The following is a 556,242-nucleotide window of genomic DNA, read 5'->3' as shown; positions in this document are numbered from 1 at the left end:
AGCCCCTCTGCTTCTTTGCTTTTCCCTTGGTTGGAATCCTCTGGCCTGGAAGTAGAGGGACTGAATGAAGGACATTTCTGGGGCCCGGTCAGTCTGCTACATCAGTCAATACATGCTGCTGAATGCCACAGGGAGCTGACCTTCATGAGCTCCCGTTCCTCCTAGTCTGCCTTGCTAGGATGACAGAGTAGGTAAAGATGCATGCAGGGAACTCTGGGAAAACAAAAGGATACAACTAGAAAGCTGTTCCCAATCTATTCCTTGAACACAGGGCCCCCTTCTCCCTTGCCCTTGGATGCTGTCATCTATCCCATGGCAGGCAACTCTTTTCTGATACCCTGAGAATTTGGCATAATTTTAAAATCATTAGTTTCAGTTAGATGCCAGCAGCTCTTACTTACATGGCACCTGCAGGGACAATTCATGGATGGAATCTTGCAGGTTTTGCTGGTTTGCCCTCCTCTCAGGGATAAGCCATCTATTTATTTTAATTCATTTACTATTGATTTGTAGAAATTATTTTTATACTTTAAATACTAATTTCTTTCAACTTATACAAATATCTGTCTTTAGCCTGTGTCTTTAGGCCTTTTGCTATGCTCAAGTTTTAAATTTTGATGAAGTCAAATGTATTTTTTACATTGTGTGTGCAATTAGAAGTATGAGCTGATATATTTCATTGACTTAGCATCTGTGTATTTCTTTGCCAAACCCAAACTTCAAAAATTTCTATAGCTTTATAAATTTTGATACTTAGTTAGAGAAAAACACTATCACTCATCATTGCTGTATTTGGAATAGTCAGTTATTCTTGGCTTTTTATTCTGCTATGTGAATTTTAAAAATCAACTTTCTGGTTCTAACCAGAGAGTAATTGAATTATACTTGCACTGGATTCAAGATCAACAAATATGAATCACAAACACTCCTAACTGCCAACACAATTCATTAGAAAATACAGTACAAAGAGAATATTCATGAACAAAACAAAACTAGATTCCTGGAAATAAACTAACAAAATCTCTCTGTAACAGGAAAAAATGTCAAAATGTTATTAAAAACATAAAGATGTCCTGAACAAATGACAAGAAACAGAACATCATTGATGGGAAGCCTGAGTGTGCTAGAGTCTGTTTCTACTGAAATTCATCAATGAATTCAGCTTAATTCTATTAAGTAAAAAAATCTCCTTAACATTTTTCTAGTTGTCTACATTAAAGATGAAACTATTTTAGCTCATTTCTATGCAACACCGGGAATTTAACATGTTATTTTCTCTTCTTATTTCCTCACCTCACTAAACTCTTCACAACGTTCAACATTTTTTTACTTCTTCAATTATTATAAAACCATTCTCTCTTTTTGTTGCTTTGTTTTTGTTTTTGTTTTAACTCTTCCCTCTCAAGATCTTCTTGGTCCCTCCATTCCTTGCATGTTGCTTTTCATCCTTGCTTCTCTTTTGCTCTCATTGTATGTACTCCCCTCTTTCCACCATCTTTTCTGATGATTCGTAAATCCCTGCCTCCCGCCCAGGCTGCTCCCTTGAAATCCAGAGTTCATGTCTGACTATGGAGAAGCCAGGCTCATTTCTATATCCAGTAAAGGCTTAAGATATGGCATGCCCCAGCTAGAACTCATTTCTTGGTTTGAGAGCCTGTTCTACTTATGTCTTCCATGAATGATACTGTTGTCTATAAACACTTTTAAGACAAAAGGGAAGTCAGAAAGATACTTGAGTTTATAACATCTAAATAAAGTTCCTTCTGGGTCAGCTTGTCCATCAGGGTTTTCCCCACAAGTTTTCTTGGAATTCTTCTCACAACCTCATGTCTAGTAATTTTCATCTTATTCTTATTTGTCATTGTGACTTTGATCCAAGAAAAAAATTAAGTTGATTCTTAATAATACCCAAGGTGTATATGCTCCCAATATATCCACAGGATATACATAAATAACCTTTCTTTATTCTTTATGCATTTATGTATTTATCTGAGAAGAGAGAGACAGAGAGAGTACACATGATCCTAATTGCTCTCTCACTCCCCCAAATACCTGCAATGGCCCAGGGCTGGGCTCTGCCAAAGATGGAAGCCAGGAACTCAGTTCATGTCTCTTGCATGGGTCGCAAGAACCAAATAAGCTGAGCCATCCCCACTGCATCCCAGGGTCTGCACTGGCAGGAAGCTGGAGTCAGGAGCTAGAACCAGATGTCAAAATCAGGCTCTCCAACATGCAATGCAAGCATCTTAACCACTGGCTTACCTATAGGGCTAAATGCCTGCCCCTTGAAAGAGCTTTTGATGGCAAAGAACGAATAAACTTGAGGCATTATAGACTAGATGAAATCTGTCAGAAACATAAAAACTTAGTCTATGAGAAGTCAACAAGGATACAGTATAAAGCTCTTTGTAAGTATCAGAAAATCTGTAATTATGCAAGCTTGAAAGTCAATACTAAGGAAATGCAGCTACATAAATACCAAATGCTTCTTGTCTATATTCAGTTTTGGCAACCCATGCATACCCTGTCTTTTCACAAATATTCCTATCACTGAACACCACGCTGAGCTGGGCACCTCAGCTGGCACACCTGTGCAGGCCTATTCCTGAGCCATCTGCCTGCCTTGGAGACAACGAATTTAAAAAGAGATGAAACTGGCATCCTTGCTTAGAAGCAAAATAAGTAGAGAAAGCTAATGGCAGAAAGAGCAATGAGAACTGTCAATTAGAATGCACCTTCTTTTCTCGATGTCATAGCCTCCCTCCCACCCCCAATCCATCATTTGCCACGTATTTCTATGCTGCCCATTCTTAACACTGGATTTAATTCAGGACCACACTCACCCACCAGACTTATTGCATAATAGTCACTTACAGAAACTCTTGCTTGGGGTTATTGCTTAAACAAAAAAACCAGGGAACTTTGAGGCTGTGCTTCATAGCAGAAGGAGGCAGGTTCAATCAAAAAGCGGTACGTGACTTTTGGCAAATAACCCCTCTGCACTTCAACGTCCCCATCTAGAAAACACAGCCGGCAGTAACACACTTGAGGCAATGTGCTAACCTTGCTAACAATTAGCTAACGTTAAATGAGCTAATGTATCTTAAATGCTGTACACACTGACTAGGGTGTGTTTTACAAGGGGACTTCAAAAGCCTCATGGAAAATGTGTATTATGAAAATCCATGCATAAACTCCCAAAAAATTGTGCTAAAAGAAACAACTCTTCATTTCATTTTCCATGAATTTTGTGAAGTCCCCTCACATAGAAGGCATTCCAAAGCAGTCATTCAAAAGGAAAGAGCAAGCCACTGATGTAGACAAATGTGCCCACACAAACAGCTGACGGTCTGTCTTTGCAAGCTTCATTCTTGTCTGAACCCTGAATCATCTTTCCAGCACCAGCTCTCTTCTCTTCTTTTCATCATTATAAACATTTTTCAACTATTTTACTTGTTCCTATTTTATAGAGTCTGTTGTAATCAATCAATACCTGTGTTCAGTGTATGAAGACTAAATCAAGTTAGTTAGCATTTCCATTTCCTTAAACATTTTGTTTTTTAATTTTGATTAACACTCAATAATTGTACATATTTATGGGGTGCAGGTGACATTTTAATGAGTGTATACAACATGTTCTGATCAAATCAGGATAATTAATGTTTCCCTCTCCTTGTCATTATTTTATGATTGGAGTCTTCAAATGCCTCTCTTCTATTTGCTCAGAAAATATATAGTAGCATATTGTGGTTATGATGGCCTCACTATGATGTAAAACACTAGAACTCATTCCTTCTTCCTGTGCTTTATCCACCCTCCTTCATCCCCTCTCCCTCCATCCTTCCCAGCCTCTAGTAATCACTGAATCACTGTTCTATGTTCATATGGACAAGTTTTAGCTTCCACATATGAAAGAGAACATATGGTATTTGTCCCTCTGTGTCTGACTTATTTCTCTTGAAATAATGTCCCTCAGTTCCATCCATTTTGCCTTGATTGATAGGATTTCATTCTTTTCATGAAGGAATAATATTTTGTTATGTATATACCATGTTTTCTTGATCAGTTCATCGGTTGATGCTTAAGTCCATATCTTTCTATTGTGAACAGTGCTGCAATAAGCATGAGGATGCAAGTAGCTCTTCAATACAACGATTTCATTTATTTTGGAAATACATCCAGTAGTGGAATGGCTGGCTTGGTCCACATTGTCTTCTTGTCTTCAGCATTAGTTTTTCTGGTTCAGTGTCAACCTCTGAACTCCTAGATTCTACTACGTGGTTGATTACTTCGGTTTTGACCTATCTTTTGAGGTGTACTCATTGAAAATCTGAGCAAATACAGACAATCCATCTGGAACCTGCCCAGCTCCCTGTCCTTGATTCTCAAGTATCTAGTGTTAGATCAAAATAAAAGCTCAATAATTATTTTGAAAGAGTGCTTGAGAATATATTGATATGTCATGTGACTTTAAAACTAGCGATGTCTGCTATAGAATTTCCCAAAACATGGGCAATTTCCCTTTATGATAATTATATTGGCTGCATGGAATAGCACATCAGAATTTGAGATATCTTGGGGAGGATGTTCTAAAATCATCATGCATTCTAACAAGTTTGAAACCCAATGAATCCAGGTGATCAATAATTAGTTTGATAAAAATGAAGCTTGCTTGTTGTCAAAATGAAGGCATCTGTAAGTTACCCTGCTAATTGACCAAGCTGATAGACACAAATCCATCAAGATTAACACTGGGGAAGAACAACCTCGATTGGACCCCACACCTCTGTCCGACCTCCGCAGCCCACTCTCCCCACTTCTGCTCTCTTTGTGGCAAAAGCTGACTCCTGGTCTTCATTATATTTAATCTTCCATTGCCTCCTTTTTTGAAAATACCTGCTTCTCTTGGCTTTCACATGCCATTCTCTCTCGGCCTTTCTCTGACTGTGCCAGCCATGAGACAGCAGTTGCCTTTTCTGGTTTGTCTTCTTCTCCACGATCTCTTCATATCAGAGTTCCTCAGGGTCTGTCCTGCTCTTCTTTCTTCCTCTACTTGTAATTCCTATTAGAATGATCTCATCCAATCTCACATCTTTTTTTTAAGATTTATTTATTTATTTGAAAGTCAGAGTTACACAGAGAGAGAAGGAGAGGCAGAGAGAGAGGTCTTCCATCCTCTGGCTCACTCTTCAGTTGGCCACAACCGCTGGAGCTGTGCTGATCTGAAACCAGGAGCCAGAAGCTTCTTCCGGGTCTCCCACGTGAGTGCAGGGGCCCAAGGACTTGGTCCATCTTCTACTGCTTTTCCAGGCCATAGCAGAGAGCTGGATCAGTAGTGGAGCAGCTGAGACTCAAACTGGTGCCTATATGGGATGCTGGCACAGCAGGCAGCTGCTTTACCCGCTATGCCACACCACCAGCCCTCAATCTCACATCTTAAAGTGACAGCCATATGCTGAAAACACCCAAGTTCAATCTCCAGCAAAAAAACTCCTTCCTTTTTTCAATTAAAAAAAAAATGATTGCTTTAGTTTCTGGGTTTAAAAAAAAAAAGATTTATTTTATTTACTTGAAAGACAGATTGACGGAGAGACAGAAAAGAAAAGATCTTTCATCCTCTGGCTCACTCCCTAAATGGCCACAATGGTCAGGGTCATCTCTGGGTCTCCATCATGGATGGCAGGGTCCAAGCACTTGGGCCATCTTCTGTTGCTTTCCCAGGTGCATTAACAAGCAGCAGTATCAAAAGCAGAGAAACTGGGACTCAAACCAGTGCTCATATGGGATGACAGTTTTGCAGGCAGTAGTTTAACCCACCATGCCTTAACACTCACCCTACAAAACTCCTTCCTGCACTCCAGATGGATTTATCCTTCTACTGGATTGTTTAATAAACATGAAAAAATTTCGTATGTCTGGAATTAAACCCCAAACTTCCCAGTGTCCACCTTTTTTTTCTCTTTTTATTTATTTATTTATTTATTTTTAAATTTTTGACAGGCAGAGTGGACAGTGAGAGAGAGAGAGACAGAGAGAAAGGTCTTCCTTTACCGTTGGTTCACCCTCCAATGGCCGCTGCGGCCGGCATGCTGCGGCCGGCACGCTGTGGCCGGTGCACCACACTGATCCGAAGCCGGTGCTTCTCCTGGTCTCCCATGGGGTGCAGGACCCAAGCACTTGGGCCATCCTCCACTGCACTCCTGGGCCAAAGCAGAGAGCTGGCCTGGCAGAGGGGCAACCAGGACAGAATCCGGTGCCCCGACCGGGACTAGAACCCTGCGTGCCGGCGCCGCAAGGTGGAGGATTAGCCTATTGAGCTGCAGTGCCGGCCCCCAGTGTCCACCTTTAAAGTATGATTTTTCTTAGTCTTTCCCATCTCAGTAAATGACAATTCCATTACTCCAGCTGCTCCTGTGAACAATCTTGAAGGAATCTTTAATGGCCTCTCTCTCTCTCTCATTCCTCCTTATCTGCCCCCTCCCTCAAATTCATCAGCTAAATTTATGGGAATCTATCTTTAAAATAAACCCAGGATCTGACCACTACCTGCAGTGCTATCACCATAGTGTAAGGCATCAACATCTCCTGCCTGCTTTGAGGCGATAACCTCCCAACCAGTCTATCTTCTTCTGCCCATGTCTTCCCATTGCTTATTCTCATAGCAAACAAAATAATCCTTTTAATATTAAAGTCAAATCCTTTCAATCACCTCCTCAAAGTCCACCACTGATTTCCCACCTTTCTCTAAGGTAAGTCCCTATCATGGCCTAAAGTCTTTCCATGGTAGCCCTTATTTCCTCTCCAGCTTCATTTCTATCTACTGTCTCCTTCACTCTCACCATTCCCATCACAGAGGCCTCTTTGCTGGTCCTCAAAAAAGCAAATATATTTGTCTCAGGACCTTTTCACTTCCTTTTCTGTCTTCTTCTGGTGTTTCTTTTCCAGATGGTTGACATAGCTCTATCCTACCCACTTTGAGCTCTCAAATTCATTTTTCCTCTTCTATTTTACTTTATAACACTTACTTCCTGTTCTGATACGTGTTTGTCATTTGTCTATTTAATGTCCAGAATGGAAAATCCATGACAACAAAGACTTTGACTTTACCCATTGCTATAGCCCCAGTCCTAAGACCACTGTCCAGCTTATAGTAGATGTATGGTGTTGAATAAATGAATGAGGAAATTAGGGTGAAAATAGACTTACACATGATTCAGAGAGTTTAATTTTGTTGAGTCATAAGGAGCTTTCCAAGATATTTGACATCAGAAGAGGAAAAAATATTTCTTTAATTAAAGAGGACATGTTAGAACTTTAACTAGAAAACAGAACACATTATAGGACACAATGCATGAAACAAAATCCAAGTGAGTAGTATTGGCCCATCTTACTCTTCCTGACTACAAATTAGAGGAAACTAGACTAGTCACCATCACCACCAACAAATCTCTTCTTGCATTTTACTGTGTCTGACTAGGAAAAAGGAAAGCTGGAAGACCTGACTTCTGATCTCAAGGAATTCCCAATCTAATGATATAACCATAATTCGATAATAAAGGCCTTCATCCATTGTCTTAGAATATGACAAACTAAGGAACAAAGAACAGCTATTTACTTCTCACAAGCCCAGAGGCTGGGACATCCAAGATCAAGGGGCCAGCATGTGGGAAAGGCTGCTGTCTGTTCCAGGGACTGCGTCCTCCCGAGAGGAGGGGTGCTCTGTCCTCACAGGACAGAAGGAGGAAGGGCAAAGGGTGAAACCCCTCCATCAAGCCCTTTTATGAAGTGACCTAATCGTAACTCAATCACCCCCAAAGGCCATCTCTTAATGCTGTTCCCTTGGTGATTAAATTTTCACATGAATTTTTAAGGATCCAAAAGCATTCAAACTGTATCAATCTATCCATGGCACCCACAAAGTAATGTTCTTCCCACATGTAAAATATATTCCTTCCATGCCAACAGTTCCCACAGTCTCAACTTGTCTCAGCATCAACTCCAGGGTCCAAAATCCAAATTCTCTTTTAAATCAGCTCATACTAAGGCAAATTTCCCTCAACTGTGTGCCTGTGGAATGGACTTTCAAATACAATGGAGAGACAGAAACGAGATAGACATTCCTGTTCCAAAAGCTTAGAATAGGAAAGAAGAAAGGAGTAACAGGACCTAAGTAAATTGTAAACCCAGCCTAGCAATTATATTAAACCCTTCAAAAAATGTTTATTTGTTTATTTGAGAGGCAGAGAGACAGAGAACCCATTCTCTAGTTCACTCTCCAAATTACTAAATGCCTCTGGCATGGGCCAAAGCCAAAAGCTGGGAATTCAATCCCGGTTTCTCCTGTGGGTGGCAGGGCCCCAACTACTTGAGCCATCACCTCCTGCCCTCTAGGGTCTTCATTAGCAGGAAGCGGTAATCAGGAGCCAGAGCAAGGAATCAAACCCAGATGCTCCAATATGGGATACAGGCATTCCAACCAACATCCTAACTGCTAAGCTAAATGTCTGCTCCACACTTTAAATGTCAAGACTGGAGGGTGATCTTTGACACCGAGTCTTACCTCCTGACACATGGATGCAGGAGCTGGCCCTGGTGGCCTCAGGCTCCCTGTCCCCATCACTTTGCAGGGCACAGCCCATACTTCAGCTTCCACACATTGAAATTGCAAGTTTGTGACTTTCCTAGGTTGGTGCTGCACTTTGATGGCTCTACAGTTCCGGCACCTTGGGAGTGGCTTCCTCCCATGGCTCCACCACTGGTTGCCTTGGTGGAAACTTTCTGTGGTGGTCCCACTCCTGTGACAATTCACTGCCTGGGCCCCAAAGCCCTCCAAAAGAATCTTTGAAATCTAAGTGGGGGAAGCCATGCTCTTGTACTTTGCATGTCTACAGAATTAGCACCTTGTGGATGCTGCGAAGGTTCATTGCTTGGCCCTTCATGGCAGTGGCATGAGCTGTACCTGGGTCTACTTGAACCATAGCTGGCCAGCACAGGGAGCAGAGACTTAAGGTACCCTGAGCCCTAAGCCCCAGGATTGCACAATTGCCTTGGGCCCCACTAGTGCTGTGGAACATCATCCTACCCTCAAGGCCCTGGCACTTTGGGCCTATGACGGGGGGAGGGTACAGCCTCAAAGACCTATTAAAAGTCTTTGGAGTCCTTCTCCCATTGTCTTGATGAATAGCACCGGATTTCTTCTATTCCCATGAGTACTAATCTCATCAAAGGGTCACATGGCCACACTCCCCATTTATCTCCTAAACATGCATTTTATTCTTTATACAACCAGGCTGAGAATTTTCCAAACCTTCATGTTCTGTTTCCCTTTTAATGGTGATTTCCGTCATTACATCTTTTGTCTCTTCTCATATATTATAATAAGCCATTAAGGGAAGACACACAGTATCTTGAACACTTTGATGCTTACAGATTTCTTTCCCCAAATGTCCTAATTCTTAAGTTCTGCCCTCCCCAAAGTCCAGAAACAGGGACATCATTCAGCCAAATCCTTTACCACTTTGTAACAAAGATGATCTCTGGAAACCATGGACAATAAAGAACCCCAGTCCCCTTGCTTTGCAGCAAACTTTTCCTTAGCTGCCTGACATACAATCCGTAGTAGTCATTTCCCTGCCTGCTGCATGGCGATAACCCATAATAGCTGTCTTTGATAAAAATCTGCTGAGCTGTCTTTTTAGGGTCCCTGATAAAACTTGGCAGACATGGCTACAGACGACACTAACTGGAGCCGGCACAGAGCAACTCATCAGGAGACTTACCTTTGGGCTGTACCTTCAAGGATGATTCAGAGCCATCTCTGACCAAGTGATGCAAGTGAAGGTATGATTTGTTCCATGCACATGCTCAAAGACCTTTCCATGCCTTTGCTCTGCACCTATTAGTTCTGTCCTTTAATTTCACCCAGTTATGCCCCATTTACCCGAAGTCCATAAATTCCCAAAGCCCATTCTGAATGGGGAGATGGATTTGGGTTTTGTAGTTAATTTGCACTCATCTCCTTCCTAGCAGGTAATAATGAATCTTCTCTTTCTCAGAAGAGATATCAGGTTGTTTAATAACAGTAGTACACACATGAGTGAGTGAGCCTGTTGCTCTACTCTACAATACCCAGTCACTCATCAGGATAGCCTTTACTACCCATATTTCTACCTATACTCTGATCATGACCCCTAAGTAATCGTGAAGAAAAATTAAACTTTCTGTACAGTTCTTGTCTTCTTCTGAGCCTTAACTAGACTCATCCTTACTGCTCCATTCTGTGCCGGCCCCTATTCATTGTCCCAGTTCCAAAACCACTTCCACAATTTTAGGTATCTATTATGGCAGAGAGAGGGCAGAATATGAAAAGGATTTCTTAGGGGAATCAGACCACTTGGTTATAGAGGCTAGGAAGTCACTCTGTGGGTGGTCTGCTAACTGGAGAACCAGGTAGCTCAGTCCAACTGCAGAGCCTGACGAGCCAGCCTCAGGACCAGGGAAGTCCATGGTGTAACTCTGTCCAAGGATGAAGGCCCCAGAGCCCTGGGGGCCGCTGGTACAAGTCCTGGACTCCAAAAGCTGGATAACTTAGGTTCTGGCATCAAAGGGCAGGAAACGAAGGCGTCTCAGCTCCAGGGAAGGCAGAACATTGGCCCTTTCTCACCTTTTTGTCTCATCTTGACCTCCCAGTTGATTAGATGGGGCATGTCCACACTGAGGGACGATGATCCTCTCCCTGATCCATGAACCATGAACTCAGTTGCCAGTATCATCTGGAACACCCTCTCAGACACACCTGGGGCAGCCCAATCATCCTAACCAAATGCCAAACCCCTGGGTCTCCTCTCAGTAGAAGAGAGATAGGTTTGGTGCCAACTGGAACACTGAGAATAAATGATGCTTTCCCAGCTGTTTCCCTTATTGCATTCATTGTTTATCACAATGATTTAGAAACATGACTTACCCATTCATTCTCTTGTTGTTTTGATGTCTTGGTGTCTTGGGCAAAAATAAAAGGGAATTCTACTGCAATGGTACTTGATACCCTCCAGCTTGTCTTATCATAGCTAGAACATTAGGTATCTGATAACTTTGTTCAGTAAAGTATGAGTGAAACAAGGTGGTAAGCTTGCAAGTCTTGGTACCTGCAAATATCAAGGAATAAATTAGAAAAAAATTGGTTTCTATAACCATTAGTGATTACATTTTAGAACTGGAATGCCAGTTGGGTGGAAAATAGAATTTTTGTTTAATTTTGAGTAGTAGGTCGAAGCAATACAAATATTTTTGAGAAGAGAGGGTGGAACTTACAATAGCAACAAGTTGTGGGGCAGAGTGTGGGCAGTAATTTCTATAATTCACAAGCAGTTAGAGCTATTTCAGCTTTTATCTTTATTTATTTATTTATTTTTTTTGACAGGCAGAGTAGACAGTGAGAGAGAGAGACAGAGAGAAAGGTGTTCTTTTTTCCATTGGTTCACCCCCCAGTGGTTGCTGCGGCCAGTGCGCTGCAGCCGGCGCATCTCACTGATCTGAAGCCAGGAGCCAGGTGCTTCTCCTGGTCTCCCATGTGGGTGCAGGGCCCAAGCACTTTGGCCATCCACCACTGTACTCCCGGGCCACAGCAGAGAGCTGGACTGGAAGAGGGGCAACCAGGATACAATCCGGCGCCCCGACCACAACTAGAACCTGGTGTGCCAGCACCGCAAGGTGGAAGATTAGCCTAGTGAGCCGCGGCGCCGGCCTCAGATTTTATCTTACTTGGGGTTTAGAGCAGCGCCCTCCCAGAAGCAGGACAGCTCAAGCTTCCGGAAGAGCTTCCACTGCAGTGGTATGCAGGACCGAGGACTGACATTATCTCCCGTGTCACCAACAGCACCCCAGACAGCCAGCCTGTCATCTCTGAGGATATTGAGGGGCTACATCCTCAGGCTGTGTCAATTTCAGCCCTCAGAGGTTTACGCAGGAGGCCCCCTTCCTCCACACTTCCCTGGGGCTCCCTGAGCACTCCAGTCCCACCACAGCACTCAATCGCTGTGGCTCCTGGGACGGTTATGGTTTCATGATACCAGGCTTGACTCATTGCAAAGAAAGGCGGTTTAGAAGACACAACCTTGAAAATTCAAACACTCCTCAGAGACAGTGATTCAGACAGCACTTTTAAAGCAGGAGTGACAATGAATCCATGATGGCCAACAGAACGGGAAAGAGTACTATTCAGCTGAACTCAGGGACTGTGCTTCTCCTCACTATTTCCTTGGCAAAAGTCAAGTTCTTAATGAGCAATGTTAAGTATCCGTGAGGTGAATACGTCCAAAGGAAAGGACTTGAAAACGTTTTATCTTCAGAAGAAGCAATTGAGCCTGAATAATTTATGCCAATATCATCTACAAGTTAACTACCTGCCTGAGTATGCATACACACACACACACACCAGAACACTGTATTGTGTGAAGTCCCCTAGGCTTAAAAGATCAGAAATTGAGACCGGCATTTTGGCATAATGGGTAAAGCCGCCACTTGCAGTGCCAGCGTCCCATATGGATACCGGTTCAAGTCCTGGCTGCTTCACCTCCAATCCAGCTCCCTGTTATGGCCTGGGAAAACATTAGAAGATGGCCCAAGGGTACCTGGCTTTGGATCAGTGCAGCTCCGGCCACTGTGGCCATTTGGGTAATGACCCAGCGGATGAAAGATTCTCTCTCTCTCTCTCTCTCTCTGTCTCTCTTTCTTTCCCTCCCTCTTCCTCTCTGTAACTCTGCCTTTCAAATACTAAAATAAATAAATCTTTAAAAACATAAAAAAAGATAAGACACCAGGTTACTTCAGGTAATGAGGATTGAGGTTTTTTATTGTTTTGTTTTGTTTTTATTTGAGAGGTAGAGTTGCAGAGAGAGGGAGAGAACAGAGAAAGGTCATCCATCTGCTGGTTCACTCCCCAAATGGCTACAATGGCTGGGGCCAGGCCAAAGCCAGGACCTTCATCTGGGTCTTCCACATGAGTGAAGGGCCCAAAGTACTTGGGCCACCTTCCACTGCTTTCTCAGGCCATTAGCAGGAAACTGGGATGTAGACGGGATGCCAGCGCCACAGGCAGCATCTTAGCCTACCACGCAGCAGTGCTATCTCTGTGATGAGGATTAATGAAGGCTTCTTAGAATAAAAGGGAATAGGATATCGAGAGCTACACTTAAAATCCCTTTCTGCAGAAATGAGCTCTCTTAGGGACCATGGTTAGAGGTCTTTGACCCCTATTTATCCTCAGCCCTCATTTCTAATCATATACCCAGGAAATGTTCTCATCTTGTTATGATTTCTTAACCAATCTCCCTGGCCCCAGTCTTTCCATGTTCTGATCCCTCGTGTGTGACTTTTCTAGATGAATAATTTTCAGGTGTTGCCTTGATAATTAATCCAAAAAGCTTCAGAGTGCCTATTATGTATCGTGCTTGGTCATGACTGTAAAGATGCAATAATAAACAAGGCAGACTTTCGGCATTTAAGGAGCTCTCTGGGTAGTGGCGAAGAGAAATGTGCCAATAATAATTACAATAAGATATACTATAAATAGAGGTAATAAGAGATACTGTGTAATGTTTGAATCTATGCCAGGAGAATTAAGCACATTTCTTTTATTCAAACTTTTCAAGAAACCTGTCAAGTAAATATTATCATAGTAAAATAAAGCAATATTTTAGCAGAAAAATAATATTAAACAGGCTAGGAAAATAACTATCAAAAGGCTTTGGTAACAGCAAATATGTCACAAAACTGGAAGGTGAGCCTGCCACCATGATGCTTTCCTGCTTCTCACTCAGAAAGTGCTCCTTGGCCCTCAGGGAAGCCTCCAGAGATTACAGCCCCTCTACCCAAGGAGGAGACCCAGGATTCCAAGCCCCCTCTGCAGACAGCATGCCCCTGGGATACTGTTTCCATCACCGCATTTGGAATTCTGGCACATTTGCTGTGTGGTACTCGGGTCACATGGAGTGGGGACCAGTTCCCCTCCTCGGAAGCCTTCAGTCTGTGTGCTCAGGAGGACAGAAAACCTTTCAGGCGAATGCATCAGATTTGAGATCCTGTCTCGATAAACCTGGAATCAAAGGCACTCATGCATTTAAATTAATTACGCAGTTCAAGATGGAATCTGGAAGACAAGGATTTGATTTGCATTTCTTTTTACAGGACTACACAGGAAACTTTCAAAACTACAGTTCATGCACATAAGAAGCTGTAGGACAGATCTTCACAAGTGATGCTGAGGCTTAGTACTCAGTGGGATGTGTGTATGTGTGAGTGTGTGTGTGTGTGTGTGTAGTTAAATTGAAGAGGCCAAAAAACATTTCCACTTCTGATAAATGGCTAAGTTGATGCAGACAACCACCTCCAATAGACATCCTGAAATGCTGGATAAAAATACAATCACATTTAAAACCTGTATGGTTTGGATACTACTTTGGGTGTCCTCAAAAGGCCCATGTATTAAATGCTTGGTCCCCAGGGTGGCATTCCTGGGGGTGGTGGCATCATTAGGAGGTGGTATCAAGAGATTGGCAGGACAATATTGCATTAACATTGACTTTTCTTCAGGAATCCCATTTCTATGCTTATTTCCCAAGGACACATTTATACATGTGTAAGAGCTATCACCAAGCATTTCTCCATTTTACTATACCTGTAAATATTTCTCAGTGAAGGTCTCTTAAAGCATGGCACAGCACTTTAATAATAAAAATAGTTGAGCACATTAACATTTTAAAGGCCACGTTTGTATAATTATGTATATGGATTCCAAAAGAAACACTCAAAAAACTCTATCAATATATAAATAAAAGTAAAACAAATAACACAAGCAAAGAAAACAAGATGCAGCCAGCTAAAAAGGAATATAAAGGAAGTTTCCTCAATCAGTTACACAGTTTTTGGCAAAAATCTGTAGCACATATCATATTTAATAGTGAAATAGTGCAAGTTCTTTAAAGTTAAGCCAAAAATAACACAAGGATTCTTTCTCTCACCATTTCTATTCATTTTTTTCCCTAAGTATTACCTACTATAAATCAAGAAAAAAGCAGAAAATGAATGAAAGATAGGAATTTAAAAGGAACACAATTTTCATTTTATTAAAAATAATAGCCTAGGGAGTTGGCATTTTGTGTAGCAGTTAAGACATCTGCACCCCACGCCAACGTGTCTGGGTTTGAATCCCAGCTCCAGCTCCTGACTCTGGGTTCCCACAAATGCAGATCCTGGAAGGCAGCAGTTAGGGCTCAAGTAATTGGGTTTCTGCCACTCACTTGCGAGTCCTGAGTTGTGTTCCTAGCTCCCACCTGCAGTCCTGGCCCAGCTCCAAGCATTTTTAGGCATTTGGGAAACGAACCAGTAAACAGGAACTCTCTCTGTCTCTCCCTCTTCCTGTCTCTCGCTATATATATTCCTCTGCCTCTCAAATAAATAAATAATAGAGTTCAGAAAACAATATCAGTATGGGAATACAAAAAACTCCATTTTACCCTAATATATGTCATACAAAAATATTTAATACACAAAAGCAAAGTATCCAGTGTATAAGAATAAATGTAACAAAGAAATAAGTATCAGACAAAAAAGAAAAAATATTCATAACAATTATGATAAAATGATGTCTATGGCTTCTAACAACAACAAAAATTGTAATTTGAATCACTGCTCAATTTTTTTCCATGAATGTAACCAACTTATTCTAAAATGAACACAAAATACTAAAGGATAATATTCAAGACATTTTGAAATACACAATGTGAAACTTGGTCTACTAGAAATTAAGATTTATCATAATCCAAGACAATTAAGAGGGAGTGGTGCTGAAAATAAACAAAAAATACAGAATTGAGCAAAAAATATACCCTCTAATATGTATATGGAAAGCTGACATTTTACAAGTCAGCAGGAATATTATGGACTATTCCTAATGTGGTTTTGACACAAGCAGATACCCATACTGGAAAGAAAAAAATGTATCTAGACCTCATGATAGTATATAAAATTCAGTCCAAGTACATAAAAGACACAAATGTGGAAAACAAAATTTTAAGCTTTAGAAAATAACAAAGGAATATATAAATTTATAGATGGTCTCAGTTGTGGAAGGGGCTTCTAAATGGTCACACATACACCATTAAGGAAAAGGTTGAGCAACTTTAACACAGTAAAGTTCCAAATGTTTACATACCAAAACCACCACAACTGAATTTTAGAATTAGAGATAGCATTTGCAGTACCGATAACCAGCTGCAGCATGACCATCGGGCTGATGCCCAAAGATTAGATTTGGTACTGGGATGTGATTGTCCTGCCAGGAACTGCATTGTTTGTCCTGCCTGCAGCCAAGAGGGCTCATGGGAGTAGACCTCACCAGGGGAATAGACATGGAAGTGAAATGCATAACTCCAGGATAAAATGATTTTGAAGTGGGTGTGCCCTCTCTGGTCTCTTTCCCTACTCACCACCGGAATGGAGAGGAGCTCTTAGAGTATAGTATCATTAATAGAAAACACACAGGAGCCAGTGTAGTGGCATAGCTGGTAAAGCATCCCATCTGGGTGCTGGATCCAGATCCGGCTGCTCCACTTTCAAGCCATCTCCCTGCTAATGCACCTGGGAAAGTATCAGAAGATGGCCCAAGTGCTTGGGCCCTTGCACCCATGTGGGAGACTCCAATGAAGCTCCTGGCTCCTGGCTTCAGCCTGGCCCAATCCCAGCCATTGTAGTGATTTGGGGAGTGAAGCAGCGGATGGAAGATCTCTCTCTCTCTCCCCCTCTCTCTGTAACTCTTTCAAATAAATAAAGTAAGTAAATCATTAAAAAGAAAATACAGGGCAGATTTTCCTGATTGTATGGAGCAGAGCACTGATGCCTAGCCCCACCTCCCCACTGAGATAATGTTTTTGTTTTAGCTGTGAGCATTACTTTAACTCATACTTGGACAAATTTTTTAAAGATTTATTTATTTATTTATTTATTTGAGAGGTAGAGTTACAGACAGAGAGAGGAGAGATAGAGAGATCTTCCATCCACTAGTTTACTCCCCAAATGGCCACAATGGTCAGAGCTGAGCCAATCCAAAGCCAGAAGCCAGGAGCTTCTTCTGGTCTCCCACACTTGTACAGGGGCCCATGCACTTGGGCTATCTTCCATTGCTTTCCCAGGCACATTAGCAGGGAGCTGGATTGGAAGTGGAGCAGCCAGAACTTGAACCGACATCCATATGGGACGCCAGCATCCCAGGTGGTGGCTTTACTTGTACGCCACAGCGCTGGCCCCACTTGGACAAATTTTTTTTTGAGCTTTTGCTTATTTATTTCAAAGAGAGAGAGCTTATCGATTGAGTCGGTCCCCAAATGCCCTTGACGGCTGGGATCAAATGAGGCCAACACAAGGTGCCAAGAACTCAATCCAGGTCTCTCAAGTGGGTGGCAGGAATCCAATTACTCGAATCATCATGTTTGCTTAGAGTCTGCATTAACAAGAAGCTACAGTCAGGAGCTGAAGCTGAGAATTGAACTCAGGTTCTCTGATGTGAGACAAGAGCATCCCATCCAGTGTCTTAACAGCTAGGTTAAATGCACACCCTGACATTTTTTATTTTATCATCCAAAAACATACAGAACTAAAATTAAAAAGAAAAATAAAAATGATCTAGAAGAAAATTTTCCTAGGCTATGAGTTGACAAGTGACAGAAGAAAAAATTAAAAAGCTAGGCCGGTGCTGTGGCTTAACAGGCTAATCCTCCGCCTTGCGGCACCGGCACACCAGGTTCTAGTCCTGGTTGGGGCACCAGATTCTATCCCGGTTGCCCCTCTTCCAGGCCAGCTCTCTGCTATGGCCCGGGAAGGCAGTGGAGGATGGCCCAAGTGCTTGGGCCCTGCACCCCACAGGAGACCAGGAGAAGTACCTGGCTCCTGGCTTCGGATCAGCGCGATGCGCCAGCCGCAGCGGCCATTGGAGGGTGAACCAACAGCTAAAAGGAAGACCTTTCTCTCTGTCTCTCTCTCTCACTATCCACTCTGCCTGTCAAAAAAAAAAAAAAAAAAAAAAGAAAAGAAAAAGAAAAAGGAAAAATTAAAAAGCTAATAAATATACTTGTCCTCATGATAATTAGGAAATTTATGAAAAGAAGGTATGATTTTTATAATCGTAAGATTGGAATTTTTTAAGGGAAACCTACAATATCAAGTGAGAATCAAATTGTGGGGAGTTGGGAATTCTTACACAGTGCTGGAGAGAATGTCAACACTATAAAAGTACAGTTAAGAACAAAGAAGAAAGAGTACAACTGATGTCACAGGGCCGGCGCTGTGGCACAACAGGTAAAGCCACTGCCTGCAGTGCTGGCATCTTACATGGGCGCCAGTTCGGGTCCTGGCTGCTCTGCTTCCAGTCCAGCTCTCTGCTATGGCCTGGGAATGCAGTAGAAGCTCCAGGGTCCTGGATTTGGGTCAGCGCAGCTCTGCTCGTTGTGGCCAACTGGGGAGTGAACCAGCAGATGGAAGACTCTCTCTCTCTCTCTCTCTCTCTCTTTCTCTCTGCCTCTGTCTTGTAACTCTGCCTTTCAAATAAATAAACAAATCTTCAACAACAACAATAACAAAAACCGATGTTGCTTGTTACCCTGGGACCCAGCCTACCATTTTTGGTGTATACCACGGAAAATCCTTCATATGTGGCATGACAGAGGTTTGCCAAAGAGAAAACTTAAAAACAGGGGTAGGCATTGTGGAGTGATAAATCTGGAATAGCAGTTACCTCTGGGAATGGAAAATGGAGAAGGGGATCACAAAGGACTACACAGAGGCGTTAATGCACCTGCTGATCTTTTGTTGCTTAAAATAATCTGAGTTAAATGTGGTAAATATCGGCCGGCGCCGTGGCTTAACAGGCTAATCCTCCGCCTAGCGGGGCCGGCACACCAGGTTCTAGTCCCGGTCGGGGCACCGGATTCTGTCCTGGTTGCCCCTCTTCCAGGCCAGCTCTCTGCTGTGGCCAGGGAGTACAGTGGAGGATGACCCAAGTGCTTGGGCCCTGCACCCATATGAGAGACCAGGAGAAGCACCTGGCTTCTGCCATCGGATCAGTGCGGTGCGCCGGCCGCAGCGCGCCAGCCACGGCAGCCATTGGAGGGTGAACCAACAGCGAAGAAAGACCTTTCTCTCTGTCTCTCTCTCACTGTCCACTCTGCCTGTCAAAAATAAAAAAAAAAAAAATGTGGTAAATATCAAGAAATTATAAAATAAGGACTTATATGGAAGAACCTTCATTAAATTAGCCTCTATATTAGCTGCCTATATTTGAAATATGCTAAAATATTAAATAGTTACAAAACAAATGAACTGTGCTATCATTTTGTAGTTATGAATTTCAAAGACCTGAGATACTTACTTATATGGGTAAATAAAATTTAAAAAAATATGAAAATTAGCTGGCCTATCTGAGTTTCTTTTTACATTGATAACAACCCTTAGTGTAAACAATCTAGTGCTGATGCTTCAGTTCTTCTAAGCAGTGTTGGACAATCATTTCTAAATGCTTTAGGGTGGAAATCTGGATTACCCACTTGAGAGGGGTTGGTGTTACGGTGCACAGGATTAAGTTGCCACCCATGACACCACTGGCATCCAATATGGGTGCTGGTTTGAGTCCTGGCTGCTCCACTTCCAATCCAGCTCCCTGCTAAAGCACCTGGGAGGACAGTGGAAGATGCTCACCCAAGTGCTTAGCTTCCTGCTACTCATGTGGGATACCTGAATGGAATTCCTGGCTCAGAGCCTGGACCAGTCCTAGCTGCTGCAGCCATTTGGGGAGTGAAACAGCATGTGGAAGCTCGCTCTCTATGTATCTTTCTCTCTTGCTATCTGTCAGTCTGCCTTTCAGATAAATAAATCAATATTTTTTAAACAAGTAAGTATTTTGGAGCCTTCAATCTGAGTTGGATTATGGGGTGATGTGATGGGTAGTTATGCTCCATTAATCGTGACGGTGCCCTGCCCTACCCATCCTATGTAAGACTCCGAAATTATTTTTATTTGGATAATTCAATAGCTTCTTTTGATGTATATTTGTTTTAAATAGAAAGAAGAGTGCCATGACTCCTTTTTTAAAGCACAAAGTCAGGAAAATGAACCATTTAAATAGCTGTGTGCCTCCCTATGCAACTCCCACTTTCCCAGAGAAATCTGAGAGATTATAGTTTTCTCCCCAATGAGGTGCGAGACACTGGTCACCACTGTCTGTAAAACAATAGCAATCTGAATGTCCTGGGCCTGACGCTGTGGTGGAGAAGGCTAAGCCTCCACCTGTGCTGGCATCCCATATAGGCACTGGTTTGTGTCACAGCTGCTCCTCTTCTGATCCAGCTCCCTGCTAATTCCCTGGAAAGTACTGGAGGATGGCCCAAGTGCTTGGGTCCCCACACACCAGCAGGAGACCTGGAAGAAGCTCCTGGCTCCTGGCTTCAGATTGGCCCAGCTCTGGCCTTTGAGGCCATTTGAGGAGTGAACCAACAGATGAAAGATCTCTCTTTCTTTCTCTCTCCTTCTCTTTATCTATAACTCTGCCTCTCAAATAAACAAATAAAAGCTTTAAAAAAGAAAGAACAAAGAGAAATTCCTGCATAGATAGCAGCTCTCCAAACGTTGTACTTCTTCTTTCTAGTTACTATTCTTGATCTCTTACTTACCCCCATGACTTGAACTAACCAATAACAAATAAGTCATGAGATCATGGCTATAGATGCCAGCTAACATTTTTTCAAACAATATTAACAATAAATTTGGTGTGTATGTGAGTGCATGTGTTTCCCACTACCTCTACAGTAAATATTATGTATTTTCCCATCTCTTGTCCATGACCTGATACTCAAATAAATTACTTTTAGATGTCACTAGACTTAAATTTTATTATTGTGATTATTATTATAATTTTGGCATTTGGGCATTTTCCAGATGTTCTAATTTGAGTATATTTACAATAGAAATTCAATCACTCAAGATTTAACTTCGTTCATCCTGATTGCCTATGAAAATGGGCAACCAACATTTAAATAGCTATAATATTGCCGAGATAATATCATCATATTATATATATCTTATAACAAAAACTCAAATGAAAGTTATTATTCCAATTTGCCAGGTGAGCGAATGGGGACTTGGTTTGGTGTTCAAAGCAATGTTGTCTGATGCAGAAACTAAACTGGTGGTCTTCTATGTTTGATACAGACTGAGTGTCTACCTGCAGAACTTTTAAATGACACCAGTTTCTGAAGTGGGATTTGCATGCATAGAACTTTATGGGCAATGCCCCGGGAACAACCACATGTGGGGATGGGGGAAGCAGCATCGGTCGCAGAGAGTGTCAGAGGGATGCCTCTGCAACAGGAGCTCTCAGCTATCCCAGTGGAAAGTGGGATCTTGGACAACTCTTCAAAGTTATTCTCAGTGGAGGTGGTGAGCCAGGCCTTTGCACTCTTACAGCAGCTGATCTTTGAAGCAGGGGGCTCCAGGGAATACAGGTTCCTTCTGATGTGGGCAGTTTCTGGAAAGGGAACACAGCTGGGAGCTCTTGGCAGCCAACTCTTGCCGCAGCTGGGGGAGTGATTAGGAGGGTCTTGAATGCCTGATCTGGGTGGCAGCCTTCAATCTTGCTGTTTCTTTTCAAGTCCTTGGATGACTGCAGAATGGCTGAGTCGCTGACCTAGCTTTCTATCAAGGACTCAGAACCATGAGAACTGCTTGGAGGGAACTGTCGTGAAGAGCTGGTCCCGGAGCACAATGGTTCTACCTTGCTACCTCCTGTGTCACCGTTTGCAAGACACTGTCCTTTGCCTTATTTCATCTGAGCCCGAGACAAACCTCTGAGATCCTGCAGTTAGACTGGGCAGGACATCAAGGGTCAAAGCTCAGGTCACACACACACCTGCCTCCACAGCCAATTCCTAGTTCCTTTGGGTGTTTCAACTTTATGTCCAAAATTCCAGGGGGTAACAAAACCTTATTTTCCTGTATCCCTCACTTCTGACAACCTTTTTAAGCTTTCCTATAAAGCATATGTGGATAAATATAGCACTTTTGGTGAGTTTAAACGTTGACAAACACACTGTGCATTACTGCATAAATATCTGATTTAGAACTCCCCTTCCTAAGGGAGCCTATTAAATTATGCATTTTAGCATAAAATAAACCTATTAGTCTTGACAACCACTACATCTTTCTTATCCACATCTGTATTGGAAACAGATGAAACGTCATTTGAACATGTCTAAAGAAACTGTGCTCAGCATCCAAAAATGTAATAGGCCACTTAAAACACAGTACAATATGCCAGTGGGGAAGAACATAGAAAGAGAACAAAAAAATCTTGGCCACTAGCATTTTCTTCTACCCGTCCATGTTTTTCTTAAAATCTGAAGAATCTGCCCTGAGTTAACACTGAGGATGTTCAGGAAATGATGTGGTTGTTCCCGAGAGAACCACAACAATCACAGTAGTTAAGAGATGTTGTGGGTAGATTCTGTACATATCAGGCTTTCGTTCTGTAAAGATGGAAAATATACACTATCTAAGTTCTTGGCTATTTCTGTTACGTACTAGCAGGAAGATGGCCCAACAATAATTTTACAGGGAAAATTTCTATACTACAGCTTTTTGAGTTTGGACGTAGGATGTGGCTAGCGTGGAGCATTATTTTCACATGGAAAAAGTCAAGAAGGCACTTTAATTCTAGTAGTTCTGTGTTCTGGAATGAAAAATTCTCATTTTGAAAATGTTAAGGGATTCAGAAATAAAATATTCAGTCTTTCATTGGAAGAGGCCATTGGATTCTGCAAGAGAGACCATGATGGTGAGATAGGGCCTTGAATAAGAACCACAGGAAGAATCTTCTGGAATAGGACACTGGTCCTTCGTAGGGATGGAGTCTGGAGGCGTCGAATTGCTGACACCCCTAGCCCTGATTGCATCCAGGCAGCTAAGGAGACAGGCTAGCGTCTTCAGCTTCAGCTGGGAGGAGGGGGGTGTCCTGAGTCAAAGATCAGGCAGGAAGAAGGGAGGGGCGGAGGCTCCTAGGAGCCTCCCTTGGCCTTTTCAGGGAACATCAGAAACTGCAGAGCAGGAATCCCCGCTGTGAAAGCTCAGAAAGCATTGACCCTCTGCCAGCTGGGCCTGCTCCCCTGTCAAAATTAGTTAGTCTAAAACACAGAGCAGGAGGAAGAGAGCGGGAACGGGTGGGCCTGGCTTCTCCTCCTCAGTAGGTGGGAATGCTGACGGCAAGTATGGGGAGTGGGTGGGGAAGCACCGAACAGGAAACAAGTGTGGCTGCCTATCAGCCGCAGGAAAAGACAAACGGCTTTTGTCAGGGGAGACTGAGCTGGGCGCTAGCCGGGGGCTCAGAGGACCGCGGTGCTGAGCAGGAGCAGATGTTGGTGTGCTGATCAGAAACTCCCCCATCTCTGTCTGCAGTCTTGTCTGCCTCCTCTTTGTTTCCGTGTCCCCTCCAGGCTTGTGGCCCACATGTCAGCTAAGACCTGTTCCCTTCTAGGGCTCACCAGGACCGCCAGCTCAGGGAAAGGAGAACGCCCAATCTCCTCCTGATTCATGTAGTCCCCCTAACAGCACTGCCATTGGCCTTGCCCTTCCTGCCTTCTCCATTCTCTCTGTTGTCCTCATTTCATTTCTTTCTACTTGGATTATTGAAACATCCTGTTCTAGAACCTTCCCTGTCACTCTTTTTTCTCATCTCCCTACTCATAAAGTTTTGAGTGACTTTGCATTGTCAATTTATGAACGTGCTTGGATAGTGTCCACAAATCTTTACCAGCCAAGTCTTTATCTTCACTCCCATTCAGCTTTGTGGGCCATATCCCTCTGCCAGGAATCCCAAATCTTTCACTCTGTGGTTTCCCATGGAGCCAAACAAATTTAACTGATGGTTTATTAATTTTCAAAGGACAACGCCTTTTAATACATACAAATATGTGCAGACTCACTGTTAAGATAATAGCTTTTCCAAGACTGATACAGAGGAAATGAAATTAGAAATCAATACTGTTCCCGCAGGCAGGTGTAAGGCACTGATGGCTACTTCTCCCGGGCTATGGTGAGGCCTAATACCCTCTCCCAACAAAGGAGTTCTCTTAGGATTGGATGTGTTTCTCTCCCTGTGAATGTCCCTCCACTCAAAACAGAAGCACAAATCTGGTCCAAGCTACCAGAAAAGGCGAAAAACAAAACAGCAAAACATGACAGCTACTCTCTCTCTCTCAATGTCACCAAACTTGTGTTTCTTCTGCCACTTTCTCAAATAAATGAAGAGAGATAAAAAGTCCTGGCTGGGGGAGGAGGGGAGGTTGTGCACTAATAACATGTGGACTCTAGCTCAATTTTTCAAAAAAACATAAATGATGCTAAGTCCTTATGTTGCCAGTTACCTCTTTGCCTTTTAAAATAATTACACTACCTTAGTAAGGAGGCATATAAAATTCTTAGCCAGAGTTCCCAAACCAGTCCTACACGTGTAGGTATAGAGGCCTGAAAGTGTCTGGTGAGCTATGAAGAATGTGGATTCTACTGGCTGGAGTACACTTTTCTGAAAGCATTTGCCGATGGAGTTGTGACACCTGGCCTGGAATTATGATAAGGTAATTGGCTAGACCTGCTATAAAAATACAAATTGTTTCAATGGTGTAATCAATGATGAATCTGCATGAAGAAACACACTAAATTCAGAATTTCTAATTTGTTTGCAGGTTTTGTTCTGACGTTTGGAAAATTACAGCATTTATTGGTAATTTATTGAATATTCATGTGGCTGTGTGTACTGCTAGGACAGGTGTATACCCCCTCCCAAGAACGCCTAGTAATATTTGATAAAATAATTATCACAGGAACCTTCGGTCTCTAGTGTCCACAATAGAATAGTATAATATTTTCATAGTAGTATCAGGAGAGCTCTGTAGAAACCATGTTGTCCCTGACCATGTCTTAGTAAGACACTTTCTTATCATCAGTGCATATCACAATAATGTAGGAAATTGGTTTCAAATGTGCACTCTTAAGCCAAATTCCCAGAGTGCTTAATGTTTTGATCTGTGGTAGATCATTAATTAGCATTTTTTTTTTTTTTTTTTTTTTTTAGAGAGAGAGAGAGACAGAGACAGGGAGGGAGAGGGAGAGAGAGAGAGAGAGGAACAGAGACAGAGTCAGAGACAGAGACAGAGAGAAAGGTCAAATTCATCTTGTAAAGAACTATACAAATCAATGCTATTTTAATAAAAGCATTGGGTAGGGGACAGCATTGTGGCATAGTGGGTAAAGCCACCGCCTGCTATGCCAGCATCCCCTATGGGCACAGATTTTGAGTCCTGGCTGCTCTACTTCCATCCAGCTCCCTGCTAATGCACTTGGGAAAGCAGCGGAAGATGGCCCAAGTGCTTGGGCTCCTGCACTCACATGGGAGACCTGGAAGAAGCTCCTGCTTCCTGGCTTTGGGCTGGCCCAAGCCTGGCTATTGTGGCCATTTGGGGAATGAACCAGCTGATGGCAGAACTCTCTGTCTCTTCTTCTCTCTATATAACTCATGTCTTTCACATAAATATTTTCAAAATAATAAATAAATAAATAAATACTTTGGCTTTTGTTATTTATTGAGTGCTTCTAGTATAAGGGATGGGATTTTTCTTTAAAGAATACTAATAAGAAAAAGTTCCGTATTGTGAAACCCTTCAAATTTCACATTACAGATTTTAAGAAATGCAACTCCCTATACTTTTTGTAGCTTCAAAATTTCGTCTTTCTGTTTCTCAAAGAGAAAGAGATTTACATTTGGAGTTGAAACAGCTTTACTACCATCTATTATTCCATTAGAAAAAGATTGAAGCAATTAATTATTAATTTTTAAAATATATATGGAAAATACTTTGTGTGTTTGAGGGGTCTTCAAAAAGTTCCTGAAAATGAATGTTATTTAAAAGACACCTCTTTTAAATGGATTTTTAAAAAATTGCACGAAAATAAGCATTTTTTTTTTTTTTGACAGGCAGAGTGAACAGTGAGAGACAGAGAGAAAGGTCTTCCTTTTTACCTTTGGTTCACCCTCCAATGGCCGCTGCGGCTGGCGTGCTGCAGCCAGCGCACCGCACTGATCTGAAGCCAGGAGCCAGGTGCTTCTCCTGGTCTCCTGTGGGGTGCAGGGCCCAAGCACTTGGGCCATCCTCCACTGCGCTCCCGGGCCCCAGCAGAGAGCTGGACTGGAAGAGGAGCAACCGGGACAGAATCCGGTGCCCCAACTGGGACTAGAACCCGGTGTGCCGGCGCCGCAGGCGGAGGATTAGCCTAGTGAGCCGTGATGCCAGCCTATAAGCATCTTTTAATTACATTTTTTCCACAAATCTTTTGAAGTTCCCTCATAAATGTGTCTTGGAAAGTAATGTTTCAGATAAGCAATCTATAAAGTAAATAGAAGAGATTACAGGTCAGCATTAGCCTGCATTTCACTTTCAGAGGTATTGGTATTTAGATGTTTGGTTGATATTTTTCATGTTTGCTTTCAGCCTAAAGGTGATTTTTCTTTCCAGAAACATGTAATTGAGGGCAATGCATGAATGGAAAATAGTTTTTTTTTTTTTTTTTTTTTATACTCACCACAATTTTTGGCTATTTCTATATTCGGATAACTTCAGGAGACAACCTTAAGAACTAAAATGTTCCATGTGTCCAGTTTAACTTAGGAAGACACTACTGTTTATGTGTACCATGGAAATACCAAGGCTGATAAACAATGGAAAAAAATGGCCTTTGAATATGAACAATGTGAAATCTTGTGTTGTAAAACTATTGGCCTGCATGCAATGAGGTTTCTCTGATGGTACTTTGGAGAATTGAAGGCTTCCTTGCAGGATAATTAAATTTCCTTTATTTCCTTTTCCTTGGATATGTTTATAGTTTTATTAAGAATACATTAAATTATTTTCAATAGCATTCAACATGAGAACAGTTTTTCTCCTCTTGTCTTTTCTTCTTTATTTCTGTATTCTTCTCTCATCAACTATCCCATTTCATACTCAAATTTTAAAATTATAAAATACCTTTTGTGAAAAGGTTTTCTGTAGTCTTAATTAAACTTTAGTAGTCTTGATTTCATTGGATGAAACACTAGAGAGAATTTAAGAGTTGTGTTAAGATTACTTAATGTTACAGAAAAAAGATCATAATATTAAGTGGAAAAATAGGAAAAAATTACTTTGAAGTTTATTGAGAAATAATATCATACAGAAAACAACATATGAAATATATTGAACAATTTATCAAATCTAGACTTAGTGTTCTATTGTTGCAAGATTTTCCAACACTAAAACAAAATTCATGTGTTTCACTCAATCCTCAATTAGTACTTAGTAAGGAACTCAGTGTTTGTCATTCTTATTCATGGTTTTTTTATTCATCTGCATTTTTATATGTGTAAAAACTGCAGAGAATTGGCTGGCCCCGTGGCTCACTTGGTTAATCCTCCACTTGTGGCGCCAGAATCCCATATGGGCGCCGGATTCTGGTCCCTATTGCTCCTCTTCCAGTCCGGCTCTCTGCTGTGGCCCGGGAGGGCAGCGGAGGATGGCCCAAGTGCTTGGGCCCTGCACCAGCATGGGAGACCAAGAGGAAGCACCTGGCTCCTGGCTTCGGATTGGCGCAGCGCGCCGGCCATAGCACCATTTTGGGGGGTGAACCAACGGAAGGAAGACCTGTCTCTCTGTCAAATTAAAAACAAAAACAAAACCCTGCAGAGAATTACGGTGCAGCATTTCACATAAGTTATATTCTACAACCTATTTTTGATCTTTTGCCCAACCATATATTTTTTAGTTTTTACCGTGCCAACACTCACAGGGTTGATTTATTCACTTTATCTGTTACATAATGTTGCATTAGCCTAAGCCAAAATTTATCTGTGTTTCTATGAATAGTAAGTAATTCAGATTGTTTCTACTTCTCCACAGATACACATACTCTTTTGGATGCCGGTTTCCAAGGATAAGCACTTGTAAATAGGATTCCTATTCAGCAAGAGTATGTGACCCTCCCGTTGCATTCCTGAGTATGAACAAGAGCATCCACACCAATTAGATTGTTCAAAATGATTTCCAAAGAATTCGTATGAATTTCTACACTTAGTCCCAAGAACAAGAACTCCTCTATCCCAAATCCTTTCTAACATAATTTTGCCAGTTGTTTACAATTTTCCCAATAGAGGAATATGATAGAATAATCAATTGTTGTTATAATTTGAATTATCCTGGTGCAATCTTTTATAAGTGCATTGGCCATGCTCCTGTCAATTGGCCATGCTTTCTGTCGATTGCTTATTAACTTTGCTTTTTTTTGTTCCTGTTGGAATGTCTCATTCATAGTGGGTTATACAAATTATTGATGGATTCAGAAAGCTAATCTTCTGTGGCTTTTATCTATGTAGAAAGTCCATCCAATTTTGCTTTTCTTCTTCAATTGTGATTGCTATTCTTGGTCCATAATTTTTTAAAGGTGTTTTTTTTTTTTTTTTTTTTTTTTTTTTTTTTTTTTGACAGGCAGACTTAGACAGTGAGGGAGAGAGACAGAGAGAGACAGAGAACAGTCTTCCTTCCATTGGTTCACCCCCCAAATGGCTGCCTCAGCTGGCGCTCTGCGCCAATCCAAAGCCAGGAGCCAGGTGCTTCTTCCTGGTCTCCCATGTGGGTGCAGGGCCCAAGCACTTGGGCCATCCTCCACAGGCCACAGCAGAGAGCTGGACTGGAAGAGGAGCAAATGGGACAGAATCCGGTGCCCCAACTGGGACTAGAACCTGGTGTGCCGGCACCACAGGCAGAGGATTAGCCTAGTGAGCCACGGCGCTGGCCAACAGATTTTTAAAGTTCAACAGAAATCTTGCTAAGATCTTGATTGGGATTGTATAAAAGTTACAAGTTAAAAATTACAAGTTAAATTAATCCCTTTTTGACATTCTTTCCAGATCATGAACGTATTATTTATTTCATTGATTTGGATTTTTTATGTCCCTCAGAAGTATTTTACACATTCTTTAGTAGAGATTACACATGGTTTTGTTAGGCTTATTTTTAAGCATCTCATTTTGTCTTTGACTATGATTGTGTGCTTTCTCTTGTTGAGATTCTGAATTGTATGTTACTGTTGCTTGGAGTACTGCTAATTTAATAATGTTGGTTTCCTATCCAGCAGTCTCAACAAGTGTTCTTACTTCTAGTAGTTTGCAAATTCTCTTGGACCACTATGTCATGGCCCTCAAAACCTAGTCTGTAGATTAGCAGGATTAGTATCCTTGGAGAAACTGGGAAATGCTAACTTTAGGCCCAAGCTGGCCCACTGAACCAGAGACTTGAGATGCGGTCAAATGAAGGATTTGGAGATGAGGAGATTATCTTGGATTATCCTTGCGGGCCCAATCTAATCACATGAGTTCTTAAAATCATAGAAGCTCTCCAGACTGTGGTCAGAGGAAGATGATACTCCCGAGGAATGATCAGAGAGCTGCCATGGTCATGGTCGGGTCTTCCTGTAGAGCCTTCAGAAAGGAACATGGCCCAACAACCCCTCAGTTTTAGTCCATGGAGATTAGTGTTGGACTTCCAACCTTGATAGGACTATAAAATCCTATAAAAGCTTTTGGTGTTTTAGCCACAAAGTTTATGATAATTTGTTACAACAGCAGTAGAAAATGAATACAACTTACATATAGTAAACTCCACCATTTTACAAGTATGTTATGTAAGTCCAGATGTAAAAGATTTCCATTACTCCAAGCCATTCCTCATGCCAGTTTGCAGTTAATCTTGTCCCCATCAACTTTTGACCATTACTTGCTTTCTGTTACCAGTTTTTGCCTTCTCCAGAACGCTACGTAAATGGAACCAAAGCGTATGTAGCCTTCTGTGACTGGATTTTTTTGAGATCTATCCATGTTTTGCATGTTGTCAGTAGTTCACACCTCTAATGGCTGAGTGGGATTCTATTGTATGGATGTGTAAAGATATCTGCTCAACAATTTCGACATTTGAGTGTTGACAGATTAGCTAGTGTTTTAAAATGTAGCTGGGATCAGGAGACATTAACATTGCAAAAATAGTTTGTTACAGTTCTTTTTTTTTTATAAAGATTATACTTATTTATTTGAGAGGTAGAGTTATAGACAGTGAGAGGGAGAGACAGAGAGAGGTCTTCCTTCCGTTGGTTTACTCCCCAGATGGCCACAACGGCCGGAGCTAGGCCAATCCGAAGCCAGGAGCCAGGTGCTTCTTCCGGGTCTCCCACGTGGGTGCAGGGGCTCAAGGACCTGGGCCATCCTCCACTGCCTTCCCGGGCTACAGCAGAAAGCTGGACTGGAAGAGGGGCAACCGGGACTAGAACCGGCACCAATATCGGATGCCGGCGCCGCAGCTGGAGGATTAACCTATTGTGCCACAGTGCCGGCCCCTACTCACAGTTTTAAGAGAAAGGGGTATGCCACGCTTGCAGGGACAAAACCAGGGTTGGTCGGGAGACATAGGAGTGCAAAGCATGGGTGCAAGTCTTTCTTGTGGTTTTTCATGTAAAAGAACAGGAGAGGCAGCTAAGCAGCTGAGTAGAACATGGGATAGTTTGGCAGGCTCTGGGCTACAGGGATGGCCTCGGATGATCTAGCTACCTGGCCCCTGGGGCGACTTAGAGCAGGAGGAAAGTGTTCCTGACTTGAGGAACCTGACAAAAGGAGGTGAATGAGGCTTGTGGACCCAGGGTTGTTTGCTTTGTATATCAAACGCATGGTCAAATTGTTTGCTCTCTTCTGGAATTGGAAGCCCTAAAGAAGAAGGCCCTCCTTGTATGTGTAAGGCCCTAAGAGGGCCAAGCACCAAAAAAAAAAAAAAAAAAAAAAGGAAAAGAAAGAACATAATTAATAGAGGTATTATTAATAAAGTTACTTCAAACATTTGCATATACATTTACAATGAAGGACCCTTATGGGGGAGAGGGACAAGAAACTAGGCCTGGGCAGATATCAGGGGCTTCTTAAGAGGTTAGATGTTCCCCAGGGTCCAGCGGGCACGTTCTCTGGGAAGGAAAAGTCTATCCCCTTTAGAGAACCTCTAGGCATGCCCAGAGCAGAGCCGCCACTCCCCTTCGGAGAGTCTCAGTACTCTCCTCAGCATTCTCCTCAGCTGGTTCCCTCGGCACTCTCCTCAGCATTCTCTTCAGCTGGTTCCCTCAGCACTCTCCTCAGTATTCTCCGGTATGCTAATTGTCCCTCCGAACCGGCCAATCCCATATGCTAATTTGTTGACTATATAACCTGTGTGAAACTGCCGCTCAGGGCTCCTCACCGCCTTAGGTGGGGGCCCGTTTGCGCAAACGTACAATAAATACCTCATGCTTTTGCATCAACTGGTCTGGAGTCTGGATTTTTGGGCGTCCTCTCGAGCAAGTGGGCATCTCTACAACTGAGAGGTCCAACATTTTGGCGCCCAACGTAGGGCTCGAGGTCGCCCTCAGACCCATTCTCTGCAGGACCAGTTGGAGGTATAATTAAGTGTTTTCTGTCTGTTGTTTTTTGTCTTGAGTATTCTGACTGGATTCTGACTGAAGTATTCTGACTGGCCAGTATCTGACCTGACTCTGTGGGACCAGTGGGGGAGGCAGGCGTGCCCTGCAACCCCTGGTCCGTTCCGGACCAGTGGGGGAGGCAGGCGTGCCCAGCAACCCCTGGTCCGTGCCCCGGAGGACGCTCCGGGATGAGAGGGGAAACCCTCGGTCCGTTCCCCCGGAAGACGCACCTGGGGTGGTCTGGAGGTGGGTCGGAGACCAAGTCTCCCTCCTTCCCGGGGAGGGCTGGTCAGGTAGCCGCTCCCAAAATTAGCGCAAGCCATGGGGTTTGTCTTGCTTATTGTATATGTTTGTGCATTGGCTGTTCTTTTTGTTTGGGCTAAAATCCTTGCACACATGGGTCAACAAATAACCACCCCTTTAAGTCTCACTCTAGATCACTGGAAGGACGTTCGAGAACGCGCGCGCCACCTCTCATTGGAGGTTAAAAGGAAACAATGGGCAAAATTCTGTTCCTCAGAGTGGCCGGCCTTCGAGGTCGGCTGGCCAAGGAACGGCACTTTTAACCTCGATATTATTTTACAGATTAAGGCACGGGTCTTTCAGCCAGGATCAAATGGACACCCTGATCAGGTGCCCTACATTACTACGTGGGAGGATCTTTCACGTAATCCCCCTCCCTGGATAGAACCCTTCTCCTTCCCGACGGAGCCCATACGGACCCCGTTACTCCCTCCTTCTATCCCGGTTGTGCCAACCTCCTCCCTATACCCTCTGAAGGAGATTCGAGATCCAAAACCTGACAAGCCACCGGTTCTTCCAGCTGATCAGGACTTTCTGCGCTTTGACTCTCCCCCACCCTATCTTCCCGGCCAGCCTGCTCCCCCGCAGGAACTTCCACAACAACCAGAGCGGGATGTGCAACCTTCTGCACCACCCCTTGATTCCACGAGGGCAGGGGAAGAAGTCTCAGCGCCTCCCCCGCCCTCCAGCCGCCTGCGCCTCCGTCGGGGGCAGGCAGGGGGCTCGGGAAGCGTCTGGAATTCGCAGGCTTTTCCTCTTCGCTCGGTGGCTGGCCAGTGCAGTACTGGCCATTTTCTGCTTCCGATCTTTATAATTGGAAAACCCATAACCCCTCTTTCTCTCAGGACCCCCAGGCTCTGACTGGGCTGATTGAGTCAATTTTATTAACTCATCAGCCCACCTGGGATGATTGTCAACAGCTCCTGCAGACCCTCCTCACTACTGAGGAAAAGCAGCGTGTCTACCTTGAGGCACGGAAAAACGTCCCTGGAGCAGATGGCCGACCGACCCTACTGCTAAATGAAATCGAGGAGGCGTTTCCCTCAACCCGTCCTGATTGGGACTACACCACCGTTGCTGGTAGGGAGCGACTTCGTCTTTATCACCAGATTCTCCTTGCGGGTCTCAGAGGGGCTGGAAAGCGCCCACCAATTTGGCCAAGGTACGTGCAGTAGTACAGGGGGCTGAGGAAACGCCGGCAGGCTTCCTAGAAAGATTAATGGAAGCCTACCGTATGTATACCCCGTTTGACCCCCTGGCAGAGGACCGGCAGGGAGATGTAATCATGTCCTTTATAGGACAGTCAGCGCCGGACATCCGCAATAAATTGCAGCGGCTAGAGGGGCTTCAGGGGTATACTATACAAGATTTAATAAAGGAGGCAGAAAAGATTTACAACAAAAGGGAGACCCGAGAGGAGAAGGAGGAAAGGATCCGCAAGGAGCAGGAGGAAAGGGAAGACAAAAGAGACAAAAAACGTAATCGAGAGCTTAGTAGAATTTTGGCCACCGTAATACAGGATACAGAAAGGAGTAGACCAGGACAGAATAGGGACTTGGGAGACAAACGAAAGCCTCGGGTAGAAAGAGATCAATGTGCCTATTGTAAAGAAAGAGGACACTGGGTCAAAGACTGCCCGAAGAAAACACAGGGACCAAAGAGGAGACCAGTTCCAATCCTGTCCCTGGAAGAAGACGACTAGGTGAGTCAGGGCCAGGAACCCCCCCCTGAGCCCAGGATAACCCTTGAAGTGGGGGGCAGACCGGTAACCTTCCTGATTGACACGGGAGCCCAGCACTCGGTACTGACTTCAGAAAAAGGGCCTTTAAGCTCCAAGATTTTCCTCAGGCCTGGGCAGAGACTGCGGGAATAGGGCTGGCCGTTAACCGGCCTCCCTTGATCTGAAGCCCACGGCCATTCCCGTGTCAGTTCGTCAATATCCGATGGGCAAGGAAGCTAAGGAAGGTATCCGGCCACATATCCAGAGACTGTTACACCTAGGCATTTTAAAACCTTGTCGTTCACCTTGGAGCGCCCCCCTACTACCAGTAGAGAGGCCTGGTACGGGTGACTGCCGCCCGGTACAGGACTTGCGGGAGGTTAACGGGAGAGCGGAGGATATGCATCCCACGGTGCCCAACCCCTACAATCTGCTAAGTACCTTGCCTCCGACCCACGTATGGTGCACTGTGTTGGATCTAAAAGGTGCATTCTTTTGTTTAAGACTGAGCCCTCAGAGCCAATCCATCTTTGCTTTTGAGTGGAAAGACCCAGAGACCGGGTTTTCAGGACAACTCACCTGGACAAGGTTGCCTCAAGGATTTAAAAACTCGCCTACCTTGTTTGATGAAGCTCTGCACCTAGATTTGGCCGACTTCCGAGTCAACCATCCGGACCTGGTCCTCCTGCAATATGTGGACGACCTTCTCCTTGCCGCTGAAACTGAGCAGAGCTGCCACTCTCCTCAGCATTCTCCTCAGCAATTCATTGCCCCGGGCACCAACGAGGAGACGACCCCGTAGCAAGGGGAAACAGGATGGCAGACGAGGCCGCTAGGGCGGCAGCCCTGAGCCAACAGGTGCTCCCGTTAAAGACAATTGAGCCCATCCAAGTATCGAGGGAACCACCTTTCCTCTATTCGGACCAAGACTTAGATACGATTCAGCGGCTCGGTGCAGAGTATGATGAACAAATAAGGGTTTGGAGGCTCGGAGAGAAAATAGTCTTGCCATACCAATTGGCTAAAGAAATAATTACCAGCCTCCATCAATGGACTCATTTGGGATACAAAAAGCTAAAAGCAGCCTTACAGGAAGATAGGCAGTCTTACTACTTGACTCTTTAGCCCAGCAGGTGACTGAATCCTGTGTTCCGTGTGCCAAGGTAAATGCCAGACATCTCAAGCTCCCGGAGGGAGCTAGGGTAAGAGGAGACCGACCAGGAATCAACTGGGAGGTCGATTTCACTGAGATAAGGCCGGGCAGTTATGGGAATAAGTATCTTCTAGTTTTTGTAGACACCTTCTCCGGATGGACTGAGGCATTCCCCACAAAACGGGAAACCGCCCAGGTGGTCGTCAGGAAGATCATAGAGGAGATCTTCCCCCGGTTCGGCTTGCCTAAGGTAATCGGGTCCGACAATGGCCCAGCGTTTGTCTCCCAGGTAAGTCAGTTGGTGGCCAAAGCATTAGGCATAAATTGGAAATTGCACTGTGCCTATAGACCCCAAAGTTCAGGACAGGTAGAAAGAATGAACAGAATAATTAAAGAGACCTTGACCAAATTAGCGTTGGAGACTGGTGTTAAAGACTGGGTCCAACTCCTCCCTATGGTGTTGTTCCGGGTCCGAAACACGCCCTCTCATTGCGGGCTGACACCATACGAAATCCTTTATGGAGGGCCCCCACCAGTAGCAGGCTTGCTTGACCTTGCCAGTGACTCCGTTGCCGATGCCCCTAAGTTACAGGCCCGGTTGAGAGCACTCCAGATCATCCAGAACCAGGTCTGGAAACCTCTTGCAGCAGCCTACCAACTCAAGACGACAACCATTCCACATCCTTTCCAAATCGGTGATGCTGTGTATGTCCGAAGGCACCAATCTAAGACTCTAGAGCCCCGGTGGAAAGGCCCCTTCACTGTGCTGTTGACAACTCCCACCGCTCTCAAGGTCGACGGAATCGCTGCTTGGGTCCACGCCTCACACGTGAAGCGAGCACCACCTCCCCAGGGCCCCGAGGATCCGGATAGACCAGCCAAATGGAAGCTCCAGCGCACTCAGAACCCACTCAAGCTAAGACTTTCAAAAACTGTTTAATATTTATGATGTTCCTGGCCTTTCCCCATTGTTTTTCCAATCCCCATGCTCCGCAATTGTTAACGTGGAACCTAACCCAGTCCAGTAAGAACAGAGTTTCCTCCCTCCAGTGAGGCAGGTTCTCCCCAGGCCGGTTCAATAGATTTTAAGATTAAAATCTTTACAAAAAGAAAAGGAGGGAATGAAGGACCCTTATGGGGGAGAGGGACAAGAAACTAGGCCTGGGCAGATATCAGGGGCTTCTTAAGAGGTTAGATGTTCCCCAGGGTCCAGCGGGCACGTTCTCTGGGAAGGAAAAGTCTATCCCCTTTAGAGAACCTCTAGGCATGCCCAGAGCAGAGCCGCCACTCCCCTTCGGAGAGTCTCAGTACTCTCCTCAGCATTCTCCTCAGCTGGTTCCCTCGGCACTCTCCTCAGCATTCTCTTCAGCTGGTTCCCTCAGCACTCTCCTCAGTATTCTCCGGTATGCTAATTGTCCCTCCGAACCGGCCAATCCCATATGCTAATTTGTTGACTATATAACCTGTGTGAAACTGCCGCTCAGGGCTCCTCACCGCCTTAGGTGGGGGCCCGTTTGCGCAAACGTACAATAAATACCTCATGCTTTTGCATCAACTGGTCTGGAGTCTGGATTTTTGGGCGTCCTCTCGAGCAAGTGGGCATCTCTACAACTGAGAGGTCCAACAACTTCTGTGGATGCATGTACGTATATCTCTTGGATAAATACTTAGGAATGCCACTGGAGGGTCACATGATAAGTGCATTTAACTTATGTATATCTATTTAGATATTTTACCTATTTATTATTAAACTATAAATAGTTCTTGATCTATTATGGATACAACTCTTTTGATAATGGATGTTTCAAATATTTTAGCTTCTTTCCAGTTATTTCATGAATGCTGAAAAAAATTCTTTTTCTTTCTTTGAGATCATTATATGGTTTTCTCCTTAATCTGTTGCTATGGCTGAATATGTAAAAATATTTCCTAATTTTTGAACTGTTCTTAAATTCCTGGCATTAAGTTAGTAACTTTTGCGATTTTAATATTTTATTGAATTTATTCATCAATATATCTTCTCATATTTTAAGATCACATTAATCTATAATTATATTTTAATGATTATTTACATATTTTCATCTCTCAAAAGAGTGGGGCCGGTGCTGTAGCGTAGCGTGTAAAGCCACTGCCCACAGTGCCAGCATCCCATATGGGCACTGGCTCAAGTCCTGGCTGCTCCACTTCTGACCCAGCTCTCTGCTATGGCCTGAGAAGGCAGAGGAAGATGGCCCAAGTCTTTGGGTCCCTGTATCAGTGTGGGAGACCCAGAAGAAACTCCTGGTTCCTGGCTTTGGATCAGACCAGCTCTGGTCGTTCTGACCATTTGGGGACTGAACCAGTAAATGGAAGACTTCTCGCTCTCTGCCTCTGCCTCTCTGTAACTCTGCACTCCCCAAATGACTGCAACAGCCAGGCCTAGGTTGGGATGAAGCCAGGAGCTTGGAATTCATCAGGATCCGCAACGTGGACAACAGGGTCCCAAGCACTTGAGCCACAGCCTATTGCATCCAGGATGCATCAGCAGAAAGCTAGGTTGGAAGTAGAGGTGCTAGGACATAAACCAGTGCTCTGATATGGGATACAGGCACCCCTAGTGATGGCTTAAGCTGCTGAGCCACAACATCTACCCCTGTAGTGATCTTTTAATGCTTGTCTTTGTGCATTCTTGATGTCAATATTATTCTAGTCAGATAATATGAATTGTTTAATTTCTCTTTACATAAATTTCTGATTTAGATTGCATAAGAGTAGCTGCCATTCACACAAGGATATCAGGTCATATGTCAGTTTCTTTATCATCATTATCACTTCTTTAGTGTTGCATACGTATCTCCCACATTATCCTGGAAATTCTTTTCTTTTTTCTGTATTACTTACCCTATTTGTAGCATCTCATATTTCTCTGTCTCTCTTTCTTCCTCATTTTAGTGGGACATGTCTTCCAGAATTCTGAAAAAGGGCCTATAAAGAAAACACTGGTTTTGAGAACTTGTGTGTTTATACCTACATCAGGTTTATCATTTCAAAATAGAATTGTAGCTTGTAAACAATTTCTTATTCATGTGGAAGGTAATAGCCTTTCTTTTCCATCTTCTAGGACAGTTGCTGATGCTCTTTTAATTTCTTTGGTGTGTGACCCAACCCCCATCCCTCTACTCCTTCTGTGGAATCCTTGAAATAACACAGTTATGATTTTAATATCTCTGTCCATTTATTACAAAAACATGCGATCTCATTATTTATTGAAATTGTTGGAAATTTCGACTGAAATGCCAAGAGTCACTTTTGAATTCCTTTCTACACATAGAGAAAAGAAAATCTACAAACATTAATGTCTTTACCAAGTAGAGAAATCTACACTAGTTAAATTAGATTCATTTGTCAAACAGATGGAATTCCACTTACAATTGCCCCATTTATCAAAGGAGACAGCTGTTGCTTACGTGTGACTTTGCTCCCCACTTTCATTTACTGTATACTTAGAGAAAAGCAGTTAGTTTGGGGTGAATGTCAGGGACAAGAAACTTTGTTAATATAGACTTTTATTGTAATATGTCAAAATATCAACTTTGTTGAAGCCAAATGATGGAATGAAAAAATCAGAAACTATTGGTGGCAAAATTTATATGATCTTAAAGAACTATATATTACTTTTGAGTCACCTCATAAATTAAAACATGTCCTGAAACTTAAAAATTCTATACTGAAATGAAATCCATGATAGCACACATGATTTGATTTTGCCAGTTAATCTTAAATAGGACAAGAATGCCAGGAAGAGAAAAAGAATTAAATCCAATAAAGGTTTCAAGCAGGGAGACTTAAAAGTTCACAATGACCATAAAAGGTAGAAATAGAAGCAATAGAATTACCTGTCCTTGTTCCTTCACCCACACATTGTGTGCACTCTCTTCCCTCTCGTGCCTGGGCTCCGTGTTCAGGAAGTCTGGCCTATTGGGACTGCAGGCTTCCTTACTCGATAGTCTCAGGTTAGATCCAACATGAACTGGCAGGAGATTAGATGTCCAGCGGTAAGAGAGGGGTTGACACCCATTCCTCACCCTCCCACCTCACTACCGTCCCCTCCCAGCCCAGCCCTGGGGCTCACCCTCAGCAATCCATCTCTCTCTCTCTTTTTTTTTTTTTTTTTTTTTTTTTTTTTTTTTTTTTTTGACAGGCAGAGTGGATAGTGAGAGAGAGAGACAGAGAGAAAGGTCTTCCTTTTCCATTGGTTCACCCCACAATGGCTGCTGCGGCCAGCGCAACGCGCTGATCCGAAGCCAGGAGCCAGGTGCTTCTCCTGGTCTCCCATGGGGTGCAGGGCCCAAGCACTTGGGCCATCCTCCACTGCATTCCCGGGCCCAAGCAGAGAGCTGGACTGGAAGAGGGGCAACCGGGACAGAATCCGGCGCCCCAACTGGGACTAGAACCCGGTGTGCCGGCGCCGCAGGCGGAGGATTAGCCAAGTGAGCTGCGGCACCGGCCAGCAATCCATCTCTTGGCTTCTCTGGTGCTGCTGTGGCTGCAAGCCTCCTCAGATCCCAGTTACTGCCCCCCTCCAGCTCCATCTTCCTCAGGTTCTGGTATGCATCTTTTACTCCAGCTGTAAAAAACTATCTGCAGATACTCCAAAGCTCTCCCATCTGCTGGTTCATTCTCCAAATGGCTGCAACAGCCAGGGCTGCACCAGGCCAAAGCCAGGAGCCAGGATCTTCTTCCACATCTCCCACGTAGGTGCAGGGGCCCAGGCACTTGAGCCATCTCCCATTGCTTTCCCAGGCATATGAACAGCGAGCTGGATCAGAAGTGCAGTAGCTGGAATTCAAACTGGCACCTATATGGGATGCCAGCACAGCAGGCAGAGGCTTAAATTTCTATGCCACAGCACCGACCCCATATTCGTCATTTAAAACTCCTTTCAAGAGGCAGTCATTTAGCACAGCAGTTAGATCCCTTGGGATGCGTCTGTATCATATGGGAATGCCTGGGTGCAAGTCCTAGCTCCACTTCCAGTGTTAGCTGCCAGCACACACCCTGGCAGGCAGCAGGTGATGGCTCAAGTGTTTGGTTGGGTCCATGCCACCCACGTGGGAGACCTAGGTGGTGTTCTTCCCTCCTGACTTCAGCTTGTCCCAGCCTTCACTGTCCTTATGAGTGTACAGAAGAGTTTCCAGGAGATGTGTTTGGACACATATACAAGCATATCAAGGAAGCAGAAAGATACGGTCATCAGGACCAGTGATTACCAATCCACTGAGTCTCTGGAAGGCATAAGTCAGGCTGGAAGGCTGAGGAAGGAATGAGGGACATATTTTGATATTTTTGAGGAGATGATGATGTGAGGAGAAAGAATCTTTAGAAATGAGTGGTACTGTTATTTAATGCTATAACTAGTACTCCAACAGTATTTTTTCACTTTGTGTTGCTATGTGAGGGCAAGCTGTTGATATCTTTATATATACTAAACTGATTTTCTGTATATAAAGAGAATTGAAAATGAATCTTGATGTGAATGGAAGGGGAGAGCGAAAGGGAAAGGGGAGGGTTGCAGGTGGGAGGGAAGTTATGGGGGGGGGAAGCCATTGTAATCCATAAGCTGTATTTTGGAAATTTATATTCATTAAATAAAAGATAAAAAAAAAAGAAATGAGTGGTAAAAGGATAAAGAAAGTCAACCTAGATCTTTTTGAAATTGTTTATCAAAGCAAAGAAGGCCATTTTCATCTCTTTCATGCTTGTCCATGTGAAATGTGCCTCTCTTGTCCTGCAGGGGCCAGGTGATCTCCAGCAGCACATACATTCCAGGGCACGCACGCAGGCACATCAAAATTAGTGGGAAAAATGGAATCCAAGGATGAATTTATTTTGGTACCAAGAAGTCTGATGTTCACGCATGGCGGGAGTGGATCTTTAAAATGCTCACGTATTATGAAAAAACTGTGCATGTCTTTCAAAGCTTTTTTACACCAAAATAAAAGTATGTTGAATTCCATTTTTCAACTGTTTAAAGTGCCGTTAGATTCATGTGAAACTGTATTCTTTTCCTAACTCCCTGCCGCACAGTTGAGCTTTGCTTTATTGCCTTATTCAGCCATTCTTCAGAGGATACTCAGACCCTCCTGTGGATCCGTCTCCTGCTCTCTGCAGTGGAGGAAAGTGTGGACTGCACTCAGCCATCTCCAGGCTCCTCTGCAGCCCGTAGTCACCTTTTGGGGGAAGATGTTCTAGCAAAACCCCTAAGGTAAGTCTTAGCATTTGACAGTGCAAGTTTAGGGCTTTAGAATTACAATTAACAAGTAGAAAATAGACACCAAAGAAAGCATTAGTAACAGAAAGAGACAGACTTCCTTTGCTTAAAAAAAAAAGGAAGAGAAGTGCTCCCTTCTTCCTCAGAAAGCTTTTGGTTAGATTGAGAACACTAAAATGTGTATCAGGAGGAAGCTCCTGAGATTACTTTCAGGACTGGTTAGTTACCTCCGCATTCCTCGCAGGGAGATCTGGGAGAAGGTGGACTCAGGTTCGGCAGTGGTGCTACCTCAGAATACACGAAGAAAAGAGCAAGTGGAGGGGAGACTGGATCAAATCAACTTTCTGAACAGACATATGGCAGATGCAGCCGCTGAGGCAGAAAACACGGTGTGGGATTTCAGGGAAAGGCAGGAAAGAAGACTCTGCAATGAAGAAAAATAAAAAAATAAAAGAAAAAGGCAAGAGATCATAAGAGCTGCTGAGATGGAAAAGTTTGGCACATTGCAGAGGTGTAGGAAGAAGAGAGCCCATGGGGAAATGTAAGAAATGACCTGCAGATATATGGATTTGTCTGTTGTTTCTTGTGGCTGCATTAGAGCTCTTTATGTCATTGGGAGCGTACAGCCTTTGCATTCTTGCTGTGGGGCTAACAATCTCTATTTCATGGCAACTTGTGTGCAATCCAAAGGACACAGCACAGGCGTTCCATTATACTGGTCCATTATGTGCCGATCTGGATGAAATGAAGAGCGTAACTTGTATGGTTCACAGAGCAGGCAGATTCCTTAATCTTGATGGACTTCCTGTTAAACTTTTAAGCCCAGAGGGGCATGTTTTAAAGTACAAGTTGTTTTTTTTTTTTTAACAGATTTATTTATTTGAAAGTCAGAGTTACATAGAGAGAGAAGGAGGGGCAAGGAGAGAGAGGTTCTTCCATCTGCTGGTTCACTCTCTAATTGGCCGCAATGGCCAGAGCTGCACTGATCCGAAGCCAGGAGCCAGGAGCTTCCTCCGGGTCTCCCATGTGGATGCAGGGGCTCAAGGACTTGGGCCATCTTCCACTGTTTTCCTAGGCTATAGCAGAGAACTGGATCGGAAGTGGAATAGCCAGGACTTGGACCCATACGGGATGCTGGCACTGCAGGCAGCAGCTTTACCCACTACACCACAGCACTGACCCAGCACAAGATTTTAAATATTTGGATGCAGATATATAAATGAGTATGGCTACTCTCTATCCTTCAGAACTTAGAACTGGAGGCCGGTTTTGTTGTGCAGTGGGTCAAGCTACCACTTGAAACACTAGCATCCCATATCTAAGTGACAATCAAGTCCTATCCTCCACTTCTAATCCAGCTCCCAGCTAATGTTCCTAGGAAAGTAACAGAAGATGGTTCAAGCACTTGGATGCTGCCAACCATGTGGGAAACCCAGAGAGAATTCTAGGTTCATGTGTGAGGCCTGGCCCAGCCCTGGCCTTTGCAGCCACTTTAAGAGTGAATCAGTGGATGGAAGATATTGCTCTCTCAATTTCTATCATCCTGCCTTTCAAATAAATAACTGTTTTTAAAAACCCAAAAATTAGCAATGGTGTAAAATCTTAGAGAGATTGTGTGCTGAATTTGAAAAACAGGAAGCTTAATCCTTGCTTGTGAACAGTGTTGAACTATTAGAGAATGGAGATAAAACTGGGGTATGGTGACAAAGGATTTTCTCACATGTCTTATTTCTTCTATACTTTTTTCCCCACTTCCTTACCACATGGAAGACCCAGATGAAGTTCCTGGCTCCTAACTTCTAACTTCAGCCTGGCCCAGCCTTGGCTTTGTAGGTTTTTGGGACGTGAACCAGCAGAAAGAAGATTCTCTCATCCTCTCTCTCCCTCCCCCCTCCCTCCCCCTCCCCCCTCCCCCTCTCCCTCTTCCTGTGCCTCTCCCTCTCCTTCTCCTTCTCCCTCTCCCTCTCTCTGTTGCTCTGTCTTTTAAATAAATAAATACTTAAGAACAGCAAAAGGCTGATAGACCTGAGCAGGGATCCAGGTGCCTGAGAGAGAAGGGAGATGAGAACTTAGAGTGGAGGGAGCCAGAACCGGATGCTGAAGCTCCACTGACATCTGCCTGGGGTTTGCAGTCCTTCTTTCCAGGACCCTGATATCCAGGTTCTCATGTGCCAGGTGTGGTAACTGACGTATCATCGCAGTTTCTAAATAACCATGCCCATTCCGGGACCAACAGTAAGCACGTTTGTGATATTTCTTTCTGAAATTCCACTCAAGATGATTTGAGGTACTGATATTGAGTCTGCTACTTCCCAAGCTCCTGACCATTGGTTGGACAATGATGTTTATTCTAAGTTGGTGGGTTCCAAGATGGTGGAGTAGGGAGAGAGCTTACTGCCGTAGCCTAGGAAAAGATAGTTTAAAAAAAGTGGAGAGAATGTAGTCTCAGGGAAGAGCTAGGGAAAAAGTGGCAGAGGAAACTCTTCCGTAATCAGAGGGACACGGTGGACCCACATGGAAGGCACGGGTGCCCACAGTTCAGGACTCCACCAGCCGAGAGCCTACGCACCAGCGCTGGAAAGTGAAGTCTAAGAGACAGCAGTAGCCTGAGCCACTGGCAAAAAAGTGGCAGGAAGAGCCTAGAGGGAACAAGGCTTGAAGCCCCATGCGGGAAAGTGCACCAGCCTAACTAGAGGAGAGAAAAAAAAAAAAAAAAAAAGAATGGTACTGACATGTTTCTCTCTCCCAGATTACCTCACAAAAGCGTACAAGCTGATAGAGCGGGTGCCATTTTGGACATATGTACCAGCTGTGCCAGCTTGTGTCTGCGCCCGGCAATTAGCCAAGCAGAGGCTACTGACTCTGGTGGGGAGAAACAGCAAGGGGCTAGGAGCTCCTGATTGTGTGAAGCTTTTCAACTCTGAACCAGGACCGTGAGGAAAAAAAAAAGCTGAGGGTGTGTGGGAGAACTCACGGTGTGGCTGAGACATGAGTAGTCTCAGTGGGAGACATCACAAACTCAGGCTGTCCTGGCTACCTGGTGAGAGACATTGCTGGAGAATCTGAGCTTACACTGAGGACTGCACAGACCATTTGTGTGCTCCTTGGGACAGAGCAGATGAATATTATACCCAGTGGGGCTAGCGCTCAGGCACTGGTCGCTACTGAAAAGAGCTCAGCTGAGCAGAATATACTTCCTTTCTGATTAAAAAAAAGAGAGAAGCACCACACCAAACCTGAGTGTGTCACCCACCTTAGGCACGCCCTTAACCCTGGAGAACTGAACAGAGCTCTCTGGCCACACCCACCACAAGCCTCTAGAGATTTACTGACAGCAGATGCTCCACTTATCAACACTCATAGCACAATGAGAAAAGCCGCCGTAGCGGTATTCTAAGTTGGTGTGGATCCTGCTAAACCAGAACAAGCAGAAGCGTGCTGCGCGTACCTGGGTTATGTGTAGATTTCTGCAGACGGGTGTATGTGTAATGGCAGATGAGGAGGATCATCATACCACCAAAAAGACAGAATAATACTGACATTTACATCAAGATAGTACAGACAAGATGCGTATATTTAATTTCAATAGGTTGGAAATAAAAACTTGATTGTGTATTTAAGTATATATGCGTTCTAGATTTTCTTTTAGAAGATACATTTGTCTCTGGGCATCTAAGAATATTTTGTGGCTTTTTTGCCTTTTTTTTTTTTTTTTTTGGTCAGGCAGAGTTAGAGAGAGATAGATTGAAAGGTCTTCCTTCCGCTGGTTCACTCCCCAAATGGCCACTATGGCCAGTGCACTGCGCTGATCCAAAGCCAGGAGCCAGGTGCTTCCTCCTGGTCTCCCATGCAGGTGCAGGGCCCAAGCACTTGGGCCATCCTCCACTGCACTCCCGGGCCATAGCAGAGAGCTGTACTGGAAGAGGAGCATCCGGGACAGAATCCGGCGCCCCAACCGGGGACTAGAACCCCGTGTGCCGGTGCTGCAGGTGAAGGATTATCCTAGTGAGCCACGGTGCCAGCCTTGCTTTTGTTTTTTAAAATCAACCTATCTGCTGGATGAGTGTTTGCCACACAAAAGGGAAAATACTTTGGCTTTGGGTTGAATTTTGCTAGCAAAAAGTCATTGTACTCAATTGGTTTTCTATCAAACAGCTACAACATCTACTTGATTCCTTGCTAAAAGGCCCATTTGGAATATTGTTGAGTGTTGTGGTGACCAGATGGTGCAAGTGAAGCTAGGTGCAGAGTCCTTGGAACTGGGTTTCGTTCAGTGTGTCCACATGCTAGGACGTGTGCTGTCAGCACGCCTGAGCAAATGGAAACAAAACACGGTGCACAAAGCAGTGTTTGAGGACTCCACCATACAGCTGAGCATCAGACAGCAAACAGAGACACCCAGCCGGTGGTATTTGTGAATGACAGTGTCTGCAAAGAGCAGCGAAGGTGGATTCTGGGGCAATTCACCAAGCTGTGGATGTAGCAGTAAGATATCACGGAAAGAGCTCTTTCCTGGGAGGGAGCACACTGAGGATCAAGTCCCACCTCCTCTGCTCTGTGTCTATGTGCTGTGGTCTGAATGTATTCGAAAGTTGGCACTTAACTCCCAAGGTGGTGGTGTCAAGAGGTGAAGCCTTGGGAAAGTGCTAAGGCCATAGGGCTCCACCCTCACCACTGGGACTAGTGCCCTTGGCGAGCAGCTCTTTGGCCCCTTTCCCCTCTGCCCTGAGGAGACAGCATTCTTCCCCTGCAGCCACCTTTGAGATGCAAATAAGACAAGTAAAATAATTCATTCCAGTTAATCATCTAATGTTTCAGAATCTTGTTTGTGATTAGCACTGACCATGTTTTCCTTATGATGCAAATTAAAGCCTATTGCTGATCATTTATAACAGCCAGTGATCCTAGCGTAAAACTGAGTGTGGGATTCATGAGTTCTTCCCATAGAAAGAAGCTGGGGTGCAGGGGGGAAGGGGAGAAGTAATTTGAATGCTGAAGAGGGCCAGAGTACCCTGCATGTGGGGATTGGGATCTGAATGCCTGTGTTTATATTCCTGACTCCACTAGTTTCTAGCTGAGTGACCTCAGTGTTTCCATCTTGGGGTTATTCAAATTCAGAAGCAGCTTCTACGTGGCTGGACAAACACCTGGTGGCCATGAGCGCTCAGCTCAGCCTGGATATTCTGATGATGCCCCACAGTGAGACGAAAATGGAAATCAACTGCTTCATGTGCGCATCATTAACTGGAAACTTTTTTCCCATGGTATATACTGGAAATATTTCTTTTGATTATTTCAGATTTTTAGAGTTATAATTGAAATGCACACTGTGGCCTTTTTCAAACTTTTTTTTTTAAAGCTGTATTTATTTATTTGAAAGTCAGAGTTACACTGAGAGAAGGAGAGGCAGAGAGAGAGAGAGAGAGGTCTTTCATCCTCTGTTTCACTCCCCAGTTAGCTGCAATGGCTGGAGCTGCGCTGATCCAAAGCCAGGAGCCAGGAGCTTCTTCTGGGTCTCCCATGTGGGTACGGGGCCCCAAGGACTTGGGCCATCTTCTGTTGCTTTCCCAGACCATAGTAGAGAGCTGGATCAGAAATGGAGTAGCCAGGACTTGAACCAGTGACCGTATGGGATGCTGGCACTGCAGGCGGCAGCTTTACCCACTATGCCACAGAGCCAGCCCCTCAAATCTTTTTGAATCCTTTTTTTGAAAGTAGATTCAATGAACTTCCTTGGGTGTGTTTTCTAATGAAACTTTTATAGCTTAGTTGTCTCAGCAAAAATTTTGGTGGGGAAATCAAAAAGGGGAGGAGGAGGATGCAATTTTGGTAGTCAAAGAGAGCTTGGGAAACTCTGAGTTAAATTTGTTTTCCAAAGAATTTCTTAGAGATGTTACTTACTTAGCAAATATTCATTTAGCAATTACTATGGGCCAGACACTATTGTAAACATTAAATATTAACATACCAATTTCAAGGAGGAGATGGTATTATTATTTTCATTTTACTAATAAGGAAACAGGAATACTCAGTAAGTGGCACTAGGCTTCGCAACAAAGAAAGGGAAAACTCTGTGACTGGCACCCTTCCCTTTTCTTTGTCTATTTCAGGGGCAGAGAGACAGAGCTCCCCACCGCTGGTGCACTCCCTGTATGTCTCCAACAGTTGGGGCCAGGAGCTCCTATATGGGTGGCAGGGACCCAAGTACTTGAGCCATCACCTGCTGCACATTAGCAGAATGCTGGGCTCACCAGTAAGGAGCCAGATGTTAGGTATGGAACCCAAGTAATCTGATAGGGGAAACAGCATCATAACTGTTTTAACTCTTAAGCCAGACGCCTGCCCCCGTCTCTGCCCTCTCTGCTTTTCATACATTTCCTTTGCTAGTTTGGAGCTCTGAGAGAGAGCATGTCCCCCTAGCAAATCTCTCCAATTATCTGCAGAAGTCACCCCCCCCCCTTTTTTTAAGATCGATTATATTTATTTGAAAGGCAGAGTTAGAGAGAGAGAAGAGTGAGTTCTTTCATCCACTGGTTCATTCCCCGAGTGGTCAAATGGCGAGGGCTGTGACAGGTTGAAGCAAGAGCCAAGAGTTTCATCTGGATCTCCCACATCAGGGCAGAGGACCAAGTACTTGAGCTATCCTCCACCACTGTCCCAGGTGCACCAGCAGGGAGCTGGCTCAGAAGTGGAGCACCTTGGGGGCCAGTCCTGTGGCGCAGTGAGTTTAAGCCCTGGCTTGAAGCGCAGGTATCCCATATTGGCACCAGATCTAGTCCCGGTTGCTCCTCTTCCAATCCAGCTCTCTACTATGGCCTGGGAAAGCAGTAGAAAATGGCCCAAGTCCTTGGGCCCCTGCACCTGCGTAGGAGACCCAGAAGAAGCTCCTGGCTCCTGGCTGAGGATCAGCGCAGCTCCACCCATTGTGGCCATCTGGGGAGTGAACCAGCTGATGGAAGACCTCTCTGTCTCTACCTCTCTCTGTAACTCTTTTAAATAAATAAAAAATAAATCTTAAAAAAAAAGAAGTGGAGCACCTGGGTCTCTAACTGCTGCCCATATGGGATGCTGGTGCTGCAGGCACTGGCTTTACTGGCTGAGCCACAGCACCAGCCCAGAAGTCACCTTTGTGCAGAACATCAGTGGAACTTGCTTTCTATAAACATGACCAATTCACTGGCCTGCATGGGAGAGGGAAATTTCCCTTTAATAACAGCTGCTGTACACTACAGTGCTGGTTTGCTCTTCCCCCAGTGTCAGGGAGTAGATACACAAGTACAGCTTTTACCTGAAAGTGATTGATTATCTGCAGAGGTGATTAATAAAGCCAATGTATGTCATAGCTATGTATCTAATCCGAACTGCTGGATTTTCCTATCTACAAGACACAATTATTTAGGTTATCAGCCAGAATGAAATAAAGTAGGTGTTGGGATCATAAACAACAACCTCAAATTAGATCACAAATCATTTCCAAAACAGCCAAGCCCACCCTCAGGTGAAAGGTGTTTGTGCCGATAAACAAGCCCAGGACTCCAACCTCTAGAGCTGATTGTCTTCCTTGCTCGGGCTCTACTCACTCCTCCCGCTACGTGACCAAGTGCGCTGACTGCTCTAGAGCCACTTCTGTCTTTGACAAGAGACCTTCTCCTCTGTCAGTTACAATTTTAATCCAAAGCACAAGGGCTAAAATCAGAAGACAGAGATAAACATACTACAGCGGCCAACTTCTTCAGCAAGTCAAAGAAAAAGGGCACACACAGCCTGCATTTAATGAAATGTCCTTTTATAATACAGCTGTCTTGACAGCTATAAAGTATGAAGGCATCTGAAACTACGCTGTTGGGTTGATTTAAGATAACCTGAGCTGAAAATGGGAAAACCATCAGTGCCTCCAGACCCAGCCATTCCCCAGACCTAAGTGACAACAAAGCCATCATCTTCTCAAAGTAAATACATTATTTTTATAACTAACTCATGTTCTGAGCCTTCTGCTTCTTTCAAATAAGGCTGCTCATAACAATGAGCAAACAAACCTCCAGAATGGTCCCCAAAACCTGGAGCAAATACATGATTAGCTACGCATCATTTAGTTCTCTCTTTAAACCTAGAAGTTGAGAGAGGTTATGGTTTGGTCTCACTTTATTTAAAACAAAAGCCAGGGTATATTTTTAAAGTGGTTAGAGAAACTGGAGTTTTTACCAAGGACAGCTGGTTCCCTCACATCAACTTTGAAGGAATTCCTAAGAGAATTATAGGAATCCAACCAACAAAACAACAAGAAGCCCTGAAGACTTAAAGAAATAAAACAAAGCAAGAAGATAAACATCTCTTAGAACATTCACTTTCTTCCAATTGTTTTTCTTTAAAGAAATACTTTAAAGTGTTAACATGTCAAGGATAAGAAGAGGCAATTTTCTAGATAGTTGGTAATTACAGGAAAATATTTTTGTAAGGAACAAATTAGTTATGTAGAGCCACACATCTTTGGTATTTGACAACAGACTGGGGTGCACATTCTTACTTGACTAAAAGTAGGCTCAGTCCTTGGCTTTGGAAGCATGGGGCCCGGCAACAAGTAACTGTTTCTGACTGTGGCTTATTAGGAGAGGGGTAAACATCCCACCAAGCTAGTAACCTATGACTATTTTATGAACTTTCCTCTTTTCTTTCTCACTGTACTTTCTCTTTGCTTCTCCCCCATTCAACTCTGTGCTCATTAGCTCATGTCATGAGAAAACAACCTCAAGACGGGAAGTAAAACACTTCCCTTTCTAACTTGTGTCTTCCAAAAGCCTCATTACTGAGGGGCACAGCAATGATTCTCACAGTGAGATAAAGAAGATGAAATTCCTGGCTGGAGATGGTCAAAGAATCTTGGCCAGAAACAGTAGGACAGCTTTTTACCAATCTACAGAGAGATTCTCAAGTAGGAGAGGAGGGGATTCAGAGCAAGGCAAGGCAGGAAGACAGAGCTAACGGTGCATGATCCACTCAGGGAATCCTGACCCTCCCTAAGCATGCCGACCTGGGAATCACACTACGTGCAGATTTGTCAGAGGAAAAGACCAGCAGAAGGGATGCCTCTGAGTGCTCGTCTCTAGGGGGCTGCTGCTCTTGCCTTCACTGAAATGGGCTTGACTGTAGCCTCCACCCAAGGGGGCCATGCTAAATATCAGAGGCAGAGGTAATATCTCAGACGGACAGGGAAATCCACGCATTTCAGTCTTTCAGTCATTTATCCATTTTAATTAATTCAACCAATATTTCTTGAATATCCATTTCTGGGCACTCTTGTAGACACTGAGTGTTGAGACAATTCTCTCTCTTCATGGTGCTTCTGTTGGAGAGACCACAAATAAACAAATAAGTAACAGAGGGCATGTCAGGTTGTCGTAAGAGATACGAGGGTGGCTGTGAGCAAATACTTGGGGGCAGAGTTCTGACTGCAGGGAGAAGGACAGTCTGGTTGAGGAGGAAGGGTGTTCCTGGAAGAAGTCAACAAATACTGTGTAAAGACACCGAGCCTGAGAGCATGGTGGCCTGAGGACGGACCAGGAGGCCAGGGCGCTGGGGAAGCAGGGCCAGCCCAAGGCAGACTATGAAGAGACATGCGTGTGGGGTCCTCCAGGGTTTGGGGATTCATTCCATGTGCTTTAGCAAGCCATGGGAGAGCGACAGAAAGGGGAAGAGAGTTAGGCGGCCGCTTTGAACTAGGAATCTCCAGGACAAGCATGTTACTGGCCAAGAATGTGCAGAATGGACCAGGGAAGAGGCATTAGGTAGATCTTGAGACCCACAGAGCCCGGGTTGAAGAACACTGGCTGGATGTGTTTCTTTTCTTTTTTAAGATTTATTTATTTATTTGAAAGGTAGAGTTACAAAGAGGTGGAGGCAGAGGCAGAGAGAGGAAAGAGAGAGAGAGAGAGAAGTCTTCCATCTGCTGGTTCACTCCCCCAGATGGCTGCAGTGGCCAGAGCTGTGCTGATCCAAAGCCAGGAGCCAGGAGCTTCTTCTGGGTCTCCCACGCAGGTGCAGGGGCCCAAGAACTTGGGCCATCTTCTACTGCTTTCCCAGGCCATAGCAGAGAGCTGGATTGGAAGAGGAGCAGCCGGGACTTGTACTGGCGCCCATATGGGATACCGACACTGCAGGTGATGGCTTTAACTGCTATGCCACAGCTCTGGCCCTGGACATGTTTTTTGAAGTTGCCTTAGTGTATACTACATGCTTTCGTTTTTCAAAGTGAGATTTTTTTTTTTTTGGCAGGTAGAGTTAGACAGTGAGAGAGAGACAGAGAGAAAGGTCTTCCTTTCATTGGTTCACCCCTCAAATGGCCACAATGGCCAGCACTGCGCCGATCCGAAGCCAGGAGCCAGGTGCTTCTCCTGGTCTCCCATGCAGGTGCAGGGCCCAAGCACTTGGGCCATCCTCCACTGCACTCCCGGGCCACAGCAGACAGCTGGACTGGAAGAGGAGCAACCCGGACAGAACCGGTGCCCCGACTGGGACTAGAACCCGGGGTGCTGGCACCACAGGTGGAGGATTATCCTAGTGAGCCGTGGCACCGGCTCAAAGTGGGATCTTTTTCAGTTGTATGAAAGGTCTTCTAAAAACTCATAGCAAATGAGTGTTAGGAAAGAGAAATGAGTGTTTGGGGGCCAGTATTGTTGTGCAGCAGGTAAAGCTGCTGCCTGTAGCACCAGCCCATGTCCCAGCTGCTCCACTTCCAATCTAGCTCCTTGCTAATGGCCTGGGGAAGATGCTCCAAGTACTTGGGCCCCTGCAACCTACGTGGGAGACTCAAATGAAGCTCCTGGCTCCTGGCTTTGTCCTGGCCCAGCCCCAGCTATTGTGGCCATCTGGGGAGCAGGCCAGTGGATGGAAGATCAGTATCTCTCTGCCTCCCAACTCTGACTTGCAAGTAAATAAATAAATCTTAAAGAAAAGAAAAGAACTATGTTTGGATTTCAAAATGTTTTTGCACAAAAATAGCCTACCTCTTTTTTTTCTTTTTCTTTTTTCTTTTGACAGGCAGAGTGGACAGTGAGAGAGAGACAGAGACAGAGAGAAAGGTCTTCCTTTTTCCGTCGGTTCACCCTCCAAGTGGCCGCTACGAAGCCACTTGTGCTGATACGAAGCCAGGAGCCAGGTGCTTTCTCCTGGTCTCCCATGCGGGTGCAGGGCCCAAGCACTTGGGCCATCCTCCACTGCCTTCCCGGGCCATAGCAGAGAGCTGGACTGGAAGACGAGCAGCCGGGACTAGAATCGGTGCCCATATGGGATGCCGGTGCTGCAGGTGGAGGATTAACCTAGTGCACCACAACACCGGCCTCTTCTTATTGCTTGAATCATGTAGTAGGATCAATAATCTCATTCTTTTCCTATGTCATCAAGCATTGGATAAATTCTTTTTTTTTTTTTTTTAAGATTTATTTTATTTGGGTCCAATGCCGTGGTGTAGTAGATGGGATGCTGGCATTGTAGGCAGTGGCTTTACCTGCTATGCCACAGTGCCAACCCCTAGATTATTTATTTTGAAAGGCAGAGATAGAGAAAGAGAGAGAGCGAGAGCGACAGAGAGAGAGAGAGAGAGAGAGAGATATCTTTCATCCACTGGTTCACTCCCCAAATGGCTGCAATGCCTGGGGTTGGGCTAGGCTGAAGCCAAGAACCAGGACTTTCATTCATGTCTCCTATGTAGGTGCAGGGGCCCAAGCACCTGGGCCGTCTTCCACTGCTTTCCCAGGCCATAGCAGAGAGCTGGATTGGAAGTGGAGCAGCCAGGACTTGAACTGGTACCCAAATGGGATGCAGGCAGCGGCTTGCTATTACACAGCTATTGCACAGCACTGCTATTACACAGCACTGGCCCTTGGTTAATTTCTGATATGGAAAATGTGGCATTACCATGTTCACACTTGATGTTTCAGAGGAATTCATTGAATTCTTGAAGCATCAGGAATTGGTTTCCTTCCTGGATTCACAATCAGAAATATCCTCTGAATGGCGATGCACGGAAAAGTCTGTGCCCTGGGACAGGCATGTGGTGCAGTGGTGGAGCCACCACTGGGGCACCTGCGTTACACCTCAGAAAGCCTGGCTGGAGTTCCAGCTACACTGCTTCCCATCCAGCTTCCTGCTAATGTGTTCCCTGGGAGGCAGCATGTGATGGCTCAAGTATTTGGGCTCTTGCCACCCACATGGAAAACTCAGACTGAGTTCTGGGCTCCTGGCTTCCGCCTGGCCCAGTCCTGGCTGTTGCTGGCATTTGCGGAATGAGCCATTCTCCCTTCCTCTTTCTGTCTTACAAATAAAATGGAAGTTAATAAATAAAGATGCTTTTGAAAAAGTTTATGCCTAGAAAACTTGAGAGTATGATTTTGCTTATTGGGCTTTTTTCAAATCTGGATAGTAGTCCCATAGGACTATCGGAAATTTGAATAATAAAGAATTATGAAATATTTTTATGAAGTATTTTATATGGAAGTCAGGCTGTAATGAAATAAAGCAAACGGGAAAGTTACTGAGATACACATGTGTGGGTTTGGTAGGGATTGGAATGACTTCACTGTCAGACTATTTAAAAACAAAAACAAAAAACTTGACCTCCTGAGGACAGTTCTCCAGGTGGCCTGGGACCAACCCAGTTCCCGCCCTTTTCTTTCTCGTGCAGTTCTCAAGAACAACCACAGGATGTGCTGGGAATGTAGCACCCTGGGATAGGGAGGCGCTGGCTGCAGAACCCGGGCTGTCATCTCGTTCTCCTGGGAATCAGATGTCCTTCAACACTTCGCCCAGTGGCCCTGTGGTTGCAAGGTGTTCCCTCAGCTGCTGTGCAGCGGGGCACTCAGACAAAAACACATCTACCCACGTGGCTTTCCTGAGCGGTGAGGCACTGGCCTCACATGAATCCTAGGCTTCTGTTGTCCCTTGCGGCATGTCACACAGTCAGAAACTGGCTTCAGGTACTGGTGGCCGTGTGAATGTTCCCTGTCACTAGCCTGGGGCAAGCTGGTACAGTGCACAGCGAACCTGCTCACACCACCAGTTACATGTTCACGTGTGAAAATGACAAATGAGACCCCATACTGAGTAGTGACCACCAGGATGCCAAAAACATTGTCTTGCAAATAACACCCCTAATCAGTAAAAATGTATAATTCTGTTGTATTTTGTGGGCTTCACTGTCTTGATGCCTTACCCTTCTCACCTTGGCTCAAATGAGGTCCCTTGACTGAAAGTACCAGGATTCTAGAAGGGCAGGATGAGAGTGCAAAAGACCCACCCTCCACAAATAAGGTGTGTGAGCTGCTGGCACTTGCCTCAGCTTCCTTGATCCACAGTGTGGTAACTCTGAGTCCCACAGGGTCTCTCAGGAAAACGTCCACTCTTCATTGCTCACCTTAGTGGCTTTAATATACTGTTTCCTAGGATGACTTCCCAAATAAACTTGCATCTGTCATCCATGTCTAGGATTTGTCTTTCAAAGAACTCAAACTAGGACCTGGTATGGCCCATATCATAGCCAGAGATCTCTCTCGGTCAATAGATGTTATGGTTTGGATATGATTTGAAAGCATTTCTCCAAGGATTCATGTGTTGGAATCATGGGCCCCAGTGCGATGATGTTAAAGAGAATCTAAAAACTTTAAGAGGTGGGACCTAGCAGTGGGGGAGGCTGATTTAGGTGATTGGAAAGAATGCCCTCAGAAGGGATTAAGTAGTTCTTGTGGGACCCTGGTTAGTTCTCAAGAGAGAGTTGTTATAAAAGCATGATTCTGCCCCTGAATCACTTACTCTCCAGCATCCTGTTCCCCCATGTGATCTCTCCCTGTCACTCATGCTGTCATCCGATGGCATCTGTCATAATGTGACACTACCCAAAGGGCCTTGACAAGAGCCTGTGCCATGAGGTTTGAACTCCCAGTCTACAAAACTGTGAACCAAGGAAAAATTTTTCCCCTACCAAATACGCAGCCTCAGGCATTTTGTTATAGTAACAATAAACCTACTCATGCAATAGGCAATGCTGTCAGTTATTCTCCAGATCTTATAACCCAGCAGGCCTGAATACTCATGTAAGAGGTCGGTCTTCCATGGGGAATGAGCTGTTAAGCCATAAAAGAGAGCCAATGTTGGTTCAAGTCTTTTTGTCTTTTTTTTTTTTTAAAGATCTACTTATTTATTTGAAAGGCAGAACTACAGAGAGAGAGAGCGAGCGAGAGAGGTCTTCCATCTGCTGGTTCATTTCCCAGATGGCCGCAATGGCCAGAGCTGTGCCAATACCAAGCCAGGAGCCAGAAGATTTTTTCCAAGTCTCCCATGTGGGTGCCGGGACCCAAGGGCTTGGGCCATCTTCCACTGCTTTCCCAGGCCATAGCAGAGAGCTGGACTGGAAGTGGTGCAGCCAGGATTCAAACCAGCGCCTTTATGGAATGCCTGCATTGCAGGTGGCGGCTTTACCTGCTGTGCCACAGTACAGGCCCCAGCCCCAAGTCTTTTTGTCTTGATAAAAGCATCTGCATTTTGTTGACAGAACCTAATATTTGAATAAATAGTGCAATGCCTAGTTTGATAACATGGGGTTAAAGCAGAAAGACTTTTTCTTTGTTTTCCTAGAGTTGCCCATGTATTTCCTGTGACAAGCTTATTACAGTTTGAATTATGACTTCAGCTTGAACAAGAAAACCAACATCAGGAATAGTTTGCATGTGGCAAGACATTGATTCTTTTAACACATCCTTTTTTGGTGCTGGCACTGGGCTTAGTTCAGCAGAAAGTGGTGAACAAGATAGACCCACACCCTTCCCTGACGGAGCTCAGACTCTGTTGGAAGGTGCACTTGAAGGAAGAGTTGGCATTGAGTGGTGATTGCTATGATGGAGGAAATAACAAATGAGGAGCAGTTCTACTGTATGAATCAGGGAAGCCTTCACAGTCGAAGTTGAGGTCTGATGGACGACTAATCACCCAGCCAGAACAGAGGTGAACATTTGGCAGGGGAGTAAAAAGCAGTTGTAAAAACGTTTAGGATCAGCAAACTTTGCACACCTGGAACTTACGTACTAGATGATTTCATCCCCAGCACCATCCTTGTGTTCTCAGTAGACTGCAGCAGGTAAGCCTTCTTTTGATCCTGGGTTGTGCACTATTTCTGCCTGTCCCAGGATCTTCCCGTATATCAGGTTTCAGCCTGGAGAACTCCTCCATACTCATTCTTGAGATCTTACTGCATATGTCATTTTCTATTATTGTTACTGTTAAAACATTTGTGACTGCAGATGAGGGTAGAATCTTCTGCTAAATGTGCCTTAGAACATGTACTCCCCCATAACTCTTATCACCACTTGATTCATACACTTTTGCACATGATGATAGACTTAATATTTACCTCTTCAGTAGAACAGATTTTGTTGTCATATTATCATGCCCAGCACATAGTTCAGTAACAGGCACATAGAACTCTTTTGGTGAGATGATAGGACTCTATGATTGTATTTACAGAGCTGACAGGTATTGAAAAATAAAGGGGGTGCCAGCATTTTGGTGAAGCAAGTTAAGCCGCTGCATGTGACACTGGCATCCCATGTTGTAGTGCCATTTGGAGTCCCAGTTGCTTTGCTTCCAATCCAGATCCCTGCTAATGCACCTGGGAAAGCAGTAGAAGATGACACAAGTACTTGGGCTCCTTCCATCCTTGTGGGAGATCTAGATGGAGCTCTAGGCTCCTGGCTTTGGTCTGGCCCAGACCTGGTTGTTGCAGCCATTTGGGGTTTGAATCAGTGGATGAAATATCTCTCTCACTCTGTCCCTGTCTCTCTTTCAAATAAATTGATAAATAAATAAATCTTTAAAAAATAATAAATAAAACTCTCTTCCTGGACCCTACCTCTTCCCCCAGGTACTATGCTTTTACCACTCTGAAGTCACTAAACTGTTCTTAACCAGGGCTGCATATGTTTGCTGCATGTTCTCATTTCCATTTACCCCCCAACTCACTAACACCTGATATCTGTCATTGGCCAAGCCACTGAGGCTGCTGCTGAGCCCAGACGTTCCTCTTCATCATTTTTCTCACCTCCTCATCAGGAGACATTCTCCATGCTTGTTTTCTATGCCACTCAGTTCCCACTGTGCTCTTTCTTCATCTCTTTCATCTTAACAATCGATGTTCATGAGATATTTTGCCTTAAATTCCATTTGATCTGATCCCAGGCTTCCTATGTTTCTTATGGCTATTGTGTGTGCCTCCCTTTCAGTTATACTCTCTATGGCTCTCATGATTCTACTTTGGTTTATATTCTGTTCTCTACTTGGAATGCTTTCTTGTTTTCTTTGCACAGTACACAGTGAACCCCCCATTCTCTGAGAAGTTTCCCTCCTTCCCTCCTCTCCAAATATTGCCCCTCTTGTTCTTGTTACATGTGCCTTTGTTTTTGGCTCTTACCCTAATTGCGTTGCATGTATGAGTAATGGGCTTGCCTTCTCCTCCTGAACCTCCATGTTCAGAACAAGAACTATATATGACTTAGGTATTAATGCCATCTTCCCAAGTGCCTCCAACAGCTACCCCAGTGGGCTAGCAGAGTGTCTGCACATAGTATTCCCAGAACTCAATCTGGGTTTCCCACATGGGTGGCAGAACCCACCTTGAGCCATCACCTGTTGCCTTTCAGGGTGTGTATTACTAGGAAGCTGTATTCAAACCCAGGTGATCCTATATGGGAGGTGGGCATCCCAAGGTGTGTCTTAACGACTGCATCAAACACTTGTCCCTTAATGTCATTATTTAAAAGATTTATTTATTTATTTGAAAAGCAGAGTTAGAGGGAGAGAGAGAGAGAAAATCTTCTATCTGTTGATTCACTCTCCAAATGGCTGTAATGGCTGGAGCTGGGCTTGTCTGAAACCAATAACCAGGAGCTTCTATTGGATCTCCCACATGGATGCAGGGGTCCAAATACTTGAGCCAACCTCTGCTGCCTTCTCAGGCACATTAGCAGGGAGCTGCATCAGAATAGAGGCAGCTGGGACTTGAACTAGCGCCCATATGGGATGCCAGCATAGCAGGCACCATCTTTACCCACTACACCATGACGCCGCCCCCAATGTCATTTTTCAATCTGCATGTTTTATTGTCAATGATGAACATTTCTATCCTGAGAACTTGCTCACTGGTTCCTAAGACACCTACCCCACTGTCTTTCCTTCTGTCCCACTGTCCCTCCTCTGGTCACTTTAAAGTGCTAAACACAATTTTCATTACGTGGGGACCTTAATAAAGAAAGGAAACTATGAAAAAGATATGAGTTACAGATTGAAGAGAGGAAAGATTGTTTTAGGAAGTGAACTCTAGTCTTATTCAAAATAAATTTTTCCAAAAAGGTTCTCACTCCTGCACGGATTTTGCATTGCAATGCAATCAACTGGGCTGCTGAAGGAGTAAGAAGATATCTGGTGGCCCAAGGGCTTTCTAAAGCCAAGCTTGTTTTGAAAGCTAGTAGTTAGGATGGCAGATGTATAGCAAGGGTGTCGCCATACAAATGAGGAAAGAATGCTCACTTCCTTGTTCTGTTGTCACCCCTAGAGTCACCTTTGTAGGAGTGACTGATGACTGATATTTGTGTTTCCACGTAGGTTGCTGAAACTTCTTTATGGGAAAGGGATCTTCGAGAAAAGTCATCAGCTATCCCTCTATACATGTGTGCCTCCCTCTGCTCCCAAATGTTTAATATCAAATGAAGTATGGTCAAACTGATGAACTTTTTGATGCCTATTTTACAGAGTTAGAAACAATGCATATAGAGAATTAGCACTGCCCTTCACACAGTAGGCAACTAATAAATAGTAACTGTTAGTTTTGTTGCTACTATTAGCAAGAGCACTGTCTTATTTTCCTTGTTTGATATAGTGTTCACAGGGACTGTCACATGTTCTGAAACATACTTTTGAATCATCACTTTTCTAGGCCATCATATTCACTTCATATTAGACTATCTTACTGAATAATGTTCCTTCTTCAAAACAGAATTTTCTCCCAGTTGCTCAGTAATAATGCAACCCTGTGGAGAGCACCTGTGTATATGGAACCCTGTCCAATAGAAACTATAGGTTTCTATAGGCTTACTCAGTAGGGTGGATTCTTAGAAAAGGAAATGTTGAGTTTAAGTCTATAGACTTTGTATACAAATTCCATTTATGTAACGTGAAATTGCTTTCCAGAAAGTTCCATCCAGTTTTCTTGGTATAGTGTGAATTGGTACAACATGGCACTATATATCTGGCAACATGCAGCTTTCATTTTTAACATTTATTTGAGAAGCTGAAAAAGAGGAAGAGAGAGGGAATTCCCATCAGTATGTTCACACTTCAAGTGCCTGCAACAGTTGGGACTGGGCTGGGGCTAAAGTAAAGGAGTCATAAACCCAATCTAGGTACCTCCTCCCGCCCCCTGCCCTAATTACTTGAGCTATCACCACTGTCTCCCAGGGTCTGTATTAGCAGGAGATTGAAGTCAGAAACCAGGCTTTGAACCCAAGTATTTGCAATGCAGGCATCTAACCACTATGCTAAATGTCTGCCCCAAAGCATTTGTTTCTAAACTTCTTAATCTGATGGTCAAAATAGTACCATCATGTCAGCTTTATCTTATTTTTAAGAATTTAAAATTTAATCATTAAAATGTTATTTTGAAGAGACTCACATACACACACACACACAAAGAGTCAGAGATAAACAGAAAGAAAGAAACAGAGGCAGAGTAAGATTTTCCATCCATTGATTTACTCTCCAAATGTCCATAAGCCAGGCATATAGAACTCAGTCCAGGTCTCCCACATGAATGACAGGAATCCAACCTCTTGAGCCATTGTTGATACCTCCTGGTGTGTGCATTAGTAGGAAGCTAAAATCAGAAGTTGAGCCAGGACCCAAACCCAAGGATTCCAGTATTATGTGCAGGTGTTTTAAGTGATGTGTTAACCACTGGGCCAAGTGTCTGCCCCTTAACGTCATTTCTAATCTGCATATTGTATTGCCAGTGAGTGAACATTTTTATCCTTGAAATATTTGTTCACTGGCTCCTAAGACAACTTCACCACTGCCTGTCCTTCTGTTCCACTGCCTTCTCCTCGGCAACTTCTTTATCTTGGAGGGTTTCAGAATTCAGTCATGAAGCCACATTTTGTCTTTATCTACATCCACTTCTTGCATGATCTCATTGGGTCTCTTGGCTTTAAATACCATGTATATGTCAAACACCCCCAAATTTATGTCTCCAGTCCAGACACCTCTCTTGACTTTAAAACCATAAATTCCCTTTCTGTACAACAACTTCATTTAGATATCTTATTTTTAAAAAATGACCAAACACAAACTACTCTTAACTGAACTTTTTAATAAAGATTTTATTTATTTATTTAAAAAAGCAGAGTTACACAGAAAGAGAAGGAGAGGCAGAAAAAGAAAGAGAGGTCTTCCATCTGCTGGTTCACTCCCTGATTGGCCACAACAGCCGGAGCTGTGCTGATCCAAAGCCAGGAGCCAAGGGTTTCCCTCGGGTCTCCTACAGGTCTCTCACATGGGTGCAGGGGCCCAAGCACTTGGGTCATCTTCGACTGCTTTCCCAAGCCACAGCAGAGAGCTGGATCGGAAGAGGAGCAGCTGAGACTTTAATTGGCGCCCATATGGGTTGCCAGCATCACAGGTGGCGGCTTTACCCACTATGCCACTGCATCAGCCCCTCAACTGAAATTCTAATGTTTCCTTCTAAACTTGTTCGTTTTGTGGGCTTGTCTCTCTTAGTTAAAGGCAAGTGCATTTTTCCAGATTCAGATCCCAACCCCTGGAGTTCCTGTGGGCTCCTTTGACTTTCACATTCCATTTGGAACTCATTAGCAAACTCTATGAGCTCTTCCTTCAAATACAGCCTCGGTTTGATCAGTTCTCACGATCTTTACTGCTTCATTGTAACACAGACTGCTTTTGTTTTTTTTGTTTGTTTGTTTGTTTTCTTTTTTCTTTTTTTTCTTTTTTTTTTTTGACAGGCAGAGTGGACAGTGAGAGAGAGACAGAGAGAAAGGTCTTCCTTTTGCCGTTGGTTCACCCTCCAATGGCCGCCGTGGTAGGCGCGCTGCGGCCAGCGCACCGCGCTGATCCGATGGCAGGAGCCAGGTGCTTCTCCTGGTCTCCCATGGGGTGCAGGGCCCAAGCATTTGGGCCATCCTCCACTGCACTCCCTGGCCACAGCAGAGAGCTGGCCTGGAAGAGGGGCAACCGGGACAGGATCGGTGCCCTGACCGGGACTAGAACCCGGTGTGTCGGCGCCGCAAGGTGGAGGATTAGCCTAGTGAGCCGCGGCGCCAGCCTGCTTTTGTTTTAAATGCTGTGTTGACCCAGTTTTGAGGCTGTGGCCAGAGGATGATTAGTTTCTTTTCTTAAGTAGCCAATTAAGTCCGCGTCTCTTACTGGGTCTACACTTGAGATCTCCATGTACTCCCTACCTGCCCCAGGGCCAGCTAGCTGACAACTAGGAGCAGCCCCCAAGTCCCTGGAAATTAATCCCGCTCTAGGCTCCCAGGTAGCCAGGCAGCCCGCCTTCCCTCACCCCACTTGGCAGCATAAACTGCCCTCCACACTTGAGCTTTCTGTTGACTTTCCTGGGATTCAGTGCCACATGGTCCTGTCTGGCAGCCTTTTGCCCCTTGGAAACAGGAAGAAAAGAAGGAATTTTGCCTTTCCGCATCACTTGAGTGTGTGAGGTCCCACCATCACTAGAACCTTTAGATCGTATAGGACGTTCCCCTGACGGGTCTCCCTGTTTCTGCCATCACTCCACTTCCAAACCAGGGTCTCATCCTTTCCAACTTGGGAGTCAGTTCTCTCCAGGGGACTTCCACCTCACTCAGAATCCTGCTTGGCCTTGCCTTCTCTCTGGCCTCAGGTCTGCAGATCTCCCTCTAACGTCCTGTTCCCTAGACACACTGACATCCCTGCTGCCTGTTGAACATGCCCAGGGTCCCTGCGTGTGGCCCTCGTCCTGCTGTTGCCTTTGTCTAAAATACTCTAAGTGAATTACTCCAATGTTTCCTTTCCTGATTGCCTGTTTAAAATGAGAAATTAGGGGTCCCAATTTGCGGTGCAGTGGGCTAAGCCTCTGCTTGTGATGCCAGCAGCCCATGTCAGAACGTCTAGTGCAAAGTCCTGGCTGCTCCACTTCCAATCCAGCTCCCTTCAATGTGTCTGAGAAGGCAGCAGATGATGGCCCAAGTGCTTGGGTCCCTGCCTCCCTTGTGGGATACCAGGATGGAGTTCCTGGCTCCAGGCTTCAGTCTGGCCCAGCCGTGGCTGTTGTGGTCATTTGGGGAGTGAACCAGCAGATGGAAGATCCATCTCTCTTCTCTCCAAATAAATCAATCAATAAGTAAGTCTTTAAAATGAAAAGTAAGCTTCCCTAATATTCCTGATGTCTCTTCTCCATTTTGTTTTTCTACATAGCATTTATTTTCTAACATACTAAACAGAGGTCTTCCTTGGCTAGCTGCTCATTGTCCCACCTCAGCAGAATATAAACACAGGAAGGCAGAGATTTCTGTTGTTTTCTTCACTATTTTGTTTCAAAGGCAGCCCAGAGCAGCCAGGAGGAAGACCCCAAGTTTGCGTCTGGCTGCTTCTCTGACCTGCTGGGCAACTGCAGACCAGTTGCTCAACCACTAAGCTCTTCCACTCCCTCTTCTGTAAGGGGGGAAAGTGAGAAGGCCTGCCCAGAGGGATAATACAAAGATTTAGTAACTTAACATCTACAGAGTGCTTAGAAGCCATTCCTGGCACAAAAACAACACTCTATAAGTATTTGTGAAATAAATAGCTAAATTTCCAGCACACAAAATGGTATTTGGCTCTTAGAAGGTGATCAGCAAATATTTATGGAATGTCTCTTTAGAAGAAAATATACAGTTGGGCCAGAAAATATACAGTGGTGCTCTGGGGTTAAGTCACTGCTCGTAAAGCCAGCATCCCATATAAGAGAGCTTGTTTGAGTCCTAGCTGCTCTGTTTTGCCTCCAAATTCTTGCTAATGTGCCTAGGAAGGCAGTGGAAGGTGAAGCCTTTGAAATGACACCTACATGCAAAGATAATCTGGATGATTGTGTTTGGAGAGCATTCAGGTTAGTGAGCTCATGGAGGTGCTAAGAGGGTGGCGCATGCACAGAGCATGGAAGATCCAAGCCTCTCTCTGAATTTGCCCAGTGTATCTCCTCCATCTGTGGTTTCTGAGCTGATCTCTAGTCTGGTCTTGCTAAGGCAACCACAGGTGGGACTCAAACTTCAATAAATCTAAAGCAGGCTAGTTATTTAAAAAGATTTACTGATTTACTTACTTGAAAGGCAGAGTTACAGAGAGAGGGAGACACACACACGCACATACACACACACGGTGTGGGGGAGGGAGAGAGGGAGAGGGGGAGAGAGGGAGAGAGAGAGAGAGAGAGCGAGCAAGCTTCCTTCACTGGTTCGCTCCCCAAATAATTGCAATGGTTGGGGCTGTTCCAGGCCAAAACCAGAAGTCAGGAGCTTCTTCTGTGTCTCCCATGTGGATGCAGGGGCCCAAGCACTTGGACAATCTTTTGCTGCTTTCCCAGATGCATTAGCAGGGGGCTGGATTGGAAGTGTTACACCTGGGACTGGAACCAGCACTCATATGGGATGCCAGCGTCACAACTGTAGGCTTAACCAGCTACGACACGCTGGCCCCAATAAGCTAATTTTTAAGGTGGTAGTTGATGTCCTGCAAATGATGTTATAACTATCCAAAAGGAGAAAAACTGTTCCCCACCTCTGCTACAGTCCACAGGCAACAATAAGTAAACAGTTTCCTGGAGATGTCTGAGGTGTTCTGGCAGGTTATTAAACCTGAGGATGGGTAGCTTGAGATGTTATTGGTGTCAGTTTCGTGAGACTGAGCTCTTCCCCCAGGAGGCCTGTGCTAACTGCATAGTTAGAGTCAGAATTGAACTGAATGGCAAGGTGCACAGAGTTGGAGAAATGACTGATGTGAGGCCCTCCCTCCCACTTGGTGTCAGAAATGCTCTGTGGGTGGAAGCAGCTCAGAGACCCCTGCTACGAAGCTCATTTGCATGAGGTGCAGATATTTTACATCTTATTATTTTATTTTAAACTACGCAGAGATGCATGGGGAATACTTTCCTCATATTGCAAGAGAGAGACTAAAGACTGACACACAAAAAAACAGTTTCTAAAAAAACACTCAGAAGCTTGGATTATTCTGTAAAATGCTAAGCGCATGAACAAATCAGGACAAAAAGGTAAGCATCTCTTGAACTCCTATAACCATCATCTGTTCCTCATTTACACTAGTGTTTAGGTGTCTCATTTTCGATTTTCTGTCACTTAAGGTTTAAAGTTCCTTGCTTTGTGCTTTTGTCTTTCCATGTCTTAGAATGCAGCAAGGGTGATGCCAATGAGGCTGGTGGGAAAGTTTGACTACAGGGGAGAATGAGGAAGGCTGTCTACGAGGGAGTCCTCCTCTCAGACGACCACTCATTTTGCAATCTGTTCATTCAGCTCATTGTCCCTCTTTTGCTTTTTGCCATCAGCTCATCTTCTTAAGGACTAAGATCACCTTTTTGCTACCAAAACTAACACATCTTTCATAAGCAATGACAGTACAGCTACTGGTTGAGGTGGTGAACACTGAGCTAGATATTTTTGATTATTTATTTAGTATAATACTCCTTGGAAGTCGGTATTATTTTTATCCCCATTTTATAGATACAGAAACCCGGCTTTGAGAAGGTGATTGTGGATAGAGTTTGTTCCCCGCAGCGATGCACGGGCAGGTACTCCATGGTCTGATAGACTGGTGTCACTGGGAGAGGAAGTCTGTCTCAGGAACTGACCTATGTAAAGACGGGAGCAAGTGCTCCATGCTCTACTCTGGGTGATACAGGGCTTTGGTTTGACATTAGGGCAAGAAACGCTCACTGACCGGCTTTCCTTTCAATGTAGTGGGCACGGAGTGTTTTCATCCTCTGAGGAGTGACTGCCAGGTCAGTCAGATGTTGTAGTTTTACGCCAAGGCAATCAAACTGACTGCAGTAATCTGTTTGAAGTGAGTGAGCTCCCAGGCCAGCGCCCCAATAAAGCTTCACACCAGGTGTAAAGCAAAACAACAGAAAATCCACAGGGACTCCTTCCCCCTTCTGCGCATACACACCCTCGGCCAGAGTTCATTGCCTTAGTACCCCCCCCGCCCCGGGGGGTCTCCTGTGATAGCAGAGTCCTCCTTTGAACTTCTTTCGGGAACCATGAAGTGCTCCTTTCGTATTTGCTCCGGTGCTGTTTAACCTGCTGGGATCTGGACTTGTTCAAATAACATACATTTCCTCAAGATGACAGCTAATTAAATTCCAAAAGACACCGCCTCACAAAAGGGATATCTGATTTTCTTTTGCAAGTCACTGTTTCTCTTTCTTGCAATGTGCTCTGGGCTTGTTCAGCATCTCACTTCAAGGCATCCTGATGCAGATTTAAAAGACTCTAGAAAAAAATCAGATGCAAGGCTCTATGGCATTTGGAATAATTTATGCAGCTCATCCTCTAGGCTTACAGCCAAACTCCAGCGCAGAAATTTGCTTCACATTCTATCAAGGCTCGCGTCGCAATGAATGCTTTTGGAAAGAAATCTAAATTGCAACTGTGCAAAGAAATTCTGGGGGAGAAAAACAGCCCAGTGTGATTCTACACCACCCAAAAATGTTTGTAAAGTTCGCCATAAAAAACGCCAGGGGGATATCTGGTAGAAGTTCAAAGGTTCTAAGTAAAGTTTGTGGCAGCCATTAGAGGAATGTGCATTAAAAAGGGGTCAATTAACATTTATCAAGAGATGTTGGCATTTCTAAAGTGTATTGACTCTGGGAAGCCGAGTGCATCTGTGTTTCTTCAAAGTGACAGCAACTCAGAAAATCACAGGCCCAGCACTGGGGAGGGGCTGGGGTCTCTACGCGTCCTAAAGAAGCAGAACTAATGGGACTCTCATTGGTTTTCTCTTCTTGACACGTTTTTGCAATTTCCAAAACCCATAATTGGCCTCTATTTAGACTTGGAGAAGCAAGTACATGGACGACATTTATTAGCAGTGGACCACGGAAATCAGCAGTAGCTGGAGCAGTTTTGCATCCACTTCTATCTTTTCTCTATTTCTGTATCTGCCCCTCCTGTGCTCCCTCTGCACCAGAGGAGTAGCTTACATAGAGGAAATCTGGCTCCCAGTGAGTGGGAGGCCTAAAGGGCTCTAACCAATCTATGTTTCTATCTTCTACCAGCTCCCTACATCCCCCCGGGCACAAACCACACTCCCTTGTAGCATGAATGCACTTGAAATACAAGGATGTGATCTTTAAACGTACAGCCTGAGTCATGGGAGCCGGTCGGCCTGTTTTATGACTGACATTTCCCTAGTGATTCGATCAGGTGTTTATGCGCCTCCTTGGAGGGCTTTGCAAGACTTAACTACGCTCTCAAATTATCCAGAAGCAGCTTGCGTTTGCACTTTTAAGTCCTCCGCTGGGGGCTGCCCAAAATCTTGGAGGTGCTGTTTTCAGTTTCTGTCAGTCTTGACAGGCACATCCCACTGGACCTGAAGTCTGGTCCTGCCCTTTGCAGATGGCTCCCTGCCCCCACCAAGGAGGCCTCACTAAGCCTTTAGTCCCCATCTCAGTGGGAAACTCCTTGATCTTTCCAATTCCTTTCCTTAATACAGATTTGTTAAGCTTTGCAATAACCATTGGTCCTCCTGACTGACCACTCTGAAGGCAATTCTGGTAGGTTAAGTACCAACATTAAAAAGGAAAGAGGGAGGGAGGGAAGGAAGGGAAGAAGGAATATGTAGGTCATTGATTTCAGGGAGCACAGCTTAAACTCAAACCACTCCACCCAGATCTTCTCCACCCAAACCTCAGCTCATTTTATCAAGTGTATAATGAACAGAAGGAAACTGTAGCTGTAGGTTGCTTTCCAGCTTACCATAATCAGGCAGGAACTCGAACATCCACCTGCGGCAGAACTGGTTCTGGATTTCTTTCTTTCTTTTTTTTTTTTTTAAGATTTATTTATTTATTTATTTGAGAGTCAGAGAGGAGAGGGAGAGAGAGAGAAAAAGGTCCTCCATCCGCTGGTTCACTCCCCAATTGGCTGCAACAGCCGGAGCTGCGCCAATCCGAAGCCAGGAGCCAGGAGCTTCTTCCAGGTCTTCCACGTGGGTGCAGGGGCCCAAGGACTTGGGACATCTTCTGCTTTCCCAGGCCATAGCAGAGAGCTGGATCAGAAGTGGAGCAGCCAGGACTCAAACCGGCGCCCATATGGGATGCCAGTGCTTCACGCCAGGATGTTAACCTGCTGTGCTACAGCGCCGGCCCCGGTTCTGGATTTCTAGAAAAAGTTCTACTATACAAGATGGGTCAACCTGGGCAAGTCTGGTTTCTCATGAAAACCTGCCAAATGCATGACACAGAGGAGATGGAAATAGATGTTATTCTGTACCGATTATACTTCCTGAGAACATATATCCTTACACAACGTGCAGGGAGAGTGGCTGCGAGGGAAGGGCAGTTCACACAAGCAGATGAGCTTGAATCTATTCATAGAGGACTGAGACGTGCAGATGAAGACTGGAGAACTAAGATGGGACCGAAGTCACCATGCAGGGGCCAGACCTCAGAAGTCACCTCTAGGGCAGGCTCCCCGTCGGCACCATGAAATCCAGCCGTGATTCTGTCTACTGGGTGATCTTTCTAAAATAGTTTGGGTTGTATCACAGAGGGCTATTTCAAAGCTTTCAAGTGCACCTATTGCTTTGATGGTAAACTCAGGGTCATGGACTCAATCCAGGGCCCAACTCTCTGGCCTTGGCCCCTCAACGCTCCAGCCTTCATCTCCTTGCTCACCTCCTCCGGCGCCCCTCTGCAGCAGCAGGCCCCAGTGCTCACACCCCCCTTTCCCTGGCATGCCTGTCTGCTGCCTGGTGAGGGCTACCCAGGACTGAGTTCAAACACCACTTGCTTTAAAAGGCTCCAGGTCTTTTCCATGCACAGAAGTAACTCTTCCCTCTCCTGTGATTTCACTGTGCTGTGCAAATATTCCTATCCTGGGCCTTTATTCTAGATTCACCATCCAAACTGAATGTCAGAAGACCGATTCTGAAAACAGTGGTTTAGAAGAGAACTTTGAGAAGATGTGGTCTCTAGATTTAGAAGGGCTGACTCTATGGCTAATTTAAAAGTTGTATGGTGGGGCCGGTGCTGTGGCATAGTGGGTAGAGCCATCGCCTGCCGTGCTGGCATCCCAAACGGGTGCCTATTAGAGTCCCGGCTGCCCCACTTCTGATCCAGCTCTCTGCTATGGCCTGGGAAAGCAGTAGAAGATGGCCCAAGTCCTTGGGCCCCTGCCCCTGCGTGGGAGACCTGAAAGAAGCTCCCGGCTCCTGGCTTTGGATTGGCTTTGGCCATTGTGGCTATCTGGGTAGTGAACCAGCGGATGGAAGACCTCTCTCGCTCCATGCCTCTCCTTTTCTCTCTGTGTAACTCTTTCAAATAAATACATAAATCTTTTTTAAAAAGTTGTATGTTATCATAACATTTTTTAACAGAAATGATTGAAGTGATTCTACCACATTATTTAAAGAAAGGCCACACATTAAATGATTTCTTAAAGCACTGGCTTAACACTTTTCTATTGTTAGGGAAAAGTGCAGGATTAACATTAGCAATTTTTCCTTTTGGGCATTACAAAGACAATTCACATGGTTTAAAACTGCAGTTCTGAATGTGCTCCATGGTATTAAAGTGTAATCAATACAGTCCAAAAGAACCACACAGAAATAAGAATTTTAAAAATCATAATTGAGGGCTGGCGTTAAGGCTCATTTGGTTAATCTTCTGCCTGCGGCGCCGGTATCCCATATGGGTGCCGGGTTCTAGTCCCGGTTGCTCCTCTTCCAGTCCAGCTCTCTGCTGTAGCCTGGGAGGGCAGTGGAGGATGGCCTGAGTACTTGGGCCCCTGCACCCGCATGGGAGACCAGGAGGAAGCACCTGGCTCCTGGCTTCAGATCGGCGTAGCTCTGGCCGTGGCAGCCATTTGGGGGGTGAACCAATGGAGGGAAGACCTTTCTCTCTGTCTCTCTCACTCTCACTGTCTATGACTCTACCTGTCAAATAAAGAAAAAAATCATAATTGAATAGCACAGAGCAATTGCTTAGTAAAGGCCACTGCCAGGAATTCCTGAAAGCTTCAGGTACTGTGTGTGCTTCTTGGCCCCACGTTCAGGCCTGCACGTGACGGATATGATAAAAGGGCAGGCCAACAGTGGTGGTCAGGAATCAGGGCAGACAAATTAGGAATTTACAGGATCTCACTTTTACACGCTCCACTGAAATCATCTAAGAATTAATGAACAATCATTTTGTTTGTGGAAAAGAGGCTGGAATGATAGAGAACCTTCTAGAACACATTTGGAACCTGGATTGAGTTCCCAGCTTCCAGCCTCTGCCCTGACCTAGCTTCCTGCTGTTATAGGCACTTGGGGAGTAAGCCAGCAAATGGGAGTTCCTACTTCCTGTCTTCTGCTTTTCAAATAAATAAATAAATAAACAAGGCAGCTAAAATCCCATCTGTCTCATCCAAGGGAATTCAACACTGGGGCAAGCCTCTACCCAGTTGCATGCTGTAACTTCCTACATAGTTTGCTTCCTACTGCTCACTTCAGTTGGCAGTAGTCTCCAGACTAGGGCATGTTTAGAAGCAAAAGGATTTTCTATTAAGTCAGTAGACTTGTGGCTCTGCACTCTGCACACACATTCCTTCCACAATAGGCAAAATGTTTTGAATCCAGTGGAGGAAAGGAAATGACAGTATGTTGAAAGACAAAGATAAAAGTATTTAAGAAATTAAAACAAAATGCTCATTTATTGTTTTTAATATGTAGTCAAATCTGACAGCAGTATTACACAAATAACTCCCTTCTCCCCCTTTCTAAAATCCCAAAGTTGTTGACTCCAACTGAAAGTGAAAAAAACATGATTTAATCCTGAAAATAGTAATCAATAGTGAGAACACTGGTAACATTTGGTCACTCCCAGATTCCAGATCCTTAAAGATGATGTGACTGTGGCAGTCAATACACTGGTTTTCTTATCAAATTATCACTAGAAAAAAAAAAAAAAACAACAAAAAACCACCAAGATTGCCACACACTGTAAGCAGAACCAGAAATGCAGAAAAAGTTTAAGAAACTGTGAGGAAAAAGGTAATGAATTATTGCAGTCATGATGATCCCCAGGTAAAAGACTCATGGCAAATGAATGGATCATAAGCAAATACATTTGCACTTAATGCTTTGTACAATGAAAACAACCATGAAGCTTGCACATGTAGCATCTGAATGACTGGATTTGAACGATGGGCTCCCATTGCCATGCTTCTTCTGCCTCAGACACCGTTAGTGCAGATTCCGATACAACCATTTTAATATTCACAGGCTCAGGTACGTCCAAGATAAGGTCATTGTCAAGTCTGAGTGTGTTATTCTAGCTCGACAGAAGGTAGCCTTGGAATGTCTTTGACATGGCAGAGGGACCAGGAATGATGCCCAGAAGACTGGAATAAAGTCAAAACGCTCAGTTTTCCAAGCCCAGGCTTAATGAAGTTTTGGAAAACCTCTGTTAAATTAACCTTCACCTGAAAGGCACAGCCTGGTTGGCCACGCAGGGCATTCTGCAAAGTGGGAAAGGAGCTGGCAGCGCACTGTGCCCACTCACACAATCTCGTCTTTTGTCTGGGCTTGACTGGCTTTCCAGGGTCAGATTTGCCTCAGTGTCCTCTTTTAGCGGCGCCACAAAGAGCTTTGTGATTCTGACAAAGGGTACAATTATACTCACTTTGAAATGCATCCCAAATATTCTGTGTGTGGTGCAACTGGCATCGCACAGGACCCCTCCCAGCCCCCCAGCCCGCCCCCGAACGCCCAGCTTCTCCTTTCACACTTCAACATTTCCAGTGACTACAGGCAGAATTACCAGAAACAGTAGTAAATTCCTGCCATTTAAAGTTCCCATGATCCCAGCTGGCAAGCAAAAAAGGCAGTCTCTTTCTCCCCTCCTCCCCCGGAAAATAATGTACTTCCCAGGCACCGCTCAAATGCCTCAAATCAGTCAAATGAGAGATGTGTTTCGAGTAACCCCGGGAAAAGACTTTCCCTCCCTTCTCAGCTAGGGCCGGCCCTGCATCTACACAGAACGCCTGTGTCTCAACACACTGACTTGACTTCGCTAACACGACGTTAATGTGTCTTGGCAAGAGATGCTCTGATGTCACTTAATGTTATTTTCTGAGTAGGCTGGTGGAGGACACTTCATTTGAGTTTTTATTCCCCTGCTATAAAGATGACAATCTTTAAACAGGCTGCTTAGACATCACTTCGCTGTCTAGACAGTAGCACTGCAGTCTGGGCCCAGAGATGGTCACATGTCACCGGAGATCAGCAAAAAATTGTTTTATTTTATTTTATTTTATTTTATTTTATTTTATTGCCTGTGTGACTGGCTGACACTTGGTCTCTGATAGAAGGGAACCAAAGAATGCGGCCGTGTGCCTTTTAAGTTAGAAGGAAAAATGTGCAAATCATTAGCTGATCATAGTCACCCAACTCCTTAGAGCGGGAGCCTCAAGTGTGTTAGGGCTGGTTCCATGAAAGCCGTACAGATGGGTGATGTGGAGCTTGGGACCACCTGGGTACCGCCTGTGCTTTCTGCTCACCCTATGTCTCAGCATTGCTGGCACAGTTTGTGCTCCAGCATTTGAATGTCTGGCTGACCCAAATTTAAGCTGGTTTCATTGAATATTTACTTGCACACTGCTCTGAAGAAGTTGAAAACTCTTTGCCTGATAGAATATTTAGATCTCCCCCACCCCCCATGAATCATCTGCATCTACTCACTTTTATGTTTATACCTCTCCACACATAGCAAACTTCTCAAATTAGTTTCATGCACAAAAAGTTTACAGCTGCATGATCAGGATGAGTACTTCCATTAAGTCATGAATATATGTTTTTGTAATGCTTGGGAAAAGGAAAAGTGCTGTTAAAAACCAAAATTCCAGTGGGATAGATAGAAGTCATCCAGATTTTTCAATCAGAATCAAAATGAATATAATATCACAGTCTGCCAAGTCAAAAATTTCAACTTTATTCCATTAGGAGATTTTTTAAAAGTAATTTTCAAAGGTTAATAAATCTTAGAAATTAGAAAAAGATGCGTACCAGCTTATGATTTGCACTAAATTTTTTTTCCAGTCTTTTATCCTGGATTTAAAGTAACATACAACCTTTCAGTGTTGACAGTGAGTTACAGATTAACTTACGATAACAAGTTTTGAGCGCTTTTTCCATCTAGGCATAATTTGGTCATTTGTAATAAATGTATTATTGAAAAACAATTAACTTGTTACAGAATATTGTATTTTCTTTAATAATTATCTTGCTTCTTTACAATACTCATTGTGAGATCAATGGGCACTGGATGGTTCAATCAGTATGCTGGGAAATAATTAAGCTGATATATTACAATTTAAGTTGAGCTAGAAGATCAACTTAATCAAAATTGTAGGAATCAGTACCATGTAGTTTGGTATGTGGAAGAATAGAAAACTGTATCCTAGGTGGGAGTTATCTGAATTCCACGACTGTTGCGTGGCAGCTCTCCTGTGTGCTTGTCAATATTTCATAGCTATTGATGCTGCAATTAAGGCTCTCAGTTGTGTATCCTGACTAGTAAATTTGCAGTCTATAGTCATGAGTGTTTTCAAAGTCTGCGTCGGCCTTCTAGCACAGAATTAAAGGGAAACCTGATGTTCCAGTTGGCAGTTTGTTATTACTTTGGAGAATATTCTTAAATCTTTGTATAACTCCAACACATTTTTCAGTTGGTGCAAGATAGTCCCAAGTGCAAACTGATTGGATTCACAGTAATCCCCAGGAAATCACTGACTGGACAGGGAAGGTGTCAGAAGGCACATCACATGAGTATAAACTTTGGCTTGACAGATTTAAGCACTCCCACACTGAAATTTCCAGGTATCAATTACTTGGGACAAACATTTTCCCATCCTTCTCCCCACCCCCACCTCCCATAGAGGAACAACAAAAATCAGTATTATCACTACTGCTTTACGCCCATAGCTGACTGCATAAGAGAAAATTCTGATGATACAAACAAGGAAATTTTCAGAAAATAAAAACAGAAATTGGAAGTTCATCCTAGGCATACTTACAATTAGATACACCAAGTTTCAACTTTTATGCACATTTTGAGACAAGAACTAAGGAGTAAGATTTGTAAATGTGTGAAATGACCATAAGAAAGCCCCCAAAGCAGTCTCTGAGATACAGTACCAAGTCCCCATCTGAATGCAAAGATCGCTGCAAGAGCTATTACAGCACCAGTAGCAATGCATCATTATCAAACAGCCTTAGTGCCAGCTACAGAAAAACCAATTCCCAAGTTTCCAGGGAGAATCAATCTTCCAACCTCCTCTCAATAGATTTGTAAAACTGAGAGATGGAGAAATAGATAAGGATGAGGTTGGGTTGAGGTTGGGCTGTGTGTGGCTTTGGCAGTTCCTTTTAATTCATGGAGTTTATGATTCTAAGGTTTATTATAAATAAAAACCTACCCATGATGAAGATTAAATGGCAAGGAAAAGAGCAAAAAATAATTCCCATTTCTGATACCTTCCGCTTGCTAGGTAATACAGAGGTTTTAACCAGAAGAGATTTTTGCTAATCTTTCCCCACTGCCACCCTAGGGGACATTGGTAAAGTCTGGATATATTTTTAACTGTTACAAAGGAAGGCATATTGTGTGCCACTATCTGGTCAATATAAACTATCAAATAATCTGAAACGCACAGAACCATATCCCACCTCGCAAGAATTATCAGGTCCAAAATACCAGTAGTGCCAGACTGAGAAACCTGAGGTCTGACAAAATGGCATAACAAACCACACACACCTAAAGTGCAATTGCTTCCTTGATACACTGTACTTATTAATACTTTAGCTTTGGTGTTGATAATTCAAAAAGCCCCAACAGACATACACGTGAAGAAAGTGACACTTCAACCACTGTATCTGCTCGGTGAGAATGCAAGTGACTTGGAAACTCTTTCTGGATGAGGGACAACTTTGAGTAGCTTTTCTTCTCATAAATGAAATGAAAACAAACAGCATAGATGTACGATGATGTATTATAGTTTGAAACCTTCTCTAGGTAAATATTTGATAACTCCCTAAAAGTGAAAACTGGAACTGGAAATTGATAGAGTAATACTGATCCTATCTGCTTGAAAAGTTCTGTTTGAGAACTTCATTGTATTATTTATCAGCTGACAGGTTTGGGCTGTCACTATTTGTAACTGTCACTATATACCACAAGATCTAGCACAGCAGCTTGGTTCCAATAGGTGCTCAGTAAATATTTAAGGGAATGAAGTGGTTGCATGAATGAACAAATAAAGAGATGTATCAAAGTGCTCTGTAAAGTGAAAAGTGCTTTCCAAATAAAAGGTACTATGCATATGTCATAGGTAACACCATAGACCTCATAATATTTGCTCAAAAAAAAAATCTCAGGGCAAAAATATTAAGATAGTTTAAAGAGCAAATAAAAACTGATTACATATGCAGTAAGAAAACCTGCTAGGAAGGGCATTAGTTTTCAATGTACTAATTCCCAAATTAGTACATTTGGGAAGAAATGAAACAAAGGCAGACAAACTTCAAATTGTGAGGATAAATATTATTGCTAACTCAGATGCCAACATATGGGAGTGGGAGGGAGAAAGACCATGCCAAACCAAAGACCCTCTAAAAGCTAGAACTTGGCATCACTGGTAGTTATAAAGTAACAACAATCCGCAGTCAGCAGTTAGGTAGAGGAAGATGAGTTCAATGTTGCCTGTTACTGGACACAGCACATGATGTTAGTTTCTGAGACGGATTTTGCCTTTCAAACTGCTTGATTGGCCTGAATTGCTGACAAATGATGAGAACCGGAACAAAACCGATCAGTCAGGAGTTTTAAATTCAAGACCCAGTTCTGACATCAGGAAAATGACCGTATCTCTTTGGGTTTGTTTTTTTTTATCTGTAGAATGAAGAGGCTGGATTTAATCACCCAGGATTCTGGCAAATGGGCACTGATACTAAAAGAAGGGGTGGGCATGAGAAAAGAAAAGTAAAATAATTTTTTTTAAATGAATAAAGTACACTATACTGAAACATATGGAAAATGCCTGAAGAAATTAAAAAAGAGAGAGAGAGAGAGAGAGAGAGAGAGAGAGAGAGAACATTTCACAAGAGGGAGCAATCATAACTATAGGTCCTATTTTTTAGTACTTTTATGTATTAATTTTTTAAACCATAGAATGGAAATGCCCTAGACCAAGGAATCTAGCAAAATGTTTCCTCAAATGGGCAACAGGCACTAGGAAAATTGCTAACTTAATGCTCTTTTATGAAGAAATAACATAAGAATTTTTTCCAAAAGCTAGTAAATTATACTGATCTAAAAATACATATTATCTAGAAATTATCATAAAGTAATTTTATCCCTTTCATAGTCAGCATTTGCAGTTTTACATTTAAAAATAAGTGCTATATATTTTCATATTTAAAGCCCCTTACATTTGTGTTCCAGGGATAAAATAAATATGAAATTATTGATCTTTGAGGTATAGACTTCTAAAGAAAAGTCTATAAGTCAGGTTGTAGGTCTCCCTTTGCTGTGACATTGGAAACCAGGAAACCACAGAAGCAGTGGACTCTATGCAGCAATGAACTGAACCAGTTAAGGGTGCACACAGACAACTTTGGGGTGGGAGAGGGACAGACGTCACATGGAGCAAACATCAGAGGGAATATTAAGACTGGACAAAAATGAATTTGCTGTATGTTTTGCACGCACTCTCCTTTGACACTCTCTCATAAAATGCACCAAGATTTCAATGAGTTTTGGACTGAACAACTCTTCGGACCAGGAGATGTGCTTCACATGGGTTACACTGACATAAGTTATTAAATGTCTATATATCTGCTTATTTATTCTTCTTTGTAATGATCTTGCAAGGAAGACAAAAATACACGTATTTTCCAAAATCGTAAATTGAGGCTCATGGAGAGTGAAGGGACTTCCTTAAGGAGACACAGCGGAGGCTCAAAGCCATTCCAGGTGGTATTTTTTTCATTTCTCCTTGGGGCCTCTCTGAGATAAAATAGGCTTGGATATGCCCAAGGGCTATTTTTCTGTCTCCTGCTTTTTCTTCAAGGAGAAGGAATTCAAAGGAAATACCTCTATAGAACTGATGGAATTTTCTATGATGATTGATATGTTCTATGTTGGCTCCTAAGCACTTGAAATATGGCTAGTGTGACTTTAATTTTATGTAATCTTAATTAATTTACATTTCAATAACCACATTTAGCTACCAGACAACACAGCTTTAGAAGCTACATGTCTGAGATTAGCAGATGTGCCAGGCATCTCAAACTGAAATAATAATTGGAGGTCAATTATATGTTATCATCTATCTTTATCTGTCTTTTATTTGTTAGTATACTTAAAAGTCTAAACCCTTCATAAACAAACTAATATAGTGGTCAATGACATCTGGTTGACTAAATAGATTTTTTTGACTTTTAATACCTTTAATTGCCATTATTTTTACATATAATTGAAATGAAATAACTAAATAAAACCCTCTGTAGCACCATTTATCTGATTTTTCCAGCAGTTTGCATACATCCTGCTATATTCTTAATTTTACTGTTATTCTTTCTACTATTCATGATATATTAAATACGGTACACAGGAAACCTCTCTAACACATCATGTATGTAGTCCAAAGCACTGTTGTCCATTCTGAATTTCCAGAAACTTTGTGTTTGGTTGCTGTTCCTCGTAACAAATGGGAACCAGGAACAAACCCAAGATACAAAATAGAACAAATGTCTTTATGTAAGATGGGGATGCAGATGACGTCCTTCCTACCAAGGGAGTCCCATACAATAGACTTTAGCTTTCAGTTGTATTATGAAGTTTTCCCACACGTTAGCAGCCTTGTACCTCCAAACACATGTCCCTGTTACTGGTGCTTTGGTTTACTGAACAATTCAGAGTTTCACGGCTTTTTTAAAAGGTAGAACTATCGATTGTTTTCCATCTAAAATGGCAGGTGAGCCATGAAGGTTGTAAGGATAACATGACTACTTCAAAGAATTGTGTAAGGAGTTGGATGTAGATGCAAGATATATGTAACAGCCAAACAACTGCTACTAAAAGCCACATCTGCCACAAAAGCTAGTGAAAGAAGCATCATGTTATCCTAAAAAAAGGAAGTCGTCCAAGTGTTCCTTATGGATTTGTAGAATACCATTGCACCAGTTACATTGGCAAGTCGTGTGGTTACTGCTATCCGACCAACCTTCTCCAGAAGTCAGCCAGGATATTTCACAGAAACTGAGCATGGCTACGGCACAGAGATTGTCATCACATCCTCCAATTACCTTGTTTTTCATTTTTAACTCAGTAGGTTAGGAAAGAGTTACCACCCTCATCAAGTACTCAAAAATAAAGCAAAATTCATGCGAAGGAAAAGGACACCGTTTACATCAGAGTAACGTGTTGGCAGAGTGACACTTAGTGGACTGATGTCCATTGCTGACTCTGGGTATAGATGCTAAGCTGTTGGTAAAGTGCTTCTTGAGACATCTCTGCTCCTGGGGACCTGAATCTGCAAATGTTGAGCACTGTGTCTTGGAAGAAGCAACAGTTGTCAGCACATTGTAAGAGTGTCATGGGTTGGGATGCTGATGAAATTAAACACACAGTACTTGAATTCAAACTTCGGGAGATCAGTGTACGTACTGATCAAGCGTGGCCTTTCCTTTCTTCATTCGGGAGGAATTTTCAAAACCTGGGTTGTGATGACAGGACAAATGACAGCTCCATAGGAGGAGCTTCTTGCAATCTGCTTTATTTAGTAAGGGAGGGAGGGGGGTTGATGCCAATGAAAAGAGTGGATCAAGGAGGCAGAAAAGAGATAGGTATTGTAACTAATTGAACCACTTTTGCTAAGTGACATAAAAATATTCTGATATTAAGGACTATTTTACAACTCTATGGAAGTACTGCAGTGATACATCTTGCATTTGTTTTGTCTTGATGACAAAATGCACTCTTAAGAGTCACAAGAGCCTGCCTTGTGTTAGTTATAAACAAAAATATATTTATATATATAATATATATTTATGTAACTACTATGTGCTTTAAAGAAAATTACTGTATGGTTCAGCAGGGTTCTTTCATTCTTCCCATCTCCAGGGATATGCTGACTTGAATGGCTTCTTAGACAGGAATCAACAATGAAATGGGCCTTTTGATTGAAATGGCAACACCTAAGAACCCACATGTTGGAAATCTCTTAACATTTTTTGTTCCAAAAATGATTAAGGAATTCTTCATATTATTTCCTTTTGTTTCCTTCAGCCAAGAGCAACAGTGGTTTCATGGGACTTCCTAATTGGGAAGTGGAGTCAACACTCTTAAAACAAATCAGATGTTTTATTCTGAGGCAGGGGAATGGGAAGCCTCTTTCGTGACTCCCTCTTTCTCTGTCCTTAGCTAAAAGTTTGGAAATTTTGTCACAGCTCATAGTAAGGGCAGTCATTACTGAGGAAAAGGCAGGCATAGTTTGAACCTCCTGTACAGATGAACGAGTTACCTTGTAAAGTAACAGACTTGTTAGGAGAAATGGGTCCAGAGCAGAAAAACAAAATCCCTTTGCCACACCTCTGTTTGGAAAAGATAGAAAATCCCTTATGTTGTGTTTGCGCTTGCTCCTGCAGAGCCATTTTTCTTAGCAAAATCTTGAAACATTCCTCATTGCTCTTCTGAGTGAAAGGGTTCGGGCTTTGGAACACAGTTATCTCTGAGACATCAAAGAACATTTGAATCAAAGGTGTCGATCCCTTGTGAACTAAAGCTTTATTATTATTGTTTTCTCGATCTCTTTGCAACCCTGCACCTAAGCAAAAGCATTGTAATCTTGTCATAACTTCTGATAAATCCACAGGAGATACCCCATGTGAACTAGAGATGCCATCCCACTAGGGGATCCTGTGTTCGGTGTAAATGGTATCTTGTATAAGTCTGAGTTTTTCTTGTACCCTTCCTGGGCTGGGCTTGTCCAGAAATCTCGTCTCCACGCTACAGCAGCTCAGGGCTCCTTTGTGTGTATGCATGTGTGTGTGTGTGCGCGCATGTGTTTTAAAGGTATCGGTAAAATTTTAGTCTTAACACCTGTAAGCCAGTACTGGTGCTGTTGTGTCCTACAAATTTTAGCACTGCTCTGATACAATAAAACCTTCTTTCTCTCCAACTGGTTCAACTTCAGCATAGGCAGGATGTCCAGAACCTCTTCGAAATTTCATCGCGGGCCATCTGCTTGGGCGTCTCTAAAAGACAAAATGCAAAGATAATGACCATCAGGGTGAGATCCTACCCCAGGGGACATCTATTTGCTATTTGAGATTAACTTCTCAATTAAAGGAAGTAACACAGGAAGTGATCTCCTATAAGCGCGACAGTCAGAATTAAGTGCTCTCCTCTATAAGCCCTTGAGCGCTTGTGTGTGACTCTGGCATCATCTACCCAGCAGGTGAGATTCCGTTTGCCATACCCGCTCCCAGAGGATTGAGAACGCCTCAAAGGCATATGCATATTTATGTCTGAAAAGTGCCCAAATACATCTAGGCAAAAATGAACCATAATAGAAAAAAACAAGTCTTCTTAATATATGAGCATAGCCACTGACATTTTCCCTTCTCTAGAAGTCAACCCTGATATCACTTCATTTTGTTTATTACTTCACTCAGAAAGTGAGGCCATAAAATTCTGTACAGTCCCTACAAGTGTGCTTCCAATTAGGTTCCAGACTTGCCGGCCATAAGCTAAAAGAAATACCACTCACCATCTTGAGCAATTACTTATTAAGTGAAGCATACACATTTATGACTTTCTGTGCTTGGAAATTAAAAACGTCCAGCCCTGAAAGTGGAATCCATCATCAGAGGTGTGGACAATCTTGAGCCAATGAAGACTGCACAGTAGACACGGGCACTCAAATGCAGGTTTTTTGTACTGACAAAAGGAGAGCATTCTCCCCAGTGCTCCGTCCATCAAATAAACCTTCTGTGATTTACAAAAAGATGTGCCGAAATGAATTATTGAGTTACAGCGGCAGAAGGCACTAAAATGTATTTCACAGCCACAGTGACACTAGAAACTATTACTCCATTTATCAAAGTGCCTGCAATTTTGGGGGTAAATAAGACAATAAATACTGAAGGAAGTTTATATCTATCTGAAGAATTTTAATGTAAAAAAGGTTAAAAAATCAGTGTACACAAACCAGCATTTGGTATTTTCTGGATTTGCCAATGACATGTCAATGTCAATGAGTAATGGCTACAGGAGAAGTTTTTCACATCAGGTAGGAACAGTTCTACATTTTGGAAAAATATCAATCAAGCTAATTACATGCTGCCTGCTAATAATATCATGGGCCACCTTGACACCATTGTGTGGTCAGAATGCCTTATGTTTATTAGCTGATTAAGCCCCAGGAAGTAACTGAAACTGAATGATACTTATTTTCCAAAAGAACAAGTTCAAACTAAGGATGGGGCTGCACAGCAAAACAATTATCTAAGGTTAAGACCATAAAACCAGCTGCCTGTGGTGGGACGGAATGTTACCATTGATGGAAACATAGCCAGCACCTCTAGGGAGGTGGGCAGTGAAACTCAGGGTGATTCCTGTGCGGAGGGGACAGACCCACCTGTTGCGGTGCTCGCTACCCATAACCAGCAGTCTGATTTCAGTGACTTCGCAACTGGGGTTCTCCAAAGCCACAACCGCCCTACTTAAGTAGCACCACCAAGACGTTTCTCACAGTCTCCATCTTTCCAAAGCTCACCTGGCCCGTGGGCAGATGGTAAGTATGGGCCCGTGAACTGACACCAATTTCCGAGCTCAGCACACAGATACACTGTCTACAGATGGCACTGTCTACAGATGATGACTCATTGGGAGAGGGGTGCAGATGACAAGCATGTTGATGACAATGCTTAATGAAAGTTGCATTTGATTATGCTCATAGGTGATCCACATACCTGATCTTATGATCCACACCTCAATCATTTGCATTTGCACAGAGCTAAGCTGTGATATGAAATCAATCTACTTCCAAAGTCAATTCTCCCTGCTACAGAATTTGCTTCTTAAAATTCCATGGTCTGTGCATCCCTCACTCTACAACTGTGAACATCACTCTAATTTTATTTCAGTATTAAAAATATACCGTTATCAATGACTTCAGTACACTGTTCATAAGTCAGAATTACTCAGCTAATAATTCTGTCTTAGGTGAAAAGATCGCAGGATTACTATAATGTTTATCATGTACTGTACGAACTCATCACGGAGGTCCTTTAAAAGACAAAGTGCAGAAATGCTGGACAGTGAACCATCCTTTGTTACCACAACACCACAACACAAACATTTTCTGCACTAACTACATATCCATAAAGATAATTTTTCTTTTTTAAAAAATAATTTTTTAAAAAGACTTATTTATTTGAAAGGCAGAGTTACAGGGAATGGGAGAGACAGAGAGTGAGACAGAGGATCTTTCATTCACTAGTTCACTCCCCAGAGGGCTGCAACGGCTGGGGCTGGGCCGGGCCAAAGTCTGGAGCCAGGAGTTTCTTCTGGGTCTCCCATGTGGGTGCAGGGGCCCAAGCACTTGAGCCATCTTCCACTGATTTCCCAGGAGCATTAGCAGAGAGCTAGATGGGGAGTAGAGCAATTGGGATTTGAACTGGTGCTCATACAGAATGCTGGGTCGCAGGTGGTGGCTTAACCCACTAATACCTTAACCTGGCCACAATGTGAGCCAAAATATTTTTTTTTGATTTTCTATTATTCATTGTAGAAAAACCAAGAAATACTTCAATAATATTTAAAATCAGTAGAGAATCCACCAGTCACATATAATTTGGTTAATCATCAGTGTACATCAGTCATATACATTTCTTTATTAAAGAACAAAAGAGCAGAGGTGCAGTCTAGCTATCAAATTATTTAGAACTGCTATTTGATTCATGGAAAACTGAAAATTTATTCTTACTCCTATAGTGTTTTGCTGTTGTTAAACTAAAGGGCAATATTCATAATATTTGATTATTTATAATGAAATCTGACAAAAGTCACACAAATTTGGTCTCATTTTACATTCCTTGGTAATGCTTTGATATCTCAGTCTTAGCTCTAAAAAGGCCACATGTAAAGGCTTTCTTTCTAGAATACTGTCACAAAGAAATAGACAATGCTGTCCCATATCACAAAAACAATTATGTAATCATGAACAAAGAACTTGATTTATCTGGACTTTTGTTTTCTCATCTGTAAAAAAGATACTGAATTTGTCCTCTAAAATTCTAGGGTCATTATAACTTGCTGCTGGAGATCACTGACTTTAAAATTGAGGAGAAAATCATAATGTTTTTAAAAAACCTCCGTAATTTGGTTACTCTGATCATTTTCCCTTCTGCCTCCCTCCACTAACTCTTAAAATCCCCAAATTTAAAGAAAATCTGTATAAATTAGTCTAACATGAAATTGCTTTTCTGAATTAATGTGCAGTTGTTCATACATTTCCCTACAAATGAAAGTAACTGGACAATTCCAGGACTTGAACAGAATGGCTGCATATTCAGTTCTCATGGAAGAGTCTCTAATGGGGGTGTGATGTGAGCCCTCCAACCAGGGGACGGAGAAGGGCCTGGACGGAGGGTGCAGAACTCTGGCTGTGAACTTTCAAGTGTGTTGGAGCACTTTGGTGTTTTGGGGAAGAGATAACACTGTCCTTCCTTCTCGAGGCTTGGGCATTTCCAAATCTGTGTTCTTTGTAGACTGGCTAATTCCAGTAGTTACAGAAACTAATAGAGTCCACGGGGCCACCTGCTCAGAGGGCAGGATATATGTGGCAAACTGAAGAATTCAAAGCAGACTGTAATGCTAATTCATTACAGTGATTTGGGATGTAATGCTTTAAAACATTCCTGGGTGGAATGCGTGGGTGATCTCTAATTTCTTTTCTGAAAATTATTTATGTGATTAATCACATTCAGAAGAGAATGTTCACAGTGCTATCTCAGCTCTGGGGTAGGCTGCACGAGCAGGAATTCTCCCTAATTACTCCTTCAGAACTATTAATTGAACAGTCATCCAGATCTGTCTCAACGGTCCGTGGCAAGATAATTAGCTGAAATATCCACAAACAAACCTGTGGGGTAGCCTCAGTTAGCAGTGTACACAAACTGCAGCTGGAGACCTGTCTTCCAGTTCAGAGAGCAAAACAGTGCTTTCTCGGAGAGATGAGCCCTCGAAAGGACGTGATGAATGGGCAAGGAGATTGTTAAGCTCAGGGCCCAGATTCAGGACACCTGTGGAGCAGGATGGCCCTTGACAAGCAGCTGATTTGGAATTTCTGGTATTTTGTGCTGCTTTCCTCAGTGAAATATGAGGAAGTGGGAAGAGACTGGGATCACCTCCCAGCACACAACATGGCCAAAGTCACGTCCTCCTTGTTACTTCTATTTCCTTGTCTGCAAAATGAGGGAGTTTATTAGATTCCAAACTGCTTCTTTTTAAAAAAAAAAGTTTTTAAGCCTGAGACCCTTTTTCCCAATAAAGTCTTACCTAGGAGCCCAAACAGCATCGCTCATGGCAGGAGGTCCTTTAACTGTGACAAAGAGATCCTGACTCTGAGACAGGGAGTCAACTGGGGGAGTTCCAATTATCTCCATTCCCTACAGGATATGGGTTTGAGTCTCCTTGCTCTTGGTCTGAAGAGAAGGGCCCCCTACCCCAACTCCATGCATGCCTCGCCCCGCTCCCGCCTCTCACCTCTTCCTGGACCAGGCTGCCAGGCTCAGACCAGTTTAGGAGCTATGGCTGACCTAGGTTGACTGTAATACATTAGCATGCTAAATGACATACCTGCTAGCCACCATGACAGGAAACACTGGACCCTACAAGCAGTGAAAATGGGCAGTAGCTAGATGTTGGGAAGTCTCCACTTACTTCTCAGGGAGACCATGAATACTCTGCCCCCTTATTAGAATGTTCCCCCCCACCATTTTTTTTGTTTGTTTGTTTGTTTTGTTTTATTTATTTGAGAGGCAGAGTTACAGAGAGACAGGTCTTCCATCGTAGGAAGGTCAGCCATACCCAAATGGCTGCAATGGCTGGAGCAGAGTTGATCTGAAGCCAGGACCCAGGAACTTCCTCTGGGTCTCCCAGGCAAGTGCAGCGGCCCAAGCACTTTGGGGGCATCTTCCACTGCTTTCTCAGACCATCGCAGAGAGCTGGATCAGAAGAGGGGTAGCTGGGACAGGAACTGGTGCCTCAGGTGGAGGCTTCGCCACTATGCCATAGCACCATCCTATACCTCCCGTTTCTCTAAAGACCCTACCACATTAGACACAGGGGAGAAAGGTCCTCCCCTCTGAGCAGGCCCCTCTCCTCTGTCTATGGAGTATGCATTTTGGCTTTCTTAATAAGTGGTTACTTCTCATCATTCACTCTTCTTGCCCTGGCTCCTGGATTCTTTCTTGAAGGAAATCAAGGACCTGGATACCAGAAGGCCCTGCTTCCACCGCTCCCTGAGCCCCGAGGGAGTCTATGACTCTTGTACTTTGTTAAAGCAAGCTGTCTGAAGCTGTCAAGAAAAATTGCCAGGACCAAAAGAGATCTTGTCAAAAACACAGATTGTGCTTCAGTAGGTCTGAAAGGGGCTGGGAGTCTGTGTTTCTAGCAAGTTCCTGGGTGATGATGGCACAACTGCTCCATACAACCCCCTGAGGAGCAAGGGTAGTGATCCTCTGAGATGGCTTCAATCACCAACATCCTCCAGAAGTGAGCAGAAGGCAAAACCTTGAACTTCGACCTTCCTTGTGTCGCCCACACGTCTTCATGGGAATTGAGCGCCTGTTCTGCTTGTCCTCGCCTTGGCTGTCCAGGGAAAGGATGGGTGCTTTTCTGTCTTTTAAACTCTGAAATACAAGTTCCTCTCTATTTTCCTTATTTTGTGTTCAATATTTCTTCAGTCTTTAACAGTTATATGGCTGGGTTGCCAGGTTTAGCAAATAAATATAGAAGACACCAGTTAAATTTGAATTTCAGATAAATGAGTAATTTTTAAACTATATTTCATGAGACACACTTATGCTAAAAAATGACTTATTTGTTATTTGAAATTCAGATGTATTTGATTCTTGTGTCTTTTACTTGGCAACTCTATCCATAGGGAAACACAGGGGCCTTGGGCCCTGGCTAGGGAGCCTTGCAATCTAATTAAAATAAACAACTCCTGGTGGTGGCTATGTTTCTTTGCTTCATGAATTACAGATCACTTTTTTCTTAAAAAGAGGAACTCACACCGATTTGTCTCTTTTTTCTGGCTGAGAATTCCAAGCAGTAACTCATGTGGGGAGCACGCCTGGGTGTTATTTTATATTTTTTGCTCCCCTAGTTTTGGTTCTTTCCTATGTGGAAATTGCTTTCTGTCTTACACTTACTTCTCCAACCTACAAGGTCTACTTGCCATGGACAGGCTGCCCCCATTCTAGAATTATCCCGTGAAAGATCCTGAAGAACTGGCTAGTCCCATAGTTGGTACATATCCAAGATAAAAATTGTCCCTAAGCATAAAAGCTATTTACTGAGATTAACAAAAAACTGTACTACTCATCTGAATTTATTTTAAAAAATGAGTCTCTAACTTTTATTTTCCATGAACTTTTACAAAGTTTCTTTCTCTCTTTTGTATTTATTTGAAAGGCAGAGCAACTGAAAAGACACACAAAGAAAGAGAAAGGGAGAGAGAGCTTCCAAATGCCAAAGTTGGCCAGGGCTGGGCCACACGGAAGCCAGGAGCCAGGAATTCCATCTAGGTCTGCCTCGTGGGTGTCAGGGAGCCAAGTACTTGGGCAGTCATCTGTTGCCTCCCAGGATGTGCACTTATTAGCAGGGAGCTGGGTGGGAAGCAGAGTGGGGCTTGACCCTGGACATTCCAACACAGGACGTGGGTGTTCTACACAGCAGCTTCACCCTCCACACCCCAATGCCAGCCACACATATGCCTTTCCAAAAGCTAAAGTGTGCAAAGTACAAAGTAAATCATTCTCCAGTGGCTGATACGTATAAACTTTTTAACATGGAAGGAATTATCTTTCAATCAAACATTTCAAATACTTACTGCTCATTATTTTTGTTTATTGTCTAGTGTATTCAAAGATGACTGAAAATAAAATCATCTGGGAAGATTAAAAAACAAACAAACACACTGATGCTGAGACTCACGTTGGCCAACTGAGTCAGGATGTCTTGGTGGGGCCCAGACAAAGGCCCTCACTCAGAGCTCTTAGGGAGTCAGGAGCACGGGATGGCTGAGAACCAGCCATTGCCCGACTGCCCTCTGTTCTCAGCTCTATCCCTCCATTTCCCACCCTGAGCCTTCACCTGCGGCAGCATCACTTACTTCACATCCTATATAAGCACCATCCATTTCACATTATTTCCAAGAAGACTTTCTAAAGCTTCAGCTATTTCCTGGTATTTTATCAATATCTCTTGTTGCATTTTAACACACATTGTAGCTGTTTTTGTGTTTGTATAAAATGTAGTGTGTGTGTGTGTGTGTATGAGGGGACTTCCAGAAGTTCATGGATAATAAATTAAAAGGTAAGGTTATTTTGGTGCAAAAAAGTTTTGAAACCCACAGATACAAGGATTTTTCAAAAGGTCCATAAGAAATGTACATTGTAAAATATTATGCATAGATTTAAAAATATTTTTCCACAAAAATCATCTTAATTATATTTCCCATAAACTTTCTGAAGTACCTTCAAGTGTGTATATTTGTGTGTGTACACGTGTATGGATAACCTGCTGTATTTATGTATTCTTGGAGTCAAATGCCACATGCTGTTCAGCTCTGAACCAACCTCGGCAGTGGGGAATGGAACATCCTTGACTCCTGGCAGATCTTTTTCTAACATCTGCCTCCTCTGTAAGACGGCATTCTTATTTTGAACTTCACAGATGAAATCATGCCAATAAAAATAAATAAAATAGAAAATAAATACCATCATACAAAAAAAGGAAGAAACAGAGAAAATAAAAGCACTTTTTGGAAAAAAAGAAAAAGAGCAAAAAGCACACAAAGGACTATTGCCATTTGAGGGCACAATATTAGGCTGAGAATGATTTCACTCCAAGGGCACTGAAGACGTTTACAATATTTTTTCATCTTAAAAACCACAATGCTATCATTCTTTACTTTGAATCCACTGCTTTAGCACAGGTACAGGAAGTGTCTGGGCTGGAGATATTAGCATGCCTGAAACAAATGCAAAGGATTCTGAACTCTTAGGAATTTACATCTAAAAGAAAGCATGTAGTAGGGTTCACCGCCAGCGACCAAGTGCAGCACTGGGAGTTCAAGGAGTTAACGTCCATGTCCATGTTTACAAAATGGTAAATAATGAAACTGTGTAAAGTTGAAGCGCGCGCGCGTGCACACACACACACACACACATATATATAAATGTCAGAAAAACTTAGGAACAAGTGAATCCACTCCTTAGCACTTGGATGGGCAAACGTTTCTTTCAGGAAGGACTATTTTATCACTAACGCAAATCAGAAATTCTGGTGCATGCTGATAACAGAGAGCCAACCTAAATTTACCCAGCTTTATAATAATTTTACCATTCTCTACAGGCAATGCCCTCTCTTATTACCTGCACCTGGAGCAGGCAGCTTTGCTCTTCCAGGACCTGCAAAGTGTTAGACTCAGGAAACTCAGTGTGTGTGTGTGTGTGTGTGTGTTGACTCGCATAGGTCTCACTCTACAAGTTCATGCCCCATGAGGGACATAGCATCCAGATTCCTGAGTGACAAACTCTCTTCTAGACTTTCCCACTCCACTCCTGTTTGACTTTGGGTCATTTTAAGTCACTCTTGGCTCAAACTGAGAATGACTGGTGTTCATGAATATAAGTGCATTCAGTGGCAATGGACACAGTCAGCCAGCCAGTAAGATATTTTTTATATACCTCTGCATATGTGCATATGAAAGTTTGAATGAAAGTCAACTCATAGTACAAGCCAAAAACACAAGAACTTGAGACGGCATAAAATCCAGTATTCACTGAAAACATTTGACCATAAATGCTATGAGTTTTGAGGAAAATGACCTTCATTTGGATTTGAGTCATCAGCAGAAGGACTGTCAAGGCAACAGGTGGAATGAAGCTGGCCATCAGGCATCCCTGCTCCACCTGCAGGGCCCACTCTAGGTCATGTCAGCCACTGTTTCATGTGCTGTGTTTATTTCCCTCTGCTTTATTCCTTCCAGCACCTTTAATAACTTCCATATTCTCTATTTCCGAGTTCCTCCTGGGTCAGAGTTAACATACCTACTCTGTCTCACCTAAATGTTCTTTCACCTCCAAACAGCCACCTCCAGGGCCTGGACATCATTGCTTCATATTGAGAAGCACTGTTGGGGCCGGCGCTGTGGCGCAGCGGGTTAACGCCCTGGCCTGAAGACCCAGCATCCCATATGGGCGCTGGTTCGAGACCCAGCTGTTCCTCTTCTGATTTCTCTGCTATGGCCTGGCAAAGCAGTAGAAGATGGCCCAAGTCCTTGGGCCCCTGACCCCATGTGGGAGATCTGGAAGAAGCTCCTGGCTCCTGGCTTCGGATCGGCACAGCTCTGGCCATTGTGGCCAATTGGTGAGTGAACCATTGGATGGAAGACTGCTCTCTCTCTCTCTCTTTCCTCCTCTCTCTGTATAACTCTGACTTGCAAATAAATAAATAAATCTTAAAAAAAAAAGCAGCACTGTCAGTCTTTGCAGTTCATCCAGGCTGTACTTCAGCCCTTCCAGTCTGCAGTCTTTTCAGCCAAATGACTTTCTGTTCCCTCATCCACCTGACAATCCATTCTGGATACATTCCCCCATCTTTATCCCAAACACTCCTATTCTAGATCCTAAGCAGTCCCAACCAGTGCAGAGAAAAGTCACACATTCAGGCTAACCCAGCCCCACAGATCCATACTCTGATTTCCATTGGGAAGTCAGCCATGAGTTCACTCTTTTCTTGTGGAATCCTAACTATACACTTGAGCTCCAACTGCTTGCTTTCCTGCAAGCAATCCCAGGCAGCCCTCCTTCAGTCATGTATGTCTCCATCCATTTTTCTCCTGAGAAGGTGAAACCATTAAGAAGATGCTATCCATGGGGGCCAGTGTTGTGGCGTTCTGGGTGAAGCCATTGCCTGCATTGCTGGCATCCTATATAGGCACTGGTTTGTGTCCGGCTGCTCCACTTCCAATCTAGTTTTCTGCTAATGCACTTAGGAAAGCAGCAGAAGATGGTCCAAGTGCTTGGGCTCCTGCCATCCACATGGGAGACCCAGAGGAAGCTCCTGGCTATGGCCTCGTTCAGCCCTGGCTGCTGTGGCCATCAGGGGAATGAACCATCATATTGATGATATCTCGGTCTCTCTGTCTCTCTAACTCTTTCAAATAAATAAAATAAATCAATCTTTAAAAAAAAAAAGCTACTAATGCTTCTGCCCAATGCCCTTGCAACTACCCATGCTCCCTCTCTGAGGTACTCTGTCCTGTCTGGCACAGTTCGTTGGTTTTCCTGTTCAATAATCCTGTCTCTGCTGTGAGCTGACTTCATTCCTCTCTACCCTCCAGCACTTTAAAGCACCTTTCCTTTGTTTCCTTACCTGATGACTACGACTGAGTCAGGAGGAGAAACCCTTTATTTAGTGTTTCTTGGTATCCTCCTAGGCCACATCTCTCTCGAATATCTGGATGCACAACCCTCATATTACAAAACCATTTTTTACCTCCTTTAATCCGGTGCCCGTCCTCTTCCTCAAAACAGCATTCTTCCAGGTTACCAACAGAGCACACTGGTATATCACTACTTTTTCTCCTCTGGGTTTCCTTAGAGCACCTTACACGGCTGCCTGTCTCCTCGCCCTCTCTGCTTGGCTGGCTATCTGCCTAGCTGGTGTATTCCCAGGCATCTGGCTCTGCTTTCTCCTGCTTTTCTTTCCCTCTATGGTCCCCTTTTCTGGTGCCTAAACAGCACATGTGAACCCGTCCTACGGTGTTTACTGTGAAGGTTCTGCACCCATCTCTCTCATCTCCATAGATTCCCCCTCATTCCCCTGGACGCCAACTCTTGCTACAATAATTCTGTATCTTCTCACCTGATTGCTTTACCTTAATGCAATTATTTTCTTCATTGCTTATTTGAAGAGGCCCAGCTGTGATTTGACTATCAACTCAGACTGAATCTTCTTGAAATCCAACCCCTGGAACTCTAACACACAGCTGGTGTGACTGCAAATTAGTATAGCCCCTATTTATAAATGTTGCCTTCACAGAATTATTCCCCTTACATAATAATATGTGCTTCTATAATGTGTCATAATCCCACATTATGTAATATTAATATAGCCACCTCTGGTTTAAAAATCATATGTATAGGTATGTGTGTAATCTTTACATATGAAGTTAAATTGGCAAATTATTAAAAATTGTTAAATTGATGTGTACTCATTGAACTCAATACTTTTCTATACTATTGGAAATATTTTTCTAGTGAATCTTTTATTCTTTTTAAAAATTTTATTTGTTATACAAGCTTCATATATTTCATATACAGATTTAGGAATACGGTTATACTTCCCACGTACTCTCCTTCCCACCCAGGATCCAACCTTTCTTATTGGAAATAATTTAAAATACAAAGACAAAAAGGCATTAAAAATGCAACCCTTCATTTTCCTTCCTCAACTAACTCTGCCTTTTGATGTTTCTAATTCTTCCACTAAAAAATTTAATTTCCCAGCAGCTCCGATTCTGCACGATGCAGTTATATTTGATTCTTTCATTCGCATTCCACGTACGCAGCACAATGAATCAGGGCGTCCTCATCCTCTCTCCCACCTTTTACCACTAATTAGCTGTGGGATTTTTGGAAATTGCTTAATTTCTTAGACTGTCAGTTATCTGCAACACATGGATATAACAACACACCTACATTTGAGACTCAGGAAACTGACAGAAGTACTTTCAAATGCAAATCTTCATGCAGAAGAAATGGTTAAGTCTGATCTTCTTCCAAAAGGCTATGAAATTAGACCCAATTAGTTCTATCGAGACCCAGATCTAGCTCTCAGCAACCACCCCACCCAGGTATGATGGATACAGTGCATCTTCTAACTCTCTTCTGGGGATCCCTTCACGTGTTAGGCTCTCTCTACTCCTTCCACAACACTAGTTCCAACTGTGGTCCTCACTGCCTGCAGAATGAAGGCCAGATTCTGTGATTTGACCTTCAAAGCCTCCTCCATTCAATTCTGTTTTACATTAAAGCCATTTCCAGTACTTGTCAATAGGTATCAGCAGAGAGTTGAATACACTGATTCAATTTGTGCTTTCTTGATTTAGTATTTTCTTAATCATATTGTATCCCTATTCCCTCTGAAATGTTATCTCCTCTTCCTCAGCAGCCTTTCAAGGTTGCTCCAGTATTATGCTTAATGGGGTACCTTCAGATTAGTCTTCTAAACATTTTCTAGTACTTGACTGCACCCTTTTTTCAGCACGCATTCTATCTTTGGTATTCCTTTTGCTATTAAATTCTTAAGTAGCTGTTTGGCCTTTACAGTTTTTATGTTCAGTATCTCTGAATACATAAAAAGCTGGAAATACAGTTACACATGGCATGACCACATGGTTTATTGTCCAAATTAGGACACTTTGGAGAGTGAATGAGGGAACTATTAGTTATATCAAACAAGATACAAACTGGGATGGTCCTGGGCCAGTCAGAACGTACGTTTACCTTGGTTACACCCTTTCACAGCATCTGCCAGATAGCACAACACCAACAGACTCCAGTTTTGACCAATTTTTCCAGGGTACAAGCTGAGAGTATTCTAGTCTTCTTTAGCATCAGCCTTAGTTCATATGTTGATATTGCTTTTGGCAGTATCTTTTGATTTCCTGAGCTACAGTGCCACAAGTGATTATTTTCTACAAAAATTGTCTAATAATTTGCTGCTAGACAGGCAATTTACTCTAAAGGAAAGTAATTTATTGTGGGTGTGAAAACAAGGCAGTTCACTGTTGCAGAATGACTGTATTCAAAGACAAGATAATGCTCCTATGGCAGTAAATGTTCTAGTAAAGTCAAATGTGAGTTAGTGCTGCTCCTTACAAGACTGGCTGTGCTACTCTATAGAACTTTCTCATAAAGTCACTTGTGTCTGGGCACCAGTGTGTTTCTAAGGGGAGTCAGTGAAAGCTGGCAAGTCAAGCTGTCATCATCTGTAACCTTCGGAATGGTGAATGGGGAGCTATTTTCCCCCCTGAAGTCCTGTGCTGTAATCCACACTTAATGACACAATTAGAAAACAACCCAATAGAACAATTTACAGCATCAAATCCAAGAGTGGACACTCTTTATTTGAGGATTTACCGTAGTGCCAGGGAAAAATACAGACCTTCTTGTATGCCCAATACTTCATGATACATTTTTAATTGTTGTAATTTAAATTAAATTTAAAATTTTAGAAAGTTTAAAAGGCAAATTGCAAACTTTTTACCTATTCAAGGGTCTACATCGATACCCAGAATGGTCTATTTTTCCCTAAATCTTAGGGAATTGATTTATGTATTTTGTAATTTTGTGTACATATGGTCTCTTGTCAAGTCATTCCAGGGACTGAAATAAACAGGTAATCACGACTGACCAGGGAAGAACTTAGTGTGAGCACAGCAGGAATGAAGAAGGAATATGTGACACTGGAGGACCAGCTGAGGAGATATTACGGGTCCATTTGTAATGACACCCTATTTGCATACAGTGTTGTAACTAACAGCAGTGTTTAATCATTCCTTTCTGAGGGCCTCCAGTGGTGTTCATTACTACTCTTTACAAAGATTCCTGTAATTTTTACAAACGCTTTGCTCAGAGGGCAACACATTCATCCTGTGACAAAGAAGTACAGATAACCATTGTAATGGTTTTATGTTCAGTCCAGTTACAGTTCTGGAAGTAACTCTATTTGCAATAGTTAAAACATAGAAAAAAAAAAGAAATATAAACCTGAGAGGTCTGAGCTATACCAATTACAGCCCATTAGAAACAACTGCTTTTATTGTATAATCGATTTTATATTCTCTAGGGGTTGATAATGTGGTTTGTGACACATTTAGATCACTTGTTCATTTTCTTTTTCTCTTATTATCTGAATAAACCACCAACTATTGCTCTAGGAAATGGACCAGGTATGGGAAAAAAGGAACCCCTATAGAAAATCTTGGTAATTATACAAGTCTTGGCTGAAACTAACAACAACTGTTTAAAATAGTGCTTTCAACACAGATGGGGGCTGCTTGGGAGTCAGCACATTGGGTGCAGACTCCTGGCTGGGTTACATAGAATGGCTAAGGAAGTGACCAAAGTCACACAGTTAGTTAAGAGCTGGAATACACACAAGGTCTATGCTCTTGGTGCTGTGGTCTTTCTCCTGCAGTTTTTTACTAGTTCCTGACTCTGCTACCATCAAGCACCAAGGCCTTAGGCAAATCATTTCCCATCTCTTGCTGTCTATATTCTTATATATATAAAATGAGAGAGTGAACGAACACTTAGAATGAGTCTATAACCTCCAGGCAGCTGAAAAATACATCATGCTGATTTTTAGAAATGCTAATATTCATTTATCAACCACGTTACTTTAATCTCACACATTTAAAATGCTCTGTGAATGAATCAACTAAAATATTTCCAATAGTATTTGCATTAAAAATGTCTCTGCATCAAATCCTACCAATTGACTGTTGCAACAGAACGACTTGTGTATACTACCGAGCATGCAAAATTTTTACAAGGAGAATGGAGTTTCATTTCTCTTTACATGATGCACACAATGCAAAGAGGTGCGAACCAGTGTATGTGATATTTTCTTAAATTTTTTCCTACCCCGCCCTCTCTGCCATCTCACGACTCTGTTTACTGGGATCATTTTAGATGAGACCATTTATTCAGCTGGGCATCGTGCTTGTCCTTGGGGATAAAAATGATGAATGAGACACATAATGTTGTATCCTGGAGCTTCCATGTTGTTATTAAAGTTCACCAACAAGTAAAATAAAATGATACTCACAATGAAGAAAGTCTTTATGATTTTATTTTACAGCTAGTTCCTTCAAAAGAACTGTCAGTAAATTCTACCTACTAATTGGAGTTCCACCCACTCCAACAAATGGAGAAAAATTTTAAATTTCATAATCGCTGGCTACTTATTTGTCCACTGAAATATCATAAATAATTTAATCTTAAAATTAGATGCACATTAACTTTAAAATTATTTTGAATAAATTCTGCTAGGCAGACTTTTATGGGTAATGAAATATTTACATAAAATATACAATTTTAAAAATTTTTTTTGTTTCCTCTATTCTGTACTTTTGCAATTCTTTGTAAACAAATTTTTCTTGAATAACCTTGTTTCATTATTATAGTCTTTTAAAAAAATTGATTTGTTTGAAAGCCAGAGATAGAAACAGAGTGAGAGACAGAGACAGATAACTTTAGTTGGTGGATTCATTTTTCAAATGCCCCCACCAGCTGGGGTTGGGCCAGTCCCGAGCCAGGAATTTAATCCAGGTCTCCCACGTAGGTGGCAGAGACGTAAGTACTTAAACTATCACTGCTGCCTTCCATTGTGTGCATTAGCAGGAATTTGGAATTGGTAGCACCAATAGGACTTGAACCAAGAAACTCTAATATGGGATGAACTGCATCGTAATAGCTGTGCCAAACACTTGCCCCCATTATTTTTTCATTCAACAATGTCATTACTTTTACATTTGCTTTAGTCATTATAAATGATCTCAGTTTTTTCTAAACTTGATTTTGTTCAATATCCTCAAAGGTCTTTACTCCACCAGTTCTGTTTTCATATAATTCCTTTCTAGACAAAGAGAAATCTTAATAAAATTATGTTGCTTGCCTACAAACCCAGCCCATTGATTTTTTTCCTGATTTTAATTATCCTAATGAATTTTTATTTAACTTTATATCCATTAGATGGTGACTATTTTCTATATGGATTGCTCTTTTTATTTTATCAAAGGCTTAATAAAGTAGATTGCTTCTCAATCACATAAAAGTCCAATCAAGTCTTCCTTTACAGGCAAGCAACTTCCTTCCATGCATGGGTCCCTGCTGCTTCCTTTTTGGCCTCTCCACTTTCTAAGGATTCTGTATCCAGTCGGTGGAACAAGAGAAAAGTATAGAAAAGGGACAACTAATTCTTAAAAGCCCTGGCTTAAATGTTGCACAAATCACTCTCTGTTTGTAACAAGTGGATACCAGGCCACAGTGAAACTTGAGTTTGGGGAAAGCAATCTTTAATTGTGAAAACTATTTACCAATCAGTATCCTAGGCTATAGAACTGGCAACATGATTTCTGAGTAGTTAGCTCTCTCTGCTACAAATATTCACCTCTTCTTAATGGCTTACATGAAGCTCCACGACACACACACACACACACACACATATATAACTTGGTACTATATATATATATATGTACATATATATGACATGTATATGTATGACAGTAGAATATATTAGGTATATTGCAATTAATGTAAGCATTAATAAATGATACCTAGTATACTTGTAACATTATTATTAACATTCAACCAATGAGAGCTTAGAATGTACAGGTGTATGGGTAAAGTACCAACTGCAGTTTAAAAATGTAAATGATTGGGGTTGGTGTTGGGTACAGTGGCTTAAGCTGCTTCCTGCAATGTTGGCAAGCATTGGTTCGAGTCCTGGCTGCTCCACTTTCCATCCAGCTGCCTGTTAATGTGCCTGGGAAAGTAGCAAAGGATGGCTCAAGTTCTTGGGCCCCTGTCATGCACGTGGGAGACTTGAATGACATTCCTAGCTCTGGCTTCAGCCTGGCCCAGTCCCACCTATTGCAGTCATTTGGGGAGTGAATCAGCATACGGAAGACCTCTCTATCTTTCTCCGTTTGTGACTCTAACTCTCAAATCAATCAATCAAAAATGAGATGTGTGTTACAGCACAGGCTGAGCCATCTTCAAATGGATGAAGGGCAGCCATACAGGAAAAGCGTACATACATGTATCCTGTGTGGTAGCCCCAGGCGGAGCAGAGTCCACTACTGCTTGTTTGCTGTTTCTCTGGTATTTTGGTTGATCTGGAGCTCATCTTCCATAGACTTTTCGGAAGGGCTCGTGGAAACAATATTACCAAGAGTTCCTGCATGTTGATTATAGTTTACATATGCCCTTTATAACCGAAGGTCGATTTTACTAGTAATAAATCCCCAGGTTATGTTTTCTGTGTTTTCATATTGTTATCCTATTTTCTTCTGGCACAGCAAATCAAAAACTTGATTATCATCTAACGTAAGTGTCTTCTTTGTCTATGTGTATGAAGGATTTTTTTCTTTCTTTTAAAACATATCACACAGTGATTTTATAACAGTCTGAAAGTTCATTGTTTTGGGTCAACAATGTAATGTACATAGTGTATTCTTTCAATATATATATTTTTTAAGTTTCAAAAACTATTAAAAAATTGTAGTGGGGCCGGCGTCATGGTACAGCAGGTTAATCCTCCAGCTGTGGCACCGGCATCCCACATGGCCCCCAGTTCTAGTCCCGACTGCTACTCTTCCAATCCAGCTCTCTGCTGTTGCCTGGGAAAGCAGTAGACGATGGCCCAAGTCCTTGGGCCCCTGAACCTGTGTGAGAGACCCGGAAGAAGCTCCTGGCTCCTGGCTTCAGATCGGCGCAGCTCAGGCCGTTGTGGCCATTTGGGGAGTGAACCACTGGATGGAAGATCTCTCTCTCTCTCTCTCTTTCTCTCTGCCTCTCCTCTCTCTGTGTAACAGTGACTTTCATATAAATAAATCAATCTTTTTTTTTTTAAAAAAAGGAAATAGTACCTTAGAGTTTTCATTAAATTACATTTTTAAAAATCTGTCTTTCTGATCCAACATGGGAAGTGGGATACACAGCAGACTCATAGAATGGCAGATGTCCTAAACAACACTCTGGCCTCAGAATCAGCCCTTAAAGCATTCAGATCTGGCTGAAGAGCCCATGAGAGTATTGTAGGCATGGAAAGCCAAGATACCATGGAAAAGAAAAAAAAAAGAAGAAGAAGACCTAAATGAAAGATCTCTGCGAGTGAGATCCCAGTGGAAAGAACGGGGCCATCAAAGAAGGAGGTACCTTTCTCTGAAGGGAGGAGAGAACTTCCACTTTGACTATGACCCTATCGGAATAAGATCAAAGTTGGTGAACTCTAAAGGCTTCCATAGCCCTGGCAACTCATGACTAGAGCCTAGGGAGATTACTGACGCCATGAACAGGAGTGTCAAATTCTTAAGTCAGCAACAGGAGTCACTGTGTGCTTACATCCCATGTGGGATCTGTCCCTAATGTGTTGTCTAATGTGCGGTGATGCTATAACTAGTACTGAAACAGTATATTTACACTTTGTGTTTCTGCGTGGGTACAAACTGATGTGATCTTTACTAATTATATACTGAATTGATCTTCTGTATATAAAGATAATTGGAAATGAAAAAAAAAACTGGTGTTAAATTGGAAATGGCATAGAAAATTAATTAAATTTTTTTAAAAAATATTATGTAGGATCTCTGGCTTTAATGTGCTGTACACTGTTATTTAATGCTATAACTAGTACTCCAACAGTATTTTTTTTCACTTTGTGTTGCTATATGGGGGCAAACTGTTGAAATCGTTACTTAATATATACTAAACTGATCTTCTGTATATAAAGAGAATTGAAAATGAATCATGATGTGATTGGAAGGGGAGAGGGAGCGGGAAAGGGGAGGGTTGCGGGTGGGAGGGAAGTTTTGGGAGGGGGAAGCCATTGTAACCCATAAGCTGTACTTTGGAAATTTATATTCATTAAATAAAAGTTTAATTAAAAAAAATCTGTCTTTCTAATATGCTTTCATTACAAGGATACTATTCTGCCCTTTATTGTCTTTAAAATGTGATATCTTTGTAATATCTTTATATTTCACCTCTGAAATATTCTTTTGCTCATTTTCATGTGAATCTATTTTTTCTAGTCTTGGGGCAGGAGGGTCAGTTCAAGTCACATTTCTAGCTCCAGAGTTTCCTCCTCTAGTAAAATCCGATGAGACTGGATGCAGATCTTACACCGCACACAAACATCAACTCAAACCAGATTAAAGAGCTAAAAATATGAGCCATGAAACCATAAAACTCTCAAAAGAAACCTAGGGGACAGCTCCCTGATATTGATATTGAAGTGATTTTTTTGGGATATCACACCAAAAACTCACACAACCAAAGTAAAAATAAATAGGATTACATGAAACTAAAAAGCTTTTGTATACTGCACGATCAGCAACATGAAAAGTCAGCCTACAGTCTGGGAGAAAAAAAATTTGCAAACCACTTAAATGATAAGGGGTTTCCAATGTAAGAAACACACACAAATCTATAGCAAAGATAAAAAGAATTAAACATGGGCGAATGACTTGAATAGACATTTCTCTGATGAATGAACATGTGCATGCATTTTTTCACTTGGAGATCAATAACAGATAAAGCAATATATTTCCTTAAGTGGAGGATCACCAAGGAAAACTAACAAGTTCTTGCCAATTTCCTCCCAGCTCCTCCTGATCACATTAGAGACTTGCACCCTTTCTATGCCGCCCATGTCTTGATGTGACTCCATTATCTCATGGGAGGTCAGCTCAAACTAAGTCTGTTGCCTGCTGGAGCTAAGAGAATGAGAGAAAAGAAGAATTTCAGAGAAAGTTCTTAATGCAAGTATTTAGAAATTCTCTAAGTCTCCCTGGCAGAGTAGGAGAGAGAAGGAAGCTGAGCTGCGAGGAGATTGGGTGGCCTGAGTTTATACTTTGCATCAAAAGCATTCACAGCAGTCATCTCAGGAGAAAGGAAGAAAGAGATGGAACCGAAAGAAAAACACAAGAGGACTTACTTGCAAGTGGAAAATACCAAGTATGCTTCTCCTACCTATGGAGGAAAGCATACCTATTTAACTGCCTATTTCTCTTCTTCGTAAATCTTAAGAAATTCACTTACAGAGAGGACTCTGAGGGAAAGCAAAGAAGAGCCTCTGAGTCTCCGACTCTATGTTGCTTAAACTGCTGGAAGCATTTGACATCACTTGTCATTTTAATAAGTTCCTTAGTTTTTATGTGACTACTGCAGGCAAACCTGAGCCTTGCTTATAATGCATTTCAGGAGCATGAAACCAATGCTATAAACTTCCTAAAAGGGTAAAAGCTGGCAAGGTTTTCTCCGATTATCTCTTAATAATTCTTTTGTCTGGAAAATAGAGATATTGTTTTCTTTGCTGTATGGGCACTTTTTTTTTTCCTGTTTGAGTTACTCAAAAAATAAGATGTCGGCTGGCGCCGTGGCTCCGTAGCCTAATCCTCCGCCTTGCGGCGCCAGCACACCGGGTTCTAGTCCCGGTCGGGGCACCGATCCTGTCCCGGTTGCCCCTCTTCCAGGCCAGCTCTCTGCTGTGGCCAGGGAGTGCAGTGGAGGATGGCCCAAGTGCTTGGGCCCTGCACCCCATGGGAGACCAGGAGAAGCACCTGGCTCCTGCCATCGGATCAGCGCGGTGCGCCGGCCACAGCGCGCCTACCGCGGCGGCCATTGGAGGGTGAACCAACGGCAAAAGGAAGACCTTTCTCTCTGTCTCTCTCTCACTGTCCACTCTGCCTGTCAAAAAAAAAAAAAGATGTCTTCATACAATGTAAACTTGCACAAAATGCTGTGTCAGGTACTTTGTAATTTTTGTATCTTTCTGAAACATGCACAGTTGTGGGAGGGGGGAGAAACCAGAATATCCTAGATTTACAAGTACAGAAGAACCTTAAATTCGTGCTGGTTTCCCACACATACAATGTTTGAGTACCATCTGCAAGGTCCTTGAGAGAGGGCCTCCTGAATGCTAAACAGCGCTGGTGATGAAGAGCTCATCCCTCAGGAAGGTGGCTGCATCTTGGAGTCTCTGATGGCCAGGATCAGCCTCATTCCCTCCTCCACCGTTCCTCCCCACCCAGCCTCAAATCCAGTCCTTAGCTCGGAGCAGAACAAGCCAGCTACCTGGTTCCTAGGCAACACTGACATGGGTGGGGAGCTCTGGGGAGCTCCGATGTCCCCTGTCCTCTACCTATTTCCCCTGATACTTCTGCTTTTCTTGATCCACTCCTGGCACAAGTTTCACCTCTTCGGTGTTCCTAACTCCTCAGGAACACGTGAGGCCCTGTTCTGCAGGTATGGGGTGCGAAACTCAGCCCACTGCTTGTGATGATATACCATCCGTGTTTCATGAATGCTACGATACATTTTAAAATTGACAGCCACACACTATGAATTATAAATTGGATTGCTTCTGGCTAAAATTCGATGTTGTTTACCTATTCTCACTCTGCTTCACATTTTCTCCATATTAAACTTGTACATATTCAAGATTCAAGCTCCACTTACAGACTATTGACCTAGAGTTGGATTTCTTTCTTTCTTTCTTTTTTTTTTTGACAGGCAGAGTGGACAGTGAGAGAGAGAGAGACAGAGAGAAAGGTCTTCCTTTTGCCGTTGGTTCACCCTCCAATGGCCGCCACAGCCGGCGCATCGCGCTGATCCGAAGCCAGGAGCCAGGTGCTTCTCCTGGTCTCCCATGGGGTGCAGGGCCCAAGCACTTGGGCCATCCTCCACTGCACTCCCAGGCCACAGCAGAGAGCTGGCCTGGAAGAGGGGCAACCGGGACAGAATCCAGCGCCCTGACCGGGACTAGAACCTGGTGTGCCGGCGCCGCAAGGCGGAGGATTAGCCTGTTGAGCCGTGGCGCAGGCCAGACCTAGAGTTGGATTTCAAAGGAAACATCAAGGGAAAAGAAGATCAAGAAAAAAAAGCGATATAAATTCAGTCATGAAACAAGAAAAAAAATCTAATAAGCTATTAAGAGATTAACCCTTACTAAAATGCTAGGACTTTAAATTGCACTAGGATTTAATAATTATGACACATTTATTTTCTTCTTGTAAAAGAAAAGGGTTTCTTCTTTTGAGAAAGCAAATAGAAGTTCTTTTACAAAGCCAGTGGCAAGGAAAACACTTAGTGGTGTCTGGTGTCTGTGTTCACAATATTTTTGGCATAGATGAATGTCTTTTCATTTCAAAATGATCTCATCCATAATTTTAACTAATTAATTAAAATACAATAATTAGCTAAAAGTAGAAAACACAAATAACACTATACTCACTAAATGACATAAGAAAAAACTGTTTTAATTATGAAATTAAACACTATCTTGTTTATATTAAGAAAGCTTTTATAGAGTAATTACCACAAGAAAATATGGTAAAATAATCTTAATAGATTTACAAATTAAAACGTGTTTGGTTAATACTTTTAATGGAATTATAGAAAGCATGATTACTATCATCCTTTGCAATGAATTTATTTACATTTTATATTCTCTAGATTCTTAAATTTTTGGATCTCTGAAATGCAAATTTCACATTTTAATTTTATTACAATTGCAACTAATTCTAGTATTATTTATAAACCAAAGCATGCCATAATCGGCTTATTTAGTTGTTTTGTATTTCTGCCAGAAAAAAATTATATTATGTAGAACTGGTGGAAAAAAATAATCTTATAATTGAATAAATCCATTATTATTGTGAAACCATAATTATTGCTAAAGTTTAACTTTCTATTATCTTTCTCCACAAATAGAAAAGCTTAAGTAGTTATTTTAATAAAGAACAATTACAAAAGTCACAAGAAAGAAATCATTCAACAGTCGGTACCATAACTATTAAAAGCAATGCTTTTCTTACAAGGTAGCAGAAAAAAAGCATTGGAACACCCTAAACCATATATCATTCATTTAAAAGGACATAAATCAGGGGGTAAAAATGCCCATGTAAATTGTAGTTTTGCAGGTTTTCATTTATTTGTGCATTTAATTCTTTCATTTATTAAGAGTTTCCTGTGAAGCCTATTTACCTACCTATCTACCTATTTATCTATCTCTATGAATAATATCTGCCCAGCTTTCTATATTTTCATGGTCTTACTTATCATTAAAAATAATCAGTTAGAGAACAGTAATTAAGATAGAAGTAGAGGGGGCTGTCACTGTGGCGTAGCAGGCAAAGCTGCCGCATGCAGTGCTGGCATTCCATATGGGCGCCAGTTCGTGTCCCCACTGCTCCACTTCTGATCCAGCTCTCTGATATGGCCTGGGAAATCAGTTGAAGATGGCCCAAGTGCTTGGGCCCCTGTACCCATGTGGGAGACCCCGAAGAAGCTCCACCTCTTGGCTTTGGATCAGCTCCGCTCTGTCCTTTGTGGCCATTTGGGGAGTGAACCAGCAGATGGAAGACAGGCTCTTTCTCTCTCTCTCTCTCTCTCTCTCTACCTCTCTACCTCTCTACCTCTGTAACTCTACTTTTCAAATAGATAAATAAATATTTTTAAAAAAGAGAAAGAAGTAGAGCAGAAAGCTGAGTGAAGTGTAAGATATTTAATTCAATATTTTTAATAATTCTTCCCAATAAAGAGAAAAATATTGCATTAAATTAGAAACACTCCTTCAGTTTTAGAAGTAAATGAAAATGTTAACCAGGAGAGTAAATTGTAGATAACATCTGTAAAAGAAATTTCATTTTGGTGATTTTTTTTTTTTTAATTTTTTTGACAGGTAGAGTGGATAGTGAGAGAGAGAGAGCAACAGAGAGAAAGGTCTTCCTTTTTGCCGTTGGTTCACCCTCCAATGGCCGCTGTGGCCAGCGCATCATGCTGATCCGAAGCCAGGAGCCAGGTACTTCTCCTGGTCTCCCATGCGGGTGCAGGGCCCAAGGACTTGGGCCATCCTCCACTGCCTTCCCGGGCCATAGCAGAGAGCTGGCCTGAAACAGGGGCAACCGGGATAGAATCTGGTGCCCCAACTGGGACTAGAACCTGGTGTGCCGGCGCCGCAAGGTGGAGGATTAACCTGTTAAGCCATGGCGCTGGCTTCATTTTGGTGATTTTGTATAAGGCAATCACCATGAACTTGAACTGATGTCTTAAAGTCATTCACTGATGTACTTGAATACAATTCCAGCTCCTCAGAACAACTGATACATAAATAGTCTCTTTTTAAGAAGTAGCCCAGCTTTGCATCCTTTTCCCTATGTTTTGCTTTACTTCTAGAAAGCTGCCATCTAATAATAACACATCTTTTCCACAGAGGATGTCAAACCACTGCAGTTGGTCTTGCCCAATCCTTCCTTCCTGGCAGCAGCCATTCACAAATGAATACCACTGTTTGCTCCTCTAACAAAAGAAAGATGCATTTTGTTTCAATGAGTCATTTCTTCCCCTGGAATTTTAATTCTGAAATAAGACCAAGAAACACCTTAAGGGCAAAACTCAGTTGTAAAAAAAGTATGACTTCAAGATAAAAGATATTTGTGGTTCTCTGAAACCATTTTTCTCTTTACTGTACAGATTAGTCAATGGATCATGTTCCTGAATTCCAAATGCTATGCCTCTAGCCTGCAGCGAACCAAGATGCCAAGGCTCTCAGGAAATACTTTTTTCTCCCAAGCAGCAGCCATTTATTGTTTTCTATGGTTTCTCTCCTGGTGGCACTACCGATAGCCAGGAAAAGTTGAGGGCCACAGCTGTCTACATTCCTTTAGTCCTGTTCTCCGTGAGTCCTTGTTATCCACAAGTATTTGTCAGGATGTGGAGTCCCCTGGATGGCACACTGCTCTAAAGACTCCTGGGCCGCAGCTGTTGCTGTGGCAACACAGGCTGCAGGGCCAGGACGAGGAGCCCCAGGGGAGGTCTTGGCTCTCTCATTCGGTGGCGCGTGCCCTGAGCAGTACTTCACCAGCCAGAGTCTGCATTTCTACATTGGACTGGACTCCAACCAAGGGGGAAGAAGAATGCTCCCCGCTTAGGCTGCAGGTACAGAGGTCTCTGCTGGTTTGAATATTTACCTGGATTTTATTTCATACAACTGGGTGCCAGAGACACATCAAGTTACAGAAGAGAAAAGAATTGTCTTGGAGAGTGTTAATATTGGTTGAAGAATGATAGAATCTTTTCTTTTTCCATTTAACATACATGTCTATACTACAGAATATAGTAAAAATCATATACTTTTTAAGAAGAAAAAAAAAAAAAACCTCAGGGAAATGGCCTAGTGGTGTGCAGTTGAGGAGTTCATATATTTGATTTTGGAAGAGTGACAGGGTCGCTAGGTTAAATGCACACTGAGGCTGTTTATTGCTCTGTTATCCTATGATTTTGCTGATAGAAAGCACTGGGCACTTCCACTAAAGGCAGATGTTTTGGTCCCCCAGGAATGGCAAGAATTTTTGAAGCACGATATGAACAATGACTGGTTTGTGGACTGTCAGGTACAGGTTTCATTGTGAAAACCATCTTAGAACTTTTAATTCAAACCAGTATGGATCATTTAAAGTGCTAAACCCATTTTTTCCCTCCAGGACAATTAAATACTTTGGAGAGCAGTCTTATTTATTTACTAAGTTTTTTTTTTTTTCACAAATATATATCCAGAGCTCCATAAAAAATCCTAAATGATAAAATGATGTTGATGAAAACACCATTTATTATTAAATTGCAAGTTCAGCTATAAGGATTATTAACAAACTCTTCATGATGGAAAGAGGTAGGAGTAACACAAGAAGGGACCATGAGCCAGGGAATGTAGGCAGCTTCTAGAAGCTGAAATTGGCAAGGATAGGATTCTCCTGGAACCTCCAGCAGGAACTAGCCCAGCCGACACCTTCACTTAGCCTGGTGAGACCGATTTTGACCTCCAGAGAGTCTGCATGCTGTTTTTAAGCTACAGATTTATGATCATTAGTTACAGCAGCAAGAGGAAACAACCACATTGTCTTTAATTAGGTGAAGTACGGTTCTTTTTGACTTCTAGGCACCTGTTAGGCCCTCACACTTTCTGGATTACCACTTAATAGCATAAAATGCAATTGCCATAAAGCTATCAAAGGATATGTTGAATGAGACAGTACACAGCCATTAAAAAAGACATTTACCAAGGGTTCATAATAAAATAGAAATGTCATTTTTTTTTAGAAAAAGGATATCATTTGTCTTGTAATGAAATCAAAACTGTACCTAATGGGCAAACATCAAATTATACATGTAACAATTGCAGAAGAAAATTAAAATATTAATAATGATTGTGTATGCTAGGGTGGCAATCATTTTCCTGCAGTGACCTGATTTTCTATATTGAATGACATCATTTTCATAATGGGAAAAACACATCTATTTCACTTAAGAGTAGACTGCAGAATAATACGGGACATAAAGTACAATGTAAAAATACTGTTATAGTCTACTGCTTTAATTATGCATCAGTAATTTCATTTAGTGGGCCATTTACAAACCCCCACATTCATAGGTTTGGCATGTCACAACCTGAGGGGTCCCCTTGGATCTGTGTTTCGAGTTGGCAAACACTGGTGAGCTTTGGAAAGAGTACAGTACCGATCGCCATTTTCTGGAAACCATCCACTGACCAGCTACTGTAAGCTGTGTGACCACAGCAGGATGCTGGAGAGATAGTGATGTCACTTAATACTGGCAATTGACAGCGAAGAAAAAGGCAGAAAGGAGAAAAGTGAGGCACGTGCAGAAGGATTCTGTTTCCTGCAAGTGTGGACAGATGAGAGCTGCATTGGGAAGTGAGGCTGGCTGACCTTGGTGAAGTCCTTCCTCCCTCTGAGCCACAGCCTCTCTTTGTGTTAAGAAGGCAAAGGATTAAATTCTCTCTAACCTTCCTTTTAGTTGTAGCTTTCCTTTTTTTTTTTTTTTTTGACAGGCAGAGTGGACAGTGAGAGAGAGACAGAGAGAAAGGTCTTCCTTTTGCCGTTGGTTCACCCTCCAATGACCGCCGCAGTAGGCGCGCTGCAGCCGGCGCACCGCGCTGTTCCGATGGCAGGAGCCAGGTGCTTCTCCTGGTCTCCCAAGGGGTGCAGGGCCCAAGCACTTGGGCCATCCTCCACTGCACTCCCTGGCCACGGCAGAGAGCTGGCCTGGAAGAGGGGCAACCGGGACAGGATCGGCGCCCCGACAGGGACTAGAATGCGGTGTGCCGGCGCCGCAAGGCGGAGGATTAGCCTAGTGAGCCGCGGCGCCGGCTAGTTGTAGCGTTCCATAAATACACGTGAGGGTGCATACCACCTCATCCCTGTGTAGATCCATAATCCTCTAATTAGAAAATAATGTGACATGTTCAAAACAGCAAGCGCAGAAACAAAACTCCTGCTCTTCTGCAGGCTCACTGTGCAGTCAAACGGAAGTAGCAGTAACCAGATCCTGCAGGCGGGACGATCTGTGCTGATACCGTCACCGTCAGTTACTTCACAGTATCCTCTTTTTCACAATGTCAGAAAATAGAAGGCAAAGTGTACTATTAAATAAGGCTTAGGCATGTGTGGGGTGACAGTGGCAGCGACAGTCTGATGGCTGGTGGTCACTGAGGCTTTCCCGCCTGTCACTTGTCAGCGTTTTGAGAAATGGCCACACGACCCTAGGAAAGCTGCCTGCTTTCTGTCATGAAAATCGAGCACATTAACACAGCTTAATAGCAGCGTTTCAACTAAATGCTCTGCCTGATCATTTTCCAGCTACTATGATATTAAACAAGAGTGCTTTTTCTGGAATAGGCCTTAAATGATATTTCCATGGAAATCTGAAATGTCCTAGGATATTTATTATGCATTTTTTCCCAGGAAATGGTGATAGAATACCAACTGTTTTGAAAGAAACTTAAGTTGTGTAATCTAGATCTTAAGGGATTTCAGGTACGATGGAATGAATCGTGTACAGGTGTACCTTTATTGCAAAACAGAAAAGCAAATGCCAAAACAGAAAAGCAAAGGCATGGGTGTATTACTACAGATAGGGTTGTTTCAGAGGAGAGAGGGAAGAGAGAGAGGGAGAGAGAGAGGGAGAGGGAGGGAAGGAGGGAGGGAGGGAGAGAATCATCTCCAGCCAGGGAGTGGGCTTGGGAACCTTATGGGGTACATGGCATCTGTTTGATTCCTCAACTGAAGCTCTGGGGTGGGAGAGGAGGGCTTTTTGGATGTGGGAAATAGAAGACACAATGTCTTCATGGAGTGTTTAGGGTATACATGGAGAAGAGCAAAGGGTAAAATTTGACAACAGCACCAATTCCAGGTTGGGAAGCCACAGGACCAACAGAAAATGACCGAAAAGATGCAGATTGCCAAGGTCTTAGTTCCCACACAAGGAAGGTGCACTTGTGTCTACAGACAGTAGACAGCCGTTATCGACCTTTGGAGCAATTGTTTCATTGATTTGCATTTATCCCTCCCTATTATGGGGGCAAAGGTAATTTAACTCCACAGTTTAAAAGGCATTACAATTTATTATTCAGCAAGGGAACACAATTCCAAGGAACCTTTATGTGCATCATACAATAAATCAGAATTAAACTCTTACACGTTTGAAACAGTGCAAGGGAAGATTTCCTTTGTTACTCTAGTATTATTTGGTTTTGGAAGAGGAATGGCTCATTGAAATGTTAGAGTGGAAGCTACAAGCAGTGGGGGCTCAGAAACCCAGCCTTTTGGGGGACAGGTGACTTGGTGATACTGTCTGTTGTCAGGGGTCTCCAGGCTGCCTGTTTCTACTTTCTAGATACCAGAGTTTGGCTCTGACTCCTCACAGTGCTGCTCCTGGATACTGGGACGAATCAGCATTCTGTACACGAGAACACAACACCAATTCTGCATGGCACTCTCTCCCTGCATATGTGTGTGTGTACGTATGCATTTACACATCAGAATAAAAATAAGCAAATATTACATGAAATGGTTATGGCATATACCTGCACCTTACTTTGTCATGTGTCATTTTGTAGTGAGAGTCCTATTTTTTCTAAACAAATTGTGAGCATTTCGAGAGCAGGCCTATCACTTTGTTTTATGCACCTATGGAATATTCAATCAGAAATTATTGGTTAATCGATTTAATCCAACTCCAGCCTGCAGGATATGCAGAATTTCCTCCCATGATCTGGAGACCAGCTGGTTAACATACTTGGTATAAGAGGACAAAAAATATGGTTCCTATTTTCTGATCTGTAAGAGGCAAGACAACTTACTTCTTCAGAGAAGGTAACGGAACCCATCACATGAAAGCAATCATGTGTGCATGCATGCATGTGTGAGTGCGTGCACGTGTGAGCTCAGCCAGCAGGAAACGGACAACACCATGTGCTCAATATGGACTACAGGCGGCCTTAGCCCAGGGATGCCATTTGTCAAGTGGCACGGCTTTGATGTGCTGCGCCGGATGCCTACCTCAATGAAGAAGATGCTGGCAGCTGATGTCGGGTGGTGATACATGTAGACCGTCACGAGAACGGCTGCCGCTATGATGAGCACCAGGATGAGGATCCCCACGATGAGGCCGGCGTGAAGGCTCCCCCCTTTCTTCTCAGCCGCGCTGTCATCTGTGGAGGCTAAAAGAACATCCCAGCCGTCAGGCCTTGCTGTGGGCGCCTTCACTTAGCATTTTCAGTAACTAATAAAATACCACTCTTTGTACAATGCTGCTTCTCTACACACCAGTTGTAGGAGCAAGGTGCTCTTCACTTGGGCAATGAAAACCCTTTAGTGTTAATGAATAAAAATACTCTTATAACTGCGTTTTCATTTCTAGACCAATAACCAAAATGAATAGCCCTTACTCTAGAAGTACTACGGAAAAAGCTCAAACTCTACCTACACACTAAACTTAATGTTTTCTTGTTAAACCAATCAAATTATTTGCAGAAAAAAAATTACTTTTTGAAAACTACCCTCTCACTCAGCGTGTGGTGGTGGTGGGGTTAAACTGAAGAGTATCGGATACCTTTTGGTGTATATAGGCGTGTTCAGAGTGTCTGTGTATGAACTCAAAGCAAATTTTCCAAATCTTTTTAAACTGAAATGCTCTTTAAAAGTGTAGTAGGGGGAGGCAGGGGAGGTGTCGTTTGGCATGACAGTTAACATGCCACTTGGGATGTCTACATCTCATATCGTAGCGCATGGGTTTGAGAGCTTGCTCAACTCCCAATTTCAGCTTCCTGCTAATGCCCATCCCAGGAGTAACTGGATAATTGAGTCCTACAACCCACATGCAAGACCCTGGTTCGGTCTGTTCCAGTCTCAACTGTTGTAGGCATTTAGGGAGTGAACCCGGCGATGGAGGATCTCTCTTGATATCTCTCTCTCCTTTTAAAATAGATAAAAAAGAAACATTAAAATTTTTAGATTTAAGTCATTAATAACAAAGTATTAGTTAGGGGCTGGTGTTGTGGCACAGAAGCTTAAGCTGCCACTCGTGATGCCAGCAACCTGTATCAGAGCACTGGTTCGAGTCCTGGGTGCTCCACTTCTGATCTAGTTCCCTGCTAATGTACCTGGGAAAGTAGCAGAGGATGACCCAAGTACTTGGGCCCCTGCCACCTATGTGGGAGATCTAGATGGAGTTCTAGGCTCCTGGCTTTAGCTTGGATCAACCTGGCCATTGCAGCCATTTAGGAAATGAACTAGTGGGTAGAAGATTTGCATATGCTCTCTCTCCTGTCAGCCTGACTTTCAAATAAATAAATAAATAAATCTAAAAAAAAAGCTAAAAAGAAAGCAGATGGGGGTGGGCATTGTGGCACAGCAGGTTAAGCTGTCACTTGGGATGTCCACATTTCATATTGAAGCGCTGTTTCAAGGTCTGACTGTTCCACTTCTGATCCAGCTCCCTGCTAATGTGCTAGGGAAGCGCTGGTGACAGCTCAGGTGCTTGAGTTTTCTGTCACTCACATAGGAGACCTGGATGGAGTTCCTGGTCCCTATCTTCTGCTTGGTCTAGCCCTGGCTATTACAGGCATTTTAGGAGTGAACCAGAGGATGGAAGAGCTCTCTCTTGCTATCACTCTCTCTCTCTCTCTTTCTCTCTCTCCCCCTCTCTCTGTCCCTCTGTCTTTCAAATAAATAGGATACAGAAATTTTAAAAAGCATAGAAGATGAATGCTGAATGACTCAGATAGCTTATATCATATAAAGGGGAAGCCACAACACAGAAAAATATTCTGCTATGCTATATACCAGTATCATTTTCTCTAGCTTTTAGGAAGATGTTTTCCACTGTAATAATATTTTCAGAGAGTTATGAAATAGAGGAATTTCTAAAGTCTTAACTATCCAACCCACAGTCAATCAACCAAATAAAACTAATCTCTAAATTCCGCTCTTCTAAAATTCTGCAATCTTTCGTGATTACTCATTTAGAGGTCTTCCTAACTACGTATCACAGTAACTGTATCTTAGTATGTAGTATGATTGGTATTTCTGAATTATTAGATAAATCTCTAAGGCCCACAGAAGTTCCAGAACAGCGGTTCCCAATCCTCTTACTACCAATTTGCTCTTTGTTATTTTTACCCTTTGTCTCTGTTTTACACATTTTCTGGTCTATTAAATCTAATTTAATAGGCACTGATTTCTTTCTTTTTTTAAAGCATTTTGTTAATAAAAACCAAACATGACTGCCTATCAGAAAAGATGTGCCACATGAACTTATGAAATTCCAGATACAGTAAAAAGTATGACTTCTTAATTTTTCCTACATTTCCTTTAAATTTATTACTTTTATTTTGCTTGAAACTCATGGCTGGTGCTCAGTAATTGTTCTCCAGATCTAGTATAGCTCAAAATCCTAGACTTCCATTACATAACAGAAATTCATTAGTGAAAAATATCATCTACAAAGAGTAACTCATGATTTAAAATTCATTTACAAGGTACCAGGTATATCTGTATTGCTTGGAAGAATCAAATCAACAACTCATAAGAGGCAGGTATTATTATTATTATGCCTTTTGATAGAGGAAACCAAGGCATAAGGAAATTAAGGCCAGTGCTGACTGCAAATGTACTAACTCATTATGTCTCATTGTTCTACTATTGGACACTTATATAAACTTAAAATGAGCAATAAATATGCCATTTATGGCAACTTTGAAATAAATATTATGCCACTGAAATAGCTGTGGAATTGAGAACTTTGGACTTAGTGTGTTAAGGTGGAACTGGGGACACAAGCAGTATGGTGTCAGAGTCTGAACTCCAAACTTCAAGACCTCCTTAATTAAAACTAAGCTGTAAGGCACTGTGATTTCTACTTATTTCATGTCCTGAGTTCTTCTGGCAAAGAATTCTGAAAAGAGCATGGTAATTTCAAGGAAAAGAAAATCAATCTAAAAGATGGTTCAAGAATTAACATAGTGCCTCCAATAGGGCAGAGGCCATGTCTGTCCTATCTCTTCTCTGGAACTATGGCTTATGTGAGCATCTGCCCACAGACACTCAGATCTGTGTTTGTTAGAAGGGGGGGGGGGCAACGAGGGAGGAAGCAAAAAAATAAAAAAGCCTACTTTAAACTGGTTTCAGCTGTTGCAATGACCACTGCTCCAATAAAAATCAAATGAGGTGATAATACATGACTTCATCAGTCTGGTCTTCAGTTACTTTATCTCCACCACACGGTCAATAACAGTAATTACCCCAGAGCATGGCTGTGAGAATTCAATATGTAATACTTATAAAGGTCTTCGGAGAGTACCTGGCATGTAATAAACACCTAATACTAAACTATTATATTGTTATTGTATTTCTTATAGGAGGTAGATGAAGGTAAATTATACTGTCAGACTCATGACACCTCATAAAGTGTGTTTTTGCCCTTCACATTAGTTGCTTTTAAAAGTCTGGCCTCATTCTTAAGTATGCTTGTATCACTGTATTCTGTGACTTTGGCCATTTTTCTTATTTTTACAAGACTATGACACATTACTTTCATGGGATAACAGGATTAATTTAAAATGCTGCCTTGGGAAAATGTGGCAAAAATATCTGCTTGAACCAAAAAGGAAGGTTTCATGTTTTCTTCAAATTCCATGTGTAGTTCCATCCATCCTACCCACCATATCTCCTTCCTTCCCTGTCCATCTCTGTCTCTCTCCTTTCCTCCCTTATCCATCCGTCCAGCCAGCCAGCCAGCCAGCCAGCATCTGGTTCTATTTCTGAGGTCTGTAAGTTTTTCACGGGCAGCACATCCACTTTCCACTACACTTCTCTGTTGAGGCAGCAGGTGAGGGGCAACCCTCCCTGGGAAGGAAGATCGGAGCAAGAGACGTGTTTTATTCAAGAGCCCCTTTCAGAACTAAGCTCATCCTTGACTTGCAGGGTGTAGATTGCTAGTTACGACCAGATTTGCTCCTTGAATGGGGTAAATCTCACTCATTACCTTTAATTACACATGAACGTTTATCTCACAGTTATTACTAATACATCCAATAATGATTTAGTTGATTATCTCTCCTTTAAAATTTGCTTTTGCAGTGCCATTTTCACCATGGTCATATGTAATACGATTTGTGGAGAATAATTTGTTACTTGCCAAATAAGCCTTTTATGACATTTTTGATAATATAAAATTATGAGTTAATTGAGAAGTAAAGAGAGAGTGTGACTTTAGTCCAGTGGTTCATGCCCCAAATACCTGCAGTGGCCTGGGCTGGGCTAGATCAAAACCAGGAGTTAAAAACCCAATCCAGGGCTCCCATGTAGGTGGCAGGAATGCATCTCCTTTAGCCATCTTTGCTGCCTCCTAGGGTCTGCATTAACAGGAATCTGGAATGGGGAGCAGAGCTGGGACTCAACTCCAGGCTCTGATGTGGGATGTGGGAGTCTCAGTTGGCAGCTTAACCACTAGGCCAAATTTTGACCAGATGATGATAATCATCCAGATGAGATGTCATTCACGTCCAAAGTGAGCAAACGCCAAACAATCCTTTCCATCCATACATGGCCATACGCAGGAGAATTTGAGCCATTTGTCTTTGTGTAGCCTTACATTGTGTTTATTAAAGGGGAATTAATTATAAAAGGCAATAAACCACTATATAACATGGAATGCCCCAGCCCAAAGCTAAGGTATAGAAATGTATTTTCAAAGTCTACAGAGTAAAGGCCTTTCATTCACTCAGAGATACATTTTCAAAAACATAAATGACGTGCAGGAAATCAATGGTATCAAAGGTAATACACTCTCATCTCATCCACCGAGTGACTTGTGTAGTGTCTGCTTTTTAAATACGTTATAAAATGGAGATCAATATTTAGACACAGAGATTTCGACTGCAAGAATTGTCAGATCCATCAAAACATTTTGCTATTTTTGAGGTAAGTTTTAGCGACCATATAGCAAAAATAACAAGAGTTCTAAAAGGCATTAAAGGTACAGTAGAAAATATTCAAGACCTCATGTCCATGTGTTTATTTTGCTGAATTCCATGAAAAGTTCATGACAGAACAAACCCACAGAAGGAAAGATGAAAAGAAAGAAGGCAGGAGGAAAAAGGAGAGAGGAAGATGCAGGAAGAAATTTAAAGTCATTTCTTTGAAGTGTAGCATTAATTGAAAACACCATGTCTCTTGGTTCTATGACTTTTTTTCCTTTTCAGGACTTACACATACGTAGCATTGATAGTATATATTCTCCTACGTGGTAAAAATAGTTTAATACATTGCTACGATGATCTGTGCTTACTATTAAATCTTGCCAATAATTAAAGTCTAGGAATAAAGTGAATCTAAAAGAGAACTATTCCGTGTCTGAAATTCTATTCATTTGAGAACTAACTCTTCTCCTGGCCTAAAAATGAGACACTACAGCCCATAAATTCCATAATGCATTAATATCCTTTGGGAGACCGAGAAGCTGACGGGTTGGACAAAGTCTCACACAGATTTGTTCAAAATTCATAAATCGTCCATAGACCATGCCAGAATGTTCTTTTTTAAAGCTTCAGAATGAATTGAAACTATAAATGCTTAAAATGCTGGTGTTCTGCTTTCGTATTAAACACACAAACACACACAGACACAAGACTTTCTCTGTGAATATCAAACCCATTTATAAATGAAAGTATGTTATGGAAGAAAATCAAGTGATAAAAATTTTAAATAAATTGATTTTCCTTGGAAATTCTCCTTGCAATTGATTTCATTTTGTAGCTCACATATTTTCCCTCTTAGCTATTTGACTCAATATGTGGATGATCATTATGTTTACTTCATTCAGAGTTTCTGCTGGAATTTTTGCATTTTCTACTTTTTAATAATTCTCCTAATTCTTTCATTTTTGTAATTATGGTGTTATTATTCTTTTGGATGTTTACCAGTCTCTCAGTGTTATTTGAGTATGTACCATTGTGACAATGTGCCCACAATTCACATTATGACATTGCCACAGAAGGGCTCTGGTAAGTCCTGGGAGCAGATATCAGAAGGGGTGTAACGCTCATCTAAGTGCATTATGTATAGTAGAACAAAGGCTGGCAGGGCGGCTGGCCCAGCCTCCCTTCACAGTCAGTGCTACGACAGGGCAGCTGTGAAATTTCATTCAGGGAAATATATAAAGCATTCTGTGCTGAAAGAGCTTAGTGTATGACAATCCTTTTTTAAACAATAATCCATTACCTCTTATCGTAGCAAAAATGAACCTAAGTAACATTTCTGTGAAATCGTATTAGGAAAAATCCCTGAGTCCATTCTTGGGGTAGCAGCCACCACATGAGAGTCTGCTTCTAGTCTCATTAAGTGACTGGTGCTGCTATGCATGTGTTTGAGAAAGCACGTACAATGATGGATTTGATATATTTACAGCTTCTGTAAGACTAAAATTAAATCTTTGGAATAATCCATTATCACTTTTCATTTCTTATAGGTACTTAACCCTGTAATATTTTCAGCAATAAAGACCTTGGTTAAGAGTAACTTCTGGGGGCCAGTGTTGTGGTGCAGTAGTCTAAGCCTCCGCCTGTGGCACTGGCATCCCATATGGGAATCAGCTTGTGTCCTGGCTGCACCTCTTCTGATCTAGCTCTCTGGTATGGCCTGGGAAGGCAGTGGAAGATGGCCCAAGTGCTTGGGCCCTGCAGTTGCACTGAAGACCCCGAAGAAGCTCCTGACTCCTGGCTTTGGATCAACTCAGCTCCAGCAGTTGTGGCCATTTGAGGAGCAAACGAGTGGATGGAAGACTTGTCTCTCTGTCTTTCTCTTTCAGTAACTATACCTCTCAAATAAATAAATAACATCTTTTTAAAAAAGTAAAGTCCTTCTAACATCAACTTTCTTTACCAAGCTGTCTTTTGCTATTTAAAAATACATTTATAATTATTTTTGAAAAAGAAGTCTCCACAAGGAAATCTTAGTACCTAAATTTTTCAGCTACGAATGAAACTAAAGGGTTTCATGGAAAGACTTATCTTTAATTCCATGCCAAGCCCTTGCATGGTTAAGACACTAGGATTTTTAATTACAGACACAAGTTACTAGAGTTTTCCTAACAAGTATATTCACAAAGGAATACCAAAAACAATATTGTCAAAGTACTTTCAGAGTCTGGGAGTATAAAACAAAGTGGTTCTTTATGCCAATTAATCCCATTAATTTCAGAAGAAAGTCATTTACATTAAGACAGATCATTTACATGCTTAGCTTCAATGAATATTTACTACTCTATCCAATCAATCAAGTTTTGGAAAATGAATTCTTTCTCATCCTGTTCCTATCTGTCAGTGTGGAAAGACAGAAGTATGTCCATCCACTGAGCTAACATGGAATTCTTAGAGCTTCCAAGGATAGCTTTGGGATCTCATATTGCCACACCTCTAATCCTGTTTTCTTGTCCACAAAATGGGTAGAAAGGTCATACCTATCTCTTAATGGTTGTGCAGATATGAGATGATCCCTCTTAGAAAAGAGCTAGGCAGTATGCCTAAGATACAGCAGATGCTCAGTGAAATGACTGCTACCAGCACTGTTCAGACTGTCATTCTATTGATTATTGTACTTCATTACATCAGTTCCATAAGTATTAGTATTACTAATAGCTATTATTCTATTGATTAATACCCTCATTTTCCTCAGTCATGGCTATACTACCAGGACAACACAAGGCCTTCTTGAAAATTACTCATGGCGATGGGGACTTCATTCTTTCACTGAAGCTAAAGGGCACAGAGAAGGACAGCAAGGGCATCTCAGTGAAGAGTTTCCAGGGGGAAGATCAAGGTTATTCTCACATGCACTTGCACTGCATACCCACCCCAGGAAGCATGCTGTCCCAAGCAGTAGCTGGGACATGGGAGACAGAACCTGTAGCCTATTTGAAAAACTAAAGTCCAGTTTCTGAGGTCTCATAAGTCATCTAAACAGAATCAATGCTCCGTCAGTTACCTGTAAGGAGCTTCTTTTGAACACCACAGAATATTCAATCAATTTCAAGTTGTTTGGTGTTTGAATATATGCTGAAAATTAATGAAAACCTTTGGACCTCCTAAGACAGCGTGCATTCCTTTAGCTGATGGAGATAGTAATTTTTTTTATGTTTGTGTGCCTCTGGATGGCCACCCTAGTCTTTGATGTTCTCAGCAGTTGCATAATCCTTGTTATTTGCCATGGTTTGATGTGAACTACTGCTTCCCAGGGAGGTGAATGAGTAGATTTCTGGAGAAGTACTATGGATCTGAGAAGACAGAATCAGCAGCTGGGAACACAAAACAGAGCAAGGTCTTGGAACACCAGTTCTCCGAAACAGAAAGCCCCATGTGCTGAATGTGGGCTACAGTATGGTTGGTCAGAGAGGGCAGGATCGGTCCTGACCTGATCTTTTCCAACACACCAGCCTCGCCACAAGGCTCCACTCCGTGGGCACAAGGTATATCCTTGAGTTGTACGGTAGTAAGTGCTTGGTTTCACAGCATTGGGGGATGAGATGGGAGAAGCAGTGAGGCCCTTCTTACTTTAAACTCTATGAAATGGTGATCTGTTGAGATACTGGATGGCTTTAACAGGAGAATGGCCCACAGTTTGCTGCACAGTTAAGTGGGCAATATTAGAAGCAACCCTTTGAGCAGAACAATATGAGGGACAGCTACAATCCTTATAGTTTGTTCCTTCCCTGTGACCCTGGACCAATCACTTAAATCCCTGTGTTTCTGATCTTTGTGTAAAATGCTACGGCAATAGCACTTTCTTCGTCAGGCGCTGCAAGGATTAAACGGGTTCAAATTGCAAAGCCCTTAGAAGACTGCCTGGTAAACATAATAGGTAATAGCCCTATAATTGCTAGAACATGTTCTTCATTACTAACTAAATGGGAAGGGTCTATGAATAAGAGAAGGCAAAACATGAATCAAATAATCAGAAGTGTTAAGTTTCATGCTTACTAATTACAGAAGATGGTTCACAAAAGGATACTCCCCCCCCCTTTTTTTTTTTGGTTGATAATTTCCAGAGGCTGGAAGAAACTAAACTAGATCTAGTTCATGAAAGCACATCAAAATTATTTTCTATCTCTCCTTCCCTCTCTTTTTCAAGGTCAAATTTGTAGCTCTGAAATGCATGGCCTGTAAATGCAGTTTCACAAATTTTGTGAAATAGTACACCTACATTACCATCTCTGAAGAGAAAACATGGAATGGTTCTGTCTCCCAGAGAGATCCCTGTTCTCCTTCCAGTCAATCCTTATCACCTGCCCACAAAAGGCAACTTTTAGTCAAACTTCATATAAACAGAATGATATTGGACCAGCGCCATGGCTCACTTGGTTAATCCTCTGCCTTCGAGGCTGGCATCCCATATAGGCACTATATAGGCACTGGTTCTTTTTTTTTTTTTTTTTTTTTGACAGGCAGAGTGGACAGTGAGAGAGAGACAGAGAGAAAGGTCTTCCTTCCGTTGGTTCACCCTCCAATGGCCGTCGTGGCCAGCGCGCTGCGGCTGGCGCACCGCGCTGATCTGAAGGCAGGAGCCAGGTGCTTCTCCTGGTCTCCCATGGGGTGCAGGGCCCAAGCACTTGGGCCATCCTCCACTGCACTCCCTGGCCACAGCAGAGAGCTGGCCTGGAAGAGGGGCAACCGGGACAGAATCCGGCGCCCCGACCAGGACTAGAACCCGGTGTGCCGGTGCCGCGAGGTGGAGGATTAGCCTGTTGAGCCAGGGCGCCGGCCTAGGCACTGGTTCTAATTCCGGCTGCTCCTCTTCCAGTCCAGCTCTCTGCTATGGCCCGGGAAGGGAGTGGAGGATGGCATAGGTTCTTGGGCCCTGCACCCGCATGGGAGACCAGGAGAAGCACCTGGCTCCTGGCTTCGGATCGGCTTGGCACACTGGCTGTAGCACACCGGCTGTAGCAGCCATCTGGGGAGTGAATCAATGGAAGGAAGACCTTTCTCTCTGCCTCTCCCTCTCACTGTCTACAACTATCTCTCAAATTAAAAAAATAAATAAATAAATAGAACAATATTACATGAAGTCGTATATTTTTTGCTTAACAATGTTTTCAAGCTGTAGCTATGTCACTGCATGAATCAGAAGTTCCTTCATTTTTTCTGTTCAATAGTAGTCCATAGTATAAATACATGTTTATTCTTTTATTAATGAATATCTGGATTGGTTCCAATTATTGACAATTATGAATATACTTGCTATTACTATTCTAGTACAAGTTATTTTTGGTGTGTGTGTGGAAATGTTTTCTCTTGGATACATAGAAAGAAGTGGAATTTCTGGCTTGAAAAATCAGAATATTCTAAGAAATTGAGTTTTTCAAAGTGGTCATACAACACTGCATTCCAATCAGTGTAAGAGTTTAAGTGTACCATATGTCATTAGCATTGCTTTTTTTTTTTTTTTTTTTTTTGGACAGGCAGAGTTAGACAGTGAGAGAGAGACAGAGAGAGAAGCATTATTGCTTTGTTATCAATATTAGATAAGTATCATTTTATCCTCATTAATGTTAGTACTGTGTAGAGTTTAGCTGTCCTCATGGTTGTGAGATGGTCTCTCATTCAGGCTTTGTTTGTCTTTTATTAGTTTCAGGAGTTCTTTATATTTTCTGGAAACAAGTCTTTCATAATACATGCATATAGTAAACATTTCTCCTATATGCAACTTGGCTTTTTATTTTCTAAATAGACTATTTAATGAACACTGGTTTAGTTTTGATGTTTAATTTATCATTCTTACAAACATTGTCCTTTGGGAATATTAAATACATTAATACAAATATTTTTGACTTAATATACTTTTTGGCTATTTTCTTTTGCATTTTTTATTCTTCTATTTCTGTTTTTTAAAAATTAATATTATTTTAATAGACATATTGTATATCCTTAATTATTTGGGGGCTTAATTTCCTCATCTTCATAAACTTAAGTTGGAGTCTTGGCTCATTAATTTGAAACCTTTTGTCATTTTTAAAATAAGCATCTAGAACTAGAAATTTCTTCCTAAACACTTCTTAGCAGCATGCCACAAATTTTATATGTTGTAGCCATTATAATTTCATTGTAGCATTTTCTAATTTTCCCTATGATTTCTTCTTTGATTCATACATTATGCGAAAGTGTTATTTACTTTTCACATATTTGAGGATTCTCTAGATATATTTTCCTGGAAGGTTCATTAAGGTGTAAATTACACATAAAAGTTGTATGTATTCATGGTGCATAAGGTGATGCTGTATGTACAGATAGTGAAATGACTAAATCAGGCTAATTGCTATTGTCTACCACCTCACATATTTGCTTTTTTGTGAGAGAACATTACGGTCTACTCACTCATCATTAAGTAGATACTGCATAGTTTCTTATCCTTATCTGTTTCTTTGTAGTCAAAGAGTATAGCCTATAAGATGGCAATGTTTTGAAATTTAAAATGTTTGTATGACTCAGTTTATGGTCTATCTTGGTGACCATTTTATGTATATTTGAGAAAAAAAATTTTTTTAGTTTTGAGAACAATGTTCTATAAATATCAATCATGCCAAGGTGGTTGGCAATGTGGTTAAAATCTAATATACTCCTTAATTACAAATCTTTTTGTCTAATTTTTGAAAAGTTCCAATGTCTTCCAGAAGAACTGACATTTTTTCATTTTTATATTATTTTTTTCTGTGTTAATACTCCTTAAGTCTATTTAGTTTGATATTTATATAGCCACTCCAGATTTTCTGTTTATGTTTGCAGTGTAATGTTTTCTACCATTTTACATTGAAGCAATTTAGATCTTCATGTGTTTCATGCATATTTCTTATACACTGTATAGTTGTAGCTTGATTTTTTAGAGGTCAGTCTGATAATCTGTGCTTTTAACTGGAGTATTTGTTTACACTTAATGTAATTACTGGTATGGTGGGATCTGGTCTACACGTTGCTATTTGTTTTCTTTGTCCACCCTTTATGTGCTCATTATTCCTTCTTCCTTCTTTTGGTTAAACAAATAGTTCTTAGAATTCATTTAAATCTCTTTAGTACGTTTTTAACTCAACATTTTAATATTTTTCTTTAGTGATTGCTAAGTATAATGTTAACATGTGTTGAAATCACTTATGGTTGAAATGGTATCTAGCAAGTTGTTAATTCATTACTGTAACTGAAATAACAACATTTGGTCACAGCAGCTTATGATGCGGTATGAATTAGGGTTAAATAATTAATTCCCACCCTTACTACTCAAGACACATTTAAAATCTTGCAAGGTATTATTTGAGTGCTGCAGAATAAAACTAAAGCAAAAATTAGTCTTAATGGAACAGCAAGCCATTGAAAACCTAGCTGTTGGAAAAGATTAAATTTACCATCTAATGGATCAGACTACTCTCTTCAAAGGATTAGGCCTTTTTAAAAATAGCATTTTAGTATTTAGTATTGAATCTCAAAGGCTGCAGGTTGATCACCCAGGTCCCTCTAAATACCCTGCCAGGCCATCTGCATGTCAGTAGGTGACTCCCTTTCCCATTATCATTGGAAATGATTCATGGTTTCTTTCTCACTATATTCTGACCTCCCTCCTCTCTGCCGTGTTCAAGTTCTCTGTTACTCGGTTACTATCCTACTAACCTTCAGAGATTCCCAGTGGCTTCCTGAGATATGATATAGTACCAAACCTTACATACAATGCTTTTTCCTCTATGCCTTGCAGTGTTGCCATATATTACCAGAGTTAATCTGTCCTTCCAGATTGTATGTCTGGATGCCTCCTTGCAGCTGTTATCAAGTAAAATAAGACTTCCTTGAACACAAGCACTATGACACCACCACAGTCCATCTGAAAACCTACATGGCTATGAAGTGACTAATGGGCAGGGAACATACACAGTGTGGATACACTTGACAAAGGGGTAATTCCTCCCCCAGACAGGATGCAGCAGAATGGTGCCAGATTTCTTCATGCTGCTCACTATGGCACACAGCTTAAAATGTATGAACCGTTTACTTCTGGAATTTTCCTTTTAATATTTTCAGGAGGTGGATGACCACAGGTAACTGAAACCATGCAATGGTGAAGCCATTGATGGGAGAGGAAAGGGAGGGGGATAGGCCACTGTGCACTGAGCAAACAGCAGCTTCAGAGAAAACTCTCTAATTTCTCCCATCTCCCTCTGCTCATGCATGTTGATCACCCCCACACATGTTTGCAGATACATTACTTTACTGTTAACCTTTAATTTTTTTTTTGGGGGGGGGGAGGGATTTCTTTATGAGTTCTTTGTCTTCAACACCTACATGAAGCATCCACGACATCAAAAATTTCTACAACCCCCTTCAGCAAGCTTCTTGGAAGAGTAGTCCGTGTTGGTGGACTTGAATTTCCTTACTGCCCCCCAGACTTCTCAAATTCTGGCTGATGACTGCACATGGTGGTTGTAGATCTGTCCAGTCAGGATCAGTGATTTTCATCCTATTACTTAATCTAATGGTCAGTTTCCTCTTTGCTGTTTTTAAAATTGCCTTCTCTGTGGCACTGACACTGTACACTGCTGCCTCCTTGGAATTTTCTTCATCTTTAGTTTCTTTTTTTTTTAAAGATTTATTTATTTATTTGAAAGGCAGAGTTACAGAGAGGCAGAGGCAGAGAGAGAGGTCTTCCATTTGCTGGTTCACTCCCCAAGTGGCCACAATGGCTGGAACTGTGCCGATCCAAAGCCAGGAGCTTCTTCCCGGTCTCCACGTGGGTGCAGGGGCCCAAGTACCTGGGCTATCTTCCACTGCTTTCCCAGACCACAGCAGGAAGGTGGATTGGAAGTGGAGCAGCTGGGACTTGAACTGGCCACCTATATGGGATGCTAGAACTGCAGGTGGAAGCTTTACCTGCTACGCCACAGCACTGGCCCCTCCTTTGGTTTCTGAGATACCAAACTCTTCTGGTTTTCTTGCTGTCTCTTTGGCTCTCTTCAGTTTTCTTCACAAAACTGCTCTTTTTTTTTTCCATTTCTGTGCTATCCTTCTGTGACTTCATTCACACCCTGATGATGTATGTCTAAATTTATATCTTAGGCTTTTAGTGTTCAAGTGAATTTCAGAGTTACATAAAAAAGTGCCTATCAGGCTTCTTCATTTAGATGTTCCATAGGCACTTCAAAGTCAACGTGCTGGAAGCCAAGTGCATTGCCTTTCCACAAAACTGTTCCTCTTGCTATTTTTTCCTATTAAATAGCACTATCATCTATCCAGATAATTCAAACTCAAATCCTGGTAGCCTTTTTAGTCATTGTCCTATCTCATAAATCACATACCCAATTAGGCAACAGTTATCTAGCTTCTTCATCATGACAACATATTTTTCTTGTCCTTTGTCATGTGTTCCCCACACAACTTCACAAGAACAACTGACTAAACATGCAGTTTTTCACGGCATTTCGTTCCCTAAATGATGCCATAGGCTTCCAATGTCTTTAGGATGGAGTTCAAACTTCCTTGCCTTGCACTGGTCGTGAACTTCATTGAAGCCCCTAATTATCTCTCAGCCTCACCACTCATAACTACTATTTTTGCTCTGATCAAATAAAATGTCGAAATGGTAAAGAGTGTCTCAGATCAGTCTGATACTTCCTGCTTCTTAACCTCTATGGGATCCTGTCTACATAAACTCTCCCCACAGTTCACTGGCACCAAACATCACCTCTTCTGGGGATGGTCTCCTCTTTCCCACAACCCAGTTTGTCTTTGCTCTGCCCTCTCACAGTTTTTACAGAGTCCTTCTCTGAACTTCTCACACCATACTTAAGTACCAATTTGTCATACCGTTAAACCACTTGCTTCTTCAGGACAGGCAATCAGACCTTGTTTATATCTCCATCACTCACAATAGGCTCAAAACACAGGAATTTAAGAAATGTTTCTTGAATAAATCAAAACAAGTCAACATCAAAGTTGATCTGATTTTCTAGTGACATACATATTATTTTAGTAATACAAAGCCATCAGCCATGATCAGCAGACATGTACCATTTTAAAAACTACAATGGTCTCTCTGTGGTAACTAATAGAGTACCTAAAATGTAATCTATAGGAGCAAAAATAAAACTGTGAGATGCATTGATTTTGGACAGCTTGTGCCTTGACTGTCAAGGAACTATATATATATATATATATATATATATATATATATATATTTCCTTTCTTTTCTCTTTATAGTAATTGGTGAACTTTCTACTTAGTGTAGGGTTGATTTTATGAGTATTACCTGAAAAATTGATCTCTGTAACAAATAAGAATGGGAAAGGAAGAGGGAGGAGAAAGAAGGGCGGAGTATGGGTGGGAGGGAGGTAGGAGGGAAATAATCATCATGTTCCCAAATCTGTTTATATTAAATGCATGAAGTTGTATTCCTTAAACAAAATAAAATAATTTAAAAAGCTACAATAATTTTACACGTTTCACATAGCAGCAAGTTATAGATAGTAAGTACTAGGTAACATAAAACCTGCTTCTGGGACCCCTCAAATGTCTCAGGTTTCAAAATCCACTGGTGTCTAGACTTGTGTTTCATTCAGCAGATTTCCAAACCAAGATTTCTGACAAGAACAGGGGAGATGGAAAATTAAATAGGGATGAGCAAACAAAGCAGCTATTTTTTTGCAAATGAATAGAACACATGCATTTATTTGAAGTCTTTATAATTTATATATTCATGGGCTTCAATCGGTGCAAGGTAGCTCATTGTAGTATATATTTATTGTAACTTAAATTTTATTTAAGTTATACAAGTTTCATGTATTTCTGCTCGTGGGAAATGGAAATTTTATTTAGAGCTACTTCTTGGAAGTCATTTGTGTGCATTTCCCTAAGAAAAGCTCAGTCATAATATTTTGTCCTATGTCCTATCAGCAACATAGACTAACTACAAATCCTATCCACAAACCCATACAAATGGGAAAAAGTATACCTCCAGATGATTTTCTTTTTGTTTTCCTTTCCCATGCTGGATAACATTCAGTCATTAGGTTGAACAATGAAATGACAATGCTTGCAGGTCAACAATGGTAAAAAAAAATCAGGGGCCAATGCTCTGGCGTAGTGGGTTAAGCTGCCTCAGTGTATTAAGCTGCTGCCTGCCACGCTGGCATCCCATAAGGGCACTGGTTCGAGTAACAGCTGCTCCACTTCCAATCTAGCTCCCTGCTAACATGCCTAGGAAAGCAGCAAAAGGTGGCTCAAGTGGTTGGGCTCCTGCACCTGGGTAGGAGACCCAGAAGAAACTCCTGGCTCCTGGCTTCAAATCAGCCCAGCTCCAGATTAAACCAGTGGATGGAAGACCTCTCCCCCTCTCTCTCACTCTCTCTCTCTCTCTCTCTCTCATTCTTTCTCTCTTGCTCTCTCTCTCTCTCCTTCTCTCCCTCCCTCTCTCTCTCTAACTCTGCTTTTCAAATAAATAAACTAATCTTAAAAAAAAAAAATCAGTGATTTGATATGGCTTACCAAAATGCAGGAAACATAAACTATCTTTACTAAAAAATAAACTTGTCAACAGCTCAGATGGACTAATTTTCACTAACTTTATTCAAAAAAATGAGCTATGAGAACAGATACAATGCTTTTGGGTCCCTTGCAATCTATGCACCAAGATGCATTTTCTACGTCAGAGAGAAGTGATTTCCTGTTGCCACCAACTAAGATGTTGTTTCAGGGGAGCCATGAGTTAAGGTCAGTGAGAGGACTCTCAGGATACACCATTCTTATTTTGGGGAGTCTGGCAGAAAGAGACCAGGAATTCACTCAACCCTTGACACTCGGGTGGGGTCTGAGGACTGGTGGCCGAGAGCTGGTGAGCAGCGCAGAGCAAAGGTTTGGGCTTCACTGGGAAATGATTGCCCACCCCCAGTGACTCCATGCTCCTAAACATTTATGACGCATTGACCAGACCTCTCATTCTCAACACTACATTAGAACCGTCTCGGGGGAGGGAGTTTACAAATAATTGACACCTTGGGGTTCCAGCTCCAGCAATTAAGATTTACGTGGCATAGTAAGGTCTGAATTTGGGAGGTTTATAAACCGGAATGATAAAATTGAGCATAACCGGATGAGGCCTTTGTATAGACAAAATTGAGAACCACCAGTCTAGCAAAGTTTAGGAGAAAATCCTTAATATTACAAAATCTTGAAATACCATTCTAAAGTATAATAAATGTCTTCTATCATATACACATCCATACTTAGAATTAGTGCTAACGTGAAAAATATGGAAACAAAACAAGCAAAAGGTAAAACTAAATGCTAAGATATTTTACAGTTTTGGAAACAGAAGTGATAAATATTCAAAACCTATCAAAAGGAAAGAAATGGTTTCCCTTTGCTTACAAGACTATGATCTATATGGAAGAGGTGGATGATAAAAAAACACAAAAGAAAGAAGCTTAGAAAAAAATAGTGAAAGGTATGTTACCTTGATGATTTTGTATGAAAGTAGAAAAAATAATTCAACTGAATGGTAAATGAAACACTAAACATTTGATCTGTCAGTATAGACTAGATAGTAAAAATATAACCTTAGAAACACTTCAGTAGAACAGTCAGAATAATGCTCTAACATGTTCTCTTTGGAAATAAAGTCTTATGGTATGTTCAGAAATAGGAAACTGAATACAACAGAATTAGAATTTGGACCAGCCATGCCATATGGATTTAGAAGTATATTTATATTAGCTCTTTGAAATCAATTACTTAACAGACATGTACTTGTGAATTAACTTAATCATGTCCTGCAAATTGCTTAATGTGGCAATTCTAGCATTGCCTTGACAGAGTAACTAACCTATGACTGAAAAATGCAGCCTTGAGGAGTGCAGATGTAGTAAAATTCCTAGAATGGTAACAAATGACAAACACAATACCACCTTCAATCTATAGCACGCTTATCTGGAATGCTAGTATCTTTAAATATTATTAGCAATTAAAAACATACGTTTATATATTTCTTCAAAAGAAACAACTCTGTTAAAAGAACTTCCAAGTGAATCCATAGAGAATAGAGAATATAATTTTTGGTGCTTTGATAAATCTCAAAGTTTTATATAATGAAACCAAGTGAGGAATTTAGAGCTTGAAAAAACTTCTGCAGTGTAGCAGAATGGCACAATTAAATTTGCTAAACTGAAGTTGAATCTGGCTTAAAATTTCAACTCTCAATTAAGAATCCCTGCCATTGATTCAACTTGCAAACCTCTTGTCAACCAGGGTATAACTTTACACAGTTTGCAGTTTGAAGACAATCACATTTCTAATTAGGCTGTGAGTGCCATCTGAAAGCTACCTAACCAAATGTCAAAGATGGCATTTAATAGTTATACTTGCTCAAATATGTAGCTGGCTCATTCCTTAAAAAAATGTAACTCTTCTAATAAGCTATTTCTAGGATTTGAAAACCTGAAGATATTTCAAATGCATAAAAAATTTTCCACAGGATTGCATATGTAAAGAATACCCCCTAGATACCCCTAGGGGGAAATCTGAATTTCTAGAGAAACCAAGAAAGAACTTTGAATAAGGTTTTGAAGATAAACTACAGGGTAGCCCTGTAGTTCGGAGACCATATGCTTAGAATTCTGACACCGCTTAATTACACAGGAGGATTAACACATTGTGATTTTCATAGAAAGGACAAAATAGAAGCAAATATATAATTACATGGGAAAAGGAAATTTCATTTTCAAATACTTGTAAGTATAGGCAGTTGTTATAGAAAAAGAAGATAGCAGGTGTAAGTGAAATAGCACACCCTGGCATTTCCCAGGTGCAGTTAGACTGTAAGAGATCTAACAGCGTCGTGAACTTGTGGAGGACTACAGGCTAAATAGATCCATCCATAGCCTCCTATACTGTCTAGGTACTTAATGTTTTTGTGCTTCTCTTTCCTCATCTATAAAATGGAAATATTAATCGCAGCATCTCAGGAGTGTCATATGAATTAAATGAGTTAAAATATGTACCACATTTAGGATAGTGCTTGGAGGATTGTAAATATTCAATAAACATTCCTCCCCTGCCCCCACTCCCTTCTGTTTCTCACACAAACAAGGAACAAGCATGTTATCTGATTAGAATCATGTGCTAAAGTTAATATTATAAACATGCAGTCAACTACATTTCAGTTGGAGATCACATGTTGTCTCTGCGATGGATCTCCTGAGTTTTTGTACTCAGCCATTTTCAATGGTCAATCCTTACTAAAGAGGCCTTCCTTAGCTATCTTTCCTGTTGTTTACATTTATTTATGGTCTTGTCTCCAAATTGTTTAGAGAGCTTAGAAGTTCCTCAACCCTGAAGGCTAATAAAAGTTCTTCAAACTTCTTGCCTGAAATTTCAAGAGGTTCTACCTAGACCCAATCCAAATGCATCAGGAAATACAATGCACAGTTGAAGATTCATTAAGAGTGACTTAGCAGATTGTAACTTAGGCTGGTTCCTCTGCATGAGAAACCCTGTTGAGTGACTTTGGTGTCCAGCCGCTCAGAAGTATTTTATGCTTTCATGTCAAAGATGAAGGAAAGTCTCCTGCAAAGTGAATGTATAATCATGTCAGCTATGGATTCCACTACAAAATTCAACTACCTTAAACCACAGAATTCAGAGTTGAGGTAACCTCAACTCAATTCAGAGAGGAAGAAAGAGAAAGAGACAATGTATGGAAAGGCAAAGTCATTGGTTTCTAGCTATTGACTCCTTTGAAGAATGCCTTCCACTTTTCCAGGGTCATTATGACCTCTACATTAAAGTGCATTCAAGAACTTTCAATTAAATCAAGAAATGTGAATTTGTCTGCAACTGTTGTTGCAGCAATGCACAAAAATGTATTAGCTTAATGTTTTTTTTAAAAAAATCACTCTCTGAAAATGTTAGAAAACATTTAAATTAGGCACACTTTCTATTATCTCAATCTTGCAAAAAATATGAAGTTGCAGGAGAATGATAATTCTGAGTTACCTTTTCAACATGCATAATTGACTAATGAAGTTAAAATTCTACCTGCAATCCTTCTGGCATCTCCACATTCCAGAATATAAATAGCTAGGTAGAATGCCGTCTTAACAAGGATGTTTTTAAAAGTAATGTGTGATTCGCTCAAGCCCTCTTTTGAAGAAACATTTATCTTAGAGTTGGTCAGGCTGGTGTGTTCTAACCTCACTTCAATGTTTTTAGGAAAAGTACCTTATAAACAACACTGGGAATGTAAAGAGTTTAAGTCTTTGGTGACATTTTAAAATTCTGATGAATACCTACTGCACACCAATTATCTAAATGTCATCTGAAAAATCCAACAGTTTCTAGTATACCAAAAATCCTATACTCAACTCTTGGGATTTACTTAATTTGATCTCTCAGCACCATAAAGCAGTTCAAATACACTACTTTATAGAAATCTTCTAAGTTTTATAGTTGTTTGAGGCTTTAAACAAAACTGAGGATTTTCTTTGGGATAACTGGTAACATTCTAGAAGATTCTATCAAAGTCCATCCTGCAAAATATTAGGTCCATGTAAAAAGGTTTTATGATCAAATAGTGGAGAGATGCCAGGTATGAAATCTTTATAACCATCTCAAAGATTCTGAATGCATGTTCTCTGAAAGCTGGAATTCATCTAAGTCTTGTTCACAGTGACAGCCCCAAGCCTGCAACAGTGCTTTGCAATCAGGAAGCACTCAGCACAAATTAGCAAATGCTTGGACATTAAAGGCTTGGCCAGTCTTCAGCAAAGAAACTTTCATTTTCTTTCATTCAGAGTATTTATATCCACCTGATCACAGGAATCTTTCGTTTTTTCCTGTTAGCACTACAGAATATTTTAGGCATACAAAAGAAGAAGGAAAAAGGAAGGAAGGAAGGCAGGATGGAAGGAGGGAGGGAGGGAGGGAAAGAGGGAAGGCAGGCAGGAAGGAAAAGGAAGAAAAGAAGAGATGAAGAAGAAACAAGAAAGGGTAGAGAAAACAGAACATACCAGCATTGTGGTGTAGCAGAGCTGCTGCCTGTGATGCAGGCATCCCATATGGGCACCAGTTTGTTTCTCGACTGCTCCACTTCTGGTCCAGCTCCCTGCTAATGCCTCCCACATGGCACAACCAGACAAAGCTCCTGGTTCCTGGCTTTGGTCTGGCACAGGCCTGACCATCATGGCCATCTAGGGGATGGACCAGCAGATGTTTGAAAGTGAGAGAGAGAAAGAGAGGATGAAAGAGAGAGAGAGAGGTCTTCCACCTGCTAGTTCACTATCCAGATGGCTCCCAGGGCTGGGTAGGCCAAATCTAGGAGTCAAAGCTTCTTACACGTCTCCCACATGGGTTTCCCCAGGCCATTAACAGGGAGCTGGATAGGAAGAAGAGCAGCTGAGACTCGAACTAGCACCGACATGGGATGCTGATGTTGCAGGTGGCAGCTTTACCCATTACTCCATAGCGCCAGTAACAATAAATAACAGAAGCTTCTTGGGGAGCCCTCGTTCATGCCATTACCCTCAGATCCCAGATCCTTTCTGAAAATGAGGTGACCCCAACATTAAGGCATATGTTTACAAAATACTGGGACCTCCTGAATTGCAGGATTGCTATGGTCTCTTCACGTACTAAGCTTGAATAGCTAATGTATATTTTTTAAGTGGCCACCTACAAAGCTAACCATTTTCTGCACTGATACAATATTCAATATCAGATGAGTGAAATAAAACACTACAGTACAGATGCAAGACAATGCACAACTGATGTAACTATAATCTTTTTTTTTGTTTTTATTTTTATTTTTTTGGACAGGCAGAGTGGACAGCGAGAGAGAGAGAGAGAGAGAGAGACAGAGAGAAAGGTCTTCCTTTGCTGTTGGTTCGCCCTTCAATGGCTGCCGCGGCCAGCGCACCGCGCTGATCCGAAGGCAGGAGCCAGGTGCTTCTCCTGGTCTCCCATGGGGTGCAGGGCCCAAGCACTTGGGCCATCCTCCACTGCACTCCCGGGCCACAGCAAAGAGCTGGCCTGGAAGAGGGGCAACTGGGACAGAATCCGGCGCCCCGACTGGGACTAGAACCCGGTGTGCCGGCGCCACAAGGTGGAGGATTAGCCTATTGAGCCAAGGCGCTGGCCTGTAACTATAATCTTTTATGAAGAGGCTCAGGAATTTCTCTTTCAGATGGACTGATGAGAAATTCTAATATAAATGAGGGTACTTCAAACAGTTGGTAGAAAAATAGAATTAAAATAGAAAAAATAAAAGCTGAAACTATGCATAGTTTTTCATGATACCCATATTCCATAGCATTTTGAAGCCCCTCAGGTGTGTGTGCATAAATGTGTGTGTGTATGCGTGCGCGTGCACGTGCAAAAAGTACTGATTCTTTAACCTAGGTTGAGTTATTTAGGCAAAACATCCTTAACAATGTATATACTGGATCGTGACTGAACAAATCATCTGGGGATGCAAAAGAAAAACCATGCCTAGATCAGTAGTGTCACAATGTGCCACATTTACATAATAAACGCTGCCAGGCGGAGACCCCCTCCCTGAGTTGAATAAACAATACTTGAGACTTTTATCTCTTTTATGAAGATCCAGCACACCCCATGGAAGCACACAAGAGCCAATACAGTACAATAGGAAAAGAATCATTTCAAAACCATAGTACTTCCATAGTATGGTTTGGGTAAAACCTTTCTCCTAAAATTTTCCAATACTAGGATAGATATTTCTAAATTGTGTTGGAAAAATTTTAAATATTTTCTAATAAGACATTCTTTTAAAGCTTTAGTTTTTTAGTTATTTGAATGAGAGGGAGACAGAAATCTTCCCGTTTGCAGCTTCACCTCCAATTGCCTGCAACATCCGGGGCTAGGCCAGGATATAGTCAGGTGCCTGAAACTCAATGCAGGCCTCCTATTTGGGTGACAGGAACCAAGGACTTGAGCCATCATCTGCTATCTCCCCAGGTGTGTATTAGCAGAGAGCTGGATTGGAAATAGCAGAGCTGGGACTTGAACCCAGGCACTCCAACATGGGAGGCAGTATCCCAAGAAGCACCTTAACTGCTCTGGCAAACGCTTGTCCCCCATGCATTTAATTTTTGTCTTTTGTTTTTTGTTTCCTAGAACATATAAAAAATAGTACAGATAATAGGACAACGTATTTCTATACTTATTGCTCTATTTGTTAATTTATATATTGAAGGGAAGGTGGACCAACCAGTCAACTTAGTGCCAGCATGACTGGACCTCATATCTGTAGCTATATAGATGATAATCATACATACAGTTAAAACAAGGATTCCCGCAACAGCAAATTGCAAGATACATGGATGAATTTTCAGTTTCACAATCAGTAACCGATGTCACGTAATTTTATAAACAAACACAAGAATTACAATTTCATTTTACTTTGCAAGCCAACACTGCATTCTTCCCATGTTAAACACCAACAGAGAATGATATATAACCTCATTCTATATTTGGAAGCCTTTAAGTCCTCTTTCATATTAAAATAAATGAAGTAAATTAGTATCTAAGTACTTTAATAAAAGTGTCAGTTCCTACCTCCATTGTCTTTTAGATGTAGTGCTATCTTGGTATCATCTGCAAGAGAAATTCAAAGTTATTATAACAGAAAAAGATTTTAAAGGTGCATAAATCTCATGGCCAGTAATTTTCTACCAACTGCTTCACCTATTATATGGCTGGGTTATGATAATTTATTGAGGACATTCTAGTGCATTGAGAGCAGGAACTAGCTTTACATGATGTAGCTCTAAAATTTCCCATGAGATTTTAAGATCACAACTGCACTAAATTCTTATACAACTCTTAAGTTCTGTGAGGAACACAAACTGTTACAATTACAAAAACATACCTATTTTTAATTTTTTATCATAGCTTACTTTAGGTAGACACTATAATTATGAGCTTACTTTTTTTGTTTTTAAAGTCAAGATCAAGAAAGTACAAATTAATAGGAATAGTCAGGATTAGTTACTATTCACAAATTCAAAAGTAAATTGCTTATTCACTGGTAGCAAATAGCATTGCAATCATACATGAAAAGATCTCCTGAATGAACACACTGTAGGATATACTTTTTTTTTATTCCAGTGGGAATATTTCATTCTAAAGGGTGGGGTTTAAATTGTGACAATATTTTCACAGGTTTCAATATACCAATCCAAAATAATAAGGATTGCTGCTATTACAATGTTGCTTTTAATTATAATATTGCTTTTAAAAGCAATAAAATGCATTTAGCTGCCTTCTACTTTATTCTAGTCACCTATAAGATTCATTTAAATTTCAGTTAACCAAGTTTCACATTTAATTTTTTATTCAAACAAAAGAAAGGCTTATGACCATAAACAAGACTGTTTTTTCCCTCAAAGCTGATTCCTGGTCAACTGATCTAATTTTGCTTACTTCCTAGTGGTACCCTTCAGAATGGAAAGTTACCAAGTGTTGGCTAAGAGACCTTTTTCCCCCATGAGCTGTGCCCCTGAATTAACACTCTAGTATTTTTTTACTTTCCCGAGAAGTGTAAATATTGTTCAGGGACAGTTTTTGGGACCTATAAGTGCCCCTGTATAAGTTACAGACCAACATATTTTATTGACTATGTTCAGGGAGATACTAGAATTGGATATACATAGAATTGTCTACTGGTTAGAATCCCAAATCAATGGAAAATTTTTATGCATTTTGCCTTTCTAACGTGGAGCTGCGATGTTGAGTTCAGGGATCATTAAGTTTACCACAGGAAATCAAGCCTATGTCTTTTCTAGGGAGATCAAGAAGCTAGCACCACTGGTAAAAGCCATCTTACTGAAAGGCACAGCAAATTAAACTAATTCCACCATAGATTTTTAGCCTATAATAATCTGGTGCTTTTCCTTTTTGGAAACCACTTAGAAATCCCATTTGTTGAAGAGTGACTGTCCATCTACAGAGCTACCCCAGGGCCCGTCAGTACGAGGCGCTTCTCTCCTGCAGGAAAAAAGTCAGTTATGACTGGGGCACCTTCTGTGGGCAGGCTGGTGGGCAGCTGGGATGTGGCTGCTCTTCTGGTGGTGGTCAAGACCCTGAACTGTGTGGTGGTCGATCTGACAGTCGTGGTGGCTTGGGAAGAACTTTCCACTGGCCCCGAGTTCTCACACATCTTCTCTTTTGACTAGAAAGAGAAGCAAAAACGAAACCAACTGAGTAACCACAGTATGTTTTTATTATTTTTAGTTAAAAATATTTATTTATTTTTATTGATAGGAGAGGCGGAGAGACAGAGAGAAAAAAAGAGATAGCTACCATCTGGTGGCTCATTCCCCGAACAGCTGCAACAGCCAGGGCTGGACCAGGCTGGAGTTGGGAGCTGGGAGCTGGGAGCTGGGTTTTCAATCCAGGTCTGCCATGTGAGTGGCAGAGAACAAGCACTTGAGCCATCACCTACTGCCTCTGAGGGTGTATTAGTAGGAAGATGGAATTGGCAGTGGAACTGGGACTTGAGCTCAAGTACTCTAATATGGAATGTGGGCATTCTAAGATGTATCTTAACTGTTAGACTAAATGCCCATACCCACACACAGAAAACCCAAGAACAATGTTTTTTTTTCCTTTAATTTTCTTTTTCTCCATCACTCCAATCTCTCTTCAGTAACTTCAAGTCCCTTGCTCTGTTTTGTGTTTTGTTTTCCGCAACATCTATTTAGAACATTCTTAGTACTGAATATTGTGAAATAGCTGCCTTTTTCCTGTTTGCTGTGAAGCCCAGCGCAGCTGCAGAAAGATCACACAGCCCCGACGGGGGGCTCCACAAAGTGATCTGCACCCTCGCTGGACTGCACACATTGCTTGGCAATGCTGCCCTGGTTTGCTAATCACCTCTCCCATTAGCCTCAGTTTCTATTTCAAACTCTCTCAACCCCATGATGATTCTCCCAATTTTACTCCAGGAGCTCGCCTTTTATTTCCCTGATAGAGGAGATGTCAAGCAAGAATTCCCCGAGTTTCCTTATGAATCAGCATACTTACTTGACTCTGTGTTAACCCATTCATCCCTCCTGTTGCCATGCATGGGAGCTGTTCTTGTTGGCTCTTCTCTCAGCCTGTTTCCAGCTCAGCCTGCCTTCTTGGGTATCATGAACTTGCTCACTGGATCACAACATTTTTCCGCCTCAATATTTGTCTTCTCTAATTCTCTGCTAACTTGCTGCTATCAGCACTTAAACATACTCAAGCATGTGCAATCTTACTGCACAAACTCAGCCTCTCTCTTCTCCATAATGCATCTGGATTCTACCCTACTTTCCCCTCCACGCAAAGTCGTACTTCTCAGACTCCTCAGCTACTCTACCTGTGGCAGCCCTTTTCTTGTCCACTTCAGCTTAGTTGCAGTTTCTCATACCGATGTTTCTACATATCTCCCAAGGTAACAGATGGTGTTTGCACTAGTGATATTAAATCAACTTTGGATACAGAAGTCAGAACACTCTCATCAATTTTTGGAAACCTCCCCAACAACTTCTCTATGTCTTTTTAATTCTGTCTGTCCCTTACGTGTTGGTGATTCTTACAGATCCTTCTTGATCTGCTGTTTCACTCTATGCATTCCCATTAACACTCTCTTCAACACTCGTAATTTTAATCAATTTATTTTTAAAAAATATATTTACTTTTTTCAGAAAAAGGGAAGGAAGAAGGAAGGAAGGAAGAGAGAAAGAGACAGACAGAGAGAGACTCCAATTTGCTGTTTACTCTTCAAATGCCCACAACTGTTGGGACTGAGTTGGGCAAAAGCAGGGAGCTGATACAGGAATACAATTTAGGACTCCCACAGGGTGGCAGGGACTCAATTACTTGAGCCATAAATGCTGTTTCCAGGGGTCTGCACTAGCAGGAAGTTGGAGCTGCAAATTGAACCCAGGTACTCTGATATGGTATGTGGGTGTTTTAACTGACACCTTAATGACTTGGACAAATGCCCATCCCTCAGGTAACCTCTTTATGCTGATTATTCATCAATCTATAACTCTTGAATTTCAAGACCAAATATTCATCTGTTGACTAGACATACACATGTACATGCCACAAGTAACTCAGACTCAAGAAGTCTCGAGTGGAACTTGCCATTCATCATTCTCCCCTGTATCTCTAATCTCAATGAGCAGTACTATCAACCACCCTAAAGTGTAAGGTGGAACGTTGGACTCTGTTTATGGCAGTAAGGTGGAATGAAACTATAAACAATCTTGCTGTTACAAAACAAGTAGATTCTGGATAAAACATAAAATTTTAGAGCATTGTTAGAACTTTCAGGAAATAAAGAAAATCTCTAAAGGCATCTTTCCATCGTCTCCCCTATGGAAGAGAGAAAGAAGGATAGAAAGAAAGAACTCATGAACAAGTAGATGAGGCTACATCAAAAAATCATGAAAAATGTGTATTACAAGAAAACTATGCATGGATTTCAAAACTTGTTGCACAGAAACAAACTCATTTAATTGTATTTTCCATTATTTTTTGAAGTATCTTCATATTTTGGTGTATTTTTAAAAGTAAAGTTTATTTATTTGAAAGGCAGAGTTGCAGCAGGGGGTGGAGGGTAGGTTGGGAGAGACAGAAAGAGAGATCTTCCATGCACTGATTCTCTCCAAATGGCTGCAACAGCTGAGGCTGGGCCAAGTGAAAATCAGGTATATAGAATTCCATTTGAGTCTCCCACATGGGTGACAGGGGACTAAGCATTTGGACTATCTTCTTCTGATTTCCCAGACATATTAGCAAGGAGCTGGATTGGAAGCAAGTGGCCAAGACTTGAACCACCATTCCCATATGGGATGTTGGCATTGCAGGCAGTTGCTTAACCCACTGTGCCACAATGCTGGCCAATTTTGCAAAATTTTGGAATCTACACTTAGTTTTTCTTAACATGCACTGTCCACAAAACCCTTCAAACATTAAGTAAAAATGCAAGGTTTGTCTTGGGAGATTGAAAAAAAAAAAAAACAAAATCAAATATTGTTCTAAGGAAATAAAGTCTTGTGTCAGTAGTAGATATGGCAACTCCATCTAAACCTCTCCTTCTCTTATCAGGACAGATTCCTAAATGCAGCCCCTACGACTTCAATGGTTCCACAAAGTGCCATCTTGTTAGGTCCTATGGATTCTCATGGAATGAGAGGAAACTACCATGCACTTTCAATTAAAAGACAAGAAAAAACACAGAAAGAAAAAGAGTAGTCTGGCAAAGATATTCAGTTCATCAGAACTTTAGCTATTGGAATCATCTAATATGGAATACAGAAAAAATATATATGGCACTGTGGCATAGTGGGTAAAACTGCCGCTACAGTGCTGGCATCCCATATGGGCACCGGTTTGAGTTCTGGCTGCTCCACTTCTGATCCAGCTCTCTGCTATGGCCTGAGAAAGCAGAAAAAAATGGCCCAAGTCCTTGGGCCCCTGCCCCCATGTGGAAGACCTGGAAGAAGCTCCTGGCTCCTGGCTTTGGATCAGCCCAGCTCCGGCCAACGCAGCCAACCAGGGAGTGAACCAGCGGATGGAAAACCTCTCTCTCTTATTCCCTCTCTCTCTCTCTCTCTTGGCCTCTCCTCTCTCTGTGTAACTCTGACTTTCAAATACATAAATAAATCTTTTAAAAAAATATATGGAATATTTAAACCAATGAAAAGATAAAATTTAAAAATGAACTGGTAACATGAGATGATAAAAATAACCAGGCAGTTTTAACAAACTGTAAAATTTTAATTTTAGAAATAAAAACCTATGTGTTCAAAGTAGGACCTCCAGACAGATTATGAGATCAATCATGAAGATGGGAGAGTACATTGGCAAATATAGCAGAAGAAATTCTCTGGAATGCAGCACAAATAAGAAAATATTTAATACAAAAATATAAGGAAAAGATGAAAAGGCCAATTATATCTTCAAAGACCTCACAATGTGAGCACATTGATCATGCTAGACAACCAATGAGGAAACACACATAAACCATATGTATAAATTGCCTATGTACTAGTTTATGATAAATTTCCAATCAATTTTAAATAAGTCAATAAAAAAAAATCAAGAGGTCCCAATAATTTGGAAATGTGACATAATTCACAATTCAAGTAATCCCAATAAAGATGTTATTAACATTTATTGATTGGGATCAGCACTGTGATGTAGTAGGTTAAGTTACCACCTGCAGCACCAGTATCTGATATGGGCACTGGTTTGAGTCTAGGCTGTTCCACTTTCAATCCAGCTCCCTACTAATGTGCCTGGGAAACAGTAGAAGATTGCTCAGGTACTTGGGCCCCGGTACCTATATAGGAGATCTGGAAGAAGCTCCTGGCTCCTGGCTTCAGCCTGGCCCAGCCCTGGCTGTTGTAGCCACTTGGGGAGTGAACCAGTGGATGGAAGGCCTCTCTCTCTCTCTCTCTCTCTCTCTCTCTGCCTTACAAATAAAATAAATAAATAAATCTTCTTTAAAACATATACACAAATAAAACTAGCCACAAAAGGTTGATAATTTAAAAAATTAAACTGAGAAGAAATGTTAATTAAAATCATGCAGAAGATGAAAAAAAACCTAAATTTCATAGAAAATATATAACTTGAGGAAATGAGTTGAGCAATAAAACAACAAAGTAAATAAAAGACAAAAGAAATAGAAAGTAGGAAACAAGACTCTCATTATTTAAAAATGTTATTATTAAATAGAGAACCAACAGTATCTTCAGATATTTAATTAATAAGAGTTTTATAAGGTAGTTGTATGTAAAATCTATTATGTCTGTTACTTCTAATCAACAGATACGTATTATTCAGAATTAAAAGAAAAGGATTACCATTCAATAGAAAAATGAGAGCAAGATATGACACAGAAGAAAGACACAAGAAAAAACCCAGAAGCCAACAAGTGTATGCAAATGTGTCTGATGTCATTAGTGATCGGAAAAGTACAAATGTCATTTACAATAAGAACTATTTCAAGCCAGTTGGATTTGCAGAAATGAAAAAAATCTGATAGTACCAGGGTGGTCTGGAGTATGAAATAATAGGAACCCACAAGAGTTGCATCACTGAACTATAAATTTGGTGTTATTTTTCAAAGACAAACATTTACCTAACTCACACTCAACAATTCTACTTTTAGGAAAAAAAATAGTTGGGTGACAAAATGTGACTGTATGGATTTAAGTGTCAGGAAGGCAAGGTTTGGTGGTATTTGGCTTGTTTGTTTCATTGTTTTTTATTTTTTTATTTTTTTTTAAACCGTTGCATCACATTACCTCAAAGTACCTGGGATATTATGAGCACACAATAAACCAGCCAGCTTCACAGTCACTGACAATTCTTGTTCTTAAATTATGGAGCATAGTCATGGATTCATTTTTATATTATGCTTTAGAGCCACATTAATGTTCTAAAAATGTCAAAAAGATATTTTTAAAAGAATATAAAAAAGGAGGAAAATGTAAAAAAAGGCAAAAAATTTTGACTTCTACAGTTCTCATTTCGATTCAACCAAATACTGATTATTCTACTACCACCACCATCACCATGGCACCCACCCTGTTACCTCCTATCTAGTCCAGATCACCAGCATCTCTGGCCCAGAGATAATTAAATGCCTGAAGATATTGTTGGCTCTCTACTTAATAATATCATCTTTAAATAATGACAGTTTTGTTTCCTACTTTCTATTTCTTACGTAGCTGCCTCAGAATTCATTATTCACTTACAGCCAGGGTGATTTTTCAAAAAACCCATTTGTTTGGATATTACACATTTAGTTGAAACCATTCAAATTGCTCTTCCTCGCCTTCAACTTAGCACAGTTAGGACCTGGACTATCTCCCCAATCTCATCCCTCACCATGTCTCTTCTTGTCCCATGAACATCAGCTTCCTTTGACAGGATTACCCACTTGCAGCTACGCTCTTTGACCTTGTTCTCCCAGGGCAGTCCACTGACCCTGGTGGGCACAGTGGTCTGAGCACCCTGCTGGACACATTTCTCACACTTTCAAGGATCACAGCTTAGACCACTGCAGGACAGTTGTCCAGGTGGCCTTAAACAGACCCAGTCCCCCCGCCACCCCACAGTTCAGGACACTAACTGCACAATGTCCTAGAATGCAGCATCTGGAGATGGGGCGGGGGTCAGCTCTGTCCTAGCCCCGGCTAAGAAACAGGAGGTCCTTCAGTGCTGAACCCTAGCAAGTCCAGAGACCCCAGGGTGTAAAAGCCAGGCAGGCTTTCTGGGATCCATGTTACACAGTACCAGGGGGGCTCCTGCAGATGAGACTCTGTCTGGCCCGGGTACATTCCTGAACCTTGTGGTCGCTTCCTGAACCAGTGACCCCCTAGGCTTCTGTTGTTCCTCACTGCCTAAAAGGAAGTAATAAGTCCTCTTTGGGTAATGTGTTTGCGTGTGGTGGTCTCTGTCGCCAGACTCAGGCCTAAATTTGTAACCAGTACCCATACGTGATAGGTGTTCATATTAGGACTGACAGTTAAAAAACTTATCTACAGGATCAGAAGGAAAAGTTAACTCTAGTAAAAAGTAACAAAAGTAGACTAGAGTTGGTGAATTAGTTTACTTACCTATAAAGAAAGGGTAGAATCAATACTCAAAAAAGCTAGTTAGGTAATGTTGATAATTCAGTTACAGAACAAAAAGGAAATAGTGAATATTACAAAATGTACTAGAGCTCTTTGGGAGATGATTTTAGTTCACCTTTGTACATTACATTTAATGGTTTAGTGAAAAGAAAAAGGTGACTTCTCTACAAGTAGACTTAGGTGGGCCTATAGTATTGGTGAGCCTGCATTGGAGCCAGGAAATTAAAATCATCTGAGTTACATCCTCCACCTTTACAAACATAAGCTCTCACTGTCAACATTTCTTCCTTAGGTAACTATGGTGATGTGACAGAAACAGTGACAGGGAAACCAACTATAGCTCTAGCAATACATTTTCTTTTTGAATGATGTTTTCAGATAAGTGAACTGAAATAGACAGATTAGGATTGGCATTGTAATTCCCCAAATGAACATGAAAATGTTGATTAAAGTTGCCCTGGTAATATTACACTGAAAGCTCAAGAATGTTCATGAAGAAATATTTCTCCAGATCCTTTTTTTAAAGATTTTTTTTATTTATTTGAAAGGTAGAGTTACAGAGGCAGAGGCAGAGTGTGAGAGAGAAGTCTTCCAATCACTGGTTTACTTCCCAAGTGGCTGCAATGGTGGGAGCTAGGCTGATTCAAAGCCAGGAGCCTGGAACTTCTTCCAGGTCTCCCATGTGGGTGCAGAGGCCCAAGGACTTGGGGCATCCTCTACTGCTTTCCCAGGTCAAAGCAGAGAGCTGGATAAGAACTGGAGCAGCCAGGACTTGAACCAGTGCCTAAATGGTATACTGGCACTGTAGGAGGCAGCTCTACTTGCTACACCACAGCACTGGTCCTTCTCTAAGTCTTTGTAAGACAGCTCTCCTGGACCACAAAAAAAAAAAAAAAAAAAAAAAAAAAAAAAAGCTTCTGGTAGCTGCTGACCTCCTAACAGTTTTTAATACAGCACTACACTACAGCACTATGGTGTGAATTGTCTCACTAAATGAGAAAACTTGTGTAATGGTTAATTATACTTTTATGAACCCTATATCCTATATATACTTTTATGTGACCCTGATATGACTACGTAAATTCAATTCACTGCAAGAATTGTAAACCATTTAGAATTGTTTCTGCAACTGTATACAGCTTGGATCACTGCTTTGCATCACTGTCCCTATCACGTTTGTCTCAGAGTTAATGTGGTATCACTTCTCTATATGACATGTTGTAGCATGTCTCCTCCCTTATTGTAATACATCAACTCCTAATCAATCTTTCCTCCTGTACCTCAGCTCTTATAATGGCTTCCTCGCCCTTAGAAAAGCTGCCCATGTTTAAGAGAACTACCCTTGGTTCTTGCATTCTCTAGTCACATACCTCTCTCTCTGAGCACCCAAACTGCATCTGGTCTTGGTGACATGAGGGTAACAGCAGAGCCTTCCTCATAGGGTGGATATGAAAGTAAATTGGGATAATATATACCATAGTTAAGGCCAGTATCTGGCACACATTAGGGGTTCAGTAACTGTTGGCTCTTTTTGTTAAATTAGATATCATTTTCATCAACGTGGAGCACCAGCGTATGGCGACTTGGTCCCAAGAAGCTTGTTATAATAAAGCACGTGTACCTCTTCCGGGCATCCACTGTCCACCCAGTCCTGTCGATGGCGGTCAAATCCACTGGAACATCTTCAAAGACCACATTGCAGGTGCAAGAAGAAAACACAGGATGCAGGGAGGGGACAGAAATTAAAGGAAAAAATTGGTTAGTGCTGATTCTTAAATTTCCAGCTTAGTCAAACGTCAATTTTCTTCCATAGAACAGGTCTGGGGAGAAACAGTGAGACACTTGCAGTGCTACTGAGTCGTCACTTCTTAGGCAGTCACTCAGCACGACATGTGCCAACACATTACTGTGCTGAGGCCAACTACCTGGGAGAGAACACTCAGATCTCTGTGCAAAGGAAAAGCCAAACAGGATTCTACGGAGCTGGTTTTCTTCTGCCTCATTTTTTCCTGCTTCTCATCACCAAAGTACATAAACGGATACAAACTGTTTGCAGGTATCATTTTTCAAGATTTCAGAAATACGTACATTTATTTATCTAAAGATCCACAGTTACTGAAACTCTTTCTCTATGGCCATGTAAATGATTAATTCAGTAGTTTTGAAGTTTTCAAATCCTGCACATTCAAAAACAAACAGCCTTCCCCTCCCTGCCTCTGGGGGTGGGGTGGGGGGGATGAGCTCAAACTCCGGCTCTCGACCAGCTCCTGGGTGAAACCTTGGAACGCTCGGCCTGATGGAGGAGCATATTGCGTCTTGCTCTATGCGAGGCAATTTGTGTTGACAATGTGATTGATGGTGAATGTCTGATTTTATTCACCTGGGGCTCTGGGCCACGCTGTACGGGTGTGACCTCTGGGAGGTCATGTCTGGGGGTAAGGTCACTCTCACAGGAAGGTCCAACCCCTCGTGACTGCCCCTCCAGAACAACCCTGTACAGCAGGCCCAGGAGCCAGCCTGGTTGGTGATGCCGCCTGGAGGGGGCACCGCGTGTAGGGTTCTGCAGGGAGGGGGCACCTGGAAGCTTGCGCCTGGCTCTCCTGGCTTCTGCCCTTCGTGCCTTTTCCTGTAGCTGACTTGACTGCGTCGTCTTTTCCTGTGATAAACGGCAGCCTTGAGCATAACAGCTTTTCTGAGTTCTGTGAGTCCTTCCAGCCAACCAGGGAACCTGAGTGTGTTCTTGGGGACGCCCAATGCCATGGTGATTAGGTCACATCTGAAAGGTGATTTAGCAAGCACCAGGCTCCTAAGGTTTTGTCCATTCATACTCTTCCTTGACTGCAATAATTTTCCATTTTTCCATTCCTACCCTGACACAGCCCCTCCATTTTTAAGGCCCAGAAACTACTATGCAGAGCATCTTTTGATAAAGCTTCAAAGCTGCCGTCTTACCTCACTATTTAATGTTTCTTCTTCCAATAAAATTTCACGTGTGGGGCCGGTGCTGCAGCGTAATAGGCTGAGCCTCCACCTGCAGCGCCAGCATCCCATATGGGTGCTGGTTTGTTTCCGGGCAGCTCCTCTTATGCAGCTCTCTGCTTATAGTCTGGGAAAGCAGTGGAGGATGGCCCAACTTCTTGGACCCCTGCACCTGTGTGGGAGACCTGGGAGAAGCTCCTGGCTCCTAGCGTCGGCTGGCCCAGTCTCGGCCATTGCGGCCATTTGAGGAGTGAACCAGTTGATGGAAGACCTTTCTCTCTGCCTCTCCCCCTGTCTGTCTGTAGCTCTACCCCTCAAATAAATAAATAAAATCTTAAAAATAATCTCATGTGCTGTTTCAATCACCAAACTTGATTGGAAACATTTTAGAGTTTAGGTTGGAGTCTTATATTGATCCTAGTTATATATCCATATTTGACAAATATGGATATATTTTCTGTATTAGAAATTCAAAATATGGTACTTGGCACATCAATTAAGAGGTTGTTTCAGGATGCTCCCATCCCATATTGGAATACTTAGGTTTGAGTCTCCATTCCAGCTTCCTGTTAATGCATACCCTACAATGGCTCTATGTGGGTGACGTGTATTGAGTTTCAGGCTCCTGGCTTTAGCTTGATTCAGTCCTAGCTGTAGCTGGCATTTGGAGAATGAACCAGTGGATGGGAGATCTCTCTCCCTCTCTCTCTTTCACACACACACACACACACACCTTTCAAATACATAAAAATACATAAACATTTTAAAAAAGAAATTAAAAATATTTTAGCCAGTTTATTAAAATTATCAATTCATATTGACCCTTTAATATCTAATATTTACATCTAATAACCCATATTAATATATAGCAATCTAAATATATAAATATTTTTTAAAATAAATGAAGCTGTCCAATTTTTGTCTTTGAGTTCTTACAGTGCTTACAGTTTTGCTTTGTAAACTTTTCCCCCCGACTTGCTTTGCAATGTGTCCACAGGACGGCTTTTGCTAAAACTCCAAGCCAGAGATTATGTACCATGGCATGAATGAGCATAATCCAATTCAAGTGGAATGTGAAAACAACTCCACTGTCAACACAAAAGACCACATCCATCATTCTCTCCGGACACAATCCACTGATGCTCAGCTATTTTATGCCTACCATCTGTGTTCAACAAGCTTAAGTGTGGAATAAACATCAGTGTGTGATTTGGCATCCTAAGTCTGAAATCCCCAATTGGTTCAAGCCATCCCTGGTTACCCGAAGACATGCTGACGTGTGACATCTATTTACTTCCAGATCTGTTAGACAACAATCTCCTCCTCTTCCTTCTTGCTTTCAAGTCTCTTCCAATAATGAAGAGTGTGCTCACATTCTCTTTTGGAATATGGAAAATTACTGATTTTCTAAAAAAAATTATTTTTGGAGGAGATATCTGACCACAATAAAATGGAACAGAAAATTTAAAAAAATGTGGTTCATTTGCATTAACTCCATGCCTGACACATCCAAAGCCAGGGGAATAACTTTTACCTTATATTATGACAATACTAAATCTTAAACTTACATATTGACTTAGATTTTATCTTACAAAAATTAGTCCTTTTAATTGCTGAATTAATTCTAAGGAAGAGTACTGAAACACTGCAGTTTGCTTGATTTATTAAATAAGTCCTCAGTTACAGTGTATAAAATCAACATCTGCTGATAATACACAAGCCAAATAAGCAGCTCGTTCATGTATTTATTCAAAACTGATTCTCTATTAATTGATCTGCCGTTTACTAGAGGTTTGGGCAGGAAAGACTGAGAATGGCAAAGCAAGTAAGATTTGGCTTAAAAAGCTCACACGTTTTATAGCTTAGGATGCCTTAAAAAATCAGTAAAACTGGACCCTGACTTTTCAGTGATTTTTATAAAGCAGTACTCTAAATAGCAACTAAAAATATTCACAAGCTAGGGTAGGAGTTACAGTACAATGGGGTTAAACCACCACTTGAAATGCCCATATTCCACAATCGGAGTGCTGGTTTGAGTCCCTGGCACTCTTTTTCCAATCCAGTTTCCTGTTAATGCATCCTCAGAGGCCAATGGCTGAAGCGCCTGGGCCCCTGCTTTCTTTGACCTGGCCCAACCCTGGTTGTTGTGGGTATTTGGGAAGTGAACAAGTGGATGGAGGATTTTCTCATTCTCTCTCTGCTTTTCAAGTAGATGAAAATAAGTATTTTTTTTTAAAACCACTTATAAGCAAAAGCAAAGGCATGTGTCTTATATCATTAAGAAAACCATCTTCATATTTCTTCTGGATTCTAAATAAACCCTGAATCACTTTTGGAAACACCTTCCTGTTCCCTGAGCTGCAGCTTTGTTTTTGTAAAAAACATAGTAAGATTCACCATGTCAGGCTCCAGCATATTGATTTCTCAACACTTTGTTTTTTCTTTTAAAAGGGAGATGAGGGGAAGAGACAGCGAGAGAGACAGACAGACAGAAACTGAGACAGCCAGCATCTGCTAGTTCACTCCCCAGATAACTGCAACAGACAGAACTAGGTCCAGCTGATGTCAGAAGCCAGGAACTCAATCCAGGTCTCACATGTGGGTGGCAGGGTTCCAAGTACTTGAGCCATCACCTGCTACCACCCAGAGTCTGTGTTAGCAGGAAGCTGGAATCAGGAACGGGAGCTGGAATTCAAACCCAGGCACTCCAATACGGGATGCATGTGGTGTCCTAACTGGTAAGCCAAACGCCCACCCGATTTTAAACAAAGAGGCTCTCCTACATTGGAGTCACACAGGATGACAGTTAAAGTGCACATATTGCGTGTTACTGAAGAGGCTCTGGCAATGGGGCACAGCAATTCTCACTGTAAACAGGCAAGCCCAGGTGATTCTTACCATTTGGAAACTACTGCCTTCCTGAAGGATAGGATGAGGCTCCTTGCCACCCCCACAGCCCATCTTATACAGCCTGCTCTCATCAACAGCCAATGGCTTGCCCTTCCCTGAATCTGCCGTGCACCTTCATGACTCTGCCTTTGAACATATGTCTGAGATACCCATGAGTAAACCCAATGCAACTCAAGCCTGAAGTCTGGGAAATCTCATGGTCTCCTCTCACCCAGCAGGGTTAGTGACCTATGCCCCAGTTTATCTTACAAGACTGCAGGGACGCCACGATTAAAAGTGAGGTTCTGAACTCAACACTGAGTACGAATTCTGGCTTGGGCATCAAATAGGTGTATGACCTCTGGCAAATTCTTTTTCTTTTCTTTTTTTTAAAAGCTATTTGATTGTATATTGACAAATTATATTTCTATATATTTACAGGGTTTAAAGTGATATAGTGTATGTAAGGCTGCATGATTAAATTAAGTGAATTAGCATAGCCAGCATCTCAAAAACTTAGCATTGTTTTTGGTGACAGATTTGAAACTTACTCTTTTTGGCACCTTTGAAACATACAAAATACTATTAACTACCATCACCTAGATGCTCAGTAGCCCTCAGAAACATGTATTCCTGCCATTTGACTGGAACTGTATGCCCTTATTAATTTTTTCTGAGCCTGTCTCTTCATCTCTTTTATTTTATTTTATTTTTTTAAACTTTTATTTAATGAATATAAATTTCCAATGTACAGCTTCTGGGGTTTTATACATATTTTTTGTCTGGAAATTCACAGTATTTAAATATTTTCTTACTTTTACAAAACCAAATGTCATGATCTGACTGAAACCCTGCCAGGAATTTTAACCCAGTAGGAAAGTATGTTGGTTTTATTTGTTCTACGGGGTGCTCTATTGGCCAGAGGTAGCAGATGCCTGAGGGTTAATGCATGCATGCCACGTGACCACCTTTTCTTTCTGATTTTGTTCTCCTGTTCTTTCTTTTTTTTTTCTTGACAGGCAAAACTAGACAGTGAGAGACAGAGAAAAAGGTCTTCCTTCCGTTGGTTCACTCCCCAAATGGCGCACTGTGCCGATTCGAAGCCAGGAGTCAGGTGCTTCCTCCTGGTCTCCCATGCGGGTGCAGGGCCCAAGCACTTGGGCCATCCTCCACTGCACTCCTGGGCCACAGCAGAGAGCTGGACAGGAAGAGGAGCAACCGGGACAGAATCTGGCGCCCTGACTGGGACTAGAACCCCGGGGTGCCAGCGCCACAGGCGGAGGATTAGCCTAGTCAGCCACGGCGCCGGCCCCCAACTGGTTTTTAAGGCAAATGGCTTTCAATAGCATCCATTCTGCCTCTTTCAAACAAATATTATTTTTGAAAACATTTTTACATATTTATTTGAGAGGCAGATAGAGACAGATAGACAAAGAGAACTGGGTCTCTCCCCAAGGCTAAGCTGGGTAGCAGGAACTCAATCAAGGTCTCCCATGTGAGTGGCAGAGACACGAGTACTTGAGCCATTGCCATAACCTCCAAGAGTCTGCGTTAGCATGAATCAGGAGGCAGAGCTGGGCATGAACCCAAGTATTCTGATGTACGACATGCGTTTCCTAACCAGCAATTTAACAAATAGGCCAAACTCTTGCCCCCATTCTGTCTTAGAACTATGAATGAGTTAGTTACCTGCATGACAGGCCTGGCTGATCGTAACTGCCCAACTGTGATCTTAGAGTGGGATTCTCCTATTCTTTTTTTTTTTTTATTTTTTTTTAACTTTTATTTAATAAATATAAATTTCCAATGTACAGCTTATGGATTACAATGGCTTCCCCCTCCCATAACTTCCCTCCCACCCACAACCCTCCCCTTTCGCACTCCCTCTCCCCTTCCATTCACATCAAGGTTCATTTTCAATTCTCTTTATATACAGAAGATCAATTTAGTATATAATAAGCAAAGATTTCAACAGTTTGCACCCACATAGAAACACAAAGTGAAACATACTGTTTGAGTACTAGTTATAGCATTAAATCAAAATGTACAGCACATTAAGGACAGAGATCCCACATGAGGAGCAAGTGCACAGTGACTCCTGATGTTGACCCAACAAATTGACACTCTAGTTTATGGCGCCAGTAACCACCCTAGGCTGTCGTCATGAGTTGCCAAGGCTATGGAAGCCTTCCAAGTTCGCCGACTCTGATCATATTTAGACAAGGTCATAAAAGACAGGGTGAGGATAGTAACCAATGATCCTAAGAGTGGCATTAACCAGGTCTGAACAATTATACAGCATTAAGTGGGGAAGAGAACCATCAGTACACACAGGTTGGGAGTAGAGCCATTGGAGGTAGAGCAGAGGTTATGATTACGAAGGAATGAGGCCCAAGTGCGCTAGACAGGGTCTAGAACAGAGGACAGAGTCATTATTAGAGGAGCTAAGAAAGGTGCTGTCTAAGCTACAATTAAGTTTTCTGATTGAGAGGCAAATAGAACCTGATAGAAGGGGCTTGATAATAATCTGTTGGGCTTTAGGCCTTGTAAGTTAAGAGGCCCAGACCTATCTATCTCTTCACATGGGGTACATCCTAAGGGAGGTGTGAACCTCCTAGGGGAAGGCACTCTGTTGACTTTCATTACTTGGCTGGCCTGGGAGGAGAGCTGGCCAGGTAAAGGCAGGTGGCATCTCTAACAAGAAATTTACAGTTCTGCCTGCAATGTTGCTGACCCTACTTGGCCGTCCCCTCAGTTGCAGTGGTCACTTTGGAAGTTGGGCTGAGTGAAGGGCTTTTCAGCTTAGAGCCAATAAGATCTGTGGCTCTGACCTGGGCATCCTTCGACTCCAAGGCAAGTCCATTTCCAGTGATCCAACTCTTGGCAGAGCTGCCAGAGCTCTTCACAAGTTGACTTCTGCTGAAGCCCAGGCTTACCACTTTGAAAGCCACTGCAGTGGACTGGCCTGTTGGGTCTCCTTGAGGGCAGATCACTGTACAGATCAGCCATTAATAGGCCTGCCACCCATTGCTTCTGATGCCTAGCTTTCTTTTCCTCCTGGTTTGTGTTAAAGCAGACCAGAGGATGCAAGTCAAGGGAGTGCCCAAGTCCCATCTTTAATCTTTGGTGGCCTGAACTACAAGTCTATAGTCACTGGCATATTCTGTAGTAGTTTTTCTAAGGTAGACAATGCCCATTATATTCTCACCTAAAAACTTTCTTTCCCTTTCGTCTGAAAGGGACGTTTTTTCTACTTACTGTTTACTTCGCTGATGGCGAAGTAAATCTAGCTATGAGATTATTATTTAAGTTCTTATTTTGGCTATGCTATTACAGAAAAATGTTAGCCATCTCTTTTATAAGGTCTAAAGATTAAATTGTGCATCCTACAGATTCCTTCATAATAGAATTAGTTTCCTACCTTGAGGAGAATAGAGAAATGAAAGCACAAGTTGGGCTTAGAATAGAGAAATGAGGGAGCAAGTCCTAGACTGCTTGCTGACAATAGCAATATCACATGAATACTTAGCAAACAGTTTCAACCGTTAGATAACAACTTAAGAAAACATTTACCAGAAGGTCCAATGCCTTCTATAAATTTTAAGAATCATGTATTTGGAAATACCTCTTAAATATCTAACATGGTGTAGTTTGTTTAACCAGTAAACTTAAGCACAAACATATAAAATGTTTTTAGTTTCTTTCTACCAACAAGTTTAAAACATATGATACACAGATTCAGGTCACACGAATTAAAATGTATCTTTGATTGATTTTAGCAGCTTAAATTTATGGACAATCTTATCTATAAGCCAATTAAAATTCTTAATATTTTCCCATGTGGACATACAATATGTACACATATATATCATAACATAATAGAACAATATAGCAATTTTAATAATAGCTTTTAAAATCTTTAACTCTTTTTGTAAATTGCCAATTGATTTGAATTGCTTTTTGTTTTTAGAAACCTCAGTTAACCATACTTTCTCTCAGTTGGTACTGTTAATACATTATTGGCTTCATCTGTTTACAGAGCCATCCCAAAGTACTGAATACAATAGAAGTGGCTGGAAAAAGTCCATAGGAACCTATAGGAGGACAGCTAAACACAGAACCAACAACGCTTTAGTTTTATGAGCAGCACATCATATATAACTGTGGATGACAAAAGACTTTGTCGCCATGTTTGAAATTATGAACTCATCAACCAACAAGAGGCACTTGCTTACTTCACAGTATTTTTGAAAGCACCTGTAGGATTTTACAAGTATTTAACCCTTTAGGCCTCTGGGGCTTTCTCATTAAGATAACTATCATGTCTAGTAACACAAGATCATTAGACTTTTTAATTCTCAATCATTTGTATTAATAGCATTTTCCATTATAGAAACTTAAAGTTTGGTACCACATCACATCTTGACAGTACTTCTAATATAATCCAAATAGCCCGATTAGCTGGTATCTCTATGTGATGAGAGACATAGGTCCTTCGATTTTTTCAGTTGGGCCCAAACTGGAAAAACCAAAGTCCAAGATTTACTGGAAATTTTAGAGTCCAGATTGTTTGAAACTTTGATTTTTTGAATGCCTGTCAAGAATGCCAAGAAGGCTCAAAATCCAAAATATCTGGTTGAAATAAGATTCCTTAAAATCATGACATAACATAGACCAAATTTGATCATTGTTACAAGGTGATTATTCAAATCTTTAAAAATAAGCACATATTTAAATAACCCATAGCTCTTAATAAAAATTCAGCTGTTTTTGAACAATTAGAATAAAACAGACATCAAGAGAACATAATAGATTACTTCAACACATCGCTTTAACAGAGAATCAGATTTTAATTCTATGTCAAAGAGAAATTGAGCTTCCTGTGATCCTTTGCTGTGAGGTTTCCTTCCTTTACCTTCTTTCATATTGATGACCATGCTTCTGTGTTTCTGTGTATAACACATCTTTAAGCATCTTTTGCAGGGCACGACGAGTGGCAACAAATTCTTTCAATTTCTGTTTGCTATGAAAAGTCTTTATTTCACCTTCATTCACAAATGAGAGCTTTTCAGGATATAATATTCTGGGCTGGCAGTTTTTCTCTCTTAGTACCTGGGCTATGTCTTGCCATTCCCTTCTAGCTTGTAGGGTTTCTGATGAGAAGTCTGCTGAGTCTAATTGGAGATCCTCTAAGAGTGATCTGACGTTTCTCTCTTGCACATTTTAGGATCTTTTCTTTATGTTTCACTGTGGTGAGTTTGATTACAACATGTCGTGGTGAAGATCTCTTTTGGTCATGTTTACTAGGGGTTCTATGAACTTCCTGTACTAGGATGTCTCTGTCCTTCTCCAAACCCGGGAAATTTTCTGCTAGTATCTCACTAAAAAGGACTTCTAATCCTTTCTCCCTCTCCATGCCTTCAGGAACTCCTAGAACCCGAATGTTGGGTTTTTTAATAGTATCCTGTAGATTCCTGACAATATTTTTTAGATTTCTAATTTCCTCTTCTTTTCTTTGATTTGACTGTTCTCTTTCCTGTTCTCTCTCTTCTAAATCTGATATTCTCTCTTCTGCTTCACCCATTCTGTTTTTAAGGCTCTCTAATGTGTTTGTCATTTGATCTATTGAATTCTTCATTTCATTATGGTTTCTTGTCACTATCACAGTTTCTTGTTCTACTAGTTGTTTCATTTCATTTTGATTCCTCCTTAATATTTCATTTTCACGAGAGAGATTTTCTTTTTTTTTCTTTCTATTTGTGTGAGAGTGAAGAAGGGAAAGAGAGTGTTAGTGAGAGAGAGAGAGAGAGAGAGAGAGAGCAACCAAGCTAGGGAGCTCCTCCGTCCTCTGCTACAGTCCATAAATGACCTCCAGGCCTTGGCCAGGCTGAAGCCAGGAGCCAGGAGTTTTGGTTGTTGTTGTGACAGGAGCCCGAAAACCCCAAGTCCTGGCAGAGCCTCGATTCCTCCCTACTGGGTGGAGGACAGTCTTGGAGGATGTAGCTTTCTTGGCTGCCTCTGACTGGGCCTTCCATGTTTGGAGTGCACGGACCCCACTACCTTCTGGGCTTCCAGCGTTTCTGCTGAGAAATCTGATGATGACGTAGGGGGAAAGGGTGACAAAGCCCCCTTCCTCTCAGCTCTGGAGGTGTGAACAGTGTACCTGGTGGTGTCTTGGGCAGCAGAACACTTGTTGAGTTTACCGAGGCCAGAGATGTTGTTCCATCATTCTGAGTCCCATCACTCAGAGAGTAAAGACAAAGGAGAGGATATACTAAGTGGAGACACTAGGAGGTCTTCAAAAGACACAACTTATCATCATATTTAAACTAGTCATGAGACGGCCACCGAAGCAATCTACAGGTTGGAGTTTCTCAAAACGTAAGTATCCAGCCCTATCACCAACCTAGGGCAAAAACTCTTTGGGTATCATTTTAATTTAATTGGAAGATTCTGGAGAAAACCACTGTGGATGAACTACAGCTCCCATTGGTCCATTTCTTGCTCTGACTTCATAAGGCACCACTGTTAGGAAAGTCGTATTATTACACAGTCCCTGGCTGGGCTGTGATTGGTCCATTTCTTGCTCTGATCTCACAAGGCACCATTCTGTGAGGTGAGCCCCCAAAAAGTATATATAGCCGCTGCGGGGGCCTAGATTTTCGTCCGCCTTACCCAGAGAGCACTCTTTTTGTGATCTGTGTAACTAGGACCGCAACTAGCCCTTTGCGCTCATTGCTGTTGCTTGTGCTTTTTCTTGGTTGTTTGTTTCTGGGTCTATTTGGTTTTTGCTTTTTCCCATTTTTTTTTAGTTTGTTGTTTTCCTCCTCGTTGTTGTTTTGCCCATTTGGCCTTTTTTTTGAGTTTTCTTTATTTTTGCTTCCCCCACTCTAGTCAGCTAGCACACTCAGAAGTATCAGCGTTCGAGGATTTAGTGGCTTTTCGTCTTTGTTGTTTTCTGCTTTATTGAGATAGAATTGCGGCTTCGCCTCTAGAGTAGTGAGAGTAGTTGGTGCTGTGTCTTAGTGAGCTGGGTAGTCAGTCCCCCGTGGTCCCTTTGTGTTGTAGGTAGTGCAGTGAGGGTCCGTGATTAGCTAGTGTGTGTTGAGCGAGTTAGGGAGTCGAGAGAGCGTAGTTAGGTGACGGGCAGCATGGAAGGCCCCTTGGACTTCCATCCTCCTCTGGATGGGTTCCGCTTCGTGGACGTGATCGGCCGGGGCAGCTTCGGCCTGGTGAAGCTGGCCCGGCACCTGGCGTCCGGCAAATACGTAGCCGTAAAGATCCTCCTGCAAGACGCCTCTCCCAGCAGCCCGCTGTCCGCGCAGGGGGAAGCGGCCATCCTGAGGAGCCTGCGGCACGAGAACATCGTGCGGCTGCTGGCAGAGCGGCACACCAGGACGCACTTGTTCCTGGTCATGGAGCTGGCGACCAAGGGCTCGCTGCAGAGCTATGTGTTTGAGCAGGGCGGCCTGGGCGAGGCCGAGGCCAGGAGCCTGTTCGGCCAGGCGCTGGCCGCCGTGAGCTACTGCCATGGCCAGCGTGTGGCGCACCGGGACCTCAAGCTGGGCAACCTGCTGCTGGATGCCCACCTGAACCTCAAGCTGGCGGACTTCGGGCTGAGCCTGCGGCTGGAGCAGGGCGCGCTGGTAAGGGGCTTCTGGGGGACCCCCGAGTACTGCGCCCCTGAGCTTTTCCTCGGGGAGGCCTACGACCCCTTTAAGGCCGACGTGTGCAGCCTGGGGGTGGTGCTGTTTGCCATGCTGGTGGCCAAGCTGCCCTTCCGCGGCAAGGACACGGAGGAGCTGCAGGACACGGTGCTGTGTGGCTGCTACGTGCTGCCGCGTGCCGTCAGCCCGGCCCTGCAGGAGCTGCTGGCTTGGCTGTTCACTGTCGACGCCTTGGGGAGGCCCAGTGCGGAGGACGCCGGGACCCACTGGTGGTTCGGCCCTGGCCAAGATGGTGCCCAGGAGGAGGAGGAGGAGGACGCTGTCACCCTGCTGCAGCCCCTGGGCGTTCCCCGGGACTCGGAGGCCAAGGAGTACCTGGCGGGCCTCGGCCTGCTGCCAGGCACGGGGACCGAGGGGACGCCAGGCCCTCAGCCCTGCAGCCCCGAGGCCCTGCCTGAGTCCTCACAGGGCGAGGAGCGCCGCTCCATAGAGAAGGACGGCTTGTCTCTAGTGTCGGTGTCCTGTGACAGCATGTCCGTCGACATTTCCTCCGCACGAAGAGACTCCTCCGAGGCCTCCAGTGAGTCTTGCCCTCCCCCCTGCCTCGGGGCCTCCAGGAGCTGAGCCCAAGGCCCCCTGAGGTGACCCACTCTTGACTCTCTCCTACCAGGCCAGCCACAGCAGCAGTGGAACCGGGCTTCCAGCGCCGCCCCCGACTCCTCCCAGGCCTCCAGTGAGTCTTGCCCTCTCCCCACATCCCAAGCCACTTCGGGGCCTCCAGGAGCTGAGCCCAAGGACCCCTGAGGTGACCCACTCTTGACTCTCTCCTACCAGGCCAGCCTCAGCAGCAGTGGAGCCCTGCTCCCAGCGCCGCCCCCGACTCCTCCCAGGCCTCCAGTGAGTCTTGCCTTCTCCCCACATCCCAAGCCACTTCGGGGCCTCCAGGAGCTGAGCCCAAGGCCCCCTGAGGTGACCCACACTTGACTCTCTCCTACCAGGCCAGCCTCAGCAGCAGTGGAGCCCTGCTCCCAGTGCAGCCCCCGACTCCTCACAGGCCTCCAGTGAGTCTTGCCCTCTCCCCACATCCCAAGCCACTTCGGGGCCTCCAGGAGCTGAGCCCAAGGACCCCTGAGGTGACCCACTCTTGACTCTCTCCTACCAGGCCAGCCTCAGCAGCAGTGGAGCCCTGCTTCCAGCGCCGCCCCCGACTCCTCCCAGGCCTCCAGTGAGTCTTGCCCTCTCCCCACATCCCCTGCCACTTCGGGGCCTCCAGGAGCTGAGCCCAAGGCCCCCTGAGGTGACCCACACTTGACTCTCTCCTACCAGGCCAGCCTCAGCAGCAGTGGAGCCCTGCTCCCAGTGCAGCCCCCGACTCCTCCCAGGCCTCCAGTGAGTCTTGCCCTCTCCCCACATCCCCTGCCACTTCGGGGCCTCCAGGAGCTGAGCCCAAGGACCCCTGAGGTGACGCACACTTGACTCTCTCCTACCAGGCCAGCCTCAGCAGCAGTGGAGCCCTGCTCCCAGCGCCGCCCCTCAGCCAGCCTCCAAAGCATCGCCCTCCAGCCCCAGCGCCCAGAGCCTCATCGACCTCCCTGAGCCAGAAGCCGCCGCAGCAGCCCATGAGCCCGAGGACTCTGGGACCGCAGCCACCGCTGACACCACAGACACCAAGGCCAGCGCCCAGGGCAAGAGGCAGGGCCGGCGCGGGGTCGGCAGGAGGATCCTCCGGTTCCTGCTGAGGGCGTGCTGCATCCTGCCGTCCCGAGGGAGCAGCCCTGGCCTCCGCGGTGGCAGAGTGGTCCCCAAGTAGCCTTGCTCAGCCCCAGCCACCAGGAGCAATCCGCAGGCTGAGCTGACTGAACGTTTTTCTTTTCTAAGCATTTGCAAATGCTTCCCATGAATAAAATTCACCATGTGTGCATGGCTTTGGCCCCGTGTGATGTTTGGGTCCCTGTGTGCACCTTGGGGAGGTGATGGAGGTACGGGCGGGTGGCTCTCACAGAAAGACAAACGCTGGGCGATCTCCCCTGTGTGGGGATCACAGAAGGGGTGACATCATAGTAGAGCCTAGAGTGATGGATCCCTGAGCCTGGGCTGGGGGAGGAGCTTCCATAGTGGCACAGGCACACGGGGGTCGGGGTCTGATGAAAAGTTGACGAACCAGGAGAAGAAGAAAATGGATCCGAAGCGCTGATGCCTCCTGGACCCTGGGGTGAAGCTGAACTTGACGCCCTGGCCTGCCAGGGCTTTCCAGGGACAAGCCCATGAACTCATTTTCATTCTCTAAACCTGCTTGGGGGGAGGTTGTCTTATTTCCATCCAGAATGCTGAAACTCTTCCTGTCTTCGTAGCTGGGAAGCTTCATTTTTCAGGCCTGCAGTCCCCAAGGGTCATGACCCTTTCATGGCTGCTGCCCAGGAGCCTGAACAAGCACATCACAGAAGAGGAAACAGGAACGAGCTGCGCACTGCGCACGGCCCCTGCAGCTACAGCCGCGGCCTCGGGTTGGGATCCGCCCCACGAGAGAGATTTTCTATCTTGTCCAGTAAGGATTTCTGTAGTTCAAGAATTTGTTTTTGAGAACTTCTTAATGTTCTTATCAATTTTTTGAGATCTGCTTCTTGCATTGCTTCTATCTCATCATCTTCATAATCTTGAATTGGGGTGTCTTTTTCATTTGGGGGCGTCATAGTGTCTTCCTTGTTCTTCTTACCTCGGTTTTTGTGTTTGTTGTTTGGCATGTTGGAGATATTTAGTTTCTTCACTGTGGTGTTTTTTGTTGTTATACTATGGCTCTATATTAAGTGGACTGTCTGCTTTCAGTGGAGCCTTAGAGGCTTGAGATGGGTGTGGCCTGAGAGCTGTGTTTGGTTCCTCAGAGTTGAGGGTGTGTCAAAGGTGACACTCCCAGGTTAGGTGTGGTAAATCTCTCTTTCTTTCTTTTCTTTTTTTTTTTTTTTTTTTTTTTGATTCAAAAGGGAAGTAATTCCGCACAGCTGAACGTAATTGGAGGTAGTTAGCAGGCGAATGATATACCCACAGGAGCCAGAGATCGGAAGCTCTTTCCCAAGGACCACACAGGGAATCTCTGCTGCCCTCGGTGTGGGCTCCAATTCTCCTGCAGTCTCCCACTGGGTTGCCAAGTTAGATCCTAATATCCTGTTATTTCACCCCCCCAGAGTCAGGTTTTTCTGCTAGGCTCAGGGCCGGTGGAGACCTGAGGTCGCCCTGCTTATGACGTATGTCCAAAATGGCGCCTGCTCTTTGTCTTGCTCGACTTTGAGAGGTGAGCAGAGAGAGAGAAACTTGTGTCCGTATCAGTCACTTTTTTTTTCCTCTCTCTCTTCTAGTTAGCCTGGTGAACTTTTCCCCACGGAGTTTCAAGCCTCGTTCCCTCTAGTCTCCTCTTTCCGCTTCCCTGCCCGTGTCTCGGGCTATTGAAGTTCGGCTCACCTTGCGTTCCAATGCTGGTGTGTTGAGTCTGCCACTGGTGTCCCGAACTTGGGCTCCCACGCTCTCCACGCAGGTCCACTGTGAATCGCTAGTTCCAGAAGAGTTTCCTCTGCTGTTTCTTCCCCTACTCTTCCCTGAACCTGCAGTATCTCCACTTTTATTAAACTGTCTCTTCCCTGACTATCAGTGTGCTCCCTTCCTATTCTGCCATCTTGCCGTTCTCCCTGTCTCCTCATCGCCAACATAAGGTGGGGGACATTACATAAGGACCAAGGAAACACAGAGATGTAATAATATCTTTGTAGCACACATGCAGAAAAATTGACAACTGTAGAAAAATAAGTGATATTTTTCACTCTATATACAGGAGTTAGGAATTTATCCTCTTTATAATATTAATGCAAAATTTATTTGATAATATAAATTTCTTTATCATCATATTTGGACATTAGTATTATTGGAACTTACAGGAGAAAATCTGAGTTTTTGTCATACATGGGCCATATTTTTAATTCAATACATATAAATGGATGGAGAGTATATGTGATTTTGTTAATATTTCCTGAAAACTGGTTTTTCACAAAGTCTGGTTGTGAACTACAAGAGCTTCCCAATGTTTTTATTTTCAAGTTATTCTCTTCTCGCCATTACCTAATTCTAAAACATACTGATAGAGAGCTAACTTTAATTTAATTCTATTCTCTGCTCAATTTCAATGGAATGTTGATTTCAAAGCCCACAGGGACCATGTTAAGTGAATCCCTTTAAATAAAGCAGCCTAAGAAGCAAACAATATTCTAGCTTGCAGCACTCCTATCAAATCAAGAGATACAAATATAAATCTCACTGCACTTCTACCTTATCCTTGTTTCATTGAAAGGTTTCAAAAACAGGACTTCTTTTGCAAGGGTAATATATTTTGATGCAGGAAATAGAGTCAACATTAAAATATATTCATAAGAATAAAAAAGAGGTGCACATTTTACTGAACAATTGATCATGTGTCATTTCATCAGGGAGATAAAATATCTACAAAAGAGAATTTAGGAAAGAAATTTCAACAAATTCTAAGACCCCTATTAAAATCAGTTTCTAGATCAAGAGTCATCAAACATTTTCTGCAAAGGACCGGAGAGTAAATACTTTGCGCTTGGCAGGCTGCAGATGTTCTGTTGCAACTAACCTTTACCACTGTAGCTTGAAAGTAGACAGACAGATGCAAAACACATGGATGTGGCTAGTATCTGATGATGTATATGGTCATTGCAATCTTAGGTGTACTTATCATGGTGTGCTATCTTTTAAAAAATACTTGAATGTATTTATTTGAGGGAGAGGAGGCAGAGAGAGAGAGAGAGAGAGAGAGAGAGAGAGAGAGAAATCTCATCTGCTGGCTCATCCTCTAATGGCCAGGACTGGAATAGGCTGAAGCTGGGAGCCAGGAATTCAATTCAGGTCTCCCAAGTGGGTGACAGAAATCCAAGTACTTCTGCCATTAATTACTGCCTCTCAGGTCTGCATTAGTAGGAAGCTGGATTGGAAGCAGAGCCATGTATTGAACCCAGGTAGGCCTAATTCCCACTCTAGGGTGTGCTTTCTTAATAGAGAAGTCAATTGTACATTGATACATTTTCTTGCCACGGTCTGCCAAAATGTGAAAAATGATCCTCCAACATCTAAGGAATAGAAACATAGTTTAAAAAGATGTCTGAATATTTTATATGAAATAAAATCAGTGATTATAACTAATAACATATAATTTACCATAAGATAAAATAGGTAACAGGTAGTATGGCACCATAAGATACAGAGAATAATTTTCTTTTGAAATCCTTAAAGGAATGTAATTTGAAAGGTAGTTCATAAAATTTAAATTGCTGATTATAGATGTCAATATTTTCAATATAATTTAGTATTAATTCAAGTAACGTTTTTCTTATGGGATACACTTATTGTTCCCAATTGGCCTCATACATGGTATAAAAAAAATTCACCTCTAAAAATATTTCTTCTAGAATCAACAAATTTGAGCTTAACGTTTTTCAGAATTCTTATGCCTGAACCATTCATTGTATACAGCTCTTAGAATGTCACATGAGTCTATTGGTACTCCATTAAAAAGATAATACTGTTGATAAATTATAAAAATGTACATCATTATAAAATGCCAGAGTATGGAATATACTTATTTTAATAAAAGCTCTTGAGGCTACTGGTAGCTCAGAATTATAATCCAATGTCAACAAAAACAGCAATGTGCAAAATGCAGGACCTTGTCTCTGGAAATAAACTTCAGTTGGAAAATTGGGATCAAATTATCTCATATCCACAACCTTGTCACTCATACATATGTCATCTCATAAAGTATCATAAAGTCAAATATTAATTTTTCTGTGCGATTTATAGAATCTACTGTAGCTGCAGCATGTGTTTATAAAATAAAAACTTGGGAAAATTTTATTCTTCTAATTCTGCTATCTTACTTACAAAATTCACTTCTTACTCTTGTCTTTCAAATGACTGGCAAAAACAAAAGATACCCCCAAAAAACAAAAACTCTGTTACTTTAAAAAGGCATTTATTTATTTATGAGGCAGAGATATAGAAAGAGAGAGAGAAAATGAACATATGCTGGTTCACTCCCCAAATGCCTGCAATAGCTGAGACTGGTCCAGGCCAAAGCTGGGAGCTGGGGTGGCAGGAACCCAACCAACTACTTGAGCCATCACTGCTGCCTCCCAGGGACTGTACTGGCAGGAAGCTGAATCCAGAGCTGGAGTCAGGACCTGATTGTACACATCCCATGTAGGACTTGGGTGTCTTAATAACTAGGTTAAATGCCAACGCCTATCTACGTTACTTTTTTTGTCTGTCTTTATTCTTTCGCTGATAAAATTTTAAAAATTTAACAAGGAAAATGACTTTTGTAATTAACTTTTCATGTTGGAGTCTTTCTTCCTATGACTGTCACCTACTGATATTGAGTCTGTTTTTAGCTTTGGAGTATGTAGGATAGGAAAGAGTTGATGTTGACAGTGAAGGACCATTTAGCCCATTTTCAGGGCTAATCCTTTCCGAAAACATTCTGATTAAAAATCACTGCTGATGCTGACAAAAATGTCCTCTTTGGGAATTTTCAGTGCTTTAAAGGAATAAACTGAAACACATGCCGGAATTGTGATGCAGACGGTCAGTGACACACTGGACAATCTGCTAACACATACTGGGCCAAAGCAATTAGTAATAGCTTGCAGCTGCTAACTTGCAGCATATTTTAATCAAGGAAACAGCAAGTCTACCTTGACTGTTAGATACTTTGCTATTTATTTTATATCTACATTAAAAATTCCTAGAAGGGACAAGAGAATGAAGTATTCCCTCTTTTGGAAATAGTTAAAGGCTATCTGACTCAAGAGACTTGCTTGCAATACCACTCCCACAATTACTCCAATGTTTATCTTTACTCCTCATTTAACTTTTAAGCATTGATGGCTTCGGGAATTTTAAATGACATTTTTATTGATGAAATAACCTTTATTAAATTGATTATTTATTAATACAGAACCTGTATTAAGTTGATTAACCCAAATGTCAAATTTAAGAAGCAATGACAGTAATGCCTTCATCATGGAGGTATGATGATGAATTGAGATAAGACAATTCAAAGCACTAAGCAAGTACTTAATAAGTAGTAATGTTCATTGTTCTTTTTTTGCATTCACATTGACTTTCCTCTTTGCCTCCAATATGGCTGCAGAAACGCTGATGGTGACTGCAACAGGTTCAGGGAGTCTATAAAGTTCTTTATTATTTATTTATTTTAACTTTTCAAAAACCTACATATTTTCCCAATAGCATGATTTCCTTCACAGAGGATCTAAGACATATCAAACTGATGATCTTTCCTCCTCCACAAATGTCTTCTTTTTTCCTTTTTAAATGCTTTATTGAAATAGAGTATACATACCAAAAAAATACATAAATGTACAGATAAATGGGATTTTGGTTCTCCGGTTACACTCATAACCAACACCCAAATTAAAAACAAATCATTACTAGTGTCCCAAGAGTCCACACAATTTCCTCTCTCTATTTTCTTTTTTATTTATGAGTATATTGTCATTTACGTGGTATGATTCTGTGAAGCAACAGTTATACCATATACACAATGACATGATATCCACACAGTTTCTATGCTCTCTACATACTAATACCACAAATAAGACAAAACATGAAATTTGACTTTTTGGGACTGGCTTATTCCAGTTGCAATCATTTTGTCTCAAATGTCAGGAAGCAAGTTTGGCTTTGCATTGACTTACACAACCCTTCATTACAGAGCATTCTACTAGCTATAATTTCACAAGTTTAAGTCCCTTGCTTATATATTGCGTTTTTTGATTTGTTAAAAAAACAGCAGAGGCAGAAATAATTAAATCTGAATTCAACAACTTTCAGTTTTGTGTTATTTCACCTACATCAAGTGGATGTGAATGCATTAGCAACAGAAAGTATGTGATTTTAGAAATCTCTAGTTCTGGCCGGCGCCGTGGCTTAACAGGCTAATCCTCCGCCTTGTGGCACCGGCACACCGGGTTCTAGTCCCGGTTGGGGCACCGATCCTGTCCCGGTTGCCCCTCTTCAAGGCCAGCTCTCTGCTGTGGCCAGGGAGTGCAGTGGAGGATGGCCCAAGTTCTTGGGCCCTGCACTCCATGGGAGACCAGGAGAAGCACCTGGCTCCTGGCTTCGGATCGGCGCGGTGCGCCAGCCGCAGCGCGCCTACCGCGGCGGCCATTGGAGGGTGAACCAACGGCAAAAAGGAAGACCTTTCTCTCTGTCTCTCTCTCACTGTCCACTCTGCCTGTCAAAAAAAAAGAAAAAAAAAAGAAATCTCTAGTTCTACCAAAAATTGTTTATTGCAACATAGAAACTTTCATTCTTTTAGAAAAAAACTACAGCAAAATGTATTTAATATCAAGTGTTTTGACTTTTATATATATGTATGTATATGTATATATATGTATGTGTATGTGTGTTGTGTGTGTGTGCATGTGTATGTATGTAAGGCTACAGTGAGAGGCCAGCTCTTGGTGCAGTAGGTCAAGCCTCTGCCTGCAGTGCTGGCATCCTATATAGGGGCGCTGGTTCTAGTCCTGGCTGATTCTCTATTGATCCAACTCTCTGCTTTAGTCTGGAAAAGCAGAGGAAGATGGCCCAAGTGATTGGGCCCCTGCATCCCCGTGAGATACCCAGATGAAGCTCCTGGCTCCTGGCTTCGGTACAGCTCAGCTCTGGTCATTGTAGCCATCTGGGGAGTGAACCAGTGGATGGAAGACCTTTCTCAGTGTCTCTTCCCCTCTCTCTCTCTCATTGTCTGTAATTCTACTTCTCAAATAAATAAATAAAATCTTTAAAAAAAGCTAAAGTGTTGCTGCAATGTCTCCTTTCTCTTTTTTGAAAAGATCCATATAAGGCATGTATTTTCTATTCAATTCCACTCATTTCAATACTGGCTGTACCCACTAAGTAAGTGGTATTATGACCCTCCTCAATTCTAATCCTCAGATTGAAAACCACTGTTCAAAGAATGCTTAAAATTTCAATCATATCTATGCTTTATATTGCTTAAGAGCAGGTGTATCAGGGCTGGTGTTGTGGTATAGTGGGTAAGCTTCTGTCTGTGATGCCACCATCCTACATGGGTGCCGCCAGTTCTCGTCCTGGCTGCTCCACTTCCAATCCAGCTCCCTGCTAATGGCCTGGGAAAAGAAGTGGAAGACAGCCAAGTGCTTGGGCCCTTGTACCCATGTGGGAGATGTGGATGCAGCTCAAGCCTTCAGCCTGGTCCAGGCACAGTTGTCATCTGTGATGGCCACCTTGGGTGTGAACCAGCAGATGAAAGATCTCTTTCTGCCTCTCCTTCTTTCTATGTAGCTCTTTCAAACATAATAAATAAATATTAAAAAAAGAGTAGGTGTACTACAATTCTAAGATATGGCTACTTTTATTTTCTCCCTAGTCTTTAATGTATATTTTCTTATACCCATACATTAATCAAATGGGGATTATAACATGTAATACTTGCTTCCTCATAGTTAATAGCTGGCATTTCCCCATGTCTTTTTCAATATTTCTTGACACACCATTTTTAAGGACAGCATATACTCTATTATATGGACTTATACAATTTTATTTAACCTACAAGAGAATACCAACATTTTAAACTTTATAAAAATATACACCATCATCTTTGCATTTAGATTCAAGATGATAAACCATGTTTTAATTAGAATTCTTTCTATTACTGATGAGGTTAGACTTTTAAAAAAATGTTTATTGACCAAGTGTATTTCTATATTTTTGAATTATATACTCATCTATTTTCTTGACTTCATTCATTTGGGCTATTCCTTTTCAAAAGTTTTATTTGTTTGAAAGGCAGAGTGACATAGAGAGAGGGAGAGACAGAGAAGAGAGAAATCTTCCATCTGCTAGTACTCTCTCCAAATGTCCACAATAGCCACGTCTGGTTGATGCTGAAGCCGGGAGCCAGAAACTCCATTGGGGCCTCACGCAAGAGTGGCGGGAACTCAAGGACTTGGGACATTATCTGCTGCCTTCCAGTGTGCACTAGGAGGAGACTGTATTAGAGTAGAGTTGGGAGAGTTGGGACTTGAGCTGCCATTCTCATATGGGACATGGGCATCTCAAATGGTACATTTCCCCATTGTACCACACACTCATCCTAATCCTCTTTTTTTTTCTAAAAAAAGATTTCTACATTATTAAACTTATGCTAAATATATTATAAGTATGTAATTTTCCCTTTAATTCTGAATATAACTTTTATTTTGCTATACAGTAGTTGGTATTTTTACGTAGTAAAGTTTTTCAACCTTTAAGATGTGTTTCTTTGCTGTTTTGCTGAGAAAGGTCTCTCCTATTTTAATACTTGGTATTTGCTAGATTCTCTCCTAGTTAGCCTATTATGTTACACTTTGTAAATCTATTTTGGCATATGGTAGAAAGGAAGAACCAACTTTAAAAATGTGTGTATTTTTCAGATAGAGAACCAAGAGCCGCAGGATCATGTCTAACTGAGTAACGCCTTCAAGTTCTAAGTCTTCATCACTGATCTTTTCGTTTTTTTGAATAGTCACAGTTATTTATTCTCTGCAACTTTAATAATCACATTCTCACGTTCCAGATAATAATCCTTTTGTGAATTTGATAGATAGAATCGATGTGGAAATAATTGAGATCTTAATGTATTCGTTTTCTATCCTTTAAAACATTTATTCAGCTGTTAGTCTACGTGCCTACATTGCTATTTATCAATTTTTGCCACTGTTAAGAAACTTTTAATGCTGCATTTTCTGAATGGTTAATTCTAACACAGGAAATTATTGGTTTCTGTGTGGTTATTTTGTAACAGATCTCTTTATTTATAAATACTAACTTTTGTTTCTGCTTTCTAACAGTTCTACCTCTCATTTGTGTTTCTTTGTCTACTAATAAGAATTGCAGAATCATGTTACATCATAGTTTTGAGCACATCCTTGCCTTCCTCCTAGTCTTAATAGGAATGTCTTCGTGTGTTTAGTCTTTTTCTTTTAGGTTACTGTGAAATAATACTTATTGCATTATTGCTTTTATTAACTACCATTCTATCTTAGTCTCTTAATATTTTTACTTAGGAAAGAATGCTAGATTTTACCAAATATTTTTTCTATCAATATCACCAAATGTTCTTCAGTACTAGTGTTACTAATTGGATTGATATATTTTTATAGTCAAATTGTATTTGTATTCATGGAATAAATTTACTATTTAACCATGTTTTAATTATTTGGACTTTTTATTGAATTTGATCTCTTCACTACTGAGGTCTTAAAATTCCATACTCATAAATAATAAAGGATACTCATGAATAATCCACAGCTAATCTCTTATGTAATGGTGCAAGACTGAATGTTTTTCTCCTAAGATCAGAAGCACAACACAATGCCACTCATTACTTCTAGTCAACATTGTATTGTATCAGAGACCAGAAGTTAGAACCCAAGACAGTGAAGCTTTGGGAAAACAGATCACTAAATGTTTCCTGTTTAGTGTTTTACTTACATGACCAAAAAATAAATTGACAAATCAACTCAGAGCTGGATATTATGTGGCAAAAACAAAGCAAGTTCACTAGACTACAGAAGCATTACTGAGATTCTTAACAACCCTCTTTAGAGACACAAAATATGATCTGGTATGATGTTAGAGAGCTGGAAAGCTAATCATTTCACTAATACAAATCACTTCACTAACCCAAAGGGTATCTTGGGGTATAGTATATCACATTAGGTAAGAGGATTCTACCTTGCCACACCTCATGCCCTTCCCAAATTTAGGCACTAAGAACAATGGAGCCTCTAGTCTTGAATTAATAATTAATGACTTGGCTAATAATTTTCAACATGTTCTGGAATACTTTCAGAAAAGAATGTCTAGTCTAATATGCCTGTAATGGGAAGAAGAAAGGGGAAATGCAGAGGTTGCTGATGCTTGTTTGAGCATGTGACAGACATGAACACTGTTTACCAACTGTCAGTTACATGATCTTCACCCCAACTTGGCAATATTATTCACCATTATTCCCACTGCAAAATCTTGGGGCTGCATGACTTAGTGGAAAGAGAATGAACTTTAGAACTGCATATCAACCATCTGCTGAGACCCTTGGCATGTTCATGTTGGAGATTCCTAGGTGGAATCTAGGGAATATTTTCACTGGAGACTCAGTTTTTGCAAAATGGGGACTGAAGAATCTATCTTGGCTAGGCTTTGGTGCCGATTAAATCAGAGAGATGAAACATTCTTTTGGTGTTTGACATAGCAGGTGCTCAACAAATTTATTTTCTATTTTTGTGCCCTCCATAGCAACCAGCAGGTTGGGGAAAAATATATTGTAAGCTGATCCACAGTGGAAAGCCTACATAACATGAGGCTACTTCACAATGTTCCTGGAAAATTCAATTAGCAGGTGTATTTTTTTGAGTACAAATAGTTTTTTGAAATCCATGCATGAATCATGCATTGCCCACCCCCATATGTATGAGTGTCAAATTTTTTTTTTACAACAAAACAAACATTTTAATTCTGCTTCTCACAAACTTGTTGAAGTACCCTTGTATCCTCCAAGTCATGAGCAGGATCCCAGCTTATTTAGCCACAAAAGTCAGGGTTACAACATAAAAGAAATTCTCACTTTTGGATGGATGCATTCTTTCAGAATCTGAAAGTTCTTTGCCAGCACCTAACTTTGCTGTTTTGGTAGAAAAAAGTGAGAGTTCAGTCTTCCAGGAAAGAAAGATGAAAAAGAAAAAGATTCCTCCCTATGGCTGCGAGCCCTTGAAGCAAACACTCAGTAATACATAAAAATACTGGAAAACTCAGGATTCCAGTTTTTAACACCCTTTAAAAAAAGTCCTGTCTTCACACCAAATGTTATACTTAAACAGCACCTTCAAATGCATTAAAAAGAAGAGAGCTGTAACTTTTGCTTTGCTGTTGGCTCAGAGAAAGGAATGTAGTCTTAGGGGCTTAGGTGTGCTGAGCCTTAGTAAAATGCTCTCGTTTCGCCCATAAATTTTTATTCAGCTGGGCTCCTATTAGTGGCTCTCGCTCTTTCAGAGTGGGCTGTACCCCTCCAAAACACCAGCAATGCATGAAGCAACTCGCCTCGTTCTGCCAAGATAGCAGAGTTGGACTCGGGAAAGCCACGAGCAATCCCTTTGAGGCGACCATCATCTCATTACTATACAGAAGTCTCCACAGAGATGGTGTTTCCAGCTCCTCAGACACTGCAGTATGAACTTTTCTTTATTTCCATTTTGAACTGCAAACAGATTGAAAAAGACTAAAATGATCCAGGAGAATGTTCCCACTGTCCCATCTTCAGCAGGAGCAATGAGTGCACTGTCTGTGAGAAAGAAAGGGGTGTGCCTCCCCTTCCCACCCCATGGCGGCCCAAGGCACAGAGTGTTTCCTATTAGAGCTGATCTGAGTCCTTGGCCCTGACCAGCAGCAAGGAGGACTGTGTGGATTAGGAAGGCCAGTAACCAGGAAAGCACACATTCATCAGGGATGTCCAGGCTGTGGCCAGAGTTCACGGTTTGGCTTTGCAGAGGCTCTCGATGCCTGCTTGAAGGTGCCATAAGGGATGAGGAAGAGACACAAGGTCTTGGCTGCAAACCCTCAACCATGGAGGGTCCACAATGCAATGTACTGTGATCTCTTCTGCACTGGTTGTGGTTTTCAAAAATGTGTCTCCTCCTTAAGAAGAGAAACTGTCAAAAGCATTTTGTTAACCTATTTGCATGTGTCATCCTATTAATTGATACAGACTTGTTACCATTATATTTTATAATGTGATTAAATCCTTCCAACAAGTACCATGAGCTTATTTACAATAGGATCCTATAACACTGACAGAGCACTATAAGAAGAGAAGCAAACTTTTCTCTTTGTATGTTCCCAGAAGATGCAATGTAAGGTAGAGTAATGCCAGATAGCAGTAACCACACAACTCGCATCATGATCACCTCAGCACTGTCTTTCCAAAGACTTCTGTTTAATGATGTTTCCATAATATATTTCTATATTCTTCAACAGATAGTATATTTGAGAGACAACTTTCTTAAGATGCCAATTAGCTGGAATATCTTTATATATATATATGTGATAGTCTGCTTGAGATTAACAATTCAACTTGAAACTGGTGTATTACTTTATTATTATAATTCCACTTCATTTTGACATCCATTCCTATTTACAGGTAATGGTAAATTCAGCTTCATCTGTTAAATTGTTAAGAGTGACTGTTTCAGGGGCCAGCGCTTGGCACAGCAGGTTAACGCCCTGGCCTGAAGCACCGGCATCCCAGATGCTCCACTTCTGATCCAGCTCTCTGCTATGGCCTGGGAAAGCAGTAGAAGATGGCCCAGGTCCTTGGGCCCTTGCATCCAGGTGGGAGACCCGGAACAAGTCCTTGGCTCCTAGCTTTGGGTCAGCACAGCTCTGGCTGTTGTGGGATTGGGAGTGAACCATCAGATGGAAGATCTCTGACTCTCTCTCTGCCTCTCCTCTCTCTGTATAACTCTGACTTTCAAATAAAAAAAAATCTTTTTTTAAAAAAAAGAGTGACTGTTTCAAATAGAAATAACTTGATTTTCTGGTGGAAAGACTTCTGTAAGAAATAACAGAGTTTGTTGCAATCTTACCAAGTGATTATTTTAGTATTCAAAACTCACGCTTGAGAATTTTAAATACATATATAAAATATGCTGTATACTATATGCGTTGTTCAGACATAAATGCATATATGTGTAAGTGTGTATGTATATTGCTAAATTCAACTTGCCTCTTGCAGTGTAAGTTGTAATGTCAACAATTAAAAATGAACTGTATAATTTTAGAAGTGACTTTAGAACAGAAAAGGCTGTTTTCCTTTGAAATTTTTTACAAAGCTATCTTCATTATAAATCTGTGAGTTCACCTGGAAGATGAGAAGGCTTCTAACCTGGACCAGGCCTGGGTCCTTGTGTAGGGTACCAACAAGGCCTTGGTATATTCTTTCTACTTTAAGGAATGGTTCTGGTCATAAAACAGTGCTTTCTTCTAGATAGCTCCTTGCTTTACTCTACATCAGACTTGTCAGGCATATAAAGTATCAAATTACTGTATGCTAATTCTATTAGAGTTTTATGCAGCTCCTGTGTACCAATGTTCTATGTCTTATTAAAGACAGCAACAAAGGAGGCTTTTAAGAATATGGGAGTGAAGCAATTTTCTGCTTCATAAAATACAGTTAATGTCACCTTATGTTAACAGAAGAATTTTTAATTATTTCTTTTTTCTTTAGAGATCTTCTTAATAAACCCAAAACTATTTCAGAAAACACCCCTTGAGACCAGACAGAAATCCATTTACAGCACAAGATGCAGGTACAAGCATATGCAGAATGTACCTATGGCCCTGAATCTCCATGTCCTCTCCCTTCAGCTCACAGCATCCACCAACTCCATGCCATCAAGATCTTTCTTATTATTCCTGTGCAAACAATACTGTGTGAGTTTGACATTTATTGGTTTTCTGTTTCCTTTAGGTAACACCTGTCAGAATTGTTTATTTATCCCAGAGTCACTATTTACTTCATTAACCCTCTGGTAACCAGATAGTTCATATTTTTTCTAAACTAGCTTATTGTAACTATGTTACCTTTTTTTAAAAAAAAGATTGATTAATGCATTTAATAATGTCCTCCATTTATCTGGCAAATTTTTCTTCTGAAAAAGAGCCAGGTAGTAAACAGCCAGGTTTCTGGCCATATGGTTTCTGTCGCAGGAGTTCCATTATGGAAAATAACTGTACTAACCTAGAAATTCTAGTTCTGCTTTAGGTTTTAATATACTTGATGCAATAAAAACTTGGATAGTAGCAGGCATGTGGAGGAGAGTCAGAATACCAGAATGGTGTGTGGCAGGTGACCATGTGACCGATGGGCACACGCTTCCATGTGTGAGAGAGAAAGGAGGCACAGATGGAAGTGGACCCTGAGACAACCAGCAAAGGCAAGCTTGTCCTGGAAACGTGGGCAGGTGGCACTGAGGGGACAATCTGATTCTCACACTTCACAGTGCAGTCTCTACAGCTTCGGTGAGGCTTTTTGGTCAACTTTCGTGTTTTGTTTTTGTTTTTGGTATATCTATCTGTGTATGTATTCTTGCACATATTATTTTAGATAATCCACGTTGGTGCTTGCATAGTAAAATTACAAGTGCCTTTAAGTATTTTAACCAAACGGAGGTGGGGAACTTCCAGTCTGCAGGTCATAGAATGCCTGTGAAATCATCTGGGTGTCCAAAAAGACAAATATCACATTTTCCCTGATTTGTGGTAGCTAATATATATGTAGTACCTAAAAAAAAAAATAATTCACATGAGTGAAGGTGACATCTTGGGATGTGATTAGTGTTTATAGCCCTAGTCTCTATTCCTGGTGAACAGTGGTCTTTCTACTTTGTACTTGTTGAACTCTTTATTTAGTAGCACATTAAGCCTATGACTATAACATAAATTAAAAGTAAAAGAAAGGGAGGGGGAGGGAAGTGTCATTACAGCCTTAGAATTGTATCTATCAATAACATAAAATCTATTCTCTTTATGTTAATAAAAATGAAGACAAAAAATAAATCATTTGGTCTGGCCTTCACAAGGCAACTGCAGGTGGGACATGAAATTCAATAAATCTGCAGGAGGCCAATTTTTAAGTTAATACTTTTTATGGCACATGAGTGATGTTATACAGATCCAAGCAGGGCTTGGCAGAAAAAAGGTTCCCTACCCGTGTTAGGTAGTATCAAATGTGATTTTTACTTTTTTTTAAATAATAAAAAAGTATTTATTTATTTGAAAGAGAGAGAGAGAGAGAGAATTTTTCCATCCACTGGTTTACTCCTCAAATGCCTGCAAAAGCCAGGGCTGGGCCAGACTGAAGCCAGGAACCAGGAATTCCTTTTGGTTCTCTGACATGGGTGGTAGGGGCCCAAGTCCTTGAGCCATCATTCAGTACCTTCCAGGACGCACATCAGCAGGAAGAAGGGTTGGAACTGGGTAGCCGGGACTTGAACCAGGCCCTGCAATATTGATAAAGGTATCCCAAGTGGCAGCTTAATTGCTGTACCATAATGCCTGGCCAATCCTCTCTCCCTTCCCCTCTCTCTCTCTCTCTCTCTCTCTCCAGTCATTTTGTTTTATTGGGTTTTTCTTAGCCACTAGGTTTTATTTGTTTAGTATTTTAAAATTTATTTTTAATTTCTATGTCTTTCATAAATACAACATTACGTACATAGTCATTCTTCCCACTGTACCCACCCTCCCACCCATTCCCTAGCCCCCACTTCCTGCTCTCTCTCTTATTTTATCTGAGAAAAAGAAACAAAAAGAAAGAAAGAAAAAGAAAAAAAAAAGAACAAATGGAGTAAAATAAACTAAGAGAAGCGCTCCTCAACCGTCTATACAAGGGCTGCTGATCCTCTCTATTCAGAGACCATGTGTGTGGCCCATGAGGGTGAGGGTGAGGTCAATTTATGCTTCACTTTCTGACCTATGAGTAGAAAATAACACAGTAGAAAGTGACATAGGTGTGATTGTCTCACGCAGAACAACAAATTCATTATACCTTGTTTTTGGTGCATGTCATTTTAACTGATCATTCAGAAACCATTTTATTTTCCATGAGATCTCCATGTGCTATTTTTCTGATTCACCCAATACTTAGTTTTAATGTTTTTTTTTTCCCCCCCCCAGGAGGACTCCATCTTGTTAAATTCTGCATGAACCCATTCAAATATTTTTAAAGCAAACTCTATATGCATCTTTTATAACAAGGCATTCAGATAAATGTTGAATGGAGATTAGTGTAAATAAACTAATGAAAATGTTTTACTTGATCATGGAGGGTCTTTTTCCCTTTCACGATGGATACGGAGTGTATGTGATTGTAGGGCCGCCCCATGCACTTGTTTAGTAAATCTACATGTGCTAAACATTCATTCCTAGCATTTCTTTCTTTTATGCAACCAACCAGCCTTCAAAAAAATTTATTTGAAAACACAGCTCCACCAATGACTAGATTTGTGATCCTGGGTAAGTTTTTTCCAGCCTTCCTAATTCTTACCTACTAAACTTATAAAGCAGGGATCCTAATGCTCACCTCTTTGTGTGACTGCAAGGACTGAATGAAACAATGGAATTAACAGACTTTAGGAACAGTAATGGTCTTCCTATGACATGTGGCATATAGTAAATGTAGCTATTATAATGATTTTCAGTGTCTTCAGGTACAAGGCTTTCCTACCCTGAAAACAACCCTCCTGTCCTTTTTCTCAAAGCTATTGTGATTCAGGGGCAGCAGAATAGCAGAAGGAAATGTGGGCAAGAATAAAATAACCCCATAGGTTAGTGGGATGCAGAGGGGAGTAGATTAATTTTGACCAGAGCCCAGGTCAGTGCAAGTGGTTTTCTCTGGTGTTTGGAAGACACTATTTCCAGGATGTGAAATCTGTATATTTTTAGGAGATCCTACTTTTAGAAACTGTTGTGGCCATGGTCATGATTCATGGAGAGGATAAATAGTCCTCCCTCAACTATAAATCGTCATTGAAGGGAAAATGCAAGCGCTAAGGTCAAAGAAACAGTGGCTCTCTAAGAAGGAGAGAGAAATAATTCTCACTAATCCAGACTCTGTCAACCTCTTTCCGTAACATACCAGAGAAGGAAACTCTGAAAGCTAATGTTGACTCAACCAATAACTCATTTTTATCCAGAATTATCTTCTTCTTTGCTTTCTCTAGTAATGTCTACCAACGTGGCCAGACCTTTGATTATATAAAAGGATACATGTTCAGAATAGGACTATTAAACCTTACAGAGTTATTATATGCATTGTTGAATTACTGATTTCTGATACTTCTCCATGAATGACAGTTTTCAGAATTCCTGGCATATAATTTCTCTCAACTCCAGGCAGGTATTTTCAATGAGGAACACTGTTTCTCTGACTCAGGATTTGACAGAAAAGAAGCCTGTTGGCATTTAGAAAACATCATAAAGAATTTAGGTAGTATATTTCTTTCAAGAAATAGGAAATAGTCATGGTTTAACATTTCTGGGGATAGATTTTAACAAAAAGGTGAAAAATCAGGAATTATCTTAATAACATTTAAAATTTTCTTACATAAATATGAGAAGAGATGGTTGTAGTTAAGAACATGATGTATTTTGAATGTTTTTCTATATTTTTACATAAGAGTCCCAGTAAAAAATAATAAGTAAGCCATGAACTAGTTTCTTATTAAGTCTTTTCATTTCCCCAACATCTGCCTTTTCCATATAAAACTGTTGATCTGGGTTCTCCCAATATTAAAAATTCATGTCAATTTTTAAATAGATGCCAATTGTTTATTTTATTTTGTTTTTAGATTTTTATTTCTTTGACCTTAAAGGATCATATTTTTTTCTACAATAATTTGGAACCTATAGTTTTTAAGTTGCACAAATGCAATTTCATTCTTGGGCAATTAAGTTGTAATTATTTTCAAGGGAACTATCTTATTAGTGTAAGCGAGCTGAGGGAATGTAATATATAGTTTAGTACTAAATGCTTCATTTTAAGATACTCTGGATATGCTTGTTAGATTGAATTTGTTGAAAGTATATAAAACGCAGCCACCACAGTTGCCTAACATATAAACAAAATTTTAAAATCACTTGAATAATCTTGAAAAAGCAGCTATAAACATATGTGGTGCTAAATAATTCTACAGATTTTATATCTAGCTTGCCAAGGGGTGCTCAGATGGAAAGCAAATACAATTCACTGACTGGAAAATCAAAACGACTTAAAAAGAATGTTTTGATATTTCAGGTGGGACTTGGTTATCAGGAGACTTGGCTCAGGCACCAATTTCTTTATAGTGTGGAAAAAAGAACATTGATTTCTGTTCTTTATTCCTAGCCCTTCTTAGAGGTTGGAAGACAGCCCAGTGGACAAAAGAAACAGGCCAAAAGGTAAAACAGATGACTAATAGATAGAGATGAACCTACACAGCACCACACCTTTTTTTTTTTCTTTGCAGTTTATATCCAAAAAGCAGGTTTATCAAATACTGTTTTTACAAATGTATTCTATACATTTGGCATGGATAATTTTCTGCTTCTAAAAAGCTCAACTTTCTTTTTCTCTGAGAACATTATCTGAATTGTCCTATATACTTATTTTTATTTCTATTGATATAAACAGAATAGATTTCATGTATTTCATAGGTACAATTCTAAGAAGATAACCCTTTACTTATATATAACACCTATATACATATATCCATTTCCTTTCTTTTACAAATACTTGCTTTGCTATTATTGACTTATTATAGGTAATACATGCATGTGATAAAAACTCAAAACTTTGCAAATGGAGGTATGATTAAATGGTAACATCCTCTTTATTCCAGCTTCCACCTCATAGAGGTTTCCCAAAGGAAATGCTGCTACTAGTACCTTTTCAAAGGTACTCTCTATTGGAATTACTTCAAAATGCTTTCCTGTAACAGATAAAAGCAAGGCTTAAAAGGAGGATAAAAACAGATTTTAAACTTTGTATTCTTAAAAGACAACATTTTGGGAGAAGCTAACTAATAGAAATGCTAAGAATATTAAAATTTGAAAAGATTGACGATAAAATGTCTTGGACTAAAATAAATTCAAAGTCAATTTACTTCATGTAGTCATTGCAGATCAAAACCAATCATCTTGGCTGTATGGTTCTTCTAGAACTGTGGTAAGTCCTTCAAAACAGTGAAGCACCTTTGGTAGCAATACTTCATCTTTTTTTTTTTTAAAGATTATTTATTTGAAAGGCAGAGTTACAGGGAGAGAGAGAGAGATCTTTCATCCACTGATCTACTCCCCAAATGGCTGTAATGGCAGGAGATGGGCTGATCTGAAGCTAGGAGTCAGGAGCTTCTTCCAGGTCTTCCACATGGGTGCAGGGGTCCAAGGACTTGGACCATCCTCCACTGCCTTCCCTGGCACATTAGCAGGGAATTGGATCGGAAGTGGAGCAGACAGGACTCAGCACCCATACAGAATGCTGGTGTCTCAGGAGGCTGCTTTACCTGCTACACCACAGAGCCAACCACCCCTCTTTTTTAAATAAAAAGCATTTCAACGATTTTAACTAGCAACATTCTAAATCTCCCAATTTACTACATACAGTATATTAGTTTATCCAGAAGCTTCTTGCTTTCTTTTTTCAAGCACTTTTGTATTTCATTAACTCTTGATTTTTTTTTTTTTTTTTTTTTGGACAGGCAGAGTGGACAGTGAGAGAGAGAGACAGAGAGAAAGGTCTTCCTTTTCCATTGCTTCACCCCCCTAAAGAAGCACCTGGCTCCTGGCTTCGGATCAGTTCAGTGCGCTGGCCGCAGCTTGCTGAAGCCAGGAGCCAGGTGCTTCTCCTGGTCTCCCATGCAGGTGCAGTGCCCAAGAACTTGGCCATCCTCCAGTGCACTCCTGGGCCATAGCAGAGAGCTGGACAGGAAGAGGAGCAACTGGGACAGAATCCAGCGACCTGACCAGGACTAGAACCCGGAGTGTCGGTGCCGCAGGCGGAGGATTAGCCTAGTGAGCCGCAGGTGCCGGCCCATTAACTCTTCATTTTAACAGTAAATATTTTCTCTACAGAATTGTTTTTCGCAATATTCGCCCATCTCAAATTAAGGGTAGGTGTTTCTTAACAACTTTAGCCAAACCACCACAGGCCGACATGCCTCTTAGCTTAGACAAGATCAGCATATCTGATCTGTTCTTCTCAAACCCCCTCAGGATTCCCCAAACAGGTTTGTCACAAAGCTGAGTCCCTGGGTTCCAGTCTGGATCTCCTGAATTGGACTCTCTTGGTGAACTGCAAAAGAATCTGGATTTTTAACATGCCCTGCTGGTAACTTTTAAGTAATACTAACAGTTGAGAACTACTGATATTGAGGTCATTCAGATTTAGAGTATAAGGATAAAATATATCTAGATGACATATGTTTCACATGTCAGGGCAGAGAGTCAAACCCCTTTGTTGCATTGTCTAACGTTAATCTGCTAATTGTTGGCTGAGCCGCTAGGCATCCATCCAGGCATAAAGCACAACTTATCTCAGACCACAAAACAAAACCCCTAAGAGTGATCTTGGGATGTTTATTGCTTTAAATAATTCAGGAGCATTCTTTCAATCCTAGCTGCTCCTAAGTCTTGGCTGGCAACAAGGTTAAGTACCTTCTGACACAGAGCAATCAACTTAACAAATGATACCCTCAAGAGAAAGAATCTCATTTAGTTTGGACTTGGACTAGTGCTGTCACCAATAGTAGACCTATAGGTAATTTATTATTGCTGATTTGAGGAAAAAGATAAAAATCAGAGAGCCAAAATATGCTAAGAACTTCCTTGTTATAGTCTGACACATGTAATGCCAGTTGTTTCTGCACTGTCAGAAAGGATTGTAAGGGATGGGGGAGGAGGCTTTAGCTGAACTCAGGTAAAGCTGTTGGTTTACTTTGGGGACCATATGGCATTAAAAATATTGACCGTTTCTTTAAGCATTATTGTCACACTCAGTGCTGTAAATGTGCACTCTCTAAGGGGCACACAGACACAAGAGCAAAGGAGAAAGGCAAGTTCACTTTCCCTGGGACTCACTCAGAAGCGTAGGATTACCGACAGGGAAAGGCTGAGATCAGCCATGGTATTTAAATTTGCTCTTCGCATGTCTCCTTCTATGCCAAGGCTTATAGAGTTTTATTTCTGTGAGCTAAATTAGCATATGTTGTAAGTACATTCTATTTTCAAAAATTAGCTGTGCATATGTAAAGAAAGGATTCTTATACTCTTAACAAATTTTGCTGATAATACATTTGATATTGTTAATGAATTATTAGCCAGTATTTTGGACTTTAGACGTTTTCCAATTTTTTTAAAAAAGGATATATGATTCTTTCCTTCTGTTTCTCTTCCTGTCACTGCAAAGGAGTCCAGTGCAAAATAACAGCCAGGTATAGAGTATACTCAGGGAAATGCAACAGCAATAAACAGATCCAAAAACAATGTGGAGAAGTTGAGAGCAAATATCTTTGCATTGCCTCATACTTCTGAAATCAACATATTGCACTACTCTTCTGTAAATACCCAGCTTTACTATCGACATGACTGTGCCTATTCTGCTTATTCTTTAATTGGATGGACACATGGAATATATTTATTTCCAGATTTTGAGCAGTACAAATCTTACCATTTTGGCTCTCAGAAAATCTAAGATGCAAAATATTTTTTAAAAGGAAAGCGCTGGCCGGCGCCACGGCTCACTAAGCTAATCCTCCACCTTGAGGTGCCGGCACACCGGGTTCTAGTCCCGGTTGGGGCGCCGGATTCTGTCCCGGTTGCTCCTCTTCCAGGCCAGCTCTCTGCTATGGCCCGGGAAGGCAGTGGAGGATGGCCCAAGTGCATGGGCCCTGCACTTGCATGGGAGACCAGGAGAAGCACCTGGCTCCTGGCTTTGGATCAGCACGATACGCTGGCTGCAGCGTACCGGCTGCGGCGGCCATTGGAGGGTGAACCAACGGCAAAAAGGAAGACCTTTCTCTCTGTCTCTCTGTCTCTCTCACTGTCTACTCTGCCTGTCAAAAAAAAAAAAAAAAAAAAAAAGAAAAGAAATAAAAACAAAAAGGAAAGCACTGGCCGGCGTCGTGGCTCACTTGGCTAATCCTCCGCCTGCGGTGCCGGCACCCTGGGTTCTAGTCCCGGTTAGGGTGCCGGATTCTGTTCCGGTTGCTCCTTTTCCAGGCCAGCTCTCTGCTATGGCCCGGGAGTGCAGTGGAGGATGGCCCAAGTGCTTGGGCCCTGCGCATGGGAGACCAGGAGGAAGCACCTGGCTCCTGGCTTCGGATCAGCGCAGTCCGCCGGCTGTAGCAGCCATTTTGGGGGTGAACCAACAGAAAAGGAAGACCTTTCTCTCTGTCTCTCTCTCTCTCACTGTCTAACTCTGCCTGTCAAAAAAAAAAAAAAAAAGAAAAGCACCAAGAGACAAGCATCATGAGATTAAGTGTGTTCATCATGCTTAATTGTGACTGCTGACATGTTATATACCATGTAATAATTTAGTTCTTTCTATAGCAATGGACAGTAATAACCAAAATGGGCAGTTTGAATTCTCAGTTAAACGGAAACTTCTGGCCTCAACTACCTGCATAATTTAGTCCAACTTTAAGTTTGGGATACCTATACTAGTCCAGGCACTGTGCAGACTTATTTACTATGGAAGACACTAAAATAAGTAAAATGGTAACTCTATTCCATAAAGGAGCCTATGTTCTCTTATTTCTCCTTTGCTGGTTACTCCTATCTTCAATTCTGAGTGGCAAAGATTCAATGCATATAAAGGAGTCCATAATGAAAATAGCATTTGCATGCTTGTCACTGTTCACTCAAGTTTCCCTGATGACAGATATTTTTGCTATCCTCTCATGTATCGTTTCATGGTTACTCTCAGTCTCTACAAATAGACATTTATATGAATATACCTATGAAATAACATTATGTAATGGAAAATTAACATCATACCTCATCATGCCGGGCTCAAGGCTAGTTCCTGGGATCTTTTAGGCTATTTCCAAGTCACACTCTCTCTACAGCTGATCTCATTCAGCTCCATGCATTTAAACACTAGCTACATAATGAGTCTCCAATCTGAAACTCTAGGCATAGCTTTTTTTTTTTTTTTACTGAATGTTTCCATTTCAAGGCTGATAGGCATCTCAGACTTAACTTGTCCCAAATCAAACTCTATTTCTCTGCACGCTAGTCTCTTGTATCATCGACCCATCTCAAAAGACAAGTATTATCATCCACCAAATTGCTGAAACAAAAAACTAAGAAGTATCCTTTATTAGTATCTTTTCTTCTTTCTAATTCAATAGTAAGTAATTTATCTCTTTCCAAAATATACCTTGCATCCATTCATCTCTTATGACATCTATAATTATCATCTATGTCCTAGGTACACATCTGTGTCCCTCCTATATACTATTGAACATATTCCCAACTATTCTTTTCAGTTTCATTTTGGCCCAGGTCCCACAAAGAAACAAACAAATCTATTTTGGGGGAAGCTGGAATTATATTTTTAAAAATATTATAAAACCACATCATTCCTTTGCTTAAGTTTTAAAATCTAAAGGTTTCCCATTATCCTTACAATAATACCCTTTCTGTCTTACAAAGCCACTGTGTCCCAGCACTTGGCTACATTCTGACTTCATGTAATGCCAGCCCTCCTTCCTCGCCCAGCTCACAATACTCTCACCTCACTAAACTCCTTTCCTTAGCCTGAACCCACCACAGGGCCATTGCACTTGCCACTCAGTTTGAAATGCTCTTTGCTTTCTCTTTGCAATAGCTGGCTCCTGATCATTAAGAGCCTAGTTTAACTGTTACCTCTTCCTAGAAGCCCTGCTGGCTATCCAATCAAAGCAACTACTAGCTTGTTTTTACTGTTTTTTTTTTTTTTTTTAAAAACACATTTGGTTCTCTTATTTGTTTTTTGAGATTCATTTATTTATTTGAAAGTATGATGGGGGTGGGGTTAGAGAGAGAGAGACAGAGAGAGAGAATCTTCCATCGCTGGTTCATTATCCAAATGCTGGCAACAACCAGAGACTCCAACATGGAATGCAAGTGTCCCAAGTGGCAGCTGAACTGACTGTGCTATAACGCTTGCCCCAACTACTGGCTCTTTCAAATTCAGTATATCACTCATCACCATCTGACTTTCTGTTTAATTATTAATTCTTTATTTTCTAGCTTATTAAGCTAAATGCCAACCTCTGTGAGCACTTTGCTTTGATTAATACTTGATTGTTGTTTTAACCGCCTCTTTGTTGAAGTCAGGGCCTGGCTTGTGGAAAATATTCAGTACATTTTTAAGTAAACAAATGAACAAATGAATATTTTAAGAGCCAAAGTATATTTTCAATTAAAAAACAAACTTTTGGATGATGATGGCTGATCAAACTAAGGATTCTTCAAAAGAGCAAGATTGGTTAAAAATAATACCAATAAATTAGCTCATGTTATTTTTTATCAATTTTGGTATGTTTCCTCTTAGATTGTCTGCTAATTTCTCTTGCCATTGTACTCATTGCTACGAACACTATTTCCTATATTTGTCTAAAATCTACCCCCCAATTCTAAAAATGTAAGTTATCTTAAGGCAATGATTTTGTCTCCTCTTTCACTACAGAACATACAAGTTGCATAGCAACTTGAACAGAGACACTCAAAAACGTCTGTTGAATGAGTAATGACATAAGGTATAGTTGAAAGTGATTGATTTGGGTCCTCTCAAGTTGCAGCAAGGATACAAAACACTCTTATATACAGAAAACAAGTCAAGTATTTTTGGTGAGCACTTTCAAATATGGATCTCATTGTATGTCCCTGTAATTCAAAGTCTCTCAGACCTTAGACAAACTTTTACAAACATTTTCCCTTAGCTTTTTGCTCCCTGAAAAATGAGAATTAAAAGAAATAAACAAGCCAATTAAAATTACCTTATCTTTTGAACATTCAATAACTTCTCCCAAGAGATAATCATGCTAGAATAAATGAACACACAGAAGAAAGCAAGAATGTTGGATGAAAGAGAACAAACTGAGGGGTGATTTTTGTGCTGCTTAGGATAAGATTTCTCTTGATTTGTAGAATTGTTCACAAAAGCTCTGAAATCTAGGGAAATTCTGCCAGGAAGGACAGCAAAGTTTTGACGCTCACAGATCTAAGGAGGAATTAACAGAATGCAGTGCGGAAATTAAGTTGAACAAAAGTGCAGTGAGCCATACTCAAGCCAATTAGTTAAACATGTTTAGATATGGACGTAACTGGGCTGCTGAAGAATTAAAAATAAATCCAAGTTTTAAATCAGTGTTTGGAATTCAACAAAACACCTGACAGTAACATGCAGAAAAGGCAGAGTTTTCTAGGCGTGTTCGGTGATGGAAGCACCTGTCATTTGTGTGCATCACCATCCTGCTTTTCTCCACTCACCTTTTCTCCAAGTATACATACTATATTTATTAAATACCCTTACAGTTTATATAAATGTATTTCCAGAACTATTGCTGCATAAGTTACATTTCAGACATCCAATTCAGGTAATTGCCTCTCGAATAAGACAAATAATGACGGTCTCAACAGAAAAAAGCAGCTCATTAGTACACACAGATTCAAACTGGCTTCATTATTTAGCCATCTTTGCCACAAACTACTTGCTTTCTCCATTCACCCTAAAAAAAAAAAAAACAAAAAACAAAAAAAAAAACTATGTTTTCAATCGCATGCAAAAGTCTCAGGCTGCATTGCCTTCTCTGTGTTCCTCTCATGGCAATTTGAAAACCATATAACTTTTCTGCAGCATCAAGTATGAAAAGACTCATTTTCTCAGTAGTACCTCTACTATTTCCTAGCAAGCAATGAATATGAGTTTGTTTAATGCATGGGCAACCCCTGGCAGGTGTAAAGCCAACAGATACAATGATCTAAAGCTAAGAGTCACACAGATTGAGGTTCAATTCCAAAGATATCACTTACAAGTTATGAAACCCTGCACAAATAACTTAGCTTCCACAAATCTCAGTTTCCTGTGCTGCAAAAATGTTGTGGAATGGAATATCTAGAAATTCCCCACCATGAGGTCCAGCAAAAAAGCTCCCAATAAAGCAAAAATAGTAATAAAAGCATATTTTAACAGATATGTTCTGACTGCCAAAATGGCTTATTTGGAAATTTAAACATACTCTTTCCTCCAAAATATAAATTATATATAAATTGTAAAACCACGGATGCAACAGTCTTCAGTTACCATAACGTTATTTCAGTTGGGGGGGTCATCTTAATTGTACTCTGGCTAGAGCGGTCTGCTCTACCTGGTTTTCCTAGGACTCTCCCGAGTTTAACCCTGGATGTCCTTCATCCTGGGAAACTGCATCACAGAGAAACTAATCACGATTCATTCATTCCTCCAAGTACCAGGTACATTCTTAGGCCACGGAGACTGAAGGCCTGGCAAAGGCGGCCACGTAAATGAAGCAGTGCCCACAGGCCCTATGCTAACTGCTAACAACAGAGGCGGGGAGACAACTCTCACAGCTGCAGAGGCGGCGAGCACTAAACTGGATCTTGAAGAAAGTCTGAAGAAGCCAAACCACAGCCTTCTCCTTAGTTATTCTGGACAACTCTTATTTCTGAACTTAGTGTCACGTAAACATACATGAGTGCTCGAATGCTACTTCTTTGATTCCTTTTGTTAAATATAAATAGACGGAGTAACTTCTGTTATGCATGGAATCTTTATGGAATCATAGTGAAATATACATAAAAATAACCCTAAGTCTCTGGTTTTTAGCAGTTCTTCTCACTCTGGGTATATTACTAAGTTAAAATGTACTTTGACCAAAAAAAAAAAAAAAAAAAAAAAAAAACCCTGAATATATAAGGGTGAAATTGGCATTTTATGACTTGATTATTGTTTATAGCCCTTGGCTACATTCCTGTGGAACAGCAGTCTTTCTACTTTTCACTTGTTGAACACTATATTTAGTGGAGTGGTAATCCCATGATTATAAAATAAATTTAAAGTATGTGATCACAAAAATTTAAAAGAAAAAAAGGAAGGAGGGAGGAAGGCAAGTATCCTTACATTCTTAGAACTGTTATCTTTTTTTTTTTTTTTGGAAGATTTTATTTATTTTATTTGGAAGTCAGAGTTACACATAGAGAGAAAGAGAGAGAGAAGGAGAGGGAGAGACAGAGAGAACGAGAGAGAGAGAGAGAGGTCTTCCATCCGCTGGTTCACTCCCCAGATGGCCGCAATGGCCTGAGCTGTGCCAATCTGAAGCCAGGAACCAGGAGCTTCCTCCAGGTCTCCCACTTGGGTGCAGGGGCCCAAGCACTTGGGTCGTCTTCCACTGCTCTCCCAGACCATGGCAGAGAGCTGGACAGGAAGTGGAGCAGCCGAGTCTTGAACCGGCACCCATATGGGATGTTGGCACTGCAGGTGGCGGCTTAACCCGCTACACCACAGAGCCGGCCCCAGAACTGTTATCTTTGGAAAACGTGAAATCTTTCTCTTTATATCAATAAAAACTCTTTTTAAAAAATGCTAATTGCCCATTTGCTTCTTCACTATTCGAAATTCATTTTATTAAGGAGATCATTGAAATCACATTAAGTGGAAAATGAAACCTTGATTATCATCAATAATGTTCTAGCCACAATACTGCAGTGGTTGTACTAATGTTTGTGAGTTATCACGTTTCCTAAAACTTGCTGTCAAGGAGTTGGCATTCGTTTTTCTACTCTTCAGTAAGTTTCCAGATATTCCTGAACATGCCTTTATCATTACAACACAGGCTGCAGCAAGAAGGTGAGCGTGTACTCATTGCTGATGCCCCCGGAAGCGCTGCCGCAGCCTTCCTTGAGTATCAACACCAGCATCTGGTTTTCCACCTGGGGAGGAAGCCGATCTCTTGCAGGCTCAGAAGACGAGTGGGAGACTTTCTCCCAGCTGCAGTATAAACCCCATGGCGGGCTGGGATCACATTAACGGCACTATTCACTGTGTGCTTCCAGCGCCTGGGACAGAGCTCTGGCACAAAATGGCTGAATAAATAACAAAACATATTTGCAAATCTTCATCCTGTATTTCCCACAAATGAGCATTCAGCCCCTGAAAATCTCTAGGAACAGAAACATACTCTGCCACTCATGAAACTCAGTAAACTTGACAGCAGCAACTTACCCAGCTCAGGTTTCCAAATAGTTACAATGTGAGGCCGGACGTGCAAGGTCAGTTTATGTGAAGTTCAGGTCGTGTGTCTCTACTATTGGCTGATAACCTTGAGGTACTGTCCAGGAATTCTCTAAGAAAATGCATGTGATGATTCTTACCTATCCTTGCTGTGGAACAGACGGCTGAGTCCATGCTTTCTGTTCGATGTGGACCCAAGTCATCAACTGAGACTCATCAACTGCACCATCATATGTGCTAAGCCCCACAGAGAATTCTAAATATATTTTAGATTATTTCATTGGCTATCAAGGTTCTTTGTCATTTTGAGCACTATTTTTCCTCTTCATGGGTGTGGGTGCGTGCGCATTTTTTACATATATACACTTGTTAATTATACATAGTCTACATACTTGGTATAAACCTGAAATTCAGCGGGAGCAGAGACAACAAGTCTTTCGAAAATTTTTCTTCTATTATGTTTTACCTTTGAAGTTTACTACACCAACTGCAGTTGAAGCCAATCTGAGAGGACACACAGGGGCCACAACCATTAAACTGGAGACATGCTAGGAAATAAGAGAGAACATTTCAAGACTAATTGGCAATGTGCAGGGAAAAAGGATTGCTTAACCAAAATAAAAATCACCACCTGTCCCCACATACATTCTGGATCAAAACACCTATGCATGTTGAACACAATTACAGTTCTATGAGGATACTCCCAAAAGTGTGTGGAAAATGCATTAAAACTATGAGTTCATTTTGGGGCCAAACATTTTTGAACTGTATTTTCCATGTATTAAAAAAAATAAAATTGTATCAAAAAGCTTTTGCACCCAAATAAACTTTTTTTTTTTTTTTGACAAGCAGAGTGGACAGTGAGAGAGAGAGACAGAGAGAAAGGTCACCCTCCAATGGCCGCTGCAGCCAGCGTGCTGCGGCTGGCGCACTGCGCTGATCCAAAGCCAGGAGCCAGGTGCTTCTCCTGGTCTCCCATGCGGGTGCAGGGCCCAAGCACTTGGGCCATCCTCCACTGCCTTCCTGGGCCACAGCAGAGAGCTGGCCTGGAAGAGGGGCAAATGGGACAGAATCCGGCGTCCTGACCGGGACTAGAACCTGGGGTGCCGGCACCGCAGGCGGAGGATTAGCCTATTGAGCCACGGCGCCAGCCGCACCCAAATAAACTGTTAAATCTTATTCTATTTCTACAAACTCTTTGAAGTACCTTTGCAAGATTAACATATTAACATTATAATTACTGAACAGATTATCAAACTTGTCAATCATTTTGGCCAACTAACCATATTCACATATTAACTTACTAGGTAATGGGGTCATTTCCACAGCAGAAATGTTGGTAATTTTTGACATTTGAAGCTCTACTCGGTGATACTCATAAATTGTTCTTCTTCGAACATCTATAAAAACAAAAAAAGGCAAAGAATCAATGTTCAACATTCTGCTGTGATACAATAACAGCATTCTAATAATGGATACGGAATTCTAAACTTCACTTGATTTTTTTTTTTTTTTTTGACAGGCAGAGTTAGACAGTGAGAGAGAGAAACAGAGAGCAAGGTCTTCCTTTTTCCATTGGTTCACCCCCTAAATGGCTGGGATGGCACTTGGGCCATCCTCCCCTGCACTCCCGGGCCACAGCAGAGAGCTGGACTGGAAGAGGAGCAACCAGGACAGAATCCGGCACCCCAGCTGGGACTAGAACCTGGGGTGCTGGTGCCGCAGGCGGAGGATTAGCTTAGTGAGCCGCAGCGCGGCCCACTTGATGCAGTCTTAAAATAAAGCCTCACCCTATGAAGAGGTTGCTTATCAACATCCCCCAAATCACCCAGAATTCCTTTCACCAATGCAGCTGAAAATGTTGATTAGTGTCTCAGATATGTCATTCAGCTAGCAGGGTTCCTACTGGTTGTCACCAAGAGTATACCACAGATGTCTTCTTGGCTGATTTATCTATTTTGAGGTTTTGATACATGAAGTCAAGAAGGTAAGATGACACTATTTCTCCTTTAAGAATGAGCAGTCTGCAGATTTTTCACACTGTAAAGTTAATGCCAGAATAGCAATGTGCTTGCTTTAAAGGTTCAGAATTTCTTTAATAAAACTGTGCTGCACTTGTTCTCACCTATCTACATACAGATACACAAGTGGTAACTGCGGTAATTATTTCACAATATGTGTGTATAGCAAGTCATCATGGTGTGATTCCTAAATGTATATAGGTTTCCTTTGCCAATTTCTCTACAACAAAGCTGGAGGGAAATTTTTAAAAATCCAACCACTTTAAAAAAAAAAACCAGTACTGCTATATAGTAAATATGTAGGATCATGGCTAAGGAAGGTTAATAATTAGCACTTATGTTGCATAAAGTAATCAATAACAGTTCATTAGCAAATCCATCAATGTTCCCAAGGAAGAGGCTACAAGGAGACTTTGACAAAAACATTAATAAATAGAAATTAGATAAACACAAGCAAACATTCTGTAACAAAACAAAACATATATATTAAGAGTTCCTGGGGTGGCACTGTGGCATAGCAGGTAAAGCTGCCACTTGAAGTGCTGGCATCCCATATGGGCACCAGTTCAAGTCCCAGCTGCTCCTCTTCCAATCCAGCTCTCTGCTATGGCCTGGGAAAGCAGTGGAAGATGGCCCAAGTCCTTGGGCCCCTGCACCTGCATGGGAAGACCTGGAGAAAGCTCCTGGCTCCTGGCTTTGGATAGGCATAGCTCCAGCCGTTGCGGCCAATTGGGGAGTGAACCAACAGATGGAAGATTTCATTCTCTCTGCCTCTCCTTATCTCTCTGTAACTCTGTAACTCTGGCTTTCAAATAAATAAATAGGGGCCAGCGCTGTGGCTCACTTGGTTAATCCTCCGCCTGTGGTGCTGGCATCCCATATGGGCGCCGGATTCTAGTCCCAGTTGCTCCTCTTCTGGTACAGCTCTCTGCTGTGGCCCAGGAGGGCAGTGGAGGATGGTCCAGGTGCTTGGGCCCCTGCAACCGCATGGGAGACCAAGAGGAAGCACCTGGCTCCTGGTTTCAGATCGGCGTAGCTCTGGCTGTAGTGGCCATTTTGGGGGTGAATCAACGGAGGGAAGACCTTTCTCTCTCTCTTTCTCTCTCACTGTCTATCTGTCAAATAAAAAAAATAAACCTTTATATATATATACTTATATATATAGTTATATATATATATATATATATATGAGTGTGTGTGTATGTATGTGTTTGTGTGTGTGTGTGTATATATATATATATATATATATATATATATATATATATGGAGTTCCCAATTTAGGCTTTCTACTAAGGAGCTTCCCCAAGTTTGCTAAATGTAAATGGACAAGTAATGTTATCAGCATTTTATTTCACCCTTGAACTGCCTATAATGACAGAATGCAATTCCTGCATAGTATTTTATCAGAAATTACTTGGGGGACTATGTTACTTTTAAAATACTGCAGCATCCAATCTCAGATAGTAGCATGAGATAACGGTGAAGGCTACATGCTCTGGAACAGTCTGTCTGCATTCACATCCCAGATGATAGGCTATGACTTTAGGCTCCTTTGGTAGCTTTTCTGTACCTCAGTTTACTCATCCACAAAATGGGGATGATACTAACCATCTCTGAGTTGTTTTCAGGGAGAAAATAAGATAATATATGAAAATTACCTAGAGCAGTCTCCTTCACATTGTAAGTGCTCAACAAGTGTTAGATGTAATTTTTGTCCAATTTCAATATGGCAGCCAGATATGCTTATAAGTTGCACAGAATGATCTGATTTCTAAAGTCACTGAAATTCTAACATTCTTGGATCAAGCTTCTAGAAATGTGTCTGCAATCTTATCTGAGAGAAAGTCAAGTTTTCACTGAAGTCATTAAACCCAATGATGATATCCTGGAAGACACAGAGCTGGAGTTTGGTGCCACAAAGATATGAGTTAGGAAGCGTGTTCAGGAAGAGGTAGTGAGTTATACCGCAGGAGGCTGCAGAGGGTAGTCAAACATTGACTTATAAGCTACACATATCTCTACTTTCCCCACGCATTTTCTTTCATCCACTTCTAATTATCCACAATGAAATCTTATTCCAGAAAGCAGAGCAGGAAAGGGTGGAAAACAAAAACCTTTCACAGCCAGGAGTGGCAATGGGGCCATTCAGAGCAAATAGTTTCTGATTTGTCATATTGGAAAACATCGTTTAAAAACCCTGGCCCAGTTAATTACATTTTTGGTATAACTGAAAGACTCGCATCAATCTGTTAAAGATAAGCTTCATTAATACTGGCTTCTTGATATTTAGCATGAGTGAGAGAGAGAGGAGGAGGGAGGGTAGGAGCATGGGCAGGAGAAAGGATGGGGTAGGAAGTATCACTATGTTCCTAAAAATCTATATATATGAAATACATGGAATTTGTATATCTTAAATAAAATTTAGAGAGAAAAGATTTCTTGAGGCATAAGAATCCTATTTTCTCTTTTCTTAATAAAAATAAAATAAAAATAATTTAAAAAAAGATCGCTCATCTTCTACCATTGTCCAAGGAGGATAAGTATCTAACATTTTGCTTTCCCATGTATTCTGCGGAAAAATTATGTTATCAGAAATAAATAGGCCGGCGCCGTGGCTTAACAGGCTAATCCTCTGCCTTGCGGCGCCGGCACACCGGGTTCTAGTCCCGGTTGGGGCTCTGGATTCTATCCTGGTTGCCTCTCTCCCAGGCCAGCTCTCTGCTATGGCCTGGGAAGACAGTGGAGGATGGCCCAAGTCCTTGGGCCCTGTACCCGCATGGGAGACCAGGAGAAGCACCTGGCTCCTGGCTTCAGATCAGCGAGATGTGCCGGCTGCAGCGGCCATTGTAGGGTGAACCAACGGCAAAAAGGAAGACCTTTCTCTCTGTCTCTCTCTCTCACTATCCACTCTGCCTGTCAAAAAAAAAAAAAAAAAAGAAAAAAAAAAGAAATAATAATATGGCCTTGCCAAAAGATCACTAGGGTAGGGGATGGTGGAGGTTCTGGCATCTTCGTGAAGTTTACACAGTATCTATCACATTAACTGGTGCTAAAGAATTAGAATTATTTTCACTCATATAACACTCCAAAAATCCCAGCCACGGATGACGACTGCAGGCGTCTGGGAGTTAATTACTGGCCATGCATGTGCAGTAAAGGGAGAGCGTGACCTTTTCTGCTATGCTAGTTCTATTCCTTTTCAAAAATGTCCAACTATTGGGAAGAGATGAATTCAACAAAACCAAAATTAATGAGAATAAGTTTTGTTTGATGACCCGCCAATGACAGCTTCCAAATGGTCATTTCTGCAGAATTTCAGAGACACGTCTGTCAAAATCAAGTAATTAGAAATTTATTCATTGGTTGGTTCTGCCAATGCTAGAAGCTTTCACTTGATTCCAGAAGTGTATTTAGCTGATGTGCCTTCCTCAGATAGTAAGCCGAAGTAATGCTAAATGAAGCATTCCGTCTTAGCGGTGGTGATAGAACTTGAATGATTCTCTCTAATTTACAAAACTAAGTTCAACTACAATACTCATTTGTATCATAAGGGTCTTTTAACATGAAAAAGTAAAACACCTAAATCTGAGAAGATTAGCACAGAGGAAATATAATTCAGTGATTAAAATCAAAAAGTGATGTGATGCAACATGCAGATACTTGCACTGCATGACTGAGAGTCTGATCAATATCAGCAGCAAGGACAGGCTGATCATGTGGAAACACGAAGAATCCTTTCCAATCAATAGCGACTCTAGCAGAAATAAACACAGGTTAATGAGTACCCTTTGGCAGGATTAACCATGATCTGATCTGGTTGCCTGCTCTGAAAGCTAACTTCACACAGAGAATCTATGAATTATTTTGTAAATTGAACTATGCTTACATTTATGTAAGTATTTTAAAATTTTAACTGAATTGTCAAATAATTTGTTCACATTTCCTTATTTGTGCTGCTGATGCTTACATCAGTCCTCAAATTGTTCTATCTTGTTTCTTTTCTAGTCCAAACTGGACCAAAGGCGTAGCCTGCTAATTGAGTATGCTTGAATGTCAATACTATGTGCAGCAAAACCACAAGGTTCATTTCTAGCTTGAAGACTCTGAGAACTGCGATTAGAGATAAAAAGGGCATTATTACAGGGGCTACAAGCTATCCACACAAAAATGTACACAATCACAGAATTAGCTTGTTGGATTTGTTAAATAAAGCATCTGTTAAAATATGTTAGTCTCAAATTTTTTTTTTTAAATTCCCCTTGTAGTTCTATCAAATACCAGTGTAATTAGATAAAGCAATATCAACTTTAGGTGAGCATGAAATGTTAATATAAACCTCTGAGGATTCCTCTTACCATTTTCTCACTGCTTATGATGTCTCAGGCCCCTGCTAAAACCTAACTGGCCAGACTTCTCAAGTTACTGGGCATACATAAAGGGAACCCAAAACAATGCTTACATTTCTCTTCTTTCCATGTATATTTTACTAATGGCTTAAACAAGCTGCATTTCCTGACTTCTTTCAGCAATAACTTTTCCCAAGGAGAGAATCAGAACGAGCATTGGGAGAGTGCTATAGATTGAACATGATTTGGTTCTCCAAATCATGCAAATGATTAAATCTCAAAGGTGAAAATTGATAGCACAGAAAGCATAGACAATTAATCCAACTCTAATGTCTAGTGTGAGCCCAGTGAGCAGTCCTTAGATCATGGTGGGTGTGTACTTAAAAGACAGTTTTCACAAGAGGACTGGTTTATAAAAGCCAAGCTGGGCCCAGGTATTCTACTTCCTGGCTCACCTTGTGATCCTTTATTGTGCTCCACAGTCTACCACTGCCACCCTCATCAGGTGCTGACCTAATGGTGCTGTTCTTATCTTGGACCATGAACAGGAATAAACCTCCTTCCTAACTTCACAAGTAGCTTCTCCCTGGTATATAATTTAGTGACTAAAGCACACCAGGTTCTAGTCCTGGTCGGGGTGCCGGATTCTGCCCCAGTTGCCCCTCTTCCAGGCCAACTCTCTGCTGTGGCCCGGGAGTGCAGTGGAGGATGGCCCAAGTGCTTGGGCCCTGCACCCCATGGGAGACCAGGAGAAGCACCTGGCTATGGCCATCGGATCAGCGTGGTGCGCTGGCCGCAGCACGCCGGCCGCGGTGGCCATTGGAGGGTGAACCAACAGCAAAAGGAAGACCTTTCTCTCTCTCTCTTTCTCACTATCCACTCTGCCTGTCAAAAAAAAAAAAAAAAAAAGAAATAAAAGAATGCAAGTTTTATTAAATAAACTGAGAGACACACTTTGAATAGGTAAAACTTCACTTTCTCTGAGGGTGTTATATAGGATGAAATGTCAGTAAATGAATAACTGGATGTATAATATAATTAAATGAAAAATTAAAGAAATAAAAGGCAATAACCACGGGGCCTGAAGGAACCCTTTCTTCATAAAAATTTTAGGAAAAAAATCATTAAATATGTGAAAATTGATTAATTTGTGATATTTGTTTATAAATCAAACCAGAATCAATCAGATAAGGTACATAAGAAATGTATGCATTAAAATAGCAAGCTTTTATTTTCCAAAAGAATTTCATGAGAGGTAATTATACCCAAAATTCATGATTTCTGTTTATTTATCCTTTAGTGAGTTAGTGCAAACTTGAGAACTTAAGTACCTAATGAAATTGTGCTGTAAAAAGAAGCAATTTTATCTTCTGTAAAATGAGTAATTTTGAAGGGTTTTCCACTTTGAGGAGAGCAAAGGTAACACAACACAGTCTACTGAAGATTTATAGATTGATCTGTCTTTAAATGAATGAAAAGAACCTGATAACTATGGAAAATATCAAGTGAGGCTCAGGGGCTTGAAATGAATTTGATAAAATATGAAATAAAAATCTTCAAGTTTTTCCATAGGTTTTTTTTTTTGACAGGCAGAATGGACAGTGAGAGAGAGAGAGACAGAGAGAAAGGTTTTCCATAGTTTTGACCATATATCTTTTTACTCTAATTCCTAAGTTAATCATAATGAACGTGTCCTACCACCAAATCACAAGTAATTCAAAAGGAGAAAAATCAGTTATAATGGTTATAGGTGAAAAATTATTTAGCAAATATAAGGTGAAGAAGAAATTAAAGAATGTTTACATAAATATACCTGACATTAAATACTTTATTCCATTATTTACTTATTTATCTCACTTCACTTGAAGGGCAGAATGATGGAGAAAGAAAAAGAGAGACAGTGAGAGAGCAAACGCCTGAACAAGCCAGGACTGGGCGAGGCTTGGAACAGCATGGGCAGCGTGGGACTCATTCTGGGTCTTATATGTGAGAAACTGGAATCCAAGTACTGGAGCCATCATCTGTTGCCTTGCAGGGTGCACATTAGCAGGAAACTGGATTTGAAGTGGAGGAAATGATCTCAAACCAGGCCCTCCTCTTGGGATGTGAGTGTCCTGAGCAGTATCATAACCACTGTACTAAACAATCCCTCCCACCCCGTATATATGTGTGTATATGTGTTTGTGTGTGTGTATTTACATACGCATGTTTATATGATCTATTGTTGTGTGTTTCAATATGGTGGCCACTAATTGTATCTTCCTCTTTAAAATTAACTCATTATACCTAATTAAAAATTCAATCCCCCAGGCTCACTAGTCACATTTGGAGTGCGTAGAAGCAACATAGGCTAATGGGACCATTCTAGATGGACAGGAGAGCTCCACTCGCATTGGGAGTTCAACTGGACAGCACACTAAGAATTAACATGCATGATATTTTTCATATGATTAGCAAAACTCTTTGTTAAGTTTATTTTATTCACTCTTTAAATCTAATTTTGGTCACCTGCTTTGAAAAATCATGGATTTATAAAGAGATTATGTAATAGCAAAATATATACAAACATTCCTTAAAGAGTTCAATGACCTAAATATTTGTCAAGCAAGATCATGCAACTAGAGCAGCATTGGCTTGGGCCACTTAAAAACAGTGGCAGCCATGTCAAATCTGATTTCAGGCATGTGCACATGCAAGCTGACTTTTTTTGACTGGCCAAATACAATTCCCTGGCTCTTGTTAACCATTCTTTAAACAAGATTTCATTTAATTTATTTGAAAGGCAGAGTTACAGAGAGGGACAAACACACACACGCACACACACATACAGAGAGAGAAGAGAGATAGAGAAAGAAAGAAATTGTCCACCTGCTGGTTCACTCTTCCAGTGGCTGCATTGGCCAGGGCTGGGCCATACAACATGTGTGCAGGGACCCAAGCACTCAGAGTGTCCTCTGCTGCTTTCCCAGCACATTAGCAGTTAGCTGGATTGGAAATGGAGCAAATGGACCTCCAAATGGGATGCAGTACTGCAGGCAGTGGCTTTATCAGCTTCCCCACAATGCTGGCTCCTTCTGTCAACCTTTTGACAATCCCTGCTTCCCTTCAATTACCTAGATGGTGGTGGCATCCATTGACTCTTGTTAGTATTAATCACAATTGCTGACAATCCAATAATGTAACTATAAGCCCCTTGCAAACCACTTTGTAAAACCTAGGAGCATACTTTCAAGGTTGCTTGCATCTGTATTCTCCCAGGTTGCAATCCTGGCTAGCCACGCCATGCTCTCCCCCCCCCCCCCCCCATATAACTTTCTCTGTTCTTGACTGAGTTTTTTCCTAGTGTATTGTTAAAATATATTTGCTGTATATGTTAATCATAAGGATTATTTCTGAAAATGCCAATGTTTTCATTAAGCTGTGAAATAATAAGCAACAAAACAAAGGCACATAGCAGCTCAATAACAAAGAAATAAATAAATTTACAACCGCAGATGCTGATAAGAAAGGACTGGACTTTAAGAAAGTACCAGATGATGTACTGATGGGGACAAGATTAAAGTGCAGTATTCTGAGGGGTTCAGAAATAGACATTATCATAACTTGTAAGTTAGGTCAGCAGCTTTCAGGATTGATTCCTAATGCCAGAATTCTGCTTGGGTGTGTTAAAATGACTTTCTCTTTACTGAAATGGCACACCCTTCAGTTTTCCAAATAAAACAAGCACCTGGCAGAAGTAGATTTTTTGGGCTTCTTGCTGGAAGTGTTATGCTCATTAAGCTCAGAGGGTGGAGACACAGTGAGGCATGAGGGAAGGTCAGCACCCCAGAGAGTCAGACTGAAATGCAAAATGTTAAATTGGAAGAAAATAACCAAACAAATGCAAGCGGCACTAGCAAGAAATGTGCCTGCATCCAGGGAGACCCCTGCACACCATGTCAAAGGATTTGGAGGGACACAAGCTGAGCAGAGAAAGAATTACTTAACAGAGCGATTTAACAAGAAATTATGGAAATTACAAATGACCTATGACTGTGCGACAATGTTAAAATATTCTGGTAATCAAAAGACAATTAGAGCAACAATGAAATACCATGTTCTGCTTATCAAATTTGCAAAGTTTAAAAAATGATAATGGTGCCTCCGAGTATATGGGGAAATAGAATAGCTAATACCAAAACTGATGGGGGAGAAGTTGGTACAACATTTAACGAAAGCAATCTGTCAAAATACATAGAAAACACCATTAGCATTCTACAGCTACAAACTCATTGTTTTGAAACCAGATATGTGTAAAGCTTAAGATCATTAATTTAAAAAAAAAGCAACCTATATAACCAAGCACTAAGAGAACAGGTTACCTAAATTATGAAATGAAGCAATTTGTGGTAGCAATTGCTAAAAACAAATCTTTAAAAAAATATAGCACCGTGCCAGTTTTCTTACTCTGTGTGTGTGTGTGTGTATTATAAATAAGAGGCTGGATGCAGACACAGGAAAACATTGTTATCTCTCTGTAGTGGGTTTTCAGCTGGTTTAATTTTTTTGCATTTTCTGTTACTTTATAAATTATTTGGAAGTAAAATGCATTACGCCTATAATCCTGAGTATATTTTTACTCTCGTGTTTCTGAGATGACTAGTCCACTGTCATTCTATGTAGACTGGTTTTCCTGCTTGTACCTGCGGAGCTTGGCTAAGTTCATATCTGGGGTTCTTTTGAAAGCTTCACAGGTACATTTTGTGTAAAAGAGAAAGTGATTTAGAGACAGAGGACACAGAGTCACGCAAGTCTTATGAAGAGACCTTACAAAACACAAAATTTCATAATCTGAAGGATTCTGCTGAAGGAATCTGCTGAAGTGTTTCTCAGAGGCAAATTCTTGTGGGTATGGAGTACCCTGAGTACTGAGTACCTGAGTACCTGAGTCAGTGCCTTCGCTTCTCAGGTGATGAGGATGACGATGATAAAGGAAAATACAAGAGCTGTAAGTGTAAGTATGGTGCTTACTTAGTGTAAAGAGCTTCAAGTTGTGACGAGTCCTCAAAAAAGTCAGGGAAAATACATATTATGAAAAATCTAAGCATTAATTTCAATTTTTTGTACCAAAGTAAGCTTATCTTTAAAAAAATATTATTCAAGAAGCAGAGAGACAAAGAGAAATCTTCCCTTCACTCCCTAAATGCCTGCAATGGCCACGAATGGGCTGGTCCGAAGCCTGGGCTGAGATTCTGAATCCAGGTCTCAGATACGAGTGGCAGGTACCCAGTTACTTAAGCCATCATCACTGCTTCCCAGAATGGCACTGGCTGGAAGCTAGAATTGCAAGCCAGGGCCTGGAATCAGAGGTAAGCACTTAAAGATGGAATGCAGTCATCCCAACCAGTGCTTTAACTGTTATGCTAAACACTAGACCCTGAACTTACCTTTTCATTCCATTGTCCACAAACTCTTTTAAGTTACCTTGTTAATTGCATTTTAGGTACTAAGATGATAATTTTATTTACATAGGAGGATGTAGAAACTATAACAATATTCAAGGTCTCATAACTAATATTCACATCACAATATTCTTTATATTCTATTTTTATTTAATAGCTATTTTTTAAAAAATTTAACATAAGGGTTAATTTCACTAGATTTTTTTCAATTCTTTGGAAGGAGCACAGGAATTTCCCTGGTAACCTCAGAACTGCTTATCCATTCACTAACCATGCCTGAATTCCTTTTGATACTTATACTATCAGATCACCTGCTCTTTTTATGGAAGATAAAGCCTACCTTAATTATACTTAAAAGCTACATTAAAAATCAGTTAGTATTTAGAAGTCTTTAAACACCAAAGAAGTAGTTTTTTGGTGTTGATGTTATGAGAAACAGATGGTGAGACATTGTAGTAATAATTTAAAGTTGCCTCACAGCTTTTCAAAATCTGTGTTAAGCCTTCACCAAACCTGGTAAGAGTGTTACAGCAATGGTGGTCCCACTGGGCAAAGTGATCTCAAGGCTCAGCTCATGTTTACACGTTGCCAGGGTAAGCCAAGAGTCTAGGATCTATAACCCATGTAACCAAAATGACTGGAAGACCACGAAACTGCTCCTATGAGAACAAGGCCCTATGTAATACAGAAGAAATGAAACTATTCATTACTTAAGATAAAGACCAGTTGTTCCCTAAATCCATCTGGGAGAAGAAAAGGGGGCAACAGAGATAAAGGAGTTAAATTCCCTATAAGGAAAACTCCAACTAGTGAAGGTTGTTAACTATGGGAATGTTAAAAAGGACTTACACATTTGCCCAAGTTCTGATTACACAAATAAGTGACACACTGACCTCTAGGAAGCATCTTAATTCTCAGGGAAAAAAAAAAAAAACCTAAAAAACTAAAAAGAAAATACTATTTGTATAGCATATGCTACTCCTGGGTTATCCTAATCTCCAGAATAGGTAAGCAGCTTTCTTTGCCTAGCTGAGAACTCAATACAGCAATATCTCTCCTTTTTTTTTTGTCTTTTTGGACAGGCAGAGTTAGAGAGAGCGAGAGAGAGAAAGAGAGAGACAGAGAGACAGAGAGACTGAGAGAAAGGTCTTCATTCCGTTGGTTCACCCCCCCAAAATGGCTGCTACGGCCAGCACACAGCGCCAATCCGAAGCCAGGAGCCAGGTGCTTCCTCCTGGTCTCCCATGCAAGTGCAGGGCCCAAGCACTTGGGCCATCCTTCACTGCACTCCCAGGCCATAGCAGAGAGCTGGACTGGAAGAGGAGCAACCGGGACTAGAACCCGGCACCCCATCCGGGACTAGAACCCAGGGTACTGGCGCCGCAGGCGGAGAATTAGCCAAATGAGCTGCGGCGCTGGCCCAGTATCTCTCCTCTTACACAGACATTTGTCTATTCAGACACTATTCCACTTTGTAATTGTGGGAACAGATATTTTAAGGAGATTACAATTTTGAATTCTCAGATGGTTTTAAGTCAAACAGAACAACTGCAATTTTTTCAAATATGGTTTGATCTAACAGCAGTTATAGGGGCAGGAGAGACAACTTCCATGTTTTCTTGGCTCATTTTCTCAGGATTGAACACTGAGGTGCACAGGATATATGGAAGCCATTGTACGTGCAGCTTGCCTGATAGAAGCTCTGCTCTGAACTCTAACAGCAAGTTACGTGTTTCAGATTAATGCTGAGTTCCCAGCCTTACATATAATCTGGTCTCAAAATTCATATACATTTTGCCATCTTATTCAATGACATTTCTATTTTGAAGGATATTTTTCCTCTAAAACACAAGTTATATTTTTACAGCGTAACAATATGGGATACAAAATTGCATTTGGGGATGCAGAAGTCCCAAAGTACAATTAGATCATGAGGAACATATCCATATAATACTTGCATATTGAAATACATTCAGGAAAAAACAAATTCGTGGTTTCTTTGGTGTGTCTTTCTCTCCGGGCAGTAACATATCAGAACAGCAATGCCTCCAATGTACTATAATGCCTTCCCAGGGAGCTGCAAATAAAATCTTTCAGGGATGAAAACAACCACCCAATAAACTAAAAATTGTGTTTCCTTTTGCTTGTGCAATAATTGACTCAAGGCATGCTTGATTTAACACCTCTGAAAGAAAGGATGTGCGAACACTCCTCCTCCAACAGAAGCCAACCAAGGGCCTCCCAGGGCTCAGCAGCTTACTAAGAGTTCTGTCAGGAGGCCTTTATGTCACCCCCACACACTAATATAGCCTTGCTTTGTTCGCAGTACAATTTAGTTTCTGGAAAATCCGCCTTGATTTAACAGTTCCTTTGAATATGGCCTCCCACAAATTCTCAGCTAACAAGGCAAAGCTCCACGGAGGCTGCGCATTCCCCGAGCAGGATTGCCACACTTGAATGTTACTTTACAGTCAGATAACCCTTATATGTTTCCAGCCAATCTACTGCTCTGAAAAGTCCAGTTTCCACTCCATTACTTCCTGTATCTGGGAGATGACATGACTGAACAGTCAGGCCACATCAGGACCAAGTGGAATATGCCTGTGATAAATTAAGTCTACCACGATAAAGAAATAAAAGAAAAAGGACTTTGAACAGAAGGGAAGGAAATGATGTAATCCTGAGATGTATTTCATTATCATCTCTTGCTTTAAAGAAGCACATTTAGGTCATCAACAAGCAACGCTCCAAGAACTAATACAGTGAAAAATCTCTCAGAACTAAAATTAGATAAGCAGAAGCTTAGAAAACAAACAACCAACCTATGTACTTGGCCAGAACTGCAACAAAATGCAGTTAATAGTTTGACTTTATAATATGATGAATTGTTGACCAAGTAACACATGATTTACATTATTCTACAAATGTAAACTGTACTAGACTAGTACAGGGAATTTAAACAACAAAACTATTTTTTTCTGGTACATAAATCTCCACTCAAAATTTTTATTTACCTTAATTCATCCTTTTATTTGATCTTCCTTTAGGATCACAAACAATTTTATACCACACAATCCCATTAAAGATAAAACAGGGCAGAGCTCTCATTTGCTCATAGATTTACTTAAAATAATAAACAGGGATAGTGAGATCCCTGTCAATCAAACAATCTCTCATGTTTCATGTTCTACTTATTAAAAGAACTATACCTGTTCAACCAAGACAATTATCTCAGTGAATCCAAAATTACACATTTTTGACTTAGCTCTTTAATCTCTTTTTACTTCAGTTAAAGTTTGTTCAACACCAATAGAAGTTATAAATCAAACAGACTAGAAAGCAACAGTCCGCTAAGGGACACTTCCTTTTCAGTTACATCTGCCCAAGGTCAATGCCCCTTAAATTTACCCCGGCAGAAGGCTGACACTTTGTAATTACCCCTCTTCTACATACTGGGAATTTGCTGGATCCTGTGGACAACGACAAACGCATCAGACAGCCCCACTTTCACTGGATGATTGGTTGAACTTATCTGTGTGACCAAGACAGGAATCTGGAAAAGAAAAGGCAGATTGCTGTGTGTTAGGTTTAAATTTCATTCGGGGGCGGGGGTGCAATCATCTTGTTTAATGGGTGAAATCAGATGATGAAGATAAAGAACAAGAGAGGGAACAGGAAGCAGCAGAGAAGACAGACACACTCAATATAACCTCAGTTTGGTGCTATTCTATGAGACGAATGAGTTCCTGTGCCTAGCGAGGGCTACCTGATATTGAAAACAATAGCTTCTCAGAGAATCCAACTGAGGCTACACACTTATCACACACAGGTTCACCAGGAATGCATTTAGTGCTGGCTGAAATGACAGCAAAAGAGATTCTACTCTTACTGTTTGTTTTCCTTCACGACTTTATTATATATTTATTTTCATGAAGTTTTAGAAATCCTTGTTTGTAAATGACTTTACAGATAAAAAACAAAAACAAAACAAAACTAGAAAGAGAGAAAGTGCCCTGCTCTACATTTAAGCTTATCAGGGTTGATCACTATATCATATGTGATTGGATATATACATTTCAATTTGGCAATTGTTCATAGATGTCAGGCAGGCTTCTTCATTCCAGTTTAAATTCCTATGGAAAACTTTTGATTTCTTATGGATCAGTTCCAAGTCATGTTTCCTAAATATTTTTTAAAAAGACTTATTTATTTATTTAATTTATTTGAAAGGCAGAGTGACAAATGGGCAGTGGGAGAGAGAGGGAGAAAAAAGGAGAGTGGGGAGAGACAGAGACAGAGAGATATCTTGATATCTTCTATCTGCTGGTTTACCCCCAAAGAGCTACAACAGCTGGGGCTGGGCCAGGCTGAAGCCAAGAGCCATGAACTCCATCCAGGTCTCTCATGAGTACTTGAACCTCCACCTGCTGCTTTCCAAGCACATTAGCAGGGAACTGGATGGGAAGCTGAGTAGCTGGGTAGCACTGAACTGGTGCTCCACTGTGAGATGCAGGGGACACAAGAAGCAGTAAGTCTGCTGCACCACAGCCCCACCCCACATTTCCTACGGCTGAAAGTCAGTGGAACCAACATTTGAAAACAACAGGCATGTGTAATATTTGCAGCTTACAAAAATTAGGACAAATTGACAACATACGAAAAATGATACAACTGTCACGAGACAAACTCTTGGAGTCTGTTTTCCTAGATTTAGAAAAGATTCATTGGGGATATGATTACTCTATTAGCAGTTTTATAGAAATGAAAAATGAAATTGAGAATATCTTCCATAAATAAAGAGACATCAAAGAAGAGAATGAGTACACCCCCCAAAAAATATCTTTAGGCAGGATAAGCAGATTGAGGGCCGTGTCTGGGTAATGCATCCCAGCACGCCGGAGCAGACACAGCTATATAAACCGCCACAACCAGCAGAAGGAGGAGGGGAGACAGGAGCAGGCAAGATGAACTAAAGGCTGCCTTGCTTCTATTTTCCCCACAACATCGTGAAACTGTAAAAGGGCTACTTGGTTGAAGTTGATGAAATTAGAGGCAAGTTTTACTGTTAATGAAATCTGTGGAATGATCTGGAAACAAGTAGATGGAAAACAGTATTTTCCCTTTATGTACTGCTTCAGGCCTCAGTCTGAAGGTGTTTACAAGCTTTATTTTTTAATAGAAAACTTTTATTTAATAAATATAAATTTCAAAAGTACAACTTTTGGATTATAGCGGTTCTTCCCCCCTGCCCCACAAACCAGGCCATCTCCTACTCCCTTTCCTGTGCCATTCCTCATCAAGATTCATTTTTAATTATCTTTATACAGAGAAGGTCAACTCTACTAAGGTTTACAAGTTTTCTATCAGTATACCCAGTTCTAAACCAAAATGAAGATTTATTCTGATTTTTAGATGATAGCAACACACAAAACAAATAATAAAAAACAACAACAATGAGATTTCTGCCCCTAAAAGCTCATTTTCCTAAGTGAAAGCCTTATAGACTTAATTTAGTGATTTGCCAAGCCACATTCAGCATCAGGAAGTGTAATCCCCTTTATTAATTTTTTTTTTTTTTTTTTTTGGACAGGCAGAGTGGATAGTGAGAGAGACAGAGACAGAGAGAAAGGTCTTCCTTTTTGCCATTGGTTCACCCTCCAATGGCTGCTGCGGCCGGCGCATTGCACTGATCCGAAGGCAGGAGCCAGGTGCTTCTCCTGGTCTCCCATGCAGGTGCAGGGCCCAAGGACTTGGGCCATCCTCCACTGCCTTCCTGGGCCAAAGCAGAGAGTTGGCCTGGAAGAGGGGCAACCCGGATAGAATCCGGCGCCCTGACTGGGACTAGAACCCGGTGTGCCAGCGCCATAAGGCGGAGGATTAGCCTGTTAAGCCACGGCGCCGGCCTAATTATTTCTTAATAATTACACTATTGCATGGTCATACAGGGTGCCTAACATAAATATAAATTGTATTCAAGACAGTATTACAGTTATGGAAGAAAAGTCAAAGGATGAGCAAAGTACCAAAAAAAATTTAGGTAATTTTTGTATGTCCTAATAAGACAAAGTCCCATCATTTCTGAACAGTGGTATTAATAGATGCCTGCCTAGAAGCAAATATACATGCTGTGTTATTGGCATTTGTCATTTGTTTTAATTCTCAACGCTACAACTGCAATTTTCCTCTGCAACTCGCAAAATACTTTACCAGATAATTCTGTGGTAATTTATTGTATTTCTTCTTTTCCCATGCTCACAGCAGCACTTGAATTTATATTGCTACCAATTGGGAAATCCTATTAGGTTGTTATGAATATTACATGCTCACACTGGAGCTTGTTTGCCAGGTCACGTGCCTTAGTTCCTGCAGCCCTGCCAGCAACCTTCGCCTCTCTCAGATTGTGCCTCTCAACCTTTTGTTTCTTCCCTTTCTCCCCTCTCCAGATCACACATTTTACCTTTTCCATCTTTCTTCCCTACCTCTGCCCCTTACCTATTTTTCAAAAAAGATTTGTTTATTTATTTCTATTTATTTATTTAGAAAGTCAGTGTTACAGAGAGGGAGACCTTGCACCTGCTAGTTCACTCTCCAGATGGCCCCAAAGGCCAGTGGCGGATCAGGCCAAAGCCAGGAGCTTCTTCAAGGTCTCCCACATGGGTGGCAGGGGCCCGAACATATGGATCATCTTCTGCTGCTTTTCCCAGGCCATTAGCAGGGAGCTGGGTCAGAAGTGGAGCAGCCAGGCCCTGAATCAGTGCCGACATGGGGTGCCGGTGTAACAGGCTGCTGCAATGCCAGCCTATCTTTCATTTTAAAGTTTTTTTTTTTTTCCTTTGCATCACTTTGATTCCCTCCCTTTACTATTTGTGTCTACACCTTACCCTCTCCTGCAGGCTTTCTTCCTGTGGCAGATCAATGGCACTGAGGGCCTCCATCTATGGTCGCTTTGTACCTAGACCCCTCACCTTCTATCCTTGCCGTCCTCCCCCACCCTGACTCGGGGTTCAGGTTATGGCAACAGACGATAGGAAATGCAAAGCAAAGATGAGGCTTCATAGAGTGCTTGCATGTTTCTTTCTTTAAAAAAAAAAGATTCATTCATTTATTTGAAAGGCAGAGTTACAGAAGAGAGAAAGGGAGAGATAGAGACAGAGAGATCTTTCATCTGCGGGTTCACTCCCCAAATGGCCACTATGACTAGAGCTGGGCTGATCCAAAGCCAGGAGCCAGGAGCTTCTTCTGGGTCTCTCATGTGGCTGCAGGGGGCCAAGCACTTGGGCCATCTTCCATTGCCTTTCCAGGTGCACCAGCAGGGAGCTAGATCAGAAGTGGAGCAGCAGGGACTTGAATCAGCACCTGTACAGGATGCCAGCACTGCAGGTGGCAGTTTTACCTGCTACCCCACAGTGCCATCCCCAGGTGGTTGCACATTTCTGTTTCCCTTCTTGGACCTCTGCCTTGCCAAGAAAATGAACCCTGCAGGTCTTTAGGAGACATGTGAGAGACACACAGAGGAATGCTTCCTTTCCAGCAAGGTCGTCCTTGCTAAACTCAGCCAACCCCCAGCCAACAAGCAGTCATCTGAGAGCAGCAGGGTCCAACCCAGGTCCGCAGAATCACCAAGCTGCTCTCTAAGTAGCTTGCAAGCAATTTTAAATGTAGACTTGTTTTAAGCCACTTTTATATTTTGGGGTGGTTTGTTACACAGCAATACCAATCAATGCATTCTCTGTTAAAGATTGAACAACCAATACAAACTCCATGGGTATATTCTGCAAAAATGAAGTAGCACTCTTCTTTGTTTTTTGGGAATCAGACAAATATCTTTCTAATTCTATAGTTAAGCTTAAAAGATGGGAATGTTCACGTGCAAATGTTTTTCTGCACTAATGCTTTTGCTTTTCATTCTTACATACCCTTTATTCTCTAGTTGTTCCATTGGTCTATGGATTCCAAAAACTAAGACCAATGTGTATAAGCAGCCTAGAGGTAGACTGACTTAACCTAAAGAAAATCCAACCAAAAGCAAAACAGCGTCATACTATAGAGTTTTCTAGTACTGAAAATTACTTTGTCATACCTTGAACATTCTTCTATGAAGGTCAATGTAGGTGACTTTTGAAATTCTTATTTGTAGGAAGAAGTCTTCATTTTGCTGCCCGTTTTTAAAATATGCGCATTCATCAGACAATAAGTTCTAAATACTGTGTCTGACAAACTGCTATTACCATAAGTATTTCTATTATGATGAATTTGAGAGCCTAGAGTGAAAAATAAATCTCTAAGACTACTGTCTGCTACACATATTTTCCCTGGAAGGCATACACGCTGTCTATGCTGTTTGATCAGACAGAATTCATTCCTTCACTCGCTCTGTTCATTCATTAATTTCATTCATCAGGAGTTAATTGAACATAGTCTCTCTATTATTGTAGACCTCAAAATGGTAGCAGAGAAGCAGATTGTACTCTTGTAGAGCCTACATTCTAGAGGATGGAGATAGACATTAAAATGGGTCAATATAAAAACAATATGCTAGAAAGTGGTGAGTGCTAAGAAGAAAATTAAGGCTAAAAGAAGAGCGGATGGTCATCTCTACTAGGAGTGGTCACAGAAGGTCATTGTGACAAGGTGGCTTTTGGGTGAAAACTTGAAGGAAGAGATCTTGCCGTGGATATTTGGAGAACAGCTCTTGGTGGAGGGATGAGCACATGCAAAGGGTCTGATTGAATTTATCTGGTGCATTTTAGGGGTTAAAAGGCTATTTCCCCGTCTGGAGCAGAAGAAGGGTGTCTAAGGAGATGGACAGTGTGGGGGCAGATCGTAAGGGATACGTATTGCTTGCAAGCTGTGGTAGCGATGCTAGATCTTATGACAACAGTGTGGGGAGATTTCGAGGGTTGTGAGCAGAGAAAGGTTCTTTTCCATGGGAAGAAGACCACACTAGCTGCTGTGTGGTCCAAACCATAGGGGCATGGGGAGGCAGAAACAGCTCCTGGGGAAGAGAGGGAGGTGTGGCACTAGCATGGTAAAGGCCACAGGAGTGACAGAGGGTGGATTCTGGGTAAGTCGTGTGGGTGCTGCTGGGGCACGCCTGAACTGAGCAAGGTGAGGGAGAAGAAAGGAGAGCAGAGGGTGCCACCACAGCTTTGGTCTCTGCAGCAAGAATGAAGGAGCTTGTGCCTTCCCTCGGCGCTGCCCCGGTGCAGCCGTGGGCTCCTGCATATGGCTGCAGGCACACAGAGCCCTCTGGGCGTGCAGAGAGCAGCTGGCACAGCTTCAGAGAGCAGGACTGAAGGTCCAGAGACAGAGAACACAGGAGAGCAAGGGCTGGGGGAGGAGGCTCACTTCATGGCAATACCACCGGCTTCCAGTGCTTTCCTTGAACGGGTTTCAGAGTTCGCAAGCGCCTAGGGCATCTCAAACAGTGTGTTTTGTCCTAATTAAAAACTGAAATGAAATTGTGTGTTTGATTCCTTACATTTTCTTAGAAGCCACCCAAGCCTTTTAGGAGACAATTACATACCAAGTTTTGAAGAAAACCTGTTTTTGCTAACTGAATTCAATGCCCCGCGTCACGTAAGACCCACCAGGGAAGGATGAGTACCTGCGGGCTCTCTCGGCGGTTTCCCACAGAAACACGGCTGCCTCTCTCTACTTAATATCGTCCTATCTTTCTTCCCCTGCCGTCTTGGACTATAATCTTTTTACTTTAACATATCAAAGACCACCCAGTAATTGGACTGTGAGAGCGAGTCATCTGCAGGATTCCATGTCACTATACAATTAGACCATCCAGATGAATTAGGGGTACTGTTAAAAGCCACCTTTAAAATGAACTACGTGTAGACTACTATCAGAGAAGCTTGCTCTCTCTCTCTGTCTCTGCGTGAGTGTGCGTGAGTGTGTGTGTGTGTTTAAGCTATTTACAATGACAGCCAGGAGTGGGCGAAACTAGCACAGGATGAGCCTATCTGTCATTACGGCCATGAATGCCAACTCTACAGAGGATGCTTTCCTGACAAGGCAATGTAGTAGCCAAATCAATGAATTCACAACGAAGGCAGCTGCCACAGTACCCAAACTCTAAAACTCTGACTGGGGGGAGCTACTGTTTTAATCATTTCTACAAATTTATATTCCGTCTTAAAATGTCCCTTCAGTCAGCCAATCTGCAAACATTAGGAAATCAATCTAAAGGAATAAAGATTCTGAACTGTAGAGATTGTCTGTTTTTCTTTTCAAAGAAATGTAGCTTATTTATTTTTAAGTGTCTGTAAGAGTTGCCTTTTTATGATTACAGAAAAACTAAATTTTAACTGGGCTTCTAAGTGATTTGTATCGAATCTAACTTTCTGAGAATTGTTTTTACAACTACATCCATCCTGCAGGATCGGTAGAAAAGAAGCATTAACACCACTTGAAATATTCTTCGACTTTGGCTTCCAGACGCTTTCACAAATTCTTTTTTTAAAGATATTTTAGGTTTTGTTCCACTTTATAAGATACAGATGTGCTTATTATTTGGTATAAGTTTTTCTATAAATGATATACTGAAGTAAATTAAACATGAAAGCAGAAATAAGCAGCACAAAATGAAGGCAAGAAATGCTATCAGCGGTAAGCAAAGTGCGGTGAGGGGGCAGTAGTCAGAGCAGCTTGGCCTTTGGGTGAGGATTCAAAGACAAAAGCTGTCCTCGTGTCCACCCTGGGCTATCTTTCTCCCAGACCCTGGGGCCCCACAAAAATTCCATGGGACATGAGCTTTCATCTGTCTCCAACACAGGGAGATAACTAATAGCAGGATGCTTGAGTCAGAGATAATGGAATTTTATTTTCTTCTCCTCTCTGTTCAGCCCTGCAAACTTCGCCAAAACATTCATTTGTTTCCATTATGGACCCAGCTATCTATCTAATAGGCAGCCCAGGATCTCAGCAAGAGCTTGATTGCATAGTGTGTGTTCCAATATGTGAATCATAAGCCTATCAGAATTTAACTGGAAATTACTCGAAACTCATTTTTGTTCACTTGCTAATCTGCAATATGGTGTCTAGTAGCTTAATGTAACAACAACAAAACCACATCAGACCTAAAGCTTTCTATTTTATGCATTTTTTCTGCTTTCAGTCCTTAACTTCCCACCTCATCTTCCTTGAATGTCTGACATGGCTTCTGCATTACACAGCCATGATTCTAAGTTTTAAAAGCCATGCTCTTGGGCTGGCACTGTGGTGTAGAGGGCTAAGCCTCTACCTGAGGAACCAGTATCCCACATGGGCGCTGGTTCATGTCCTGGCTGCTATCCTTTCAATCCAGCTCTCTGCTATGGCCCAGGAAAGCAGCCATAGAAGATGGCCTCAGTGCTTGGGCCCCTGTACCCACATGGCAGGCCCAGAGGAAGCTCCCGGCTCCTGGCTTCAGATCGGCCCAGCTCTGGCCATTACAGCCATCTAGGGAGTGAACCAGTGGATGGAGGATCTCCCTTTCTCTGTCTGTAACTCTACTTCTCAAATAAATAAAATCTTTCAAAATAAAAAAAAAAAACATATTCTTTTATACTTATCAAAATAACATACAGTTTGACATATTAATTAATCCAGAGTTGTCTGCAAACGACATTTCAATAAAAGCTTTAGTTAATCTTTTTTTTAAAGATTTTTATTTATTTATTTGAAAGTCAGAGTTACACAGAGAGAGGAGAGGCAGAGAGAGAGAGAGGTCTTACATCCAATGGTTCACTCCCCAGATGGCCGCAACGGCCACAGCTGCGCTAATCTGAAGCCAGGAGCCAGGAGCTTCTTCTGGGTCTCCCATGCGGGTGCAGGAGCCCAAGCAATTCTTCTACTGCTTTCCCAGGCCACAGCAGAGAGCTGGATGAAAGAGGAGCAGCCGGGACTAGAACTGGCGCCCACATGGGATGCTGGCTCTTCAGGCCAGGGCGTTAACCTGCTGAGCCACAGCACCGGCCCCATAGTTAATCTTGATAATATAAAAAGCCACTTGCTTTCCTGGATAATGCTAATGAGTCACACAACAATTTCAATATGCTCTTTGCTTATAGTTAGTGAACTCTTATATGTGCTACAGTACAGTTGATGGTGTGAAACAAAAATTAAGCCACAGGGGCAGTTTGTTAGCCTAGTGGTTAGGAAGCCTGTCACATCAGAGCACCTGGATTTGATTTTAAGCTCCAGTTTCTAATTCTAACTTTCTGCTAATGCAGACCCTTGGAGGCAGCAGGTGATTAGGTTCCCACCACCCACCTGGGAAACATGGATTGAATTCTCAGTTCTCAGCTTTGGCCTTGCCCAGGTCCAGCCACTGCAGGCATTTGGGGACTGAACCAGTGGATGGGCTCATGCTCTCTCCACTCCCCTCCCCCTTTCAAATAAGTAAGCAAGTAAATAATTGAGCTATAATCTAAAAAGAAATTACTAACAGTTCTCTTTCCCGCATGTCCACAATCACACCCTGCAGAAAATCTGGAAGGAGATCAGTAGCACAGCATGAAGATGATAAAGAACGTCAGCCCCTGTTCACGGGGGGCTTTGAAACTTCACCTCTGCACAAGCTAATGTAGGCCTGGGGTAAGAAAAAGAAACTGGTGGGTGAGAAACTGGAGTAAGGATATTTGGAGAAACCTTCCAGCCAATTTTTGCCATGTGGAAATTCAAGCCAAATGCTTCTAAAGCTTCTGATTTCTTTAGAAAAAATGCAAATTTATGTTTTTATTTGAAATCCTCTAACATTAAAATGTTGGCAACACATCCATTTTATAATCATGAGCGCGTACACACACACCACAGACATGTACATTATCCATGTGCTGTCTGGTTTAAAGATGGCTCACTAGTGAACTGACAAACTAGAGTTTGAGCTTCACACAGAAGCAGGCAGTGACGCAGGGGCCCACCTGAAGCAGCTGTGCAACTCGGCTCCAGAGCGGAGACTGCCAAGACTGCCGTGAGGATTTTATCTGGGGCAACAGCTAGAAAGGGAGCCTTGAGGAAAGAAAGGAGATTAAGGGAACGCAACATCCTGGGTTTTGGGGAGACACATGGAATGGATCAAGCCCCTAACTGGACGGACAAAGGTATTCTTGGGTGATGGAACATCAGGGCAGGGGTATGGCCTGATATGGGCAAGAGAACTCAACCTTCAAGATAAACCTCTCAATGTCACATTTGAGATAAAGGTGATATCTGCAAAGAGAATGAGATACAAAGGCAGCCAGCGAGGTCACAACTGCCCAAGGACTGCAGCCAGCGAGTATCAGGGCCAACACTGGGACAGTCATTTTAGAATTTCCTGCTTCTAAAATTGTTTCCTCAAGGCACTGATTATTCTGCGCTGTAACTTACTTATCTTGACTCACCTTATTTGCTATTGCAGTATTAAGGGAACACCATTCAATATGTGATTTTTTTTTTTTTTTGCACCATGGAAAGCAAGTGAAAAATTGTAACATTGAGAGTTTTTATACATAAAGTAAACAAAAAAGTAAATTCCATTCACAAATCCTAAAAATAGATAAAATTTTAATACTTCGTGTATTATGACACAAAATCATCTGTGTGCACACTGAGAGAAAGAGAGAGAAAACGAGCATATATTGGTTCACTCCCCAAATATTTGCAACACCCTTGGCGAGGCCAGGCCAAAACCAGGCGCTAACAACTCCATCCAGATCTCCCACATGGGTGGCAGGGACTCAAGGATCATCACCTGCTACCTTCCAGGGTAGCATTAGTAGAAAGCTGAATTGGAAGAAGAGCTGGGACTCCAACTCAAAGACTCCCATATAAGATGCAGGCATCCTGAGGGACGTCTTAATTACTGTGCTGAACCTCTGAGAGTTCTAAAGCCGTATTTTAATCCACCTGGGTTTGCTCAGCCTTATAGCCAAGGCATCTTCAAAAAGCCCCTGGAATATGTATACCAAAAAATTAGGCAGAGATTTTTAATTTTTTTGTACCAATTTATCTCTTCATTCCATTATTTTCTGAACTCCTCTGAAGGATCCCTGAAATAAACTTTTATATTAATTATATTATTCCATGAACCTTTTGAAGCACCTTTGTATATCATTATATTATTATGTATTATATTAAAATATATATCATTATATCACACGTATAATTTATTACTCATATATTTATAAAGTTTCTTGGTTATATATATTACAGTCACATGTCATACATTCTTACTCAGCAGATAGCAATAACCACAAAAAGGCAAGTTACTGGGGCTGTATGGGTAAAGCTGCAGCCTGCGGCACTGGTATCCCATATGGGCACCAGTTCGAGTCCAGGCTGCTCTACTTCCAATTCAGCTCCCTGCTAATGCATCTGGGAAAGCAGAAGAAGATGGCACGGCACCCATGTAAGAGACCTGGAGGAAGCTGCTGGCTTTGGATTGGGCCAGCTCTGGTTATTGTGGCCATTTGGGTAGTGAACCAGCAGATGGAAGATCTCTCTCTTTCTCTCTCTCTCCCTCTCTCTCTCTCTATAACTCTGCCTTTCAAATAAATAAATCTTAAAAAAAGAAAGGTCAGTTATTCTATCCCTAAATGGTGGTACTCAACTATGCCTTCTTTTTTGGCCTTCTCTTTCTTGAATTTTCCCCCCAATAAATTCTACAAGTTCAGCAACTGTTTATCTTTTACACTCAGGCTGATAAGCATGAATGAAGGGTCATTACAGTTTAAATAAGAGAAATGGTCGTTAAAGAAACTCAAAAAATGCAGTAAGGCCCCACTGAAACCTACAACTAATTGGTAATGGCAATTTATTAACTCTACACTTTTCCACAGAAGCAGTAAATGTTACACTAAGGAACATTAAGTTTAAATACTGAAATGGCAGATAGATTAAAAAGTGATTTTACTTAATAAACAGTGAAGTTCTTTTATATTGACCTAGCTAAAATTTGCTGCTGAAAGAGACAGTAAGTTATTCAACCAAGAAAATGGATAAGGCATACTTCCAGGCCTGGTATGCATTTTCTATGATTTCTGTCCTATCGCCATCTGGTAGGGTAACCTGACTTTATTAATTTTTTTTAGGTTGTCCTAATCCAGTAACTATTCTTGTCCCTCACAAGAGCTGGTGAAAGAAAAATTATCACCAGCGCCGTGGCTCAACAGGCTAATCCTCCGCCTTGCGGCGCCGGCACACCAGGTTCTAGTCCCGGTCAGGGCGCCGGATTCTGTCCCGGTTGCCCCTCTTCCAGGCCAACTCTCTGCTATGGCCCAGGAGTGCAGTGGAGGATGGCCCAAGTGCTTGGGCCCTGCACCTCATGGGAGACCAGGAGAAGCACCTGGCTCCTGCCTTCGGATCAGTGCAGTGCGCCGGCCGCAGCGGCCATTGGAGGGTGACCCAACAGCAAAGGAAGACCTTTCTCTCTGTCTCTCTCTCTCTCACTGTCCACTCTGCCTGTCAAAAAAAAAAAAAAAAAAAAAAGAAAAAAAAGAAAAATTATCAAGTTTGCAATAGGTGCAAAATAAACCCATCTTTTCCAAGTTCATATCTAGAATAACAAAAAGTTCAAATTATATTGGAAAAGAGTTGAAAGAAGAGAGAGGTAATTCAGACTCTAAAAACTGATGGTATGCTAGGAGGGATGAGGATATATAATATCAGAACTCTAATATTTTGGGGAAGAAATATTTTTTGACACCAGGTACTTTCCATTTTAGAATAGCAATAGAAATTTCAGGTCCCTCTGTATTGTAATCCAGCAAAGAATCATGACCACTCAATAGCAGCATAAAATGAAGAATACAGGTTCTAGGGTCAGTGCTACTTATTAACAATATAGGAAAGGGCATTTAGATTTTCCCAAGTTCTTGTTTTCATAAAACATAATAAATTAATCAGATAAATGCTGGGGAAAGGCAAACCACCTTCTCAGAGAGTGAGTCATCAGAGAAGGCCCTGGAGGGCATGGAAGGAGCATGGACCAGCTCAGCGCCCTGCCAAGGAAGAGGGCGGGACACAAGCTGCTAGGGCTCAGGCCTGCGGGCTGCTGGGCTGAATGTTTATTCCACAATTGTGCGAAAATTACTTAACCTCTCCGAGTGTTTCAGGTTCTTTCTCTGTAAATGACAAGTAGCTACCTATTGGTTTTTGTGAGTATTATGAGAGAAACTTGGTGTACATGCAGAGCTTAATAAATGGCAGTGCTGTATCACGCATGGAAGCTGTTATTAAAAGTAAACTGGGGGTGTTGGGGTGGGCCTTGTGACACAACAGTAAAGCTACTGCCTGGCACTTTCTGCATGCCTTGTCAGAGTGCGTGAGTTCCTGTCCTACCTCTGCTTCCAATTCAGGTTCTTGCGACTGTACACCCTGGGGTGATGATGTCACACGCGCTTGGGTCCCTGCAGCCCATGTGGGAGATTCAGATGGAGTTCTGCACTTCTGATTCTTGCCTGGCTCAGCTCTGGCTGTTGCAAGCATTTGGGAGGTCAAACAGTGGAGGAAGATCACTGTCTGTATGTGTCTGTCTGTATGTGTCTGTTGCTCTGCCTTTCAAAGAAATGAAATCAAGAAAGCTGGATCAAATCTGAGAAGCACCCGTTGAAGGTATTAGGTGGTTATCAAACAGCAAGAACTCAAAAAAGCAAAGATCGCAGAGGAAGGGGATCATGAAAGTGAAACCACCGAGGCACTTGGCAATGCATAAACAAGGGTTAGAGACAGAGAAGGTGACTAGAACTTGGGGCTGCCTCACCCCGCTGAAGAAAAATAGGCATTCAGAGATATGAAGGCAGAGAGTCCATGGAAGTACCCAGGTCTTTAGTGGAGATCCCTGAAAGCTCGCCCTGCAAGAGCTGGGGCTAATCAGAAATTTATCAGTCTAGACAAGGACTGATGTGGAACTCTGAGCTTAGCCCCACACAGTATTAAAGTAATATGTTCCATCCCAGATGCTAAACCAAGAAAGTAAGCTCTCTTCAGAGGAAGAAAATATATCTACAACCTCAGAGGATTTCTTTAGTAACTTGCAAACAATGTCAAGCATTTGATCAAAATTACCTAGCAGTAAGAAGAGATGACCAATGAATGAAAACCTAGAGAAGAAAAAAACCCCAAAAACTAGATACTAGAAATAGACTCACAGGGGGCCGGTGTGGCGGCACAGAGGGTTAAGTTGCTGTCTGCAATGGTGGCAGCCCATATCAGAGTGCTGATTGGGTCCTGGTTGCTCTGCTTCCAATCCAGCTCCTTGCTAATGAATCTGGGAAAGCAGTAAAAGATGGCCCAAGTAGTTGGGACCCTGCTACCCACATGGGAGACCCAGATGGAGTCCCAGGCTCCTGGCTTTGGCCTGGCCCAGCCCAGTTGCAGCCATCTGGGGAGTGAACCAGCCGATGGAAGATCTCTTTATCTCTGTCTCTCCCTCACTCTCTGTAACTCTGCCTTTCAAATACACAAAGTAAACTTTAAAAAAGAAAATGGAACAGACTTATAGGAAATTCTAGAAATTAGAGTTTCTAGCCAACAGCTTTTTAAAAAGCTGTTATTAGTATGGTCAAGCAAATCAATGAAAAAAAACTGGCTAATTTCATCAGGTAATTAAATCCATAACTTAATTAATAGAAAAAACAAATGGCTACACTAAAATTTAAAAATCCATTAAACTGAACAGTTGGAAAATTAAGAGAAAATTAAAAAACATTTTTTTCTTTCTCTACCTTTATTTCATCCTAAGTAAACTATATTTTCAATCCTAACAAATAAATAGCTGTAACAAAAAGGGCCTATAACTTAAAACAGAATTTCAAAGATCTAGTAGAATTATACAGAGGTATAACCTCAGGAAATATAACTTAAATCTTTAAGGAAATTTAAGCCTCCACCGTTGCTCTCAGTCTTATGAGAACTGCTGGATCCTGCTGAAGAAATATCGCTGTTGTAACAAATGTGAATCCATTCTTGGCTTAAGCAGCCGAAGAACTTCCCCACCTCAATCCCGACACAAGCAAGACTGCTTGAGAAGTGCAAAGGGTTTTCTTCTAATGTACTGATTTTTCTTGATCTAGTTTGTACTATGAAAAATTACATTAGCGGAGAAAAGACCATATTCGGAGTGTAACAGGACTCAAGGCCCTTGGAGTAGTTAGCAGGGGGCAATTGGCACAGCAAGAGTTACTAAGAGAAAAGCAACAAAATATGCTAATAAATCAGATGAGGGCAATGAAAATGAAATTTGTGCCAACCGATTCAATGCATTGCTAAGTTTAATCTATAATTTAATTAATTCCCATGTTGGTGGGTTTTGGGTAAGAGTTTTTTTTTTTTTTTTTTTTTTAATTTTTGACAGGCAGAGTGGACAGTGAGAGAGAGAGAGAGAGAGGGAGAGACAGAGAGAAAGGTCTTCCTTTGCCGTTGGTTCACCCTCCATTGGCCGCCATGGCTGGCGCGCTGCAGCCGGCGCACCGCGCTGATCGGAAGCCAGGAGCCAGGTGCTTTTCCTGGTCTCCCATGGGGTGCAGGGCCCAAGGACTTGGGCCATCCTCCACTGCACTCCCGGGCCATAGCAGAGAGCTGGCCTGGAAGAGGGGCAACCGGGACAGAATCCGGCGCCCCGACCGGGACTAGAACCCGGTGTGCCGGTGCTGCAAGGCGGAGGATTAGCCTGTTGAGCCACAGCGCCGGCCCAAGAGTTATTTTTTTTTTATTCACGTCAAACAAGCTGGCGCTACCATTATAGAAGAACTCAGGAAGGAGCCGCACTTAATGTTCTAGTAACAACTTAGTTCTGTTTCGTCTGGATAGGAACGAAAAGTTTCACTTCTTGCATTAAATTCTTATACTTTGCTTATGATGTTAACTATGAATATCTTTCCTGACTATACCTGCATTTGTGTAATTTGATGAAGCTAAAAGAGGTCATTAAACAGTAAATATTCACAAGGATTTGCTGAAAAAAATGAGACAGATCAGTGAATTGTTATCTATAACTTGGTTGGCAAAGAAAAAAAAAAAGTGTGAAATGCTTTGGGATCACCAAATGAAGGTTCTTAGTCCAAAATTTGTGCTTGACTAGCTCTATACTCCTAAGCATGCCATTTAATCTCTCTGACTCAGCCTGCTGAACTATGAAATAGGGATCATCATGTATGATCTAATTCCATAATTAAGCCACCACAAACATTTATTGAAAATCTTCAGTGTGCTTGTGCTTTTGTGAACTGCTAAGAATATTGCCAATGCAGAAGACTGTTGAAGATTTAAACACCACTAATATATGCAAAAGTACTTTGTGAAGGATAATGTATTATGCAGACTACTGCTTTATGCTACCGGGCAGTTATAAATATGTTTGTCGAGGTGCCAGGAATATTTAGTTCTCAGTCTCAAAGCAAAGGAACTTTTACTTAGGACAATTTCACAAACAGAAATTTGTATCAGCAAAACAACATGTATAATCATTATCAAGGGAACAAAAGGTAGAAAAGGAAAGAGGGGATCACTTTCCAAGCAGGACAAGATGAGTGGGCATTGGGATGTTGCTAGTTAAGCCAATGCTTTGGACACCTACATCCCATGTAAGAATGCAGGTTTGAGTCCTGGCCCTTTCACTGCTTGCTCATGCAGCCTTTGAGGCAGTGGATGATGGCTCAATATCTTGAGTCCCTGCTGCCCATGTAGAAGACCAGCATGGAGTTCCTTGTCCTGATTTCAGCCCTAGCTGTTGTGGGCATTTGGGGAATGAACCAGCAGATGGAAGACCTCTCTGTCTTTCTATAGCTGTGCCTTTCAAATAGACACAAAAATAATAAAATAAATTTTTTTAAAAGAGAGAAAGGAGAGGAGGCAAGGAATAAAGAATGACCTTTTTGAGGACAGAGAAAACATTCAACAACACATTAGTCTAAGAATATTAAGGCAGCATTAAAATTGCCTGTCAACTTAATATTTCCTTTAATAAAAGAGGAAAATCATAATAGAAAATTTTTATAGAATTAAGAAAAACAAAAATCTGAAAAAGTGCCAACCAAAGATTCAGGGAAAACAGGAACAATTGACTGTTTGTCTGTAATGTGAGACATCCCTTGAGAACAGTGGAAATGAAGACAACGATTTTGATAATAAAGACTAGGGAAAAAGACCACAAGAAGAACACAAACATCTGTTTTGACAAAGCATACGGTTAGTGAGATCTGAGACTTTGAACTTCCTGAGCTTGATCTTTCCAGACACTTTACCACTGTTGGTTGAAACCGTTATAAGCTAACATTCCAAAAGCGATACTGTGCAGGGCCGGCAACACACGAGACTACAGTGACAACTAGAAATGAATGAGTCCTTTTGATAAATGTTCTCTTAACATCCAGGGAGTGTGACAGAAGAATGTTGTGGGCCAAGACTGCAAAACACAGCTCTGAGTAAAGAAACACAGAACGAGACACATCCCATATTCTGTTTGCATTATTCCCCAAGGAAACAACATATTCCACGTGGAAAATCTCCTTCAAGAAGTACAAGCATCTGACATGGTTATGGGATTTTTTAAAAGCTTAATGAAATGTAGCTATTCTTTATCCTGTGGGGATAGATTTCAGAAGATTTGACCAAAGTGAACCCTTTCTTTATTATAAACATCCTTTTCTATAATTGGAGATTCATTTTCTAAGGGAAAAGTAATCCCTCTATTGGGAAAATATGAAGTCTGTATTATTCAAAACACCCATTAATCCACAAGTTAATAATGCCAGTTATTAATTTACATTGCTTGTGACTGCCCTAAAATATTACATCTGTGGTTCTTGGAATTTTATTCCCTTATTCACTGTCTAATAGATCTTAATTACATTGTTAGAAGAATTTGAAATCAAACATGCTATTATCCTACTCTAAATGGTCTGTAAATTTGAGGCTACCATTTAGTAAATATTCATTTGTTGGTCTATTTGTTAAAATGCAACAACCTTAAGTTTAAATGTCCTTGTTCTTTTTCTCACTTAGGTCTCTAATTACTCTTTCCTCCCAGGTTTCAGGAAACATCAGGGAAAGGGGTTATCGGCTCAGCTGTCCTACAACTCTTTTGGTTTTGGTCACTGAACTACAATAGCTTTCATGTTCACTACTGCTTTTGGAATTAGAACCAAAAAAAGTCAAGAAATCAACAAGGCAAAAAGCAAACAAACCAAAGAAATGCAAATATAGATGTTTAAATGTAGATGAAAAATCCCTCCATGTTGGACACTTTTTTTCTTAGAAAAAACACTGTTAACACCACCAAAAAACAATCATTCAATAATTTCAAGGAATTCATAGGTTATGCCAATAATAGCAAAATATAAAATCAAAACCAAACCCAAAGAATTACTAATCAGTGTTATCCAGAAGACTAAAAAGGAACTTTTTTTTTTTCTATTAAGCAAAAGAAACCAAGAGATGAGAAAATAATTAGAGGTTCATAACTAAATTATCTCATTCTTGATACTTGAATAAAACGGCAGCGGTCAGGGTCAAGGTGGAGGGAAATGATCACTAACACACCACCTACTTCTTTGTATCCAAAGATGATGCGTCCGTCCATGAGCAGGGTTGCCTGGAATGTGAAGCTTCCCAGGTTGTAATTATCCTGGAGATGTACATGGTCCCACTGGACAACAAGTGCTGTGCCTAAAAGACCATTGAAAAAAAAGCAGAAAATACATGACTCATTGCTGGTGAGAGCATTCACACAAACATGGATCTGGCCTTCAAATCCAGCAGTTGTTCTTTTCTGCTTTCTGTGGCTAACTGGAATTCTGTTACTGAAAGAGCACTTAGGATTTCTTTGTTAATAAAAGGATTGAGTATCATCTAAATATTTGGTAAAAATCTAATCTCTTACTGAGGGTTAATACTGAGCCAACCCAGTGTGGGGGAATTTTGCCTAAGGAATTGCACTAATGTTAATGGGTACTGTCTGCTCAAATTTCCATGAACCGGTTTCAAAATGTAGCCCGAGTGGACTGAATGATCTTCAAATACTTTTGAAAAATGCTGGGAGAGAAAAAAAACATTTTTAAAAGACCAAGAAATGTCTTTTCTATACTTAAGACTCAGAGTTTTTGTCACACTGAATACATTCTTTTAACCCTGGCCCAGCCCTGGCTGTTGTGAACATTTGGGGAGTGAACCAGCGGATGGAAGATTTCTGTCCGTTTGCCTCTCTCTGTTTCTCTGCTTCTCAAATAAAATAAAAAAGAAATAGATATTGCTTCCTAGGTAGTATCTAGCATGAAGAATAATTCAGTTAGATAACCAGGAAGGCATTTTCCTTGGACAAGTGTGATGTGGGAAAACATACAGTGAAGAGAAGACTGTGGATACCAATTTTTACATCTCCAGAATAAGAATACAAACAGCATGAACTAGAGCTAAGGTCACTACAATGCAACATTTTCTGACTGTATGATTGATTAGCTTACTGATTATTCGTAAGAATTATACAGTATTATTCGCTCTCCATGAGCAAAACATTTTCCTAGTAAACTTGTACTTTCACAACTTTTCCATATTTTGTGCATTAGTGTTCTATGACTGACTTAGATGGAAGCAATCACCCAGGCTAGCTGTAACATTTGGAAGCATCATATAATTTTTAAAATCAGGTATGCCTTAATTTATTTTTTAATTTTATTTTCAAAAAGATTTATTTATTTATTTGAAAGGCAGAATTACACAGAGAAAGGAAGAGAGGGGAAGAAACAAAGAGAGAAAGATCTTCCATCTGCTGGTTTATTCCCCAAATGGCCTGGTATGGGCCAGGCTAAAGCCAAAGAATCAGGAATTCCATCCTGGTTTCCCACATGGGTGGAAGGGGCCCAAGCACTTGAGTCATCATTCACTATTTCTCCAGCTACAATAGCAGGGAGCTGGATTGGAGGCTGAGTATCCAGGACTCAAACTGGTGCTCTGATATGGAATCCGGCTTGGCAAACGGAAGTTTAACCTGCTGCGCCACATGCTGGCTCCTGGAACTTTCATTCTTACAGAAATATTATCTTACAAATAATTTTCTAACTTGTTTCTGTCTCCTCTGAAGAAATTTTACTTTCCTAAAATGCTGAGTTTCCCATCCTTACAGCTTTCTGTCAATATTCCTAACCAAACAATGTTGAAAATATATCAGCAAGTTTCTGCGATTTAAAAGGAATTTCTGTGAGACTTTATAATGTTTACAATCAATTCATTCATTTAATAAAATACAGTAACTCAGCTTTCATTACCACACTGATGGAACTCAATATTCCCACTGGTCATTACATAGAAGATAATTCAACAAGCTAAAAAATTAGTTCTTCAGTGTTAATACTTTTATAATTCTCAGAGGTAAAAACTTACCTATTTAATTTTTTCATTTACTCATTCATTGAATATTTATTGAGGATCTACTGCTTAAGTCCCTATGCCAGACACTGGAGATAAAATGATTTCTAAGAAATAGTCATGGTCCTTGAACAATTTAGAGTCCAGTTAGAGTCGTGATCTGTAATAATCATTCAAATAAAAGTAAAATTCAAATTCAAATTTTTAGAACTATCTAGGAGCAAAGCACATGAGAGGATATATGAAGGGAGGAAATTATTTCATATGCTTTATGATTTTGATGCTAATAATATAAAAACATGGTCACTGGAATCCTGTGCTCATGAGTGGACATCCTTGACAGCACCTAGTAGGTGACAGAGTTTGAAAAGTAATCAATTTTCATTCAAATCATTTTTTCATTACTTGCAGTAGATAGCTAGAATGATTGTACATGGAGTTCACGCAATAGACTTCAGGTAAGCTTCTGGATATGGTTCTGACTACAGTAAATTACAACCTATTTGTACCTCCTTGGGTGTTAGCATCTCCTAAGTTAAAATAATGTGAGGATAAAAATATCAGTTTTAAAAAGAATAGAAATCTAACAATGCATTAGTTCACATTGGACAACACTTTGGTGTTATTAAAATAGTCTGAAGTATGTTTCCCTAGGTGCATGTCTAACAGTCTTGAGTTTTCTTCTTCCTGGCCTTTTTGATCTCTGAAGCGGCTTCCACATGCTTGTTGGAAGGTTGCTTTTAGCAAAATAACTGTATTTCCCTAAGGCACCTGCCACGATCAGGTTTATACCACCTACTAGTAAATTTCTTCCGTGATCATCAGAAATAACAAGAGTAGAAATAACTTTGTTCACCTCAAATATTTCCATTATTTTCAGAGACTAAATTGTCATTTGAGCAAATAAACACTATTTTTGTAGTAAAAAGAGAAAATTGTCTTGAATTAATTTTTCCAAAGAAAACTCTTCTTCATAATTTCTTTTCTGTACCCAAGTTACAGCTATCAATAAGACACAGAGATGAAATTTGTCTTTAAGACTCTGAATTTCTTCTTTAGATTTTAATGGTACTAAATGATATATTCTAGGTTTTCTCTATTTTATATGTACTCAAAAGAAACAGTCACTCAGTATATTTGATAAAGCTCAACAATCTCTATTTCATATTTTAAAGTCTAGAAAATTTAATTTTCTCATGTGTACTTTAAGTACCCAGTAGGTATTATATATGACATATATTTATACACACACACACATACACGTACATATACATGACATTTATTTATTTGAAAGGTACAGTGACAGAGAGTGGGGGACAGATTTTTCTGTCCACTGGAAAATCTACAACATTTCAGACTATGCCAACCTGAAGTCAAGAGCCAAGAACTTGACTGGGGTCTCTCACATGGGAGGCAGAAACTCAAGTACTTGGGCCATCATCTACTGCCTCCCAAATGTGTTAGTAGGAATCCAGATCCAAAGCATGGAGTAGTTAGGACTCAAACCAGGCATTCTGATATGGGATGAATGTTTCCCAAGTGGTGGTTTAACCTGTTGTGCCACAATGTCTTTCCTATGCCCCAAATGTATTTTTAAGAAAGGATGCTCATCTTATGAATGCACAGAGTTCATGTTTTGAAAGTATAATATCAATATTATGTCACTTGCCTCTACTTAAAGATCAGAATTGGCAAAATTATTCTTATTTGGATTTTCAATATGGAAAAGACTTTTGTAAATATAATCTGATAGATGTATTTACTTCGTTTGATATATTTGTACATTAATTTATTATTATAGTATATAATAACAGGTATTAATAAACACTTGCTGAGTGAAAAAAAATGAATGAGTAAGTGACTGACATTTGAACTCTACCTTACTCCCTGTCCTAAGGTAACTAACTGCATAACATTAGTCACCTCAGAGCATTTGCATTAAGCAGTTTACAAATCTAGCTTAGCTTACAAAAACCACACAAATTTACAAGATATAAAGTGAACTTGATGCGTGATGCTTAAAAATATACATTCAGCAAAGTACAGCTAATCAATACATACCGTTATCAAAATACCTGACTGTTGAATTTCTGGACACACTGGGATCGAAATTTGCCATTAAAGGTGCAATATACTGTGTGGCTGTGAGCATTCGATGTACAACTTCTCCAGTGTATATGAAACCTGTAGTTAGAAAAATAGAAATATATAAGAAAAAAATAGTTAAAATTATAATTAAAATATTTCTAATTTAACTGCAGTTATATTTTGAAAATAAAATATAGTAGCTATAAAAAAGAAACACGTCTGAAAATCGGATTAACAACACTGGGTTTAGGTTAAGCAACAGATCCTCACATGATCAGGTAGTGTATTGAAGACTGGTAAATCCGACTCTATTAAGTGCAATTTGGAAAAACTATCATCTGAAAGAGAGTATTAGGTTGAAAATAATGCTCATATAGTATTACAAGTAATCCAAATATTGAACTTGTTATTAATGATTCCTTGTTATTGTAATGCCACCTAACACGCAAATCCTGTTTACAAGTGACTTCATTTTCATCCTGTTTATTTGGATTTTTCTTAAAGGGCATCCTCAGCAAAGGATGCCTGAGAAACTGCACATGCTAAGGAGCAGAAAACGTCTGGATCCTTTCTTTCTTGGACCCTGAACGAGGAGTAGACACTTCTGGCAAAGCTTTCACATTTCTCAGTTTGCTGAAGCTTTTATATACTAGCACCCTACTAGACAGACAGTCTCTATGGTGAGGTGGTAAAGCACATTAGCAACGCACACATGCCTCTGCATGGGAAGTTCCCTCTGCCAGCCTGTCTAGCAGTTGGATGATGACAGAGAATTTACTATGGAGGATGTCCAGTGGCTCTGAATTAACTTTCAATAGCTCCTATGTTGCAACTTGAACCTACTCTCAATTATTCACACCAGGTTTATTTACTCTGTAGATTACCCATCATGAATTGTTAATCCTATACTGGCTTCTTGCCTGCAAAGTCTCTAGCTGCCTGAAAGGAGAGTCAGCTCAGAGAATACTAACTGATTTTAATACCAATCTAACTAATGCATTCATTAAGAATAAATACTCAGGGGCCAGCGCTGTGGCACAGCGGGTTAAGGCCCTGGCCTGAAGTGCCCGCATTCCATATGGATGCCACTTCAAGACCCGGCTGCTCCACTTCCAATCCAGCTCTCTGCTATGGCTTGGGATAGCAGTAGAAGATGGCCCAAGTCCTTGGGACCCTGCACCCGTATAGGAGACCGGGAAGAAGCTCCTGGCTCCTGGCTTCAGATTGGCGCAGCTCCTGCCGTTGCGGCCAACTGGGGAGTGAACCAGCGGATGGAAGACTCTCGCTCTGTCTCTACCTTTCTCTGTAACTCTGTCTTTCAAATAAATAAAAATAAATCTTTAAAAAAAAAGAATAAATACCCAAAATCCACATACACATACAATATTACAAAATGAAATTCAAACTGAGGCTACAATAGATTTTTTTCTGTTTTCACAAGAATAAAATAAAATATGCAAGATTAAAAAAAATCTTTATAAAAGCTACATACTGAAACAGACACTGAAAGCCATTAAGGTAATATGATAATTGATTATATTTCTCTCTAAGCTTCAGAATCACACTCTTAAAGCTAAAAGTCCAATACCATAACCTTAAAATGATAAACATGCAGAGTAACTGTTTTTCAGGATCTATCATGCATTTTTTTCTCTTATCTCCACCAGCATGAATTTATAATTTCATCAGTAAAGTAGATACAGAAGTTCTATCCTTCAGCTCTTTTAAGGAAATGATTTATGCTCTCAAAGTGTTTTTTTCAGACAAAGTCAGTAGCTCCAGGCAGTTCTCTCACTAACAGTTCTCCATATACTAACAGAAGAAAATGTGTAGAGCTCAGAGAGCAATAATTTAAGGCCTAAAGATAATTTTTATTTATTTTAAAAAATTTTTTTATTTTGACAGGCAGAGTGGACAGTAGAGGGAGACAGAGAGAAAGGTCTTCCTTTTTGCCATTGGTTCACCCTCCAATGGCCGCCGCGGTAGTCACGCTGCGGCCGGCGCACCGCGCTGTTCCGATGGCAGGAGCCAGGTGCTTCTCCTGGTCTCCCATGGGGTGCAGGGCCCAAGGACTTGGGCCATCCTCCACTGCACTCCCTGGCCACAGCAGAGAGCTGGCCTGGAAGAGGGGCAACCGGGACAGGATCGGTGCCCCGACCGGGACTAGAACGCCGCAGTGTGCCGGCGCTGCAAGGCAGAGGATTAGCCTACTGAGCTGCGGCGGCGGCCGCCTAAAGATAATTTTAAACCAATGCAAAATTCATTCTCCAAAACAATTTTGTAACAAAAGCAGCAGCAATTCCTAGAAATACAGAGTTGAAAAATACATGAACATCGACGATTTCCGACACTTAATTCTTAGTGCTAGTACTTAGTGATTACTATATATACTTGCCCCTCAGTGTTCCTTACATTGATTTGGCAAAACAAAATGAAGCAAAAACTCACTCAGTTTTCAGGCTATAGGAAGCATTATCTACTGAATTCTTTAATCAAAAAAATATTTTTCAGTCCTACAATTTCCCAAGTTTCAAAGATAAAATTTCAAACTGCTCACAAATAATGATGTAAAAATACAGAAGAATTTGCTATTAGGCAAAAGCTATAGCCACAGTTATCCTTTTAAAATTTTTATTTATTTATTTGGCAGAGAAACAGTGATAGGAACAGAGACATAGAAAGACAGAGATCTCATTTGTTGGTTCACTCCCCAAACACTTGCAATGGCTAGGTCTGGGCCAGGATGAAGCCAGGAGCCAGGGACTCCTTCCTCCCAAAGAGGCAGCAGGAACTCAACTACTTGAGCCAGCCCTGCTGCCTCCCAGAGTCTGCATTAGCAGGAACCTAAAATCAGAAGACAGAACCAGGAATGGAACCAAGAGTGCTCTGTATACTTTTTGATTCTTCCATTATTATAACATTAAAATACATTATGATTACTGGGACTACTGCAGTTGCTGCAAGCACAATGAACAAAACAGTGCTAGCAATCAGTACTGTGTCCGCTACAAAGGTTACTATTGCCAATGTTAGTACCAAGCCACCACAGATCAATGTGAAACACAACCCAAGGAAAACTAAACTGTGTTACTCTGCAAAATGAGTTGAATTTTGCAAATTCAGGAGATACTTGCTTTTCTTGGCCATGATAAAAACTATTCCAATTGACATTACAGGTTATTTTTAATGATAAAGAAGTAAAATGCTTGACTATAGCAATGGACTCTAAGCCTTTCTTCTTATGTTTCTAGATTTTAAAAATGTTGTTTTAGCAATGACTGATGACTGAGGGGAGAGAAACCTTAAAAGCTTACTGAAAGCAGGGAAATATAATTAAGTATTAAATAAATACATAAACACATAAATAAATAAATAAAAGCTACACAAATTAATGAGACAAACTCTTTTTTTTTTTTTAAGATTTATTTATTTGAAAATCAGAGTTACAGAGAGAGAAGGACAGGCAGAGAGAGGTCTTCCATTTGCTGGCTCACTCTCCAGTTGGTTGCAATGGCTGGAGCTGCGCTGAACTGAAGCCAGGAGCCAGGAGCTTCTTCTGGGTCTCCCATATGGTGCAGGGGCCCAAGGACTTGGGTCATCTCCTACTTCTTTTCCAGACCATAGTAGAGAGCTGGATCAGAAGTGGAGCAGCCAGGACTTGAACCGGCACCCATATGGGATGCCAGCACTGCAGGCAGTGGCTTTACCCATTATGCCACAGCACCGGCACTGAGATGAGCTTTCTAAAACTGTAAAGGCACTCTTAGCCACCAATGTCCCATCTACTCATTTACCTCTTTTCTTTGGCTGTCCTGGGCATGCCTCACTATGCAGAACAAAAAAAAATTTCAGTTTTCTTGTGCTTTACATTGTCAAATAATTTAAGAAACCCACTTTATTTATTTTCTGCAACTTCTTTGTAGTCATCTGAACAGCTAATCATAAAATTAAATTATAAAATTTCTTCCCAGTTCAGATGTGCTTCTAATATATACAGCAGTCATCTCTAGTCATAAGATTTGCAGAAAAGTGGTTATTATCCAGATAATTCAGGACTCGGAGGGATAGCTTTATTTAAAAGAAAGAAGAGAAGCTAGCATGTTTTGTTCTTTGAATCTGACATAATAATAGCTAATACCTAGCCTTTCCCTTTTGCTGTAGTTACTGTGCCAGGGAGCCTTGAGTCAGGTTCTGAGCTCAGATGTAGTCAACAGCTTTTCTCTCACACCTTGAAGAATCTCCACAGGATGGTCGCTGCAGGCGGTCCCTTGTCACTTGAATAACCTAATTTTAAATCTATAAACCTCATCAACGCATTTAGGAATTCTATCTCCACAGGTCGTGCTATGAATAAATCCCGCTCAGTCATATACTTATTAACTACACTTATATTTATTAACCACAGTCACATATTTAGTAACTAAGAATATCACTGGAATAACTGAAATTAACCTGTACCTATATAGGACTCCAGCAATTACATTATTTTTGTGTACTCCTTTCATTGTTTCCTTACAATGACTTTGCGAAGAACAATGGTGTTATTATCTCTTCCACTGATTACATGGAGTATTGAGCACCGCTGGGTAATTTGCCTAAAGCCACCCAGGAAGAACATGTCTTGGGATTCCAATTTTTATGGGTTCTTTCACAGGGTATTTCAGAATTCATTGTGTGTCCCGCCTATTACAGGTGGTGCGGAAGACAGAAAGTTAGGTGCTAATCTATTTTCCTTCTCTTGCGGTCTGCAGGGGTGGTGACAGTCCCTGCAAACAAATTAAAAATGCCAGCACAAAGGAGTTCCCAGACCACATGCTCTCTCCTCTCCCCAGATCTTACACCTCAAGGACTTGGAAGTAGAGAAGGCTGTCCTCCTGTGTACAAGTCCTAGCACCTGCATCTTACAGCAGACTTCTGGTCATCTCAAATCTTCCTACTTCTATTGCATTGCGGGAGCCTCCGCATTTTCAACTGGAAGATATTTTCGAAAGGTTTAAATTAGATTCCTCTACTGCAATCCACAAAACTAGACAAATTGGTAAGGGAATGCCATACAGTGAAGGACTTTGTTTCATGATGGAATCAAATTATTTCCTAGTGGTGTGCCTAAATTACTTAACCTCCTGTGCCTCAGTTGCCTAATCTGTATCTCTGGGTCACTGTAATGACTGAAAGAACTGATACAGGAAAAATCCTGTTTAAGAACTTGAAGAAAATGAACCAATCATGTACATTTCCTCTAGCTTTTGTGCTTTGAGGGCTTTCTGTCTAACGTGTACTAGCTGACCACAGATTTATACTAGTTTTATGATTTAAAAGTTGTACTTCAGAGGCTCGCATGTGGTGTGGTAGTTAAGAAGCTGCCTGGGATGCCTGCATTCCCCCAGGAGTGGCTGAGTTTGAGTCCCCAATTCTGGCTTCCTGCTAATGTGCACTCTGAGTGGCAGCAGGTGATGGTTCCAGTAGTTGGGACCCTCTAACCCACATGGGAGAGCTGGACTGAGTTCTAGGGTCCTGGATTGGCCTGGTCCACCCCTGGCAGTTGTAAGCATTTGGAAAGTAAGCCGGCAGAGAAAACCTCTCTCTCCATCTGTCTCTGTCTGCCTTTCAAATAAAATAAGCATAAATAAATAAATAAAACCATCTTTAAAAAATAAGGTTTTTTAAAAACTGTGCTTTAGACCTAAATGTATGATATATGTTTGCATTATTCCTGTTTGGGTTAAGGTGCAACATCACTGAAGCTAATTACGAGGCAATGGATAATTTTTTTCTAAAAAGGCTTAATTCCTAGAGTCCTTAGTTTGAAATAGCTTTCTCTGAATTCTGATGGAATAACCACCTTGGAAAAATATTAACCACCTACTGGTTGCAAATGGTTGTTCCATTTAATTAGAAGTGTCATGGCAATAAAGGGAGCATGACAAAGCTATAATTGCCTGTGAAATATTCTGTAAAATGTTAATGTGTAAGGGGTTACATAAAATATTCCCCTTCATCATCTATCAGAGGTTGGTATTTCTGATCCTAGAGGAAAGGCTGAAGCTGACGGGCATGACTGTAGGGCACTGAACACTTCTACTTAAATGTTGCATTTAGAGTGCAAACAATCACAGCAGACGTCACCTTTGCAAACATCTGTGTGCTGTGATCTCTACACATGAATCAAATACATCTGCAACTTATGGCCCTTTATCCAACAGGATTTGGAGAACAGATTCCTCATGCTTCTCATTAATTTCATATCTGATTTGTTCTACTTCTGTTCATGAAGAATTGAGTACTTTATCTGGGTGTTAGTTTGTGGTTATTGCTTAGTCAACTGTCCTCTGAGGTGGTGGACAACTTGTTTGAAACAAAGTCTGTGGAGCTGGAGTGGTGGCATAACAAGTTAAGCTGCTGCTTTTGTGATGCCTGTATCCCATAACAGAGGTACAGCTTCCTGCTCACGTGCCTGATGATGGCCCACCTACTTGGCTCCTCCCACAGTATGAGAGACAGGATGGAGTTCCAGGCTCTTGGAACTGACCCAGTCCTAGCTATTGCAGCCATTTGGGCAGTGAACCGGTGGACAGACGATGTTTCTCTTCCTGTTTCTTCTTCTCTCTCTAATGGCCTGCCTTACAAAGAAATAAATCTTAAAAAAAAAAAAAAAGAAGTATGAACATAATTCAATTTACATTTTGCACAAATTTCATTTTATAAGTCATAATACATTTTTTAAAGATTTATTTACTTATTCGAAAGGCAGAGTTACACAGAGAGAGAAGGAGATGCAGAGAGAGAAAAAGGTCTTCCATCTGCTGGTTCACTCCCCAATTGACTGTAATGGCTAGAGCTGTGCTGATCTGAAGCTAGGAGCCAGGAGCTTTTTCTGAGTCTCCCACACAGGTGCAGGGACCCAAGGACTTGGGCCATCTTCTAATTGCTTTCCCAAGCCATAGCAGAGAGCTGGATAAAAAGTGGAGCAGCTGAGACTCGAACTGGAGCCCAAACGGGATGCCGGCGCTTCAGGCAGTGATTTTACCTGCTACACCACAGCGCTGGCCCCCACGATATAATTTTACATGCTATACACCACACCCTTTAAGACATGCATTCATAATTCAGTAAGTCTTCTTAAGTAAAACATATGTGGTAGCAATTGTTAACCTGAAAATTCAAAGTTGTGTTCAGTTTCCCGGTAATGTAACTGCCAGCTACAACTGTACAATGATAGGTTTATATGACATGAACATGAACATGAACAATGTGACATTTCTCTGAACAAAGCGTTCCTAGTAGACTGCTCAGTTTATATACAACTAGGTAGTTAACAAATATTTCTCAAATCCCATGAGCTTAGTAACTACCGATTCCTAGGAAGAAACCTATAAAATTTGTCAATCATCAAATATTCTATTTACAATCCCAACCAGGTATCAAGTTAAAATATATCAAGGATATTAAGTGTATTAAAATATATCAATTGCTCCCTAGAAAGAAATTGACCTTGTCAATCACTAAATATTTTCTCTTTATATTTCCAATCATCAAGCTAACATATCAACATATATTTTGTATTCTAAATTAAAAATACGCTAAGCTATATCAAATAACATAGACTCCTTCATTCAAATGGCTTAAGGCACCATTGGCGATTACAAACACAATATAGCCATCCTCTGGGAGGGGCGGGGATTAAAAGGAATAAGTGACAAGTTGGCTATTGGATAAATGTTACACTCATGAAATCACTAATATAAAAATGTATGTTGGCGGTATAAAGTGCTTCTCCCCAGTCTGGGGGAAGAAGAGGAACCAATGCAAACATTGTATTACAAAACTAAGAAGATGCAGCAAAGGCAGTTCTCAGAGGGAAGTTTACAGTAACAAAAGACCACGAGGGAAAAACAAAAATCTCCAAAAACAATCCAGCATTACACCTACAAGAACAAGAAAAAGAACAAACTGAGCCCAAAGTTAGCAAAACGAAAGAAGTAATAAAGGTCAGAACAGATATATAAAACAGAGATCAGAAGATAATAGAACTAAGACCTCAAAACCTCACAGAAGCAGAGAGCAGACCGGTGGTCGCCAGGGGCTGAGGGGTGGAGGCTATGTTCCCATTACACAGGATAAACAAGTATGGAGATCTAATGGGTCACATGAGGATGATCACTAATAATACTGTGCTGTGTACTTGAAGTTTGCTCAGAGAACAGACCTTAAATGTTTTCACAAAATAAACAAAGGTAACTAGGTAAGGTGATGGATATATTAATTAGGCTGACACTGGTAATCATTTCACAAGGCCTAACTATATCAAAACACTGCATTATACATCTTAGATATATAGAATTTCTACTTGTTAATTAAACCTCAATAAGACTAAAAAAGTTTTTCTGGAAGAAAACTCCTTTGCTTCTGGAACTATCTATCAGCTCTCCCTGGAATCTCTGGCTGCAAGGACCAGGACTCCATAGCTGGCTACTACTTAGGAGAGCGCTCTACTAACAGCTGCACCTCTAACCAGGCTCTGACTTGCTATTGAGAGAGGAACTCACGCATTATTCTGCCTCTCACATCATCGGCCCAGCATTCCTCACTTGCCACAACGAAGAAAAATAAGTCTCTTCTTTTTCAAGGGACTTAACTGTCATTTGAAACTCATTTTTAAAATGTCCAAAAAGGGCCCACACTGTGGCACAGTGGATTATGCTGCTGTCTGCAGTGCCAGTATCCCACATGGGCACCGGTTCAAGTCCCCGCTGCCCCACTTCCGATCCAGCTCCCTGCTAATGTGCCTGGGAAAGCAGAGGAAAGATGGTCGAAGTCCTTGGACCTCTGCACCCACATGGGAGACCCGGAAGAAGCTCCTGACTCCTGGCTTCAGGCTGGCCTAGCCCTGGCTGTTGCAACCATTTAGGGAGGTAAACCAATGGATGGAAGATCTCTCTGTCTCTCTTTAACTCTTTCAAATAAATATGAAAAAAATAAAAGTCCAGAACAGATGTGGAAGGAAAGAGGCCCACTGTAAGCAGTGGCTGTCTTCAGGCAGGGGCCATTTTTGCAACATCATCAAACCCTATGGTACTTAATATTCTATAGTACTACCTGCCTAATTTTTTGAAAGATTTATTTATTTATTATTTGAAAGGCAGAGATATGAGAGGCAGAAGGAGAGGGGGGGGGTCTTTCATCTGCTGGTTCAATCCCCAAATGATTGCAAGAGCCGGAGCTGGGCTGGTCTAAAGCCAAGAGCCAGGAGCTTTTTCTGGGTCTCCAACCCACGTGGGTGCAGGGGCTCAAGTACTTGGGCCATCTTCCACTGCTTTCCCAGGCCATAGCAGAGAGTTGGATTGGAAGTGTAACAGCCAGGACTTGAACTGGTACCCACATGGAATGTCGGCACTGCAGGCGGCAGCTTTACCTACTATGCCACAGTGCTGCGCCCCACCCCCCCCCTTTAAGGTTTCTAAAACTGGGTAAGATTAAAGCAAAAATTTGGTAAATTTAAAAAACAAAGCAGATTAGCCCTTTTGTATTCTTGCAGAGAATCACAGGCTATCCTGATTCTAGCTGCAAAACAGTTTTATTCTATATTTTTGAAATGTTAACTACATTTTCCCAACTCAGTTCTTTCAAAAATGTTTTTGTTTTCCATGACTGTTCAGATATTCCTAGGAGAGACAGAGAGAGATCTATTTGCTAAATTTCTTGAGAATCAATCCAATAAAAGCTCAATTTCACAAGAACCGATCCAAGGCCAAGGCCGACCGAGGTGTCCTGAATGTACTGACAATCTCTTCCTTGTCCTTCCCTTTTCAGTGCCAAAGGAGGACCATTCAGCCAGGCAGGAAAGATGCTAAAAGGGAGAAAGAAGAGTGTTGCTCTCAAAGACAGCCACCGGCATTATCCCAGTCCCAGTTCCTTCCTTTGTCTCCTCTCAAAATAACTTGAGTATTCCCAGTGTTTACCCAGCTATTTTGGGCTTCAATTGCCTTAGCATTAACAGATCAAACCTATGTTACATATAAATGTGTACGAGTGTATATGTGTATATAAATATATGTCATACATATGTACAGTGCACATATAAATACAAAATATAAATGCACAGTGCATATATGAGGTACTTCAAAACAGTTATAGAAAATGGAATTAATGGATACACAGAGGGGTGGGCTTTTGTCCTGTGGTTAGGAAACCAGTTAGAAGTCCTGTGTGCCTGGGTTCGATGTTCAGCTCCACTCCTACATCTAGGTTCCTGTGAATGTATACCTTGGGAGGCAGCAATGATGACTCGAGTGATTGGATTCTTGCCATCCATGTGTTAGACCTCGATTGGATTTCTGGCTTCTGGCTTTTGCTCCCTGGCCATTGTAGGCATTTGGGGGAGTGAGTCAGTTGAAATAAGTTTCCTCTCCTTATCTTGCAAATAAATAAATTTAAACAATTTTTTAAAGATACAAGGAAAAAGGTTCATGGAGAATGAATATGACGAAAAATTTATACATGGATTTCAAAAAAATTTTCCATCAAAATGTATCTTTTAGTCTCATTTTCCAGAAACTTTTTGAAGTCTCTCTGTACCATCGTAGATGCCTTAACAATGAGGCTGCACTCTGGGAAATACTTCAGTAAACACTCTGTCACTGTGTGAACCTGACTGAGTGCATGTACAGAAACCATGACGTCACTAGGCAATGTAGTCTTATGGGACCATCATTGTATATTCAGCATATCATTGACTGGAATTACATTTTGCACTGCATGGATGAATGTGCTATATGCCTGTGTATGTACTCCTTTCTATAAAGAGGTAAAGTATAGTGGAAAAGCCCAGATTTGGGTTCTTTTGTGTCTGACAAATCATATGACCTCTTGTCATCACACTGAGTTGCAACTCCTTCCATAAATCAGGCTAACATTAACCCCTTTCAAACAACAGTTCTGTATGTATTAATCAGTGAAAAAATAAAATAAAGCGACCATACGGATGCAGCTGCAAGCCAGGCATCCAAAATGAACCTCCGGAGCACCTGCACCGTTCTCTGACATCCTTCTGAGAGCAGGGCTCCATTGAGGCTCTCTCCACAGCTCCATTGATTCCTATCTTTGCCTGCTCTTGCTCTTCACAGTCCTGTTGTCAGGCTGAAACCTCTGTGATATTTCCAGCCTTCTCGAGCCATGTGCCCTTTAGACTCTCAGAGTTGCGATGGTGACTATGCTTTCTCAAATGTTGTTGTAGTCTGGTCCCCCAAGGTGATGGTATATAATGTGTCTACTCAGCCTTTTATCCAAGACTTCTATTGGGTTTTCTTACTCTCAAGACTTCTGTCTTGCATAAATCATCAGCCAGCTGTGTTTGCTTGGCTAGGAGGAGGTTCAAAGGATTAGTTTCAATCTTCCCTAATTGCTTCCTTTGACATTCGCAAGATGAGATTATTAGAAAGTTAAATCAAGATCTCTAAGATTCCCACTGGAATGTTGTGGTATCCACTCCTCCAACACCCTTCTCCCCCACTGCCAGTGGATATTAGGAAATATGTGTAGGCATAGTGGGGGAGTTTATTGTTGCAATGTCTGGGGTTGCTACTGGGACCCAGTTGGGGGAGGCAGCTGTGAACACAAGGAACTGTCCTATCCAAATGCCAATTGCCATAGCTACCAACAGCTGAGAAACTAGAAGCTGTTGTCCATTTCAGTGGGGCCCTGCCTTGATACCACCTTCTCTTAATCAAACCGCAATACTACGTCAGGGATGTGTTACCCCTCGGCTTCGGCTCACTGCAGTGTCTCTGCCAGACTCGATTGGATTGATTTCTTCTCTGTCCCCAGATTCTCCTCTGCATGTTTCTATTCTCAGGTTGATGGTTTTTGTGCGAGTTTATATTTATTGACACACATTCCTAAATCAACTCTCCCAGGAGACTAATTTATCTCCAGGCAATATTTAATTACCGGAGAGTATCCACTGGAAAAGTTACATAGGGGAGGAATATGCTTTCTGGAATAAAACCAAAGACATGGATGTAAATTCTGGCCCAACCATTAAATAATTGCATTGTCAAGAATAAATTATTTTAATGCTTTGATGCATTTTTTTTTTCCTGGCTTCAAAGTGGAACTGTAATAGCCTCTTGACAAGAATGCTGTGAGGATTATATGAGATAAATAATGCAAGAAACCCAGAAGACTTCCAGCCCTAAAATATGATCGCTTCTCAACAAATATTCCCTTTTGCCTTCTTCTCCAATCTAAATTTTCTATAATTTTGTCAGGACTAGTCAACATCCTAAAGATAAGCTGACTATGATCCAATAACTGTAGAGTTTCCTCGGGCTGGCTCTGGATTAAAGAAGACATACACTACAGCTATAGATGACACCTGCAGACCTAATGGTCCCGCCAGAGCGCTATGTACAATTAGGTCTGCTTCTGGAGATGATAACTTTGGGCATGTCACTAGTTCCTAATCTGCTCTCTCCAGCCTTGCCACTGACTTGAAATGCAGTGGTCAGTGAGGGGGACAAAATAACCATAACACTTGACTCTACATTCTTTTAAAGTTTGCCGTTTGCACTTTACTGTGCCTTACAATTGGACACATAAAATACTAGATGCTGAAAGAAAAACTCATTTTACTTGATAAAAGAAAGGAATCTGTATTGCAGTTGGCTTTGCTTTTATACTGGGGTGTGTGTGTGTGTACAAAAACGTGTAAATATAAATACTTGTAAACATCTATTATAAATACACAGAAATGCATACATACAGATAAAAAGGCAGCGAGACAGAGAGCAGAGAGTGAGCATCTTAAAATACTTAGGTTTTATAAATCAACACAAAACACATACTAAGTTTCTTAAAAATTGAAGCACAATAAAATCCTGGCAGCCTCCTTCTTCTAAAAGCATTTTAGCCATGGTTTTACTCATTTCACTGACCTAGACACACATACCGTCAATATCTTGGTTAATACCACCTAGACTAAGCTTTTGAAGAACGCATTTTTTTCCAGAGTATGGCATATTCCTCATAAAAATTAGTCAACTCTACTTTAGGGAACACTGAGGGCAGCGACAGAGTGGAAGAAGCCCTTGCAGAGGCATGCCTTCCTAGTGAGGACTCAAGGGAAAGTATATTAGAGTATGCATTCCTCTAGCACGATTATTGTACAGGATTACTTGGATTCATTTGGAGTACGTTAAAAAAAATCAAATAAACCCACAGAGGTAGAATTTGACTAGATCCTTTTTTTTTTTTGTTAGAGACTCTACTGCCTATAATTCTACAGCAACGAATAGCTGAATGTATTTATTTTGATTAAAATGTCGCTAGAGCATTTTCTCTTGACCTTTGGAGTTGTCGCAAGGATTACTTCGAGTCTAAAATTCTTAAATACATCCTCATACACTCCAAAATATTTTTTGATGTTCAACCAATTTCTATTTGCTCAATATGGCTTTTTCAGGAATTAAAATATTTTTGAAGAAGATGAAAGTCACACTATATGTCCAGGATTTGTGCTTATGCATGGATGACTAAGTAGGCAGTGAGCCCCCATGAATGCCCCTCTGCCATCTGGACTAACAGACACACACAGAAAAGCACAACATGACCCTTAACGCACACTCTTCTCTCCAACTGACAGCTTCCCACGGTCATGAACTTTTGTTTCTATTTCTTTCCTTTACCACTTAACAATATAAGCTTGCATCCCTAGAGGATGAGCTTTGCCTGCTCTTAGACTTCAAAACAACTGAATTATAACATGAGCATCCCTCTGTAGGTTTTAAGTGTTGTACAACTCTACATTCCTGAGAGAATCATTCCCATTGTTCTGTGTTTGCTTCACTTTCCACTGGTCTATCATATTCCTTTAAACAAATATGCACAACTAATTTATCCCTTAGATTTTTTATGACATTTGTATTTTCTCAGGCTTTTTATTTATTTTTTGATATTACAAATGCTGTTACCATAACAACTTTTTTTTTGCACATGCTCAGTACACCTGTATATAAGAATATATTCTGAAGCATAAACCTACCAGTTGGATGTTTAGATCATTGGGCATGCAAATGTACAACATGCCCAGATAATGCAGAATTGTTTTCCTAAATATTGATACTAATTTACACTCCACCATCATTAATCAGATACTCTTATTGCAACACATCCCCACCAAAATTGTCAGAAATTTGATTTCGGCCCATTTGATAGCTGCAAAATTATATCTCCTGCAGCATTACTTACATATATCTAAGATTGGGTAACAAGAAAAAAAAAATTTTTCTTTTTATTTTTTTTGACAGGCAGAGTGGATAGTGAGAGAGAGAGAGAGACAGAGAGAAAGGTCTTCCTTTTTGCCATCGGTTCACCCTCCAATGGCCGCTGTAGACGGTGCATCGTGCTGATCCGAAGCCAGGAGCAAGGTGCTTCTCCTGGTCTCCCATGAGGTGCAGGGCCCAAGCACTTGGGCCATCCTCCACTGCCTTCCCGGGCCACAGCAGAGAGCTGGCCTGGAAGAGGAGCAACCGGGACAGAATCCGGCGCCCCGACCGGGACTAGAACCCGGTGTGCCGGCGCCGCAAGGCGGAGGATTAGCCTGTTAAGCCACGGCGCTGGCCAAGAAAAAAATTTTTAAAGATTTACTTATTCATTTGAAAGTAGAATTACAGAGAGGGAGAGACAGAGATCTTCCATCTGCTAGGTCACTCCCTATGTGGTCGCAATGGCCAGGATGAGTCAGGCCAAAGCCAGGAGACAGGAGCTTCATCCAGGTCTCCCATGTGGGTGGCAGAGGCCCAAGTACGTGTGCCATCTTCTGCTGCTTTTCCCCGGCACATTAGCAAAGAGCTGGATCAGAAATGGAGCAGCTGAGACACAAACTGGCGCCCATATGGAATGCCGGTATCACAGGCTGCAGCTTTTTCTGTTATGCCATAATGACATGATTAGAGAGTAGTTCGTTATTTATAAATAGTGATGATTTTGGGTAACACTTTGAAAAAGAAGCATGAAGTTGGAGAACTTCAGTGATTTCAAATTTTAATGTAAAGTTACAGAAATCAAAGAAGCAATGGCATCAATATAAGAATAGATATATCCAAAAGAATGGATAAGAGTCTGGAAATAAACCCACTCATTTATGATGAATTGATTTTTGATAAAAGTGTCTATGAAATCCCATGGGGAAAGAATAATCTAATACAGAAGATGTTGGTACAAGTAGATATTTATATGAAAAAAGAAAACTTAGATGCTACCTCAAACCACACACAATAACTAAATGAACACGGATTTTAAAATAACATGTTTAAATTGAAACTAAACAAATTCTAGAAGAAAACAGCAGATAAAGTATTTGTGCCTTAGGCAACGATTTCTCAGACCTAATTCTCCCAAAATCCTGACACACAAAGTTAAAAATTGACAAATTTGACTCCATCAAAATGATAAACTTTTGGTTTTCAAAAAGTATCATTAAGGGAATGAAGACAAGCCACAGAGTAGGAAAATTTTTTCAAACTCATATAAAGAGGGTCTTGTGTCCAGAATGTTAGTTAGATCTATCTGCATGCCAAATTACTCTAATACTTGGCACCATGAAGCAATAAACCATCCAGTTTCTGAAGTTCAGGAATCTGTTGGGTAGCTTAGCTGTGAGGTTCTGGCTCAGGTCTCACAAGATGTTTCAGTCATGCTGTTGTATGCTTCTCTGCTCTGAATATGGATAGCTATTTTTCCAGGGTGGGCAAGTAGTCCAGTGGTTAGGACCCCAGTTGGGAGGCCTCCGTCCCCATGTCAGAGTGCTTGGGTTTGATGCCTGCCTCCTGCTCCTGGCTCAGTTTCCTGCTGTCGTGGGATCTGGGAGGCAGTGGTGACAGCTTGAGCTATTGGGTCCCTGCCACTCATGTGAGAGACCTGGCTTTGGCTTCAGCCCAATTCGATCTGTTGTTAAGCATCTGAGGAATCAGCAGAGGGGAACTGGTATTCTCACTCACTCTCTTAATAAATATTACAAATGAACTAATTTTAAAAATATATTTTCCCACTCTGATGTGATGAATACATTTTTCCACATTGTTCTCTAAGAGATTTGCAAGTTTTTTACCTGCTATATTTAAGTTTTTCTCCCACCTAAAATTATTTTGTAGGTCACTGAGACAAGGTAGAAACAGGAATCGCTAAATCAAGTCCCTCCCAACCGGACAGGCACCCATCTCGGGACCTGACTATGTAGACACCCTCAGCTCCAAACCAGTCAGGGGCAAGGAACATCCAGACTCTAACTACAAAACATCCCCTACTGCCCTGTGAGGGACTTCGCACCCTGAGCCCATGGCCAGCATAGCAGAACAAAAAATCAAATAACAAAATCCAAAACAAAAACAACAGCACGTGTGCAGAACACTGAGCTGGGTGCAAACCAAGTGTCATGTGCTGAGGGGGGTGTCAGAACTTCACACCATGTGCAAAGGGGAACTACTATGCCTCCTCAACCCCATAAAAGCACCTATTCAGCTCCTGTTGGCAAGTCCATCGGGGGAAGGTCTTCAGACCATGCTGTCCCCCTTGTGTTGGAGTAAAAGCCCCCAAGAAACCTTGTCTAGGTTGTGTGTTGTCAATTTCTACTTGTAAATGAGTCAAAGAACCTGGGGTCAGTACAAATTAATATGGATCAATTCAACACTTTTTCGATAGCGATCATTAACTAATAGACTCATTTTTTGGAAATCTGATTCTACTCCTACTGATTGGCAAAATATAAGTTTGATATTAATAACCACATGGCCTCTTTTTAGGAGTCTCAATTCTGTCCACTGCTCAGTTTATCTATCCCTGTAACTTCAAAACTGGTAACTCAAGAGTCCAACATCTATCTGTCTCTTTAACAATGTGTAATGATCACTGGTTCTTTGTCCTTCCACAGAAACTGTAGAGTTAGGTTTTCAGAATGCATACAGACATACACAAAAAACTTAAATTCTAGGTCAGTTTGGGAGGAACTCATTCCGTTTGATTTTGAATCTTCCAATCCATGAATATAGAATTTATCTTGATTTAGGTATTCTTTTTTCAATCATCTTCAATGAATTTTCCTAAAAATGTCCATCACATCATTCTTAGATTTACTTTTATTTAGTTCTCTTTGAAGCTCCTGTTAGAGAAAATTTTGTTCAATTATATTTTCTAATCATTTGTGGTGGCATTGACTTTATATATTGATTTTTCTATTTCAGAATCTTGTTCAATTGCTGGACTAATTCTAAAACTCTGCCCATTTTTAGAGACTTCAATGAAGTGACAATTATATCATCTGAAATATAATTTTTTCCTTCTAAGCTTCACATTGTTTATTTCCTTTTCACTGGTTTTACATTGTTTTAATGCAGAAATAATATAATCTCCTTTAAAAACAGGTATGTAGGAGGCAGCATTGTGGTTCAGTAGGTTAAGTAGGCTGATGCTGGCTGGTGTCCCGTATTGGAGCTCCAGCACGAGTCCTGGCTCTGCTTCCCATCAGGCTTCCTGCTAATGCACTTGAGATGGCAGCAAATGATGGTCCAGGTGCTCGAGTCTCTGCCACCCACTGGCCACTGTGACCATCTGGGGAGTGAATCAGCGGATGGAAGATATCCTCTCTCTCCCCTCCCTCCTGTCTGTTTCTCCCCCTCTCTCTATTGCTTTGCTTTTCAAATAAATAGTTTTTTAAAAAATAGATATCTACAAGGCCGGTGCCGTGGCTCAACAGGCTAATCCTCCGCCTTGCGGCACTGGCACACCGGGTTCTAGTCCCAGTCAGGGCGCCAGATTCTGTCCCGGTTGCCCCTCTTCCAGGCCAGCTCTCTGCTATGGCCCGGGAGTGCAGTGGAGGATGGCCCAAGTGCTTGGGCCCTGCACCTGCATGGGAGACCAGGATAAGCACCTGGCTCCCGCCTTTGGATCAGTGAGATGCGCCGGCCGCAGCGGCCATTGGAGGGTGAACCGATGGCAAAAAGGAAGACCTTTCTCTCTGTCTCTCTCTCTCTCAGTGTCCACTCTGCCTGTCCAAAAAAAAAAAAAAAATAGATATCTGCATGATAAATTAAAATTTCAGAACATTAAGGAAAATAAAAGTTAGAGGTTTAACTGAAACAATTATTTCAAATAATTTTGTGAGAACAAATAAAATATTTTATAAAATATTCAGAAGAAATATGGTTGCTTATGAATAATGGTGATTATTTCTGCTGTCTACTTTTGCTTTCTTCTTAGGAATTTGCACATACACTAGAATGAAACAGGTAAATTTTTTGTCACCAATCTGTAGGTGTCCAAACACCGCTCTTCTCTTGCTACTTCATTAGAGATGTTATTTTTCCATTTCTTTTTCAACATTTTATTTCAATTAAAGTTTATCATAGAAACAAAGTAAAAACATGCAGAAATACTCTTCAGAAAAATAGCTCATTTTCCTTTCATTGTGCTGTGCCTTTGACCAGAACAATCCTTACCAAGAACAGACAGAAATGGGTAAGTAGAAAATAAAGGCGGGCCGGCGCCGCGGCTCACTAGGCTAATCCTCCGCCTTGCGGCGCCGGCACACCGGGTTCTAGTCCCGGTTGGGGCACCGATCCTGTCCCGGTTGCCCCTCTTCCAGGCCAGCTCTCTGCTGTGGCTAGGGAGTGCAGTGGAGGATGGCCCAAGTCCTTGGGCCCTGCACCCCATGGGAGACCAGGAGAAGCACCTGGCTCCTGCCATCGGAACAGCGCGGTGCGCCGGCCGCAGCGTGCTACCGCGGCGGCCATTGGAGGGTGAACCAACGGCAAAAGGAAGACCTTTTTCTCTGTCTCTCTCTCTCTGTCCACCACTCTGCCTGTCAAAAAATTTAAAAAAAAAAAAGAAAAGAAAGGCAGACAATAGAACCCCAACTCTTGAACCACCCGAGGGAGTCAAGGAGAACAGTGTGATACCCATCTTGGGTAAAATAGTAGAGCCATTCGAAAAGAATTTCCAAAGGCCAACTACAACATTTTAGTGCCTTGCAGGGAAAAATGGAACAAGTTCTTAGATTCTTATTTTCAACACATTTACATTAACATCTACCAAAAAGGTTCAGGGAGGAAGCTATCATCTTTGTAGGTTGCCAAGGGACAGTTCCCCAAGGGACTGGGAGAGGGCTGGGAAGCTCCTTTTGTACCTGATAACCTGGTTTCCCAATATGGAGCTTCTGTGGATGAGTAGCACAAGCCCGCTTCTCAAAACCACTTCTGTATAAGCATTTCAGGCTAATCAGAACTAAGAGGTTTTGTTAATTTTTATTGTTTAATCTTCTCTCTGTTAAAGAAGAGAACTAGGCCGGCGCCGCGGCTCACTAGGCTAATCCTCTGCCTTGCGGCGCCGGCATACAGGGTTCTAGTCCTGGTCAGGGCACCGGATTCTGTCCCGGTTGCCCCTCTTCCAGGCCAGCTCTCTGCTGTGGCCCGGGAAGGCAGTGGAGGATGGCCCAAGTGCTTGGGCCCTGCACCCCATGGGAGACCAGGAGAAGCACCTGGCTCCTGCCATCGGATCAGCGCAGTGCGCCGGCCGCAGCGCGCCTACCGCGGTGGCCATTGGAGGGTGAACCAACGGCAAAAAAGGAAGACCTTTCTCTCTGTCTCTCTCTCACTGTCCACTCTGCCTGTCAAAAAAAAAAAAAAAAAAAGAGAGAGAACTAAAAGGGTTAGTACACTTGGAGGATTTCTTGTCGTGGACATTCATCTGTAGTTGCCACTGAGTGGTGGCTGCAGGTGGGATCTGGCTGGAATGACCTAACCCAGCCATGACGATGTGCCTTGCACATGTGCCCAAAGCTGAATGAAACCAAGGCAAGTTCATATTAAATAAGATGCTAGTGTTAAAATAATACTCCCTTTGGGGCTGGCGATGTGGCATAGTGGGTAAAGCCGCCACCTGCAGAGCTAGCATCCCAATATGGGTGCTGGTTCGAGTTCCAGCTGCTCCTCTTCCTATCCAGTTCTCTGCTATGGTGTGGAATAGCAGTAGAAGATGGCCCAAGTCCTTGAGCCCCTGCACCCGCATGAGAGACCCGGAAAAAGCTCCGGGCTCCTGGCTTTGGATCAGCACAGCTCCGGCCATTACAGCCAACTGGGGAGTGAACCAGAGGATAGAAGACCTCTCTCTCTCTCTCTCTGTGTGTGTGTGTGTGTGTCTCCTTCTCTGTGTAACTCTGACTTTCAAGTAAATAAATAAATAAATCTTAAAAAAATAATACCCCCTTTAATTTTTTATACAAAATGAACTCACATTTTAACCTTTTCAGAATTTTGGGGAAGGGAAGGGCGATACATAAAGAAAAGGTATTAGAGTTCATTGTGCTTCCAATTTCTATCTTCTTGTACCTCCACTGTTGAAACCCCACTTGGTCACAAGTGACTGTTAGCTTTCTCTTCCTTATTTCAACTTTTGCTGGGAAAATCTGGTGCGAGTGTGTATGATATTCACAGGCCACCCCTTCTCAACAGTGTTTCCCTGTGATTAAGGAAGATGACCCCTTAAGCTAAAGACACACTTTTCTACTACTTTTGCCCACAAGGGGCTAACATCACTCCAGTGAGGGGTTACTCAGCATTAACCTTGAAAGAGGGTCAGGCTGAGTCCCCCACCAAAGCCATGCCATCTGCGAAAGGTAGAGGAAGACGCCATGGGAGCAAAGGTCCCTCGGGGCTCTCAGATGACTGCCACCATCCTTTTTAGGCTTTGCAATCCTGGAGCTTTCTCAAGACTGAACAGGAACACAGTCATGATGCGAATGCAGGGGCTGGAATGACATGCTGGGCTGTCTGGCTTAGGGCAACGTGATTCCTGCTTAGGGATTCATAAAAACTACACAACCTCTGCACCCCATGGGAGACCAGGATAAGCACCTGGCTCCTGCCATTGGAACAGCGCGGTGCGCCGGCCGCAGCGCGCTACTGCGGCGGCCATTAGAGGGTGAACCAACGGCAAAGGAAGACCTTTCTCTCTGTCTCTCTCTCTCTCTCTCACTGTCCACTCTGCCTGTCAAAAAAAAAAAAAAAAAAAAAACTACACAACCTCGATCTCATCAGATACTAGCCATGCAGGAGATACCCAGGCTTGAGGAGAAGGTGGGAAACAAAGTAACTGCATTGTGGATTTGCTCCATCTCCTCACTGGAGAGAGCCGGTTTGTAAGGACAGGTAGACCAACCTTATCATCATTGTATTTGCTACTCTGTTTGGTACAGCACCTGCTATATAAATAACAGAGTGGGCTTCGGGAATGAGATGGGCTGAATCTCCAGATGTGGCAGCTTGAAAGCCCTGCCTGGTCTGGGCACCGCCTGGCCTCCCAACTGGACCTCTGCCTTCCATCCACACGAGCCCTAGGCTCCAGCTCCTCACAGTTCTCTGTGGGTGCCATGGGTTTTACGCATTTTCGCTGGTCGCTCTGCTGTCCTGCTTCTGAGCCCCGAAAAATCCTATTCAAGCTCCAATTTAAACGGTTCGTCTCTGTGTAGGCTTCTCTGACCCCCTTTGGGACCAAGAGATCTGACTGCACCCTTTGCCGCCCACCGGTGCTCACACTGAGGGTTACACACATTTTCACCCCAGGTCTGGACTGCTCATTTGCATATCTGTGCCCTGGTGTTTTCTTCTCTCTCATCACCTCTTCTTACAAACCCTAGAGAATGGGATTGTAGGTTTTCCAGGTGTGTGTCTCAGTGCAGTGTCTGCACGCGTTCAGCTGACAAACCATTGACTGCTTATGTTTGGGGTATAACGCTGGGCCTTAGGGTCAGAGTGGGGAGGAAGATTTTTCTGGACTTTGCACAGAATGGTGTGTGTGAGGCCACATAGCAAGTCAGGGGACAGAGGTGGGAGGCAATGCCAGTCATGGCAAAGAAGATCAGGGCATTTTCTAAAAGCAATAGGAAAAACTGAAGCTTGGTTAAACCAGAGATGGAACATGCCAAAATTTTCTTTTCTTGTTTTTAAAGGAAGGTCTTACTATATCAAAACGCTCTTCCCCAGATTTTCTCTACTGGAAGCACATTTTTAAAATACCACAGTCAGCAAAGTATTTACTCCCAAGTACAGAACAAACTGAGAAGGACATGTAGCAAGCTTCCACTGTATCCATGGATTTCTTTTTTTCCTTCATGCTGTGTGAAGGGCACACAAATGTTTTCTATATTATTGATGCAGCTGGAATAGTTAAAAATTAAAAAAAAATAAATAAATAGAGAAGTTCCTTCAGGCAGAGTCAGGAGAAACCACAGTTGAAACCAGAAGAACAGTTCACTTTCTATCCCAGGAACGCATGGAAAACTGGAATGGGCTTAAACTAAGAGTGTTTGTGGGCAGGTGGCAGAGTGAAAGTCCGCAAGCTAGCTGATGTGGCTTCTGTGATTGGTCCGCACCCTGTGGGAGCAGAACAAAAAGGACAAGAAGGTGGATTCCATGTTGGGAAGTGTCCCTGCTGAGTCTGTTCCCTTTGCATTGCCTGCGTGCCAGAGAGAGACCCCTAGGGATGTGGCATCACCAGATTTCTCTGACCCTTCAGGTCCTACAGATGTGAGGGGTTATCTGCTGCTACACCAACCCTGAAACTGGATTTGCATCTCTGCATGGATAAGGTGAAGATGCATGGCCACACACTGGTAAACGACAGGGAACTACAAAAGTCACTTCAAGGGTCACTTATTCCATTTGGACTTTTTTTCTATGATCTAAAGAAAATTTCAAGCAAAGAACCTGGTAGAGCTGACAAATGTATTCATTTTCCCACAGACAATGTCATTGTTTGCAATATTAGTGCCTGACAAATACTAGGTAGAGAGATGTCGAGTGTAGCAAACGTATCATATGGTTAAGGTTTCTGTTTCAACTTTCATATAGCTCTCTCTTTGGAATAAACTCAGGTAGCATAAGTATTTATAGAATGTGAAATGAATAGAAAACCATTCAAATACTGTAATTACTAATCTATAAAGCAGGACTGTAAAATGTTATGAATGTACTGACAGGTGACTTGTTCTGCATGTAACACAGATATACAGATAAAAGAGTCTAATGTGGAAAATGGTCACTAGAGATCCTTACTGGGTATGGCTCCCCGGGAGGCAGGGTGTGCTGGTGCGCAGAGCACAGTGAGAGCTCAGCAGAGTGCTTCAGGACAACAGTAAGGGGAAGGGGACATTTGAGATCCAAAGTGAGGCTAGGGGCAGAATGACTCCTAAAAGGGCGTTAGGATATTTTTATTTTCATAAGTGAAAAGAAACACTTAATGTGATTTCAATTTTATACTTAATGTGCTAAAACTTCAAGTTTATATTTTCATACAAGGATACATCCAGAAGTTCACGAAAAACAGTAGTAAAAGATGAGTTTACTTTGGTGCAAAAAATTTTGGAACCCACACACAGTGCCTGCATCACACATGAACTTCTTGAAGCCCCTCAGGCGCGGGGTTTCTGCGCAGCACCTCAAGGGCTTTGAGAGACTGTCAGACCCAACTCCAGGGTTGTCTCAGCTCGCTCAGGGGGCTTCAACACCAGAATCTGATCTTCCCACGGCTCAGGAAGCTGATGTCCGAGCACAGGGCACCAGCAAGGCTGAGTTCTGGTGAGATCTATTCTTGGCTTGCAGATCTGCTCACGTGGTAGTGGAGGCAGTGGCAGGCAGCAGTGGAATTGACATTGTCATGTTTCTATACATGAAAATATAAACTCTCTGGGGTCTCCTGTTTGAAGGGCACTAATCCACCATAAAGGACCTCCTTCATAACCTCATTTAACCCTTTACCTCCCCATAACCCCACTTCCAAACTCTATCCCTTGGGGATTTAGGACTTTGACATACAACTTTTTGGGGGAGGGCCCAAAAGTTCAAAACAGGCATTAATCAAAGTGGTGCAAAGAACTGTTTAAAAATATTTGGAGGTATCTGTTAGGATCTGTGAACCTTCTGGATCCCAAATGCTTCTCAGAATATTTGTCCCCTAAAAAGTTAACTTTCTTTTGAGAAAGGGTAACCATGAGATTGGCACCCTGGAATGTTATACAAAATTTACAACAAATATTTGATCATTCCTAATTGGTTTCAAAATGAAGTAAACATGCCTTTCCTACACTGATTACAGCATGATTCTTTTTATAATGTTTATTAGCAAAACAAACATTTCATTTTCACATTTGTGTTTTAGTTTTGAACCAAACTAAACCAAATGCTAGTTTATACATGTCTATATTTCACTGAGGAAACACCTACGCTCCAAAGGAGTTATATTTTCTCTGGATCCAAAGACAATTGTTTTCAGAAATCCACAATAGAAAAAAAAGTATATGAATTTTTCAAATTACAAAGTATTATAACATTTGCTGGTATTGGGCCATATAAATAATTCAGTTCTTTAAGCAATAAAAAAAAAGTGATACAATTATTTAAAATGGCACAAAGAATGTATCAGCAATATTAAAATAGGTAAGCTTATGTGAATATGCTAGAAAACCATGCCGAGACTTCAAGGCCCTGCTGGGCTTGCTCCACTGTGACTCACTTAGCTTCCAAGTCTGTCACTCATACTCAGCTGAGCGCTCCTCCCGAGCAGGGGGTGCCCTGGTCACAGCTATCCCGTCTGCCTCCTGTTCCATGCAGTGTGCAGCATGCAGCATGCAGTTCTCACCAATGCTTGATGATTTCTGTAACCATGCAGGGGAGAGAGGAATGGCACTACTTCATTTCAGTGGGTAGAAACAGAAGGGTGCCTTGGAAGAAGAGTGACCCAGACAAAAGGGCCCAGCAAGGAGTCAGCACTGATTGGAATCATCCAGGTGTGAGGTGGGCAGAGAGAACGGAAAGGAAGGGATAGGTCAAACAGAATCTTCAGAGAAAGAAAAAAAGGGGTGCAAAGCCAATAAAAAATCAGAGTACAAAAAGATCATTTTAAAATGTGGATCCTGCACAATTGGGAGAGAAATGGAAAGACTGATGAAAGAGAGAACAAGGGTTAGGAGAGGAGATGGTGATTCCCAACACCAAAATTCTCCAGGGCCCAGCAGCCTGGAGGAGAAGGAAGAAGGCACAAGCTAGTGAGCACACTGGTCAGTGTGCAGGGCTGGGCCAGGTGCAGGGATGCTGAGCCTTGATGCTGGAAGAGAGTGAGTGGGAAGGAGGCAAGGGAAGCCAGAGCATGTGGTGGAAAGAAGGTGTTGCTGGAACCAAATGAATGAGAAGAACAGTTCTGATGAGGCTGTTCTCTGTCAGCACTTGCGCAGATCACAGAGGGCAGAGCTAACGGGTGCTGAAAGGCACTAAGTGGCACCGCCTGTCAGTCACTGCCCTCCTGGACCAACGCTAAGTGGTCTATCCTGTCTTCTCCCCGGGGTGGGAGGTCTTCTACCCTTCCTTGTTTTCCTCTTCCTTCCTGTATGCTCTCATCACTGCTCCCCTTTCTGAAGCATTCCCTACCCCTGCACCCCTGCACCTGTCAGAAATCCCAGCTTCTCTCTAGCCTTGCCTTCTTCCTGGGCAGTTCCCATCCTGTCCAGCACATGTCTTGCATTCCTTTGAATTTCTGTGTCAGTTTTCAACTTTCTTCTGGCACTCTCAGCATTTCTGGTACATATTATTTGTGTGTGTATATCACGTGTGTGTATCATATATGTTTTCTTGTTTCTTTTGCTAAACATAGTCCTTCCACGAGAAAAAAAGGATCAGACTTAGGTTCTATTATATCTCCATGAATACCTGGAAATACACATTTCATTGATTCCTCCACTTAGCAATTTGTGGGCTGACTCTATGTTGCCTTAGAGGCTGGATCTGGCAATGAAATGGCAGAGACAGCCCTGTCTCTGCAGGGTTATTCTCCATGCATGCGGTTGCACTGACTAGCTAGGAGTTTTTCTACTCTCAAAGATTTACTACTAGAGGCATTATTCTCTAGTTCTAGTAAAACTACATCAAATATTCTCCATTGAGACAGTCTTATAATTATTTTCTGTGTAAAAGAAGATATCAGAACTTTCAAATAGAAAACTGTATAAATTACAATTATCACTAAAAAGAGGAAACTATAGACAAGAAGATATTTTCTCAGAAAGATAACCAAATTGATCTAATCCTTTGGAGCTGAGTTTACAAACACTAGGGCAGAATGTCCTAGAACAAAGACTCTGGTATAATGAGTTTTTAATGTTTTCCACGAATTTCCGGAAATATAATTTAATGTATCACCCTAAGTGAGAAGCTGTTTCACTCAAGCAACAACACTAACATGCTCAACAATCAGATGGAAACACTTAAAACCACTACACAACAGTAAACCTACAGTAAACCCCATCGGAGGTAGCAGTAAGATCTCTTATGAAAACAGCACATTATAAAAAATGATGATACATTATGTCACTGAAATTGGTGTAGGCAGGAACTTAGGGAAAAGTGATGTTCTATTTCACAAGGACAAAGAAATATAAATATTGTAACCACCGTGAGCTATGGTAACAATGATGGGATTTCTTTTTTTTTTTTCATCTATTTTTTTCATTTAGTAAATATAAATTTCCAAAGTACAGTTTATGGATTACAATGGCTTCCTCCCCCCATAATTTCCCTCCCACTCACACCCCCCTCATCTCCCACTCCCTCTCCCATTCCATTCACATCAAGATTTATTTTCCATTCCCTTTATATACAGAAGATCGATTTAGTATATATTAAGTAAAGATTTCATCAGTTTGCACCCACACAGAAACACAAAGTGTAAAATACTGTTTCAGTGCTAGTTATAGCATTACTTCACATTGGACAACACATTAAGGACAGATCCCACATGAGAAGTAAGTACACAGTGGGATTTCTTTTTTTTTAACTAGGCAGTTTATTGTTACAGCATTATGCAAGACTTAACAGTTTTCTTTTTCTCCTAGGAGAAGTAATTAAGGCATTTGTTGATCTCACTTTTGATCTGATTTTTTAGCCTTCATTTTAGACATAAAGAAACACAAAAAACCTCTATCAATATAACTTTCCTTTGGTTGAATAACAAAATATTTCAAAACCCTTAGCAAAACCTTATCTTTTAATTTATCTGTCATCTGAATTTTTGTATCTATCACAAAATGATATCCATTGATTATCTCTTCAAAAAATTAGAATAAGGCATATACTTGAAAGACGGGATAAACAGTAATTCTGAAACATTTCAAACAAAGTATCTATTTTTTTAAAAAGGTGAGCTTTCTCTCACATTTCCTTTTTTTTTTTTTTAAAGATTTATTTGAAAGGCAGAGTGACACAGAGAGAAGGAGAGGCAGAAAGAGAGAGAGAGAGAGAGTCTTCCATCTGCTGGTTTACTCCCAGATGGCCGCAACAGCTGGAGCTGTGCCAATTCAAAGCCAGGAGCCAGGAGCTTCCTCCAGGTCACCCACCTGGGTGCAGGGGCCCAAGGTCTTGGGCCATCTTCCACTGCTTTCCCAGGCCATAGCAGAGAGATAGATTGGAAGTGGAGCAGCTGGGACTGGAACCAGTGCCCATATGGGATGCCGGCACTTCAGGCTAGGGCTTTAACCCGCTGCGCCACAGCGCCAGCCCCCAACATTTACTATTGATAATGGCCTATACTCATTGCATTTCAAATACTGCAGAACTGCTCTGAATCCTTTTCTACCTTTATGTGATTTTACCTGATCTACCAGGCACAGACCTTCTTAATTGCCACCATCATCTTTCTCCTCTCCCTCACTCAGTGTGAACTATCTACGATGCATGGTGCACTGGGTAGAGGCTGGCAGGAAGCAGGAATGTAAAACTGATCCTAAGTGTTAGCTGTGCTTTGATCTCATCCCCAAAAAGTTTTATTAGTTCACCTAAGTAAGGAAGTCCTTAGAGGTTTCATTTTAACATAAACTTCCAGGAGGAAAGTTTGTTATGTAATAATCCCGAAGCTTGTTGGAGCAAGGATCCAGTATGTTTTATCAGTGCTGACTCTCTCAGACCTTCAGAGCACAATTTGAGAAGCACCACATTAGAATGAAAAGGGCAAGGCAGAAGGATCCGGGACAGTCCCTGCTAATACTGGCCTGCTGTACTGATTTTTCATTCAACAGTTATTGGTAACAAGGTGCAATTTGTCTACTTCCAGGAAGATCGACCAAATATCCTGTGTAATAAAAAAGGGACTACATGTCTCTAGTCCCTGAATTATGTCCTTCCCTTGATTATGATACAAGACTCTGAATTAAATTCTTTGAGCAAATAAATGAAGCAAATGGAAGATGGAATTTTTCTCCAGTGGATTTCGAAGGATACAGTGAAGATTTATTTCAAATACATTATTTCAAAATCTGAGGATGACAGATACGCAGAGAGTAAGAATCCAAGACATCTGATAGGGAGAACTGCAAAGCACGATCATGTAATTTCCGTCTGGAACCATTTAATGAAACCTAGTGCAAGTTTAATCTTAAAGAATTATTAAAGATAATTTCCTTAAGCATACTCTTCTAGATTAATTGGCTGAGTAGACCTTCTTTTGTTCCTGTTCCCTTATGAAATTTACTTCAGATAAATACATACACTTATTCCTAAGAGGTACACATCTTGAAATAATTGTCACTCTGAGGACACACACTCAAATAGCAAAAACTAAAATTCTAAGCTGAATAGACTGCAATACCCCAAATATCCTGAGCTGAATAGACTCTTCCCTGCATTGGCACTTGGTTCATCAGGAAGACCTCTGAAAGTCACTTCTACATAATGACTCTCCTAGGGCAACTTCAGGACCTTGGCTCTGACACTGAAGGAAGGTCTTTGAAAATCACTATTCTCAGGACGATGTCTTGTGATCGTAGATTTAATCTAATAATTGAATACAATTAAAAACAAAACCGAAGTTTAGATGTCACCTCATCAGTACATGTTTCTGCCTTTATATTTTTACCCAAAATATTTCAACCCTCAGTTTTCTTATCAATCCATTTACCTTCCCTCCAGAAATCTCAAACTTAATCTCTTCCAGGAGATCATCATTCTTTATTTATCCTCTGAGAAATCTGTGTGGAGGTACTAGGTATATAATGAGACAATACTTTTTTTTTTTAATCAAGGAACAAAAACATTTAAGCAAATACCCAGGCAAACTGACATGTTTAAGAAATAGTGATAAATGTTATGCAATGAAGAAAATACACAGTATGCAGCATAGAGTATATGGCTATGTAGCATATATTAAATAGCATATTGTATACATACAGTACATAGTATATAGTATAGTGTATCATATGTAGGATACAGCATATAGTCTATCATAGTATATAGTTAGAAGTTTAATAATGTGGGTAGTGCATAGCATATAGGGTAAAGTGTAGGGCAGCTATGTGAGCATTGTGAAAGGGCTGAAAGTTGAAGGGTGCTTGGGAGTTAATAGGGAAAAGATGGAAAGACAAGGGGAGTGTTCTAACTGAGGAAATGAATTAAGAAGCACTCTGAGATGATAATAGGAAATGGTTCCTTTAAACAGAAAGATCAACACGGCTGGAGCATGAAGAAATACAAAAGGAAGTAACTCTGAATAAGGTTCCCAACTTGTCTCTGCACATCCATCCTATCACAGGTATACTCCAATCGCCGCTGGGCCAGTGAGGGGCAGAGAGGAACAATTTGCCATCTTGAGGGACATCACAGATTCTAGCACCAGGGCCACAGGCAGGGTGGCCCTTGTGATGCTGATGGGTCAGCCACAGATGTCTTTCAATGGTCAATTCAGCACTGCAGGACTCTGCTCTCTGGGGGCCTGTTAAAGCCCCCTGGGCACTTAGGATACAGACCAAAAGTGCATCACAATGTGAGCTAACCTGCATGGTCTGAAGCCTGGCACAGATCTGCCACACTGTTCTCTTAGAGACTACTAACACAATGCATGCAAAGGATTACTTTTTCCTCTGCCATGGATGGAGACCAGCAGTTTTCCTGGCAGCCATGACACTGCACACTCAGAAACCTCGTGCTCTCCTCTATTTTAACCTCTGAGTCTTATGATCTACATGGCTAGAATTCAAGCTAGTGTGGAAGTGGAATCTTCAACTGACAAGTTAAGTTTGCGGAAAAATAAAACTGAAGGAAGTTCTGGTTACCACAAAAGCAAATTTGATCCACAAGGTCATTGGTAGTCCAATTTCTTAACACAGTTTTATGACTCCTTAATGGTACTAATTCTGCTTTATTAATCTAATCTCTGTATCCTTGATGATTAGTATAGTGTCTGATACAAAATAAGCAAATAAATAAATAAATAAATTAAATAAATAAATAAAACTCGATAAATGCCAGTGAAATAACTAAATATTTTAAACTAATCAAAACTAGCTCTATTTTAAATACCATTTTCAAGGCTTTACTTTGTCAATTGTGTAATACCCTAATTTGGAAATGAACACATTGATCAGTGAAGATTTAACGATGTCCCAGTCCACACTGGCAAAGAGCAGGTAAGAGATCTGCCTCAAAACTGAGCCCATGTGGTGATGTCACAGTGCACCAGATCCTCCGTCAGGATGTTCTTAATGAAGACAATGAGATCCCAACCATAGTGGCAGCTGAGCCAACAGGGCAGACAAAGGACAGGCTGTCAGGAGACCTGGCTGTTCATCTCGACCTGCGGACATTCGTTTGTCTGACTTGCTCAGGGTGAGCAGAAAGACAAAGAAGGGGGAGGGGTTTGAGAAGGAGGCTGCAGACCTGTCTCCATTCTTGACACTCTGTGACTTATGAGCAGACTGACTTCCACCCACCACTCACCCTCGCCACCAGGTGCTTGGAGAACGCACGGACTGAGTTGCACAATGCATTTGGAAGCCACATAAGAACAAATATTTGATGTGAAGACATATTTCATTGCATCCTGTCATTAATATGTGGATAATCATGTTTAACAACATAGTCCCTGGAGTGTGACAGTGTAAAGACTACTTGTAAATCATTTTACCTGAGACTCACACTATATTTTCTTATGAAAGTGACATTATACATTGCTGCTATGTCTGCAGACCAGTCCAAAAATAGGATATTGATTTATATGGCTCAATTAACTATTGCACATGTAACACTTCTGGAGCAGACAGAAGTAGCAGCAGTACAGAAATGAGTATTGCTTCACTATAAAACAAGAAAAGCTTGGCAGACAGCCTCAGTGAAACACCAGGGTCACCTCCTTCCAGAAGGTGAACAACTAGAGTTTGTGCTGCCACCCAGAGCCTAGAATCAGGAGGGTCTCAGAGGTCTCCGGATAGGAAGAAAGTTGGTAAGGTTGCAGAATGTCAGGGAGATGGCTGCTGCAAATGTTTTTCTCCTTCCTATTGAATTGCTTCCTGTCTCCAGTACTCACTGCTATCCTTGAGACTGTATTTATTTACCTCTCTGAGCCTCCATTTCCTCTTATGCTTGCTGGAGACGGAACAGCTACATTATTAGTTTTCAGTAGTATCAGTGATCATACAACTCCAGGCCCAAATACAGTGACTCCCATCCAGTATGCACTCTGTGATGCTATCACCATGGATACTACTGACATTAATACCTCAAGGCTAGGTATTATAGTTACTGTCACTCTCACCATCACCATTGATTTCACTATTATCTAATTCAATAAATGAGCCTGGCCCCTATGGACACATTTTTTTTCCCCCTAACATGGGCTTCAAGCACTCTGATGGTCTTTCCTCCCTTGTCCCTGACTACATCTCAGGAACAGTCTAGCTTGTTTCAGGAATCAATGGGCACCATCGATTTTCAGGTATTAGAGAACAGATTTAAGAAATGACCATTCTAGGGGATGGTGCTATGGCGTAGCGGGTAAAGCTGCCATCTGCAGCGCCAGCATCCCATAGGGACACTGCTTGAGGTCCTAGCTGCTCCAATTCCAATCCAGTTCTCTGCTATGGCCTGGGAAAGCAGAAGAAGATGGCCCAAGTCCTTGGGCCCCTGCACCCATGTGGGAGACCCAGAAGAAGCTCCTGGCTCCTGGCTTCAGATCGTGCAGCTCTGGCTCTGCAGCCATCTGGGGAGTGAACCAGCAGATGAAGACCTCTCTCTCTCTTTCCCTCTCCCTCTCACTCTCTCTGCTTCTATAATTCTTACTTCATAGTTTAATCTCCATTCCTCTAGGTTTAGATTGCACATGGGACTATGGACCTACGGTGGTCATGATCTCTTCTTTCATTCCTACTCTTTTCTCTTGACACAAAAGTAAGATCTGTTCCTTTCCTATTATCTATGTCTTCCTAGAACACATTGAAAAGTGCTACAGGAGAGGGAGGAGGAGAATGAAGGTGAAAAGAACATGAGAGTGGTGGATGACGATGTCTCTACTGCTCCTTCCGCCTCCTCAGGCTCTGTTCTATAAGAGTGGAGCTGGTGATCTCAGCAAAAAGGGAGATGCCTGGGGAAGAAGGGAATGAGGGGATATATCTAACAATGGTGAGGTGGGGACATGTTGCCTTCAAGGCAAGAGCAGGCTTTGCCATAGCAAAAGAGAAGGTGAGGAAAAAAATCCTACATAACAACAAAAATTCATGTATAAGACACATGTAAAAATGGGTACATTAAAACCAAGAAGTACCTATATGGGACTTGGCTACTGTTAGAAAAGACTAATACTAATCTCATTAGAAAAACACAGCATTTTCATTCTGAAAGCAGTGAAAAAAAGCCTATAAAATATAATGTTACACAATATTACCATACATTGGAGATTAAATTTAGGAGAATTTTTCTTTATAAACAGCTGGAGTGGGTCCAGGAAAAATTCTGACAGAAAATAAGAACTGTAAGACATTAAGGTTAGGAAAGATATTTTTCTTTTAAATTTTCATAGCTTTTTAAAGTGAAAAAGTACTTCCATGTAAAAACTTTGAAACAAAAGTTAAAACCATATTCTTCATAAAAGTGATTCTGTAATATCTTGTCTTCTTTCCTCAAATCTCCTGCCTATGTGCAGCCTCCTCCTTCTCAGCTGAGGAATTTACTTTTTAATATCACTGTAAAAACAAAAATAATCACTAGCTCTTATCTACAGCCAGCTGCTCCACCTGCATACTAGATCCCATGTCCCTCTGCTCTGAGACTCTAATTATTCCTTCTAAAAGGCGTGTCTTCCTCATTCTCTTTCTCTCTCTCTCTCTTTCTCTCTCTCTCCCTCTCTCATCTTGTGGCTCCACGTCACACAAAACTTCCTTAGGCCTCCTACCTCCTCCAGCTATGATTCTGTTCCTCTATACTTCTCACAAAAACTTCTAAAGGTCTGTTAAAATGTGACCTTGTGCCTCCACATCTCCCTTTGTCTCCAAATGTGTCCCGAGTGCACACGTCGCAAGTGTTTGTGTCCAGAACTCCTTCAAAGCTGTCTTTGTAACAGTGCTGCCCACACAGCCCATCTAAGGCTAACCAGGCTCACACTAAGATCTTCTTGGATCTTTCTCCCATAAAACAATATGAAAAATCAGTTTCTATGACTGCACTGTTATAATGACAAATATAATCCAGGATGGAATCATTGTTATATATTCATTGTTATCACATTTATTGCTTTCTGTGGATTTTACACCAAGTGAAAGTAAAGTATTTTATGTGTCCCTAGAAGTATCATGTATCTGAAGCTTTGGAGCTCCTGTACCTAATGGATGAGTTGGTCCTGATGATGAATTTTCTGTCTTCACATTCCTTAGAGTCCCCTGTCTTCTGGAACCTGTTACCAAATGCCTTCAAGGACACCATACTCTCAGTTTACTTCCCAGCTCCCTGATTGCTGGTCATCACTCTCTTTGGAAGCACTTGGCTCTTGCTCTTGCTCTGTAAATACTGGTGTGTTCCAGGCCTGGGTCTTGGATCCCTTCTCTAAGCCACCAATGTCTAATTATTTAGGGTTTTTGCCTTTTCTATGGCTTTAAAAGCTGATTAACTCCCAAATTTATACCTCTAATCCCTATCTTTCCTCTAAACTTTAGATTCTATCAGACTGACATTCCCACTTGAATATTTTATAGAAATCTCACACTTACACCTACAACAGAACCCCTGTGCCTTAATTTTCACCAGTGTTCTGTGCAACAGAAACAGTTCTACCACTCACTCACCCTTTTCTCTTTTTCTCATATCCATTACCTAATTCACAGCAACGATTTCCCCTTCAAAATATATCCAGAATCCTTTCACTGATGGTGAGTGAACAGCACAGATGTATAGTTGGTTTAATAAAAATAAAAGAATAATTAAAGGTCTAGATGATAGTATGAATAAAACATGAAAAGAAGCTGTGCTACAAAGAGAAATAGGAAAATGGGGAAGAGAGATGATGATACTTATCCAACTATCAGATTTCAGGAAACACTGAGAAATCTAAATCAAAATAATTTAATAAATAGATATGATGTTTATGTAGAATAAAAATGCAATGTAGATGGAAGATTTGGGAGTATGGTAGACAATTTCCAAAATATAAAAATGAAGGACCAGAAGATCCGAGTCTCGCAAACGCTTATGTGCAGAGAACGGTGGAGGGAGTAGTCACTGTATTGAGAGATAAGGATCTCTTAGAAACACTGGAGGGATGGAAGAGGGAGAATGAAGACACTATTGTCTAATAGACTCCAAGGGAAGGGAATATTTAATGAGCAGATGATCATCAGAACCTAATGTCCAGGAGCTCAGGGAGAATGAACCTTGGTCAACAGTCATCACACAAGTTTTCAAGATTTGTAAGACATGAAGTCTATGAAAGCTGAAGAGAAGGAAGCCAGAGACATCAAGAGGCAGAGAGCAAGGACTGATACCCCGAGTCCCTTCCTCCTGAGTCTCAGGCTAAGGACAGCGTGACTGAGGATGGTTGGCAGGCAGGGGTTTGCTTTATTTGGTCATAGACCTCAAACTTTCCTTTCTTGACTCACATTTAACACAAGTTTACAATACTGAGTTTGCTGAATGGAGGGCAACACAGAGGCTCTGGAAGGGTGTGGATGAGTAGATCAATATTACCCCATCCTCTCTAACCTGCACATTTGTTCTATTACCCCCATGTGCCATTTAAAGTCACTGTGCTGCTAAACCACATACTCTCAACACTTCATCTATGTCATAGTTTTTCCTTGTGATTTATTTTCACCACTCTGCAGAAAGAATTAAAACTAAAAGACAAATCATAACTATCACCCAACAACTGACTCAAAACCTGAATGAAAACAGTTTAAATTGAATTATTAAACCAGCAGGGTAGGACAGTATGTGAGACAACATGAAGACGGTCATTTAACTGCCAACAAAATTTACAATTCGTTACTCGGTTTTGTTTTTGTTGTTTCTAGTTTTTGTTTTGTTTTGGTTTTTCTTTTAGCTTGAATGGATACATTAAGGGCTGCTATGATATAGCAGATACCATTTTATCACCATTTATATTTGTGGTCAACAAGTGGTAATGGACATTTTTGAGCTTACCAGATTGAACAGAGAATTAAAATGTAAAATGCACATTATTGGTACATTATTTAACCAATCAAATGACTCCCCAGCCTTTCCCTTCTGTCATCAGTGTTGCTAAGCTATTATCAATTACTCTGCAGGCCATGGTCACATGCCTTAAAGGAGAAGAGTAACAGGAATGACAGGTCTTGAGCAGCCAAGTTACAATCAACTCTGAGTTGGATTAAGTGTCTTTTGAATTACACAGAATGCCTGCACTTGGTTGATAATTACAATGTTTACTGTATTCCTGACCTTTACCTTGGAGAAAAAAACTTATTTATCACATCACTTCTGTGTTATGGACATTGTTATGTTGCTATGGAAACTTACCATTTCCTTTCTCTCTCTCTCTCTCTCTCTCTCTCTCTCTCTCTCACACACACACATGCATACATTATCAACAAAAATGGAATTATACATTTACAAACACTTCATTACAAATTCTGACAGGCAGAGCAAACATTTGGCAACTTGATCTGGGAAGAAAAGACAGCATTAGATTCTCTGCAAGTGAATGGTAAATTCCATCACAAACTAACTATTCAGTGCTTCCCCCACTGCTGCTTATGGTTTTCCACAGATTCAAGCATTTCCATGAACAGTCAGCTCTCCTTGAAAGCTGTTCTGTCCTGATTATGTGCTGATGTCCAGTGAGAACAAAGAGACACTTTTTGTTTGTGTTTTTGACGCTACTGCACAGGACCTACCAATTATAAACACAGGATTTGTTAGACTCATATTTTGTCTAAATTAATTTTCTGAATAGGTGATATGTGAGACAGTTTATTTTTAAATTTTTTGCATGAATACTATATTGGGTTCTGTTTTCAGGCTCACTATATCACAACTATGCCATTACCTTTTCCATAAATATTATTTTGATGAAACACTCTATTTTAGTATGACTTACTAAGAGAAAACAGCAAAACAAATGATGAGATAGCCAATCAAGCCAATTTAGAGACTTCCTATCAGCTATGTATTTCCTCAGCCAATCTGATAGGTGCATCCTCCCAGAACCTTCCAATCAGATCTTCAGGTGAGAGAGAACATTGAGAACAACAGAATTTTCTTACGTTGCACAGGGCCTCACTCAGACAACTTAGCAGTTTTTCTTCTTGTTTTCCTGTTCATGGACCTTTATTTTATGTTTGCTTTGTAAACAAACAAACAAACAAACAAAAAAACACCATTCCACAGGGACAGGCATTGTGGTATAACAAGCAAGGCCTGTGACTGCCACATCAGCATCCCATATGGATATTGATTCGTGTCCCAGCTGCTCTGCTTCCAATCCAGCTCCTTGCCAATGGCCTGGGAAAAGCAGTGGAAGATGACCTAAGTGCCTGGGCTCTACCACCTATGTGGGATAACCTGGATGAAGCTCCTGGCTCTTGGCTTCCGCCTGACTCAGTACTGGTCATTGCAGCCAAACACACTCTTACAAGGTATATGGGAAATGCAAGTACATTAAATATTCAATTTTTAAGTAAATAATCAGTGGAAGATAACCATGACTTATCAAAATGATGGACTACTATGCAGATTTTACTTTTGCCTATTAATATTTAACAACTCAAGAAAGTAGTCATAACATAATTAGATCAAAAAGACAAATTTCTAAAATATTATGAACTACAAAATGATCTTTCTGTGGCTGAAAGCTTTTATTACAAAATGTTAATAATTCTAATTTCTGGGTGTTAGCATTAATAATAATTATTTTTTGTTCTTCATGTTCCTCAATATTTTCCAAATACCTCAGAATATACCATTTAGGAATGCTTTTGGTTACAGTAACAGAAAACTGACTAAGAGTAGCTTAACCCAATAAGGACTTATTTTGGAAGTTCATTGCTAATATTTTTACCTACCAAGATATCTGAAATGAATGGTTGATGGTATTGTTTAGTTGTTTAATAATTATTTCCTACATTCAATTTTCACATTCTTAGCTTTGCCTCTTTTTTTCCTTTATAGGCTTTTTGCCTTACAAACACAAAATCCTTGCTTCAGTATCAAGGATCCTGTCCAACGTCAAGGTGGAAAAGGAGATCACACCCATTCCCTTCAGTGTCTTTATCAAAGCCTCTTTCTGACAACCAACTTCCAGACTGATTTTCTTTTAAACTGTCTCCTTTGCCAGAACTGGATTGCAGGACCATCCATAGCTACATAGGATGTAGAGACAGACTGCCATACTGCCTCACACTCCACATAAGCTACTGTCTGTGTCTTTGGAGACCCTTGCTATTTTGAGCAAAACCAGGATTCTCTGAACAGGAAACAAAATGGGGATGGATAGGGTGGAATGCTGAAAACTGTCTTTTGCATCACCCCCCTCCCCCAACCATGATATCCCTGCACTGTTCTGGAACCTATGAAGGCTACTTTAAACAGGGAAATAAATAAGGGTCTTTGAGGGTGTGGCCATACTTTGGATTCTGAGGTGAGGAAATGACTGGATCATCTAGGTGAGCCCTGAATGCCATTACAGGTATCCTGAGAAGAGGAAGGCACTGGGAGATGGCTCACACACGTGTACACACACAAACACGTACACACACGTGTACACACATGTACACACATATGTACACACACACACGGATATGCAAACAGGGCAGACAGCTCAGTCCCAGCCCTTATTGGAGTGATATGGTCACAAGGCGAGGTATTCCAGATGGAAGAGGCAAGGAACACACTCCCCTTAGTGCCTTACCCAGGAAGCATGGCCCTGCCAACACTGATTTTGGCCAAGTGATAATAATTTGGCCCTCTATGGCTTCTAGCGCTAGGACAGGATAACTCTCTGTTGTTTTAAGTCACCCAGCTTGTGGTGATTTGTTACAGCAGCCTAAGGAAATTAATACTGATGGGAAACTCCTACTGATGTCTACCCCACAGTCATTATTTTTAAAATTACGTAATTTGTAAAACAAAGAAATAAATCTTCCCATTGTATTTCAAGAGCAATATATTTTCAGCAAGATGCTGCCACAAATTTGAACATTTTATATAATCCACAGGCAACTGTAGCCAGTTTCCATCGTTTGTGTAGAAGTTGCCTGAGATTTGGTTGAGACAGGAAACATTGCTGATACTATGCTGGCTCCTGATTCAGCACTTTTCTTTCAATTATAACCTGAAAATTGGCAAATGAAATTTATATGTAAAAACAACTGGGTTCATGCTAAGTCCAAAGAGTGCAATTGGGGCAAATTTATAAGGAATAAATTAAGTAAATGAGAAAAGAACTCGGTTCCCAATTTTCCTACAGAAACGCGCTTAAAACAGTAATAGTACCTCTAATCTGCCATGGAAAATAAATGAGGGGTGACAGAATATTGGTTTTCACTTCAAAGTTGGTGATTAAATTTTTCCTTTTTTCCCCTTCAGAACTCTACATGACACAGGCTATTTTCAGAGTATGATCTCTCTTTCATCAAAGTCAGCCCTGGCTGAGAAGACCACCTGCTCCACACAATTACCTTACGCACGTGCTCAGTGTCTCCTGATTCAAATGACCTATTTCTCGGTGAAATAAGACATCTTTTAACTTTGGCTGTGCGAAATATGCTCTCAACTCTAAATTACTTATTCACAAGAGACAACTGCTCCTGGATCAATTCAAAGCACTGATCTCTCTCAGTGGGCCCATCAGAATTCTATTCCCCAGGCACAACAGAAAAACAATCTGCAGATTACCAGGCAGAAATGACTAGAGATCTGAAAACCAGCCAAAGGAAAGACTGCAAAATTGCTCTTCCGAAATTCTCATTTGCATAAACCTAAGAAAGAAATTCATTTTGCTTTATTCATGTATGAAATACATATTCTCCCCCTACCTTTATAAGAACATGTGGTTTGTCCATTGCTGGTAATGATTCCACATTCATCAATTAACAATTTTTTTTTCCTGACACCCTTTCCCAACATGTACACCTATAAATTTGACTACGCTTTCAAGTTTCAAGACTTTTAAAGAAGTACCCAGTAATCAAACATACAAAACAAGTACCTGGCTTCACAGACTACTAATTCTCATAGACTGTAAGCTTGGTGTCCTCACGGTATGAAGGTTTCTCCTACTTGATTCTCCCTGTATGTGGCACTACTGGCCACTTCTGTCTTGAAACTATCTCTTCCCTTAAAATGTGGGCACTGCTCCTCTTTCTTCACCTTTCCCTTTTTGTTTTCTTCATTTGCTCTTTTTCTGTCATCTATTTTAATGAAGTGGTCCCCTGTTAACTGCAGGTAATACATTCTAAGACCTCTAGCAAATACCTGAAACCATGGGCAGTAGCAAACCCTATTGGAGTATTTACTACATTTTTTCCTATATATCCATGTCTATCATCAAATTTAACATAGACATTATGTGCAGTAAGCATGCAATAGCAGCTAATAATAAAATATAACAATATACTGCAGTAAAAGTACCAGCATCATTACCCTTGCACGCTGGGTCCATTATTAAGTACAATCAGGGTGACTGGAGCACAAGCACTGTGGTACTGCAATCTCAGTGGATCTGATCTGATCAGGGGCATGGGAGGTGTATATCCCGGACAAAGTGATAGCTCACTTCACATGGGACAACATGAGATTCCAGTACACTACTCAAGACAGGGTGCAACTTAAAACTTGTGAACTGTTTGCTTTTGGAAATTTCCATTTAACCCTTCTGGACAGTGATTGAGAACAGGTAATTGAAATCATGGAAAATGAAACTACGGATAAGGGAGGACCTGCTGAACTCAAGATCCTCTTCCCTTTCCGTTCTCATCATCTCCACCATTCTCCTCTCTTCCCCTTCTTCCCATTTTCTCCTCACTCCTCTCCAGTCCTCACCTTCCCTTCCCTTTCTGGGGGTTTCTTCTTTGTCCCAATGTTGTTGTCCCAAATATTTCCTTCTGTGGGTAGGTGGTTATATGGTGGATATTCCACACTTGGTCTCTCTAGTCCTGAGCAAATATCTTTTAAAGGAGATCCATCAATCTCAAGTCATCAAAACTAAAACATGCATAAAGGGATTTGTTGCTCACAGATGAAACCCAATTAGGACAAGAACAAAATGGAAAGCCTTTGAAAGGTTTCCCAGTATCCTTCTTGTAGTCTAGGTAAGGCTTTCCTTAAATCGGCATTCCTGAGCCCATTCCAAGGAGCACTGGTTGTGCAAGGAGAAAGAAAGAATTCCATGGCCAAATTGAGAAAAACTGAATACCATGTTTCTCTCATGAATTGAAATGGACATTAGCACTGTGAAAAATGAATAATCTTAGAGGAGATAATTTGCATTAAACTCAACATTATATAGACTTCCTTGACCATGTAACCTTTTTTGAATAAGCTGTCTGATCATGAACATTCTTTTGGTCACTGTATTAGCCTCTTTGCTATTCTCTGCTCTAAGCATCATCCTGCTCCAGTCCACTCTAAACCACCACTAGAAGTATCCATCTAAAGGAATAAACACAACTCATATCTCCACTGCCTAAAATAATCCAGTGGCACAAGATAATGTACCAGTGATGCTGCCACTCCTCAGCCAAACATAAAGGATTTTAGTAACAGTCTTCAGCTTGTACCTCATGTTTGTCACCAGTTCCTCTCCATCCTACCCTAATCCACTGTACCTAATACTCTAGTATCACCATATTACTTAGAATCTTAAAAAAAAAAAAAAAAAACTTCCTCTACTTGAGTATGCCTTAATTTTCTTAAAATATTTTTTTTTTTAATTTGAGAAGTAGAGTTACAGACAGAGAGAGGGAGAGACAGAGAGAAAGGTCTTCCATCTGCTAGTTCACTCCCCAAATGGCTGCAACTGCAAGAGCTGGTCCAGGCAGAAGCAGAGAGCCAGGAGCTGGGAGCTTCTTCTGGGTCTCCCATGTGGGTGCAGGGTACCTAGCACTTGGGCCATCTTCTACTGCTTTCCCAGGCCATAGCAGAGAGCTGAATCAAAAGAGGAGCATCCAGGACAGGAACCGGCACCCATATGGGATGCGGGCGCTGCAGAGCTGGCCCTGCTCATTTTTTTAAGCTCACCTACATGCTCTAATTAAAAGACTTTCTCCATCACTTTCCCTTTTATCCAGTTGGGTTTATTGTTCCTGACCCTGTGTTTCCATATCAGTTTGTAGGACCTGACACTGATCAGTTGGGAACCTCTCGGGTTTTTTGGTGTCCTCTTGCGAGGTCAGCTCTGGGGTGACCTTGGTTCACATGAAATAGGGCTAGTTGGAATTGAGATATGATTAAAATACAAAATAGACACTGGTTTCAAAGACTTAGAGAAAAAAAAGAATGAAACATTCCTAAATAAACTATATTCTCGAGATAATTGCATGTACTTCTTTTTACTCTTTATGGAACTACTAAGAAATTCTAAATTACATATGTGCTCCCACTTGTGGACCACATTATGTTTCTGTTGGACAGCATGGTTCTGGAAGTCTGGCACTCTTTCTTAAAATCACAGCGTCAAGCTGTCACTTGTAATCAGCACTCAGTAAATGTTTCTTGGAAAAATGCAACAGCAGCACTATTTTTACATGGTCCTATAAAATAAAACTCTTGTAATCCATTCACATGGCATGAGACTTGGAGGAAAGAAATCTCCCAGATTAATATTATCAGTGTTTGGTAGCTCCGAATCCCATCAACAATAGTGACAACTAAGGAAAGGAAAGTGACCTTTATAAATAAACCCTGTGCCATGAACTAATCTGTTAGGATACACCTAAAACCACAGTCCAGCCTCCAGAACTCCAAAAGCACCCCTTGGCTTTGATGAGGACAGAAAAAGACCTCAGTTGTACAGCTGCCCATTCTCTCACTCACCTCAGCCACAGGATTTCTTCCATAAATCACTTTGAATCCTTAACAGAAATGCTGTAGAGACTTTGGCCTCAAGTGGACAGAGGAAGATGTCCACATGAGTTTTTGTCATGCCGGAAACCCTCTATGCTGATCTTAGATGAGTGGCTGACTGTTTTTGTCTTTGGATATAACAAGGTTAAAGAAATAATTCTGGGGGCTGGCATTGGGGTACAGTGGCTTAAGCCATCACCTGCAACACCGGCATCCCAGATCAAAGCACAAGTTTGTGTTCCAGCTGCTCTGCTGCTGATCTAGTCCCCAGCTAATGTGCCTTGGAAGGCAATGAAAGATGGCCCCAATGCCTGGATCCTGCTACACACATGGGAGACTTGGATGGAGTTCTGAGATCCTGGCATTAGCCTGGTTCAGACCTTGCTGTTGCTGCCATTTGGGGAGTGAACTAGTGGATGGAAGATCTCTCTGACTGCCTCTCTCTCCCCTCTCTCTTTTGTTGTACCTTTCAAATAAATAAATCTTAAAAAAAGGAAGAAATAATTCTGAAAACTTTATATAGTAATTGGGACACTTTAATGCTGCTGCTCTCCGATATTTTAAACCATACTGCTAGGAAAAGAGTTGCAGATTGGTGCCTCCTTACATGGGGCATCATAAATCTTTGGAAAAGAGGCACAGAATAGAGGAGGCAGGGTACAAATTTACAGCCAGACTGAATTTATTCAGAGAAAATAAATTTGTAGAGGTGGGCGCATTGATGGAACATGTGGCAGAGGCCCAGACCCCAGGGGCCAGGAGGGATAGGGGTGTGGGTGGGGTAGGAGGCAGCAGGTGGAGGGGCATTCTTGGAACTGGTCTTCCAGGTAGCCATGCGAGGTGGGGTATGAAGGCAATAGGGTGTGAGATCCAGTTGAGATTCAAGGGCAAGGAATACATTTCAATGTTTATCTCTTGGGCAATGAGCGAGAATGACTGAGGCTTATGTCTTTGTTCCATCACATACCAAAACTATTTTCATCAGTGAACAGGATGCAGTATTCCTTTCCTTCAGCTAAAAATCAAATGCTTACCTCACCTTCAGAGGAAGATTTCATCTACAGAACATTTCATAGATCAAAAAATATTTCATACAATACTCACTCTGTTCCTAGGTTTTCTCCATGTATTTTCTGTTACATGCAATTTCTGTTATAGCCATGTATACCATTTCCACTTATGTGGGATGCTACCAGCGTAAGCCACTAGTTACCAAGTCATTGTAACTGAATATAAAAGTGAAATTATTTTTTTCTTAGCTATTTTCCCCTTTGCATCTTAGAGACTTTGTTTTGTGCTAACTTATGAGATCATTTAAAAAAAATACGGATTTAAGGCCGGCGCCGCGGCTCACTAGGCTAATCCTCCGCCTTGCGGCACCGGCACACCGGGTTCTAGTCCCGGTCGGGGCACCGATCCTGTCCCAGTTGCCCCTCTTCCAGGCCAGCTCTCTGCTGTGGCCAGGGAGTGCAGTGGAGGATGGCCCAAGTGCTTGGGCCCTGCACCCCATGGGAGACCAGGAGAAGCACCTGGCTCCTGCCATCGGATCAGCGCGGAGCGCCGGACGCAGCGCGCTACCGCGGCGGCCATTGGAGGGTGAACCAACGGCAAAAGGAAGACCTTTCTCTCTGTCTCTCTCTCACTGTCCACTCTGCCTGTCAAAAATAAAAAAATAAATAAATAAAAAAAACACAACTCTGACTTTCAAATAAATAAATAAATCTTTAAAAAAAAATACGGATTTATTTCCATAACTGAGCCATAAACTTCAACAGACTCAGAAGATCATATGTGACTAGCCAAAGTGTCTTTCCATCATGGCTCTAAGCCTCATGGCTGAGGGAAACAAATCTCTTAAGTGTAGCAAGTGAGGAATCCACAATAAAAATCAAGTTTACCAATGGTTGGAGTGATACTGTGAAACATATATTTGGTCTCCATTCACTTTCTTGCATACAACTTCTAAAATGCTAGGAATTTCCAAAGGGCTATCAGTCTTTTTTTGTGATAATAAGTTGACCTGTGGCTGGCAGCCTCCAAGTAGCCTCAGGATCTGGGCTGGTCTCTGGGACAACCAACGCAGGGTTAGGACTTGGATTCTCATCCTTCCAATCTCGGGACAGGGGACTTGGCAGGGGCCGAAGATTTAATCAATCGCAACAACCAATTTTTGTTTGATTTAATTAATCTACCAAAGTAATGAAACTACCCTATAAACACCAAAAGGACAGGGTTCAGAGAGCATGCAAGCTCTGCACCCCTTTCTCCTTCATCTGGGTGCTTTATAATAAACTAGTAAACGTAAGAAAAGTGTTTCCATGTGTCCAGTGGGCCACTCTTGCAAATTACTCAAACCCAAGGAGGGAACTATTGAAACCCAGATTTATAGCTCTCAGCCAGAAGCACAGGTAGAACAACCTGGGGCTTACGCCTGGCATCTGCAGTGGGGGATCAGTCTTGTGGGAGGGCTGAGCCCCAACCTGTGGGTTCTGACGCCATCTCTAGGCAGGTAGTGTTAGAACTGAATTAGGGGACATCTGGCTGGGGTCCACTGCAGAAGTGATTGGTTGGTTGTTGGTGAGGAGAAATCCCTACACAGTCCTTGGTAGCCAGAGGTGACACAGACCCAAGTCTTCTGTGTTGACTGTTGAACGACCAAAAAAAAAAAAAAAAAAAACTTTTTTTTTTTTAATCCTCTATCAGAGCTGGTCCTTTAGAAAAGAGATACATACTCAAAAACCCAACAGAGACTAACACCCTCCATTAGGTTTGCTATTCTCCTGATACTCTTCTACAATATAGTCTAACATAAAGAACATAGAGGGAAGGAGAAAACAGAATATTATGGCAATTTCCTTTATAAGCAAAGTAGTTCTATAAAGGACATCTGGAATTCAATGAATTATTTGTCTGTCCCTACATGTGTTTCAATAGTGTAGCTACAATGTCAGGGTTATATATAATAGGTATATAGGAAATATGGATATTGTATGAGTTTCCTATGGCTGCTTTAATAAATTTCCACAAACTTGGTGACTTAAAATAATCTTCTTGCAGTTGTAGACATTGATTTGAAACCCACATTACTGGGTTAGAGTCAAGGGGTCAGCAAGGCTATACTCTCTCTGGATGCCCTAGGGGAGATCCTGTGTTTTCCCTCTACAGCTTCTGTTGGCTGTCAACCTTGCTTGACTTGGGGCCACAACGCTGTAATCCTTGCCTCTACGGTCACACCACTTCCTTCTCTTCTATGAAGCTTCCCTTCCTCTTTTTTTTTTTTCTTTTTACAGGCAGAGTGGATAGTGAGAGAGAGAGAGACAGAGAGAAAGGTCTTCCTTTTTGCCGTTGGTTCACCTACCTTCCAATGGCTGCTGCGGCCGGCGCATCTTGCTGATCCGAAGCCAGGAGCCAGGTGCTTGGGCCATCCTCCACTGCCTTCCTGGGCCATAGCAGAGAGCTGGCCTGGAAGAGGGGCAACCGGGATAGAATCCGGTGCCCCAACCGGGACTAGAACCCTGTGTGCCGGCGCCGCAAGGTGGAGGATTAGCCTGTTAAGCCACAGCACCGGCCTTCTCTTCCTCTTATAAGACACATGGGCTCTGATAATTCAGTAATCACCCCATCAGGATCCTTAATTCAATGACATCACCAATGACCCTTTTTCTTTATAAGGTAACATTTGCAGGTTCTAAGGACTTAGGATATATTTAAGTGGCTATCATTCAGCCTGCTATAGACAGTAAATGCTTTTCTTTAAAAATCTGGGACATTTACTTCCTAAGTTCCTTGCCAACAATCATCTGTGAGATTTTCATCCAAAACTGATTTCCAGTATTTGAAGATCTTTTAAGCATTTTTAACATCTTTTAAAATTTCTAATGCCTTTCTAGTCATGGCCATCCTACTAGTGTTTACTGAGTAACTACTAATGTGTCAAACTGTTGAGATACACGTTATGCTTCTTATGGATTTAAGTGAATCAGTATTTTAATTAGGATTAATATGACTATGCTTTGACAGTACTAACTCTATTTTGAGTCTTTTCTTGTCATACAAGAGCTGTAAGTGGGCCAAGTGGTGACTGACAGGAAGGAAGCCCATTACTTCACTCTGGCTGACAGTCACATTGACAACTGTGCATCCTTTATGCAAATGAGATAGTTTGGGTCTAGAACATCCCTCCCAAGGTTGACTTCTGAAAGCTAAGATAATGTACCTTCTGGGGCATAAATACTAGTGGCTTCGAATGGCCATTTGAGACATAACTGGCAGTGACTCCATTCCTTGCAAAAATATACTCTGAAAAGGCACTGGCCATTGGAGGTTCTGGCTGGAGTGAAAGGCAACTGCCTGCACTGCTGATGGCTTCACAGCATCCAGAACCAGTATCACCTTGAAGGGGCGTGTTTTCCCCAGGTCATCTGAAAAATTCACTCCAATGACACACAGTGTTCGGTTCATTACTAGTACTCTGTGCTTAAGTGATTTTCTTTTGCCTATTCTTCTTGTCTTCTTATATATTCCTTTTGCTGCTTCTGCCTTTGTGTGCATTGCAATAAAGGGATTAATTCAGGAACTATCTTTGCTTCACTTGGCTTATCATTTGATTGAAGGATAATGTACCCTTACCTTTGATTGAAGGATAAATGATCTGTGCCTTTGGAGAAATTATAATCCTTGAGGTTGAAATTGTTACCAGGTATTAAGGGAAACTGGGACACCCTGGCTGGTCCAGTATAACAGAAGTACTGCTAATACTACAGAACTCATAAACTATGTGTTCAAGTAAACTGGAATTTTAGTTTTAGAAGCCAATAGCACAGAATTCCTAACATTACCCAACAGTATCACAGACTATCAAAAAGGGACTTTTTAAAGGAGCTTAAATAAATATGTTTAAATTTTTCTATCATATATAATTAGTTAAGCCTTAAATTTAAGCCTCAAAGCCTTGCCCTTCAATTACATTCCATAGATGTGTTACAGAACTATAACCTAAAAGACACACGCCCACAGAAAAGCATTTGTTGAACTTCCGTGTGTTCAACTGCCTAGGACATAACAAGATGTTAAACGCAAGTTTCACGTAGTCAATATTTATCTAAGACTGTGGTTGAAGCAATAATATGCATTCATGTGTTCATTCAGCAAATGCTTAACTACCTGGCTTGACCTTGTCAGGCACTGGTATAGGTGCTAGGCTGACGAATATGCCCTCAAGAGGCTTGGAGGTGAAGGCAGGGAACAGAGGAAGAGGAGCAGGGGCCAGAGGGCAGAGTGGGGGCCACTGCACTCAGTCTTGGGGACAGAGGCTTCAGTGAAGAAGTGCAGCAAACTGGGACTTTCGAGACCAGAAGCCATCAGCCAGGTGAGGCATCCAAGAAGGAAGAGCACCTCCAGCAAATATTTGAGACTTAAACTCCCAGCATTCCAGAAGGCCCGCGCTAAGGGGAAGGGCATTGCTGGAACCTGGGAGTATGTAAGAATGGCTGAGATTCCACAAAGCAGGGCTGTCCATGGAAGAGACAAAGGTGGAGAAATGAACAGCCCCTGTTTCACGATGTTCCTGCTGAAGCAGAAAGCACGTGACCCATCGTAAAAAGATCGTTATTCTGTTATGTGGAGAAACGTTTGGAGGGGCAAGATGAGGAAGGGGGAGGTGAAGACAGAGTATGCAGAACAATGCACACTTTAGACTAAACGTGTACCTGCCTGAGGCTCTGTCTTTAGATGTGGTGAGAGCTGGTGAGAGGAGAGGCATCAGGAAAGACAGAAGATTTCATGGTTGGGCACAGGCAGGTGGAAGCTCAGGTCCCTGCTGCTGGGAACATAGGCAGCGGCCATCACTGGTGGTGAGGGTGATGTCAGATTCAGAATTCGAGGTTCCTATCGGGCCTGGACATAAAGGCTCAAAAGTAGTGCTGAATACACATCTCTGAATTCCAGAGGATTTTAGGCTGCATATAGTCACATGTTGATTTTTTTACTTATGGGGAAGCATACCAAGCCACAGCTCTCCTGTGTGCACTCAAGACACTGTATGTGAAGGTTTACTCATTAGACATTTGATTGAATATTCTAAAGAAAGTATCTTAGTATTGTGGAAATGGAGTATCATGGTAATAATACTACTAAAATTGTTTAAATATAGACTGAGAATTGATATTAACATATAGTGAACATTTTCCTTTTACAGTATATTTCGCAAGAGAATTATTTCTAGGGACTTTCAATAAAATAGCTAAGTCATGAAAATTTGCATCAAAGCCAGAGTTTTCCATATGCATATATATAGTGAGTATATCATGAACCAAAAAAAAAAACTATACCTTTAGGCTTTCTGGGCCTTTCTCAACTTTTGTTTCTGCTTTGCTCTGAATGCATTACTTGTAGCATAAGTATTCTAACTACTTGGCGCAAAATAAGGAAATGTGAGCCAGTGGGAGGAATGTATATAGATAGCAAAGCGAGGTTAAATGCCTGCCCACTTGTATCTCCAGGACATGGAAAGAGAAGAATGAAATGTCTCATCTCTCTCCATAGTTTCACTTCCATTTAATTCATTCTTTGTGCTCATCACTGGGTCACTTCTTGCTTGGATTTTATGGCTCCCTAACCCTTCTGTTGTCATATCAAATTTTGCTAGTGAATCTAAGAGTAATTTCAGGGTTTTTTTTGTTGTTGTTATTTTATTTTTGGTAAGAAATAGTTGCTGCTTTTTGACTTTTGTGGTGATTATGCTTGAACTTTGAAAAATACTCTGGTATCCCGTAACACTCGCATCCATTTTTCTGTTAACTACCTAATTCCCCAGCCATTTTCCACAGACTGGCATAGGCTTGGGCTAGGAACCACCAAGGAACCACCAGGAAGAGCTGTGGGCACTGTACACCCAACACTTAGGATGGCTGGGTTAGCACATGGTGAAGGTTCTGCTGCATTTGTGGTGAGCCAACTTCCCTGACACCCAGCTGTGCCCCTGGCAATACCACCAGACAGGCCCCATGGTTTACCAGCATGTCCAAGTCAAACCAACTATATGGGCTTTCCTTTATATTGACCCAAATTGTAGAAAGATCTTGGGAGGGAAAAAGGATTTAGAACCCAAAGTCTATTTGTATCCTTACCACATCACAATAACAGAGTCTGTGTTAAAATAAAAGTGAGACTCTCACTAAATGTGTAAGAGTTTATCCTGTGTTTCTTATATCAGTTAATTGTTGTTCTCTCTTGGGCTCTCTTTTACCCTTAATTAACTACCATATGGCAAAACTTCTGTCAAGCAGCTACCGCTAATCTTGATGTCCTCTTTTCACTGGGGCAGAATTTTAGGCTTCATTGTCTTTTACCAGACTAGGGAAATGGGGACAGAATCCTGCTTTCCACCCATCTTGCACAATATAAAGAAACAGCCACAATCATTGCCCACAAAACCTTCAATGACCTAGCTCACTGCTAAGTAAATAAAGTTCAACTTTCTCCTACCCCAAAGAATGTTTACTTAGGGTTCCTAATCTGTCTTCCTGGCTTGAGGTTCCTTTCCCGCCTGGACAATCAATGTTTCCAACCTGTTTTCCTGACATTTTCCCTTAGTAAATTTCTCCATGAATCGTAAGGACAAGTCACCACTCTCCCAATTGTTGTAAACGGTTTACCTGTACTTCTGTCTCCTCGGTATACTTCTCCAGCTTTTCACTCTATCAAAATGTTACTCTTTGTTTGAGATTCCAGTTCAACGCTACTTCCTCCAGAAACCCATTCATGACTCATATGGTGAAAACTGACTATTGTCTGTGCTTCCAAAGTCTTTGCTAATAGCTCTATAAAGTATGATATATATATATATGTATGTGTGTGTGTGTGTGTGTACTCATTAAATGTAATAGCAGCCCTTTGAATTTTACTAATTTAATATAGTCTATTTTGACAATCTGTGAGTGATTATGAAGGTTCATGACATGGATTACTTATGGTTTTGCCAAAGCACAGACTGGAACCTCCACTGTGGGAAGAGCATGCTAAAATGGGTTTCACAATGAGGTGTCAACCTGGTATCTCAGAAGCCATGTGCTCCAGATGAGAACAAATATAATGGGGAAAGTTACATGCTGCCATGTTATTTCTCAATTGTGAAGTAGATTTATTCCTTGGCAAATGTAAAAATATCAAGTTAAAATTTATTTTAATTTTTAATTAGGTTTTTAACAGATTCAGTGTGTTTTGAAGATATGATTCTAAGAACATAATGATACTCCCTTCCTTCCTCCCTTCCAACTTCCTTATTCTCCATTTATTTTTCTTAGTTTTTGAGGTGACATATTTTAAATTTACATTACAGTAAAAAGGATTAATACTTCACTGAATAAGAAGCTTAACAAGTAAAAAGCAAAAACATCCTAGTTTAGTGGGACTATAGAGTAAGTCTATAAACAATAATTGAATGGAAAAATGACCATTTTACCCATATACAGTACATTTTAAAATAATCACAAATCATTAAAACCATAGTAGTATAGTATTTTTAACCACTGGTTGAAAAAGGTATTGGACAAAATTTTACAAAACTATATTTGCAGCAATACTGATACACACAGACATTTCTTTTTTTCTTTTTTTTTTTTTAATTTTAGCCCCCACATATAAGGGAGAAAAACTAATTTTTATTAAATATTGAGCATTCGTCAAGGACTGCTCTATGAACCGTTCTATGCTCCATAGTATTTAATACAACAGTTCTTAAAGCAAGGACTGTGAACAAACCCAATCTACAGAGAAGAAAACAAGAAGAGAAGGCAGATGCAGGATTTGAACCACGGCCATGTTACTCCAGGTGGTACTGTTAGCCAGCATGACTCCATGCCTGCCAGGTGGTGAACACGAACACTTGCTACAAGGGGTCTTTACACCCTATCTCTACCTTTCCTGGGGTCAGAGTGACACCTTTGGGTTTGTCTCATCAGTAATGCCTGGCATCACTCCATGTAAACAGCAGACTTTGGTACTAACAATAGCCTTTACAACTCCCAGGAAACAATCCTGGAGTAACAGCTGTTGACTAAAATATTAAACCTCAAAAACTCTTCTCAACCCAGAAACGTAACTTACTCACTCAGGATTCTGCTTTCTTCTTAAATGCTAGGTGACAAATTCTCATTTGCCTTGGGGATCCTCACTAAAAATAATTTAATACACATTGGAAGCATTTAGCTCCTTCACTGCGGCTCTCTAAAATGAGCACTGGCACAGAAATTGCAGCATTAGGAGATCGCCTGCCTCTGCACATTAGGGACCACTTGTCAGAAACAGCGTTAAAGGAGATTTGAAACACCTCCAGGCCACTGAGGGCCTTCGTGCTAGATAGTGCTTGAATTTTCACTTTTTGACGCATGATTGTTTAGATAAATTTGATTTTATATTTTTTTAAAAAGGAATGATTTACCGAGCCTGTTGTATATGATTTTATATCTTTCATTTTTTTTTCCTTCTATCCAGGATAAAATCCACTTCATTATCATTCAAGTTAAGGCATAAGGAGAGTAGTGTACCCAAATGACATAACCAACCTGCCCTGGATTAAAACACTGGGAAGGCTCAAGAATCCATTAGAAGTAGTAGGGAAATCATTAGTAAAAAGATTCCAATGAAATAAACATGTTCCATGGCAACTCCAATCCAACCACAAAAATGCTGTTACTAAATGTAGCCTTCTTACTTTGCCTTTAAAACAAACTGCAAATATATTGCCCCTGGTTTTAAATTATCTACTTCATTAGGTTAAGAAATTACTTTTTCATTGCTAGCAAGTGGCTCTTCATCAGTCAGTGCGTCCATCTGCCAAAGAGCCAAGGCTTAAAGACTTAAACTGCATCTACTAGAGGAAGAAAAATCACTGAAGGTTAGAAGCTCCTAGTTGCCCTCTGGTCACTCAGGGTTTTACATCTGAAGTTCAACAAGTTTCTCAGTGGACAGCATCAATATTTATTGGCTTGAAGCTATTCTCTGTGTAAGGCAAATGGAATGAAATAGATGGATTGTACTTTACTACATGGAAATGGACAACTTGGCAATTTTTAAAAATTACTCAGAAAGACAAAAGTTTTAGTGCAAATAAATTATCTTAAATAATCTCTGAATTACAGGTAGATCCTCAAAATCTCTGAGCTGAACAACTCACATTAAGACATTGTTCTCCAGCCCCAGCATGGTGGTTAGTATGGAATCTGAAAACCGGGTATGTTGCCAAGTTTCCAGACAAGAATCTGGGATCCCTGCTGGCTTGTATGGATCTGCCTGGCCCTGCCACAGAGAGAAACAGGTGCAGCTTCCACAGGAAAGATGGGCCATGTGCACTTTAATGACCTAAAACAGATACAGGTATCATAAAATCAAGACTTTCCTAATGATATTTTGACATATTTCTGTTCTTTTTTTTTTTGAAGATTTATTTATTTTTATTTGAAAGGCTGAGTTAGAGAGAGAAAGGGAGAGACAGAGAGATCTTTCATTGGCTGATTCACTCCCCAAATGGCCACAATGGCAAGAGAAATCCAGGAGCAGGAACTTCTTCCAGGTCTCCCACATGGGTACAGGGGCCCAAGCACTTGGGCCATTTTTCACTGCTTTTCCAGGGGCATTAGCAGGGAGCTGGATTGGAAGTGGAGCAGCTGGGACTCGAACTGGTGCCCATATAGATAATGGCACTACAGGCAGCAGCTTTACCCAGTAAGGCACAGCTCCGACTCTATCATTTTTTCCTTTCCAAAATTAGGGGCTCCTGGGGAACTCCTTACTAAATCTAAACTTATTCTTTACAAAGTCTCTTCTATATCATATATCTATGATGCACAGGCTCCATATAGAACACTTTATTCTCAGAAAAGACCCTACTTTTATTAGAGGCCATGTAAAGAGACAATAACGATTCAGACTGGTGCTTACATAATTTATCTGAAGAGATTTTCAAGGAGCCACTACAAACGTTCACAAAAGAATGGGTGATTTTAATGAATTGGTTATGACAGATACAATCTTATTGAATCCTGTTCTTCAAGGGCAGAAAAAAATCTCTTCCACTCCCCTTGCTGGGAGCTTATCCAGACAGCACGGGACCATGAAGTTTGTTTGAAATTCTGCATTTGCACGGAGCTGAGAGGAGCCCGTGAACAAAAGCATGCTTTGGAAATGTCAAAAGCAATATGCAGAACGGCCTTATTTCCTAGGACATACAAAAGAACGGGGGTGGATAAGCATGTAATCACTTAGAGCACTGATTTGAGCAAAGTTAATGAAAGACAACAGGCACTCGCTCTCTTTAGGGTAGATACTGTCAGACCACAAGAAAGTGAAAACAGAAAGTATGTGCCCCTGTGGAAAACCCCGGAAGCTGGACACAAAACAGAGGTGACATCGGTTCTCGTAAGGACAATCTTGGGCTCTAAAGTCTCCATTTTGACCTGTCAAGCAAATGATTCCAAGAAAGTGATTAGATTCTCTATTAAGGGATGAGCAGTGACTTCAGTTTTCTTTTACGGTTCACCGGCCGCTGGAGTTGAAGTTGCGCTGGAAACCTCTAGCTGCTTTCTCCACAGTATAAGGAGAAACATTCTTGTGACTTTTTACTGCAGACTCTTCACTGAGCAGATGCTACAGAAAGACACCCTGTCTCTTACGGCCTGCAGCGTCCCCTTAGGTGGGACCCATACAGATGCAGGTCACCTGGGGGTGGGGGGTGTCAACAAGCAGGTTCCCAGGTCTGGCAGCCAGCTGTTCACCAAGCAGCAGTGCAAAGTGCCTGGAGAGCTTAGAGGGGACCTTATTCCCCATTGTCCAACCCAGCTTCTCCACCTGTCTCCCAAAAGAATGCTAATAATTCATACAAGTGCAAATCTTACATGCATCTTGAGACCAGAAAGATGCGAAAACATGGCCATATTTATGAAAACCAAACAGCGTATCAGCAAAGAGCACCCTACATAGACTCGGGCTAAACACCATGTATCGGCTTCGGCCCTTCCTTGCCCTCGCCTTTTAAGCCAGGTCGCCGGCCCTCTGCGCCTTCTACACTGACACTCCACAGTGCGCAGGCCACAGGGCCCTGATGGCCATGATTTAAAGCTACACTCTGGCAATTCTGAGGCACAGTCAGTTATTCATTCTCACATCTTATCAGTTCTGTGGCAGCCACCTGCTAAGCATGAAGTGTTGCAAAACACGGTTGCAGTTGAGTCTAGGAAAATAAGATTTTTTAACAACTGAATTGAATAGCAGCTTTTTTTTTTTTTTTTTTTTTTTTTTTTTGTAGTCAATAGATGACAGCCTGGGACGAACAGTGCCAAGCTGCCTGTAGAAACGCTGTAGGACCAGCCATCGTACAGAACAGCCCGTCACCTCAAGAGGATAAAAGAAACCCATGCTTTTGTCCTTGACCTGAAAGTTAAGCCACACAAAAGAAGGAAAGATATTTGCTGCATAGGAAAACACTGCAGTAAAAATGCCACATGGGCAGTATTCAAAGGGTACAGATTGCTCTCCGGAGATATTTTTAGGGGCCCAGAGCTAACGTTAACTCCTTACCTCTGCCACTGCCTTCCTGAGCACTATGGCTATCTGGTCCTGAAATCCTCCATGGTCCTTCTTCTTGACCAAACATAAGAGGCATCTGCAGCTCATCCATGGAGCCAGGCTCTCCTGCTGTCCCACACTGCATCTATGGGGGCGGCCAGCAGCTGTCTGTTGTGCTGCGTAGCTGATCTTTCTGAGGAATCTCTAGGTCTGGAATTCCCCCCTTTTGGCTTGGACTTGTCCCTGGTCCTTGGCCTTTGCTGAGAAGTGGCCATCTGCCCACCTCCACAGTCTCCGTTACTGAGGCTTCAGGGAAGCATGTCTGAGCCCCTTCCTCTCAGCCCTGGGCTACAGACCAGCTCGGAACCCCACCAGGCTTCTGCTCCTCAGAGACTGCTCCAAGACAAGTTGCCCAGCACCCAGATGCATGTGATAAGGATCTCTTCGGTCCAGAAGACCTCATCTGGACTCAAACCCGGTTCAATGCCTAAAGCCACTAAGCCCTTTAGAGATCCTCATTAAATATGCCCAGTACCACAGCGAGTGCAGCCCCCCAAGTCTGGGCCTGCCCTGGTTCCAGCTTAAGTCCTCTTCCTCATCAGCCCACTGTTGGGGCCCCAGCACTTCCTGCTGCCAGAACTGCCAGACGAACAATAATACATACAAATCACTCACATTTTCTTCTTTCTCCTTAGAAAAGACTCAGGAATTTGTGTTTAGTTCCTAATGATTCTTGTGTTAAGTAAGTAGTTGCTAATAAAATCGCTGATTAACTACATGGGTATATCCAATAGTCCCAATGTGACCCAGCATTTAAGAATTCTTTTCCTGCCCATCTCTTATTGTTGTATTCAGCAATGTGATCTTAATTCAGTTCTATCCTCAGGAACCTTGGTTGTATTAGACTAGAGGCGCAGGTTTTGTGTTTTAGGATAGCAGTCCTAAGCTCCTCAAAAATAATTAAATAATTGTTAAATAGGCAACCTCACTAACAATTTTTCAGTCTCTAAAATAAAACAAATTTGAAATAACAGTAGTTATGAAAAAGGCTTACACCAGTTACTCAAAAATTGCTCGTTTCTGGGTGGGTGTTTTATCTCAGTGAGTTAACCTGCCACTTGGGATGCTCACAACCTGTATCTGAGAGACAGGTCAAATCCTGGCTGCTCTGCTTCTGATGCAGCTTCCTGCGAAGATGCCTGGGAAGCAGCAGATGATGGTTCAAGTCCTTGAGTCCCTGCCACTCATGTGGGAAACCCAGCTCCTGGCTCCCGCCTTTGGTCTGACCCAGCCCTGGCTGTTATGCCCATTTGGGGTGTGAACCAGTAGGTGAAAATTCTTTCTCTTCCTGTTTCTCTCAGTGTCATTCTGCCTTTCAAACAAATTAATCTTGTAAAAATTATTCATTTTGTTTGATAAACACTACCAGGCTATACCAATTATCAGACTATACTAATAAAAGCATACACTGCAGAAATTTATTGCTATCACTTTTTACCAATAACAATTTAAAATATTAATGTTGTTTGGATGGTAATACACACAGTAACAATTTGAAATCCACAAACAATTGTGAAAATTACATTTCCTTTCTAGCTCTGCCTCTAGCTATCCACCAATTTTTTTTTTTTTTTTTTTTTTTTTTGACAGGCAGAGTGGATAGTGTGAGAGAGAGAGACAGAGAGAAAGTGGTTCACCCTCCAATGGCCGCACCAATTCTCAATGAGGGTTACTGGCATTAATGGTTTCTCGCATATCTTTCCAGAGATTTTTCCATTCACTTGGAGGCATGTATATATTCCTCCCAAATTACTTTCGAGATAGCTCAGACATGTGTAGGTACATCTGTCTGTAACATACAGATATAGTTATATATGAATAAGTAACACTGTTCTGCATCTTGCTCTTTTCACTAAGCACACAGAAAGCTATTCCATTCTGTTTCACGACCACATGGTATATTCTAAGAGTGCATGATAGTTGATTTAAGCTGTCCACAATATGAACATCATACTTATGCACATTCAGGAGATTTTTAACTTTTACAATGGGTATCTTCATATTCAGCACTTACACATATGTAAATACACTTAAAACGATGTAGATGTATATTTTTAAAAGCAGAAATCATACTGTTATACATTATCTGTTTTAGTAGCTAACAATGAGTGTCATTAGCAATGCCTGAGGGTACCCTTTTCTCCATACCCTGGAGGGAAAATTGATCTATAAAGCTCATTTAAGAAATATTTTCAAATCATCTGAGTAAAGATAGTATCTGTTTTAGCTTTCAGTTGCGTACCACTTGGTAAGAATGAGATTATATATCATTTCGTGCATTGAACAGCCATTTTATCAATAAAAGTTTTAATTTAAGAATAGATTCAGGATTTCCAAAAAGTTTATGGAATATAATAATATAATATAAATGATAAACTTATTTCAATGCAAAAATGTATGAAATCCATGCAGGTAAGAGATCCTCAAAAAGTTCAGATTATGAATATTATGAAAACCCCACGCACAGATTTCAAAAATTTTTGACACCAGAACAAACTTATCTTTAATTCTATTTTTCTCCATGACATCTGGAAACACCCTCCTATGGATACAGAAATTTGCAGAGACACTATAGAATCTCTCCATATTCCCCATACTTGGTCTCCCATATTATTAACATTTTATATTAATATGGTGACTTTTTCAAAATTAATGAAAATACTATACATAATTATTAACTAAATGCATTCAGATTTCCCTGTTTTTAACATAATACCCCTTTTCTGTTTCAGGTTCCCATCCAAGATACTGTATCTCATTTATCTGTCATGCCTTTAGACCCCTTTTGGCTGTGGCAGTTTCTCAGATGTTCTTTATTTTTAATGATCTTGACGTTGAGGAATGCTGATCAAGCATTTTGAAGGGAGGTGTGGTTTTTCTTTGGCACCTTTCAGGATTTGATCTTTGCCTTTGAGTTGTTTTGTTTTTGCAGTAGCAAACATGCCTAGTTGTGAATTTATGGCTGTTGATTTCTAGGTTGGTGTTCTCTGAGCTCCCTGGTTTGGTGTCTGCCAATTTTGGAATGTTCATGGCCATTGTTATTTCAAGGCTTTCTTCTTTTATTAATTCTTTCTTCTCTTCTTATTTTTCAATTACATGTACATGATACCTTTTGTTACTGTCCTGCTGTTCTTGGATATTCTCTTATTATTTTTTTCTCTTTGCATTTCAATTTTATAAATTTTCCAGTCTTTGGCAGGCTCCAATCCTCACAAGGCTTTTTGTAATGAAATAGTTTTCTTTTATCCCTTCCTGTCTCCTACTTCCCTGTTTGGATGTAGCATTAATTTTCTGTTTCTGGAGTAACTTTAAAAAGTTGTGGATTTACTCTAAAAGGTATTAACTAAAGGATTTTTTTAAAAGTAGCTGTGGAAATTGGCAATAAACCAATTAAAAGGCATTTTCTTCCATCTTCTTTGCCTTCAGCAGAAACTTCTCATTTGAACATTAATTTCAGCAGATTAAATGAAAATCTCTTGGTAGCCTGCAGGCTACTCTGACCAACAAAGTTATCTGAATGCATTATACCCGATTAGAATTAGTCAACCAAACATTAAGACCCACTGCTTATCTTGCACCATGGCTCAGCCAGAGCTGTGCAGATTGAAGTCAGAACACAATTTTGAGCTATTTTCACATTATATCTACTGATTTTTGATGATGTCAGAAAACATGAAAATAAAGGTAGCACTGAAATAACTGGTACACATAAAGAAATCTGTTTTCTAATTGCAACACAAAGACTCACTCTTAAATTTAACATTCAATTTTGCATTTGGAATTGGTTCTTCAATACATTTTTGACTTGGATGGTTAGCAATTAAATGGATCTAAAATTCTAAGAAAGGCTATCTGGATGCCAACAGGGGAATGTTCTCTCCATTCTCCCAATTTTCCCCATGCTGACTGTGTTTTGATGACTTGTCCATAATGTTCCTGGTGTATAAAGTACAAACTAAGTGGCATAATGATGTATGGGGGCTGCTGATTGTATTAATGCCTATTATCCAATTATGACTCAGGGCATCACAATTAGAGAAAGATGTCGATTCTCCCCCTATCCAGTTGAGTGCCCAGAGTCTCAGAATCTGATCACTGAGCAGTCTTCAGATGAGACTGTGAGCTGGAGTCAGCCATCCTGATAAAACACACATCTCAGGTCATCTACAGGCTCTTACCACCTTTCTCAGCCTTACAGGAGCTGTTTGAGACCACCATGAGCTCAGTTCCTAAGCACTTTCTGAATCCCCTTTTATTATTTATGGAGAGCAATCTAATGGATGATGTCAACAGTGAAAACAACAGACATGTCACATTTACAAGTAAAAGAAATAAAGGAGAAGACTTAGATGTAGAAAATTATAGTAACACTATGCATTATTTATGTACCATTTTCTGTGGATCAGGTATCATGGATATTTAAAAATTAATCTCCATGAGGATCCTTCTGAGGCAGCAACTTTCATTATACTATTTTACAGTTACAGAAACTGAGACAAGAGATGGCCTGGAATTTGCTGAAGATCACACAGCTATGACTGGCTTGGATTATGAGTCTCAGCATTCTGATTCAAGAGTCTTTGTTTCTTAACCAAATAGGATTGATTCTCATAGAAAACTTTCAATTTCAGGCCATGGAGGGACCTAAAGGAGCCCTTTCCAAGTCATTCCTGAAAGATTCAGGGTCTAAAAGGCCAGTCTTGCTCTTTTTCCTTTATGTCCCAGGATTGGACAACGTTAGAACATCTGCCAAATATCATTATTCTGTTTAACTAAACAGAGTCAGGCTGACTCCCTCTGTTTTCAATTGAGTGATGCATGTAAGCATTTGTGTGATACTGTTACCTACCCGAATCCTGGCTGCAGTGAACAGGGAAGGATACAAGCAAAGTGTTATAGCCAATGTTTCAAATACAGCCCTGGATCCACTGGAAGAGGAGGAATGGTGCTTTCCAGAGACAATGTGACTGTTCGGCACAGGGATAGGTGAGCTCTTATGTGGCTCTTAGTGCAACGGCAGGGGATGAGCCTGAACAACCATGCTTTTCTCCTCCAAGCACCCTCTCCCCGTTCCTGTCCCCGAGTCGTGACTTACCCACTGTTTACCAAAGCTCTGTCTCTTTTGTTTACGTGTAATTGTCCTCCTTCATTCTACCATATTTCTGCACTTTTTTTTCCCTTTATTCCTATTGACTCCACTCTAGCTATTGGGGGACTACCTCTGGTTGTTCTGCTGCACTGATCTCCAACCACATGTCCCACTCTTAGCCCCAGGAAGTCAGTGCTAATAAAACAAAACGTGTGCCCTCACATAGCAGGTAAAAAGAGCACATGAAGATGCAATTGGAGAATCTGCAGAATCTACTGCTGCTGCTGGACAATTTGGGGGAGGTGGAAATTGCCAAGCAGGACTGCTAAGAAGCCGTCTCCTATATGTGGAAAGACATCTCAGAGAATCATTTACATAGGGCAGACAAGACAGGACAAATTTTATCTTTTTCCCCAGGCAAACTTAAGACCTGAACTTGTTACGTAGCAAATGAAATTGGAATGGATTTAGTTTTGCCCAGCATCTGCCCCTTCACTATAGATGGATCTCAAACTTGCTCCCTGTTAATAATCATTGTGAAAAGACAAACAACTCATTCACTTTCTCACTTGATTCCGAAAGTTAATGGATGCATAAAGTTATGTTTTATGAGGTTATACACTTGAAAGAAGACAAGGTTGGTACTTATAAATCAATCACCATGAGTAATAACTAATTCTCTTCCTCTTCTAAAAAGCCTTTTACTCCAGTTATTAGTCAAGTCTCTCTAAAAAGCATGAAATATTATTTGGAACTACAATTAAAATATTGTTATTTGAAACCCAGAACAAAAGAAGATGGAAAGTTTGGTAATACTTTCTGAAACTCAAACCAGATGAGTCGCACTACTTTCTTTTCTTTTCTTTTTCTTAATTCTTTCTTATTAGCTGGAGGCAGGAGACAGCAGCGTTGTGATACAGTCGATTAAGCTGACACTTACAATGCCAGCATCCCATATTTGTGTGACAGCTCAAGTCTTGGCGAGGTTCCTGCTAATATAGTGGCCCAAGCCTCTCACATGGGAGACCCACACGGAATTCTAGGCTACTGGCTTCTGCCTAGCCCAGCCCCAGCTATTGTAGCCATCTGGGGAGAAAACCAGTGGAAAGAAGATCTCTCTGCTCTCCCCTCCACCATTGTTCTGCCTTTCAAATAAATAAAAAAAATAAAGATTTTAAATATCTTCTGGAGCCAGTGTTGTGGCACAGTGGGTAAAGCTGCAGCCTGTGATGTTGGCATTCCATATGGGCACTGGTTCAGGTCCTGGCTGCTTCATTTCCAATCCAGCTTCTTGCTAATGGTCTGAGAAAAGCAGTGGAAGATGGACCCCTGCCACCTACATGGGAGACCTGAGTGAAGCTCCTGGCTCCTGGCTTTGGCCTGGCCCAGCTTTGGCCATTGTAGTCATCCGGGGTGTGAACAAGCAGATGCAAGATACCTCTCTCTCTCTTTCTGTCACTCTGCCTTTCAGATGAATGAATAAATCTTTTTTAAAAATAAATAATATCTTTCTTATTTAGGATTTAAAGGGAAAAAGTAAATGATTATTGACCAGATGTACGAAATTACTCAAAGTCTTAATTTAACATGCCATATCTCTAAGAGTAACAGTCGTTTTTCTTGAGAGGGGAAGAAGGAGGATTATATTTTACTTATGCCTGTTTGACATTTTTAAGGTCCATGTCTTAGCTATTCAGACATGAAAAATGTATCACTTAATGAACATTGTTTTACTAGTTTCATGTGGCAAATGAAATAAACAGATGTAAAATTTTAATTTTTAAATGAAATCTGCAACTAGAAATTTATATAGGAAGATAAAGAAAGGATAGTCTTCCATATGATTAAAGTAAGTAATATATGTTCACCATTAGCTTTTTTTAAAAAATTTTATTTAATGAACATAAATTTCCAAAGTACAGCTTATGGATTACAATAGCTTCCCCCCCCCCCATAACTTCCCTCCCACCCACAACACTCCCCTCTCCCACCTCCTCTCCTCTTCCATTCACATCAAGATTAATTTTCAATTATCTTTATATACAGAAGATCAATTTAGCATATATTAAGTAAAGATTTCAACAGTTTGCATCCACACAGAAACACAAAGTGTAAAATATTATTTGAGTACTAGTTATAGCATTAATTAAACACCTAAGAATAATTGTGTATTAATTACAGAGTTCAACCAATAGTTTTAAGTAGAACATAAAAAAATACTAAAAGGGTAAGGTATTAAGTTCTTTTTTTGTTTGTTTGTTATATAGTTTTTTTTTATTTAATAAATGTGAATTTACAAAGTGCAACTTTTGTATTGTTGTGGCTTCCCCCCCCCCAACCTCCCTCCCTCCCGTGGCCCTCCCCTCTCCCACTCCCTCTCATCATTAGCTTTTATTTGAAATGCAAATTATTGGACAGAAAGAGAGAGAGGGAGTGAGAGAGAGAAATAGAGACTATCTCATTCACTGGTTCAGTCCTCAAATGCCTAAAAAAGTCAGGACTGGGCTAGGTGAAAGCCAGGAGCCAGGAGTTCAATCTGAGTTTCCTATCTGAATGGCAGGGACTTAACCACTTGACCCATCATTTGCTGCTTCCTAGAAGGAAGTAGGAAGTTGGAACTGAACATGGAGCGGAAACTCAAACCCAGGAACCACAATATGGCCTCCCAGATGTCTACAGCAATATATTAATGGATATGTCAAATGTTCTCCACCATGCCCCACAATTAATTTTTTTTTGACAGGCAGATTTAGACAGTGAGAGAGTGAGAGAGAGAGAGAGAGAGAGAGAAAGGTCTTCCTTCCGTTGGTTCACCCCCTAAATAGCTGCCACGGCCAGTGCGCTGCGCCGATCTGAAGCCAGGAGCCAGGTGCCTCCTCCTGGTCTCCCATGCAGGTGCAGGGCCCAAGCACTTGGGCCATCCTCCACTGCCTTCCCGGGCCACAGCACAGAGCTGGACTGGAAGAGGAGCAACCGGGACAGAATCTGGCGCCCTAACCGGGACTAGAACTTGGGGTGCCAGCGCCGCAGGCGGAGGATTAGCCTAGTGAGCCACAGCGCCGGCCCACAATTAATTTTTAATTCAGGTCATCACTGATTCCTAATCTGATGCCCAACCATCTGCAATTCTACAGATTATTTTAATGATAAATCACCATCGGTCCACATACTTAAATTTGGGGGCCATACAAGCAATATCTCCATAACTTCCCCTGTCCCCTCCCCATTACATAAATTAGCAAATGACATTCTCACCCCCAACACCAACCCCTCACAGTCACGTGCACCCATGTTGGACTCAGCAAAAACATCATTACTAGTGCTGGCCACAGGAATTAAAAATCAAAGTCTCAAACTTAAATCTGTATTTTGAAGCACTTAAAGGTTCACACTGATAGCCTAACAATAAGAGAAACCTATTAAGGTATTCACATAGAAAGAAAATGAGCATTGTGATACACAAACAATATATCATAGTAGCACTGTTAATGAAAATGTTTTTGTGAAATGCACAGAGGACCAGTTTTCTAATGCCCAAAATATTTGTATCCTGAAGTATTTTTATAAATAGAAAGATAAATTAGTACTTTCAGATTCTGTTATCAATGAACCAGAAAATAAGATAGTATTTCCAATTCATTTTGTATATTACTTGTATGGATGACTGAAGCTTTTGAATATTAAAATACTTAATAGGCAAAGATTTCATTTTTGTAGTTTATAAATAAAGGACCCAATATTTAGCTTTAATTTACATTTTAAACTAGAAACTTAAGCTTATCCGTAATGAAATAGATATAGATCAATATTTTTTCTCTGTATATATATGGAATATTTATATATATAAAATGGCTTCAATAAATTATATATATATATTTCTGTATTTTTAATAATGCATTTATTTATTTTATTTATTTCATAGACAGACAGAAATATAGAGAGATTTCATGCATCAATTCATTTTCCAATTGCATGCAATGCTGGGGTTGAACAAAAGTGGAGACAGAAGCCAGGAGCCCAAAACTCATTTCAGGTCTCCAACCTGGGTGGCAGAAACCCAGTAATTGGGCCATCACCTGCTGCCTCCCAAATACACCTTAGCAGGAAGCTACAATTTGGAATTAGAGCTGGGATGAGGTCCCAGGCCCTCTGCTATAAGACAGGCATAACAAGCAGTACCTTAACTGTTAAGCCAAATGCCACTCATATGTATGCCTGTACTCATTTATTACTCATTCATATATGCTTGTATTCATTTATTTTCATTTTTATTTGAAACAGAAACTTAGAGAAAGATCATCCATCTACTGGTTCACACACCAAATGCCACAAGAGCTGGGACTAGGCCAGCCCAAAGCCAGGAAGGGCCTGGGACTGAAACCAAGTCTTCCACCCGGGTCCTAGGGATCCAACTATTTGAGCCACCACCTGTTGCTTCCCAGGTTGTGCAATAGCAGGAAGCTGGAATAGGCAGTATAGCCAGGACTTGAACCTAGGCATTCCAGTATGAGATGGGCGAGTCCAAAGCAGCATCTTAACTGTGCTAAGCACCTGCCCCTACGTCTGTATTTTTAAACTACTTCTGTTTTGAAATTGTGTTGATTCTAACAATGGCACATGATTATCTTGAAGTTAATTTCAGTCTTAAATAGATGTCTGTGTGTTGGGGGGAGGGAGGAGAGAGAGGGAGAGTGTTTTAAGGGAAGCGTGGCAAATGGCTGAGTAGTGAGGTAAGATAAAGTGGAACCGTGGCTTAAAGTATCCACTTTATTTATTTGCACAGCTTGTATTTACCATGAACATGTTTGATTTTGTTTGTTCCCACATCCAATGCAGAAACAGATGTAAGAGGAATTTGTAGACACAGTCAAAGAGAACTGACAGGCAATAGAATTGAAACCTATGTGTTCCTACTTAAAAAATCTCAGCCCCCGTTCTATTTGCAATGGTCTGCAGTCAGCTTTATTCAACCTGATTTGTGAATTCTTTTCCTTCCAAGCCTTCCATGGTTAATAACCTTTGTAAGATTTGTAGGCCAGTGAACATTTGTCAAATAGGTCTGTCTGTACAACATCCAGTCAATCACAGGAGAGAGCCATGGAAGGTTGTGTGGTTCCGAAGTCCATTGAGCAGCTCGTAGCTTCACCTGCTGCATCCTAATGGGTCCTTTTGGGTTTTAAGCCATTCGAACCTCAGTGATGAAACAGCTCACATGATGTGTCTTGTGCCAGCTCCTTCTCCCCCTTCCCACTGCAGCCATCCTGGCTCAGGCACACTAACCCATACACATGTCCTGAAAAACCTGGTAAGTCTTTGTTGGCCATTCCCCTCCTCAGCCTGCCCTGCCCTCCACTGTCAGGTCAGGCCAGAACTACAGTCTCCTCCAAAAAAACCCCAATGCTTGCTGGGTACCATTCAAATTCCTAAAGTTCTAAGGGCTCTACATCACTCCCTCTCCCATCTGTCTTTCACTAGACTCATATCTCAACCCTCCATTCAAGATAACGTGATACATTTGACAGCTTCCAAACACACAGACTCAGTACTGTCACTTAGCTCCTTATCCCTGCATCTGGAATGGCATTCCTTTTCCTACCCTTTTCTCAAACTGCCTCTTTGCCTACTAAAATCCTATCTTTAAGGTCAATGTCAAATACTAGCTCTTTCCTTTTTTTTTTTTTAATTTATTTATTTGAAAGGCAGAGTGACAGAGAGAAGAGAGGGAGAGACAAAGAAAGAGAAAAAGAGAGAGAGAGTGAGAGCGAGAGCGAGCGAGCTTCCATCTGCTGGTTCACTTCTCCAAGTGACCACAAAGGCCACGGCTGGGCCATGCTGAAGCGAGGAGCCAAGAGCTTCTTCCAGATCTCTCAGGCAGGGGCAGGGGCCCAAGCACTTGTGCATTTTCCACTGTTTTCCTAGGCACATTAGCAGGGAGCTGGATCATAAGTGGAGTTCCAGGAAACAAAATGGTGCCCATATGGGATGCCAACGTTGCAGGCAGCCTCTTACCCCACCATGCCACATGCTGGCCCCAACCTTAGCTCTTTTGTGAACCTGCTTGTGACTGATCCAACAAGGATTTCCTACATAAGCCACCTTCTGTGCCAGCACCCCCTCCAGTCAGCTTCTTTCATTTCCAGATCCTCTACTTAGAGTCTAAACTCCAAGATGGGAGCCATACTATCCTTTGTATACATGGAAGCAACCTGTACAGTGCTTCTATGAAAGTCCTTATTGACTGAATGAACAATGAAAGAGTAAGCAAGCTAAAGTCAGTCCTTCATATCTACTGGTTCCATATCCATGGATTCAATCAACCATGGACAGAAAATATTTGAGAAAAAAATTACATCTGTAGTGACCATATATAGACTTTTGTGTCATCACTTCTTAAACAATACAATATCACAATATGAAAATATTTTTAAAAGTTAATGGAGGGGCCGGTGCTGTGGCACAGTGGGTTAATGCCCTGGCTTGAGGAGCCGGCATCCCATATGGGCGCCGCTGGTTCTAGTCCCAGCTGCTCCACTTCCAATCCAGCTCTTTGCTATGGCCTGGGAAAGCAGTAAAAGATGGCCCAACTTGGGCTCCTGCACCCATGTGGGAGACCAGAGGAAGCTCCTGACTCCTGGCTTTGGAGTGGCGCAGCTCTGGTCATAGCAGCCATTTGGGGAGTGAACTAGCGGATGGAAGAACTTTCTCTCTGTTTCTCCTTCTCACTGTCTGTAACTCTCTCAAATAAATAAACAAATAAAAATCTTTTAAAAAAAAGTTAATGGAAAATGGAATTAAAAGGTAAGTTTATTTGGGCACAAAAATTTTGAATTTCATACATAGGATTTTAGTAAAATTCATTTTCTAATAACTTTTTGAAGACCCCTTCTATGCACAGATTTCATCTTGTATAATATTTACATGGTATAAAATATTTTAAATAATATAGACATAATTGAAAGTATATAAGATGGGGCTGGCATTTTGGTGCAGTAGGTTAAGCTGCTGCCTGCAATGCTGGCAACCCTTGAGAACCAGTTCATGTCTTGGTTGCTCCAATGCCAATCCAGTTCCCTACTAATGCACCTGGGAAAGCAGAGGAAGGACTTGCCACGCAGGTGGGAGACCCAGATGGAGTTCCTGACTCCGGCTTCAGTCTAGCTCATCCCCTGCTATTGTGACCATTTGGGGGAGTGAACTAGAGGATGGAAGGTTCCTCTACCTAACTCTCCCTCTTTCTCTCTATCACTCTGCCTTTCAGATGGATAGATAGATAAATAAATAAATCTTTTTTAAAAAAGAGGAAGTTCTTATGGCCATTCCAATGTTTAAAAGAAAAAGAGAAATTATACAGGAGGAAGGGCTTAAGGTATATGAGAATACTAGACATTTTTGTTTTTAAGATGTATTTGTTTAGAGGCCAGGATGTGGTACACTGTGTTGAGTCTCTGCTTACAATGCCTGCATCCTATATTGTGATACTGGTTCAGTCCTGGCTTTTGCATTTTTAATTCAGCTCTCTGCTAATACCCCCTGGGAAGGCAGCAGAAGATGGCCCAAGTACTTGGTCCCCTGCCACTCATGTGGGAGAACAGGATGAAGTTCCTGGCTCCTGGCTTTAGTCTGGTCTAGCCCTGGCTGTTTCAGCCATTTGTGGAATCAACAAGTGGATGAAAGAGATCACTCTCTGTCTCTGTCTCTGTCTCTCTTCTCTCCTCTCTCCATCACTCTGCCTTTCAATAAACAAAATCACTGTTTTTTTTTTTTTTTTAGACTTCATTATTTACTTAATTTAGGGCTAATGACTCAAACTGACCTTTTAAGACATTATATAAAATTATTCCAACTTGCTTTTCTAATTTTAATACACTGCAGTATTAGGAAACATATCCTTGATTTCACTCAGTCTCAATTATTCACTGTGCCAGACATACTCTGCTCACTTCCTCTTCTGTATATTTACTGTGGATGTTCCTGTCTGACACTTCCTTTTCTACATAACCACAGAATCAGTAACATCCTCCAAGAACTATCTTAAATAAGAAATTCTCTGTAAAATCTTATATGACTCTTTGAGGTATTTGAACTTTATTTACCCATAGCAACTTGTATTTCATGCTTTGCATTTTCTAAACACTTCCCTCACTCTGCTTCACCTTGTCTATCCACATGGTCACACACTCCCGAGCAGAGGTAGCCGTTATCTACCACTGCACAGAGCACATGCTCAGAAAAAGTTTTATTGGCTTACTGATATTTCTTATTATAAATCTTTTTCTGAATCTTACATGTGAGTATATTCTAAGACTTACATTAAAGGAAGGGAAAAATGATCAACTTGGTTTGCATACCATTCAGACCAATGAGACCCAGGGGTGAAGGATCAGGCTTTAGGCACAGACATTCACAGCTTTTTCTGGGCAGCATGGGTGTCCTTTCACCTGCTTCTTTACTTACTGTTCCATTTATCTTTCTCACTCATTCTTATACTTTCTCTACTCTTCCATCTAAGGCCTACAGGGATACTCTTTGACATTTGTATGATAAGGAATGATATTTACCTTGCAAAGACATTGCAAATCTCCAGACTAAACTCCAAATTTGTAGAGAAATACAAAATCTAAAAATTCAAACTATGTTTTCTTTTTATTTTTAAGCTACTCAATTAAGTTGTTAGTCAACACAGGGGGCATTTAAAAAAAAAGGATTAAAGTTAACATACATTGGTGACAGCATTGTGGTGCAGTGGTTAAGCTGCCGACTGCAATGGTGACACCCATATGAGAGCCAGTTCAAGTCCTGGCTGCTCCAGTTTTGATCCAGCTTCCTACTAATGTGCCTGGGAAAGCAACTGAGGATGGTCCAAGTGCTTGGGCCCATGCTATTTATATGGGAGATACAGATGGATTTCTTGGCTTCTGGCTTTGAGCAGCCCCAACCGCAACCATTGTGGCCATGTGGAGAGTGAACCAGCAGTTGGAAATTTCTCTGTGTGTGTGTGTGCGTGTGTGTGTAACTATGCCCTTCAAATACATACATACATACATTCATATTTTAAAAAAATATAATTATGTGAGTATATAGCTATCAACCACAAGTGTGAAAAGAAATAAAACTACACAACTTCCTTAAATATTTTTTCTTTCTTTTTTTTTTAAACTTTTATTTAATGAATATAGATTTCCAAAGTACAGCTTACGGATTACAATGGCTTCCCCCACCCCGCAATAACTTCTCTCCCACCCGCAACCTTTTCTAACCCTTGTCCAATTTCTGCCAATTTTGCAGTCTACCTTACCACCAAAGAATGAATTAAAGTTTACAAGGAAAACAGTAGCAAATCTAAACTGAAAATGGTTATAACTATTATATATTTTCTGCTGAAAAGTTTTTTAGTAGGTATATTCTTTCCTGGGTTTTATTTATGCCCATCAGTTTGTGATAGAAGACAATGGTTTTTCCAATAAATATTCCTCCTGAAATATGGGGCAAATTAAAAATAATAACAGCAATAAAACTGTAGATTATTTAAGGTGAATGGTAGAGAAGCACTTACCGCCAGTTGCCACAGTGATTTCACGTAGGAAATGGCCGTAAAATGGAAAATCGAAGGACAGATTCACTCTCTGCAAGGAACAACACCAAAGAATAAAATCAATAGCGTGCAGAACGGTAAATATAGAATTAAAAGCTGTTCACTTAAATGATGCTTTTACATTACCCTGCTATAACTTAAGCTGACTTTTAAAGCCTAAATGGTACTAAAGAATACTGTTCTTGGAAATTAAGTAGTTAAAGTATGTGACAAGAACAAAGTTGGGCTGTTGGGCTGTTGGTCTGTTCTTGCTTACAAAGACTACCTAGAACTTAAACTTGAAATCAAGCTATTCTTCCCAATATAACCACTAAATTATAGTTGACCAGCTAACAATCAGTTCAGTCATCATGATGAGCAATTTATTTCGGGTCTCTTTTAACTTGATTAGTTCCTCCAAAACAGTAGAACATGTTACATGTCAAAACTCATTTAATAAAAACCAGACAATTTCATTTTACACTATTACAAATGCAATTTGTCTTCTGTGCATCCCATAAGAAAAGTTTCATAGGGGAGGATATCTTGTACCTACAGATCTGAACCTGAAAATATTTTAATTATTTTAAATACAATGAATATTCCAGATTCAGTATATTATACCCACTGTTAAAAGCACAGAGTTGGGGCCTGTACTGTGGCACTGTGGTTTAAAGCCCTGCCTATAGCGGGCATCAGGTCGAGTCCTGGCTACTCCATTTCCTATCTAGCTCCCTATTAATGCACCTGGGAAAGCATCGGAGGATGGCTCAAGTGCTTGGGCCCCTGCACCCATGTGGGAGACCTGGAAGAAGCTCCTGGCCCCTGTCTTTGGTCTGGCCCAGTCTGGGTCATTGTGGCCACTTGGAGAGTGAGTCAGTGGATGGCAGACCTCTCTCTTTCTGTATCTACCTCTCTCTTTAACCTGTCCTTCAAATAATATAAAAAATACATAATATACATTATATAAATATAAAAATAACATAAAATATAAAATATATAAAATATTTTTAAAAGCACAGTTGTATGATAAACAATATTGATTTCCAGTGAGCTTTTATTTATTTATTTTTTAAAGATTTATTTATTTATTTCAAAGGCAGAGTTATAGAGAGAGAAAGGCATATATAGAGAGATGTCTTCCATCCCCTGTATCACTCCCCAAATGGCTGCAATGCTCAGAGTTGGGCTAATCCAAAGCCAGGGGTCTCCCCCATGGGTACAGGGGCCCAAAGAATTGGGCCATCTTCCACTGCTTTTTCAGGCCATAGCGGAGAGCTGAATCAGAAGTGGAGCAGCCAGGACTTGAACTGGTGCCCACATGGGATGCCAGCTCTGCAGGTGGTGGCTTTACCCACTAAGCCACAGTGCTGGCCCCTACTTTTATTTTTTATAGGGGAAAATTGGGGGTACTTTGGGAGAAAGCTCATAAATTCTGTCCTTTGTTTTTCCAAAAAGGGCTTGGGGTCTGTGTTTTATAACATTTAAAAGAAATATATATTTGGGTGTGTGTGGGTGTTTATTTTTGAAATAAAAACAGAAGATGCATGACTTTTTTGTAAGTTTAATATAACACTGAGTGAAATAACATATAAGCTGGAGTTGCAGCATATCATGTAACGCCTCTGCCTGCAACGCCTGCATCCCATGTGGGCCCTGGTTCAAGTCCTGGCTACTCCACTTCCAATCCAGCTCCTTGTTAATGTGCCTGGGAAAGCAGCGGAAAATAAATCAAGCACTTGGGCACCTGCCACCCATGTCAGAGATGGGATGGAGTTCCTGGCTCCTGGATTTGGCCTGGCCCAGCCCCAGTATTGTGAGCATTTGGGAAGTTAACCAGCAGATAGAAGATCTATCTATCTCTCACTCTTTCTGTCCCTCTCTCTCTGTAATACTGACTTTCAAATAAGTAAAAAAGAAATAACTTGAAGTAGATATATTATAACTGGGAAAGAATCAAAATAAAATAAAATAAGCATGGTCTATAACAAAGATGATCAAGTAAGTTGACAGTATTCAGAGGAAAGTACTCTCATTATTTAGAGCCCCAAAGCTGTAGCAAGCTACCTATAATAAAAGGCTATTATGTTAATATTCCACAATTTGTAATTTATATTTGTTCCAATACACAAATTTAAAAAAATAGAAAAGTTATCTAGATTGAATTTAGTCTTTGCAATTTTGCAAATGATTGGTTTTTTATATCCATCAGAGATCTTTAATGACTTATTTGGCATGAAATTAATCATTCCAAATTTACAGTGACTTTCAATTAGGTTTTCTTTTCTTTTTAATGAAAGCCACATCTTCATAAAGGGTTTATCATCACTGTAATTTTCTGCTGACTAACAAGAACAACAAAACTCATTTTCACTGCACCAACTGAAATGAGTGGTCACTAATCAACCCACAATGCAAGCTTCTATGGTAAAATTATTTATCTCGGGGAACACGTCAGAAGTAATTCCATAAAGGCACTTGCTGAAGTACATTGTTTTCCAGCATTCTCATTTATTGCCACACTTATCAGTAAACTGGTAGGACAGACAGGGCCAAGCATTCTTACTTCTGGAATCGGAATTTGGTTTAAACATCCATCGCTATCAATAACACTCGGCTAACTGCTACCAAGGATGAAATCGAGGGGCCAGCGGCGCCGTGACACAGTAGGTTAATCCTCCACCTGCGGTGCCGGCATCCCATATGGGCACCAGTTCTAGTCCTGGCTGCTCCTCTTCCAATCCAGCTCTCTGCTATGGCCTGGGAAAGCAGTGGAAGATGGCCCAAGTCCTTGCGCCCTGCACCCACGTGGGAGACCCGGAGGAAGTGCCTGGTTCCTGGCTTCTGATTGGTGCAGCTCTGGCTCTTTTGGCCATTTGGGGAGTGAACCAACGGAAGGTAGACCTCTCAGTTTCTCCCTCTCACTGTCTGTAACTCTACCTCTCAAATAAAATTAAAATATAAAAAAAAAAAAAGGATGAAGTCGAGGGATATAACAGGAATTTCTCAGACACTGTAACTATTTAAATATGTTTGGGATTAGATTAAGACACATATTTACATACATAAGAATTTTTGTTGAGAAATGTGTTGATACATTGTCTTAAAGAACAGATCTATGACTGAAATGCTTCCCCATTGAAATGACCGGTCTACCTTAATTATCACCTGCTTCACGCTGATACTGAACAGCAATGGCAGCTGAGGAAGATGCTACCTCCTAAGTAGCTGTGACATGCATCTACTTCTCTCCAGTCATCACCGACACTTCCCTAAGCGTAGGTCACTATTATTGCAATAGTCTCCTCACAGGCATCTTGGCTCCAGTTCTCTGTGAATACATCCTCCATACTATCTAACTCATTACTATCATCTTCCACTTCGGATCATTCAGTCTAGAATCCCACTGTCTCAGAATAATGCCAACACAGTGGAAATGAGTGTTGAGGCCAACACTAACTGTCCCCTACCACCCCACAACCTCCTCCACTCTTCTCTGCTCTAATCATCTACAGAGAACAGCTTCAGCTTTTTCAACCTGCCACCGTTCTTTATTTTCTTAATTCTTTTGTTTAAAAATTTATTAATTTATTTGAAAGGCAGAATTACAGAGAAAGAGGGAGAGACACAGAGAGAAAGATTTTCTATCCATTGGTTAATGCCCCAGATGGCACTAATGGCCAGAGTTGGACCAGGCTAAAGCCAGAAGCCAGGAGCTTCCTCTGTGTTTCCGACATGAGTGGCAGAGGCCCAAGCACTTGGACCATCCTCTACTGTTTTCCCAGACACATTAGCAGGGAGCTGGCTCAGAAGTGGAGCAGCATGAATTGAACCAGGGCCCATATGGGAAGCCAGTGTTGCAGGCAGTAGCCCAACCAGCTGTGCCGTAAGCTTGGCCTGGAGAGCTGTCTGTTTAAATCTTTCTCTCCATGTCTCTCTAATCATTCACACACACACACACACACACACACATTTATTTTAATGCAAAAACCTTTTGAAATCTGTGCTTAACTTTTTCATATCATAACAACTTCAAAGTGAAATGAACTCACAGGCAGAGGTTGGTGGGCATGGAAAGGTAAGATGTGCAGCCAGGTCTGGAGACGCAGGCCACACTCTCCACCTCTGCCACACTAACAGAAGGAGGAGGCACACTGACAGAAACAGCAAGTGACTGTCATCCCTCCTTAAACACAGCTGCGCACACCCACACAATCAAAATAATAAACAGACAAATAAATAATCAAAACTAGGCGTTAGAATTTACTGAAGTACTTTGAAGCTAAAAGCTGATATATTCAATATAATCATTCCGGGGCCGGCGCCTTGGCTCAACAGGCTAATCCTCCGCCTAGCAGTGCCAGCACACAAAGGTTCTAGTCCCAGTCAGGGTGCCAGATTCTGTCCCGGCTGCCCCTCTTCCAGGCCAGCTCTCTGCTATGGCCCGGGAGTGCAGTGGAGGATGGCCCAAGTCCTTGGGCCCTGCACCCCATGGGAGACCAGGAGAAGCACTGGGCTCCTGCCATCGGATCAGCGCGGTGCGCCGGCCGCAGCGGCCATTGGAGGGTGAACCAACGGCAAAGGAAGACCTTTCTCTCTCTCTCTCTCTCTCTCACTGTCTACTCTGCCTGTCAAAAAATAAAAAAGATAATCATTCCTGAGTAACTAGATCACTGTGTTGTCATGGTATGGTATAAAAACAGGTGTTAGAGGGGGGTGAAAGGAAGTTTTATTTGTTCATTCTTTTATTCAGTCAGCCAATGAACAATCATTCATTCATTCCCTTGTATGTATCAGGCACTAAAACCGAGGCTTGGGGCAGACAGTGATTAAGTTCCACTCATTTTAGGAGTGGTGGATCAAGCATCATGGAAAGGTAACCAGCAGAGCCATGTAGGGGCAGAGTAAACACCATGGGCCTGACAGATGGCTGTGAAATGGAGCTATTTTGAGAGAGCCACCTGAGATCTTAAGACACAGGAAGGGCTGGCGCTGTGGCGTAGCAGGTAAAGCCGCTGTCTGCAGTGCCAGCATTGCATACGGACGCCGGTTTGAGACCCGGCTGCTCCCCTTCCAATCCAGCTCTTTGCTATGGCCTGGGAAAGCAGTGGAAGATGACCCAAGTCCTTGGGCCCCTGCACCCACATGGGAAGATCTGGAGGAAGCTCCTGGCTCCTGGCTTCAGATTGGTGCAGCTCCAGCCATTGCAGCTAATTGGGGAGTGAACCAGCAGACGGAAGACCTCTCTCTCTCTCTCTCTGTGTCTCCTTCTCTCTCTAACTCTGACTTTCAAATAAACAAATAAATCTTTAAAAAAAAAAAAAAAAAAAAAAGAAGGCCGGCGCCGTGACTCAGTAGGCTAATCCTCCGCCTTGCGGCGCCGGCACACCGGGTTCTAGTCCCGGTCAGGGCACCGATTCTGTCCCGGTTGCCCCTCTTCCAGGCCAGCTCTCTGCTGTGGCCAGGGAGTGCAGTGGAGGATGGCCCAAGTGCTTGGGCCCTGCACCCCATGGGAGACCAGGAGAAGCACCTGGCTCCTGCCATCGGATTGGCGTGGTGCGCTGGCCGCAGCGCGCCTACCGCGGCGGCCATTGGAGGGTGAACCAACGGTAAAAGGAAGACCTTTCTCTCTCTCTCTCTCACTGTCCCCTCTGCCTGTCAAAAAAAAAAAAAAAAAAAAAAAGAGGAGTGAAAGCAATGAGTCAAAATGTACAGGAGAAGTAAAACTAAAAGAAGGAATTTGTAATTAACTGGACACACAAGTTGGGAGAGTGTGAGAAGGAATGTGGAATTCAGCACAGGTCTCTAGCTAGGTGATTGGTGAACCCTGGTCCCACTGGTCCCACCAACCAAGATGACAGAGAAAGATGAGCTATTTTGTTTAGGTGTGAGAAAACCTGTTGAATCACAAATTAGTTTTGCATCCTTTAACTATATAATAAAAAGAAAATTAAAATGACCCCAAAATGTATGTGAAACAAAATGGCTTTTCTGCAACCAAAAAGGCTAAGAGAACCTTGGGCAATGTTAGAAAAGGCAACTGCAACCAAAAACAAACAAAAGACAGACTATGGTGTAATTACTGTATCTTGACTCAATGTTAAAGGAAAAAAGGCTTCAGGGAAGTGGTCATGTGAGGGCCCAATTAATTAATCAAGAGTTTGGGAAAAAACAAATGCCAAGAGGGAAATTTTAAAGAGCAAGAGAGGCATAAATAAAACCACCTGAATTTGCTAGCGGCTTTTTTATATTTTAAGGAAAGGGGTTATCTATTAGAAAAGAGAGGGGATAGTAATTTTGAGATGAACAAAAGAAGTGAAGTATTATTTCATTATATGCTGGAAGGTAAGTTTATGAAACATTTTTGAAGAGCTGGTAGAAATACACAGGGTTCAGGTTGTATACAGCCACATATGAAGGTATTTCAAAAGTTCACAGAAAATGGAAAACACAATAAAAAAGTAAGTTTATTTTGGTGCAAAAACTTTGAAATCTACATAGCTTTTGCTCATAATATGAGTCAAAATAAGTGTATATTTTAATTTTCTTTTCCACAATTTTTTTTTTCTGGCCAGAGAGATTAGAGAGAGCAAGACAGCCGGCCAGACAAGGGCCAGCAATGGCAGAAGTCAGGAGTCAAGAATGCAGACCTGGGCCAGCGCCGCGGCTCACTAGGCTAATCCTCTGCCTTGCGGCGCTGGCACACCGGGTTCTAGTCCCGGTTGGGGCACCGATCCTGTCCCGGTTGCCCCTCAACCAGGCCAGCTCTCTGCTGTGGCCAGGGAGTGCAGTGGAGGATGGCCCAAGTGCTTGGGCCCTGCACCCCATGGGAGACCAGGAGAAGCACCTGGCTCCTGCCATCGGATCAGCGCGGTGCGCTGGCCGCAGCGCGCCTACCGCGGCGGCCATCGGAGGGTGAACCAACGGCAAAAGGAAGACCTTTCTCTCTGTCTCTCTCTCTCACTGTCCACTCTGCCTGTCAAAAAAAAAAAAAAAAAAAGAATGCAGACCAGCTCTGAAAAGCAGCAGCAGATGGCCCAAATCCCAGGGCCCCTGCCACCACGTGGGAGACCTGGAGGAAGCTCCTGGCTGCTGGCTTTAGATTGGCTTAGCCCGAGCCATGCACCCATCTGGGAGAGTGAACCAGTGGATGGAACATCTCTGCATGTCTCTCCCTCTGTCTGCAACTCTGCCCTTCAAATAAATACATAAATTTTTTTTTACAAAGATGCAGACCAGATCTCTGACATGGGTTGCAAGAACTCAAGTACTTGGGCCGTCACCTGCTGCCTCTGCGGGTCTGCAGCAGCGGGAAGCTGGAGTTCAGAGTCAGAGCCGAGATTCAAAGGCGAGCACATCAACGTGCGAAGCAGGAATCTTAACTGCCAAGGCAAAAGCCACTTACGCCCAAACTCTTTCAAGTATTCTTATATGTGACTGTGGCCTTTACAACCACATGATGGTTTTTCAGTATCTGTTGCATTGCGATTTCTGCTGGCAATAGACTAGACTCACTCAGAGTCACATGGCTTGATTTCCTAGTAGGCCTATATGTCTATGTCTTTTGCATGCTTTTCATAAGCTCACTGCTATCCCTTTTCAGCTAATTGTTATCTCTGCTAATTCTTGTTTAATAACACAGGAGTTATAATCCTAAATATACCCCATTTAACTTGCTTGCCTACTTCCCAGTGGTATGACAAAGATAAATTAATTAGTCAAAGCCTGTAAAACCTTGAAGAAAGAAACTTCTTCATAAGAGTTAAGGATCTAGAGTAGGCACAGTTATATAATCCTCAAAGCCATTTTTGAAAATGCCACTAATAAAAAAGTGCTTTTGTTTTAGGGAATCACCTTATTTACAGTAATAAAGCTAAATATTTTTTTCTGGTTCCCTGAGTCTCTTTGTCTTGGTAAGGCCAAATCTGCTGAAAACAGCCTGTGGGAAGAAAATTAACAGTAACGAAAGTTTTGATAATTGTTGATCTCATGAGTTCATGACAGTGAACATTTATGGAATATAGGAAGTAGCCACTTACTCAGGAATGAAATAATAGACTAATTCTAATGTTATATACATATATATTTTAATATCCTGCTTTTAATTATTAATAATAAATATTTATTATCCTGAAACTATCAAATAGGTAAGGTATTATTCATATTATTGTTGGTAAAGTAAGATTTATATTTTCAAAACCAATCTCAATACTATGGTTTCTCTTCAGATTGTATAAATCTTCCACCTTTTAAAAAATCAATTTCAAAAAGTAGATCAAATAAACTGAGTCATGTTATTTTTCAGTTCACTTAATTGTGCAAAGCATTAATCTTGGGAGAAATTGTAATATTTTTAAACAATACATTTGCTTTATTTACATGGGATATTTTAAACAATACTGGCTTATTTACATTAAGATTTAAAATTCAAAAAATAAAAATGAATATTAGATAACTATAATAAACTTAATTCTTCCAAAATGCACACAACTTTCTTGAAACTGCATAAAGTCCCCACAAAACACATTCACCTACAAATGCTTAGAATAGATTATTGAAATCTTCCTTTACTAGTCACAAGACACATACTTCATAATCCTCTTTTAATGGACTAAATGGAATTTATTTTTAAATTTTCCATCATTCTTTCCTAATTGTTGAATGATCCAGCACAATTTTAGAGTCAGAGAGGTCTCAAATGACACTCCAGCACTGGTACTTGGCTGTGTGTGATTTCATAAAAGATTTGAGGGTTTTAAGCCACAGTTTGCTCAAGACAGTTCTTTAAAATGTCATTACGAGGATCAAATGACTGAATAACACCTGGGCCTTCATAAGCACCAAACCAATGATTGCATCATTCACATGAAGGTGTCCAGCAGGGCGACAGTGCCTCAAGCTAATCTCCTAAACAAAACTAGCTCCTTCTGCGATTGCTACCATACAGATGCATATACTTCACTGTATTTTCTACTACATGAACACACCATCACTTTAAAGAGAATTAAACTAAGGCAGCAAACTGCTTTTCTTAATAGATCTGATACCACAATTAGACATTATACTTTGGAGCAATGTTATGATAACTTCATTTTTGTGATACTGAAATAAGCAAAATGACCATATTTATAGGTATGAGGAGAATGGGAGCATCAGTTAATATATCAGACATTAACCTAAATATTTTGTCTATATTTAATGAGTATGAATGATAAAATCGGTAGTTGAAAGTATGAAGAGGGGGCCGGTGCTATGGCACAGTGGGTTTAAAGCCCCAGCCTGTAATGTTGGCATCCCACATGGGCGCTGGTTCGAGTCCCGGCTGCTCCACTTCTGATCCAGCTCTCTACTATGGCCTGGGAAAGCAGTAGAAGATGGCCCAAGTTGTTGGGCCCCTGTACCCACGTGGAGACCTGGAAGAAGTTCCTGGCTCCTAGTTTTGGATCAGCTCAGCTCCAACCATTGTGGTAATTTGGGGAGTGAACCAGTGGAATGGAAGACCTATCTCTCTCTCTCTGGTTCTGTTTCTCTCTGTAACTCTTTCAAATAAATAAAATAATTCTTTTAAAAAAAAATAAAGTATGAAGAGAAGCAAGATATTTGTATAGTTGCCAAGTGCCTCCTAAGAAAGACATTTGTTAATCACAAAACAAAACAAAACAAAAAAATGACTTTACAATGAAGAAACAAAACCTAGCAGCAGGCATCACACAGTGACAGGCAGAAAGGCAAGGGTGCAGGGGAGTGAGAGAGTTAGAGCCAAACTTGCTTCCCCAGTCTCACAATAACCTAGTCACATGATAATGGTATCAATCATCTCTTATTAGGCCCTACTTCCTAACATCCTTGTGCTGCGGATTAAATTCCCAGGACATCTGAGGGATGCGACACATTCAATCCCCTGCAATGTACCTCCTGATATGATGCACAAAGGACAAAATACCTTTCCTGCCATATTCTTGCTAAAAATAAGAGATCTGTATTTAGTCTGTAGACACCCCAAATCAGGGACACTGAACAAAATCACTGGTCAACACTCCTCAACTGTGTCAAGTTCATGAAAGACCAAGAAAGACTAAGGAACTGTCATAGATTAGAAGAGAGTAGGACATTTGAGAAATAAATACAATGAGTGTCCCAAGTTGAATCCTAGATAAGAAAAAGGATAATTTGGAGGCAATTAGTAAAATTCGAGTAAGACCTATAGATGAGTAGAGCACATGCCAATGTTATCTCTTGGTATTGATAACCATAATATATATATGTATGTATGTTATCAATATTTGTGGAGATAGGTGAAAGCTATATAGAAACTATCTAAAACTTTTGCAAGTTCTTTTATAATTGTGAAATTATTTCAAATCAAAACTTTACAAACAACAATAAAGAGACAAGTAATAAATTCAAAGCACTAGGAGGTTAGGAGCCAAGATTTCAATCAAAGCATGTTTGACCCCAGAACTCTGATTCTCCACAACTTTATCACTCCATCTGCCTTCATCTCGGCTGGTGACTCACTTCAGCCCTCAGTAACTTATCAGCCCTCAGTAACTGGGTTTTCTACCTGAAATCTTTAATGTTGTCAGTCCTTTGCATTTTCATTCTTGGTTGACATACAATTAAGTTTTACTAGAAATGCAGTAATAATAAAATATAATCAGAAAGCACCCAGATGCAAGACTCTATAGCCACACAAAAGAGACAGTCTGATAGAGGTGCAATGAAGCCTTCCCAGAACAAATGCCAGGAGGCACAAAAGCAGGATGAACCAAGTGCCCAGATGGGCGAGGCCGCAGCAAACTGGATAGCACCTGAGGCCTGGGTGCAAAGCAGTGAGCACCTTCTCACCAGACGCCCAGCCTCACCAGAACGACTTCGTGTTGTGTACTTTGGGGGATCCAATGCCTTCATTTCTTACCCTCCACAGATAGATTAGGGAGCCTTTCTAAACTCATGAAACATTCAGCGTGCTTTTTAAAAATTCTTAAAGATAAGCTGGCTTTCACTGCTTTGTTCACTAATGTGACAGAAATGGCTTCACTTATAAAAGTGATACAAACTGACAAGTAGGAGAAAGATGCAGACATCAATGGAGTCATGAGCTGCGGGACCATGTTTCAGGGAACAACGACAACATACACAATGGCAAACCTGTAAGACTATGTGGCCAGGTGACCTCACAGCCATCTTCCTTTGTCTAAGCACACTCTATGAAGTTCACAGAAAGGCAAAATCATGACACGGTTCTCTTCAGTGATACAGGACTGGATAGACTGATGCAGATAGATGCATATGAAAAATTTCTATTGATATGTTTCCTCAACAAGTAAATATTAAATAGAGAAAACAGAATACAGAGAGGCATATATGTGTGGGTAGCAGCAATGCAAGCTTCTTTTTAAAGACTTCTTTATTAATGTGAAAAAGAATGGCAGAGCTGCGAGGATTGGGGAGAGATACAAAGAAACAAAGAGATCTTCCATGGGATGGCTACTCCCCAGGGCCAGGAGGGGCTGAAGCCAGGAGCTCAATCCTGGTCCCCCAGGAGGGTAGGAGCCCAGGTACTTGGGCCATCTCCCGCTGCCTTCTACAGTGCATTAGCAGGCAGCTGGACTGGAAGCAGAGCAGCCAGGACTGGCACCAGCGCTTTGATACAGGAAGCCTGCTGTGCCATAAGACATACCCATGTGGACTTCTTGTATTCCCTATAGTGACATACTGCTTCTAGGTCATAAATGAGTCTTGTGTACTCTAAAATAAAACAGTACAGTGGACAGGATAAGTAATGATGCTTTTAACATGCAGGATCTAAAAAAAAGTAGAATTTTAACCAATTCTCACAGGGAAGAGTCAACAGACAGTACACAGGTCATCAATCCAGTGACTGAAAACACTGGAAACCTAATTAACAGATCAAAATGTTCCTGGAAAGGGGATAATCAATATGCAAATAAACAGACAGGGGACTGGGTAATCCTTTCAGAAAGAAGGTCCATCAACTGAATTGATTTTCTGTTAGAAATTCTAAATTCTTCGGTACATTTTTCATAGCAGAACTGAGAATTTAATTAACCCTGCATATTGAATGACCTCCTTCGAGGGAGCATTCATGAACCTGAAAACAAAATGTAAACATTTTGCAGTTACTGGAACCAGCTCAAATGAACCTGAGGTCATGCAAACGCTAACCTCTCACGCTGCATGGCTCTCAGGCAGCATTTGGCTGATGGTAGCGGTAGCTTCCCTACACTTGGAAGTTCTAATAATTACTCACATCTTTTATGTTGCATATTATCTTTTCAGGCAGAGTTCAGAGAATCAGACAGGTTGAAGTCACAGAGAAAGTGTGACAAGATTTTACAAAGAACCCTTATACAGGGGAGGGTAAGAATCAGAACTTCAGGGGTCGGCATTGTGGCACAGCAGTTAAAGCTGCCACCTCCTGTCCCGGCTGCTCTACTTCTAATCCAGCTCCCTGCTAATGCCCTGGGAAAGCAACAGAAGATGGCTCAAGTGCTTGGGCCCCTGACCTGGAGGAAGCTCCTGGCTCCTGGCTTTGTCCTGACCCAGAGCTGGCCATTGCAGCCATTTGCAGAGTGGATAGAAGATCTCTCTCTCCCTTTCTCTCTCTCTCTTGCTCTCTGGAACTCTGACTTTCAAATACATAAATAAATCTTCAGAAAAACAAAAACACAAAAAAACAGCACTTCATTACTTCCCACAGTTCTCTGGAAGCACGGTGGCAGACTTTACCTGGCTTCTTTAATCCGAGTGTGCAAGTGGCCACTTAGGTTCTCGCTGACTTTCAGTGTGGGATTCTAGGGGTGGGAGCTGAGATCCTGTGTTTCCAGCAAAGTCTCAGGGCTGTGGATACTGCCCCTAGGACCTTTGCACAACAAAGCTACCTGTGATGGAAGAAGGCTTTGAAACTCAAAACTGTGGCTGTGAGAAAACCTCAGCAAGTGTGAAAAGGGTTAAAATGATGAACAGACCTACTTCTGGATAACACCATCTCACTTTTGGTGGGACCTACACAGCCTGAAATTTTCCACTGAAGGAACTGATGTATAAAAGTATCTGCTCCCCAGCAATGGTTTACCAAACACCCTTAAGGCCCCGGTGCACCTGAAGGGTGTGACACTTTTGTTATTTCTTTGACCAGTGATCCTCAGGCAGGGAAGGGCAGAAAGCAGTCCTATGAGTGCATCATTTGTAGCTTGAACAGGTCCTCTCCTTTTTCACTTGATTATAGTCAGCCCTCTAGGAACAAACTCTTCCTACTTATATCAGTGGAAAACGACTGTTTTTACAATTAAGTGTCTGTGTGATAATTATTATTACAGTGTAGCAGACATCTTTAACATTACGCCAGGCACTGTTTTAAGCATTGCACAAATGCTAAATCATGTACTCCTAGCGACAAGGCAAGTGCTGTTGCTATTCATATTTAACAGAGGAGAAAAGGTAAGTGCTATTATCTGGAATAGGATTCCAAAAGTTCATGGAAATGCATCTCATGAAAAACTATGCATACATTTCAATATTTTTGGCATAAAATAAACTTATCTTTTAATTCCATTTTCGATGACCTTTTTTGAAGTACTCCCACATTTCCATTTAATGTAAGGTGATTACAAAAGACTGAATAACAAGCTCAAGGTCACACAGCTAGTAGCTGGCAAAGTGAGAACCCAAATCCAGGCAATCTAATTCTTGTTTTTCTTTTTCTTTTATTTTATAGAAAACTTTTGTTTAATAAATATAAATTTCGAAAGTACAACTTTTGGATTATAGCAGTTCTTCCGCCCATAACCACCCTCTCACCCACAAACCATCTCATCTCCTACTCTCTCTCTCTCTCGCATCCCATTCTTCATTAAGATTCATTTTTTAATTATCTTTATATACAGAAGATCAACTCTATACTAAGTAAAGATTTCAACAGTTTGCACACACATAGACACACAAAGTATAAACTACTGTTTGAAGACTAGTTTTACCATTAATTCTCATAGTACAACACATTAAGGACAGAAGTACTACATGGGGAACAAGTACACATGACTCCTGTTGATTTAACAACTGACACTCTTAATTATGCCGTCAGTAATCACTTGAGGCTCTTGTCATGAGCTCAGGCAGTCTAATTCTAAGTCTATGTGTTTCAACACTGTATCAAGCTGCCCAGTAACTGATCTGTTAAGATGTGGAATTCAGTGGGCAAAGTTCATCAGAGGAACTAAATAATTCAAAACTTAATTGCAGAAGGAAACTGAAATGTAGACCAAGTTCAGTTAAAACCTCAATGTCCCTTGCTAATGTCTTTTTTTTGTAGTCATGTAATTTTTTTAAAAAAAGATTTATTTATTTATTTGAAAATTAGAGAGAAGGAGGGGCAGAGAGAGAGAGGTCCTCTATCTGCTGGTTCACTCCTCAACTGGCCACAAAGGTCAGAGCTGCATCGATTCAAAGACAGGAGCCAGGAGCTTCTCCGGGTCTTCCCATCTGGGTACAGGGGCCCAAGGACTTGGGCCAACTTCCAGTGCTTTCCCAGGAATGGCAGAGAGCTAGATCAGAAGTGGAGCAGGAGGGACTGGAACAGCACCCATATGGGATGCTGGCATTGCTGCAGCCAACTGGGAAGTGAACCAGCAGATGGAAGACCTCTCTCTCTCTCTCGCTCCCTCCCTCTCCCCTCTCCCCTCTCCTCTCTCTCCTCTCTCTCTCTCCCTGCCTCTCCTTCTCTCTGTGTAGCTTTGACTTTCAAATAAATAAATAAATCTTTAAAAAAATTTTCTTTTCCACAATTTAAGATTTTTCACAAGAATTAAGCCTATCTGCTTTTCTGTGTGTTCACTCTTACAGAACAATATATTCATTGATATTTTGCTAAATATACCATATCACACAACATTTTCCTTACAAGAAAATCGTGCAAAATCTTTATCATTTAATAACTTCAGAATGTCTTACACTCATGTGATCTAAAATTAAACTGCTTCAAATCTCAGAGTTTTCAGGAGAGATGATCAGGAAAGGGTTGGAGAACAGAACCTTGTATGAAACTAAAGAAAATATGGACTTCTTTATAATATCTGACATAGTGCTGAAGGGTCCCCATTTTAGTAGCCTTTATGGTTACTAAAGGACAATGTGAAAATTTCTAATAGAGCTTCCCAGAAACCTAAAATGTTTACCACTCTTAGGACTTTTAAAAGGTGAGCAGAGGGACCGGCGCTGTGGCATAGTGGGTAAAGCTACCTACTGCAGTGCTGGCATCCCATATGGGCGCCAGTTCGAGATCTGGCTGCTCCACTTCCGATCCAGCTCTCTGCCATGGCCTGGGAAAGCAGTAGAAAATGGCCCAAGCCCTTGGGCTCCTGTACCAGCATAAGAAGACCCGGGGGAAGCTCCTGGCTCCTGGATTCAGATAGGTACAACTCCGGTCCTTGCAGCCAACTAGGGAGTGAACCAGTGGATGGGAAGACCTCTCTCTCTCTCTCTCTCTCTCTCTCTCTCTCTCTCTGCCTCTCCTTCTGTGTAACTCTTACTTTCAAAAAATTAAATAAATCTTTAAAAAAAAAAGGGAGTATACATTTTCTATGTAGGATTTTTCTATGGTCATTACAGGTAACAGGGAAATGCATTTGATTACCTTCTATGACTTTAACTTTGTACAAAGAATGTTGTGTGAAATCTGAATATAGACCTACTATATGACCCAGTCATTTCACTCCTGGGAATTTACCTGATTTTACTTTTCAAATTGGCATATGAAAGAGTTATCTGCACCCCATGTTTATTGCAGTTCAACTCACAATAGCTAAGATATGGAATCAATCCAGATACCCGTCAACTGAATACTGGATAAAGAAGTTATGGGATATGTACACCATGGAATACTACACAGTGGTAAAAAAAATGAAATCCTGTCATTTGCAACAAAAATTGATGCAACTGGAAAACATTATACTTATTGAAATAAGCCAGTCCCAAAAAGACAAATACCATATGTTCTCTCTGATCTGTGGTAACTAAAGAGTACTTAAAAGGTGATCTATAATAGTGAAATTGATACTTTGAGATGTGATGACTTTGAATAGCCCTTGTCTTGACTGTTGATGAACATTTTTTTTCTCATACTGTTTATTGAACTCTGTACTTAGTGTAGGGTTAATCTTATGTGTATAAAGTTAACGAAAAATAGAACTTAGTAAAAAGTAAGAATGGGAATAGGAGAGGGGGGCAGAAGAAGGGTGGGTGCATGAATGGGAGGGTGGATAGGGTAGGAAGAATCACTATGTTCCTAAATGTGCATTTATGAAATTCATGAAGTTTGTGTTCATTAAAGAAAATTTTTCTGGGGAAAAACAATGGTGTGGTGCCCATCATTCATTAAAGACCCAAAGTGGAGACATGAGATTTAATTGCAAGGAAGTATGATGAATTCAAGCATTATTTAAAAAAAAATAAAAGAAGCCATTCTCTTGCTTTGGCAAATGCGTAATACCATAAAAATTGGTCACTGTGTATTTCATAAGGCAGCTATCTTCAAGGTTCTCTAAAGACCCTTCCAGGTCCAAAATTTGGTTCCTAGATTCTGGAAGGGGAGCAAGTGAAACTTAAACAATTAGTATTATACGAATGTTTTTGCAACTGTTTCAGTGGAGGAGTTTACTAAATGCAGCACATTAACATGGATGAGACCATTTTGCTGGTATACAGAGAACACAACTCCAATGACCTAACCTTATTAGCTGTGTTGAAGGGCGTAAGGCAGCCCCTTTTCATTAAACACCCTAAGATATTTTTAGACAGGGATCAAGATTGGTATGTGACTATGGTACAACAACAGTAAAATGAATTAATGATAGGATTTATTAGAATATTTAACTGCAAAGTACTATACAATTTCATTAGAATCTACTGCAGGATAGCCATTAATATTATAACAATTTAGTACAGGAAGAAAGTGATTGGAAAGTTAGAGCTCTTCCAAAAGTCTCCAAGTTGTAATAAATTCTAATGTACATCTTATGATGCCTAATCCTGGCTTTTAAACACCTACTATTGTTTTTTAAAAAAAACAACTTTAATTGGCTAGCACTTTGAATTGTGCATCTTTTTCTTAGAAGAATGAAGAAACAAATTGAGTTTTTTAAATGTTCTAACCACAATTACTATTTTATAACTATCAGAGTTATGAGTATTTTGAATGTGATTAGGAAAAAATATAAATAATATTGAATAAAATATTGCAGCATGCTTGGTGCATTTCTTTATATATGTAAGAGCTTAATGAAACAAAAATTAACAGAGAGACATATGCAGACACAACATAGCCCAATGTGTCATTACATTTCAGAGAAATACTATGACAAAATCCATGGAAGGCCAGGGCGATGAACTTTGTATAATTACTTGAAATGAAGCAACTCAAGTGATAGAATTCAGAAAGTCTATTCAACCAGCCAAAATCAAAAACAGATATCAGTAACCTATTATTAAACACTGTGTAGAGAACTCAGGAAAAAAACGTGTGGACGAGATAACAGCCTAAGAAGGATCCCAAATTAAATGGCTTTTGAAATTAATCACTTATCAATAGGTTTCTGATGTACAGAAAAAATGAAATCATGTAAGAAAATATCTGATTAAAGCACTATGGGCAGTCATGCTTAGCTCCCCCAACACAAACATGCAAATATAAGACATATGGAAATGCTAGGGAAACAGTAAATTATTTATCTGGGAAAAGAAAAAATCTTCCAGAAATCTTAGTTTTTTAAATGGAGGATCCTAAGTAAAAGTAATCACAGGATGCTATCAATAACAGTATAATTTAAAATTTGAAACAATTGCATGAGAAATATCATACAAGTTCCATCAAAAACCTTACCTGCTTTATGACAGAGAAAAAATAAGATAAACATAAAGCACTGTAACCATTTCATTTTGCTGGTTTGTTTTAATTTAAAGAATCAATCTTCCTACCAATATATAGAAAGGTTAAAAACAGTTGTAAGGGGGCTGCACTGTGGCATAGAGGGTAAAGCCGCCACCTACAGAGCAGGCATCCCATATGGGCGTTGGTTTAAACCCCAGCTGCTCCACTTCCAGTCCAGCTCTCTGAATCAAATTGTGTGCTTTAGCCTGGGAAAGCAGTAGAGGATAGCTCATGTGCTTGGGCCCCTGCACCCACATGAGAAGCTCCTGGCTCCTGGCTGGCAGAGCTCCGGCTGTTGCAGCCATCTAGGGAGTGAACCAGAAGATGGAAGACCTCTCTCTCTCTCTCTCTGTGTAACTTTGCCTTTCAAATAAATAAATAAATCTTAAAAAAATATTGTAAGCTAGGATGTGTTCATGTATAGCAAAGAGTACACTGACAATTGCATGGCAAAAGAATTATATGTTGAAAGCTACAAATACATGATATATTCATGCCTCCACTCACCCATCCAGCCAGCCATCTGTCAAAATCTATCTATCTATCTATCTATCTATCTATCTATCTATCTACCTACCTACCTATCTCAGACCCTAGGGGATGACAAGATGTTCTCCTTGACTAAATTTGAGTCAGACCCCTTTGAGCCACCTTCTCAACTAGGCCTCAACCTTTGGACTTATTTGCCTTTAATTTTATCAGTTTCAGCAAAAAATTCTGCTAAGTCAGATTAGCAGGCAAAGAATCTCACCCTCTACTCTGACCAAATTCCTCATCTACCAGCCTCGGTGTTGGATGTCCCTGGTCTTCCTTCAGCAAGAGTCCCGACAAGCCAGCTTAGGCAGAGTCCCTGAACCCCTCAAGTTTCCCCTTCATCATGTCCTCACTGCAGACCCCTGACCTGCTCCCAATGGTACATCCCGAACTGCTCATGCTGCATCCAAAACTGAGCCCAGTTCTATACTGAGGTCTCTTTCCCTCCATATATTTTATTTAGTTCTGCATAAAATGTACTGCTTTATTGTCTAGCTCTGGCTTTTCTTTGACAAGGGGTATTATTTTTTGTGGTAGAGAATTAAGACTCTTGGGGCAGGTGTTGTGGCATAGCAGGTGAAGTTGCTGCTTGGGACAACTATGTAACTAACTGAAATGCCTGAGGTTGAGTCCCACCTCCGCTTTGACAAAGTTTCCTGTTAATGCGCCCGGTGGGTGGGGGCTGGCAGCAGAGGATGGCCTGAATATGTGGGAGTCCTGCCAACAACAACGGAGACCCTAATGGAATTCCTGGCTCCTAGCTTTAGCCTGGCCCAGCCCTGGGTTTTGCCTGCATTTGGGAAGTGAACCAGTGGCTAGAAGGTATCTCTCTTTCAGATAAATAAATAAATGTTTTAAAAAAATGTACCAATGCCATCTCACTAGTCAAAATGATCAATTTCAGTTCACAATTGATCACACTGATAGGTCTAAGAGTCAAAGGGATCACACAAGCAAGACTAGTGTCTGGTAATACTAACTGATAGAATCAAAAAGGGAGAGAATGATCCAACATGGGAAGCGGGATACATAGCAGACTCATAGAATGGCAGATGTCCTAAATAGCACTCTGGCCTCAGAATCAGCCCTTAAGGCATACAGATCTGGCTGAAGAGCCACAAGAGTATTTTAGGCATGGAAAGCCAAGACACTCTGGCAAAAAAAAAAAAAAAAAAAAAAAAAAACCCTAAATGAAAGATCTCTGCGAGTGAAATCCCAGTGGAAAGAATGGGGCCATCAAAGAAGGAGGTACCTTTCTCTGAAGGGAGGAGAGAACTTCCACTTTGACTATGACCCTGTCAGAATAAGATCAAAGTCGGCAAACTCAAAAGGCTTCCATAGCCTTGGCAACTCATGACTAGAGCCTAGGGAGATTACTGATGCCATAAACAAGAGTGTCAAATTGTTAAGTCAACAACAGGAGTCACTGTGTACTTACTTCTCATGTGGGATCTGTCCTTAATGTGTTGTCCAATGTGAAGTAATGCTATAACTAGTACTGAAACAGTATTTTACACTTTGTGTTTCTGTGTGGGTGCAAACTGATGAAATCTTTACTTAATATATACTATATCGATCTTCTGTATATAAAGATAATTGAAAATGAATCTTGATGTGAATGGAATGGGAGAGGGAGCGGGAGATGGGGGGGTGAGGGTGGGAGGGAAATTATGGGGGGGGGGCATTGTAATCCATAAACTGTACTTTGGAAATTTATATTTACTAAATAAAAAAATAAATAAATAAAATGAAAAATTAAACAACAATGTTCTACACTCTCTCTCTCTCTTTTTTTTTTTTTTTGCGATTTTCAGTGTCCTTTCATAGCTATTTTGTTTTTATTCCCAAAATAGCACAAGGTATAGAAAAAGCAGAGACTTCCCCCCTCCCTTTCACATTACAAAATGAGAGTCCAAGCAAATGAGTGTTGGAGCCCAGGTCTCCTAACTTCTAACCCTGGGCTCCTTCACCAGGACAGAACCATTGTGAGTCAGAATGTCAGTGACTGACTAATTACATTATGTCTTGTTTTTGAATCAAATTGTGTGCCCAGCAATAAGTTAAATAATATGGATGGTGAAGTGTACAGGAAAAACACGAAGATATGGAATCTGACAGAAGAGAAAAAACAAGTCCGGGCTGGTTTCTAGGTTGACAGAAACTTCTGGATCTGCAATATGATATCTGTGTGACTTTGAATAAAGGAAAAACACCCAAATAACTAAGATTTTAATATAAAGTGCCTGCCTCACTGCTTGCCATATGGCAGGAGCTCATACACATCTTTCACTTCTCTTTACTTGGGAGACATGAGCCTTGTTTTCATCTGTCACCAGCAGAACTAGATTTCAGCATCTGTGTCTTCCTGCAATAATGATTTGAGAAATGTTATTTAAACAAAGAAGACAATGGAAAGATTTGAAAAAATATACAAGCTAATTCTCGTGTAATATAAATGCTGATGACTATGGTTCAGGTAATAAAAGGGAAGAGAGAAAGAAAACGGATGTGTTTTGGTAGGTCAAATGTGACTTAAATGAATTATCCTGTTCTAAGATATTATTGTAAACTGCAGACAAGGAAAAATGCTTCCTGTACTTCCACTTTCTAGAATATTCATCTAAGATACCAAAGTACGTTTTGGACCGCATTTGTAAGTGTGGTGACGGAAGGGGAAGTTTTTCTTTAAAAAATCATGATTCCAGGTAAGTGCACTCCTGCACCTCCCTCTTCCCCACTCAGAGGAAGCAGAGAGGGGGGTGGGAAGGTCAGTGTCACTTACACAGCACCTGCCTAGCCAGGGCTGCATTAGTGAGCTGGCTGCCAAAGGGGCCCTCCATAGCTAGGTCTTGCTTTTCTTTTCCTATCTAATTTGTTGATAGAATGCACACTCTTGAACATGCAAATCAAATCAACTGGTGATAGGATTTGAGAAACTCACCCTTTTCCCCTTAGGGCTTAAATTTAAATCCTGTTTTCAGCCAAATTACCAGACAGTTTTGCATCACGGATTATGTCCATTAGGATGAGAGCAAAACTGATTAATAAAGTAGATCCATTTGCCATTTGCACTTGTAGTTAAGCCTCTCAGTCACCTCAAGAGAAACAGCAGCTATGGTTGGGTAAAGAGTGTGTGTGTGTTCGCCCCCTGGCCATACTGCTATCCTAACATAACAATTCTGTTTTCATCCCTAACAACCTGATTTTTTTGAGGAAGGACCAAAAGAAATGGAACCAAGGGAGGAATGGAAAGCTAGGGGGAAATCAGCAAATATGGCCCACCCTACACCATTTGAAAGCGCATTCATATTTATTAATCATACTTATGAATTAAAGTATAATTTTTCATGTCCCAGTAAGTGTCTAAGTTACAAAACAGAAAACTTAAATGGAGTCCAAATGGTACAACTCCCAAAAAAGGAAAATTAAGTAACATTATCAATATTACTACAAATGAAAATGTATGCCTAAGCATGCTTGTCACTGGTGTGTGTGTGTGTATGGCTGGGTAGGGAAGAGGGCGAGAGGGGAGGGAAGAGGGAGAAGGAGTCTTCCATCCATCCACTGGCTCACTCCCTAAGTGGCCGAAATGGCCAAGGTCTCCCATGTGGGTGTAGGGGCCCAAGCATTTGGGCCATCCTCTGTTGCCCTCTGAGGCACACCAGCAGGAAGCTGGATCATAAGTGGAGGAACCAGAGCCCATATGGGATGCTGGCGGCAGGCCCCTGATCACATTTTTCAAGTCCCTGTTATCTTGAGAGCTGCTTAAGGCTCAATGGTCCAGGCCCAGAGGATACAAGGAGCTAAAAGCTACATATCAAGCAGCTGGGCAAGGGCAGCGGAAAACCTGACCTGCAGGTCTAAAGAGGCCAGGACAGGATGGGTATCTAAAGCTGTAACTCTTTCCACTGGATATGGGTAGGCAAACAGCTAGTCAGCAGCAAGGAGCCAAGCACTACCAACACCCCCGCTGCCTGCACTGCCCCAACCCCCACCACCTTCTATTCCCATTCAACAGGAATGAAAGCTCAGCCCACCCACACCCCAAGCACCTAAGCCTCACTTTCCATCATGCAGGAGACCCCAGGACTTCCTGGAGACAACCACTCAGGAGTGCTGCAGCCCCACCCCAAACCCTGCCTTCTTTGAAAACCCAGTCAGACTCTGCTTCAAGCACTACCCCTCGCCTTAGAAAAGGACAGCCCACCCAGCCTTGGCTGGGACAATTTCCCTATGCGAGGTCTCCAGCATTCACACCTGAGTGTGCACTGTCCCTCTGCTCATCAACACATCCTGCTTTCCTGCTCACCTGTACCGGTGGTAAGCGAGCTGTATTTCTATAGGTGGGAATACAAGAACCTGGACCAAGTCTAGCAGGGGTCTCTGGGAGGCCAGCTGGGGTCCTGATTCCTACAACACATTGACCAGGAAGACCCAGGTGCTGAAATCCCTCTTGCTATAAACCTCAACCAAAATTGCCTGGTTCCAAGAGCCCTCAGTCAGAACTCAGATCACAATGCTTCCTCATTGCCAGCTTTCCCCACCTAACTCACAAAGTTTTTTTCCCAGACTCCCAACTGGGGACACAGATTGGAGCCAGGGCTCCCATCTCCTCATCTGGTCAGTCACACAAACAAAGCCTTTCTTTTCTCAGAAGTCCCACCTCACAGATGGGTCTTTGTGTGCATTGGCAGCAAACCTACCTCATTAGGTAGCAATATGTGTATGTCTTTCTTTCGGCAGTGATGAGAAAGTGGACACAGCTTCTAATTTTAAGGTTTGATCATAAGTTAAATACTGATGGAAAACTAAGAAACCAAGCTATGCCAACAGCAGAGAAAGCTAAAATAGACTTCTAACTATTATATGCATTCAAGAATCAATGCCTGAAACACTAACTAGGTTGCAAACAGAATCTTAAGTCTCATCATTTATGTTTAGACCTGCCTTGCATGGTGAAAGCAACAATGTCACTCACTTGATTTAACATTAAGAAAAAAAAAATAGGTCATCTACAGCATCATAATTCTTACAAGATTATCAGAGAGATGAGGTTACAGGGTAACCAAGAAAATCCTATTCCACATAGAAAGAAGCTCCTTCAAGGAGAGGTAAGACACACAAAGTGCTTCACCTTTGGGAAAGTATAGAAGAAAGACAATGGGTCAATCTGTGTGTAAGAAGAAATCAGGTAAGGTTTTTGTGGACAAACTTGTTTCTCTGCCTATTGACAAAACCCACCACGGTGGAGTGATCAACACCAGCACTGGGCCACTTCACAGAGCCCCTGTGCGGATACACCAATAGTCACACTTCTACAAAGTGTATTTTACACTATTAGGCACTGTGATACAGTGGGAAGACTGTCAAATGAAATGAATTCCAATCTGATCTTTCTCATTTCCTCTTCTTCTGAAGATCTCTTCAAAATCCCACAGTGAATAATTTCTGAATCTCTCATGTTGCCTCAGGTTATTGAATATGGAAAAGAAAAGGCTGATGGAATTCAGCAAGGGAAGGTGGCTACTGTGTTTGCTTCTTAGACTTAAGAAACACATGTTGTTCAGGCTGGCATTGTGGCACAGTGGGTTAAACCACTGCTTGAGACACTAGTATCCCATATTGGAGTGCCAGTTAGAATCACCACTCTTCTGTTTCTGATCCAGTTTTCTAGAAAGGCAGTAGAAGATGGTCCAAGTATTTGGGCCTGTGCTTCCCACGTGGGAGACCAGGATGGAGTTCCTGGCTCCTGGCTTCAGCCTGGCCCAGAATACATAAATATGTTTTAAAAATGTGTTCTACACTGAATATCCAATGATTCATCATGATGAACTATAATTAATTCCCATTTGATGGCTGATCCCTGATATAGGAATCTCCATAAATAAACAATGAAGGCCATTGCCAAAAATGTTAATGCTTAACATTTATCAAATCAATGCTTCTCTAAATAACTTCAGTCATTGACTCTATTAGTTCTATATTTATATCAAAAATGACAACAGCACTCAAAAGGTTATAGCTGTTTTGCTTTCACTTTTAAGTCACACTAGACTAAATATTACAAGTCTTCAATGATAACAGGATCATCTGTTATCCGGTCAGTGAAATCAAATAACTTTTGAGATATTAAACCTGGAATTTACTATGAAATGATTATCACAGAACATTTGGAGCAGTAGATACGATCAATTTTGTGCATGCATTTTTTTTATGTTTTGTTTTTATTTTTTATTTTTTACAGGCAGAGTGGACAGTGAGAGAGAGAGACAGAGAGAAAGGTCTTCCTTTTGCCGTTGGTTCACCCTCCAGTGGCTGCCACGGCCGGCGCGCTGCGGCCAGTGCACCGCGCTGATCCGATGGCAGGAGCAGCAGGTGCTTCTCCTGATCTCCCATGGGGTGCAGGGTCCAAGGACTTGGGCCATCCTCCACTGCACTCCCTGGCCACAGCAGAGAGCTGGCCTGGAAGAGGGGCAACCAGGACAGGATCGGTGCCCCGACCGGGACTAGAACCCGGTGTGCCAGCGCCGCAAGGCGGAGGATTAGCCTAGTGAGCCGCGGCGCCGGCCAATTTTGTGCATGCATTTTAACATCGACTGTACTCCCTAGCTTAACACCCCAGTTTCAACACTATTAGTGGGAGAATCTTGGGTAGGTTAGCTGACCTAAGACTCGGCTCTCTCATGTACAATACCTAAATGTTAACATTTAAACGATAGGATTGTGAAGACTGAAAAGCCTAATTCATTTGAGCATTCAGTGTGGCTCACAGAACAGGCTATCAGTGACCATGCAGGGTAAGAAAGGCTGGGGTTAATATCTTCTCTCTTCCAACTTCACAGATGCAGAATCAGCACCACAGAATACTTTATTTAGGTAAACACACTTAGTAATAATGCATATAGACTTAAAATACCAATTTTTGGTGTAGGCATTTGGCATAGTGGTTGAGATGCCATTTGGGATGCCCATATTCCAGATCATAGTGCCTGGGTTCAAGTCTTAGCTTCACTCCCAGGATTCCTGCTGATATTCACCCTGGGAGGCAGTAGGCGACTGCTCAAGTGGTTGGCTCTCTGCTACCCATGTGGGAAATGTGCACTGAGTTCCCAGTTCCCGGCTTCTGCCTGGTTCCATACTGGTAACTCTGGGCATTTGGGGTGTAAATCTGTGGATGGAAAAATCTCTCTTTGTCTCCCTGTTTTTCTGTCTCTGTTTCTCTGCCTATCAAATAAGTAAAATAATAATTTTAAATGAATGATTTAATTAAATGAAATATCAACTTGATGCCTTCTAGATGTTATGGGTTTCCTTTTTATTAAACTCCCTCACTTATATTCATAATTTAGTTTAAACATAGTAAGTTTTCAAAAAGTTCATGGAAAATCTGTATTGTGGAAAAAATGCATATATCTCAAAAATGTTCGCACCAAAATAATTTGAACTATTTTACACAGACTTTTAAAAAAATATTTATTTGTTTATTTGTTTGAGAGAGAGACAGAGAGAGGAGAGAGGAGAGAGAAGAGAGAGACTTCCATGAGCTGGTTCACTCCCCAGATGCTGGCAACAGCCAGGGCTGGGTCAGGCAGAAGCCAGGAACTCCATCCTGTCTCATACACTGGACTCAACCAACTGAACCATAATCTGCTGCCTCCTAGATACATTTTCTTTTCCTTTTTTTTTTTTTGTTTTTGTTTTTTAAATTTATTTGAAAGGCAGAGAGAGAGAGAGAGAGAGAGAGAGCAAGCAAGCACACCAGCAATCCTCCATCCTCTGGTTCACTCCACAAATGGGCCAAGACTAAGATACACGGGTGCAAGAGCCCAAGCCCTTGGGCCATCTTTCTGTTGCTTTCCCAGGTGCATTAGCGGGAGCTGAATCAGAATTGGAGCAGCCAGGACTTGAACTGGTGCCCATATGGGATGCTAGCATCTGGCATCTCAGACAGAGGCTTAACCTGCTACGCCACAATACCAGACCCATCCCAGGTACATTTTCAAGGAACTGGATCAGAAGCATGGAGTAGCCAATACTGGGACCAGGCACTTTGATATGGGATGTTGGCATCCCAAGCAGTGGCTTAACCTGCTATGCCACAAAGCCTACCACAACCACAAATTATTTAAGGCATTCTCATATATTATCTGAATCATAATATTTTTGGTTAAAATTTTTCCAAGGTGAAGAAAAAAGTACATGTAAAATGGAACATATTACATTTATGTAATTTTTTAAAATGTTCCATAAATTCCTGCATCTTAAAAAAATTGAAAACGGTACAACATAAATTTGAAATTTGAGTTAAAAACATATAATTAATCAGACATACTAAGGCAATTGGTTCAGTTCATGGTGGTTTATCAAAATAATTCATTTTTCTTACTATGTTAAATGTAGTAAATTAACCTAAATTGCAGTTATAGACTTTAATATACTTGCAAAATAATCACAGTGGGCTAACGAAGCAACAATTTTTTCACAGCAGATAAAAAGAAACATTGATTGCCAAAGCACTTACTGCAGCTTGCCGATGAGTATTGGATAATATTCCATGAATCTTTACTTTGTCTTTTTCCATTTGGTCTATGTTCACCCACAGATCCCGACTGGCTGAATCTGATGGACCATATATTCGAGATATATAGTAATTATGATCTGTATCCTCCTGCAATGATAAGGAACAATGTATATCAATAACAAAGATCTTCTTTCTTAATTCCTCATTTAAAGAATCTTCTTGAAATAAAAAATTTAGTAATCTTCAAAATAGTCAAGTTATTTAAATAACTGCTAAGGGAAGTGAATTAAGATAAATAAATATGTATAATTATCATACATAAAATTATATAATAGTATTGTCAGATATACAAAATTAGAAGCAAATATATACTCTTCTACCACAGTAAAGAACTTTATAATTGCCATCAAACAAAAAAAGTCTCTTTTATAAGTATGTACTGAAAACCTGAGCTATAATTATTTGTGTAACAACAAATTCAAATTCTCTTTAAAAAGAAAGTTAGATCTGGGCCTACTCTCAAATGATTGTCCCAGAAATGGAGATGGTATATTTCCCCTTCAATTTTGATTATTAAATTCCACTTTTGTCTTAATTCTCATTATTGGTATCACCATGGTGCCTGTCCCCAAGTCTTTGTTTTATGTTTCCCTCTCAATAAAGAGATTTTAATATTTTAAAAGGCTAAGGAAAAGCAAGAAAAGTTGCATGATTCTTGGCTAATTCTGATGTAAACAAAACTTTTCACTATGAAATGCAATTGTGTTAATCAACTTGAGGAGTCACTATACAGAATATATTTTAAACATTCAGGTAAACATACAAACAATGCTTATAGAACAGAAAGTATGATTTGCATAACAAAATTAGGGATATGAATTTTGTCTAATGCCATTTATTATCTAGGTGCTACCTAAAAAAAAAAATTGCAATTACTTTTGAGAAATCTAATCACAAGAATCCTGGGTACTTTTTCAGAAGTCATTAGGCACACCTATAAAATTGATTACAGAAAGGAAATGGATATTCTAAGTAGTAATCTAAATAGATTTTTTGCCTCATGACTGAAAGACTCTGACCCAAGATGTAAATGCTGAGAACGGTGATTAAGTATCAACAGTATATATTGTTGTTTTTAAAGATTAAGATCTTAGATATACCTCCAATTAAATTCTGGGTATCATATACAAATGATATGTGCATCCATGGTGAAAGAAAAGTCTGTAAAAAAAAAAAAAAAAGGAGGAAAAAGGAGATAAAGAAAGAAAGAGGAACATAGATTCAGTATCCTGGATTTCTTTCTTTTTTTTTTTTTTTGACAGGCAGAGTGGACAGTGAGCGAGAGAGACAGAGAGAAAGGTCTTCCTTTTGCCGTTGGTTCACCCTCCAATGGCCACTGCGGCTGGCGCACCGTGCTGATCCGATGGCAGGAGCCAGGTTCTTCTCCTGGTCTCCCATGGGGTGCAGGGCCCAAGCACTTGGGCCATCCTCCACTGCACTCTCGGGCCACGGCAGAGAGCTGGCCTGGAAGAGGAGGGGCAACCCGGACAGAATCCAGTGCCCCGACTGGGACTAGAACCCGGTGTGCCGGCACCGCAAGGCAGAGGATTAGCCTATTGAGCCGCGGCGCCGGCCAGTACCCTGGATTTCTAACAGTTACTTCCGGAACATCATGCTGCTGACTGTTTGGGTTCCAGGAGAGGGAGAAGCATGTAGTTGTGTCTTCAACATGCACTCAACTCTTCCTCCTGGTCTCATGCTTCACTGGGAACTTCCAGTGTAGGACCTTCCCTGAGGCTGGACACAAACCACTTTTGCACATGTCATTCTAATGCCCACAATGATTGGTCAACCATGAGCACATGACCTAAGAAGGACCAGTTAGTAAGGCTCAGGAGCTTGGGGAGACAAGACCTGACTTCCCTTTGTTCTGAGTACAGAGAACATTGTTTCCTGTGAGACTTGGCACTATTATCTCCATTTTGCTACCATGAGGAAACTCTGCCTGAAGATAAGGGAGCCACACAGATGAGGACAGAATCATAAACGTTGTGAAGAAAAAGTCAGATCCCTGATCAAGTATACTAGAGTATGACAGTATTGTGAGACTTGCTCATTTTCATAAACCACTAAATCTCTTTTATTGTTATTTCTTTTTAACTCACATAAAAATTGTACATATTTATGGGGTACACCATGTGAGGTTTCAGTACGTGTATACATTATGTAATGTCCCATCAGGCTAAACATATCTGTCTGCTTGAACATTTAACCAGTCTTTATGGAGAAAGCATTCAAAATATTTTTAGTTTTCTTTTTGTTGTTGTTTTCAGAGAGAAATATATAGTACATTATCATTATCTACAGTCACCCTACTGTGCCATGAACGCCAGAACTTTTTATTCCTATGTAACTGTAGCTTAGTACCCATTAATCAACGTCTCCAGGTTCCTCTCTTCCTCCTACCCCATTGTTAGGTTACTGTCAAACCAAGGAATCCTGATTAAAAATCAAGTTTCTCTTACTTGCAGCCAAACCTATGTCACATGGAATAAGGAAATCTTGACAGATTTACAGACCTGGATAACAAACACCTCCCCTTCAATTTTGATATTCTAGGTACTCACATAGCAGAGACAGAATCTTCCAGAAATCATAGATCTAATCATTGTAATAATTATTCATTTAGTTTTTCAATTAATAGTACAGAAGCATGATTTTGGGAAAATATTCAATAAGTCTAAATAAAACCTTAATTGTTTTATTGCTATTGCTATTATATTACTATTATAAAGTATTCAGCAACATCCTCACCTTGAGCGTGAGTCATTCTGTGAGAAGTTCCTGTCAACATGGAATCAGAATACAGCATAATTGCTGAAATTAACATTTGTAAAATAAATGGTATTTTTCATAATCCCTGAATCTCTGAAACCAGCTAAGCAAGAGTCTTGAATTTATCACAATGTACAAAAATGTCATTGTGCATAAATAATGAATGAGATGCACAAAATATTCATGATTTTGCCTAATTACAATGTATAGCACTGATATGGCTATGTGAAATACACCTTCATTTTGACTTAAACTAGAGCTGCCAAATATCACATCTTTGAACATACTGAAAGAAAGACTAGAGCTTGGTGTTCGACTTCCATAGCCCAAGCTTGCCTAGTTGTCATGGCAACTTTTATTCATAGAGGAAAACAATTTATTGTTTACCCAGGAATGTAGAGACATGAGTTGTTAAATTCCAGAGAGGTGTTTGGCTCAGATACTCCGGAAAGCCATGAAATGGATGCCTTAAAAATGTGACATTTGAGCACTTCTAAATTATTCAAACCATGACTTGTCTTTTTTATAGAAATGATAGTACTTAAAGAATTGTCAAAAGCCACTCCAGGCACAAAGATTTTCATTTTCTGCTCAAAAGCAAAGTATTTCTAACACCACAGAAAATAAAACAAAACACTACTGGGATAGGCTTAGTTGCCAATTCATTTAGGAAACCAACTGTTCCTGAAAGTAGATGGCACAGTGGGAGGTTATAAATCCTATAAATCCATGTTACTCAAAAATGCCTGGAAATACGCAGCTGTGGGCAAACAGGACGAACACTGAAAAGGCAGAGGAAAGTCATCATAACTACAGCTTAGCCATTCTGCAGAAGTCAGTCTACATAATTACAAGCCCAAATGCCACTGCCTTTTCTACCAGGGGTGCTGAGGCCATTTTATTAGATAATTTCTGCAGATGCCTCACGTTGCCTTACACAGAAATGGCATTTGAACTCCACATGCACTACATTAAGAACTATAAAAAAAAAAAAAATCAAGAGCATATTGCAGAATGAGCCCTGCATTTTACATACATGGATACACAAAACACAATTAAAATTCTTAAATAAAGTTAATTAGCACTGAATCAATTGGCTACCTTGAAGATCTTCCCATAACAAATAAAGGAATATTATATTTTGAATCATTCTTTTCAAATGTTAACAAATGTATCATACTTTGAGAAGAACGGTTTCACAAGGTTTACACAGTTTCCTGAAAGGCAGTCATTTTAAAATAGTGTCTATGTCTACTGTATTGCTCAGAAATGGTTTAAAAATAACTACGACCTGAAATCATGTTAACAGCATAAATCAAAAGGACAGGATAAGAAAAAGAGTGAACCGACAGTATTCAAGCAAAAAAAAAAAAAAAAATCAGAGATGAGCACATCAATGCTAACATGAGGAGAATAAACATGAGTAAATTACTTGTCGGGACTCAGGAAACAGTCTTATGATACACAACACATGAAATAGAAAAGAATAATGATATAAATGTCCAGGACAGACGTATGGGCTGAATGTTTACATCCCCTCTCCCAAATTCAGATGCTGAAGGCTCAGTCCCCAAGGTTCTTATACTAGGAGATGGGATCTTTAGGGGGATAAAATGATGGAATGAGATGGAGACCCAAGGGATAGGATCCTACATTTATAAGAGACATAAGTCAGTCACTCTTTCTCTCCCTTCCTCTCCTACTCCCTCTCCCTCCTCCATTTCTCTTTTGTCTTCTGCCCCGCTCCCCATTTCACTCCTCTTCCAGTTCCCCTATACTACCTTGTTAGAAGGTGGCTGTCTACAAGTGAGGCAGAGATTCCTCACCAAGAATCCAGTCACCTGCACCTTGATCTGGGACTTTAGCCCGCAGAAGGATAAGAACATTTCTGTTGTTCAACCCAATCTACGGTCTTTTGTTATAGTATCCCAAGCTGACAAGATATCATACCACCATACAAATTACAGGGAAAAGAGGAGATTAGATATCTGTGCACATATAGTAGGCATAGAAAGAAAAATTTTATATCTTAAGATTTTTTTCCAAGATAAACAAAGACTTGAATGTGCATACCATGCACTTTGAAGTTTTCTGGTGACACTTCCCAAAGATTAAAAGAAGAAAAAGCAGTCTTACAGCTCTCTAGAAAGACAAATCAAATTATTTATAAAGAGGGAAAAAAATTGAATAATCGGATACTTCTCCACAGTTCTAGCAGAAATAATGTCTATAGCATCTTGAAAAATGATGTTATGACTTAAGAATTTCTGCCCAACCAAACTGTACTTTACATATAAAGGTAACACTTCTTTCTTTTTTCTTTTCTTTTCTTTTTTTTTTTTTAAAGGCAGAGTCAGACAATGAGAGAGAGAGAGAAAGAAAGAGAGAGAGAGAAAGATCTTCCTTTCATTGGTTCACTCCCCAAATGGCCGCGATGGCCCGCGCTGCACTGATCCAAAGCCAGGAGCCAGGTGCTTCCTCCCGGTCTCCCATGTGGGTGCAGGGCCCAAGCACTTGGGCCATCCTCCACTGCCTTCCCAGGCCACAGCAGAGAGCTGGACTGGAAGAGTAGTGACCGGGACAGAATCCGGCGCCCCAACCAGGACTAGAACCTGGGGTGCCGGCGCAGCAGGCGGAGGATTAGCCAAGTGAGCCACGGCACCAGCCAACATTTCTTTCTTTTTTTAAAGACTTATTTATTTTTTGATAGACAGAGTTACACGGAGAGAGGGAGAGACAGAGAGATCTTCCATCCACTGGTTCACTCCCCAAATGGCCGCAATGGCTGGGGCTGGGCCAAGCTGAGGCCAGGAGCCATGAGCTTCCTCTGGGTCTCCCATGCAGGTGCAGGGACCCAAGCACTTGGGCCATCTTCCCTTGCTTTCCCAGGTGCATTAGCAGGAAGGTGGATCAGAAGCAGAGCAACTGGGACTTGAACAGGTGCCCAAATAGGATGTTGACATCACAGGTAGTGACCTTATCTGGTACCAACAAACTTATTTCGAACACACAAAATATACCACCAATAAGAACTTCTTTAAAAATATAACATCTTGGTCGGCGCCGCGGCTCAGTAGGCTAATCTTCCGCCTTGCGGCGCCGGCACACCGGTTCTAGTCCCGGTCGGGGCACCGATCCTGTCCCGGTTGCCCCTCTTCCAGGCCAGCTCTCTGCTGTGGCCAGGGAGTGCAGTGGAGGATGGCCCAAGTGCTTGGGCCCTGCACCCCATGGGAGATCAGGATAAGCACCTGGCTCCTGCCATCGGAACAGCGCGGTGCGCTGGCCGCAGCGTGCCTACCGCGGCGGCCATTGGAGGGTGAACCAATGGCAAAAGGAAGACCTTTCTCTCTGTCTCTCTCTCTCACTGTCCACTCTGCCTGTCAAAAATTAAAAAATATATATATATATATAACATCTAATTATATAATCAAATCAACCAACAAGTGAATCAGAGTGCCTATTATAGTGATTCTATAGAACTATTAACTTTATCTCGCATGTTGCTGTATACAGGAATGGACAAGTTGTAGCAAAAATTTTGATGGTGAGCACAAATTCCATGGAAATGATGTTGAGTGAAATTACACAATTACTATGGTTGAATGTAATTGCTATTAGTCATGAAACTATAAAAGTATTCTACAGTTCCAAAACAGGTATTCAATAGGTCAATCTGAAGGTATAGTTTTAAAAAGTAGAAAGTATGGGGCTGGCATTTGTGGCATAGTGAGCAAAGCCAGTGTCCTAGGCATCCCACACAGGCACCAGCTCATATCACCACAGCTCCACTTCCAATCAAGCTCCCTGCTAATGGCCTGAGAAAGCCATGGAAGATGGCCCAGGTGGGAGACTTGGATGAAGCTTCTGATTCCTGGGTTCTGCCTGGCCTGGTGCTGGATGTTGTGGCCATCTGGGCAGTGAACCAGCAGATGAAAGATCTCGTCTCTCCTTCTCTCTGTAACTCTTTCAAAATAAATAAATTCTAAAAAAAAAAAAGGTAGAAAGCTCAAAAGTTTAATTTTTAAGATAATCTTCTGAGGGGCCAGTGCTGTGGCACAGCGGGTTAACGCCCTGGCCTGAAGTGCCGGCATCCAATATGGGTGCTGGTTCAAGACCCGGCTGCTACACTTCCGATCCAGCTCTCTGCTGTGGCCTGGGAAAGCAGTGGAAGATGGCCCAAGTCCTTGGGCTCCTGCATCGCGTGGGAGACCCAGAAGAAGCCCTGGCTCTTGGCTTCGGATTGGTACAGCTCCAGCAGTTGCAGCCAACTGGGGAGTGAACCATCGGATAGAAAACCTCTCTCTCTCTCCCTCTCTCTCTGCCTCTCCTCTCTCTGTGTAACTCTGACTTTTGAATAAATAAATAAATCTTTAAAAAAAAGATAATCTTTTGAGTCAAACCTGAACAGCCTACAGTTTGCAAACATATCACCAACAGTCAATACAGATATATGCATATATATATATAATATATATACATAAAAATTTTTTTCAAGTAATAGTATTCATGATATAATCTCAATTTCACAAAATTACATCTATCCAAATATAATGTATATCTCTGTCTATTCACGTATCTTTTTCTTCATTCTATTTGACCTTAGATATAGGAGTGTGTTGAAGATATCAGCCATATAGTGATTGGTTATTGCAGGGGATGGGCTATAGAGGGATTCCACCTCCCATGATCTGCATTATTTGAATATTTTATAAGAAGCACATTATATATATCCAATGTCTTTACTTTTTTTTGTTCATAGAATGCATTAAAAATATGTAAAGATGCCCAAACGTATCAATTGTTGATTTTTTGGAATCAAGCCAGCAATATATATGAAGAGAAGAAAGCCATGTGCTATGTACACTTAACTGTTTTTTAAAACATTCTATAACAAGTCTTGGAAGTTCTTAAAGAATCCCTTATCATACTATGAATCATCTATATTCTACATAGATCTTCAAGGTCAATAGCTTAAATTTTTCTGCAAAATAGCTGATATACAAATATCCATGAAGTCTTTTCTTTAAAATACCAGCTTCAATGAATTAACTATATACAGTACAATTTTTTCAGTACTTCTTGTAAATAAAATCAGTATTAATAGAGACACAGGGAAATACTCAATTCCACTAAATTGTGATTGAGAATGGAATCTGAATCTTTATGTTCGCACTAAACATTTTCATAGAATGCATGGGAGGTAATAACTGAACTATTCAAAACCACTGCTAGGTTTTATCAATATTAATAATTTGATGACGGACTTAAAGAGTCATTTGCTTAGGTTTTCCTTACAGTTATTTTCCCGGCTGATTTCTAAGATACGATTCAAGGATCTCAGAAAGGGGCTGGAAGCTGGAGACAGCTACATCTTGACAAAATTGTGGACTGTGGAAGGAAGCTCAGGAAGTGCCTGGGGTGCCAGAGGGATGCAGAGTGGTAGAAGACATTCCACTTGCAGGTCAGCAACTAATCCTCACTTCTCAAGCTCCAGGTCATTAACCAAGTTCTGTCACTTTAGTGGGGTCAACTATCCCCTCGGTTCTTTCAACTGTGAATCTTCCTGAGCATCGAATTCTTTTGTCAGGGGTTAAGATCATACAGAAGAAAGCAGGAGTCTCGGACCTACAGGATCTGTGGGAAGAGTGCTGGCTCCCAACTAAACTGGGAATAGACGACATGCAAAGAGATGGAGCAGATTATGGAAAGAGATGGTGTATTCACGCCTCCCACCTCCAATTACATTAGATGACTTGCAGGGATGGAGGTGTGGGCAGCTGTTTAATACTGGTTTCTTCATTAACAAAAAGTGGATGTGTGTGTTTAGTTTTATTTTGCTGGGTTGTCAAAAAATCAAATTACACCAGCATATCTAAATACATCTCAAAAGAATATGAACAGAATATAAAGCATTCAGTATCATTAAATCAGCCCTAGACACTTTCAGGACGATGGGCACAATTATCTTTGAATAGCCCTCAGGATCCACCAGCAAACATTATATTAATGCCTTCTTCAGATACTAACAACAATTACACGGAATTTAATTCAATTTACTGTTATAGTGTTTGGATGAAAATCATCCATCTATTTCCTGTTGTTTAGATCAGATTATTGTACCGCTTCTTATTGTGTGTATCTTCTGCATGGTGTTCCAGTTTCTTAAACTTCCCTTCATCACTTCCCTAGACTTACACCTACTTGATCTAGGTGCAGCATGGCCTATCTCCAGAGCAATATCTTGTCTATGACTTTTGTAGGCATAATTTATTTTACCAATTAGTCATGTGGATTTAGTTAAATATCCTAAAAAATGTAGCATCTGGGGCTGGTGCTGTGGCATAGAAGGTTAGGTCTCTGCCTGCAGTGCCAGCATTCCTTTTAGATGCTGGTTCAAGTCCCAGTTGCTCTAATTTCAATCCAGCCCCCTGCTAATACACCTGAAAAAGCAGTGGAAGATGGCCCAAGTACTTGGGCCCCTGCACCCAGATGGAAGATTCAAAAGAAGCTCCTGGCCCCTGGCTTCAGTCTGACCCAGCCACAGATGTTGCAGCCATTTGGGGAATGAGCCAGTGAGTGGAAGACTTCTCTCTTTCTGCCTCTGTTTTCCCCTCCCTGTAACAGCCTTTCAAATAAATAAATCATTTATTTATTTATTTATTTATTTATTTTTAAGATTTATTTATTTATTTGAAAGTCAGAGTTACACAGAGAGAGAAGCAGAGGCAGAGAGAGGTTTTCCATCCATTGGTTCACTTCCCAGATGGCCACAACGGCCAGAGCTGCTCCCATCTGAAGCCAGGAGCTTCTTCCAGGTCTCCCATGCAGGTGCAGGGGCCCAAGGACTTGGGCCATCTTCTACTGCTTTCCCAGGCCATAGCAGAGAGCTGGACCAGAAGTGGAGCAGCCAGAACCTGAACTGGCACCCATATGGGATGCTGGCACTGCAGGTGGTAGTTTTACCAGCTATGCCACAGCACTAGCCACAAATAAATCTTTTAAAACATGCAGTATGTATGAGAATTTACTATAAGATCACAGTTGTATTGTGTAATTCAGACAAGATATCAATAAAGCAGTATTTCTATTATAGAAGTTTCCATTTTCCCAGTCACAGTCTCCGAGGGACAAGACTGTCCTCCACACCATGCAAAGATGCATGAGCTCTATGGCCAAAGAAGCATAACACACTTAACTGTGATCATTCAAAATACTAACCAATCAACACTCCAATTCAATTACAATAGTACTTTGATCTATAGATGTGTTTATGTTGGCTCATTTATGAAATGAAATAGAACATATTTTCCACTTTGATATGCCATATTTCATTTATCTACTCCCTGGAAGAAATCTTTCATCTTTGTAAGAAAGATCCTGGGAGATTACTCTCAGTGATGGAGCAGTTAGAGAGAAGAGGCCAGAGAGTCTGGGAAGGTTTGAATCACTTACTAATATCCCAGTCAGTCCTTTATAATTAAAAGCAAGTGATTCCTCTTCAAACCGTGGCCACTAGAAAGATGAGTTGCTAAGTTACTTCAGGTTTCTGAGGGCTCACAAACCTACCAAAAGATAGTCACAGTGCGTATGGGATTTCCACTAAGATGCATAAAATTGCATTAAAATAATGTGGCTCAGAGACATGGATTGAAGTACTGACTCTGGCTCCAAACAGTCACTGCCAGTCCTAGGCTGCAGTCCATATAGGAAGGGGTTGAATGGGCTCATCTCCCTTAAAATGCCTTTCAATTAAGTTTCTGAAGTCAGAGGACCCTTTGCCAAGTTTAAGTGATCTCTGACAAAAGAAATAAAAGTCAATAGTTGAACAGCTAATGCAGGTAGCTAGTTACATCATTTCAACAGATATATAATGATCCATGTTGCTAAGTTGGGGGTTGGCTCACGATGGAAAAAAAAAATCACATTTGTGATGGGTATAAGATCCCTAGGGTTGGTATGCATCCTTCATGCCAACTGAAAACTTCACGGGTCATGCATAGGCTTGTATCACTACTTCTCAAATGCCTCATATAACTAAAATGGGTAAAATATGTGTTTACTTGAAGTGCCACTGAATTTCTCTGAAATACTTGGTATAGAGTATTTTTCCAATTAACTGAAAATGAACAACAACCACAGTGTGGAGGGCCTGAACATGTCTTGAAAATCGGAAACATCATCAAAATTTTTAAAAATTTGGCATCATGACAGGATAGGAATTGGGCATTATCTCTACACTGCCTTGGTCACAGGGGCTACCATAACAAAACACTAGGTGGCTTAAACAAAAGAAATTAAGTTTTCAGTCTGAAGACTGAGAAGTCCAAGATCAAGGCTTCAGCTGACTCACTTTTCCCAAGAGTCCCCATCCTGGCTCAGAAGGACTACATTCTGGCTGCATTCCCACAAAGCACAGAGAGCTCCCTAGGGTTTCCCCATCCCATAGGATTGGGGTTCCACCCTCACGAGCTCATTCACTCCTCATTACTTCCTGAAGGCACTACCTCCATATTGAGGAGGGACAGAATTCAGTCCAGAGCAGATACATAGTTCCTTTAGTAAGTATGGATTCGTAAAACACACAAACCTCAAATAGGTTTCTAGAACTAATCAAATTTGCCATTCAATATTTCTAATACAAGAGGGCTTTTGGAAAACCCATACAGTTCCCTGTTTTGGCATGTTTCTTAACCAAAAAAAATGATATTATATATTTCTTTAAACTATGGGAAAGCTTACTTAGAAACAACTTTAAAAACTCTGAGTTACTAATTTCATATTACTTACCAACATACTGTGGAAATGGTGGACAGTTTCTTTCTACCAAACGGCATCCACTTGATCAATAGTCCCATTTCCAAAGTAACTGCTACAACCCCCAAATTATTCAGTATGGCATTTTAAGTGTCAGATATGTTAATATGTTTGAATTAGTTAGATTTTGTCCTATTCTTAATTAATATCACAAAACACAATTTTTCTTTAGTCATCTTTTCTAACATCTCCATCTCTTCAAAATCTCAGCTTCCCAGATCTGGACGGTGATTGACAAGAAAGTGGCCAGCTGCAAATGGGATTTTTCTATCGGTCTGATGCCACTTGCCTTATTTAGAGTCAAAATCTAATACTATTTCACCTTCTACACATCATTGCAAAGTTAACTTTCCAAGTCTCTGCTTTCAAGATTATAAAATGGAACTTAACATAAAAATAGTCAACATCACAACATTGAATATACATCTGCTTGAGATAAATATGTGAATATATTTGGAAACTATAAAATGCAATTAGATTCTACTTTTATTTTGGTTTTGATAGCAACCAAAAATTGTAAGCATTCTACATTTTTTGGCTACTAACCTTTATTGAAGCAGTAATTTTCAAAAATCAGGGAATGTAATACATAATTTACAGAATGAGCAGTCATTTGTAGTGTCTAATAAAAGAAAATAATAGCACGAAAAAATTAATCTTCCATTTTTATTAAATTTTATATAACTGCCTTACCTCTAAGCATATCACTGTTATCAAAATGACTCAGGTACACCACTCTCATTTTTAAAACATGTGTTAAACAGAATAATCACAGAATGAATAGCAATCATGGAAATTAACTTGACCATGAATAAATTATGTCATCTTTGCTAATGAACAGAATTATCAGAATATAAGCTTAATTTTCAATAGTAAGACTAGTATCCACATATATTAGTTATCCACCTAATGACATTAGTAACTACCTCTGAGATAAAGCCATTTAATGGAATGAGAATATTGGAATTACATTCCAAAAATCTAACATGGGAGAGGACAGGTAAAAAGGGAATGCTATTTTCAGAAATTATTTTCAAAATCATAGCACTTAAAAATAGTGCAATAGGACTAGCTGTTCAGCCTACTAGTTATGATGCCTGTGTCCCACACTGAAGTGTCTGGGTTTGATTTCCCAGCTAGAGCTGATTCCAGCTTCCCAGTAATGCAATGCAGACCCTGGAAGGCAGCAGTCCTGCTTCAAGTAATTGGTTTCCTGTGTCTCCACGTGGAAGAACCTGGATTGCATTCTCATTTCCTGGTTTCAGTCTCAGCCACTGTGGGCATTTAGGGAATGAGTGAGCCAGCAGATAAAGCTTTCTCTCTGTCTCTCTCTGCCTTTCAAACAAATGTGAATTAATTAATTGCATTAAAAATAAATAAAACCAATCTACAGGTAAACCTTGAGTATCTCTATGTACTCATATTTGTATATTTACTTTTGGAAAAAAAAAAACAGCAAACAATTCTCTTTATCTTCACATCTTGCAGGATAAAAACTGTCCCCTAAACAGGATGTATGGCACTAAGCATCAGAAACAAACTGATAATATGGTTCACATCGTTTTAGTTTGTCTCACTGTCCCCAAGACTTATGACATTAGTTTTCAGACAGAGCTAAGGAGGGGTGGAGGGGAGGAAGAAGAAAAAATTAGTAGAAAAATAGTGTTTCAAAGCAACTTAATTTTAAAAACAACCTACAAATCTGAAGAAACATCAAAAACTCGGCGGAAAAATAGAGTTAAGGGTTAGGTCTTGGGTGCAGCTGTGAATACACTTGCATCCCACATCAAGAGTGTCTGCATCATTCCTTGGTTCTTACTACCAATTGCAGCTTCCTGCTAATGCAGTCTCTGTCTGTCTCTCTGTCTGTCTCTCTCCTCTCCCAAATAAACAAAAATTTTAAACAGAAATGGAATTAAAAGATTTGTTTTGATGCAAAAATTAATATACATACATACTTTTTCATAATACTCATTTTTCATATTTTTGAAGCCCTCTGAACGCAGAATTCTTTAAACCAAAACAAACTTACACACTTATCTTTTAATTATCTTTCCATCAACTTTTTTTTTTTTAGATTTATTAATTTACTTGAGAGGTAGAGTTACAAACAGATGGAGAGTCAGAGAGATTTTTCAACTGCTGGTTCATTCCCCAAATGGCTGTAAAAGCTGGAGCCGGGCTGACCCGAAACCAGGAGCCAGGAGCTTCTTGTGGATCTCCCTTGAAGGTGCAGGGGCGCATGCACTTGGATCATCTTTTATTGCTTCCCAGGCCATCAGCAGGAAGCTGGATCAGATGTGGGACAGCCAGGACTCGAACTGGCAGCTATATGGGATGCTAGCACTCCAGGAGGATGTTTAACCTACTATGCCACAGCACCAACCTCTCCATGAACTTTCTGAAGTACTCTCTTGTATGCTTAAATGGCCTGTGTTATACATAATTTACAAAATCATAAAATTATATAAAACATGGAAGGGGCTAGGCAGTAAGTGAGAAATACATGGATAAGCTATGACAAGAGGAATAAGGAAATACTGTGTCATATTCTATGCTTCAGCTGCTCCTTAAGTTTTTTTTTTTTAAACTCCCAGTTTTTTTTCTTTTTTAAAGATTTATTTATTTGAAATTCAGATAGACAGAGAGAAGGGAAGAAACACACAAAGAGAGATATTCCATCTGCTGGTTCATTGGTTCATTCCCCAAATGGCCACAACAGTTGGTGATAGGCCAAGCCAAAGCCAGGAGCCAGGAACTCCATCTGTGTTTCCCATGTGGTTGACAGGAGCCCATACATGTGAGTCATTGTCTGCTGCCGCCCAGGCACTTAGCAGTTAGCTGGATCAGAAGTGTGAAGTAGCCAGGATGGGAACAGGCACTCTGATAAAGAGATGTGGTTGTCCTAGCTGCCAAGCGACAAACCTGCCCCAGAAAGATATACTGAACAAGCTTCAAGAAATAGCTAATCCTGAAATGGGGGTCTACATTCTCTCCTTATTCAATTCATTTATTTTATCCTTGCCATCTATCACTATAGGTTGGTTTTTTTCTTTTGGATGTTTTATTTTAAAACTAAGATAATAAGTACTCACCTATTTATGACAGTCACCAGTAATAAGAACTGGCATTTATGAGCTATGACACTCCAATCTCTCAGCTTGGAGTGTATGCATTATATACTTATTCCTTACAACTAAACAAATTAGGTACCATTTTAACAGCAAAGAAACTGAGGCTGACACTCTGAGTTGCTTCCCTAATCCCACATAAACCCCAGGGATATAAAAGAAGTTCTGTATAACTCCAAAGTCTATGTTTTTAACACTTCCATGATTCCTTTCAGAGATTAAGTTTTTTTAAAACTCCAAGGAAAGGCCACACTTGCTCAAATTGCTTCCATGATGCTATTTCTCAGGCTTTCTCAAGAACCTCTCATTGGCCTCCTTGCTTCTCCTACTGTTCTCCTTCACTCTACTCTCCATGCAGTACAGTAATCCTTTCAAAACAAAAATCTAATCACACCACTACCCTGCTCTAAAGAGGCTTCCCATCACACTTAGGAAAAACTCTAAAGTCCTTCCTACACACTGCCTGCCACAGCCCTCTCTCCAGCTTCACCCTTCTCGTCACCTGCTCCACACTAACCATACGGCTTTCTGGCTGTTCCGTGCACACACCGATGCTCTTCAACACCATCACATGCTGCAGCTGGGACTCCCAGCATCCGGAATGACACTCCCCCTTCTGTCCTCGTTTGCCTCAGTTGTCTTAATTTCCTTGAGGACACTATCATCAGACTTTACTTTGGTCAAACACATCCCCCAACTCCTGTAAAATCTCTGCATTTATCCACTGCTGTATTCTAGAGACTCAAACATTCCCTGTTGTAAGAGGTATTCAAAAACCATAATTGTTGAAGTTAGAACTCCTTTCCGTATCCTTGGTTTGGCACCTGCTAAAAAAAGCAGTCAGAGTTGTGGATTCTTCTTAAATGCAAGAAATAAATATATATTCATATATATCCACCCAAATATTTATTTATAAATACATCATCTTGTTCCCTATTCAACTTACCACACCTGAAATTTTCAAGCTCTTTTACAAAAACTAACAAGCCACCTCTATTAGCATCTACTAATATAAAACCCCAAAACATGATGGCTTAAAGCAATGATGTTCTCGTTCATATTCTGTGGACTATTGAGGTAGACAGGACTCTGTGAATTGGGTGGTCTATGTGGATTGACAAGGCACACAGAATTTTGTGGACTAGGGTGGTAGACAGCATTCTGTGTATCGGTGAGGAAGACAGGACTGTGGATTGGTGAGTATGGACAGGATTCTGTAGACTTGATAGGATTCTGCGAATTGATGAAGTGGACAGGAGACTGTGGGCTGTGAAGTGCACGTATGCTGTAGATTGGTGAGGTGGACAGGGGTCTGTGGGGTGGTGAGGTGGGTGGGATTCTGTGGGCTGTTGAGCTCCATGGGATTCTGTGAATTGATGAAGTAGACAGGAGTCTATGGATAACTGAGCTGAAAGGAACTCTGTTGACTATAGAAGTGGACAGAATTCTGTGGACTGGTGAGGTGGACAGGAGTCCCTGGGTTGGGGAAGTGACTTAGAATCTAAGAACTGGTGAGGCAGATGGGATTCTGTAGATTGTCGAGCTGGATGGGATTCTGTTGTGTGCTGAGGTGGACAGGATTCTGTGGGTTGGTGAGACGGGTGAGATTCTGTTGGTTGTTTAGGTGCACGGGATTCTAAGCACTGTCTAGAATACTTTGTCCTATTTACTCAATCAGAATAAGTCACAAAACATGGCCTGCATTCAAGGGGTGGGAGCACAGAACCCACCTCCTTACTAAGCAAACCGTGTGAATGGGTGGCAGTGACCGCCAGCAGATTCTCTAACTCTCAGTAGTTGAGCTCTTTGCTAATTGTAAACACGATGGCACTCTGCCCAGGGTATGCTGCATCATTGTCATTTTGTTGAAAGACCATTTTCACAATACCCTGGGGTGCCTTCAATTTTTTTTTTTTTTTGCAAGTAATCTCTAAAAGTTCTATCATTTAGCATGGGCAGTCTTTCCACAGTGTAAATCTTCCTATTCCTTTCTAAATAATGTAAAAGCTAGTCTTCTGTGATAAATTCCTCTAGGATCACATTTTGGAAGAGAATCCTTCCTGCTCACTCACTGAATGTCAGGTCACTGAAGGCAAAGGTCAACCAAGGGCAGAGCCGGGCTGCAACTGTTTCAAGAGTTGTTAAAAATAAAGCAGCGAAGTAGAAAGAAGCACCATCTGATGAGGAGTTTGTTTTAAAATTACCAATGCTAGATTCAAATATTTTCATCATATGGTTTTGCTGACACGGCAGAAAGTCTCCTTCAGATCCATAAAGCCGGCATTTCAATCTCATAATAAAATTGCATGAGAGCTGGAAGAGGTTTTATTTCAGGACACTCTGAGAATCGTGTTTTCCCTTTTGCCTCCGTGGTATAAAATCACAGAGGGGTAGATCAGTGTTATTTGCTTCTCACTTCCCTTTTCTTTTAAAAAAAGATTTATTTATTTATTTGCAAGGCAGAGTTAAAGAGAAAGCAGGAAATACAGAAAGAAAGAGATCTTCCATGTGCCGCTTCATTCCCCAAATAGCGGTAATGGCCAGGGTTGGGCCAGGCCAGAGCCAGGGGCTGGGAGCCTAGAACTTCATTTGGGTCTCCCACACAAGTGGAAGGGCCCCAAGGTTTTGGGCCACCTTCTGATGCTTTTTTATATACATGAGCAGGTAGCTGGATCAGAAGTGGAGTGGGGACTCCAACAAGCACACACATGGGATGCCAGCAATGCAGGTAGTGGCTTAACCCACTGTACCAAGATGTCAGCCTGCTTTTCACTTTCCTAGGCACTACCTGGAAAGATTCAAAGAAAAACTTACACTTACACAGGGGAAACATTCAAGACAATACAGCCTCATATAGAAAGGCACTGTAAAAGAGCCTATTTATTTATTTTTAAGGGCCTATTTATTCACAACCACTTCTTGAGGTGTCACTCACTTCAGTTAACAAGTATTCCTAATGCACTGTTTATGCATCTGTGAGGCCTTGGGGCAGGCACTGTGAAGGGCAGAAGGCGTTTCTGACATACTCCTTGCTCTCCAGAATCCTCATCAGAGTCAGATGACACAGATGCTGGCATTTCTCTATTCTCAGCCAGTTGCTATACTGATGGCAAGTCAGCACTAAAAGCCTCCTGAGGAGGAGAAACCCTGGTTCGGTCTCAGTGTTAATAAAAACGAGGTTCATAGAAGCTATGAGAAATGCATTGGAACTAAGAAGGCCATTCTAGTCAGAGGAATTGCTCTGAATGTAAGGGACCACACAGGAACAAACAATAGGACAGCAACTGCCTGAAACCATGGGAACATACAGGGGAGCAACGCGCAGAGAGTACAGTCAGACCTGCAGAATTCAGAGGGTACAAACGCTGGAATGTCAGCCCGGGACGTCTGATCTTGGTGAGAGGCTGTGGAGCAAGCTGGACCGAGTTACATGTGAATTCTCAAGGAAGAATCGAGAAAACAAGATGCGCCGGAGAAGGCAGAGGTTAGAATCAGACATTGTGTGTGGGAGCTATTTCAACAGACCACGAATAAAATCTAACAGCTCAAAGGAGGCTACTTGAGGCTATTGTGGAAAACATGGTGAAGAATCCAAAAGATAAACCAGTATTTAACAGGGACAAGATCAAAAAACGATCCCAAAATATTCAGTCAGTAAAACTGGGACGGCTACAAGTTCAGAGTACTTGGTGCCATTAGTGTTCTAAAGCAGAGCTGGGCATACCTGTACATCATTTTAGGGGCAGGGGCTTGGTATGGTGATTAAGACACTACTTGGGATGCCTGCATCTCACATCTGAGTGCCTGGGTTTGAGTCCTGGTTCCATTTCTACTTCCAGCTGATGTGCACCCTGGTAGCAGGTGATGGCTCAAGTATTTGGGTATCTGCCGCGTACGTGGAAGACCTGAACTGAGTTCCTGGCTTTTGGCTTCAGCCTGTCCTGGTTGTTGCAGGCATCTGGGGAGTGAACCAGCAGATGGGACATCTCTGTCTCTTTCTGCCTTTCATATGGCAAACAAATACAAATTTAACAGACATCAATCATTTTAAGTGCTAGAAAACAAGTATAAAAATAAAAATAAATACCACTGCCTTTACAGATACAGCGTATATGGTAAGTCACAGAAACAAGGTCTACTGAGAAGCCTTCCCACAATCGGACCGAACACGTGCATTCTTTTTCCTTCACTGAGTACTTGAACTTGAACGTGTGCTCCTAGAGGGACAATGCTGTGAGCTGACAAATGCCTTCAAACTACAGCAACCACTGCCAAATTTGACTGCATGTTAGAATCAATTAGAGAGTTTTTAAAAATTACCAATTCAAAGACATAATCTATACCGAATCTAGCGTTGGGTCAATGTGGTTATCCCAACATAAAAACAAGTCTGGGAACCACAGAATAAGAGTGATACTTCCAACTAACTGAAATTTCCAAACTGCAACTGAACATGTATTGAATCGACATGGTATACTCAAACCAAAACTTAGAAACCTATAATTTCAACTTATCCTTAGAAAGGGATCAAAATTTAAGAATTTCACTTGTGTTAATGTGAAGGTTACTATTTTCCACATACAGTAAGGTTTATGTTCTAGAACAGTAAGGGTAATTAATAGTCCTTTGTCTGTTTTAGAAATGATGACCCTAAGTTCTACCTATCTTTTTTTTTTTTTTTTTTTTGACAGTCAGAGTGGACAGTGAGAGAGAGAGGCAGAGAGAAAGGTCTTCCTTTTGCCGTTGGTTCACCCTCCAATGGCCGCCGCGGTAGCGCGCTGCGGCTGGTGCACCGCACTGAACTGATGGCAGGAGCCAGGTGCTTATCCTGGTCTCCCATGGGATGCAGGGCCCAAGCACTTGGGCCATCCTCCACTGCACTCCCTGGCCACAGCAGAGAGCTGGCCTGGAAGAGGGGCAACCGGGACAGGATCGGTGCCCCGACCGGGACTAGAACCCGGTGTGCCGGCGCCGCAAGGCGGAGGATTAGCCTACTGAGCCACGGTGCCGGCCAGTTCTACCTATCTTGAAATTGATCTCAGTAAAGTGGCCTGTGTCCAGATTTCTCTCCCATAAATGGAAATCAGATGCAGACAATACTTAAAGTGTTTTCTAAATGCTTCACAGGTTATATCTTTACTTGTGCACATTCTGAACAGTGGAAATACGAATTCTCATATCACTTCTGCTACATTAATTTGATGGAGAATTTTACATTTTTAAGATTATAGCTTATAAATAATTGTCAAGACAAAGCGCTTTCTTTTTTGTAAAAGATTTATTTTATTTATTTGAAAGGCAGAGTTAGAGAGAGAGAGAGAAGGAGATATACAAGGAGAGAGATCTTCCATCCACTGGCTCACTCCCCAAAATGGCTGCAACAGCCAGGGCTGGACCAGGCTGAGCCAGGAGCCAGGAACCAGAGTTCATCCGGGTCTCCCACATGGATGGAGGGGCCGAAGGACTTTGGCCATTTTCTGCTGCCTTCCCAGGTACATCAGCTGGGAGCCAGGACTCGAGCCAGTGCCCATATGGGATGCTGACATTGCAGTTGGCAGCTTAACCCGTTACACCAAAAAACTGGCCCCCAAACAAAGCACTTTCAAAACTGCAATGGAATGGGGTATCATTTTGAGATATCAAAACAATTTTAATTAAAAAATTTAGTTTATTTACTTTCATCTTATTTGAATGGCAGAGACAGAGAGCTAGCCAGAGAGAGCTCTTCCATCTGTTGGTTCACTTCCCAAATACCCACAGGAGCTACAGCTGGGTCAGGCTGAAACCAAGAAGTCAATCCATTTCCCATGTCGGTGGCAAGGACCCAAGTACTTGAGCTATTTCCTGCTGCCTTAGGGTTCACATCAGTCGGAAGAAAGATTGTAATCAGAAGAGTGAGGACTTGAATCAGGTCTCTGACAAAGGGGTGTGGGTGTCCAGTGTAGAGTTTTAATGGCTACGGTAAACGTCTGCTCCCATCAGCCCGATTTTAAAGCTCACCAGTCTGCAAGCAAGCACGCTGTCTTAGTTTGTGCTGCTGTACTAGAATACTACATACCTGGTAATCTATAAAGAACAGAAATTTATTTTTTCACATTTCTGGAGGCTGAGAATTCCAAGTTCCAATTTCTGATAAGGGTGCTCTTGGTATGTCCTCACAGAGTGGAAGAAGAGCAGGAGATGACTGTTGGGTCTCCAGATGGCCCAAGGGCAAAAGGGGGTGACCCTATTCCCACAAACCCCTTTTATGACAGTATTATTCCATTCCTAAGATTGGAGTCCACATGACCTAAACACCTTCCATGAGGCCCAGCCTTCCACCTCTGCTGCATTTGGGATAAATTTACCAACACTTGCATCTGCGGGGAATGCACCCAGACCATATCACACCATCATAAGGCTTTGCATAACCTTGCAGTGTTAAGTACTGAACAGTGGTAAACTAAATATGACCACACTAAATACAATACTAATTATAATTGATACTCATCAGGAAGAGGTTATATTTAGATTTGGGAAATTTCAGTTTGTGTATGCATCTTTATCCACCCATCAGTTGGAAATTTCAGCTGCTTGGTGGTATTTGCTCTTGTTTAGTGATCCCTAGACTTCTCTGCATGTTGGGATCACACTCAACATCCTGTCCTAGATTCTGATGTAACTGGTCTGGAACACTGCATGGCCTTGGGAATTTTTCAAAGATATCCAGGGGATTCTATCCATCATAATTTATGCAGTTTAAAAAAAAAGCTAAAAATTGAACTATTTTTCTAAAATGGTGCCACTTCACTTATTTTTTTCTTTTCTATAAGGAGATGCTTGATGTGGCTAAATTGACCAGCTCAACCTTATGGTTAGCATTTGATAGCCTTGAATGGAGGGGATGCTTCTATTTCCAGGTGTTCATGGTTCAAATTTCAACCAGTTCCCATTTAAAAAATATCTTTTCCTTTGCTATTAGGATATGAAAGATATTTATTCAAGAAAATTTCGCTTAAGAGATATACAATAAACAAAGGCCGGCGCCGTGGCTCAATAGGCTAATCCTCTGCCTTGCGGCGCTGGCATACTGGGTTCTAGTCCTGGTCGGGGCACCGAATTCCATCCCGGTTGCCCCTCTTCCAGGCCAGCTCTCTGCTATGGCCAGGGAGTGTAGTGGAGGATGGCCCAGGTGCTTGGGCCCTGCAACTGCATGGAAGACCAGGAGAGGCACCTGGCTCCTGGCTTCAGATCAGCACGATGTGCTGGCTGCAGCGTGCCGGCCACAGTGGCCATTGGAGGGTGAACCAATGGCAAAGGAAGACCTTTCTCTCTGCCTCTCTCTCTCACTGTCCACTCTGCCTGTCCAAAAAAAAAAAAAAGAGAGAGAGAGAGAGAGAGATACAATAAACAAAACAAAAATACATAATCTCCTCCTTTAATGTTGGCTACAAAATAGGGGAAATGCAGGTATTAAGTAACTAAATTAATAGTGTACCTTAGACCAAGTTGTACCTCAAATGAAAACCTCAGAAAGAAATCAGAACAGGAATTCTTAACTCAATGTTATTATTTTAGAGTTCTATTCTATATATATTCAAATACTTATAAAAGTAGAAAACTTCCATTTGCTCATGGATTTTCTATCTAGACAACCTTAGGTATCTAAGTACTAGTTCTCTTCCCTAATCTATAACGTAAACAAAACTGGCTTAGAATTGTCACCAATACAATGAATTTAGTTCATTTGAAGATAAAATTTAAAATATTGTTATAACAACCTAGAGGAAGAAAACGGAAAGAAGCTAATGTCAAAGCTGTCCTTGCTTTGTCTCAAGAAGGATCACAATCACTCCAGACTGAGGATGGAAACACTGGGAAAGATGAGGAGGAAAACTGTGATCAATCAGAATGGGGGCTGGCACTGTGGCAGACCAGGCTGAGCCTCCACCTGCAGTGCTGGCATCCCATGTGGGTACCAGTTCGAGTCCTGGCTATTCCAATTCTGATCTGGCTCCCTGCTAATGGCCTGGGAAAGCAGTAGAAGGTGGCCCTGTACCAGCATAGGAGACCAGGAAGAAGCTCCTGGCTCCTGGCTTCAGATCAGCCCATCTCTGGCAGTTATGGCCATGCAGGGAGTGAACCAGTGGATGGAAGACCTTTCTCTATGTCTCTCCCTCTCTCTGTAACTCTGTGTCTCAAATAAATAAATTAAATCTTTAAAAAAAATTTTTTTAAAAAAAGGAGTGAGGACAGACTGAGAGACAGACAGAGAAGGCTCCCAACTACAGGTTAGCTCCCCAAATGCCTACAATGGCTAAATGGACCTGGCCTGAAATGGGAGCGGAGAACTCAATTCAGGTCTTGCACGAGGGTGGCAGGTGTGTAACTACTTCAGTTATCACCTGCTGCCTCCCAAGATGTGCATTAGCAGGAAGCTGGAATCCAGAGTGGAGCTGGGTCCGCAGTCCAGGTGCTCTGAAATGGGGATACAGGAATCTTAATCACTGGGGCAAATGCCTCTCCCAGTCATTTACTTTAATATCATGTTCTACTTGTGTCTTTTTAAAAATGTTTTCTTTTTCTGAAACAATAGGGATTGCAGGCAACACAGTTTCTAAATGCCATTACTTTTCAAAAGAAACAGTAGAAGTCTTCTTGTTTTTTAGTTTGGTTCTATGAAGATATGCAAAATCTAGGGGCCAATGTAACAATGTTTAATTTGTTTCTCCCTCTGGAAGTAATAAAAAAATACTGCTCATAAAAATTGCTGTGCCAAAGCCTAGAAAATTTCTCATGCTCTGACAAGTATATTTTATTCACAAATTCTCCAGGAAAGGTGCAAAATTTCCATCTTCAGAGTCACAACTCTCCCCACCCCATAATGGTAATAATGAGCCCAGTAAATTATTATTTGTATGTGCTTCACATTCCTTCTTGGTCCAGGGCTCTAAAGAACTGTTACGATGGTTCTGGCTGCCTGTAGGTGCTGAGAAGCTATCAGGCAGGCAAGGAAAATCACAGTGAACTTGGGAAAGTCGGGCAGGGGTGCAAGGAGTGGCAGGGCCAAGAGTTTGTGCACAGGTTCCTAACCTTCTAATCCTTAAAAGCAGCCTCAGAGGTCCTCTGAGGATGGAGCTGCCCACACCACAAATAACTGCCAGGGACCTAATAGGTCCCAAAGAAACGCCAATCTCCCCACCTGGCTTTCAAGGACCTCTGGGCTCCTGGCTCTACCCACTGAAGGGCCTTCAACCATGCTTTTCGGAAGGCCTTCCTCACCCTCTGTGAACACTCTACATCTGTACCCACTTTGTTCCTTCATAGGTACAGTTATACGTTTACTTGTATACTTCCTCTCCAACCCACTAGATTGTAAGCTCCAAGAAAGAACTTCCAAAAGTTCATGGAAAATGCGAATTATGAAAATACACACATGGGGGCTGGCGCTGTGGCTCAATAGGTTAATCCTTCGCCTGCAGTGCCTGCATCCCATATGGGTGCCAGTTCTAGTCCCGGCTGCTCCTCTTCCAATCCAGCTCTCTGCTATGGCCTGGGAAAGCAGCAGAAGAGGGCCCAAGTCCTTGGGTCCCTGCGCCTGTGTGGGAGACCAGAAGAAGCTCCTGGCTTCTGACTGGCACAGCTCCAGCCATTGTGGCCATTTGGGGAGTAAACCAGCGGATGAAAGACCTTTCTCTCTGTCTCTCCCTCTCACTGTCTGTAACTCTACCTTTCAAATAAATAAAATCTTAAAAAAAAAGAAAAATACACACATGGATTTCAAAATTTGGGTACCAAAATAAACCAACCTACCTTCCTTTCTTCCTCCTTCCTTCCTTCTTTCCGTTCTCTCTCTCTCTCTCTCTCTCTCTCTCTCTCTCTTTCTCTCTTTAAAGAACTTGGTGAAAGGACAGGAGTATTCTTTATTTTCCTGGATCAACTGATCATTTCTTTAAATCATTCTTTTCTTTTTAAATTTTTATTTATTTATTTGAGAGGCAGAGTTACAGATAGCGATAGGGAGAGACAAAGAGAGAGGTCTTCCATCAGGGAGTTGGCTAGAGTTGGGCTAATAGGAAGTGAGAAGCCGGAGCCAGGAGATTCTTCCAGGTCTCCCACATGAGTGCAGGGGCCCACGCACTTGGGTCATCTTCCACTGCTTTCCCAGGCCATTAGCAGGGAGCTGGATCAGAAGCGGGGCAGCTAGGACTTGAACCAGCGCCTCTTTGGGAAGCCGGTGCCACAGGCAAAGACTTAATCTACTATGCCACAGCGCCAGCCTTTCCATGAACTTCTAAAAAGTATCCTTGTGGGCCGGCGCCACGGCTCACTAGGCTAATCCTCCGCCTTGCCGCGCTGGCACACAGGGTTCTATTCCCGGTCGGGGCACCGATCCTGTCCCGGTTGCCCCTCTTCCAGGCCAGCTCTCTGCTGTGGCCAGGGAGTGCAGTGGAGGATGGCCCAAGTGCTTGGGCCCTGCACCCCATGGAAGACCAGGAGAAGCACCTGGCTCCTGGCTTCGGATCAGCGCGGTGCGCCAGCCGCAGCGTGCTGGCTGCGGCGGCCATTGGAGGGTGAACCAATGGCAAACGGAAGACCTTTCTCTCTGTCTCTCACTGTCCACTCTGCCTGTCCAAAAAAAAAAAAAAAAAAAGTATCCTTGTGTGTTTTATTTATAAAAAAAAAAAAACATTAAATTACATATTTGTTGAATGAATAAAAGGGTGAATGAAATCCAGGAGCCTTACTGTTTTATCTTGCAAAAAAAAAAAAAAAATGCAGTGTGAATTCTTAAATGAGAGTTTTATAGAACACACCAAAGAGTACCCTGAAGCTCAGTTGCTGGTCTGCCATTAAGAACATAAGGTTTCCAGGATGAATTCTTAAAAACAACACAAAACAGGATTTATTTATTTTACAGGCAGAGAGAGAGAGAGAGAGAGAGATCGCCCATCTGCTGGTTCACTCCCCAAATGGCCCCAACAGCTGGAGCTGGTCAAGACTGCAGTAGGGAGTCAGGAACTCTGTCCTGGTTTCCTATGTTGGTGGCAGGGACCCAAGTACTTGGACCACCTTCCACTGCTTTCCCAGGTGTGTCAGAAGGGAGCTGGCCTGGAAATGCAGCAGATGGGACACAAACTGGCACTCTGATATGGGATGCCACGTGTCGCAGCACCGGCTCCACCCCAGATATTCTTGCTCAGCACAGTTCTAAGTTCTGCATATTAAGCAGAAGTTGACAGTAAAAAGTGGCAGGAGATAAACCAGCAGGTGGAGGTCTAAACGTGAAGTCATCTGGGGAAAAGACTGCTGGATGACAGAAAGGGCAGGCCTTGCTGTGTGCAGAGGTCAGAAGGAGAATTAATCTGTGAATGTTCTGGGATGTAAAATTGGCTAAGAATGAGAAAACATGTTAATCCCTTATGGTGTTGAAAACAGAATTCTCTCTTTAGATGGTAAAATTCCCATAGAAGATTTAGAAGAAAGGCTATTATAGAAATGTTCCCTTTATGTGGGTTAGAATGGATTTTAGAATTTCTAACATCAATTTAACTATCCTCAACTGAATTCCATTTAATGATGTTTAAAAATACTTTCTGGAGTACTTGGCAACTGAACAAGTTGCTATTCAGACAGGAAACAACCTACAATCAGCCTGAATTTTCTCAACAAGCTCTAGGCTACACTTCTGTCATCACCTCCACCTTTCCTTTCTAGATTTCATCTTTGGTTTGTCCTGGTTTCTTTGCATCAGAGCTCATAGCCCACAATTTATTTTATGTAACAGCTCATTGTAAATAGGGTCATCCCTGGGCCAGTGTTGTGGCACAATGAGTTAATCTGCTGCTTGCAACACCAGTACCTGTACTGGAGCACCAGCTCAAGTCCTGGTCACTTCACTTCTGATCCAGCTCCCTGCTAATGTACCTGGGAAAGCAGCAGATGATGGCCCAAGAATTTGGGTCCTGTCACTCTGCCTTTCAAACGAATAAAGAAAATCTTTAAAAATAAATAAATAATATACAAATAAATAGGGTTGTGTGAGGTACAAGAGGAAAGGAATTGCTAATTGATGTTCAATTTCCTCACCAGGCATTAATATTTATCGAATGATATATGCAGCTGTGTGTGGTACTGTTGACACAGGCAAAACGTGGTAGAAATGTGAAGGATTTAGCTGTACAATTTGTTTCCAGAATACTATAGCCTAAAATTTTCAGGACATTAAGGAAATACTGTTTACAAAAAATAGACCATAAATGGAGATATATGAGGAATCATTCTTTCTGTTTGCAGTGCCCTTGTATGTATGTACAAGAGGTTAAGGAGGGGCCGGTGCTGTGGTATAGTAGGTAAAGCCGCTACCTGCAGTGCTGGCATCCCATATGGGCACCGGTTTGAGTCCTGGCTGCTCTACTTCCTATCTAGCTCTATGCTATGGCCTGGGAAAGCAGTGGAAGATAACCCAAGTCCTTGGACCCCTGCACTCACACGGGAGACCCAAAGAAGCTTCTGGTTCCTGGCTTCGGATGGGTGCAGCTCCTGTCATTGTGGCCATCTTGAGAATGAACCAGGGGGTAGAAAACCTCTCTCTCTCTCTCTCTCTCTCTCTCTCTCTACCTCTGCTTCTCTCTCTGTGTAACTCTTTCAAATAAATAAATAAAACATTAAAAAAAGAGGTTAAGGAATCTCTCTAGCACCATGGATACAAGAAATCTATATGGGGCTGGCACTGTTGGCATAATAGGTTAAGCCTCTGCTTGCAGAGCCAGCATCCCATATGGGCAATGGTTTGAGTCTCAGCTGCTCACTTCAATCCAATTCCTTGCTAATAGCCTGGGAAAGCAGTGGAAGATGGCCCAAATACTTGGGCCCCTCTACCCACCTGGGAAACCTGGAAGAAGCTTCTGACTCCTGGCTTTGGATCAGCCCAGTTCCGGCCATGTGACCATCTGGGGAGTGAACCAGCAGATGGAAGATCTCTCTCTCTCTCTCTCTCTGTACCTCTGCCTCTCAAATAAATAAATATTAAAAAATAAATAAATAAGTCTATATGAATGAAGAAAAAGAGAGGTTGTAGTGTGGCAAATCAAAGTGATAGAGATAAACTGTTCTGAGTTTCCTGGGAAACAGGCCATGAGAAAACAGGTATGAGAAGATAAACTCTGAATCTTGTGTTGCTGGATAGCCAGCAGCCAATCACATGACTGCAGAGGGGTAGTATTCTCTTTAATGAAAGGAGTGTCCTATACTCTTGGAGAATTCCAGATAGGCAGGCAAGTGTTGAAACTTCACAAGGACCCCTTTGGAAAACTCATGCATCAAAGCATCTGTCTACACACACCAGGAGTCTCAGTTTCCTTGTGCTGCCATAACACGTAACTAAAGCAGCCACTCTTCTGGCCTGTAGACAGCTACCTTCTTGCTATGTCCTTGGTCAGCCTTTCCCTGACGTATGCAGCTGATGGGGACGGAAGTCTCTGACTCTTCTCATAAGGCCACCAATCCTGCTGGTTTAGGATGCCACCCTTCTGTCCTCATGTAACCTTAATCACATCCTAAAAATCCTATGTAACAACACAGACACATGGGGAGTAGGGGTCAACTTATAATTTAGAGGGGATGGATGAGGAACACAATTCAGTCTGTAGCATCAAGTATCAATGACAGGGAGCCAACAGGAAGGGATGTAGTGTGGAAATGGAGGGAAAGGTCTGGCTAGCACCAGCAGCCAGAAACAGGAAATGCTGATTCTGATCCTGGCTCCCCCAGGAATCTGTCTTGCTAAACGGTTACTTCATTGTACCTCTAAAACAAGGGTTGAAGGTAAGTTACTTCTCTGAAGCTGTGGAAACTGCTGATACAATGATTAGAAATGCATTCAGGCCGGCGCCATGGCTCAACAGGCTAATCCTCCGCCTTGCGGCGCCGGCACACCGGGTTCTAGTCCCGGTCGGGGCACCGGATTCTGTCCCGGTTGCCCCTCTTCCAGGCCAGCTCTCTGCTATGGCCCGGGAAGGCAGTGGAGGATGGCCCAAGTGCTTGGGCCCTGCACCTGCATGGGAGACCAGGAGAAGCACCTGGATCCTGGCTTCGGATCAGTGCGATACGCCGGTCGCAGTGTGCTGGCCGCAGCGGCCATTGGAGGGTGAACCAACGGCAAAAAGGAAGACCTTTCTCTCTGTCTCTCTCTCTCTCACTGTCCACTCTGCCTGTCAAAAAAAAAAAAAAAAAAAAAAAAAAAAGAAATGCATTCAACCTTGAACAAAAAGTTTGCCCCCAAAATAGTTTTGTTGAGTTTCATTCTTTGTGCTCCTCTAAACCTAAGTATGACTTTTTATATGTACTCCATACTGCTGCATACATGGTATCATATAATCATCCAGTTTAACCTATTTGTTTTTAGTAAGCTAGCAGTAGCCACAGACCAGCTCATTTATTTTATTAAAAGTTAAATCTTTGAGCCGGCGCCGTGGCTCAACAGGCTAATCCTCCGCCTTGCGGCGCCGGCACACCGGGTTCTAGTCCCGGTCGGGGCACCGATCCTGTCCCGGTTGCCCCTCTTCCAGGCCAGCTCTCTGCTGTGGCCAGGGAGTGCAGTGGAGGATGGCCCAAGTGTTTGGGCTCTGCACCCCATGGGAGACCAGGATAAGCACCTGGCTCCTGCCATCGGAACAGCGCGGTGCGCCGGCCGCAGCGCGCTACCGCGGCGGCCATTAGAGGGTGAACCAACGGCAAAGGAAGACCTTTCTCTCTGTCTCTCTCTCTCTCACTGTCCACTCTGCCTGTCAAAAATAAAAAAAAAAAAAAAAAAAGTTAAATCTTTGGCCAATGTTTCAATTTATTTTAACTTTCTAAAATTTGGCTGTCATATCTAAAATGTTTCAGCTTTTAAAAAATTTAAAAGATGGTTATTTGAAGAACTGCCATTGTTTAAATTACCATATTTATATGTGGCTAATAATACACACAGAAGTATTTTCCACATGTTTAAATACATGTTTTGGAAACTTTCTGTAGTGAATCAGTCATGACCAAGCAGTCAGTTTCCCATGATTACCATCATTTCAAACACTCGTGGGAGCTCCAGTGAAGGTGAGCGCTCTAAGGCTATCTTCAACTTGTTATTTCCAGTGGAAGCAAAGGGAAGCAGTTCACCTGGATTATGCTTATGTTAAAAATGCAGGAGAAAAGTAGAGGAGAGGTCTGAAAGATATATCCAAGAACCAGATTATGGGGCATATACTGTAGCCCAGCAGGTTAAGCTGCCACTTGGAACATCCACATCTCATGTGGGAGGGTGGGTCTGAGTCCCGACTACTCGGTGCTTCAGATCTAACTTCCCACTTAAAGTGCACCCTGGGAGGCAGCAGATGATGGCCCATGTACTTGGGTTCCTGCCATCCTTGAGGGAGACTTAGGTGGAGTTCCTGGCTCTTGGCTTTGGCCTGGCCCAGTCCCAGCTGCTGTGGGCATTTGGAGAGTGAACTATTGGGTGGAAAATCTTTCTCTACTCTGTTACCCTGCCTTTCAAATACATAAAGATTTATAAAAAATCATATTCTATCACATTACCTACAGGGTAAATATGAAGGCAACAGTGAAGTGCCTCCTAGAATTTAGAAATATAGACTTCTGAGACATAATATCATGCATATCATTACAAGGTGAATTATCATTTGTTTAGTGTATATTAGCAACCGGTGGGTGACCTATTGGATGGACATACTTTGTTTTGTTATTACTGTGTTGGTCCACATGTGATTAAGAAAACAATGAATGGATGGCCAACATGGAAGTGCCTAGATATCTTGGGAGGCAATAGAAGAAAAAGCATCCTGGGCATTGTTGTCACCTGGTCCTGATCTGCTGCAGCTGGGTAGCAGCTGCCCCGTAAGGAGGGCTCTTGTTCTACTCTGGCACGGTGCCCGTGCATTGCTGTTCCCCTACGTCCGGGAGCAGAGTCCCTTGAAATAAGACATGCCACATGTACTTCTGTCTTCTTCCTACTCTGCTCCTCTCTGTGACCTTAAGAGCACTTGAGTTTGCCAACTGAATGTAAACCCAGTGAAGAGCTTTAAATGTGACACATATAAGAATCTATTTGGAATGGAAGAACTGGAGAGCATTCTGATTAAAGTAATTCCAAAGAAATCTCAGGAAAACAAATAGGAATATGCTAGTAATTTAGGAAACTGACATCTATCACATTAGTTGCTGGTGGTTTCTGTTTGGAGGAAGTCAGTATGAAAAGAAAGGGAATAGTCAATAAAAAAAAAAAAACCAGGGTTAATACAGCCATTTTTGAAAGTAGAATTTGATTTTTTTCATGTGAGAAGGAGATAGACACCTAATGCATCAAGAAGACAGGAAGAGAAATTCCAGATGGATCACATCACAGGGGAACTTGGAAGCAGGTATCTCTTGATCCCGTAAAGGAGACTGGCTGATGGATCATTCTATTCTAGGACCCTGGGGACACAGATGATCTGTTAAGGAATAACCGGGTACACAGGCCTGGAAGCGCCCATTGATATCATGAGCTGTATCCCTTATTCCCTTTTTTCCCTTTTAGATGTTGGAATGGCTCCCACCCACCTAGAAGCACTAAGATGCTCACTCCCAACTGACAAAGCTCACTTAGCATTCAGAGAGGTTGTTGAGAGTCATGGCAATGGCTTCAGGTTCTCTGCCATCACTGGCACAGACAGGTACTCTCTGTTCTCCTAGTCTGTCTGTCTGTCTCTTTAGGCACAGGTGCTTCTCCAGCACTGCAACCCTGGCTGTCTGAGAAGGCAGTAAAATAGGTAAAAACGGCCCTGTGGAAGCAAGATGACCATTGCAGGAGAGGCTGCAGCAGTTTGCTAAAGCCGAGAGGATGCCTTCCCTGTGGGCTGCCACTGCCTCTGCCAATGACTCCAGCCTCACTTGGCTCTGTTCATGATGCTGACAGCAATAATGCAGCGAGCAGCAGCACTACTGTCTCTTACTCTTATTGTGCATGTGGAAAGCATAAAGTTGTAATTCTAGAGAAACATGGTTTGAGGAGGAAGACAGTACATGCAGCAGTGTAAGTTTTTTTTTAAAGATTTATTTATTTATTTGAAAAGCAGAGTTATAGAGAGGCAGAGGCAGAGAGAACCAGAGAGGTTTTCCATGCACTGGTTCACTCCCTAGATGGCTGCAATGGCCACAGCTGAACCGACACAAAGCCAGGAACCTGGAGCTTCATCTGGGTCTTCCATGAGGGTGCAGGGGCCCAAGCACTTGGGCCATCTTCCACTGCTTTCCTAGGCCATAACAGAGAGCTGAATTGGAAGTGGAGCAGCCAAGACTCGAACTGGCACCCATATGGGATGCCGGCACTGCAGGCGGCAGTTTTACCTGCTACGCCACAGCGCTGGAACCAGCAGTATAAGTTTTAAGCAGCACAGGTAATTGGGGAAAACAACAGACTTTGTATGTGGTACCCAGGAAGGCAGTGAAGACATTCCTGTGCTTGAGGGAGAAACATTTTCACACCAAGCCATTGGGATAAGTATGATTACCTTAACTTCCTTTCATTCTTCATCCATCTCTTTCTCCTCTTGCAGAAGAAAGTGGTACTCAGCTAATCTGAGTGTGAAAATAAATGTACCATTGAGAAGAATCCCAGTGGATGAACTAAGCACATCCCCCTCTTCCTTGCTGCTCATTTTTACATGGAATGTCCAAGAAAAAAAAAGTCAGACTTTAGCCAATAATTCAGTTCTAGTTCTTGTCACATTCCATTTTATGGTACAGCCCAAACTGCAAATGAGTCTTGGTTTTCTTAGTCAAAAAGGAAGTAAAATCTCTCCCTCTTTGATGGGTTGCACATCGACCCTTCAGTTAAGTGCTACATTGCCTGCATCCAGTAAGACTGGCTTCAAATCAATGGATGCTATAAAGGAGCATCAACAAATTACCCCACACTTTCTGTTCCTTTGAGGGGATTTCTATCCAAGCTAGATTTTTCTCTAGGAGATCTTTTGGAAATAGTTGGATCATTTCCTGACAGTTCAGTTTGGAATAATACCCATGGAGTTTCATTTGCCAAACTCTGCTTTATACAGAGAAGACTTTCCCCTTACTTTAAAAAGAATCTACTTCAGAGTCTCCTACAGCCTAGCAGTAATGGAGTTAAGAGGAATGGTTTGAGACTACAAATCATTAGCAGTCTGAGTTCTAGTCAAGAAACACACTTGATTGAGAAAGCAAATTTGCCACTCAGGAAGCAGAGGGAACACAATGGCTGGAAGAGCCCCAGGTGGGCAAGGCCCCAGGGCTCTGCTGGTTACATGAAAGGGGGGAGACATTAAGGGAAGGGAGAGCCTCATTCAGGCTGCCCTGTCACATGAGTTCACCTCCATCTCTCCTCTCCAGCTCTCATAATTCCTTATCCCCATTACAAAAAAAAATTGATCATGCTTTGATTATTTTCATTTTTTGTCCTCCATGTCTTCTAGAACCACAATCTAGAGAGCACTTTTAAAGCTGAAGAAATTCTGGGGCCAGTGCTGTGGTGCAGTAGCACCAATATCCCATATGGACTGCTGGTTCCAGTCTCCACTGCTCTGCTTCTGATACAGCTTCTTGCTAATGTGCCTAGGAAGGCAACAGATGATGGTCCAAGTCCTTGGGCCCCTGCCACCCATGTAGGAGACCTGGATGGTTCTTTGCTCCTGGCTTCAGCCTGGACCAGTTCTGGCTGTTGCGGCCACTTAAGGAATGAACAGCAGATGGAAATCTCACTGTTATTCTGCCTTTGAAAGAAAATAAATCTTAGTGGCTGGCGCTGTGGCTCACTTGGCTAATCCTCTGTCTGCGGTGCCTGCATCCCATATGGACACCGGATTCTAGATCCGGTTGCTCCTCTTCCAGTCCAGCTCTCTGCTGTGGCCCAGGAAAGCTGTAAAGGATGGCCCAGGTGCTTGGGCCCCTGCACCTACATGGGAGACCAGGAGGAAGCACCTGGTCCTGGCTTCAGATCAGTGTAACTCCAGCTGCAGTGGCCATTTGGGGGATGAACCAACAGAAGGAAGACCTTTTTCTTTGTCTCTCTCACTGTCTATCTGTCAAATAAAAATAAATAAATAAATAAATCTTAAAGTAAAATAAAATAAAGCTGAAGAAATTATTTTAGGTGACTGTTTATAGTTTTTATTGCTATGCCCACCAGAAAAGCATGTTCGTTCTAATGCCAGGGAAATAAACAAATTCAAGTGTACATTAAGGGCAAGGTGGAAGGGGGATCCAAACCATCAGTTATTTATCCCCACAGAAGCAGCTTCTAATAATAAAGATTAGGAATAATGCATACATATGTGAATGTACATACATACACTCAAAAACATACACAAATACACACATACACATACAAATTCCCAAATTTTCTTTGTTTAGGCTTTGAAAAAAATTTTCCAGTATATATCAATCTTGCCTAGACATAAAGATTTTTGAGAACTCTCTATGATGCCAAACTCTTTAGTTTATAATTTTGCAATTGCAGCTCAAAAAAAGACAATGATACAGGGATGACTAAAAACCACTGGTAGAAAGTTCCACTGGAATAAAATGAAACAAAGTGAGAAAATTAATGTTTGTCCCAGATTCTGATTCCATGCTGTCAGCTCACTCATGGCCTTATCTGAGGGGCTGTTTCAAAGCCAGAAGTTATTTCCTTTTTCTAGATTCTTTATTACTGACAGGTAAAAAGTCAACAGAAAATAAGGAAGGACTATCTTGCAGCCACCATTTATTCCAACAGGTATTCGGAAATGATCACTAAAGGAGGTCAGGGCAATGCTTCAACATTGTACTTGGGAAGATAAAGATGCCAGATTTGCTTTATTTCGCCTTTTTATGCAAGTAATTTTTATTCTGGGCATAATATATCATTTTTTAATAAAAAAGAAATACATATTTACAGCAGCAGTTTTACAAACCCTTAAAGTGGCAATTAGGATTGCTGAGCAACACAAGCATCTGAGTGTATATGCTTAAACCGCAGAAAACCTATTCAATGAGGAAAATTAACATGGAAATAATAATTTTTATTTCCAGATAAGTTATTTGTGGGCCAATAACAAACTGAACAGCAGTTGTTTTATAAAGTCTTTAACCATAAACAGACTCAGCTTGGGTGAGCTGTTGACCGAAGAGCTTTTCAAAGTACTAACTTTTATTTCTTTGGATTTATGATGGAAAAATATTACTTTTTGTACTGGTTTTTCAAAGTAGCAAGTAGAAAGAATTTCAAAATGATCCCAATACAAGGAAACAATAAATGTTTGAAGTGACAGATTATGCCAATGACCTTGATATGATCATGACCGCTTACCTGTATTGAAATGTTGTCCTGTACTCCATAAATATGTACAATTAAAGTATTGATTAAAATTTTAAAAATATAAAAAATTTAAAACAGTAAAAAAGAGGAAACTATTATTTATATATGTTTATTAAAGAAACCAATCATTTTAGAATCCTATATGTAATGGATAAATTGTTTTCAGTTCTTTGAGATTTGTTAATGTTCCTTGTATACATTTTCAGAATATGAAATTGTAAATTACCTTTTACTCTGTACTAGCTTTAAGTTACAGAACAAGGAAATATTTACATTTAACTAATGAACACCAGTCAGAGCTCTATAATCTAAGAAAATGGGAGACTATTATAACCTAAATTTTCTTAGAGAAAAAAAGAATCTGAGAATCAACTTCAAAGCCATTACCTATGAAAATCATAAAAGTTTCCAGGCTATAATTCATTAAACCCCAAAGGTTTAGCCAGGATTACTTTTAGGTAGAGAAACCTGTCATGGAATAAAACAATTTTGATTTTGGAAGTACCTGAAAGATTTCCTTAATAAGAGATACTGTAACTAAATGAACTTTTAAAATTTAAACAAAATTTTGCTTTGCAAGTTAATCTTTCAAATTCTTTTGTCTGTAAGTGGTAACTATATTGTGAATCCAAAATAATACAGACTGTAGGCACATAGACAGATGGAAATAAAGGTATTGCCTAAAAGATGAATACTGGTGTTTTCTACAGCTTTGTTCTTTAAGCTAGCGATTGCATAAACGTGTATATTTCACAAAATGGCTAGAAATTACTTGTGAAAGAGAAACAATCTTGGCCGTGTTTGATCCATTCATTCAATTCAGTGCATTGGATTACAAACTATTACTTCAATTTAATAGCTCCGGCTTCAAATACCACATGGAAATAACTCAAAACAACCGTTCCCAAGGGTTGCAGAGTTCAATTCTTCTCTTGCTTCTAGACAGATGGAGACATCTCTGAGAGTTGTCTTTCAGGCCACCACAAAAAGAAAACAAAGGCAGTCTCTTCATTACAAATGCTACCACCACTTCTCGGATCTTTGAATAGTTGATATCCTCCTTAATAGGGCACAGAGACTCACATTAGCAAATTTCTTTAACACAAATGCAAAAGGGATATATATATATATATATATATATATATATATATGCATGCTTTGTGAATACAGAGGCCTTTACCTACTCTAAATCTGTTTCAGCAATATAAGGCAAAGTAAAACTCCGAATTTTTTATAGTAAGACCAAATAATAATTGTTATAAAAGTATATACTGAATATCTTCTTAGGAATTAGTCTAGGTAAAGAAAAATAAGATTTCAAGATGATAAAATAGAAATTCAGTTTATTATTAGTTACCTGGTATTCCATGTACTAGATTTTCCCTACCATTGTCACTACTTAATGCAAAGAGAGGATACAGTGAGGTTCTTGTGAGTGGCTAAGGGATTCAGGTGGATGAAACGCAATGTGATGTTCCTATAATTAATCTCAGAATCCTGCAGGGGATGGGTAATAGATGAAATATGAGATTTCTCTTTGTGCATGGAGAATGTAAGACTATCATTCACGTTGAAACACAATTCTATTTCTGAAAATAAATTCTATGACTCACACACTTAATAACTTTGCCACCTCTATGTATCATTCCGAAGGCTCTATCTATACCATTACTGTAAATAAAGTTGATCAGCTAACATGGAAGAATCCCAGAGATGATCCAGTTACTCTCAACGGAACTCTCTGAAGGACAGTTATGGATCTTTTCACATTTTTGCTTCCATAAAGAGCCGACATGTCAAACTAAGAATAATCTATAATTGAGGAAGATATATGATACTCTATTTTAATCCTCATTATCTTTTTAAAGGAGCAGCAATAATTGCAGATATCACTTCTGCCTGATTTACTATTTTCCGTGCATTTTTGTCTTGGCAAAGTAAAAGGTTCTCATCAATATTCTAAAAGAAAATGAACGGGATTAAATCAGAAGCTTAAAAATACATGTTTTTGACAAAGATCAACACAGAAGAAATTGAAATAGATGTTGCTGTCAGTTAACATGCAACCTTCAGCAATACACAGATCAAGAAACGAGGCTAATTCCCAGCTCAAATTAGATAGGACTGTGCCAGAGAAGGCAGTGACAAGAATCTTCAAATCACCCTCAGATTCAAGCGAGCATTACAAGGTTGGGCAAAATTTTGGCCATGGTGGGTAACTGAAATTAATCACTCAACATCTGAATAATTTTTGAAATTCATAATTCATACAGTCATCCAAAGCCTTTATCCTAACCACCATCTCATTTCACCCCATAATTATCACCTAAATTTAACTCATCTTTCCACTCCTAGATGTGGTCTTCTGGATCTCCTTATGTGGTCCCTAACAACCCTGTAGAAGCATCAGTGCAATCTTGCCTTTTGTACTTAAAATATTTTTTGAAGATTTATTTATTTATTAGAAAGAGTAACAGAAAGACAGGGAGTGACAAAGAGTGAGAGATAAAGAGATCTTCTACCAGCTGCTTCACTCCCCAAACAGCCCCAAGGCCTGGGCTAGGCAAGCCAGAAGCCAGGAGTCAGGAGCTTCATCTGGGTCTCCCACCTAGGTGGCAGGGGCCCAAGCACTTGGGCCATCTTCCACTGCTTTCTGAGGCATGTTAGCAGGGAGCTGGATTGGAAGTGGGGTAGCTGGGACATGAACTGGTACCCACGTGTGATGCTGGCATCCTAGGCTGCAGCTTAACCTGTTATACCACAACACTAGCTCCCTTGTGCTTAAAATCTTTCATTGGCTTCCCAGTGCCTTCCTGGTAAATCCCAGATACCTCAGCATAGAATGCAACAGAATTCCAATTCTTGCTGCTGCCTATCTGCACAAAACTCTGTCTAGAATTACCTTGGTATCTGGCTATGTTCTCTCTTCATGAGTAGGTTCTATTAACACCTTGTCCTCACAGTAATCCTTGCTTTCCATTGAATAAGGGATCATAAACCTGTGCCATATGTTTCCTCCTATTCAATCGCATGCCCTCCTAATGCTTGCTTTCTTATTGGTTGTGGAAGACACACTTAAACATATATTTGGGAAACTTCAATTCATTGTGTTCTTCTTCAGGGTTAGTCTTAGTATCCCCTGGTCACAGCTTTCTGATCCTGCAACCACACACTGAAACCACATACTTAAGATCCTTTAGAACAGAAATGTGTTACTTAAAACATAATCTCTACCAGCTTTCCCCATGTGTAATAACTACAGTAACAGAAGTACTCAGTATCTTTGCTTTTTTGAAAAATGTCATAAATCTGCACTACCAAGTTCTTCTCAGATTTAAGCGCTGTGTTCCATGAGTTCACTGAGCAGAAAACAACCCTGAGGATCTAATCAGCCCAGCTATTCTCTGCCAATTTTGATCACTCCATGAATATTCTGTGAAATGTGATGATGTATATTGTCACTGTCTGATATTGACGTTTTAATGTGACTATCAGATCTTCCAATTACAAAAGCTTATTTGGGCTTAAAACAAACACAAGTGATAGCATTTTCTTTACCTAAGGATAATTGGATAGTCTCTCCACAATGCAAACATACCATGCAAATTCTGTCCACATGGACATAATAAAATTTGTCTTTTTCTTTGTAAAAGCATCAGCAAACCAATAATGTTCTCTTTTAGACCTAAGCATTCGCCACTAACTTCTTTTTTCTCAGATTGCTGAGTTATGGGACTACAATAAAATATTAGAATCTATACAACAATCTGTGTGCAGCAGCTGGCAGTTGATAAATCTATTTAAAGGAACATATTAATTACACAATTTCAAAAATAAGATGTAACACAATGGAAAATATGTGTGTCACAGTAGACAATCAAGTAATTTTTACATATGAACTTAAAAGAAAAATTGCTGATCTCTAGTTTTTCACTAAATCTATCACACATAAAATTTGCTACTTATTTTCAATTATACTTTCCTCAGATACAAACTTTAATGCACATGGATAATACAACAGTTCTTGGTTATACTTAAGATTTTTAAAAAATTAAAATTTTGTATATATTATTTTCATCTTATTTGAAAGTCAGAAATACAAAGATCTTCTATCTTCTGGTTCATTACCCAAATATCTACAACAGCCAGGGCTGGACCAGGCCGAAGCAAGCAACCCGGAACTCAATCCAGGTCTCCAACATGGGTAGCAGGAATCCAAACACTTGAGCCATTAACTGCTGCCTTCCGCGGTGTGCATTAGCAGGAAGGTACATCAAATGTGGAGAAGCCAGGACTCCAACCAGTCACTCCCATATCTTATGCAGGTTTCCCAAGAGACAACTTAACCACTGCACCACATACCCAGCCTTCTGATTTTTTTTTTTTTCTTTTTGATAGGCAGAGTGGACAGTGAGAGAGAGAGACAGAGAGAAAGGTCTTCCTTTGCCGTTGGTTCACCCTCCAATGGCCGCTGCAGCTGGCGCGCTGCGGCTGGCGCACCGCACTGATCCGATGGCAGGAGCCAGGTACTTATTCTGGTCTCCCATGGGGTGCAGGGCCCAAGCACTTGGGCCATCCTCCACTGCACTCCCTGGCCACAGCAGAAAGCTGGCCTGGAAGAGGGGCAACCGGGACAGAATCCGGTGCCCCGACCGGGACTAGAACCTGGTGTGCCGGCGCCAGAATGAGAACTCCACAGGACACATTGTTGATAAGCACTCAGATTTAATTTAAGATCTTTAGGAACATTTAGAGCCTGCAAACCAGTAGCTAACTCTGCTTGGTGGATAGTTCCTTGCAACTCAACAGTGTAGCTATGTCACCAGGGAACTTGTTAGAAACACAGTGCAAAGGACGAGCTCCAGCCTAGCACTGAAAAATCAGGACGTGCATCTGAACCTGAGTCCCAGGTGATCTGTACGCACTTTAGAGATTTAGAGGAAATGACCTCGCTCACAAGTTCTGAGTCAGTTTGGATTATGAAGCTACATGGTTATGATCTATAAACTCAGTGTATAAAACCTCCCTCTTTAGGTTATGCCAGGGCTTGAGAATCAAGGCAAAAACCGTACCCTACAATTCCTTTCACAAACCTTCTGCCTCAAGAGAGGAACTGCAACACTTGCAAATACTGCAGGTGAGTGAGTGACACAAACGCACATACTTGGTCCAGTGTGTCGCAGAGATTTTGTGATTGATTCCTGTAAACCTGAGGGCTGTGAGCGGCCCACACTCTCCTGCAGGAATAGGCTGGTGAAACGAAGCTTCCTGAGGCACGAGTCGCTCCCAACAAACACCAGTGAGGACCTTCTCTTCCTGACGTGCTGCTGTGGTGCCAAGGGCTCCAGGCCAGGACCTGGAAGGGCAGCCAGCCTGGAGGTGAAGATGCACCCCCTGAGCTGCCCATCAGCACTCGTGCCCCTGGAGCCACAGGATTCCCCAGAGGCTGCTCAAACAAGGCCAAGCGATGGCTTCAAGAGGACAGGTGCCAAAGAAATCCACATTCACATCAACAGTGGCAGCTGCTCTGATCTGCCAGCTGCAGGGCCCCTGCTTATGTGACAGGAAATACAGTCGCCTTGGATACATCTCTGTGTCTTTGTGGAAAGAGTACCAAAGACAGTCAACAACAAACAAATTTCCACTGGAAGAATTCTTCAACTGGGGCAGACTAAGTTTCCCAGTCCTTCCATTATCTGCCCTTTTGTAGAGCCAGAAAAATTTCTGGCTCTCAGTACCGGGTTAAGAGAATGACAGCCTTTGTTTGTTTCAGAAGGAATTTGTGGCAGAACACTAAACACTGTATTGTATTCTTTTGGGTTTTGGTGCCTTTGTTTGGGAGGCTTGGTGAAAGTGGGATATAAAAGTCTAGACGATGGGAGTCATGAAGACGACACAGACAGGGATGCTGTTCTGGATGGTTTTGTACTCACTGTGACATAAATGGTGTTAACAGCTACAACTACAGCTACAGATGCTGCACAAAATAATTCTGATCCCTAACCCTAAAGGACAAAACACACAGTCTTTCATACTCACTGCCTATATTCAGCAACATAACCCAAAATGCTTATTTCCAAACAATAAGAAAGACTTTTGTCACAATGCTCACCAGAGAGTAGTCACTCTACAACCATTTAGTTCCATTATCTCCTATTCCAGTTTAGCTCAATTGTGTGAAAGTTATTTTCCCCAAAAGTGATGTAGCACTGTTCAAAATTACTATTTCAAGGGCCAGGATAAGCAAAACTCTCCAGAGAAATCTCAGACACAGGTTTGGTTTCTAAAACCATGGCAGTGCCAAGAAGTTACATGGGAAACTTTTGATTCCCACTCATTTCCATCAACCCCCAGAACCCCAGCAAAATAAATGACTCTTGAAATAAGGCAGTGCTCTTATTATGTGACTCCTTCTTCAAGACAAGACTCCTGGGGTGGGCTTTTGGTGCAGCGCTTGGGATGCCCGTGTCCCATGTTAGAGCACCTGGATTCAAGTTCTGGCTCTGATCCTGATTCCAGCTTCCTATAAATGTGCAGCCTGGAAGGTAGCAGGTGAGGACTCAAGTAGTTGGGCCCTTACCATCCACATGGGAGACCTGGATTGAGTTCTGGGTTCGAGGCTTCAGCCTGGCCCAGCCCTGGCTATTGTGGGCATTTGGCAAGTAAATGAGTGGATGGAATGAATATCTCTCTCTCCCTTTTCCCCTCAACCTTCCAGCCAGACTGAAAGCCCAAAGTTACTTTCCTATGAATATCTGGGGGCTGTCACTGTCCAAAGTCATTACTAATGCAAATGCCATTTGCTCTCCTTTTGTTAGAGAGAGCAAAGTCAAGTCAAAGGGATAAAGTGGGAGCCTGGCAAGCCTGGGTGTGAATACCAACCCCTTTACTCATTAACGGGAGATGCTAGGGCAACACTAAACCAAAATTTGAAAAACTGCACTGAGATTGCCCCATGAGCCTGGGGACTGCTGGAAGGACTAAGCCAGATGGTGTCCATCCAGCACCTGGCAGATCTTAGTACCGAGGGAAGATCTACCACCCAAGTTCCTTGAGCCACTCTTCCTCTTCCTTTTTGCTGATTCAAATCTATGGACTTTCTATGGTCTCTCTCTGGTAAAGTAAAAAAGAGAAAACTTGACTGAATCACAAAAATCAGCCGTAGTAACACCAGGGCTACTTTTGAAGAGAGGTAGTACACCCCTGAGCACAGAGACTTTCTATTTTACAAGGGACTAGGAAAGCTCAGTGGCCTACAGGCAAAATGGCAGAGCTCTAGGAACCTGTGTTCTCTCCTTGGAATCTGAGTCAGGTCACTTCTGGGCAGAGCATAGGTGGCTCTGTTTCTTTCTGTGTGGCTCTGCTTTTCTTATGCTGCACCCCAGCTAAAGAGTGGCTCAGGAGGAATTATGTTGCCCACTCGGTGTTGCCATAACAACACTACTGTCAAAAGAGCAAGACACCCTGCAGGAATCACATAGCCTCTTAAAGACAGTATATGACTTCTGCTCCCGATGCATCCTCTGCTGCTGGGTAAGGGGTCTGGCTGTGGCAGCCAGGGAACACCGTAGCCACATCCATGGCCACGGACAGGGCTTTCACACATTGCTGAGTTTCTCACACAACCAGAATTTCAGCTGCTAGTACTTCAGGTCATCTGAAGATCCTTCTCACCGTGCGGGAACAAAATGATGCCTTGACACTATTTGCAGGGCTATGTGGTATCTGCTGCATGAAGTTGAACTCTTTTTCTAAATAATGAGAATTTCAGGAACTGTGATGCAGTGGAAAGAATGGTGTGTAGCTTGTGAAAATTATAAGCCTGCCATCTGGGAGAGTAGGAGGTTGCACGAGAATGTATGACAATGCTGGACTCCCAGCTCCACAGCACAAACCCAAGAAGGCCCATCACAACCCTGGCAGCAGCCATCCCACACTGGTCAGGAAATGATTTAAAATGGAGCTTCCCTGGTTTTTGTCTCTACTTCCAGTTCAGGTCCAACCATAGAAAGCTGCTCTGTTCTTTAAGCTAAGCACATAAGACTCTGTTTCTAACTAGCCCACCTTCAGCTTCCCTACACCAACAACTTATAATCAGAGCATACATAGGCCTTCTCATTGTTCAACACAAATTTTCCCATTCTCCTACCTGCCTTTGAGTCTCTGCCAAAGATAAGTGTGGTGGCCGACCCCCTTGCTGGAGCAAACAGAATCAAGAGCATTTGTTTGTGCTCACTGGGTGGTCTTCACTTATTTCCACAGGAGTTACTTGTTTGTTTTTAGTTCTATCTAGTTTACAAACAAAGTCATATTTTATGGTCTGCAATGTTAGCAACTATGGAAACTCAAGAACTGTAACTCTGCCTTTGGGTCCTTTGAGTGATCCTCAAAACCCCTCCAAATTGTGCTCTCTCTTCAAACTCTACACTCAACTCACCACTCTGCAATCCTCCTCCTCCTCCCTTTCACAGCTCTGCGAAGTGAACAAAGAATGAACTTCCAGTAACAGTGACCAATCATCCCAGTTTGTCCAGACCTGTCCCATTTCAAGCAGAAGTCCTATGTCCCAGAAAAATCCTCAGACCCAGGCAAACTGGGACAGCTTGTCATCCTTCAAGATCGCTCAACATGCTAATCTGTTCACAACCCTCAAATGTAACTCACCCTCGCCAGGAAGTTCTTCCTGCCTCCTATTAACAGGTTATCATCCAGGTGAACCTCTCTCAATCTTCCAAGGCCACTCCTAAATATTCATTCCCAGGAAAACCCTCATAGACAACATGCAATCCCCAACTCAAAGTGGGGTTGACCACACCCTCGCCCATGGCACACTGCACAGCCTGTGTGCTTTTTTGTACATGTCCCATGCTATCTGATTCAGCAACTATTTTGTTCGGGTCTCATAATATTTGCTTCTGGCTTTCAAACCCTCTTAGACAATGAACTCACTAAGACCAAGCACTGTTCCCTGACTGTCATCACCACCCCAAGCCCAGGTCTGTCTGTTTCATTGGTAATTGAGCTCATGGATGATTAAAGGATTTGGCTACTATTTTTATCAAGGAATTGTATTTCATCAACAGCCCAGAAGCTCTAGACTGAAATGCAGGAATAACATGTCTATGTAGAAGTTGAGCACCTTACAGGAAACAGACTCATTCATTCTTCTCAATTACCCAGAACCTTCATGTACCTCAATCTGAGTGTTGTTGTCCTGTCCATCGTCCAGAAGCAGGTCGGTGAAGCCTCTGGGATCTGGGGCGTCTTGACCCATGCTGGCCCGATTCGTATCTATCCCCTTGAGGGAGTCCAGGCTCCTTTTCCACCTGTGGCTGTAGGCATGTGAGTCCACTTCTACCTCTTCTGTTGGAGGGATGGCCTGGGCAACTTCATACTGCCAATCTGTTTGAAAAAGAAAGAAAATGTCTTTACACTTGTGAATCATATATGTGGTATCTACTGAAGAAGAAAAAACAGCTCTGCTAGTTGTAGGGAAAGGAAACCAACAGTGATGCCTGACTACATGGACCGTTTCGAGTTGGCACGCATATCTTTGAGTGGAATGGGATCCCAGGATACAGCAGAAGCCACGACAATAGCAAACATGCAGACCTCACAGAGATCCTCAAACAGATGTGCAGCCCTGCAGCAATGCATTTTTATTCCTTTCCCTCACTCCTCCACACACACCCTTCATAAATATCCTCTAGCTATCCTGAGAAAGCAAGCTAGAATCCAAACAAAGGAACGGAAACCAGCGGTCTTGAGTTTATTTGAAAATAAAAGTCAGACATTAGTGTGTAAGCTTATATTGATTTCACATGACTTATGCTGGGCAGCAAAGAGACAACAATGTATTTGAACGGGTTAAGTAATACATGGAATTATCTTTCTGTAACGGTGCTAAGTTTGTGACCCCAACTGGTTCCTCACTCAAGTCATTGAATCAGCAACGCCTTCAGGAGTCATGACACGTGAGCCTGTTCATTTGTGCCGTTCTCACCTTGGGATCTCATCAGGGTGGTAAAGGATGATAGTGATAGGCATTTATAGAAATGGATGGAAAGGCAAGGAGACCCCATCACAGAGGTATTTTAAAGCCCACCACAGGGACTGGCCTTGCTGACCCAGATCATCTGGCCACTACAGGAGGGAAAATTAGATTTAATCATTACTCCTAGTCTTTCATTTTGGTAGGTCAGCAGGGGAAGATGTGCCAAAAGTATTGGAAATTCAGTTTCTGAACAAGGACAGCTTTCTTCTGTGCAGCCACCATTAGAAGATATGAAACAACAGGCTTTATAAGTGGCAGGGTATGGGTTCCAATGATATAAATTGACAGGCTTTGGAACTGGTGGGATATGGGCTCAAAAAGGGCTAAGAGAGCAATGATTAAATTATATTCATGGGCCGGCGCCGCGGCTCACTAGGCTAATCCTCCGCCTTGCGGCGCCGGCACACCAGGTTCTAGTCCCGGTCGGGGCACCGATCCTGTCCCGGTTGCCCCTCTTCCAGGCCAGCTCTCTGCTGTGGCCAGGGAGTGCAGTGGAGGATGGCCCAAGTCCTTGGGCCCTGCACCCCATGGGAGACCAGGAGAAGCACCTGGCTCCTGCCATCGGATCAGCGCGGTGCGCCGGCCGCAGCACGCTACCGCGGCGGCCATTGGAGGGTGAACCAACGGCAAAAGGAAGACCTTTCTCTCTGTCTCTCTCTCACTGTCCTCTCTGCCTGTCAAAAAAAAAAAAAATTATATTCATGATGTTCCCCTCAACATAAAAACATTTCAAAAAAAACTAAACTATATTCAATGCAGCTTACAATGCCGTCGACTCCCAATACTAAATATAGTTATGATGGCTCCTTTTTTAAAAAAATTATTTAATAAATATAAATTTCGAAAGTACAACTTTTGGATTATAGCTGCTTTTCCCCCCATAACCTCCCTCCCACCCGCAACCTTCCCATCTCCCACTCCCTCCCCCATCCCATTCTTCATCACGATTCATTTTCAATTATCTTTATATCAACTTGGTATATACTAAGATTTCAACAGTTTGATGGCTCCTTTCAACTCAGAAAGATGTTAATAATTCTTCAACAATGAGGATGTTTTTTGTTTTCAGAGTGAAAAGATGCCCTCCCGCCTAGAGCCTTAGTGGATAGAGTCCAGAGAGAAATATTACTATGTTGTCTCCATGTAAAGCTTGAAAGACCAGAGACCAAAACAACCAAAACTCCACGGGAAGGAGTTCAGGAGCCAGAGAAATACAGCATTGTGTTCAATTTATTGAATTTGTAAGCTTAAAAAGAACCCACACATATAATGGGTGAGTATGGTCCATCTGCCTCCCCTTCCACACCAAGAGTTCAAGAAGCACATCTATCCAACACTGTACTCATCACTATAGAAAACGTCTTTTGTAACAAGGTTGCCCCACTGAACAGTAGATGTTCCTGGACTGATTGAGTGAATGAATGAGTTGCTGATTAACTCTTCAGACCAGGCAGAACAAAGCAATGGAAATACTATACAAGGATGGATGCAGGACATGCAGGCAGGAATTCTTTCTATTAGGTTTGCTGGTTGTAGTACCCAGAATTCATGAAACTCTCTGTGTTTTAGTTATCCCATATTTTAAATGAGAATGAAAATACCTTACCTGCAAAAGCAGGCACCTTTGTTGAGGAGGTGTCAGGCCCTAAGACCTATGATTCTGCAAAGCTACATAAAGCAATTTTATTGGCTTTATTTAGATACACTGCCTCATTATCAAAAATATATGAGGCTGCTTACAACAAAGGCAAGCAATAAAATTTTGAAAACACCAGATTAGATCTCTTAGCTTACACTCAGCTCAAGTTCAGAGGCAGACATCTGTGGCTCTCCGCAGGGGATGGCACTGACACAACTGGGTGAATACAAAAAGCTATGGAGGAACAATGGAAAACCTATCTGGGATCTTTGACTGGATGCCAGTCTAGATAAGAAATGGTGGCAAACATAATGTAGTAAGAGGATTAAATGGTTCCAGAGAGAAAAATGTTTAAAAAAAAAAAAAAACATACACAGAGGAATGGCTATAACTAGAAACTTGTGAATCCTTAAAAGCATAAATCAGGAAGCACACCAAGCACTTCAAAGAATTAGTTTCCTTGAAATCTCCCAAACAGAATTTTAATGTAATATAAAAGAAAATGACTTCTTTCAAACAGGTATCACTTTCTCTTCTCTGATACTGGTTTTACCTAGACACTTTTTCTAGACACTCTTAATATAGGACAAAACAGCACTTCCCCAAATTCCCAATAGGCTCATTAATTCCCATCAGCCCTTGGGGTCTAAGCCCTGGGCAGGAAGTAAATGCATAGGAGTCTATTTCTCAATTTGCTCTGCATTCTCCCAGCCCTCTTACTCTAGAGAACAAAGGAGAAGCTGTATATATTAGGGAAAATAAAGTCTATAATTCCCCCACTGCACTTGAAATTTGAGGCGTCTGATGAACGTGTTGAACTCTCCTTGGGCAGTGAACATTCAGATGCATCCATACAGCGGGATCCCCCGGGGGATGGCAAATGCAGATGTAGGCAGATCTCATACACACAAGCACGCCTGCAGACTCCAGCACTCACAAGGTTAAGTCTGCAGCCAGCTGTGGGGCTGTGCTCTCCACTGTTTAGCAGCCCCTTCATGATGTTTTCTTTCTTGGTTCAGCACTCCCACTGACAGCTACCACAGAGGTCTGGGGCCTGTTCCTCTCCCCCCCTCCCCCAGGCTTGCTCCTCCCTGAAATTGCTGCCTCAAACTTCCAAAGCCAATCACCTGCTCCCTCTAATTGTGTTTACAAAGAGTAAACAGACTTTCAGGAAGGGCCTGAGGGGGTTTCTAATGAGACAATTTGTGAGCTTGAGACCCCGGCCTCCATAAATATCCTTTTTGTTGCTTCTTGTGGTTGCCATTTCAAACCCACTTCTTTTTCTTAAGTATGCCAGGAATAAGCAAGGCTACCTGGTCACACGCACAGGAAATGGTACTGTATGTTCATAATTCAGAAGTACCTAGCTCATCGAGTCTCAAGTATGAAGTTGGCATGGATTTTGGTCTTATTTCCAAATGATTTTGAGAGAAGATAAAACAAGTCAAAATGGTTGTTTCCCATGAAGAAAGATTAGGAAAACAGGCTTGGTTAGCCATACTGGAAATTATTCCTATGCAGTTCAGGGCTTTCAAGCTCATAAAAAGATTTTATATTATTCTTTATTTCAGCACCAAAATGAATCATTCAGAAGCCAGATGAAGGGGTATATGCAATACAAGTCTTCCCTTCCCAGCTGTAGTGAAAACAAAAGCAACAGGAGGGATATCTGAATGTCTGGTGCAGCAGACTGTTTGCTTTCTGTCTATTGTATGTTAACTCAACAACAATAGAAAACCTTCAAAGCTAATTTTCTCCAACATATTTGGCTATGGTCATTAATTAGACAGCTCATGAAGACATTAACTACATCTAATGACTGCCATTTGGACATAGGAGAGAAAGAAAGTTATAAAAATACCCTTTCTGTACAACATGTAAAGTGATCTTAACATGCTTAAGATATTTTCTTTGATTACAGTAATTGATAAACTACTAGTGAAGAAGGCTCCCAGTGCCTACAATGATTGTGCAAATGATGTGTTTTATGCTGAACTTCAGCCTTCTTCCAGGAGTCTGGAATTTGGGTACATTCTACAAAGAAGGCAGGTATGTGACCAACCTCCAGTAAAACCTTGGGGATTGAGTTTCTAACAAACTTCCCTGATAGACAAGGTTTCACATGTGTTATCACAACTCATTTCTTTTTGCTGGGGAAATCAGATGTGTCTTGTGTGTCTAGAAGGACTCTTGGAACCACAGATATTGCCTAAGTGGCTTTTCTCTTTGCTGATTTTGCTGTGTATCCTTTCCCTGCATCCCAAGCTACGCTGTGATAACTGACAGCCCCGAGTGTGACTATGTGAATACACGTTGAGTCTTAGGAGTCCACCCAGCAAGACGGGGGCACAACTGACCAGGACATGCTTCAGGATAGGTATGGAGGTCACCTGGGCACCTGGTAAAAAGGAAAGCCTTACTAACAGGAAAGCGCCTCGCAATAAGGAAGTTACTAGTGACAGGGAACTCTCTAGCTTGCAGCAATCTGCCATGTATGTGTGTGTGTGTATGTATGTATGTATGTGTATGTATGTATATATCTGGATTATATTCCATGTTGCAGCAGCAGCACTCTGCCTCTGGCTGTCCTATCTTCCTGCTGCTCCCTTACAGACTGTTCAATAAAGCTAACTCTGAACACTCTAACTGCTCTGATGAAGTCTTTCCACCCTTGACTGTGGCCTCAATCAGTTGCTTCCCATAATAAGTCTTTATCTTATTTTTATGTTTTTGTTCCACCAGTACAAGCATGGACAAAGGGAGAAAGCTCCTATCCACTGGTTCACTTCCACCAGTGCTCCCAACAACCTGGACTGGGCTGGGGTTGGGGCTGCAGCTAGAGGCCAGAACACAATCCAGGTCTCCCATGTAGATGGCCAGAGCCCAGCTACTTGAGCCAGCACCATTGTCTCCCAAGGTCTACACTGGCAGAAGAGTGGAGTCAGGAGCCAGAGGCAAGCATCAAACCCAGGCACTGTGGTGTGGGATGCAGGAGCATTCACCACAAGACCAAACACTCACCCTGGTATCCAAAGATTTTGAATGAATGACTGACCACATCTGAGACAATGTCTTACAGGTTTACATGTGCAATCAACTTTCTTGCTTCTTAAAATTTTAACCATGTTTCTGAGTGGTCAGAGAGAAGGGTAGAAAAATAAGAAAACAAACCTATTTATCAGAGATGAACTGGACTAAAAAATAGCTCAGTGGCCAGTTGGGTAATGTCCCACAACACTTACGGTTGCAGTTCATCATCTCTGTCCTCCTTGGTTACTGAAATCAGTAAGAAATACAGCATGTGTCTTAGGAGAATGTGGGCATGGCCCAGTGATGGGATTGAAAAGATATGAAGCAGATGAAAAGAGAACAATGTCAAGTGGAAAGTGTGAAGTAAATAAGGAATTGCTTTCGAGCTTGAGGCATAGGAATCTGGTCTCCGAGGCTGCACAGAAAGCTCTGCAGTGCAGCTCCAAGTGCCCTGGCCTCCTCCTCTCCTCTGCCCTTAGCCTTGGCTAAAATCTGAGTCTGCAGCATTCTTGGTCATCATAGGGTGTGTGTGGGGGTGGGTGTGTGTAGGTGGGTGGGTGGGTGGCTGCAGAATATTTGACAGGTTAAAAAAATATTTAAAAAAATGAAATGGAATGAGAAATCTAATTGATCAAGCACTCAATTCAAAATATACATGGAGCTAATCTATACTTTTTTTTTTAAATAGAAAAGTTCTTCCATTCAATAAATACAAATTTCAAAAGTACAACCCTTGGATCATAGCGGTTCTTCCCCCCATAACCACCCTCCCACCTGCAAACCATCCCATCTCCTACTCCCTCTCCCAACCCATTCCTCACCAAGATAAACCTTTAACCATCTTTATCTACAGAAGACCAGCTCCACATTAAGTAAAGATTTCAACAATCTGCACCCACCCAGACACACAAAGTATAAAGTACTGTTTGAAGACTAGTTTTACCATTAATTCTCACAGAACAACACACCAAGGACAGAGGTCCTACATGAGGAGCAAGTACACAGTGACTCCTGCTCTTGATCCAACAATTGACACTCTTATTTATGATGTCAGTAATCACCCGAGGCTCTTGTCATGTGCCACCAAGGCTATGGAAGCCTCCTGAGTCCACAAACTCCGACCTTATTTAGACAAGGCCATAATCCAATGTATACTTTTAAAATTAAACATTTTGTAACTGTATAACTAAATAATACAAGGACCTTTAATTTTATAAATTATCCTACAGATAAATGCTCTGCCTTATGAGTACCTATTAATAAAATTTAAGACAACTTTACATCTTTAATAAAGTATTAAAAATAAATAAAAAGAATAATACTGTTAACTCTTTTAAGCAAAGGTGTTTTATGTGTGGCTTCTATAAGAACAATACAATAATAATAATAAAGTAATAGCCAACCCTCATTGTGGGTAATACATTTGGCACTTACTATTCTCTCGTTTCTCATAGGAAGATGCTGATGAAAGCTAACAGACTGGAGAAGTCAATGGAGCTGGGTCCAGAGGTGTGCTCTTAATCGCTATCTAATCTGACTTTGATCAGTCTCTCCAGATAACTGAGCAATTTGTCACAAAGGTTAGTGTTATAACACAAGAAAAAAATCCACATGGAAAATCATAATGTAAGTAAAATGTGCAATCAGAAATAAGTATGTGAACAATCCCGCATGTGGAAATAAATAAGGAATACAATCTCTTCTCATGTTGCTTCTGTCAATAAGACAGAATAAAATGCTTTCAGTATAAAAACAAGGCAGAAAGTAATGACACGTTAATATTTATTATATTTTTCTTATAGTTTGAAAGGGTTTGAAAGTACTACAAAATATATAATTAATATTCTTGTTAACGGAGGATTTTCTATTAACCACCTAGTTAAAATTTGAAAGAAAAATGGAATTCCAGGTTAGATTTCAGCACTTGTTTTACTGTGATGATGATAACCCCTGTTTTGCAGTAAAAGTACAGCTGTCAGAGAACTCAGGGCATTCACTGATGTTTCAGATGAATCTGTCAGATTTAGGGAACAGGCTCATTTCCATGTCAACCAAAATCCACAAATAATCTGTAAATGGGAAATGAACATCAAATTAAATCTGAAAATCTCTCTTTTAATAAGATCCTTGTGGTTTTCCATAGAGAACAATTGCACTGTGAACCCAGAAACCTCACAGGGTTTTTAAATAAACAACCTCATACTACCCATACAATGAGACTGCACAGTTTTATATACCTTTTACCAGCCGTGGTTCCTCCTAGCTACAGAAGTCTGGTATCCTACAGCTAAGCTAGGCATCTTATTAACATATTTTAGGCTATTTGTGTTCATATATAAAATATTCTGCATTTTTTCAGGTTTTCTATTTTTATTTGTGGAAAAAAATCATATATTATGATCGTTTAGCAGTTCCACAACACAATAAATCACTAAAACTACTTGGTAAAATATCTGAACACTGCTATTCATCATTAGCCATCCTAAACTTTCATTTCCTGTATTGGGAATGGCTGATTTTAAAATAAGGGCTTTGCACCATAAGCTAAGTCCCAATGCATAAAAAGTGTGACTCTGCCACCAGGAGAGATGGAAAACTCTGTAAACAAGGACCAGTCATGGCCAATAGCCTCTCTTGGGAAAATGTGAAAATTCTGAGCCAGAGCAAGCCAGATGGAATCAATTGTTATAACAGTGCCCAGTGTCAGAGATGATGTCCAAATGCCTAGGGCCCAGATCACTGAGGGCCTTCTATTAAATTAAGGCTACCAGATGTCTGATAGACTCAATCTCATTCCATATTGTCATCACATCATATTTGGTCTGTGGGGTCAGAATTCATAATGACCCAATGTTGAGCACGGGCTGATTTGGCCAATATAGTCAAAGCCAACACATGTACTTCTAATGGGCTATGTTTTATAAATTTAATCCGAGTTAAATTAGATAAATCAAACTGTTTTCAAAACAGCCTCAAATTTCTATAGGTTGAGTGCCCTGCAGAGATTTGTACAGACCTGTAGATTCCTCACCACAAAGTTATCTCTCTGTTTATTTCTGCAAACTTATGCCTCTGCAGTTGTAACTGTGTAACTCAGACTTCTGGACATTCAAAGACGATGCCAGTAACTGGATGCCACATCATGTACTTAGAATCACACCCAACATTCTTCTAAAAGGTATGTGATTCTGAAGTCCAACCTCAACAAATTAAATACTGAACTGTACTTCCATCTCCTACCTCCCACACAAACAATGAGAATGCCCTCCACATAACACAACAACTCCAGGATACACGTAGTGTCCCCCTCATCTGCAGGGACAATTTCCAACACCCCTGGTGGCTACCTGAACCCACAGATGGGACCAAGGGACAGGGAGCACATGAATACCTGGACCAAAGGACGATTCACATACGGAGCAGGAAGGAGAAGGGCAGGACAAGATTCCATCCCCTTACTGAGAACATGAGATTTAAAACCGAGGCATTGCTGATTTCTGAAATTTTCCATTAGTATTTTTGTACCAGAGTTTACTCTGGTAATGGAAACAGACTACCGGTATAGAGGAATTCAGTACTTCATTTAATAAGGCTGCAGAGTCCCAGTTTAGCCTTGTGCCCTGGTTGTCATGGACTAAATGTTTTAAGTCAATCAATGTTGAATATCATTCCTAAATAACATTGAAAAACACAGCAGGAGATCTTCCTATATGGGTTTGAGACTATGGAAGTACTGTTAGATGTCCAAAAAGATTTATAAATAAGAATAAAAAATTATGCATTATGATTTGAACTGGGAAAAAGAGAAATAGAGATACAAATACACAAAAGAAAAGAGAAACACATTAGGGTACTCCCAGTGTTATGTAAAAAGGCCACTAGTTGCTTTTTTTGTTTGTTTGTTCTGTCTGCATTGTCTATAGTTTATACATTTTCTACAATGTGCTGCTGCCTTCATAGTGAGGAGAAAAAGCAAGAGCACTGTCTCTACATTTTTAAAGGTCAAGTTAAAATATTCTGACTTGACAAAGCCTTTTGCCATCACCATCGCTTCATTCTCCTACAAAAATTATTTTAGTATGATCTCAAGATTTTACTCAAACCCAGTGCTGTGTTCTTCTCATTATACTGGAATTAATGAATACATTGCATTCTTCACAAGCTAGCATGAGTTTACTGGGGGCAAGGGAGGTGCCATGCCTTTATTCATTTCTGTGCTACTCCTAGTTCCTATAACATTACCCATAATGTGCCACGTGGGGTGGTGGCTTGGCCATCCCTATGGTGGCAGTTCTTGCTTATGACAATCTTAGTGGTCTGCTAGAAATTCTTGGCCTTGAACATTTACATTTATTGGGTTATTCTTGAGAAAATTAAAAGCAGCCCTCCTGGTTTCTGAACTATTTACTCTACCTTGCTCACCTCTTTTTCTACATATGAATTCCATCAAATAAAAGATCAGAATTATAGCACTATAACTTCAAAGTCCTTTAAAATGTTCTGAGAGATTAACACAGTAAGAGAAAGTAATTTTCCCCAAGTTATTCTATTTCTCACATTTGATTCATATGTTTAATGAAATACATCTTCACACAACCTCAGAACCACAAGGCACTGGGCAAAAGCACTTAGCTTTGATATCTCCAAAGAGCTTTACAACAGAGTTCTATGAAAAAAATCACAGGGAAGATTGATGCTTCTGAATATCAAAGGCAGTTGCGAAGCAAGGAATTCATAATGACATGTTAGTGACAGCAGAGAGCACATAACTCTTTAAACCAAACGGACACACTGTTCTTTATACATACAGCTGCAGTATTTTCCCTCTCTCTCTCTCTCTCTATATATATATATATATATATACACAGACATATTTACTTCTTCATCAAGTAGTTTTTCGTATAACCAGCAGATAGCTTCCATCAGTCCATTCAACTTAGCAGTTCCCTTTACAAATAACTCAAGCTAATATTAGGGATGAAATATCTTGGAATAGAAAAGAAAGTGGTTCTCTGTAAATTTATGATTTTGAGTTAAAAACCAAATTGTTTTCCAATTAGCCTATTTCCTACAAACGGAAAGAATATAAGCCAAAGAAGGGAAATGATAAAAAACACAAAGTTGGACGTCAGTATAAATTTAGTTAAGAAGTTTTATTGCACTGAATTTAATAAGATTTTTTCTTCTTTTTCGGAAAAGAGAAATCTCTAAATTTAACTATCAACGATCCTTCATCAAAATTCCAGTTTCAAAATAAAGTTGCCAAGATTTTCTAAAATGCCATGAATGTCTGAGTTCTGTCATTACTTTCCTGAATAACATTTCCTAATTCAATTGCATGATTGCATATATTTATGCTGATTATGCAATTTAGCTAACATCCCAAATAAACCACAATCAACAAAATTACATTAAAAACATCAAGGCAGTGAAAACTATACTAAAATTAGATTTCAACTTTTGTGATATATTCCTAAAATATACAACCAACCAGGGAAGGATTAAGCCATCAAAATGAGAAAGAAATTCACATTTCAAAAGAAACCTACCAACCACTTATAGATTAGTAGAGCTCTGACACTTTTCGCATCCAAGTGCTTTATTCTTCCTTTAGCCTTGAATTACCTTTTTAGCAAGAAGTGTTTTACTCATAAAAGCACACTCCAGGTAAACTAGGGAAGTCTCTGATTTAGGTATTTATTACAGTATCAGACTAGGAAAATCTTTGGTGGGTTTTGCCCTACCTTAGTATACTACCATGAAAAAGACCTGAATTTCATAACATAATTAAAAACCAATATCTTCCATTATTGAGTAATTACTACCAGTCGGCATATTGCCACATATTATATTTTATCTATTTACTAATGTTCAGGACAATACTAAGACAGGAATCCCTTCCTGGGCACCTTCCCAGATACACCTCTGTATGTTTGTACATGTCTATTTGCATGCAAGCATGTATACTTGTGTGCATACACATGTATGACCTGTTTATTCAGCACTAAATAGTAGATATTCCACATATTGCCAACCATATTTAACGGCCAAGTAGTGTCTACCCTAAACCTTCAATGGTTGAACGTTTACTGTGATACCAGAGGTTGCATCTGGGGGAACAGCCTCAGTTCCTCACTCAGGGGCACTTCTGCATGCCACTGCAATCTGACTTTATCAGTCCACACACTCACCGGCCGGATATGAGGAAGGGCACCCTGTGTTCTCATCCATCACCTAATAGGGTCTTTCAAAAAAACCGTACCTATTTTTGTTAGGTGGAAAAATGGGATTTCATTATTTTATTTTACATGTTTGATTGCCAAGTGTGTCAGAGACAACTTTATTGAAATTGACATACTTTTCTCTCAGGTGTAAGTGCTTTGTATTGTTCTGCCACTTCTTCGTAGTGCCGACTTAAGGAAGGGCGTAAGGATTGTTCTTGAGTCAGGGAGGGCTCAAATTCTTAGTGTGGGAATGTCCTTATCGTTCCTGCATGTCGTGTATTTTCCGATTTTCCAATTCTATATTTCTGCAGTTATGTTTTAGGCTTGCAAGGCCTTTTAAAAACTCTGAGACTCCAAAATGGATACTGTGCTCATGTAAGAGACCACACACCAGGAATGGCAGTGGTGCAAATGACCAATCTAGAGCCAAACCAAAAACACACTACGGTTATTCACAAAGAATAAAGGTCACAAGAAGAAAGAATATTATTTAGAGACAGAAGCCCAGGTGTTATTTATTTTTTATAAATAAAGGCAGAGAGACAAAGGGATCCTCCAGCCACTGTTTCAGTCACTGAGGCTGGGCCAGGCTGAAGCCAAGAGCCCAGAATTTGATCCTGGTCTCCCACGTGGGTGGCAGGGACACAAGTACTGAAGCCATCACATGCTGCTTCTCACGATGCCTGTTAGCCAGAAGCAGATGAGAAGTGGAGTGGACACTGGAACCCAGACATTCTGATTTGGGATGCTGGAGGATAAAGTGGCATCTTAACTGCTGAACAACAATATCTACCCCAGGAGCCGAAACTGCAAACCACATAGGATGAAAACAAGGAGTGATATATGAAATGGATATCATGATTCTGAACTCTTTCTCCTCTTTCCTGTTAAAAAAAATTACAAAAATAAATATCGAAGTAACAACATCAAAACTCAGAAAATCAATGCAAACAACAAGGGTTGAATGCCAAGGGTGCGGTCATATCTAAATTTTTAAAAATTTAAATCTAGAAAACTATGGTTGGTACTCTGAAGGGAAGGTGTAAAGTCAGTGTAAAAACTTATGGAGGGCTGGTATTGTGACATAGCAGGTTAAGTTGTGCCTGTGACACCAGCAACCCATATGAGCAGTGGTTTCAGTCCAAGCTGCTCAGCTTCTGATCCAGCACCCTGCTAATGTGCCTGGGAATGCAGTGGAATATGGCCCAAGTACTTTGGCCCCTTCCACCCATATGGGAGACCTGGTAGGATTTCCAGGTTCCTGGCTTTGGAATAGCTTAGCATTGATTGACGGGGATATTTGAGGAGTGAACCAGTGTATGAAAGATCTCCTTCTCTCCCTCTCCATCTCTCTGACTCCCCCTTTCTAAGTCATTAACTTGCAACTAATTAACTAAATAAATGTTTCAACTAGTTAATTAAATAAATCTCATTAAAAAAATAAACATGTTGCAGTGAGGGGGAGATACATACCATAACAAACAGTCAAGGAAGTCTTTGACAAACTAGGAAAGGAACAAGGAAAGCAGAAAGGTTTTCATTGTAGGTAATCTAGGTTGGCAGCAAGTCACAAACATAACTTAGGGACTTGCATGAAGCAGAGAGAAGCATGTGTGTGTGTGTGTGTGTGTGTCTCAAACCTTTTGGACAGCTGCAGCTGATGTGACCTGTCATTCTGGGAAGGCTGGTAGCAAGCAGTTTGCTGGAAAGGCTTGGAGCTCCTCCATCTTTCTATGTTCGCTACTCAAACAGGATTAACTCTACTTGTCCTTTCACCCAAACAGAAATCAGTCACGGCTTTATTAATGTTCAATAAATATAAGCTTAGTAACTGTAGTACTTGAAAAGAGAACCCTGAAATGAGACAATTCAGTGAAGCGAGTGTGTGTGTGTGTGTGTCCCAACCACTTCCCACTTTCAGCAGTCATTGATAGGCAGCCATGAGCACTTCTAATGTTCAGTCCCAGAAATCAATATTTGCCTTGAACTCCAGTCCTACTCAAACGTAATACTCCTGGAATCTCTTCTAGAATAAATTAACACACATTAACATGTTTTTTCTCCTACGCAGATTATTTTCTTTAACATTCACCCAGAGAAAAAGCAAAATGCTCTGAGACAAACTTTCAAGGATGTTGCCTATAAAAATGGCATGTGAATACAGAAAAGAAAATACAACAGCACCTTCTCACTTTAACTTTACATAATGTCACCCATCTCAGGACACACTCATCGACAGTGAAGTGCTGGAACCTGCCATTGTCATGAATGACTTGGCCTGGCCGCAGACCCAGGTAACAGACCTCGCATCATCTTTTCAGAAAGTCATCAACATTTTTCAGCACCATCTGCAATGCTGAGAAAATGATTTGTTCCTTTTTTGCTTATCAATCAAACACTTCAGGAAGTTTAATTAAAATTAAGTCAAAAATATTCTGTGTATATATAAGCTTTAAATTTGTCAACCTGTTACTGGATTTTTTAGAAATTGATTTAATTTTCTATTTATATGTAAATTTCTATTTCTAACCTTACATTCAGGTCTGCTCTGAGAATGCTCTTTACCACATGTAAAACTCATTGTGAGTGCACATGGATCTCTCCGTACACAGCACATGGACCAATACAAGCATTTGAAACACGCTAAAGTACTCTGCAAAATGCCCAAGTTTCTGCCTAAGGGGGAAAAAATGTTCTCCCCTACACTTATAAATTCACTGATTCATTTTTCCATAAGTCAAAAAATCACATTTTTTGCCAGCTTCAAACTTTCCAAAGGCTTCCCAGCAGAATGCATAACCATGCTCAGAGCACTTTACCTACATTAGCCTACAGCTGGCACAATCATCAATACAAAGCCAATTTTATAATAAAGGATTAAATATCTCAGATAATTGAATACTGTACTCGAAGTAAAAAACAAAATTATTGTAATAGGTCTACTTTTAGACCATTGAAAAGTCAAAAAAAATGTAATTCAAACCATTGCCAGTCAGGAACTGTTTGTGTTAAATAAAATGTGAAACATTTGACTGAATTTTCCACACATAACATCATCTGAAACTTCTCTAACTGAAAACAGCCAATTGACAATAACCCACTATAATAATCCCCCACCACAGCTGAATGTGCACTTAAACTTTAGGCATTGAGCATCGCCTAAAGGAGCAAAATAACCTGATTTGTTCTGTCACCATTTTTTAATAATACTCCAATAAGTAGAGAAGAAAGCAACTTAATTTTAAACTAAATTTAAAAAGAGAAGAGGAAATACCCCCCAATTTACAGTGGTTTATTTTCCCAAGTAGAGAGTACAATGGAAGTCTATATCTTTAAAAGAAATTTGACCCATTATTCTCAGGTTTCAATGTATTTGCTACCCTAAAAACTTAAGAAATAAAAAGTGACAGTGTTTTGTGAACAGATAGTAAGTCTTTGCAGCTGTGATTGATGCTCAAGAAATCTTTGTAGAATGAACGAATAAACATCATTTTGGGAGCAGATATACAAGAGGAAATTAGGCAAGTATGAATGGGGAAATTTAGTATATTGTTAGAAAAACATGAAGCCTTGAAGTTGAACTTCAATATAACTGCTACATTTTTCCTTAAATTAACAATAAGATATACACTCAAAGTAGTTTTTCAAACCTTAACATGCATCAGAATCTCAGAGTATTCTGGAAGATTCCTGAAGCCCATCCTCTTCATAATGACCCTGTGGATACTAAGACAGTTGCTGCCGGTAAAACACTAAAGAATTCATTTCTTCTGCAGATCTGGAGTTCAAGACCATCTGTTTATACACGGAGAGTACCTTCTACAATTATATGCAGAATATAAGGAACACATAAAATAGTCTATGAATATTGATTCCTAATTTTATTCTGAAAATGGAAAAGAGTCCTCCAAATATTTGGAACTTAACTCCTTATCTGGACACACTCCCTTTTGAAAGGTGTTTTAACTATTATCAACTTAATTTGGCAATAGCCCTTGAGTTATATAAGGCAGCATCACTATTCCAATTTTGTAAATGAAGAAATTTTGCTGCAGGTAGGAAAAGAGCCTTCTCCGAGGTCCCTCCACCAGTCACTTGCTGGCTGACACCTGAGCTTGGGACTGCAGGTGCCAGGTTCAGTTTTATGGGCCTTTCAATGTCATCAACCTATTAAGTGCTATGTAAATATTCATTATTTTCCCTAGTAATCCCGCCCCCTCACCAGATCTTTCACTGTGGCGTCTAACATGACAATCAGCAATGGGGACTTGAGATAGGGGTGCATAGCAGAAGTGAAGAATAGTGGGACCTAAATTCTTTAGGGAACTTGAATTGTAAGACACATTTGTAAATATCCACGCGGAAACTTCTGCTCTCTCATGCCTGACACATTAATAACCCCTGTGAATAATCAGTCTTACGGCAACTGCCTGACCCCATCACAGCTGACAAATTCGTAGTGACTTATTATTCTGTAGTTGAGGCCTGGTTTTTATATTGAAAATACAGGGACAAATAGCTGAAGTGATGCGCTGGGCAAACAAGGCGCTGGGGGAAATGTAGTGCTTTATCTCTCAAACAGGCACAGGATCCACCTGGGGATGTGAGGGAACTTGATAAAATGCAGATATACTCAGTGGATCCAAGGTGGGCCTGGAAGTCTTGGTTTCTGACAAGTCCCCAGGTGCTGCTGCTGCTGCTGCTGCTGTCCCTGGTCCACAGACAATACTTTCAGCAGCAAACTCTACTGGGGCTCCAGGAAGCAAAAAGAACCCAGAGGGGGCAGAGGAAATAAAGCTGCATGAATATTCTAATCTCACTGGGGTGGTAGTTCCCTTAGAGTTACCTAAAATTACTGAGTAAGGGTAACTACTCTTCTAGAATACTAAACGCCTTTATCCTCTCAGCAGCCAATTCCTCCATCTGACTTTGACAGCCAAAGAAGCCAAGTAGCCATTTACCCACACACACACACACACACACACAAACAATAAAGAACACTAGAGAGATACACATCAGTATACACACACACACTTAGAGAGGTGAAGAAAACTGTTTCAATCTTCTTTTTCAGCTTATTTAGGAAAATAACTTTAAAAATGAATTCAGTAATTACCTGCTGCAATTCCAGTTGCTATCAAATCTACTACTGATACTTATACCTGCCAAATGAGGCATTCATTGAAGAGTAAGGTTTAGAATCTTCTCATTTTGATTAAGTGGGAGTTGCCTAAAGAGATAAGCTGCTTAAAAGAGGATTATATCATTAAATGTGATATAAATAATTTTAGATCTTAAAAAATATTCGAAGAACATGTAGATGGCAGGCTGGCATTGTGGTGCAGTGGGTTAAGCTGTTGCTTCTGGATGGCTGCATCCCACGTTGGAGCATTCGTTCAAGTCCTAGCTGCTCCACTTCCTATTCCGCTCCCTGCTAATGTGCCTGGGAGAGCAGCTAAGGATGGTCCAGTCCCTGGGCCCCTTCTACCCACATGGGAAAGCAAGGAGGAGTTCCAGGCTTCTGGCCTCTGGCCCAAGCCTAGCCACTGCAGTCATTTGAGGGGTGAACCAGTAGAAGGAAAATCCTCCCTGTCTCTCCATCTCTCTACATTTGACATAAACAGATACTTAAAAAAGAACATACAAATTACATAACATGTCAATATCATAAAATTGATGGTACTTTTCAAAATACTAAAAAGTAGCAAAATGAACTTTTTAAAAAAGCTTTTTTTTTATTTGAAAGACAGAGTTACATAGAGAGGTAGAGCCAGAGAGAGAGGTCTTCCATCAGCTGCCTCACTCCCCAAATGATCACAAAGGCTAGAGCTGAGCTGAACCAACGCCAGGAGTCTGAGGTTCTTCCAGGTCTCCCACATGGGTGCAGGGGCCCAAGGAGTTGGGCCATCTTCTGCTGCTTTCCCAGGCCATAGCAGAGAGCTGGATCAGAAGAGGAGCAGCTGGGACTCGAACCAGCGCCCATATGGATGCCGGTGCTGCAGGCTGGGGCTTTGACTCACTATGCCACAGTGCTGGCCCCGCAAGATGAACTTCTCAACTAAGATATTTAAATTCTAACAGATTTACTTACTATAGAGATAAACTGACTTTACAGATCTGGTGTTCTTTTTTCAATAAAGAGGCAACCATGTAAGGCTGAATGCCCCTCAGCAACATGAATAGCCACCTCCGTAGAATGAAGCTGCTTTCCTTACAAACCTATGTCTTGCATCCACCAAACCTAACAAAGATAGTGATTTTTACAGCAGACCTTATTTTTACTTTAAATGGGAAAACCTGCCTACTAGATGTTCAACAGGCATATCTAAATAAATAAATAAAAAGCTTAAAATTGTCCATCAAAAATTTCACCTATATGCTCTTCTGGATTTTTATTAACATAAAGAAAACAGATGTCACATATTCCATAGGTACAATTCTAGGAAGATAATCGTATTTCCCTCCCTCTCTACCTCATCATCCTTCTTTCTTTAATTTTTGCAAAATCATAATGCCAGTCCACTCTATAATCACAGTCTTAATGCACCACTAACCATAATATTTAGCAAGTAAAAAGTATAAAGAACATGGTTTCATAGGAATAGTAACAAGTGGTAAAAACAACAATCAAATCACAAGATGTCTGCTTTGTTCCTATACATTCTTTTTTGTATTCTATATTAACTGCTATATATAAGAGAAAACATAATTTGTCTTTTGGGGCTGGCTTATTTCACTAAGCATAATGGTTTCTAGTTGTAGCCACTTTGGTGCAAAAGATGGGATTTCTACTTTAAAAAGCTATATATATATGTAATATATATATATGTACACACACGTATCTCATTGTATTTCATTGGAAAGGCTGAGAAAGAGACAGAAACACAGAGATCTCCCACCCAATGGTTCAGTCTCCAAACTCTGCAACAGACAAGATAGTTCAGACTGAATGAAGGCTGGAGCCAGGGACCAGGAGCCGGGAACCCAGCCCAAGTCTGCCATGTGAGTGGTGGGGACCACAGCGCCGGCCCCATGCTTAATCTTTAAGGTCTAAGATGTGAAGTAAGGATTGGAAAAGACAAACACTAAATGTTCAAAGCGTACTGCTTTTCAATAAAACCAAAGAATTCTAAATGAAGGTTACAAGGCAAAAGCAAACATGCAGTACTCCTGAATACCTCTGACTGAAGTTGTACTTCAGTAGCTGAATCACAAGCAGCTGAGAATCAAAGACAGCCCAGTTTTCTTGCTGATACTCCCTAAAGAAGTAATCAAGGTTAAATGAGGGGCCGGTGCCGCGGCTCACTAGGCTAATCCTCCGCCTGTGGCGCTGGCACCCCGGGTTGTAGTCCCAGTTGGGGCGCCAGATTCTGTCCTGGTTGCTCCTCTTCCAGTCCAGCTCTCTGCTGTGGCCCTGGGAAGGCAGTGGAAGATGGCCCAAGTGCTTGGGCCCTGCACCTGCATGGGAGACCAGGAGGAAGCACCTGGCTCCTGGCTTCGGATAGGCGCAACACTGGCCATAGCAGCCACTTGAGGGGTGAACCAACGGAAGGAAGACCTTTCTCTCTGTCCCTCTCTCTCACTGTCTAACTCTGCCTGTCAAAAAAAAAAAAAAAAAAAAAAAAAAAAAAAACAAGGTTAAATGAGATCACAATGGTGTGCCCTGATCAGATCCAATAGGACTGATGTCCTTAGGAGAATGTCCATCATGCTTTTGTTTTTTCTCTCCAACCCCTTACCCACACACCAAGGGAAGGCCATATGAGGACAAAGCAAGAAATGAGCCATCTATAAGCTAGGAAGAGGGTTATCTCAAGACACTGAATTAGCAGGCACCTTCGTCATGGACATCTTGGGCTTCAGAACTGTGGGGAAATAAATGTCTACTGTTTAAGCCATCCCACCAACGGTTTTGGTTGTAGGTGCTGACAACCAGTATCCTCTATTGTGTGCTTAGTATTTTTAAAAAATATTTAAAAACAAGATTTATTTAAGTCAGAGACCTCCTGGCAGAGTGGCCAGCAGTGGGGGCTTCCAGAGAGGCAAAACTCAAAGGGGTTGGTGATAGTGGGGTTTATAAGCACAATTCTGGGGAAGAAACTGTGAATCAGTACACAGCGGGGCCAAACCCATCAAAAGACCTGATTTGTTATCTTTTTACCCTGTCTGGCTTGCTCATGATAAAACAAAAGAGCCATCAGAAGGGTGGGATACCTAATTTGTTTTACAGTAAAATAGAAGCTCCGAAGGGTGGAATCACCACTCCCTAGCAATCTCATGTTGAAACTGGAAATTTTTAAGAAATGGGGCAGACACTTTTGACCCTGTTAAAGGTAACTTTTGGGGGAAGAAAGCATTTGGGACCCTGAATCTCCACTGGGACTAACCCCACTGCCTATTAATCTGACTCCTCACACTGCCTCTCCCAGAAGAATGGACCCTAAGTTCTTTAGGGGTATGGGACTTCGACTGCTCTGGCTTCTTCAAGCTGAGTAGGGGTGAAGTCAGGACAGGATTCCAGCAGAGGTGGCTACCTGAGGATGGGATGCAGTGCCAGCGTGCAGAAACTGCTTCCATCCAAGGTGTCATGTGCATAGCCATCTAGAATTCCACTGTTCCAAGTCTGGAGAATACGAATCTAACAAGCAGATTAAATACACAGGGTCTAAAACAAAGGGCAGTCATTATTAGAGGAACTAAGAAAGGTGCTGTCCAAACTGGGAGGACGTTTTCCCACTGACAGGCAAATAAAAACTTACAGGAAGGGCCTGATAACAATCAGGTGGTGTTAAGGCCTGGCCAGGTATGAGGTCCAAACCTATCTATCTCCTCTCAAGGGAGGTGTGAACCTCCTTAGGGAAGGCACGCTTTTGACTCCAATTACCTAGCCAGCCTACAAGAAGAAAAGGGAGGTGGCATCTCTAAAGGAAATTTACAGTTCTGCCTGCAATGTTGCTAATGCTACTTGGCTGTCCCCTCCACAGCGGCAGTCACTTTGGAAGCTGGGCCGAGTGAAAGGTTTTTTCAGCTTAAGAGCCTATAGGGTCCGAGGCTCTGACCCAGGAGTCCTTTAACCGCCACCCAGGGCATTGACCAGCTCTTGGCTGGCAGAGCTACCAGGGCTCTTCAGAAACTGACTTCTGTGTCCATATGAAGCCCTAGCTTTTCACATGGAAAACCAATGCCATTTGGTGTGGACTGGTCAGTTGGGTCTCTCTGATGGCAGATCACTGTGCAAAGCCTGCCACCTATACTTACAGTGCTCCTGCTGCCTAGATTGCTGCTTTTCCTCCTGGTTTCTGATAAAGTACGCCACAGAGGCAGTCTTTAATGTCAGCCAAGACAGTGCTCACTCCCATCCCTAATCTGTGGTGGCCTGAGCTAGAAATCTATAACTACAGACATATTCTGATAGTGGTTTTTCTGTGAGGCAGACAATCCCCATGAGGAAAGCTTTGTCCTCACTTTAACATCCAACGTGATGACCACCTTATCTATAAATTTTGAAGTCATTAGTAAAACTTCCTCTTCCTTCATTTGGTTTGAAAAAGAAGGTTTTGCGTGTTTACTGTGCCCCTAGTGAGATAAATCTGGCTGTGAAATCATAACTTAAATCATTTTGGCTAGGCTATCTGGTCTTCTATGTGGCCAGGCTATTATTACAGAAAAATGTTAGCCATCCCTTGTATAAGGTCTAAAGATCAAACTACATTCCAATGGAGATCCTTCAGAATACAATCAGTTTCCCATCACAAAGAGAATAGAGAAATGAGGAAATAAGTCTGGCTTCCCGGATTGCTTACTCTTAGTAACTTAATGTGCCTAGCATTTAGATTCTGTGAGGGACACACAAGAGTATCAGGCTGCACTCCAAGCACAGCCTGCTAAAATCTATCAATCCCTCGGAAAACTTCAATTAGACAGAACTATGCCAAAGATCCATTTGTTTAAGCATAAAAGAGATATAAAAGAAAGCAAAAGCATTTTGTTACTTAAGAATGAAAAGAGGTGTCATCAAATTGACATTTATTCTCCAGTCTTGTATGTCAACAGTTTAGCAAAATAAAATTGAAATAAGAACCCTGAGGCACTAGAAAAATCATCAAAGAGAATTTGAATAGCACTTAACATACTTTGATATTACTTCAAATGACAACCAGCATACATGACACTTGCTAAGAAAAGGAATTTTTTTTAAAGAGACTTTTTCAATGATAAATATTCAATTGGAAAATGAACCAAATGCCAGACTACTTTGTCAGTATGATTTATCTAAGCTCAGTCATTTCTCCTCTGTGGGCATACCCAGGGGCAAGGTTAGTTTAGGAGGTGCTAAGAAGGAACCCACAGGGAACAAGTATAGGAACTAAGCTAACCTCTGGGTAGAAGGCAAATAGCAAATGGTACCTTCAGAGAATCTACAATAAGGGGGCAAATATAAACTTATCTTAGTTCACTGGGCTGCTATAATTAAACATCTTAGACTGGGTAACTGATAAACAATAGGGATTTATTTCTCACAGTTCTGGGAGCTGGGAAGTGCAAGATCAATGTACCAGCAGATTTAAAGGCTGATTAAGGATTGTTCCCTGCTTCACAGATGACATTTCTTGCTGTGTCCTTGAAGGATGGAAGGAGCAGGGGTACTCCCTTCAGTCTCTTTCAAAAGGGCACTAGCACCATTCACGAAGACTCCCTCACAGCCTAATCACTCCCTAGACACCCTTGCTCTAATGCTCTGATGCCACTGTGTTGGAGGCTGGGTTTCAACATATGAATTTGGGGAGGTCAGCAACATTCAGACCACAACAAATGCCTACCAATTCAAGTGCTCATTTGAAGAAGTTGGTTAAAAAATATTGATGAAAGGAAGAAGTATTATCTAAGCTGGTTAAATTTATTTTGAAAGTGTTTACTAAATATGTGCCACATATTAAAGTAGACCTAGGAAACACAAAGTCAGCGCTGTACAGAGGTATCATAAAACTTGTTATACAAACTTCCTTGTTTCTATGTGAACATTCCTTCAAGTGTTCTTAAAGGAGGTGGGGGGGTTTCCTAGGAAACAAAGCTCCCAGAGGTTTGATTAAACCAAAATGAATGTATTTTAATGTTAAATGACAATTGCACTTCAGAATCTCCAATCTGGAGATCTTCTGTAAGAGGTATTTCTCATGGTTACTATTCATACACATACATTCATAAATATACACATACATATGAGAAAGGAATTGTAAATAATGATAGTCAATCTTACCATGTTCCTGTTCTCTCACGAGTGCTTACTGTTATCTTGCAATGGAAACTTTGCAGAGTGATCAGTAACCTGTCACTAGGATCACACACTTGCCTCCAACTTACCTTTTTATTAAAAAAAAAAAATTGTATTTGGAAGAGTTACAGAGAGTAAGGGAGAGACAGAGAGAGATCTTCCCTCTGTTGGTTCACTACCTGAACGGCCATCACGGTTAGTGATGGGCCAGGCTGCTGGCATCACAGGTGGCAGTTTAACCCACTGAGCCACAATACTGGCCCCAAAGTCCAGTTTAGTTTACTACTAATCAAGCAGCAGGTACAATAGTAATCAGAATTTTTATAGTAATGAGATTTATGTCAAATTATGATTGATGATTTTTTTATTTAAAATTTTGATCAAACGCCAAGTAATTACTGATGAGTGAAACTAGAAACAAAACTCACCCAACATTGGTGTGTTTCTGAAATCCCAGTAGCCTTAATTAGTACTGAATTCTACTGGGGCGACATATTTTGGTCTCAAAACTTGTTAAAATTAAATCTGAGCACTATAACTTCCTTCTATCTGCATGAAGATTCTTGTTTCACAAAAGGACATAGAAAATTTCTACAAGTCTAAATTTTTGTAAACTTTTTTTTTTTTTGCTGCTTACATGAACTGATTGTAAATGAAAGAACTAAGATTTTTAAGTAGCAGAGTAAACGTAATTTTATAGAAATAAGTCAGGGGCTGGCGTCGTAGCACAACGGGTTAGGTCACCACCTATGATACTGGCATCCCATATGGGCACTGATTCATGTCCTGGCTATTCCACTTCTGATCCAGCTTCCTGCTAATGACCTAGCAAAAGCATTAGAGGATGGCCCAAATGCGTGGAGCTCCTGGCTTTGGCCTGGCCCAGCCTTGGCTGTTGCAGACATCTGGGGAGTAAACCAGCAGATGGAATATCTGTCTTTCCCTCTCTGTACCTCTGACTTTCAAATAAATAAATTTTTTAAAAAGACAACAAAAACCCAAAATAAGAAACATTTAGTCTTATAGCTATAATAGAGAAATTGAGGCATAAAATTTTAAAGTCAGATGGAACTTAAAGATTAATTAATCTAGTTCAAGTTAAAGGAGGCAAATGAAACTTATACATTTACTTCTGCTATTTCTTTAAAATTCATTAAAATCAGAGCATAGACAGTTTTTAAAATATTTATTTGAAAGGCAGAGTGACAGAGAGCAAAAAAGCAAGCAAGCAATAGAGAGATTTTTCCATCCACTGATCATTCTACAAAAGGCTACAAAAGCAAAGGCTGGGCCAGGCTGAAGCCAGGAGCCTGGAATTCCATTGCTAGTTTCCCACATGGGTGGCAGGAATCCAACTACATAGGCCATCTTCCTCTGCCTTCCCAGATGCATTAGCAGAGAGCTGGATGGAAGTGGAGCAGCTAGGACTTGAACAGGTGCCCTGACATAGACTATCAGTATGTCAAGCGGGGGGCTTAATCAACTGTACCACATTGCCAGGCCCCATATTGAAATCTTTAAAAATCATGAATCCACAAAGCAAAAATAAAACTCTAACGATTTATTTATTTATTTGAAAGAGTTACAGAGAAAGAGGAGAAAGAGAGAGAGATCTTCCATCTGCTAGAAGATGGCATCTTCCAAATGGCTGCAATGACCAACACTGGGCCAGACTGAAGCCAGGGGCCAGGAACTTCACCCAGGTCTCTCACATGGGTGCCAGGGCCCAAGCACGTGGGCCATCTTCTCTATGTGTCCAGGCACATTAGCAGGGAGCTGGATCAGAAGTGGAGCAGCTAAGACTCAAACTGGCACCCAAATGGGATACCAGCACTGAGGATGGTGGCTTAATCCACTGTGCCATAGTACTGTCCACAAGGGAAAAAAATAAGAGAAGGGATGCACTACAAACTTTTAGCCGCCAGGAGAGCAGAAGGCTGATTAGCTTAGAAAGTGGCTGGCCCAGTGAGATTAGGAAAGCAGGACAGAAAATTGAGGATTTGGAAACACCATGGCCACCAGCTGACCCACTCCTCTTAGCAGCAATCTGGGGGCTCACTATCTGGATGGGATAAAATAGGTGCTATGGACTGAACATATGCACCCTCCAAGATTCAGATACTGAGGCTCTAATCCCCCTGTGAGAATGTTTGCGGCTGGTCTTTGGGGGCTGATAGGATAAGAGAATGCCATGAATGTCTAGGCTCACTAGGCTAATCCTCCGCCTTGCGGCACCGGCACACTGGGTTCTAGTCCCGGTCGGGGCACCGATCCTGTCCCGGCTGCCCCTCTTCCAGGCCAGCTCTCTGCTGTGGCCAGGGAGTGCAGTGGAGGATGGCCCAAGTCCTTGGGTCCTGCACCCCATGGGAGACCAGGAGAAGCACCTGGCTCCTGCCATCGGATCAGCGCGGTGCGCCGGTCGCAGCGCGCCTACCGCGGCGGCCATTGGAGGGTGAACCAACGGCAAAAGGAAGACCTTTCTCTCTGTCTCTCTCTCACTGTCCACTCTGCCTGTCAAAAAAAAAAAAAAAAAAAAACATTGATGCCCTTATAAAAACAGGAGAAGACACATAAGCTGTCTCACCCTGTGCCTGGGAGGACCTGAGATGAAGACAGACATCTGCAAACAAGGAGAGGACCTCACCAGACACAGAATCCGCTGGCACCTTGCTTAACCTTGCCCTTTCCAGCCTGTGGAGCTGTGAGAAGTGTGTGTTGTGTAAGCCACTTGGTCTATAGTATTTCATTACGGCAGCCCTCACTCAGACACAAGACAACGGTGAAAGCAGGGACAATGCCCCCACAAGGACAATGCCCCACACCTGCCATCAGCCCCTCTCCCCCGGCCTCCCCGAAGCCTGGGCATTGGCACTCTAGGCAGATGCACACAAGACAGGGCTCCAGGGCAAGCTTCCTGCCCGGGGATCTTGGAACGTAGGTCCTGGTCAGTAGGCTTAGGGTGGGTCAGACATTCTGTGTCTACCAAGTTTCCAGGTGCTGAGGATCCTGCTGTTGGTTTCAACCCATAGTTTTAGCAGTGGTTCCGAGATCTGAACTGTAAACTGAAAAATACTGATTCTGGAGATTTTCTAACAAAAAGTGAGATGAAGCTGGAGTGAGAGCCAAACACCGTTCTAGCATTCCCCTTCACAATACAGGCAAAGCGACAAGGACTCGAAGTCCTCTGAGGAGTGCCTCTGTCAGAGAACAGGGAAATCAGATAGACAAAGAAAACAGATTTCATGTGAGGAGATGAAAACTATTATTAAAATCCTCAGAAGATCAGGCAATACATTTTTAGCCATGAAATGACAACATGATTTCATTTAACAAAAAAGAGTAGGAGAAAAGAAAAGAGCGCTTAGGAATGAAAATGTTGACAGTAGGAAGAAAGGAAGATTGTAAGAGAGCAATGAGGGGAGAAACGGGAAAATGAGAGAGAGAGTATCATTCCAGGAGGATCCAAGTATTAGTAACAGGAACTCCAAAAAGAAAGAACAGGTACGATGGAGAGAAAAACATCTTGAAGATCAGCCAAGGAAAATTCCCAGAACCGATGAATTTCCAGGCTCATTGGGTGCCCTGTAAAGAAAGGAATTTATCTACAGCTTGGCACAGCATCATGAAATTTCTGAACACTGTGGCTACCACAGCCAAAAAATTTATATTAAAAAAAAAAAATTTGGGCATGGGAGGAGGAGAAGGGAAGAGATCAGAGATGAAAAGGTAAAACTGAGCTTTTCAACAGTATCACAGAAACTAGAAAACAAAAGGGCAGTGTTGTGGTTTGAAAGTGTCTCTCCAGGTAAATGTACTGGAACCATAACCCCTGAATTCAAGTTCATATATTAATGGTATTTGGAGGTGGAGACTTGGGGGTAATTAGGGTTAAATGAGGTCATAAGGATGGTGCCCCAATAATGATGTTAGTGGTTTTAGTTATTTATTTTTAAATATTTATTTATTGGCGAGGGCTGTGGCGCAGTGGGTTAATGCCCTGGCCTGAAGCGCCGGCATCCACTATGGGCACTGGTTCGAGACCTGGCTGCTCCACTTCTGATCCAGCTCTCTGCTATGGCCTGGGAAAGCAGAAGATGGCCCAACTCCTTGGGCCTCTCTCTCTCTCTGCCTCTTCTCTGTGTAACTCTGACTTTCAAATAACTAAATAAATCTTTAAAAATATATATATTTTTTTAAATTTGAGGGGGGGGGAGGGAGAGAGAGAGAGAGATCTTCCATCTGCTTGTTCACTCCCCTGATGGCCTCAATGGCTAAAGCTGGGCCCATCCGAAGCCAAGACCCAGGAGCTTCTTCTGGGTATCCCACGTGGGTGCAGGGGCCTAAGCACTTGCCACTGCCTTCCCAGGCCATAGCAAGTAGCTGGATCGGAAGTGGAGTGGCAAGGACTTAAACCGGTGGCCATATGGGATGCTGACACTGCAGAAGGTGGCTTTCCCTGCTGGGCTACAGCACCAGCCCCGAGATTGGTGGTTTTGGAAGAGAGACCCGAATTTGTAGAGGACTGCTCTCCCTCCATGTGAGGCCCTCATCCCATCATGACTGGGCGAGAAGGTGTTTTCTAGACAATGGCATTGGGCACTTGGACTTCCCAACCACCAGAACTGTAAGAAACACACTTCTTGTCTTCATAAGTCGCCCAGTCTGTGGCATTCTGTCACAGCAACACAAAATGGACTAAGATAAGCTACGCCTTCAAAATTGTGAGGGGAAATGAACCTGAAGTTAAAAGTCAATGAGCAGACCATGTAAGCTATGCAGACTCAAAATGTATCTCCTAAGCATTCTTTTCAGGGAACTAGAGGACCGGTATCAAAATGAGGCATAAATCAAGGAAAAATGAAAACAGGGAATTCATGAAAACAAGGCCTCTAATACAAAAGGGAGATGAAGGAAAGGACAATGTGTGAGGTGGCCCTGCTCTGCAAAGTGCTTCCATCACTAACACAGCTAATAAGTTTACTTCTGGGAACCTGCGAGGGGAAGATGTGTCATAAGTGGCTGGATTTAAAGAGTTAAAATCCCACCTGCTGTTGCAACAATGGGGAACCTTGTTTCTGCTAAGAGCCATTTAGATATTTATGTTATTCACAGGCCATACAAAATCATCAACTTAAAAATTAGTCTACTATAGATTTATTGAATTTTGAGTCCTGCCTGCAGTTGCCTTAGAAGGGCCAAACCAAATGATTTCACAGGCCTTATCGGGCCCTCGGGCTGGATGCTCCCCGCCCCTCTTTTACTGCGTTTAAGAGATAATTATTAAAATGGAAAAACTGGAGCTGGCATTATAAGCATATTATTTAGATAGGTGTCAATCCCAAGAGAAACAGTGTGAAGGAGAAATGAATACAGCTACAACTGGAGAGTGGGATAGGATAGGGTCAACGATGGCTTTTTGATTCTGTAACTTGTGTTGACACTACTTCTATGAAAACAGAAAATACACAATGAATTAGTCTACACATTCATTTTAATCATGACTTTTCCCGGGTCCCTCAACAAGTTGCCTTTAAGAGTCAAAACCACAGCATTTCATTAACTGGTACAATCATGTTACTCACTGTAACCATAGTTATAAAATTTTAGATATTTGTTCATTTATTCCTTCAACAAAATTCTGCTAGTAGGTGCCCCGGGGCTATAGCAGTGAGCGAACCCAGACCAGGCCCCTGCCCCCATGGGGCTTATTGGAGACATGATATGACATTGACAGCAAACACCCATGAGACCATAAGATACGGCAATTAAACACCCTTATTTTCTACTCATCTATTTCTTTCCTACATTTTTTTGTGAAAGTTTTCCTCCTCGCATCAAAATGACCTCTTGACTTCACTTCCTGAATTTATTTTTCCATTTTTTCTCAGCACCATGTAGGGTCCAGCTACAGTGTGTGAGGCATGGCCTGTAGGAGACTTCATGTTTCCATGTTGCTGTTGCCTCCTTGCCAACATTTCACCCACAGACTGGCTGACAGCCCTTCTTGAGCCACACAAACCACCAGCTGGCTGCAGAACTACCAATTTACATCTCGTGGTGCAATGAGGATCCAGTAATACGCTGATTTTGTTGAAGACTGTGGAAATCCATGAGAAATTGACCACTTACCTACTTCCTGATGGAAATGTGACATAAGAAATCCTTCTTAAAGGAACAGTCCATAATCTAGATATTTTGAAATCTTTTCTGGCTTTTCAAACATCACTTCAAAAGGGAAACCATTGATATACTCTCTCTCCGTCTTACTTTCCTCCTTTTCAGGTGCTCAAAAATCAGAAAATGAAAGCTTCTGGTATTAAGCATGTTACACATAAAATGTCCAAAGGCTTACTTTTTACAAGTTCATCAAAGTATTCCACTTTCACCTGCAGAACTCCCTTGACAAAAGGAAACATTCTGATGTTAGTTTCTTACTCACACAAAGCCTTCTTTGGTCTGCTTTGGCAGTTTCTGCACACTCTCTTCATTCATTCCCTTACTGCCCGTGGTGAATGTGGGATGGAGGCAGCATGGCGCTCTCCCAGGGAGCTCAGCACCCATAATGATGGGTATCCGACCAGACAGTGCTCATTAACGGTTGTTCTGGGGGCTTTCTGGCTGACAGGCCACCATTCCCTAACCACTTCCCTTCAGACTGGGAATGCATGAGCAGAGGGAAAATTCCAATGTTCCAATGTTCCAACTTTTTTTTCCTGTACTGGCACAACTATTGTTTCTCTAAAGGTAAATCTGAAACCCATTCTAGCAAAACAATTTTGTTATATATTTCTACTTATGAACTCAGGTTCTAAATAGCAATTCGAAATTTCTAATTAGAAATTGAGAGGCTAAAGTATCCTTGAGGAAATATCATTTTCCTCCCACCAAATCCCTTGACAATAATGAGGCCAATAAAGTGACTGCTGCATTGGCGGTAAGGAGGACACTAATGACCTGGTTTGCCCCTGGAGATCAGGCATCATGCATTGGTCTCTGGTCCCAAAAGATGTTAGACAGCTCCAATATCCCCACAATAGCCAGTGGCCAAATCCTCACAAAGATATGGAAATGAGCCACAGGCTATTAAGGAATAATTAAAATTAAAATTCAGGACTCTAAGTTCAAATTTAATTAAAGATTCTATGTTACAAACCCAAATTCTGTAAGAACCTATGAATTGTAACAGCTCTTGCATTGCCCCCAACAAAGAAAGTTAATAAAATCCTACTTACTAAGTTTTCTATTTAGCAAAAATAGTAGCTAATCTAACATTTTGGATTTTTTAATTAATTCTGATTATTCATTGTAGACAGGAGACTATGATGTTTTAAATGTATGTGTCACCAGGAGGGGGGAACACACCTGGAGAGCATTAATTAGCTCAAAACACCAACTGTTCAATTGAGTGTCACTTCATTTTCATTTCAATAACAAATAAAAGTCCAGGCTTTTTTTCTATCTCGCCCCTCTCCTAATTGCTTAACAAAGCCCCTGTACCTAACCTCTCCTTAGTCCAACCTCCCTTGCTCACTACTGCCAGATATATCTTGATAGTTTCAGAAGACCTGCTTGAAAACCTGTAAGGCTGATTCTACTACACTTATACTCAAGACCATTCTAAATAAGGCACTGCTCCTCCACTTCCCAGGTGACCCTTGAACCCTTCTCTCTTTTCCAAGATCAGGCCACATCCCGTTCTTCCAATGCCTCCTTTGAGTCCCCAGATCATGGTGCCTTGCTTGAGTGCACATCCCATGAACATTTCCCCACTGTCATGGCAATCAAGGTATATGAACTTACAACACACCTTTTCTACCTTTCCTGCATGGCCTGAGTCAATTTGTTATGATCCCTGCATCAGACACATTGCTGCATAAAAGGTATTTTAATAAATGTTCGTCGAGAAGAATAAATGGGAAAAGTACATGCCAAGCAGACACCCTGGACAACACAAGGAGCCCTAAGAAACCTCTGAATGTAGAAAAGCCCAAATGCAGTTCTTACATTCAGAAGCAGTTAATTTCTCATCTTGCACGAATTTCAATCCACAGTACTCCGCCTTCACAGTGATCCCCTATTCAAGCTGTAAACTGTACTACACAACTTGCCTCTCTTGCCTGGGAGACTGCAGCCCCTTTATTTAGCCCTTCTATTCACTTCTACCCCTGATTTAGGGTATAGCAACCTTGACTGTGAAAGATGAAATGTTCATTAACCCACACAGTACTTTTTCATTTATTCATAGCAACCAGGAAATGACATACTGTGACAGATTCAACCAATACAGTGAATTTTAAAACTTGGTTTTAGCCAATGATTTTCATTTCATGGAGCAACTCATACAATGAATTTATTCACTCTTCCCATTCTCTAGTAACTCCCTGAAAGACAACTAAAATGGAGCAGCAGAATGCAACAAGGAACAATGAACCTGAACAATTCAAGGACTTTCTTAAAATCCACAAAGCAGTCACAAATTGGCTACATTATAAATTAACTATATATGTGTATATATATATATATATATATTCACTTAAATCATGTATAAAATCAAAATTCTTACCAAGGCAGACAAGGGAGCAATGTTGAAGTTACTGGGGACACCTAGCTGCGTGGTTAAACACCAGCATATCCAAAGAATTTAATACTTTTTAGGTCCAAGTCAATCTCTGACAAATCCTGTGATGTTGGATGGGAGCCAAGACTCCCAATGGCTAAACATTGAGTCTAGATGGCCTGGGACTCATTCCAGACTACTAGGATCACCAGTGGCTACCAAGTTTCCTCCCTAGTGCTTTTTCACTGCCCTATTCTGGAACCAACAAATGCTGGTGCCTAGATGTTGCAGCTTACCCCCCAGAAATCCCTTCCAGACCCTTAGTGGTATCCTCGAGACCCACACAATTAGTAAAGGGTTTGAACTTCTCATGTCAAAAGGATCTAAAATATGTCTCTCTGTTGGCATAATGTAGTCACACCAACATACTCTTATAAATAAAAAGAACAAGCCAGGGTACTGTCTTCCCTGGCAGTAGAGGTTACTTACACGTGCTTCATAGTTAGCAAGAGTTATGAAATCTAAAGGATTAAGCCAGGTAATCCAGCAGAACTTTCATTACACACAGAAGGCTGAAGTTCATGCTACAGTTATACAGAACACAAAAGCATTGGCTGTCTATTACTTGGTTCCACGTTCCCTACATGCACTGCCCTGAAAACATCACTGTATTCTGCAAAAGGGCATACTGCTCCTACACTTTAACAGGAACCAGTCTTCTGATTAGGATTTGACAGTTGACACATAAAAGGTATAACAACAGTCATGACTAGTAAGTTATTCTGAAACAACAAATCAGCCATTCGTTTGTAAACCAATAAAACACAAAGGCTTGACCAAAGCCAGTAAAGCAGAATACTTTCCTCATTTTATATAGCAGAGGACTCCCCAGTAAGAAACAACGTGGTGGTGTGTGATGAAAACATTTCCTCTGGGGAAGGGGAGAGAGTGAGGCGCACAGGCAAGGCATACAAGCACGACCAGAGGAACCAGATGAGAATCCTACCACCTCCAGCTACTGCTCCTTTGTGAAGACTAAAAACATGGCCACTGTCTGCTTCAGAGTTCTGCATATTACTACAGAGAAAACAGAAAGCATGTAGGTGAAAGGTCCCTGGGTTGCCAACAATATATAAGCCTTTCATTTCACTCAGCACTTATTTTCCAAAACCAAGGCATTTTAAATCATTTTGCTGGGGCCCGGCGCCACCTTTCTTTCTGTCTCTCTCTCTCTCTCTGTCAAATAAATAAATAAATAAATAAAATCATTCTGCTGGTTTCTTTTGTATTTGCTTTCTGTTTGATGGCCAGTCTCAATTCTTGTAAGCATAGTAACACTATTTCAACAAAGCAAAAGTTTTTCTGATGAATTACACAGAGTATGTATAATCAGAAGAAAAGCAATGTTTTACTCTATGGCTGAAATACTGGTCAACAAATACAGTAATCTACATAAATGCTCCCATGACATGCCTGAAAGACTCCAAACTATTCATTTTTCTCCAAACTGAGTAGCCTGGTGTTTCCACTAAATTCTCTTTGTAATTCTGACTTTCAAAATAAATAATTAAAAAAACTTCTCACTCTTTTCCACATTTTCTAAAAAGCTTTAAGACTCAAAGTCTAGAAAATACCAACTTTTGGACAATGTTAGTGATTTATGTCTTTATTATCTATCAGTTCCTCTACGAGTAAACTTTAATTCACTTCCACACCCACTGGGGAAGCTGGAGGGGAAGCAGAACATAATGTCAGAAAGGCTGGTAACATACTTCGAAAATGAGCGTTTTCAATTCAAACCACAGTTTGGTTTTTGTGGGATTTAATTTCCACTGAACAGAAACCAAGTACATATGTATTTGATTTTTCCTTAAGGGTTGGTTATGGTTGAATGGACGAACCAGAGAAAATGCAATGGAGAAACACTGGAACAGTGCAGCAGATAGGTTCATCTTGCCTGCATCATCTGTTTACCATCCTGCATCATCTGTTTACCATCCTTTGCATTACAGAAATAAAAGGTCTGGTATATTTTAACTTAGGCTAACAATGCAGAAAAGGACAGAACAACTGTCAAAGGTGATCAGCTACATGAACACTGCATATTGTGATTCTAATTAAATAAAGCTGTAGGGTCCTTCAGCTATTAAAGATGTCATCAACAATGAAGCTAATTTGTGTCTGACCAGGACTTTTACAGTAACTGATTACTTACAGATGCCAAGTCCCCCAGGGAACTTTTGCCACCTGTTTTCAATTTGTGCATTGGCAGCCTTGCCCTGACCAAGCTTACTGGTCTGACACTGGATTGTGCCATCTGTTACCATGCTGTTGGTGCTTAATCAATAGTTTAAACAAGATCCCATCTAGATTACTGAAAGGCATTTGATGTTACCTTTTCTCCTATATTCAGCTTCCATTAATCATACATTAAAATAAATGGTCCGAATGAATAGCAGTGTTCTCATGTTACAACTCTACATCGGTTTTAAATAAGTCCAAACTGACACTACTCTGAAACCAAACAGAACTTCAGAAACAAAGGAGACCTGTGAAGTCATCTTATTTAGTCTCTGATACAATACAGGGATTCCTTTCACCATACGCTGATCTTACTCCCTCTTCCAACAAGCTCTATTCACTGTCTCACAAGGCCATTCACTTCTACTTTGTGTAGCTAACATCCATCAAAACCCCTCCTATCATCGACTGGAGCAGTGCCTACTACTAACTTCACCTTGCTGATTGTTCTTCTGTCGGTTGGAGTGATATGAATGAAGCCTAAACCATCATCAATGTGACAGGTTGTCAAATCCCTGAAAAGTCTTTCTCCTCGAGTCTTTTTCTAGCCCAAATATTCCAGGTTCTCTCAGCTACTGTACATACTACCCTTTCTTCATCATCTTAGTTGTTATTAATCAGATCCGTTTCATCAGTGCCAGGGTAAAATATAATATGCTTTCTGAAAACACAATGCCATACTGCAGACTTGGATGTAGTCTTGGGTTTTTCTGGAAACTAAAATTCTATCAGTATACCTAATACTCTGTTCACTTCTGACAGCATGCTCTATTATTTTTTTTTCTAATGCCTCTAACCCTCTTTATAAAGAAAGCAAAATCTTCTCTTTAGAAGTTCTACTTTCAAAGTGGACATGAGCATTTATTATTTAGTACACTGAAATGTCTTGCATTTGTGCCTGGAATTCAAAGCTAATTTTAAATGGTTAGGTATTACTTTAACATATTTTCCACATGGTTTATCCCTTAATGTTTATTATTATTATTATTATGGTGTTTATTGTTTTCTTTTAATGTGTATTCTACCATTTCAAGTTAAATACTGTATTTCATGGGGTGTGCACTGTGGTAGAGCAGGTTTAGTTGCCACTTGGAACACTTTCACCCCACATAGGAGTATAGGTTGGAGTCCTAGCTCCTAAGCTTCCAACCCAGCTTCCTGCTAATGCATTCTGGGAGGCAGCAGATAATAGCTCAAATGCCTGTGGCTCTGTCACTAACATTCAGATGGAATTCTGGGCTCCTGGCTTTGGCCTGGTCCAACCCAGCTGTTATAGGTATTGGGGGAGTGAATCAGCACATGAAAGATCTTCATCTCCACATCTCTCTCTCTCTCTCTCTCTCTCTCTCTCTCACTCTGTTACTCTGCCTTTCAAGTACATGAAAATAAATTTTAAAAATGATTTTTTAAAAAATATTGTTTCTTAATAGGAAAGAAGGAAGGAAGAAATTAAGTGGTTTCCCTGGGTCTAAGGCAAATGACTAACCTAACCCATGTTTTCAGCCCTTTTTGCTCATTTATTAATTTCTTTTCAATTTTTTTCTTTTTTTTTTAAATTTATTTATTTTGAAAGGCAAAGAGAGAGAGAGAGAGATTTTATCCATCAGTTTCACTCCCCAAATGGCTGAAACAGTCAAGGCTGGGCCAGGCTAGAGCTGGGAGCCAGGAGCTTCTTCCAGGTCTTCCACATGGGTGCAGGGACCCATGTACTTGGGCTTCTTCCCCAGGCACGTTAGCAGAAAGGAACAGCCGGGACTTTTTTTCCCTCTGGGTTACTTCATACATAAGTTAGTTCATATCCTCTTTTTTCCTTGTCTTTGAAACTGTTGTTATCTTGCCATATTCTGAGTTCATCTTTTAAAAATCTAGTCAAAGTTGAGTCTTGAAGAACTCCTATTGGTTCCCTAAGGTATTAACTTAAAAACTATGTAGGGTTGTAACATGAGAACAATGCAATTTATTGAGGCCATTTATGTTAATGGTGGCCAAACATAAGTAATCTAGATGGTTATCTTGTTAAAACTATTGATTAGGCACCAACAGCATGGCCATTTGTGATTTTGTTACTTCAACATAATTTTAAATGAAGTAGTTAATACATTGTAACAAAATAGGCATGTGAAAAATAATAATAGAGCCGGTTCAAGTGCTTGCTTTTCAGAGGTGGGGAATCTGATGGTGTCACTGTGGTCACATTTAACACAAGGTTTCCTGCTCCAAGTGATGGTAAAATCTGCACCATAAAACAAACTTCGCCATGAGGCTGCCATCTGCTAAGACGGAGGAACACGGCTGGGACTCGTGTCTGGACAGGCCGTTACGAGCTCAGGAATGTGGCTGTTCAAGCAGACACCCCAGTGCCAGCTGCCGCAGGCACACTGCTGGTCCTCAGGGCCACCCCGTACCTCCCCTTCCTCCACATTCCAGGCCAGCCTCTGTGAGGGACACACAGAAGGCACTGGAGGAAACGTCAGTGCTGATCCTTCACATCCAAGGAGACTTGCTAATTATGGACCTCAGTAGAGTTAGGCAGACTTCAGGGTTGTGGTCCTGCTTTGTGTCCTGCCATATTTAAAAAAAAAAAAAATAGAAAGGGGCAGGAAAGGGAGAAGAGGAGTGGGAATAGAGAGAGGATAAAGGAAGGGAAGTTGAATAATAAAATGCAAAACTGTGCTAAATGCATGGGACAAAGAATTCAGTAAAGTAAATTCATATTCTGAGATTCCACTTGCTGGTTTATGGTGGCACCATTTAAAATGTAACACAAATTATGATCTATATTTCAATATATATTGCCTGTATCCATATAGACCTATTTATCTATATATCAGAGGAGAAACAGACATTGCTTAGCCCATCTGCACCGTTTTTCAGTACATGTAGTTCAAAAGTTAAGTATTTCTCTGATTCGTAATCATGGTGATTACAATAATCCATTCCACTTCTCGCTTATTCAGGTAAATTATTGAAGACCTACTTGTCCAATTTTACTGATACCTAAAAAAAGCAGCACTTTTTAGAATAGAAAAGAATAGAGAGGGGGATCTTACTAGTGAGATGGTCACTGTAAACTCATTTGAGGACTCCTGGGATATAAGCAAATTAGGAACTTCATTCTCAAATGAGGGCACACAAGCCTGATGTTAATAATGGCTGCTTGGGGCCAATGCTGTGGCTTAGCGGATAAAGCCACTGCCTGCAGTGCCGGCTCTCCATATTGGCGCCGGTTCAAGTCTCAGCTGCTCTACTTCCGATCCAGCTCTCTACTATGGTCTGGGAAAGCAGTAGACGATGGCCCAAGTCCTTGGGCCCCTGCACCTGCATGGGAGACCCAGAAGAAGTTCCTGGCTTCAGATCGGCACAGCTCCAGATGTTGCAGCCATCTGGGGAGTGAACCAGTGGATGGAAGACCTCTCTCTCTACTTCCTTCTATCTCTGTGTAACTCTGAATTTCAAGTAGATTAATAATAATAATAATAATAATAATGGCTGCTCTTGCGCATCCTGGGGAATCTGAAGTTCATCATCCTGATTGCTGAGATTCACATATCTAGAGCCATTCATTTCATGGCATAACACATGCACACACACACACACACTCCAGTATTTTTTGGAGAGATCGGCTATGTTCTTGACATCTGTATAGACTAAGCATAAGCAACCCAAAGCTTTCTACTGCCTCTGCTAATTTTGAGCCAAGGTATTTGCTGACCCCACAGATAAAGCTTTACTATTCCAGATGCACTTGTCAGGTTGCCTTGGACATGCGGGCACTGAAATAATGTGATCTGTTTGTACTACACAATCCCAGATGTCATATTAGGAAATTCAGGTAACAGGAGAGGAAATTCATTATGAAAGGGTGATTTTTTTCTCAAAAGCACAGCATTTGTTTAGTTCCTTGGATAATAAGCACATACTCACATTTTCAATAGCAGCATACACACACAGACACACACACACAAATGACCAGCAGTCCATACCAAATATTGAGAATTATCCAGGAAAAGACTTTAAGATTTTAAAAGAAATGCTCTTGCACTGTCTAGAAATGCTGCTAAGTCAGGAAATTGTAGTGCAGAGTAGCAGAGAAATGTTTAGGATGTCAGAGTTAAGTGCATCATCTAATTTAACAGCATCCTCAAGCCAAGAACCACAGACTTAGTGAGATGCTCCCTGTTCTGAATAATGCAAATTTTGTAATGTTATGCAAATTATGTAACTCTGAAATGCATTGTCATAGAAAAGTGGCCATGTACCTTCCTAAACTTTTCATTATGCAATATTCAAAAACCTCAAAGTTGAACACTGTCTCTGCAGTGGAGATCTGCCAGGAGAAATCAGGTGTGCGGCACTTGCAGGAACAGCCCCCTAAGGCAGGGAGGAAGGCAGCGTTTATCGGAGGAGCAATTCTGCTCCACAGCAGTTGCAGCAGAGTCCTGGGCTGCTCCGAGGGAGAGCTCTGGAGCTGGTATAGCCCATGAGCTGCCCCCAAGAAGGTATGGAACCCAGGAGCAGTGCCTAAGCCCAAAGGTTTGGAGCATGCCCTAGAAGCCCAGGGTCCAGTGGGGCAGGGAGACAGGACGCCTTTGCAATACTGGTGTGTGATGGGCCACAGGAACTGCATCCACCAGAGCTCCACAGGATCGTTGCAAAGACAACAGGGGGATGCTAGGTTTTCATTATTATCCCGTTAGTGATCTGGTTTTAACTCCACTAAAATGTATTGTTCCTTGTGAGTTTCAGACTTATTTCTGCAGTGATGAAAGATGGAAAGCCATTTAAGACATTATGTGGGTGTGGGGATCCAGTAGTTTGGAGAAAGTCCAAGCCTAAAACTCCATTTTGCTCACATGAAGACTGAATGAGAATCTGAGCATCCTCTCTTCCTTCTTACCGCGGTATTCACCTCCCTCTGGCGCCTCTGCTGATGTGCTGGAGGCAGGCCCCAGGAAGCACCTGCCGCCTTCGTAGGCGGTATGTCTGCCTGGTAGCGTGACATCAGCCGCAGTGGGAATGGCCAAGGAGAACAGCAAACACTACAAACCCGGGCATTCTTTCCTCAGAGAGCCAGTTGGTCAGTGTTTACTGGCACACCATTACACCTTTTATAGCTGATGATATTCTTTTGGCAGTAAAGTTTTCTTACTTGTCATAGTCTCTATATCTCATCCAATCATGAAATAACCATTTTTCAAACTTACACATTTCAGAATCATTCTTATGTAGAAAGTGAAAAACTATTGCTCCTTTCCCAAAAGGATCAGGGTTCTAATTCATTTTCTGACTTCCGACATGGCCTAAAGCCAAATGAAAAACAAGTGTGGCTCCAATGAGCATTAGTAAACTCAAAAGGGCTTTTCAGGGGTGGACGTCTGGCTTAGCAGCTAAGACACCAGCGAGGATGCCCACAACCCACATCAGAGTGCCTGAGTTTGATGTACAGCTCCAGCTTCCTACAAATGCAGACCCTGAGAGCAGCGGTGATGGCTCAAGTAAATCTGTTCCTGACATCCATGTCAGAGACATGGCCCCTGGCTTTGGCCCCCAGCCTGGGGTTGTTGTGGACATTTGATGAGTAAACTAGCCAATGTCTCTATCTCGCTCTACCTCTCAACTAAACAAAATAGGAAGGTCTCCTTAGACATTTTCTATCCTGCCCTTACACCCAATCTGTATCCTGGTCAGACTGAGATAACGGCGAGGAAAACTCAGAGTGTGCAAGTCTTATTCTCAGTGGAACAGAGCATGCCCCTAGAGTGCCTTCGTGTATTGACTGCTTCTGGTGCGCTGTGAACTGGAATGTAGGAGGAATCTCCAAGAATCAGGAGGGAGGACAGTTCCAAGCCAAATCTGTCACACAATCAGGACACAGAAAAAAAATCAACAATAATCCACAAGTAGCTGCAGACACCTCAGAGAAATGACTTGAAATTTCAAATTGGATCCCCAAAAATATAAGTGGTATGATTAAAAGACTTTTAATAGTTTACCAAGATCAAGTATAAATTAGATACTTTCATTCATAATTTTTAAAAGATTATATATATATTTGAAAAGCAGAGTAACAGAGAGGAAGAGACAGAGAGGAAGAGATCTTCCATCACTTGGTTCACTTCTCAGATGGCCACAATGACTAGGGTTAGGCCAGGAGCTCCAACCAGGTCTCCCCTGTACATGGGTGGCAGGAGCCCAAGTACTAGGGCCATCTTCCACTGCTTTCCCAGGCACATTAGAAGGGAATGGAGCAGCCAAGATGCAAATTGGCACTCCAGTATGGAGGAGCAGGGGGGACAACATAGGCAGTGACTTAACTTGCCAGCCTAATAATTCATGACATTTAAAGTGGTGGTCTTTAAGTGTCAATCGTTAAATCAACAACAGGAGGCACTTGCTCTCCATGTAGGGAGAAAGTCCTTAATGAGTTATACTATGAGAATTAATGGTAAAACTTGTCTTCAAACAGTACTTCATACTTCGTGTGTCTATGTGGGTGCAAACTGTTGAAATCTTTATTTAGTAGGGCATTGATTTGTATATAAATATAATTAAAAGTGAATCTTTTTCTTTATTTTTTATTTTTGATAGGCAGAATCAGACAGTGAGAGAGACAGAGAGAAAGGTCTTCCTGCCATTGGTTCACCCCCCAAATGGCCGCTACGGTCGATGCGCTGCACCAATCCAAAGCCAGGAGCCAGGTGCTGCCTCCTGGCCTCCCATGCAGGTGCAGGGCCCAAGCACTTGGGCCATCCTCCACTGCCTTCCCGGGCCACAGCAGAGAGCTGGACTGGAAGAGGAGCAACCAGGACAGAATCCGGTGCCCCAACTGGGACTAGAACCCAGGGTGCTGGCGCAGCAGGTGGAGGATTAGCCTAGTAAGCCATGGCGCTGGTCAAAAGGGGTAGTCTTTAATCTATAGCTTATACTACTTTAGTCAAATATACCCCCCAAAGATTTTTGAATGTCTTAACAACCACTCAATTTGATTAGTTCTGTGAATGTTATGTAGCTACAGAATTAAAAATTCAGAAGCGTCTTCTTTTAACTTCACAACGACATTAAGAGCACACCCAAAAATGACAACATTTTTGACGTTTGCTAGAAAACTGACTTCTCTGGTGAAAAGGGAACAGTCATTAAACATCTGGTCAACATCACTGGTAGCTAAGCAGCGGTTCTTGAAACGTGGCCCAAGACCAGCAGCCTCAGCAGCACCTGGATACCTGATTAACATGAAAATTCTCAAGACACCCAACAGACCTGCTCAGAGACTCCAGGGTGGGTGTGGTTTGACAAGCCCCCATTGCAATTCTGACCTCCTGGGAAGTTGGAGAACCACTGGTGTAGAAGTAAAAGATGGGCTGTGCTATTTCTAATTCACACAGAGATGTGGCAGTGCTTCAGCTGGACTGCCGCACAGCCGCAGGAGGACATGGACTGCACCTCTCCGCCTGCACCTGTACCATGAGTATCTTCCGCAGAGGGTGGCCCATAGTCAGGATCAGTACATAATTCCTGAAGGAACAAGCTTGCCTCTGCCGCCACTTTCAGTTGAAGAAACACTGCTAACTGTGCAAAAGTTCTGAAGCTCCACTGCCTTGAGTTTGGGGTCCTACTTCAACATTCATTTTGATCATCTCTTACCTTCTTACTATTATAGATAGATTCTGGTTTCAAATAAATGGTCTAGAATCCATTTCTTTTCACTATTTGCTTTCCAGGGAAAAATAGGAAAACACCTAAATGCTCTAAATTAAGATTTCACTTGCAATGCTCATCCTTTTTTTTTTTTTTAAAGATTCATTTTATTTATTTGAAAGACAAAGTTACACAGAGAGGTGGAGCCAGAGACAGAGAGGTCTTCTATCTACTGGTTCACTTCTCAAATGAAAATGACCACAATGGCCAGAGCTGAGGCAATCCAAAGCCAGGAGCCAGGAGCCAGAAGCTTGCTCCGGGTCTCCCACATGGGTGCAGGGGCCATCCTTTGCTGCCTTCCCAGGTGCACCATCAGGGAGCTGGAGTGGAAGTGGAGCAGCTGGGATCCAAACTGGCTTCCATATGTGATACAGGCACTGCAGGCCAGGGCTTTAACCCATCACACCACAGTGCTGGCCCCCTCCTTTTCTTTCTTGAAACAAGTATCTCTAAGATGAAAATATTCACTAAATTTTAGCTTTACAGGAAGAAAAAGAACCCTAATTTCTTTCTTTCCATATTTGAAACATACAAGTAAGTTTCCAGTCACAAAAAGGCTCCTCATTTCCAAGAAAAGACAATGCTTTCACTATCCAGTGCCTTGAAAAAGATATGCAAGTGGTGATAATTACAGGAAATTCTCGCTTCAAGTACACAGCAATTGCCACAATAGAAAATAGATAATAGATCCTTGAAATCTGTCAGCAACAGCTTCTCAGCAAGTGCATGGCCTCAGAGACACGCATCATCACCTTGAGGGGCTGCGTCGTTTTGTAAAGACATCATCCGTGCCAAGGACTCAAGCTTCAATGCCTATATCAAGGCAATACCTAAGTCAAGCTAATGAGCTTGACTCCTCGCATGGGTCACTACCATGCCTCCCAGAGCCAATCTGCCTCTCCCATCTCTGATTAATGTAAACCCAGTCACCAACTGCAGACTATGGGCTACAGTGCTATTTGACTGATGTAGACAAATACTAACATTAACAGGATTGGTTTTGATATCTTCCATAACTACTGGCGTATCTCATGAATTTCAGAATTGATCGTATCAACCAGGGCTTCCTGTCAAACCTCTTCTGTGCTTCTGGTCTCAAGGTAATTTTTATCACATTCTCAAACATTCTCAGAACTCCTCTAGAATCCAATTGTGTGGCCTAGCATGCACCATCAAAGCAGCACTATGTTATCTGGCTGGACTACCATGATGCTTCCTGATACATGCAGGGAGAATCTATAGCATCAGATCCTGAGAATAATGAATTTGCACACTGTATACTGCTGTCATTGAATTATGTACACTCCATGAGTCCAACAAAATAATGGCTCCATTTGAAGTCCTCCACCAGTGTGTAAGAAAATGCAGAAGTGTACCCGCAACACTGAAAAATCTTGTTTCAGAAATAAACAGGAAGCATCCTGACAACAGCTAAGTGAATTCCAACAACCCTCTGATGTACGTCATAATCAGTAGCTTCCAGAGCCACCTGGGAATACAGAAGGACAATGTGAGATGAGACATCACAGCTCAGGCAAGTACCTTACTGCTGCTCAGTATTCCAAGGTGCTAAAATAACTGGGACACTTAAGCTTTCATAAATTATTTTAACATTTATTTATTTACTTAAGAGGCAGAGTCATAGAAAGAGATGGACAGACAGGGAGAGAGGCCTTCCAACTACTGGGTTACTTCCTAGTTGGCCACAATGCCTGCAGCGAAGCCAATTTGAAGCCAGGAGCCAGAGCTTCCTCTGGGTGTCTCTCATGGGTGCAGGGACCCAAGCACTTTGGGCCATCTTCCACAGCTTTCCCAGGCCACCAGCAGAGAGCTATATGGGAAACGGAACAGCCCGGACACAAACCGGTGTCCATGTGGGATGCCGGCATTGAAGGCAGAGGCCTAACCTACTATGCCGCTGTACTGGGTCCAGTTTTCATCAATTCTATATTCTTTCATCTCCAGGGACGGCAAGCCACATACACTGAGGACTTGTACTCCAACTGATTATGACAGTTGAGGAATATGTTATTCGAAGTCTTTGTGGCTACACTGGCTTAATATGAAATTCTTATTGGAATGTAGTAGAAAAAAATGGATACTCTAGGAGCTGGTATTGTGGTGAAGAGGATTAAGCTGCTGCTTGGGACACCCATATCCTTTATCCGTGTGCCTGACTCAGTCCTGGCTACTGTGTTTCTGGTCCAGCTTCTAATGCCAATGCATCCCGGGAGGCAGCAGACGATGGTGCAGCTCAAGTGCTTGGGCCCCTGCCACCCAAGTGGGACACCTGCATGGAATTCCAGGCTCCTGGCTTCAGTCTGGCTTTTGCTGTATCCTGGCTGTTGTGGACATTTGGGGAGTGAACCAACATAAGGAAGACGTCTGTTTCTCTCTCTCTCTCTCTCTCCCTCTCTCTCTCTCTCTCTCCCTCTCTCTCTCTCCCTCTCCTCCCTTCCCCTCCCCTCTCCCCTCCCTTACCTCTCCATTCTCTCTCTCTCTCTCTCTTTCTCTGTTGCTCCACCTTTCAAGTAGATGAAAATAAACAAATACTAAAACAGAAAAGACATAGTCTGACACTAAAATTCCTTGGGCAAGTGGTAGATGGGGAATGTCTTTGCTTGAAAAAATACTCAGTAAGTATTTGAGTATATGGTAGAACATTGTATCATAGTTTATATTATTTATAGGAAATTAGAAGAGAAATGCTGAACCTTCATGGAGAACAACGGAACAGAAGACAAACTGGAGAGGAAAAAGAGAAAGGTACCAGCACTGAGAGGCTCCACCCTCACAGATGTTATGAAGTTGGGATGCCCAAAACACACTGTAGAAATAGAGGCAATCTGTTTCATTTTGCCAGCATTTGTTGCTGCCGTTTAAATTCCTTCTCTAGAACACTCCTTCTGTAACAAGTATTACAGAAATCACCATGATTTGTGTGAGTGGTTTTGGGAAGGACTCAAAGACGGTGCTACTTTTCTTATCGATGTCATATAGTACAGCACAGGAAAAAAAAAAAAAAAAAGAATATGTATAAAGTAATGCTCAAACCCAAACACAGGGATCAGTGTTGTGGCACCGTGGGTTAAGCTGCCTGCAGCTCTGGGAACCCATATCAGAGTGCAGGTTCAAGTCCCAGCTGCTCTGTTTTGTCCCAGCTTCCTGCTAATGTGCTTGGGAAGGCAGCAGATGGTGGCCCAGGTGCTTGGATGACTAGGATGGAGTACCTGGCTCCTGCCCTCAGCCTGGCCCAGTCTCAGCTATCGTAGACATTTGGGGAGTGGACCAGAGGACCGAGGATCTATGTCTCTCCCTCTCTGTCACTCCACTTTTCATAAATCTATACATAAATAAATATTTTTAAAAAATAAAAAAGAAACACATATGGGAAACGTCCTGGATGTTTTCGGAAACCCTGGCAATGGCTCCGTGTTTCTATAGGTCATAGATTTGGGGGTGTGGGTTGAACAACAGCTTCCTAAATCTCCAGGATACTTAGGTTCCTAATGTTCCACGGGTGTCATCAGCTGTTTTACAATCTCGAGAAATCTGGCACCCTCAAGAGAAAAATTTATAAATGAAACACATGATCCAAGATTACAATGGCTGCTTTAAATAAAGATCTTTGTGATTCACTCCACATTGAGATATTTTAGATATGAATATTTCTAAATTTAATTTGAGTAAGTACCAAGGAGATAAGCCAATTCAAAATCCTTTAACATATGAACTCTCAAATTCACAGTGACCACAAATTTAATAAAATATCTGGACAGTGTCCTTGCTAAGAGAGAAACTAAATAAACGCACTGCTATGAAGATATCACCTGACAACCGCTGTTTTCCTTTCAGGGATGGATTGCTTCTCAACAGCTTTTTATCAAAAGGTAAAGCTGGATAAGGTTCCCATCCAATTATTTCTAGTAACAAGGTCTTTGATTTCATCTTCTTTTTTTGTTCAAATCTTATTCCTCAGAAACACTAAAATTATTATTCCAGGTACTGTTATTATACCTTTCTTAAAAATCATTCAACAATTTTCTAAGATAAAAAATGGCCCACTGGGTGGTTGATGGGGGGATATGTATTAAAGGGATGATTATGCTGGGTAAACCTGTGGATATTTCAGGATTAACTCTTTCATGTGTAAAATGAGCATTCAAGGGCACAGCAGCTAATGCCAGAATGTTAGTTTGTGTCTTCCTTCTGTTCAGGTGTCAGAGTCACCACTGTGTTAACTTTCTTTCTAGTCAGAGTCTGTATGCAATCAGCCACAAAACGTGGCTTCGTGGTCTGCACAGCAGCTGCTCAGGATTCAGAATGTCCTCTGTCGGCCACAGCAAGATGTGGTTTAACAACGTGGGCACTCTGCTGCCTTTACTTCACTCAAAACAAAGCCTAGGGCAATCTGGGGGCTTAATTTGATTTCAAAACAAACAAATACAATCCTTATCTAGTATAAGCATAATTGTTTGCAAGGATCGGATTTCCCTTATACCAATTAATAAACACATCCCTGTTGTCACCACACACATACAACCCCCCCTACCCAAATTAATTCTGAACTTTAAAAAAAAAAAAAAGCATTTAGTTTGGGAACTAACTTCAACTAACTTGGCCACTTTGCATCATTGTATACACTAAACTCTAAATTCCCTAGTCAATAATATTTCACATGCAGTTCCAATTAAATTTAGGAAGCAAGGCTATCTGTGACAAAGATACTTAGCTTTACCAGACACTTTGCTGAAGAGCCAATGAGGGTATATCAGTTTTCCTATTTATATTTATGTGTTTAGATGTCAAAAGACAGTAGCTAATAGACTATAATGATTCATCTTAGGTCTGTGTGCTTTATTATTTATTTAAGTAAATACATAATGAGTGCTCAAGAAATGTATCTTAGTTGAGGGGGGACCAAAACATTCACTTGCCACAAAATGAAATAGCTGTGACCAAAATCATTAAATCAGTTATTCATGCCTGTATTAGAGAATCTACCGTACAACAGGAGCCTCGGTGCTAGAAGATCCAATTCAGCTATACCCGAGGTGGTAGAGAAATGGAGGATGATCCTCATTGGCTCTTCTCTACAAGAAACATCAGCAATGGACAGGGAAACAACAATGTTCACTTAAGAACACAGCTTAGTCCAAGAAAGTAACATATACAATGAAAAACTGCTTAGAAGTCTCGTGTGAATTTACTGCACTAAATCACACACTCTCAAAGGAATAGTTTAAGTATTTAACCTTCAAGAGATCACAATCAGAAAAAGGTATGTATATGAATTTGTTAGTCTTTCTAGTATCACCTAATAGAAAGAATTGTTATCAAGTTTGCAAAAAATTCAGGTTATAATATGAAGTCTCATTGTCTCAATAACTTTCATTGCAAATGATTGGATTTTGATTGCTATGGAAACACAATGTGAATTATTGGAACTTTTCTGAAGGCATCTGGCAACATATTTTAATACTTGCATACCCTTGCTCTGGCAAGGACAGATGCCGAATTTCTACTATTGAGTCAATCAGATCAGGACATAAACATGAATGCACAAGTTATTTCATAAGAAACTATCTCCATGTCCATCATTAGTGGCCAGTTTTTACATCACATACAACACTGATTAGCTAAATAAATGACAATTACATGTGTTGACATAAATAGATGATTATTTTCAGCATATTATTAGTTTAAAAACACAACTGATCGGATTGTTGTGAAATTACACACATAGTGGGGTTACATCTCAACAAACCCATTATAAATTGAAAATATTCAAAGTCAAGTATGTATTTACTACACCTCATCCTAGCTTAGCAACACAGTACACTGAAGAGTATTGGTTTTTCACCCTCATGACCAGGTGCCTGTCTAGAAACTGCAACTCATGCTGCCCAGCATCCCAGGAGATGATCCTACCACACAGCACACGCCTGCAGAAAAGATCCAAGTGCAAAATTCAAAGACACTTTCTACTAGATGTGTATCGCCTTTGCATCATCATAAAGCAAAAACATCAGGATTCGAACCATTATAAATTAAGGACTGTATTTAAAGTCGCTATTCCAGGTTATAAAAACTTCATATCTCTATTTTCTTACTTGAACTTTCTATATTTCACATACTTTTGCAATAAGCATTATGGTAAACCATTTCTTGAGCCAACAAAAAAACTACAAGATCACTATCTTCTCAAACTGTCATGTGCCAGTAGTGTATATACAGTATCTGCTCAGAAGAATAATTTCCATATATGGTCCTTGTGTTCAAAGACGAGAAATAAAGATACAGTCAATTGATACTAGTTTGCCTGTGAACTTCTGAAGCCCCAATTTTCAAATAAAGCATATCAATTTTTTGTTAATGTCCAAATGGTGGAATTTCATAAACTGAGTTGTCCGACATGAAGACAGAGATATAAATTCTAACATTTCAGAAATTATCCAAGTGCCCAAAGAGTAGATGTCGAAAATAGCTATTTAATTAAAGAAAATTGTTCCAAGTAGCACCTCTTAATTATAATTTTTCTTAAGTTTTCACTATCTGAATGAGAAAATAGCAATAAAGATGTCACTTTATGACAAAAATATGAGCATTAATGAAATCATATGCATGCATGTCACTTTACACATCCTCAAACTATGCTACATAAGAAAGAATTTGCCTTTGTGATGAAGTGCCACCACCCAGAGCAAACACACACACTAGAAGAGCTGCTTCCATTAAATACCCTATTAGAATGCTTTTCGCCAGATTTATGATTGTGTATCCTCTGGACACGGGGTACTTTGCAAATAAATATCTTCCCCTCGTGTGTTTCCTTATGTGTCATATTATCAAAATATTCCAGAGTAAGATTCCAGGTTTAAAAGACAGTTCCAGCGATCTACATACCACATTTATCTTTTGACCAACTGCAAAGTACAGAAAGGAGAAAATAATCTTTATCCTTTCACAGCTATGCAACTTGACTTCATTAGAGAGGAACCACTTCCACAGCAGAGAGAGTTCATTACTGACAAGAGAAGACAAAAGAGTCATGAGGAAAACGGATGAAGGACACTTAAAATTAAGGATCATGTTCAAATTAGGCAGGCTTAATGGAATGTGACATCTGGGTCCAGATTCTTGTCTCTAACATAAAGAACTACAAAAAAAAAAAAAAAAAAAGACTAGATTACGTTAGCAGAGAGGTGGTTTATTTGCATGCGAAATGAATGTACATACTCGAGACTGATTATAGGCATGCTTCAAAGTGAGCTGCACCCAACCAGGTTTGGGGTCACCCCTCATATTATCTGGAAGCATAGGAGGCAGTGTCTGGGTTGGGGCTTAATTAATATTCACAGCAGGTAGGGTTTGGGGCAAGGTTTCTGTGCCACCCATTTCCTTGTCCTTTTTGTTGGTCTCAGAAGTATCATGGTGTCAGGTGTATGATGGGAGCAGGATGTCAGGGTAATTTTATTATAATGATTTTACAACTAGCTATGGGTCATCACAGTTGGCAACCACGGTGGTTCTATTTTGTGGTTGCCAGTTTTGAGCCGCAGTTTGAGGGAAAGAGGATTTAGGCACAGTAGGCTGGGCTTCAGGGAGGAGCTGGTAACCTCAGCTCCTCAGGAAGAGGCAGGAACATCTTTAGGTTTTTTCTGAAAACATATGAAGGATTCACCAGCTCCTTTAAAAGAGAAGGAATCTACCTGGCTTCAGTCAGGCCCATGCCCTGACTCGGGGAGTGAACCAGCAGATGAAAAAGATTTTCCCTGTCTCTCTCTGGGTCACTCTGCCTTTCAAATAAATAAATAAATATTTTAAAAAGAGAGGTAGAAGAATCTGGAAACCACTGAATAACTACTATAACTGAATCACCTGAAAACATCACTTATCCAGCTGTCAGTCAATTGTGAGAACCATCAGTGCGGTGGAACCTGCTGGAGAAAGTCCATAGGTCACCTTTCTCAGTTTCCTTGACCAGAATCCACTGCTTCCTCATTTCAGAAATGCTTATCACTATCACACCTAGCCTCTGGTATGTACATTTACCACAGGTAGCCAGCTGGAAGCACTAGAATTACAGATATCTTTTGTGTCCAGCACAGTGTTTTAAAGATAGGAATTTGAATGTCTTTGTGTGGGGCTCACAGATTGTTTTCACTCTCCAGTGCTCCAAGCTAGGACAATATACATAATCCAAGATCTCTCTAGAACCTGAGGGCCCTTGAACTAAGCTTAAACTTGAAAACAGGAGCTGTGCCAGCGCGGCAGTGTAGCAGGTGAAGCTGCAGCCTTTGATGCTGGCCTCCCATATGAGTGCTGGCTCATGTCTCCGCTGCTCCACCTGCGAACCAGCAGGTGGAAGTCTTCTTTCTCTCTCTCTCTCTCTCCTTCTCTCTAAATCTAACTTTCAAATAAGTAAATCTATAACAAAAAAAAAAAAAACGGAAAGGAAAGGAAAGTTATATGATTTATACCACGAACTTCACACATTTTGTGAGTGAATAAACAAGTAAGAAATGGTGGATAGCCAAAAGATGCAGGGTGTTGCAGGTCCAAAAATAAGTATATTTCCTTTGTCTGGTCACTTCTCTAAGCTTAAAAGGCAACCTTCCAGTAAGGCTGGGCGTAGCACTTCATACAACACTGCAAACTGGCTGCTTCTCCACTAACGGCCCTCCCCAGGTTCCCATGCCATGCTACCCATTGCCTGTTTGTCAAAGCACACATATCCTTATTTATTTACAATTCAGAAACACACCTAGTTATTACGCTTGTGATTTATTTCCTGTAAACCCCTGGCCACAGAACACAGAATGTGGACTCTAAGGAGACAGGAATTCCCATCTGCCATATTTGCTGTTGTATTTTAGGCACGAAAAGCAAGGCCTAGAAACAGTGCTTGCTCAATAAATGCTTCTTTTAGTAGGTGATAAATATGCATTGATGGCTCCGGCCGTTTCGGCCAACTGGGGAGTGAACCAGCAGATGGAAGACCTCTCTCTCTCTCTCTCTCTCTCTCGCTCTCGCTCTCTCTCTGCCTCTACTCTCTCTCTGTGTAACTCTGCCTTTCAAATAAATACATAAATCTTTTAAAAATACGCATTTATGTAGGTTCATCAACTATAACAAATGAGGTTGTTGATAATTCGAGAAACTGCACTTGGCACAGGGGACATGGGACACAGGGTGGGTGGGGCAGGGGCACATGGAAAATCTCTGCACTTTCAACTCAATTTTGCCATTAATCTAAATTGTTCTGAAGATACTTTTTTTACAAAGATTTATTTAATTTATTTGAAAGACAGAGTTACAGAGAGAGGTAGAAACAGAAAGGTCTTCCATTCGCTGGTTCACTATCAGATGGCTGCAACGGCCAGAGCTGCGCTGATCCAAAGCCAGGAGCCAGGAACTTCTTCTGCATCTCCCATATGGGTGCAGGGGCCCAAGGACTTGGGCCATCTTCTACTGCTTTCTGAGGCCATAGCAGAGAGCTGGATTGGAAGAGGAGCAGCCAGGACTAGAACCAGTGCCCATATGGGATGTCAGCGCTTCAGGCCTGGGCTTTAACCCGCTATGCCACAGTGCAGGCCCCCTGAAGATACTTTTTAAAATAACTATTTATTTTACTTATTTTCCCTGTTTTTTTTCTCCCTCCTCTACCATAAGCCCCTTCAAGACAGGGGTGCGTTGTCTATTTTGTTTATTGCCAAACTCCCCATGCCTAGAAAAGTACATGGTAGCAGGCTCTAGGCTCTAATAGCTCCAATGCACACATGTTGTAAGAATTAAATAAAAATGTAAGACATCTTAGGAAGTTAAAAAAAAAGCACATATTTTGCTCATTAATGAGGTATAAGTAAAACACACACACTGGTACCAGAGTTTCTTCCTACATCTCAGCTCTGTTTCTGGAGTCACTCATTTCATGGCTCCAAGAAGGAAAAGAAAGGAAAGTGTATTGTTGCCTTCTCCTAAATCCATAAAAACCACATCTGGACACATCATAGTTCAATTGCACAATACTCAGTATTGAAAACTAAGTTTCAAAGCACACAGAGCAAACAAAAGACTACCAGACAATGATAGGAATTATGGCAGACTTATGATCAGAAACCATGAACATCAGATGAAAACAAAGACAGACCTTTGATGAGGGATAAACTATCCACCAAAATGTTCAGAGTACTCTACAGAAAGCAAACATCTTCTGTAAACATGTTTTAGATAGGATAAAAAAAAAAAGGCAAAGAGTTTAGTATATGATGTACACAAAGGACGACGTATCATATATATGTGTATATATAGTTTTAAAAATGAATAGATAAAACCATATTACATAAATATTAATTCAGTGTAGTTATTTCAACGTCAGACAAGACAGACTTCAGCAGTTGAAATCTAATCAAGAATAAATTTCATCAACAAGACATAAAAATCCTGTGTATGCCTCAAATAAACAAATTTTTAAGCAAATGAATTTAAAAATACCAAAACTAGAGGGAGAAAAAATATCTGGATTAATACATGGAGACCTTAATACTCTTCTTTCAGTATTTGATTACAACTAGGCACACATTATTGTTATTGAAGATTTTGAAAACCAACTTAATCTAGTTAACATTTAAAGAATTCTATAATCAGTAACTCAAGAATATAAAACCTCTTCAAATATACAAGAGCTGCTTAACAGGATATGCTACATGTTGATTACAAAACAAGTCTCGCTGACACCGCAGCTCACTTGGCTAATCCTCCGCTTGTGGCGCCGGCTCCCCGGGTTCTAGTCTCGGTTGGGGCACCGGATTCTGTCCTGGTTGCTCCTCTTCCAGGCCAGCTCTCTGCTGTGGCCAGGGAGTGCAGTGGAGGATGGCCCAAGTGCTTGGGTCCCTGCACCTGCATGGGAGGCCAGGAGGAAGCACCTGGCTCCTGGCTTCGGTTCGGTGCAGTGCACCAGCCATAGCAGCCATTTGGGGACTGAACCAAAGGAAGGAAGACCTTTCTCTCTGTCTCTCTATCTCTCACTGTCTAACTCTGCCTGTCAAAAAATTAAAAAAAAAAAAAACAAGTCTTACAACTTTCAGAAATTAAATAATAGCATATATTTGACCATATAGAATTAACTTAGAAATCAAATACCCAGGAGTCTGAGAAGAAATCACAGACGGTGACATATTTTCATTGTGTGATAATGAAGACAGCATTCCAAAATGTAAGGGGTGCAGTTGACCGTGTCTTTAGAGGACGACTCAGTTTTAAACACATATTTACAAAAAAGCAAACTTGAACAATCTATCACATAAAAGCTCCTATATCAAACGGCTAGGAAAAAAGAAATTTAAATACAAGGAAAAGGAAGGGGAAAAAAAAAAGACTCTAACCTAGGAAACACTTCTTGTTTCAAGAATCATATTTGGAAGCTTATCAGTTGAAGGTGTGAGTTTTCTAATGGAATGCTCTCTACAGGTCAAATAATGATTTAGAGCTATTAAAAAATTTGAATGGAAATAGTATCATAAATCATTGTCTCTAGTTAGAAAACCATTGCACAGTATTTGCTCTCTATTAAATACATCAACAAAAGGGTAAAATGCTGGGATTCTACATAAATTTAAATGACATTCATCTGCCCCTAAGTGTGAAGCTATTATTAAATGAAGGACTATTAGGATGGAGTAAGCAGTAGTGTGGATATTAAATGGAGTGATTTAATCTCCAAATAATTTACGAAAATGAAAAAGGGAAGTTTTATTTTATGTTTTTTTTCCATCAGTATATATCACAGACTCCCTTGTATTTACCCTTGGAAGAATAAAAAATAAATCTAAGATTTGTAAGGGTAAGATGACTCAAAAATACCTTAAAATATAAATACATGTTCATTAATAAAATTTTTGCGTCACATACCTAATGCATCCCAATGAAAAGTAGGTAAAGAGAACATTCTGACATTATGTACTGTGGTCACTGTATTTTTTTTTGTTTTTTGGACAGGCAGAGTTAGAGAGAGAGAGAGAGAAAGGTCTTCCTTTTTTCGTTGGTTCATCCCCCCAAATGACTGCTACGGCTGGCATGCTGCGTCAATCCAAAGCCAGGAGCCAGGTGCTTCCTCCTGTTCTCCCATGCAGGTGCAGGGCCCAAGGACCTGAGCCATCCTCAACTGCCTTCCCGGGGCCACAGCAGAGAGCTGGACTGGAAGAGGAGCAACCGGGACAGAATCCAATGCCTGGACTGGGACTAGAACCTGGGATGTAGGCGCCGTAGGCAGAGGATTAGCCTAGTGAGCCATGGTGCCGGCTGGTCACTGTATTTTTTAAAAAATCTCCTGCATTGGGAAAGAAAAATTAAAATGTTACAGATGTCAGACAAGTTGTCACTCAAAGCCACTACAGAACTGAGGTCGTCTTATATACAGATATAAGCTAATCAAAATACTGTGTATAAGCACTCCTAATTGACAGAAGACATCTTAATGTGCTCGCTGCCAGGGACACTTTGGGAAGCCAGCCAGCCAGAAATGTGTCCTCAGTGATCTTCTATTCCATTCATTTTCTGTCCCTTTCATCTGTAAGTGTGTCTGTCTATTCATTCACTAGGAATCTGGGTAATAAACCAGCTGATGTCTACTATCAATCAGCAATGTAATTCTCAAGTCTACAGGTCCGAGAGTTGATGTCTTCACTGACTAAAGTTAATACCGAGACTCCAGAACAGTGCTGTACAGCAGAAATAAAGTGGGAGCCACATATATAACTATAAATTTTCTCAAAGGTACATTTAAAGGTAAAAAGGAACTGAATAAACTCACTTTTAAAATATATTTGTATTAAAACAGCTAAATCTAAAATGCTAAACTTTTTTTTTTTTTTTGACAGGCAGAGTCAGACAGTGAGAGAGAGAGAGACAGAGAGAAAGGTCTTTCTTCCATTGGTTCAACCCCAAAATGGTCACTAATGCCAGCACTGGGCCGATCCGAAGCCAGGAGCCAGGTGCTTCTTCCTGGTCTCCCATGCAGGTGCAGGGCCCAGGCACCTGGGCCATCCTCTACTGCCCTCCCGGGCCACAGCAGAGAGCTGGACTGGAAGAGAAACAACCGGGACTAGAACTCGGCGCCAAAGGTGGAGGATTAACCAAGTGAGCCTCGCACCAGCCCCGATAAACTTATTTTTAACAGGTAATCACTACAGATGTAATTAGGGAGAGAATTTGCACTCTTTTAAAAAAATACTTGCACAAGTGGGAGTCTAACTGACAACAGTGGCCATCCCTCATCCTCCCAGTCATTTTCATGTAAAAAGATATTATTCCTATTTCTTCCTCCCTCCCTCCCTCCCTCTCTTTTCTCTCTCTCTCTCTCTCTCTTCTTCCTCCCTCCCTCTCTCCCTCCCTTCTCTCTCTCTCTCTCTTTCTCTCTCTATCCCCCATTTGTGCTAGTAAATAACAAAAACAGGTAAGACCTTTACAGTTTTGAGGAATGCAGAGCCCAGGAGAGGCAGCATGCCCAATTCTTATTGGAAGAGTGGGGAAACTCTAATATGAGCAAATTTTCAAAATGCTCTGACAGCTCCAAGGAGAGTGGACTTCCATTGTGGCAAAAGAAAATGGTTGGGAATGAGCTCTGATTTGTACCAGAATGAAGGCATTGTGTATGTATTTTACATATTTTATCTATTTAGTGCCTAAAACAATCAGACAAGTACTGTGTGACCCTTTGAGAAGAGGACATCTCTAAACAGTGATTGTTTCACTCAACCTGAAGGTAGCCTTCAGACCTGAGTCTGTCAATTTAAAATCCCATGTTTTGTTTTGTTTTCCTCTCTCCTTAGCCCTGGACTTCAGTGGTAGGAGCAGAAAGGCATGGACTGAAAGATGGACAGGATCTGGAAAGGTTTCTGACAGGGTAACAGTATTCAAAATGTTTTTAAGGACAACAAATGGTAAAAATGTACTGAATCCCATCTTCAGCAAATAGTGTTAAAGGAGCTGACTGGAAAATTCAGTCAACATTGAAGCCTCATCAACTTTAACTACCTTCAAAGAAACTGCTTTAAAAGATAAACCTGTAGATTCTGCTTCAGAGAATTCTTCTTTTTTTTTTTTTAATTCTTATGATCTCTGCCTGTTCCAATGTCTATCTAACCCTGTCCATCTTTTATCAGATTCAGCTGAATTTAAGTCACTTGCTATAAATTACTAAGCTTCCAGAGATTCCAGTTAAGCTTTTATCATGATTTAAATTTAAGATTCTTCTATTCCTCCCACACCTTGGAAAGTTATCAGCTGTCATTTTCTTCTCTGGACTCTCTGAAATTAAAAAGACAATCATTGGGGACTGCGCTGTGGCACAGGGGCCTAGAGAGCCAGCATCCCATATGGGCACCAGTTCAAGCCCTGGCTGATCTACTTCTGATCCAGCACCCTGCCAATGCACCAGGGAAAGCAGTAGATAATGGTCCAAGTGCTTGGGCCCCCACACCCACATGGAAGACCCAGAAGTGTCTGGCTCCTGGGTTAGGATCCACTCAGTTCTGGCCATTGAGGCCATTTGGGGAGTGAATCAGCAGATGGAATACCTCTCTTTCTGTCTATACCTCTCTCTGTAACTCTTCCAAATAAATAAGTCTTTAAAAAAAATTTAAAAAGACAATCACTAAGGCTTGAATGAACATTATTTCCTCAATGAGACAGAACATTTGCTGTCACATTTAAATTTAAAAAAAGGTAACTAGTTTATTTTATTCTATATCAAAGATAATTTATTAAAAAAGTTTAAATCACTCCTAAATATCACTGAGAGAATGATCAGAAACTCCTTTATAAAAATAATTTTAGTGTTCAAGAAAGATACAAGATTGACAGCTCTGAAATTGAAATTTGAAATGTTTCCCTTTCCAATCTTGTCATAAAAAGTCAAATCCAGAATCCATTTTAATGCTAATACCTATAAACCAGGTTATGAACCATAAACAAAAGTGATATTTATATATTTATGTACTTTATTTATTTATGTAAAGGCAGAGAGAGAAAGATATCTAAAGAAAGTGAGCTCTCACCTGCTGTTTCACTACCAAAATGCCCACCATGGCCAGGTCTTACAGTGGAGCTGGGAAACAATCCAGGTTTTCCATGTAGACTGCAGGAACCTAATCCTTAAACCATCACTGACTCCCAGGGTCTGCATTATAACGAAGCCGGAGTCAGGAGTCAGAGCTCAGAATCCAGCCCAGGTACTCTGATGTGGGACACAGGCATCTTAACCACAAGCTTTAAACGCCTGTCCCAAAAGTTGTTCCTTTTGATAGATCCTGTCTGCTGTTTTGTTGTGTAAACAAAAAGTAGAAGTTATTCTTGATCTGCCTTGCTCCCATCTTCCATTTCCCTGCATACCTTTGCTCCTTAATAATCAAGGTCATGTGCACTTGCACAGGGTCCTAAGAACATACACCCAATGCTTCAGCAAAGTCCTATGCCTTCCTCCCAAGAGACATCTCAAATACCTTTACTACCCCTTGGCCATTCCATAGTCCTAGTGCAAATCACCACCTGCCGCAGCCTGAGACTCCATGCAATCTCAACAGCCCCCCTGTTCTCAGCCATTTCTCCCCACAACTCATTTTCTGTGTCAGTCCAAATGGACAGTACACACAAGGTCTGAAAATGATAGCTATCTCAAATTCTTGTCTTAAAAAATGTACAGAAATTCCAGAATGCTGAGTTTCATATGCAAAATATAAAGACAGAAGATAGGGAAATAAGTTATATTTTCTTTTGCTAAATCCCATCAGGCCAGAGAAGAACAAATTATCCTGTTTAAAAATTGTTCCTGATGGTCCAATTTTGTTTCCCTCTTGGAAAATCTGAAGCATGTGATAACTAGCCAAGTCTTCTACACATTTGACTTACATCTGTTTACATTTGCAAGAATGCTTAAAACAATAGGTATATACAGGCATGTCTGTGTCACCCAAGCAATCATATTAGAAGTTCACATAATCAAAATTCCCCTGTATATTCTCCAAACACAACACAGAGGCTATGCTCCCAGCCTGGTGTCTTCTGGGATTTTTGAATGCTAAATACGATTTCCTGCATTTCAGCTCCTATTAGTCTTATGCGGCCAAAGGCTTTAATTTTAGCTGAACAACTTTTGTTTTGGTTTTTCAACCCTGTGGGAGAACCCATCCAGTATTTATTCACTTAAGATGGAACAAATTTAGGTGGCTGATTATCATTATTTATAGGAGATCTTAAGAAATCAGTGTCATTTCCCAGAAAACTAGCAGCCAGTCAGCTGGTGGCCAGGCTTATTTAATGAATAACTCACTTTATGATCCAAACAACAGCTGCTAAGTACCCCAGCAGGCCAACAGAGCTCTCTTGGACACTCAAGTTTTGAGATCCTTCCACTTGTGACTGAGAAATTCTATCTGTCAGAGTCTGGTATTAAAAAGAATGGCAAACAAAATGGGCTATAATCTGTGGCAGAGATATGACCATGAGGAAGAGGTTATCTGAAGCCACAGAGAATCAAATCAGTGTATTGTTTCTGACAAAGACAGAAAGAGATTTTTAAAACTACTAAAATGTCAAGTGCTACTGATTCAAATTTAAAATCCACATATTCTACAATAAAATATTCTCTAGAGAACACTCTGGCTTATTAGACAAAGCCTGCATACTACTTAGATTTCATTTTTTAAAAGATTTATGTATTTATTTTTGAAAGAGTTATGAAGTGAGAGGAGAGACTGATCTTCCAGCTGCTGGTTCACTCCCCAGATGGCAGCCAACAGTGAGGGTTGGGGCAGGGCCAAAGTCAGGTCTCCTACGTGGGTGGCAGGGCCATCCTCCACCGATCTTTCCAGGCCATCAACAGGGAGCTGGATAGGAAGTGCAGCAGCTAGGACGTGAACCAGCACCCATGTTGGATGCTGGCATGGTTGGTGATGGCCTTCACTGTTAATCAAAATGTCCTACTTCGATTTCTGAAATGTGTCAGTGCAGCTCCCTCAACTGTGTAGGCAAAGTCCAATTAAATAAAATTTTGGAATTACTTTCAGGGCTGACTCAAGAGTTCTCTGAAGTGTATAAACCAATAAGAATTTTTCTTTTTTCAAGTTTCAGTTTAATAGTAATAGAAAGGAGAAAGTAAATGCTCCCCCCCTTCTCTCCTACTGGGTAAAATTAGCCAAAATTGGTTACTACTAAAATTTCAGAAAACAAATGCAAAGCAAATTGTTAAGTTCTAGAGTCTGAAATGCTTGCGTACAGGATAAAGCTGAATGCATGACTACATTATCATGTATATGCAAATTAAGCAGACTAACATCCTTTATCCTAACTATAAGAGGTAACTATTTCAAGCTGCATACATTTCTGAGAAATCACAAGGTAGTTTACTTTAGAAGGGCAGTAACATACAGGTAAATACTTATTTTGCTGTAAAGGTTTGGTAAAAATCATTCATTCAAAAAATATTTGTGGAGTAAGTAACATAGGCTGAAGACTAATGCTTTTTCTCCAAAAGGTACTTTTTGGAAGAACTGTTCACAGAATTATGTTTTGTTAGGAATGAACCCAGGTGATTATGAATATCTATAAGCCAAAGTACCGAGGCAAGCAAAGACTCCTTAGCTAAAAATTACCAAAGCAAGGTTCAAGCCTACACATTCAGTACTGAAGCAATCATGTTACTGGCTATGGTAAAGCCTTTTCAAGATCACTGGTGTGTGACATTCCATCACAGACTACTAAACATGCTAAAGCAACAACTTATATCTATGTAGTGTTCTGAATATCTAAACAGCATTTATTTGCTAACTTTAGGAGACACAGTTTTCCAGGTTCATACTGATATCAGAATAGTTTTCAGCCAATTTTCCAGGTCCGGGCTTTCAGAGTAAGTGATGATCCTACATGGAAAGTTGAGTTCCACAGTTCAGATCAAGACTGTTTACAGAGGATGTAGTGAACTGAATGTTTGCATTCCCCCAAATTCGTATGTTGAAATCCTAATCCCCAACATGATAGTCCTAGGATGTTGTTATCTGGAGGTCCTTAGGGCAAGAGGGTGGAACCCCTATGAATGAGCATAGCCTCATAAAAGACTCCGGAGAGCTCTCTGCCTGTTTCTTCCCTGTGAGGACAAAACGGAAGTCAGCTGTCTGCAACTCAAAAGAGGGCCCTCACCAGAACCCAGCCACACTAGCACCAAACCACAGACTTCTTCAGAACTGTGAAAAACACATGACTGTTACTTGTAAGTTACCGAGTCTATGGTGTTTTGCTGCAGGAGCCTTACAGGGAGACATAGGGCTGTAGAAATATTTGGCTTAAGAGGTTAGCCACAGGATACTATTAATGCCTAGACAAAAATCTTTTGAAAACTAGCCTTTTCCTTCTAACAACATTTTAGTCCAAGTCAACATTTCTTGCTTTATCTTTAAGCTTAAATACCACAATAAACTTCTTAACTGGTTTCCCTGCTTTTACTTTTTTTTGGACCTAATAAGGATTTATTGCACAAAACTTATAAAGAACTTTTCTAACTTAGCAATAGCAAAGACAGTAACAGAACAACTCAACCAATGAAACAACAACAAAAAAAGTGCAGAGTACCTAAAAAGACATTTCTTCAAATATTTTCAAAATGATAATAAGTACATGAAAAGTTCTTCAAACTCATTCGTCACAAGGGAAATCAAAGTACAATGAGATAACACATCACACCAATTAAAACGGCTACTACAGGAAATGCAAGCACAATGGACATTAAGAATCACTGGCAAGTAGGTGGAGAATTTAGAACCCTTATGACATCACTGGATGTAAAATTGTACAGCTGTCATGGAAAATGGGTCGGTTGTCTTAAAACAGCAAACATAATATTACCACATGACTGAGCCAGACAACGAGACAAATTCTTAAATAGCAGTTGCACACAAATGTTGATAGCATCTTTACTAGTAATTGCCCCCAAGGGAAAACAATTGAAATGCCTGTCAATTGAGAACAGACGAAGAAAATATGATACATACATCCAGTAGAATATTAGTCATCCATAAAAACATTAAGTACCAATGTATGCTACTGGCCTTATGGCCTAGCATGTGGTCAATCCTAGAGAATGCTCCATGCACTGGTGAGAAAAATGTGTATTCTGTGGCTATAGAGTGGAAGCCTCTATAGATATGTGTTAGGTCCATTTGGTCTATAATGTCAATTAACTCTGCTGTTTCCTTGCTGATTTTCTGTCTGGTTGATCTGTCCATTGCTGAAAGTGGGGTATTGAAGTCCCCTGTTACTATTGTATTTGAGTCTGTGTCTCCCTTTAAATCCATTAACATTTCTTTTAGATAGCCAGGTGCCTTGTAATTAGGTGCATTTATAATAGTCACATCTTCCTGTTGAATTGATCCTTTAATCATTATAGAGTACCCTTCTTTGTGTCTTTTTAATAGTTTTTGTGTTAAAGTCTATTTTGTCTGATATTATGATGACTACACAAGCTCTTTTTTGGTTTCTGTTAGCATGGATTATCTTTTTCAATCCTTTCACTTTCAGTTTGCATGCACTTTTGTTGGTAGTATGTGTTTCTTGTAGGCAGCAAATAAATAGGTTTGTTTTTAATCCATTCAGCTAGTCTGTCTCTTTTAACTGGAGAGTTGAGAGCATCTGCATTCAGGGTGACAGTTGATAAGTATCGACTTTGCCTTGCCATATTTCCATTAATAACCCTAAATTTTTTATTTGAATTACATTTGTACTTTTAGAGTCATTCTCTGCATTCATCTTTTTTTGTAATGATGTTGCTGTTTCTGTGTGTAGCACATCCTTGAGCATCTTTTGTAGGGCTGGGTGGTAGTTACAAATTCTCTCAATTTCTGCTTATTATGGAAGATCTTTACTTCTCCTTCTGTCATAAATAAGAGCTTTGCAGGGAATAGGATTCTGGGTTGACAGCTTTTTTCTCTTAGGACTCAGAATATATCTCATCATGTTTTTTTGCCTGTAGAGTTTCTGATGAGAAGTCTGCAGTGAGTCTAACTGGGTTTCCCCTGAATGTGATTTGGCATTACTCTCATGTACATTTAAGATCTTTTCTTTATGTTTTACTGTGGGGAGTTTTACTACAATGTGTTGTGGTGAAGATCTTTCTGGTCGTGTCTACTGGGAGTTCTGGGTACTTCCTGTACTTGTATGTATCTTTCTTTCTCCAGATTCAGAAAGTTTTCTGTTATTTCAATAAGCAGGCTTCTAGTCCTTTCTCTATTTCCAAGGATTCCGGAACTCTTAGGATCCATGTGTTGGGTCATTTTATAGTATCTGGTAGATCTCCAACTGTGTTTTTTTGTTTTCTAATTACTCCCCCCCCCCCTTTTTTTTTTTGGTCTGACTGTAATATTTCTAGAAATTTGTTTTCTAGTTCTGATATTGTTTCTTCTGTCTCACTTATTCTGTTGTTAAGACTTTCCACTGCATTTTTTATTTGATCTATTGAATTCTTCATTTCTAGTATTTCATTCTGATTTCTCTTTAATATCTCATTTTCTTGGGAGACCTTTTCTTTTAGATTGTGAATTTGCTTCTGATTGCTTCTAAGTAATCTGACAATTAATTTTCAGAATTCTGTTGCTGTCATAACCTCACTCTCTTCATCTTTACCTTTAGGAGCCTCATAGTATCTTCCTTATTTTTATTTAGGGTTTTTTGGCATTTGTGTATTTATTCTTTTTTTGTCTGGTTGCTTTTCTCTTTGTGTCTTTGTGATTTAGTGGGACGTCTACACTTTTAGTGAATTCCAAGAGGTATATGCTGGCTATGGCCTGGGTGCTCTATTCAGTGTTCCAGGGTGGAGGGGGTATCCAATATAAGGCCCCCGTGGAGCTTCGTTGCCTTCCTCTAGTTTTCTGGTTACAGGAGGTTGTTCATTTCTGTTGATTTGACCTGCCCTTTTCCTCACAGTGCGGGATGCCCGGTGTTAGTCTCTGGTGTGTTCAGGGTTATATCGCCCTGTTTAATGAACTAAACACCTCTAATCTGTGGCTATTTTCTTGTGGTGAGGTTTCCCTCTGTCATGAGCTGCTATGGGTCTGTGCACTGCAAGTGGAATCATGGAGCTCCGCCTACTGGAGCCCAGCTCACTTCTCAATTGTGGTTGAGGCGCTACAAGCTCCGGTGCATGGAGTCCCACTTACTGTAGCTCAGCTGGCTTCTCAGTGGTGGATGGAGTGGGCTCAAGTTTTCAGTATTCAGGACTTCTTGTTGTACAGCTTCCTTGGTGGAGAAGAAATTCTTCTAAAGCATTGTGGTCCTCGTTCCTGGGTGGGGGTGTGTTGCGATGGCCTCAGTAACTGGTGGGCATGCGCGTGGGAGGCAAAGGCAGCAGTCCCCTGCTTATGTTCGAAAATGCAAACGAACAAAATGGCTTCTCCCAGCCAGTTGCAAGTCCGGGTGAAAGCGGGGAGAGAGGTGGGCAGGGGGGTGCCCGACCTCTCTGTTTGTTCCTCTATATCTTCTCTTTGTCCTCACATAGGACTTCAAAAGCAATTCACCAAGCTCTCCCTCCTGCTGCTATTTGCAGCTGTGTGGACGGGTGATTTTCTGTCTCACCTAGTACATGGGGGGGGGGGGGGGGGGGCTGGCACCAACCTCCCCAGTCTGAGTCTCCGCCGCTTCCCTTTCTTATTTGCTCTTTTGCAGTGGACCTGCCCAGTCTCTCTTGCTCTCCTGGGCGTCCCATCGAGAATTTCCCATGGCTCTATCTCCAGGGTTGATCTCTCCTTTTCAACTATCTATTTTGCCCAACGTGACTCAGATCATCCTGTTGCTCTATCGCCTTCTTGGGACCTCTCCCCACTGCTTTCACTGTTAGCTCTTGTCAGTCTTTCCTCAATACACCAGCGATGTAATGGGTGATGTGTGAAACAGCCATTGTGTCCCTCCTCTGCTCAAAATCCTCCAAGGGCTCCAGGTACACTCAGGACAAGGCCTTGCTAGAAAACCCTTAGTCTAAGCCCGCCCAAGATCTGACCACATCCTCCCAGGCAATGTACTCTTTAAAAAAATATATATATATTTATTTGACAGTGAGAGCTACACAGACAGAGGAGAGGCAGAGAGAGGTCTTCCATCCAATGGTTCACTCTCAAATTGGCTGCAATAGCCAGAGCTGCGCAGATCCGAAGCCAGGAGCCAGGAGCTTCCTCTGGGCTTCCTGCATGGGTGCAGGGGCCCAAGGACTTGGCCCATCCTCCACTGCTTTCCCAGTCCATAGCAGCCAGGTCTCAAACTGGTGCCCACATGGCATGCTGGCGCCTCAGGCCAAGGCATTAACCCACTGAGCCACAGCGCCAGCCCCCGCAATGTACTCTTAGTGTTCCCCAACCTCCCTCTGTACCAGCCACCTGGATCCCTGCTGCTCTTGGAATAGGCTCCGCCCATTTCCCTTCCTGGGTTTTTTTCCATCTGATATTTTCACTTCCTGGAAGACATCTCCCCAGACAACCTGAGCTTTCTTCAAACCTTCAAGAGTCATGTTGCTTAACTACCTTACCCAAAATTCCAACCCTGCAGCCAAGTGCATATTTCTCTTCCACACTTCCCTTGTTCTCCGCCTGACCCTTTGGAACCTCTCTCAGGACGCATCCCTCTCCGACACACAACTTTATTTTCTAATGGGCCTCATTTATTTTCTCTCTTGTGTGATTTGTTATCTTACAACTAAAAAGCAAACCGCATGAGGGTAAGATTTCTTGCCTATCTGCATCGCTACTGTTATCTGTGCCTAGAATGTGGGCGATGGTTAATAAATATTTGTTGAAGGAAGAAAGGAAGGAGAGAGAACAAAACACAGAAGGGAGAGAGAGGAAAAAACCACGCTGGTTTCCAGCAGTTTGGCTCTACTGGTATCCCTGTCTATCAAACATGCTGAAAAGCATCAGCATAAATAAAAATGAGAGGTTATACCCATGGGGCATGTGAAAAAATATATATGTAATGTGTGCACATGCATGTGTATAAATATGTATATTAACTATCTTCACTTAAAAAGTGCTATATAACTGGAAAAAGTAAAATCTATTATCATATTTCTACTTGATAGTACTAATACATATATAAACTCACACAGCCTACAAAACCATACTGAATTATCATTTTCTTTCAGATATTCACATAGTGAATCAGTATGCATTAAGAAACAAATATTTCTTTTACATCTTAATATAGGCATCACTGCTGGTACTTCTTCACCCTAATAATATTCTGAATGATTCATCTCATTTACCATACTTCAATAGAGGTGAAAGGTTCAGCTCTGGTTTATCCCCTACTGCTCCTATGAATTGTTTTAGGTTTTCACTGCACCCCGCCTTGTGTTCTCCCAGAACATATTCAGTCAGATCCCTCTGCCCTGACAAGCCCTGAAAAATGATCATGTCAGACAGCTGTTAATTCTTTCATTTCTGCATAATGGAATATTTTCCTACCAGACTATTAAAGGTCAAGTTTTCAAATAGCCTTGGCCTTCAAACACCCCAAAAATTCACATTTGACATGCAGAATGTTCTGACATGAATTCAGACTCTGAGAATAAATACATAAGTAGGAGTATATATTGTATACATTACAAACAACTATTGCATAAATATGTAAAATATGTTACAATAAAATAATAATGCAAGGTTTTATTAATTTAAAAAAATCAATTATATAGGCAGCATGATTTCTGAAATAATAACTGTCATTTATTTTTATTAATACCCACATCAGTAAAGAGAATGTTGGCTCTAAGGCACAGGATCCAAAGAGACAAAGCTGGAATCCATGTTCCTTGTCCTTCTTCAGAGCTCAGGGCATGAAATTACAGCACAATGACAACACTCTTCTGATCCCAACCATGTTTTCCAGTGAAACTATCAAGCACCATTTATAGAGAAAACTACCAGCCATCAACAGGAAAGTACAACTATTAACTGTGGGTCACTCTTACAGAGTTGGGAGCACAATGAAATATCAAAATCATTGTAATTGAGGGCACTGTGTTCTTTCTAATTCTCCCTAGACAGAGAAAATCTTTCCTCAATGCCATCCTCTACTTGCATACTTTAAAGATTCTTTTAATTTCTCCATTTTCACTTTAACTTGAAAACTTGAGAAATGGCATAAGTAAGGGACTGGAGCATAGGTATGAAAATACATCTCTAGTAACTTTTATCATCATCTGAGGCCCTGATGATAAAATTCTGAGTAACTGGACCCTTTCACTCCTTAACATGCACACAGGGTACCTGTGGGAGTCGATTTAATGAGGGTTCTAGGACAATGTGTCAGTTGTGACACATTTAAAATTCATTTCAAGGGAAATCTTTGAAAAAGATCATTTAACCATTTCATCCTTTCACATTTTTCAAATGTCTACTGGGTACATGATCTCAGTTATTAAAATAAGTAATATTATCTCTAATATAAAATATCCTACTAGACCATTACTTTCACCAACTCATGCCAAGTGTTAAGTGTCACTCCACAAACATGGAGGGACATCTATCATAAGGTGCTTTGCTAAATCTTGTGTGGGTAAGGACCCTTATATGAACAAAATACCTCTCTTCAAGGAGTTTGTAACATTAATAGTGATACTAATGTGAACACAACAACCAACCATAGCAAAAGTCATGACTTGATAACAAGCAAAACATTAGAGTTGCACATAGAGAGAGGGAGAGGGGGAGGGAGGGGGGAGGAGGAAAGAGAGGGAGAGAGGGAGTAGGAGAGAGGGAGAAGGAGAGGGGGGAGGGGGAGAGAGAGAAACAGAGAAAGAGAGAGAGAGAGAGAGAGAGAGAGAGAGAGAGAGAATTAATTATCCTGAGAGGGTCACAGAAGGTTTTTAGGGGAGAAACCATATGATTGCTGGAATCGGTAAGACAGGCAGATGTTTCCCAAAACAACCACGGGTGCAGCAATAACAACTCATGGTAGAGGTAAAACTCAAGAGGCTTTTGAAGAAAGGGGACACCCGGTTCTCTGAAGCACCACTGAGTCGGGAAGGAAGCCAAATCACAGAAAACTTCAAGTAACTCGCCCAGAGACACAGGGCTAGTGGCAGGGTCAGGGCTCGGGCCGGGCAGTCTGGGTCTGCTTTCAGAACAGCTGCATTATACAACGGTGTATTGGTTTCCCACGGCTGCTCCCACAAATCTGCACAAGCTTGGTGGCTGAAATGAAACTCATTTGTTCCCACACAGTTTGGGGGATCAGAAATCCAAAATGCATCTCATCGGACTGCAAACCATGTTTCCACAGGCAGCACTGCTCTCCAGGCTCTGGGTGACATTTCTTTCTTTGCCTTTTTCAGTTTCCAGAGGTCACTGGCATTCTGGGTCTGTGACCCGCCTCTTCATCTTCAAAGCTACAATTCTAGCATCTTCAAATCTCTCTCAGCTCCTTCTCTTTTGCTTCATTCATTTCTAAAAACCCTTGAGATTACATTGGGCCCACCTGATTAATCCAGGATAATCTTCCCATCTCAAGGCAGCTGCTTAGCAACTTAATTCCTTCTGCAAACTTACTTCTCTCTAGCCATGTGGCCACAGCACAGTCACAAATTCTGGGGAGTAAGTTGTGGACATCTTTAGTTTGGGGGAGGGGAGCATTATGCTGCCTACCACCAAGAGGATATTATTAAACTTGGCTGCAGCAAGGGGCTGGGGCCAGCTGAAGCTGGAAAGTTAAGTTACGAAGACCATGGACCACAGATGGATGTAGAGAATGAATGCAGACTGTTTCAAAGGCCAGCAACAAGAAGCTTCCTGCTCCCCCCATTATTAGAGCTGGACATTAGCAGATTCCTCACTCAGGCAGTGGTGTATGGAATTAAGTGGAAGAGAAGACTGGAGGCAGGGAATTCAATTAGGCATCAGCAGACACAGCTGAGTTGCCTTGAGAACATTCTCTAATCTGCCTTGATCAGTTCATGATGCTGCTGATGGTCATTCTGCCTGATCTGTGTTCCTATCCTGAATGGGTGAGGGTACTGAGCTACACACAGTATCGGCTGCAATTTGAATCCATGTTCTTTTACAAAGTGTGGTCCAAAATTATAACAAGTTATTTTGAAGCTGGTGTGACAGAACATTTCCAGTCCTCTGGAAACTTTTTCTCACTCAACAGGGAGCAGCATAATGTAAATCCTTCATGTGTCACTGGAGTGAACTGGAGGCTCTGTCACTTTGACTGCAGCAGTTTGTTGGGGATTAGACATGGGTTTTTCTCATACCACCAGACTCAGTGAATTCACTGCTATCTAAAGGCAGTGAATGGGAGTCGGCGCTGTGGTGTAGTGAGTAAAGCCACCATCTGCAGTGCTGACATCCCCTGTAGGTGCTGGTTTGAGACCTGGCTGATCCACTTTCCAATCCCGCTCTGCTATGGCCTGGGAGAAAAGTAGAGGATGGCCCAAATGGTTGGGCCCCTGCACCTGCGTGGGAGACCTGAATGAAGCTCCTGGCTCTTGGCTCTTGGCTTCGGATGGGCCAAGCTCTGCCCGTTGCAGCCATCTGGGGAGTGAACCAGCAGATGAAAGATCTCTCTCTCTCTCTCTCTCCCCCTCTGTCTCTCTCTGCCTCTGCCTCTCTGTAGCTCTACCTTTCAAATATATAAACAATTTTTTTTTAAAAAGGCAGTGAATGTACTCTAAGTATATGCAGGTACTCATGAAGCATGGACCAGATGACAGAAAAACACCACAGACCTCTGCAGGTTTGAGAAACCTGACGACAATGCAGGTCACATAAGAAACTGCTCACAGCCAAGGATTTTGCCAGTACCACAAGGCTAAAAGCCATCCTCCACTTCATCTGAGCTACACAGGGAAGAATAAAAGACCAAGGCCAAGAGAACTGAATTCAGGCCAGCACAGCCTTGGCAAGGCTGCTCATCAGTGAGTGCTGCCAACATGGCATCCACTTCCAAACAAATTGAAGCCTTGCAGAATGGGGAGAATAGCTAATCACCAGCATGACTGCATGGCTGTGGTCTGCAACAAGCACATCAAGATTTTTTAAATAGTTGCACCAGATTCTCTTGTTAACCACACAGGACACTGATACAAAGGCTCCTCAAGAATAAGTCTCACTGTTCAGCTACTCAGTTGACAAAGGAGGTCTTACAAGAGCAAACAAGACCATGGTGGTCATGGGGACATTCACACAATTTCATAACATGCAATAACCTGAGTGAAAAATTTTAATTGCAAACTTATCAATCACAGAGGTTAATAGATAAAATAATATCTCATATGTAGAATATTCATGTGAGCTAATATATATTAGGAAGGTTTATATGTCAGAAGTTTGGAGGAAATAAAAGATTCCTAATCTTAACCTTATTCCCATCTCTTCAAAACACAGAAAACAATAGAACATGATGGATTCTCAGTGGCTCCTTATGCCATTAATTTCTGTTTTTCTAGAGAATATTTATTACTATCAGATAATCCCTCTAGAGAGATTCTATACCTAATAGAAAGCATACCAAACTGATTTCAGGTTTTTGAAAACATTGCAAATAGCTAAATTATAATCTAAAATACTTCAAATCACTATGAAATTTACTATACAGTCTGAGTAATTGCTATCAGAAAGTAGAAAATGTAGCCCAAAAGTTTTTCAAAGAAAGCAATAAGAGTTAATATCAAGCAGTTTTAATGATACAAAGGCTGCATCCTGTTAAATGTGGCAAGTGGTCGTTCCAGTGAACAATGACAATGAAGTCTGCCTCCTTCAAAAAGAAACCCAAAGCATATCTATTCATATCTATTCGTCCAAGTAAATAAGCCACTCACATAGCTCATTTTCTTAGGATGAGTCTGTTGGATTTAACAAACCTCAAAGAAACAGAGGATACTGGTGCTACTTTAACAACTGCTTCAGGTGGTACAAGAGAAAGAGTGAAAACATTCAGCAAAGAACAAGAAGAAAACCAGTGAGACAGGGAGTTTGGGCAGTCTAATATTTTACAAAGCTCAGCCATTTTTAATAGTTCTTCACCAGGGTATTGAAACTATGCCAACAGCACATGGCAACGCTTATGTTCTAAAGCACAACGTGGAATGGATCTTAAGTAATGGCCACACTGTTTAAGAACGCCTTGCTCTGGCAGAGTTATCATCTTGTCTCTCAGAGGAAGGTGGCGAAGACATAGACCTCGTCGGCACTGGGTGCCTGGAACGTTCACTGAAGACGGGAAGGAGGCTGTGAGAGCATTACAGAAATGCTCAGCCAGCACCCATGAGTGCAATGATACATGCTCACACTGCAAAGTTCCACTGCTACAAAACACCGGCAAGACCCCAGTGAGTAAGCACAGAGAGCTGAGTCTGGTTTATTCAGTGGCTAAGCATCCAATCGTAGAGCTCAGTTTTCTCCTTTTTCGCAAAATATTTGAGCTACATCTGATCTTTAGCCAGTACATACATCAAGTAGAACAGCTGTAAGAAGCTGCATGGAAAAGAGGCATTTTATTTATTTGTTTGAAAGGTAGAATTACAGAGACAGAGTCAGAGAGAGAGAGAGAGAGAGAGAGAGAGAGGTCTCCCATCGGCTGGTTCACTCCACAAATGGCTGCAAGAGCCGAAGCTGGGCCAATCTGGAGCTAGGAGCCAGGAGCTTCTTTGGGTCTCCCATGTGAGTGCAGGAACCCAAGTACTTGGGCCATCTTCCACTGCTTTCCCAGGCCATAGCAGAGAGCTGGATTGAAAGTGGAGCAGCTGGGACTCAAACCAGCACCCATATGGTATGCCAGCACTACACACTGACTTTACCTGCTATACCACAATGCTGGCCCCAAAGAGGAATTTTTAAAGGAGACTTTCTAACCTAGTGGCCCCAAAACTTATTTTTGATTAACTGGAGATGTAATTATGCATAATGTGCTTCTACTTGTTATTATAAAAACACCTTGGCTTTTCACCTATAACTAAATTAACAGTCAACTGAAGATGAAGCAACATACCAAATATTGAATTAGAAAGAAAGATTTGACTTTTCTTTAAGTTTGGAGAACCCAAGTAGGTTTAGTGAGAAATGTTTTGAATCATGTAAAACAGAAAACAGGAATCACAGAATTCGCCTGTCATGAGGGAAACGTATGGGATCGGTTAATGCAAGCTCCATAAGATGGTACTCAGAAGCATCAGAGGAAACAACTACAAAAGAGCAAACAGGTGAATGTCCTGTCTTTTAAGGCACAGTAGAAAGTGGACAGCATTGTTTAGCACACACCACATGGCACTCATAGCTTTTGTCATCTGGGCAAGCCTTTTTTTTGCAATATTTCAGTTTAAGTCCATTTATTCTTTCTCTATCCTCTGAAAAAGACAGAAAATGGTTGCAAAATTACTACCATTCTTACAAAATAACAACTGTGGAGAGTTATTAAATCATTTCCTTAGTTCAAGATAAATAACACTTGAGCCTCTGCCCTTGTGTTCAACTCTTCAATCACTGTGGAAGCTCGGTTTCTAAACCAAACGTTTCATTTTTTCCCCTAAATTTTAAAGCCTGGAAACAAATATAATACAAAAAAAGACTTGATTAGACAATACCTCATCATGAAAAGTAAAAAATGCACAGTATTTGGTTGGCATTAAATGAGAACACCTATGTGGAACACAAACCACAGCACACAATGGGAACCCAGTACATATTAGTGGAATCTGAAGCCATTCCACGAAGGAAAATAGAGACAGAAGATAAGGAAATGTAAGGAAAAGATGGGCCTGCCACATGCATGTCCATGAGTGAAAAGTAATGCCTTTTTTTTTTTTTGACAGGCAGAGTGGACAGTGAGAGAGAGAGACTGAGAGAAAGGTCTTCCTTTTTGCCGTTGGTTCACCCTCCAATGGCCGCACTGCGCTGATCCGATGGCAGGAGCCAGGTGCTTCTCCTGGTCTCCCATGGGGTGCAGGGCCCAAGAACTTGGGCCATCCTCCACTGCACTCCCTGGCCACAGCAGAGAGCTGGCCTGGAAGAGGGGCAACCGGGACAGGATCGGTGCCCCGACCGGGACTAGAACCCGGTGTGCCGGCGCTGCAAGGCGGAGGATTAGCCTAGTGAGCCGCGGCGCCGGCCAAGTAATGCCCTTTTTAACAGTCACAAAAGGGATTCTTTCTTCAGGAAAGGTGTTTAAAAGGATAAGCGTGGCTGTAACAGTCCATTTTGTGTTGCTCTAACAAATACCCAACCCGGAGTACTTCATAGAGAAAAGAGGTTTATCTGACTTACAATTTTGGTGGCTGGAAGGTCCAAAAAGCATGATGTTGGTCTCCTGGCAAAGCGTGCCCCTGGCTGCATCACAATATGGCGGAGGAGCCTAAAGGGAACTCGCCATGAGCAGAAGGGGGTTAAGGACACGAGGTGGCCTTGCTTTATTTTGCTTGTCTTGCAAGAACTAAACTGGCTTTGCAAGAACTGCCAACAGTCCCTTCCAAGGGTGGGACCCTTGTGACCTTACCACCTTTCACTGGGTCCCATCTCTGAAAGGTGCCACCACCTCAACTCCACCACAACGGGACCGAGCTTCCAGCACACGAACCTTTGGAGGACGCACGTGAGATGATTACAGTGGTTAAGTATCATCTAGTTTCAAGTGACATCCACTTGAACTGGCTTAAGAGAAAGAGAGAGAATTTCTAATAACGATTCAGTTGTATGTTACAAAACCAATACAGCTGGTCCTGTGAAATGATGACATGCAGAGGCAGGAAGCCAGCAAGTTTCCACCAAATCCTGTGCCCATCATTTTCTTGCAACTAGTTCCCTGTGATTCAAGAGTGACACAATACCACCACCAGTGGCACCTCTATTCACTGGGACACTGCAGCAATACGACGCTAACTCTCTGCCACAATACCGAGTTCCAAGAGGAAGGATTCTGGCCCATCCCGGGCTGGGGGCCCATGTGCGATGGGTGCAACAGTGAGGACAGGACCAGTTTGTACAGACTGGCTGGTGAGTGTCCACTGTCAGGGTTCAAAGGCACTCTCAAGGTGACTATCACCGCACAGAGGCAGCACCATGAGAACACAGGATCTCTAAGTAAAACACAGAGCAGACATGTGTAGGGCTGTCATCATAAACCCAGTTCCTTTACAATGTTTATGCTTGTGGAAGTATTTTTAGAGGTTCACATCTTAGGAATCAGGAGCACTTATTCTTGAAATAGAATAAAGCAGGGGTGTGAGGAATTCCACTAAGCATCAAGAGCCTAGTTTTACTACTGTCTAGCTTGTGCAAATCTAATCAAATCCCATTTGGATTGTTTTTATTAGTTTGTTTACCTATAAAATCAGAGACTTGATCTCTTCTTGCTCTAAAATTCTTTCAGCCTACAAGTAAATAATCCCAGCATTCTATTTCATATGTGATGGCACTTCTTAAATCCACAAGATAGTGTTTTAAGTTAAACACATCCCACACCTCAGATTCAGCTCAGGTTAGAAATACCATTTACAGTTAGAGCAATTAAAAAGAACTATTAACAACCGCTCTTTGACAGAATTCCTTCCTATATAGTATTAAATTTGGCTAATTCCCTGTCTCATAAATTCTTGGTAAATCTCAAAAGTCCTGAAATGTCCTAAATTCTTTTCTCAGGCTTTAAGAGTAATAGATGGTTAGCAAGTATTTTCCATTTCTTATTATTCAAGGAGGGAAAATGATTTATTTTTTTCTATATTTCCAACAAGAAACTCACAGTACCTTATAAATCATAGTTACAGATATTATCCGAACTCTGCCCATGATAAAACACGGTGAAGTTAACCACAGAATCTAAAGAAGCAAAGGAAATTTGAAAACCAATTTAATTTCTCAATTCTTAAGAGGGCAATTCCTAGGGGAAATATTGGATGAAGGAAGATACCCAACCAGTACAGGTCCTCTTTCTTCCTTCTATACATGTTTAAATATTATTAAAACCCAAAAGAAGGGGCAGGTATTGTGGCACAGAAGGTTAAACCCAGTTGTCATAACAGAAAGCCTGGGATCAAGTCTTATCCTCTACTTTCAATCCAACTTCCTGCTAATGCATATGGGAGGCCCAAGTAGTTGGGTTCCTGCCACCTCCATGGGAGACCTGGATGGAGTTCCTGGCTCTTAGCTTCAGCCTGACCCAGTCCCAATTATTACAAACATTCAAGGAGTGAGCCAGTGAATGGAAAACATATCTCTCTCTCTGTCTCTCCATCTCTCCCTGTCACTTATAAATGAACTAACCAATAAAAACAAAGACCAAAAGAAAATTCAACTCTAAAGACTGGAAAAAGTTAAAATTCTATGAAAATGCAGTTCTTTCCAGAAAACTATTTTAGAAATGGCTTTACATTGGGGCCAGTGCTATGGCACAGTAGGGAAAGCCTCCGCTTGCAGTGCTGGTATCCCTTGTGGGCGCTGGTTTGTGTCCCGGCTGCTCCTCTTCCTGTCCAGCTTTCTTCTCTGGTCTGGGAAAGCAGCAGAAGATGGCTCAAGTGCTTGGGTCCCTACATCCACATGCGAGACCCAGAAGAAGTTCCTGGCTCCTGGCTTCGGATCAGCCCAGCCCTGGCTGTTGCAGCCATTTGGGCAGTGAACCAGTGGATGGAAGACCTCTCTCTGTCTTTCCCTCTCTTTGTCTGTAACCTTGCATCTCAAATAAATAAACAAAATCATTAAAAAAACAGTGGCTCAATATCCAAAAAATGTTGTCCTTTTGCACAATTACAAAGCTATCATAAATAAGGAAATATATTTGTATCTACTCAAGTAAAGCATACAATAAGGGAATTGACTGTCTTGGAGAATCCTGTTGAGAGAAATTATCTTTTCCCTTACTAGTCAATTAATTGAAGCTAAAATCCAGATTTATTTCAAAGGGAAAAATATGCAAATAATTTAATTCTATAAGGGCACCTTAAAAAGCTAAGGGGAAAATGGAATTAAAAGATAAGCTTACTTTTGTGCAAATTTTTAAAAAATCAATGCATAGTTTTCCATACTATGAATTTTTATGAACTTTTTAAGGAGTTCCTCTTATGCACTGATTTCAAAAATATTTTGCACCAAAATAACTTACCTTTTAAATTAATTCTCCATGAACTTTGTGAAGTACCCTCATATATCTCATTTTAATATTTGCATTTTTGTTTAAATTGTACTAGAATATGTATTTCCAAGTTCTAGGTATCTTAGTACAAATTATGCTACAACATTCAAAATTGCTCACTACAATTTTTCTTAAGAGGCAGAAAGAGACGGACAATTCTCATCTACTGATTGACTCCCCAAATCTTACAAAGACAAGAGCTGAACAAGGCCAAAGATGAGAACGAAGAACTCAATCCAGGTCACCCCCATGGGTGGCAGAGACCCAGGCCCAGCATCTGCTGTCTCCCAGACAGTGCATTTGACTATATATTCCTTTCAATTATTAAAAATTATTAAAATTTGAATGAATTAAAGCTACCTACTTGAACATAAAAGGACTCTTCAATAAATTATTGGAAAAAGTGTATTAGGAAAAAATATGCATGGATTTCAAATCCAAAGCAAACTTATCTGTAAATTACATTTCCTACCATCTTTTGTTTGTATATGTAAATATACTTATTCCATAAAATGCCAACCATACCAGTATAATTCTTTCTTGACACCCCACGTCCAAATAGATCTTTCAGATTTTATAAACTATAGTTGGAAAGATAGAATCGTCTTCTGTATGTAGCTCAAAAGCATACACATTTTCGTCATTTATGCTACAGTTGTTATAATCTGCCCAACAGAAGGCTGCAGTAAAACCTTACGAATATTAGCTCTTTTTCTGCTACTGTATTGATTTTTCCTTCCCACACACCATCATGTGACATTTTCCCAAAGGAACAAAAAAGGAAGAAAAATTCAGCTTTTTAAAACCTTATTTTCTGTGAGCTTTCAGTTATAAAATCTCACTCATAAATAGGAAATGGAAGCTTTTCAATGTTGCTCAATAAAGTGGGGAGTTGCTATATACTTTGTGTGTGGTGGGGTCATCTTGGAAAAACTCATGCCACAGATGCTAATTTTATGAAATTAATTATCATTCAGAAACTGACTAGAACAAATTGATTAAAACATTTATTTATAGACAGAACCCCCGGAGACTCATTCTTTTAAAACAATATGTTCTCTAGGTTTTGCCTCCATTTGTGGAGGGGAAGTAACCTACCCCACCTCCCACCCCCAGTGTGTATCTGAGGTCAAGGCCAATGTTGTGGTCTGCCACATGTCAGCTTAGCAGTGGCTGCTTCCTCTCATTCATCTCATCCTCTACGAAGATCCCAGCACAGAGACCCCAGAGAGGACTCTCAAATGTGCTAATTGCTTAACTTGTATTATTCAACACATTTGAGCCTGCTTGTCATGTATTTACCTTTACTTCATTTGAGCCTTTGCAGCCACTAGTGCATGAAACCTTGAAGCATTTCTGATCCCAGGAGTACTTCTCCTTCATCATTATACACAGCAGAGCGCCGCTGTTCCACAGAGCCTATCTCAGTTACACTTTTAATATCACTCTCTCCTTGTCGCTCCTCCTCACCTCCCTCACTGGGAATATCCTTACTTCCTTCCAGACTATTGTAACAGACTACTTACAGGATATCTGGTTTCTTTCTCTCTGTTCCAATATATTCTGCACACAACTGCCAGTTTAATCTTCCTCTGACCCAGCTCTGATTACAACACTCCCCTGATAATCAACCTTCATTTATTTCTGATTGCTTACCCAGTAGAGGCCCACCTCTGAAGCTTTATTTCAAGGCCATGCACAAGTTGGTCTACCTTTCCGACTGTATCTTCCTGTGATAGCAGGTAACTGAAACTCCTGCTCACAAGAGATCTGACTCCTGCTTCAGGAGCCCTTGCATGCTTGTGGCTAAGTTAGAGCCTCCTCACTGTGCTGCTAGCCAACTTAGGGTAAGCAACATCTGCTACACATAATGTATTGTGATGTTCTGAGTGCAGGCTCTGCAAATCAGGAAGACTGGCAATGTCACTATAAAAATGGAGCTTTTGAGTTTTTATAATCATTGAGAAATCAAATGTAAAAGGCATACAAGGTTGAAACAAAACTTATTAGGCAACTATTACTCTGTGCCTACAACTGAGATCATAGAGCCAACGGCACACCTCATTAAGTGAGATAGAAGCCCTCCCAAAGGTGTTCTGGAGATAGGGCAGCTACCAGCGACTGGTCCTGCCTTCTTGCCCACTTCTCATTGCCAATTTAACTGGACACTCTTCCTCATTCAGAGTGAAACTGTATTTGGATGAGCCTGCCCAAAGATGGTAGGCGTTCCCCTGGGGCTGTAGCAGTAAACTTGTATGATATCCATCTTTGTGATTCCTTCTTCTTAAATTCCAGAATCCCACTGGTATGCCAGGAAAGTAGGGGACAATATGCCTCTGTGCTCAAGAACAAACCACTTGATGGGAGAGACTGGTAAACAATTGGTTATAAGGTAACCTGTGCTATAACTACAGTAAGATCATGGAACACACACAAGGGAATAGTTAATTCTGCTGGGGGTGAGGTTGCGGGAGGGGTTAAAAAGCACAGGGAAGTGAGGAGATATGTTGTAAACTGGCCTTTGAAGACTGCGTAGTGCCTGCTGAAAATGTTGTGCAGAGCTCTCCAGATGAGCAAAGTTCTGGCACCTGCTGATTACTAGTTGAGGACAACAGGAAAAGTCAGGATGACAAAGGAAATGTGGGAGTAGGAACACACATGACTTGCTGAAGAGGATGAAATTTAATTTCTGGGCACTGGGAACCATTAAGTTGCCCACAAGCAGAAAATGTCACGCTCTGGAAGATAATCCTGATGACAGCTGTAGAGGATGAACTGAAAACACAGAGGAGCAAAGGACATTAGTGTGATTCTAGAGACAAAACGTTGAGGGCCAGGTCTAAGTTACAATGTAATTGGAGAGCAGACAGCAAGTATAGGAGCCATTTCCAAAGTTAGTAAGAACATCAAAGATCTAAAGTTAAAAGATAAAATGTGCTCAGGTGAACGCTCAATATGTGTCAGTATCTGAAATATTGTAGAAAATCACCATTGGGTTGGATTAAAATAATTAGTAATAGCTCTCTTGCTAAGCACTTTATATTTATTGTCTCTGGATGTTTCCATATTCCCATTGAAGATGAAGAAACACAGGCTCAGCAACATTGAACTGCCACCAAGACCCAATCGTATCAATTTCCAAATGGTGGAGAATGGGGACATAATTTGTAGTACTTGCCAATTTCCATAGTGTAAATACTAAAACATGGGTAACTTCCAGCAACTAACATGACAGCATTGAAAGCAAAGCTGTGAAAAGACGTGCATTATGGGATGAGTTCCCATGAACCAGTGTCAGCTGGCCTGGGGACACCAGTGGACAGAGCTTTCAACCACACTATCAGGTATTACACAAAGCAGAGTCTGGCAAACTATGACCTATGGGCTAAATCCAAACAACACTTGCTTTTGCAAATAAAGCCTTACTGGAACACAGCCACACCCATTTGTTTTTGGATTGTCTAGTGCCATTTTCTCACTGCAAGTGGCAGAGTTCAGTAGCTGCCACTGAGGCTCTATGGCCCCCCAAAGCCCAAGATACTGACCATCTGGCACTTAACAGAAAACATTTCCAACTCCTGATATCAAACAGAAAACAGGCAATCCCAAGGTGTGCAATTAGAAGCCAGGGTAGTGGAGACCCTGAGAAAGGCAAGACGAGGGAGAGTAACCACACCAGAGCAAAAGGGACTCCTGGGGTTCCAGGAATATTCTGTTTCTTAATCATGGCACAGGTTACTCAGTGAAAACATACCAGGCTTTCCAATAAGATTTGCGCATTTTCTGTATGCAAATTATATTCCAATAAAAAATTGTTTAAAAAAAGATGCCCCAAGGGCAAGTCATAAAACTGGTTCATCAATTATACAAATTTTTCATTTTTGAAAAATGTCAAAATAGAACTAAGGCATGTTTCTCTGTTTGATTTGCGGCAGATTCTGATGAATTTTACAGATAAAGTATCCCAATAGCAGTAAATAACAAGCTCTCTCTATTGGATGTGCTTCTTGCCAAAACTTTGCTGTTGATAGTTGTGCTAGTATTTGCACATCTCTGCTGTCCTGGCAGGGCTGTGTCATGGTTATAACTTCACTGTTCTAAAATGTGTTTTTTGAACACTAATTCTCTGCAATGTCATTTATGACTCAGTTTGTTTATGGACTCACTGAACCTCCTTGGGGAGGTGACTCTTCCTTGTGACCATCATCAACTGGACTTTTAAAAGCCAGCCAGGTCAATCATATCAATTTTAACATGTTTAGATGACTGAGCTAAGACAGAGATGCTTGGCTCTCGCTAACCATGTGCAGCAACAGCCCAGAGGTGTACACTGAGCCAAAGCGGAGGCAGCCTGATGCCAAGCTTGAGCTCCCAGGTGTGACTGCTGAACATGTGCACCTCTTCTGGCCAATTCTCACAGCCTGTATTTCTCTCTACGATGACATGCAAGGAGCGTACACTTCCCTGGGCTCTGCCAAGGGCGAGGCCCCAGCGTGCCAACTTTGCAGACTGGAGATGACATTACCCTAGCTCCAGGTCCACACCACCAGTCAGCTGTGTGCTTGTGACTAGCAGCTGGGCAGCCGATTCCCTAACAGCAATGCACAGGGACATGTAGCTCTTGAAGCAGTTCTGGAGGCCATCAAGGCTTGTCAAGTGGCATTAGGTTTCTTCTGTCAGCCTTGACCACCCACACACTGCAAGGCAAAGCTGGACTTTGCAATATCTGGACCTCTACACAAATGTAGAACAGGTCACATGCTCTCACATGCAAATGCTAAATGATTTGTTGAGCACAACAATGAGTTTCTGAGGCTCTAAGAAATATTCAAGGGAAGAACATGTTCTTTCTCTAGAAAAGGGGCAGCTGTAGAGGATTAGTGCAGCCAGCTCTGCTGCTAAAACACTCTGGTCTCTCAGAGTCAATACAACTCCTGAGATACATGAGAAATATTTCTTTGGATATTTTTAAGTGAAAAAGCCACTGAAAGGGCCTGCTTCACCTTAGTGAAAAAGGAAATGAGTATCATTTAAGTCTCCATGAAGACTCCATAATTACAGATGGGTAGGTGGCTCTAACCCAAACTTTGGGAGCCTCTGCAGAAACAGTCTAGGGAGCAAACTGGTTATATACCACCTTGGATAGCAAACACTGCTAAACTAGAACACTGCCTTGTCTTTGATCAAATGTAGCCCAGGATGGAAAGAGAAGCAGAAGTTTTGCTCATAATTTTTTCCATGAAAACATTTTAGCCTGTTATAAGTGAATTTGAAACTGAAGTGGGCCATAACTTTGACTAAGGAATATCTTTGCTTCCCATCAAGGGAACCAAGGCCATTATCACAGTAAGTATACTTCACACTATGAGCACTTCTTCTGTACAGATATTTTCTTTCAACCATATGCAGAAGGAACCATCTCCACTTTGTGGAAGAAGAATGTTGGCTTCATAAGAGTTAAGTAATCTGCCTAATATATCACATCAAAGAGGCTTAGCCAAGAGGCCAGCGGAGACCTAGAGCATGCTTGCTACCAACTTGTTTGTTTCACACAGGTTGCCTGCCCTCTAATCTGTCAGAAAAGTGTACCTCACTCCTCTTTGGCAAAGGGAAGCAGTGTACATGGCATTCCCCCTACACAACAGGACACATCCCCCCCTTGTCTTCTCCACATTGCTCTTTGGTTCTGCACTTCTCAAACACGATGCATTACCTAAGTAGAGCACAATGAAGTCAGAAGAATATTTGGTTTGGAAAGTTTCATATTCAAACATGCTCAGAAAGAATGTGTATTTTTGTTCCTATAACATCCTGACTTCTCAGTTTTCAACTAAAACATCCAATATGAGAGAGGAAGGAAAACTATTAAAGGATTACAATTTACTTAAGAGTGATTTCATGTAGAAAGCTCTCCTTTTGTTGACAACACATACAGTTGGTGTCTCATTATGCATTGGAAAACATAATTCTAAAGCAGAAAATCAAAAATACAAGGAACTCATTAAAAGCCAGGTTCTGTGCAAAACAAACATAAATAAAGGATATGGAGCAAAGCCTATAAAATGACATGTTTATTAAATGTTTGTTGAAGGAGATTTGGAACCTGGTCAGAAAAGTGACCCTGATAACTACAGTTGGCTGACAAAATGGTCTTAAGTATAAGAAAGAAAGGCTAGAAGGCAAGGTCAGTTCATGATCAGGAAAGACACAGATGTTCCATAAGAAAAGAAATTCTAAGGGGAGGGAGAAGGATAAGAGGAAAATAAATAGAAGTGTGAAAAATAGACCCTCTGGAAGAACTCAGAAGAGAAACAAATCATGAGTAAGAATAACACCAGCAATTGGTACTCTGTCAAAACATTTCGCTTGCAAAATAGTTTATCAAAATAGTGAACATTATGTCACCATGATGCAATGGAGCAGGGAGGGATGCTGACCTGGGATCCACTGGGAGTGGTCAGTTATTTGAGCAGCATCAATGCACAGTATCAAAAAGTCTATTTGTACAGCCCTGAAAGTTCTTCAGGCAGGAAGTTTTTACAAGATTTCATTATTTAGCTTAAATGTGTGTGCACACACACACACATGCACACACACAAGGCACGCGCCCAGACTTCTCAAATTGGAAGGTATTTCCTGTTTTGAAATAAAATTTTATTTCCAGAACTTTCCATCCTGATGCACCAGTAATTTTACTTATGTAACTGTGTGATTCTTTTTTTCTTTTTCTTTTTTTTTTTTTTTTGACAGGCAGAGTGGACAGTGAGAGAGAGAGAGACAGAGAGAAAGGTCTTCCTTTTGCCATTGGTTCACCCTCCAATGGCCGCCGCGGTTGGCGCGCTGCGGCCGGCACACCGCGCTGATCCGATGGCAGGAGCCAGGGGCTTCTCCTGGTCTCCCATGGGGTGCAGGACCCAAGCACTTGGGCCATCCTCCACTGCACTCCCTGGCCACAGCAGAGAGCTGGCCTGGAAGAGGGGCAACTGGGACAGAATCCAGTGCCCCGACTGGGACTAGAACCCGGTGTGCCGGCGCCACAAGGTGGAGGATTAGCCTAGTGAGTGAGCCGCGGCGCCGGCCGCTGTGTGATTCTTCATTGAGCCTCACTCAGAAGAATTTGGAATTGGCCAGCAAGCCGGAGAGGGTCTGCATGGTGGTCAAAGGGGGTAAGACAGGAATCATCAGTAGTTCCTCCTGCCACACCTGCACTATTCCTGCAGGGTGGGTGGCTACACATTGATCAGCAAGCTGGAGAAGCTCAACTTGGACCTCTGTGGAGCATAAAAACCTGAAAACACAATGTACCCTTCTTTAACCCCATCAACTAGGAACAAGACCAGATCCAGGGGCAATGGTATTTACCAGCTTTCTAAAGAGAATCTTTTTCAAAAAAAGGTTTGCTATTTGAGGGAACGTCAAAAAAGTCATAGACAATGGAGTTAAAAGCAAAGTTCACTGTTCCGATCTGGATAATAGTTTGGATTTTCTACAAAGGATCATATATTGGGTATTTGGTTCCCAAAGTCTTATGTTAACAATTAGGATTAATATGAATGGTTGATGCATTGAAAGCAGGGGCTTGGTCCAGACTGGAAAGTGGGCCTAGGGGTAAGTCTTTAGGAGTTAGCACTGAAGAGGTATTACCTGCAAGAGGGTTGCTTCTGTGAGCCAAATTCAGCCTGGCATGTCTGTCGGGCTCACCTGCTCTCTCTCGGTCTCTCTGCTTCCTGGCTCCCCACTTGCTTCTCCCCCACGTAGTGTGTCATCCTCCATCCCCTTCAGATGCAAGACAAATGGAGCCTCCAGATCTTGGGCTGTGAAACTGCTAAACTGTGAGCTGAACTAAACTTCCTTCCCAAGTAACTCCTCTCAGGTACTTTAACAAAAAGCTGACCATATTGTGTATCCTCGTATAAAACAATTGTGAAACCCATGCACAGCTTTTTTAAAATATGCAAAATATGCATTTCCATTACCTTTCAAAAGACTCCCTCACATGCATAGATTTTAAAAACTGTTTGCATCAAATAAATTTATCTTTTAATTCAAATTTTCTATGAACTTTTTGAAGTTCCCCTGTAGATGTCAATTAAACATCAAGGCCAGCCAGTGCATTTAAAACACATGTGTAAGTGATTTGCATGCATCTTTTAAGTACTATATTAACAGGGAATCAGTAAATAATGTGCACCTGTAAAACAGCTGTTTGGCTGAAGCTTAAGGACTGCCATTAAAATCAGCTTGGCTCACAGCCTGGGCTCTGGGCAATTCAGCCCCCATACATAGCAGTGAGAGAAAAGCAAAGTACGCAGGGTGGTTGCTGACAAGGAGAGAAATGTGCCAATCTGGCGCATCGTGAGGTCTTCCAGAGAGGACCAGGTCCAGCCTTACAGCGGAAACGAGATCTTGCTCTTAGAAACCCCTTCCATGCACTACAGTCATGCTCCTGGTCATCACATAGTCATCTGACCTAACTAGATGAGCTCTCCTTCTCAGGGGTTCTCCACACTTGCAGAAGGCAGCACTAGCTGCTCCAGATCACAGCAAATGCCAAGTACCATTACCTTCTTTCTAAACTACCTGTTGGAGCTTATTTAGCAAGCTTTCCAAGTGTAGCTGATGTATTTTACAAAATCAGTATACAACTCAGCTTATCATAAAGCAACTAGCGTTTTCTAGTCTCACTAGGTATTTGGAACAAGTCTACTATGCCTGAAATAAAAATTCTTGAGTACAAATGACAGCTTCGTCATATCTTGTTGAGAAGAATCCATACATCCTCGAAGTCGGCAAAGATTCCTGTTGACAGCCTTGAACCGCGCTCACACACTGAGCTGAAGACTGTGTTAATGTCTTGCAGGGAGGACAAGTGGAACAGCGTCAGAGCTGTTTTGTTTTAAAAGGAAGATTCTATTCTTCTGTAGCTCAGTAAATGTTTGCTACTGAAGTTTTACTATTTCCAGCTGAGATAAATCATCCTCATTTAAAATTGAGCTCAGTCACCTTCCTAATGAAATAATCTCTCACAATAGAATTTTACAGTTCAGGCCTAAGAGTATGACACCTTATATTTAAATGGCATTCAGGGAATTTTGGCAACTTAAAATACGTTAAAAAGAAAACTATGCTGGGAAATAACATTCTAGGAGGATAAACAAACGGAAGGAAGGAGAATGTGCTCTTCTGTGAGCACCAACAGAAGCTAGACGACAGGCACAGAAAGAAATCTTCCTTCTGGATTCTGCAAGCAAAAACCACCACCCAAGCAAACGTGGTGCCACAAATGCTCCAGTGGAACAGTGGCTAACACAGGGGCCAGAGTTTGGCATAGCTTTGGACAGCACTTGGGACACCCATGTGAGTACCCGAGCCCAAGTCCTGGCTCTGCTCCTAATGCCAGCTTCCTGCTATTGTGCACCGTGCAGGCAGCAGGCGATAGCTCAAGTACTTGGGTTCCTGCCACCCATATGACAGACAAGGATAAAGTCCAGGCTCCTGGTTTCAGCCTGGCCCAGTTCCAGTTTTCCAGGGCATTTGGAGAATGAAGTAGAAGATGGGTAATCAATCAACCAACCAACCAACCAATTTCTCTCTCTCCCTGTCTCTGCTTTTCAAATAAATAAAATGAAATGAATTCTTAAAAAGCAGTTGCTCACACAATTCCATCTCTAAAATGAGAGGTTAGTGAATGTGAAACGGACATGTAGAGCATGCATGTAAAATTTCAATAAAAATTATCCTCTTGTCCTTTCCCCTGGGACAGGCAACCAGCATGCAGTGCAGTTCCTGGGTCTCACTGGCTACATTTCAGAGTGCTAAGATGCAGCCTGCTCTGTTTCCTTTCTTCTCCCTGACCCACAGCATCATGCTAGCCTTTGCTTAGACTCTAATTCTGCATGAGAGACAGAACAAAAAACAGCTCAACTCTGTGTCTGTTTACATCTATACAAACAGCCTCAAAATCAGAAGGAAATGGATCTAGGGCACTTTGAATATGATTTCCTTTTTAAGATTTATTTATTTATTGGAAAGAGTTACACAGAGAGCGAAGGAGAGGTAAAGAAAGGTAGAGAGAGAGAGACACACACACAGAGAGAGAAAGAGAGGTCTAATATCCACTGGTTCACTCCCCAATTGGTCGCAACGGCCAGAGCTGAGCCATCCGAAGCCAAGAGCCAGGAGCTTCTTCCGGGTCTCCCATGTGGGTGCAGGGGCCCAAGGACCTGAGCCATCCTCCACTGCCCTCCCAGGCCATAGCAGACAGCTGGATGGGAAGTGGAGCAGCTGGGACTCCAACCAGCGCCCACGTGGGCTGCGGTACTGCAGGTGGCAGCTTCACTCACCACACCACTGCACCAGCTCCTAGAAAATGATTGTCAAAAAGATTTGTGATTACAAAATGTATTTGTCGGCCGGTGGTTAAAAAGTGAGAACAAATTTCCAAATCTTCTCTCAACAGTCTATTTAACTTACCACATCACTGAAACCAAACCTAATTATTCAATTTCAGAAAGGCGATTTGAAAACCACTTCAGGCTTAATCTAAGTCTCCAAGATAGAAATCTGAGGGTTGGGTATAAATTGGAAGCTTTCATCTCATCTGACTTCTCCAGTACAAATTGGTACCCTGGGGCAGGTGTGGTGGTGCAGCAGGCTAGGCTGCCACGTGGGATGCACCATATCACATAGGATGGCATTCCACATCAGGCGCCTGGGTTTGAGTCCCAGCCACTCTGCTTCCATTCCAGTTTCCTACTAATGTGCACCCTGGGAGGCAGCAGGTGATGGCTCCAATACTTAGGTCTCTGACACATACATGGGAGACCTGGATGGAATTCTATGCTCCCAGCATCAGCCTGGCCCAGCCCTGGCTGTTATGGACTCTGGGGGAGTGGAACAGTGGATGGAAGCTAGTGCTCTCTCTCTCTTTCTCTTGCTCGCTCTCTCCACCCCTCCTCCTCTCCCTATATTTCTCTCTCCTTCTGACCAACTTTCAGAAAATTAAATCAGACTTTTTAAAAAGCTGTTGAGGCCGGCACCGTGGTACTGTAGGTTAATCCTCTGCCTGGGGCAGCAGCATCCCATATGGGTGCTGGTTCAAGTCCCAGCTGCTTCTCTTCCAGTCCAGCTCTCTGCTATGGCCTGGGAAAGCAGTAGAAGATGGCCCAACTCCTTGGGCCCCTGCACCCACGTGGGAGACCTGAAAGAATCTCCTGGCTCCTGGCTTTGGATTGACCCAGCTCCGGCCGTTGTGGCCATTTGGGGAGTGAACCAATGGAAGGAAGACCTTTCTCTCTGTCTCTCCCTCTCACTGTCTATAACTCTACCTCTCAAATAAATAAATAAAATATTTTTTAAAAAAGCTGTTATCCTTTACAGTGGTCCTTTTTTGAATGATGAGAAGCCTTACTTCCCACCCTTTACCAAGGACAGTTCCCTCTGGGACAGGGGAAAGTAGGTGCAGCCTCTCAACAATAAAACCCACAGACTCCAGACACTCTCCTCTCTCCCAAATGTGGCTGGACACACTTCCCCTAGGAGACCTAGGATGGTCTCCCTACTGCCGCTTCTTTAAGAGGGACAGGTGCTCTTACTTATCTTACTTTTCCTTTTTACTTATCTGATGCTCCAAATTTTACAAAACACATAGATTATTTGCATAATAAAGTGCTGTATTTGTAAAAAGTCATAATTACATTAAGGCACTCATTTGTACTCTGATATCCAAAGCTAAAACCCAGTGCAGGCATTTAGTCTAGACGCTGAGACGCTGGTGAAGATGCCAGCGTCCCCCATCAGAGCGCCTGGCTCTGATTTCTGGCTCTAGCTTCTTCCAACTCCAGCTGCTGCTACTGCAGATCCCGGGAAGCAGCAGGGAGAGCTCAGGTTGAGGCGCTACTGCCAGCCACGTGGGAGACCTGTACTGTATTCCAGGCTTCTCGCTTTGACGCAGTGCAGCCCAGGGCAGGCAACTGGGGAGCGACCCAGCGAAGCGTCGTTTCTCTTCTCTCTCCCCTGCTCTCAAAGACATAAAGCAAAAAGCTTAGAAAATGTACAGTGCCCACCACCAGGCTGCCCCAACTTCTGCTCCACGCCTGGAATCTTTTACTTCCTGCCATGAGGGCTTACTGACACTAAACTCAGGCTTCCCAAAGCTACTGAGGATGTTTCACAATTTCAGTGGGGAGGTTCAATTAGAAGAGAAGTTCATTTTGGTCAAACAATTTTGAACTCCATGCATAATACACATTTCCCGTGAACTTTTTTAAAGATGCCTTGTACATTTCCAGGATTCCTTGCTACTGTAAATTTGTCTCTTTATCTGGATCGCCCTTTCCCCCTTCATCAGAATGACATCATCTCCTTCAAAGGCCAAGTCAAACACATCCCTCTTCCTCTGGGAAGCCCTCCTGGCTTTCCTAGGTGGTGGCGTCCCCTACTCTGTGCCTAATGTATGTGCTTCACAACCTGTCTTGTTTCCCCATGGGCTAGTGCCTGTGTGTTTCAAAAGGTGAGATTCTTTTTTTTTTTTTTTTTTAGTCTTTCCATTCCCAGAATTCTAGCAGAGCACCTTGAATGTGTTAGGCACTCTGCACAAATTAAATGACTCCGGAAAGAATGAATGAGCCAATTTTCTCAGCAACAACAGCTTCATGGCCAACTGGAACGCACAAAGAGGAAAGGCTGATGTCCCTGGGGCTGGAGCAGCAGAAATGAGGCTGCGGGGCGATGGGAAGGCAGTCACCATGCACATGACGCTGCATGCAGGAGCTACCTGTGAGCTTCTCAAGTCTATCTTGACAAATGCTGGCGTGATCAAAACGTCAGGATCCCCGGTTGCCCCTCTTCCAGGCCAGCTCTCTGCTGTGGCTAGGGAGTGCAGTGGAGGATGGCTCAAGTGCTTGGGCCCTGCACCCCATGGGAGACCAGGATAAGCACCTGGCTCCTGCCATTGGATCAGCGCGGTGCGCCGGCCGCAGCGCACCTACCGCGGCGGCTATTGGAGGGTGAACCAACGGCAAAGGAAGACCTTTCTCTCTGTCTCTCTCTCTCACTGTCCACTCTGCCTGTCAAAAAAAAAAAAAAAAAGTCAGGATCTCTCGCTGGTCTTTATACTTAAGGTGGATAATCACACCATCCCATAGATACACACTGCATGACGTGTCGTAGGTCTGAAAGTCTCAACAACTCCACCTACTACACTCTTTCTCCTCTCCTGTGAAGTCTTCCATACCACGCTCCTCGAAGGCACAGCTGGGAATGGGGAAGCCCTACTTTATACAAAACTGGCACCAACTCCACTCAGACAACAGAGTAAGACAGAAAGGAACTCTGCATTTGTCCGTATCCCCCCATGTGAGATTCTTAAGAAAGTGATTCAATCAGCCCTGTCGTGTAATTGCCTATTGTATTTCTCACCCAGAGGAACACAATGCAGCAGTGGCCAGCGCTCCTGTCTGCTGGTGCCTGTATTATGCGGAGAGTGCCTTCTTTTCTACTCCCTTCGGTGGTTTTGTGAGAATGTAATACCACACACAATGAAAACCTGGCACCCACTCTGTGCAGGACTGTAATTCCCATGAAAGTAAGCAGGAATGAGGGCACTGTCCATTCACATGGGGACATAATCCAACCTGGATCCTTGGCAGGGTAAGAATAAAAATCATTATTTTTTTCATATTTTATACCATGGAGTAAGATAAAGCCACAGATTCATAATAAATGAGGACTGTTGTATAACTGGCAATTTAGCTTTCCTAATTTCACTTCTGGTTGAACCAGAAAGGTAGAATTTTATATTTTATATTGTATGGTCACTTTCACGCTCAAGTTTCTATTTTTATTCATATTTGTCCTATACTGAATAATAACTAAAATACCAACTTCCTCCCTCGTGTTGCTGCCAAGGTGTCCATGTGCATACAGGAAAATGTTCACATGTGGGAGTTCTCTCATTCCAGCAGATGGGTAAAATGAGCATACTGCTTAGCTGATAAACTCTGGCCCCAAACAGCAGCTCAGAAAAACTCTGGGGTTTGCACGATTTCTCAGCACACTGCATGGAAAACAACAGGCACCCCCAACTCAATGAATGTTATTCCTCACCAAAGTACCAGCCTACAGAGGCCAGTGAAAGCCAGTTCTCCAATGGGCAGATCTGGAAGAGAAAAGGCAACTCATCGGTCCATGCCTTCAACCGCTCCCCCATTGCCATCTCTGAGAGTAGGGGAAAAGCCTGCCAAGTGCAAGTTTATTTAGGAAAATGTAACTTTGCATAAGCTTGATGGTTAAATACTCAGATATTTTCCTTATTTTCAAAGAAACACATGCAAATTCCATTTACAATAAACACAAAAAAGCAAAAAGCTTCTCCATGGTCTTCTATCACTGAGCAATGGAAATGAATGACAGCTCTGCTCATTCCTATGTGCAGCTCCGTCGTTACGCCTCCCAGCCAGCGCACAGGAGCCCCACTTAGAACAGAGCGGCTGGACAGCTGCAGTGCGCCACCGGCTCCTACGTTCCCTGGTGTGCAGAGGCCATGAGGCCTGCAGCAGCCTCCCGGCTCCAGCCACGTAGCAGTAAGCCAGACAGACTTTCCGCAGGACCTCGGCGACCTTCTCGGGCACTTTGATGTTAAATACGGCCCACTGGTGTCACTACTGGAGCTTAAGTGAGTTTTGCTGGCTCAAGCAGGTCCACAAATTTATATTCCATACACTCACGTTTGCAGACCTTTAACTCTGTCCCAACTCCAGATCCACATTCGGTCAACTTCCTATAAAGTATGGCGGGGAACACATAAGAAATACAACCACACGGCCCACATGCCACAAGCCATTATTGTTTCTCCCTACACGGTAATAAAATGGCACCAGGGGATTCCATTTGCCATGTGAAGAGCGGAGTACATTTTTACCTGCATCCTAAATGCCTCACCTGCATCACAGGTCAACACACAGACCTCGAGCCTATTTTATAAACACAGACCCTGAACTATCAAGAAGTTGAATGTCTTCACTGAAATCTGTTCCTCATTGGAGAAGAGGAGATGTGGATACAAGCTTTTGCCACCTTTCCAGAGAGCCTTCCAATGCTTTTCCGCAGACTACCTGAAGGTTACGTACAGGTCCCGGGATATTCAGTTGCTGCTGTTGTCGTTTTAATCTGTTCAAGACCACACTGACTGCTTTTCATTTCTGATTCAGTTCTGTCGACTACAGAGAATCCAGGACATTCTTGAGCAGTATAACACGGTCCTGCTAGGGCCCCGGGGGCCTGTACTCATTGGGAAGGTGAACATAACCTGCTGCTGGCCTGTATGTGAAATTGGGAGGAAGTGGATAAATTACATACTAATGAATAATAACACAGGTGAATGGATGATAGATTCATTTTACGCAAAATGAACAGGGCCACATCTCAGTTTTTTCTAGGAAAAAAAAACATTTAAATTAATCATCTCAAGTAGAGCAAAGATAAGGCTTGCTCAGTCCTTTTTGTCCATTGACTTCCAGGAATTTTTAAAATTATCTTGTTTTGCCTTAGTGAAACAACTGAGTAAATCTTTTCTTCTGCCTAAATCAATGAAAATTAATCAGCTTAATAAACATGTATAATAATGCCAAGTCCTCAGGATAACATTTATGTTAGCACAAGAGATTACACGAATCCTTTTTTAGTCAAAGAATTCTTCGCTGGCCTGTGTTGTGGTATAGTGGGCTGAGCTGCTGCCTGCGATGCCAACATCCCATATGGATGCAGCTGTTCCACTTCCGATCCATCTCCCTGCTAATGTGCCCAGGAAGGCAGCAGAGGACAGCCCAAATGCTTGGGCCCCTGCACCACGAGGGAGCTTCAGCCTGGTCTGGCCCTCATCATAGCCACCATTTGGGGAATGAACCAGTGGATGGAAGATCTCTCTGTCTCTCCCTCTCTCACTGCAACTCTTTCAAATACATAAGAGATAAATCTTATAAAAGAATTCTCCCATAAGCCTGGTTTTGAATATAAATGTGCTTATATTTTATGAAAATAATTTGGATAGACAATGTCCTTATCAAGCAATACTATTCTGACATACCTAAGAGAAACTTGAACTGCACTGTGAAATTTGGGGGTGGACTGTCAGTGAAATAAATCTGTTCACAAACACAAGAAATCTGTCTTTATAAATAAAGCTAGTATTCAATAACATACTTTCGGCTTAAAGCAAACAATTTTCAACTTCCTGGTCTAAAGAAATAAAGAACTGAAGAGCTCATAATATAAAATGACTTAAGAGATTTCTTAAACATAAATCAACCCAGGCTAAGTAGTACTTGGAAGAGTTAAGAATAAATAATTACAAGCAATAGGTAGATAGACTGATCAGATTGCCTTTGAAATTACAAAAGACCCAAAATTAAGAGTTTAAAAGAGCCTTGAATTCAGGAGGCTCAAAGGTTTTGAACAACAGCTCAGTTATTTTTTTCAGTCCTCAAAAATGCCTGGTACTATGTCTGTTAATAAGGAAATAGTTCAATGAGTCAGTGTCTGAGCTTTCATTGCCTTGAAGCCAGTCCAAATTGGGAATTTCTGCACTTCAGACCAGCTGGATGAGCTCTGAAAACATGTCTTAGTTTCTGAATCACCGAGCTGCACTTTGCCACTCAAATCACTCAGTGAAGGTGTGGGTATGCTCTCTGAGGGGTCAGCCATTCCCTCTTCTCGAGTGAGGCCCCGTCCACACATTTAAGCCATTAAGCAGACACAGTAGAACTATCTGAAACTTTATCAACAGAAACCGCACACAGCGCCAAAGGGCTCCTCCAACAAACTCCACCCTGGGTGGGTGGATACCAGGAGCTGAAAGTCAAGTGGGGTGATGACCTCCAGCAGCAACTTCTTTCTCCTAAGTCCCAGGAGCAGAGCTTAGAAAACTAAGCTCCTAATGATGTGTATGGCTGCCTGCCTCTCCACACAGCCCCAGGAAGGCTAGATTTTGATAAGTTTCTAACCACACTGGCAAGCAGGCCCTCAACTGGCAGCGGGTAAGCAGAGGCATAAGTCTAGATCCCGGGCCCCAGCTAGCCAGTAGAATGCCTTAGTGTAAACTAGTATCAGGTATCCTCTAAGCAGGACATTTAGACATAGTTATCCTGACTGACCACGGGGCACTGGGTTGGCATACGGAATGCAGCAGTTGGAGTTCAGTCCTTTGCCTCCCTGGGCCAGCCGCACACAATCACTGTACCACAGGCCAGTGCAGACCCACTGGCCCTTACGTTAAAGCAAGAACTGACCCTTAGGGGAAAGCTGAAAATTGCAAGGAGAATGCAGGCTCTGACAGGGACAAATGTAGCTAACAGCAAAATTATCATGGCATGCTCTGTTTTTGTGTGGATGGATGCAATTAATCGGCTCAATCAGTCAATCAATCAAGTCAATTAATCATCTCAGATTCTGTGCTCTATGAAGGCAAGAATCATGCCTGCTTGCAATACTCTCCCAATCCCTAAGTCTGTGTCATAACTTTCTAGAAGCAGGATCATGTTCCTCATTTAGTTATGAAAGTGCCCTCTGAGACATCTATACAATGGTATAAATTCCATGTTTTTGGCGCATTGTCTCTTCTTGACGTATTGTAAACATTTCTTCTCAAATTTAGCGCACACAAATCAGGGCGGTTTTGTAAAAGGCCCCATTCCAAATGATACTTTTCAAATTATGAAGCCAAAGATTCTGCTTTTCAGAATCATGCACACTGAAGTAAAGTGTTTACTTAAACAGGAAAGGATGAATACAATACAGTGAGCCACTTAGCAGCAAGAGGTTCCAGAAGAGACCTCAAAGTCAGAACAAAGCTAAACGGCCTGGAGAGACTTGCCAAAGGCACCTAACAGGCACAGGGTGCTCTATGCAAAGAAGCCAAAGACACAGACACAACCATGGCAGCCCCAGAGGCTTGGCCTCAGTGCTAGGGAGCCTCAGGGGAGAGACAACAGGAGACAGGACCACACCTGACAGTGCTCACGTGGTGGCAACAGTCAGCTAATGGCTGTGTGGGAACATCCTTGTTAACAAACTATTTGGGTGGGTGGGTAAAGCGTCACTTCTTTTCTCTTTTTATTCCATTAGTACTAAATCAACTTTGTGTAACTATGCAAGACAATAAATCTCTGACTTTTCAAACAGCCTCTGCTATGCTAAAAGTTAGTTAAGCTGTCTTTGTCCACCCTTTCCTGTTGCAGACTAAACAGAGCTACTTTTTACAAGTATCCTCTGTTGATGGTGTCTAGATGGAGGACCAGACAGAGTTTGAACACACAATAACCAAAGTGGAAGCTTTTTTTTATTTTATTTTTTATTTATTTTTTTTTTATTTTTTGACAGGCAGAATGGACAGTGAGAGAGAGAGACACAGAGAGAAAGGTCTTCCTTTTGCCATTGGTTCACCCTCCAATGGCCGCCGCGGTAGGCGCGCTGCGGCCGGCGCACCGCGCTGATCCGATGGCAGGAGCCAGGTGCCTATCCTGGTCTCCCATGGGGTGCAGGGCCCAAGCACTTGAGCCATCCTCCACTGCACTCCCTGGCCACAGCAGAGAGCTGGCCTGGAAGAGGGGCAGCCGGGACAGAACCGGCGCCCCGACCGGGACTAGAACCCGGTGTGCCGGCGCCGCAAGGCAGAGGATTAGCCTAGTGAGCCGCGGCGCCGGCCTAAAGTGGAAGCTTTAACAATAAAGGGCAAAAGAGAAAGGCAAAATAAATGCAATCTTCTGGGTCCACATCACCACTATCAGCTGCAGTTATATTTCAAAAGGAAAATGTGTAAAACCAACCATCTCCACAAGGAACAACCAAGGAGATAATACATATTATTTCCTTTCTCTGAATTTTTTCTGCTTGTTTTTTAATTGGGCGGATTAATTATCAACTCAATTTGTTAATTGCTTTCCTTAAAACAATTTACTATTAATTATAGTCACTGCTATTAGCTGGCTCCCATTCTTCCCAGCTGCTGATGTTTTTACAGCAGGCTCCCAGTGAGATTGGCACTTTAGAATAGTCTCTGCTAGCAAACTGCATTCCTTTTAGCAAGTGCCTGCATGCAAGATAATGTCTTTTTTTTTAATAAGCCTTTCTGTGCAAATGAAAATGAGTACAACACCGTAAATGCACACGCAACATCAATGAAAGCCAAAATGTCTGTAAGATGAATTTGTATTTGCACCTTTTTGGATATAATTTCTACATGTTTCATAGGAATAATCAGAAGCCACTTGGAGTCAGGCCCTATGTTTCCATCTCTCTGTAGTTGACAGCCACAATGCAATATAGTAAACATACACGTTTACAAATGTACAAAGCTCACACCATCGACGCTGTACCTCTCCCAATGTGTACTAACCCATCAAATGTGTTCAGTGACTAGCCAGCTTGTTTTTCAGCTACCAAAATGCATATTCACACCTGATAGGATGATGCCTGTGTGTCCTGCACCCCACATGCACCCTTCACATGGTTTTGTAGTTGCCCAACGATCTAAAACGCTTACAGGTCTGCTAACCTGGTGCTGAAAGGAAACCCATCCTAATGTGTGCACGTGCACTTTTAACAAGGCTTTTTTTGTTTTGTTTCTGGAGATAAGAAAAGCTTGTCATGAGGATCAGCTTACTCTGTATATGCAGTGTCATCCACGAGAGTTGATATTAGAGTGTGGAAAAGTACTATGCTACTTCACTACTTTAATAGTTTCTTTCACACAATTGTCAAGCCTCCGAACCCCTACTCAGGTCAGGCAGACTCTACTTTTGTTGTTTTAAATTACCAAAAACTCAACCTTTCCTATAAATTTGTATTTACTCTTTATTTGAGAGGCTGGTTTTCACCAGCCAAATGCTCAGGATCCACAAGCTCAACCTGGGTCTTCCACCTGGGTGGCAGGGAGCCAACTACTTGAGCCATCACCTGCTGCCTTGCAAGGAAGTTACAGCCAGGATTGGCCCCAGGCACTCTGATACCCGATGCAGACCTGTCAAGCAGCATCCTAACCATTCTGCCACCTCTCAAAACTTTTTTCAAAAATTGCTGCAAGGCTGGTGTTGTGGCACAGTGAAGCCGGCATCTTATACAGACACTGGTTTGAATCCAAGCTTCTCCAGGTCCAGTCTGGTTCCCTGCTGGTGTGCCTGGGAAAGCAGCAGATAACGACCCAAGTACTTTGGGCCCTGCACCCAGATGGGAAACCAGGATGGCGTTCCAGGCTCCTGGCTTTGATTTGGCCCAGCCCTGGTTGTTGCAACCTTTTGGGGAGTGAACCAGTAGATGGAAGATCTCTGTCTCTCTCTCTTAACTCTGCCTTTTGTATAAATACATAAGTCAATTTGGGGGGGGGGAGTCAACCAAATGTGGAAATAACCAGAAGATACTATTAAAAAAAAGCTGCAACAATTTGCCCAGTCTAATTACAGTTCTGCATGCCCACCTCTTTTTGTCATCATTTCATGGCCTTCCTTTTACAGCTTTGCTTGCTACAGCAAACACAGTGACATTCAACTCTACTTGTCCATGCACTTCTCAGCACTTAGGATTAGCAGAATCTCTGTTCCAGAAAACTTCTTCTAACTACTTCAACCCAGGTTAATTGGATTCCTTCAAAAAGACCAGAGTGGGATTTCCTGACTCTTCCAAGAACCAGCTGAACGTCTTGAACCACAGGTCTCTTGATGTCCAATAGTCTAATCTCTTCTCTTGAAAAATAAAGGACTAGGAGAAAACAGCAGTGCCCAGTGTAGCTCATGTAAGCCCAGGGTTTGACCTGCTTAACCCTTCTGACAGGAAGATAATATCGCTCCGGTTACCATACAAAAATTCACCAGCGGCTGCAATGGAATGTGAGAGCTTAGATGTCATTTCTGAAGGACTGAATCTAGCAATGGGGCACCTACCTGGGAAGGGGGAGCTAACTTCCCGGGGTTCCTTCACGACCACAGGGAAACACGGTGTGCCCTGTCTGCACCATTCACCAGGAAAGCAAGTGCCATGAACTTGGCAAATCAGGTTCACTGCTTTACTGGGAAGGAAACATGGATGATGACTATGATTTTCTTTGTTATCCTGTTCTCTATGAGGCATTCAGAGGAAGCTAAAGCAGAAAATACATATTTAATTTATTTTACTGTAATGTATTTAGATGAGTAGGTTTTTAAGTACTTGTTAAAAAGTATACTCAGGCCGGCGCCGTGGCTCAATAGGCTAATCCTCTGCCTTGCGGCGCCGGCACACTGGGTTCTAGTCCCAGTCGGGGCACCGAATTCCGTCCCGGCTGCCCCTCTTCCAGGCCAGCTCTCTGCTGTGGCCCGGGAGTGCAGTGGAGGATGGCCCAAGTGCTTGGGCCCTGCACCCTATGGAAGACCAGGAGAAGCACCTGGCTCCTGGCTTCGGATCAATGTGGTGCGCCAGCCGCGGCAGCCATTGGAGGGTGAACCAACGGCAAAGGAAGACCTTTCTCTCTATCACTCTCTCTCTCGCTGTCCACTCTGCCCGTCAAAAATAAAAAAAATAAAAAATAAAATAAAAAGTATACTCAGCTGTTGACCCAGATCAGGGACACTGGAGAATGAAAGTCTCTAAGAGACCCATACTGTCCAAATCCTAGAGTTGTGAGAAAACAAAAGCAGTCTAAATGTGGAAGTCACTGAAAATCAGACAGCACATGAGCACTGGACAAGGCGAAGCTGCACGCCTGTTTCATGGCTGAAAGGATGGGGACTGAACTGAGTGAGACATTTTATAAACAACTGCCAAGCACCTTGGGAGGATGTGCTTCCAAAATTCAAAGGTGGCTCATGGAACCAGATGAGTGTGGAGCATCATTTGACCTTCTGTGACACTGGTGATGCTTGACCCCAGGATGGATGTGAAGTACACTTTCACGGGGAAGGAGGCCCAGCTGGGCTTAAAGCAAACAGCAGCTCCCAGTCCCTGCTCAGCTGGCACTGCCACATGCAAAACCTTGTGCCTCTCTCGGCAATATAAGGCTGCAGTCAGCATAGAGACAAGCTCTGCCAGAGTCAACTGCACACTCTCACCCAGAGTTGAGACATCTACAACGCTAGCATTCGAACAGGAGCGATGAATATCAGCCAACAGCCACACATACAAGTGACTGTCTCATCAAGAACAGTCTTTGACAATACCTTTTTATTGCTAAGCATCTTCCTTCCTGAACGACTGAAAAGCTGTATTTAACCACTGTGGCTAGGAAAGTGTCTTGTGGTCTGCCTCCACATGGAATTCCGCTCTTCAGCCTCAGTGTTGGAAAATCAGGAATATACCTAGACCAAATGACTCTTTAAATGACACACAAAAAAACAGAAATTATGACTATGATTCCCACTTTTGAGCTCTATATGAGTGCCAGGTACTTTATATATTTATTTCTAATCCACTGCTGTTTGGGGGAAAGGGTCTGAGCTCACTGAAGCTCGACACCAATATGTATAGCTCAGTGACAGCCTTGATTTCTTGGTGTTAGAAATAAACATTTCAGGGCAAGTGTTTGGCATGGTGGTTAACATGCAAGACGCAATGGCTGCATCTCATATCAAAGTACTTGGACTCAAGTCCCAGCTCTGCTTCCAAATTCAGCTTCCTTCTATAGTGCATTATGAGAGGCAGCAGGTGATGACTCCAGTACTGAGGTTCCTGCAACCCAACTGAAGACCCAGATGGCGTTCCTGGCTCCTGCCTTCTCCTGGCCTACCCCAGCTATTACTGGCATTTGGGGAGTAAGTCAGTGGACGGAACTACTCTATTTCCCTGCCTTTCAAATAAATAACTTTTAAAATTTTTTAAAAATAGTTCATTCCAATTCACTCTAGGACCCATTGTGTAATGCAAGGTGAACCAAGGGAGGCTCTGCTGGGACAAAGGCTATGCTTGTATTGTTAGTTTTTCCCAGGCTGAAGCCAGGAGCTTCATCCTGGTCTCCCACTTGGGCTGTAGGGTCCCAAACACTTGGGCCGTCTTCCACTGCTTTCCCCAGGCCATTAATGGAAAGTGGAGCAACCAGGATACAAACCAGCACCCGTATGAGATGCTGGCTCCGCCTCTACTTTTCAGGAAGTAAAGGTAAGGACCCAGAGAGACCAATGAGACCATGCAGTTACTATTTACTATTCCACAAGTCAATAAGTAAAAAAAGAACAAAAAGCAACTACCCAGGTAATCTTATTTGATATCTTCTTCCTTTCTCTCTCTCCCAGTAGTGGTTTTTTTTTTTTTTTTTTTAACAGGCAGAGTGGACAGTGAGAGAGAGAGAGACAGAGAGAAAGGTCTTCCTTTTTGCCGTTGGTTCACCCTCCAATGGCCGCTGTGGCCGGCTCATTGCGCTGATCCGAAGCCAGGAGCCAGGTGCTTCTCCTGGTCTCCCATGCGGGTGCAGGGCCCAAGGACTTGGGCCATTATCCACTGCCTTCCCGGGCCATAGCAGAGAGCTGGCCTGGAAGAGGGGCAACCGGGATAGAATCTGGCACCCCAACCGGACTAGAACCCTGTGTGCCGGCGCCACAAGGTGGAGGATTAGCCTGTTAAGCCACGGAGCCGGCCGTAGTTGTGTTCTTTCAATCTTCCTTGCCAGTGAGAGCTAGTCTTTTCAAGTATAATCCTCATCACTGTGTGGTTGTTTATGCCTGTGTGTGCATAACTATGCATTTTAGTCATTCTAACTTACATGAGGTGAAAACAGAAAGCTATAGTTGAAATTCACTTTTTTATTTTTATACTAAATGATCTAAGCCAAAACTTAATATCTCAAAAGATACTAGCTGTTTTTCCAAAAGAGGAAAAGAAAAAATGATGAATATACTCCTCCCTCCCACCAGCATCTGATATTACCATCTGCTATTGACAGGCAATAGTACAGCACCCCAAAGAGGGTAGGCACTATGATATTTATTCACCATAATTAGTCAAAAGACTAGAGTGATGGGTGGGCATTGTGGAACAGAGGGTTGAACTACCATTGCAATGCCTGATTCCATATTGGAATGCTTGGTTTAAGTCCCAGCTATACCACTTCTGATCCAGCTTCTTGCTGAATATGACCACGAGAGGCCACAGGTGATGGCTCAAGTGCTTGAGTCCCTACCACTCACGTGGGAGACCCTGATTGAGTTCCCAGCTCTTAGCTTTGGCCTGGCCCAGTTGTGGCTATTGTGGGAATTTAGGGAGTGAACCAGTAAATGGAAGATCTCTCTCTCTCTCACTTGTTCTCTCTCCTCCCTCTTTGTTCCCATGACCTCTCTGTTGCTCTGCCTTTCAAATAAATAAAAATAAGTAAATTTCTTTTAAAAAATAGAGTAAAATGGGGGGTGCAAGTTTACAGTAAATTTTAGCTTAATAAAGAAATTACCAAATGAACAACTGAAAATAAAACTTTTAGAGCCTAGGAAGATTACTGACGCCATAAACAAGAGTGTCAAATTGTTAAGTCAACAACAGGAGTCACTGTGTACTTACGTTTCATGTGGGATCTGTCCTTAATATGTTGTCCAATGTGACGTAATGCTATAACTAGTACTGAAACAGTATTTTTACACTTTGTGTTTCTGTGCGGGTGCAAACTGATGAAATCTTTACTTACTATATACTGAATCGATCTTCAGTATATAAAGATAATTGAAAGTGAAAAAAACAAAACTTGGTTTTAAATTGAACATTGCATAGAAATTTAATCAATTTTTTAAAATATCATGTAGGATCTCTGTCCTTAATGTGCTGTACATTGTGATTTAATGCTAAACTAGTACTCGAACAGTATTTTTTACTTTGTGTTGCTATGTGGGTGCAAACTGTTGAAATCTTTACTTAATATATACTAAACTGATCTTCTGTATATAAAAAGAATTGAAAATGAATCTTGATGTGAATGGAAGGGGAGAGGGAGCGGGAAGGGGGAGGGTTGCGGGTGGGAGGGAAGTTATGGGGGGGTAAGCCATTGTAATCCATAAGCTGTACTTTGGAAATTTCTATTCATTAAATAAAAGTTTAAAAAAAAGAAATTTCAAGTAATTATTTTAATTTTAAGTTATAAATCCACAGAAATGTTCATTAAATCATTGAATAATTATGGGAATTCCATTCACTGATGTTGCTACACTTAGAAACATCCAGACCTTTGAAAACTCCTGAGATTTCAGGCACCAGAGCTTATTAAATATTACTCTCTCTCCAGTCAAAGCTTAAGAAAATCCTATCTTTAAAGGTGCATTTTAAGTCATTAAACTGCCTTAGGGAAGAGTTGCAGATTAACACAGCACTGGTACCTCCTGGTTTTCTTTACTGTACAGTTAGGAAATCTAGTAATTTTTGAAATGTTATTAAATCAGTAGATGGTCGCAGAAGCAACACCCATTGTTAGCAAAAGAAATAGCTAAGCAATTATGAATTTAATCGTATTTAATTGCTGCCATTTCTCTATTTGTATGTTCTTAGCCTTCACACACCTTTAACTTCTAAAAGAATTTGTGCTGTTTTTCAAAGTTCATTATGTTTAAGATACATAGAATATAAACCTTTAAACAGGAGTAAAGAAAACAGGGGTGGAGCTGATGCTTTGGTGTAGCGGTAGAGTGTTAAGCCTGCACCTGCAGTGCCAACATCCCTTATGGGCACTGGTTTGAGTCCCAGCTGCTCCACTTCTGATGCAGCTCTCTGATATGGCCTGGGAAAGCAGTAGAAGATGGTCTAAGCACTTGGGCCCCTATACCCATCAGGGAGGCCTGGAAGAAGCTCTTGGCTTCAGATCAGCCCATCTCTGGATGTTGCAGCCATTTGGAGAGTGAACCAACACAGATGGAGACCTTTCTCTCTGTATCCCCCTCTCTTTGTCTGTAAATATACCTCTCAAATAAGTAAATCTTTAATAAAGAAAGAAAGTAGGTGACGCAAATGTCTGTTATTGGGGACTGGCACTATAGCGCAGGTAAAGCTGCCAGCTGTGATACTGGCATCCCATATTGGAGAGCCAGTCCAAGTTACCAGCTGCTCCTCTTCCAATCCTGCTCCCTACTAATGTGCCTGGGAAGGCAACAGAAGATGGTCTAAGTGCTTGGGCCTTTGACACCCATATGGGACACCAGGGTAGAATTCTTGGCTCCTGGTTTCAGTGTGGCCCAGTCTTGGTCATTGAAGCCATTTGAGGAGTAAACCAGCAGATAAAAAATCTCTCTCCCTTTCTATCACTCTGCCTTTCAAATAAATAACATAAATCTTTAAACAACAACAATGGGGCCAGTGCTGTGGCATGGTGGGTTAAGCCATCACCTATAGTGCCAGCATTCCACATGGGTACCAGTTCAATTCCTGACTGCTCCACTTTGGATCCAGCTCCTTGCTAATGTCTTTGGGAAAGCAGCAGAGGATGGCCGAAGTACTTCCGCCCCTGCCATCCATGTAGGAGACCCTGATGAAGCTCCTGGCTTCCACCTGGCCCAGCCTTCAACTCAGGCAGAGGAGAGCAACACAAGTAATAAATGACAGTAGACTGCAGACGATTTTTTTAAAAAGGGAATCGCTTCAGGGAAATCCTCTCAGATGCAGCAGAGAGAAATTTCAAAGCCATTGAAAGGAAATTTGCTGACATTGAAGGTCTGCTCTGAAATAGGATGTATCTGTCTATTCACTATCTATATTTGCACGAAGTTACTTTAAATACTGATCTGCAACCCACATACCTTGTAAAGTGTCACATGGGAAAAATACTTTGGTTCCTGACTGAACTGAAATAGGAAACATTGTGCTTCTTGGTGAGGCAGAAACAGCTTTCAACTAGGGGGAAGAGAACTGGGGGTTCTACCTGGTTCAGCTGCCAAAACCCCGGCTTCCATGAGGATGTCATTCTCCTTCTCTGGATCTCCAACTGACATCCCCAAGAAGGGAAATGAGATGACTTTGAAGGTTTCCCGGTTCCATCTGTGGATCCATGAGTCTCACGACTCCCATTGCTGCGGTGTCAACAATACTTTTACATTCCATAGGCAACTACTGAGTAAAACAGGTGGGAAATTACATAATGCAAAACAATAATCTTGGAGAGTGAATGAGACAGCTAAAAAGGTTTTATTTACAAGTATGCCAGAGCAAATTGAAAAATGTTGCAGGTCTGTTTCTCATTGAGATTTATGGTGCCACCTTTGCCTAACTCCAACCCGAGTTTTAGGCATCTGATGTGGCCCCAAGAGAATCATGCAGGAACGGTACCTGATGAAGATGGGCCCATATTCATGACTGGGAGGGTGTTCCTATTCTACCTAACACAACCTGGAGTGGAGGTCTGAGATGTCAGCCTTCCCAATAAACAGTCTGTAGATTTCAAAGATGCCATACCAAATCTAGGATTCTGACCTACTTAACTTATTAAAATATTTTTCCAATAGCATATGAACTCAGTTTATATCAAGAGATCCAATAAACGATGTCCTGAGGCGATCTATGACTCCGGAGGACTGTGTGCACTATATCTCCAGCTGAAGACATGACACAACATTTCTTAAGATTTTATTTATTTATTTGAGAGTTAGAGTTACAGACAGTGAGAAAGAGACAGAGAGAAAGGTCTTCCATCCATTGGTTCACTCCCCAAATGGCTGCAACGGCAGGAGCTGCACTGATCTGAAGCCAGGAGCCAGGTGCCTCTTCCCAGTCTCCTATACGGGAGCAGGGGCCCAAGCACTTGGGCCATCTTCTACTGCTTTCCCAGGCCATAGCAGAGAGCTGGATCAGAAGAGGAGCAGCCAGGACTAGAACTGGTGCCCATATGGGATGCCAGCGTCGCAGGTGGATTAACCTACTGTGCCATGGCACCGGCCCCTACATTTCTTTTCATGCCCAGGATTGAACAAATGTTTGTTTCTTTTAAAGAAATAGCAAGCACTTTTGTAACGGATACTGTGAATCCTGTAAGTTCTTGTACTCCATTTTGCTTTAGTCATCAGGAATGTCAGAATCACAATTTGAGCTCAACAAAATGATTACTTAGAAACAAGTAGCTCATATGCTATCATTCCCAAACACTACTTCCCACCATATACCCCCTACCCTCACCTTGATCTTTTTTTCTCCATATTCTAATTCTTATCTGAATCCATTTGTACTTCAATCTTATTGTATGGTTTTCAAATCCTTTGTGAAATAATATAAATAACAAGCAAATAGAATTTCATATGCTATGTGACTTTGAAAACAATCATTAAAGTTCCTTTCAATGAGACAGACAAAAGTAATTTAGTGTGGCCAAATTGAAATCTCAAGGAACTGTGATACATTTTCTATTTGTATGTCTATATCTTTTTCCTATGATGAAGAATCTAGAAGAACTCTATAAGGCTTTAAACATAATCATATTAAATCAACATTTAGGAAAAGTCATATAATCAGAAGTTACTGACCCTAGAAATAAAGATTTAAAATTAAAATAAAATCAGAAAAGGTAGGCCAATGGTTATTAAAAAAATTACTGATTTTATTAAAATATTTTACACAACATGGTTTTAAAGAAATCTAAAATACTTGAATATTTACTGTATGCAAACCTGGTATGAACCTGGTATCCTAGCATCTTTCGATAGCTGGTAACTGCAGAAAGCTTTAATTATTTGCTGATTTTCAAAAATTTTTTTTTTTATTTTTTTTTTGACAGGCAGAGTGGACAGTGAGAGAGAGACAGAGAGAAAGGTCTTCCTTTTGCCGTTGGTTCACCCTCCAATGGCCGCCACAGTTGGCGCGCTGCGGCCGGCGCACCGCGCTGTTCCGATGGCAGGAGCCAGGTGCTTCTCCTGGTCTCCCATGGGGTGCAGGGCCCAAGCACTTGGGCCATCCTCCACTGCACTCCACTGCACTCCCAGGCCACAGCAGAGAGCTGGCCTGGAAGAGGGGCAACCGGGACAGAATCCGGCGCCCCGACCGGGACTAGAACCCGGTGTGCCGGCACTGCAAGGCGGAGGATTAGCCTAGTGAGTGAGCCGCGGCGCCGGCCATGATTTTCAAAATTTGACTTTTAGGGCCGGCACTGTGGCATAGCCGGTTAAGCTGCCACCTGTAGAACCGGCATACCATATGGGCACTTGTTCCAGTCCTGGCTGCACCAGTTCCCATCCAGTTCCCTGCTAATGTGCCTGAGAAAGCAGCAGAAGATGGCCCAAGTACTTAGGCCCCTGCACTGACTTGGGAGACCCAGAAGATCCTGGCTCCTGGCTTTGGATTGAGCCCAGCTTTGTTGAGGCCATTTGGGGAGTAACCAGCAGATGGAAGATCTCCCTTTCTCTGTCTCTTCCTCTCTTTTTTTCTGTACTTCTGCTTTTCAAATAAATAAATCTATTAAATTTTTTCACTTTTGTTTCTAAGTAATGAGTGCAGTGAAACTTTCACACCAAACATGGCTTTTAAATATGCAACTGCTAGCAAAGTATTGTTCCTTTCTATACACTGGATGTGTTGACCTGGCCTTAGAAGGCTGTTTGTGAGGCTATTTCATAAGGTTCAAGAGTATTTGTTCTCTGTTATGTTTAATCAAAACACCCTGCACTAATTTTGTAGAAACGGTATCTTAATTAGACAGCAGTGTATACTTTAAAGACCAGAATATTTAAATACCAGAACATGACCAGCTCTAGTGCAGATGGAGAGCGAGCAGGCTGTTTGATCTGTATAAACCACCTGGTTGGGATGAAAACTGGATATTATGCTAATTTATTCTTATCCATTAAGTGTTTAGGGTATCAATGAAGTGGGCAAATTTTCCATAAGCATGATGCAGAAATTATGAGAAGCAACTTTGAAGAGCAAATTTGAGTGAAATAACTGATCTGGGAGGACTCAAATTCTACTACAGGTGAAAAGGATAAAGGTGGGGAACAGCAGAGTAGCAAGAGAAAAAAGCTCGCTACTTTTTTTTTTTTTTTTAGAGTTTATTTACTTAAAAGGCAGAGTTAGAGAAAGAGAGAGAGAGAGAGAGAGAGAAGGAGAGAGAGAGATCTTCCATCTGCTGACTCTCCAAATGGCTGCAATGGTCCAGGTTGAATCAAGCCGAAGCCAGGAGCCAGGAGCTTCATCCAGGTCTCCCACATGGATGCAGGGGTCCAGACATTTGGGCTATCTTCTGCTGCTTCGCCCAGATGCATTAGCAGGGAGCTGGATCAGAAGTAGAACAGCCAGGACACACATCAGGCACCCATATGGGATATTAGCATCACAGGCAGAGGCTTTACCTGCTACACCAGGGCACTACTCCCAAAAGCTCTCCTTCTTGCAAATTCTGAGTGAATTTGTAGTTAATGAATTAACTTTTTATTTATTTATTTATGTATTTATTTTTTGACAGGCAGAGTGGATAGTGAGAGAGAGAGACAGAGAGAAAGGTCTTCCCTTTTGCCGTTGGTTCACCCTCCAATGGCAGCTGCGGCCGGCGCGTCTCGCTGATCCGAAGCCAGGAGCCAGGTGCTTCTCCTGGTCTCCCATGCGGGTGCAGGGCCCAAGCACTTGGGCCATCCTCCACTGCCTTCCCGGGCCATAGCAGAGAGCTGGCCTGGACGAGGGGCAACCGGGATAGAATCCGGCACCCCGACCGGGACTAGAACCCGGTGTGCCGGCGCCGCATGGCGGAGGATTAGCCTGTTAAGCCATGGTGCCGGCCTATTTTTATTTTTTTTTAAAGATTTATTTATTTGAGAGGTAGAATCACAGACAGTGAGAGGGAGAGACAGAGACAAAGGTCTTACTTTCTCTGGTTCATTCCCCAGATGGCTGCAACGGCCAGAGCTGCGCCGATCTGAAGCCAGAGCCAGGAGCTTCTTCCCTGTCTCCCAGGTGGGTGCAGGGGCCCAAGGACTTGGGCCATCTTCTACTGCTTTCCGAGGCCACAGCAGAGAGCTGTATTGGAAGAGGAGCAGCCAGGACTAGAACAGGCACCCAAATGGGATGCTGGCACCGCAGGCAGAGGATTAACCTAGGGTGCCACGGCGCCGGCCCCATGAATTAACTTTTTAGGGCTTTTTTTTTTTTTCCTGTTCCTCTTTTTGTTTTGTAGCACAGATAAAATGATTTAAAAGAAGGGGGAGGGGCACGAGGAGAAGAATTAAAATTAAGATTGAATAGGGAACCTAGCCCCACAGCTAAACCAGAGCAGGAGCTGAGTAAATACTGATTTCATTCATTCACTCATGCATCATTTAACCCATATTCAATGAGCCTCTGGTATGTGCGTGGAACTGTTCTAGGTCACACATGACTGAGGACAGAGAACAAACAATCTGGAATTGAATAAATGCCAGCAGGCTAAAGTGCTACGGAAAAATCCTCACCCGCTGCTGCACAAGGCAAGAGGCAGGAACAGAGGAAGGGAGAAAGGAAAGAGCCTGAGAAGCTACATGTGCCAATCCCTAATGGGAGCCAGCTTTCATTGTCAGGGTTAAAAGTTGTTGTTCCTGAACTCAAACTATCCCTCTTTGCAGATGATATGATTCTTTATTTAGGGGACCCAAAGAATTCTACTAAGAGACTACTGGAACTCATCGAAGAGTTTGGCAAAGTAGCAGGATATAAAATCAATCCACAAAAATCAACAGCCTTTGTATACACAGGCAATGCCACGGCTGAGGAAGAACTGCTAAGATCAATCCCATTCACAATAGCTACAAAAACAATCAAATACCTTGGAATAAACTTAACCAAGGATGTTAAAGATCTCTACGATGAAAACTACAAAACCTTAAAGAAAGAAATAGAAGAGGATACCAAAAAATGGAGAAATCTTCCATGCTCGTGGACTGGAAGAATCAATATCATCAAAATGTCTATTCTCCCAAAAGCAATTTATACATTCAATGCAATACCAATCAAGATACCGAAGACATTCTTCTCAGATCTGGAAAAAATAATGCTGAAATTCATATGGAGACACAGAAGACCTCGAATAGCCAAAGCAATCCTGTACAACAAAAACAAAGCCGGAGGCATCACAATACCAGATTTCAGGGCATACTACAGGGCAGTTGTTATCAAAACAGCATGGTACTGGTACAGAAACAGATGGATAGACCAATGGAACAGAATAGAAACACCAGAAATCAATCCAAACGTCTACAGCCAACTTATATTTGATCAAAGATCCAAAACTAATCCCTGGAATAAGGACAGCCTATTCAATAAATGGTGCTGGGAAAATTGGATTTCCACATGCAGAAGCTTGAAGCAAGACCCCTACCTTTCACCTTACACAAAAATTCACTCAACGTGGATTAAAGACTTAAATCTACGACCCGAAACCATCAAATTATTAGAGAGCATTGGAGAAACCCTGCAAGATATAGGTACAGGCAAAGACTTCTTGGAAAAGACCCCAGGAGCACAGGCAGTCAAAACCAAAATTAACATTTGGGATTGCATCAAATTGAGAAGTTTCTGTACTTCAAAAGAAACAGTCAGGAAAGTGAAGAGGCAACCGACAGAATGGGAAAAAATATTTGCAAACTATACTACAGATAAAGGGTTGATAACCAGAATCTACAAAGAAATCAAGAAAATCCACAACAACAGAACAAACAACCCACTGAAGAGATGGGCCAAGGACCTCAATAGACATTTTTCAAAAGAGGAAATCCAAATGGCCAACAGACACATGAAAAAATGTTCAAGATCACTAGCAATCAGAGAAATGCAAATCAAAACCACAATGAGGTTTCACCTCACTCTGGTGAGAATGGCTCACATTCAGAAATCTACCAACAATAGATGCTGGAGAGGATGTGGGGAAAAAGGGACACTAACCCACTGTTGGTGGGAATGCAAACTGGTTAAGCCACTATGGAAGTCAGTCTGGAGATTCCTCAGAAACCTGAACATAACCCTCCCATACAACCCAGCCATCCCACTCCTTGGAATTTACCCAAAGGAAATTAATTTGGCTAATAAAAAAGCCATCTGCACATTAATGTTTATTGCAGCTCAATTCACAATAGCTAAGACCTGGAACCAACCCAAATGCCCATCAACAGTAGACTGGATAAAGAAATTATGGGACATGTACTCCATAGAATACTATACAGCAGTAAGGAACAATGAAACCCAGTCATTTGCAACAAGATGGAGGGATCTGGAAAGCATCATGCTGAGTGAATTAAGCCAGTCCCAAAGAGACAAATATCATTTGTTTTCCCTGATCGGCGACAACTGAGCACCAAAGGGGAAACCTGTTAAGTGAAATGGACACTATAAGAAACAATGACCTGATCAGCTTTTGTCCTGACTCTAGATGTACAATGTAATACTTTATCCTTTTTAGTATTTGTTGTTGTTGTTGTTGTTCTAGTACTAGTGGTTGAACTCTGTAAATAACACACAATTATTCTTAGGTGTTTAAATTTTAACTGAAAAGTGATCCCTGTTAAATCTAAGAGTGGAAAAAGAGAGGGAGGAGACGCACAATTTGGGACATGCACAATCAGTCTTGCCCCAAATGATGGAGTTAGAAATGTGCCAGGGGATTCCAATACAATCCCATCAAGGTGGCATGTACCAATGCCATCTCACTAGTCCAGTGATCAATTTCAGTTCACATTCAATGGCTTGGATAGGTCTAAAAATCAAAGGGATCACACAAACAAGACAAGTGTCTGCTAATACTAACTGATAGAATCAAAATGGGAGAGAAATATCCAACATGGGAAGTGGGATACACAGCAGACTCACAGAATGGCAGATGTCCTAAACAACACTCTGGCCTCAGAATCAGCCCTTAAGGCATTCGGATCTGGCTGAAGAGCCCATGAGAGTATAGCAGGCATGGAAAGCCAAGATACCATGGAAAAGAAAAAAAGAAGAAGACCTAAATGAAAGATCTCTGTTAGTGAGATCCCAGTGGAAAGAACGGGGCCATCAAAGAAGGAGGTACCTTTCTCTGAAGGGAGGAGAGAACTTCCACTTTGACTGTGACCCTATCGGAACAAGATCAAAGTCAGCGAACTCTAAAGGCTTCCATAGCCCTGGCAACTCATGACTAGAGACTAGGGAGATTCCTGACGCCATGAACAGGAGTGTCAAATTGTTAAGTCAGCAACAGGAGTCACTGTGTACTTACATCCCATGTGGGATCTGTCCTTAATATGTTGTCTAATGTGCAGTGATGCTATAACTAGTACTGAAACAGTATTTTTACACTTTGTGTTTCTGCGTGGGTACAAACTGATGCGATCTTTACTAATTACATACTGAATCGATGTTCTGTATATAAAGATAATTGGAAATGAAAAAAAAAAACCTGGTGTTAAATTGGAAATGGCATAGAAAATTAATTAATTTTAAAAAAAATATTATGTAGGATCTCTGTCTTTAATGTGCTGTACACTCTTATTTAATGCTATAACTAGTACTCCAACAGTATTTTTTTTTTCACTTTGTGTTGCTATATGGGGGCAAACTGTTGAAATCGTTACCTAATATATACTAAACTGATCTTTTGTATATAAAGAAAATTGAAAATGAATCATGATGTGATTGGAAGGGGAGAGGGAGCGGGAGGGGGGAGGGTTGTGGGTGGGAGGAAAGTTTTGGGAGGGGGAAGCCATTGTAACCCATAAGCTGTACTTTGGAAATTAATATTCATTAAATAAAAGTTTAATTAAAAAAAAAGTTGTTGTTCCTGTTAATTTTCTACTAGTTGTGCTTGCCAAACCAAATGGAAGCTAGTTGTGGTTCTTGTTGTTAATTAAAGTTAATTTTGGTTGGCAGAGTTAATTTTTAACCAGCCATGCTTACAAGATGTGTATAAGTTAATATTAACACTGGTTTTAATATTTCCATAATAATAAGCATACTGTTTATATTTAATATAGCTGTAAAATTTGTACGTGGGTAAGAGACGAACTTACACAGGTATAACCAGAAGAGAAGCTGGTAATTATTTTCCTAAAATTTATTTTTTTGAAAAGCAGAGCAATAGAGGGAGGGTGTGAAGAGACAGAGAGGAAAGAAGAGGAGGGGAAGGGAGGAGAGAGTGACACATATTCTCCATCTACTGGTTTACTGTCCAAATAGCCACAACAGCCAGGGAAACACCAGGCTAAGGCCAGGAGCCAGAAACTCCATCAGATCTCCCAAGTGGCTGGCAGGGGCACCAGTAGTAGGGTCCCCTGCTGTTGCATTCCCAGAGAAATCAGCAGGAAGCTGGATCAGAAGGAAAGTAGCCAGGACTTGAACTGAAGCTCCAACATGAGATTCTAGTGTTGTAATCAGTGGCTTAACCTGCTGCACCACAGTGCTGGCCCCAAAGCTGATAATTATTTCATCTGAAATCCTCAATGTCAACTTTGATTTGTCTTCTCTATCCTTTTGTATTTATTCAGTGAATGATTCAAAAATAAGCTTCAAATGAGCTGTCAACATTGAAATGCTATTTTTTATTATTTCTGAAAACATGAATCATAAATATAACTATGCAGTAGTCAAGACAAAATTATTTAATGAGCTTGATGTTATGGAGATCTGGTATTTCTTCATTTTCATTGATTACAGAAGATATGATAGAAGATAGAATGTTCATTTTTGCAAAGACAAGGCTGTCAGCCAGTCTTTCTCCTTAAAAATCATATTATATTATGTATTATGTAATAATGCATATAATTTCATATGAAAACTGTCACATATGAAGGCGCTTCAGAAAGTTCATAGAAAACAGAATCAAAAGAGAAATTTATTTTCTTAAAAAAAATCTGTAATGGCAGTAAATTCTGTCAAAATACCACTCTGATCCAATCAATCCTAGGTGTTATTTCTTGAAATCCCATTATTGTGCAGAATTGCTAACTGCACAGCTCAAATATAAAACTTGTGGAAATTTCACCTTTGCCTAGCTAACTTAGTGACAAAAGTGTCCACAGAATTAATGAAAAAATTAATAACAAGCATTTACTGAGGACTTGTCAGGCACTTTGTACTCGTTCTCCCATTTAATCCCCACCATGAATATTGTAAAAAGGAAAGCTAGTTAAGTAACTGGTGTGGGGTCATAAGCTGAAAAACACAGAGCCACAATGCAACCTAGGTCCGGTTCAGTGCTCAAGCCCTGAGCTGTACTGCCCTAACTATCTACCGTTGCCTCTCTAGTGCCAGACAGAGTACCACGGGTGCTTCCATGTCAAAGCATCCTAGAATATATGAATCTCAGTGGAACCTAAAGTGGATGATTCACATGACTGATGGTTTGGGGCTGTGACATATGGGTGAATTTCATAGTTACTGAAAAGTGTGGGGAACAAGTTATTGGGGTATTAGAGTCACACTCTTTGGACCTGCCAGTCACCAGAATCATAAACCAAACTTCTCTGTTTTAAAAAGTACCCAGGAGGCCCGCACTGTGGCATAGCCGGTAAAGCCGATGACTGCAGTGCCAGCATCCCATATGGGCAGCCGTTCAAGTCCTGGCTGCCTCCACTTCAGATCCAGCTCTCTGCTAATGGCCTGGGACAGCAGCGGAGGATGACCCAAGTACTTGGGCCCCTGAACCCACGTGGGAGACCCAGATGAAGGTTCTGGCTTCAGATCAGCCCAGCTCTAGCCATTCAGGCCATTTGGGGAGTGAACCAGCAGATGGAAGATCTCTCTCTGTTCCTCTGCCTTTCAAATAAAATAAATAAACTTTAAAAAAAAAAGGTACCCAGTCTGGGGCATTTTGTTACAGCAAGACAAAACCAACTGAAACACTGCCTTTGTGTCCTGAGGCTATCACTCTCTTAAATTCTTACTATAGGATTGAGCTTTTTCTGGGAAAAGATAAAGTAACAGAAATCGGTGAGTTAAGAATTCATGGCAGGCCGGTGCCGCGGCTCACTAGGCTAATCCTCCGCCTTGCGGCGCTGGCACACCGGGTTCTAGTCCCGGTCGGGGCACCGGATTCTGTCCCGCTTGCCCCTCTTCCAGGCCAGCTCTCTGCTATGGCCTGGGAAGGCAGTGGAGGATGGCCCAAGTGCTTGGGCCCTGCACCCCATGGGAGACCAGGAGAAGCACCTGGCTCCTGCCATCAGATCAGCGCGGTGCGATGGCCGCAGTGCGCCTACCGCGGCGGCCATTGGAGGGTGAACCAACGGCAAAAGGAAGACCTTTCTCTCTGTCTCTCTTTCACTGTCCACTCTGCCTGTCAAAAAAAAAAAAAAAAAAAGAATTCATGGCAATGCAAAATTCCTGTATAGGACTGACTACATAGCATCCAGCAAGTTCAGTTGGAGGCATAGTTGTCATTTTACACTTGAAATCTTCATGAGTAGAATTATTTCAACAGGCACTTTTGGCATGTGATTTCATGAGCAAGCCTTTATTTATCTGTAGCATAATGGTTCAAGAGCCAGCCTGCCTGGATTTGAATCCCAGCTCAACTTTCTCACTAGCTTGATGCCTTTGGACAAACTGTCATTCAAGTTCGCCACAGCCCAGAACTTCCTCTCAACACAGAAACAATGATAGCACAACTTGTTTAGGCAGTAGTGAGGATTAACTACAGGTCCTCAGACCGTGGCTGGCACATGGTGAAAGAAATATCCAAGTATAAGCTATCATTAGTATTTATTTATAAATAGTAGTCAAGTACCCATAAAGTACCAAGGGCAGATGACTCTATATAGTAAAAATTAATGTAGCCAGAAAATTTCTGTCAACATTAACATTCTGTAATTCTAAACTCCTTGCTTCTTTAACAAAGAAAATGTCTCTTTCACGAGTTTTTCCCCCCATAGACAAGCAAATCCATTAAGAGAGAACAATCTAACACAAGAATAAAGCTATGCTAATTTTTGTTTCAGTAAGGATCTCATAAGTTATTCTGTGAAAATGAAAGTCCATTTTTTAAATTGAAGAAGCAATTTCACATGTAATATCATTTGCAATTGCTTTGTTGAGAACTTGAAGGTAAAGCCAATTCTTTGGTTATTAGTCTTGAATTCTACTTCAAAAGTAGGTTATAACAGCTAAATAGAATTATTCTAGAAGCAAAAGAGAAGGTTCCTTCATCATGCCTTATTCCTGCAGAGGACCCCCACACTCCCACAGCCAACAGGTCTGAATCAGGCTTCATTTCTATGCAGGGAGGAGGCAGAGCGGAGACCTGCGGCTTCCACCTGCAGCCTGCAAGGCTGCTTGAGGAGCGGGGCACACTTCAGAAAACACTCTTCCCCGTGTGGCTCTGCGGCTAGGCCGTTCAAAAGTCTGCAGGGCAATTTCATCCATGTGTGTGGTAACGACACATGACTGTGGAAGCAAGCAGGAGGAAGAGAGCAGGAGGGGAAAGTGAAAGTGGAAGCCGGTCACACGCCAGGTGTCCCTGTGATGAAATCAGCGCACAGAACTGCAGGCTGTGATGCCGTGTGCTCTGCCACAGAGCGACACACAAACCACTACAAGACCACATTTTATCTTACTATAAGGAGAACAGAAATACTAACTATCCAGAGAGAGGGAGAGAGAGAGAGAGAAAGAGAGAGAGAGAGAGAGAGAGAGAGACTGCATTTTGTTCTAACTCCTTAACAAGGTAATCATATTTCCATGTGGCTGATTGACAGAGAAAGGCAGCAGGTCCAAATTCAACTTAATCTCTACATAGGGAAGTTGCAGGGACTTCCATAAGCAAGACGTTTTTTATGTTGGGGATTATCAGTGTAGATGACAGAAATATATTAGGGTACAGACACATGTGTCTAACTGTATTGCTCAAGGACAAGCACACAGTAAACCGTGTTAGACAATTACATGCTAAATGCTTATACACAGTTGAGCTTAAAAAGTATTTGGGGGCCAGTGTTATGGTGCAGGGGGTTAAGCCCTGGTGTTCTTCATGCTGGCATCCCATATCAGAGTACTACTTCAAATTCTGGCTGCTCCACTTCTGATTCAGCTTCCTGCTGATATGCCTGGGAAAGCAGCAATAATGACCCAAGTACTTGGGCACCTACCACTCACATGGAGACCCAGATGGAGTTCTGGGCTCCTGGCTTTAGCCTGGCCCAGTCCTAGCCATTGCAGCCATTTGGAGAGTGAAGCAGTGTACAGAAAGTATCTCTCTTTCTCTTTCAAATAAATAAATCTTTTTCAAAAAGTGTTATTTAACAATTATGGAAAGAAAAAAAACCAGCTGTCCATCATGACTGAAGTTTAAGGAATTGGGAGAAAGGCCACAGCTACAGCTATCTCTAGCAATTTAAATAATAGATGCTCTACCCAACACTCTCAGAAACCTATCAAATCTGTCAGTGTGGGCATTAATAATGGAAGGTGGAATGAATGAATGAATGAATGAATGATCCAGGTCTATGAAATGTGCACAGGGATGGCAAGAGACCAGTTGGGCAACTGCCTGTTCCTGTCCCAGCTCTACCACTCCTCTACCTTTAAGTACTCTAAGCCTCAATTGATTCAACTGTAAAATCCATATCAATCTTAAAACCCACAACCCCATAATATTTTTGCAAATTTTCAATGAGAAAATTCAGACCAAGATTTAACCCAGTGCCCACTCACAGTCCGTGCTCATTTGAATTATATGGGCTACCTGCTGACACTGCTATGGAGTGTCTCAGAGTGCAAGAAGGCCTTTCTTTCTGCATGTATGTGTTTTCCTGTGTATACATGTCTGAAGTCAAGGATGAGAAAAACTAGTACGTCTTGAAACTGCAAAACGTGTGTACTACTAATCTGTATCTGTAGTTGGTGTCTCAGCAAGACAAACTGGGAATGCCACAGATGGGGAAAGGGAGAGAAAGCAAACAAGAAAAGTAACTCATTTCACGTTGGAACCCTGGCGCAGCTGTGGTCACTTAAAAAAGGGTCTGAGTCATTAAACGAGGATAGGTTTTGAGGGCACTAGGACACCATTTAATTGCATGTTTCCAGCAAGTTATTAAATGAGACCCTTGTGGTTTGAGAACAATTAATGAGTCACTTAATGAATTGCACTCCAGTATATTTAGAGGAGCCCAAGTGGCTTGAATGAGTCAATGCATCGCCCCAAGTATAGGATTAATAACAAGAGTGGAGTGGACACCAAGAAAGAAAATGGACAGAGCTTGTCCCCACATGAATTTTAAGAATATATTTAATAAAGTGGGTGTACCACTTTTAAAAATTATCAAATCATTCTTAAGCATTTTATAAAGATCTTTAAATAATAAAGTAGAAGAAGAACATTAGCCCTGAATCATTTTTTCCAATAAAGCAATCAGTCAAAAGTTGGACTCCATCGTATCACCACAAAAATGTTTCCCAGTGGTACATGGCATTCCTTTAACTATTTTCTGCAGGATAAGATCAATTTATGAACTAAACTTAAAAAAAAAGTATATCAAATTACTCCCAACTATTTAATTAACATTCATGAGAGATGAAATTCCTTTGGAGATAAGACTCCAAAGAATGCTAGTAGACAATGCCCAAACCATGTTTTTCAAAGGTATTTCCTAAGGTTTCTGGAACTGAGGGCAAGCATTTCACACAGCAGTTAAGTCACCACTTGGAAGGCATAATCCCACACCAGAGTGCCTGGGTTCAAGTCCCAGCTCTGCTGCCAGTTTCAGTTTCCAGATAATGAATACCCTGGGAGGCAGCAGGTTACGGCTCAAGTAGTTGGGTCACCGCCATCCACATAAGAGACCCAGATTGAGTTCTGGGCTCATGGGTTTAGTCTAGCCCAGCCCTGGCTTTTGGGGGCACTTGGGGGCATGAACTAGCAGCTGTAATATCCCTCTTTGTCTTTATCTCTGTGCCTTTTAAATAGATAAAATTTGTAAAAGAAGAATAACATTTGTGGAAATGAAATTAAAAGATAAGCTTATTTTGCTACAAAAATTATGAAATCCATGCATATGAGAGATCTCTTCAAAAAAATCATGGGAAATGCATATTATAAAGACTATGCATGGATTTCCAAATATTTTTTGACAAAATTTAAATGTATTTTTAACATTCCATTTTCCACAAACTTGCTGAAGTAACTTCATATAGACTAGAAAATAAAGCAGCTTACCTGACTTGCAACTCATCTCCCTTTTTAACAGCAGTTTTAGAAATTGAGCATTCCTTGATTTTTCCCAGCCTCTGTGGGTCCCTTTCCATCTCCCCTAAGTATGGGCAGTCTTTCCCCAAACCCCATCATCTGACACACTTCTCGGGAGCATATCATCACTTGGCAAACTAGATCTGGGCAAGTATGGTCTGCTCCAACACCGCCCACATCTTTGTCCCATCTGCCCAGTGCTATTTGCCCCTCGCTCAGCAGTGGGCTTCCCTGGCAGGGACAGCCTGTCTGGACCCTGCGGCCAAGCTCCAGGTACGGGATTAGCCCCTGGCCTGCTTGTCCTCCCAGTCTGCTCAGGCTACCTCCCTCTCGATCTCCTTGTAGACCTAAATCCCTAGGGTCCACTGCACTCTGCTGTAGCAATCTACTCCTGCTCATCTCTGAATTACCGTTTTGAATGCTGCCAGTTAGTTAGAGAAGAAAAATAGCTTGGCCCGAAAGATAAAACTTGTAATTGGTGCCAAGTCCTCGATCCATGCAGATGATTTCCCAATCATTTTAACACTCTGAGAATTCTCCGAGGGTGAAACTCCTATCACCTTTGACATGAATTCAGTTCAATAAATACTTGTTAAAGAGTACTTTCTCATTCTCTTGGCAGAGCTGATAACTCAGCCTGCTAGTTTCTTTGAAATTAAAGTAAAATAAAGGCATGAAAGGAAAGCACCTCAAAAACTGCTTTAATTATAGCAAATCCATTAATAAAGTCTCTCAAGTGGACACCAAAGTCTTGCACCGTCAGAAGCAGTGACAGGCACGTTGTGTCACGAGACTACACAGCAAACTGCGATTTAAAATTACACACACAGAATGCGGGCCCGAAGGACTCATCCTTGGTTTTTGTTTCTTTTGGCTGCCTCAGCATTAATGTCCTCTATAAATGACTTATATCCTGCTGACGTCATCTATGTAATTATACAAAGCTGCTCATCCTATTTCAAGCAATATGTATTTTACTTATACTTTGGTGTATGTGACCCAAATAGTGTCTAATACTTTTACATCCAAGAACGAGGGAAATGCTGTCTTTAATATCATGGATATTTTTCAGTGGACTCCATTACTTCATTTCTCTGTGAGTTAGCAGGGAATGAGTTTATATTTTCCATGTATAGCATATGCTTGGCCACACACACGTTTTATTTATCTGTAGCCAATCTTTCTCTCATAAAAATTATTTTCCAACTTTTAATTGCTACCTTCTCTGATGAGCAATGTGTCAATGGATGACAATGCTCATAGTACACAGACCACACCATCAGTAACTACAGAAGAGACATGATTAAAAGATTTAAAAACCACTTATCTTATATCTTAGCATGAGCTTTCTAAAGCAGTATGTTCCCAGGACTTGGAGGTATTCCTGAGACCTTCTCGGTGTGTGCAGAGAGGGGTACCCGTAAGGTCAAAACTATTGTTACTATCATAGTGAGACAGCACTAGGGGGTTTAAAACACTTTTTAATTCCACAAACTTTTTGAAGGACCAGATATTTGTCTTTTTCACTTTTATTCTCTCATAATTATATCTGAAATTTCCCAAAGGTTGTAAGAAGCACAATAGCACAAGACTGAATATAGAGGCAGACATGTGGGGTGGCATTGTGGCTCAGCAGGTTAAGCTGCCACCTGTGATGCCAGCACCCCATATAAGCACCAGTTCAATCCCTAGCTGCTCCACTTCCGATCCAGCTCCCTGCTAATGTGCCTGGGAAAGCAGTAGAAGATGACACAAGTATTTAGCCTGCTGCGACCCACGTGAGAAACCAAGATAGAGTTCCAGGCTCCTGATTTAGGTTGGGCCCAGCTCTGGCAGATGAGGCCATTTGGGGAGTAAATCAACAGATGGCAGATTTCTCTCTCTCTCTCTGCCTTTCAAGTAAATAGTGGACAAGTGAATCTAGTTATCTTCTGTTAAGCAGAATACTAAAGCCATTTGCAGAAGCAAAAACACATCTTACCACTCTTACAAGTTTTTTGTCTTCAGAAATATAGTATTTTTCCATAAAAATGTCATTTATGTAAATATTCAATGAGTTTATCATTATTTTTTAAAATGTTTAAATTCTCATTTTCATTTCTAATACAGTAAATATTAAGTGACATACCTAATAATAAAGAAATGATTAGGTCCTCGATCACTTTTACAAGCTCAAAGGATTCAGCGAAACATTTGCAAATGATTATTTGGGGGAAAGATGACTTTACAAAGCCCTACGACAGGGAAGTAGGATGACTGATGGGCACATGGAATTCAAGGAAAAAGGACTAAGCTGAATATTACTTTTCACTGTCCTGTCTTCCTCCCTCAGATCTTTTTGTCAAGTCTGAAAAGAGGAAAAAAAAGTAAGAAAGGATAAGCCAAAATATTGATCCTAAGGAGCACTATTCAAACTATTACAATAACCAAGATATAAAAGCAGAAGACACTGGTGACTTCTCAGCATTCCCTACACACACACACTAAGCAGGGAGAATGCGATCACTTTCAGTTTTGCATTTCAAGTGATGGACTTTTAAAGCTGAAGAAAATACATGTAATGACTGAAAAGCAGAGGGTCAGGTTTTAGTGACATCCATCACGCCCACCCACACACTCTCACAGTGACTAAACACCTCCCAGCCTTTATTTCTTAGGAGCCACACGTTCTTAACTTTATTAATTAATTTTAGCTGCCAAATTTTCCCTTGGTATAAGAAGAACAAAGAAACCAAAACCCAAGTACAAACGATCTATATTAAATGGGATGTTCATCTTATTTGTTCTTAATACTATGCTGCTTTGTAGAAAGCGTAATCTTGACTGGCCTTGTCACAGCTGACCAATACTGAACGTATGTTAAACCCATCTTCTTGACATATGCTACTGTTTATCCACATCTTATCCATTCTTTCACATCTGTTCCCTTGATGTGTGCAGAGCTTCCTACCTGTCCTTATAAACCTCCCACACTATTAGATCTGAGTCATCGATTCAGTCCTAGCATGGAGCTCTGGGACATTCACTGATGAAAGCAGGACAGCAGAGTTGCAAAAGAAGAGCCTGACTTTGGGGTCAAACAGAACTAGGTGTAAGTGTTTGATCTGCTCGCTGACTATCTAATTTTTTACAGTGTCTGATTAAGCTCTTCCTTGCCTCTCCATGATTAACAGAAAAATTCCTTTGGCTTTCTGATACAGGCCCTCCTCTGAGGTTCCTGTTTTCCTTAGAGAATGTAAAAGTCCCTTTGCCTTTATTGCTCTATTCAGGTTAACATTCCTAGTGTACAATAATGAACTGACTTCACCGTGTGAAGTTGTGAAAGAAACAAGTTTATGTTGAAATCTTTACTTAGTATAGAGTTGATCTTCTGTATATAAAGATAATTAAAAATGAATCTTAATGAAGAATAGGATGGGAAAGGGAGTAGGACGTGGGAATGGTTTGGGGGTGGGAGGGAAGATATGGGGGGAAGAACCACTATAATCCAGAAGTTGTTACTAAATAAAAGCTTTCTATAAAAAAGGAAAGAAGTTTAAATGAAATCTGTAGGACCTCCCAAGGAAGGCTGAAGAGATAAATGTATTCACCATGGCTGGACTTTACACAATGTATACTTGTCCTGAAGCATCACTGGGTACCCCACAAAAATGTATAATTTGTATGTTTGTTAAAACCTATCAAAAATTCTAAAAAGTATGTAAAAAGAAATGCTCTTTCAAGAAAAAAAAAAAACAAGCAACTCTTAATTTGTCTTAATTATCTTGAACCTTATAAACATCCAAATTACTCAGGATGAACCAGAGTTCCATAATTCAGGACTCCATTCAGAGTCAAAATCTACTGGCCACTTAACAAAGCACTTTGTAGGCACTCAATGCAACTTTAATAGAAGCATAAAAATTTTAATACATCAACTTGCACTGGAACCAGCAGTCCAAATCCTGTCAAACTAGAGGTCAAACAGCACAAGATGACTGCATCAAGAAGCAGGTGGAACTGGGAGCTAAGTCGGACATTCATTCAATCCACTGAGATAGATGGCACAGAGAATTTGTAGAATGTAAATATTTAAACATGGCTTCTGTGTACTAAGAAGATATACAAAACACATATAATGTAATGACTCAGTAATTTAAAATTCCTAGTAAAATATAGAGCCTTCTATAATATCAAACTAGAGAATCTATCTGAACATTTTGACCATTTCCATGATGGAAAATTGTATAAACAATTTTATTTATTAGTGTGATGAACAACTGCAATTCTTTAATAATTTTCATTGTATCAATAATGTAATGGATTCATTGCCACATATACCTTTTTTTTTTTAAGCAATTCAGAGCAACCCTATAAGGTGTTATCTGTGGAATGTTAAAACAAGTTTTCAAAAAGTAGAACGATTCTGTTAAAATCTTTGTTATCTGGTATCATAAGTTGATGTCAATAAATCTGGTAGGTATTTTAACGAATTTTAAGTTGCTTCACAGTTACTAAGTCAAACTCTTTGTAGTTAGTCTCAGTCTTAGGAGTAAAAGATTTACAACATAGAGTAGACAAGTAGGGTGGAAGTGATCGAGTCCATTCTTGAACTGACATCCTGAAACCTCAGAAGCAGGAGAAAAACAAGATATCGGAGATATTGTGATAAACACACAAGTCAGCTGAAGAATCAGGCAGGTTCATGGCTCACCTGAGCACAATAAACAATACTTTAGATCTCATAAGACGATTATAAGAATTAAAAGGTGATATTTGGTGGGAGACATGTTCTGCAAACTACTAAGGACTGTAGGCACACACAGTTGTTTAAAATTATTTATTGTTGATTTCTATAGTATTTTAGATGGTTCTTAATCAAGCAGGAAGAACAGCATGACAAAGATTGAGCAGAAAGGTACAAATTGAGAATGATTTGACTAAATCAGAATGAGTATTGATGTAGAAGCTGAAAGAAGCCAACTTATGAAAGGTGCTGGGTGCTTTTCATAATGCAGTATTCCCAAATACCACCTTGCTTAACACAGTATCTATGATATTGCTAAGTTTAACAAATATATCTTTAAGAATAGTTTAATAAGGAAGTATTTTCTCACTGCATCCAAATCGAAGAGAGTCCAAAAAAGAAAGATACTCTTTAAGTTGGCCATGTGATAGATACCATAGAATCATAAAATATTAGTCATATACTAATGACTATTGGTCATCCAAGGTTTGGTAGTTTTTGCTGTTGTTGTTGTTTAAAGATGTATTTAACTGAAAAGGAGAGAGAGACAGACCCGGGTTGAATTCCTGGCTTCTGGCTTTGGCCTGGCCCAGCCCTGGTGTTATAAGCATTTGGCGGGCAAGGGGGTGGTAAACCAGCAGATAGAAGATCTCTGTCTCTCTGCTTTTCACATAAGTAATAAAAATCAATGACAAATAAAATGAGTTTTCACTGTATTTTCCTAAGCATGTTCTTTCAATATATATCCCATGCCTACAGATCAGAGTACCCCATGGACAGGTTATTTTGAATTCTTGTCAAATGCACCCTGAAAATTTCTAAGACTACACCTTTGATAATATTTTTCCTTCCCCCTACATAGGCATCAACTTCATGTTTATTGCCCTAACCAGATCAGTACACTTGTTGTTGTTGTAGTTACTTCCTCCGATTCCCCACATGCATGCCATCTCTGCCTGAAAGGCAAATACCCTTCCAGGTGGATCCTGTACCTGGCTTCTGGACCATGAAGAGGCTGCGATCACTCCAATCACTTGTGTCAACACCCTCCTTCCTATCTCCAGAGCTCATCTCAGCTCCCAGTTTGTCCGCCTGCTCTGTGTCCAGTTTGTACTCTCCGTTATCCTCCTCCTTACTGCATCTACACACCAGAGCCCATACTGCTGTGGGAGGTAGATATAGTCTAAGTAATTCAATAAACCCATGATTTGGCTATATTCTCTCTAAAGAGAGAGATTCTCCCTTGCTTATGAATACGTGCACTTTGGTGCTTGTAAATAACATGGGACCTATGCTACTCTCATTGCAGCACATTTCAGTATTCTGAATGTCTAACAGACTTACTCTACAAAATACTAGAAGAGCTGAGAGGAAAAAGAAAGCTTTGTGTATATGTACAATCTATAAATCACTAAATTTCTGCATTTGTTAAAATGCAAGTGGTTGGTAAAGTGCCTATTACATACTGACCATTTAAATTTTAATAAATTAATAATGCCATGATTTGATACGTACATTGACATAGAGATTTACAGCTCACCGACCGCCAGACATGTATCAAAGCAGCACTTACATCATTCAAGGTGGACAAGAATTTGCCAATGTATCAGCACACTGGCTGAGTGCACTCCAGAAGCCCAGTACCGCCTGATCCTAAATATTTCATGTACAATTGGGCCTAATTTTGCAACTTATTCTCCATGATTTTCTTAAAAATTTGTGGTTCTCAGGGCTTCAATTAGCTACCCTCTCATCGTTTTACAGCCACTATATGAATGGACCTTATTTTTCTTCATCATGGGTACTTAAGAAATTTGAATCCCTAAATTCAGCAATGATTCACTGGCTGGCCAATAATATAGCACAGACAAGAACAGCTCACTTATTTCAAGGCCAAACGACATGTCTAACACAGTGGCGTTGATGACAACTAAGGAAGCTCAGGATTAGACTGCAAGATAAAATGGAGACATGATACATGATACAGACAGCTCTGACAGCTTGACAACAGTTGATGGCTGAGGACAGTTTGATATACATGGTTGACTTTACAATGTGTGAAAGTGGTACATACTCTGTTTCCCCGACTCTCCAGCTCCTAGTCAGGCAATCACCAGGGTGAACAACTGATCCTTTATAGTGTTCCGTGTTGCTAAGTGAGGGTTTCTGTCCCTTAGCTGTATTAAATGCATCTTTAATTTGGACTATTTTCAGTCAACATTAGACTTGTCAGGATGCAAACCCGTTGTAGGTAGAGGAGCATCTGTATTTGCGAGCAGAAGCCCTCTATTCCTTCTTCCTCATGCTGTGACTCAATTGCTGTCAATTCTAAGAGAAATAAAAATGCTTAATAAGAGCCATTTCAAACTGTATGATGCCCAGGGAAGGGCAGAGTTCATTTTCTACATCCTCTCTAATGTGAGGCAGTTGACAGAGTAATTTGAAGCTGAAAAATATTACTGGAAAAAAGATACAAAATAATTTGCTTTGGCAATAAAAACAGAATGGAACTGTAAAAACTATGTAGTGCAATTAATAAATCAGAGGGACCCAAACCATTTTAGCTTCAATTAACTATAAAAGGATAACTCGTTGACAGAATAAATTATTCAAATGCCAATGAGTACTTTATATGAGGGATGTGCCCACAGTTGAGCACTACAGTTTTCCAAAAATTTTCTTTGAGAAAATTATCATTGCCAGAAAATTACTCTATTTAAACCGGACTCGAGATAATCTTTATGATGCCACATGTAATTCTCAAACTTTTGCAAATGTTTATGCTCTTTTCAAAGACAACACAAGATGACTTTTTAAAGTTCATGGAAAATTTGCATTACTGTTTAATTTCATTTTTTCATGAAATTTTTGATGTCCCTTTGTACATTTGGTTGTTTTGTTTAAAAGATTTATTTATTTATTTGAAAGTCAGTGTTACACAGAGAGAAGAGAGGCAGAGAGAGAAAGAGAGATTGAGATCTTCCATCCGATGGTTCACTCCCCAACTGGCTGCAACAGCCGGGGCTGCACCGATCCGAAACCAGGAGCCTGGAGCTTCGTCTGGGTCTCCCACGCGGGTACAGGGGCCCAAGGACTTGGGCCATCTTCTACTGCTTTCCCAGGCCATAGCAGAGAGTGGAGCACTGGCACCCATATGGGACGCCAGCGCTTCAGGCCAGGGCGTTAACATGCTGTTGCACAGCGCCAGTCCCTTTTTTTTTTTTTTTTTAAAGATTTATCCATTTATTTGAAAGACAGAATTAAGAGAGAGGTAGAGAGAGAAAAAGGTAGAGATGTAGAGAGGTAGAGAGGGAGGGAGAGAGAGGGAGAGAGGTCTTCCAACCATTGGTTTACTCCCCAAATGGCCACAATGGCTGGAGCTGAGCTGATCCAAAGTCAGGAACCAGGAGCTTCCTCTGGGTCTCCCATGTGGGTGCAGGGGCCCGAGAACTTGGACCATCTTCTACTGCTATCCCAGGCCACAGCAGAGAGCTAGACTAGAACCGGCACCCATATGGGATGCCGGTGCTTCAGGCAAGGGCTTTAACCCGCTGCGCCACAGTGCTGGCCCCTACCCTGCATACTTTTTTAAACTTAATAGATGGGAAAGAAAATTATAAAGTTCAATATCCCAAGTTCATTTTAAAAATCATAAACAAGTAAAAATTATAAATATTCAATAAAAAATTTTTAATAATTCTAGTCTTATTTTAGTGTGAGATATGCTGTCATAAAAAATAAAATTTGGAGCCAGAGTGTGGTGTGGTAGGTTAAGCTTATGCCTAAGGCACCAGCATTCCACACAGGCACTGGCTGCTCCACTTCTGATCCACCTCTCTGTTATGGCCTGGAAAAGCAGTGGAAGATGGCCCAAGTGCATGGGCCCCTGCACCAGTGTTAGAGACTTGGAAGAAGCTCCTGGCTTCTGGCTTCAGATTGGCTCAGCTCTGAACATTGGGGCCATTTGAGTAGTAAACCAGCAGATGAAAGACCTCTCTGTCTCTCCCTCTATCTGTAACTCAGCCTCTCAAATAAATAAATAAATATTTGAAAAAAAATTCAGAATCTGATGAAATGTATGTGATGTTTATTTTCCAAATACTTATATCTATGTATCTTGTAGTCAATGTCTTACAAACAGTATAAAATTTACAGCTTACAAAGCATAATTCCAACCTATTTTTAACCATTTGACAGTTAGAAGTGATAGGTCCATTTTTCTCTCCAGAGGCGGGCACCCACCCAAGGTGAATGAGTGGTTTTATTCCAATAGGCCAACTGGGGACACACACCCACCTACTCCATTGCTCCATTAGGACATGGGCCTTGAATGCATCATTGAAGTTAAGCTAAAAAATCATATTCAAACCCACAAGCAAGGGAAATAAAAGTCTTTCCAGTAGTGATGAAGACTGCACATCCCATTTCTACTCATGAGGGCAAAAACCTAGTCACATGGCCATTCCTAGATGCATGCGTAGGTGATAAAGAAAGTCATTATTAGCTACAGTCATATGTCAAACTCAAAATCCTGTTACCCTGAAGAAAGGGGAATGGGTTGAGAGGTCAGCAAGAAACAACATATGGATTTAGATTTGAGTGCAGTATAATAGAAACAATGGTGATAATAATCCCAGGTCTGCTACACACATCTATATACAGGCATTTAGGCTGATGCTGTGGCTCACTTGGTTAATCCTCCGCTTGCGGCGCCAGCATCCCATATGGGCACTGGGTTCTAGTCCCAGTTGCTCCTCTTCCAGTCCAGCTCTCTGCTGTGGCCCAGGAGTGCAGTGGAGGATGGCTCAAGTGCTTGGGCTCCTGCACCCGCATGGGAGACCGGGAAGAAGCACCTGGCTCCTGGCTTCGGATCGGCACAGCGCTGGCCGTAGTGGCCATTTGGGGAGTGAACCAACGGAAGGAAGACTTTTTTCTCTGTCTCTCTCTCTCTCTCTCACTGTCTCTATCTCTACCTTGTCAAATAAAAAAAAAAAAAGAAGAAGAAGAAGCTTTTATATATAGGCATTTGAGAAGTCTCAGTATCTTCTGGCTCTCTTGCCCTCTTCCTTATCTCTCTTATAAAACAAAGAGTTTTAACCAGAATACCAGCAATGTTGTTTCATCACTACAGAATTCAATGATAAATTTATATTTAGCAGGACTCAAACAGCTTCTTGACTTCACCTGAAATCCTTGACTGAATTTCCATTTTAAATAGGATCATTTATTTTCGAGGTTTCTTTCAACTCAAGCAATCTATGGATAACATTAATTTAATCACCAAGAGATCACATATGGTTTTCTATGAGGTTTTTTTTTCCAGTATCTGCAAATAACACTGATGAAAATCTGAGTTTAAAAGATAACATTATTTAACCTGAAACACTTACAGTTGCTAGGGGCAGAAATGCTTTTATCTACTACACAACATTGTCACCTTCAAGAACCTGAGTGTGACAGAATCTGAGAAACATTCTGCAAATAAATTGAAAAACGCCGATCCATGTGGTTGCCATCACTAGACTTGTTCAGGAGCCATTCTGTCATAACTGTTCACAAGGAGTGATGCGTTGTTTCCTCTTGCAGAACTGGCCTTTGAAATCTTTTCCTTTGATAGGAGATCTAACTGCAGCATAATGTCAGTTAAGAAATCAAAAATCACAGCTCTGTAGACATTTCACTGCATCAAGCAGGGGGAAGTATCGAGTTCCTGCAAAGATTTTCAAATGCCAATGTGTAAATTGTTCTTCCTGGATTCAAACCATCTTCAATTTTGCCACAAATGGAAGAATCTCTCATTCTGCAATTCCAAATCCTTCTCTCTGGATCCATGTGTTTTCCTGTTGGTTCCTTTCCTACTCTCCAAGAACCACAGTGTAAACAGGACTTGAAAATGAGAAATGGGGAAGGATAAATCACAGCCTAGCATTTGGATTCAGATTCCCCATCAATGGTGATCCTCAAATTTTGTGGAGTTCATCTGACGAAAATGCGTCAGGCAAATGCTGCTACAATTTCTTGAGCAGATTTTTACATTCAAGTTGTATTTTTGTTTATCTGAGAGAGTGACACAGAGAGAGACAGACAGACAAAACTCCATCTAGTGGTTCAGCTTCCAACTGTCCGAAACAGCTAGATCTGGTCCAGGCCTAAACTGGAGACAGGAACTCAATCTGAGTTTCCTGTGTCGGGGGCAAGAACTCAGTAACTTGAACTGTTGCTTCCTAAGGTGACCATTAACAGGAAGCTGGGGTTGGGAGTGGAATGAGGAGAAGTACCAGGACGCAAACCCAGACGGCCACATTTGAGATGTGGACATCACAGGCGGTGTCTTCACTGAGGCCAAACGCTCACATTTCAGATTCTTTTTTCAAAGTAAAAGATGACAAATTTCAGGAGTAAATTTGCACTGAGTGCTTTTGTGTATATCAAGACAATCAACAAACTGAGCTTTTCTTCCTTAATTAAAATGTCCTGTATTTTATGTGGCACTGAACTAGAGAGATGAAAAATCTCTCACATCTCTCTTAATTCTCCAACTCCTGAATTTCACTTAATCTTCAAAGAAAATTATACACTTAAAGGAAACAGCAATTCTGCTGACGATTTCTTAGAAAATTTGAACTAATCACATCATTTCGACTTCTACCGTAAAACACAAATTCACAGGCAGCATTCTAACTCCTATCTGTGCTCAGTGGAGCAGTCTCAGAAAAGACAGGTCATTGTTCCGTACATGGAAGTACACACACACACACACGCACATTAAACAGCACTTTTATTTGGACCTTATTTATTCTTTGTTTTCTTGCCAAATATTGGGCAGTTTACTAATCCCATGACTATTAATTACCAATGCTATTAGCAGGCTTCAATTTAACTTGGTTATTCAAATTTAAAGCTTAAAACTATTTCTAAAAACTAACATTCTTTTTTTATCTTCTTAGTCTCTCATATTTTTCTTTCTAAATAAGAAACATTTTTCTTATATTCCCTTGATGTTAATTTAGACTTTCAGTTAATCTGTTTTTGCGGATACAATCAATAAGTAAAAGTGAGAAAGAGCCATTAACCACCTGCATTTCTTTTCTATTTATTTTATATCATTGCCACATTTTTTGAGTAAATCAAAAAACTAAATGGCACACAATTCTGCCTTTTATGCCATTTTCTTTTTTTTTTTTTTTAACTTTTATTTAATGAATATAAATTTCCAGTGTACAGCTTATGGATTACAATGGCTTCCCCCCCCCCATAACTTCCCTCCCACCCGCAACCCTCCCCTCTCCCGCTCCCTCTCCCCTACCATTTGCATCAAGATTCATTTTCAGTCAAGAAAACTTCCACAGTTGTCCCATCAATGTTGCTGCTCTCTCATCCTCTCTCTGCCTTGTTTGGCCACCCAGAGGCAGTTCTGAAGTTTTAAGAACTTAAAAACCTGGTTCCTAGCTTTAAAAATGCTGTACAGATCTTTTATGATGTGTCTTCACAAGAACTGACCATCGGTTCCAAGAATACTCTCCAAACTTTGTTGATTCTAGACCATTTTAGGCAGAACCAAATACTGCCTGGGCCCCACACGTCACCTAATCCTACTCTTTAGAAACAGAGCTTTGTGATATCAACAAAATGAAGTGGAATTTTAATGAAAAAGTAAATGTTATATAATGTGTTATATTACAAATTATTCTTATATTTTCTATTAATTCAAGATTCATTGAAAATACAAAAGGGTACTTCAAAAAGTTCATAAAAATATAACTAACAGGTCATTTTATTTTGGTCCAAACATTACGAACCCATGTATACAAGGTATCTTTAAAAAGTTCTTGGGAATCTGTATTATAAAAAACACTATACATGGATTTCAAACATTTTCTGCCCCCAAATAAACTCAACTTTTAATTCTATTTTTCCAAGAACCTTTTGAAACACACTTATACAACTGAGGAAGTGAATCTCCACTAGGGGAAAGCAGGGTTAGAGCCACACTGACTCCAAATCTAGGACCATCAGCTATAAAATGCAACCTAAACAAGCCCACAAACCACTCTGTTGGGTGCACAGCCTCCTAAGCAAAGAGGCAGACAGTGGGCCCCAGAGCAGACCTTCACTGCCCCATCCATCCTTAATCACCACAGCAAGGAACTCTGGGAACTCCATGGAAAAACATCAGCACTGAACCATGGTGCACTCTGGCACAGGGGATGAAAACACTGCATGGACACCCTTGTTTTGAACCAAGTCCGACCCTTTTGCTGGATGAGAAGGTTTTCTGTCAAAACAATTCTTTGGTGTCATGTAAACAGCCAAGATGTTCTGTTAGGAGTTTGTGCAATCATTTGAATCAGCATAAAGATTAGACAGGAGGAAAGGGGAGTTAACAAAATAGTCCTGGACACTGGTGACCTTCAAGTAGACCCAGAGAAACTAAAAGCTTATCTCAGGGTGCGACCAAATGAGGTTTTCTACAATTGGGAAAATCTATGTCCCATGACCACAGACCCTTGTGCTACAGAACACCCGGAAGACCAAACAGAACCTCTTATCCAACCCAACTACCTCCACCCTGTTGCTAACTGCCCAGCTGCCATGCACTCCACCCAATTTCTCAACTCCCCTTTCCGTCCAGGCGCCCTATGCTCTGCACCACATCTGTCTAGGTGTGGCTGAACCCGTTCTCTCCTTAGCTAAGCTATGTCAGTGTCAAAGCCAATGCCAAAAGTATCCAGGGCCCTTTACAAGGCATTTAAAGCAAATAAGCACATGGTGTCCTCAGGACAAAAAACAATGACTAAGGTGGATTCTGCTGAGCTGGTTGAGCTGATTCGCTCTCTGGGGCCACAATCCCACAGATCTCTGGTCCTGATTTTCCTTCCTGCCAGGTGATGATGTTGCTCTTACCTAACACATCAGACACTTGGCTGTCACCACTGTCATGAATCTCATGATTCTGCTGCCTCTCCAGACCTGATTCAGGGTTTTCCTTACATCTGGGCACCTGCCACCACAGAACTGAACTTCACCCCAGCAATGAGGCTGCCTGCACTGTCTTCCAGGGTTTCCCCTCTACCTGATCTGAGTTGTCTTCAAAAGCACCTTCATTCATGGTCCAGGAGTGGGGGAATGTCTGGCCTAGGGCCTGTGAAGGACTCATAAAATCATCTGGCCTGGCCTTGCCCAGGCAAGCTCAGGTTGGACTCAAAAGTCAATTAATCTGTAACAGGCTAACTTTTAAGCTGATCACTCTGTATGACCCATGAATGCTGGCACAGGTATCTATCCAGATGACCTTGGCAGAAAAGAAAAGTGGCCCCACCCCTGAATGGTTAAGGGCCCAGAAACTCCATCTCCAATATATTGGACTTTGGAGAAAAATAAACCCACCCATTCTTATAGACTAACATTCAACCTAGTTACCCTGAAAAGGTATTTTTCATTCATTCAGTAACTAGTTGTTAAGCACCTGGTACATGCTAGGTTCTGGAGAAACAGAAGTGAATGGGACCGGAGTTGTGGCACAGCGGGTTAATGCCCTGGCCTGAAGTGCTGGCATCCCATATGGGCGCCGGTTCTAGTCCTGGCTGCTCCACTTCTGACCCAGTTCTCTGCTATGGCCTGGGAAAACAGTAGAAGATGGCCCAAGTCCTTGGGCCCCTGCACCCACGTGGGAGACTTGGAAGAAATTCCTGGCTCCTGGCTTTGGATTGGTGCAGCTGCAGCCATTGTGGCCATCTGGGGAGTGAACCAGCAGATGGAAGACCTCTCTCTGTGTGTGTCTCTACCTCTCTGTGTAACTCTGTTTTTCAAATAAATAAATATTTTTTTTAAAAAGTGAATAAAAGAGAAATTCCTGTCTCCATAGGACTTCCACTAAAGGAAAGTGACGGACAGCAAACAATGCCCAAGTCAGTTCCAGGGTGCCAAGGGACTAGTGCCACTGAAGGAGAAACAGCAGGCAGCTGCCAGGGAAGTCAAGACAGCCTTCACTCAGGATATCGCATCTGAACAGTAACTTCCGGTTTAAAGGATCTAAAAAGGGACAAGTTACAATACAATTTACCAAGTTGATACAATTGGATATTTGCCACCATGCTATGGTCTGTCTTCCAGTTTTTGGTAGTGTTTTTATTTATTCTGTAATGATTGGAAGGGTTCATCATGCTCTGTCCACATGTTGACACAATGTGGTTTAAAAAGAGTCTCCAAGTCTCTGCCATTATTGATGTGATCAATCCTCATGAGGGCCTAATTCTTTAGAAGGTGAAACTGTGCTGACATTATCTGCTTCTTTGCTTTCTTTAGGGATGCTAAATCCTGTGTTGTTCCGGTTTCTAAGAGGATCCCTTCCTGGCTGTTATCCCATTTCTAAACCCTCACTGTAGGAAGCAGTGAGTCTGCAGCAGCCAGACTGCCTGGGGTCAAATCCCTCTCAACCTCCGCAACCCACTGAACCTGAATCTTGGCTGATTCATCTCCATAAAGAGGTAATCACAGAACTGCTGTAGGCATTATGTGAGATACTGTAACAGAAGGCATTTCACACCGTCTAGTGCATAGTAAATAGCAAATAAATTACATGACAGACTTTTGCTCCTTATCTGAGCCTATTATCAAACAGGCATCACAAACAAATCTAACTTAATAGTAATAGTTGAAGTCCTGGGTGGAGACCCAATTGTAGCTTATCTCCATGTAGTTCATACTAGTGCCAGGAAATGACCTCAGCATTTTACACACAGTATTCCAGCTAACTTATCACAGTTAACCACATTTACAGATAAGGAACACAGGTCATGCTTTCAATTTTGCTGAGATACTCTAGCAGTTTCAACTTTTTCCTTATAAAGTACATCACTACTCTTTCCTTTCTTTCTTTTTTTTTTTTTTTTTTTTGACAGGCAGAGTAGACAGTGGGAGAGAAACAAAGAGAAAGGTCTTCCTTTGCTGTTGGTTCATCCTCCAATGGCCGCACCGCGCTGATCCGAAGCCAGGAGCCAGGTGCTTCTCCTGGTCTCCCATGAGGTGCAGGGCCCAAGCACTTGGGCCATCCTCCACTGCCTTCCCAGGCCATAGCAGAGAGCTGGCCTGGAAGAGGGGCAACCGGGATAGAATCCGGCACCCCGACCGGGATTAGAACCCAGTGTGCCGGCGCCGCTAGGCGGAGGATTAGCCTGTTGAGCCACGGCGCTGGCCATTTCCTTTCTATCTTTTCTGAATTTTAGTCAGATGCCACAGCACTTCATTAATTTCAATCATTTGAATAAGATCCCAGGCTTATTTTGTCTAATTTGTGCAAAAACTTGCCAGACAATCCTTTCTCTCTCAGAAAGCCTCATTACTATGATGGTCATCTCAGAAATTAACTTTATCTTTAAATAACGTGTATTTAATTTACCTTTGATCTCTTTGTGTTTCAAGAGAGGCCCAAATTCCTGAGGAGTGCTTTGACGAACTCAATACCAAATGACATGTCACCAGGGCTTCTTTTGGTGACACTGCATTGCTGTGTGCTGCTCCTTCATACATCTACAGTATGTTTTCATTTATTCTCTGAACAATAAAATCAATGTGCTGCTAGCATCATTAGCAGGTTCAAAAATATAATGAATTGCTATTATGTTAAACAAAATGAAGATTAAATATTCCAGATAATTAGACATAAACATCACTCTGATAATATTAAGTATTATACATTAAACTTAACATTAAAATATTATAAATAAGCACATTGTGCTTGTTCTTTCACTTAATCCTCATAGGAATTCTGTGATATAGTTATTAATGTATTGTGAAATTGAAGAAAGAATAAACTTAGAGACACTTCACTTGTTCATATTTAGTAAAGGTGGAAGGGGGCATGGACAAATACAGAACTCTTGTGCTTTCTGACTCAAAAACTAATGCAAAACTATTCTTTTAAAAGATGATTTCTTTCTTTATTTGAAAGGCAGGATGATAGGGAAGGAAGGTGGAAAGGAGGGACACTGAATCTTCCATCCACTGGTTCACTCCGCAGATAACTGCAACAGCCAGGGCCTGGGCCAGGCTAAAACCATGAGCAGATCCAGGTCTCCCATGTGGATGGCAGGGCCCCAAGTACTTGGGCCATCATCTGCTGCCTTCACAGGCACATTAGCAGGAAGCTGCATAGGAAATGGAGCAGCCGGGGTTGGAATCAGCACTCTATTATGGGATGCCAGCATCCCAAGCTCTGGCTATGTTGCCCCCTATGCAAACCTATGCTAACTTACCTCTAATAATCTGTAGAACACAGCAGAAGGTACTAGTAAATATTTAATTAACAATTATTATTGAGGGTATAATAAAAAACAGAATAAAAATATCACATATTTTAAGATTTCTAGTTTATTAAAACTTTTGAATGTACTACAAATATGTTTCATCTTGATGGTTTCTATACAGTTGCTATATTTTGAAGTCATATTTGGAGAAATATAAAGTGTCTTGATCAAAAAGCATAGGCTGACAGAACAAAAAAGACAAAAATCTTTGGGACTGGCGCTATGGCGTAGTGGGTAAACATGCTGTTTGTGATGCCAGCATTCCAAATGGGCACTTGTTCCTGTCCTGGCTGCTCTACTTCCAATCCAACTTACTACTAATCCACCTGGGAATGCAGCAGAGGATGGCCCAAGTACTTGGACCCACATGTACCTGGGTGGGAGACCACCCACACGGGAGACCCAGATGACCAGACCCTCCCTAGTCCTGGCCTTTGCAATCATATGGGGAGTGAACCAGCAAATAGATGATCGATCTCTCTCTCTGACTTTCAAATAAATAAATCTAAAAGAAAGAAAGTCTGAGATACCCATTAAAGTTAAAATTTTTCCTTTCAAAGAAAACAACACTTCATTAAGCAGAAATAATTTTTTTTCATAAATCAACAGAATGTATATTAGCAACAGTCTTCATCTACTGACTGGGTAATTAACAATGAATTTAAAAAGTGATTGTCTGTATTCTTTTAATGGTGTAGCTTTAAACTTCTGAAGCAAACTTACTAGGATCAGAAAATGGATGTGTTAAATTCAGGTTAGGTACAGTGACTGCAGGAGATTGACTTTTATTTTCAAAAATGTGTCTGTAGTTTACAGAATTCCTTAGTGCTAAGGTCTCTATTATTTTAATCCACATGACGATGACTTGAATACGACTTTCAAATCTATATTATGAAAACTCATTATACCTGGACAGGTTCTAAAGTCCTAAATAATAGCTTTAATTTCTAAACGTGGCACATGACAACTTCAAATCTAGTTGAGACCACTTTTTTAAAACAATAAGATTTATGTATTTGAGAGGTAGAGTGACACAGAGAGAGGGCAAAACAGGGAGCTTTCACCCTCTAGTTCTTCCCCACATGCCTGCAACAGCCATGGCTGGGCCAGGGCAAAGCCAGGAGCCACAAACTCAATCTAGCTCTCCCATGAGGGTAGCCAGAGGGAGCCAGATTGGAAGCAGAGTATCTGAGACTGAAACCAGGCACTCCAACATGGGATTTGGGTGTCCCAAGTAGTGGTTTAATCCACAGAACCCCGCTATCATTTTAATGTTGGTATCTCACAGAGATATATTACAATCTCTACTAAAATGGACAGTAACTGAATTCAGATGGCTCTTCCTTTTGGCTTTCCAAGGGTAGATTAACGCTGCTGCATTTATCTGGGATCCCCCTTGCTGAAACTTGACCTGTGCCCAGGTCATCACTCTTACCTTATACAACATCTGAGACTGCATAAGATCTTGCTACCAGGTCCTTTGATTTTATTCACCCTAACGAGCCAAGGAAACCACACATCATCTAGAAGCTTATCCTCTACAATGTGTTTATTCCAGCGGTTCCTTTTCCCACTGGCGCAGAAGGTGTCGATTTGCAGAGCTGGCCGCAGAGTGTAAGCATCTCTGCGATGACTGTGCTAACAGCCAGCAGAGCTCTCGCAGAGCCGCACGCCTATCAGCAAATCAAGGGAGGCCTTAGGGGTAGCAACGTGTGGATGTTCGTCATGTGTCTGGCAGCTGGAAGGCAAAACTCTGCATTTCTAGCCAGATTGTTCAAGAAATCTGGTAAGCAAGTGGAGAAACCTGATTTATGCTTACTACTATCACAATGGCTTATGCTTTCTACGTGTCCTGTTCTTTAAAGTTGCAATCCATTATAGGGCCTCCTGTAACAGAAAGCAACCTTCAATTAAAACGCTCGGGAATACTCAGGCACTCCAAGATTTTCAGCGTTCTTGTTACTCCCAGGGCATTCTGAAATACTAATGCAAAGTCAGTGATGGGGATGTCAGACCCAAAAATACAGGACCAAAGAGGCCATCTTTCAGATCGTTCCTTCCAATAATGAGAGGGCAGGGCTTTCAAGAGCACAGAAAAGGCTTTCTTGCAATTTGCAAAGTGAGGCATAGCCTAACGCTACCTTTGTGAAGCGAAAAAATACATTTCTAAAGCATAAAGAAGAGCCAAGTTTTCTCCATCAGCCTCTGAAGTCTTAGGCTAAAGAGGAAGCAAGAGATTTTAACCCACAGTGTAACCAAGTTCCCTGCAGCACTCACCGCCCAGCAGTGGAGGCGTGTGACAGAGCAGCTGGGGAAGAGTCCTGCGTGTCCCAACCTCCAGAATCAGGAGCCCCACCCACACAAGCACATCTGCTTTCCTCCCACATCGTTCTCCTCATGGGGTCCCACCTGTCTACTCCCCCTCCTGCCAGCTCCTCTGGCCACACTGAACTGTGACCCTCTTCCTAGGCCCCGTCCTCTTGGTCTGCTGTGGGCACTGATATCAGGAAAGCCTCCCTTCCCAGCTCTCCTCCCAAACCCAAGAGGAGACATCACTCCCTGCAGGAGGCCCCTCTGGACTCACCCTTTAAATCTGCATTCAATATCGCATGCACATTCCTTCCCAAGCTGTTGGCCTGCTCTCCTAAGAAAGTCTGTCTGCGTTGTCTCTGTGCTCTCCGAAGGATCTGCACTTTATTAATCATGGTGACTTCACTGCTGAGCACAACACATATAATAATTGTAATAATTGCCCAATGAATAATCATGATACCTAGGATTAAATGAATTAGGGTCTATTTCCTCCCATTTTCCTAAACTAGTAACCCACCAGAACTTCCAATGAAAACTTTATTTTTCAGCAGCAGCAAAACTTTTCGATAACAAACATTCTCTAGCTTGTTCTATTTTTGATCTTCAAATTACCTATCCCTTAAATATTTTCATGAAGAACTTGAGACATAAGATACAATGGCACAGGTCATATATAAACAAGGGATGTTACAGCAGACTATGAGCCCTCCCTGCAATACTTCTGCATAATCTTCTACTGCATTGTAAAACAAAGCGTGAGAGGACCTCCAAATCTGAGCAGCAACAAAGCCGCTGGTCAGGATGCTGCTACATACAAGACCATGTGACAGAGCCTATAATTATGAATACAGTTAAAATAATACATCAAGTCAAGCATGTAAAGCATATGCCCACAAATAAAAGTGTGCAGTAAACTATAGCACATTAAATACATGCAATAGGATTTACTTTGAATATTCTTGATATTTTTAACTCAAATCAAAATCAGGAGACAAAATAGATTTTAAAGTGCTAATTTGAGTTTTTATGTAATTTAAAAAAGATTATTTATTCGTTTATTTGAAAGGCAGGGTGACAGAAGTAAAAAGAGACAGAAACAAAGACATATCTTCCATCCACAAGTTCACTCCCCAAACAGCCAAAATGGTCAGGGTTGGGTCAGAAGCCAAGAATACCATTCTGGTCTCCTGTGTGGGTAGCAGAGACCCAGGTACTTGAACTGAAATCAAACTTGTACTGATTTTTAATATGGAAGCAACATAAATCATTGGACTTAATTATTTTTTTAAAAAATAGAAAGAGCAAATCATTGCCAAGAAAAATAATAAAAATATATTGAATTAAACTTGGGCTTGTTAAGTCTTGCTTCATTCAGGTACTAAATCATTATTTCATTCACACACCAATCCCATGTTTGGAGCTATCTGTACAAAACAGTTTACACGCAGGACACACATACCTTCCCCCAGGGCTGTTTTAGCTGAGCAGTGGGCCTCATTGTATCCCAGGATGTCCTGTCTGCTCCTCACAACAGTCAATGCAATTTCTTGTCAGCCCAGCTGTCAGATCATCAGTGGCAAAGGCAAGGCATTGCACGCAGTGCACCAGACCTGCAAAGCACTTCTGTAACATGATGTCCGCCAGCAGCTGTTTCAGAACATTTCCTAGACCTAAATATGGTTCTGAGCTAGGATCTGCACAGATGTCTTCATCAGCACAACTTCTGCACAAACATCTAAGATTCAAGAGTCATCTAAAGAAAACCAGGACTGGAAAAAAAGGCCCAAACCATAACAGCACATATTCATACCCCTAGCATTTCAGTTGCCATTAAACACTGAACTATGACACAAAGTCCCAAGGATGAGTGAGGTGGGTTTATTTTAGATCAATCCACTCCTCTTATCTCCTAAAAGTGAAAGTGGAAAAGAAAAGTTCCTATTTGTGACTTTGTGCATGTCTCTGAAAAAGCAACAGAAGGTTGAGATAAGGACAGGTGCCACTTCTATGGACTACTGCAAGCTCTTCAGAGCCTGCTTGTGCTGTTCTTCACTGTAGACTTGGATACAGTGGGAGCCCCAGACAGCTCACATCCTTACTTCTAGATTCAGAGCCCCAGGGGCTGATGCCAACTGAGAGACACAAGATGCAATACTACAACCAGTCTTGGAAGCTTGGCTAACACTTGGCAGGGTGTAAACAGATTTGATGCCACTTGTTTCCACTGTTTCCTGCCTGAGAAGTTCCAAGTCAAAAAGAAAAAAAAAATATGTAGCTGTAGGGAGGTGCTGTGACACGTCAGTGTTATAAATGCTTTTAATAGGAACATATAAAGTCAGTGAACTTTATCCTTTAGGATGAATGAGCCAATTCAAATTCTGAAACTTGATGAAGACCCAAGATTTAGAGAAAAGAATCCTCCAAGTTCCCCTTTCCCTACCATAACTGCATTCTTTGGATAAGTTCTGAACTGCTAGTGCCTGACACAGTGCCCCCCAAAAGATAAAGCCTTTACTTAATGATTTTTTAAAATGACTAAGAAAATTTTGGCTGCAAAATCTTTGCTTCTTGAAGGAAGGGAGTTACTCACATAATTTCATATTTTACACAAAGGCATATGGGAGGGATTGAACACTATGGTCTATATAAACATATACTAGTCTCAAGGGTACCCAAATATTTTGTGGAAAATATAATTAAAACCACTCATGGAATTGTAGGATGTGGTTTAAATTACCTCGTCATATACATATTCTTATAAATATTTTAAGTTCTACAAGAAAGTAGACATTTGGAACATTCATTATCAGCTCTTGTGAATAGACTTGAATATTTTTTAAAAACATCATTTAATATATCTCCTCTATTTAAGGTTATAGAAATCAGGCTTGCATTCCCCTAGGAGTTTGAAACAAATACCTGTTAGTAATCAACATGAATAACCCACATACAACAGCTTCTGTGTGGGAAAGACCAAGTTGCTGATATAGCTTGAGGGTCAAGTAAGGAGGGGTGCCTGCCATCGAGTTCAGAGTCCAAAAGAGATACTAGCAAGAAGCCAATTTTAGAAGCCCTACGGGTAATAAAACATCAGCTCCAACCCTAACAGTGGTGGAGGTGGGGGTCAGACGACCTGCAGGAAAGGAGGAAAGAACTGGACATCTGAACTGGGATGTTAAAAGGGATGAAAGCATAAATGAATAGGAGAAGGGCACCCTAAACAATCAGAACCAGGAGAAGCTATGACAGGACACCGCATCAGGCAAACTCAGGGCGTTTGGAGGAAGCCGGAGTGAGTGGCGAGAAATGAGGTGCAAAGGTTATTTGAATGCTGTGTTAATGAGTAGTTCAAACAACCTGACAATGCCTAGGGAGATAGTAAGGTTTTAAGCAAAGGGGTGACAAAGTGAGATTTCACTTTTCTTTTTTTTTTTTTTTTTTATTTTTGACAGGCAGAGTGGACAGTGAGAGAGAGACAGAGAGAAAGGTCTTCCTTTTGCCGTTGGTTCACCCTCCAATGGCCGCCGCGGTAGGCGCGCTGCGGCCGGCGCACCGCGCCGCTCCGATGGCAGGAGCCAGGTGCTTCTCCTGGTCTCCCCTGGGGTGCAGAGCCCAAACACTTGGGCCATCCTCCACTGCACTCCCTGGCCACAGCAGAGAGCTGGCCTGGAAGAGGGGCAACCGGGACAGGATCGGTGCCCCGACCGGGACTAGAACCCGGTGTGCCGGCGCCGCAAGGCGGAGGATTAGCCTGTTGAGCCACGGCGCCGGCCGAGATTTCACTTTTCAAAATACCAGTTACAGGAGAAGAAGAAAGAAGCCAGCAACACTGACTGAAAGAGGTAGACTGGATAAGATGTTCCTGCAATAGATAAACCATCCAGGAAAGAAGTGTATGGGTCCTGTTGCAATGGGGTATCTTGGGGACCAGAAAGAATGGGACAGATTTTAGATATTGACAAGACAGAATTATCAGACTCTGACAAGTATTTGGTTGCACAGGAGGTCAGTGAAGACTAGATAAAGCTGTCTCACAGATATTTTTTTTTTTTTCTGGTATTAAAGAGAACGTACAAACTGATGCCTTCAACCAAATACCTACAACACTGAAACGAGTTCCAGTCTAAGCACATCCACTGCTCAGTTGAGAGTCCTACAGGACATTCAACACACAATTCACTAAGCACTGGGTTTGTCCCAGTGCTGTCGGGCACTGGGTGTAGCAGGTATTGATGGTGAACAAAACAGACATGCCCCTATCCTCATGGAATTTTGTGTTTCTCCCAAAGAAGAAAAAGATCTCAACAAGAAAGAAAGGCACTTTCAGAAAAATGAGCCCATCTACATTGGTTTATTTCCCAAGCTTAGAGAATTCCCAAATTCTTTTTCCAAAAGCTAGGGTACCATATACTTGAACTTCTCCTTAATCCCTAACATGCTGCATCCTCATTTAGTGCTTTCACTCACTCCATACCATGTATTTCTTCAGTACCCTTGCTGTCCTGGGCGCTGCCAGACACTGTGCCAGGTGTTCTCATTGAGCTTTAGAATCACGGTAGTGTGGCAAGCACACTGGACTGGTGCCCAGACCCAGGGTACCCTCTATTCATTTTTTCCAAGTTTCTAAATGTGACTGGATTCGGTTCCCCAGTAAACAAGCATCAGTGTTTAGATTAATGACTGCAAAGTATACTTGCAAAGCCAGCAGCAGCCAGACCACTAGGGGAAAGGGAGAGAAGACGAGAGCTGAATTGGTAGGGTGACCTCGTATCAGCCATGTTTCTGTCTGTGTGACCACTCTGCAACCCAAAGTATACTCTATCCCCAGTCTACTTACTTCCCTTCTTCTAAACTCTCCCCTAGACCTTGCGTCCTCAATAAACTCATGTTTCACCAGTACAGCCATTCCAATTAGGTGTAAAGAAGAGGGAACTTTAAATTAATCCATTCCTGCTAACCTGGGACCCCCTGATCCGTCTAAAGGTAATTCTATTTTGACAAGGGGATGCATGCTAGTTCAAATGGATTTCTAATTTGGCATAAAGTCAGTGCAGTCTTAAAGCAAAGACTTTATTCAGCATCTCTTCATCAAGTATTGAGAACCTGTTTTGTGCTTGACACTGCATCAAGCACTGTGGATGAAGCACTACATGACCCACTCACAGGAGCCCACAGTTAAATGGGAGGTAGCAGACTAGCTGCACAGTGCCTTCCTGGCAGATGAAATTCCAGGAGAGCAAATAGTGAGGGATAATAACTTGGAGGACCAGAGCTGCCAGCAGGGAGTTTTCTGCTGGCAAATGTGCCCCCAGAAATCAGCAGCTCTAAACTTGCTATTCATATCTTCTGTCCTCGCCCCAGTTCTTCATATATTCCTCAGAGACCTGTGGGCAGTTCATTGGCTTGTCTGCACACTGGTCCCAATGCAACAACACATACCGACACAGGGAAGGGAATTAATTTATAATGTCAAGGACATGTTTAAGTAAATCAAAGGACAGGCAAATCCAATGAAGGAATGTCTCCTATCAAATGATCTCATCCCAAATACATTTAAAAGACACTAATCATGAACTCTCTGAGTATTAGAAGGATTCTAATAAAGAACCCATTGGCTATTCATTCAGCAAACACAATTACTTTATTGTTGTGAATATTGTTGTGTCTACATGACAATAGTTCAGAATACATGCTTGTCCAGCTACAACAGGGAACAAAACAGGTATATATTTAAACCATTACAACTTACTTTGGTTTCTGTTTGAAGTTGGACTAATGAAGCAACATGCTTCTTCACTGTCTCTACCTGTGATTGATATGTGGATAAAAACTTTTCAAATTAGAAAAATAACGGTCTTGTAATGAACGCTTCATACAACTTCCTTTATGAAAGATGATGATTTTCTATTTAACACTGAAGGAAAAAATGTTCATCAGCACATTTCCAGGTATCATCTGGAGTGCTGAGAATACTGCTGAAGTAGAAGTACAGCAACATAGGTTATTGTACTTGTCTTTTTTTATTTATTTATTTGACAGATAGAGTTAGACAGTGAGAGACAGAAGACAGAAAGTCTTCCTTCCATTGGTTCATCCCTCAAATGGCCGCCATGGCCGGAGCTACACCGATCCAAAGCCAGGAGCCAGGTGCTTCCTCCTGGTCTCCCATGCGGATACAGGGGCCCAAGCACCTGGGCCATCCTCCACTGCCCTCCCGGGCCACAGCAGAGAGCTGGACTGGAAGAGGAGCAACCAGGATTAGGAATTGGCACCCATATGGGATGCTGGCGCCGTAGGCAGAGGATTAACCAAGTGAGCCATGGCACCAGCCCCTATACTTTTCTTAAGTTAAAATTAGAAGCATGAATTATCTGATCTCTTAAAATGATTATGTTGTTTTTCACTTTAAAGTTAATAAAGGTTTTCAGAAGTGTGTAGGTTTTAAGTTTAAAGTAGAAATAGAGAGAGATTTAGTTCTATCCCATATTTGTTTTCTTGTCATTAAAACACAAAAACTCAATAATGTTAATTATACTATGGAAAATGAAATTTAAAAAAAAAATGTCTTCCTTCTCATGTGAGGGTCTGCCTAGCTCTGTAATTTGCCAGCTGTATGACCTTGGACAAATAATTTTTGTATGCTTTGGTTCCCTTAATGATAAATTTATAGCTTGTTGTGAAAATTTATGAAAGAATCTGTGCTCAATGACTGGCATATAACAAGCATTTCATAAATTGACTATTATTGTTTTCCTTCAAAAATAAGAGCTGAAACTCATACCAGAATCTCAATGTGCATGATCCTAGTCACTTTGTGCATGTCTACTTTCTCTGATGATTCTCAATGAGTTTAGCAACTATTGCTTTCTTTATCCCTATCACCAGGTCACACATCACAAAAAAATGCAACAAGATATTTAAGCTCGCTCATGAAATAAGAAGGAACTGGAAACAAAGTTCTTCAGAACTGTCGAAATTTCAGCGCAATTTGGTTTGATTTCCCCTTATCATTCAGACCTAAAACAGTTCATTCTGGCCTGGCAGGGCCCGGAAAGACAAGGATGTGAAATGATGAAATGAGCATGAAGAAAGCTCTAGTTCTGGCTGAGCTTACAGTGACCGGCTGACGGCTCTCAAACTCCACGTGAATTTTCAGGACAAAGCTGACAATGCCCATGTCTGAGTCCAAGTTCATCACAAATTATCAATGTAGCAGACGATGATGTGTGGCAAACCACATTTAACTGCGAGGGAACATCGACACACAAGGGCATGTGGTGTGTTTATAAAGCTTCAGCTATTAATCATTAACAAAAATCATTGTCTTAAAGTGTAACATTATGATGGGTAAGTCTAAAAGGCTCAAAGTATAACTGAAACAATTGAAAAAGGTGTATTTCTTCTAAAGCAAAAGAATCAACGGAAGTATGTACAATACATGTGAAAAGTAAACAGTTCAAAAAAGGACTTTGCCAACTGGTAAATAGAGTAAATCGACTAAATAGCTCCAAATTACAAAATATGACATGATCTTTCAAAGCATACAACAGTAGCATCTGACATTTCTGAGTCCTTGCTTTGTTGATAGGCACTAAGCTAAGCCCAGTATATTAACTTACTTAATGCCAAAGGGTTCACAAAAGAGAAAACTCGGGCTCAGCAAGTGCAACTACACTCCCTGAAGTTACCCAGCTGCAAGAGGTAGAGCCAGGACTCATCTAGGTTCATTTGATTCCAAAAATATGAATATATAAGGGGGGGAGGGAGTAGGAAACATCCATTTCAAAAACTTCAAAGGCCAAAAGTTGATAATAACTGAAAATGTGACTGTAATGGGCCTAGTCAGTTATATTAATTAATTCAGACAAAAAGTGGGAGGGGGTGGCATCTGAGGTTTAATTACACATATACTTATATATTCCTCTCATAAAAACTGCCACTTCTACTACAACAGATGCAAACTTATATTCTAGGTATGAAGCCGGTGCAATTGTAGGCTTGCTGGAAACATCCATAATAAAACAAAGATTCCTGCCCTTAATTAATTTACATTTTGGCTCCATTACAGCTGAACATAACAAAAGTGTTTTTCAAAAACTATGGAAGATTTCTTCAGACTATGATGTATCAAAATATTTTAAATGAACGTTAGACAGATTCTAGAAATTGCAGATCTGTTTGTGATTTAGCACACATTTTCCCTGTGGAAAGTTGTTCAAAAAAGCAGTGAGGCTCACAGATGTATTTTCATTGCATAACCTATCAGAACCACAGTGACTTACAGGTTGCAGCCAGAATTCTTGGCCTTGAACATCATGATCACATAAATGCAGAACAGGGGAGGAGGAGGGAGTAAAGATCAAAGTTTAACCTCTCTCCACTCTGCAGCGCTAAGGATGGAATTCTAAGCAGGTGAAACTGCCCGTGTGCCCTGGGGCACTGACTGTACCCAAAGACACTGGTGCTTCTGGAAAACCAGGCTGGGAATTCGAAAACCAGGCTGGGCTGGAATTCCCAACCAGTGTCCAGAAACAGGAACTGAGATTCGTCCTTATCAATAAAACAATAAATTAGCCTTATAATAATAAATAATGGAAAGTAGGACTTTCTATCAATACTTCTCAAACAACAGATACACTGGGTCAGTGAATTCTCAGCTAAGAGGCTACCCTGAGTAGCTGTGGGTGTGTGGCAGCATCTCTGGACTCTGCCCACAGAGGCATTCTTCAAGTTGCAACCACTTCAGTGTCTCAACATCCCATACATCCCCTTGGAGGCAAAATCACCATGGCTTGGGGCCAGCACTGTGGTGTAGTGGGCTAAGCCCCTGCCTCCCATTCCATATGGGCATGGGTTCTAGTCCCAGCTGCTCCTCTCCTGATCCAGCTCTCTGTTATGCCCTGGGAAACACAGCAAGTGCTTGGGTCCCTGCACCCGTGTGGGAGACCTGGAAGAAGCTCCTGGCTACTGGCTTCGGATCAGCTCAGCTCGGGCCATTGCAGGCAATTTGGGGAGCAAACCAGTGGATTAAAAAAATATCATCATGGGTTGATTTCTGTTAAAACAACATACGTAGGCCCAGGTGGGGCAAGTGTGATTGTTGTGGAGAGACAAACACATGTTTTAAGATAGCTGTCTTTTAGTCAGTTAAATAGAGAATAGCATTCACACGCCATCCCCAACTTGCTAGGTCTGTTTGGCTCTGGGGCCTCAGCACTTGTTGTGATGCAGGCCAAGTATTCGCTGGTGATTCTTGCCAGGCCTGATGCAAAGCCCCATGCTGCTGCTGCAGTCTCCTTGCCTCCTGTCATCATACATAGCGTGACACAGCCTCTCAGGGACCCAGGGCCAGGCTTCTGTGGGGATCCGGCTACACCCCCCCCCCACACACACACACACGATGGAAGTCACAACATTTCTCATGCCCAAGTCTGACCCAACCAGAACCACAGAGATGCCGGTCTTTGCACAGGGCCAGAGTATGCACAGTGAGCAGAAGCTCTTTGGGATAACCTTGGACCAAAGTGAGACACAAGACACGAGCAGACAGGAAATAAATTGATGCAGATAAAAATCTGTTCTGATTTTCTGCAGGCAATTTGCTGGACCAAGTTTCCAGTTCTGTTTCCTTGAGAAACGGTAGCCAGTTCAACAGTACCCTTTCTGTGTCTTCCTTCCTTCAGTTTCTCTCTGCCATAGAGGGCCATCCCCCCAAAAAAACCACTAACAGAAAACTGCCTCCAACTCCAGCCAAGACAGGGTCAGACCAAAGCCAGAAGTCTGGAACTCTATCCAGATCTCCCACATGCATGGCAGAGGTCCAAGAACTGGAGCCATCACCTGCCGCCTTCCAAGATGCATTAAAAGGAAGCTGGAGCAGCAGGGACTCAAACCAGGCACGTCAGAGGCATCCCCAGCATCAACTTAACCACTGCACCTCAGACGCCTGCCCCAGGAAGTCTGAGCTCGGCCTTTACTGAGCAATAGAAAGGGCACAGAGAGCAGTTCAATAAAGGGCTTCCTGAATGATGCCCAAGATGTAGTATTTTCACTCTCAGTCTGCTGATGGTCATATTGTATATTTAATTGTGCCACTTAAGAACATAATTGAATTAAAACCTCTGCAAAATGAAAAGTTCAAAAGACATTTTTAACAATCAGATTATTTGGCTTAATAACTGACACTGGGTAATGTTCTTTTTCCAGAAGGGCCTTACCACACACACTACCCTGCAGGCTAGTCAAAATGAAAACCTCCCTCGTAAGAGCGCAGGCTTTCATTCCAGGAGGATTACAAAGTCCACAATAGCATCCATTTAACTGCAGATGTGTTTTGATGTCTTGGTTATAATTTATTAGCATACTGTATTATCTCTAGTCAATAAAAGGGCACATGGAATATGAAACGCAACCACATCATCACAGCTGAAAAACTTCTCTTTCTAGAATCCATTTGCAGTTCTCAATTTTCAATGACTTGTCCTCTTTTCCACTGGATCTAGATCAGTCCTTCTCCAAGTTTAATAAGCAAAGCAACCTCTTGAGAAATCTTTTTACAATGCAGACTCTGGCTCACTAGGTTTGAAGATATTTTGCATTTCTCAAAAGCTCCCGAGTGAAGCTGATATCATAAGTTCATGGACTACATTTTGAGCAGCAAGACTCTAGATAACCTTTTTATAGCCTGAGTCAATCTTTCCTCTTGTTCCTGAACTTAAATTTTATCAAGCTAATTCTTGACTAAAATCACCCCCCAGGGCATTGCTCCCACAGTCACCATCTGCTAGTTTTCATCCAGGGCTGACAAACTTGGCTTCCTCAGAAATCAGGGAAAAGGGCTGAGTGAAAGTGTAGGTCACTCCTGTCCGTTCCCGGTCAAAAGCTCCATCGAAGACGGCGTCTCACAGCATCTGATGCCCACACGGTAAGGCACGAGAGGGATTCCAAAGTCTGTTAGAGGAGTGGGCTGTAGGAAATGGAATTCTGTCAACGACTACCCACTGTGTGGCCACTCCCTCTGAATTTTTACACTTGAGCTTAGCCAAAAGGCCGAGAAGCGAAGCGATCCCCTCTGAATTTTTAAAACTGTATAACTAAGGGGAATCCCATAACGGAGCACTGGCTCAAGTCCTAGCTACTCTTCTTCCAATCTGGCTTCCTGTTGATGTGACTAGTAGGGCAACAGAAGACAATCCAAGTGTGTGGGCCTCCGCCACCCATGTGGGAGACCAGGATGGAGTTCCTGACTTTGGTCTGGCCCTGTTCTGATTGTTGAGGCTGTTTGAGGAATGAACAATGGATGATCTCTCCGTCACTGTGCCTTTCACATAAATAAGTGAACCTCAAAAAAAAAATTCAAAAAAATTAGAAAGGTTTTATTTAATACAAGTCAACTGAACAAATATGTGTTGAGCAAATATTACTGAAAAGGCCAGTCACATTACTCCTATAACTAGTGACGATGGAGCCAGACAAAGCCAGTCCTTTGGGGTTTGGGAGAATATCTGTCCCCTTTTATGTCCCAAAACATAGCACTGTGAAAATACCATTATTGATAACCCTTATCAGCATCATAAAATACTTTGTTGACACGTCTGTCTCTGCCCATTTGCTTTTCAATCCTTTATTTCTGAATACTTGAAAGAGCAAGCAGTCAGTCTTATTGTTCCTTAAAGTTCTTAGGGTTGCATATCTGAATTCTTCCAATACTGTGAGCACTCCACAAATGTCTGTTACAGCAACTGAAACGCCCTGGAGGCTCTGCCATCTCCGAGGAAGGTCCTCCTCTGAGATCCAGCTGCAAAGGACTCTGAGCTACAGGACAGGACTCCTTTATCACTTAGGTACAGGCCTACAGTTGTCACTTGGAAATTCTGGGTAAGCCATGATTTGCTTCCTTATCAGCTACTCAAAAGTACATTAAAATTCATGTCTTTCCTACAGTTCAGTGTACAAGATACTTTATTTAAGATGCATGTTTAGGTGGCTCTTATAAAGAATTTAATAGCTAGTAATTCAAATGCAGATTATTTGCTTTAGATTATCTCAGTATAGGGGGTGTAAGCAGGGGTCATGTAGGAACCCAATAGATGGCTCATTTGTGATTAAACATCCAAGAGCTATTAATCTTTTTAGCAAATTTGCTTTGTATTTTAGCTTTTAATTATAATACCTAATAGAAAGGGTAAAAGTTCAAAAGTTGGAAGACACATCATCCATAAGCACCTCAGCTGACTTCTCAGTGGGTATCTGAAGGAGGGAGATTTTTATTCAAGGAAGAGTTAGTATTAGGGACTGAAAATTACTGCCAAGCAAAATACTGCTTATTTTCTCTTTACTCAAAGTGTATGTGTATCTGAAGAAAACCTATCAGCTAGGCAGGTGCGGTTTTATTCCAGGCAAGATAAGGGATATTTCTAATTTAATCACAGAGTGCAAGAAAATTCACACGTCCAGCAACTACTGCCAGTGGAGGTAGACAGTGAGGTCAGTAATAGAGAGCACACTCCTCCCCCACCGCTCCCCATACAGAACGTGAAAGGTGCAGTGGCAATGACTGATTACCACCTTAGCTCTACCACACAGAGCTTTATTCTAAAGCCACGTGGAGAGCAGGGGCCGTGACTGAGGGCACCACGTTCAATCTTGCCAGGGGCTGCTCCATCAGGACTGCTCCCAGTGCGTGCACCTCACTTTGGAAAACCTCTGCTGCAATCTCCTTTCTCTCACCACGACTGTCTCACATAACTGTCTTCATACAAGTATTCTGTAACTTCACAAGAACCTCTCCTATCCACTGGTAGACACAGTTTTAAACGGGAACTCAATTCTATAAAAAGAAAAATCAGTATCATAGGTTAAGCGTCACAGATAAAATCTGGATTCACACTGAAAAGTTAAACAGGTTTTTCTATCGTTGCTCAGGATGGTAGCAATGAAATCAGACTGTCTTTTCCGAAAGCTTCTTTTCATAGGATGAAGAGTACGTTCATTTAAAAAACTCTGCCACCTGCCCACTCAAAACCCTGAGAGGCAAATGGCATCCCATGGTGGAACTCAAGCATAGCCCACAAGAGCAGCCTGGGGTACAGCAGTGCTCCAGGAAGGAAGCAGCCTCTCAGGGTAACTGTGGAATCCCTCTCATCCAGCCGGCCAGATGTGTGGAAAGTCAAGAGGACAACAATGACAACAGCTACTTCTCCTTCCCACACTTTTACTGTCTTTCAATTTCCTTTAGCCATCCCTCTCCAAGGCCTCAGGTGGTCCCCTGCCTCCCCCAACCCAGAACTGTATTTGGATGAGGAGAGACTACAAACATCCTTGGCATTTGCCAGGCACAGCTGGACGCCCCCTGGAGTGCAGAGCCCTGCTGAGAACTGAGAGGTCCCTCCAGGGCTCCTCTCTGGGAAGGACTTGCACTTCCTCTGGAGGGGTCAGACCTGGGAGGCACACACAGTGCAAAACCACCACACTGCCCAACCGGAAGACAACAGAAACCCAGGGTGGTCTAAAGGAAGGATCCATTCCACAAGGAAACCAGAGACAGCTTTTGGGCTAGAAACATCTTGAGTACAACTTTTAGCTTTTGAATATTTAAAAATTTTTTATTAAAAAAAGAATACACATTTATGATGTACGATGTGATGTTTCAGTATATATATATATATATATATATATATATATATATATATATAGTGTAATGTCCAATCAGGGTAAATGTATGTCCTCAAACACTTAACATTTCTTTATGGAAAAAACATTCAAAACTCTATTTTGTAGGGTTTTATTTTTTTTTTTTTCAGAGAGAGATATACAAGGACATAAATATTATCTGTAGTCACCCTACTATGCAACAGAACCCCAGAACTTTTTACTCCAGTTTAGCTATAACTTAGTACCTGTCAATCCTTCACTGTAGTACCTTCCTCCCTTCAGCCTATCCTCCCCAGCATCTGGTGTAACCACCATTATATTTTTTTTTAACTTTTATTTAATGAATATAAATTTCCAGTATACAGCTTATGGATTACAATGGCTTCCCCTTCCCATAACTTCCCTCCCACCCGCAACCCTCCCCTCTCCCGCTCCCTCTCCCCTTCCATTCACATCAAGATTCATTTTCAATTCTATTTATATACAGAAGATCAATTTAGTATAAATACTTCAACAGTTTGCACCCACATAGAAACACAAAGTGAAACATACTGTTTGAGTACTAGTTATAGCATTAAATCAAAATGTACAGTACATCAAGGACAGAGATCCCACATGAGGAGCAAGCGCACAGTGGCTCCTGTTGTTGACCCAACAAATTGACACTCTAGTTTATGGCGCCAGTAACCACCCTAGGCTGTCGTCATGAGTTGCCAAGGCTATGGAAGGCTTCCAAGTTCCCCGACTCTGATCATATTTAGACAAGGTCATAAAAGACAGGGTGAGGATAGTAACCAATGATCCTAAGAGTGGCCTTAACCAGGTTTGAACAATTATACAGCATTAAGTGGGGAAGAGGACCATCAGTACACACAGGTTGGGAGTAGAGCCATTGGTGGTAGAGTAGAGGTTATGATTACAAAGGAATGAGGCTCAAGTGCACTAGACAGGGTCTAGAACAAAGGACAGAGTCATTATTAGAGGAGCTAAGAAAGGTGCTGTCTAAGCTACAAGTAATTTTTCTGATTGAGAGGCAAATAGAACCTGATAGAAGGGGCTTGATAATAATCTGTTGGGTTTTAGGCCTTGTAAGTTAAGAGGCCCAGACCTATCTATCTCTTCACATGGGGTATATCCTAAGGGAGGTGTGAACCTCCTAGGGGAAGGCACTCTGTTGACTTTCATTACTTGGCTGGCCTGGGAGGAGAGCTGGCCAGGTAAAGGCAGGGGGCATCTCCAACAAGAAATTTACAGTTCTGCCTGCAATGTTGCTGACCCTACTTGACCATACCCTCAGCTGCAGTGGTCACTTAATGGCTGATCTGTGCAGTGATCTGCCCTCAAGGAGACCCAACAGGCCAGTCCACTGCAGTGGCTTTCAATGTGGTAAGCCTGGGCTTCAGCAGAAATCAGCTTGTGAAGAGCCCTGGCAGCTCTGCCAAGAGTTGGATCACTGGAAATGGACCTGCCCTGGAATCGAAGGATGCCCAGGTCAGAGCCACAGATCTTATTGGCTCCAAGCTGAAAAACCCTCCACCATTATATTTTTAACTCCTATGAGATTGCCTATTGTTTTAAACTCCACAAATGAGTGCGATCCAGTTACGCTTGTCTTTCTGTGCCTGGCATACTGTGCTTAACCCAATGACTTCCTGATCTACCCATATTGTGAATGGCAACATTTTGTCAACCTTTGTTAAGGCTGAGTACTATTCCACTGTGTACATGTACCACTTTTCTCTTTTTAAATGTTTATTTTTATCTACTTGAAAGGCAGAGTGATAGATCTTCCATCCACTGGTGCATTCCCCAAATGCCTACAATAGACAGGGCTGGGAAGCCCAAGCAATTGAACCACATCTATTGCCTCCCAGGATATATTAGTAGGAAGTTGGTTTGGAAGTAAAGCAGCTTTGACTTAAACCATCACTCTGATATGGGGTAAAGGTATCCCAAGTGGCAGCTTAACCTGCTGTACCATAAAACCTACCCCTACATTTTTCTTACCCATTCATCAGTGGATGAACACTTAAGTCGTTTCTATTACTTAGCTATTGTGAATAGTGTAGCAATAAGCATCTTCGTGCAAATGTCTTTCCATAGACCAATTTCATTTCCCTTTGATATATAGCCAATATCGGGATTGCATGACCATGCGGTTTTTCTGTTTTTACTTTTTTTGAGGAACTGGCACACTATCTTCCACAATGACAAATTTACATTCTCAAAAATAGACAAGGTTCCCTTTTCCCCACATACTTGACAATATTTGTTATCTTTGGTATTTTTAATAACATTTTTTTTTGAGAGGCAGGGAGGCAGAAAGGAGAGAGACAGACAGAGAGAGAGAGAGAGAGACAGACACAGAGAGAGAGAGAGACAAAGAAATACACTCCCATCTGCTGGTTCACTCTCCAAATGCCCATAGAAGGCTGGGCCAGCACTGTAGCCAAGAAACTCAATCCAGGTCTCCCAACAAGTAGCAGGAGGCCAAGCCATTGATCCATCATCTGCCACCTCCCAGCATGCATTATCAGAAAGCTGGAGTCAGGAGCTAGAGCTCAAACCCAGGCATTCTGATGTGGGATGGGGGCATCCTATTTGGTAGCTAACCCTCTAGGCTAAATGACCAACAAGATGAAGAGCGAAGGAAAGTGCAATTTTTCTAGATAAAACAGCATGTACAGATGGACTCGGAGAAGACAAATCAATGTCCAATGTATTAAAATGGGATTCCACTGAGTCTGAGACCACCTTGTTCTAACCCAGGTACCCAATGGCCTCACACTCAATTTATACAGGAAGAAAGGTTTTCCGGGTAGGAGCACACAAACAGGCACTACATTACACAGTGTGGATCCCAGCCCCTGCTGTTTGCTAGCTCTGTAGTGTTGGGAAGATATATCACTGTGTACATCAGTTACCACGGATATAAAATGAAGCTATTGATAGAATCTTTGTTACATGGCTGCTACCAGTATACGCTGATGGGGCCGGGCACTGTGGCACAGTGGGTTAAGCTGCTGCTTTGGATGCCCACTTCCCGTAGCAGAGTGTCTGGGTGCCAGTCCCTCTCTACCTACTTCCGGTCCCAGCTTTCTGTGAATGAGCCCCATGGAAGGGAGTTGATGGCTCCAGTGCTTGGGTTCCTGACACCCACAAGGGAGACTCACCAGGAGTCCAGGCGCCTCGCTTCAGCCTGGCCCAGTCTGGCTATTGCAGGCTTTTGAGGAGTGGTCAACAGAAGGAAGATCAATCTCTCTTTCCCTCCCTCCCTCCCCCCTCCCTCCCTCCCTCTCTCTCTCTCTCTCTCTAGCTCTTTGTATCAAATAAATAAACTTTTAAAAATGAACATACTGATGTATGAGGGTATGTGAAAAAAATCATGGAAAATATAATTAAAACATCAGTTCATTTTGCTGCAGAAGATCTTGAAATCTATGAATATGAGAGGGTCTTCAAAAAGTTCGTGGAAAATTCATGTTACAAAAAATCTGTATGTACATTTCAAAAAATTTTGTAGCAAAATTATCTTTGGACTCTACTTTCCTGAGCTTTGTGGCACCCTCATATGGGAGGCACTGGGCAAAGTCTGCAACAGCTGCAGGGCACCATGCGTGGTTACTATGGCTCAAGGGTGGTTGAGCACACCTACTGTGAACCACCAGCAAATGAGGGCAGGGCTGGGAGAGCAGAGATTGCTGGGCCTCAGTCCTCGAGTTTCTAACCTGGGAGATCTGAAGAGAGGCCAGGTCTCCCAGCCCCTTGTGCTGAACCCCAGGGAAGGCTCACACCCCTCCTGCACAGAACCACAGAGCTCAGACACGCACACCATGCAGGCACTTCTCATCTTTCTCAGGGCTTCCGGATGTGAGCTGCGGGCCCACATTACCCAACGTGCCCACTGTTGAGTCCCTGGAATTTGTGCTCCACGTAAGTGTGGCGGTGAGTAGAATTATTTTTTGTCACACATCCAAATATGTTTGAAATAATCTGGGCCTCTCTACCCTCAGAATAAATATAGAAAGCATGCCCATTCAAATGTTTAGTGCCATTTTCTTTAGAACACTGCATGATTTGCCCTAAGGACTTGCAATAAAGTAGACCAGATGACCAATAAATTCTTTCTGTGGGGTGGCTGGACACTTCCCCAGTGGCCACTGGATGTGAGGTCAGCTATGAGCCTTAGGGTCCTTCGATCTCCTCCTCCCTATTGGGTATGGTGGCGTTGCTTCCTGAGCTGACCCCTACCCTGCACAACAGTTTGGTGAGATCACGAAAGGCCGCACCCAGGGCCTCTTACAGAGCCGCCCGGAACCCAGCTACCTTTCTGGGGCCACTGACGACCGTGGGGCGTATCCTGCAGAAAGCAGAGAGGTTTCACACGTGAAGGAAGGACGAACAGAAAGCCCCACAGCTCTAATCCTGGCCCTTTAGAAGTTAAAGCCTCCAGGAAAAGCTGATTTGCGACCTGTTCAGTAGGACAGCACTGTCTTCCTGCTGCTCTCTAGACTCATCGCTCCACAGTGTCCTCCTCCTCCATATCCAATCTCCTCTTGCCTGGTAAAAATGTCAAAGCATAAGCTTTCATTTTCCCCTCCCCAAAAATAGCTTCCCTACTACTATCAGATCCAGATTCCTCACCTTTGGCACATGCATCAGCTGGGTGTTTACGCCCTAGGGTGGCTGCCATCACTACCCCTGAGTATCCAGCAAGAAGTGAGGGTTTGCCTCATGATATCGAGTGCAGAGTAAAATGTTGATGGCGTCAGGATATTATAGAAATAACAGAGGCCCGTGCTGCGGATCAATAGGCTAATCCTCTGCCTGCAGCACCAGCACACTGGGTTCTAGTCCCGGTCGGGGCACCGGATTCTGTCCCGGTTGCCCCTCTTCCAGGCCAGCTCTCTGCTATGGCCCGGGAGTGCAGTGGAGGATGGCCCAAGTGCTTGGGCCCTGCACCCCATGGGAGACCAGGAGAAGCACATGGCTCCTAGCTTTGGATCAGCGTGGTGCACCGGCTGCGGCGGCCATTGGAGGGTGAACCAACGGCAAAAGGAAGACCTTTCTCTCTGTGTCTCTCTCTCTCTCACTGTCCACTCTGCCTGTCAAAAAAAAAAAAAAAAAAAAAAAAAAGAAATAACAGAACCGACCTGAAACTGAATAAACAACCTCTGTAGTTAAGTCAGCCCTTTTTGGCACCCCAGCAGGGAGCAATGACTATTGCCAGGGCCTTGCTCGGTGACTGACACTCAGAAGAAAGTTCTCCCAGGTCCCAGCAACCCCCAGGCCTTCTCTTGGCACAGGTTGAACATTGCAATTTGCCTTCTGCCTGCCATACTCCGCACGGCTCAGGTTAACATTTAAGTCCCCGTAATTGCCTCCCCAGAGTTGTAGCAAAAATCAATCCCATGTGGTTATTACAATTTGTCAGCACACCTGTGAAATCTTTGTGTTACAACCACCTGCTGAGAAAGGCAGGCCTGGTACAAGGGTGCTGGAACAGGGACAGGAACGTGGACAGGAGAGAAAGGAAAGGAGTTGTGGAGAGGGGAGACTAACCAGGAGAACCACATCCAGGACAAGACTTCTTGCTAAGAACGAATGTGGGTCAAGTCCCAGAAGGTACTTGCCACAGTGAAGAAACGAATAACTAGAATAGCCAAGTGACACTTTCTGCTGGTACAGATATTCTTTTCTTTTTTAAAAGATTTATTTATTTGATAGAGTTACAGAATAAGAGGAAGATGGAGACAGAGAAGGGGCAGGCAGGGAGAGAGAGAATATTCCATATGCTGGTTCACTCCCCAAATGGCCGCAATGGCCAAGGCAAAGCCAGGCTGAAGCCAGGAGTCCTGAGCTTCCTCAGAGTCTCCCATATAGGTGCAGGGGTCCAAGGATTTGGACCATTTGCTGCTGCTTTCCTGGGTGCAGGGTGCCAGATCAGAATTGGAGCAGCCAGGAATTGAACCAGCACCCATATGGAATGCTGGCTATGTCACAACACCAGCCTCACAATTATTCTGAAAATATTAAAAGGAAACACAACTAGGGCTGTCCCCCTGCTTCCAATGTCCAGAATCTCATCAATTCTGGACAAAATAAATGACGTTATGACCACAAAACAGCATTTGGAATAGCCCCATTCCTATAGCTTTTGGGAAGCAAGAGGCTCCTCTGTGTGTGTGTTTGGTAGCTGGTGATTAGTGGCTTTTAACAAGTTACTCACAGGCAGTCAGCGGCTACATCTAACCCCTCTTGCAGACACTTCAGTCAGCACCCAGGCAAGTGCAGTTTAATTCAGTTAGTAATATCGACTGTGATTCTCTATCCATGGGAATTGCAAATATTAGTTCAAGACCACATTTACAGAACAAGCTATGCTGTTAACGCATTTTAACAATTGACAGATTCACTCCTCAACAACCAAGTTTTGCTGTGCAGTGATGCCATCCAAGATGCCAGAAGAGGGAAACTGAGGCAGCTGATGCTCGGGGGCTCTGTCTTCTACACACACAAGTGTGTGGTCCCGAACGTTCTTCAATTAGGTTCTCCCCTAGACTTCTCACGTCCTTTGTCTTCTAACTCGTATCTCTCCCCTTGGCCTCTTTCTGCACTAGGAAATGGCTCAAGATCCCAGCGGTACCAAAGACAGAGTGCCCAGGAAGACGCTAACAGAACAGCAGCTGGCTCTTTGGAAATTCAGAAGAAACTTTATGGATACAGCACATGAGAATGGAGTAGTGGATAACCACCAAGCCAATGCCTTAGCCTTCAGCCATGAAACCTAAGAAGTCAGGATTCAATTGCACTGTGATCCTTGAGAAACGCAGCTACGAAAACCGTGTTTACCACATGAACGTCTTGTTTTCAAACAAGATCCCCAAATAAATTAATAGTGCAAACAAGATTTAAACCAACATTGGCAGGAAACCAAAACCCTCTAAGTATGGCAGATGTAGCACATAATTGCATAGACATTAGGGGGTTGATAAACATTACTGAATCATAGCGACATAAGTAGGAATCCTTACAGAGTAAGGGACACTTGTGTCATAGAATAAAAACATGTTTTAGAATCAAGCTATTAGGGGAAATACACTTAATACACCTGTAGCTTCGTTCTGCATTACTTTGTTTGTGTTGGAATAACATAAGCATGGTAACAGAAAGTGAAACCATCTAGGCAGTGGAGAACAAAGGGCATTATTTATGGAACATCCTAAAGTGAACACACACACACACACATGAGAAAGCTGTTGGTTGATCCACAGATGAAAAGACGCCAGACACAAGTTGCCGTCTCTGGGCGCCTTTTAACTTGGCACCGTATTTGGTTGCCTTCACACTCACCTCGCCCCAGCACAGGGGCTTCTGTTTGTTTGTTTGTTTGTTTGTTTTAAAGACTATATTTATTTATTTGAAAGTCAGAGTTACACAGAGGAAGGGGAGGCAGAGAGAAAGAGAGAGAGAGAGAGAGAGAGAGGTCTTCCAACAGCTGGCTGACTCCCAACTGGCCGCAATGGTCGGACCTGCGCCGATCCGAAGCCAGGAGCCAGGATCTTCTTCCAGGTCTCCCATGAGAGTGAAAGGGCCCAAACATTTGGGCCATCTTCTACTGCTTTCCCAGACCATAGCAGAGAGCTGGATCAGAAGTGGAGCAGCCAGGTCTTGAACTGGCGCCCATATGGGATGTAAGCCTCACAGGGGCTTCATAACAGCCTGGGTGCTGCTGATAACCTCTGGGCTTTGGGTTTCAATTCATTTGAGTTAAATCTGCCTGAGTGTTAGTGATGCGCTCTGTGCATTGTGCTGTGACTCACACACATGGAGAAAGAAGGTGCCCAAATGGCCAAGGCTGCAGTGGAAACATGGGAGAAGTCAGGAAGGAGCAAAACCGCTGGGGGAGAGAGGGTCGGGACCCTTCTCAGGAAAGGGCAGCGGTGGGAGTGGGTCGGGTGAGGCGCTCCTAAAACGTAATCCCAGCAGAAAGGACCGTCATGTAGATGCTGGTTAAGACACATCCATCAGAGGGCCTGGGTTTGATTCCCAGCTCAAACTTCTGACTCCGGCTTCCTGTTCATGCAGGCCCAGGGAGGCAGCAGCAGTGGCCCACGTAACTGGATCCTTGCCCAACATAGGTAAGGCCTGTGAGTTTCCAGTTCCTGGCCCAGGCATTTTGTAGGCACTTTGGGAGTAAACCAAGGGACTGGAGCTTGATTTCTGCCTCTTTGCACTCATGCATGCTCACTCTTTCTCTGCCTCTCAAAAGCTTAAAAACTAACCCAGCATTTTAACCAACTATAGTAAAACTGTCATTATTTAAGGTGCCTCACACTAAGACATAAGATGCCTTTAAATCACATATGCATTCAGTAAAAAGACATACATTAACATGCAAAAGAGGGGTGGGCATTGTGGCACAGTTGGTTAAGCCATCTCCTGGGATGCTCATGTCCCACACTAGAGTTCAAATTCCAGCTATTCTTCTAATCCAACTCTCTGCAAATGCAACTGGGAAGCAGCAGAACGTGGCTCAAGCAGTTGAGTCCCCAGCACCAATATAGGAAAGCCAAATGGAGTCCAGGCCTCCTGGCTTTGGCCTGGCCAAGCCTCTGCTGTTGCAACCACTTGGGGAGTAAACCAGTGGATGGAATATTGACCTCTGTCTCTGTACCTTTCATATAAATAAATCTTATTTTTAAGAAAAAAATAGGAAGAGTACCAAATTTCAAATAATGACTTAAGACTCCTACCCCAAATTTGAAACTCAAGGTAAATGTGGTCACCTGAAGAAACCTGTAAATATTTATTTTCCTTGCAAATTTTCAATGTCATATCACACGAGGTCTCCCGTGTGGAGCATGGCAGACTATCCATTGAAGGAACATGCTTCTTTTCAATTCTATTTAAATGTTGTAATATAGGCACTCTTATAGCAGCATAGGCAAATATGATGTACCTATGCAATGTAGCACTGAAATTTTTAGTATTAATTTAACGTTTTCTATCATTTGCTAGTCACTTTCTATGAATTAACTCATTTAATTCTCAAAGTCATCCTGAGGCAAGAGTTGCTATTCTTGTTTTACAAATGAGAAAAGAAAGGTCCAGGGGTCTAGCAGTCACAGCTAGGAAGTGGCAGAACAAGAATACATAAGAGAAGCACATGAGGTGTGGGGTGAGGGCGGGAGGTGGCGAGACAGGGAGAGAGGGAGAGAGAGATAGAGAAGGAGAGGAAGAGTCAGGGAGGGAGGGGGGGAGGGAGAGATTACATTAGAAAGAGGGAAGCTAGGGCTGTGGCACAACATCCTATATGGGTACCGGTTTGAATCCCAGCTGCTCCACTTCAGATCCGGCTATCTGCTGGTGTGCCTGGGAAAGCAGCTGAGAGTGGCCCAAGTGTTTGGGCCCCTGCACCCAAATGGAGACCCAGATGAAGCTTCTGGCTTTGGCACGGCCCAACCCTGGTCATTGCGGCCATTTGGGTAGTGAACCAGTGAATGGAAGAGCTATCTCTTTCTCTCTGTGGCTCTGACTTTCCAATGAATAGATAAATCATCAAAAAAAGAAAATAAAGAGAAACATACCACATTTTAATCATAATCATTTCTGACCACTGGGTGATAAGCTTTTCCTTCTATTTATTGTTTTGATTTATAACGTGAACAGGGAACAGCATTAAATATTAAGATTAAAACATTGTGACTTAGTGAGAAATGCAGAAAACTGAAAGAGACACTGAGTGACAAGGTAGACACATCTGTTACCTGAAAAGGAATGAGAATGGATTATTTTTTAGTCAATGCACACATTCAGAAGGGTGACCATGGTCACACAAATGTGAACAAATCTAACAGGGAAGCCTCCATCTGTGAAAGTAAGCTTTGAAAAGTAAATCACTTTGATAAAGATGTAAGACTTAAAACATTGGAAAGTTGATGTTGTATCTATCCCAAATGCTTAAACACCATGTTCTTTTACATTGTGATGATAAAGGACAGGGACCAGCACCTGTCCTAGATGGCTGAGGAAAACTGTTTGCTGCATAAGGATTCTAGTCATGTGTCTTGAATGAAATTGGTGGCAGTAATGTTGTTATTAGAGTAATTGCTTTCTGACATCTGTTTCACTGTCATAATCAGTTCTTGATAATGGCAATGACATGAAGAGTATATATCTAATCAGTATATATCTAATGTTCAATGCTTCACCAAAATAAAAACGAAATTATGTACCAATTACATATACTGCACACCACATTCCTTTCAGCCATGAAATCCCACACACTGTGATGCATAGTACAGTAATGAGGATGGGCCACCTTTATTTCCTAACATAGTCTTTTCAATAATTTTTATGACACGTAAATTAGAAGGTCCACTACAAAACAGGAATAAAATGTATATTTTTGCTTGAGGCATAATGATGTGCAATTTGTTAATTAATTGTATTTCTGCTGCATTTTTATTAGCAAAGCTTACAGTTCAATGTACTCTAAGAATCGTGAACTTGTTCAGGTATAATTGCTAAATTTAACTTAGTAATAATGTGATGGAAAGAGTATTTTCTAGAACTGATCCTGCACCATCCTGGGTTGAACTAATAAAACAAGGAGATTGGACCAGGTGTTCCCAACATCCTCCAGCTACAAAAGTTTTGTAATCTTACTGGAGAGCTGCACATTTACCTAAAGCTTTAAACAGGTGAGTCTGTACTTATTGTTAACCTCCTCCCTCCTCTGCAGTCACATGCACGAAGATGTTTTTAGTTTCAGTCTTATTCTGTGAAAATGTTAGTATTTCACAATTATATACAAGTATTTTAATTACTGGTCCAAAATGCATTGAAAATCCCTGCACTGCCAATGTAGATTGCTGCAAAGGAAAAAAATGCATCAGAAAATGAAAACACAATGTTAGGCTTCTAGAAACAGTACACACAAACGTAGTTAAAATTTAGTTTTTGTTTCAATTCTCCTGCTGTTTCAAAAAAATCACTACACACACAAATCTGTAATGTCTAACCCACTCAAACTGTATGATGTTTTAGCTTCATTTTTCTGAAGTGCTAAATGGCTATTTTTAAGTAAATGCAAGTAGATAGGTACAGTTTCAAACTGTATTATCATTAAAATGTTAATACATATGTGGTTTGTTTTTTGTTTTTTGTTTTTTTTTTTTTTTTTTGACAGGCAGAGTTAGACAGAGGGAGAGAGACAGAGTGAAAGGTCTTCATTCCATTGGTTCACCCCTCAAATGGCTGCTACGGCCAGCGCGCTGCACCAATCTGAAGCCAGGAGCCAGGAGCTTCCTCCTGTTCTCCCATGTGGGTGCAGGGCCCTAGCACTTGGGCCATCCTCCACTGCCCTCCCAGGCCACAGCAGAGAGCTGGACTGGAAGAGGAGCAACCGGGACAGAACCCGGCACCCCAACCGGGACTAGAACCCGGAGTGCTGGTGCCGCAGGCAGAGGATTAGCCTAGTGAGCCTCGGCGCCAGCCTGTTAATACATATTTAACCTTGTGTTAAGAAAGTAAGTGGGTGTGTATCTGAATTCCACATTCTGAAAAGCACACCATCGCCAATGCATGTGGAGTATCTGCAATGTCTGCCCCCATACCCTAGACTGTGTAATAAGTTTTCTGTATTTTCTATCTTAAAACTTTTTTAGATTTTTACTTTGTTTATTTGAAAGGCAGAGTTACAGAGAGAGAAGGAGATGGCCACTATGGTCAGGGCTGGGTCATGTCAAAGCCAGGAGCCAGGATCTTCGTACAGGTCTCCCACCTAGGTTCAGGGACCCAAGGAGTGGGGCCATCCTCTGCTGCTTTCTCAGGGGCAGGAGCAGGGAGCAGGATCAGAAGTGGAGCAGCTGGGATTCGAACAGGCACCCCTATGGGATGCTGGCACTGCAGGCGACAGCTTAACCCACTACACCACAGAGCTGGCCCCTTGTATTTTATACTTTAGTCTTGACAAAACTCTTGCAAGATTAACCTTATAATTGCAGTTTTACAGATGACAAAACCAAGGAACTGCATGGGAGTGAAGCAATTTTCTCACGGTCATAGAATTAGTGATTCATGGACCTGGGAGTCAACCCCAGGCCATACTTTTAAGGCCCCTATGAGCTGATCCAGACCCTTCTTTGTGTGTACACTAAAGGCAGCAGATCAATGATCTTTGTTTTCCTTAGTTTTGTATTTATTTGAAAGAGAGATAGAGATGTAGAGAGAGAAGGATTTTGGCGCACTCCCCTAAATGTCCATAATAAGTCAAAGTGGGGCAGGGCAAAGCTAGGAACTTAGAAACTCAGTCTGGGTCTCCCATGTGATTGATTGACAGGGACCCAAGCACCTGAGCCACCTCTGCTGCCTCCCAGGATGCACATCAGCAGAAATCTGGATCAGAAGCTGACCTAGAACTGGACCCAGGTACTCAGATAAGTGAGTGTCCCATGCAGTGTCTGAACAGCTGCACCAAACACCCATCCCCAGAGCACTGAACACTGTAGCTTCAACCTGCAACCTCAGGAGTCTTCATAAAACACCAGTGATCTCCATAATCCAGTTAGGGTTTGTGTCCACTTTTCTAATCAACCGGATTAACATCAGCAATTAGATCACTCTCTGATCCTCAGATCTCACTTCTAGAATGGCCACAACATAAATTCAATTAATTCAGATGGAGCGTTTTAAACATGCTGTAGTCATGCATACCTTGGCACTCAATTTCCAAAACAAAAGGACAATGATAACAAAACCATTCCCAGTGTTAAATGCAACGTTCACAAGGTTGCTCCTCCCAGAGCAACTGGAGGCTTTCAAATTTCCCAGAGCCATCGATTTGCACCATCTTATCACTGGATATGAAGAGTCACTGAAAGGAAACTCAATTTTAAAAAGCAAAAAGCACTCATGAAAAATAAACACATTTTTTACCAACTGATTTTTACTGAATACTAACCCAAAGACAACCAGTGTCTTCAAGGAATCATAATTTCCATTCATAATTAAACCCCTTCATAGGAAAAATCTCCCTGGAAATAAAAAATACTCAAACACCTAAACAGAAGATTTCAAAAGTAATGGTACAAGCTACAAACCAACAGCTTATGATGCTGATACACTATAAATTAGATAAAGATCACCTAAGTATGTACAGAATCAAGAAAATCAACACTGACTATGATTAAGAACATACATTTATAGCAATTACTGGAAAAGGATAAATTAGACTATTCACTACATGATCAGCTGTGGCACAGAAAAAAGATCAAATTTGGATTTTGGAGCCATAGGTTCACTACCTTTCTCACTCTCTGTGTAACCTTGAACAAGTGCCCTCACCTTCCAGTGCTTCTGCACACTGGTAAAAAACTATGCTGGGCGTGAAGATGAAGTAAAATATCAGAAGGCAGAAGGCTCTATAGAGCTGCAGAGCCAGGTAAGTGTGTGGTGTGGTGGTCCCTTCCTTTTGCCTGCTCATCACCTCTTCTTCTACAATCTGGAGCCGAACCTAATCCCCGCCCCAACCCCACCTGCATGGTTGCAAGAAGAGAGCTTCCTCCTGCAGCACAGATGGCTGGGGACCTACAATGAGCAGAGCTGACACTGAGGACCCCGCAGGGACACACAGACCAGGACCCTGGCACCCAGTGGTAAGAGGGGATAATGCATGGAAAAGATGAAGAAAAAAGTGTGCTTTAAAAAAACAAAGGCAATTATAGAGCAGCCACTGTCTGCTGGGTAGGAAGCAAGGCCATTATGAAATGACACTGGACCCAAGATCTGAATAACAAGAAGGAACCAGAGAGAAGAACAGGGTAGGGAAAATACTCTGCATGACAGGAAGTGAGTAACAAACACAGGGGTATTCGTGGAAAATATGTATTATTATGAAACTATGCCTGGTTTTCAGAATAGTTTTGCACCCAAATAAACCTATCTTTAAAATTCCATTTTCCATGAATTTTTTGAAATGTCCTCTTCCAAGCAGTTTGGGATGAGGATAAAGAGGTAGGACGGGAGGGGTCTGTTCACACAGGGCATTGCAGGCCACGGGAAAGAAGTTGGATGTTACATCCATTTCAGCAGGAAGTGGAAGGCCTTAAGCACAGAGCACCACGGTGTAGCTCACTCCACACAAAGGTAAGTCTGAGTGGAAGCCAGAGAGCCACATTCCTGAGGTGAGCAGAGCCCTCTGCCAGGACTTCCGAGGCCCAGAGCAGGCGTGCGCCAGGCTAAGCCCTGCAGGGCAGGCTGAGGGCCAGGGATGGTAGTGACCGCGTGGCTGCCACATGGACCCACAAGGCGGACAATGCCTGACTCGAGGCACAGACAGGTGCACAAATGACAGAGAGAGGAAAGACTCCAACCAGGGCCCTGCCCCTGAGGGCCAGCCACGCTGTTTTTCTTGGGTTCTGCTGGGCTTCCCCATAACTAACTCCCTGTTCTGATGAAGCAGCTTCAAGTCAGGCTCCTTTCTCCCCCGTGCCGACGCTTCTACTGTACTACTGGCAGTATCACTGTGGCTGTGGACTGTATCAAAAGCCAGTGGCCTGCACACACTATTCATTTGATGCACCACTGAAGGAAACTGAGATAAACAACAGTGCAGTAGTTGCTCAAGGAGCTCCCAGACGTGGTGGGGCTGGGTTCACACCCAGCTCTGCCTGACCCCTCTAAGCCTGCATCTTAGCACAACTCAGAGCTTTGAGAGTTACAATCTTCTTGCTCCATCTGTGACCCATCACATAGCATAACAGAACACACCGGCAATCCCAGGAGTGCCGAGAAGAAGGGACCAGCGACAGCCAGGCCACAGGTCAGCTCTGCAGATAACTCTTCCCTCCAAAACGGCCACAGTTAAAAAGGGGAGGGCACAAGCCTCCTGTCCCCTGGGATCAAAAGATCTTGTCAGGTTAAATATTAAGACTCTTACACAAATAAGAAGTAAACTAAACAAAAGCAAAAAGGACAGGCCTGTGTTCCTGATTTATAGGGAGGCATGTGGCAGAGCAATTTACATAGACAAATGATGATAAATGACCTAACAAGTTCAGTAACAAGCTGAAGGATCACTGTGGACCAATGCACATTTATATTGTATGTTAGCATTTCTGCAAGTCTTATAAAATTCATTAATTTTTGCATGCCGTTGTTTGGGTCTCTGCAATGCACTGTAAGCTAAAACAGGACAATTTATGAAAACATAAAGTAATCACCTACTTTATGGTGCATCCACAAATACTGTGGAGGCTTCAGAACCTGACCTTAGCAATGTTTCTCAGCTTTTACTTTCTTCCCAACTCATTCACTTGACCCTGCTTCTCCTCCAACATTGAGGACATAGAACAACATTCCAAGTGCAAGAGAAACAACTTTATAATCTAAACTGAAAGACAGGGCACAGATAAGAAGAATTTATTGGTTTATTGTTCTTTTTCTTAATTTGATATTGCAAAAGCTTGATATTTTAAGAAGTTCTTTCATTTTTTTTCTTTTTAAACTTCAAGCCATTTAGGAATGTCTTGCTAGGTAGCATGATACAAATGGTAACAATCAGTCCTATCACTTCTCAAGCAATTTTATAAAACAACTGTTGTTAAAACACTAACTCACCTAGCTAGAAATACTGGGAGAAAATAAAATACTTCTCTCCTAGGAGTACAGAGTTTCTTGGTGAGAGGGGAAAGAATATTTTGACCTTTTCTTCCTTGATTCCTCAAATACAAATAAAGATTAGGGAATGCACATTCCAGGTATTTACTGAACATCTACTATGTGCCTACTTTATTCACTATAAAAATTCATCCTTACAACAATCATACAAATTAATTACAGTGTGGAAAACATTTATTTTGTAGTGCGTAAAATAAAACATATCAGTTACAGAGAGCAAAAAAAATTCTCTCTCCTCAGTTCATTATTTTAAATCTTAATCTCCCCTTTGGTAAAAGAACAATGAAGTCATTATTGCCTTTTCCTTCAGGGCCTAATTCTAGCTTTTTTTTTTTTTAAAGAAGGCTGAAAAGACTGATAAAATAAATAGAACTTATTTTTCCTGCTGCAAGATATTAAAATGAGATTCTTTCCAACAAAGTTTGAGAGATTTCATGGATTTAACAACTTCAGCTTACATACAATGTGGTACCAGCTAAGTCTTAATTAGTTTGTCATTAGTGATCACAGCAATGTTCTTATGTGGGATCAAAGAAAGTCTTTTTTTAAGATACTATTTATTTAATTGAGAGGTAGAGTTACAGAAAGAGAGAGGTAGAGAGAGAGAGAGAGGTCTTCCATCCGTTGGTTCACTACCCAAATGGCTGCAAAGGTCAGCTGATCCAAACCCAGGAGCCAGGAGCTTCTTCCAGGTCCCCCATGTGGGTGAGGAGCCCAAGCACTTGGGCCATCTTCTACTGCTTTCCCAGGCGATAGCACAGAGCTGCATTGGAAGAAGAGGAGCCGGGACTTGAACCAGTGCCCATAGGGGATGTTGGTGCCGCAGGTGGACAGAGTTTAGCCCACTATGCCACAGTGGTGGCCACAATCAAAGGGAAGTCTTCAAATCCAGTTTGTGCAGAGCTGTGATCATTTTCCTGGAGACAAGAGTCTTACTCTGGTTTCTAGCACCTGCAGTGCAGCCCTTTGTCTCCTCAGCTGGCCTTTCCCATCTGCTGGCTGCTCCCCTACCCCTACAAAGGACTCACATCTCCCGTTCCAGCAAAACCTTCTCCTGCCTCTGTGTTCCCCTCTGGCCACTTCCTCTCTGTCATTTCTGTCTGTCTGAAGCAGGCGTGGACTCCATGTCTCTACTTCCTCCTCTCTGCTCCATCACTCTACCACAGTCTGGCACCAGCCGTCTCCATTCCTCCACAGAAACCACGCTTGCTAAGTTCCCAGATGATTTCATCCTTGCCAAAGTCTAAGAACATTTTATTTCCTGCCCTGGGGAGTCTGCTTTCCTACCACCACTCTGCCTCCCTCGCCAGGTCCCTCCTCCTCATTCTGCCTCCCGGGCACCTCCCCCAGCTTACGCCACCTCTCCAGGCCTCTGCCCTTATCCCTCCTGCTCCCTGGCTGGCTTGTCCCACCGCTCGGACAGTGATGATTTGACATCAGATCTCATCCAAGACCTGGTTGCTGAGCCCCAGACGTGAGTGAGTCACTACTCCACTGGAATGGCCCAGAAGCATCTCACCACTGAGCGCGTCTAAGGTTGAACTCAGTTTTCTATTCCTTAAAGCAGCTGGGGAAGTGGTGGATTATCTCAGACTTCCTCCCCTTCCTTGAACACATCACTTTCCATGTTTATTAACTGAGTAGTCTCTAAGTTTGCTGTCTGGGGGCCAGCCCCTTCCTAACTGCTCCTAATAGGGTCCCCATAGACCATTCTAAGGGGCCCATGTGAGTTGATCATTCTGCTGACAAAAAATCTGTCACTGGCCAACTGTCACCTCCAGGACAGCGCTCAACATGCAGCTGGATACACAAGGCCCAGCCCAGCCCTGTGCCTGTCCCGCTCCTGCAGGTGACCTGCAGCTGCCTGCCCACACCTCCTCTCGGTGCTGAAAGCCCTTTTATCTTCTCCACCCTCCTGATTCTCATTCACAAAGCAAGACCCAGAGGCACCCCCTCCAGGAGGCTGAACCTGACCCCACAGGCTAACTCCTCATTCCCACTTGCCTGATGCTGTTGGGGGCTGGCTTTCTCTTTCACCAAGTTCCCTGAGAACTGTGCATGTGTCCCATTTACTGTTCTATGTTCAACATTTCACTGTCACCCCTATCTGACACTATAGGACTATAGTTTTTAACTCTTTACAGCAAAATGTTTAGCACACAGAATATATCTAGCCAATGTTTGTCTAAGAACTAAATAATAATTCTGCGAACCAAATGCCATCAATGCCAATGTTGTAGCGTGTTAATTTCATTCATTCATCTCAGTCATTATGAAACAATTTTATATTGAACCAATTTCTTCTAGTTTACTGGATAATCCACCTGGATGATCTGGCTATCTTGAGAAATTCTACTAACTTTAAATATTACAGTGTATTAGCAGACATCTATGCAGGGTCTTCAAAAAGTTCACAATGAACTCACTATGAAAAAATGCATCGGCTGGCGCCGTGGCTTAACAGGCTAATCCTCCGCCTTGTGGCGCCGGCACACCGGGTTCTAGTCCCGCTTGGGGCGCCAGATTCTGTCCCGGTTGCCCCTCTTCCAGGCCAGCTCTCTGCTATGGCCCGGGAAGGCAGTGGAGGATGGCCCAAGTGCTTGGGCCCTGCACCCCATGGGAGACCAGGAGAAGCACCTGGCTCCTGGCTTCGGATCAGCGTGATGCGCCAGCTGCAGCAGCCATTGGAGGGTGAACCAACGGCAAAAAGGAAGACCTTTCTCTCTGTCTCTCTCACTATCCATTCTGCCTGTAAAAAAAAAAAAAAAAAAAAAAAAAAAAAGAGAGAAAAAAGAAAAAGAAAAAAATGCATCGGTTTCAAAATTGCTTTGCACCAAAATATGCTTATCATTTTTAATGATTTATTTACTTGAGAGCTAGAGTTACAGAAAGAGAGAGAGAAAGAGAGACAGAGAGAGGTCTTCCATCTGCTGTTTCACTCCTCAAATGGCCACAACAGCTGCAGCTACGCTGATCTGAAGCCAAGAGCCAGGAGCTTCCTCTGAGTCTCCTAAGTGGGTGCAAGGGCCTAAGCACCTGGGCCACCTTCTACTGCTTTCTCAGGCCACAGCAGAGAGCTGGATCAGAAGAGCAGATGGGACTCAAAGTGGCACCCATATGAGATGGGAGAGGCTTAGCACCAGCCCCAAATATGCTTATCTTTCAATTCCATTTTTCCAGGAACTCTTTCAAGTATCCTCATATAAAAATGGTACCACAGGGGCTGGCGCTGTGGCATAGTGGGTAAAGCCACCGTCTGCAGTGCCTGCATACCATATGGGTGCCAGTTTGAGTCCCAGCTGCTCCACTTCCAATCCAGCTCTCTGCTATGGCCTGGGAAAGCAGTAGAAGATGGCCCAAGTCCTTGGGTCCCTGCACCTGTGGGAAAGACCCGGAGGAAGCTCCTGGCTCCTGGCTTTGGATTGGCGCAGCTCCGGCCATTGTGGCCATGTGAGGAGTGAACCAGCGGATGGAAGACCTCTCTCTCTCAGCTTCTCCTTCTCTCTCTCTGCCTCTCCTTCTCTCTCTGTGTAACTCTTTCACATAAATAAATAAAATCTAAAAAAAAAAATAAAATAGTACCACAGGCACTAGACACCAAGGAAGGAAATAATATGTCGGTCTGGGTCTCAGATCCCACCCACTCTATCAGTTTGCCCAGCCCCTTTATTTGCTCTTCTGCCCTACCCCTTCTGTCTCTCTCTCACACACACACACTTCACCAATTTCTAGTGACTTCTCGCTATTCTTAGTCAAGCCAAGGGCCTTGCCAAGACTTCCTTCCCCACTCTGCTGGAATATGGACACTGACCTATCTCTTTACCACACCTGTTCTTCCTCAGGCTTCAGAAAGGACAAAGCTGATGATGGCTCTTTTTTGTGATGCTTGTATTTTCCAAGATACTTTCCCTAAACCCAAATATATGAGCGTCTGAGGTCAATGGCCACTGACACTGTAGTATAGGAAGTAGAGGAGCAGCAGCTGCTTTGTTGATCTCAAAGAACCACATGAATGCACATATCTCCACTGCTCCTACACGCACACACGGGGCCTTCCAGAAGTTCACAGGAAATTCACATTATCTTTGAATTCCATTTGTGCAGACTTTTTGAAGCCCCCTCATAGGCCTGACCACAACTAAATACCATGGGACTTGGTGAATTTCTGGGAAAAAAATATAAAATATGAAATATTCAGGGAACTCTGGATTTTTAAAAATTTCTGCTCATATCTCATTTTGACATTTCTTACTTCCACTCACTGATGAAGTCTTAGAACAGCTGTCATTTCTTATATATGTGTTGCCTACCTTTCCCAAAAACTTTACCAAGCCACAGGTATTGTGTTAGAACTCTTTCCAGAGCATCATACCCAAAAAAGTGAACTTGACATCCAAGGTTGTTGCATAAGCACCTGAGGCAGTTTATGCATCCCTAGTGGCAAGGATGTTAATAAGGCCAGAGTATCACTTTCTTGTTTCAAGTAGATGACACAGCAGAATTTTATTTTGTGTCTGCAGCCCATGTCAAGAGAAGGAGACTGGTTCTGGAAGCTTTATCTCATGTCACAAAACAGGAGTCCACTGAAAAATGAGTGCCTTGGGTGATCTTCTAATGCATGGTTTACTGGAACAATGGTCTTCAGATCCAAATCTTGCCCTAGGCTTTCTCTAAGGGATGACCATGATAAGAGAAACTGTTGGCAGTCTGGGGTGGGGGGGAGCAAGCCGGAGCCTGCTGGGGGTGCAGTGGGCGCCACCCTTTATCACTGTCCGCCAGTCCGTGTGCACGTGGCCATCAACAGCTCTAATCAACCAAAAATCTTCCTAACCCTGCCACAGTACCACAGTAGGCAGTCATGAAACCAAAGGTGAGGCAGTCTTATCTCTGGCAGATGGAAATATGAAGCCACCAATAATTAACACCCAATGGTGACCAATGAAAGTCTCTTCACCATTCCCCATTCTAAACACGCTCAGTGCTTGTCCTGTCCTCTCTTTCTGATCTGGCTTACCACTCACTCTTTTTTTTAAAAGACTTATTTATTTATTTGAAAGTCAGAGTTACACAGAGAGAGGAGAGGCAAAGAGAGAGAGAGAGAGAGACAGGTCTTCCATCTGATGGTTCACTCCCCAATTATCCACAACAGCCGGAGCTGCACCGATCTGAAGTCAGGAGCCAGGAGCCTCCTCCGGGTCTCCCACAGGGGTGCAGGGGCACAAGGACTTGGAAAATCTTCCACTGCTTTCCCTGGCCACAACAGAGAACTGGATCAGAAATGGAGCAGCTGAGTTTCAAACCGGCGCCCATATGAGATGCTGGCACTTCAGGCCAGGGCATTAACCAGCTGTGCCACAGTGCCATGCCCCCCTTAATGGTACTACTTTAAATATTCTTATTTTTATATGCAAACCCAAATAAACCTTCAGAGAACAAGAAAGTTTCCCAGCAGTTATTTTTACTAGATAGTAATTTCATCCCTGTATTACAAAGAAATAGGGGTTCAGGAGGTTAATATTTTGACCCAAGATCACTTAGCTAGAAAGTGGCAAAGTCAAGAATTTCACCCAAGTTTCTCTGGCCTCAAAAGCACTTTTTAGGGGCTGGCATTGCAGCGCAGGTAGTTAAACAGCTACCTGTGACGTCAGCAACACAAATGAACACTGGTTCAAGTCCCAACTGTTCCATTTCTGATCTAGCTCCCCACATATGTGCCTGGAAAAGCAGTGGAAGATGGCCCCAGTGCTTGGGTCCCTGCACCCGTATGGGAGACCCAGATGGAGCTTCTGCAAGCAGTGGCTTAACCTGCTTTGCCACAATTCTGGTTCGTCATGCATTTTAAGTACACATCACATCAAAATATGCAATGAAAGGCAGTTCTCAACTTATGAAGACTGTGAAATAGGAAGGCTGGCTTTGGCTTCCCAATTAACCTACAACAGTCTCTTTTACATCTAATAAACATATCGACTTATTCCTCCATCCATTGCTTAAAATTATTAGATACTGAATAAATTAGTGGAAGGAGGAGTGAGTTGATAGCCTTATTAGAAGTAAAATAGGTGTTTATCCAAAAAGTAAACCAATAATTTGAAAAATTTAGAACCTATTATGTGCTAGATGTTGTGTCTAAAGCATATTCTGTTTTGTTGTACTTTTTAAAAAAAAGTTCTAGAAACCCTAATAAAATTATAAATACATTGAATAAGAACTGGCTCTGGAGCACATCTCGTCTGCTGGGTGGGTTTGTTTTCTGTTCTTACTGCATGTTGTCCTTTGCCTTGTATGAATGACTCACAGAAGCCATGATGCATCATCACCCATGAAAGACGTGAGACCTTCTCTTTCACTATGTTCTGCTGCCTGAAGGTCTAAAAACCCCACAGAAAAAAATAAAATGATGGCAGGAACTGCAGAAAAAATAAAGGAAGGCACCAAATATTTTTTTAAAAAAAAGATTTATTTATTTGTTTGAAAGGGTGATAGAGAGAGAGGCAGAGAGAGATCTTCCATCGGCTGGTTCACTCCCCAGGTGGCTACAGCAGCAGAGACTGGGGACAGGAGCTTCTTCCAGGTCTCCCATGTAGGTGCAAGGGCCCAAGCATGGCAGGCAGTGGTTTTACCTGCCATACCACAAGGAAGGCATCAAATTAACCAGAAAGAAATTAGAGAAAAATAAGACCTAAGTAAGAATTTAATATGTAAAATGAAAAGAGGCTACTAAGGAAAACCAAAAGGAAAGAATTTATTTTAGTGACAACTTTTGACTCATCTGATGAACATCACCTGATGTGTTAGATCTGAACAATTTAAAATGTTTTGAATTATTTATTTGTATTTTATTTGAAATGTGGCAAGACAGACAGACAGACACACACACACACACACACTCAAAGATCTTCCATCCAATGATTCACTTCTCAATGCCCACAACTGCCAGGGCTGAGCCAATCAAATCCAGGAGCCTAGAGCTCCATCCAGGTCTCCCACATGGGTGACAGGGACCCAACTTATTGAACCATCACCTGCTGCCTCCCAGGATGTGCATTCAAGAAGCTGGATCAAAAACATAGGAGCTCTTACTCAAACCAGGCACTCCAGAATCGGATGTTGGTGTCCTAAAGAGCAATGTAACCATGGCTCCAAATAACCACCCCCAATATTGTTTTAATTCTGACCTGACCTAACGAGGGGCCAGCGCCGTGGCGTAGTAGGTTAATCCTCCACCTGCGGCGCTGGCATCCCATGCAGGCGCTGGTTCAAATCTTGGCTACTCTACTTCCCATCCAGCTCCGTGCTAATGCACATGGGAAAGCAGCAGCAGCAGATGTCCAGGGACCAGCGCTGTGGCGTAGCGGGTAAAGCCGCCACCTGCAGTGCTGGCATCCCATATGGGGGCCAGTTCTAGTCCTGGCTGCTCCTCTTCCAATCCAGCTCTCTGCTATGGCCTGGGAAAGCAGAAGATGGCCCAAGTGCTTGGGCCCCTGCACCCACTTGGGAAACCAGGGAGAAGCTCCTGGCTCCTGGCTTCAGACTGGCGCAGCTCCAGCCATTGCAGTCATTTGGGGAGTGAACCAGTAGATGAAAGACCTTTCTCTCTGTCTCTCCCTCTCTCTGTAACTCTACCTCTCAAATAAATAAATAAATAAATACATAAATAAAAATCTTAATTCTGACCTAACAAAAGAATTTACGCAAACAATTCATCTAACAAATATTTATTGAGGGCCGGTGCAGTGGCTCACTTGGCTAATCCTCTGCCTGCGGCACCTGCATCCAATATGGGCGCCAGGTTCTAGTCCCGGTTGCTCCTCTTCCAGTCCAGCTCTTTGCTGTGGCCCGGGAAGGCAGTGGAGGATGGCTCAGGTGCTTGAACCCCTGCACCCGAATGGGAGACCAGGAGGAAGCACCTGGCTCCTGACTTCAGATCAGTGCAGCACCAGCCCTAGCGGCCATTTGGGGGGTGAATCTATGGAAGGAAGACCTTTCTCTCTCTCTCCCTCACTGTCTAATTCTGCCTGTCAAATAAGTAAAAAAAAAAAAAAAAAAATATCTATTGAGTCCCTATACATAACAAGCAATTTAAAAAGTACCACAAAGACAAAAATAAAAAGTGGAAGTAAAGCAGACATTTCTACCTTCACATAGCTTACAATTTACTGGGGGAGTAGCCCTTAATTAAGCAATAATACAAATAGCAATAGAACTAAAATTTTTGATGTATTTTCCAAGACCCACTCAGTGGTAAACAGGAATTCACAAATCAAAATTAGTATTTTCTGTTTTATGCTATAGGGGAGGTTAATCTTATGAACAAAAAATAAACTGAAAGAAGTATGTCATTGTAAAAATTAAAAGAATAAGGCAGGAAGGAGGAGGAAGGTTGGGAGCACGGATGGGAGGGAGGATGGGAGAAGGCTCACTATGATCCTAAATCTGTATATATGAAATGCGTGACATTTGTTCACTTTACATAAATAAAAAATATATAAAAAAGAAAGGTCAAGACTGCAATGGATTTCCATTTCTTTTAAAGATTTACTTATTTGAAAGGCAGAGTTACAGAAAGGGGGTGGGAGAGGGAGGGAGGGAGGGGGAGGGGGAGAGAGAGAGAGAGAGAAATCTGTCTTCCACCTGCTGGCTCACTCTCCAAATGGCCAGGATGGCCAGGGTGTGGCCAGGCCCAAGCCAGGAGCCAGGGGCTTCTTTCAGGTCTCCCACATCAGTGCAGGGCCCCAAGCACCTGGGCCGTCTTCAGCTGCTTCTTCCCAGGCCATTAGTAGGGAGCTGGATGGGAAGTGGGGAACTCACATGGGACGACAGCATCCCAGGCCATGACATAACATGCTACTGACACAGCACTGGCCCCTTGGATTTAGATTTCTATCTTCTAATGCACCAACTCTTGATTAAAAAAAAAAAAAAATCCTGTCTTGCAGAATGTGTGTGTCACACTCAAAAATGTTTCAAGAAAAACAAGAAATATAATAACAGGGGTGAGGAAAAACATGTTCTGAGAAGAACAAAGCCCACTATTGGGTACAGGTGCTGACCCTGAGTGATGCAAACTTGAGCAAGACCTTGAAATGATGTAACTCAAATGAATGAATGGAATATCAGACATCGTTTAGACCTCTCTATTGACAAAGTGCTTAAATGGCTGCTGCTGTCCCAGGATCTGTATCTGAAAGTCCTTTAAATAGCTAATCTTGGTTAAGTATTTCCCAGTTTGCATCTTTTGCTTTGAGATAATTGTACAGCTGGTTATGCAAACTCCACAGATCTACCTCTACTTCTTTCATTGTTTTTATCTCTTTTCTTTAAATATTTATTTATTTATTTGAAAGGCAGAGTTACAGAGAGGCAGAGGCAAAGAGAGAGAGAGAGGTCTTCCATCCACTGGTTCACTCCCCAAATGGCCACAATGGCTGCATCTGGGCTGATCTGAAGCCAGAAGCCAGGAGCTTCTTCTAGGTCTCCCAGGTGGGTTCAGGGGTTCCAGGACCTGGGCCATCTTCTATTGTTTTCCCAGGCCATAGCAGAGAGCTGGACCAGAAGTGGAGCAGCTGAGACCTGAACCAGTGTCCATATAGGATACCGGCACTGTAGGCAGCAGCTTTACCTGCTATGCAACAGTGCTGGCCCCTGTTTATAACTTTTTAAATCATGGACTTTTCTCTAGAAAAGAAAACTAGCCAACTTTAACATTTTAATCAGACAATTCACGTTCCTGGGTTATATATAAATCATTATAGAGGATTTAAATCTTGTCCTCCTACAACCTATGAATGTTCAAATTTACAAAACTCAGAAATGTAAAAATTTTTTATTATTATTTTATTTGAAAGTCAGAATTACAGAGAGATGGAGTGGGGGTGGGGTGAGAGGGAGAGAGAGAGGAAGAGAGAGAGGCAATCTTCCATCCTCTGGTTGACTCCTCAAATGGCCACAACAGCCAGGGCTGGGCCACACTGAAGCCAGGAGCCAGGTGCTTCATCCGGTTCTCTACATGGGTGCAGGGGCCCAGGAACCTGGGCCATCTTCTGCTGCTTTCCTAGGCACATTAGCAGGGGGCTGGATCAGAAGTGGAGCAGCTAGGACTGGTGCCCATATGGATGACTGTAGACAGCAGCTTAACCTAACTTGCCACAGCACCGGCCCCAGAAAATTTGCTTTTGATAAGTCTAGCTGAAGTGTCCCTTTCTCTCTCTAGGTTTGTATATGACTTCACCATTCATAAACCCTCCTCGAGATGAAGTCTCAATTCTTCACAAACACAAATGACAAATTCCCTTCTGCTGCAGTCACTCAATCTCTGGCTTGCCTATTTCTGTCACTGATATTTAAACCTAGGATATCACGTTATAGAAATTATGATTTACAATGTTTGCCTGAAGAAACATGTAGAAAGAAGGCATAAACAAAATTCTTTGCCCAAGTCATAAATTCAAGCAAGAGCAGTAACATCACACAAGCGGAACACTAACAAGATGCCTTCATTCAAATGTTCACAGAGGCCATCCTATACTTAGGTCTAGTGAAGGAATGGGAGTCAGCCACAGATGCTAACCTCTGGCAGTTTACAGTCAAGTGCAGGCACATGTAATTGCACTATTGATGACAAGTGCTAGGGTGAAGATGTGTAGAGTACACTTGGGTGAGGCACTCCTCGCAGAATTGCACTGGAGGAGAAACACTGGGAAAAAGAGTCACTATACTAAAAAATCAATTCTCAGAAGGGACTTCAAGGACACACAGCCACAGAAGAGGAAAAGGTGTTCTGAGAAGTAATAGCATGTGAAGAATTTGAGAGAGGGGACTGTGGGAAAAGCTGGGGAAGAGGAGCGAGCGGTGAGTTTGAACCTTAAGAGGTAAACTAGGACCAGATTCGAGAAGGCCTTCACCCTCAGTGTGAAAGAACTTTCAAGAAGAGAAACCCAGCCAGGCTGCATTTTAGAAAGACGTTTTGGGCTGTGGAATAAGTGGATTCCAACAGGACAAGTGGAAGGGCAAGGTGGGAGGCTGTCAGTGATAAACCACACTAGAAAGGACTGTGGCCTACTAGAGACAGGATCCTGGAACTAGGGAGGGGGCAGACATCTGATGCCAAACACCACTGATGTTGCTTTAAAAAGCCAGCTCTTTATTGGCTGTGCCTGTTCTACAAACCTCTCTTCTAAAAACAGCTTGACAACCCCGAGATTGCACAAATCTGGCTTCCTGTGTAGAGCTATTTTGCAATGTGCAGACAACGAGACTGTAGTCTGCAGAATGACTTTGAATCATGCTTGTTTTTAAAAATATCTGAAATGAGCAACAGATGTTAAAAAGATAATGAAGGCTAAACAACAAAGAAATAACACAGGCTGCCCGGCTTGGCCATTTACTTCTGAACAGAAAATATTCAGATCACTATGCATGAGTTCAGAGCAATAGCCGGTCCCAAATGATGCTGATAAGGAGGTAAAGTTCAGATTTTCATATAAAACAAATTATTAGCCTCTAATGTGTAAATGTCTCCAATAATCATAAATTCTAGTATCTCTTTGGAATGGTAGCAATTTGTAAAGTGAAGTACACTCTTTCAGTGCCAATCTCCCAGACAGATGAAATTAATTAGCTAATGAGCAAACATCACAGAAACCCCCAAACTCAGAGAATTTTACCATCTCCACGAAACTATTTCTTAAGATGCAGCAAACCTAAAATTTTGGTAGAATATGCTAGCCAGACATAGGCTGCTTACAGGGATGCTGTAAAAATGTCATCATTGCCATGTTAACTGCCTGGAGCTCACACCTCCTTTGTAATAATTCTAAGAAATTAGGAATTAACATCCCTTCCCCAAGTTGTGTGGTTCATTTTTTTTTTTTTTTGACAGGCAGAGTGGACAGTGAGAGAGAGAGAGAGAAAGGTCTTCCTTTTGCCGTTGGTTCACCCTCCAATGGCTGCCGCGGCTGGCGTGCTGCGACCGGCGCACTGCACTGATCCGATGGCAGGAGCCAGGTCCTTCTCCTGGTCTCCCATGAGGTGCAGGGGTGTGGTTCATTTTAATCAACCTCCAAAGCCCTGCTGGGTTGCCTACTGAACAGCCAGCCTGTCTGCCGAGTCTGATGATGTGGTAGGCCAGGCAAGCAGCACCCCCAATCTAGAGACTTTAGACTTCAACTGGAAACAGTCCCTGCCAAACGGTCACTACTGCTAATTCCTTAGAAGTGGTGTGGTGCCTGCTTTGGCTCTTAGACATGTAGAAAAGAAATTACATCATCTTCTGTCACTCAGATTGAATTCTTTACAAAATGACCCCAAGACTTAATGTCACTTCGATCAAAAGCCCAACGGAGTTTCCGACAAAACCTAAAATGTTTATTCTTCAATGTAAGCAGAAAAGCAAAGGGCCTACTGCAATGGCTGCGCTTGTGTCTGAAGATCAAGAACAAGGAAGACAGGTTTGCCCCCATCAGATATAGAAAGACTTAGGATAAAGCTATTGTGATTAAGACTGAGTGGTATCACCACAAAGATAATTGCAGGGTTTTCTTCCTTGCCTTTGAAGTGCCTCATCCTAGCAGCTCTTATCCCGGAAATGATCTTTTATAGCAGAACATTCATGAGGCCAGTAACCCCTGAATTCTAGCGCTAAGTGTAAGCTGAGTAACTCTGGCACGGGGACATGAAGAGCAACAGAGTAAAGTGTCTTGAAATCTTTCCATAATAATAAACGGGACAACATTCTCATAAGGGAAGTATCATTTTTCTTCATACATCATGTAAAATAAAAAGCTTTTATATCCACTTAACATGAATTAAAGCAAAAATTTTTAAGCTTTTTTTAAGCTAAATCCAAGTCACAACTCAAAATGAGTACAAATATACAAATTTAAGATATTTAATATCTTATGATGTGAAACTAAGATATAAAGAAAACACTGGATAACTTTGCCATATAGCAAGAATGTTTTTAAACTAAAATGTGAAATGGAATTTTTTTTTTAACCTTACAAGTCAATTCACATTGTCATAGGGCATCTAGAGTTTTCAGAAAGCAGTTAAGCTATTCTTTAAATTTCTGTGTAACAAAAAAATTCCAATGACTCTTCCTATTTCTACTCCAAACAAGAACCAAACAACAAAATTGCAGACATACTGATACTCCTTAATTTAATGTTTATTTCTTAGAATTAGCAAGTAAAATGGCTTCATTACAAAAAATATCCAAGTATGTATGTTTCCAGGACTATGCAAATAGTAGAATTAAAATAGCTGATATTAGAAAACAATCGAGGATGGCGCTGTGGCTCACTTGGTTAATCCTCTGCTTGTGGTGCTGGCATCCCATATGGGCGCCGGGTTCTAGTCCCGGTGGCTCCTCTTCCAGTCCAGCTCTCTATTGTGGCCTGGGAGGGAAGTGGAGGATGGCCCAAGTGCTTGGGCTCCTGCACCCACATAGGAGACAAGGAAGAAGCAGATCAGAGCAGCGCCGGCCATAGTGGCCATTTGAGGAGTGAACCAACGGAAGGAAGACCTTTCTCTCTGCCTCTCTCTGTCTATTACTCTGTCAAATAAAAAAAAAAAAAAAAAGAAAAGATAATAATCAAAAATGTACATAAATGTAGTATACTTTAGCTAATCTTAAACGTAAGCCATGAACCAGCAAACTAATTTTTAAAAATAAATGTATTTATGCATTGATTGATTGATAGGTAAAGAGATCGAGGCAGACCAAATGTTCCATCCACTGATTCAATCCCTAAATACCCATGAAAGCTGAGAATCCAATCCAGGCATCCCACTTGGGTAGCAGAAATCCAATTAACTGGGCCATCAGTGCCACTTCCCAGGGTCTGCCTTGGCAGGAAGCTGGAGCCAGGAGCTGGAGGAAGGCATCAAATCCAAGCTCTCCACTGTGGGATGAGGGCATCCTAACTGTAAGGCCAAATGCTCCCCCCCCCCTTTTACTTTTCTTTTTTGATCAAAAGTCTGAATAGAATTCTTTTTAATAACAGGGATCCATATGCACTGAGGATAGATTCAGTATATTAAAATCATTTCACTTTGTCACGAATATTTCGCAATGCAGATTACATTCATGTAATCTGTGCACAGACCTTTCTCAACATATTAAAGGAAAGAGGGAACAAAAGAAGAAACAAAAGATGAAATATTGGGCTGATAACCAGTGATGCCAACTGGAGGGTCGGAGGGCTATTTTGACCAAAGAGTTAATCAAAAATACACCAAATAGGTAATCAAGTTCATTGGGTTACTGCAGCTTCAATCTAAGTTTGGATCGTGGAGACAATTAAGTAAATATATATAACAGATTCAGCATGAGTTACAAATGAAAAACACCTATAAGGCTATTTTGCATCTTGTAAATTTCATATTCTAAAATGATACATTCCACCTGTCTTACTTCCCTTTCAGAAAAAAATAAGTATTTTATTGGATTTTTCACATAATGTCTGCTAAGAGAAAAGGTTGGGAGCACTACTACAGATGCAAAGATGCACAGGAGCTTATCACTGCTACCCAAAACTACTGCGTGCCTGAATGTTCCCTATTCTACTTGGATCAAAGAAGGTGTTTCCCTGGTCTAAAGGAGCCAGGGTGTGTATTCACCAAGCATCACGCTTTAAAGAGAATATATCAGCTTTGTTTAAAGTCCTCCCATCGCTCTGAGGATATGTAGAAAATTGAAACTAGTACAATCATTATGCAAGACAGTACGAAGATTCCTCAGATATCTGAAAATAGATCTGCCATATGACCCAGCCATCCCACTGCTGGGAATTCACCCAAAGGAAATGAAATCAGCACATCAAAGAGTTATCTGTACCATGTTTATAGCAGTTCAACTTACATTAGGGAAGATATGGGTTTAACCCAGAGATGCCCATCAACTGATGACTGGATAAAGAAACTGTGGCATACATACACTATGGAATACTACTCAGCCATGAAAAAGAGTGAAACTCTATCTTTTGCAAAAAATGGATGCAATTGGATACCATTATGCTCAGTGAAATAAGACAGTCCCCAAAATACAAATATTATATCTTTTCCTTGATTTGTGGTAACTAACATACAGAGTACAAGAAAGACTGTAATGTATATGAGCAAAACTGACATTTGGAGATTTGACTATTATTTATGGCCCTTATCTAGTCTCTTGAGGAACAGCAGTTTTTCTTCCTACTTGTTGAGTTCTTTATTTAGTGGAGGACTAAGCTTGTGATTATAAAGTAAATGTAACGCATGTCATTGTAAAAATTAAAAGAAAAATAAGAAAGGAGAAAGGAGGGTGGGAGGGAAAGAGGGTGGGATAGGAAGTATCACTATGCTCTTAAAACTACAGATATGAAATAAATGAAATTTGTTCCCCTTATATAAATTGTAAAAATTGACTTTTAAATATTCAGACTGTTATCAGGTTATCCACAGGGTAAATTCTTAATGCTCTCTCTATATATGCTCAAGCCTCAAGGAGCTGCACACCTTCCCTGTGGAATGAGATCCTCAGCAAGATGGAGTCTAAGGACAATTTCAATGAATGAGTGACAAATAATGGGCTAGAGGAGCTAAACAATGAGGTTCCAGAAAGGTGAAACGCAAGTGGGTCTGCAGCTTGCCTTTGAGTCTCTCTCCTGACAAATCCACAGGTTCTTCCCTACTGCCTCAGAGGCAGAGAGGGAGAGGAAAGTCTGTCCAATTCAGAGTCAAGGACAGCCAGTAGTACGCAGAGCAGGTGCACGGCCTGGGGAGAGCAGAATTAAAGGGCTGGGTTTCAAGTAAGGCACCCAGTGTCTACTCCCATGTTCACATCTGCAGTATTTTATAGGCTGTGCGAGTTCCAGACAGGCCCCTAACCAGACCTCTAACTCCACTGAAATATATAAGTCTGCCTGCATTCCTTGTCTCATCACCTTGTTGATTAAAGCAAGGAAAACAAAAACCAAAGAACAAATATGGAATGGGCCCACCGTCTGGATACAAACACATCGTGCAATGTTTTGAACTCTCATCTTTTCTCAACTGCTACATTGCCACCAGGGCCAGGGGACCTGTGACACAAGAGCCAGGGCGGGGGAAGACAGCCTGCTTCTGAGCCCCGGTGGAGAAAGACCCCCCAGAACGGAGCAACCTGCTGGCACAAGTAAAGCTTTGGGAAAACGTCCTCTGAGGAAAGCCAGAGGCTGGAACTTGGCAGAGAAAGGCAAAGCCACGCAGTCGCCTAGGAACACGTAACACCTTGCATGTTAGGGTGATTGGATTTTATTTACCTGTCTCCATCTCCAAAGCACACACAAAGTAAGACTGTATGAGAGGAAAGGTAGGAAGGATAAGATGAAGACACAGGTAAGGGAGTACACAAACCACAGGCCAGGAGGTTCACACACACACATACACACACACACACGCTTGTTGGAGAAACCATTAAATTTAAAGCAACAGGTCTAGCCACAAAGCACAACATCCAGAAGCACTAACAAGACAGTGCACAGTGCGGAAGAGCTCCGTGTGCCACTGAAACACAAGCGCTGTTTCTCCCCGCCTCTCTCTCACTCTCCTCTGGCTGCTCCTGGAGCAGAGACTGCACTGCACTGCCCGGGCTCCCCAGCCTCCCCCCTGCAAGAGCCTTCAGAGCAAGTGTCCTGGGTCGGGGGAGCTCCCTCAGCGCAGGCCACTGGCACACACATGCAGTTCAAGGCAACTGCACAAAGAACCAGAATATTTAATATTCACCTCCACTGAAAACAGACCACCACCACCACCACACATTTATGTATGTCACATATCTATATATGTATGTCACATATCTATATATGTATATATGGTATTTTAAGATAGAAAATTAGAACATGAGTAAACCTTTAGTCAGAAACCATCATTTTAAGAGAATGATGGAGTAAATGTTATGAAAGTTCTGGTAATAGAAAGTTTGAAATAAATAACTCAAACAATGGGAAAAGAACCTGAACAGACATCTCTCCAAAGATATAAAAATGAAAAGGTGCACAGCTATCCAAAACCTTGTTCTACCTCATTAATCATCAGGAAATACAAATCAAAACCACCATGAGAAAGCATCTCAGACCTCTGAGAGCAGCTCCTATCAAAAAGACCAGAGAGAGGTGTTGGTAAGAGTGTTACAACAAGCCCTGTTGGTAGGATTATAACACCAATTTATGTTGGTACAGCCATATGGAAAACGGTATGGAGCTTTCTCATAAAATTAACCCTGATTCTGGGTACCCAAAGGAATCTTTACTTCCATGTCCACTAGAACATCATTCACAATAGCCCAGATAAACACCCTAAGTATCTGTCAAGAGATGGCTATAGAAATTGTGATACACATGCACACATATGCCATTATATATATATATATATGTTCATACATATATAATAGCATGCATGTCACACACATATACATAAATATGTACTAAGTCATATTGCTTAGTCATTTTGTACATATATAATGGAATACTATTTAGTCTTTAAAAAGGAGACCTTGCCATTTGTGACACATGGATGAACTGGAAGACACTGTGCTAAGTGGAATAAGACAGACATAGAAATATAAATACTTCACAGTCTCCCTTACAAACAATTTTTAAAATTATGCTGTACACCTTAAACATAGAAAGACTGTATAAAACATGCATTAAAAAAGGTAGTAGATTAAGACCATGAGTGAAAATGCAGTCAGAAGCCAGCAGTGTAGGAGGAGGCAGAGGCAGGGGCAGAATGCACTTCTGAAAGGTCTACTGATAGAAGGCTGAAGGCAAAAACCATCCACCGAAAGCATTAGGACAGTGTGATGGCCCTCTGGAGTTAAACTATTCTGTGAAGCTAGTTGCTATACTCATTTCCAGCTTTTTAAAGGAAAAACTTAGAGAATTATTTAAAAATCTCCCAAGATGACATGCAAGATGATAGCCCAACTTGAACTACGTTTTATTCAGCAACTGTTCACTGCAGGTCTGCAGAGTGGAGAAATGCATGAAGGGGCAGGGGTGTGGCCCGTGCTCCATATCCAAGCACCTGGGGTTCATTCCTGGCTCTTCCAGTCAATTCCAGCTTCCTGATAATGATAAAGTAGTTGGGTCCCTACCACCCTCAAGGGAGACCAAGACTGAATCCCTGGGTCCTGGCTTTCACCTGGCCAGGCCTTGGCTATTGTGAGCATCTATGGAGTAAACCTGTAGATGTGAGCCCTCTCTCTCCCTCTCTGTCTTTCTGATATCAAATATGAAAGAAAAATAAAAGAAACAGACCCCAGCCTCAAGAACACGAGAATGTTTGAGGGAGATGCAGAAATGAAAAAAAAAGAAAAGTCTACAATACCAAGCAGAGCGAAGTAAGTGCCTTAAAATAGGCATAGACTTCTTTTTTTTTTAATTTTTATTTTTGACAGGCAGAGTTAGACAGTGAGAGAGAGAGAGAAAGGACTTCCTTCCGTTGGTTCACCCCCAAAATGGCCGCTACGGCCAGTGTGCTGCGCTGATCTGAAGCCAGGAGCCAGGTGCTTCCTCCTGGTCTCCCATGTGGGTGCAGGGCCCAAGCACTTGGGCCATCCTCCACTGCCTTCCGGGCCACAGCAGAGAACTGGACTGGAAGAGGAGCAGCTGGGACTAGAACCCAGGGTGTCGGCGCCACAGGCGGAGGATTAGCCTAGTGAGCAGCGGCGCCGGCCAGCATAGACTTCTGAGAATTTAAGAAAACATTCTTGGGGCCAGCGTTGTGGCACAGTGGGTTAAAGCCCAGGCCTGCAGTGCCAGCATCCCATAGGGGTGCTGGTTCGTGTCCCTGCTGCTCCACTTCTGATCCAGCTCTCTAGAAGATAGCCCAAGTCCTTGGGCCCCTGCACCCACGTGGGAGACTAGGAAGCTCCTGGCTCCTGGCTTCAGATCAGCTCAGCTCTGGCTGTTGTGGTCATTTGGGGAGTAACCCAGAGGATGGAAGACCTCTCTCTGTAACTCCGTGTGTGCTGTCCATTGTGATTTAATGCTATAACTAGTACTCAAACAGTATGTTTCACTTTGTGTTTCTATGTGGGTGCAAACTGTTGAAATCTTTATACTAAATTGATCTTCTGTATATAAAGAGAATTGAAAATGAATCTTGATGCAAATGGAAGGGGAGAGGGAGCGGGAGAGGGGAGGGTTGCGGGTGGGAGGGAAGTTATGGGGGGGGGGGGAAGCCATTGTAATCCATAAGCTGTACACTGGAAATTTATATTCATTAAATAAAAGTTAAAAAAAAAAAAAGAACATATTGTTTTGTGGGGGTTGTCAGCTGAGATGAGTCTGTAAGAAAAAGGATGCGATGGCCGGATGGAGATGGAATCAGAAGGAGAAGCAGGAGGAAAGGCAGAGGTATAGACACAGGATGCTCAGGAACACCTAGAAGCCCACACGGTTATGGTGTCAAAGATGTGCAAGGGAGACAGGCTGGGGAAGTGGCCAAGGCCACATGGTAATGGCTCTTGAAGGGGAAGAAGGACTTGTACATCTGGCATGGAACCGGCTGAAGACTTTAGACCTCCTGATCCCAGTTCTTGATCAACTCACTCCTCTCTGAAAGCATACGGCCTCTGCAATAGGAGATTCATTCAGAAAGAAAAGCCCAGACAAAACCTATTTAAAACAAAACCTATTTCCTACATCTCTGCAGGACAGTGTCTTAGTCTCGCATGAGAGTGTCTTAATTTTTGGAGCACACTAGTATTTTCTATTACTAAGCTTTATCCAAGCATTCTCTTTGGCAAGAGTCTGCTTCTAAAGCTCAAACTTAACAAACATGTCCATTATCCTGATTACAATACTTCCCTGCAGAAATCCAGGGGCAAAAGACTTCATGTCTGAAAGAACTGTTCTGGATCACGATATGTCTCAGGCCTCAACTTGTACCTGTTCTGTAAAGGAAAAATACTCATTTTGTATTGTAAAAAATCTTAACATGCAGTCACTAGTCATCAACAAAATAATTACCCAGCCATTGGCCCAATAATCTGACCCATGTCTATTGTACAGTAACTATTCACATGAGTTAGCCATCTGTCACAATATTTCCCTGTAGGAATATTTGCAGACAGAAAATATATGCCTGTGACAGTACAGGTGGGTCTCAACAGAGACACACCCATAACAAACTCTACAAATTGGCAATTCCAAGGAAACTGTTTAACATCAACAGAAGTAACAGAAAAATATCCAACCAGAAAAGGAACTAAAATAAGTGTAAATGGTATGCTAAACAGACTGCTTGTCTCTAAAACAGAGATAGAAGAAATTAGCAGTCCCTCTGCCCCCTAGTGGCAATAAAATCAACTGCAGCATTAACTAAAGGCATTTAAAATCTCCCTGTTACGAAATCAGATATTTTCTCCTTGTGCTAAAACGTCCGTAATAAAAATCCTGACAGCTAGATGCCAAATTCCAAGATCGTTGGGTTTCTTCCCCTGTACTGAACTTTCAGAGCAGCTATTTTACAAAGGAAACTAATGGTGTCTTCTCTGACTGTATATGTTCAGTAGGCTACCATTTCATTTCAAGATTATGAAAACTACACCTTGACTGATGCCAAGGAGAGAAGTTACTCCACTGTATAAGAGAGTCGCCACCCTTTTTCACTGCCTCTTACATAAATATGGGATTCTAAGAGCAGATTTCCACCAGAAATACTCAACGAGTTGACAATACCACTCCATCTATGCTGAACAATTCAGGTATTTTATATTGCCCAAAGTAAAAACATTCGATTACCTGGCCCATTTTACAGTGGAAGGAATCCCATCCTCAACTTCAGAACTTTAAACAGCAACTTCATGACACAGAGAAGATACAGACATAGATACAGCCTTTCCTCAGTGAGATGTTTAATGAAAAAGTTCAGGGGAGAAAAACCAATATTTGCTTATTGCTTTTCTATCTTTTTATTGTAAATCCATTATCTACTCCTGGTAGTAGACAAACAAGTTTCCAATCAAACAAGTTGGGATGCATTCTGGCACAACCCTCCAGCCCCCCAATCGCTTTTGTCAATGATGTAAGCTGCTTTCTTAAACATTTAATTCCATGAATGTGTCCATGAAAACTGCCGCTGCACCTTTTTAATACGTGCTGTTTCCCGGGGAGGGGGAGTAAAAGCATCACCTTTTCCATCTGTGCAACGCACGAGAGTAATAAACACAAGGCGCCATACACAGGAACAACCTATGTCCACCACTGCGCAACAATAACGTATGGCAAAGAAAATCAAAACCAGAACATGTTGCAATTTATTCCTTGCTTTAAAAGTGGTGTCAGCTCCCCCCAGAGATTCCCCAACACACACACACACACACACTCACACCCCTCCAATCACAAATGCCCCTGTAGCGCACCACCTGTGTTTTCTCCATAGAATCTACAGGAGAGACAGACACAGTGTTTTGACTTTTCTAGATTGCAGCGTGGTAAAATTTCATTAAAGGGTTTCTTTGGAGGTCCACCTTCTTGGAATCCCCAGCTGGCATCCATCTGTGACTCTCAGGTCTGATGGCTGGGGACGCTTGCTGGCTTTCTGGGTATCCCCCACCAGACCCCTCCTCCAAGTTACACACACACACACACACACTCACACGCACAGCTAAACACAAGTGATCGTCCTAACACAAAGTTTCCCTTTCTTTTCTCTTCCCTCCAAGTGCTTCTCCTTTCACCTCCTCTCCCCGCTAGCATACAAATCTCTGCCAAGACCCCTCTCAGCCTGTGTCTCCACTCTGGTCACCCCAGGGAGGAAATGCGGAGCAGGCATCCCGTTCGCGGAGGGCAGGGTCCCGGCAGGCAGGCACCTCGCAGGCTCCCGCTCAACCAGGGTCGCCGCTCGCCACTGGACGCGCACCTGGCCGGAGCCGTCGCCGGAGGAGGGGGCGCAGTCGCGGGGCGCAGGCGGAGCCGCGGCTCCTGGCGGGGACAGGTCAGGGCACGGGAGGAAGCCCGGCACGTCTGGGCCTCCGTGAAGCCTGTGTGCGGGGACTAAGGGGTCAGGGGTGGGTCTCCAGGGGCGCGCCCGCCCCCTCCTGCCCACTTAGCGCCGGGCAGCACCTGCCCCGCAGCACAGCCAGGGCCCGCTCAGCCCCCCGACGACCAGGGGGAGCCCGTGACGACCACCGGGAATCTCCTGCCGAAGGGAGCCCTGCAAGCCCCGGCTGCCCGCGCATCCCCCACCCGCACCCGCACCCGCACCCGCACCCGCACCCGCACCCGCCGAGTTTCTCCGAGCGCTGGAGAAGGAGGAGGCGGCCGGGCACCAGCGCTGGGCGAGGCACCCACCGCAGGAGCTTCGCTCCCACACCGCAGCCCCCCCCCCCCCAGGGCTACCTGGAGCAGACGGTCCCACCCCATCCTCTCATGTCCACCCTGCCCTCCACTGGGAAGCTCAGGTGCACCCGGGGCGCAACCTCAGCAACTTTCCCCAGGGCCCACAGTGGCGGCGGGGGTGGGCTGGGGACCTGGGGCCCGGGGAGGTCCTCAGCCGCCCACGGAACCGCCAGCGGAAGCGCCTCTTACCGTCCCTTCGGCGTCCAGGCTCCCCTTGGGCGAACTGACAGCAGTCCATCAGAAAGTGGCAAAGTAGCACAACTCCCGCCGCGGCCAGGTCGGCCCTGGGGAACCGCGCCATGTCGCCGCCGCCGCCGTCCCTCGCCTCGTCCCCCCTGCCGGGCCTTCCTCGAGCCCCGCGCTCCCGGGCTCCGGGTGCGGACTGGGGCCAGGCGGGGAGCGCCGCAGAGCCGTCTCGGCGGGACCCGGAGGCCTCCGTACACGTCGCCCCGATTTCACGCCCGGGCGCGGGGCCGGCAGGAAGGGATGCGAGGCGGAGCGCAGCCCTCCCCGGACCCCTGGGGGTCTCCTCGCAACTTGCCGAGGAAACAACCGCGGGCCGGCGGGGCCCCTCGCGGCCGGGGCTGCAAACTCTCGGCTCCGCACGGGCAGCGCCGCCCCGGCGCCCGCAGACGGCGGCTTCCAAGCGCCCGCGACGCGCTCCGCTGGGCTCCGAGCAGAGCGGATTCCACAGCCGGCGGCGCGGCGCGGCAGCTCCCAGTCCAAGGGCGCTGTGGGTTCCCAGGAACTTTCCCCGGCCCTGGGATGGTCCCGGCGGGAGGCCTCGATTTTCAGGCCGGGGGAGAGGGGGTTCGGCTGGGGAAGCCCCTCCGACGAGTTTTTGCTTCTTTCCTTCGCCCAGCGCAGGGCGCGCGTCCTTTCCGGCCGCCGGAGCGATGGGCAGCCCCAAGAGCTGAGCCCACGGAAGGCTGGAGCTGCAGCAGTCTGAGGTCCGAAGCCCGGAAAATGAGGCTTTAACAAAGAAGAAGAAAGGAAACGGGGGAAGTCAGGGTGAGACCCCGCGGGAGAGGGTTCCCCGGGCTGAGAGGGAGGCGGCCCCAGCCGCGCCGCGCCGCGCCCCGGGAGTTTGGTGGCGGAGCCGCCGCGGCCGCCGCGCTCCCCCGCGCTCCTGCCCCACGCTCTGGGGAGGGAGGCGGCGCGCGATTCGCCGGGGCGGCCGCCGCGCCTCCTCCCTCCGCCCCGCGCCCTCCCCCTCGCGCCGCCGGGCTTCTCCCACCTTCCTCCCGAATCCCGCAGCCGGCACCGACCTGCCCAATGGCTGCACAGCGGAGTCGCCGACAGCCTAAGCCGGAACGGCCCGGCCGGGGGAAGGGCGAGGGCAGCGCCAGCCCCGCGCGCCCCCGCCGCTGGCGGTCCGGGGCGCCGGCCGTGAGCGGAGTCGGCGGGGAGACCGGGGAGGGAAGCACGGGGCGGCTTCCCCGCGCCGCCGGGGCGCCATCCTCGCACCGGCCCGCACCCACCTGGCTCCCAAGCCGCCTGCGCTCCGGGCGATGGCTGGGGGTGGGGGCGGGGGTCCCCCGGCCCCGGCCCCGGCCCCGGCCCCTGCGGGGTCTGCTATGCGCTAGGGGTTCATTACAGCGCGCCCTTCCAGGAGGGCTGCTCTCACATTAGTTGGGGGTGGTGGGCAAAGCAGACCGGAGCCTCGCGGCTCCCTGACCCCGCGAGCCCCTCCGGCCCCCAGCCCCGCGCCGGGGGACGCCTGGCGCTGGCTCGGCGCGGCCCCGCGGCCGCCGCTTTGTCAAGTGTCGGCGGGAGCGAAAGCGCGAGTTTAAAGGAGCAGGAGGCCCAGGGAATTTGCTAGGGGCTTTCTCAGGCTTGCGCCCGCTGGTCTGTATTTTTTTTTTTTTTTTGTCCAGCTCACGGATCTGCTTAAGCGTTAACCCGTTCCGGGTCTCTCAGGAGTTAACCTCATTTGAAAGGGATGAATACAAAGAAAAAAGAAGCAAAGCTTTCTGAGTTATAGGTAACAAGTGCTGGAGCCGGACTGCTCGTGCTGGGAGTTCACCTCTTAGAGCTGGAGCAATTCACCTAAAATGGGGAGAATTTATAACAACGCCCTTATAAGGTAGTTGCAGTGGATTAGCTGAGCTAATGTTGCACACTTTAAAATTTTAGAACACTTCCTAGCACGAAGGACACGCTTTGTGTTTCTTGAAGAAACACGAAAGAGGACGAGACCTAACTCAGATAGCACAGTTGCATTAGTTCCAGGTTCCGAAGATCCTGTTCCCTTATTGTCCGTGTTACGGCATGTTCTGACTTCATGGATGCTGTCAGTGGGGACCTCAGCTTGTCCCAGAACCCACAGGAAATGGGTCAGGAGAATCAACCCATTTCATGCTGGAGAAATGGTTCTCTCATGGGAAACAGGAAGTGTAACATGTTTTCCCTGATCTGACACCCAACCTGCTCTTTATTTCAGAACAACAAATGCATACATGTGAATATATGAATATGTCTGGCCTGCGCCATTATTATGGCAAGACCCTGCCTCCTAAGCTTCCTCCCAGCCATTTGATTTTTTTCTTTCCCATCATCCTTAGGAAACTTGGGTTTTCTTTTGCTGTTCAGGCTGGGGTGTTTTGTAAGTTCTATGTAATGGCGCATCCACGTTTGAGTGCCTAATATATTTGCCATTAACATGAAGTTTGAAAATTGTGTCTTTTGATCAAAAGTTGGTTGTAGTTTAACTGATGTTAACGTGTTGTCTGTACCCTCTGTGAGGTCACTAGTTCATGAGGCCATAAGGAAAGCTTCCCCCAAATTTTCTGCTTAATACCAATTCCCATTATATGTGAAATTGTGGGAACTTTAGCAGGCAGTCCCTCAGAGAAGCGTCCCTGTTTGGGGTATTTCCCCCCCTATGACAAGAGAAAAATGGGCGTTTCTTTGAGAAGGAACTTCCATTCTCTCCCTGCTTTCCTTTTCTTTCTTTTTTTTCCTTCATTATATTCCCACGTGCAAATTAGCAGTGTTTAGTTTTCCTGTTGCTTGTTGTTAGCATTGCTTTGTCCTCCTGAGGCTGCACATCTTTTGTATGTGCAAAACATTGCAAACATTTAAAGGCAGCCAAATGGTAGTTCACAGTCTGGGGAGACCTGTAATTGTCTCACCAGTGCTGCAGAATCCTGTTACCTTACTCTTACCTTAATCTTATTCTTTAGAGTTGCACACACACAGAATACTTAAGCATGGGAGATGACACAAGGAAGCAGAAATCAATGATATGTTTCCCAGAACTTAATAAGAAAGAGTATAGTGTAATAAACTTAGGCTGTGATACTTTGCCTTAAATGTCATCCAATAACTATATGTAAAAATTTATTTTGTTTTTATATTGTGGCAAAACAACAAATAAAGAAAATATGTAGGACAGTATGTTCAGAGTGAAATAGAAAGAGCTGATTACTCATGTAATTCTGGGTAATTAAAAGGAGTGTACTTTGTGGCCCAAATTGTTTGAGTCTGCCACATACATTTCACCATCATGAAAGTGTCCATTTCAGTTTTATACTGACAAATTAAGAAGTCTTGTGGGAAAAAGTTTCATCTTTAAACTAGCATTAGAAAGAAGTTGGAATGAGTAGAGGTTTGTTTTCACTTACTATAGATGTAGGAAAAGAATCACTGGGTTCTTCTGCCCACTGGCATAATCTTGAGCTCCTTTCCCAAAATACAAATGAATCAGGACTCACAAATGGATAGCACTTGTGATCTTTGTCCATGGCAAAGATGTGGTATCATAAGACACTCTCTTCTTTGAGATCAGGTATCAGGAGCAGGTGTTTAGCCTAGTAGTTACAACCATCCTGTGGGAGTTATCTGGGTTCAGTTCCCAGCTCCAGCTCCTCACCACTCCCCACCCCCACCTCCTGTCAATGCAGACCCTGGGAGAAAGTGGTCAGGACTCAAGGAATTGGGTTCCTGCCACTCCCACAGGGGAGACCTAGACTGAGTTCCTGGCTCCTCAGTTGAGCCAGGCACAGCCCTGGCTGTCACAGGAATTTTAGGTGTCATCTAGGGGATAGGATCTCTCTCTCTCTCTCTCTGCCTTTCAAATTGATTGATTGATTGATTGATTTTTTTAAAAATCATGTATCTGAAGCATTTTCAACAACATAGAACTTTGAGCAGACATCAGTACCTAAGCTATTTCTATACAGATCTGAAACCTGTTTGCACCTTCTTATCTCCACTAACTTTCAGAATGATTTTTACTCATTCCAAGTGCAATGTTATCTGTAAACTGAAAATTAACCCTCTCAACCCACCTCTACCTCTGACAACACTGTGTCTCTTGGGAGCAGCTTTGGTTGGCAGCTGGCCAACAGATGCTCAGGAAAATAGCGTGCTCACTTGGAAAACCCTGACATGCAACAAAGCTGTCAAAGTACTCAGCATTTCTCAAAATTTTATTTAAAAATTATTATTTGAGGACATAGTCGTTGTCTGTTGCAACAGGATTTGTTAAAACTTTCTACAGTTGCTATGAGCTAAAGGAGGGAAAGTATTACTGGTGAATTGCTTTAGTTCAGTCTAACATTAGGACCTTCCCTCTGGGTCTGTAGCATTCCCTCTCTGGCCTCATTTGCTAGGGCTAATTTTTTTGTCTGTAGTATGCAATTACAAGACTTGTTTGTTCATTTTGGATGACCTGCTCTCAGAATCAATCAAGATTTCATTATACTGTTGATGGATATTCTACCTATGTCTTCTTTATAGTTTTAGGTACAAAATTATGAATAGAGTGTTTTGAATAAATACACATTAAAAACTCAGCTAACCTCACTCTCTTTATTACAGGAATATTTATCATGCAAGAATAATGCTTTTAGCCTCAAATGAATACTAAAATTTCTACTTATAGGAAATTAAAAATACAATTATATTTGGCAGATTCATAATGAAATAATATACTGCATTTAAATCTTTTACATATTTATATTGTCTTCTGACTTTTAATAAGCTAGTATTTTTGACTAGTAAATACCAAAGGACAAAAATGTACAACTCAAAGTCAAAGAAAAAATTAAACTGTAAAGGTACACTCTTAAAAATGGTAGGGACATTATCTTAAATTTCTTTTTTTTTAAAAGATGTATTTATTTATTTGAAAAGCAGAGTTATAGAGAGTACAGAGAGAGAGAGAGGTCTTCCATCCATTGGTTCACTCTCTATATGTCTGCAATGGCCAGAGCTGAGCTGATCCAAAGCCAGGAGCCTGGAGTTTCATCTGGGTCTCCCATGCGGGTGCAGGGGCCCAAGGACTTGGGCCATCTTCTACTGCTTTCCCAGGCCATAGCAGAGTGCTGGATTGGAAGTGGGGCAGCTGAGACTCGAACTGGCGCCCATATAGGATGCTGGCACTGCAGGCAGTGGCTTTACCCCCTATACCACAATGCTGGCCCCATAAATTTCTTTTTAAATAACAACAATGTATAGTACAACCATGGACTTTTTTTCTAAACTGGACTCAAACCCCCCTACATTTTGCAAAAAAAAAAAAGGGGGGGGGAGTGTGGAGGAATGAGCAAGTACTCTATGGGCACTTAGTGAATTAAAAAGGTGAAATAAAAATGTTAAAGAAAAATTGGTTACCAAGAATTTTCTGGACTCATATAAACTTCAAAAATTTCATAGAAAATATGTATTGTAAAAAATACAGTGCACAGGTGCTGGTGCTGTGGTGCAGTAGGTTAAAGCCCCATCCTGCAGTGCCAGCATCCAATAAGGTTCTAGTCCCAGCTGTTCCACTTCTGATCCAGCTTGCTGCTAATGACTTGGGAAAGCAGTGGAGGATGGCCCAAGTGCTTGTTCCCCTGCACCCACATGGGATACCTGGAAGAAGCTCCTGGATTTGGATCAGCTCACCTGTTGCAGACATTTGGGGAGTGAACCAGAGGATGGAAGACCTCTCTCTGTCTCGACCTTTCTCTGTCTCGACCTTTCTCTGTAACTTTGTCTTTCAAATAAATAAATAAATCTTCAAAAAAATACGATGCACAAATTTAAAAATGTATTTGCAGTGAAATAAAGTTTCTGTTCATTCCTTTTGCACCAACTTTTGAAAGTACAACCAAAACTGCCTTCCAATTCCACATTTTTCAACATCTCAAAAAGAACCACTGTACAATTAGCAGTGACTCCCCATTCCTCCCCCGTCCAGTCCTTGGCAAACATGTTATTTCTGTCTCTCTAGATTTGCCTGTTCTGGACATTTCATATAAGTGGAATCATCATGACATGTGGCCTTTGGTATCTTACTTTTTCAGTTAGCATAGTTTTTTCAAAGTTCATTTATGCAATGCCTTATTCCTTTTTATTTCCAAATAATACATCATTGAATGTATGGATAAAAAGTAAATACATCAATTATTAGACATTTGAACTATTCCTACATTTTGACTTTTATGAATAAAGGTATTATGGGGGCTGGTGCCATGGCTCACTTGGTTAATCCTCCGCCTGCGGTGCCAGCATCCCATGTGGGCACCTGGTTCTAGTTCTAGTTGCTCCTCTTCCAGTCCAGCTCTCTGCTGTGGCCTGGGTGTGCAGAGGAAGATGGCCCAAGTGCTTGGGCCCTGCACCTGCATGGAGACCAGGAGGAAGCACCTGGCTCCTGGCTTCAGATCGGCGTAGCTCTGGCCATGGCGGCCATTTAGGGGGTGAACCAACGGAAGGAAGACCTTTGTATCTGTCTCTCTCTCTCACTGTCTAACTTTATCTGTCAAATAAAAATAAATAAATTAATTAATTAAATAAAATTGTATATCATTATGTAGAGAATCTACATTAGCCTAACACCTTTTAATAAACTTTTTTTTTAAAAAAGATGTTATGAACATCCATGCACTAGTGCACAAATGTTTGGACATATGAGTGACATGCTAACTTTATTTGAACTCTGTAATTAAATGAGCAACTGTTTTCCACAGTGACTGAAGCTATTTACATTTCTGGCCATGTATGGAGGTCTAATTTCTCCTCTTTCCTGCCAACACTCTTTCTTTTGTTTTTTCTTTTTATCTATAGGCCTCCTCTTTGATGTGAAGTGATAGTTCATTGTGGTTTTGATTTGCATTTCTCTAATGATTAATGATGCTAAGCATCTTTTCATGTGCTTATTGAGCCTTTGGATATCTTCTTTGGAGAATAGTCTGTCCAAACCCTTTCCCTTTTTTAGTTATTTTTTTGCCCATTGTTTAGTTGTGAGAACTCTTTATGTAT

The 556,242-nt window shown here is 41.8% G+C and overlaps 1 protein-coding gene across 1 annotated transcript; it reads right to left on the bottom strand.

Annotated features, from left to right (window-relative positions):
• Positions 1 to 75,238: 75,238 nt before the first annotated feature.
• PLXDC2 (plexin domain containing 2) lies at positions 75,239 to 549,295 on the bottom strand. Its single transcript, XM_062210542.1, has 14 exons — positions 549,184 to 549,295; positions 362,144 to 362,352; positions 317,821 to 317,967; positions 290,801 to 290,870; positions 221,128 to 221,250; positions 217,253 to 217,371; positions 199,186 to 199,285; positions 185,229 to 185,324; positions 184,391 to 184,472; positions 142,103 to 142,163; positions 133,874 to 134,024; positions 132,410 to 132,448; positions 108,819 to 108,979; positions 75,239 to 79,620 (listed from the first exon to the last, which is right to left on the bottom strand). The coding sequence occupies exons 1-14, from the start codon at positions 549,293 to 549,295 to the stop codon at positions 79,504 to 79,506; spliced, it is 1,587 nt and encodes a 528-aa protein (XP_062066526.1). The 3' UTR covers positions 75,239 to 79,503.
• Positions 549,296 to 556,242: the final 6,947 nt, after the last annotated feature.

The sequence above is a fragment of the Lepus europaeus genome, chromosome 14, assembly GCF_033115175.1.
Source record: "Lepus europaeus isolate LE1 chromosome 14, mLepTim1.pri, whole genome shotgun sequence".
Lineage (NCBI taxonomy): Eukaryota > Metazoa > Chordata > Mammalia > Lagomorpha > Leporidae > Lepus > Lepus europaeus.
This window is presented reverse-complemented; position numbering and strand designations above follow the sequence as displayed.

Excerpts from the sequence above, each read along its gene's own strand:
- PLXDC2 (XM_062210542.1), bottom strand. The coding sequence starts at position 549,295 with ATGGCGCGGTTCCCCAGGGCCGACCTGGCCGCGGCGGGAGTTGTGCTA. Across the intron at positions 132,449-133,873 it reads CACCAGCCTGCCCACAGAAG|ATGATACCAAGATAGCACTA; the intron begins GTGCCCCAGTCA and ends TTTCTCTTGCAG. Across the intron at positions 79,621-108,818 it reads CCAGCATCTTCTTCATTGAG|AGACGCCCAAGCAGATGGCC; the intron begins GTAGGCATCCGG and ends TTTGTCTTTTAG.